General features: G+C 39.4%; 5 protein-coding genes and 1 long non-coding RNA gene across 11 annotated transcripts; 3 read left to right on the forward strand and 3 right to left on the reverse strand.

The window, feature by feature from the left end:
• Positions 1-13605: 13605 nt before the first annotated feature.
• Positions 13606-21938, reverse strand: ARPC5 (actin related protein 2/3 complex subunit 5). The gene is made up of 4 exons (XM_058274851.2): positions 21658-21938; positions 19306-19377; positions 17292-17468; positions 13606-14958 (listed from the first exon to the last, which is right to left on the reverse strand). The coding sequence occupies exons 1-4, from the start codon at positions 21799-21801 to the stop codon at positions 14896-14898; spliced, it is 456 nt and encodes a 151-aa protein (XP_058130834.1). The 5' UTR covers positions 21802-21938; the 3' UTR covers positions 13606-14895.
• A 162-nt stretch (positions 21939-22100) lies between these two features.
• RGL1 (ral guanine nucleotide dissociation stimulator like 1) lies at positions 22101-279927 on the forward strand. Of its 3 annotated transcripts, XM_004469095.4 has the most exons (19): positions 22101-22645; positions 120494-120657; positions 160646-160756; positions 194893-195101; positions 215286-215363; positions 230990-231174; positions 234638-234762; positions 236113-236328; positions 239689-239792; positions 243134-243218; positions 248180-248269; positions 250714-250800; positions 252133-252165; positions 254096-254217; positions 257114-257203; positions 265989-266175; positions 271462-271716; positions 276196-276310; positions 278197-279927. In XM_004469095.4, the coding sequence occupies exons 2-19, from the start codon at positions 120526-120528 to the stop codon at positions 278382-278384; spliced, it is 2412 nt and encodes an 803-aa protein (XP_004469152.1). In that variant the 5' UTR covers positions 22101-22645; positions 120494-120525; the 3' UTR covers positions 278385-279927. The 3 variants fall into 3 exon arrangements, with proteins under 3 accessions (XP_004469152.1, XP_058130832.1, XP_004469153.1); XM_058274849.1 differs by lacking the exon at positions 160646-160756 and having other exon boundaries at positions 22140-22645; XM_004469096.4 differs by lacking the exons at positions 22101-22645; positions 120494-120657 and adding an exon at positions 159478-159675.
• APOBEC4 (apolipoprotein B mRNA editing enzyme catalytic polypeptide like 4) lies at positions 32454-36960 on the reverse strand. The gene is made up of 2 exons (XM_004469094.3): positions 36722-36960; positions 32454-35107 (listed from the first exon to the last, which is right to left on the reverse strand). Exons 1-2 carry the CDS (start codon positions 36725-36727, stop codon positions 33971-33973), a joined length of 1143 nt encoding a protein of 380 aa, XP_004469151.1. The 5' UTR covers positions 36728-36960; the 3' UTR covers positions 32454-33970.
• Positions 279928-286078: 6151 nt separating the features above from the next.
• Positions 286079-416162, reverse strand: COLGALT2 (collagen beta(1-O)galactosyltransferase 2). Of its 2 annotated transcripts, none has more exons than XM_004469091.5 (12): positions 415495-416162; positions 333702-333812; positions 331047-331164; positions 328764-328898; positions 324879-325083; positions 319595-319714; positions 307885-307961; positions 302842-302948; positions 296002-296134; positions 294869-294996; positions 291716-291922; positions 286079-290169 (listed from the first exon to the last, which is right to left on the reverse strand). In XM_004469091.5, exons 1-12 carry the CDS (start codon positions 415755-415757, stop codon positions 289893-289895), a joined length of 1881 nt encoding a protein of 626 aa, XP_004469148.1. In that variant the 5' UTR covers positions 415758-416162; the 3' UTR covers positions 286079-289892. The 2 variants fall into 2 exon arrangements, with proteins under 2 accessions (XP_004469148.1, XP_071063711.1); XM_071207610.1 differs by lacking the exon at positions 415495-416162 and adding an exon at positions 414631-415255.
• LOC111766710 (uncharacterized) lies at positions 371468-394644 on the forward strand. 2 transcript variants are annotated; one of them, XR_002798676.2, is made up of 4 exons: positions 371468-371551; positions 384568-384735; positions 390054-390169; positions 391865-394644. It is a non-coding gene; the product is annotated as an uncharacterized lncRNA (long non-coding RNA). The 2 variants fall into 2 exon arrangements; XR_002798675.2 differs by lacking the exon at positions 391865-394644 and having other exon boundaries at positions 390054-391853.
• Positions 416163-435893: 19731 nt separating the features above from the next.
• TSEN15 (tRNA splicing endonuclease subunit 15) lies at positions 435894-470767 on the forward strand. 2 transcript variants are annotated; one of them, XM_004469093.3, is made up of 5 exons: positions 435894-436193; positions 438528-438609; positions 438917-439052; positions 468599-468740; positions 469264-470767. In XM_004469093.3, the coding sequence occupies exons 1-5, from the start codon at positions 435909-435911 to the stop codon at positions 469282-469284; spliced, it is 666 nt and encodes a 221-aa protein (XP_004469150.2). In that variant the 5' UTR covers positions 435894-435908; the 3' UTR covers positions 469285-470767. The 2 variants fall into 2 exon arrangements, with proteins under 2 accessions (XP_004469150.2, XP_023447670.1); XM_023591902.2 differs by having other exon boundaries at positions 436016-436193; positions 468599-468752.
• Positions 470768-576716: the final 105949 nt, after the last annotated feature.

Genomic DNA, 576716 nt, shown 5'->3' on the forward strand with positions numbered 1-576716 from the left:
AATGGAAAGCTGAGGATTACCTTGTGCAGAATTGGTAAAAAAGAGTGTTCATCTTTGGAAATGAACAGAAACAGTGAAAGCCCAATATAATGTCTATTACTAGCAGTACTATTATGTGGTTATGAAAGGGGCTTAAAGGGAAAGTCTAAGGTCATGTATATTACTAAAAGAAAAGCTAAAAAATGTAACATGGAACTGTATAGCATAACAAAACTGCATGTGAAATATGAATATGGGTAAAATCGCATATATAAGATTGTTTTTCTTTGAAATTGAACAAATGCGTGGTAATACTACAAGATGTTAATATCAGACAAAAAAAGAACCAATATGCTCAGTGAAAAAACCTGACACAGGGGAAACAGACTTGGCCCAGTGGTCAGGGCGTCCGTCTACCACATGGGAGGTCCGCGGTTCAAACCCCGGGCCTCCTTGACCCGTGTGGAGCTGGCCATGCGCAGTGCTGATGCGCGCAAGGAGTGCCGCCCCACGCAGGGATGTCCCCCGCGTAGGGGAGCCCCACGCGCAAGGAGTGCGCCCATAAGGAGAGCTGCCCAGTGCAAAAGAAAGTGCAGCCTGCCCAGGAATGGCGCCGCCCACACTTCCTATGCCGCTGACGACAACAGAAGTGGGCAAAGAAACAAGACGCCGCAAATAGACACAGAGAACAGACAACCAGGGGAGGGGGGGAATTAAATAAATAAATAAATCTTTAAAAAAAAAACCTGACACAAAGCACTACATATTGTATGATTCCATTTATATAAAATATAAATATAAATCAAATTATAAAGATGAAATTAGATTAGTGGTTATGTAGGCCTGGGGAAGGACTGCTAAGGGGTGTGGAGTTTTTCTTTTTGGTGTAATGCAATTGTTCTAAAAATTTTTGTGGTGGTAAATGCACAACATTGTGATTATACTAAAAGTCATTGATTATACACTTTGGTTAGATTGTGTAGTATATGAATATATCTCAGTAAAACAAAAAAAATTAGTAATTGTGCAAGAATAGCCAGAAACAGGAGCTATGTACAGCTGGGGAAGCATAGAGAGATTGAGAGCTGATGAATGTTCTTGTTTGTTTTTTTGTTTATTATTATTATTTTAAGATTTATTTATTTATTTATTTCTCTCCCCTTCTCCCCCTTGCCCCAGTCGTCTGTTCTCTGTGTCTTTTTGCTGTGTGTTCTTTGTCCGCTTCTGTTGTTGTTAGCGGCATGGGAATCTGTGTTTCTTTTTGTTGGGTCATCTTGCTGTGTCACCTCTCTGTGTGTGCGGTGCCATTCCTGGGCAGGCAGAACTTTCTTTCGTGCTGGGCAGCTCTCCCTATGGGGTGCACTCCTTGCATGTGGGGCTCCCCTATGTGGGGGACACCCCCGTGTGGCACGGCGCTCCTTGCATGCATCAGCACTGCATATGGACCAGCTCCACACGGGTCAAGGAGGCCTGGGGTTTGAACTGTGGACCTCCCATGTGGTAGACGGACGCCCTAACCACTGGGCCAGGTCCGCTTCCCTATTATTATTATTATTAATGAAATAATGAAAATGCTGTAGTGATGAATGAGGTGATGAATGGATAACTGTGATTATACCAAATACCATTGATTATATACTTCGGATGAATTGTATACTTTATTAACATATATCGATAAAATTGATTTGTTTAAAAAACAAAATGAAAAAATTTCTACATCTGTCAACTTTTGCCTATGTGAAGAGTTTCTGCATTGATTTGACTTTTCATCAAAACATCCTTGAAGCACCAAAGTTGGGGTTTCTTGAGAAAACACAAATTTTCATCTGTCCTGGAAACATCTCTGTGCCCCACATAATAGGCTTGATTTGAATAGGAATCCTGGTTCTGGCAGATTACATATATTCTCTAAAACTCAGTTGTTCTGGAGAGAAAACAATATATCTAAAGGGAGTGAAACATAGTAAGTACTTAACAAAGGGTGGCTTTTGTGTTTTAATCTAACTACTGTCACTCAGAATGTTGCTTTGAAAAATTAAAAGCCATATTCCCGCCACATGCTGCGGATACTACGGGTTCTAGTACCTTAGCTGCTAAAACAATTACTATACAATATGTGTGTTTAAACAGTGGGCATTTATTGACTCGCAGTTTTGAGGTAGAAGTCCAAAATCAAGGTGTCAGCAAAGCGATGCTTTATCCCCAAAGACTGTAGCATTCTGGATCTGGTGATCCTTGGTCTTTGGCTTTTTTGTCACATGGCAATGTACATGGCATCTTCTCCTTTATCTTCGGAGTTCTGTTGACTTCTAGCTTCTGGCTACTCAGTGTGGCTTCTCTCTCTATGGCCTTCTCTATGAGAAAACCCATTCCAAATCAGTTGGTTCACACCTTAATTAAAGTAACCTCATCACAAGTCCTATATACAGTGGGTTTATATCCACGGGAATGGATTAGGATTAAGCACATGGTTTGGGGGATATATAACTCCAAGTCACCACACTATGACTTCATGTTATATTTTACATAAACTCATTTAACTCTGGTCCACAAGGATCCTGGCTATTGATGTTACTTCAATATTAACAAAGGGCTTTTAAGTGAACACTAGAGAACATAACTCATAATTTTAATAAAGTGAGCAGAAATAACAAAAGGATACAATTATTCATATCTACTTTTTTATTAGAGAAGTTGTTGTTTTAACAAAATAATCATGCATAACATACAGGACTCTCATATATCTCCCCACCACCAAGACCTTGTGTTGTGGAACATTAGTTACAAATTATGAAAGAACATCATCAAAACTTTACTGCCAGCTATACTCCATAGCTTACATTTGGTGTATTTTTCCCATAAGCGACCCTATTGTTAACACGATGTTTTTATATTCTATATTTGTTATAGTTCATGAGAGAATGTTATATCCACCATTGTCCATTATCCACCAAAGGGTTCACTGTGTTATGCAGGGTTACACATTCACTGTATGATACAAACTCATCCAAAGTATACATTCAGTGGCTCTCAGTTTCATCACAGCATTTTGCTGTCATCACCTCAGTCAATTTTAGAATTTTTTCATTACTCAAAAGGAAAAATCCCATACCCCCTTATACCCACCTATTGTTTACCCTTAGCATTTATATACAAATGCCTTACTTTGTCATTGATGTAAAAATATTATAATACTGCTGTTAACTATAGTTCATAAATTACATTTAGTTGTAATTTTCTCCATATAGCACCATATTCTTAACATCTTGTAATAGTGATGTACATTTTTCTAGTTTATAGAAGAAAATTCTTGTATTTGTACTATGAACAACAATCTTCATCCACTGCCAATTATTGTTATATAGACACTAGATTATTCTCTAGCTTTCTTTCATTTGACATTTACATTTCTAGACTACCTGTAGCAGTTTGATATTATTGATGAATTCCAAAAAGAAATATTGGATTATATTTGTAAACTGTTTTTTCCCTCTGGACATATTAGATTATATATTGTGCCAGTAGGGCATTGAGTACCCACCCCTTGGTGGGTGGGGACTCACGGATAAAAGACATGGCAAAGGACAGAGTTGGAGGGTTCTTAATGTTGGAGTTTTGATGTTGAAGTTTGATGCTAGCCTTAAGCTGGAGCCCCGGGGAGAGAGACAGAGCCATTTGCCTGATAATCTACAGCAGACCTTGTAGAGAAAACAGAGGAGCTGAGCCCAGAGGAACCTAGGAAGCCTGAACCCTCGCAGATGTCAGCAGCCACTTGCTCCAACATGTGAAAGTAGACTTTGGTGAGGAAGTAACTTACGCTTTATGACCTGGTATCGGTAAGCTCCTACTCCAAGTAAATACCCTTTATAAAAACCCATCAATTTCTGGTATTTTGCATCAGCACCCCTTTGGCTGACTAATACACTACCCTTTCAGCCATAATCACATTTATAAATTGGCAGTGTTAGTTATACTCACTATAATGTGTTACCATCAACTCTACCTATTTCCACACATTTGTAGTCAACCTTAATAAAAATTCATACATTAAGCATCGCCTCCCTCTTCTCAACCCTTATTTTATCTCCTAGCAACTTATTCTTTAGAGTTTAACTCCATGTTACTCATTGTATTTAGTTCATATTAGTGAGACATAATATTTGTCGTTTTGTGTCTGGCTTATTTCACTCAACATAACGTCCTCAAGGTTCATCCATGTTGTAATATGCATCCTAACTTCATTTCTGTTTGTGGCTGAACTGTATTTCCTTGTATATATATTTGCCACATTTTATTGAGCCATTCCATCAGTTGCTGGACACTTGGGTTGTTTCCATCTTTTAGCAGTTGTGAATAATGCTGCTATGAACTTTAGTGTGCAAGTTCCTAGTAGTAAGATTGCCGGATCATATGGAAGATCTATGTTTGGCTTGCTGAGGAACCGCCAAACTGTCTTCTACAGAGGCTGCACCATTCTACATTTCCACCGTCACTGAAGGAATGTTTCTATTTCTCTGCATCCTCTCCGGCACTTGTAGTTTTCTGATTTTTAAAATAATGGCCATCTGTGAGGCATGAAATGATATCTCATTGTAGTTTTGATCTGCATATCCCTAAAAGCTAGTGATGTTGAGCATCTTTTCATGTGCTTTTTGGTCATTTGTAGTTCCTCTTTGGGAAAATGTCTGCTCAGGTCTTTTGCCCCATTTTTTTATTGGGTTGCTTGTCTTTTTATTGTTGAATTGTGTGAAATCTTTATATAACTTGGCAATCAAATCCGTACCAGATATGTAGTTTCCAAATATTTACTCCCATTGAGAAGGCTACCTATTCACCTTTTTTGACAGTCATTTCAAGCACAAATTTTAATTTTTGAGGATGTCCCATTGATTTACTTTTTGTTTCATTGCTCCTGCTCTGTGTGTAAGATTTAAGAAACTACCACCTACTACAAAATATTGAAGATGTTTCCCTACATTTTATTCTAATTTTATGATGTTAGCTTTTATATTGAGGTCTTTGATCCATGCTGAGTTAATTTTTGTGGAAGAGTGAGACAGGGATCCTCTTTCATTCTTTTGCTATGGATATCCAGTTTTCCCAGCACCATTTGTTGAATAGCCTCTTCCCTGGCCCAGCTGGGTGGATTTGAAAGCCTTGTCAAAAATCACTTGACCATAGATGTGAGGGTCTATTTCTGAGTTCTCAATTCAGTTCCATTAGTCAATGCTGTTTTTACATGGCACATGGTACATGTTTTTACATTGTAGCTAAGTAATATGCTTTAAAGTCAGGAAGTGAGAGTACTCCAACTTTGTTCTTCCTTTTAAAGACATTTTTGGTTATTCAGGATCCCTTACCCTCCAAATAAATTTGATAATTGGCTTTTCCATTTCTGTAAAAAAAAAAAAAAAAGGGTGTTGGAAGTTTTGTTTGGATTGCATTGAATTTATAAGTCAGTTTTGGTAGAATTGACATCTTAATGAAATTTAGTCTTCCAACCCATGAACATGGAATGTCCTTCCTTTTATTTAGGTCTTCTTTGGTTTCTTTTGGCAATGTTTTCTGAATACAGGTCCTTTATGTCCTTGGTTAAGTTTATTCCTAAATATTTGATTCTTTTATTAGCAATATAAATGCAATTTTTTTTCCAAATTTTCTCCTCAGATTGCTCTTTAATAATGTATAGAAATGCTACTGATTTTTGTATCCCACCACTTTGCTGAACTCATTTATTAGTTCTAGTAAGTTTGTTGTGGATATTCTGGGATTTTCTAGATATAGGATCATATTATCAGTGAACAGCAAAAGTTTTACTTCTTCCTTTCCTATTTCTGTAGCTTTTATGTTTTTTTATTGCTTAATTGCTCTAGCTAGAACTTCTATAACAATATTGAATAACAGTGGTGACAGTGGGCATCCTTGTCTTATTCCCGATCTCAGCAGGAAAGCTTTCAGTCTGTCAACTTAAGTGCAAAGTTAGCTGTGAGGTTTTCCTATATGCATTTTATTATGTTGAGAAAGCTTTTTTCTATTCCTATCTTTTGGAGTGTTTTTTTTTTTAATCAGGAAAGGATGCTGTATTTTGTCAAATGCCTTTTCTGCATTAATCAAGATGATCATGTGATTTTTCTTCAATTAATTAATTTGGTTTATTACACTAATTGCTTTTTTTGTGTTGAACCATCCTGGCATACCTGGGATAAAATCCACTTGACTGTGATGTGCAATTCTTTTAATGTGCTTTTGGATTTGGTTTGCAAGTATTTTGTGGAGGATTTTTGCATCTATATGTGTTAGAGATATCATATAATTTTCCTTCTTTTTTTGTAGTATGTGGTATGAGGGTGTTGTTGGCTTCATAGAATGAATTTGGTAGCATTCCCTCCTCTTCAGTATTTTTGGAAGAATTTGAGCAAGATTCATTTTAAATCTTCTTTGAATGTTTGGTAGAATTCACCTTTGAATTCTTTGGGAAGATTTTGATGACTGTTTCAAACTCTTTACTAGTGATCGATTTGTTGAAGTCTGTACCATGGCCATCTGTCTCTTTCTGTTTTCTCCTGTGGCTTGTGCCTCTATTGCTTTTTGTTCTCATTGTTCTCAATTTCATTGATTTCTGCTCTAATCTTTGTTATTTCTTTCCTTCTGCTTACTTTGGAATTAGTTTGCTGTATTTTTTTCTAGTTCCTCTAAGTTGTGCATTTAGGTCTTTGATTTTACCTCTTTCTTCTTTTTAATGTAAGCATTGAGAGCTATATGTTTCCCTCTCAGCACTGCCTTCACTGCATCCCATAGCTTTTTTTAAAAGGAAGTTCCAGAGATTGAAAACAGGACCTGGTACATGGGAAACAGGCGCTCAACCATTGAGCTACATCTGCACCCCAATGAGGGTGTTTTTTTCATTTGTTTGTTGGTTTGGTTTTTAGGAGGTACCAGGGATCAAACCCAAGACCTTTTACAGGAAAGTAGGCCCTCAGACACTTGAGGTACATCTGCTCCCCCATAGCTTTTGATATGTTGGGTTCTCATTTTCATTTATTTTGAGATATTTTCCAACTTCCCTGCAATTTCTTCTTTGACCCACTGATTATTTAATAGTGTGTTACCTCTATATATTTTCCTTTTTCTGCCTGTTATTGATTTCTATCTTCATTCCATTATGATCAGAGAAGGTGCTTTGTAGACTTTCAATCTTAAAAATTTATTGAGACCTGTTTTGCTACGCAACATATGGTCTATCCTGGAGAAAGATCCATGAGCACTCGAGAAGAAAGTATATTCTGCTGTTTGGGGCAAAACAATGTTCTATATGTATTTGTTAGGTCTAATTCATTTATCATATTATTCAAGCTTCCTGTTTCCTTATTGATCCTCTGTCTAGATGTTCTATCAAATGATGAGCATGGTGTACTGAAGTCTCCAACTATTATTGTTGAGATGTCTGCTTCTCCCTTCAGCTTTGTGTGTGCCTCATGTATTTTGGGGCACCCAGGTTAGGTGCAGAACTTTATTATAATTATTTCTTCTTGGTGAATTGCCCCCTTCTATTAATATATAATGACCTTCTTCATCTCTTACAAGTTTTACATTTAAAATCTATTTTGTCTGATATTAGTATAGTTACCCAAGCTGTAGCTTTGGTAACTATTTATGTGGAATATCTTTTTCCAAACTTTCACCTTCAGGCTATTTTTGTCCTTGCATCTAAGGTGAATCTCTTGTAGATAGCAAATAGATAGCTCATATATATATATATATATATATATATATATATATATTATCCATTCTGCTAGTCTGTGTCTTTTGATCAGGGAGTTCAATCCATTAACATTCAATGTTGGGAAGCTGATTTGGCTCAGTGGATAGAGCATCCACCTACCACATGGGAGGTCCAGGGTTCAAACCTAGGGCCTCCTGACCCGCGTGATGAGCTGGCCCATATGCAGTGCTGATGCGTGCAAGGAGTGCCATGCCACACAGGGTGTCCCCCGCATAGGGGAGCCCCATGCACAAGGAGTGCTCCCTGTAAGGAGAGCCGCCCAGCATGAAAAAAATGCAACCCCCCCAGGGTGGCGCCACACACACTGAGAGCTGATGCAGCGAGATGATGCAACAAAAAGAGACACAGATTCCTGGTACCGTTGACAAGAGTAGAAGTGGACACAAGAACACACAGAGAATGGACATAGAGAGCAGACAACTGGGGATGGGGGTGGGGAAGGGGAGAGAAATAAATATATCTTTAAAAAAAAACAAAAAAATTCGATGTTATTACTGTAAAGGCATTACCTACTTTGTCCATTTTATCCTTTGGATTTCTGTTGTCATATCTCACTATTGTCAGTTTTTTTACCCTTTTAGTTACCCTTACTAATAATCTTCATTTCTACACCCTTCTGCAAGCTTCCATCTCCTGTCTTTTCTTATCAGGCTATAGCACTCCCTTTAGAATTTCTCTCTCCCTTTTTTTTTTTTTTTTTTAACATTTATTTATTTAATCCCTGCCTTCCCCCGCCCCCTCCCCCTCCCCCCCCCCATCGTCTACTCTCTGTGTCCATTTCCTATGTGTTCTTCTCTGTCTGCTTATCTTCTCTTTTTTTTTTTTTTAAAGATTTATTTTTATTTAATTCCCCTCCCCTCCCCTGGTTGTCTGTTTTCTGTGTCTTTTTGCTGCGTCTTGTTTCTTTGTCCGCTACTGTTGTAGTCAGCGGCACGGGAAGTGTGGGCGGCGCCATTCCTCGGCAGGCTGCTCCCTCCTTCGCGCTGGGCAGCTCTCCTTATGGGTGCACTCCTTGCGCATGGGGCTCCCCTACGCGGGGGACACCCCTGTGTAGCACGGCACTCCTTGCGCACATCAGCACTGCGCATGGGCCAGCTCCACACGGGTCCCCGGGGCTTGAACGGCGGACCTCCCATGTGGTAGATGGACGCCCTAACCACTGGGCCAAAGTCCGTTTCCCTGCTTATCTTCTCTTTAGGTGGCACCAGGACCTGATCCTGTGACCTTCCAGGATGGGAGAAAGGTGCTCGATCTCTCATGCCACCTCTGCAACCTGGTTGCTGTGTCTCTTATTGTCTCTCCTCTGTGTCTCTTTTTGTTGCATCATCTTGCTGTGCCAGCTCTCTGCTCAGGCCAGATTGCCATGCAGGCCAGCACTCCTGCATGGGTCAGCACTCCACTTGGGCCAGGTTGCTGTGAAGGCCAGCACTCTGTGTGGCCAGCTCTCAGCTCAGGCCAGTTGTTTTCACCAGTAGACCTGGGAATCAAACCCTGAACCTCCCATATGGTAGATGGGAGCCCAATTGCTTGAGCCACATCCACTTCCCTAAGTCTGGTCTCTTGGTGACAAATTCTGTTTCTATTCATCCATGAAGACTTATAAACTCACCCTCATTTTTTTTTATCACCCTTATTTTTGAAGGACAGTTTTTCTGGATAAAGAATTCTTTACTGGCAGTTTTATTCTTTCAGTATCTTAAATATATCATACCTCTGCCTTCTTGCTTCCATGATTCTGATGAGAAATCGGCACTTGGTCTTATTGAGCAACTCTTATATAATGAATTGCTTTTCTCTCACCACTTTCAGGATTCTCTCTTTATCTCTGGCATTTGACATTCTGAATAATAGTATCTCAGAGTAGGTCTATTTGGACTTACTCTGTTTGGAATCCATTGTCCTTCTTGGATATTAATTCTTATGCTTTTCATAAGGGTTGGGAAATTTGGGTCTTTATTACCTCATATATTCTTTCTGCCCCATTTCCACTCTCTTCTCCTTCTGGGGCACCCATAATGTATATTTTTGTGCATTTCATGCTGTCATTCAGTTCCTTGAGACTCTATTAATTTTTTTCCATTCTTTTCTTTGTCTTCCTGTCTTCAATTTCTGATGTTCTATCCTCCATTTCATTTATTTGATTCTTGGTCATTTTAAGTCTGCTCTTACATGCCTCTACTATTTGTTTTGTTGTTGTTGTTTGGTTTTATTTGGAGGTACCAGGGAATGAACCCAGGACATTGTAACAAGGGAAGCATGCTCTCAACCACTGAGCTACATTTGCTCCCCAATGATAGTTGTTTTGTTTTGTTTTTAGGAGGTACCAGGGATTGAGTCTAGGAACTTGTACATGGGAAGCAGCTGCTCAACCACTTGAGCTACATTTGCTCCCCTCTACTGTATTTTTACTCTCATCTGTTGTGTCTTAAATCCCCTAAGATCTGTTACTTTTCTTTGAAATTCTTATTTATGCTCATTTAATGTCTTCTTAAAATCCTTTATCTTTTTAGCCATATTTTCCTTAAATTCCTTGAGTTGATTTAGGAGATTTGTATGAGCATCATTGTTTTGTTGTCTTAAATCTTGTGTCTTGTCAAGATTTTTAATTTGTTCCTTTGGCTGGGCCATATCTTCCTATTTCTTAGTATGGCTTGTAATTTTTTGCTTATGTCTATGCATCTGACCACGTTGGTGAATTTATTCTGTTGGCCAATTTCTCTCTCTTGCCCTGTGGCTTTGTTTCAAGGGTCTTCTTTGATTTTTGGTTCAATTTTTTCTAAATCTTTAAAATTGCTCTGTTTAAGTTATCAAAACAGGGCCAGGGACCTACTAATGAGGCACGGACCAGATCCAAGGATGCCTGGGTAAAGGGAAATGAGAGTTCCAAAAAAGTCTTTTTTTTTCTTTCACTTTCTTGGCCTGCCAGCAGATGGTACTCTTTGGTGAATCTTTTCATGGAGGTGACTCAGCCTCTACTGGCTCATTTCTGGGCTGGCTAGAGTTAAGAGAAACCACACTCAGCCTTCTGCCACCCCCTCCCTCTTCCCAGGGAGGAAAACATTCCTTCCCCTCTCAGCTGGCCATATCAACCACAAGTTTTACCAAGGCTGTTCACCTCAAAGGTAAGGTATGGACACAGTTTCCAGCTGCAGGGGTGACTAACTCATATTTTTTGTTTTAACCTCTTTATCTCTCTGTCCCTCTCCCTCTTTGATGATAAGTGTGGTACTCTCCTGGTCTACAGATCCCCAAACCAGTTTCCAGCTCCCTCAGTTTTTGCCCTTCCTCTGTTGTTTTTAAAAGAGAGTTGAACCCTGCTGACCTACTATGATGCCATCTTCCCTGAAGTACCCCTCATGTCCACTTTTTTTTTTAAGATACTGGGGCTGCGGATTGAACCTGGGACCACGTATGTGGGAAGCTGCTGCTCAACCACTGCTGAGCCACATCGGCTCCCATGAGTGGATTTTTTCATTTGTTTGCTTGTTGTTTGCCTTTGCTTTTAGGAGGCGCTGGGGACCTCCCATCTGGGAAGCAGGCGCTCAACTGCTTGAGACACATCCGCTCCTCATATATCCACTTTTAATAAGTAATGTTCTTTACTAACATGCTTTCTTTCTTATAAAATTTAATGTTCCTACTCTTTACTATTATAAAAGAGGTAAGATTAAAGGACCATTATATCTATTTCACTTGAAAAAATCATGATTCTTTATAATCTTGTGATTTTCTTGAATCTCCCATGGAGATACACTTATCAAAGCCTGATCATTTTAGTAAATCATTATCCAGAATTTTATCTATTAAAAACATTAAAACCCCAAGAACAGTGGCATTTAAATGTACTTACTCTGTTCATGTCGCTTGGATTTTCTGTCCTTTCTGCCTATGCAAGGCCTAGTTCAAGGTTGGTCTGTCTCCTTTTACTTCAGTTTACCCTGATTTTGCTGATCCTATAACACTGACTTAATGGCATTTGCAGTCAAATACTACATTGCATTGCAATTTTCAAGTGCTTAAATCTTACTTACCAATAGGTTGAAAGCAACTTGCGAGCAAGGCCCAGACTTTAGTCTCCCATTAAGTCCTTAAGTCCCTCATGAACCTGGGGGATATGTAAATGCTTAAAAAATAAATATTTGGCTTATACTACCTACACATTAATTTCGCTTGTGTTAATGGATTGCCTTAATTCATCATCATACTTATCAAATATGACTCTTACCTAAATGGTGATGCTTCCTAATGACCATGAGGGTACTGTTTACCTTTTTTTTTCCTTTAAAAAATGCAGAGCAAAACAATCAATAAAACTGCTGAGATTAAAGTAGAACAGAATGGGAAGTAAAGAACTACTTTGGGGCCCAAAGTGCTCCTCAGCATTTATCTTTTTTCTTATTTGATCCTGACTACCCCTTCTCTTTCCGTAAAGACTGTATTGTGTCATGGTCATTGTGACCTGCATTGATATTTAGTCAGGATGCATCAGTTGAGCCAGTTGTTTCCAGCTTGCACCCATTCTGTCAGTACCCATAAAGTACTTTCTCTTGAGAAAAGCTGATAGGGTGAGCAGATTTCAAACACATTCATTCTGGTGTCTACAGAATATGGAACTCTAGAATTTTCTCCAACACTTCAGCCACGAAAGTGATATTAAGAAGGATTTTATGAAAAGTACGACAATATCACTTTTGTTTTTAAGGTTTGTACGTTTTTATGCTATACACTCTGTAGCAGTCTGATATTTATGAATTCCAAAAAAGATACAGTTTGTAAAGTGGTCTGTTCCTCTGGGCATGATACCCTTTGATTATATTAAATTAAAAGGTTTTGTTTACTTGATTAAATCAAGATTAGGGCTTTGATTTGTAACTCAGGGTTGAGTCCCCACCCCCTTTGGTGGGTAGATAGAAACACTCACTTAAGAAGACACACAGAAGATAGGGAAGAAAAACTTAGTCATTTCAGTCCTGCCATGTGACAGAAAGGAGAAGGCTCAACCATCTAAAGCCTCTGGGGAGAGCTGATTAATTTGCCTGATTATTTGCAGCTGAAGTGACCAGAGCCCTGAGCAGTTGAGAAGGGGGAAAGAAACAAGCCCTCCAACCTACAGCTGAGATCAGCAGCAGCTGGGCCCACAGAGCCTTTAGAGGAAGTGGAAGGCTGAACCCTCACAGAGCTGGATTCAACAGACTTGGGACAACAGACTTGGGTGAGAAAGTACCTCTAATGGTACCGTGAGTTGGACTCTTTCGGGCCTTGTAACTGCAGGCTTTTTGTGTTTGTTTGCTTTTCTTTTTTTGTTAACGGTAAGCTTTTACTCCAAATAAATACCTTTTATAAAAGCCAACAGATTTCTGGTACTTTGCATCAGCACCTCTTTGGCAAATACACCCACTTTGAAGAAGTCTAATATTGCTTAGTTTCTCTTATCTCATAGGTCTCTGAATTGCCTTAAGTTTTTTAAAGATAAAAAGCAGGAATCTTGTCAGATGCAGTTGGAAAACTGTAGGTAAGGATAAGAAACAGATTTGGGGTATAAGAATGGGTTTTGAAGCTGGGCATCAATGGTTGCAGTTACTAGGTCAGTTTTGCATATTCTAGTCTGGGTCTTTTGGTAGTGATCTTACAGGTGTTCAGTGGGCCTCTAGAGGACTACGGAATCACTACAGAGCTCCAGTAGTGCTCTGACACCGTTAATGACTCTCTCCTTTATTTTACCTGATATTTGTATAAAGGAGTCTTATAAATCCTGTCTGAAATTAGTTCTTATTTAGAGGACAGTAACTTGGTGGTGGCAGCAGGGAATCTTTCTTCTTAATAAAGTAAGAGAGCTATAAAAATAAAATATTCAACACTGGAATTTTATTTTATGAATTTTATCATTTTTACAAAACAAAATGAAACAAAAGCAGGTATCAAAAACAGTAGAGTTTACAGAATTTCTGTACCAGTCAAGTCAATGATTATGAAACTGGTGTCCAATGTAAATACTAAACACAGGCCGATTTCCTTCTGGGTCATATGCATTCAGGTGGTTTTGGAACTACTGAATAGCTTTTGTAAGCACCAATCATTTTCTTGAGAACTGATTTGGTTTGTCCAAGAAAGTTAACACTTTTTGCTATGTGGCATTTTCTTTTTTAAAAAACACTGAGATAAAATACGGAATGTATATTAGTTTGGATCTGAACCAAATCTTTTGAGATCCCAATTACCCTGAAGAAGACTGAAAACATTTATAGGGCATACTGAATACTAAATGTACGCCTCATGATGTGTAAGGCAGCTTCTATATTTTAAAGAAAACAGCATCATTCGGAGGCTGCCCAAGGTTTGAACTACATCAGTTTCTGAATCTCTTCTGATTTGGATTATAGTTTCCCCAAATAGGGCCATATTATTGGGACAAAAGTTTTATACTCATGCCGAACAGGCTCGGATATTTCATAGATACACTTGTATATAGCAATGCTCCTTGCCCTGGACCCTGCGTAACCACAGAGAAATTGAGAAGCTGTGATTATTAGATGCCGAGAGGAAGAAAGCATACTCAAAAACAGCACATATTCATCTGGAGGCCAGCAGAAACAAAGCTGGAACTTGGTAGTGGTGTTTATGCAACACGTGCTCCAGAAAACACATCTGCTTAAATAGGAGAAGTATGGTCCAGTTTTGCAATGTTAATAGCTGCCAGTCTCTCAAACATATTTTTTATAAAGATCACTGCTTAGCTAGCAATGAGTTAGGAAACTGGTCTCAAATTATGACCACATCTCTCAGTATTAGTCAAAAATGAAACAAAACAAAATAAAAAACCAGCCAACAGGGGTTAAAAATTGCACAATTAAACCTGAATGTAAATTATAGTATATACAGACTGGTATACATGTCACTGAAATAATTTCTGAGTGCATGAAACACTCCTGTTGAAACAAAATTTCCTCTATATTATCCCAATTTTCATTAAAGTTAAACATATGTAATTTTCTTCTTTAAAGATATGAAAAAGAAAGCAAGAAGGCAAAGCTGAGAGAAACAGATGCTACCCAAAGGGCAGCGGTGGCATTTGGTTGTTTTGGTCTTTGTACCAGCAACTCCCACACCAATGGCAAATATCCAGTTCCTGCTGACTACACGGTTTTCCTTGCAGTCAAGACTCGAACAATGGACCCTACTCCTCCAGCTGCAAGTGCCTAAAAACAACCCAAAAGGTAAATGTTGACAGAATCACAAAGAATCAATTCTTATATTAAATATTTTCTTTTAAGAAGAAATGTGTGCAGCTATACATTTCAAATTCATTAACTGAATAAATATTTCTTTAGCACCGAGTATGTACCAGATACTGTTCTTGTCACTGGAGATACAGTAATATATAAAACCCTGGAAGTCTCTGCCCTCATGCCCTTATATTCTTGTGAGATCCTAATTTACCTCCTAAGTACACTGTTTCCAAGGAACACTTAAAAAAAACAACAATGCAGCATAATTTTCTTGCCTAAAACAGATTCTCAGGTATAAATTTAGGATACTATACATATGCATCTTTAAAGAAATAATAGTGGTAAGAGAAGTAGTAGGGTTTATTTGTAAGAACATAAATTTGTCTCTTGCTCTAACTACATAATCGGGAAGAAATTAAAACTGGGACCAACCATCCCAACTTCCATTTAGATCAGAGTCCAGAGTTTATCAGACTTTTTTTACCCCAAGCTAAGATGATATTATTTAATAGCTAAGAATTAGGAACTCTAACTCTGATTGTATCTTGAAAAACTGGAAGTCACAATTAAGCATTAGGACTTTGATTCTCTGATTTACTTCTGTTAAAAAATACAGTACCATTGTATATTGGGTACTGTGCTAGATGCTGGAATTCAAATGAACAAATACCGCATCTTCTGATTTAGTGGTAGGAGAAAGATAATTTTTAAAAATGTATGAAATGACAGTTATGCTTAGGGTGCTATAAAAGCACAGGGGAGGAATAAGTACCCAGCCTGAAGGAATAGAAGAATATGCCAGATAAGGCTTCCAGGTGAAAACAAGACATTAAATGGATGACATAAAAGGGAAAGGAATAGCGGTATGAAGCTGTATGGTGGATTCAGGGAAAAGGTTGGCACTCCTGGGATATAAGGGGAAGATGAGGCTGGATATGGGAATTTGGACTTTACTGCAGATTAGTGACAAGGGCAAATTTGGAATTTAGAGAGCTCATTCTGGTGGTGGGGTGAAGAACAGATTTGAAAAATGCAAAACTGGTAGCTGGGAGACCAGTTAGGAAGCTATGGCAACAGACTAGGAGAGATGTTTTCAACAGTTGCATTAGAGATGTACATGAGTAGATGGATTTGAGAAGTATTTAGGAGATAAGACTGGCAAAAAACTGGTGATCGATGTCAGAAGACGTAAACACAATATGTGCTTCAGTTTCCCCATCCAGCAAAGGGGAGTAGTAGCAGGACTTTCTTCCTCCCATTTTCTTGAAAGCTACATGAGTTAATATTTTTAAAGTGCTTTGAGGAGTGCTTGGAATAAAAGTACTCAATCAAAGTTAGCTATGACCCTGAGGCTATACTGGGAATAGACTGCTTTTGTTTTAAAATTGGCTTTTCATCTGTAAATTGAGAATGATAACCATGTCTGTGTATCTTATAGGGTCTTTGTGGCGATTCAATGAAATATAAACTCACAGAACAGTATCAGGCAAAAAAAGAAAGTGCTCCAGAAATAGGATGCTCAATAAATAGGATGACCATAAAAATTATTCAGTCTGGAACCCTTTAGAGTGAAAGGGGGAACTATTTATAATGATTCTGGGACAACAAGCATAAAATGTTGTTGGGAAAACTGGAAGGTATGGTTAACCTATCCATAAATGTTAGCTCTTTATATTTGATATAGTATTTGAGGCTTGCCCAATGCTAAACATCAAGTTTTACTACCTCCTTAACACAAACGTATGTGTGTTTTTACCAGGATACACTCAAGACAAACACTCAATAACTTCTGAAAAACTGAGTTGCCAGATGTTGGAGAATATACCCCACACCTATGGTTGATCCTATTTAAATGTTACATTGTTTATATCAATATAAAAGTTGGGTATTAAAGATTACCTTACTCACTTTATACCTAAAGCAAAAATTTCCTTCTACTCTATTTTTTTTGATGGCTGGTGTGCCCGCATCTGCTTACATTGTAAAATATATTTCATGAAGACAGAAACAAATATTTAAGAATTCTTGATTTTTATGGCTTATTTTTTTAGTGAAGTTTTGGTTTAGTTCAAAATTCAAGATTTTTAATGAATAATAATCATTACTGAATAAATATAATTGCTGCATATCAGAACCTCTTAAGAACATGACCAGTAAGCATAAATCTGAACTTGCATTTTCATTTATTGTAATAACAAAGAAGTAACATAAGGAAGTCAAAATGGTTATTTAGGTAAGAGAGATTGTCATTGTTATTCTGCTATAAAGAAACTAGTCTTGAAGATTTGTAAATCATAACTTACCTTTTCGTGCCATTGCAATAACACAGCACTACTATTGTCAGAGGGGCTCTCAAAGCCTTTATAAATATACTTCATTAAGAGATCCACACCATTCTTGTCCAGAGATTGAACTGCCTTTTCAATATCATTAGCTTTAAAAGAGATGAGCACCTTCAACACAATGCTGCCTGCCCGATCCTAAGGATAAATAAATAAGACAATATTTAGATATATTTGTGTTGGAGGGTTGTAATTTTAGAAAGGCCATGATAAGAAGGTGATATTGAATAGACTTGAAGGATGTGAAAGAGGAAGGCTTGGGGATATTTGAGGAGTGTTTAACACAGAGGAAAGAAGAAGTGCTGTTGGCGTGTGCTCAGTGTGTTCAAGGAATGGCAAAAAGACTCAAAGCGAATGGTGGAGCATGGAGCGGTAGGAGACCAGCTCCAAAGGAAGTCAGAAGGTAATGGGAAACCAGATAACAAAAGGCCTGTAGGTCACCGTAAGGTCTCTGGCTTTTACTCTAAGAGAAACAAGAAGATGTTAGAAGGTTTTTAGAACAATAACAAAGATCTGACAAATTTTAAAGGATCACTGACTGCTGTGTTGAGAATAAGTTGGAGAGCGGGGTGGGGGGGGGTGAGGGGGGCACAGGAGGCAAGGCAGAAGCAGAAGGAGGAAGCACAATTAGGAAGTTATCGCAATAATACAGGAAAAAATGAAAGTAGTTTGGCTAGTACGGCAGTAGTGGAGGTGGTGAGTAGTAGACAGATTCTTGACATATTTGAAGGTAGAGCTGATAGGATTTGTTAACAGATTAGATGCCTAATTTAACCATTTGTTAAATTAGCATTTAAATTTTACTTCTTGATCCTAAAAAAAAAAAACCCAACAAAAGTAAACCAATTTGCAGTTCCACCTTGAACGTCTCTTCAGAAATGTTCATTTTTCACTATCATTTGACTATAGACATGCAATATAGTGATATTTACAATGATCTCCTTTTTTTTCCTTTGGCAAAAGGCTACTCAGAAAGCAAAGCATGAGGCCAAGCAAAGGGAATGCCTAATTTACTCGTTCAACAATTTGTTTCTCCTTCTATTTAAGACAAAGTAGACCTTGAATATTCCTACTGATCAGAATTTTACAAAATGTTTCTACCACCCATTCTTATTTTCAGTGTAGACTATGCAATTACCCAATTCAGAAAAATACAGACATCCAAAGCTATAACTTCCACCCACAAGCTGCGTTACAAATCGTCCATATAAAAGCAGAAGGTGGTAAAACTGAAATTTCAGTGAAGTTCCCTACAACTTTTTAAAACCAAAGAAAAATTTTCCCCTTAAAAAAATTATATTGCCTAGATAATTATTATGCTTTTAGCATGAGTCTCTTGCTATGTGTGAATAGCCACTGGCAGTGGGGAATCAATGCTTTGGGCTTCATTTAATTGCACAGCCTTTCTGAGGGGCATTTATTGCTGAGGAAAGAAGTCCATATACATTGTAATACAGTTGAAAGAACAGGTTATAAAATTCCATTCTTACTAAAAAAACAAAAACCAAAACAAAACACTAACAGAAAAAAATTCTTGAAGTATATAGCCATACTTCAGACATTACTGCTGGGTAGTGGAATTATGGTGGTTATCTTTTTATCCCCACAGATCTCTGGCTTTCTAAAAGACATATTTAAGACTTGCATAATTTTTAAAAATCTTTAAAAAACAAGCAAATAGAATCTGTTTATTTTTGTAGAAGTTTTATTCTTCAAGCCCTTGTTCAAATTCAACCTGAGTGGCCTCCTCTAAAAACACAGAAATGCTGTCATTTTAACTCTCTGGACTTACTGTCTTCTATGCATTATCATAACTTTATATTAGAGAGGTATATTTTCATAAGTAAATTCTGGCTTATCAAACTAAATTGTAAGCTCTTCTATGTCAAAGATAGTTTTGATTTTGTGCAACTAAAAGGATTTTGGGACAAATGATAAGATGTCAGCAGAGATCACTGTGCTGTCTGTGACTCACCTTTACTGCTTGACTCTTGGTGTTGATAGGGGGATTTTTCAGAGCTGCTTGTAGAGCAGCTGTCATGTTTCCTGTGACAGAGGTTAAGGGAATAAGAGCAAAGGGCAACCCGAAGCACTGTAAATATCAAGAACCATTAGGTCTTATGACTTGACTTTATGCATTAAAAAAAAAATTACTGTGGTCACTAGGTTCAATATTGGCATATTCAATGTGCTGGTTTCAAGGATGGTAATCAAGGGTAAAACACTGAAAACAAAAGAGAACATTAAATGTTTATTTTTATGGTAAAGACAAGACCGTTTCACTCTGGTTCAACTATCTAATGAATACTGTGATAACTTGAAATTTCACAGATGAGAAACATATGCAAGTCTTATCTAGAGTGGTATTAAGGAAACCCTAAAATATCTCTCAGAATTATTAGGTCCCCAAATGAAAGAGCTTATCAACCAAAACATGTCTTTTTAGGTGATTATGACTGGTGGGGGGGTGGGGGAGGCCAAATTTTTACTAGCCCTATATTCTATATTGATTGAAATACTGGTAGAAAATGATGGTAGATTGCCCTGGCAATCTGAATGATATTCATAAGCAATTTCTTAATATTGATGGAAAGAGGCATTTCAGAAAGTGTAATAATTCTTATTACCCTTAGGTGGCAGCTTAATTTTTCTGTTTCAGAAATTTTCTTTCATATTTCAAAGATTATTCAAACTGTCTTAGCCCATACCTAATAAATTTAGCCTTAGCAAGTATGAGAAACAGAAGACCAATCAGACTATCAGAATGTACAGTCATTCCCCTAAAAGGAAAACCACAGAGTTCACTTATTTCCTCCACCGCTGGTGCTGGACTCCCTCTGTGACGGTAGAGTTGTCTCTGGTTTTTAACAAAGGTAGAAGGGATAATTTATTTTTTAAGATGAACTGATTAAAAATCAGATCCACTGATATGGATACAGTAGTATTTAAGTCATCACATATCACCTAAAATACATTAAATTAGTCACAAATCATATTCTTAGAAAAAAATATTTGCTACTTATCTTCTGAAGAAAAAAGTCTGACAAAAATCTATGGTTGGTGGTCAACTTATTTTCAAAGCTGTGTGAACTTCTAGAGAAGCATGCCTTTTGTACACTGGCTTACTTTTAAGCTGTAAAACATCTCACAAATAAATAATGCAAAATAGTAACTGCTGATTGTGAAAGTTGAGGAAATCAAGGAAACATCTGTATGTTGATTAATGTTTAATGCAGTATTTTAGGTGCCTTTAAGACCAGATATAGTTGCTATCAAATATTTTCACTCATATAGTTCCCTCATTATAATTTAATAGGACATTGATGAGGAAAGAATATAAAAAGTATTCCTTCACTTATGAATACACCCAAGAATAATTAGAAAAGCATGAGGTTCAGTCACTGAAATTCTCAAAAACAATAGCTTTGGTTATTGCAACATGCACATTTTTCTAAAAGGATCGGCTGCAAATATGAATGCCAAGTTATGAATATTCAAATATGCAAAAACAAAACCCATGAACTGACAGCCACATTTTAACTAAAATGGAAACAATTTTAGATCCCAAAAATGATTCTGCTTTATACAAATGACTCATCTTCTATTTTATCCGTTGGGATTTATTTTGAATATTTCCAGGAATTCTCGTAGTGCATTCCCCATCTTCTACCGTCCTTTTCTTAAGCAGGTAAATCACTCCAGGCTTCCTTCTCGGGAGTTTTGCGTTTTTTGTGCCCATTCCCCTCCCCCAGTTAGCAAATGTGCAAGCTATATTTTGCCAAATCCTTTTTTTTTTTTTCAAAAGCAGCGGCAGCTCAGGGCTGAAAGGACAGAGGGCCTCAATTCTGCGAACCGTCTCTCCCTTCCGGCAAAGAAGAAACCACCCTAACGCAAACAAAATACATAAACAAAAGCCACATGCCCTTTCCCCCAATCCGAAATTTCTGGCGCTCAACTGATCCCGGTAAATACCGTTCTGGGAGAAAAACTTAACCGCCCTCACAGGCGGACTGACAGGCACGGGATCCCTTCCCCAGCGCCACGAGGGCGAGGCCGACCAAGCCAGCTCCCGAGAGGCTGGAACTCGGGGCGCAACCTGAGGAATCCGGGGCCGTGGGAGCGCGCTGGGGAGGGCAAGCTCCCCGGAGAGGGACCCTGGGGTCTCGAAGCGGGCCGGTTAGAAACGGGGGACCCCATCCCCTCTCAGATTGGGGGACCCAAGACGGTCCACTCGCATGACACGGAGTCGGACCCCGGGTAGGCGCCCGCGGCCCTCAGACCCCGCAGGGCGGCGGGGCGCGGGGAGCAGCGCGGGAACGGAAGGATATTGCCGCAGGCAGGAGTCCACCTCGCCCTCGTCGGGCCCCGCCTGGCCATCGCCTCCGTCTTCCTCGTCCACGAACTTGTTCTCGTCGTACTCATCCACGTCCACCTTCCGGAACCGGGCTGACGACACCGTGTTCTTCGACATCCCCGATCCGATCCGAAGGGTGGCAAAGGCCTCCTCTTGGTGCGACCGCTACCTCAGTAACCCCAACCCAGCAGGAGCTCGCCGCCTGGTGCCTTCACTTCCCTCTTCCGCTCTGGGGCGTCGCCGGCAGCCGCGGATCAGGCGGCTCTGAGCCTGCGCGCTGGCCTGCTCCTTCCTCCTCAGGTTCACGCTCTCCTCCAGCCTCCGACGCTGTCCCCCGCTGTCCCCAGAGGAGTGCTGCAGGGAGGGAGCGCGCATTCTGCAGTGCGCAGGCGCAGACTCTCCGCAGGAAAGGGGCGGGGCTGGCTGAAGGAGGCGGGGGCGGGAGGGGGCGGAGCAGGAGGGAGGGCAGAAAGCCCTACCGCAACTGGTTACCGGAGAGCGTCAGGTGATTCCTGGGGGGTTCCCATAGAAACGCTTCTCTGCGGTCCTGTCTAGGTAGGGGGTCTTAGGTTGACTGCTATGGGCACCCGGGGCTGGCGGCCTTGGTTTTTGCTGCCCCTGCCTCTGAGCTGTCATCGGAGTCCTGCGTAAGGTCCGGCTGGCCCGGACTTGCCTGTGGGGTAGGATGGACTGGTTGCCGGACCGAGTTCCCTGCAGTTGGTAGGAGAATGGGGCGGAGCCGTGCACACCCGGGTGCTCAGCATCATTCTACTGGTCGGAGACATCGCTTCGGAAAGCTCGCTGCCCGGGACTGCCTTCCCAAGCTGGGAGAACCTTCCCCGGGTTTAGAACTACCCTGCACGGCCAACGAGAGGTCCCCAAGGACGGTGTCGAAAGGTCATTTCTTACTTCTCAGTGCTGTGTGACAACATCACGACAGGACCTTCAGAAGCTGAACTCGGTATCATGCCTTGGGAAGGAGGGGAAGGTGGCTGGGGCTGGGTCACAAAACTGGGGAACCTGTAGAATTTATCAGTCATTTTTGGCATCTTAAAATAGGTGGTGGTTTGCAGCAAGAATGCTAGAGAAGGGTGGGGGCGAGTTAGTGCTGAGGAAAACAGAATGTGTAAGGATTAGTAGAAACCAGACTCTTACTATTTATATTTATGATTTAAAATTCATGTGATGCCACTAGGCTAGCTTTTTATTATATTCGACATTCTTATTTCTGAGACCAGAGCTCTTATTGAGGTAAAGGCACTAAAAAGTAGTTGTGCCTTATATATTACGATGAAGTACAGAATTAATTAAAAGTCCAAATATATGCAGAATAAAATTAAATTGGACTTTTGATTGGACACAGCTCAGGTGGCTTCATATTTCCTGCCATCCCATCAGGTCTAGTTTAGTTCCACGTTGGCAGAAGGCTGGCTATTGCCCCTGTTGAATACCCCAGTCCCTGACTTTCTGTGTATTGAAAAGAGCATTGGGCTTAGAAACATAAAAACCCAGACGTGAGTCTTGGCTTTAACTCAGACTGCTTGAGGCTTGCAATTAAAAATTTTTTATCTCAGGTTCCTCTTGGCTAAAATAAAATTCTTATGAGGAATAAATACATGAAAGTTTTGAAGCTCTAAAATTCTAATTAATGTAAATTGCATGTTGTCTCTATCATTCAATTGGGCACTAGTCTTAAATATTATTAAATTATATATTGTGTTTTAGCTTGAGTCTGTAGAAGAGATTGCAAGTTTCTGGAGGGCAGAGACTTTATATGTATAATGTATTATCTTCCTTTATATCTGCCATAAATTTAAGCTTGCAGAAGGTACTCAATAAATGCTGATGAATAAAATGAAGTGTGAAAGGCAGTTCAGGTTGAGAGCATACTGAGAATAATGATTCAATAAGAAAAGGAAGAGAGAAATCAAATCTGAGATATAGATAGAGATAGAAATAGAGAGAAAGAAACACCTCGGGAATGGAATGCATCTTTTTTACTGGGAGGAGAAATCAATATGGTATTTTTCATTTCCCAATTAAGTCAGCCTTTTAGAAGACATATCATTTAGGTGATAAGAAGTGACATTTCTTTAAATTAACTTTCAAGTTATAAGCAAACCCAGTGATAACAAACTCCCCTAGGATTGTCTTAGAACAGCAAAGGCAAATTTTCTACCAATATTTATCTGAAAATATTATATACCAAAATAACAGATTATTACTATGGTGAAAGGCAATATGTAACTTAGAATAAATATTTGTTTTAATATTTTTTCACAGTTTCAGTCTTCTGCTAATTTTAGTTAGAGCTAAACAGTATACTTCTTTAAATGCTAAAAATGATTGTACTTTTTGTTCTTTTATAAATAAGGATTTTCTTTGATGAAAATTGAACATTAAGAGCACTGTTGAGAGTAAGTAGAAAGAAAAATTCAAGAGCTAATAAACCCTTCTCTTACATTTCCACTCTTTTGTATTATGTCTTATTTGGGAAATCTTTTTATTTTCTTATTTTAGAACTGAGACTTCTTGGGTAAAAATCAACTTAAAGAAATAGTGAGAATTTTAAAAAATCGAGGTTGCTCCAGGGTATAATTGCTTTGGTTGCTCGGAATTTTGCACTATATGTTGAAAGTGCTAAACATAATTAATTCTCAGCCTCAAAATGCGTATTACATTTCAGATGTCAAAAAGGTCCTTCTATAATGCAGTATTTTTTACTGTTTCACAATGATCTAAGTGCTTAGGAGCATAGTAGGTACACAGAAATTTTCTATTCAGTGAATTAATGACCTGACCAGCTAATTTTGGAATCATATTTAAAGATTGAGTATTTTTGAATAGACATTAATATTCCTCTCTACCCATGTTAATAGTTAAATCTTTTTTTAATTCAAACTTTATTTCAAATTTTAAAAATAAAGTAACAGAAAAAGGTAACTTAACAAGTTATGGAATCATTATCCTAAAAAGGTCTGTCCAGGCACTTTTATCTCATCTAATTCCAACTACCAACTCAATTGTTCTTCTAGTGTTCAGAAAGATACACAGATGAACACAGATTAGTTAAATGACATAGTCAAGGTCTCCTTATTAATGAAACAAATGAAGAAGAGAAAAACAATGCTTAATCATATTCATATCTCACACATCGAAACCTCATATTCTTTTTCTTTTGACTGTTAGCATTAATATAGTACCTTCTTTGCTTTTGCTGCAAAAACATTGCAATGTTGTTGTTAACTATAGTCTATAAATTATATTAACTGTACTTTCCCATGTATCACCATATTCTGAACACTTATATTTATATTAATAACCACAGTCCTCATCTACAGCCATGATCATTGTTTTACATTCTCTATATTATCCTCCAGTTCTCCAACTAATATTAATATCCCTTCACTACTCATTTCAGGCACAATCATATGCACAAATCAACAGTGTTTGTTATATTCATTATAATGTGTTACCAGGTCCATCCATTGCCACATATTTACATTGGATCTTATTAAACATTCTACATACATCCAGCATTATCTCCTTCTCATTCCACATTCCATCTCCCACCAACCTACACTTCATAGTCCAACTCCATAAGTCTACTCATTGTATTTGATTCATATCAGTGAGACCATGCAATGTTTGTCCTTTTGTGTCTGGCTTATTTCACTCAGCATAATATCCTCAAGGTTCCTCCATATTGTCATGTGATAAATATATATTTTAGGTACTAGGGCCTGGGGTTTGAACCTGGGACCTCATATGTGGGAAGCCAGTACTCAACCCCTGAACTACATCGACTTCCTTGAGTTGTTTTTTTCATTTGTTTTCCTTGTTGTTTGTTTTTGTTTTTTTTTAGGAGGCACTGGGAACCAAACCCAGGATCTCCCATGTGGGAGCTGGGAGCTCAACTGCTTGAGCCACATCTACTCCTGATATAGTTAAATCTTTATAAAGCTTTAGGGAGATGTTTTGGTGAAAAAACTCATCCTTCATTATCTTTTAATTAGGAAATACACATTATCCCACTTCCTTGCAAATTTCTAAAGATGTAATGGTAACCATGATACTTAATTCATTATAGGTAATACTGTTTTTCCTATTTTAAATTTTAGAATGAGAGCTTAGCCCTGAAGTAAAGGATCTATAAGGTTTTTTGTTGTTTTTATTCATCCCCCCCTCCTTGCGGCTTGTTTTTTAGCTGTCTGTTCTCTGTGTCCATTTGCTGTGCATTTTTTCTGTTTGCTTGTCTCCCTTCGTTGCCTCACTTTGCTGCGTCAGTTCTTCATGGTGCACAGACCGTCAGCTCTCTGTGACACGCAGGCCAGCCTGCTTACACGAGGAGGCCCTGGGACGCGAACCCAGGGCCTCCCATATGGTAGACAGGAGCCCAACTGATTGAGCCACAGCCACTTCCCTTTTTAAGGTTTTAAGACATTTTATTTTTTTATGTAAATACCTGGTTTGGTCCAATACCAAAGCAAGACTAAATTTGAAGGTTAATGCTACATGATCGTATGTAGTTTGTAGCTCCTCCTTATTTTCTTTGATGGTGCAAACAGCCAAGGATCTTTATAGTTAAAAGGAACTTTGATAAAACTTTCCTATAATGGGTCTTTCTTCTTAGATATTTAAAACCAAATACTTTACCTCCTCTGCATGTCTTTTTCTCAAACTTGCTTCTAAATACTTAAATTAAGACAATGACTCCTGCTAGGATGGCATTATTTTTATTATTTGAAATGGAAGTGAACTTGATGTTATGTCAGATATGTGTTATAAATATGAAAAGAGTACATTTCAATTATGGTAATGGTGATTTAATATAATTATTATTTAGCAACATAATTAGTAAAATATGACAGATTTTTAGCATGTTACTCTATTGTGTCCCTACTTAAGGCCCAAATCAACTGATTCTGTGTTGAAACTGCCAACTTTCAAAACTTCAAGTTTTTTCTTTGTAATTAGTTTTAGCTTTATATAACTTTACGATTACACACTGAATTAGAGTAGATAGGCTGAACTATCTTACAATGGGACCTTTATTTAGACATTAATACTTCAAAGAGTAAAAACATTTATAGGTCTGTATTCTTCTCTCAGGAAATAAGATTAATGCTGAATGAAAGAATGAACATTGTTTTTTACATGTTGTTATGAATAAAACTTTCCCCCCATTTAATTTTCTAACTGCTTATGATGATAAAGAAGGAAGATATGGATTTAAAAAAATATTTATTATTTATTCTTTCCTATTACTAGTATATCATATTAATGCTAATAGTTGTTTTCAGGTTGCATCTCTTGTTTTAGTATGTAATTATGTTTGAAATAATGTTAATTTACATCTTCTTTCCTAATTATATCAATTATTTGTTTTTCTTATCTTACTGCATTAGCTAGATCTCAAAAGTGGGTGATGGCATACTTCCCTTTTTGTTCCTATTTTAGTGGAGATGTCTTTGGTATTTTTCCAGTTGATATTATATTTACTATTGCTTTGTGATTCTCAGGAATGACTGTTGAAATTATCACATTCTTTTTTGGGTATCTAAATATAAAGGTCATGTTGTTTTTTTGTTTTTTGTTTTTTTAATTTATTTCTCCCCCACCTTTGTTGTTTTGTGCTCATTGTCTGCTCTCTCTGTTCATTGTGTGCTCGTCTTCTTTTAAGGAGGCATTGGGAACCATACCCAGGACCTTCCATGTGGGAGGGAGGTGCCAAATCACTTGAGCCGCCTCTTCTCTCTGCTTATCATGTCTTTAATTATGTTTCCTTGTTGTGTCTCTTCGTTGCATCACCTCATGGGGTCATCTTGTTGCACCAGCTCATTGTGCTAGCCCGTCATATCAGGTTGCTGTCTTGCTCATCTTCTTTAGGAGGTACTGGGAACCAAATCTGGGGCCTCCCATGTGGTAGGTGGGCACCCAAGTGCTGGAGCCACATTCACTTCCTCGTCATGTAGTTTTAATTTAATTTATGAATGTACTGAATTATACTTAACATATTTTCTACATTGAACCTTTCTCCCATCCCTAGAATAAACTCCATTTGGTTATGATATGTTATTCTTTTAAGTCCTTGCTGGATTTTATTCACTTATGTTTATATGGTTTCAAAATTTATATCTTTTTTCTTTTTTTCTTTTTTTAAGGAGGTACCAGAAATTGAACCCAGGACCCTGTACACAGGAAGCAGGCACTCAACCACTGAGCTACACTTGCTCCCCCAAAATATGTATTTTTAAGTAAGATTGTCCATAGTTTTATTTCTTTGTGCTATCTTTATCTGGTTTTGATATTAGGGCTAGTCTGGCTTTGTAAAATGAATTGGGAAGATTTCTGTGTTTTTCCATGCTCTGGAATAGGTTGAAAAAGAAAATTGCCATGTTCTTTTTTAAGTTACAGAATGCCCAAATTATCTGGGATTGCTGATCTTTTCAGAGGTAGGCCTTTTTTTTTAATAAATTTTTTTTCTTTGTTTTTAAAAGAGCTTTAGATTACCTTGAAAATATAGGGGATTCCCATATACCCCACCCTGCCCCCTCCCACACTTTCTCACATTAACAATATCTTTCATTAGTATGGTACATAGTTAAAATTGATGAACACATATTGAAGCATTGCTACTAACCATGGTCTATAGTTTACATTATGTTTTCATACTTTGCACCACACAATTTTATAGGTTTTGACAAAATGTATAATCGCTGGTATCCATCATTGTAATATCATGAAGAACAATTCCAGTGTTTCAGAAATGCCCCATGTCACACCTATTGTTCCCTCTCCCTCTCCTCAGAACCTCTGGTGACCACTGTCTTTATATCAGTATTAGAGGAAGGTCTTTGATCACAGTTTTCCATCTTCCATGGTTATTAATTTGTTCAGTTTTCTTTCTCTTCTTGAGTCCAGGTTAGGATTTATATTTTCCTCGAAAATCATGCATTTATCTACATTGCCAACTTATTGGCAAGAAGTTGCACAAAATATTTTCTTGTAATTATTTTAATATCTTCCAAAACCACAGATATACTATGCTGCTTTTCTCATTGCTATTTCTTACAATTTAATCAAAACACTAAAGTCAACATTTTGCCCTCGTTTTCTCTTCCTAAGCTGATTGTCACAGATGCTAGTAAGATATCTTTTGTTCTTACAGAAAATAGCCATATGAGACTCATAGCTTTGATAAGATTTGAAAAATTCTGCAATCCCTCACATTTCTTGCTTTCTATCCTTATTCTGTTGATATTTTTAATATAATAGCAACCACTTAATGTTTATCGTGTACCACAGACTTGGTAAATAAACCCTTTACTTATATTATTTAATCTTCAGAGTAGCTCTAGGGCCTATGAATTAAAGTTCCTGTTTTATGGATGAGGAAAATAAGGTTTTGAGAAGTTATGTAACTCAACCGAAGAAACTCAATTAGCAAGTGGCTGACTGGTATGGGAACTAGGTCTGTTAGATTCCGAAGTTTGTGCACTAAATCACCACTCTCTACTTTCCTTAAGTCTTTCTTATTATTACCAACTGTAATACTATCCTTTGTGCTAAAAATAAGGATACAAAACAAGTATTCAAGGTCTAAATAAACCCACATGAAAGCTTAGAAGTAACCACAAATTGTGAATCTAGAAAAACTTGCTACCATAAAGATTTTTAAAAGGGTATTTGTTTTTCAGATATTCCCGTGAGGTTTCCCCACTGTATCTCAGTATTTTGAGGCTGAGATGTAGAGCCTGGTACTTAATATTTAGTCTACCAGCAAATATGTCACTTTGCTTTTGGTATATGGAGAGATATCTAGGTGTCAGTAATTTCACTTAATTTTAACTGAAGAAGACAATAAAGCAAGGGTTCTTAACCTTTTTTGTTCCACAGACTCCTTTGCCAGTAAGGTAAAAACCACACACCCCTTCTCAGAATGTAGCAGGAGATAGTTTTAGGACACTCAACATTAGCATGTCTTTATATTAAATTTTAGGATTATTCAAATTTACATTTTACAACTTTCCTATAATTTTAATACCTGATAACATAACATGGTTCAACATGTCTTAAAATGGTCATTTTTGGCAAACATTCAGAAATTTGAGTTTTCAAATTTCATAAAATCATCTCTTCCATCCTTACCAACCTTTTTGCAGGCAGTTATCCACTGCACTCAGAACATGCTACCTCAAAATGAAAATTATACTAAGTCCACACTATACTGAGAATTATTTAATAAATATATTACACCAACACATCTCTGTAAGAATAATGTTTTCAAATGTAAATGCATAAAATAAAATTCAAAGGGAATCAGTTACATATATTGAAGTAGTTATTAAAATAAAAAATATATAATACTATATGTATGTGCTTCTCTCTTAACATATTAATACACCAAAATTACAGAAAAGTAAAGTTAAATTTAATTTTTTAAAGACATGTCAATGTGCAAATTGTTTATCATGAATAAGAACATTAAACTCTGTTGTAGTGTTTGACAAGGCAACATGCATATCTTGTTGGGCATCTGATTGAGTTGATTTTTTTTCAGTTTAAGCTCACGGACCCCCTGAAATCTTTCCACGGATCCCTGTTTAAGAACCCCTGCAATTAAGTGAGGTTACATTTCCTTGGGTTCTTGATTTGCTACTTGCCTGAGAGCCAGGACATTGAACATGTGAGATAATACCAGGGCATGTGTTTGATATGGGGTTGTGGGTGGCAGGGAGTAGGCGTGCAGAAAGGGCCAATCCAGAACCAAGTTAAGGTCTCCACACAAGCACACCTATGTACCCATGGCTCCTGGGGTCCAGAGAATGTCTGTTGTGCTGAGGTTTGGGCAGATTTACAGAAAAACCAAAGGACAAATACTAAATGGATATTGATTTTTTTCTAGGCTTTCTAGTGAGTCTTCAATGTTATTAGAGAGGCATTAAAGCGTAGTGATTAAGAACATGGGCTCTGGAGCTAGACCTTCTAGGTTTGACTCTTAGCTTAGTCATTTACTACTGGAGCAGTTTCTTAAGCTCCCTCTGCCACAGTTTCTTTATAAAATGGGCATTATAATAATACCCACCTCTCACAGAATTGTTGGAAGGATGACATGAATTAATACCCATCATGTGCTTAGAAAAAAGCCTGATATATATAGTGAGCGTTCACTAAATGTTAGGTAATAATATCACTCTTTTATTAAAACATGACACATAGGGTGCCATGTGGCTTTCCTGAAAACCACTAGAAATAAGATAAATAAGATTCCATTTTGTGAGTTATAATTTTTACATTGAATGCACCATGAATTAGAAAAGATATTTAATTGCATTTAAAAAAAAGATAGGAATTGCTTCCAGGTAAGCAGGATTAAAGTGTAGCTTCATGAAATATGTTTATCCATAGAAATCTATAATCGATTCATTATAGAAGCTTCTATTCATTTTAGAAGCTTGTGCTGTTTCCTACATTTTGGGCCCACCCAAACACTGTCCAGCGGAGAGGTACTCCTCTGCATATCCCACCACTTCATTCCAAGTGGCAGACGACTATCTCCGCTGCAGTAAGCAGAGTCTGATAGCACTATGAATTTGAATCACATGATGAACTCCTTTAGTTGAGAAAGCAACCTTCTAATTATAATTTGGCTTCTTACATAGCTTTTCTACATGGAGAGTCTCTACTGACTGGACTACTTGAGTATCTGATTATAAGTCTCATTGGTAATCAATACATGAGCTTTCTGTTTTCACGTGTCAATCTTGGGAGCTTTGTTAATACAAGTCTGCCCAGATGAATAAATTCACTCTCCCTGTACCAAGCAGGTAGTTAAGCCCTGCAAAACTGAGACCCAAGCCCCAGACAAAGGTAGATTCGCTAAGGTAATGTCCTTGGCTAATCTTCTGGGAGATCCCTGCTGGCCTTTTCACAGGCTGGAAATGATTTCTATTTTATTTGGAATTTTCACGTGTGGTGGCAGTGATATTCTTCAATATCATTACTGCCAGTTTGCTGAAGAGGGCTGTAGCTTCCCAGTTGCTCCTCCTCTCCCAGACTCCTGGGCCAGCCTGACTTGATCAAGAATCCGTCTTGTGGTTAGCAGGAGACTGAGCACTCAGGGAAGAAAGACCTGATTGCTGCACTTTGGAACTATTGTTCTGCATTATGCCACATTATAGCAGAGCCGAAAGCTCCCTTAAAGATAAACTAGCTCATATTCTCATTTTACAGATAGGAAAGAGGTTATTTGCCATGTATCTTTATGTTCTCTTAACGGTCTCCTGTCTAAAGTTTGATTATATTGGCCTGGACTCAAGTGACCATTCCATAACATTCTTCTTTCTATACAGAAATTCTGTAGCCTTTATAGAAACTTACCTGCCAAAGACATTTTTCTTTCCTATAGGTAGTTTTGTCAACATTTCTCCCTTTGTTATATATGACTGATAGTCATATTTATGTTTTAAATGTTCGTTCATCACTGATTTGAGATTGTTTCTGACTGAATCCTTTGAGCATGACTCTTTTGGTCTTTATGACCACTTTTGGAGATAGATTTAATGGTGACTGATCATTCCTGTTTCTTTAATGCTTAGAGATGCTGAATTTGTCATATTGGGGTCTTTTTGTTTTTAATTCTATATCCCAAATTGTATGATCTAATAATGAACTTCAACAGTACCTCTTTCAATAATAGCCAGTATGTACCCACAACATGATTATACTCTAATAATTCTATAAAAATTGGCAGTGACAATAGAAAATTAAAATTTTATCCATGTTTATTTTAAATACAATAGAAACTTCTATTCCTAAAATATTTTTCTTTGCCTTTCCTTTCTTTTTTTTCTCTTCTTTCTGTTGTTCCTTCATTCTTTCATTCCTTTGTTCGTTCCTTCCTTCCTCTCTTCTTTCTGATTGCATGGAGTATTATGTGCTTCAGGTTTATTCTTCCAGGTTGTTTCTTCTAGTGATTTTCTTATTAGCCTAGCATTAATTTTTACATATATTAAGAAAATAATTTTAATAGCAAGTTACAAAATAATGTATGTGTTTCTTATAATGCATCCATACATGTTTCCAAGAGGGAAGTGGGGCAGCTAACGTGAATTAATGTAGCTTAAGTAAACTGCATTCTTGTAAATGCTCAGAGGGTTACTCAGGGAGCACTTAAAATAAGTGTGTTTTGAACAAAATTTTAGGAGAAGATATAGCTATGTACCGGTGAAGAAAAGGGGGTCAGAAAAAGGGAAAGTAAAATATACAAATTATGCATTGGGGAGCTGTAGCATAAGAAGGGGTAAAGGGTATTAGCAAAAGCAAAAGATGTTGTTGCAAGGTAGTTAAGCAGGCACTTGAGTGGAGAAGGGATTTGGGGGAGTAGTAATTGCTGAAGTTATTGAGATACAGATTCACAGCCTTACTGTCCACAATTTGCTTGGATACTGTGCTAGATGCTTAGAGAAAAACTTAAGAGGAGAGGGAGAGAGAGACAGTGTTTGCCTTGTAAGAGCTAACAGACTTGCTGATGGGACAAAACATCAGGAAGGTAAAGGAGGAGCCAGGAAGAGTGACTTAGATTTTATAGGCATGGGAGGGAGCCCTTGGCGATACTTGTGTATCATCTTGCCATTATAATCTGCTCAGCAGGGGAGAAGTCTAGCTGGGAAATATCAAACTGAAAGGGTAGCTAGGTTTCAAAAATAAATTTTGTAGTTATATCTAATCAGATACAAAAGCAGAAGAGCTTTTCCCCACACAAAACTATTTTGAATCACTTTGGGAAAAGTGGGCTGTCTGAAGTCTTCTGTCCATGATTAACAATTAATGGAAAATCACTGGTTTGCTCCTGCAAGCACTACTTACTGTCAGTAACTTCAGACTGTTCTTCCATTTTACAGTAAAGTTTTCTCCTGAAACAATTTAGGAAGATATTTAGTCTTCAGGCTTTTTCTTTTTCAGTGGAACAATGATGTGGGTAGGCTAGGATAAGGGCATTACATTTAGCATATAAAATGTTAGCAAGGTACAAATGGCTCCATTTTGATAGTAACTTTCAAAAGAAAGGAAAGAGATCAAGTTGCTTATGAGAACATTTTCAATTGTGTTTAAAAATAGTGTAGCTTTATCATAGTTGATATAATAATTTAGGTTTTGCTTTTTGTGCATCAATTTATCTCCATCTGGGATCAGATCTAAGAAAGAAAGTTTCCAGATTTTTGTTGGCTGTTTGATAAGTCCTCTGATAATTATTCAATCTCATGCTATAGAGATAAATATTTTATTTTCTCCCTTTCTTCTTCTTCTTCTTTTCCTTTTCCTCTTTACTACTTGCAAACTGTTCAGTGATTTCCACTAGCTCCACTGGCCTTCCAATGGGAGGCCTTCCATGGGCCTTGGTTTCCTGGAATGACATTTGAGGCATATTTAAGTGCCTTACTACATGCCTGGGTTTATATGGGTTTTGACCCACATGAATTGGTGGTAGGTCTCTGAAAGGTACCAGCACAAAAATGACAGGAATCCTGAAGTCCGGGGTCAGGTTTGGTGGTAGTTGTCCACTTGTCACTGGAAAAGACTGTCCAAGAAAGACATTGTTTGAAGGGTAGCTCTCTAAAGCTGGCTGAGCTTTTGTGCTCTGATTCTCTTTTATCTGGGGAAGAACATCAGTGAAATAAGGTTTTACTCCTGTTATGGCATTGATTTCATATGCATTGTGCCTGTCAGCCAGTGCTCTTCTGGTTAAAATGGGCTGGAAAACAGTTGCTCCTGAGACTCCACTCACAAAGTTGTTGAGGAGAGAATGCCAAATCCCACCACTTATTGGGCTCAAAGTGACCTGTGGCCATAAGCTGGCCAGGCTCCGGAGAGCTTCCCTGTTCCATGCCGAGGCAGGAAAGTCAGTCTCTGTATGATAGAGCTGAGAAAAATAAATACTAAGCGTGATGTCTGGATACATTATCAGGAAATTGTACATTTTGCTGATGCAGCAGTGGTTAGCTTCATTACAAGGGGAGTTGCTAGCATACAGAATGATATGCCTGATGATGTTGTTATTGCTTATGGCTGAGTTGAGATAACCATTCACCTCAAATAGCATTGATTCTGGATGGATATGATTCCCAGTGCAACTGCTAGCGTGGCCCTTTTGCACCAGGCTGCCAGAAGAGGTTTTTAGTTCATAAAATATGAGGTGTTTTGTTTGAGAATAGGTTGGTCCAAAAGGGAATCCAAAAATCTGATAAAATTCTGTAGAGGACACTCTTGCTTCCTCCCCTGTCCGTATATGGTAAGGACAATTAGAGCAATCTAGAGAGAAATTTAGCCAGTAATAAGGCTTTACTATTGTTCCACGATTTGCTAGGTATTCCTCATATAAGGGCTCCATTTCTAGTTTTATTATCTTCGAGCTGCAACCCTAAACAAGGAAGAAAAATTATGTATTTCAGGAAAAACTGAAGACAGTGTATTAGTTTATTAAGTTATACCTTCCTTTAAAAGAGGTAGCACAAGAACTATTGAAGCATTTTTAATTCTAAAAGATGGTGGGATAGATCCATAGATTATCACCTGGAACCATGTCACTATTTCCTGCTCGATCCCTGGAACTTCTCTTCTTTCAGTCTTACCAGATAGGGTCTCTTTGTCTATCAAAACTTGCTGAAACCAAACCCAAGTTCTCACTTTCTTTTGCACATTGTGTCCTGGATGTAGTCTACCACTGGGTGGCGCACCAGACATCCAAATTACTAATCAAATTACAATTTCAACTCACCCATAGAAAATGTACAGATTTATTTGGCTAAAATGTTGTGGAAGCACTTCTACAAGGCCCTTTTCGCCTTCTTTTTTTCTTTTTGAGTGGGATGGTTAGTTAACCATATAAGTAATGATCCCAACGTTAACTCTTTGGGAAGCAAAAGTCTCTGTCTTTGAAATTAAAGGCAGTAATATGGAAACTCTCATTTGCTTCTTCTAAGCACTCCTCTTTTGCACCATCCGCCACCCCCCCACCCCCCAGGTCCACCATGGCTATTTTAGCCATGAATGGCTCAGCACTGCTGTCTTAAGGATATCTTGGGGGGCCAGTTCTAGTTGTCTTGATTCATATAGTGGTAGCTTGGGAGTCCTAGTCATACTGATGGCTTTTCAATGTCAACCAACAGTGACAATGGTTCCCTGTTGGTGAGGTGTTCACTTTTTCAGAGGATCTTTCTGGGATTGTTCTTTGTTCATCTTCATCTGAAGGGGAAGCAAAAAGAACTCTTGCCCCCCTCTGAACCCTTATAGATTTCATAGTTTATATTATCAATTTGCCACTTATTATAGACTGCCTTGCATAATTAACTTTTAGGTATCTGTCCTTTTATTCTCCCCTAACCAGGCAGCACTTTTTAGCACAGGGCTTTCTCAGGAACCCTAGCAGCCTGTGTTCCCCCAACCTAGACCTTTTCCTTCCATTTTGTCTGTACTTGGGAAATGCATGTTGCCCTCTTTGGAGGAGAGATCTACTGACAGTAAGAACATAGAAACCTGGAACCCAACCTGCTGGAGGGTTCCTTCCATCTGCTTGTGAGTAGCCCCTGGGCTGGATCTGTGGGAGGACAGCCTTCCTTAGTTTAAAAGAAATGAATGGGAGCGGGTGTGGCCCAAGCAGTTGAGCGTCCACCTCCCACATGGGAGGTCCTGAGTTCGATTCCCAGTGCCTCCTGGAAACAAACAAAAACTAACAACAAGCAAAACAAATGATAAAACCAACTCAGGGAAGCTGACTCAGTGATTGAGTGCCAGCTTCCCACATATGACGTCCTAGGATCAATCCCTGGCCCTCGGTACTGCCAAAAAAAAAAGAGAGAGAGAGAAGAACAAGATAATGAGGGCAATCTACTCTATTTTTTTCACCTGACTAAGGATTTACTGAGTACTGTTAAAGCATGGTTTGCATTGGAGCAATTGGAGAATGGAGTTTGCCCTTCACAATCTGTGCACAATCTGTTAGTAGCTAAAAACAAATGTTAGTGGTTATAATTACCATCATTTTCTTTCCAGGCTTGGATCACATTCCAGGTGTTGTAGGGAGATGGTCCTTTCCCATTTTTTCCCTTGTAAATCTCATGCCCTGTTTCTTATAATTAGCTTCAGAGCGCAATGGTTTTGTAAAAATTGACTTCTTTTATCAGTTCAGGATTCTTTCGCAGCTTGTGTCTGTTAGTTTGTTTGGACTTTGCTGTCCCAAGTTAGAAAGACCTCGCTGAGGTGTGGCTGCCTCTAAGAACACTGTTGAATTGGTGCCATGGTAACGATTGCAAATTAGCTATTGCTAGGCTACGGCTCTGACGCTTATTATTTTATTTGCATTTCAAACCACCTGTTCCAAAGATGAAAATATACATGAATGCGTCTTCCAATTTGGATAAAGGCATAATATCTGGCTGTTTTCATGAAACTGTTCGTTTTTCTCCCTCTGGCTGTGAGAATCAAGTTCTGAGGTTCTGTATGGTCCTGTATGGAGCGCGTCATGTCCTTTGTCCTGGTTCAGAATAGGGGCCAGGCTGTGTGTGAAGATTGGCTGGATCTGTTTCCTGTGGAGGCACCAGGGCCTCTTCTCCCTCTTGTGAGGGACAATCACCCTCGCTCTGAGAAGGAGGCATCTGTGAGAGGAAGTGGGGACTCACCCCCCAAAGGGAGCACACTTTGTACTAGTAGCCCCAAAGTACCTGAAAGCAGAACTTTTTATTTGGCCCAAACCTGGGTTATTATGTGTTAGCAGTTTTCCTCCTCTTAGAAATCCCTGGAGCCTCTTGCTATTGGTATATATGTTGTTTCCTCTAGCCTAAGACAAGTTTGGCCCTGGGGGATCCATTGTGGCTCTTTCTCTGTGGCTGATGAATGAGCCACTCATCCTTCTCCATTCTTCTCCCCCACCTGCCCCTTCAACACTCAACATGTTGATAATCAGGATTTATTGATTATGTTCACTCTTGGTCTTTCCCTCATTCCTCTTCCTCAGGCCACTTAAAGGAATGAGGGGGAACTAAGCATGATCTGCAGTTTTTTCATATATCTGTCTCTATCTCGAGCTATAAAGAGCTACCACATACCTATTAGAATGGCTAAAATCCAAATTATTGACAACACCAAAAGCTCGCGAGGACGTGGAGCCATAGGCACCCTCATTCATTGTTGGTGGGAATGTAAAATTGTATAGACACTTTGGAAAACTGGCAGTTTCTTACAAAGGTAAATATAGGCTTACCATAAAATCCAGAAATTGTGCTCCTAGGTATTTACCCAAATGAGTTGAAAACAGATGTCCACACAAAAACCTGCACATGAATGTTTATAGCAGCTTTATTCATACTTGCTCCCAAACTGGAAGCCACCAAAATATCCTTCAATAGGTGAATGAATTAATAAACAAAGGGTGGTACATCCAAATATTGAGTTAAAAGAAATGAGCTTTTAAGCTACAGAAGTCATGGAGGAAACTTACTTGCATATTTCTAAGTGAAAGAGGCCCATATGAAAAAGCTATATACTGTATGAGTCCAACTATATGACATTCTAGAAAAGGCAAAACGATGGAGACACTAAAAAGATCAGTGGTTACCAGAGATCAGGGAGAGGGTAGGGAGGGATGGGCAGATGGAGTACAGGGCATTTTCAGGGCAATGAAACTAATCTGTATGGATCTGTAATAGAGGATACATGACATTTTGCATTTATCAAAATTCACAGAACTGTACAACACAAAGAGTGAACCTTAATGCAAACTATGGATTTTAATAATAATGTAGCAATATTGGCTCATCAGTTGTAACAAATGTACCTCATTATTGCAAGATATTGATAATAAGAGAAACTATGGGAATGCTATATTCTCTGCACCATTTTTCTGTAAACCTAAAACTGCTCTAAAAATAGTCAATTAAAGATACCAACTTAATCATTATATAATTCTGATTAAATACAAACTCAAACCAGAAGTAATCAGTAGTTACATGTTTGTGATCCTGTATTAGTCAGCCAAAGGGGTGCTGACACAAAATACCAGAAGCCTGCTAGCTTTTATAAAGGATATTTATTTGGGGTAGGAGCTTATAGTTACCAGGCCATTTAGCATAAGTTACTTCCCTTACTAAAGTGGCTACCAACATCTGCGAGGGTTCAGGCTTCCTGGGTTCCTCTGGGCTCAGCTCCTCTGGTTTCTCCATAAGGTCAGCTGTGGAGACTACAGGAGATTATGAGCCTCTCTAGAGTTTGCCTCTCTCCACAGGTCAGCTGTAGACTATCAGGTGAATGGCTCTGTCTCTCTCCCTGGGGTTTCTGCCGTGTCTGAGGAGCTGTCTCTATTCCTCTGTGTTCTTCTCCTGGCTCAGGTCCTCTCTTCCGGGGGCTTGCTTCTCTTTCCTCTGCATGCTGACTTCCTGGGGCTCTTGCTTAAGACTACAGCATCAAACTCCAATATCAGAAAACCCTCAACTCTGTCTTTTGCCATGCCAACTGTGAGTCCCCACCCCTTGACTTTTATCTGTGAGTCCCCACCCCTTGCCTAATGACATGGCCCAATCAAAGCCCTGATCATAACTCAATCATGCCCAGGTACAGAACAGATTACAAACATAATCCAATATCTATTTTTGGAATTTGTAACCATATCAAACTGCTACAGAGCCCTACTGTGTATTTCCATTAGTTGCCACCCAAAGTTCTTAAGTATATATAGTACTCTAACAGTAAATCATCAGGGATAATAGAAGGAACCCCAGAAATCACCTTCTGCCTTCCCATACATCACATTCTTAGCTTGTTTTCTCATAGTCAAACTGCCAGTCTCTGCAATAGGAACAGTCTTCTAGGGGCTCCTTCCAGATTAGATACCTTGTGTTGATCTCTGCCTTCTAAGGGTTTGAGGAGTATTCATGAACTCCTCAGCTAGTTATTTTTCCAGTTACATTTTCCTTCATGGTTTCTCAGGTGCACTCTCACTCTATTGCATCCCATTCCTTCCCTGCCTCTTGTCACTGACCTTGCCCTTGCTCTACACAATTCTTGCCTCCAAGTTCATAGCCTATCCCAACTCAATGAACTTGTAAGTATAAAACCAAAAGTTGGTTCCTTGTAATTTAACTTTTATGTAACCTAGTAAATGATGCTCCACTGAAAGATTATTACTTTAAAAAGTATTACATATGAAAAGCTCTATTCTAGAAAAAAGTATTAGCTATCTGACAGGTTCCAATGAGAGAAGGAAAAGACAGAAAATAGCCCCATACTCTTCCGCATCATCGTCCCTTGTGTATTGTGCACCCTCAGTGGTAGGTTAGGTGCTTAGTAGATGGTACATTCAAGAAGGTTACACTTAAGGAAACAGGAATGACAAGCCTTTATCCCCTAATATATTTACCAATTGCATTTTAAGGTGATTTGGGGGATGGGAAACCCCAAGTAACCACCATTGTTTAAGGATTGGTATCTTTATCAGGTGTAGGAAGATTCCAAAAGGAAGTCGATTTTGCAAAGCTCCATGTAGGTTGCAAAATTGACTTTTGAGATTGAATTTAGTTGGAAAGAAACTGATGACCTTGAGCATAGTTCCTCCCCACAATTCTAATTGCTAAGGTGTTACGTTGACACCTACAGGAAGCTTTGAAGAAATGTTAGTCTCCCAAACAGACTCCTTTCTTCTGTATTCCTTTTTTAACCTGCCATGTTTCATCTTTATTCATATGAATTATGACATATTCATCCCTATAAAGTATTGTGGGATTATAATGAAGTAGTTTGGCAAAGGCCAGACTCTCTTACAATGATCTAAATGTTTTAAAGACCTTTATTCAGTTTAAAACTCCAGATATCTGTTGCAGATTTGTGTTCTGGCACCCAGTTTTGGGTATATCTAACATGGCTTGTGTGTTGAATGTTGCTATACCTAAGACAACTTTCTCTGTGGATGGCAGGAGATAAAATAATTTGTATTTTATAGCTAAAACTTTTAAATTTTAAATGAACTTACTATGCTCAATTAATTATATAATTAGGCGCTTTCATAGCAGTTTGGTTGACACTCTGAATAATAATACCCAAATTCATGTAGCATTTAACAAACTATTGAAAGAAGGAAATGAAGTAAAAAAAGTAAACATGGGGAGTGGATGTGGCTCAAGCAGTCGAGTGCCCATCTCCCACATGGGAGGTCCTGGGTTTGGTTCCTGGTGCCTCCTAAAGAAGACAAACAACAACAAGCAGACAATGAGCAGACATTGAGCAAAAACAATGAGCAGACAATGAACAAAATCAACAAGCAGACCAGCAAAAACAATGAGCAAGATAATAAGCAAAAACAAATGAGTCAGGAGGGGATGTATCTCAAGCAGTTGAGTGCCTGCCTCCCACACAGGAGGTCACAGGTTCCGTTCCTGGTACCTCCTAAAGAAAAAACAGACAACAAGCAGACAGAGTGTAAATAACCAGCAAAGGGAAAAAACCAAGGAGTCAAATGGGGTGGAAAAACTAAATGAGTTCTTTAAAAAAAAAAAAATGTAAACAAGAAGAGCAGATAGAGGACTCAATATATTTCATGGAGCTCAATAAGAAATTAGGTGGGGACAAAGGGATATGAAAAGCTTTGGGCTTGAGGGCAAAGGGAAACTAAAGAAACAAAAAAACAAACGAAAAACCAGAGGATGGTTCTCCTTGCGTAGGGTCTTGAACAAAATGGCCACAGGGTGGCAGCACAGTCTTAACGGCAGGGAACTTCTGGTTGTCCCACTCTTGGTTTGCATGTACCACACACAGGTTTTCTCTCAGAATTCCTCCGTGTTGCTTTCCCGTATTATCCTAGGGAAACAACAGCAAATATGTAGACTCAAAAGTGACTCCTAAAACTCAGATTTAGGAGAGGTGTGGAGTGAAGGCACAACTTTACATCCAGTCTGTATAGATTCTCTACAGAAAGCTTCCAACTATCTGTGGTGAAGGATTCATTTAAGTTTCCAAACCATCACACGGTGATATTTTTGTAAAATTTAATAAAAATGATTTTCTAGAAAAATGAATAAAAAAGACAAAAAAAAACCCAATTATTTTTATTACTGGATTCAACAGATAAACAAATTTAAAATTACTTTTCAATCAATATAAATGAACAAACTTAACAGAAAAAAAAGAATTACCAACAATACACAGGTTGTTTATTGAAAATGCGTATATAGGTGATTAATACAGAAATTCACTATTACTCTCATTATATTCTACAATTGCAATTTAAAAAGTTGGGCGGCGGACTTGGCCCAGTGGTTAGGGCTTCCGTCTACCACATGGGAGGTCCGTGGTTCAAACCCCGGGATCTCCTTGACCCATGTGGAGCTGGCCCATGCGCAGTGCTGATGCGCGCAAGGAGTGCCCTGCCACGCAGGGGTGTCCCCCGCGTAGGGGAGCCCCACGCGCAAGGAGTGTGCCCCTAAGGAGAGCCGCCCAGCGCGAAAGAAAGTGCAGCCTGCCCAGGAATGGTGCTGCCCACACAGAGAGCTGACACAACAAGATGACACAACAAAAAGAAACACAGATTCCTGTGCGGCTGACAATAACAGAAGCGGACAAAGAAGACACAGCAAATACACACAGAGAACAGACAACTGGGGTGGGGAGGGAAGGGGAGATAAATAAATAAATCTTTAAAAAAAAACAAAAACAAAAAAGTTGTGAAGAAAATAGCAAATCTCATATTCTGGGTCCTATATATACACATTTTAGGAGCATCTTGTATACTCATTTTATTATGACAAATGAATTTGCTTCTTGCTTCTTACTTCAATCTTGGTTGAACTGATGACAATACCACTTGCAGGATATAATGCATACCTGAACTGTTTTTATGTTTTGTTTTAGAGCACTCATAGTAGAGAAACCACTTTCAAGAGGTCTGTTGATGGGAATGGAGGAAGAGATTTTAAAGCAGTTTTGACAAGCACAAGATAGTCATTTTAAACTTTTGTTTAAAATGAACTGAAACTGTATTTTCAAAATTTATGGTTGATGCCTCATCAGTAGACAGTTTTAACAATTAAATTAAATTTAGGGTTCCTGTCAATGAAAGGAACGGATTCTTATTTCATGAATTTCCTATGCATGGATCTTCTTTTGATAGAGAATAAACATTTTAAACAGTTTATCAATTTTGTTAAGTATATGGTAATAATTTTTCACAAATGCGCTGTACCAAGAACATTACCTACTTCCATTACCTACTTTATTATAATAGTTATTAAATTATGAAATATGACATAACAGTCATAGGAACTCTGTCCTTCCAAGCTGTTTTGCTTTTGTCTTTCAGTCACCTGCCATTGAAAAACATGTTACTTTCTTCCTTGCTTGAAAATAATAAGATTATTAAAAATACCAAAGATTTCAGACAAATATGGCAGTCTGGCCATCCAAGACATATCTTTTAAAAGTTGTATCCAAACTGGTTTCTAATTCAGCAAAAACTGTGAGAATTGAGTCAATATATCTCAAACATTCCTTACAGAACTTTTTCCTAAGTAACGATTGTACCTCAGCATATAGTAACAACTGTTTATAATCAGCTTCTGTATTGTCACATAGTAAGAGAAAATTTAAAATGTAATGCATTTGCCTTTATATAGTTAATAATTTTTACCATGTCACTAAGCACACTGTTTTATTTGGCTATTTTTTCATAGTAAGGCAGTCTTGAGGAAGGAAGAAGTGAGTTGATTTACATTCTGGCTGAAGTTCCATAATGTTTTTTTGTCATTGCAGAGGTGCCATCAGAGTCTTCTGTACAAAATTAAAACTCTGAACAGCCTTTTATGATATTTATCACACACTTGGATATCAGGGCAATGTCAAAATTCTATAAAGTTTTCTAAATACTTGCTCTCAATTTCTGTACTTAATTTGTATATACTTCACAGTTTGTAGACTGGCACTGCTTTGCAGAATATACTTCGAGTGACATTGCTACCCAAACTATGGTACTGTATTCATCCCTCCCTCCTGGTCTAGGTAATTTTTGTCACAAATTACTTGTTTTAACATGGAGCCCAAAACCACTTATTTATCATTACATTTTATTCATTTGCCTTTTAGATCCTGTAGGATGTGAAAAAAAAAGTAGAGTTACAAAACAAAAATACAATAGTACTAACATTTATATTTACCCATTTCATTTCCCTCACTGGAGATCTTTATTACTTCATGCGACTTTGATCTATTGTCTATTGTCCTTCCATTCAACCTGCAGAACTCTCTTTAGTTTAGTTTGTTTGTTTGTTTTTTGTTTTTTAAGAGGTTATGAGTTTATAAAACAATCATGCATACCATACAGGGTTCCTATTCATTTCCCTACCAACAACATCTTTTAGTATTTCTTGTAGGGTCAGTCTAATGGGGATGCATTTCCGCAGCTTTGGTTTCTCTGGAAATGTCTTAACCTCTCTCTCATTTTTGAAAGACAGTTTTGTTTTCAGCACCTTAAATATGTTCTCTCACTGCCTTCTTGCCTCCACAGTTTCCAATGAGAAATCAGCCCTTAATCTTATTGAAGCTACCTTGTTTGTAACACATTGTTTCTCTCTGTGGCTTTCAGAATTCACTCTTTATCTTTGGCATTCAGCAGTTTAATATGTGTGGTGTGGGTCTATTTGAGTTTATCCTGTTTGGAGTTCTTTGGGTGTCTTGGATGTGTATAGTCATATCTTTTGTTAAATTTAGGAAATTTTCAGTCTTATTTCTTTGAATATTCTCTCTGCCCCTTTCTTATTTTCTCCTTTTGGGACTTCCATGCCCATGTATTTTTCCCCTGATTTTCTTTAGGTCTTTGTCCATGTTCTTTTAACTTTTTGAGCCTCTTTAGGTCCATTTTTAAAGAAAGGTCCTTGCCTTGTATATCCCAGGTCTGGTCATCCTCATTGATAGTTTCTCTCTCTCTTTTTTTTTTCTAGGAAAGTTGTAGGTTTACAGAAAAGTCATGCATATACCCCCATATTGTTAACACCTTATATCAGTGCAGTACATTTGTTACAATTGATGAACAAATGTTACAATTGTACTATTAGCCATAGTTCATTGTTTATATTAGGGTTCCCTGTTTGTATTCTAGAGTCCTATGTTTAAAAAAAAAAATTTCATTCAAATATATAAGTCAGTGCTGTTAATTACATTCACATTTTGCTACCATCACCATACTCCATTACCAAAAATTTCCCATCACCCCAAATAGAAACTTATAGCACAATTTAAGCATTAACTCCCCATTCCCAACCCCTACCCCAGGCTCTGGTAACCTATATTCTAGTCTCTGTCTCTGTGAACTGTTTATTCTAATTGTTTAATAACAGCGAGATCATACAATATTTGTGCTTTTGTTTGTGGCTTATTTTACTCAACATGATGTCTTCAAGGCTCATCGATGTTGTCACATGTATCAGAACTTCATTTCTTTTTACAGCTAAATAATATTCCACTGTATGTATGTACCACATTTTGTTTATTCATTTGCTGGTTCAATGACATTTGGGTTGTTCTCATTTTTTGGCAATTGTTCAGTGATGGCATCTAATGATTTAATTTACTCCAGGTCTATCATTTCCTGTTCCTTTAAATGTCTTGTAAGCTTTTGTTGAAATTGGTACATTTTGGTATTTTAATGTATTATTGCTGAAATTTGGATTCTGAGACATCTGTTTCTTAAGCTTGTGTACAACAAGTATTATGACAGAGCTTTCCTTGAATCCCAGAGTTAAAAAGGAGAGAGAGAGAAAGAGAAAAAAAGAAAACACCTCTCCCAGTCTTTGTAGATTGATCTGTTCAAGTGTTCTCTTTCACCTATGTATATGTATGTATAGAACAGCTGATGTTTATAGCAAAGAGGAAAAAAACATTTTTAATCAACTTTATTAAAGTATGGGTATAACTTACGTACAGTAAAATGCACCTATTTTAAATGTACAGTTCGGTGAGTTTTTATAATTTATACATTTAAGTTACCACCACTACAATAAAAATATAGAATATTTCCATCAACCAAAGAGCTCTCTGTGGCCCTTTTCTATCAATTATCCTCCCCCATATCTTCAGGAAAGTACTGTTTACTGTTACTATATACTAGATTTATTTTTTCCAGAGTTTCATAAAAGTGGAATCATAAATTACAAGTTCCAGTTTCTTTCATTCATCACTCAGCATATTTTTGAGGTTCATCTAGGTGATTGTGAATATATTAGCTTGTTCCTATTTAATGCTGAGTAATATTCCATTGTATGGACATGTTATAATTTGTTTATTCATCTGTTGATGGACATTTGGATTGTTTTTAGTTTTGAGCTTGTGGTGGATTGAGTTATGTACCCCAATTTAAACATGTTCTTGGTCTTGATCTGCATTCCTGTGTGTGTGAACCCATCATAAATATGATTTCTTGAAAATGTTATGTTATTTTAGTTCAGATGTGGCCTAAAGATTGCTGACCAGCCACAGTGCTACTGACCATGGTAGGAAGCAAGCCTTCTAGCCTTTGAAGCCATAAGCCAATTAAGTCCCATTGTTTGAGCCAACCCATTGTGTGGATTTTGTCGTAGCAGCCTGGAAAAGCAAAGACAGGCCTGTTATGAAAAAAGTTGCCCTGAATAAATCTTTGTGCAGATATATGTTTTCATTTCTCTTGGATAAATACCTGTGAGTAGAATTGCTGGGTTGTATGGTAAATTCATATTCAGCTTTCTAAGAACTGCCAAACTATTTTCCAAAGTGGTTGTGTCATTTTAGATTCCCACCAACAATGTATGAGCATTCCAGTTGCTCTGCATCTTTGCCAATACTTGGAATTATCAGTGAAAGGAAGTATTTTAGTCGATCAATTTAGAGAGACTAGGTTCTGGAGTGGATGTGGCTTAAGCGATCGAGCTCCCACCTCGTACATGGAAGGTCCAGTTTCAGTTCCTGGTGTCTCCTGAAAAAAACAAAAACGAACAACAAGCTAAGTAAACAAAATAACAAACTCAGGGAAGCCAATGGGGCTCAGTGGTTGAGCACCAGCTTCCCACATATGAGATCCCAGGTTCAATCCCTGGCCCCAATACCTAAAAAAAAAAAGATTAGGTTCTATTAGGTTTGCCATTTGACCTGAAAGGAATGACAGGGGATAGGATTCTGTAGTATTCTGCTTCTTTGATTGGATTTTTAAGGCCAAGTCAATCTCTAAGATCATCTTACTTTATATATTTATATTTAGCTCATCACTGCTTTCAATTCTGTTTGTTTCAGCCACTTCCAAATGGGAGTTACTGATGGTGCTTAGTTCAACCTGTTCCCCAATTAGGGCAGAATATATAGAAGCTGAGACTCAGACTCAGAATATATGGCCTTTAAATTCAGTGGGGGGGTCTGGTAAACTTTGAAAATCTTCAGATTGGTTGCTGTTGAGAAGTCTGTTTTAATTGTTGTCCCTTAAGAGATAATCTTTCTTTTCTCTTTGGCAACTTATAAGAAATTCTCTTTGCCTTTAGTATTTTATAGTTTGAGTATGATTTGTTTAGCTATGGATTTAGTTTTATTTATCCTACTTAGCCATTATTTCTTGAAAGACTCCTTTCTTCCATTGTCTTTTTTTTTCTTTTGAAACATTAGATATATGTTGAGCCTTCTCATTAATCCTACATTTCTCTTAATTTCTCTATTATAATACCCATCACTCATCAATCAGTGCTGATCTCTGGGTAATGTCTCCAGATTTTTCATCTAGTTCTCAATTTTTCTCTACAGGTCTGATAATCTTAACCCACTTACTGAGTTTTGAATTTCAACAATTACATTTATCATTTCTAGAAGTTTTATTTTATACCTTTATTTTCCTATATTTTTAAGTTTTTGGTTCTGTTTTTTATTTTGAATTGTTTTGAATGTCCTTATTATATAATCTATAACTTATAATTCTATTATCTAAATTTCTTGGGGATCTAACCGTGCTTTTTTTTTTAAAGATTTATTTATTTATTTCTCTTTCCTCCCCTCACCCCCTCCTCTGGTTGTCTGTTCTCTGTCTTTTTGCTGTGTCATCTTCTTTGTCCACTTCTGTTGTTGTCAGCGGCACAGGAATCTGTGTCTCTTTTTGTTGCGTCAGCTCTCCGTGTGTGTGGCGCCATTCCTAGGCAGGCTGCACTTTCTTTTGCGCTGGGTGGCTCTCTTTATGGGGCACAATCCTTACATGTGGGGCTCCCCTACATGGGGGACACCCCTGTGTGGCACAGCACTCCTTGTGCTCATCATCACTGTGCATGGGCCAGCTCCACACGGGTCAAGGAGGCCTGGGGTTTGAAGCGCGGACCTCCCATGTGACAGACAGATGCCCTAACCACTGGGCCAAGTCCGTTTCCCTAACCTGCTTTCTGTTATTTCTGCCTATTCTTGCCTGTGTGGATTCTTCAGTCGGGTGTTAATTTTGTTTTGTAAGTTACAATTGGTGGCGATCTTGTGTGGCCTGCACTAGGACAGTGGGTTTTGTGTGTGTGTGTGTGTTGTGTGTGTATTAGGATCACCTAGTGAGCCTTTAAAAATCAGGATGGGGAAGCAGATTTGGCTCAACTGATAGAACATCCACCTACCACATTGGAGGTCCAGGGTTCAAACCCCGGGCCTCCTGACCCTTGTGGTGAGTTGGCCCATGCGCAGCGCTGATGTGCACAAGGACTGCCATGCCCGCATAGGGGAGCCCCACAGGCAAGGAGTGTGCCCCATAAGGAGAGCCGCCCCTCATGAAAGGAAAAAAGCACAGCCTGCCCAGGAGTGGCGCCACACATGGGAAGATGATGCAACAAAAAGAGGCACAGATTCCCAGTGCCGCTGACAAGAATGCAAGCAGACACAGAACACACAGTGAATGGACACAGAGAGCAGACAATGGCGGGGGGCAGGGGGGGGAAGAGGAGAGAAATAAATTTAAAAATAAATCTTAAAAAAAATAAAAAATATAAAAATCAGGATGGCAGGTTGAGCCCCAGACTAATTAACTCAGATACTCTGGGTGTAAGACCAAGGCATCAGTATTTCTTAGAGCCTCCTGTCAGGACTGAAAACCACTACTTTAGAGAGAATTTGCTTTTGATTTTTACAGGCACCACAAGTGTGTTTGCATTCCTGTGCCAATTTAATTACTGTGATTTTGTAGTAAGTTTTGAAATTGGGATATGTGAGCCCTACAATTTTGGTGTTTTATTTAATATGGTTTGACTATCCAGGGCCCTTTGCCATTCTATATGAATTCGATTAATTGGCTTTTCTATCCCTGCATAAAAGGCTGCTGGGATTTTTTTATCAAGATTGTGTTAAATCTGTAAATTACTTTGGGTAGTAAATAATAACAATATTTAGGCTACCAATCCATGAACAGAGAATGTTTTTCCATTTATTTAAATCTTAAATTTATGTCAGCAATATTTTGAAGTTTTCAGTGTACAAGTCTTTAACATATGTGGTTAAATTTATTCCTAGATATTTTATTCTTTTAGATGCTATCTTATTTTTATTTTCTATACTTTTTAATTTTTTAAAAGATACTTAGATAACATAAATATTACATAAAAAATATAGGGGATTCCCATATGCCCACTTCCTAGCCCTCCCATATTTCCCCACATTCACAACACACTTCATTAGTGTGGTACATTTGTTACAATTGATAAACATATTTTGGAGCATTGCCACTAAGCATGGATTGTAGTTTATATTGTAGTTTACACTCTTTCATGCACAATTTTGTAAGTTATGATAAGATATATAATGGCTTGTAGCTGTCATTTCAATGTCATTCAGGGCAATTCCAATGTCCCCAAAATGCCCCCATATTATACGTGTTTTTCCCTCTCCCTGCCCTCAGAATCTCTGGTGGCCACTGCTTCCACATCAGTGATAAAAAGTTCTTCCATTGCTGGAATCACAATAAGTCTATAGTAGAATAGCAGTAAGTCTACTCTTGTCCATTGTTCATTCCCCAGTCCTAAGAATTCTGCGATGGTGATGCCCACTCCACCTCTACTTGAGAGGTGACATAGATCCCATGGGGCAGATAGATGGGACAATCTTGCTTGCAGTTTCAGACTCTCTCTGTACCTTGGGATGGTTGTTGTCCATCATTACCTCCTTATTAGTTGTCCTGAATGAGTCCAATGAACTGGAGAGTAGGTGTTGCAACTCTGTTGAGATTCAGGGTCCAACTGGCACATGGACAGCCCAAAGATTTAAGTCTTTTGGACCTAACACCTATCTACTCTGGTACTAACTATAGGTTCAAATTGAAGGGGCAGAAGAGCCATGTATAGGGAAGCCACAACTGAGTTCAACTCTGGCACACTGGGGAGCATAAATTCCAAAGTAGGGCCCACTGGTAGGATGCCAAACTCCTGAGCTTTCTGCCCTGCCTATGGTGTCTGAATATCTCCAGAGCCCTTAGAACCCCCATTATTTGAGGCAATTTTTACTTTGGCAGTCAATGAGATCCCACTGAGATGTGCATAAGTGAAACCTCTGGAATGACCTCCCAACTCATTCTGAAGTCCCCTAGTCATATAAATTCTTTTGTCTTTGCCTTTTCCTTCTTTTGGTCAAGGTCTTTTTCCAGTTGCATTGCTAGTTGGTGCTTGGTAGTAATTTCTCAGTGCCAGGGAGGCTTATACCTGGGAGTCATGTCCCACACTGGGGGGAAGGCAATGCATTTATATGCTGAGTTTAGCTTAGAGACAGGACACATTTGAGCATCAAGGAGGCTCTCAGGAGGTAGCACTTAGGTACCCTATAATACAAGGCTAAGTTTCAATTTCAAAAGTAAAGGTTCATTAGTACAGTCTCCAAATTAAGAGTCCATCAGTAGTCCATCTTCCTTCACTAGTCACTGCCCATACTCAATTAGAGAATGTGGCAGAGCTCCCCAGGATGGGAATTCGATATTCTTTTGGTTGTTGTGTGAATCTCCACCCACCATGACAATGTGCCATGAACCTTTGAACACATTTATATGCCTTTTTTTTTTTTTTAAGAGTTATTTATTTATTTAATCACCCTTCCCCTCCCCTCCCCTGGTTGGCTGTTCTCTGTGTCTGTGTGCTGCGTCTTGTTTCTTTGTCCGCATCTGTTGTCGTCAGCAGCACGGGAAGTGTGGGCGGCGCCATTCCTGGGCAGGCTGCACTTTCTTTCACTCTGGGCGGCTCTCCTTATGGGGCGCACTCCTTGCACGTGGGGCTCCCCTACGTGGGGGACACCCCTGCGTGGCAGGGCACTCCTTGCGCGCATCAGCACTGCACATGGGCCAGCTCCACACGGGTCAAGGAGGCCCGGGGTTTGAACCGCGGACCTCCCATGTGGTAGACGGATGCCCTAACCACTGGGCCAAGTCCGTTTCCCCTTATATGCCTTATAGGTATGCCCCAGGTGAACCTCCTCCCATGCATCTCCCATCACTGACACCCCACACCAATGATCCTCCCTTGCCACAGTTGTAACCCTTCTATAACCCAAAACTTCTTAAAAAATGAAGCCAACAAAATAACCAAATACAATTAATAAGAAAATGAAACAATAAGGATAGTTTTAAAAATATCAAAATACAAAGGTTTTTAAAAAATTGGAATAATTAAAAAAATTTTTTGACATTATGCCTTTCATCACTGTAAGATCTGTTGTCTTGTGTGTACAGTGACATTTTCTTCATTGTCTTATTTTTTTCATTTTGTCTTCAAAGAAGCTTTTGGTTACAGAAAAGTGATGTAAAGAATATAAGGGATTCCTATATACCCAATGTCCTCCCGCATTTCCCCTTTCCCCTGTTAATAACATTTTACATGTGGATGATACATTTTGTTACAATTGATGAACAAATATTGAAATATTGCTACTAACCATGGTCAATGATTTACATTATCGTTTACATTTTGGACCATACACTTTTATAAATTTTAATGAAATTTAGCATGGCCTGTTTCCATCACTGCAAGATCATGTAGAACAATTTCATTGCCCCAAACGTGTCCCATGTTCCATCTATTCTATTCCTTCCTCTACCTCCCCTTAGGACCCATGGCAACCATGAAGCTTTACTCCTTCAAGAACAAGATTCGTAGTTACTCACAACATTGAGAACTTGACATACCGGCCTATCCTCCCCTATTAAGCACTGCCTATCCTCTTTAGAGACTCCCACCAAGGGCCTAGGTTCAAATAGACAGGTTCTTGCCATCTCTTTTCACTGAGAGAGTAGTCCTCTGAGGGCTTATGGGGATGTGGAGGGTCTCAGTTCCACATCTTCACATTGAACAATCCTGAAACTTCACCATCCATTTCTTTTTTTTTTTTTTTTTTTTTTTTTTTTAAAGATTTATTTATTTATTTAATTCCCCCCCTCCCCCGGTTGTCTGTTCTTGGTGTCTATTTGCTGCGTCTTGTTTCTTTGTCCGCTTCTGTTGTCGTCAGCGGCACGGGAAGTGTGGGCGGCGCCATTCCTGGGCAGGCTGCTCTTTCTTTTCACGCTGGGCAGCTCTCCTCACGGGCGCACTCCTTGCGCATGGGGCTCCCCCACGCGGGGGACACCCTTGTGTGGCACCGCACTCCTTGCGCGCATCAGCGCTGCGCATGGCCAGCTCCACACTGGTCAAGGAGGCCCGGGGTTTGAACCGCGGACCTCCCATATGGTAGACGGACGCCCTAACCACTGGGCCAAAGTCCGTTTCCCACCATCCATTTCTATATGGTTGCTTCTTAGTTACCTGCGTCAATAAATACCCTCTGGGCAGCCTTAATGTCAGTGCCAGTGTAACATTTCTTTGTTTGTATTTTTACCTGGGCTTTGGTTCTTAGATTTTCCTTACTTCGGTGAACTTAGCTATGTATTTAGAATCTTTGTTACATTTTATCCAGTAATTCTAGGTTTTTCTGTGTGTTTAGATTACAATATTGCTGGAAATAGAAGTCTTGTTATGGCTGTGAGATCTTGCTCTTTGGATTCATCCCTTTGGTCCCAGGGTCCACTTGAAGCAAGTATTAACATGCTGTGTCTTTTTACATGGTGCATTGGGTTTGCAGGTCTCCATCTGCGGATCAGTCCTCTGGAGCTTATCTGTTCCTGGCCTCAACTTGACTTCACCTCATTCCAACTGGTCTCCGTTGCCAACATCCCAGCATGCTTTGAATTCCAACCTACCTGAATTATGTCAACCTCTATTCTTTTTTTTCTGTTTCTTAGTCCCTGTCTTCACTGACTTGCCAAACTCAAGTCTGGTTTCAGTTTATTTCCTGGACTCATCTTTCCAACAAAGGACTTTCTATCCCTGATTTCAGGGTTTATGGCAGGCTTTATAGCAATGGGGGAATGAGTCCAACTCAGGATTCAAATTTCAAGACTAGCCAGATGGTCTTAGCAAACAGCTTCTAACTTTCTACCTCATTAAAAAATTTTAATCTATTAAGTATATAAATTCCAAACTTTCTATTACATCTTGATAATATTTGTACCTCTAGTACGAATTGATGATAAACACTTGAATTACTCATTTTGTTCAAAGGAGGGAGTTTACAGTTGAGAATACCATTTTGATTTATTTTCATTTGTTTAATGCATGGGTAGTCATCTCCCTATAACAAATAAATCCAGCTGTGGTTGGACTATGGCTGTTCTAGTCAGTATAACCTTTTACTCTGGGATCCCATAAAGAAGCTGGGATTGGTGAAAAGCATCCAGAGAACTCTCGGCAGTCTGGGTTGGATCATTTGCCCCAGTTTGGACTTTCCTATATTTTAGGAAGCCCTGCTGAGGTCACCACTGAGGCATTAGTCTTTCTCAGAGAACAACCCCTGGCCCTGTGCCAATGGTGTTAGCGTTTCATTATGGATGTGGCTTTGAGGATTAAATAAAGTATCTGGTGGCAAGAGAGCACATTACTACTGGTAATGAGCCCACAAAAAGATGAACTGCTAGAATGAATGGTTGTTGGTGGTCAGTAGTTTAGTAGAATCTTTAATCAATAAATTGAATCCTTTGGGGTTTACGTTTGTGCCCTCCTGTCAATCATTTTTTCCCTTATTTGGATTTCCCTTCTTACTTGCTGTCTTTTCTTTCTTGGCAATATTCTTAAAAGGATTTAGGAGGCTCTCCCAGCAGTTGTCTTTGAAGATTGTTGCAATGTGTGTAACTGTCAAAAAGGATTGACCAAAGCCTCTTGAAAGCTATTTTATGCAAGTGTTGCCCATCTCAGCTTTTCTGTTCTCATCTGATCATCCAGACTGATCTAAAGGGAAACCACCAGAGCTAATTACAGAGCCCAGAGTGATTTTGAAATGTCTTTTTTCCCTTCTTTTTCTCATGCAGGGCACTCAGGAGTCTTGCACTCTGGATGAACTCAATTTACATTTTGGTTTACATGGGGAAAGTAGAGTTTTAAACTTTATTTTGAAGGCAAAACCCTTTAATTTACTTAGGAGACATTTCAATTCTATGACTTTCTTTCCCCGTTCTATTTCTTTGTTCTCTCTCTCTTTTCTCTTCCCTTTTCTTCCTCCCTCCCTCCTTCCTTCCATCCTTCTGTCCATTTTATTGGTATTTTGGAATATACGTAAATCTTCTGGAAGATGGACAGCATTGAAGGGAGTATTATTCCTATTATAAGTAATGAAACTTCAGGTTTGGTAGGAACCTTAATATTTCTGTATTTCAGCCATTTAACTAATACTTGAATTTCTTTCATTCCATTGATAGCCTGTGATGGGACACCTACACCACCTCCAGTAATAGAGAACTCTGTCCTGAAGTAACCTATAACAACTCTGAACAGCTCTGACTTTTGTTTACGTTGGGTAAAATACACCTCCCTGTAACATCTATCCACTGCTTTTAGTTTCTCCCCTTGTGACTTTATAGAGCATGATTTTTCGAAATTCAGGCTGAAATCCATTAGTGGTTTGTGAAATAATTTTAGTTGAATATAACCAATATTAAAGGAGGAAAAGAAGGAGAAGGAGAAGAAACAGAATAGAATAGAAAATATCAGAGTGTATCCCAAGCAGTAAGGGTTTCACAGAACCTTGTCTTGATTGTATGATTAAGTTTTTTTTTTTTTAATTTGGTGGTGGCTTTATCATTGATCAAGATATAATTCTTTTCAGATTCTTGCTTTCTCTTCAGAAATCTTCTGCAAAGTTAGCTCTAGAGTATTTTTTTAAAAGATTTATTTATTTCTCTCCTCTTCCCCCCATCCCCCCTTGCCCCCCCCCCCCTCCAGTTTTCTGCTCTCTGTCTATTCGCTGTGTGTTCTTCTGTGACCACTTCTATCCTTATCAGCGGCACTGAGAATCTGTGTTTCTTTTTGCTGCGTCATCTTGTTGTGTCAGCTCTCCGTGTGTGTGGCGCCATAATCGAGCAGGCTGCACTTTCTTTCTCGCTGGGCGGCTCACCTTATGGGGCACACTCCTTGCACATGGGGCTCTCCTATGTGGGGGACACCCCTGTGTGGCATGGCACTCCTTGTGTGCATCAGCACTGCTCATGGGCCAGCTCCACACAGGTCAAGGAGGCCCAGGGTTTGAACTGCAGACCTCCCATGTGGTAGGCAGATGCCCTATCTATTGTACCAAGTCCACTTCCCGCTCTAAAGTATTTTGACCTCTTAACATGGGATTATTCCCTTCCTTTTTTTTTTTAAATTAATTTATTGAAACATTTCACCCACACATAAACATACATAAATAATAACTGTATAGTAATAGTTGTGAACTTAAAAAACAAACATATATAACATCATACAGAACTCTCATAACTTACCCTACTACAAACACCTTACATTGTTGTTAAACCTTTTTAACGAATGATTAAAGAGCATTGTCAAAATATTACTGCTAACCAAAGTATTTTCCCCCAACCCTCCCTATTATTATTTTTATGTCATTTATATATGAACATACATAAACAATTATGTATATAGTAAAAGTTGTGAACTTACAGAGCAAGCAGGCATAACATCATGCAGGGGTCCCATAAACCAGCCCTCTATCAACACCTTGCATTGTCTTGAGATGTTTTTTACAAATTACAAAAGAATATTGTCAAAATCTTACTATTAATTATAGTCCTTATCTAACATTTGGTGTGTTTTTCCCCCAACACACCTTATTATTATTTTCAAAATATATTTTTTATGACAGAAGTTGTAAACTTATAAAACAATCATGCACATGTGCAGAATTCCCAAACAACACCCCTCTATCAGTACACCACACTGTGGTGGAACATTTGTTACACGTAAGATAATATAATTTGATTGTTACCATGTCCATAGTATACATTTGGCTCACATTTTCCATACTGCTCCGTTATCAACACAGTACATCTTTGGCATAGATGCAAGAATATTATATCATTATTGCTAACCACAGTTTATAGGTCATTCCAGTTGTATTTTACCCATGTGTTCTCAACACCCTGCAGTAGTGATATACATTTGCTCTAGCTCACAAAGGAGGGCACTCTTGCATCTGTACCATCAATCACAATTCTCATCCACCTCTTGGTTTACTGTGCTATTCAGTTTGTAGATTATTCTTTAGCTTTCTGTCAATTGGCATTTACATCCCTAGACTACCATTTTCAGCCACATCCTTATTTATAAACTAGCTATTACCATTTTTACCATCAATTCTATACATTCCCACGCTTTTACAGTAAAGCTAATTTAAAGTTCTACATACATTAAACATCAGTAGTCCATCTCGGTCCTTCTCTTACCTCCATTAAGAATCCACCACCTACCACCAGGTCTTCAAGATATTTTCCTACAATTTTTTCTAGAAGTTTTTTGGTTCTTGCTTTTATTTTTAGGTTTTTGATCCATTTTGAGTTAATTTTTGGAAAAGATGTGAGATTGAGGTCCTCTTTCCTTCTTTTGGCTATAGATATCCAGTTCTTTCAGCACCATTTTGCCGAATGGACTGTTCTGCCCAAGCTGTGTGGGTTTGATAAGCTAGACAAAAATTACTTGACCACTCTGCGTAGGGGAGCCCCACGTGCAAGGAGTGCACCCGTAAGGAGAGCCGCCCAGCGCGAAAGAAAGTGCAGCCTGCCCAGGAATGGCACCGCCCACACTTCCCATGCCGCTGACGACAACAGAAGCGGACAAAGAAACAAGACGCAGCAAATAGACACAGAGAACAGACAACCGGGGGAGGGGGGGGAAATAAATAAATAAATAAATCTTTAAAAAAAAAATATTACTTGACCATACATGTGAGGATCTGTTTCTGAGCCATCAATTTGGTTCCATTGGTCTAAGTATCTTTTTCTTTATGCCAGTACCATGCTGTTTTTACCACTATAGCTTGGTAGTATGATTTAAAGTCTGGAGATGAGAGTTTGCTTTTCCTTTTATGAAGTTTCTGGCTATTTAGGACCACTTACCCTTCCAAATAAATTTGATAATTGTGTTTTCAATTTTTTTTTAATGCTGGTGGAATTTTTATCAGGGTTGCATTGAATCTCCATATCAATTTAAGTAGAACTGACAACTTAATGATATTTAGTCTTCCAGTCCAAGAGCATGGAATGTTCTTCCAGTTATTCAGGACTTTTTTGATTTCTTTTAACATTGGGTTGCAGTTTTCTGAATTCAAGTGCTTTATATCATTGGTTATGTTTATTCTTTTTTTTTTTTTTTAAAGATTTATTTATTTATTTAATTTCCCCCCCTCCCCTGGTTGTCTGTTCTTGGTGTCTATTTGTTGCGTCTTGTTTCTTTGTCTGCTTTTGTTTCTTTGTCCGCTTCTGTTGTCGTCAGCGGCACAGGAAGTGTGGGTGGCGCCATTCCTGGGCAGGCTGCACTTTCTTTTCACGCTGGGCGGCTTTCCTCACGGGCGCACTCCTTGTGCGTGGGGGCTCCCCCACGCGGGGGACACCCTTGCGTGGCACGGCACTCCTTGCGCGCATCAGCACTGCGCATGGCCAGCTCCACACGGGTCGAGGAGGCCCAGGGTTTGAACCGCGGACCTCCCATATGGTAGACGGACGCCCTAACCACTGGGCCAAAGTCCGTTTCCCTGTTTATTCTTGACTACTTGAGTTTTATCTGTCGTATTTTAGTTTCACTACTCTTTTGAGACTTTTCTTTTTTTTCTTTTTTTAAATTTTTTAATTCATTTTGTAAAAATATTACATTCAAAAAATATGAGGTCCCATTCAACCCCCACCCCCAGCAACACTCTCTCCCATCATCATGACATATCCATTGCATCTGGTAAGTATATCTCTGGGCATCGCTGCACCTCATGGTCAATGGTCCACATCATAGCCCATACTCTCCCACGTTCCATCCAGTGGGCCCTGGGAGGATCTACAATGTCCGGTAATTGTCCCTGAAGCACCACCCAAGACAACTCCAAGTCCCGAAAACACCTCCCCATCTCATCTCTTCCTCCCATTCCCCGCACCCATCAGCCACCATGGCCACTTTTCCCACACCAATGCCACATTTTCTCTGTGGACCTTGGATTGGTTGTGTCCATTGTACCTCTATGTCAAGAGGAGGCTTAGATTCCACATGGATACTGGATGCAATCCTCCTGCTTTCAGTTGTAGGCACTCTAAGCTCCATGGTGTGATGGTTGATATTCTTCAACTCCATGTTAGCTGAGTGGGGTAAGTCCAATAAATCAGAGTGTAGGAGTTGAAGTCTGTTGAGGCTCAGGGCCTGGCTATCATATTGTCAGTCCAGAGATTCAAATTCCCCAGATATATCTTAAACCTCAGCACCAACTACAATTCCAGTAAAGTAGCATGAAAGCCTTGTGAAAAGAGAGCCCATCTGTGACCAGCTCCATCACGCAGAAACACCAGCTCCAAAGAAGGGCCAACTGACATGGCAGTGAACCCCATCTGCCATGACCATAGAACCTGTGGGTCTCTTTAGCCCTCAAAAGAACCAGTACCTGGGGTTGTATCTACTTTATCTGTCTCTGAGACTCTGCTCAGGTGTGCATAAGGGCAATCCTTCTGACATCCTCCAGACTCTTTTTTAGAGACTCATAGCCGTATAAACTCATTTGTCCTTTCCATTTCCCCCTTAATTTAGGTCAAATAGCATTTTTAACTCCTGTTATTATATGTAGACAGGGATGTTCTGCTGGTCTGCGTTGAACCTTTAATTCAAGGTCATTTTCTAGTTGCATCATCAGTTGGTACTTGGTAGTGATTCCTCGGTGCCAGGGAGGCTCATCCCCAGGTGTCATGTCCCACGCTGGGGGGAAGGCAGTGCATTTACATGCTGAGTTTGGCTTCGAGACTGGCCACATTTGAGTAACATGAAGGCTGTCAGGAGGAAACTCCTAGGCACAGTGCTGCTTTAGGCCTTGTTCTTATTTCAGGCATATAGGCTCACAAGCATAGTCATTAGTATCAGGGGCTCACTGTTGGACCCTCATTCCTTCCTGGTCCTTACCGTTGCACCTGGGGGACTGCCGCTGCTCCCCTAGGGACCACGATAGAGCACCCCCGGCCAGGAACCCAGTACCCCCCCAGCTGTAGTTTTTAATTGTTGTCACTATGAGTATATCCAAACATTACCATGCACCCTGGACATATGCCCTGTATAACTCCCTGTCAACCATATATCGCCTGTCAATAACATCCTGTACCAGTATTCCTCTGCTGCCATTGTTGAACCACTCTGTGATACAAACCTTCTTTTGAGACTTTTAGTTACTTTTATTGGTATAATCTTCATTTCTAGACTTTCTTCCAGGCCTCTCTCTCCTGTCTTTTCTTTTCAGGCTCTAGCACACCCTTTAGTATTTCCTGTAAATCTGGTCTCTTGCTTAGAAATTCTCTCAGTTTCTGTTAATCTGTAAATATTCTAATCTTGCCCTCATTTTTGAAAGACAGTCTTGCTGGGTATAAAATTCTTGCCTGGAAGTTTTTCTCTTGCAGTATCTTAAATATATCAGACCACTGTCTTCTTGCCTCCATGGTTTCTGGTGAGAAATCAGCACTTAATCTTATTGGGTATCCCTTATGTATTATGCATTGCTTTTTTCTTGCTGCTCTCAGAATTCTCTCTTTGTCTTTGGCATTTGACATTTTGATTAGCATGTGTCTTTGGATTTTTTTGGGTGGGAATATGTTGTGTTTCTTGGATATAGATACCTATGTCCTTCAATAAGGTTGGGAAGTTTTCTAACAATTTATTTCAATATTCCTTCTGCCCCTTTTCCCTTCTCTTCTCCTTCTGGGACACCCATGACATGTATATTTGCACATTTCTGGCTGTCGTTTAGTTCCCTGAGACCTTGTTCATTTTTTCCATTCTTTTCTTGATGTTCATATGTTCACTTTCAGAGGCCATTTTTTCAAGCTCGCCAGTCCTTTCTTCTGCCTCCTCAAATCTGCTATTATATGATTCCAATGTTTTTAAAATTTCATTTATTGTGCCTTTCATTGCCATAAGATCTGCTACTTTTCAGTGCATGCTTTCAAATTCTTCTTTGTGCTCATCCAATGTCTTCTTAATATCCTTAATCTCTTCAGCGATCTCATTGAATTTATTAAGGAGATTTGTTTGAATATCTATAATTAGTTTCTCAACTCCTTTTTGTCATCTGGAGGCTTATCTTGTTCCTTTAACGGGGCCATAGCTTCCTGTTTCTTGGTGTGGATTGTAAATTTTGGTTGGTGTTCTGGAATTGGGATTACTAGGGTATTTATTCTGGGTGCAATTTTTCTCTTTAGGTTAGGACTTCCTGGCCTTTCTCCCTTGCTGGTTGTGCAGTCGGAGCCAAGGATGTAATTGGTGCTATAAACTGTGGAGGCTCAGGCTGTCCTCATTGCCTCAGGGACGGATGAAACTTCTCCCAACTTTCTCCTTTCCTAGAGGTAGGGACAGAGCCACAGTTGCATGGAATAATCCAAGTTGTGCAAGCCTAGACTGTAGTTGCTCAGAGAGACTGATGAAGCTTCATACCCCTTTCTCCCCTGCCTGGGCCATGGATGTAGCTGCAGGTGTGGGCAGCAATCTATGCAGTGCAGGTCCAAGATGACCACAGTTGCCCCGGTAGACTTTTAATTATTCAGTCTGTGCCAGCCAAAGGTACCCTCAGTTACCTGGATAGACTAGTGCTGAGTTAGCCTCCTCCCTGCCAGAGGTGGGACTGAAGCCTAGGTTAGGGCTTCCAGGTGAAAGAAACCGGTTCCTATGGTCACTGTGATATTTGGTCAGCCCCGCTTCCCCTCAGACAGGGGGAGGGGTCAAAATGGCGGCCAATGGCCTTTTTCTGACTTGGACAAATTCATACCCCAGCTGTTTCCAGGGTTATTCCATAGCCATCCAAGTCTACCAATTAGTAGCTGAATTTGGCAGCCAATTGTCTCTTCCTCCCTTGTTTTTGGGAAATGGACTTCCACTTCTGGTCACAGAACAGCTCCTGGGGCAGCTTGCACCACCAGAGTAGGACAATCACCGGCCTCCGCGGCTTTGCTGGCAATTTCCCAGAGAGGCTGGTGTAGGTCCCTGCAGCTTCCTCCCTGTCAGTGGGGGCACTAGGGCCTAGGCTGGAGCTGCAATCTGACCTGGATGGAAGAAGCCGGACCCTACCAGCACTGGGATTTTTAGTCTGCCCCACTTCCCCTCATGCCAGATGCAGAGTTAACATGGTGGCTTCTGGCCTCTTTGTGATTTGGACAGGCTCAAACTTTAGCTGTTCTCAGGATTATACTTTAGCCTGCTGAAGTTACTCATCATTAGCTGAAGATGGTGCCCAATTGTCTCTTCCTCCCCTGTTTTAGGGAAGGGGAGCTTTTAATTTCCAGCCATGGAACAGCTCCCAAGGTGGCTTGTGCCCCTGGTGGAGGATGGGCACCAGCCTCTGGGACATGGAGCGCTTTACTTACCTTTCTTCTCTGAAGATGGGCAGCCTCCTTCTTCCATTCCTTCAAGGATGTTGCAGGATGCCCTTCTGGTCTCCTGGAGCCCCTAAACAGGTGCTTCAGCTAGCTCCAGAGAGCTCTGGGTGTTTACTAACTGCCCTGTAGCAGGAGCCAACTCTAGGAGCTCCTTACTCCACTACCATCTTGCTGTCTCCCCCTCTGATTGTGTTTAATTATATAGTTAGCTACATATGTGTACCAGATCTCAATGCTCAAAATACTTGAGAACTACTGAATAAACTGCATGTTTAAGTTTTCTTTCCTATTTCTATCCAAATAGTTGAGCTGTTCTCATGCGCTACCAAGTCTTTTCTTCTCCAGGCTTATCCATGTATATTATTCCACTTATCCATGTATATCATGGTCTTATATCTCCTTGCTATCCTGAATATACCCCTGAGTTCCTAGTTTGTATGAAAAAATATGGACCTGGAATTGGAACCAAGTTCTCAGCTGTGTTCTGACTGAAACAGAGACAAGCAAGACCATCTTCTTCCTGGTGCACAGAATGCACTTCAATGCACTTCAGTACAGCCTGAGGTTATCTCAGATCTGGGAAGGCTGTAAATCATAGCAGTCAAATGTGCACACCCAGGGGCCACTGACTCTAGAGTCTGTCTGTCTAGTTTTAGTTATAAGTTTCATGGTAAACTGAATAGTAACATCAGACAAGTTATTTAATCTCTCTGTGCCTCTGTTTCCTCATCTGTAATAAAATTATAATAATACCTCATAATATTTTTGTGTTACGTAAGTAAATATATATAAAGGACTTAGAACAGGGCCAGCCATGTAGTAAGCACTTAGTGAACTAATGTATTTTAAAGCACTGAGAGCAATTTGTTGACCCACTCAACTTTTACCAACTAAAATGTCTAGTTGTTCACATGTACTACACACAGTGTGATCATGTGTCCCAGTTTACCCAGGGTGGCCCCAGTTTACACCTGTTGCCCTGCTATAATTATTAATAGTGCCTCCTTTTACTCTCAAGCATAGGCCAGGTAGAACCTCAGATTTCATTATTCTAAACCAGATTTTTGTAGTAGGAATAATAATTGTCCCAGTTATGTGCCACCCTAGCTAAAAACCACCTCTCACTCTGTACTTGGCCAGTTATGGACTTCTGCAGAAAACCTTACCTTTCATCTTATTGGGACTTCACTCAGTTCTCTGCTCACCCTCCTGTCTTTCCCATCCTTGCTAAGTTGCAGAACCAAGATTCAAACCAAAGCCATCTGACTCCAAATGCTAGGCATTTCTGTCTGGTCCCAACTACCTGGGTTTGATCTGGCCCATCATTCTATTCTGCAAAGACCTTTAGGACTCTGATTCAATCATTCCAGATAGTTACCAATCCTCTCAACTTCATATTATTCACAAAGCTTTCATTTATTCACTCAACAAATATTTATTGAATTTCCACAGGATGCCAGACCTGGTTCTCGTTGCTAGGGTTGTGGCAGAGGATGAGTTAAGGCCCTTAGGGATCTTAGTTAAAGAGTGCTTTGTGTCTTAATTCAAGTGCAGAACAGGGCTTAGATAGAGCCTTGTTGCTGGCCACCTGTATACTGCCTTCCAGATTAGTATGTATCCCTTAAGAAGTCAACTTGGTATCATTTAACAAGTGTTAAGTCTTAACTATTTGTATTATCACTGAATCGGTTTCTTGTTCAAAGGATAGGGTAAACTCATTGTCAAAGGCCTTTTTCTTGATATTCAGTGTCTGTATATTTCTGAGACTTATTAATCTGCTTTAAAAAAGAAAACCAATTGGCTTAATTCATCCTTAATGAATCAAGTGATTAGTGGTTATTGGTGGCCCTATAGCCTGGTTTATGTGCATATATATATATAAATACTTTTTAACATTTCACATTGTTTCCCAGAAGATGTATAACAAAAATACATAGAATTTAGTATATGTTTCAGTACACTGGGCAATTATAGGATCTAAACAGGACAAGTTGAAAAGTACTATCGTTCTTTTTCCATATGTGGGGGCAAACATTCCATTCTGTTAATAAGAAAGAGAATCACAACATGATTAGGCACAGCCTTCTCACACTGCTCCTTGTTCTAATTTCAGGGATTGGCAGCCTTGGAGGAAAAACAAACTAAAAAAATAAATAATCCTCAACATAGCAACTGCCTCAATTCCCTTCCACTTTTATTCTTTACCCATTTTCTCTTCACATAACTGATAAGGAGGATGTGAGGCAGAACCATGTGGGACAAGGTCAGGTGTTTTGCTGACTAAATGCCAGGCAGACACATGAATTCCTGAAGTGGCCCAGAAATGTCCATTTTATTTTTTTAAATTTATTTATTTTAGGATGTACCAGGTAATGAACCTAAGACCTCATACATAGGAAGCAGGCACTCAGCCACTTGAGCTACATCTGCTCTCCCAGAAATGTACTTTGAAGCAACTACTCAGTGCCATGAAGTGCCCACATATTTCAATAGTCTGTTCTAGAACCTTGCAGTTTGCAGAAGTTGCTTTATCTTTTTAAAAAAATTTTTTAATTAAAAAGAATATATTTAGATCACATAAATGTTACATAAAAAATATAGGGGATTCCCATATACCCTACTCCCCATACTACCCACACTTACCCGCATTAACAATATCCTTCATTAGTGAGGTACACTCATTGCAATTGATGAACACATTTGGAGCATTACCACTAAGCACGATTTACATTGTAATTTACACTCTCTTTCACATAATTCTGTAGGTTATGGCAAGATATATATATGATGGCTTGTATCTGTCATTGCAATGTCATACAGAACAATTCTCAAATCCCAAAAAAATGCCCCCATATTGCACCTGTTTTCCCTCTCCCTGACCTCAGAACCTCCAGTGGCCAGTGCCTCTATATCAATGATAAAAGTTCTTCCATTGCTAGAATCACAATAGAAGAACTTATATCTATTGTTTTGAAAGGTGTAACTTTCTTTGTCTTCACTGGGTTCTTCTCATTTGGTAAGATTCCTTAACGACTACTGGACCCTACCTCAGTGATCTCATTTGCTAAATTCTCTCCATATTCTAGAATGTGTTTTAGCCAGGCCAGGTGACTTAAGCTTCTTTAGGAAAGCTAGGTGCTCTCTTAAAATCTTACCCATCTTGGCTTTAATTCCTTTTTGTGAATTTATTAATGGAAGTCTTCACTCTAAATTGGAAAATTTAATAGTTACTATTTATTGAGCTCTTATTCTGTGCTAAGTACTCTTGCAAGAACTTTACACATATAGCTCTCTTAATAACATAATATCACCAAGAGATGGGTATTATCTCCATTTTAGGCATGAGGAAACTAGACCTGGGATTTGAACCCAGTTTGTGATGCTAGGGTGATTGGAGAATGGGTACCCTCCGAATTAAAAACAAATTGGATGGAGGTCTTTGGTAAAATAGCCTTCCAAAATGGAAGACTTTCTTCTGATGTGATAAAACTAAGTTTTTATAATTTAATAATTCATTGATGTCTCATAGTCATTATTTAAAATATTATTTTATTTCCATAAAATGAATGTATTAAAACAGATGTAGATTAGGCAGAACCTTGGGGAGGAGTAATGATTTGAGGAAAACCATTCAATTTCCTTTCTTGGAAAGCACCCACATGTCTGCTTTTCCTCATAAAAAGGAAGTAAAGAATATGTGCAGATATATGACCTTCTACTAAATGAAACACAGTTTGCTTTCAGTAGAATAAATTAGTGCCCCAAAGACCAAAGTACTTTCTTTTTAATTATTTTCTTACTTCCCATAAAATCCTATTTTTTTTTTTTAAGATTTATTATTTATTTATTTAATTCCCCTTCCCCGGTTGTCTGTTTTCTGTGTCTTTTTGCTGTGTCTTGTTTCTTTGTCCGCTTCTGTTGTCGTCAGCGGCACGGGAAGTGTGGGCGGCGCCATTCCTCGGCAGGCTGCTCCCTCCTTCGTGCTAGGTGACTCTCCTTATGGGCGCACTCCTTGCGCGTGGGGCTCCCCTACACGGGGACACCCCTGCATGGCAGGGCACTCCTTGCGCGCATCAGCACTGCGCATGGGCCAGCTCCACACGGGTCAAGGAGGCCCGAGGCTTGAACCGCGGTACTCCCATGTGGTAGACGGACGCCCTAACCACTGGGCCAAAGTCCGTTTCCCCCTATTCTTTTTTTAAAAACAAAGTCCTGGTGATTGAATGCAGGACCTTGTACATGGGAAGCGGGTGCTCAACCACTGAGCTACATCCGCTCCCAAATGAGAATTGTTTTTTTGTTTGTTTTTAGGTGGTACTGGGGCTTGAACCCCTAAAATCGTATTCTTTCCTGCCATGATATGTTTAATTTTCATTGTTTTCTATCAGGCTTACTTCCAAAAAAGATTTGAGGTGATAGCAGTTTCTGTTGACTTATCAGCAACATTAAACTCATTGTTTTTATATTATTAACTTTATCTGTTACTAAACAGTAGACCCCGTAAAGACAGAGACCTACATGTCTTCTGTTCATTGCTGCATTATTAGCTCTGAGCATCATACCTGATACTTTGTCATGTTAATTGAATAAATAAATGGAATTGCTGAATGGCAACCATGTTAACTTTAAGAGGGTTTTTATTTATATCACTTGTAATTTCTTTTGTCTTGCCTAGTTGAAAAAGCTATCTTGTATCTCTTTTAAAAGTTCAAGATTCTCTGGGAAACATTTTTGTGGTGTTTGAAAGGGCAAGGTTGTTTCCTAAGATTTTTGCTTTTGGTGAAGGCTCTCTTTGCTTAGTAGAGAGTCAGTCTGCTGGCACTGCATGTTATCTGAATGTTCGGAGGTGTAGAGGAGAGCATTGGCAGGGTTGAGGCAAGAGACCTCTCTGTCAGTCCTCCCTTAATGAGCCCAAAAATAGGTATGGGAATTGCTAGGGTTGGGCACTGGCCATATTGAAGCTTCTTACTTTTAGGTAGAAAGACCAGGAGACCTCAGATTCCAAAGTGGACCAAAGAGCCTTTTTATATGTGATGTCCTGAGCACATCACAGAGATAAAAGGCTGAACACATTAATTTGCTCCTCATTCCTCCTGCATGAGTGGCAGGTTGCTTCAGCAGAACTGAAGATGAACTCTTTCCTTTGGAGAATTTTGTCTTTCTATTTAAGTTATAATTCTCATCTGGGAGTACCCCCATGTATGGTTCAAATATATTTATATTTACATTTGTTTTTATATTTATATGTAGTTATATTTAAAACCTTGAATCCTTGATTTAGAACAATAGCAATTGGAGAAAGGTATATAATAAGGTAGAAAGCATCCAAAATTGTTTTGAAAGTTTTACAATATATTTAAATGCTTAAAAGTTCTTTTAATAACATACTCCTAAATTTAGCATAAAAACCTGGTGAAGGAAACCCAACTGCCTGGTTATGAAGTGGCAGTGCTATCTACTGCCAACTTCTTTTATTACAATTAGAAGGCTCAGCATGAAACTTGGGAGGCTGAGAAATTCTCCTCTATGTTCAGTGAGTTGCATAGACTGTAAAAAGGATTTCTCACAATTTTTAGACTTTAGGATTGTATAGTAAGAGGAGGCCTTCCCTTCACATACATGGCAAAGAGTTCAAGTCTCCCTTAGTGTTGAACTTTTAACAACACAATTCCTGATACGAGTAACATTAAAAGATGCAGTTATACTTTTATAAAGATTAAATGAAATATTTTCTGAAGCAGCAGCTCTCATTTATAACAAAAGTTGGGATTATAGGTTAAGTTAGATAAATTCTTAACATAAATATGGTAAGCAGATATAGATAAGTAAAAATGGTCAGAGAACAAACTATTTCCTTCCTACCTATTGTACTGTAACTTAGTAATTTTGTGATTTTTAGGTTTTCTGCTATTCTTAAAAGTTCTTTCCAGCAGATAGTAAATATTGATGGGTCTAATCAGAAAAAGAGTCTACCTATTCATTAGTTTAAGTCTATAATAGGCAAGTATGTGGTATCTTTGAAATGTCTAAATAATTTTTTTTTTTAAACTTCAGCACTTTCAAGAGTATCCAATTGATTCCCAGCATGCATTAATTTAGAAATTAGCAAGAATTGTCATGTAGACCAGTGTCATCAATTCTTTGGTAACTCCAAGTCCTACATTAGAGCTTCTTAAAAATGTTAATGAAGTGTTATTTTTTTGCTCTTTATATATATATATATATATCATGCCAAATCATATATATATATCATAAGATATATATATCATACCAAATCAATATTATTTATATATATCATGCCAAATCAATATTATTTTTAGAAATCACAATTCTTTATTGAATTACCCTTTTGTGTATCTTAATTTTTCTGATTATGAAAGTAATATAGTTTCTTGATAAAGATTCAGGTATTAAAATAATAATTCCCCATATATTCAACTCCTGGAAATAATCACTAAGAGCTTGGTGTATTATTTCCAGCTGCTTCATTTGTTAATGAAAATCTTTTCTCTTTCCAATGGGCCAGAGGTAGGGGCATCCCATTCTCATTTCCCTGAGTGGTACTTTCTTCTAGTGAGTTTGCTGGCAATTAATTTTGCTTCTCTGCTAAGGCAATCTCATTAACATGGTCAAGAAACTTGGGTTTTCATTCCTGGGTTTACTGTTCATATCTTTCTATGTTTTTCAGTTTCTTAGGAGTTTGATAACATATTTTGTAGTACAAAGCAGATTTCAAAGCTCATTCAAACACTCGTTGATCCTCTCTAGAAGGGTTGTAAGAAGCTTAAAGACTTTGCCCATGCTAGCTGGTAAGTGGCAAAGCCATGATTTGACTCCACCGACCCCTCCTAATTGCACATAACCTGAAGTGAACTCACCTGGTCCCATGACTTTAAATACTGCTTGTATTCTGATGACTCTCAAATTTGTGTCTCCAGCCCTGACTTCTTTCCTGAGCTTCAGACTTGTATATGCCGCTGTTTTCTTAACATCTCCACTTGGATGGCATCTCAAATGTTCCTCCCAAGGTCTTCCCCATCTTAGATAATGGTATCATAAACCACCTACTTGCTCAGGCAAAAACCTTGGAATAAACCTTGATTTCTCACTTCTTCAACTATGACGTTGAATTCATTAGCAGTGCTAAATCTAGCTGCTTTTCACCAATTTATTTCTATTTCTCACCTGGACTACCATAATCAGTTCCCAACTGGTTTCCCTGCTTTCACTCTGTCTCTCTCCCCCATTACACATTATATCATTACCTTATTTTTCATTATAATTAGCAATATCTGATATTATTCTTAAGAATTTTTAAAAAATCAGAGATGTCATAAGTATACAGAAAAACCATGCAGAAAAAACAGAGTTTTCATATAATCTGATCTTATCTGTTGACAGGTCTGTTCCTGTCTCATCCCTTTAGGTATAAGCTCTGCAAGACAGAAACTTTGTCTTGTCATGACTGGATCTAGAATAGGGCTGGCAATAGTGGACTCTTGTATTGAATGACTGCATACATGCATGAATGAAAGAATGAAAGAAAGAAATCTGATGCTCTTTCAGTAGTTGGGGACTCAGGAAAAAACTCTCCTGTGCTAGTTTTCTCCAGGATCTTTTGTATAGTTTTGAAAAACTTTTAATAATGTGTTCTTGAGATTGATATTCGAGTCATGATTTTAACTGTATGGTATCATTTGGGCCTTGCTGCATACATCTTGTGTTCTCTGAGATCTTTCTGAGAAGTTTACTGTGGGGATGTGAAAAGGTAACCAATTAGAGGATTTTCTGGGAAAAGCCAGCCCAATAAATAAATGGGAAGGAAATTCTGCTGGTTAGGACAGGCATTCAGTATGGTCTTCAGCAGCAACAGAAAAGAGAGCAATGAAAATTGAATGCAAAACATCTTTATTTGCTTTTGATTACCCTTCTTCCAGTAAGGTTAACTGTGAATAAAGAGGAAATTGATATTGGTCTGATTAATACATTTTTTGAAGCTAGAAGCTTAAAACAATGATCCAAGGATCTTTACATAGTGTTTCAAAGAAATCAATGACCCTTAAGAAGTGGAAAAGAAAATGTAGACAGGGTGGGTAGAGAGATTGATCAATTGGTCATTCCATATCTGGTATAGTGGAAAAAATTTTTTTGTACCAGCAAGATCTGAATTTTGGTTCTAATCTTGCCACTAGCTTGGCACTTGTCCTGAACATGTCGCTGCTGAAATCTTGGGAAGGGATTCTTATAAGTATAAAGCATGATACAAATATTATGTATTATTCTGCTGAGCAGTATCTCATCATTCTCATATAAGGACCCAGTTCTTCATTTGTCTTGATGCTTTCACTTTTGAGGTCTCGGGACTTCAATGGCTAAGAAGAGACTGAGAATTGAACTCAAAATAGTTCTAAATGACTTTCTCTGGGGATTTTTTGCTTGCTTGTTTAAATGGCTGTTTACGTATTCTGAGATTAATAACAACAATAAAAAAAACATTTTATGTAGCTCTGTCAGTAAGGCCTTATGTCTTTATTATAAATTTGTGAGCATCCTCTAGGCTCTCAAATATGAAATCTCCTTTAGCTTTATCTGGAGGAGAGAGAATGAGGGCTTTAATATTTTAAAAAATAATTAAAGGCTCAAGTTTCTGAAAAAGTAATAAGTGCCAAGAATGGCAGTTCTGAAACCAGTTGTTATTGACATTTTTTCCCAACTATTTTTTTAGCCAGACGATTGATGCATTTTAATACCATTAGTATTTCTTAAAATAAAATTAATTTAGTAGTGTTATTAATTTTTCTTCTGAAATTATAAGGCAGGAAAATGAGCCTGAAGCTATATTATTGCATGCATTCAAATGTACCCCATTTCCAGATATTAGAAAGGATATTTTTTAATATTCTGGAGAAAAGTGAAGTTTTTAAAAGTTCAAGCAGATTGTTTTGTTTTAGAAACACTGAAAATGCAATATGTGAATCATATTTGGATTTTAAAGCAGGATATTAAACTTTACAGTAAAGTGATTCCATGATAGCTAAGCCCAAAGAGAGTGTTATAAAGCCAGCAGACACAGAAACTGATACTTATTTGGAGAATAAATGATACAGGAATGGAAACATTGAAAAAAATAAACTTAAAACCATTTTTCTTGATGGTATTTTATCCCTTAAGGCAGACAGATCATTAAAATTAAAATTATATTAAAATCTCTATAAAATTTGTAAGCGAGTAAAATGACTGTTGAGTCAGTCACAAGTATTTCTTTCCAAATCCATCATTGATTTAGTAAATTGAATTTTATATTTGCTAGGCAATGCACCTTAAAGAATCCCCATTACTTAGTTCAAGTAAATAATTCTGAAGGAGAGATGAGCTGACCTTGTTGAAATTGGGATTCATCCAGGGGCTGATTAGTGAAGGTGAGGAGGGAAAAAAGAACATATTATTTCCATGCATTTACACCTTTGCACTTGCTGTTACTTTCTGATGATAGCTTTCCCATCTGGAAAATTCATTCTTACCCTCAGAAAACCATTTCCAACATCCTGTTCTTAGTGATGACTTTACTAAAATCTCTAGATAGTTGCCCAATCCTCTGCTATTACTCCCATATATGTACCTCTATTTTTGCATGTAGCACACCCATAAATCATTTGCTTACATTTCTGTCATCTTTTTATCTGCAGTGCCTAGCATAGTGCCTGATATATAGTAGGAAGTTAATAAATGTTTGTTGAAGGAATGAACAAAGTGGTACATGACAGCCTTTGAGCTTTGCATTACCCAGATCCTGGTCAAAAAGATATAGTTCTTGGTCTCATCCTTTTCCTCCTTGGGCCAAGTTGAGGTGATAGGACAGAGGTTACCTAGAGCAAGGTTGAGAAGATGGATAGGTCAATCATTCAATAAATATTCAATGAACTTCTAGCACTGTGCTAAATGTTCTGAATTAAACTGTAGAATTGTAAGATACACTGCATCTGCTTTAGGGGATCATCAGTTAAGTTTAAGACATAACTTACCTATATCATCATCCAAAGGGAAAATAATACCAAATTGTAAGACTTGACTCTATGTGTATAAGGAAGCCAGAATAGGGAGAAAGGCATGTGTGTTGAAGCAGTTGGGGAAGAATTCATAGGAGAACCACAAGTTAATTTAGGTTTTTCAGTATCAATTGAAGGAAGGGTTGATGATGTTGCAAATCTTACGTCAGATGGACCTAGGGGAGCAAATCCCCCTCATTCAATGAGGTTTAGACAGACTTTGAGTCCCTATTATTATTTGAAAAATGTTTTATGTATGTGTATATGTTCTAGGGAGAGGTTTGAGTTTTCAAAGATGTAGATTTTTAAAAAATGTTAAATTTTGTATTTTTAATTAAAAATGGGTGGCATTATAACCATTTGTCTTTTCATAAGGTCTTAAAGAGAGGAAAAAGAAAGAATTCTGAGACCAAGGAGAGAAGGGAAAATGAGAGAGGGGGATCTCCAGAATAATGCTTGAAAAGCAAAATAATAATTTAAGAACCAATATTATTAAATGATCTGTCCCTGAGAGTGTATTGTAACCATGAGGTATCTTTAGCTCATTACTAGAAGAGATTATCTAAGCAATAGAGGCCAAAGTTCAGGGGCCAACACTGCCTATTAGAGAGAAACTAAATACTGGACTAAAAGTGAATGAAAATTTATCCCATTGTTGCTCAAATAGAAAAATACTGGATTCAAAGGCAGAAAATTCTGTGGACCTGCCTGGAATTCTTTTTTTTACTTGCCAGTGTCTTTAATTTAATCAACCAAACTTGGTTTTTATGGATTATTCTATTTAGCCTTTTGAATTTAAGGATTTATCTCTTAATAAAATATCTTTATTTCATCATAAAAATTAAACATAATGAACTTCACTTGGTTGTTTTCCATAGATATAGATTATTTTAATATTTAGTGCTCAATATATGTAGAAAACAGATCGGAACCCTTTCCTGCCCTTTGCAAACGGGAAGTTAACATACTAACATATCAGGGACAGGAATGCTGGTTAATGCTCCTGATTTAGCGAAGGTCTCACTTATATCATGTTTGAAGTGATAACTCTAACTATTGTGTCACATTTGTGAGTTGATTAGAAAGGAAAGAGACACATAAAAAAGTCTTCATTTGTTCTTCGGCTTGTTCCAGAAGGATTGCAAAGTTTAAGTTTATGCAAAGAAATAGTGGAAAAGGGGATTTTCCTATAATGATATCTTTAGGAAAGTACTGGATATTAGGTAAAGAATATAGTGTTGTTGAGAGGAAATAGATGTTTATGAGTATCAATTATACCTCAAACATCTGGCTATATTTTTATATCAAATTCAATTTAATTAGAAGATCATGGCAATGTGATGAAGCTGGAAACTCGATTTAGTTATAAACCTAAAATATGCATAATGGTTTTTTTTTAAGATTTATTTTGTTTATTTATTTCTCCCCAACCCTCATTGTTTGTACTTTCTGTGTCTGTTCGTCTTCCTTGTTTCTTTAGGAGGCACTGGGAACCAAACCCAGGTCCTCTGATGTGGGAGGGAGGTGCCTAATTGCTCTAGCCACCTTGCTTGTCATGTCTCTCATTATGTTTTCTTTTTTTAAGATTTATTTTATTTATTTCTCTCCCCTCCCTCCCCATTGTCTGCTCTCTGTGTCCATTTGCTGTGTGTTCTTCTGTGTCCGTTTGCATTCTTGTCATGTGGCACCAAGAAATTGTGTTGCTCTTTTGTTGCCTCATCTTGCTGCATCAGCTCTCCATATGTGTGGTGCCACTCTTGGGTGGGCTGCACTTTTTTTGCACAGGGTGGCTCTCCTTGCATGGTGCAATCGTTGCACATGGGGCACCCCTACACGGGGAACACCCCTGTGTGGCATGGCATTCCTTGCACACTTCAGCACTGTGCATGGGCCAGCTTACCACATAGGTCAGGAGGCCCTGGGTATAGAACCCTGGTATGGTGTGGTGGTGAAAGCACTATCAGTTGAACCACAACCGCTTCCCTCTCATTATGTTTTTTTTCCCTTGTGTCTCTTGTTGCATCATCTTTTTATTTTTATTTTTTAAGATTTATTTTATTTATTTCTCTCCCCTTTCCCCCACCCCGGTTGTCTGTTCTCTGTGTCTATTTGCTGCGTCTTCTTTGTCCACTTCTGTTGTCAGCGGCATGGGAATCTGTGTTTCTTTTTGCTGTGTCATCTTGTTGTGTCAGCTCTCTGTGTGTGCGGTGCCATTCCTGGGCAGGCTGCACTTTCTTTCGCGCTGGGTGGCTCTCCTTATGGGGCATACTCCTTGTGTGGGGGCTCCCCTATGCAGGGGATACCCCTGCGTGGCAGGGCACTCCTTGAGCACATCAGCACTGCGCATGGGCCAGCTCCACACGGGTCAAGGAGGCCCGGGGTTTGAACTGCTGACCTCCCATGTGGTAAATGGATGCCCTAACCACTGGGCCAAGTCCGCCGCCGTTGTTGCATCATCTTGTTGTGTCTGCTTGCCTACACGTTGTGCCAGCTTGCTGTCTTCTTTAAGAGGCAGTGGGAACTGAGTCAGGGACTCCATGTGGTAGGCAGGAGCCCAATCACTTGTGCCACATCTGCCTCCCTGCATAACATATTAATCCAATACTCTTGGATACTAATGGATTTAACATCAAGTATTAAGAAAAATGTGTAATATGTAAATTCTTATATCATATAGTGTTATGAGAAATAGAGTTGGAATATCCAACCCATATAGATTCACATAAAGTGCCACTTCAGTGGATTTAAGGCTGAAAGTTCAAATCAAAGTATCATGATTTCTATGGTGGTTTCATCTCATATATTGAACCTGGTTAAAGTTCTATAACATGAGAATCATATAATAAATATTTTAATGAGATGTATAATATTATATAATACATTATATACATAATCTATAATGTAGTATTGAGTTCTTAATATCTTATTGTTTTTAAAAAGTCATATAGAAGGCAGATACAGATATGTGGGCATTTCTGGTGATTATACAACAAGCTGGGAAATGAAATATCATCAGTACTTGCCCTTTGCTAGGAGACCATGTTAGGCCTGGAAAATGTGTTGGCCTAACAGGCCATTCCTGGTACTTGGAGGTTGAAGGCTGGAGGTTGATCTAGGTGAAATAATAACCTAGAGAATCCACAAGTAGATAGTGCACAATCCATTTTCAAAGGGGAGCAGTGAGTCAGAATTAAATAAACCACATATGTCATCGGTTCTGAGATGACTGAGGGGCAGCACAAAGGGTTGGAGCAGGGTGGATGCAGGTTCATGCGGGAATGAGGAGAGAAGGTCCAGGCCTTCACGAACAGGGTTGGGTTTTCTGGGTTGCCTTGTCCCAGGCTGGCATTGGCTGGAATTAAAGGTACAAGTTCAGATGGTTCACCTTTTATAGTTTTATGCTTATTAACATAAAACCACATTTTATTTTGTATAAGTTATAATATATAATAAGTTTAAATAACTGCCATGACAAATTGCTTAACTCCCAACCTACAAAAAATAGCATTTTTAGTTTTTTGGGGGGGATTGTGGAACAAAGAAACTATTAAGCTATTTATGAAGAACAGATCAGTTGTTGCCACAGTTAGGTGTGGGGTGAAGGTGTAACTCCAAAGAGAAAACATTAGGGAGAGTTTTGGGGTCATAGAACTGTTCTGCATTCTCTTAGTGGTGATGGTTATATGAATGTGTTAAACTTTATAGATGTGTACACCAAAAAAAGTCAGTTTTACTGTATGATAATTTAAAAAATGCTAGCAGGGAAACAAAAAGATCTTTTTATATATAAAATGCAAACGACAGAGTAAAGTACACCAAAGCAGTCCTAGAGGGCCATGGGAAAGCAGGAATCCTAAAGGGGCATGCTTGGCATGTTTCTGAGCTCTTCAGGGTGGTGAAAGGCATACTTGGAAGAAGCTGCATGTCAGCCGAAAATTATTTGGTCCACTAAGTTTTCTTTTAACCCACTTTAAAAAAATGTATATATATGTATTTATTTTTATTTTATACTTCATTTTAAAAAAATTTATTTCCCCACCCCTTGTTGTTTGTGCTTGCTGTCTACTCTCACCTCTCTCTGGCAGCACAGGCCAGCTTGCCTTCCCATATGGTAGATGGGAGCCCAATCACCTGAGCTACCTCCGCTTCCCCCCCCCCTTTTTTTTTTAGATAGAATTTTCTTTTTTCTTTGCTCCCTCCATTTTCCCATTCCTCTCATACTCCTTCTTCCCCCCACCTTTCTTTCTTGGGTTAAATTCATGCTAAGTAACATGACGAATTGATATCCCAGATTATAAAATATATGCCTCTAGTGGCTAATGGTGGAAGGGACATGAAGCAAGGAGGGAATGGGAAGCTGGTCCAGCTCTGCATCAATACTGAGGGTAGATAGTTGAGCCAGAATAAAATCCAAAGTAGGAGCCCTGCTCCTCACCAGGACACACTTATGATATCCAGCCCAACCTATAAGCTTCCCTAGTTCAGACAATAATAAGAGTGGTTCTGGAGCTGAGCATGTGGTTTGTGTTAGACTTGAGATAGGCTCCAGGAGCTGGATCCAGTCCAGAATTAACCAGAGGGCTCTTGAAGAAGCCCTGAAATTGACCTGGATTGTTTCATATTCTTTGGGCCGGGTATGATCTGAGGTTGGATTGGACCTCCCAGGATTACTCTTGTTTAAAGTTAGTTTTCTAAGTCCTTGAAATAATGAATTTGTGTCTCTGGGTCTGGATTGTATTTTAAACCAGTCTCCTAGAGATTCTTAAGGCCTAGTAGGGCAAGGCAAGTAGGACCACATGACCTTTTCCTTTAATATTGTTTCTTTAGCTTCACATTTCCTTGGCTACCTGATATCTGATTTTCCGAATGGGTCATTTGCCCAGATAACAGTTCTGGATGAGGGATCATAGGAGAGAGTTTTATTTCTCCTGGGAAGGGAAATGTTAACTTTTATTTCCTAGAGCATTGGCCACTTGCATTTTTGGATGCAGTGGTCCCCAAGAGAGTGTGGTATGATGAGCTGTGGCTAGCACATATAGTCCACACAGGCAGAAATAAGGTGTGCAGAGCTGACTGTTTACAACAGCTTCCTGAGTCTGCTTCTACCAGATTGAGTGAATAAAGATGCGTTTGAAGTTCTTGACTTGCATTCTTTATATTACACATCAGTAACCACTTTTTCAGTCCTCCCTCTAGGTTAATCTGGATTTTAAATCCTCAGCTATGAGATAACTTTAACTGAAATTCTTGACATGTGCCAATCCTAGCCACAATCCTTTCTTAAGATTATTTCAACACAAAGCATTTATCTTTTAGCTAGTCTGAAAAAAAATACCGTAGCATATTGTGATATGAGTTCACCATCTGATTCATATATCCTATGGTCATCAGAACTCAGATTTACAAACCTGGGTACAACTGGGAGTGTGGGGCTCTTGGTCCTGACTTAATTGCATATTTAAATGTGAGGCCAGAGCTAAAGCTAAAAAGCAGATGGATTTTGGAAGAGAATTTTGTCCTGTATTGAGGTCATATGAAAGCCAAGAAATTGCCGGAGCAGCTCTGACAGGGCTGAGGATTTTAGGAAGACAGGCTTCTAATATTTCCACTTCTTTCAGCTTGCAGTCTGGCTGAATGTGTAGCAAGATCAGCTTTTTTCCAGAGGTCTTGGTATTTCTGCAGCTGTTTTCAGAATGCCTTGAAAATGAAAAGCAAAGGAGTAGCAGACTCTCAAGTGTCCATGCTCCTCCAATCAGTAAAGCCTTTGGACGATCTAAGTAGTAAAGAATTGAAGTCACATAAGCCAAGGTGTACATGTCATAGTCCACATGTGGAGGCTGCTGCTCTTTCTGATATGACATCATGCTAATTGCACCTGAAAGCTGTGGAGGGAGCATCAGCCTCTCCAGCAATAACACCACAAAATCATTGATAGGAGCTTTGCACATTATATTTCTAATTTCTATTATTTTAGATCCTTTTTGAGCCGTTTACCTTAGTCAGCTGGGCCAAATGTCTTGATCCGTGAATATCTCAAATGTTCCAATTGGTCTAGGTAGTCTAGTGTTAACATATCATTTATTATTATTATTGAGAAATTGTATTTACTAGGACTCCTTAAGGATTTTGTTGTTTTTGTTGTTTTGAGGTACTGGGGGCTGGAGATTGAACCTGGGACCTTGTATATAGGAAGCCAGCACTCAGCCACTAAGCCACATTGGCTCCCCTGAGTTGTTTTTTTTTTTTTTTTTTTTTTAATTGCTTTGCTTGCTTGCTTGTTTCTGTTTTCTCTAGAAGGCAAACTTGAGACACCCATGTGGAAAGCAGGCACTCAACTGCTTGAACCACGTCCTTTCCCCTTTAAACATTTTTAATAAATCCTTCCAGTTTGATCATTCCTCGTCTATAGATGAAGAAACTAAGATTTAGAGAATTTATGTGAGTTGTACAAATTATATGAACAGACCACTGAATCGTCAGGACTATAGAACAGTATTTTTTGTATTGTCAGATGCAAACTTTCAAGTGGTTGAAGCTCTTCATATATGCCATATGTATGAGGAAGTTTCAGACAACTGGAATGGTTGGATTATATCTGATTTTAAAATATTTTTGGCAAAGGAAACCTTGGGTGAAAACCTAATATATTAAGCTGTAAATTCTATTTTATTAGTATAACTTTATTTTACAAGTTCACATATCTAATAACTACTTATTTTCAAGTTATCCACTATTGCTAACTAGGCTATTTATGATGAACACAAACATTTTAAATTTGAATTTATGGATGTCATTTAGGGTCTTGTAACAGCATCAATTTATTTTATTTTAAATCAATCCAAATAGAAATTCTTTACAAATTAAGCATTCACTCCTCCTTCCCTACCCCCAAACCACATTTTAGTTATTCTTTCATCAGTGATGGACACTTGGGTTTCTTCCATCTTTTGGCAACTGTGAATAATGCCGCTATGTACATCAGTGTGCAGATATCTGTTCAATTCCCTATGTTCAATTCTTTTGTGTATATATCTAATAGGAAGGATTTCTATAACACATGGTAATTATGTATTTAGCTTTCTGAGGAAATGCCAAACTGTCTTCCATGGTGTTAACACCATTTTATATTGATACTAGCAATGAATGAGTGTTTCTATTTATTCAGGTCCTCTCCAATACTTGTAATTTTCTGTTGTTTTTTTTTAACTAGCCATTATAGTGGCTGTGAAATGGTATTTCACTGTGGCTTCGATTTGCATTTCCCTAATAGCTAATGGTGTTGTACATCTTTTCATGTGCTTTTTAGCCGTTTGTATGTGCTCTTTGGAGAAATGTCTACTTAAATCTTTTGCACATTTTAAAAAATTGGTTTGTCTTTTTATTGCTGGGTTGTAGGATTTCTTTATAAATTCTGGATATGAAATCCTTATTGGATATGTGGTTTCCAAATTATCCGATACATTTTTTAGTTTGTTTATTTGTCTCCCATTGGAAAAAAAATCCACATTTACAGAGAAATTCTTGCAGAAGTTTATGATATTCTTAACAGCTAAATCTACTCTATACTTCAATCACACTGTTTCAGAAACTTGAAAAATGATTAATAGGAAGTTTGTGATCCAGTTTGAATCACTATATCTAACAATGGCTCATTCTTACCATTCTCTTTTAAACCCAGTCCAGTCATCATTCACTGAAACTGCATTTGTCAGGGTCACTAGATTTCCTTATAGCCAAATTTATTGGTCAATTCTCATTCCTCACCTCTTGTGACCCATCAGCAATACTTGACACCAGTGGTCACTCTCTCCTTCATTTACTTTCCAGGACCCACCCTCTCCTGGTTTTTCTCCCACCTAACTGGTCACTTGTCTTAGTTCCTTTTCTGTTTCCTCCTCATTGTCATGACTTCTTTGGGGGACCCCTGAGCAGCTTTCCTCAATAATAGTTTCTCATCTGACTCACAGAACACAGAAAATGATCTGAGTGGCAATTTTCTTTAACTTTCCCAAGAAAAACAACTAGTACTGTTATAGATGCTTAGGAGAGAAGTTAATTCATTACATACAGTGGATGCTCTTTTAAGCTGCTTAAAGCAAATACTATGCAAGGGGTCGATTTAAACAAAGGGAGTTTATTCGCTTACAGTTTGAGGCTGAGAAAAATACCCAAATCAAGGAATCATCAAGGCACTATTTTCTTCCTTAAGACTGGTTCCCTGTGATCCTTGACTCCTCTGCCACATGGCAAAGCACATGGTTGCATCTGCTGGTCTCTCCCTCCTCTTCAAGGTTTTGCCGATTTTAGTTTCTTGCTCCTGTGGCTTTCACTCTCCTGGTCTGAATTTCATTCTTTTATAAAGGATTCCATAAGAGGATTAAGAATCATCCTGAGTCACACCTTAATTGAAGTAGCCTCATCATTCTACTTACAATGCATCCACACTCACAGGAATGGATTAACTTTAAGAACATGCTGGTGGCGGACTTGGCCCAGTGGTTAGGGCGTCCATGAACCACATGGGAGGTCCGCGGTTCAAACCCTGGGCCTCCTTGACCCGTGAGGAGCTGGCCCATGTGCAGTGCTGATGCGCGCAAGGAGTTCCCTGCCATGCAGGGGTGTCCCCCAAGTAGGGGAGCCCCACGCGCAAGGAGTGCACCCCATAAGAAGAGCCGCCTAGCACGAAAGAAAGTGTAGCCTGCCCAGGAATGGTGCTGCACACGGTGAGAGCTGACACAACAAGATGACGCAACAAAAAGAAACACAGATTCCCATGCCACTGACAACAATAGAAGCGGACAAAGAAGAAGATGCAGCAAATAGACACAAAGAACAGATAACCATGGTGGGGGGTGGGGGGGAGGGGAGAGAAATAAATAAATAAATCTTTTGAAAAAAAAAAAGAACATGCTGTTCTGGGGTATATAGAGTTTCAAATCACCACAGATGCCTAAGGGCATTACGGCTTACTTTTCTCCCAGAACCTCAGCTGAGAATGGTTAGCAGTCTCACTTTATGGTTGTTAGGCATCTGATCCAGTTTCATAACCTTAAATGCCATCTTTATGTTGGCAACTCCCAAATTTATATCTCCAGCCTGGATCTCTATCTGAAAACAAGGTAGCATGTTCTATCCAACATCTATTTAACATTTTGTCTTAAAATATCTGATATCCCAAACTTAGCATGTTCAAAAACAAAACCTGATATTTCTCCCAAAGCTATTCTGCTCCTTGATGCCTCAAATGTTAGAGTCATCCCTGAAATTATCTCTTTTGGTTATACCTTTTTACAATCTGTCTGTAAATCCTATTGTGTCTACCTTCCCAAATACATCCAGAATCTGACCAGTTCTTGCTGCCTCCACGTATTCACTTCTGCTACCCTGATCTAAGCCACCATCATCTCTAGAAAGCTTAAAATATTTCAGCAACCTCCTAACTGATCTCCTGCTCTCATTGTTGGACTCCTACAGTTTATTCTTAACACAGCAGCTCACCATCATTTCACTCATGGCAAAAGCTAAAGACTTTACAATGACCTATAAGGCCCTATATGATTTGCTTTGCCTTGTCTTTCTACTCTGCTCCAATCTTTTTGTTATTTCTACAACATATTAGGCAAGCCTCCACACAGGGTATTTGCACTTAATGTCCCCTCTGTCTGGAATGATCTTTTCCCCAACCTAACCCCATCCCCGTAGCTTACTCCCTCGCTTCCTTCAAGTCTTTGCTCAGATGTGGCTCTCTCAGTGAGGCTTTCCCTGGCCAACCTTCTTAAATTTGTGAACCCCTTTTTTATTCCCTACCTCTGTTCTGCTTATTCTTCCTATAGCACTTATCATTTAATATTCTATATGATTTGCTTATTTTTTTAAAAATTTTCTGTCTTCCCTGCTAATGTGTAGGCTTTTTGAGGGGAGGGATTTTGTCTCTTTTATCCATAGCTAAGTATCAAATCTCTGGATCACAGACAGCATACAGCTGGTGTTTAATAAATAGTTGCTGAACGAATGATGGTGAGATTTGAAGATATGTGACTGATGGAATTTTAGCCACTTTAAATTCTCCTTATATTGAACAAAATACAACTTAAATATATATTGTAATATTATAAGATGTTCAGTGGTGTCATTAAAAATATCTCAGATACCTCAATTTCTATTCTATTAAATATTTACTCAGAGATTCAAAATTATTTATTAGGATTACATGTTGAGTCCAAATTTGAACTTTCAACTGTATGCTGACTCTTCATCTGCAGTTCTAAGCACCATGTGTTTTAATCTTGCATTTTCAAATTAATCTAACTGAGCATATTAAAAAATCAGCATGATTGCACTTGTCTCAGACCCATTCTTCTCCCTTCCCTACTCTGCTCTGTGTTATAGGGCAGGTGAGCCCTGCCAGTTGCATTTCTCTTGTGTGCCTTTCACCTATCCTTTTGTCTGTGTTGGACAATAGAAGACACTAGTGGGCAATGGGGGAAGGGGTAGGGAAAAGCCAGGATATTTCCCCCTTCTCTCTCTGATTCTCTTAGCTCCACTGGCAGTAGATGAGTTCACTGCCGTGGCTACAGCTTCCATCATGTGACTCCGGCAGGGTAGTTTGCTGAAGTCAGCTCATAACAAGTGAGGGACAATTTTATTCATATTTTTCCCAACTCAAGGTTCAATGTTATCAAATTGGTGGATTGAAGTAGGCTGTGGTGGGAGTATCTTTACCGTGGAAATTGCAAACATTGCAAATCAGGGTTTTCCCCCTCCCAGAGGGCTGTTAAATATTTACCATTACAGCCCTTTGGGCCCAGTCTCTGCATTCTGGGAGCATCCCCTTCTTTTATCTCTCCAGCCTTGAAGTGGTGGTGTCTTCCTGCTGTTGCCACACTCTCCTTGTTTGGGACTCAGTTTGTTGTTCATTTATGTAATGAATTCTCTGCACTAAATTCTTTCTCTTGTAGAAACAGGAAGTGATTTCTGTTTTCCTGTATCCTGGTTGATACAGTACATAAGCTGGAGCAGTCATGTTATGTTTGTGTAAACTCAGGGAGGATCTTTAGAAACAAAACAAAAATCTTTTGTGTGATTTATGTATCTTGAAAAAAAAAAGATAATTGATAATTGTAGAAAATGAAAAAAAAATCATTGTCTCATTTGAAATATTTGTACAAGTACCTTGCGTTGAAACAAATAAAATACTTTGATACAAAAAGTAAATAATGGATCTCACTGCTGACATCATTACAAATCATTTTGAAAAGCTACAGCTTAAAGGCAGACCTTAATATAGTCAGCACTTTGTATGATATTATTCAACATTATTTTGAAAGATTCTGGCATCTTCCTACCAGCTCCTACTTGTTACTGAAATTTACAGGGACTGCTTAAGCATTTTTTTTTTCATGCTTTCTAAACCTCTAGTACTGTCATTGTCTGGGTCATTGCTTGCTTACCATTTAGAGATAGGATCACATTTTGGATGAGTTACTTAATGGTATGTGAAAAGTCATTTAAATACTTTCTTTTCTGAGATGCATATAAGGTGTTTTTCAAGGGCATAAACTTCCTTACATTTGAATAGAGGAAGAAAACATGGGAAAATAGAAAATAGGAAGAATTATAACATACAAGTATTTTTGGATACTGTAGGCTATGATATCTGACATGGTACTAATATTTCTGAGGCAGCCTGGTCAGCTAATGTGCTTGATGCTGAGTCAGTAGCCTAGGATTCCATAAGGCTCGTCCAGTTCATCCAGTGTTTCTCTCACATGTGCTGATGTCACTTACTGTGAATGACATTTTAAATTTGATTTCACCATTTGAATATTACTGGTTCAGACTAATTATATATCCCTCAAACTATAAAGTACCCCCATCTATTGTATGGTATCAGGGCCTGTTCCAAAATTATTCAAGGTCATATACTTCAACTGTGACTCTTATCTTTCATCCTCATGTCCACCATACAGAGTCCTTCAGAGTATCCTAGAAAGCCCATCTTTCTGCATAGATAACCAACCTAGATAAAGTGATATAAAGTAGAAGATCCCTTGATTTTTAATAGTATCACATCACCTGTAAATTCTACTCCAGTCTGACAAAAATTGTGTTAGGCCTAGCCTGGTTTCCCTCTTTGGAGCTCCTCTTCTCCACAGCTTGAGCCATTGGCTTATCTGTGCAGTCTTCATCCTGCATTGCAGCTGAATTTCAACTTTGTACTGCATAGTAGAGGTGGGTAACTAGAAGGAAAGGGGCAAAATCATTTTGCTTATCTGTGTGCTGTTTACCCAGCTTTCTCTTGACCCTTGATGCTTTCCATGTGTGAAATGTGTACCTATGTCGTCTCTCATGGTACATTTATGGGTTCTTTGGAGGCCTCCACTGGGGATCTCTCTGTTTCATTTCTGACTCTCTCAGAACTCCTGTTCATAGAAATTGACCCCAGAGTATGTTACTGAGACAACTCCTTTAGGTGGAATCCCCTCAAGATGTCTCAAACTTGGTTACCCTCTGCAGTGTCCACTTGGATCCTGACAAACCAAAGCATCCTCATGCTAAGAATGAAGACAGCTGCCCTTACCCTGCACTCTTCTTTTGCACTTTGGCTTCAGCCAACCTCTTCAGTAGGGAACAGGTCCCAGGCTCTGTGTTCAAGAACACCCAGATTCTAGGGGATACCATCAGTTTTACTTGTGAATAGTCCCAGATTGCAGTTTAGTGAACAATTGGCAGTGGAGCCTGCAGGCAATCTGGCACTGCCAGCCACAGTGAGCAGTTTTCTGGGAGCCCTTCTAAAGTCCTTCCCTCCCCCCATGCAATTAAGGTAAGTAAGGGGTGTGGGGAATGATAGAGAAACACCTCAAGAGACCAGTGAGGAGTGAAATGTCATAGTCCACTCTTACTGGGTCTCTCTAACCCCTGCTTATGACTACTAAAGCTGAAAGGAGTATGAATGTGAGAGTCTAGGGATCCTTACACTTCCTCTTGGCAAGCCTTGGAGGGGAATCCATTCCATATCCTGTAGTTATTGCCTGGGGAATCCTGCTGTATATTATTTTGAACTGGTGGTGTTCAATGAATTCAATAGCCGTCTTGAGCTTTGCCCAAGGGTGCTTTGTCAGGTAACTCATTAAGTATCTCTCAGGTATTCACAATGTGCACGGAACTCTGGGAATGTGTGGTAGAGGGCAGAGGAGAAGCAGAAGACATGCACAATTGACACTTCTGAAGCAAATAGATACTATCACAAGTTACTTTATAGACCTAAGACCTAAATGGCTAGTCACTGATGTGAAGTGCTGTGTGGTCTTGAGTAAGTCTCTCAGTTTTCTCATCAATAAAACCAGAGTAACAGTGCAGATCTGCCTGGCAGGATTGTTCTGAGGATTAAAGTACCCTAAATCATTTAATGAAAGTGATCATAAACCATTTTCCAAATTTGACGAGCCATGGAAATAGGAAAAATACTTAGCAAAAGACCTAGTGAGAGGCTATGCTTGCACTGTTGGTCATTCCTTGGGTAGTTGTAATCTCCTGGCAGGAACTGGCCTGGGAGGGACCTTGATAGACACTGTGCAGAGCTAGTTTAAGAAGGGCTGATTGACACACAATTATTATTTTATCTTTACAAAGCTGCAGTGTGAGGCCTGCAAGAGTGGGAGGAGACTGTGAAGTATTCACTTGACAGCCTGCCATTGTCAACTCTAATGGGAGGGAAACATCAGTGCCCAGAAAGGCAGCCTTGGGTTGTAAGTGGTTCGTTTTTAGTTCAGCTGCAATCACTCCTGCTAGTGATTTAATACTCTGACTTTGGGAGTCTTTCTATGTGCTTGGGTGAGTGATTGTCTGAATGTGTGTGCATTCATGTGGACAATTCTTATTTACTCACTTTGTGATTACCAGTGGCCACATTCATAGGTTTCTGAGACTTAGTATTAACCAACTTTTTCTAGGATGACTTGGTTTTTCAGACAAGAAAGCTAATACAGTATGCCATATAATAATTTAGTTCACGTCTCCATTGTTGGTAGCAACTACGATAGAGGATGGTATTCTGATATGGATCTTAATCCCAATTCATAAAATAAAAAAGTGCTGTGGAAGCCAAGTTCTCTGGTGCTAAAATACATGTTTTATGGCATTCTTATAAAACAAACAGATCAGGAAATTCCTACTAAACCCTAATTTTGCCACTGCAGATCATTAAAGATCCAGGTTCCAAGCCTTAGACATGTTTGTCCTTGCCTGAAAAAATCAACGTGAAGAAGTAATTTTTATCAGAGTTGGCACTGAATGGTCCACAGTACAGCCATGGCCTTCCTTTGCCTTTGATGATTGGATGCCAGTGGGATAGAGGTTTTTAAAAAGAAGTTCTATTATTATTATTATTAATTATTATTATTTTAATCTGGAAGTATAATGTTCCATTTTCAAATGAACTTTAAAATAATATAGGGTCAGAATCACTCTTTTTATTTATTTATTTATTTAATATTACATTGAAAAAATACGAGGTCCCCAAATACCCCCCACCCCCCTCGCCCCACTTCTCCCCCCATAACAACAATCTCCTCCATCATCATGAGACATTCGTTGCATTCAATCACTCTTATGGGTAAGACTTTATCTTACAAATTCCAGAACAAAAAGTAAATAAGCTACTGGAATGTGCTCTCCACAAATGCAGGAATTTTGTGCATTTTATTCACTGCTGTATCCCCAGGCCCAAGGTTTGGGCTTGGCATATAGAAGGTGCTCAATAAATATTTGCCATTCAAATCCATTAATTTTTAAAAAAGGGTATATGGCCTACATTTGGGAGTGACTTCTGGGTCTTGGCTGGTCCTTACACTTTGGGGTCACCTGTATGGGTATCATAAGTGCTAAAATCTTTTTTTTTTTTTTTTGAGTTTTACAAAGTGCTTTTTAAATTTATTTTTAGTAAGTTTTTAAATTTTTTTTAAAGACACTTATACATAAAATGATACAGAAAAAAATATAAGGGATTCCCATATGCCCCACTCCCCACACCTCTCACTTTCCCCCACATTAACAACTTCTTTCATTAGTGTGGTATATTCATTGCAATTGATGATTACATTTTGGAGCATTGCCACTAATCATGGATTATAGTTTACACTCTATCTCGCTCATTTCTGTAAATAGGATATATAACGACCTGTATCTGTTGTTGCAATGTCATTTAGTACAATTCCAAGTCCTGAAAATGCCCCCCTATTACACCTCTTTTTCCCTCTCCCTACCCTTCTTCAGCACTTTCAGTGGCCCCTGTCTCCACATCAATGATGTAATTTTTTCCATTGCTAGACTCAAAATAAGTCTGTAGTAGAATACCAGTAAGTCTGCTCTAGTCCATATTTTATTCTCCAGTCTTGAGGATTCTGGGATGGTGATGCCCACTCTACCTCTAATTGAGAGGGGGCTTAGCTCCCACATGACTGATGGATGGGACTCTCTTGCTTGCACTTATAGACTCTCGGTTCCTTGATATGGTGGTTGTCCCTCCTAACCTACTTGTTAATTGTCCTGGGTGAGTCCAATGAACTGGAGAGTAGGTGTTGCAACTCTGCTGAGGCTCAAGGTCCAGCTGGCCCTCACAGCCCAAAGATTCAAGTCTCTTGGATATATACCTACCCACTCCAGCACCAACTATAGGTTCAAATAGAAGAGACAGAAGAGGAATGTGTAGAGAAGTCACTACCGAGTTTAACTCTGTCACACTCAGGAGCACAAACTACAAAGTAGGACCCACTGGCAAGGCACCAAACTACAGAGCTATCTACCATGACTGTAGGACCTCAGTGTCTCCAGGGCCCTCAGAAGCCCCACTATTTGGGGCAGTATCTACTTTGGCAATCTATGAGATCCTGCTGAGATGTGTATAAGTGTTACCTCTGGGATGACCTCCTGACTCACTTTGAAGTCTTAGCCATATAAACTCATTTATCTTCACCTTTTCCCACTTTTATTCAAGGTCTTTTTCCAGTTGCTTGCTATTTGGTGCTTGGTAGTAGTCCCTCAGTGCAAGGGAGGCTCATCCCCAGGAGTCATATCCCAGGATGGGGGGAAGGTAATGCATTTATATGCTGAGTTTGGCTTTCAGAGAGGCCACATTTGAGTAACATGGAGGCTCTCAGGAGGTAACTCTTAGGCACCCTACAACACTAGGTTAAGTTGCAATTTCAAGAACAAAGACTCGTAAGCATAGTCATCAATATCAGGGGCCCATCAATGGACCATTCTTCTTCTCTAGTTATTGCCCCTGTACTCAGGGTATTCTTGCTGTCCCAGTAGGAATGTGGCAGAGCTCCCCAGGATGAGAATTCGATATTCTTTCAGTTATTGTGTGAATCTCTACCCACTGTGACAATGCCCCATGAATATTTGAACACATGTATATACCTTATATGTATGCACAGGTGAACTTCCTCACATGTATCCCCCATCACTGACACCACACACCAATGATCCTCTCCTGCCACAGTTGTAACCCTTTGTGATCCAAAACTTGTTAAAACATGAAGCCAAGAATATTGCCAAATATAATTAATAGGAAAATGAAATAATACTGATAGGTTTAAACATAAAAAATACATAATAATTAAAAGAACTAAAACTAAAATAAAATTTAAAAATTTGGATATTAAAAAGTAATGAAAAATATTAAAAAATTTTTTTTGATCTTTTGCCTTTCATCATTGTAATATCTGTTGTCCTGTATGTACAGTGACTTTTTTTTCCATTTCTTCCCCAGTGTCTTACTTTTTTTCATTTTGTCTTCAAAGAAGTTTTAGGTCATAGTAAAGTCACATACAGGATGCAGGGGATTCCCATATACCCAACATCCTTCCCCTCCCCCTTCCCTATTAATAACCTTTTTACATATGGATGGTACATTTGTTACAACTTATGTACAAATATTGAAACATAGCTACTAACTATTGTCAATGGTTTACATTTTAGACTATACTCTTTTATAAATTTTTGATGAAATTTAACATGACCTGTATCCATCATTGCAAGATCATGCAGAACACTTCCATTGCCCCCTAAATACCCGCTCTTCCATCTATTCTATTCCTCCTTCTCCCTCCCTTTGGGGCCACAGCAACCACCAGGCTTTACTCCTTGAGGGACAAGATTCATAATTACTTGCAACAACACTGAGGTCTTGACACTTTTGATTTGTTCTCCCCTATTAGGAACCGCCCATGCTCTCCAGAGACACCTACCTCTCTGAGAACATATCGGGTCTCTCCAGCATGGAAGTCCAACTCCTTCCCTCTCATTATGTGGGTCTCCACCCACTGATACAACAAACAATGACAAAATGGTCACTCGCACATTCTCTAGAAGACTGCCCTAGGTATGCCCTGTCCCAAATGCCGCCCCCATCCAACACCCTAAACCAGTGACCCTTCCTTGTCATATTACCGAAAAGAGCTTTCCCAACATTGTAGTTTCAACCACATACAGACCAATCCCCAGGGTTCACCTGCTGCCTCCCCCAACCCCTCCCCCCAGTTCCATGGACCATCCGACCCATTCTTCCTACCCTAACCCCCATCAAACTTGCACCACCCAACACAATAGTACCACTACACTCCTGTCATATCCCATCACTGCACAACTACTCACTTCCACCATATCATAGATTTTGCCTGTATGTACATTGGTTCACAACCTTCTTCTCCCTTTCTATTTCCTGTAAACCTATTTACCAGACTCTAGCTCTTTGAGTCTGCTCAATTTGCTTAATTCATACCAGCGAGGTCATGTAATATTTGTCCTTCAATGCCTGACTTCCTTCACTCAACATAAGGTCCTCAAGATTCATCCATGTTATCCTGTGTGTTTGTACTGTATGCCTTCTTACAGCTGAGTAATATTCCATTGTCTATATACACCACATTTTGTTTATCCATTCATCTGTTGATGGGCATTTGGGTTGATTTCCAACTTTTGGCCAATAGTGAATAATGCTGCTATGAACATTGGTGTGCATATATCTTCATGTCCTTGCTTTCAATTCTTGGTATATACCCAGCAGTGGGATTGCTGGATCATATGGCAGATCAAGAGTTAGTTTTTTTGAGGAACTGCCAAACTGTGCTCCACAATGGCTGGACCATTCTACATTCCCACCAGTAACTGATGAGGGTTCCCATTCCTCCGTAAGCTCTCCAACACTTGTAGTCCTCTGTGTTTTTTTGATGGCCACAGTCTATTGGGTATAAGATGATATCTCATTGTATTTTTGATTTGCATTTCCCTAATAGCTAGTGATATTGAGCATCTTTTCATGTGTTTTTTAGCCATTTGTATTTCTACTTTGGGTAAGTGTCTGTTCAAATCACTTGCCCATTTTTTAAATGGGGTGTTTGTTTTTTATTTTCAAGATATAGGATTTCTTTTTATATGCTGGATATTAGGCTCCTATCAGATATATGGTTACCAAATATTTTCTCTCTTTGGGTAGGCTGTCTTCATTTTCTTGACAAACTCCTTTGAGATGCAAAAGTTTTTCATTTTGAGGAGGTCCCATTTATCTATTTTTTCTTTCATTGCTTGTGCTTTGGATGTGAAGTTCATGAAATGACTTTCTATTACAAGATCCTGTAGATGCTTCCCTACATTATCTTCCAAGGTCTTTATGGTCTTGGCTCTTCTATTTAGATCTTTGATCCATCTTGAGTTGGTTTTTGTATAAGGTGTAAGATGGTATTCATTTCTCATTCTTTTGGATATGTATATCCCGTTCTTCAAGCACCATTTGTTGAAGAAGCTATTCTCTACCAATTGAGTGGGCTTGGTGGCCTTGTTGAATATCAGATGGCTGTATATACAAGGATCTATATCAGAAGTCTCAATCCATTGGTTGGTTTGTCTATGCTTGTGCCAATACCATGCAGTTTTTTTTTTCTTTTTTTTTTTTTATTGACTTTGTAATAATATTACATTAAAAATATATATGTGAGGTCCCATTCAACCCCACCCCCCCACCCCCCCTCTCCCCCCCCCCAACAACACTCGTTTCCATCATCATGACACATCCATTGGATTTGGTAAGTACATCTTTGGGCACCTCTGCACCTCATAGACAATGGTTCACATCATGGCCCATACTCTCCTCCATTCCATCCAGTGGGCCCTGTGAGGATTTACAATGTCCGGTGATTACCTCTGAAGCACCATCCAGGGCAGCTCCATGTCCCAAAGACGCCTCCACCTCTCATCTCTTCCTGCCTTTCCCCATACCCATCGTCCACCATGTCCACTTTTCCCAATCCAATGCCACCTCTTCTATGTGGACATTGGATTGGTTGTGTCCATTGCACCTCTATGTCAAGAGGAGGCTCAGATTCCACCTGGATGCTGGATGCAATCCTCCCACTTTCAGTTGTAATCACTCTAGGCTCCATGGTGTGGTGGTTGTCCTTCTTCAACTCCATCTTAGCTGAGTGTGGTAAGTCCAATAGATCAGATTGTAGGTGCTGGAGTCTGTTGAGGCTCAGGACCTGGCTATCACATTGTCAGTCCAGAGATTCAAATCCCCTAAATATATCTTAAACCCCAACATTAACTGCACCTCCAGCACATTAGCATGAAAGTCTTATGAAGGGAGATCCCATCTGAGTCCAGATTCATCAAACATAAACACCATTTCCAAAGAGGGGCCATCTGCCCTGGTAGTTAACCCCATCGGCCATGACCATAACTCCCATGGGTCTCTTTAGCCCTCAAAGGAACCAATATCTGGGGGTTGTATCTGCTTTATCTGTCTCTCTGACTCTGCTCAGTTGTGCATGAGGGCAATCCTTCTGCCAGCCTCCAGACTCTTTTTTAGAAACTCGTAGCCATATAAACTCATTTCTCCTTTCCATTTCCCCCTTACTTTAGGTCAAACAGCATTTTAAAGTCATGGTATTTTATGTAGACGTGGATATTCTGCTGATCCGCATTGAACCTTCCGTATAAGGTCATTTTCCAGTTGCATCATCAGTTGGTAGTTGATAGTGGTCCCTCGTTGCCAGGGAGGCTCATCCCCGGGTGTCATGTCCCACGCTGGGGGGAAGGCATTGCATTTACATGCTGAGTTTGGCTTCGAGACTGGCCACATTTGAGTAACATGAAGGCTGACAGGAGGAAATTCCCAGGCACAATGTTGCTCTAGGCCTTGTTCTTATTTTAGGTTTATCAGCTCACAAGCATAGTCATTAGCATCAGGGGCTCACTGTTGAACCCCCACTCCCTCCCGGTCCCCGCCACTGTATCTGGGAGACTGTTGCTGCTCCCCTAGGGACCACGACAGAGCACCACTGGCCAGGAACCCAGTACCCCCCCTGCTGTAGTTTTTAATTGTACCATGCAGTTTTGACCACTGTAGCTTTGTAGTATGTTTTAAAGTCAGGTAGTGTGATTCCTCCAAGTACATTTTTCTTTTTCAATATGTCTTTGGCTATTCAGGGCCCCTTTCCCTTACAAATGAATTTCATAGTTAGTTTTTCCAGGTTGGTGAAAAAATGCAGTGTTGATTTTTGTTGGAATTGCATTCAATCTGTAGATCAGTTCAGGTAGGATAGACATCTTAATGATGTTTAGTCTTCCCATCCATGAACAGGGAGTATTCTTTCATTTATTTAAGTCTTCTTTGATTTACTTTAACAGTATTGTGTAGCTTTCTGTGTAAAAGTCATTTACATCTTTAGTTAAATTTTTTCTTAGGTATTTGATTCTTTTAGTTGCTATTATAAATGGGTTTATTTTCTTGATTTCCTCCTCAGATTGCTCATTATTGGTATACAGAAATGGTACTGATTTTTGTGTGTTGATCTTATAACTTGTGACTTTACTGAACTCATTTATAAGCTCTAGTAGCTTTGCTGTATATTTCTCAGGACTTTCTATGTACAGCATCATGTCATCTGTAAGTAGTGAAATTTTGACTTCTTCCTTTCCAATTTGAATGCCTTTTATGTCTTTTTCTTGCCTAAGTGCTTGAGCAAGTACTTCTAACACAATGTTAAATAGGAGTGGTGATAGTGGGCATCCTTGTCTTGTTCCCATCTTAGAGGGAAAACTTTTTGAACTCGGGACCTCATGTGGAAAGTCAGCAGTGCTTAACCACCATGCTACTTCGGCTTCCCTATGGGAAACTTTTTGGATTTCACCATTGTATATGATGCTAGCAATGGGTTTTTCATTTTTACCCTTTATCATGTTGAGGAAGTTTCCTTCTATTCCTACCTTTGCAATGTTTTTATCAGGAAAGGGTGCTGTATTTTGTCAAATGCTTTTTCTGCATCTATAGAGATGATCATGTGATTTTTTTCTTTCTATCTGTTTATGCGGCATATTACATTGATTGATTTTCTTGTGTTGAACCATCCTTGCATACCAGGAATGAAACCCACTTGGTCATGGTGTACAATTTATTTGATGTGTTGTTGACTATGATTAGCAAGTATTTTGTTGGGGATTTTAGCATCAAGTTTCACTATAGAGGTTGGTCTATAATTTGGCTTTCTTGTGGCATCTTTGTTTGGCTTTGGTATTTGGGTAATGATGGCATCATAAAATGAGTTAGGCACTGTTCCTCCTACTTCTGTATTTTGGAAGAGTTTAAGCAGGATTGGTGTTAGTTCTTTCCAGAATGGTTAATGGAATTTGCCTGTGAAGCCATCTGGTCCTGTGCTCTTCTTAGGTGGGAGGTTTTTGATGACTGATTCAATTTTATTACTTGTGATTGGTTTGTTGAGTCCATCAATTTCTTCTTTCATCAATGTAGGCTGCTTGTATGTTTCTGGGAATTTGTCTATTCCTTTTAAATTATCCTTTCTGTTGGCATGTAATTTTTCAAAGTATCCTCTTATGATATACTTTATTTCTGTGGGATCAGCAGTGATATCCCTTTTGTCATTTCTTATTTTGTATATCTGCATATTCTCTCTTTTTTTCTTTGTTAGTCTAGCTAAGAGTTTGTCAATTTTATTGATCTTCTTGAATAACTATCTTTTGGTTTTGTTTATTTTTTTCTAGTGCTTTTTTATTTTCTATTGCATTTAGTTCTGCTCTAAAGGAATTAGAAAAAGAAAAACAAACTAACCCCAAAGGAAGCAGAAAGAAGGATATAACAAAAACTAAACAAAGACAGGTGTAATGTAAGAACAAAGACAGAAAGCAGAAGGTAGGAAGACGAAGGAAGGAAAGGAAATAGCATAGATAGACAAAATTGGTATACAAAAAAGGGGGGGAACAAAGGAAGGGGGAAACACAGCAAACAAGAAACAAGACAGCAGCACCTAATTTTTAAAAAATGGAGTGGGGAGAAAAGGGGGAAAAAGAACAAAAAACAAACACTCAAGCAAGCAAGCAAATGAAAACTTAGGAAAAATTGCCTTTCCTCTTAGGCCCCTGAGGAGCTTCTTAGGCTGCTAGTGTTCATCAATCAATTACCTTGCAGCCTACCCTCTGCAGGTTTTGAATCAGGTTTCAGTGAGTAAACGAAGTTAAATTTTTTAAAAAGTAAACTTTTTAAGGAAACATAAGAGACCCAAGAGTAGCTAATACAACAGCTGATGATGTAACTAGAAATAGACCTTGAATAAAAGGGTCAACTCAGACCAGCAGAATATCTCAGCCTACATGTAATATCCGGTGTTAAAAACTGCTTTATGACTTTGGATAAAAGGGAGAAATGGAAAGGACAAATGAGTTTATATGGCTATGAGTCTCCAAGAAAGAGTCAGGAAATCATCAGAGGGGTTGCGCTTATGCACGCCTCAGCAGGGTCCAAGAGAAAGCCAAAGTAGATACAACCCCAGGTACTGGTTCTCCTGAGAGCTACAGAGACCCACAGGTTCTATGGTCATGGCAGATAGCACTGGAGTTCAATGCCATGTCAGTTGGCCCTCTCTGGAGTTTGTGCTCCTGAGTGTGATGGAGTTGGACTCAGATGTGACCTTTCTACACATGCCTCTTCTGTTACTTTTACTTGATGTGTGGTTGGCTCTGGAGTTGGTGTATACTCAGGAGACCTGAATCTCTGGACTGTCCATGTGACAGGCAGGCCCTGACCTTCAGCAGACTTTCAACTCTTACTGTCTGGTTTTTTGGACTTACCCTGGTCAGCAAACAGGGAGGTGAAGCAAACAGGGAGGTCAACCACCACACCAGGGAGCCAAGAGTGCCTACAACTGCAAGTAGGAGAATTGCATCCATCATCGATGTGGAATCTAAGCCCCTCCCCTCCCCATATAGAGGTGGAGTGGACATAACCATCCCAGAGTCCACAGGATAGAGGAATAGAGTATGGATCAGAGTGGACTTACTGATATTCTACTATGGAACTATTGTGATTAGTAATGGAAGAAATTATAGCATTGATGTGGAGAAGGTGGCTACAGTAGCTGCTGAGGGTAGGGAGAGGGAAGAAGAGATATGATGTGGGGGCATTTTCAGGACTTGGAGTTGTCCTGATTGGTACTGCAGGGACAAATGCTGGACATTGTATGTCCTGCCATGGCCGACTGGGTGGGCTGGTGGAGAGTGTAAACTACAATGTAAACCATTATCCATGTGGTGCAGCAGTGCTCCAAAATGTATTCACCAAATCCAATGAATGTCCCCTGATGATGATGGGAGGAGTGGGGTGAGGGGGGTGGGGGGGCATATGGGGACCTCTTATATGTTTCCGATGTAACATTTTAAAAAAAACAGAGAGAGAGAGAGAAAAAAAAGAGTAGCTAATACAAAATAATGCCTATGTGTTCCCTGTCCTAAAGTATCAACTGGGTGTTTGATAACCCAGTGGTTCACTACTCTAAGGAGAGCTGGGAATCAAACCAGGGACTTTATATATTCAAAGCAGAGACTCCTCCACTGAGCTAAACTTTCTCTTTGGGTCAGTTAGCTAAGCTATCCAGTCACTTTCCCTAGGGCAGGTTTGACTCTGTAGTTGGGTAGATTCCTGCTGATTGGGAGCCTGTCTGTCCCTGCCCCCTTTCTATTCTAATTACTTCTCTCCCAGGGAAGCAGGGCTTGATAGCCTGTGTGATCGGATCCCTCCTCACATCTCTTGGTCAGGTTGAATTCCCTTCTGAAATTAATTTGGGACCCTGGTATCTGAACTTAACACAGAGAAATGACTCTCAGCCCTCTTTCAGACTTCCCCTTCTCCCAGGGGACCCTAAATAGGCCCTTGGAAGGTTAGTAAGTGCTTCCTACTGCCCACATCCCTTTGGGGAGTTGGAATTTTGATAGTTTTCAGCACCGTGGACTAGTCAATTGCCTGTCTCCACCCTCTCCCAGCCCAAGTTCCTCTCTCCCACGTCAGTTAGGTAAATCAAGCTGCCTGAGCAGATTCACCTCTCCCCTCTTCCTGGGGGCCACCTCTTGCCAGGTGGTATGCTCCCAAAAGTTCAAAGGCGATCCAGGTAACCAAACCCACAGAAAGGAAACCCCTCTCCACCCTTCACCAGAACCTTCTTACTCCCAGAGAACACTCCCTCCTGCTCTCTGGCTGGTGAGAGTCAAGGGGTTCACAGTGGCTTTTTGCCTTGAAGGTGGGGCTTAGCTGCCCTCCGTTTTCAGCCACCAGGATGAGAAACTCATGGTCTTTTTATCTCTTTGTCCAATTCCCTCCAGATTGATACCCTGAAGCCTCCTGTTCTCTGGGTTCCCAAAACTCAGGCAGGATCTTGCCCTTTCTCAGCCATTTTTTGCAAGAGAGCTGGTGAGTGCCCACTTAAACTGACACCATCTTGCAAAGTCGTAAAATCTTAAAGCACAAGAAATATGCAGTTTGTTTCCACAACTGTTGCTCTTCTATGAAAAATTATCGTACTTTTTGTTTTCTTTTCCCTCTTTCAGTAAATATTTCTTGAATGAATGCGTATTATGGGTGGGGGGATTTTTCCTCTTTTTGGGCAGACATTCATTTATTTTTCTTGCTTCATTTGTTATTTAATATAAATATTATTAAATAATAATCCCCTTTGATGTTTAACTTAATCCAACTACTGGGTTTTTCATTTTTTGCCTCTGAGTCACACTTCAGCCCCATGCCAGAGAATAATGCAATTCAGTTTTCTGATGCCATGTGCAGTTTTGTAAGGTGATTTATCTTATTCTTTTTTTTAAAAATTGAGAACAACTTTATTATAAAAGATCAGCTAGACAATCCATTCTATGTACTCCTGCTTTGTCCAGCATACATGGGAGCACTCAATGCCATAAAATCACAAAAACAAAAATTATACCCCAGAATTAAGGAAAGGTGATGTTTTTGATGAGATAGCAGAGAACAAATTAAAATTTAAAAATCAGTAGTTTTTGTGTGATTTATGTATCTTTGAAAAAAGATTTAAAAAATAAAAATTTTTAAAAACCAATAGTAATTTTAGTTTATCTAATTCAAACCTCTTTAATTTATGTAAGAGGAAACCAAGGGCCAAATAGGCACAGAACAAAGAAATACAGGAACTAGAGTTAAGACCTAACTCCTCTGCCTTGGGGTAAAAAATTTGTTACCATACTGCCACAGCAGAGCCATAGGGAGTTAATGACTGGTGGGTTTTTGTTTTGTTTGTTTTCTTTAAAAATAACTATATATCAAATTCCAAAAACAAGATGTTCTACATTTTTAACATTGCTATTATACCATTCCCCTGGTCATCTGAAAGAGCTTCAGGGCCATCATCAGTGAGCCCTGGGAAGTATCTAAAGAATCACCATGGAAAGGCTGGGACCTGGGAGCTGAAGGGTAGTGCAGAGGAAAAAGCACAGAACTGGGGTTGGAGTGAGGAATCTCCTGTCTGCTTTGAATTTTGTTGCAGGAAAGAAACCACCATTTATTGTGCCCTTGGCATGCCAAAACTCATTTAATCCTAATTACTATCTCTTCTAGGTGGATATTAGTACTCTTATTATAAGAATGAGGAATTGTGTTTTAGGTTAAACAACTTGCTTAAATTAAGGTCGCACAGCTAATGAGTGGCAGAGTTGCATTTGAACCCAGGTCTATTATACCAGTTATTGCCCAGTTTCTCTTTCTGAAAAGAGAGCACTTGGATGCTCTCTGAGACTTCTTCTAAGGTCGCAAATTCTGGATATATTCTATATTTGATGCTAATTTTTTTAGAGCTGTTTAGCTTTGAAGACATAATCTACCTATTTTTCTTTCACCTCTTCTTGGATTGTGAACTGATTTATAGACTTTCATGTATCTGTCTTCTAGGATAGGTGTGGTAAGAGGACCATAGGAGACTGAAAAATGGTTTCTTTTTGGTGTAAGCATTGTTTTTCAGAGTACCAACACCTATTATTTATTTTAAATAATTAGATGATGGATACTATTAACACTTTGTTTTCCCATTATGACTAACAGAGCTAAGAATTTTTACTGTTTTGTCAGTTAGTCCAGTGGAATGCAACCTCAAGCTCAGAGGCCAAGCTATATACTGGAATTATTATCTTTTCACACTTTAAGAGGGATGAACTGACTCCACAGACCAAAGGACAGGAAGGGTGGTATACTCCAAGGAGTCCTTTGTATCATAAGGTATGCTAACTGCTGTAACATGTGGACTCTAAAATTTATAATAGTTCAAGCATAATACAAGTTATTTCTTGCTCATAAAATAGTACTGGGCAAGTTAACAGGTCAACAGGGAGGAACATTGGCTGAAAAAGGCTCTGCCATTTTCAATTTGCAGCTTCTGAGCTCACCCTAGAGGTTGTCTTCATATCAGCCAGCCAAGAGGAAAAGAGATCATTGAGAAGTGCCAAATGAGAGGATTTTATGAGCTAGGCTGGGAATGGCCCATATCATTTCCATTACATTCCTTTGCATGTACTTACTCACATGACTACTAGTTCCTTGCCTAGAGGCAGTGAAAAAGTCCTGGGTTGAATCAATAAGCCTTCTCTTGTCCTGACTTTCATACTGGTTAAGCAGGGAGCCAAGCCTAGGATCAATATGCTTTAGTTGTCCATTTCCTATGTCTTCCTAACTTGTGCATATTATAAGGATTTAATCAGCAGACTTCCTTCATGGTCACCTTTCATTGCACAAGGAACTTAATTACCAGTCAGAACAATGTACAACATTTATAAAGGAACTAAACAAAATCTAGCACTTAACAATGCAAAATTCGCCAAGTTTGTCATCCAGCAAAAACTTAGAAGACATGCAAAAAACAGAAAAATGTGATCCATATTCAGGAGAAAATTCAGTCAATAGCTATAGGCTCCAAAATGTCAGAGATGATAGAATTAGTAGATAAGAATGTTAAAACAAGTATAATAAATACACTCAATATGATCTGTGATTAAAAGTAAAATATGAAATGAGAAAAGGAAAATGTAAAAGAAACTAAATGTCAGACTTCTAACTAAAATGGAAGTTTTACCTGTTAAAGGGATTCATAGCAGAATAAACATGGCATAAAGAAGGACCAATAAACCTGAAAATATACCATTAAAACCTATCCAAATGAAGCTTACATACAGAAAGAACAGACAAAGAGAATGAATAGGTCTTTGAGTCAATATCAAAATGACTAACATGTAAATTGGAGTCTCAGGAGACAAGAGAGAAAAGAAAGAAAAGAAATAATATTTGAAGGAAAAATGACCCAAATTTTATGAAAAGTTTAAATTCACAGATACATACAAGAAAATTACACCAAGGTACCGCATAATCAAATTGCTGCAAGTTAGTGGTTCTGAGAATAATCTTAAAAGTTTATAGAGTAAAGGGCATATTACATACACAGAAACAAAAGACAAGTATTACAGGGGAGCAGCTATAGCTCAAGTGGTTGAGCGCCTGCTTCCTATGAGGTCCTGGGTTCAATCGTCAGTACCTCCTCAAAACAAACAAATCCTAAAAACCAACTTTTATTGGGGAGTGGATGCAGCTCAGTGATTGAGCACCTGCTTCCCATGTATGAGGACCTCGGCTCAATTCCTGGTACCTCCTTAAAAAAAAGACAAAAAAAGACAAGTATTACAGCAAACTTTTCTTCAGAAACTACGCATATTAGAAGACATGGAATGTCGCATGTCCCCTACAGCCATGGCTGTTGCCACCCCTGCCGCTGTCTCTGGACAAATTATTCCTGAAGGGTGATGCCAAGAAGACTGAATAGGTGCTGGAAGAGGATGACGAGGAGGTGCTAGATGAGACCCTGTCAGAGAGACTGTGGAGTCTGATGGAGATGTTCCCAGAGAGGGTATGTGGTTGAAACTACAATGTTGTGGCTGGACCCACTTTTGATCTCTACCTCTCTGTGGCTCAGAAAATGTACAGATTTACCAGGACAGCCTTGTGGATTGGGACCACTTCCTTTATGATCATGGTTCTTCCTGGTTTTTTTTGAGACTGGTAAGTTGCAAATGCAACAGCAATTGTAGCAGCAGGAACTTCTATGGCCCAAACAGAGCTGTCAGGAGGAATGCCAGGGGCTCCACCTTCACTTCCTGGAAAGATCTAGATTGTTACTGCTGTATTTGAGCTGCCTTGGTGGGAGAAATTTGAAATTCAATAGTGTTTGAACTGCCGATTTGGATTGTGGTTTTTTTTTAAACTTTGGCATATTGATCTATCTGAACCTAATGGGGAGAATTCTTCCTTCTTTTTCAGACTCCTGACTTTCATCAGTGCTCTCTGCACTGTCCTGTCTTATTTCTGTCCTCACTCTGATTCTAGAGTGCAGCAATGCAGATGGTTACTCCAACTCTGACCACCCCACCCCTTTCACTAAATTTCTCCTAAGCCAATCTCTCCCTATCACAGTGTGAGGAATGAACAGATACCAGGAGGAGCGAGGTACCCCTGACCATGAAAGCCTTTTTTCTTTTTAAAGACTGGAGGTTTTGAGGAGGGACATGCACACAGTTTATGAAACAGACAAAATGCATTATAGCTGTAGGTTGCAGCAATCACTCTGAATCCCAAGGAGTGTTGGGGAGGAGGAGGGAGGACCAGAAGAAACCTTGGTGGAGACTGTGGAGGACAGATCAGAGCTCATTTCCTCTGTGTGCTTTGTTTGGTTGTTAGACCTTTGAGGGTTTTTTTGTTTGTTTGTTTTACTTTTTTTTTTTTTTTAAGAAGTCAGCACTCACTTTTTTTGTATTTAAATATTAAAAATGATTCCAACTTAAAAAAAAAAGACAATGGAATAACATCTTTAAAGTTCTGTGAAAAATTGTCAATCTAGCATTCCATACCCAGTGAAAATACTTTTAAATATAAATATAAATTAAAAACATTTCCAGGCAAAGCAAAGCTGTGAAAATTGGTGGTCAGCATACTTGCACTGCAAGATATGTTAAAGGATGTTCTTCAAGGAGAAGAAAGATGATAACAGATAAAAATGTAGATCTATGCAAAGGAATTAAGAAAACTGGAAGTGGTCAATATGTGGGTAAATATAAGAACTTTTTTTTCTTATTTTAAAATTTCAATCAATATTGTCATTGATTCAATACTGTTAAAATGCCATTTCCTCCCACATTGATTTATAGATAAAGTAAAATTCCAATTAAAATCTTCCCAGACTTTCTTATAGAAATTGCCAAGCTGATTTTAAAATTTATAAGGATATCTTATGGCCTGGTAGGAATTCTGGCTCTGCTACTTACTTCCCATGTAAAATGGGAATCAAAATATGGTACCATGAGGGAAACGGACTTTGGCCCAGTGGTTAGGGCGTCCGTCTGCCACATGGGAGGTCCGCGGTTCAAACCCCGGGCCTCCTTGACCCGTGTGGAGCTGGCCATGCGCAGTGCTGATGCGCGCAAGGAGTGCCGTGCCACGCAGGGGTGTCCCCGCGAGGGGGAGCCCCACGCTCAAGGAGTGCGCCCGTGAGGAGAGCCGCCCAGCGTGAAAAGAGAGAGCAGCCTGCCCAGGAATGGCGCCGCCCACACTTCCCGTGCCGCTGACGACAACAGAAGCGGACAAAGAAACAAGACGCAGCAAATAGACACCAAGAACAGACAACCAGGGGAGGGGGGGAAATTAAATAAATTAAAAAAAAAAAAAAAAATATGGTACCATGAGATAATCACAGTTTCAGGTGTGTATGTGCTCAGTAAGTGATAACTTTTGAATTAGGATGGGCATTGGCTAAACCACTCTAACAAAGATACCCAAAAGTACAGATAGATGTTTGTTCCTTTCTCATGGTGTGGTTCATGGCTGGTGGGACAGCTCTAATGTCTTCAACATATGACTCCAAGACTATTACCATTTCTCTGACAGTGGGAAGGAGGAAAGAGTTTGGGGAAAGCAATCTTACCTTTATTATGGCATCTGGATGTTGCTCCCATCATTTTGCTCACATTCCATTGGGCTGACCTCAGTTACATGGATACCTCAACAGCAGAGGAAGGTGGGAAATGCCCAGGTAAAATCTAGGAGGTTCTGTTACAGAATAATGTATACTGAGGGTCAGTTAGTGATCTCTATATCAGTTGTTATCAAAGCAGTGGTAATGGCTCCTAGGGAAGAGAAAGGTATAAGTAACAGAATAGACAAACAGCATAAACTGGAGAACAATGAGAAATTCAGTAATGTGAGAGAGTAAATTGGAGCAGGGTAGAGGGGAAGATATGACTCGAGAGTCAATATACAGCCAGGCCAATGAAGGACTGTACTAAAAACCTTGAACTCTGGTAGTGGTAGTGCAGTCCTATAGCAGGTTACTAAGCAGGGCCGTGATGTAGTTAAAGGTTTTTAGGCTGACTGCACTGGTCATCTTAAAACTCAAGGGGCAGAGTGTCTGGTAACTTGGCTGTTGTAATAGGTTGACCTAGAGAAAATGGAACTTTATACTGAAATGGTGGCCACAGAAATAGAGAGAAGGCTCTGACTTGAGAGGCCATTCAGATAAGGAATCAATAGAATTTGGTGGCCACTTGGACAAGTAGCTTAGTGATAGGGAGTAGTTAAGGAAAACTATGAGATTTCTTGTTTGGGTAACCAGGTGGATAGTATTACCATTAGTGGAGGCAGAAAATACATGAGGGAAGGAAGGTTTCTGATGTGCAGTAAAAGTTATGGACAGTGAATTATTTATTGGTGGAAGGCAGTGGTTTTTAAAGTATTTTAGTTGACTCCTCATCTCAGTACAACTTTTGTTGAGCATCCTCTAATATATGTTTACTTATTTATACATTATATGCATTATAAATCATACACAAACTGAGAAAAATGGGCGAGATGAGATATATATATAAATTAAAGTTGTATTTTTTCCCTGCGCACTAGTCCATAGTCTTGGTTACCAAATGGGGTATGTGCATTCTTCTTTGGACTCACTGGGCTACAAGAGCAATTGTCACACCTGAATGTAGCATTGTGGGGTAGGGAAGTGGTGCATTGTCTTCATCTAGGGGATATGTTACCAACTCTCCTTTTCTTCTCTCCCAATCTGTTCTTTTCCAGATCTGCTTTTTTTTGTGTGGAATAGAAACAAAATAACATACCTCATCATGAGCAATGTTTAGGAATTTTTTTAAACATCTGTGGTGATTTGCCCTAGAAGGTCATTATAATTCAAATGAAGCAAGATTTAACTATTTCGGCACCAATTTTGGATTGGTACAAAGTAAATTCCTCCTCAAAAAGGCCATCTGATGGGAGTTCCATGCTGGAATTCCCAAACTGGCCCTAGAGAAAGGTGTTCACATGGCCTGGCCCAGCCAGGGAGGACTACGTAGGTTTCTAGCCCAACACCTCTTCTCCCTAAGATCATGGTGAGAAAAAGAAGAGTGAGTGTGTTAGGTTGATCCAGTAGCTCAGACTAAAGAGTTAAGGGTGCTTACATTTTATATTGGTGCCACTGCTAATATGCTGCTTGAGTATATCCATGATCCTGCCTTTCTATTTTGATTTCCTCTTTGGTTCTGTATAAGACCAGCGATGACAGACTGTTGTACAGGGAAAGCTGGCTTTGTCATATTTTATTTTGGAAAATACAGAATTGGTCTAGTAGGAACTGGAGTAGAAGCTAAGCAACTCTGGAGGTCTGTGGCAAGGGAAGAGGGGAGGAAGGGAGAGATTTAGGCAACTTGCACCCAGGCAGCCTGTTGACAGATTTCTAGGCTGACTTAGTGTACTTCTGTCTCAGGCCACATCTCAAAATTATCTTTGATCTAATTTCACCTTGTTTCTCCCTGTTCATAATTTTATACTGACAAAGTAACTGGACTGCAATCCTTTCTGGGACCAAAAAGAATAAAAACTAAAACCCACACTTGCTTTTCGCCCAGACTGAAGTGGTGAAGTGGAATGAGTACATAGGAGTTGTGATCTGACCCTGCTTAGGTGTCACTATTGTGTAAATCATTGTTCAGGCCACAGTGAAGTTAACAATTAAAATCTCTCTGGTGCCAGAATCAGTGCCACCCACAATCAAATTGAAGCAATGAGCCCGAGAACTGAATTCACTTGAGCTACAAATCGTAAATCCGTCACCCTCCAAAGTTGAAGTAAAAGCGAAGTCAGTGAGTATTGTAACAGGTTCCATATGCTGTTTTAAAGAAAGTCTTTAAAAATGATTACCCTAGCAGATTACCGTACTTGTGTAGCCGAAATAAGTGAATAAGAAGTGAAAGAACTGACAATGTCAAAATTCTTGCTTCTGTTTTCCACCACATCTTTTAAAATTGTGGAATAATTGTTCAGGGAGGTCCGGAAGGGCAGGGCAGAGGAAGCGTGATGGGCACCAGAGACACAGAGCAGCTGGCAATGAGGAGCTCGAAGGGAGGCCGGAGGAAGCTGCTGCTCAGCTTCGGCAGTGAGGCCGCAGATAAGGAAGCACACATTTCCGATGGCCCTCTCAGCCTTTCTTCTGCTACCCTGCTGGAAATAGTTAAGTGTTTCTCTCTAAGCGTTAAAAATACAAAGCCAATGATTGTTAGCCAAAATTCTGTGAAATTTTTGAAAGGCCATGGTAGAATGGAAAGGGAATTTTTGTTCTGAGATCCGTTTTCAAATCTGGACCCTGCCACCCAGGAGCTATGCGACCCTGGGCAATTCACTTAGTTTCTCTGAGCTTTGGTTTCATCAGAATGGGAAGTTAATGCCCATGGCACAGAGTTCTTAATGTAATGCCTTCATGCATGTGTCTCTTCTAACACTTACTCAGTCATTTTGAAATTTATCTGTGACTCTTTGTCCTCATAGACTGCAGACGTAAACCTCATCCAGGACTTGGATGAAAAACTCCTAACATGTAGGCAGAGCAGGAGAGGACACATGCTTATTTATCTTGGTCTCCCTCCCCATATATACCTGGCATAATGATTAAGCTATAGTTCAGTAAAATGTTAAGGACTTCTTCCCTTTTGTGCTCAGCATGGTCCTAAGTGAGGTTTAAGCAACTCAAACATCAAATACCTAGAAGTTTGTCATCTTGTTGCAGTAAGTCAGATTGGTCCAATGACCCCAGACAGGAAGTCAGGGCTGCTAAAGTTTATATTTGCACAATAGCCGTTGTGCTAAGGGGTCTTAATCCAGCACACAATCTCATTCATTTTCCATTTTGGTTTATTAGAAACAGCAAGGTCAATAGGGGGAAATGAAAAAATGGACAAAAATGGGATGCCCTGTAAAAGGCTAAGAAGGAAAAATAAAAGAGAAAAGAAACTGCAACCCAGTTGGAATAAAATGGTGACACAGAGGTCTTTCCCCTCAGATAGATGCTGAAGGGGATTTCATACAGACTGTGAAACTAAAACCTAAACCCAACCAAGTAGTCGGGCCCCACATTCCATCCACCCTTCATTTGCTGATATCAAAATTGAGGCATTTCACAAACTTGGCTATCAAATGTGTCCAGAATAAGAGCAGATAAAATGGGCCAATTTGACCACAGCCACATCTGTCAAAACCCTAACCCTTAACCTTAATGAAAGTAGAATCTAGGATCAAACACAGAAGCTCTGCAGATGTACACTAGTCTTTTAATGCAGCCTTTGAAAATACTGTGACGGATGGCTGGTATTCTGAAGTCCTGATGAGAAATCCAGGCTTGGCCCTGCTAGGAATATTTGCAATCTTAAAGAAAAAGTATGTTCTAATTTAGTAACTATTTAATATATACCAACAAGTTCCTCTCCATAAGCCAAGTTGAAAATACTCCTGACTTTGTTGCTATGCGAAGCAGTTTTCAAACATGTTTAGAAAATCTGTTTGAGATTTGTAAATAGAATTTGGTTTTGAATTGCCTCCATTTAGACTTTAGAACTTTGGGTTGACTCAAAAATAATGTGAGGGTATCATCCTTAATGGGCTATGGAGGTTAAATTCAACAGCTGTCTCTCATGCAATATGCACACGAATGCAAGACACATTCCCAATGGTTTACCCTTACAGTGCTTGATGTGAAAGGGGAAAAAAAAACACAGAAGAAAAAAAAGAGCTTGGAGTGTCCTGTATAGGGTTCACTAAAAGACATATAGGGCTTTCATTGAAAACAGTGATTGCATCTTCTCCAACATACATGAAAAATCACCGACAGAACAGTCTTTACTAGATTTAATTTAAAAATGTCCCTAAGCTATGGTAAGCTTAAGCCTTTGGTAGCTTTTCTTGGAACTCTGTAAGGTATGTTTTTGACTTCTTTGTTGTGTTAGCTCTGGGCACACAGGTCACCGGGGGATGGGCCCACAGTATCTGAGCAGTCGGGAAGCAGCATCTCTTGTGGTTTCCTTCTTGGTTTTGTTGTCTCTTAACGTTCCTGTGTTCTCTGGGTCACTGAGTTTTTGATCCCATATGGGACAGATTTTTCCATGTTATATCCCAGGTGCAGATCAAAAGAACTGAAAAGATAATTAAAACCATGAGTCAGTAGTAGAACTCACCCTAAGATAAGGCACACTGACTCCCCCATTGTGGATGAATATTGGGTTCTTTTCTTTAGCCTTAGCACCACTTATAGAGCTTTACTCCTACCCCAAGAGGAGGTGCCACATATTAAGATTAGGGAAGGAAGAAGATAGTTACATGGAAATAAAGATGCTCCTTTGCATATAAACTTCCTGTACCTACTTAAGCTAGCAAATTGGGGCCTGGCTATAGAACAGCACCAACTAGATTTAATCATTACTATATCAAACTAAACAATGAGTCCACTGTGTGGGGAAAGGTGTTGTCTGATCTAATCAAAGAAGAAGGATATTTATCAGTAAATGGTATATGTGAAAATCATGATGTCCTTGTTGCTTAGCTGGGATTAAGACTGGCCTAGAGCCAGCTTACTGCAGATGTCTGTCTCAGGTATGTTTTCTTGAAAGAGATTCCCACCCACCCCCAATTGGGACCTGTCATATTCCTATGGCTTAGTAAAATAATATAATTAGACTTCTATTTATAGTAAAGTTAAAAAATTGAGAACAGACTGTTCTTTAACCTGAAATAAGGAAGGGCCAATATATTTGGTAGTTAAGCTAAAATGATTTTGTGTGTTAATTGGTCAACTCAAAAGATTCCATCCCTGGATCTAAAATATTAGATTTTTGCATTCCTCCCATGAGAAGCCCAGCTCTGAATCCTTGTGAGAACTCAGATTCCTCGGAATTCAGATTTTCAACATTTTTGTGATGCTCTTTTGCAAGTGGTAACCTGACTATCAGAAGTGTAGCTGTGTAGTATAGTGGTGAGGACACAGGCTCTGGGGTCAGGATGGCTTGAGAGAAACCCCGGGGCTGATACTTAACTCTCTTGGTCTGAGCTTCCCACAAGGCACTTTTGAGAGTGAGCTGATACTTGTAAAGGTGCTGGCCTAGGGCCTGGCCCAGGGAATGCTGGATGCCTGTGTGCTGGTGGTGCTAGTTGTTGCAGTTGCTGTTGTTATTGTTGGGACCTAAAGGATCAGTTCACCTTCCTTCAATAAACTTGGAGGTAAAAATTAGCCTGTGACTATTGAACAGGATGATTCTCTCCTAATGGCTTTTGCATTTTGCCCTCAGTTAGCCAGTTAAAGCCAGAGTTCACAGAATGGTGAAACATTTGAGCCTGGGACAGTCATGTGATTTACAGTTCAGTCTCATTTTAAGCTTTCAAGTGACATTAATTGCTGAGCTTTTCACTGTCATAAAAGTGCAGGCAATAAAAAAAAATTGAGTCTCCTAGAATTCCTTATATCTCTCTTAGAACTCTGAAGAAGGCTTTGTGGTGTTAGCCTCTATTCTGTTTAGTATTCTCTCCCTCCCCCATGCCTGTCTTTGAAGACTTGCTACCAGACTGCCCCCACTGAATGGAGACCAGGAAAGGAGTACAGCTGTTTTCCTTGTGTTGGCACTCTATACTGAGCAGGAATTGCTGAGTAAAGAGCAGCATTTCTCCAGGGAGGTTCGCAAGGGTAGGACAAACTCAGTCTGGGGTTTTCTTGTTTCGAAATGTTATTATTTAAAACTTCTACCAAGCACTATCATTGAGGGGGGAAAAGTACACAAAGTCTGAAGTCCAACTGGACCAGCTTTTTTGAAAGTTATCAACTTGAACAAAGCAGAGATGCCTTGTACTCTTAATTTTCTAGTTTAATGTGAGACAGTTGCTCTTAGAGAAGGTTACTTCTGGCTCCACTATTGTGCAACCTTGCTTGGCATTCAGTGAAACAGTATATAATTAAAATTCCTTTGTAAATGGTTGCCCAATTATTGACATTTGTTCCCAAAATACATTATAATGGTAAGCTAGTGATTTTTTTAGTGGGAAGAAAATAAAACAATGATTTTTCAAAAGGGTGATTGAGTTTTTTTAAACATTAAAACAATGTAGTGAGTGTTCAGTCCTGCTCTCAAAGAGCTTGCAAGCTAGCAGGGGAGACCAGAGTAAGTTGGGGAAAGCAAAACAAAGCAATACACAGAACATAAGTGAGTTGCCTTATATAGACTAGAAATGCTGTTGAAATTCTGTAGAGGAAGAGGTTAATGAGGATCTGTTGTAGCCTTACTCCTAGTACGTCAACATACTGTTACTTCACATATCACCTATGTTTAGTATTGCCATGAAACGATCTGAAGTGCCTCCTTGCCTAGACCAAATGCTTCCGAGCACCAGGAATCTCACTTTATGCCAGGGCTTCCTGCAGTCCTTCCTGTCTGAAATCCTTTAAGTCTGTCCATGCCCCTGTCTCTATCTCCGCACAGGAATCTTGATTCCTGATAGACGATTCTTTCTCTGCTTTCAGAAAGAATGGACAAGTGAGACAACTGATGCACTCCTCAGAATCTTGAGACCTCCTTGGCTGCCCAGAATTGTAAATAACACAATAGAAATGATGATTAGAGAAGTCTACCCTTGATGGTGGATTTGGGTGCTAAGGATTGTTGAGCACTTCCAAACACCAGTTTTGCAAAGCTCAGCGAATTTATAATTGACTATAAGCCAGAGAGTTTTGGGTTGTTCCTCAATAGTCAAAACTCAGATATTACATCCACGAATACTAAGGGTTATTATAAAATCATACTATTTGTTTGACTTTTGAATAGTGAATGAATAATATGGAAATAAATACAATATGTGAGGGACTCACAGAAATCACAACCTTTCATTGTTTTCTTTAGTAGCAAAATCCCCCAGCTCTACTGGAAAAATAATCCAATGCATTTTAGTTTTGCTTTCTATGCTGGGTGATTTGAGTACTTTAGATCTTAGCAGTCCTGTAGTCCATCTACTCATACTAAAGATGGGGCAACTGTGGCTGAGAAAGATGAAATGGTATGCCCAAGGCTTAGCAATGGACACAACCAAACCAGTGTCCACATAGAAGAGGTGGCATTGGATTGGGAAAAGTGGACATAATGGACAAAGGGTATGGGGAAAGGCAGGAAGAGATGAGAGGTGGAGGCGTCTTCGGGACATGGAGCTGCCCTGGATGGTGCTTCAGAGGTAATCACCGGACATTGTAAATCCTCACAGGGCCTACATGATGGAATAGAGGAGAGTATGGGCCATGATGTGAACCAATGTATATGAGGTGCAGAGGTGCCCAAAGATGTACTTACCAAATCCAATGGATGTGTCAGGATGATGGGAACGAGTGTTGTTGGGGGGGGGGAGAGGGGGGGTGGGGGGGTGGGGTTGAATGGGACCTCACATATATATTTTTAATGTAATATTATTACAAAGTCAATAAAAAAAAAAAAAAAAAAATAAAAAAAAAAAAAAAAAAAAAAAAAAGAATTAACTGTAGCCTTATGATTGAACCCAGATCTTCTGACTAGAATTTCAGTGACCTTTTACTGAACTGTTCTGAAACTTTGAGTAAAACTAAAATGTAAAGACTTTTCTTGATAGCCTTTTAGGTGGAAGATTTGAAGATAGTAGAAGAAAAAAGATAAACTTGTCTTATCTGGACAGGACCTCAGTTCCTTAGGAAGAAGGAGGATGGTAGGCAGTAATGGCTAAAAGACAAAAAATCATGGGAAGGGACTAGAACAGGGCAAATGCCAGACAGTTTCAAGATTAGAAGAAAGATGAATTGAGTTGAAAAACCAAAAGATTTCCTGGGGTAGAAGCAAGAGTTTATGTGCAAAAAGGGAAAATGTAGAAACACTTTATTATTAATAAATATGTTGGAATCTGCAGGGCCAGAAGAAAAGCATGGCCTAATAGATAAAGACAAGGAGCACCAAACCATTCTGGTAAGTTTCTGAATAGTAAACATTTATTTTTCCTTTAAAAATATTTAAACAGAAGAAGAGGGAGACGAAGAGCTAATGATTCTGAGGGATGTCTCATATGCTATTATCACAGAAAGGAAAATCAAACAGATTGACAGACATTAGTGAAATTCAGTTCCAAGCTCTTATTTTTCAAAGCTGCTTTTCAAAAAGATAATCAATAGGAGTTACGGATGGTTTTTATCAATGGCAAGAACAGACATTTGTAACGGCAAATTTTTGTTGTTCTTAGATTGTCACATAACGCTTCAGTTTTCAAGATCAGCCTCTGAGAAGCTGTTAATTCACTTAATAAAATTTCCATAAATTTACTGCAGTTTATTTACTGCTGTATTAGTCAGCCAAAGGGGTGCTGATGCAAAATACCAGAAATTGGTTGGTTTTTATAAAGGGTATTTATTTGGGGTAGGAGATTACAGATACCAGGCCATAAAGCATATGTTACTTCCCTCACCAAAGTCTATTTTTACGTGTTGGAGCAAGATGTCTGGCGATGTCTGCAAGATCTCTGCTGAGGGTTCAGGCTTCCTGGGTTCCTCTGGGCTCAGCTCCTGTTTTCTCCACAAGGACAGCGGTGGACTATGAGCCTCTCTAGGCTTTGCCTCTCTCCACAAGGTCAGCTATACACTATCAGGCAAATGGCTCTGTCTCTTTCCCCCGGGCTCCAGCTTAAGACTTCAGCATCAAACTCCAACATCAAAACTCCAACATTAAGAACCCTCAACTCCGTTCTTTGCCATGCCTTTTATCTGTGAGTCCCCACCCACCAAGGGGTGGAGACTCATTGCCCCAATCATAACTCAGTCATGCCCAGGTTATAGATCAGATTACAAACATAATCCAATATCTATTTTTAGAATTCATAACCATAACCATATCAAACTGCTACAACTGCATTTGTGTGTGTGTGTGTATACACAAATGCATGTATATATATATATAATTTCCATTTATCATTTTTGTTTGTCCTCTTTTAATATATTTACTTTTTAAAATCCATTTTCGGGATGATATCTATATCTCCTGTCTTAATTTGCCAGGTTGCTATGAAAATACCACAAAGCTTGACTTAAACAATATGTATCTATTGACTCACGCTTTTGAGGCTAGGAGAACTCCAAAATCAAGTTGCCAGCAAGGCAATGCTTTCTCCCCAAAGTCTGTAATATTCTGGTGCTGGCTACCAGTGATCAGTGGGGTTCTTTTACTTCTAATGGTTGCTTTGTATCACATGATGATGTCCTCTCCTTTCTCTTCTGCCTCCATGTGGCTTCTGCCTCTTCCATGTCTTTCTCTCACACCGGCTTCCTATTTCTTTTCTTTTTTAAAGATTTATTTATTTGTTTATTTATTTATTTCTCTCCCCTACCCTCCCCCCCCCCCCCCACTCCCACCCTGGTTGTCTGTTCTCTGTGTCTATTTGCTGCGTCTTCTTTGTCCACTTCTGTTGTTGTCAGCGGCATGGGAATCTGTGTTTCTTTTTTTTGTTGTTGCGTCATCTTGTTGTGTAAGTTCTCCGTGTGTGCGGCACCACTCCTGGGCAGGCTGCACTTTGTTTCGTGCTGGGTAGCTCTCCTTACGGGACACACTTCTTGCACGTGGGGCTTCCCTACACGGGGGACACCCCTGTGTGGCAGGGCACTCCTTGCGTGCATCAGCACTGCGCTTGGGCCAGCTCCACATGGGTCAAGGAGGTCTGGGGTTTGAACTGCGGACCTCCTATGTGGTAGACGGACGCCCTAACCACTGGGCCAAGTCCGCCACCCCTATTTCTTTTCCTTATATGGCCTCCAGGAATCTGGATTAAGATGTATCCTCATTCAATTTGGCCCCACACCTTAACTAACAATAATATCTTCAAGAGGTACTATTTAAAATGATTCCTTTTTTCTTGGGTACATAAGTCAATCAACCACATGTCTCTAATAAGAAAATTGCATTCCTATAATTATTTTGAAGTCCACTGGGTTTTATTTAATTTTAATTTATTTTTTTACGAGGCACTAAGAATTGAAACTGGGAACTCAGATATAGGAAGCAGGCACTTTACCACTGAGCTACCCATTGCCATCTACTATGCTTTAGCTATTGAATAAATTATATATATCTTACTAAATTTAACAATGCCATGTGTGATCATTTATATGCTATATAAAAATAATACACTTCTAGTTTAATGCAAAAAATTGAAATTAGAATATTACTATGGAATCTGAAATGTTTGTACTCATATTAATACTCATTTTTTCTTTTTTAGTTTATTTTTTAATACAGAAGTGTAAGTTTACAGAAAAATCATGCAGAAAATACAGTTCCCAATATACCCTCTATTATTAACACTTTACATTAGTGTGGTACCTTTGTTACAATTTATGAGTGAATTTTATTATAATTATATAACTATAGTTCATAGTTTACTGTAGAGTTCACTCTTCATGTTGTACAGTCCTTTTTTCTTTTTTAAAACCTGACTCATTACAAATATCTTATCTTTGAGCTCACTGTTTCTTTCTTCTGTCAGCTCCAATCTGCTATTAAAATCATCTAGGGCATTTTCCATTTCATTTATTGTGTCTTCATTTACAGGGTTTTAATTTTGTTCCTTTTAAAAATTTCTCTTTATTGAGATTCTCATATAGTTCACGATCATTTTCCGATATCCTTTAGTTCTTTCTTCATGTTTTCATTCATGAAATCTCCTTGAGTATATTGTATATTTATTTTTTAAAAAATTTTTGGTATATTCAAAGTCTGGTCTTCATTGATGGTTTCTGAGTTTTTGTTTTGTTCGATATGTCATCATTTGCTGTTTCTTTGTCTTGTAATCTTTTGTTGTACACTGTATATTTTAATATTTTAATGTGTTAACTCTGGAATTTAGTCCCTGAGCTTCTGTTCCTAAGTTTGTATTCAGCTAGTGGATTTCCTTGAGTGCCAGGAGCTAACAAAAACAAAAACACCTCTCACTGCCTGCATATTGTCTCTGTGTTGGCAGATGCACTCTTTCAGAGTTTAACTCTCCAGTGAATAAGATAGCCTGAGGTGAAATTGAAGTGCAGGGTCCTCTCTGTCTTTTCCAAGGGTTTGTACTTGCTAGCTTATGGCCTTAGGAAGCCTGTACCCTACCTCTGCCTCCACTGTACCCCCATGCCTTTCATAGAAATCCAAGTAATGTTCCCTCTATTCCTTATGAAGTAGACGTTCACACCATAGAGGGAGCTCTATTGTGTGTCTTAAAGTTGGTAATCTTTTGCCCCATGTTGCTTTGATTTAATTGTTTCTTATATTTTAGCTGCCAGCAAGCTGCTTCTGCCTTCAGGGCATGTTCTGGGAGGGTGGACCAGAGAAGAGTTTCTTGATTCAGTCTTTCAGGCTGCCATCAGATATAAGGGCACCAACATACAGGGACCCCATTATTCTAGTTTGCACATAGGGGATACTATGTGGGTACCCACAATGGGAGCACAGGCTGGCTCCACACATGCTAGCGAGGGAGTAGGAGAGGGATCAGCTTTACCTACCAATTTCAAAGCTGCGTTTTCTTCATTCTGCCCTTTTTTAGTTACTGAAACCCTTATAACTATTTTCTAGAGTGTTGAAGAAGTTGGCTCTTCCAGTTCAAAGATTCTAAGGGGCATTGTCACCCTGGAGTATCATACACTGCTATTTTATTCAAACTGTTTTCATTCACTTTTGGTACTTCATGATCATTTAAGATATGATGCCATCAATGGGTCCTTTGTTATGACCATGGAAAAGATTGTGACCTTCTCCAGTCAATGAGTGTTTTTGAAGAAACACTTTATTATCACACACACACATATATATATCATATGCATAGCATTAATAAATATTTTTAAAAAGAGGATACAGACTTAAAAACACAAATTTTAAAGAAATACATTTATTTAAGGAAATACATTTCTCACCAACTTTAACTGCTACCGATTTCTAAGACAACTAAGATCTATAAATTTTGATTTGAATGATCTTTGGATTTAGCTTACTTTAGAAATTTTAATTAAAAACACTTCAGCTTTGCTGGGAGTCTTAGGGATCTCGGACTTGAGGGCGAAGTGACCTCAAAAACCCTTACAATAGCTTTTCTCGTCCACAAATGGTTTCTCAGTATCAAGTGAGAACATCCTTCTTCCATTCCATCAGACTTGTTTCTTCCCTTTTCTTATTTTACTTTTCTGCTTCATGCAGCAGAGACAGCTACAATCATGCCCCTTTCACAATGAGAAAAAACAGTTCTCAAGCAACTTTCTGTTTTTAATTTTTATGAAGATGTTTGCTTCCATTTTCTCTGATCAGATCTTGCTTTTATGTTCAAATAGCTTCCTTTCCCCACCTCATTCTAACTTAAAGTTGACCTTGCATTCCAGGGGTTTAAAAACATCCTCTTTGGGTATTAGATGTTTCATGATGACAGTTCTTCAAAATTGATTCCAAAAGAGCTTATAAAGTTTATGATATTTTAGAACAGTTTTTAAATAGAATTGAAAATTTTGTCTTTTAGTTTTCTGTCATTTCATCCTATCAGATATCACTGTTGAATGGGCTCATGTTATTGGTATTTGCATGGAGGTTGGCTTGGAAGCCTAGACTGTATGTTATGAGAAAAGAAGGTAGTAGTTCAACACTAAAGTAAGAAGCACATTAGAGGTAGAAGAAAGTTCGCCTCCTGTTATGGTATAGCTTCTATTTAAATTCGGACAAAAAAAATGGCTCCACCAGATAGACTTCTAGTTCTTTTTATTAAATAGGTAGCTAATCTATAATCCATGATTTTTTAAAAGAAAGGGCAGAGAGGAACTTTAGATTTGAAGAGGAAAAAGATGAATCAGCAGCAGGACCAGCTCTATAACTTGTGGGGCCCAGTGCAAAATGAAAATGTGGAGTCTCCTTTTCAAAATTATGAAGAATTTCAAGACACTGACAGTGGACCTTTTTTTTTTTAAGATTTATTTTATTTATTTCTCTCCCCTTCCCCCCCACCGATGTCTGCTCTCTGTGTCCGTTCGCTGTGTGTTTTTCTGTGTCAGCTTGCATTATCCAGCAGCACTGGGAAACTGCCTCTTTTTTGTTGTGTCATCTTGCTGCATTGGTTCTCCATGTGTGTGGTGCCACTCCTGGGGGGGCTGTGCTTTTTTCATGCAGGGCAACTCTCCTTGCGGGGTGCACTCCTTGTGCATGGGGAGCCCTTGCGTGGCACGGCACTCCTTGTGCAGCAGCACTGAGTGTGGGCCAGCTCACCACACGGGTCAGGAGGCCCTAGGAATCGAACCCTGGGCCTTCCATATGGTAGATGGATGTTCTATCAGTTGAGCCACGTCTGCTTCCCAACAGTGGAACATTAAGCCAAGCTTGGGGCCCTTCTGAGCACAGGCCCTGTGTAACTGCCCTGGTCAGAAGTTGGCATTGGAGTAAAAAGCAAAAGGAATGATCTGTTTTCTCATTGTTTCTCTTTCCTCTCTCTATTCTTCCCTTACTTACATACTCATCAGAAATGACCATCTCTCAAGAGGGCACTCTTGTGCCAATTAGCTAAGACCCAGATACTTAAGCCTCATAGTGTGTCCATGGGGGAAGGGGAGCAAAAGGGAGGCCCCATTCCATTGTGATGGGAGAGGGGTTGCAGAAAGTCTGCTCAAATTACTTAGTAGAGAGAGTACAACCTCTGCAGCTCTGCAACTTTCTAGCAGTGTAGTAATGCTACTTAACCTCTCTGAATCTCACTTCTCATTACTGTAAAATGGTGCTATCTACCTCGTAGGGTTATTGCAGGGATTAAAGAGAATGTAGAAAATACCTAGCACAGTGATTGGTATGCAATGGGAACTTACTTTACATTGTATAAGTGGTCAGTTTCTGTGAGTGAGGTGATGTACAAAGGATAGGTGAAAAAAGTGCTCAAGTTTTAGATAGGGTGGAGAACCTCAAAATGCTTAAAGAGCCTAATAAGTGCTGGCTGCTCTCTGAATCCTTCCTTAGTTCTCAAGAACTTTGGAATGGTTTACAACTTGGAATTGCATCTTGCTGCATAACAGGGTAAGAAGCTAGCTGAGGGAAGTCAGTACACAGTAGAGTTCAGTATCCAACACTGAAAATTTGCCAACTTTTGCTCAGACTGAGGAGAAAGCAACAAATGGGCAGACAGTAGGGTAAGAGCAGTGGGATTGCTGGGATAGATTACATTTATAGATGTTACACTGTTAGTCTCGAGATTTTGTAGTCTATTTCATCCATTTATTTTTCCATTATATATAAAAAGGATACAGCTAAAACCATTTCATTTAATTTCTCTACTTTGATTTACTATTTGTTGTTTACAGTACTATCTTCAATAACAACGATGGTATTTCCTTCCCTACTAATCTGGCCTGTTTGCATTTTGTCTGTTTATTTTAATTTACTTTTTTTGGACTGAAATCTCTACATGATTCATCTTTGTTTATTTCTTTGCATGTATGTGTCAGTATCATTTAATAGCTTGTCCACCCAGAAGAATTTTGATTATTAATTGTAAAGATTTGGCTTCCTGGTTCCTAATGTGAGTATATTAACTGCTTCATGTTTCCTAGTACTTCACAGTGGTTTTGGTTAATAGTTTTCTTATCACTGCTTTCTGCAAGTAGGTGGGCTTGCTCTTCCTGGCTTTCAGGTAGAACATGTGAGACCCCAAAGCAGAATAGTAGCTACTTTGCAGAAGATTGATTTACTCTAATCCTCTGATCCACTCCTCTTATCAGTCCCTATTTCCATTTACTTTTATTTGGGCAGTAGGTTATGAGAGCATAAGACCTGCTTTTTACAGACATGCTCAATTCCCTGCAGACTTTTCCATAAAAACTTAGTCAATTGTTAACTAACGAGCAACTACTGCATGCAGTATTAGCGGTTTGGGGGTGCATAATGAATGTTAGACTTGACCCTTTCTTAGGAAGAGCTTATAGCCTGTTAAGTTAATAAAAAAGTTAAAGATAAATGGCAACTTGAATTTTGCATCTGTAATTTGAATAGATTAGATCTACTTTCTCATTTTCACTGGATTCTCATTTATTTCCTGACTATATTAACTAATTCATCAAACATTTATTTAGTGTTTACTATCATATGGCACCATTTCTAGTCTCAAGGAGCTTTTATGACTAAAAGGTGGAACTAGAGTTGAAAACAAATAAATATAATAAAGCTTTATAGGTAACATGACAGAAATCTGTCTAGAGCACACACATAGAGTAACAAAGGATGGAGGGCTCTATTCTCTTGGGGTAGGGAATGGGGGGAGATGGCACAAACAAAGGGTAAAGGTCAAGAAGCTAAATGTGTTTGGGAACCATAAGCTCTTTCAAATGCCTGAAACAGAGTGTGATAGAAGAGGCAACAGAGGATGAGATGGGAAAGGAAAAGGTGGAGGAAGCCAGGCACAAAGGACCTTAAATACCATATTAAGGAGTTTGTATTTTATTCTCTAGGAAAGGTTTTAAGTAGGTGGAGCATTTTTATCAGATTTGCCTTTTAAGAAAATTATCCTAAGAAGGATAGACTAAGGAGAGTAGAATGGAGGCAAGGAGGCAAACTTGCTGACTCAGGCAAGATCTGATGAGGTGTTTTTGTTTTTTTATTATTTTTTTTCATATTATAATAAATGTTATTTTTAGAGAAATTTTAGATTACAGAAAAGTTACTTCTAGAGTACAAGGGAATCTTGTATAACCCACACCCTCTCTGTCCCACATTTCCCCGTTATAACATCTTATAATAGTGTGATACATTTGTTACAATTGAATAGATATTGAAGTATTACTAAGGTTTATAGTTTACATTATAGTTTACACTTTTCACTGTTCAGTTTTATAAGTTTTGCTAAAATGTATAATGGCCTGTATCCATCATTGCAATATCATGCAGAACAATTCCAATGCCCTAAAAATGCCCTATGTTCCACCTATTATTTCCTTTCCCTCCCCTCAGAACCCTGGTAACCACTATCTTTATATTAATGCTGTAATTTCTTCTGTCACTACAATAGTAATAAGTCTATTTTGATCAATGGGTACATTCTTCCTTATGTTTCCTCATTCCTCAATCATGAGGATTTTGGGGTGATGATGCCCACTCTGCTTCAGATTGAGAGGGGCTTAGATCTTATGAGGCAGATGGAAGGAACTGTTGCTGTGCATGTAGTTGTAGATACTCTTTGTTTTTTGGGATGGGGATTGTCCATCATCATTTTGTTAGATGTCCTGGGCAAGTCCAGTGAACTGGAGAGTAGGCATTAGCTGCAACTCTGCTGAGATTCAGGGTTCAACCAGCATATGAACAGACAGATGATTTAAATCTCTGGGACATATATTTAATGTATATAGTGCTAATTATAGGTTCAAATAAAAGGGGTAGAAGAATCATGTGTAGGGAAATTATAAATGAGTCTAACTCTGTTATACTGGGGAGATAGATGATGATATATTCCATGTTAAGGCCTACCGACAGGCAGTGATTTCATGGGGTTGTGTCCCTTGCCTATAATGATGTCTCTAGAGCCCTCAGGGGCACCCCTGTTTGAAACTTTGTTTATTGTGGCAGTTAGTGAGATCTGCCTGAGACATGAAAAAGGGTATCTGAAATGACCTCCCAACTCCCTTTGAAATCTCTTAGCCATACAAACTCTTTTGTATTTAATGTTTCCCCCTTTTGATCAAGGTCTTCCAAATGCCTCACTGGTTGATGCTTGGTATTAATCCCTCAGTGCCAGGGAGGCTTATCCCTGGGAACCATGTCCCATGCCTGGGAGTAGTGACTTTATTTGCTGAGTTTGGCTTAGGGAGAGGCCACATTGGAGTAACAAGGCAGTTTTTGGAAGTAACTTACAAACATTAGTTATTATTAGGCTAAGTTTCAGTTTTAAAAGAATAAGGCTCTTAAGTACAAGCATTAATATTGAGGGCTTGACATATTGATCTATTTTCTTTTATTAGGAACTTTGGAGATTCTTGCCACTCTATTTGAGAATGTAGCAGGCCTCCCCAGGATGGGAGTTTAATATTTTGTTGGTTTTTGTGTGGGTCTCCAGCACTGAGAAAATACTCTATGATAACATGGACACATTCATATTCCATAGAGAAATGCTCCAGGTGCATCATTCCATATCCATTCCCCCAACATCAATACCCTACACCAGTGACCCTCCCCTGACAGACATACCAAAAGAACACTCCCATATTTGTATTCTCAACTACAGCCCTTGGTCTCCCCAGTTTTCACCTGTTCCTTCCTCCAGCCCTCCAGCCCTACCTCCATGGATAGTGCAACTTGCCCCACCCCTAAACTGACATTCCAGCACCCTCACCCCACTCACATCACTGTATCCCTATCACCCCTGTCCACTGCCAAACTGCCACCATCCATCTTATCACAGATTCTGTCCAGATTGAGCATTGACCCACCACTTTCTACTCACTTTATCTTTCCTGGTAACCTATCTTCCAGACTCCACCTCTGTAAGTCTGCTCAATATCCTTAGTTTATATCAGTGAGATCATGCATTATCTGTCCTTTAGTGAATGATGCAGTTTAGAACAAGTCAATGGTAAATAGTTTGAGAAAGATGTCAAAGGAATAGAAATCTCTGAATTGATAACAATTTTTAAACATTACCTTCCCAGCAGCTACCGATGAAACTGAGGCCCAAGAAAGTAACTCAGCCAATAAATATGAAAGAAAATCTTACTCTCACTAGTGTTATTACTGAACACTACTTTGGGTTTTTGCCTTACATCCACCCATTTCCATCTCTCCCCCTGAGTATGCCAGAGCAAAGTTGAAAAGACGATATAACAGGCAGATGACGCTTTTTGTTTTACTTTAAAAGTTATGTCACTGCTGCCATAATCAAATTGGCAAATTCTGGTTTACCTCCAGAAACTTGCATTAAAATACCAATAATGAGTATTTATAATATAAAAGTTGATGCCTACTGTGATACTGTCTTCAGTGGTCTGTAGTCACAAATCAAATGTGATAATTTGCTTTCATATCTCTTTTTATGTCATTTAACCTTTTAACCTGGGCTACACTTTATTCTCCCACACAGGTCCGTAATGCCTCCTGCCTGGCTGTTTCAAGATGGAGGGGAAAACTATGGGAGAACTTACTCAAGTGGTATCTAAATTCAAACACTCTACCAAGGTAGAAAGCACGGGACACTGGCTGGTAGAAGATAATGTTCGGATATGGGAAGTTTTAAAGACAGAGGAGGTAAGAAAACTCTAAAAGACATGGCATATTGGTAGATTTGGTCATACCTGATACTGTGATTCTTAGTGTAGCCAGGACCACAGGCTTTACAGAAAGATACCAGCCCCTATTTTTAACATTTTACATTATGTGGTACCTTTGTGACAATTAATGAGAGATATTATAATTTTGTACTATTAATTATAGTCCATAATTTATATCAGGGTTCACTGTATTGTACAGTCTTGTGATTTTTTTAAAAAAATTTTATTCTAGCAACATGTATACCACCTAAAATTTTCCCTTTAACCGCATTCAGAATATAATTTAGGGATGTTAATTATACTCACAATGTTGCATTATCATTCCACTATACGTTACCAAAACTTTTCTAAGCAGAAACTCTGTACCAATTAAGAATTAACTCCCCTTTCCCTACCCCCACCCCAGCTCTTGGTAAACTTTGTCTAGTTTCTGACTCTGTGAATTAGATTATTCATGTTATTCCACATGAGTTCAAGATCATAAAATATTTGTCCTTATGTGGCTGGCTTATTTCTTTCAACATGATGCTGTCAGGGTTCATTCATGTTGTTGCATATTTCCAGACATCATTCCTTTTTATAGCTGAATTCTACTCCATTGTATGTATATACAACATTTTGTTTATACACTCATCCCTTGATGGAAACTTGGGTTGCTTTCATCTTTTGGCAACTGTGAATAATGCCATCAGTGTACAAATATCTGTTTTGAGTTCCTTCTTTCACTTCTCTGAGGTATATATCTGGAAGTGGGATTGCCAGGTCATATGGTTGTTCTAATACTTAACTTTCTAAGGTACTGCCAAACTCTTCCATAGTGACTGCACCATTTTACATTCCCACCAACAATGAATGAGTATTCCTATTTTGCCACATCCTCCCCAACATTTATTTTTTGTTTTTATTAATGGTTGCTATTCTAGTGGGTATGAAATGCTTCCTCATTGTGGTTTTGATTTTCATTTCCCTAATGGGTGATGATATTGAGATCTTTTCGTGTACTTTTTGGTCATTTGTATAACTTCTTTGTAGAAATTCTATTCAAGTCTTTTGCCCATTTTTTAACTGGTTGTTTGTCTCTTTGTTGTTGGCATTGAAAGATTTTAAAAATAAATTCTGTTTATTAAATCATCAGATATGTGGTTTCCAATATATTTTCCTTTCTGTAGGTTGTCTTTTTACTTTCATGATGAAGTCCTTTAATGTACGAAAGTTTTAAATTTTTATGGCGTCCTATTGACCTATTTTTTATTTTGTTGCTAATGCTTTTGTTGTAAAATCTAAGAAACCATTGCCTAACACAAGGTCCTAAAGATGCTTCCCTACAGTTTCTTCTAGGAGTTTTATAGTCCTGGTTCTTATATTGGAGTCTTTGATCCATTTTCAGTTGATTTTTGTTTATGGTGTGAGGTAGAGTCCACCTTCATTCCTTTGCATATGGATATCTGGTTTTCCCAGAACTATTTGTTGAAGGGACTAGTATTTCTCAAATAAGTAGACTTGGTGCCCTTGTCAAAAATCAATTGGCTATAAATATGAGGACTTATTTCTGAACTCTCAGTTTGATTAAATTGGTCTATACGTCTGTCCTTGTGCCAGTACTATGCTGTTTTGACTGCTGCAGCTTTGTAGTAAGTTTTAAAATCAGTAAATGTGAATCCATCAACTTCATTCTTCTGTTTTAAGATGTCTTTGGTTACTCAGGGCCCCTTACTCTTCCAAATAAATTTGATGATTGGCTTTTCCATTTCTAAAACAAAGCTGTTGGAATTTTATTTGGGTTTGTGTTGAACCTGCAAATTACTTTGGGTAAACTGACATCTTGATAAGATTATTTAGTCTTCCAATCCAATAGCATGGTATGTCCTCCCACTTATTTAGGTCTTCTTTGATTTCTTTTAGCAATGTTTTTTGGTTTTCTATGTAAAAATCCTTTACATCTTTGGTTAATTAAATTTATTTCTAGATATTTGTCTACTTTAGTTGCTATTGTAAATGGAATTGTTTTCTTGGTTTCTTCTTCAGATTGCTCATTCTAGTGTTTGGAAACACTACTGATTTTTGAGTGATGATCTTGTACCCTACTACATTGCTGAGTTCATTTATTGTTTTGGGTTTTTCAGGATTTTTTATAAAAAGGATCATGTCATCTTCAACTAGGGATAGTTTTACTTCTTCCTTTCCAATTTAAATGCCTTTTATTTCTTTCTTTTGTCTAATTGCTCTGGCAAGAATTCCTAGTATAATGTTGACTAGCAGTGGTGACAGTGGACATCCTTGCTTGTTCCTGATCTTAGAGGGAAAACTTCCAGTCTTTCATCATTGAGTATGATGTTTGCTGTGGGTTTTTCACATTTACCCATTATCATGTTGAGGAAGCTTCCATCTATTCCTAGTTTTCAGAGTTGTTTTTTTTTTTTTATCAAGAAGCAATGCTGAATTTTGTCAAATGCCTTTTCTTCATTAATTGAGATGATCATGTAGTTTTTTCTCCTTCATTGTGTTAATGTGGTATATTACATTAATTGCTTTTCTTATCTTGAACCAACCTTGCATGGCTGGGATAAAATCCCACTTGATTTAGGTGTATAATTCTTCTGATGTGCCATTGCTAGCATTCTGTTGAGGATTTTTGCATCTATCTCAATAAGGGATATTGATCAGTAATTTTCCTTTCTTGCAGTATCTTTACTACAATAGGGTGATGTTGACCTCAGAGAATGAGATAGGGAGTATCCCTCAACTTCCAAATTTGAGAAAGGTTGAACAATATTGGTATTAATTCTTCTTGGAATATTTGTTAAAACTCACCTGTGAAGCCACCTTGCATGGACTTTTCTTTGTTGGCAGGTTTCTAATTACTGATTCAATCCTTTTACTTGGTATTGGTCTCTAGAGATCTTCTGTTTTTTCTTGAGTCAGTATAGGTAATTTGCTTGTTCCTAGGATTTGTCCATTTCATCTAGGTTATCTAATTTGCTTGCATAGAGTTGTTTATAGTATCCTCTTGTAATCCTTTTTATTTCTGTGGGGTCATTAGTAGTGTCATCCTATCACTTATGATTTTAGTTACTTGCATCCTTTGTTTTTTTCTTTGTCAGTCTAGGTAAGAGTGTGATAATTTTACTGATCTTTTCCAAGAACCAATTTTTCATTTATTTGATTCTCTATATTGTTTTTTATTCTTTATTTCTTTTATGTTCACTCTAGTCTTTGCTATTTCCTTCCTTCTGCTCACTTTGGGTTTAGTTTGCTCTTCTTTTTCTAGATCCTCCAGTTGTGAGATTAGGTCTCTTATTTGAGAGCTTTCTTCTTTTTCAATGTAAGCATTTAGAGCTATAAATTTCCCTCTCAGCACTGCCTTTACTGCATCCTATAAATCTTCGTATGTTGTGCTTTCATTTTCATTCACCTCAAGATTCTCTAATTTCTCTATAATTTTTTATTTGACACATTAGTTATTTAAAAGTGCATTGTTTAGTTTCCACAAATTTGTGAATTTTCCAGTTCTCCCTCTGTTATTGATTACCAGCTTCATTCTCTTGTGACCAGAGAAGAAACATTGTATGATATTGATATCTTTAAATTTATTGAAACTTGTTTTGTGACCTAATATATAGTCTATCCTGGAGAATGATCCATGTGCAGTAGAGAAGAATGTATATTCTGCCACTGTTGGGTGAAGTGTTCTATATATGTTTGTTAGGTCTGGTTGGTTTAGAGTATCATAAAAGTTTTTTATTTCCTTATTGATCTTCTGACTAGATGTTCTATCCATTATTGAAAGTGGTGTATTAAAGTCTCCTGTTATTACTGTAGAACTGTCTTTTTTTCCCTTAAAATTTGTGAATATTTTCTTCATGTATTTTGGGCCTGTGCCATTAGGTACATATATATTTATAATTGTCATGCCTTCTTTTTGAATTGACCTATTTAGCAGTATAGTGACCTTCTTGCTACTCATAACTGTTTTTGACTCAAAGTCTATTTTATCTGATATTAGGGTAGCTACCCCAGCCCTCTTTTGGTTGCTATTTTCATGGTATATATTTTTTTCCATCCTTTCATTTTCAGACTACCTACATCTTGAGTTTAAGGTGAGTCTCTTAAGCAGCATATACTTGTGTTATGCTTTTTTTTAAAAAAAAGATATATATACTTTATTAATATAATTTTAAAAATTTTATTCCCCTCCTCCCCCAGATGGTTCTCTCATCTGACTGCTCATTGTTTGCTCATCTTCTCCAGGAGGCACTGGGAATCGAACCCAGGACCTCCCACATGGGAAAGCAAGTGCCCAACAGCCTGAGCCACATCTACTCTCCCCAGACTCCTGTGTTGCTACTTGTGGCATCTGCTCATTTAGGTATCTACCCATTGCAGCAGTGTGGCACCTGCTTGTCTTCTTTAGGAGGCCCTGGGACCTGAACCCCTGACCTCCCATGTGGTAGGCAGGTATCCAACTGGTTGAGCCACATCTGCTTCCCTGAGTTATGCTTTTTTATCCATGCTGCCAAACACTGCCTTTTGACTGGAGAGATTAATCCATTTACATTTAAAGTGACTGTGGATAATGCAGGACTTTCTTCTGCCATTGTGCTATATTGTCTTTGTAAGTCAAATTCCTTTTTTGCCCCTCAATTCTTCCCATAATCTTATTTCATATTTATCTGATTATTTTTATCATACCATTTTGAGTACCTTCTTATTTTTTTTCTGTATATATATTTCATATATTTTCTTTGTGATTACAACGGGGCTAAAATTCAACATCCTATGTCTATAACCATCGGATTTGATTTGATACCAACTTAACTTCAATAGCATAAATCTACCCTGGTCCTATACCCCTCTGTGCACTCAACTTTTTGTTGTACTTGTTACAAATTATATCTTTATATACCATATTGATTTATTATTACTATTTATTCATTAGCATTATTCAATATGTAAGAAGTAAAAAATGGAGTTACATACCAAAAAGTACAATACATTACTACTGATATCTGTAGTTCTCCATATGGTTACCTTTAGTGGAGGGCCTTATTTCTTTATGTTGCTTCAATCTACTGTCGAGTGTCCTTTCCTTTCAGTCTGAAGAACTCTCTTTAGCATTGCCGGTAGCACAGGTCTATTGGTTCAAACTTCTTCAGTTTTTGTTTATCTGAGAATATGTTAATCTCCCCCTCATTTTTTAAAAGACAATCTGGATATAAAATTCTTGGTTGGAAATTGTTTTCTCTCAGCACTAAGTATTTCATCCCACTGCCTTCTTGCTTCCTTGGTTTCTGATGAGAAATTGGCACACAAATCTTATTGGTAGCCCCTTATACATAACACATTACTTTTCTCTTACAGCTTCCAGAATTCTCTCCTTGCCCTTTGACAGTTTGACAGTTTGACTGCTCTGGAGCTGGGCATATTTCTCTTCAGGTGTATCCTGTTTGGTGTTGGTTGGACATCTTGGATGTACATGTTCACATCTTTTGCTAAGTTCAGGCAGTTTTCTGCTATTATTTCTCTAAATATTCTTTCTGCCACTTTTTCTCTCTTTTATCCTTCTGGGACTCCTGTAATGTATATATTGGTACATTTGATGGTATCCTGCAGGTCTCTTAGGTTATTTTTGCTTTTTTGAATTATTTTTTCTTTCTGCTCCTCAACCTGACTCATTTCAATTATTTTGTCTTTGAGATCACAGATTCTTTCTTCTGCCAGCTCCAGTCTTCTCTTGAAACCCTCCAAGGAATTTTTCATTTCACTTATTGTGGTCTTCAATTCCAGTAGTTATGCTTGGTCTCTTTTAAAAATTTCTCTCTCTTTATTGAGATTATTATATTGTTTGTTCATTGTTTTCCTGATACACTTTAGTTCCTTCTATTTTCCTTCATCTCCTTGTGCATATTAAGGATTTTTTTCCCCTAAAGTCTTTGTCCAGTATATCCAGTGTATTCTTCTTTGTTGATATTTTCTGGATTTTTAATCCTCTTCCTTTGAATGGGCCATCCTTTCCTGTTTCTTTATCTTGTAATTTTTTTTTTTTGTACATTTTAGTATTTTAAAGGGTTAACTCTGGGATTTAGTCCCTGAATTGTCTGTTTATTGGGTTTATATCCAGCTGGTATTAAGGCAGAGATTTCCTTGAATGCCATGAGCCAACAAACGCAAAAAACCAATGCAAAAAACACCTTTCAGTCTTTGAAAATTGGCTTTGTGTTGGCTGGTGCTCTTCTTCAGAGTTCAGCCCTCCTATCAGGAAGGTTGGCCTGAAGTGAATACAAAGTGCAGGGTCCTCCCTGTCTTTTCCGAACCTCTGTAATGTCTTGGGCTTGTGCTTGCTAGTGGCATTAGGAGTTCCCCTGCTTATAGGGATTTGAATATCCCTCTACTCCCTATAAAATAGGCTTTCTGCCTGTCAGATGTGCTTGACTATACGACTTAAAATAGGTAAGGCTTTTCCAAGGCTATTTGACTTCATTGTTTCTTTTATTGCTTTAGCTGTCCCAAGCTGTTTTTGCCTGGAATGCAAATTTGGGGTGTCGATGGGTGAACCTAAGAGTCAGTCTTCCCCAAACCAGAACAAGTCCAGGGGACCCTCAGTGGGAGCCCAGGTCAGCTCCACACTGTGCTGGGGAGCGGGTGAGGGATGGGACAGGAAGGGTGCCAGAAGCTTCTCCTATGGCTTTTTGAAGCTTTGTTTTCTGATTTGGCACTTGCCCTGGTAATGCGGCCATTTAACTGTTTTCTGTAGGTTTAAGGATGGGGACTGTATTTAAGACTCCTCTGACACTTTTGCCTGAGGTGGTCTGGAGCAATGGCCTCCCTCAGAGCCAAGCTTCCAATGAAGTAGCTCATCAAATGTAGTGAGCAAGGATCAGATTGCACACACCCAGATCTTGGGAAACAAAGTCTTTATATTCCACCCTGGCAGCAGCAAGCTGGCTCAGGGCCTGGGTTTGATGATTCTTCTGCAGCCAGCTGTGAGGCTGGGGATGGGGAATGGTAGCCATTGCATGGAGAGTGTAACTCACCAGTATTTACCATGACAATTTACCAGCCTCTTCCTCTAGCTCTTCTCTGAGGCTGCACAGAGTCCTACTAGACCAGGGGTTCTTAACCTTTTTATTCCACAGACCTCTTTGTCAGTCAGGTGAAAACCACAGACTCTGTCTCAGAATGTAGCAGCAGAGGGTTTCATGACACACAACACTGGCATGTCTTTAAATTTTAGGATTATTCAAAATTATATTTTACAACTTTTCCATAATTTCAATACCTGATAACCTAACACTGTTTAGTATCTGTTAAAACGGTCATTTTAGGCAAACATCTAGAAATTTGAGTTTCCCTATGGCATCATAAAACCATCTCTGCCATCCTTACCAACCTTTTTCCAGGCGGTTATCCACTGCACTCAGAACACGCTGTAAATAGGTAATTTTTAACTCTTGGATTGACACGCAGATTACAGCAGTAGATCAGGATTCGTGTCCTTTCTGAAATTTGGTGTCTTTCCTGGAATTGTACATAGAGTCACGTGGACTTCAGATCCTAGAAACCTAGCGGCAAAGGGAAAACATATAATGTATGCAGACATTTGCAGACATCGCTAGGATCACAGACGGGTATATGCCACAAAATCAGCACCTGAAAACCATAAACGTTGATTGCATGGGTCAACAAACTCATGTGCCTAATTTACATTTGTACTCAGTGTGTCTACTTATGCTAAATATAGCCTAGTTACAAAAAGTTATGAATTCTCAAACTAACCAGTTTTGTAAAATTTTAACAATCAATGAAAACAACTTACCTACTTTCACTTATTTACTAACAAACACTTGTAGACAGGGAAATACTTGAATGTAATGTAATCACTGGGCAACCAAAGTGAGAATGCTCAACTTCACCGTTTGGTAGCTGAACAACTACTACACATTGAGTTGCCAGCACAGATTAGGTAATAAACAGATTTCTTGAGCTGGCAGGAAAAGTACATTCATTTCCTCTGTGCAACAAAAGTGGCCATGTTGTCTGGATAAAATGTGCAAGTATCTTTGTATTTATCACAAAAGACAATTTTGACCTGTCATTTTTCATGTGTTGGTTATTAATTTTAATGTCATAACTGTGCTTTTTTTATATGACTGGTTACCTAAAAACGTGGCTGACATCATGGTTAACAAATTTTCAACACAAGTGGCTTGGTGGAAATTGCTAATAATCATGCAGCATGTGTTGAATGTGTTGTGTATTTCAGGCGTGTTTTGTTTCGTAAGGTTATGTTTTTCACTTTGTATTTTAAAAATTTTCATTATAGTTAACATTAATTATAACTGTGCTTAGTGAAATTTTCAGTGTCTATAACTTGTGCCAAACCTGTGATTTATCCTCGCAAATGGTGCCCCTATATGTCAAAAGATCAAAGACACTGTGAGCTCTCCTGTTTGTTACCTATTCTGTGTTGCCAAGTACGTCGCACAATAGCTTGTACACAGCAGGACTGTGACCACGTGTGATCTGGCATCGGGTCTAACAACTACCGTAATTTTGAAGTATCAATGAGCATAAGCAATTTTTTGAGATAGGCAATAACTGTAATGCAATATGAAATGAATACTACTGTAAATTATTGCTACATTCGTAAGTGAAGGAAGTGCTAGATTTCAGTAAGAGGTCTGAGAAATTATAAGTTGTTTTTTTTCAATTCAAGTTCATGGACCCCTCTTTAAGAACCCCTGTACTAGACTCTCAAGTTTCAAAATAGTTTACCAAGACAGTTTTTCCCAGTTAAATAGTTGTTTGGGTAGAAGAACTGATGCTTGGACCATCCCACTCCATCATCATCCCATAATTCTTTCCTTGAACTCTTTCTTAAAGGAAAAGTAAAGAAAATGATTTTTGTAAGGGGAAACAATACATTGCTTGAACAGGGAAAACTGTGTAAAGAAGAGTGTTAGAGAGGATGTACTGCAGTTTAGAATACCTGTTGCAGGAGAATAATGGCGAGAGATGAAGCTGAGAGGAATCAAATAATGAAAAGCCTTATGTAACCTTACTCAGAAATTTAGAAATTATCCTTTCGGTATTGGGAGTAATGAAGGGTTTTAGGTAGGGGTGCTGACATGTTCCAGATTTGTTATTTTAGAAATGCTACTGTCAGACGTGAAGGATGGCCTAGTATTTTCCAAAACCATTCTCGCCCACATTGGTCTGTCTCTTCTCTGTCTACGCTATGCTAATTTGTCAATGTGCAACCCAGGGATTATTGTGGTGGAGGTGTTCTCTTTTTTATGATGGGAATTATTTCTCTCCATTTAAACTGTCTTCATTCTACTACTCTTATAACACCCAAAGCACTGGCATATTGCTGGACATGGGTTGAAATATATACATGATGATTGCTTGAGCAATCATATTCATGATTTTAAGATAATATGTTGTTTCTCTAAATTGTAACATCAACCAAAATGTTTCCATTTCTGGGTACAGAGGTGATTCATTTGATTCACCATTGGATAGCACTAAGTGGTAGTGATTTTTTTTTGTTTAAATTACTGACTTACATTGCATTTGAGTCACTCATCACGAACCAGAACTATCTGTGTTCAAGTCCTTACACTGAACACAGATAAGCAATGTTTTCTATGGCTATAGAACAGAGATGTTCTCTGTGTGAAATTTAACTAGTGAATGCCTGTTTCAAGCCTGGATGTATAACCTTTTCCTTCTCTATCCAGCTCAGAAATGGGGCCTCACATTGTAACATCACATTCTTGGAAAAGGAAATAGTAATGTGTCATGCATGCTTTGGTGATTAAATCATACTCAGCTGAGGGACAGGAAGAGGGAGAACTTTTTAAAAAAGAAATTGGATGACAATTTGGACAAGCAGTGGGGGTGCATTGTGTTAAATTGAAGAGCCAGCTCTTTACTGAACTTAACTTTAAGGTGTGGTTTGATAACAGTGCTAGGGTTCTTTATGATTCTGAATGACTTTCTTTCAATTTCTGCCACAATTTTTAATATGAGGTAAAGTGATAAAAATTTACTGACTAGGAAGTTATTAATACATAAGAATATATTGAAACATAAGCCTGAGATGAGTAAAGAAGACATATTATCAGTAGTAATAAAGTAGAGTTTTGGGACTGAGAAATATTCATTTGGGGTCTGTAAGGAAGGGTTATTGAGTACTTACTCTGGGTCAATTTATTTAGCACTTCCATATTCATCAATCTATTTCTCACAGCCATAGGTATATTTTAATTTTACTCATAAAGATATTGAATATTAGAGGTTAAAGGATATGCCCAAAGATACATAGCTGGTAAGTGGCAGAGGAAGATTCAAACTCATTTGTCTCTCTTCAAAATTTTATACTCATATTTCCTCTTGAAGCTGTCTACCAACATTGTTTAAATCAATCTGATTCTACATTTGGCTTTGCTGCTTAGACCGCAACCAATCCTGACCAGATCAGTAACTTCAGCTCAATCACAGGTACTAATCTTGCTTTCCTAGAGCTTGGATCTGGAATGTCTAGAGTGAATAAACTCCTAGGTGGCCATGGGTCATAACCTTTTTCAGTTTCTCAAAATGTTGGCCCAGTTTGTGTGACTTGGCTTGCATCTCATTTCCTCCATATAGTACCCCACTGTCACATGGAGACTGCACCCCTGCCCTTAACTCCATTCCAGTTAATTGGAGCCCTAAAACTCCACTGAGCTCTGTGCAGTGGAGTTCTATTTTGCATGACTGAGCTCTGCTCTACAGAATGAAAGCCATTGGAGTCTTAATTTGAACAGTCTGATTGAGTTTTCCTATGCCTTTGAGGTACTGTTCACCTAACAGTCTCCTATCATCGTGGGGGCACAAACCTGTAATCAGGGCAGTCTCTTTAGATCCAATCTATCCACTTATGTCTTCTTATTCTTTTCCCCTGGCCCGTGTTGCCAGAACCCCAAGTTGCCTGTGTTTAAAACAATTTGAGTTATGGCATGATGTTTCCAATAAGTGTCATAATCCAAAGTGGGCTACTCAGGATATCAAAACTTTTGTTTTGGTTAAATTTTCAGTGCTGGTTTTAGAAGGTGCTTGAGTATCACCTCCTAGGGAAAGAGGTTCCTGGTAGTAGCCCTCCTGTGTGGTCACATAACACCGTTCTTATGTCTCTCATAGGACCCATCACCAGAATAATATTTGTGTGTTTACATATTGCTGTCTCAAAACTAGAATGTAAGCTCCCCATGGGTAAGGCCTCTGTCTTATTCATCTGTATTTATCAAGTATTACTCAAAGTATCTGGCATATAGAAGGTACTTAATATTTTTTAATAGAGAGATTGTATACTGTATGGAGTAAGGGTAGATGCTGGGGCCTGACCGGCTGTGTGATCTTGGCTAATATATTTTTTTGTCTTTATTTATTTTTTTAATGTTACATTAAAAAAATATGAGGTCCCCATATACCCTCACCTCCCTCACCCCACTCCTCCCCCCATAACAACAACCTCCTCAATCATCATGAGACATTCATTGCATTTGGTGAATACATATCTGAGCACTGCTGCACCTCATGGTCAGTGGTCCTCATCATAGCCCACAGTCCACCCAGTGGGCCATGGGAGGACATACAGTGACTGGTAACTGTCCCTGCAGCACCACTCAGGACAACTCCAAGTCCCAAAAATGCCCCCACATCACATCTCTTCTTCCCATTCCCTACCCTCAGCAGCCACTATGGCCACTTTCTCCACACCAATGCCACATTATTTTAATCTCTCTGCACTTCAGTTTTCTCATCTGTGAAATGGGTATATGTACTAAAGGGTTGTTGTGAGAATTAATTGAGTTACAATATTTAACGTGCTTAGAACAGTGCCTTGTACGTGATAAATAGTAGATGTAGACTTTTCTTGTTGAATGAGTCGTTGGGTGGAAGAGCAGAAATGTTACACCACCTTGCCCCACCATTTGTACACAAGTTACTTTTGATGCTTGCTGCCTGAATTCAGGATTTCCCCCATATACTGGAAGGCCATACACTCTAGAATGCTTTCTATTTTTTTAAAGCCTGTAGAATTTGAACTGGCAAACACAACTGCCTGAGTCCAGGGAGATTACCCTCACTAAGATCCATACAGGGCGATCTTTCAGGATGGAAGATAACTGACCACATCTAAATAACATTGTGTTGTGATATACCAGTTATTTTGGGGGACCAGATGTGGTGTCAGAACCACTAAGCTCTACTCCTTCCTTTATCCGTGTGTGGCAGTAGGGGATAAGTTAGCACACAATTAGCAGTGTGTTCCTTAGGAGAAGTGTTCATGAACAGGGTTAACAGGCTGGTTTATTTTGCTCAGATGACTGCTACTGGAATGGGAAAGGCCAATACCTTGAAGAAGATAAAATAAGACAGGACTGACACGTAGAGAGCTTTCTCCTGTAAAAAGCTCTTCGGCATTTGCAGCCAGTTTTGCCTGTTCTGCTTGGCTCCCAGTCCTGGAATGAACTTTGTCTTTACCTTACTGGATAGGAACATTTCTTTGCTTTTTGTTATAGAGAGCAAAGGAAACCTCAGCTAAATTTTGTTTAAAAAAATGAGAAGAAGGAAAAAAAGAACAATTTCTTGAGAGTCGGGAAATCATTCATTCATGGGGGATTGCATTAAATCATAGTCTAAGGTCTCCAAGAAGAAATAGTTCTGAGTCAGCCCACTGCTCTCCAAAACGTGTTCCCCATGAACCTCAGGGTCTCTTTTCATATCTTTGAAAACTCCATTGCATCAGGAGAGGCTTGGTATCAGTAATAAAGAGGCAAAGGGGGAAGCGGACATGGCTCAACTGATAGGGCATCTGTCTACCATACGGAGGGTCCAGGGTTCGCTCCCCAGGGCCTCCTGACCCGTGTGGTAAGCTGGTCCATGCACCGTGCTGCTGTGTGCAAGGAGTGCCGTGCCTGCAGGCACCCCACATAGGGGTGCCTCATGCGCAAGGAGTGCGCCCTGCAAGGAGAGCCACCCCACGTGAAAAAGCACAGCCCACCCAGAGTGGCGCCGCACACACAGAGAGCTGATGCGGCAAGATGACGCAACAAAAAAGAGATGCAGTTGCCCAGTGCTGCTGGGTAATGCAAGCAGACACAGAAGAACACACAGCACGTGGACACAGAGCAGACAATGGGAGGGAAGAGGAGAGAAATAAATTAAAAAAGAAAAAAAAAAAAAAAAAAAAGGAGGCAAAGGATGCACGGAAAAAAGCTTACAAACTAAAATTGTTCTCCCAAAGGGAAGGGAAGTATTTTCTGTCCTTTAGACTAATCTCTCTTTACGGGGGCAAATATGAGGAGAAAATGACTTTATTTAAAATTTTTTTTGGCTTACAAATACGGGGTGTTTGGGAGAGGTTGAACCCCTTTCCATGTCAGTAAATAACTCATTCAAAAGCTCATTCTTTCTCAGGGGCGCCAAAGAGGCAGTAATTAAAAACCTTTACTAGAACTTTTCCCCCATGACCTGGAATCTGAGAAATATCTGGTATATTTAATGAAAAACCCTGGTCTAGGAATCTAGGGAACTTTGTAGAAGTTTCCTAAGAAAGGAAATTTCAGAAAGGTAGAAGGGGGAGATGTGGCTGATAAGAAAGGGTTAGAATCTTTTAAAAAATTACACTCTGATATTGCACAGCCTATGCACAAGCTGCGGTCTCTGTTTAGAACGACACTGTTCCCTCCCCTTTCCTACCTCATTCCTACTTATCCTTCAGATTCTGGAAAATTTCCTTAATCTCCACAGTGCAAGTTTGTGCCCTTGTCATTTTTTTTTCTTCCTTTTTTTAGTGCTCTGTGCTTCCTTTATGTACATTTATCACAATGTATGGCAATAACTTGTTCTATTTTCTTCTCTAGTAGACTATAAACTCCTAACATGAGAAAGTGTGTCTGTCTTACTGAAAAACATGTGTCACAACAATGTTGGTATGTTTGTTGAATGAATGAGTAGTGAAAGAGCAAAGGAACAGATAGATAAATAACTACCTTGGCTTGCTGATGCTTCGTCCAAGAGAAGCACCCAAGTGACAGGATTTCTGGGGATTAGTGGAGTTTTCTCTGATGTATGAAAGGGCAGGCTCAAGGCTCAGAACCATATGTTTTTTTCTGTGGCTTGTACTTACCAATAATAGGAACCATTACAATTTTACGGGATTTCTGAGAAATTTACAACATATGTGTATAGTAAAAAACACAGTGACAACAAAAGCAAATAGCCTGATGGGAAGAGTCCTCAGTAAGCAGATCTGCCTCTCCTCTCATTCTTACTTACCCTTATGGCCAGTACATGCTTACCAACTAACTCATTGTTGTTTAAAAACATTCATTTAAAATAGGATGGATGTAATGCAAAAACAAATCTGAATCATTTCAGAGTCTAACAGAAGCTAAAAATGGCAAAGAGACGTGAACCATTGTAATGGAAGAATCATACTCTATCAAGATGGGAAGAGAAGTTATTTCTGAGGACAAGATGAGAGTGGCAGAGGCATGGGAAAGCCAAACAAGTCAAGATTTCAAATGGAGACAAGAAGTGTTCTCATTTATTGAGAGAAGCCTCAACTGCTGACAGTACTGTCACAGTGAGAATAATTCCCAAACACCCCGACTTCCTGGAAGAAGTGCAGCAAGCCCCTTGATGCAAAATACATGTACAAGAGAGACAAGTATTTCCTATATGGGCTGGGAACAAAGTGTTCTCCATTTTCTGAAGGGAGTTAGAGACCACAAGGAAGAAGGTGCAGAGATTTAACTGTATGAGATCTGAGCTATTGAGTCAGGAGGGTGCCAACCATTAGGCAACCATAAAAATTTAAACTGGGAAGATTAACAGAGAAAAGAGCCAAAGTATTCAGCCCTAACTTTCATACATTTTGTTAATTGTAAAAACAAAAATATGTAACACTGAGGAAATCCTAAGGAACAGACAGTGTTTAAATGTGACTCGTAAATATCTGGTTTCCTTGTGAAGCCCACAACCACAACATTGCAGTCATTGTAGGACCCGGAGAAACATTCTGAATGTGCCTTGTCCTCTGTCCTCCTTAATCTATGAGAGTCTATTCAGCCTTTTAGTACTTTTTTCTTAATTTGCCTTGATGGTTGCATGTTTCTCTTGTAGTGGAGAACTTTCCATAGAATTATATCATCACTTAAATTACTATTCTCCAGCTAAATTAACCAGAAGGTGTACAAATGCAGTGTCCTGGTTAACTTAATTTTCTGAACATTTATAAATTAGAAGCACACAACCCATAGTAGGTACTTATTTGATGTTTGTTAAATAAATGGATAACTTATGTGAAAGCACATTCTCTGGCTCAAAAATGGAGAGTTCCCTCCAGACATGGATAGAATTTGAGGATCTAGGCAATAAGAAGAAAATTCCCATGGATTTTGGATTTAGACAAAATTTGGTTGGAACATGGTTCTGACACTTTCTGGCTGTATTACCTTAGGCAGGAGTTAACCCCCTAAGCCTCAGTTTCTTTATCTATAAAATCTTCCCCTTATGGGGAAGTTGAATATGCAATGTAAATAAAACATCTAGTGCAATGCTTGGCACATAGCAAGTGCTTTATATTATTGTTTGCATTTTTCTCCACTCTAGTTAACTCAGGATGGAAGTTCCATTTCCTACATATTTTCAAACTAAGAACTTTCATCAAGGGATTGAAGCTGTCCTGAGCCAAGTGCACCAGCTCTGCATGTCACCAAACAGAAGATATTAGCAGTAGCTTTTAAAATATTCTCTTGGACTTGGAGAGAAACAGACATGATGTTTGGGAACCTAACTTTTAAGTAGATAAGCTTTGCAATAGAAAGTTGACTTTGTTATTTTCCTTAGACCGCTGAAGTCCTCTTGCATTAGATGGATCATGTTTGTGTTTCCGATCTTGAGATTAGTCAGAGTTTTTGAAACTAATGAATAATTTCACAGTCTGGAAGATTTTTCTTAACAACAACAATAACAAAAGAAAAAAACCAGCGGCATTTGTCCATTATTCCATGTAGCTAGGATGACTTTATATATGGGTTTGGGGAATCTGGAACATAGTATCACTGTAGCAGAGATGAAGAAGGATGATTACATTCTAATGACAGTCATTCATGTATCTGATCACACTGAAACACGGGACAATTATATATGGTTTCATAATGGAAAATAAATGGCCAGACAATTCCCTTTACACAAACCATCTGGTGACCTTGCGTGTGACTCCTTAGGGAGGGAGCTGATAGGAAAACCGATGATCTGAGATGCTTTGTCCAAAGTTGCAGAATAACGTCATTCTACTCTAATTCCCCACTGTTGTCCCTGGGCTTGGTTTGTAACAATTGTATAAGATTCTCTAGGCTTTACAAACACTAGTAACATGATAAAGTTCCTTGCTACTCTCTTTTAATTTGGAAGTATACTTTTTATTATCTGAGCTCTTCATGATAACAGTCTTCCTTTCCTCTACTTGCTGCCTTGACCTGCCTTTCCCTCCAATTAATACAGGGAAAATTAACATTTCATTTGGAAGTAGGCCATTTGAAGTTGGCAGATCATCTTTATAGTTTGTTGTATGTGTCCAAGAAAAATCTTTGAGATACAACTCTGAGTAATGTCCTTCTTTTCTCCAGTTGTATTTTTTCCCATATAATAAACTTTATTTATAGAGAACTTTTTGATTGCATAAAAGTTACATCAAAAGTTTGGGGGATTCCCTTATATATCACCCACATTTCCCCCTATTAATAACATCTTACATTACTGTGGTATATTTGTTACAACTAATGAACAGATATTGAAGCATTGCTACTAACCAAGGTCTATAGTTTATATTATTGTTTACACTTTGTATTGTGCAGTTTTATAGAATTTGACAAAATGCATAATGGACTGTATCCATCATTGCAATATCATGCAGAACAATTCCAATGCCCTAAGAATGTCCTATGTTTCACCTACTCTTCCCTCTCCCTCCCCTCAGAACCTCTGGTAACCACTATCTTTATATCAATATTACAACTTCTTCCATTTCCCCCCCTTATGTAATGTGATCAGTAGTTCAAAGCAGGGTCTATTTATTCTTGGCTCAATTTCCACTCCCACTGGTTGTGACTTTTAGATGTATATGTGGATTCTTGTTCTCAGAGGAAGATCTAAGGAGACCAGTTATAAGTATGGGTTAACCAGCATAAGGCACAGCTGGTGCAAATCAGCATGCTGCAGCAATAGCTCAGGGTTATTGACAGAGCCTGTGTTTAGAATTACACAGTAAGGAAGAAAAGGGGCTCTGTCCTATAGGATAGAGAAGCAGGGAAAGACTAGGGAGGATATTAAAGATAAACAGGAGAGAAAAGACATTAAAAGAGTTGGCGTTTTCCAAGTGACCTTATAAACAACTAGTAAAAGGAAAATTATATACTATGTATACTTTTATTAAGTCGAATGATGTCTAAATAATAAACCTTCACAGTTTGGAGGGATTTGAGAGGAACTTATGTTATATAATATGTTCCTGTCCCTCATGGGTGTAAACAGAGAAGCCATGGGGTGGCTTGGTAGCCCATGGAGAACTAGGATGAGATTTGTGAAAGACAGGAAGAATGGAAAATCTAGGCTGAAAATTGGGTATGGATTCCATTCACCCCAGCTAGATTCTGTATCTTCTACCTGATTTGATATATGTCACCCATCCATGGTGTAACCACATGGCTCAAGTTTTGGATCCAGATATATATGGTTAGCATGGGTCTCTCTGAGTATGGATGCTGAACTTTCCCAGACCACTATCAAAATAGGCCCAAGCTCTTAAGAATACAGGTGTCTTTCCCTGAGGCCTGGCTTCTCCACTGAAGGTGAATGAGCATTGATAGGTGAAACGGTTTCTGAAAGAAATGGTGATATACCAGCCTGTTGGCAGAATTGCATACTTGGTCCTGTTGGATCTGGGATCTTCCCTTAGACTCTTAGTCTGTAAGGGGACATCTATAGGAGACTGGAGGGAGGAGAGGTGAAACTCCCTCCTGTCCCAGAGGACAGGTTGGTACCAGTAGGGAGGGTATCAGGAGAGCTGCCCATTTCCTTGGATGAGGGATTAAAAACAGTGGCTATCTGTAGTATTGCAAAATTTCTTATCTTCAGATAAGAGAGGATTCAGGTATAGATGTGCTCAGATTTCAAGGTGAGGGTGTGAGATGGCCTCCAAAGTCAATTCTAGGTCAAAGAGAGTGAGTGGGATAGCCCAGAGGTTAGTTCTAGGTCTTTATATGTGGGATATTGGTGAATATGGTATTTAAGACTGATTTTTTTGTGGATTGTGTTAGAAACTTTGAAAATGAGATGGTGGAAGTATGACTGTAAATTTGTATATTTTTAGAAATGGTGGGAAAGCATCAGTGTTGGTTTTAAACCAATTGAAAAAAGAAGGTATTTTATGCATAATATGTGGGTGAAGAGCATATTTGTGAAGGAAGAACTGGGGCAATTCAAAGAACTATCAATTTATAAAAGAAAATTAGTATCAAATTAGCATGAAAAATGCTCAGGTCAAATAGTGACTAAAATGTTGATTCAGTTTAGTTTTTATATAAAATATGTAGTGAAATATAAAGGATATAGAATTTGATAGAATTCACCTTGATTTTGGTGTCTTTTCTGAGGGCATACCTGTAGACAAGTAGAACATTCTTTATATTCTAAATGAAACAATTTTCTTCAAAGAATTGTTTCAGTGGAAAAATAAATTCATAGTATGTTAGCCTTTTTCTTAAGAAGAAGTGGGCTCCCTCTGAATATATAACTGCTTATTTTCTGTCTGATAACCAGTCTGGCAGTTGAGCAGATCTTTGAGATCTGCTTGGTGTTATTCCTGATCCCTCTGGAACAAATACCAGGTGATATAATTTTAATGATTCTAATATGCTTTGTGTCATTTTTTCCAGGAGTATGATAAATTTGAACTAATCCATCTATTCTACTTTGGAGCAGTCCTCCTTGTCATCAAGGGCATCCATTTTTGAAACAGCTGTTGGATTTGAGGGGTACAGGATGTGGCCATAGAACAGATGAAAGCTAACTGGCCCTCAGGGTAAACAAGCTCATGGCCAAGGCCTCATTAGCCCCATGCTATAGCTAGCCAAAGTAACCTGCCCTGGGAGAAGATCCACTTCACTGAAGTAGTTCCAACATTCAGAAATGATCTAAAAAAGTTCATGATTTTGCTGGTCCACCTCTTCTGCCCCAGCGATGAATGATTCAATGGTGAATGAGAACAGGAGAAGAGTCTGTGCCAATAACCCTGGGATTGGTAATCATGGGATCACTATCAGGTGGAAAAAATGTTAAAGCCATACTTATTTTATAGGATTCATATCCAGGCCAGTGTCAGAGGATATTTTACTTACAACCTTGCTCCCTAATGAAGGTCACTGAGGTAGGTTTTGACCAATAGAAAACCTTCAGGGAAGTGGACTTGGTCCAGTGGATAGGGTGTCCGTCTACCAGAAGGTTGGTCCGTGGTTCAAACCCCAGGCCTCCTTGACCTGTGTGGAGCTGGCCCACGCGCAGTGCTGATGCACGCAAGGAGTGCCCTGCCATGCAGGGGTGTCCCTGCATAGGGGAGCCCCATGCACAAGGAGTGCACCCCCTAAGGAGAGTCACCCAGTGCAAAAGAAAGTTCAGCCTGCCCAGGAAGGGTGCTGCACACATGGAGAGCTGACGCAGCAAGATGACGCAGCAAAAAGAAACACAGATTCCCATGCCAGTGACAACAACAGAAGTGAACAAAAGAACACGCAGCAAATGGACACAGAGAACAGACAACTGGGGTGGGGGGGAAGGGAGAGAAAACAAAAACAAAAACAAAACCTTCATGTGTCATCACAACCAAAAGTTGTGAAAGGTAAGATATTCAGTGCAGTGAACTCTTTTGAGTCTCAGTCTTTCCTTACACCTTCACGCTGTCTAGATAAACAATCACTTATGCCTTTCTACCAGCCACAGTAACCCTGACTGTGAAATGGATTAATGAAACTGTAGTTCAGAACTGTACCCAAAAGCAAAAGGGATTTTTTCTTCTTCTTTCCCAGACCCAAGAAAACAAAGGAGTCATGCTGTTCAGTGGAAACGGAGCCACCAGCAGCGCTTGAAGGCCTGTTCTCTGCTGCTGGTTTATATTCCTCACACTTCAAGACCTATTGCTAAGTAGGTTTGTCAACATGCCCTCTGAGGACCTCTTTTCTAGTCTTCCAATTGGCCAGCGGGGTGATGAGGGGAATAGAAGAGTACTGGTGTACCTGGTGATATTGCAGGTTCAATTCCGGACCACTGCAGTAAAGCAAATAGTAAAGCAAGTCACACAAATTTTTAAAATTTCCTAGGGCATATAAAACTTATGTTTACATTATACCATAGTCTTAAGTGTAAAATAGCATAATATCTAAAAATCATACATGCCTTAATTAAAAAAATACTTGATTACTAAATATGCTGTCATCTGAAACTTCAGCAAGTCATAATCTTTTCTTTGGGTAGAGGGTCTTGCCTTGATATTCATGGCTGCTGACTGCTCAGGTGGTGGTTGCTGAAGGTTGGAGTGGCTGTGGTGACTTTCCAAAATAAGATGATGGCGAAGCTTCCTGCATTGATTGACTCTTCCTTTCACAAAATATTTCTTTGTAGCATGTGATGCTTTGATAGCATTTTACCCACAGTAGAACTTCTTTCCAAATTAGAATCAATCTTCTCATACCCTGCTGTTACTTTATCAACTAAGTTGATATAATATTCTAAATCCTTTGTTGTCATTTCAACAATGTTCACAGCATCGTCACCAGGACTAGATTCCATTTCAAGAAACCCCTTTCTTTGCTCATCCATAAGACATAACTCCTGGGAAGTGGACTTGGCCCAATGGACAGAGCATCCCCCTACCACATGGGAGGTCCATGGTTCAAACCCCGGGCCTCCTTGACCCGTGTGGAGCTGGCCCATGCACAGTGCTGATGCGCACAAGGAGTGCTGTGCCATGCAGGGGTGTCCCCCGCGTAGGGGAGCCCCACGCACAAAGAGTGCACCCCATAAGGAGAACCGCCCAGCATGAAAGAAAGTGCAGCCTGCCTAAGAATGGCACTGCACACAGGGAGAGCTGACACAAGAAGATGACATAACAAAAAGAAACATAGATTCCCGATGCCGCTGATAAGGATAGAAGTGGTCACAGAAGAACACACAGTGAATGGACACAGAGAGCAGACAACTGGAGGTGGGGGGTGGGGGAAAGGGAAAGAAAGAAATAAAAAATAAATCTTAAAAAAAAAAAAAGACACAACTCTTCATTAAAGTTTTATCATGAAATTGTAGTAATTCAGTTGCATCTTTAGGCTCTACTTCCAATTCTGGCTCTCTTGCTATTTTCATCATATCTGCAGTTACTTCTTTCACTGAAGTCCTGAACCCCTCAAAGTCGTCCATGAGGGCTGGGATCAACTTCTTCCAAACTCTGTTAATGTTGATATTTTGACCTCTTCACATGAATCATGAATGTTCTTTAATGGTTTCTAGAATGGTGAATCCTTTCCAGAAGGTTTTCAATTGACTTTGCCCAGACCCATCAGAGTAATAACTAACTATTGAGTGTTATGAAATGTATTTTTTAAATAATAAGACTTGAAAGTTGAAATGACTCCTTGATCCATGGGCTGCAGAATGGATGCTGTGTTAGCAGGCATGAAAATGACATTAATCCCACTGTACAATCCCCATTAGAGCACTTGGGTAACCAGGTATATTGCCAATGAACAGTAATCTTTTGAAAGAATCTTTTTTTTTTTCTGAGCAGTAGGTCTCACTAGTGGGCTTAAAATGGTCCATAAACCATGTTGTAAACAGCTATGATATCATACGAACTTTGTTGTTCCATTTATAGAGCACGGGCAGTGTAGATTTAGCATAATTCTTAAGGGCCCTAGGATTTTCCAAACAGTAAGTAAGCACTGGCTTCTACTTAGTCACCAGTTGCATTAGCCCTTAACATGAGAGTCTGTCTTTTGAAGTTCTAAAGCCAGGGATTGACTTCTTCTCTCTAGCTATGGCATCTTCTTCCAATAGAAGGCTGTTTCATCTACACTGAAACTTTTTTACTTAATGTAGTCACATTCATCAATGATCTTAGCTAGATCTTCTGAATAATTTGCTGCAGCTTCTACATCAGCACTTGCTGTTTCTCCTTGCAATTTTATGTTATGGACATGGCTTCTTTCTTTAAACCTCATGAACCAACCCTCTGCTAGTTAAAAACTTTTCTTTTGCAGCTTCCTTATCCCTCTCAGCCTTCTTAGAACTGAAGAGTGTTAGGACCTTACTCTAGATCAGGTCTTGTCTTAAGGAAATATGTGCTCTTCTAATCAGACCACTAAAACTTTCTCCATATCAGCAATAAGGCTGTTTCCCTTTTTTATCATTTGTGTGTTCACTGGAGTAGTGCTTTTAATTTCCTTCATGAGCTTTTCCTTTGCATTCACAACTTGGCTAACTTTGGCAAAAGAGGCCTAGCTTTTGGCCTATCTTGGCTTTCAACATGCCCTCTTCACTAAGCTTAATCTTTCTAGCTTTTGATTTAACATGAGAGACGTGAGACTCTTCCTTTTGCTTGAACACTAAGAGGCCATTGCTGGTTTCTGGCAATAGGGAAGCCTGAGGAAAGGAAGGGAAATGGGGGAATGGCCAGTTCATAGAGCAGTCAGAACACACATATGCATTTATCAAGTTTGCCGTCTTATGTGGGCACAGTTCATGGTATCCCAAAACAATTACAGTAGTAACATCAGTGATCACAGATCACTGTAACAGATATAATAATAATGAAAAAGTTTGAAATATTGCAAAAATTACCAAAATGTGACACAGAGACATAAAGTAAGCACATACTGTTGGAAAAAATGGTGCTGATTGACTTGCTCGATGCAGGGCTGCCATGAAACTTCAATTTGTATTAAAATTTATAATAAAATTTGTAATTTGTAATAAAAAATTCAGTATCTATGAACCACAATAAAATGAAGTACAATAAAACTAGGTATGCCTTCTGACTCTTTCTGGATAGCTAGGACAACATTTGGGTCTCTTGTTTCCTCAGGCAATGGTTAGTTCTTCTTACTAAAATACCTTTTCCAAAGTAAAATAAGAAAATTTACATTCGACTAAAAACCGAGATGGGGTAATTATCGTTCTTCTTCTTTCCACTTCCCCCTCCATCCTAACATACTAAACTTTTTTGCAGAGGCCAACTTCTTCCTCTCTGTCAATTGAAATACTTCCTTTTTAGTGCAACTGGCTGGGGGTATCATAGATCTCTTTGCTAAGAATCTCTTTTTTCTTTCTTCTTTGACCTCACACTTAATTCCTATTGAAGACACTAACTTAGAAACTCACTAGAATAACAGTAGAATATTTGTTAGTTTTTTTTTTTTTTTTAATACTGGAGAATATAAATAAGAAACCTAAACTGTACTACACCACATTAAGCTGTTCCTCCTCCCTCATTTCAAGTTCTTTTACTTTTAAAGTTAACTGCTGCTAACTATTTAAGATTCTTTCCAGAAGATATGATGATGTATATGCCTGAATGTATGTAAGTACCCATCTCCACTTTAAGTATTTTAACACATACAGGATCTTACTATATACATTCTTCTGTATCTGGCCTTTTTTTAACTTTATGGTAGGTCTTAGAAATCTGTCCATTTTGGGACACACAGATCCATCTCATTTTGACCATTGCATAGTAATCCATTATAGGATGTGCTATTTTTATTTAAACAATTTCCTTACTGATGTATAATTTGGATTTTTTTTTTCTTTGAGGTACTGGGGATTGAACCCAGGACCTTGTACATAAGAAGCAGGCACTCAACCACTGAACTACAGCCACCTCCCCTGGATGTATTTTTAAAATCATGACAAAAAAGGTTACAGTGAACATCTTTTTACACATGTCTTGTTGAAATGTTCTGTATGTATCCATAGGGTAAACTCCTCTTTGTGACATTCCTCAATTAAAGATAATATGTGTTTTTAATATTGATAGATATTGCCAAATTGTGCATAAAATTGGCATAAAAAATTTATGCCATTTATACTCTCAAGAACATTGAAATCCATTTTGAATGGAAATAAAAAGCATTTCCCTAGAGTTACATAGCTGGTTTCTGTTTTTGTTCCTTAAGTACTCTTTTTGTTTTAGCATCTGGAAACCTGATATATAAATAAGTGATGTTCAGATCATCTCCCCAGAGAGGATTCATTCAGCCCTGAAGCCAATCAATAGAGTAGCTCTTGTTCCATACCTTAAATGTTAATATTTGACCTATGCTGAGCCAGAAAAGGATGTGGGTTTTAATGATGAGGACTGTCCAGTGAAGGCATTCTATCCCACTACCCACTGCAAGCAAGGACACCAGGGCTCCAGTTCAAGGAAAAGCATCCCAAAAGAGAGGGTTTGACCACATCATCTCAACCTAGAAACCAAGGATTTTGAGAGGTTATCTCCAATTCTGATGCCTTAACATAGCATACATCAAGTCTGGCAGGAAAGAGAGAATCTTCTTTGATGCTTCTAAAGGAAACAGTGGCTGTAGCTTCATCAGGAAAATGGAGCTCACTGCCCAGGCAGGGAAGCTGGGAGAAATGACTAATCACTTGAAAGTACTTTGAAGTGTATTCAACTGTAGTTAAATGCTTCTTCATAAAACTTGATTTTTGATGGCTGTCTGGCATCATAAGACTCCTGACTATTGGGCTTTAAGCCCTCATGTCCTAGGACTTGGCACCATGTATTTTTGCTGTCAAATAGAAAAATTAGACCAGAAAGCCATTCAGATGTCTAATATTATAGGATAATGCAAGGGAGAACAAACCTTTTGATAGGTGGATTATAATGATTTTATTTTTGTGGTAATGTGCTCCATCCACCTTATGGGGACTTTGTGAGGACTATTGCCACATTTCTAAACTATCTGGAGCTTCTAAGAGGAAAGCTGGAAAATGAGTGGGAAATAATGATGCACAACCTGCTTAACTCACTCCTGTCAAACTGTGGCATAGACATTGGCAAAATAAAAGAGCAGTGGGATCTCCATTCCTAGATCTCACTACTGGACAGGGAAGAAGAGACTAAGCATTGTACCAGACTCAAAAATTAACTGTGCCCCCCTTATCCATAAGCAGAAATATCCACCTGTCAGTTTGGTTCTCCTAACCATGCCTTTTCTACTACCCCTGAATTCCTGATAGCTAGGCTGGGGAAGGCCATGCTGTGTTCCTTAGGTCCCTGCATTTCCTTCTTTCAGTGGTGAAAGCTAGCGTTCCCCTTTCACACATATGTGGGCACAGTAGGTGCTGAAAGGAAGAACTGAAGGGATTTGACCTGGGTGACTCAATTTATTCTTGCTCTGTTTTAGGGAACCATCATACCTTGATATGGATGGCCAGGGTTTTAGAGAGAGGAAGGAAGGGGACATGTAAAAAGAAAACTCAAAATGAAGAGGAAAAGGGAAGAAAATAAGGAACATACATAGAACATATGTTCTATATCTATTGCAAGGGACTCTCATTGGATTTCCTTAGAGTCCATAAGGACAGAGCCCTTATCCCCCATGCTTCAGGAATGAGTTTGAGTAAGGATGCTAAGCAGGCACTTGACATTTGTGAGCTTGTTCAGGTACAAGCCTTGAAGAACCATTATTCATTTTGTGAAACTGAGCCAGATTTCTCTTTCCCTCTTTCTCTCCCTCCTTCTCTCCCTCTTTCCCTCTTTCGCTCTCTGCTAGGTATTTTACTTTGCTGAATAAATAATCAGACATGGATGTTATTCCCAAGACGTTTATATTCTAAGGAAGATCAGACATTTAAAATAAGGAAGGAAGCAATAAAATCCATAATGGAAGAGGAAATAATGAGCCACAGGAGTTCCAGGAAGAGAGGTGTAATTTTCAACTGGGAGTGGGGTTTATGGATTGTCCATTTTTGAGCTTAATATTTATTAAGGATGTCTAAGTAAGTGCGGATGGAATGGGAGAAAGCCCTTACAAGGCTGAGGGGTTGGCGGGAATAAATCAGGAATGTCGGTAAGCATGGGGCATGAACACAGAAAAGTGATGTGGTTATTTTGATTGGGGTGAAAGGTATACAAGTATAGTGAAAAAGATAGGTGAGACTGTAATCTTCAGAGCCTTGAAAAGCCAGTTGTCATAGCTTAAGATATTGTTCGAAATGGCCTGGTTTGTGGAGGAGCTAGATCTATCCATTGGGATGGAAGTGTAGTATGAGAAGTCCGCTCTGGCAGCCAAAGCATTGGAAGTTAGGTGCAGACGAATGGCAACAAATGACAGGTGGTCAGCCAGGCAAGTAGTTGGAATTGGGAGGTGGGTAACAACTCCCAAAGAGGGAAGGTGCTGGTATTGGGAAATATAGGAAGAGGTAGCATTTAGAAATGAATCAGGAATAAAGCAATAAGAAAGTGTCAGCAATTAGCAGGTTCTAGCAGCCAAGCTCAGGTTTACTGGCAAACTTCCAAGCTCTGGAAGGAGGAAAGTGAGAAGTGGGGCCCCAGACCCAGGAGAACAGGCTGATTTCCAAGTCAGGAGTCAGACCCGGAGCAAGGGCCTGCCTACCTGGTGCTCCATTCCAGAGTGTTGAGACCGAGGTCTTTTCATTCCTTCTGCTGAAGGTCATAACTGACTCTAAGAAGTTGGGTCCACAGGTAGGCATGAAGAAGCCTGGCTGTGTAGAGGAGAGGATGTAGATGTTGGGGACACAGCAGGGTCCACTGTTGGGTAATGAGTTCAGGTTTTATTTGGTAGGCAAAGGGGGAAAATGGAAAATTTAAAGCAAATGAGTGTCTTAATCAGAGCTGTAGTTCAGGAATATTCGTTTGATCCTACTGTGCAAAATGAACTAGAGCTAAGTGCCTCCTCACCTGTAATTAATTGTTGCCATTCTCCTCCCCAAATACTTCTCTAATGTGTTCACACTTCTCCAATACTCTTTCCAGTACTAGGGGTTAAATAAACTATATTATTAAACTTAGTTCCCCCTGCTTCTTGTTATTTTTTAAATGTGGCTTCTAGAAAAGTTCAAATAACATAAATGACTTGCATTATATTTCTATGGAAAATATAGAGTGCTGCTCTAATCTTTTCTCCACACTATATTTGAAAAAATGTGAAATCTTTCAGTGGTTTCTATGGCCTCAGTATACAGTCCAAATTCTTTAACCTGGCTCCCAAGCTCTTTGTAATCTGGCCCTTACCTCATCTCTCAACAACTCTTCCCATTGTGTCCTTCCTCTAGCCATATCAATCTATTTTCAGTTCTGTCCATGAATTTGCTGTGTTTGCTTTGGCATCCGTGCTTTAACTCATGCAGTTTCTTCTCCTGAACTGAGCAATTCTTCCCTTCTTTACCTGCTAACATTGGCTCATCATTAGGGGCTCATCTTTAGAGTGACTCCTTGACTCCTTGACTCTCAATTAGGGGCCCCTTCTTGATAGCAGGGGCCTTAACCTGTGCCTGCTCCATTATAGCATCACTCACATTCTTTGCAACTTCGTATTTCCTTGTCTCCTTCTTCCTCTAGACCATAATTTCTTTAAAAGCAGGGACTCTGTACAGGTCCCCACAGGAGGCCTACCACACAGCACAGTACCTGAAGCATAATGAGTGCCCTTCAATGGTTTTGTTCCCTCACGACTGTATCAACAAACGGGGCAGTTGTGAACCTGAACCAGAATAGCAGAGCACGAGTGAAGAGGAGAGCAGTCCAGCAGAAGAGAAGTGTGAGCACAAGCTTAGAGGTTAAATGTGAGGTCATCAGAGACCAGGTGGAGGGAGGAGGGGGCCCCGCCAGTCACACCTCCTGGACACATGTGCCCACTGCATCTCCAGGGTTTGCCATGAGTTGTATTGATGGAAATCCCTAACTTCACCCAGTGTAGCGTGGTTTGTATGAGATTTAAATCCCTTGGGATAGGTTGGAATGACATACAATTTAGTTACCACAGCTTGATTATCACCTACTTGCAGGTAGACAATAAATATTTTTGGTAATGGTAAACTAACATTTTCTGTCATTTTGCAGCATATAAAATGCTTTTACACATATTAATTTACTCAATCTTCACAACTCCCCCCCCATAATAGAATTATTACTATTTCCATTTTATCATTTTATGGTTTAAGAAACTAAAACTTCAAGGCTAGACAGACAATAATAAATGCTGAAGTTAGGTCTTTTGACTGCAAATATTCTATTTTCTACTTTCAAAAGAATACTTTTTTCTTAGAGAGCGTTTGCACCTTTTCTATTGTTCATATTATTTGAAATTTATGGCACTTCATTTATCCCCTTGTTTGCCTCTCTTACTTTAGATCTGGGACCAATATGCCTTACACATAATAAATGCTCTGCTAAAGTCATTAAAATATTTATTTATCTGACCCTTGACAGGATTATATGAGGATTATGGGATTACACAAAAGAAAACAAAAGCATACCTCATGTTTCACGGGATATACCATCCAGTTAGTATATTCTGTACTATTAAGATGAATTAGTAATATGTAAAGAAATATAGCTCATGCTGGCATGCAGTGTCCAAGAAATAAAGATACAACACTCTTTCTTTTCTCAGGAAGAATGTACAGTATGGGCCTCTTTGGTATATTTTCTGAACTTGGGGGCCATTCCCAGGATTCCATTTGATTGGGGATTCTTCTAACTCCCAGGCCTTTCCTTCTGCCTGGATTGCTCTTTCTCTCCCCCACCCCATCCTGTTCTGCTGCTGCTGATTAATTACATCTCATGTTTCAGATCTCATCTTAGAGATCATTTCCTTTGGGAAGCCTTCCCTGAATCCTACAGGTTTAGCCTATGTAATCCAATAGCAACATTCTCTCAGCATTTATCATACTGTAATGCAAGTGCTTTGTCTTCTTCTCCTTCTAATCCACTCTATGAGGCAGGGACCACATCTCTCTTGTCAAAGGTTATTTCTGCATGCTTAGCACAGTGCCTAGCGTGTAGAGGACAATCAGTAGATATTCATTGCATGAATGAATCAGTAGGTAAAGGAATCTCTTTCAGAGGCCAGAACAATTTCCAAATCCTTGATGGGTACATCAGAATAAATCTTGGGCCATTATGATCTAGCCCTTGGCTAAGTGGCTCTCAGACCTCTAATGATTTCTGATCTATTTAACAGGTATATTAATGGGATATTGGTCTAGCTGCTTGCAACAGAGACCCAAATTTACAACCAGTTTAACAAGAAGGAAATTCATTCCTCTCCAACAAAACAGTCCAGGACTGATAGGGCAGTTCTACTATATGAGATAATAGAACCAAGCTTTTTCTATCTTGCTTCTCAGCCATCTTAGCTAGGAGGATGCTTTTATCCACATGACTAGAAGGAGTCTCTGCTACAGCAAAAATCCTAGGATCGACTAGGAGGTCCATTAAAATCCTGGAATCCTTGGAACCTGTACCTGTGATGAATATAATTTCTTCTAAGTGCCCCAGAATTGACTCTTGGCGCTTGTAGGATAGTTTGAAGTCTAGATTGTATTTATAGAACCAATCATCCTTCACTGCTTGCCCAATTCCCACTTTGTTCCCAAGACTGTAAGGTGGAGACAAACCAAATAGTTATCCCAGGTTGGTGGTGGATGCCAGGAACTCCAGCTAGTCCTCATGCTAAGGACATGCAGCCTTCAACCAAGGATGGTGTGGTTTTCTGAGGCACAGAACACACTAAATTCATAGCAGGGCATCCCGGCAAGTTACAGGACAAAAATTCCTTTGAACAACGTTAAATATATTACCAATTTTAATGCCTATAATTTAGTGTTGCATCATCATTTTTTAATAATGCCTTTATGTTGGGCTTATGCCATATTCTAGAGAAAAAAATCATTGGATTTTATAACTGACACTCAAGATGAGAGTCTAGGAAACTATTTTTTTCCAAACTACCCTGTCAATTTCCCCTTTCCATCCCCTCATTAATTTCCAATTCACAACCCCCCTTCCCATACTCTCTTACCATACATACACACACAGAGAGACATTATCCCTGGAGGAAAGGAAAGAGGAGAGAGCAAAGAGGAGAGGAAAGGGAGAAAAACCAGCGTGTAGGGAGAGCTACTATTCACCCATCTAGAAGAAACTGAATAAACCAACATAACTACCCCCCTCAAACCACCCCAAACTAAACAGTTTCATTCAAAACAGGATCAGTATAGGTCAATATGAGTTGATTCTGCCAGTTTAACAAGAACTTAACAAGAACCAAAGATCTGTCTAAATTTGTTCCTGGCAAAGGCAATCTATGAGCTATTTTCTCATTTTTAAAAGGACATTATCTTATTGATATACAATCCACAATCAACTCTCTGAAGTGGTGAATTTCACTTTTCTCTGTGTTTTTGTGCACCTCTATGTGAGTGGTTATCATAGTTGCATCATTTTGTTTAATTATTATGGAAGTCAATTTCCACTATATATGTTTTTCTTTTCTTTTTACTTTCTTAAAAGTTTTCCTTAGGGCAAAAACTTTCCATTCTTGGTTTCATCCAAAAGACAAATATTTCTGGGAAAACACTGAGTTTAAGCTATTCAGCAATTCCGGTGTTATGTAACTGACCACACTAAGACTTTCAATTAACTTTGGTTACATTTTGTTGGAGTGTGCCATGGAATAGAAACACTGGTGATAATTTTTTAGAACTTTTATGTTTTTAAATAGTGAAAATTCTTTAAAAATATATGCAGTGTCTTATGGTGATAGAAGAAGGAAAATTCTTGTCATTTGAAGTTTCTAAAGTCCACCGATTATATTCCAATACTAATTCTACTGTGTTTGACTTTTGAGAAGTTTTAATTGCAATGAATTTTTCTTTCAGCATTAGTTTCTATAATTTGGTTTTCCATGTTCTTTTTCTCTTGGGTTCCTCCCTAGTTATTTTGTTTCACCTTCTTCAATTGTGGAGCCATCTTGAGATTCTGTTTAGACTCTGCTTTTCTTCCAGTAAGGAGGAGTCATGTGATCTCATGATTTCAAACAACTTCCTATATACAACGTAATTTCAAATTCACCTTCTTCATTTCTAGACTTTTTCTCGCCTTTCTATCACTGTTCAATGCCTCTATTTTCCTTTTAAAAAAAAAACCCACAAACTGAGCTGATCATATATTTCCCAAAGTAGAAAGCCCTTCCCATTTTCTCTTTATTTTCCATCCCTGCCTACAGTCCTAGTGCCCCAGTCTTAAACCTTACAGTTTTTACTTTTTGCATTCTCTTCTCCTTTACTTGGAATATGATGCCTATAAAAAAGTCAGAATATTTTTTCCAAATAACATTCAGATTCATTTCTGTCTTTTAGATTTCTTGTCCTATCTCAGTGTAGGTGTTAGTTATTTGGCATTTTTATTAATGTAATAGCCTCCTAGCTGATGGCTCTGCTTACACCCTTTATCCTCTCCAAGGTAAGCTATGGATGAATCTTAGAATCATCTTGTTTACATTGTTTTGTCATTTCATTTCTCTTTTAAGAATAAATTCAAGAATCTCCACCAATCAGTTACTTTATCCAAACTTAATTTCCCTAGATTATGGGTCACTTCTCTAGCCAAATATCATCTCTGAAGGTCCCGTATGAGTGTACACCATCTGATCGATTTTCTCCATCCTCTCAGCTCCATACACTCAGTCAGCCCTGTTCTCACAATCTGTACTTGATGATCTGTTGCTTTGCAAAATCATTTTTCAGGTGTTTCCTTTATGTCCTTCCTTTGTTTCTAGAGAATAAGCAATTTTAAAGTAGAGACATTATCTATTTATTTATATCATTCAACTATAATTACTAAGCACTTACTGAATTTATAGCATGGCATTTATCTGTCTACTGATCAATGTAACAGGTATTTATTGAGTGTCTACTATGTGTTAGGCATTATGTGAGGTACAAAAATACCATGGTGAGAAAAGAAAACCTTACCTTTGTAGAGTTTACAGTCTATTGGGAGAAACAGACATTTGTCAAATAATCATACTACTCAATGTAAAATTGCAACCGTGATAGAGTTACAAAGAGAGGAACATGGTGCCGTGAGAGCATATACTCCTATCCAGATGGGAGAGGAGGAGAGAGAGGAATGTCCCCAAAAGGGAGAACCACCCCTGCAAAGGCTCTGTGACACTAAAGAAGACTCGGGAGGCTGGAGCCCAGAGAGCACAGGCAGAGTGGACTGGAAGGAGGCTGGAGAGGTAGGCAGGAGCTAACCTGGGCAAGGCTTAAGGGATAAGAAAAAGATTGAGGTTTTTATCCTTAGCGCAATGGAGAGCCACCGGAGAGATTTAAGCATAGGTGAGGGATTATCCCTGGATTTATGACTGAAAGAACATTCTGGTCACTGTATGGAGGGTGGATTGGGTGGGCAAGAATACAGAGCACATTATTTTTCTGCACTCAGTAAATGTTGTTCATTGACACATTTTGTGGAACTTACGGTCCTTGCTGTGGAGTTTTGACTTCAAGCTGCAAAATCTTGAGCTACTCAGGATATGGGTCTGAATTTTAATATAGTCTCCTGTAGCTTTTGCAACTCATAGACCTGACATATAATAATAATATTAATAACAATAATAGACATCAATTGGGTATTAACCAGGGTGACAGTGTGCTAAAGGCTTGATATGGATTATCTCATTTAATTTTAACTGTGAGCCAATGAGGAAGGTGTTTATCTCACTATTTTTTATAGGCTTAGAGATGTTAAAGATGTGCCCAGATAGAAATGGTGGATCTTGGACTCCAGTCTAGATGTCAATGACTGCAGAGACCTCACTCTTAGCCACTATGATATAGCAGCTCTAATTTAGTTGGGTTTTCAATACCATTTCAAAAGCATTAGTATGGGAAAAAGGAGGCTCCTTTATCCCTGAAAAAAGATATGGTTTGGCTAATTGCCCAGTAGCTCCTTCCTTCCAGAATCTTGGTCAAAGCTCTTCATGGCATTGGGTTACCCATCTACCACTTTGCAGACTGTTTTATTATATATCACACAGACCTAGCATTATGTCTGAGCTGATGTGTGTTTTGATCTTTTCAACCAAGCAAACACATTTCTGGCTGTCTGTCTTTTTTCCTTTTATAGGAATCTATAATTAGTTTGATGTATTTATGCTCATTAGCCTAAATTACAAATAGTACTCCAGCACCCAACTTCCTGCTTAGGAGAGTATCATCAACAATTACTAGTAATTTCCAACAATAGTAAACTATTAGTTGAAAAGGTTTGCTGCTGTGGCCAGAAGAGCCCTGTGCCACTGACCTGCCATCTCTTGAGTGATGTTTATGTTTCTTCTGCCTTCATTTTCTACCCTCTAGGGCAGCCTCTTCTACAGTTGCAATAAGTTTGTTTAAAATTTACTTGTAATTTACTTGTCTAAATAGAAGAACATAATAAACACAGCATTTAAAATTTTTAATTTATACCTTATAGCATCTCTGTGCTAATAAAAAATATCAGTTTTGGGCCCCCAGATAATGGAAGCAACAGTCTACTGCTTAAGGCGAGTTCAGAATACTGTTTGTCTTTATCTAAGATTGACTGGCCCTTTAGCCTTTGCAAAGCAAGTTTGAAAGTTCAAGTAAAGTGACGGTGAATGGTGAACTGGCAACACTAGTTATCATAGCTAGAAACAACCATAGTGTGATGCCTAGCTGGTAGTGAGAAGTTGAATATAGAAGATTAACTGGTAAGCAACACAGCCTGCAAGTTTGAAGAATAGGGAAAAACATTTCATAGGGGTGCTGAAAGGATTAAATAGCTTGTATTTTGATAATACTTTGATATTGTTGGGTTGAATCAAGAAGTAACACATGGGAAGTGGACATGGCTCAACTGACACAGTGTCTGTCTACCATATGGAGAGTCCAGGGTTTGCTCCCCAGGGCCTCCTGACCCGTGTGGTAAGCTGGCCCACACGCAGTGCTGCCATGCACAAGGAGTACCGTGCCATGCAGGGGCACCCCCGCGTAGGGGTGCCCCATGTGCAAGGTGTGCACCCCTCAAGGAGAGCTGCCCCACGTGAAAAAAGTGCAGCCCGCCCAGGAGTGGTGCTGCACACCCAGAGAGCTGATGCAGCAAGATGATGCAACAAAAAAGAGACACAGTTTCCCAGTGCTGCCTGACAATGCAAGTGGACGCAGAAACACAGTGAATGGACACAGAGAGCAGACAATGGGGTGGTGGGGGGAAGGGAGAGAAATTAAAAAAAAAAAAGTAACAGATGTATTTGCTTGTGTCTTCTTCTAAAACTCTTTTAGGGATCTATGGCTAACTGAAGATTTAGCTTGTGAATAAACTATTGCAAAATGGCTAATAATTTCATTCAAATGTCCACCACAGTGGGAAAGGCTATCAAATTACCCTACCTGAATGAGGGCTGTAACCCACATAGGGGCAATTTCCATTCAGAGGTCCTAATTTTTAGAAAGGTAATCTTAACTATCACTTATTTAGCTTTTTCCACATAGTTTTTGTTATTATTGTTACTATTACTGTGACTACTACTACTACTATTATTATTATTATTTTTAATACTCTCTTAGAATGGTTTTCCTCTAAACTTGTGACTGGGCATAGGAATTCATGGTCCAACACTGAGTTTGAGGACAATAAAACCCAAAGCCTACCCACTTCTTGCCATCTTATGCTGGTATTGCCGTGTTCGAGATGAGTTTTTATCAAATACTTATTTCTACAGTGTCCATTTTATATGTACTGCCAGGCAATTGTGGAATGAACATGCAGATTGTAAACCAAAAGCAGTCAATGAATACTGAATTACATGAAAGTGAAAGGTATTGGGAGTAGGATGAGGAAGGAGGTACATTTTTATTCAGTGTCTTCTGTGTACCAAAAACTGTATTAGGGCATGGTGTGCTGCCTGGGCCGGGAACTGAAGCCGAGCCTCCTGTGTGGCAGGCATAAACTATAATCCATGCTGTGTAGCAGTGCTCCAAAATATATTCATCAAATGCAATGAATGTACCACACTAGTGAAAGAAGTTGATGTGGGAGGAGTGGGATATATGGGAACCTCTTATACTTTTTAAAGTAAGATTTTGTGTGATCTATGTATCTTTAAAAATAATAATAAAAAATTTCTTTAAAAAAACAAAAACAAAACTATATTAGGTATTTTATATAGTTCATTTCATTTAACCCTCATGATAAACCTGAAAGGAAACAGGTAAGGAAACTGAGGCTGTGAGAAGTGTGGATCAGACTCTTGGTTGACAAGTTGTCTAGAGCTGATATTTAAACCTGGCTCTCAGATGCCAAATGTCTTGTCCCAACATTTACTCAGGCACATAGGTATTATTCTGTACCACCTTAAATTAAAGGTACATGCTGACATAATTTATATTTCATTTCTTACATCTAGAGAGGTAGATAAAAATCTAGGAAAGTGTGGTGTCATAGGGGTCAGTGAATAAGTGAATGAATGAATGAATGAACAGTTGTAAACTATATATTTCCACTTCCAGACAGATTTCTTTTTTGTGTTTTTTTTTTCATTTTTATTATCTTTTTTTTTAAAGATACATAGATGACACAAAATATTACATTAAAAAAATAAGAGGCTCCCAAATACCCCATTCCCCATGCCTCCCACTCCTCCCACATTGAAAACTTCTCTCATTAGTGTGGTACATTCATTGCATTTGATGAATACATTTTGGAGCATTACTACACAGATGGATTATAGTTTACATTGTAGTTTACACTGTCTCCAGTCCATTCATTGGGTTATGGCAGGATATATAATGTCCTGCATTTGTCCCTGCAATATCACTGAGGACAACTCCAAGTCCCGAAAATGCCCAAATATCACACCTCTTTTTTCCTCTCCCTGCCCTCAGCAACTCCTGTGGCCACTGTCTCCACATCAATGATATAATTTCTTCCATTGCTAGAGTAACAATAATTCTATAGGAGAATACCAGTAAGCCCACTCTAATCCATATTTTATTCTTTCATCCTAAGGATGCTGGGATGGTGAGTCCACTGCACCTCTAAATCGAGAGGGGGCTTGGATCCCACATGGCTGATGGATGCTTGCAGTTGTTGACTCTCTTGGTTCCCTGGTGTGGTGGTTGACCATCCTCACCTCTCTGTTAGCTGCACACCACCTGCTTGTGTTAGCTCTTTCCAGCTCTCTATTTGTTGACCCTAGTGAAACTGTAGAGCAAAAAAGTTTTTTTTTTCATCCAGCGTGGGGTTCTTCCATACCTCTTTCCTCTTTTCTGTTATAAGCTAGGACCCTTCTAATGCTACTGTCAGTGACCACCAAACGTGACAACAGAAATCTATCCCCAGCCACATCCTAATGCTATTCTGATACCTCTTTAATAAAATTTGCCTGGACTTTCTCTCAGCACCATGCTAGGTGATAGGTAGGCTAATCTGGTAAATTCAAACTTAGTTATAAATGACTTAATGGTTTATCCCATCCACATATTGAACAGCATGACTTAACCTAAAGGTATGGGTAATGAGGTAATACTGGTTGAAATGCCTGCAGGTGAAATATTTTAAATAAATATAAAAAACATTGTAGACTGCAATACTTGTTTTCTCTATCAAGCATAAAGTCAGCCTTTCTTTGTGGATCATTTGGACAAAATTACCTACATTATTAGGTACAACTATCAATAATTATTCTTGGGAAATATCTCTGAAACTTTTTTTGTAATACAGTGAGAAAACATTATTTCAGATTTGTTGACATTGCATATATACACAACTTTTCAGTGCAACTGGGTAAATACATCTACCATGGGCTAGATGATTTGCATACATGATTTCACTTAATCCTCATTCAAACTCTATGAGGTAGATGTTCATCTCATTTTACAGATGTGGAAAGTAAGTCTGAGGGAAGCAATGGCCAAGTTCACTCTTAACTTGTAGGCATGGATTTGAGGCTGAATCGTCTTACCTTTCAAGCCTGTGCTTTTTCCATTATACACCAGGCAGCTAACCAGGGGATTGGTGAAGTAGAGAGGAAGGGGGTAAAATCTAAAACCTGCATCGGGCATGGAGAATTATAAGATGCCCTGCCCAGGCATGCTCCCTAGGAAGTGTGAGGCCGAAGAAACTGCTTGTTATCTCTCAAGTGGTAAGTTTTCAGTAATCCTAAACTTTAGAGCCAAGAATCAGGCTCATGTAGTGGTGAAGCTAATTTTATGGGTTGCTTACCTGTCCACAGGTGCTGGTGGTGATCTTCAAGGTCATTAGGTCTTCCGGGGGTGGGTGTTGGGGACCATGAAAATGGCTTAAGAAGCTGGGAGGTAGGGTGTCCACATATTTTTCCTCTGGCTCCTGGAAACACTTTGCTCCATCATTTCAGAAGAATGTTGTCTATGGGCCTTGTTGTTGTTGTTTAAATTATAGAAACAGCCACTTCAGTTTGATTTAAAATCAACAAAACCAAACAAAAACTCTCCCACAGTCACTGAGTTCTGGTTATATAAAGGGAACTTGGCCAAATGACTTGAAGATATTCTCAAATGTGTCCAAAAGATCATTTTTCCCCCTTTTGATGCATTCTCATTGTCATTCTTTATTCTGCTCAGTCCATCAACATATGTGATTCTCTATTCAGCCCATGATAAATTTATTATTAATCAAAGCCCTGCCTTATGCCTTAGCATGGTAGTAAGTGGGAGGCTTTAAAAAAAATGGCCATTAAATTCATTTATGGGTGAAAAGACACAAGCACTGAAATCTTGCATAATTGGCATGGAATTGTGGCATGTGCCAGGTCTGATTACATTATCATTTGGTACCTCTTGCAATTGATTTATTGAAACAGGCTAAAAAAAAAAGTACAAATCTTTTGTTCTGACAGCAGATTAGTCTGTTCCAATAAGGCTCCCTCTGCCAGTCTCCTCATAAACGGCTTTTCCATGCAGTTTTTATGCCAGTCCCGCTCTGTCCCTACAATACAGAACCGAAGGTGGCTAATCGCAGGACAGGCAGCACCTCGAGGGCCACTGACGGCCCCCTTTCCAGCTGTCAGTCCCAGCAAACTGCTTTCCTGTTTTGTCCCCTTCCCACCCACAACGAGCCTATAATGGGTGATAGAAAGAAGCCCAGAGCTATTTCCTGTTGGTAGTATGCTGATGCAGGACAGGGTACAGCCCCTGGGCATGGTTTTTGGAATATCCGGGTATTCTCTGACCAATCTTTTTTTTTTTTTTGTCCCATTGAAAAACTTCCTGGGCTCCAGTATTGCTGCTTTATTGTTAGATTCTCATTAGGGTCGCTCTGATTTAATTGTTCTAGATTCAATCGCTAATAGGCAGATAATAGAAGTTTTTATGGTCTTCTCCTCCCATCCTTTTTGTACATCCCTCCATTGCTTCTTTCAGCGAAGGAAGGAGACACAACCTCCCCATACCACACAGGGTTCCATTTTGGTACCTGGTGACCATCAGGAAAACATGATAATTGAAAGGGTTGTTATCAGAGCTGGAGAAATTATTCCATGGTAACTTTATATACGGAATTTAAGAATGGGAGAGTGCTCACAAGCACAAACAGGAAAGCCTTACATCACAGAGCAGCGTGGGGAGGAGTCTGCTGCGCCCTCGCCCGCTCACTCGCAGCGTTCCCTTTGTGGCCCGAGTCGCGCGCACCAGCGGCGGCGGAGGCAGCGCGGCGCGTGTCTGTGCGCGGCGGCCGCTGGGCACCGTGGACGGGAGGCGCCCGCGGGGTGAGCCGAGGAGAGACTGCGCCTCGGAGCAGGACGCATAATGCGGCGTTCACGTACCGAAGAGAAAACTGAGAATGAAATTGCTTTGGAAAGCTAAAATGGTAACGAGAGCTCTCTGACTTCTCCCGAGGCTTATATGGTGGGGAATCTTCTCCCGCTTTCCCTGGGAGTGTTTTGGACTCACTCGGAGTGAACAGAGCACTCCGATCCCGTACTTGTGAGCTAAAGCTTCCTCACTTTGCTTTTTGTGCCTCACTCTGCGTGGCTTCTCTCCTTAAACAATACTAACTTGCACAGCAGTTGCCTTTGGTGAGTCTGGGGCAGATGTCTGTCAGGAAAGGAAAACTTTTAAGGAAAAAAGAACAGTTAGATCGGGTGGATCGCGGAGCGCTTCTGCGTCCCAGCGGCTAACACAAACCTCAGGTTTACTTGGGGACATGGAAAACTAGGGGGTCGCTGAACAGATTTTAATTAAAGCTGCTTGATGATGTGTTGCTTTTTCTGCACTTGCCAGATTATTTTACGGAAATAAAACTTTCTACCCCCGCTAACTTTTTGGGTTCCAAGACAATAAGAGCAGAAGACATCCAAAGCATTTCACTTCCAGAGGAATGAGGACTCTTGGCCTTTTAAACACTTGTTTGTGTCTGAGTTTAAAATGTAGTTTGTTCAAATAACTGAGCCATTTTTAAAAAGTACAAACTTTTTCAACAACTGAAAAAAGTTAATCAAGGGGAGAAAGTTAATCAAGACGAAGCCACTGTTTCTTTACAAAGAAAGAAAAATACCTAAAAAAAAGAACAACTAAGATTATGTGAGCAAGAGTCTATGAAAAACAACTAAATGGGAAAGTGCAGGGATCCTGATACCGCAGGAAGGGGCTGGGGGCCAAGAAAATCTCAGCATTCCTTCTACTGCAATGTGTCTTATATTGCTCTCATTGTAATATTTATTTTGAACAGCCCATCTTGTGCCCAGAGTGCTGTTATAAGCAAGCAGCTGGGATAGATTGTGGTTAGCAGAGAGGAAAAAAAAGACACTTTTTCTTTCTCTTTATCCCATCCCTGGCAGAGCTCGATTCAGGACTGGGGTGAAGAGGTAGAGGAAGGAGCTGTTTACCATGTCACCCTCAAAAGAGTCCAGATCCAACAGGCTGCCAATAAAGGAGCAAGATGGCTAGGGGTGAGTAAAACTGGAGGGACTGTTTGTGAACTTTGGAGTTCCAGTGTCTGTTTTTCTGTGAATATCATTATTATTTAGCAGAGGCAAGCTGTTTCTTTTTCTTTCCTCTTTTGGCTTTAAAAAGGAAACTGCCTTGATGTTTTCCGAAGCATCTCCGCCAGGTTTGTCAATAATTCAGAACCTCTTAGAAACATTTTGAGGTATCTGGCAAGTAGATTGGGGTGGCATAGCAGAAAATGACACACCAAGTAACAGGACCAGAGAGCGGCTTTAGGCTAGACAACAGCCAGTGCAACTGTGCCCAGATGGCACTTTTTTCCCTCTCTCTGCTCTCCCTGTGGCTGCCCCTCTCCTACTCCTGTACCTCTAAGAAGTACCTAGAATGCTCAGGGAACAGACCACACCAAATCTGCTTCCTCTGGAGGGTGGCAGATTTCCCATTACCTCCTTTCTACAGCCTACGAGGAGGCACATGCTTGTTAAGTGCCCTCAACTAAACTTCATGTGTAGAGTGCTGGACTTTTGGAGAAATGCTGTTCCCATAAATAAGACTCTTATGCTGAAGTTCTAAAATATGGGGTGGAGTCATGTGAGTTCTTGGTTAACACCATGTGAATCCTTCAGCACATCCCAAATAAAGGGAATGTGAGAAATGGAAAGCTCCTGACAAGGATCACTACTTGGGCAAACACAAACATGTGGAAGAAGGAAGGAATTCTTGATCTGGAGATAGAAGTAGTCCTAAAAACCCTTAAGAAAGAAAATAATGGTAGCCCTACATAGTACACATGGTGAAATAGGGAGGCTATAGTGAAGTTTCACCTGGTCTTATTCTAACCATACCCAGACTTGGTGTGGGCTGGAGAGCTAGAAAGATCAGGCACTTGCATCCGATCTTTTATTAATTTATTTATTTTGAGGTGTCTTTATTGACTTTGGGTTCCAGAAAATTGAGAAGGTTTTGAAGAGCATTCAGAGGTAAAGTGTGAAGGAGAAAAGGAAATAAACTGCCCGGGACCCCATGTTAAGGGGTTGTAACTCCTGGTGCTTAAGGCATGGTAGCCAGGGATTGCTACTTCTGCCTGGGAACTGCTGAGACAGGTATTTGCTGCTTTGGGCCTCGCCAGCTCCTTCAGCTCTGGGCTTTTCTGTTAACTGTACTTTGGGCCTAGATACCACACATGAGGGGCAGTAAACTGTTAATGATATTTGCAGCTGTGGTCCAGAAAGGTAGGAACCTTCCAGTAAAAACTAGAAGTCTTCATTATCTAGTCGGTTCCCTAAGTCGATTATGATTTTAAAATTAATTATGTGCAGCCCTGACAGGAAAAGCACACCTAGAGTTCGGACATGTCATACCTTTGTTTATGTGGCTTTTATATATGTATTTTATTAAATGTGGTAGTGATGTGGTTTGGCCAGTCTGGTTATTTCAGAATGATTCACAAGTTCTGAACCATGTAGCTACCTTCAAAAGGGTCATTACATTTTCTGGTGCTGGATTGTTCCTCTCTTTCTAATCAGACTGATGCTGCTTAGGTGATGGTTTTAGTTTTTATCTGCATACAATAGCAACAAATGAGTAAATCATGGGAAATGGAATGGCTTACTCTGTAGGCCCCAAACACATAAAATACCATTTATTTACACATTCTCAGTTACTTAGTAATTTTCACTGACTGTTCTATTTATTGGACTCCATTTCTTCTCAAATTATAACCCCCCCCATATATAAATAGATTGGTCAATTGATCGGTTTATGGATATAGGGTTCAGAATTAGCTCAGCCCTGGATTTAGCTGTAGGCCTGAAATACTGAGATGGAAGATAACGTAAAAAGATTGGTTCTATTGATAGAGGAATTTGTACCCTCCCATCCAACAAATGTGATTGGCTGCTACTATCCCATTTCTCAAGAGCAAGTTGTATCTTGCTCTCTGATCCCACTTGTTTCCTTGTCTTAGGTATCTTGTTGGGGAGCTCTGTTTTAGGTCTTGGAATTCCAGACTTAATTAAATAAATGTGCCTCATCCAGTTGAGCCATAGCAATTATGAAACTTTTCTCTTTAGGACTGAATGACTTCTCCATGTTTGTTTTCCTACATTCCAGTAATAGAATTCTTTCAAGTAGCCAGTTTTGGAGTTAGCTAGAGATGGAACTGAGGAAGTATGACAACAAGTATATGAGGAAGGTGATAATATTATGACCCCTTTTCTTCCTGATGAGGAAACTAACACCCAGGCAGGTAAAATCACTTCCCAGGGTCCACACAGCTAGTAAGTGGCAGAGGCTGGATTCAGATTTACATGGTTTGCTACTTGTTATCAGGAACTTTATGGAACTTTAAGGCTATTTCCACAGAAGCAGAGGAGAACATTGGCTCAAAACATGAGGATGCTTATGAACGTGCTTTTTCCCTTTGTGTTGCACCTGGTCCAGGGCTTAAAAGATGTGCATTTATTTTCTTCTTTATGTTTTGAATTGAGATACATGTTTTTGAATGTGTCTAATTATCTAACCGATAAGCTCTCCATTTTTGATATGTGAAGTATGGTGTACCACAGATATATTATGTAAACAAGAGGGTGGGTATAGCTCATGTCACAAATCCATAATGCTTATTCCAAGAGCCTAAATGACTGATTGCAATTTTTGTGTTTTCTAGTACTCAGATCTTAAAATGTAGTTAAGATTCAATTTTGGGAAGGATAGTAAAATAATTACACATCCTCAAATGTCAAGTATTATATAATCCAAAAACATGTAGGTCATTCTTTTTTATTGTGTTTGTTAAATTGTGTGCTTAGTTGATCTTTTAAAGTCAGACCTATCTTTGGTTGTAAAATAAACAACCATGTATGGCCCAAGCCTCGTTTACTTATATATGCAGCTGCAGGTTGCGCATTGATAGTGAGGTTATGCTGGGCAACTTTCAAAACCCAAATGTTATTGAAATGCTGATATATTTTTTCCTTTTCAATTACTCTTGGGCAGGGATAATTTTGCCCTGCTATTGCCTTCAAAGAAAAATGGCTCTGATTAGATCATTGAACGATGAAATCTCAGGATTGGTAGAGATACTAAAAAATAGTTTCACCCAACCATTTCTTGACCTTGAGGAATGTCCCATGATTTTTGGAAGAGTAAACGGTTAAAATTGGCTGTTTATATTTGGTTCCAGCATTGCGGTGGTATGTCCACAGTGATATGTAGAAATGTGTTAAGATCAGTATTCCCTGGAAGCAGGAAATGTACTATTTTAGGTAGAACACTCATAGGGATAGTGGAAAAGAATCCAGTTCTTAGGAAAGAGACTTTGATATCAGGATCCCAGGCTGCTGGCTTCAGAAATGACAGACTTAGGTTCCAGAAGAATGTGTTAACTTGAGATAGGTCAAAGTGGGAATATTGATTTCACAAGTAGGGTTGGTAGTGGTAGGTAATCTCTGTGAGGTTTCTGAGTGGATTAGTCAGTGGGTAGTCACATTGCTTTTCTCAGTTCTCATATGGTCCTTGTGGTAGGTCCCCAATGTCTCCTTTCCCTACATCCAGTATTTATTGTACACTATCTCCTACATAGCAGGTTCTTGATAAAGGTTTGTTGGGCTGAGTTGAGATGCTTGCTAGTGGGAGATTGGTAAAGATAGTGAAGTAGGACAGGAGAAAGCAGAGTGTATTTAGAAATAAAAGAAACTGTAAATCTGTTATAAAACGTAGTATTTAGAGTAAATTGTGGGCAAACTGTGGGTTATGTGGGTGCAGTGGTAAGAAAACCACTTGTCACTTCTGAATTGAGAAGCTGACTCTTACTTGGAAGCTTTGGTATCCATATTGCCTACAGACTGCATGCAGTTGCTTGAGTTCCAGCCAACTTGCCTTGGGGGAAACCTCTCTGATCTCGCAGGTCCTGTATCTCCCTGTCATGCAGTTACCTCACTGTTGTAATTGGCAGTTTATTTGTTTGTATTCCCAGCTGGACTCTAAGGTTGGTGACGTGGGACTCATAGCCATCTAGTTAAAAGAAACTCAATAAATACTTGTTGAGTGAATGGATCAAACTTCATCTCTCTTTGGGGGGCTGATCTTGCCTTGATAAATGTGAATGTATGGTTGTTCCTCATTTAAAACAAAATTAGCCTGTAATGTTAGCTTATAAAGAGGAAGGGGTGTGGGAGCATGAAAAATCAATTAGGTAATGATTATAGTTATCTTACATTGTTTCTGGAACAAAGCAGGGTGCGAACAAAGGTAGTGATTATGCATTTTAACACCAAAAAATGTTCATTACAGTGAATTAACTAGACAATTCCCCCAGTGCCTTTTAAAACTAAGAGAACCAGTTTTCCTCGTCTTATTGCTCAATGTTGAATAAAGAAAGGCAATGCATGAGTTAAAAAGTGTTGGCAAGCATTTCAGTTATGTTTGCTTGGGTGCTGGATTTTAGAATTGTAAGGAGATAAGCCCTAGAGGAGCCTTTAGTTTACAGTCGGTCATCCTTGTTTTTTCCTAGGAAAACAGGCCGTTGGGCTTATTATTCCAGCATTGGAATGTTTGATTTAGTCTTTAGAAAGTAAGTTTCAAAATTTACCAATCATCTGTAGATGACCCAAACTTATATTTTTCTTTTCAACCTTGGGAACATGTTTCTAAAATAATTAGTCTGGTAATATGGTAGTAGCCTCTACCAACCGAGAAAATATAGTAAATTTAAATTCCTTGAGATATTCTTATTACCTTGGCGCCTTTCACTACTTTCAAAATCTGTTGGGATCTGTGTAAGGAATATTTAGCTTATAATTAAGAACATCCATTTCAGTTCACGGGGCCAGGAAATACCCAGTTGAGTTAAAAATACATGTCTACCCCCTGCAAATACATAACAGTATAAAAATGAGGCATATTAGCTTCTTATTCTTAAAATATATGTACTAGTCAATCAATATTATGAACACATTTCATTCTTATTTCCCTGAAATAATAAAGAATCCAGCCTCTTTTAGTTTTAAATTTATAGGAAAAAAAAAAAAAGATAGTGAGAGAGAGATCAAGTAAATACAATGCCTTTCCTGCTTTAGCACTTGGCTGAAATTTGTCACTGCCTTACCTGGCTTATTTTGGTTTCCTCTGTCCATTGTACATACATCCGTTTAAGTTTCCCTCTCCAGAGTCTTGTAGTGGCCATCACATATGTTTTATGTTAAAATATGCAGAATGACAATAAGTAAACCATTGTTTTGACTTCTATCATAATATATTTCAACAGAAAAAAAATTGATTTCTATAAACAGAGCATCGGGGAAAGATAATAAATGTTTCCTCGTTCCATTAGAGAAATAGTGAAGCTCAGCTAGCTCTATGTCTGGGTAGCTGGCAGGTGTGGCTCTCTCCAGAGTAGATTTGGAGTTCTCTGGAGTTTTTGGCAGTTGCTGGGTTATTTGTTAGTAAGCACATCCAGTATGAACTCCATAACTATTGTTGTGCCTCTCTGTACAGTTCTGCCATACATGTTTGAGTCGGCTACCTAGCCTTCCATAGCATCTATTTATTCATCAAAAGCTATTTTGTGGGGCATTTTTGGGACAATGGAATTGTCCTGCATGACATTGCAATGATGAATACAGGCCATTATATGTTTTGTCATAACCCGCAAAATTGTGCAGGTTAGAGTGTAAACTGTTTTGTAAACTGTAGTCCACGGTTAGTAGCAATGCTTTAATACGTGTTCATTACTTAAAACAAATGTACCACACTAATGAAAGATGTTGTTATTGTGGGAAAGTGTGGGAAGGGGTGGGAGTGGGGCTTGTGGGAATCCCCTGTATTTTTTATGTAACATTTATATAATCTAAAGTTTCTTTAAAAAAAAAAATAGCCTATTTTGTGCCAGATAGCATGTTTAAATTTTGGGAATACAAAGTAAAATAAAACACTCTTTGTACTTATGGACCTTAACAGTTAAATGGAGGAGACAGGGAATTAAACTACAGCTATAATATGTTGTGGAAAGTGTGAACAGTGCTGTGCCAGAGATCTGCCCTGTGTGTTAGGAGAGCCCAGGAGGAAGGCTTCACAGGAGAGAGGGTCCTTTCGTGGGGAATTGCAGGGTGAGTAGGAGTTCACTGAGAGTGCATGGGGCACTGGGGGCAGGCCATTGCAGTCAGGGAGCACGGCATGAGGAAAAGCATGGTGGCCTGAGCCCCTGTGTGAGGCCCTGCATGGGGAGAGGGAAGGGGGCCTGGTGGAAAGTGGCAGGAAGGAGGTTAGAGAGAAGCATGAGCCTGTTGCAGAGAACCTGATGTGCTAAGCTAGGGAATTTGCTTTGTCCGGAATGCTGGAGTAGTCATCGAAGGGTTTCAAGCAGAGCAGCTTAATTAGACTGAAGTTTCAGAAAGATGACTGGCGGCAGAGGGGGCTGTCTTGGAACGGAGCCAGATTGGGACGCCAGAAACCAGGGGGGAGGCTCAGCTGGTAATGAGGTGAAGAAAGGGATAGAGGACATGAACCGAAGCTGTGGCAGCAGAATAAAGAAGAGGGTGGGTTGGAGAGAGAACGTAGGTGGGAGGTGGGTGGTGGAAGTGAGGGAGGGGGCAGTGAGAAGAAGAGCCCTGGCAGGCATCCATCTTAGGCACCTGGTGTCAAAGAGCAGATCAGCAAAAGCCTACTGGTGAAATGGTGTCCTTTTCTGGTTGGGCGGAATGTGCTCAGAGCTTCAAGTCAGGCTTTGTCTGTGTATACACTCGCAGTTGCCTCTTTCCCGACTCAGACCCAGGCCTGCCCGATGTGTCATGTCCACAGACAAAGTCTCAGTTTAGGCTCAACATGAACAAGGCAGAAAGCACTGCTTGGCCTCTCAGTTTCCAGAGAACTTTGCAGAACTGCTAGTTCCTTTTTATTAAAAATGTCTTCTGTTTCCCTACAAATGAAACACATTGACTCTGTAGGGGACAGAGAGAGAACAAATAGGGAACCCACAGGACTTTGATTACAGAGTTATATTTTAGACAACAGCAGTTTAACTTATAACTGTGTTGTTGAGAACATAGAAATTTTATGGTTAGGTGTCCTGGTCTTTTTTCCCCCTCCTTACTTATGGTCTTTAAATCTTCTTTGACACTATTTATACTGGCTGCTTGGATTTCTGTTCTTAGTGCCTCCTTCTGATTGGTAAATCTACTCCTTGCATAAAAGATACCACAACATGAGTGTTTTTTTCTTACACACACATTCACACACATACACACATATTCAGACTTAGTATTAAAATGTCTTTTTCACATTTTAATTTTTAGGATATGGTACACCTTTATAATATCACTCAATTATTCTCTTCTAGTTGGTCAAAGTCTGACTTTGTCACATTGTACTTACTTGTGTCATTATTATGATTGAGTAACTTTTACCCTGTTTAAGAACTGTCTTCAGTTTAAAAAAGAATCAAAATAGAGGAAGGAAGGAATAAAGGTAAAACAAGCTTGCAATGTTAGGTAGAAGACCCCACCTTGTGGGACACTCCTTTAGTCTTATGTAGAACTACGAGAGAATGATGTTGTTTACTGCTGATCAGTTTGGCTTAACACTATAGAAGCATATTTGCCTTCTCACTGATGTGGCTTTGTGTTATGTTCTGATGGTTTGGGTCTCTGCCTGGCTTGGCTCCTCAGAGCTGTCTTCTTTATATGTGTAGCCTGTGACCTCTGAGGGTAATGATGGTGGTGGCTGGGGGTGGGGTGGGGTGTTGGTGGTTTTAGGTGTATTTTTTAATCTTCATAGACTCATTACTCTGTATTTTCTAACATATAATTTCTTGTGCCATCTGTGGTCCATTCATTTGAATTCATTTCAACACATTTAATCTTATTCTGTGTAAACTTTCCCAGAAGTTTTCTTTGTTTGCTCTTTTCTGCAAAGAAGTGAGCAATTCAACATTTTTCTTTGGTTTCCTCCTGATTTAAATGTCCATTTTCATTTTTAATAAAAATGAAGCCAAGGCTGAGTCTTTCCAGTTTCATAATTCTAAGGATAGTTTGGAGGCCAAACCAAATATTTTCTGCCAAAAGTGGGTTGTCTTTGGTGAATTGTATCAACTGGCCTATACTGATAACTTTCTTTGGAACCCTCTTGTTAGTATTGTCCCTAATTATAAGCTATTCTTATACTCATAACTTCTGTTACCAGTGGTGATGGAGCTAGAATCTGTGGACAATTTTTGTCTAAAAAAGAATACTTAACAGATATAGATAAAAATAATTGAAGCTCAGTCAGACATGAGTTAAAAATAAAATTCTTTATAGTCATGACTTTTCCAATTAAAATGACAACATTTGATATAGTATTAATATATTGAGGTAAGTGCTCATCCTAAATAGAAAACTCAAGAAATCAGAAGCATTTGGTTACTTTGTGAAGCACAGGGAAAAGATTTCCCATTTTTTGGCAAATCCCGAGGTTGACTCCTCCTAATGATAAAACACAATAAATAGATCCATTTTTAAAATGACCTAACTAATTATTAACAGGGCTGAGAGCCATCAAGTCCTGGCTAGGGGATTAGCTCAGGGTTCTTTCTCCTCAATTGGGGCCTTCTCAAACAGCTGCCCCCTCCGGTTGCTCTTCCTTTTAGGGGGACTTCCAGCAGGAATGCCACTTTAGGGAAGTAGCCCCACACCCTGGTTAAGGGCCAGCACTTTGGAGCCAGACAGACCTGAATTCAAAACCTGCCTCTGCCACACATGAGCCATGTGGGCTTGAGCTATGATGTTATTTAACCTCTCTGGCTTGAGTTTCCTCACTTGTAAAGCGGGCATAATCGCAGTATCTTCCTGACAGATTACAGTGAGAAGTAAAAGAGATTATGGATGAGAAGTGCTTGGTACAGGGCCTGGGATGTGGAATGCAGTCACGCACGGAGTGGCGGTGCTCTCACCAGCACCCTGTGGTAGTGCCCTCTGTTCAACCCTGCCATGCAACAGGCTTTTTTTATGTGTGCCCCTGGAAGCTTGGGTGAAAACCAGATTGCTTGATTAGTAAACAGTTTTAGCAAAGGTTTTTAAGGCATGTTCCTGACATCAGTTTTACTTTGAACATCTGGGAAGGACCATGACAATTCAGTGATCCTAGTTTGTTAGAAGTAAGGTCTGTTGTCGTGTTTTCTCTGGCGGGCTGCTTGTACAGTGAAAGTCTGAACTGTTGCTTGGCCTCCAAGCAGGTCACCTTTCTTCATTTTCCTAAAGAGTTAATTTGTTGGTGTTCTTATTTGTGAACTCTATTTTCCACCAATATTTTACTACTTAACAACAGACCCTATTCTGTTTTCTATATTTGCAATTTTTGACTGAGAAACGGGAAGGTAGGAAACCATTTCTCTAAAAATTGCTTGGTAATCATTCTTGGTTGGGCATAGTTTAGAAAGTTAGTGACCTGTGGTTACACCATGAATCCTAAGTCCTGAATTAAACTGAATAGGAAAGATAAAATGTATTACTATGTCCCATGTTGATTAGGTAATACAGTACTTGAGCACCAATACTTGAGAATGATCTGAATTGTTCCTGAGAATATGATTTTCAAAATGAATGTCATAATATTCTGAGAGTCAGTTTCCTCACCTGTGAAATGGAAATAACAACTGCTTTTCTTTTGTCTCCAGTTTCTATGAGGAGTGTGAGTCAACATATATGAAAGTATTTTTAGTATGTGAATTGTTATACAAATACAGGGATAGCCTTATTCTTCCTGTTTTTATTTAACCTATATCAGTCTTTCCCTCCCTCCCTCCCTTCCTCTAAGTGTTTGATGGGTATATTAGTCTCTCCTCTCTTCCCTCATCCCAGAAGGCTTCTTTTACATATTCTTTTCCTCCTACTTATATAATGATGTCTTCATGTTCATCAAGGAGTAGTGTTTCCTCTGCCCCCTCCACTGTACTATTTGTATTCTAAGTGCATTGAGAAATCAGACACCAAGGCCCCTCTCTGGAGAGTGGATGTGGGAAAAATACCCAGTACTTAGAGAATTCTAAAGATAAATTCAGCAAATGTCTTACATTTGAAAACTTCCTATTTTCTTTTTCTATCCTAATTCCTTCCAGTATGATGATTTTTCTTTTTCGTTATTTAAAAAAACAATTTTTTTTACTGAGAGAAAATAGCTGATTCTTTTTAGATTTTCCCTTAGTTTCTGGTGCTTTTCATTTGTACCAGAATCCCCCACATTGCAGAGAAAAGTAGTAAAGTCAGTGCACCAGGGATTGGAAATTGCTTCCAGCCCTTCAGGGCTGCTAGAAAATCAACGCTTAGTTTGAAGCTAAATCCTGATGTTGGACTTGAACTCAAGACCTAATGCCAGAGGCAAGAATGTTACCAACTGACCCGCACTGACCCTCCTAAGATGGAGGCATTTAAAATACTTCCTTTGAGTAGTCCTATTGTTGCTTTCTGTGTTTTCTTCTCTCTTTTAGTCTTTTCCTGCTAGGAACACAGTTTTAGTTTTTAAGATAGTTTTTGCTCATTGTATTTCCACTTGCTTATTACAGCTGCTTCCTTTTTGCTTTCCATTTCTCCTGAGTGAGTTCCTTTTTTTTGTTCTTGTTCCTTCCTGTCCTTCTTCTGGATTAAAATAGTCTCCAGGAGCTCTGCTTGCTTGGCCATGCATCTTGCCTTCCTTCTATTCATACGTGGTCCATCTGAGCATCTTAAGATCCTTTCCTGCCCTCCCAAGAGACTTGAACTGCAGCATCCATTCCATGTCTGCTTTGGTTCTTAGCTGATTTACAGGGCTAGCTGACTCTTGTACTCAGACCTGTCACTGAAAATGAAATTCTTCATACAGAGATGCTTAATAAGTGATTTGCTCTTGTTAAGTGTTACTAACAAACATAGCATTCTTTCTGCATCTGCTGCCTCTATGTGTGGTGCTAAAGGATTAGGCACTCTTGCACACTGATTTAGGCACATTCATATGTGCAAAGTTATAATACTGTGATTAGATAAACCCTAATCTAACTGGCTTTCAGACAACATGCTGCTGAGGATATCACAGAGGGATCTGTTGCCATTTTGCCCCCAGGGAATAAGTATGTAGCAGGAAGGTAAAATTGATTAAAATTAAAATGTTTCTTCATGAATATTCTTTGGTCAGAGTTGGAGGGTTAAGATATTTTTTGCCAAAATGACTTTCCATCCAGTGTTGACCTACATAACCCACAAATGAGTGTTTGCTTGGGGTACAAAGCTTGTAAAATTTTAGATGCCTGGGCCAAAAATTACTGATGCTAGCAGCTCTGATTTTAGCCTCTAGCCCTAACCTCAACTGTTTTTTTTTTTGCTAAAAGTTCCAGCAGTGGGGTTGTTGGTCCTCTTCTGTGTGGCAGAAAAAGTTTTGACAGTTTTCCTTCCACCTTTCTCTCCAGCCCCTAATGTTGTTATGTCTCCACGAAAAGAACTGGGCCTTTTCATATTCGAGACTCCAGAGTTGTAGATTTCGTTATCCATGGTGGAGTTCCTGTTTATCTGCAGCTATGTCACTGCTTATGCCATTGTATTTGCATGCAGTGCTTTTCTGTTCACTGATTGCTTACTGAACTCCTTTATCTTTCAAGTCCCAGATCAAATGTCATCTCTATTCGTCTGCTTTTTCTGATTTCTTTTCTGGATTAATCAGAAACCCTTTATCTGGATTTCCTTAGCACTTTACCAAAAACTCTATTACAACACTTATCACACTGTGCCCTAACTATCTAACTACTGGGTATGTGATGTGTGTGTTTCTTTTTGCCTTATTCATTTGAGTTGAAAGAGGGGTTGGTGTCCATATTAATCTTTGTATTCCCATCACCTGGGACAGTGTCTGAGTCATAGTTAGCATCTTATAAATGGACATTTTCTCTGTTATAAAATGTGTATCTTACTGACTTTTTCCCAGTATTTGTTGATGTTCTAAATTATCATTTTTTGAAGCAAAAGAGAATATATTGAATAAATAAGGTAGATTAAACTTACATTTTATTTCAACTGACACAATGAAAAAGGAAAATGCTGCTTTTTATCTCATCTTGGTCATCATTACTTGATCTGCCTATTTAATGATCTTATGAAAACTGACCTAACTATGATGGTGACCTTTATAGATGGGATGATATATAGTAAATTTAGAGATAATCCATAAGCTTCTTTGTGACAAATACCTTTGAGTCACAGGTTGTTTTCTTGGGAGGAAGGATCCCTGAGGACCCAATTTTTGCTTCAAATTGCAAAGTTATTCTATTAGCATTTTCATATATCTTATTATAGCTTATATGTGAGAGCTAGGTACATATACAGAATGGATGGCCACAATATCATGCCAGTCTGGCTTTGCTGTGTATAACAGATTTCTGTAGAGATGACACCCTCCATGAGAAGCTTATGCATATAATGAAGTTTCTTGCTCTGAGAATTATGGTGCAGGCTTGTTGTGTAGGTTTGCTAGTGGCACATTCCTCCTAACAGTGCTCATCAGCAAAAAGAGCCTTAAAATACAAGTGACATAAATTACGTAATATTATCTGTATGCTTTTAGTTTCATCAGTAAAAACTTAACTCCCTTTGCTCTCTTACCCTCACAAAGCTTTCTTCTGCGCATTAATTTGTTACTTTAGGCATAATGTAAAGCCTGCACTGGGGTTTTTCAGAACTCTAGCTATTGTTAGGTGTTTTCATTCAGACTGTACCAAAGTAATAGACTATCAAAATCAGGTTTTCTGACTGCCTTTTGTCAGAGCATATTTTTCTTACTTTATTTCTTTGTATAGGGGATTTAATAGCATATGTGTTTATGTTGGAAAAGAAGGAACTTTAAGTAATATTCTTCTGAAGAGGGTGATGCAACAACATTTAAATATTTTTTTTTGAAAAAGAGAAAAACATTCCTTATCTTATTGCTGTAACAGCTCTTTTCACTTTTGCTTTTTACCTTCTAGTCCTTTTTCACAGGCACACTTTTTTAACATAGTGGTAGTCATGCTATTTATTCATTTTTGTAATTAGCAAGAAACATTTTTCAGAAAAATTCTCTGAAAGTTACTTTCAAGTTTTAATCTTTTGTTACATTTATGATGCTTCTGGTGCCACAGACAAAGGACTGTATTTTGAAATTTTTGTTTGAATTGGTTCAAGGTGATGATGGGTTTTATTGGTTACGAAGTCACATTTCTGTTCTCTTTCCCTGTGAAATCTCCCATCCTTTATCAGGGCTGAGGAGCCTGCAGGAGGAGCCTGATTGCACAATATGAGATGAGGTCATGTGAGTGAATATGCAGCATAATTTAGGAGTGGATGGTGCATCTTCCTTCCACTTCTGGAAATCAAATTGGGTCCAGGTGCTCTGGGGGGACGGGGGGTGGGTATGGGACTCTCCGGGATTGTGCTGTTCAGTATGGCAGCCACTAGCCACTGTGCTTACTGAGCTCTTGAAATGTGGCCAGTCTGAGTTGAGGTGTGATATAAATGTAAAGTCCACATCTGATTTCGAAGACTTAATAAGAAAAAAATGATGTAAGTGATCTTAGTCATTTCTTCTATCGCTCATATGTTGAAATGATAATACTGGGAAGCAGATGTGGCTTAAGCAGTTGGGCACCTGCCTACCACATGGAAGGTCCAGGATTCAGTTCCCAGTGCCTCCTAAAGAGGCTGAGCAAGACAGCAAGCTGACATGATGGGCTGGCATGGCAAGCTTATGCAACTAGCTGATGAGCAAAGATACACAATGAGGAAACACAGTGAGAGACACAACAAGCAGGAACAGAGGTGGCCTAAGCCATTGGTCACCTTTCTCCCACATAGGAGGTCCCAGGTTTGGTTCCTAGTGCCTCCTAAAAAGATGAGCACACAACAAACAGACACAGAGCAGACAAGAAGTGCAAACAAGGGCCAGCAGAGTAGGGAGGAGAAATAAAAAAAACAAATCTTAAAAAAAAAGGAATGATAATGCTTTGGATATAATGCGTTAAATAAAATGGATTGTTGAAAATAACTTAAACTGTTTCTTTTTACTTTTTTTTTAACATGGCTACTAGCAAATTTTAGATTACATATGTGGCTTATATTATATATCTATCAGACAACATTATTTTAGGGCCTAGCTTTTCAAACTGCAGGTTGTGGTCTCTTAGTGTGTTTTGAAATCAGTTTGGTGGGTAAAAACTCAGTATTTTAAAATTGGAACAGAATGGAATAGAAAATGTCAGAATGCATGGCATGTAGTAAAGGCTTTATTGTGAGATTTTTTTGCTTTAAAAATATGTGTGTGTACTGAGTCATGTAATATTTTTTCCCCTATGAATCATGGTTAAGGAGCTTGAAAATCACTGTTCTAGGGTAGTCCATAATAAAGCAAATCATCATCTGGAAGCCTAATCTGCTCTGTAAGAGGGCAGTTTGGTACTGGGGACACCATACAGATTTTAGGTCTGGGTGAGCGAAGCTGTTCTGTCAGTCTTCTGCTAAACTAGACCCTGCATGAAAGTAAACCTGAGCCTTGGTGCTCATCCTAAAAACAGTCACCATTTGGGAGACTTTCAGAGTGCAGAATGTACTAGGGGTAGCTGTAGTTCTGTCTGCTGAGATCCAGATTAGCATTGGAATGTCCCATGAGCCTAAGAATATTTTTTATCTGATTAGTTGTTTCTTGAAGACTTTTGAAAAAGTGTATCATGGGCGGTGAGACTTTCTAAGAAGCAGGGTAGTTTCTTAATGACCTTGGAGCCAAGCTGGATTGGCCAAGGGTTACCTGTGACTCTAAGGTCTGTCTTCCACCATGTTATGTTGAAATCAGAAGAAGCTTTATTCTAATCTAGGATCGTTGAAGTCCTTTCCCTTGTCAGAAAGTATATCTTTGCAGTACCCAAAATGTAGGGGCGTTCGTTAGGGATATGCCTTTGGCTGGGTTCTAAATAAAGGACACATAAAGCCACAGAGAGAGGGAAAAAGCCTCCAAAATGAAGTTTATGGGGTGGTATGGGCCTTGTATTCACTCTGACAGTTGTAAAAATTCTTTGGGGCTGACCCATTTTTCCTTTCTTAATTAAAAAAAAACCTGGCAGGCTAGAGTAAGAAATGTAAAACATGTGACTAATGCTTCAGCTTTTTCTCCTGGAGCCAGATTCTTTAAAATTATACCTTAGATATGCTTGATGTTTTAAAAACAATTGCCCACAAAAGCCACCAAACATTTGTTTCTGGAGTTTGTAGACTTAGAGGGCATTCCTTTTCAGGAAAGAATCCAAAAACACAATATTCAGGAGTTACTGAACCCAAATCTTCTTTGGAGATTTTGCCCTGGTGAATCAGCTTTCCCTAGGAACTGGCAGAAGGCCAGGCAGCCTTTTGCCTCTATTTTGCTTGAGTATTTCCAGTACTGTTGGTAGTCACCCAGAATTTCTGAGCCAGATTAAATGCTCTTCAAGGACCCTTGTAGATGGGAAGTGCTATGTGATTGCAAGGATGGACTGAATTGGCAATCAAGAGCTCTGTTAAGTTGGCCTCCCATTGTTCTATACTTATCACATATCATTCATTCACTCACTTATTCATTCAAATTTGAGTCCCTGCTATATGCCAAATATTGTTCTTGGACTTTTTAGGAAAATCCTAGAATTTTATTGCTCATATCAGAATGGATTTGAGGGCCTCTGGAGTCTAGTTCCAAATCTCCTTTCCTGATTTCTTGTCTCACCATAACACACTCCACACTTCAACTTAACTAGGCTATTTGCCCCTCCCAGTGTCTTTCACCCCACTGTTGCCTTTTTCTGGAATGCCCTCCTTTCCCTGCAGCTCCTTCTGTTTAAATCCCACCCATCACTCAAATTCCAGCTCAATTCATTTCTTTCTTGAATCCTTTCCTGTTTCCCAAATGGTAGTAAATTATCCTCCTCTAAACTCCGTATCACTTTGTACCACTCTTGTGACTCTATGTGTAATCTTATATTTAAGTAGAACTGTATGAAATTGACATTTTTGGAAGTGAAAATGGTTGAATGTTGATGATTTCATACAGTTTGATATTAGGAGTATTCATGTGCAGAATTTACATTAGGATTTTTGGCAAATGTATTATACTGATGACTTATATTCAGCTAAGATCCTTGGCCTGTATTTTTTTAAAATACAAATTATTAATTTTTACTAAGTCTCATTAAATCTGCACTTGGAGAGTTGATTTAAAATAATCTAAATATAGAAAATATTTAGGTTAATTTAATTTTGTTAGTCTTAACTAATTTTTACCCATTTTTTTTTCAAAATCTTTAAAAAATCTGATTCAGTAAGCCAACGTTTTAGGTATCAGTTTCAGTTCAGTTTAATAAAGTTCTAAATAATTATCCACTCCGTTTATTAAAATGATTTACAAGACATGGCCAAAGATGAAGCTTTGTATTATATTGCTAAAGACATTTCCCCAACTCCAGTCAAAACTCACTAGGTAGCATTGCTTCATGATTTAGAATTCTTGGACTATTTGATTTGGAAACAAATCTAGCCAACTTTATTATTAGCCACATCACTGAACTGTACTGTACCTATAGAGGTCTAAGGAGGGAGTTAGTGGAATGGTTTTCTGAAGTCTATACACATTATATTTATTGCATTCCGTGCTACCTGCCCAGAATAGAAACAGGATAGAAAGTTAGTTTGATACAATTTTTTTTTTCCTCAGTGATTTCATGTTAGTTCTTAATGATAATTGCTTTCTTTAACCATCTTGGATTTGGGCAGCATTTTTGGCAGGCATATTAGTCCATTGTTTTTATCCTACCTTTTTTCCTGTCTGAAAATTGGTATATTTTTCTGTCTCCAGCCTTCAGACACTTCTGTGATTCTGTGCTTCTGTGAAGACTCCATTCAGCAATATTATGATCACATCTGCTGGGTCTTTCAGTGCCCTTTCAGAGCCTTTATCTGGCCCTGGAGACATGAAATCACTTAAAGGGCTAAGTGCTTTCTCACTATCACCTTCTCTATCTTGGGCTCTAACTTTCTTCTTCATCATGTCTGTCCTGCCCTTTCCAGTTTAAAGATCATTTTCCTTGATAGAGAAGATAGAAGTCTCAGAGAAGTGGAGTAGTTCTGCTTTCTCTCTATCAGTTAACATTGCCCCATCTATCAGCAATGAGCCCCTCCCTTCCTTATTCTTGCTCCTAGTTTAGCTGGAAAAAAGCCCTTTTATTTGACCTTAACAGTTTTTTTTTCACAAGACTCAATTTCTTTTGAGGCCTGGCTTTCATGTTACCATGTTTCTAGATACTTATATCCTAAGTATACAGCCTTAGTTATGGGACCCTCTTTCCATTTCTTATAATTTGGAAAGCCTGTACAACCACCTGATTTCTTTAGATGCTTTCTTTTAGTTCATGTTAGATCTATTTGTTCCATCTTTCTTGGATCATCTTCTCTGTTAGAGAAGGTTTATACTAACTTAACAAAATAAAAACAAAAAACCAACATTGCTTTCCTAACGTTTGGGATACATGTCTGATACCTTTAAGAGAACACAAGCACTTTCTACCAAGGTTCCTAAAAACCTTGCACCAGTCACTTTTTAATTAATGATCACAGTTATGTCTGGAATAACAGTTGCTTTTATTTCTTCCTCACAGCAGAGTAATGGAAAGGAAAATACTGAAAAAGAAGAAACCTAGAAGAAAGCATCATTAGATTTCGGTGACTGCTTATATAGTGAGGAAGAAAAGTCAGTGATAATGCTAAGTTTTTGGTGTAGTTGAATTAAGAGAAAAGTGGTGTCCTTAGCAGAAACAGGGGTTCTAAGAAGAAAAGCTTCACTGTGGTGCTGGTGGGAGAGGGGTAAGTTGGTGATTTCAATTTTAGATTGTCCTGGTGAGTTTTTCTGATTAGAAGAGGTTTGGGGTGAAAGGAACATATTTGGGTGCTACTTTAATCAACGAGAGTGAATGATAAGGAAAAAATGGAAAACAGGAAGGTTGAGGGTTGATCTTGGGTAATGCTCACATTCAAGAGGCAAGAAGGCAGAGAACAGTTTTGCATAGAAGTTAGAAAAAGCATACTTGGGGAGCTAGGAAGAGAAACAGGGTAGTTCGTGATCATAGAACACGGGCAAATCCATGTTTAAACATTTTTATTTTTTATTTATTTTTTAAGATTTATTTATTTCTCTCCTCCCCCACCCCGGTTATCTGTTCTCTGTGTCTATTTGCTGTGTCTTCTTTGTCTGCTTCTGTTGTTGTCAGCAGCATGGGAATCTGTGTTTCTTTTTGTTGCGTCATCTTGTTGTGTCAGCTCTCCATGTGTGCGGCACCATTCCTGGACAGGCTGCACTTTCTTTCACGCTGGGCGGCTCTCCTTACAGGGCACACTCCTTGTGCGTGGGGCTCCCCTACACGGGGACACCCCTGTGTGGCACGGCACTCCTTGCGCGCATCAGCACTGTGCATGGGCCAGCTCCACACGGGTCAAGGAGGCCCGGGGTTTGAACCGCGGACCTCCCATATGGTAGACGGACGCCCTAACCACTGGGCCAAGTCTGCTTCCCTTAAACGTTTTTAAAGGTCAGTGTGTTCTGAAGCAAGTGGAGCAACACCCCTCAATGCTGATCAATTCATGTGTCCAGAGCATAGTTAAAAACAGAAAGTTAATGAGAAAGTTCTCTGAGCAGCCCAGAAAGCTTTCATTTGGTAGAAAAGGCCAGGGAACTGTTATTTAGATGTCAGTCCTTAATAAATAACAAAGTGTTTATATGTAGTCATAAGGAAGTCCTTTGTTTACAGTGGAATACAGGTAGCAAATTAGAAGATAGTAGGGGTTTTTAGAGGCAGACACACTCAGTAACAAAACTGACAGTCCACAGTGAAGGCTGTGTTCAAATGCTGCCTTCTTGTGGGGCCTCCTCTGACTGCTCTTTTAAATTGCCACCCCACCCCACCCTGGCACTCCCTGTCTCCTGTTTTGGCTTTATTTTCCCCATAACCCTTCTGGTCTAACCATCCTTTAATTGGTTGAATGTCTCTCTCATCCATTGGAATATAATTTCCTTGAGAACATGGGTTTTGGTGTTTTCTCCTCTCCGTATCCCCAGGGTCTAGAGTGGCACCCAGCAGACAGAAGGCAGTAGAAATATTTGTTGAATGAATGAATGTAAGAAAGAGACAATTAAATATCAGGCATAAGACCCTGAGAAGTAGTTTTGTAATAAGCATGTCTACCTATCTCAGTGCCTCTGAGGGGAGATAGTAGCCTGCCTTGTAACACAGGTGGCCTACTGGGTGATGAATGAAAAGGTTAAATCATGCTCAGAATCTTCTACTTTTGAAGGTATAAAAGTGACATTTCAGAAATAGTCCCATCAAATAAATGAAACTTTAAAAGTGTTAGTGTTCAAAGGGTCCCTTGTTGGGAAAATAACTCCTATGTTGAACACTAAATTCCCCATGAAGGACCACTGTTATGTGATTTAAATGTATTGGTTTCCTGAAGTTTGCTTTTTCCCTTGGCCATATTCATACCCTGGACAATTTCCTTCCAAATTTACTGGAAGGAAATGTTAAAGGTATTGCCTCCTTCCTTTCAGTCTCAAAGACTTTGGCCAGAAGGTATGGAATTAATTGGATGTTGGGACTACAGAGAAGTATATGGTGGCTAGATTTAAAAATTACTAGACTAGAAACTCTTGCTCCCTGGTTTTGCTTCCACTGACTGCTGCTTTATTGTGTGGTGTCAATGGTCTGTTTGTGCCTCTTACACCCTTTTGGCAAATTGAACCAATAAGTGCCTCTAAATGTCTGCAAGGTGCTCATCTATCCATTAGTGTGTAAGTAGATTTGAAAAATGCTGTTTTTTCTCCCCAATCAATGCATAGCTTTCGAGCATAGCTTTTCAGTTTGGTAGACCTAGCCTGACCTTCTACACATTTCAGTCCCTTCTGTAGCCCCTGCCTTTTAGTCCTTGAAAAACACTTTTCTCATTCCCCTGTTTCATTATTTACATTGGAAATAGTAACTGTGTGCACTATGTACCTGGTTCAATATAAATTTTTTAATCCTACAAGCTATATAAGTGACTGGGTAAAGCTTTTTAATTGTGAAGGGAAAGTCCGCCACTTTAATTAGAATGACAAAGCAGTATGGAGTTACGTAAGATGTATTCATGCCCCTACATTTGTTATGTAATATAATGGCCTCTCACAACCAGCTACCTAAATCCATCTCACATTCAGAACCATTGTGTCCACTGCAGAGACAGTGCTTTCTTTGTTTGTACCAAATAAGCAGCTAGCGATTATTAGTTTAGTCATTAAGTTAAATTACATTCCTGGAAAGGAAAATGTTGCAACTTTTTGGAGGAGAATGCATTTTGAAACTCCAAACACACAATTACTCCTGGCCACATGACCATTACACCTCCCTGACAAGAGAAGCTTATGTTTTGTTTGATTTAGAGAGTTATAATTTTCCATAGTCTCATGACCTCTCTCCTGTTAATAATGACATTGAAAATTTGCCTTCAAATAGTTTCATTAACATGGAACAGCTATGTCCTCATTTGCCTATGGTGGTATCTTTTCCTCCCAATATGTCATAGAGGGAATTTTGACCTGCTTTTAAGTATAGGACCTGAGAATTCATGGTTTATTTACAACACCTGACACCAGTAGGTTCTCACTATTTACCAAGTGTGGCGTGAAGCACGGAGTGCAGCATATGGGGGTCCTTAGCTGAGCAAATGGAGTCTCACCTACTGAGCCATCTGGCACTGCTCCTTCAGGGTGGTCCCGGAGCCTGAGTGAGCTGCGCTTGATTCCTGCCTCTGTCAACTCTCAGTATTGGGACCAGGTAAATCGCTTCGCTCCTTTGAGCCTCAGTGTTCTTGTCTGTAAATTGGGATTATTGTGAGAATCAGTGAGATTGTATAGAAGGGCTTTGAATAGCAAAAAGACCCACCCAAACAAAAGGTAATGTTATTCCCAATCTGACTGTTTCTAGTCAGAATTGAACTCGTGTAGCAATGTCATTTCCTCTCCTCTGCTCCACTCTTTAACAAGTCAAAGCAAATGTATGGTTCTACTCTGAATAAAAGTAATATAAATCAGCGACTATGGAAAAGGAGCAGAATTGGTGCCTTGCTACGGATAAGGAAAAAGGAGTTGGGAAGGGGAGTGGTGATGCTATAATTCTAGAAGAGAGGCCTCATTTTCAGGTAAAAGTATATGTACTTCATTGTGATTTATTTCATTCAATCACTGATGGAATTTCCCTAGTATTGTTACTATTGTTCTTAATCATTAATGTTTGTTAGAATAACCTGGGGCTAAATACAGATTTCCAGGGATTTGGATTCAGTAGGTCCAGGTGGGGCCCTTGGATCACCTTTTAAACAAGTACCCCAGGTGATTTCTGATGCAGGTGGATCATGATGCACATTTTGAGAAACTTTCCAATAGTCTTCTAACTGCATCCTTCTTCATTCTTCTTGTAGACCCATGTTACATTTGATCATGGTATACACATTTGTTTAAAATTCTTTAATGTCTTCCCATTGATACTAGGTTAAAGACCAGAATTCTTTAGCTAAGCTTGTCTCCTGCCACTCTTCCCCAGCTCACTCTCCTTTGTTCATGTCAACTTCTCTCTATCCTGCTGATAACCAACATTTCTTCCCACTTAAGGGCATTGGCACATGCAGTTACCTCAACCGCATTGTTCTTTTGCTAACCTGGCGGGCACCTACTCATTGATCTGATCTCTTTCTTCAGTGAAACTTTCCCAGATCTCCGAGACAAAATCTGATCTCCTGGTCTTATGTTCTCTTAGCACCTCTTTTGAGGGAGCAGTTATATAGATGTCATGAAACAGTTGTTAAATTATCAGTTTATATTTGTCTTTTCTGCTTTAATGGCAGCTTCATTAGGGTCGGACCATGTCTCTATTGTTCACTTCTGTATCCACAGTATCTTGTACCTTGAAAACAATAGAACCTCAGTAAATATTTCTAAATTAAGGGATGAAAGTGGGATATGTGGCAAAGAAGTACTCCTGAGGATCCACCTCCACTTAAGAGGATTTAAGGACCTCAGTAGTAAGTGGTCCTTGTTACTAGTGGAAATGACCCTGACTTAACATTCTAGAATGAGATACCAGGGCAGAAAACATTGGAAGCTGCTTGGTGTCCTGCATCTCACAAGTAAACTTTTTACAGTATAGTTACACTTATATCACGTAGTTGGTTAATTAGCTTGTGTATTCATTTCCTCTGATACTCCCACATGGAGTTGTAAGAAGTCAAAACAAGTGTATAGTCACACTGTTTTCAGAGCAAGCAGTTGGCTCAATGGAATTTAAAACTGATAGAACAATGAGAGCAATGTCAGTCTTAGAGAATGAGAGATTCTTATTATGTGCAGTTTGATTCAACATCTTAATCTTCATGGCAAAGGAATTTTGGACCAAAAAAACCCCATGACTTCAATAATTTACAAAATCATGATAATCAAGTATAAAATTAATTGAGACTCAAAAAAATTTCAGAATAGTCATTTTGACAAATTAACTTTAGTTCTCAACTGCCAAAAAGTTATCAGTACCTTGAAAATAATAGAACCTCAGTAAATATTTTTGTTTAGCTACAATTTTTAGCTCAGAAGGTCCAATTTTTGTATTTTAAGATGATCCATGGAGTTTAGTATGCCTGTAGTTCAGATTATAAATAATATTCAATTTAATCATAAAATTCTTTTCATTCACTCCATACATATTTATTGAGTACCTGTTATGTGTTAGACATTATTCTAGGCACCAGGGACGCAGTGTTAACAAGACAGATAAGGGCTCTGCTTTTGTGGGGTTTACTAACAATAAACAGGTGGACAAATAAGTCAGTGTTATAAAGAAATTAACTTGAGTAATGTGTCCTGGTGTGGCAGGGGTTGATGATCCAGGGGATCTCCCCTAGGAGATACTATCTGAACAAAAGGCATGAATGAGAGGAAGGACCAACCAGGAGAAGGTGAGGTTGAGTAGCATTTTAGGCAGAAGGAACAAGTGCAGGTGTCCTGAGGTGCAGACCAGCTTGCTTTGTTTTAGAAGCTGAAAGAAGGCCAGTGTGGCTGGCTCCTAGAGAGAGAAGGAGACATTTTGGTGGTGAGGTCAAGTAGGTAGGCAGGGAGGGCCTTGCCAGCTGTGGTAGAAGCCTGGATGTTATTCCAAGTGTTGTAAGAAGGCAGTGGAAGGTTTTCAGCAGGAGAGTGAGATTTGATTTATGTTTTTCAAAGATCACTTTGGATGCTATAAAAACCTTTAAAAGGCTGTTTATCTTAGTCCAGCTAAGAGGTGATGATCAAGCATTATGTGCTTTTATTGTATATGCACAGACTTTCCTTGCTTATTACAGATTTTTTAGGTGACTGAATTTGGAAGAATCAAGTAGAGGTTATTTAGGGAACATAATGCCATTAGATAAATTCATGGTTTAATGTTTATCTTAAGGACATATACAATTAACATTCATGAAGCGCTTATTATTACTGTGGTTATAGGCCAAGCTCTAGAGAAAAAATGTAAAAACCAGTTTTTACTTTTAAAGGTTTACAGCCTAGTTGAGAATTCCTGTAAGTAAGCAAAAACAACATAATGTGGAAAATACATGGCAATTGTGAATAAAACAGCCTTAAACATTTCTGTTTATGTTTTGGTGGACAAAGGGCCAGGGCACTTATTTTTCTTGGGAATGTACCTAGGAATAGAATTGTTGGATCATAGAATAGGCATATGTTTGACTTGAATAGTAGACACTTGACCTTTATTCCTGGAGCAGGATTTATGCTTTAGAAAATCATTACAGCCACATGTTACTGCTTGAAGTGACAAGACTAGAGGTGAGCAAGGCCAGTCTGGTTCTTGTTACAATTATCTAGTAAAGAAATGAGATCTAAATACAGGCAAAGACAGGGAGGGTGGGGAAGAAGACTGAATAGAGAGATTTAGGAGTTGAGACAGGTTGGACTTTTAAGGTGAGGGGGTGAAAAGGAGGTGATACGGATGATTTGCAGGTTTATGGCTTGGATTCTGAACTAAAGTAAGAAGCTAGGGAAGGGGTGATATTTTAGAGTACTAAAATGAGTTTCCTTTTGTACATGTTAAATTAGTCTTGCTTGTGGGTTGTCCAGGTGGTTTCTGGAATTTAGAAGAAAAGTAAACACTGGAAGATTTGAGAGTTAATATAATATTTGTTAAGTGCAACTGTGGGGAGCATATGTATGGACTGGCTAGAAAGAGAGTATAGAAAAGGAGGAAAAGAAGGTTGCAGTTAAAAATGTTTCCATACTGATAGCAAGTGAAGGACAAGGAACCAGTGATCAGCCTGTAGAACTGCAGGGGAGCCCTAAGGGAGATGAGATAGTGTGGCTCTAGGCCCAGACCATTTAGATTTGAATCCTGGTTTTGCCACTTCTTAGCCATGTGACCAGTGATAAGTCACTTCGCCTCTCTGGGTCTCAGTTTTCTCATCTGTAAATGAGGATAATAAATTTACATACTGCACAAAGTTATTATGGAATACATACAGAGTGCTTAGAATGATTATTATTTATTGGTATTCTAGAGAAAGTGATGTTCATAAGCAAAAGGTGTAGAGTTCCAGAAGGGAATTTAGTAGTACCAGTTCAACAGAGAGATGGCAGGGGGTAAATGCTAGAGTTTCTATTGGGTTTGGCAACCAGATGGAAGAATAATGTGGGCAGAAGCTATAGGCTATTATTAATATCTTTCATTCTTTAGGAAAACCTATTGAATTTCATAGGAAAAACAAATAAGAAAAATCACATGGGTTTGCTTGAGAGCATCTCAGGTAATTGACATATGAGTGCTAATAATACCTTACTTTATTATACAGGTCTTTTATCTCAAGTAGTTCAAAGCATATCCCACATTTAAAAAAAAGTCATCTTCACAACACAAAGGTAAGTTAAGGGTGTAAAGGTAAATATTATTCTCAGTTTACAGATAAATAAACTAAGACTAAGATAAGTTGGATGGTTTTGTCTAGGCTTATATTAATTAGCTTTTTCTTTGCCATCAATAAGCTTTACTCATCTTTGTTTTCACATTGTCAATCACAGTGTTTCTCAAAGGTAATGGATGGATCTTCTGCATTTAGAATCACCTGGGATGCTGGTTAAAATGCAGCTTTCTGGACTCCATTCTGTGTCTATTGATGAGACTCTCTGAAGGATGGGCTCAAGAATCAATATTTTTACTCAGCATCCCGGGTGATTCTCCTGAAAACTGTTTAGCCATGTACAAGGGAACAGACAAAAAATCCAAGTGTACATCTTTTATTAGTGACTTCTTTCACAAAAACAATCTTAAAATGTTTTATACTCAGAAACTCAAACTGCTAAGATGAAATCTTTAAAATCTTTTCAGAACATATTGTGTCATTCATTATTGTTGTGAAGTTGACGGGTGCCTTTGGTTAAAAGCAAAACTGATTTGACCTATGCAAATGATAATATCCACTGGTAAGTTTACATAGCACTGTGGGAAATGAGAGACTGTCTTTTATACCAATTTGGTCAACAGTCCCATCTGCAATTACTATTAGAAAGAGTGGCTGTCTCTAAACTCATACCTTCTGTCTATATGCATGTGATTATTAAATCAGCTGTAACTCTCTGGCATTTCTAGCAGAGCAGCATAGATCTCTAATCAGCAAATTTAAGACCATTTGGGTAATGGGGCCCCATAGGAGCAAGGCCAGGTCCAGTCAGTGATGACCTCAGGAATCTATTTCTTCTCCTTTGGTCATAGAGGAGGTACATTTATCGGTGAGTCTGCCTCATGCCTGCCTTGTTCTCTGTCGTGTCCCTCGCTTCCACATTCTAGGGACTCTTCAAATATTCACTGAAAAATGAACGAGTATATTCCACTCAAGTATGTGTTTAGGAACAAACACAGTACAAGCAACCAATCAAATTAAAACGAGTTATCTTAGCCTACTGCTGAGATACATAGAAGGCCCTAACAAGTACTTGCTGGTGAATTGAATCCAGTGCTTCTTCCTGGGCCAGTTTTTCTTTTCTGCCTGTCATCCTTACCATTGAATCTCAGGGTTGTAAGAAGCCTTTTGCCCTTTAATTCTGAAATTCCCTCTGTAAAGCTCCCAATTTACTTGGCATTTATTTAAGGTCTTTGGCATATACACTACTTTTAAGCTGTATACAACCCTTTCTTCCATGTCATTAAATGAAAAAAAAAAATTGCATTCGTACTATAATCTCTACTGTTAGGTTTTTAAAGATCCTTCATTTCCTTTAAAGATTCCCTTAGTACTACATTTGGGTTCTCTGCTCAATGGATGTTCTTTTGACATTTTTACTGATTAACATCAAGAGTGGGTCTTGAGTCATTCTTTTTAAATATTTAGGAGTATAAATATTTTCTTTACAACTGATACACGTCTCTTTTTACGTATGTTTTGACACATTATCTAGAGAATGGCATAGTTGTTTTTTTCCTTTTCTGTTCGTTTAGAGAAATTAGGTCTTTGTTATTTCTACTATCAGTCCTTTCTATAACCTGCATTTTCCTTTTCCTTTTCCTTTTTTCTTTTTTAAGTGTCAGCATTTACAAACCTGGCTCTTTGGGTCTGGCCATCTCCCATAATCAATCTTGTTTTCATCCTGCTTTTATTTCTCTTTTGTCCTAAAAATAGAGGGAAATGGTCTTTTGACTAGAAAATAGATTTATAAACCTACAGGTAGTAAAACGAATTAATAATTTTGAAATCAGAGCAGAATACCTGGTTGTCATGGGTTCCTGGATTGTATTGCTTAGTGGCGTCTCGCACAGATACTAACATTGTTCTCTTGGCTTCCTTTGAGTCCTTGGATGAAGTCATTTGTCTTTTTTAGACTTAATTTATTCACTTAAGAAACTATAATAATGGGAGGGATATTTGTTTTCCTCTGAAGAAGATAATTAACACTAAAATAATTTTTTTTTACCCTCAGCTGTTATAGATTGCAGTCAGTGTCCAGAGAAGATCTTACTACATTGATGTAATAAGATCTAACTTGGGTCCTGGGTTCAACCCCTGGTGCCTCCTAAAAAAAAAAAAAAAAAAAAAAATCAAAACTAACTTGGTAAAAGCTGTCGGAGGAGGGGAAAGAAAGTAAAAAGGGAAGAATTTATCCTTCCCTATCAACACTCTACAGAAAAAATATTTTATTACATTTAATACTAAAATCCTTCCCTATAAATCCCTTCATGTTTTGAGGTAGCACACTGTGGTAGAAACATAGAGCTGCTTTTATGTCCCTGATCTGTTGCTTATGCTGGATGAATCACCTTGTTTCTCTGAACCAGAGTTACAGTTTCCTCCAGTTAAATGGGAATCATTCCTACTCTATAGAAGGTTGTTGTAAGGATTAAGCAACATTTTATCTGGCTTATAGTAGGTGGTCAATAAATATGTTAGCCCTCTGTTCTATTGCCCTTTACTTAAGGTATAAGGATGGTTTATTTAGAATTCATTTACAGTTTATGAGGGGAAAGCGTATTCTTTTTTTTTTTTTAAAGATTTATTTATCCCCCCCGTTGTCTGTTCTCGGTGTCTATTTGCTGCGTCTTGTTTCTTTGTCCTCTTCTGTTGTCGTCAGCAGCACGGGAAATGTGGGTGGCGCCATTCCTGGGCAGGCTGCACTTTCTTTCGCGCTGGGCGGCTCTCCTTACGAGTTCACTCCTTGCGCGTGGGGCTCCCCTACATGGGGGACACCCCTGCGTGGCAGGGCACTCCTTGCGCGCATCAGCACTGCGCATGGGCCAGCTCCACACGGGTCAAGGAGGCCCCGGGTTTGTACCGCGGACCTCCCATGTGGTAGATGGACGCCCTAACCACTGGGCCAAGTCCATTTCCCAGGAAAGCCTATTAAGAAAAAAGCAGTTCATATCTTCTGGTGAGATATACTCAAGATAAAGTAAATTGTTCTTCATGCCTTGCTGTAGGTTTGATCACCTGATACTATGCTTGGAAGAGACCTGCTTGCTCTATAGGTAGCCAATTCTAGCACGCCTTTGATCTAGGAGTATTACCTGTGTCAAACAGTGCTGAAGGATAGAGTACATGCTAGAGGCCCTATTTCCCAGAGCTTTGTGGGACAATAAAGTTACATTTGAAATTTATTTTTAGAGGGGAAAAGGTAAAAGCTAGACAGAATCTTTGCTTGAATCTTAAATCCAGAGAAGTAATGATTTTATTGACATTTTGTTCATGGGGATGTGATTTTTGTGCTTGATTGTTATGGTATTAGTTTATAATAATAGTGGGAACTAAATCTTTACTTAAAACTGAACTTATTCCATAGGAAAGTAGGGCAGATAGAGTGATTCCTTAAAGTGATATGCAGACTAAGAGTTAAACCAAAGAAGTTTATTTTTAAGTTTGGAAACATCCAAAAATTGTCCCCACAGCCTCCCATCCTTCAGAGGGTGAAGGAACAATTCACGCTCACAAGATAAAGCCCCATGGAACTGTCTGTGGAGTTTATGGTGTGGTGGGAAATGTTCTGGGTTGTGTGAAAGCTTTTCCACTCATAGTCTTCATTCACAGACAGTATTAGGTCCCTCAGTAAGTCACTACCTCCTGCTGACCTTTTCAGACAGTGGTTGGCTGGGCTGCAGAAATGGATTTCAGAAAGTCAGGATACCTGTTAACCTGTGCCCTCAGTATATGATAACCTGGGCATTTGAATGGGAGAGAAGGAAAGGAGTTGTGAATTTTTGGAAGTTTATTCTGGATGCTGTACTGTATATGACGATTTGTGATGTTACTCGGCACATGCAAGTGACTATTTCAGTTCAGAACCCTCCACTTTAATCCTTGAACTCTAAATCCTTGAACCTCTCATTAAACTGCTAACTCTTGGGAAGTAAGAAAAATAACAGATGATTGCTTCATTTTATAAAGTAGAGGACCAAGGCACTGGAATGTTGAATTGCTGCCCTGGGTTCCAGAGTGCGCCCATGCCTCAGAGATGGGAATGGAATCCAGGTTAATTTGTGACACTGGCATTCTGAGTTCCAAGTAGAAGAGTATACTATGAGAGAGAAATTACTTTCTTCGAAAATTGTGGTCAGCAAACTCCCTAAAATTCACTTAATTCTTGAATCTGCATCCTGAAAGACTTTGGAATCCTGAAGGGTGTTGCCAGAATGACAGAAATGGAGGTTTGTGTCAGAGAAAATAGGAGTCTGTCATGGATTAATGTGGGGCCAAGCAGATTCACAGCCAGGAGTTACTATTATTTTCCAGGAGATGGAAAACACAACTTCCTGTTTCCCCCAGGAGGGTTCTTGGACTCTGTGGGGTGATCTAGGAAACCCTGCTGAGACAGGATAGTGGAAGGCACTAGGAATTCTGTGTGATTAAACACTGGCCATTGTTTATTATTACAGCTCCCTTAGCAGGGTCAGCTCTCGGACTGAGCACATGTCATATGCCATGCACATCCTTCTCTACTTCTTCCTCCACTAGATCAGAGGTATACATATTTCATCTTCTCTTAAGTCAGAGATAATAAAGTGACAACCTAAATTATTTAGCTAGAATGGACACAGAAAGAGAAAAATGTCCAATCAGTTTGAAGGTTTCTCTTGAGCTTATCATTGACAAAATCTGAGTGGGACTCCTGCTGGTTTTCCCAACTTTAAAACTGTCCCCATCAAGTCTATCCTTCACACTGTGATTTCTCTGACCATGCTTAAAACCTCATCATTGTTTCCCATTTCCTGTAGGAAATGGAGCCTCAGCTCCTTAGTGCCTATCTTAGTGTCAGCTCCAATCTCAGTCCTCTGTAATCGAATTGTGTCCTGCTGACTTTTTAGCCAAGTCCTTCTTTCCCTTTGTCATATTGCTTCTGGAGCCACTGCTTTCCCCCATCACACCTCTTTTCTGCCTTTCTTTGTGCTGGTCTCTCTGCCTGCTATATCTTCTCCAATATTTAAACTCCCACTCATGATTTAAAACCTGGTGCCCACATCACTTACTCAGGAAGTCTTTTCCAATGCTTCCTTTACTCCTCTTTGTTCCCCGTGCTTCTGTGACATCCTGCCTCTCTCTGTCATTTTATTCACATTGCCTTAGAATGGTTTTTTGGTGTCTGTTCACAAGGACTGAACAACTTGAGAGTTAGAACTGCATGCTGCTTACCTTTATTTCCCTAGTACTTGCACAGTGCTCCACAGGTAGCCAATTCTGGCAAGCCCATGATGTAGTGCCATTTGATTAATGTGTGGGTGGATAAGTAGATGAATAAATGAGACATCCATTCGTGCCCCCTCTATGTACCTAGCATAGGATTGCCAGACTTGCTAAATAAAAATACAGGATACCCAGTTAATTTTGAATTTCAAATATACAACAAATAATTTTTTGGTATGAGTAGGCCCGAAATATTGTATGGGACATACTTACATCAAAAAACTCTTTGTCATTTATCTGAAATTTCCATTTAACTGCATGTCCTATATTTTATCTGGCCACCCTAACCTAACAAAAAAGTGAATTCTCACCCAAAGTAGATTTTTCACACAAAGCAGAAACTCCTGCTTGATAGAAGGCTTTGGGTTCTATCTCTGAATGTCCCATGTTTAAATAGCTCACAATACCCAGATACACAGACCTTGCTATAATACTCTGCTGTGTGCTCCTGCATACATTGGGTTTACTCAGAGAATGCATTTTTCTTTATCCAGCAAAAACATGTAGTCTATACTTTTGGGTAATGTGGAGATATAAACAGAGCTTGTGAGTCATCTCATGGGATTTCCTATATGATAGTGGTTTGTTGTTGTTGCTGTAGGGTAAGTGTAGGGCATTTGGAAGAGGAATTTAAATTTATCCTCTGTCTTTGGGGATGAATGTAGGTATGGCAATGTGTACCTTCTTATTAAAGTCTGTAAAACCCTGTGTATAGGTGTTAGATTTTTCTTAGGGAGTTAAGACTGGAATAGCATTCATTATTTACTTTGCTGCTCAAGCCAGAATGCCTGAGAACTGCTGTACTGAAGGCTGAGTATGGCTTTGAGAAAGACTCCATACTGTCTCCAGTCTAATGAAGTTGTATACTTAGAAAGATCCCTGTTAAAGTATCAGATAACTGAAGTATTATTTTGATTTGAAGGATTTTTTTTCCAAATTAGAACCACCCAAGTTTTTTTTTTTTTTTTTTTTAACAGTTTGTGTTTCAGAAAGTGAAAATATAATTTTCCATATTGGGAAGCAGAATTGAAAAAAGGCCTCTTTCATTTTTCATACTCTTTCTTCTCTCCCTTTCATCCCAAAATCAATAATTATGGAAATTCTACAGCTAGGACACCTGGGCAAAGTTTTAGATAATTTCCCGTAAGAGTCAGGCATACTCTCTTAAGAAAAGCTGAATTCAAATGGCAGAACGATTGGCCAAAAAAACCAATCGTGAAACATTTTTGTGGCCTCAGTATCATGATCATGTCAGTAAAGCGATGGTCTCTGATTGAATCCAGATTGAGCTGTTTCCTGTTAGCCTGCTAACCCACAGGGCAAGCTCAGCCCTCCATGTCTTGCTTACTAAGTCTGTATTATACAATACTTGTCTGCCAAGGATCTGCCCCTCCCCCCTTTTCTTTTAAACTTCAATTCATAATTGTTGTGATAGTACACACAAAAACAAGTCTTAAAAGTCTCTTAAAAGGATTATATAGCTATTGAATATCTTGCCGCAAAAAAGAAATTTAAAAATTTTAGCTTCTCCAGTCCTGCCAGAAGGAGCAGTATATTTTGTGTGTTTTCCCTTAAGTACAATTTCATTTCTAAATAATCCCAGCAATAAGCAGATAATTATAAGTTTTATGTTACATTAGGGTGCTTAGCAAGTCTGCAGAAAATAAAAACGTCAAGTGCTCTGATATCTTAACATGCATTGTTAATTTTTCTGAGAATGATTTTAGCCACCGGAGCAATTCTTATACTTCATCTTATGATATTGTTGTTGAGGCACATTTATTGCATTTACAGGATGACTTTCTAACTCTATGCAAAATATTAGATATTAAACATTCTGTTAGCTAAAACATGGTTCTTCCTAATATGCAGATGCAAACACTGAGGAACAGAAAAATGTTAAAGGGACTTCAGGGGTTTGGGCTTGCTAGCTGAGAGTTTTTACAGAGTCAAAGGAGGAATGAAAAGAAGCAACTGAATTAATGAATGGTTCTTTGCCAGATTTGCTTTCTGGTAGGAAGAGGGACCCACTTCATTAGGCCCTTTGACAGTCATTTTTCTCTGTTTGAATTTTTGGCCAAATCAATGCTTGGTAAAAAATAAAAAAATTAGCTCTTTTAAATAGTCGTCACTTTCAATAAGAAAATATTTAGTTTTAAAATGAAATTTGCATTTTAAGTAAAAGAATAACCATCAAATTACAAAATTATTTGGTGCAAGAACCGTGGGTAAAGAAGCTTGATTTAGAATTAGATTTGAATATCCCTAATGATTGAGAAGTCGTTGCTTTGTTGTTATTAATGTTTGGTATTGAAATATAGTTTTTAACTACTCCCTCTCCGTAATATTTTGGCCTGGTCTGTTGAAGTGACAAGGAAAAAGCACAAAACAAAAAATCCCTAAATTTGATATTAAGACAGAGATCAAAGGAATATAAATGTTTGAAGAGAAAAATTAAGATGTTTTATAATATATTGACTTCTAAAAAAGTGAAATGTGACAAATATGAATTAAAATTTAAATGCAACACAATGATTGAGTAAGCCAGCATTTTCCAAAGTGTATTCATTATAAAGTTCTTCAAAATGCTCTGAGAATAAAGGGAAATCCGTTTGGAAATGTCATATACCATTTCCCTCTTTTGGGGTTTCAGTTAACATATTAACATATTAAAGACTTTAAGAAATTCTGTGATAAAGAAATGCCTTTGACTTTGGTGATATAAAATGACCCATAAACTGCCTGGTGATAGCTCATATCACAGAACAACTATTTGCTTTAGAAAATGATTAATTACAGGACTCCTTTTAATATGACAGCACCCCTAGTGCTATGGAAGGCAAATTCAGCTTTGAAAATTGCATCCGTATATAATTTATTTGGAACAAATTAATTGCAGGATGTAAGGCACAGCCATATTTTCCTTAAACTTAATTTTCTTCTCTTATATTCAAGTTTTAAGCTTTACAAGTTTTATTGTACTTCTTCTGTAATATGGTTTATGTCTATCAAGGTACAATTATACCTACTAATACTTACTGTTTCATTCTCATGTTGTCACTACTTTTCAACAGCAAATGTCTTCCTTTTGCTCTTGCAAACTTCCAGAAGCCATACAAGTCAATGTACCCCCTCCCCACTTTCCATTACTCTCCTGAGATTAGACGGGGGCTAGTATAGCCACTTTTCAGTCAACTCAGTTGATTGCTGATGCTATTGAATCAGAATGTACATTGCTTTCCATGGGCTGAAGGATGTCAGATCACAGTTCTAAGGATACATGAAAACCAACCAGTGGGACGCTGGTAAATGCTTAACTAAAGCCTTGCCACATTTTTGCTGTTTGCCAATTTCCGTGGATAAAATAGTCTTACCATGGCCAATTTCAAGCTAATGACTGTCTCACACAATTCTTAATAACTTAACAGTCAGTTCTTCAAGCTGGTATGAGTCTACTCTAGCAAATTGCATTAGGAGCTGTCTTGAAGAATGAGTTTGAAAACTTACCATGGAACAATAGAAAGGGAGAGATTGATAATGTTTGTTAAACCTGATGTTCATAGAAAGCATCATTGATAAAATGTGCCAAGATCCTAGTTCTTGATAAGCAGAACAAAAAGTAACAGCTGTGGAGTAATACCTCTACTTCTAGAGAGGAAGAGAACATACAACACAAGTACACTGCAAGTACACACCATCTCCACCAGCACAGCACACACAGGAGAGAGGATTGCCTTACATGACTGGCAAGGAAATTAGGTAAGAGCAAGGAAAACAAAACAGACTCTTGTCCTCACTATGTCAGTATTTTCTGTTCTGTTCTACTTTAAGAATTCCTTTCTGCTGATGGTAATTGCTGATTTATTGCACAGGTTGAAGGGGACCAGCTGCCTCCAGGACATACTGTCAGTCAGTATGAGACCTGTAAGATCAGGACCATCAAAGCTGGCACCTTGGAGAAGCTTGTGGAGAACTTGCTGACTGCTTTCGGGGACAATGACTTTACCTATATTAGCATCTTCCTGTCAACATACCGAGGCTTCGCTTCCACTAAAGAAGTGTTGGAACTGCTGCTGGACAGGTAAGACTATAAAGGAATTTGAGAGCTGATAGATATGTAAGGCTCTTTGCAGAGTAAAGGTGTGACGTCAGGAGTCACCTGCCCTCAGTGTGCTGAGAGGGCCATGTATGGAAGAATTGGCTGGAAGGAACAACCTGTGGAACAGATGGCATGAAAATTATTCAGGAGCCACTTATGGCCTATATATTGGGGAGAAAATCTCATAAAGTATCTATCAAAGAGTTAAGAGTAGATACCACAATGTAGACTCTTGTTTATGGACTTCAATTACTGTTTGTCACATGAACATTTGCTCCATATTTTTATAATTTCATATGACTCTAGAAGATAATCAGTTGGCCATGAATTTTACCAGGTGGTTGTGAAGATTAAATGTAAGACTTAAAAGTGACTAAATTTGGGCAGTGCAGAGCTTAGGATTAGGCCCATAGGAAGCAACTAGTGAACGGTGGCTATATTAATGATGATAATAATATCTATTAAAGATCACCGTGTATTGGCTGTTGTATGGAAATGTGCACAAACATGATCCTTGACCATGTTGTTAAGTGACATCCAGCACACAGTAGAGCAGTATACATTGTAGTTCACACATTGATAAGTTTTAGATTTCCCTCTTATTTTTGTTTTATTTAGTATTAAACTTGGTCTTTTGAAAAATATTATTGAAATGACTTAATATTGTCCTTCCTACCAACTTGATATTGGGAGGAAGAAGACTGTCAGCCAGACAATAGTTTTGATTCATGAGAGCCCTCATCCAAATCCTTATATTTTGGGGTTTCCAGCATAAGGAAGGAAATGAGATAGGGTGTTTTTGTTGCAGTTGTTATGGTAGATGAATATTGATTTTTTTGTTAACTAGATTTTTTAATTTTAAAATTCATATGTGTTCATATTAAAAATTCTTACACTTACAAGGGTGTATTTTTAGTTTTCTCATATTACTGCTTTTTCCTCAAAATAACATTTATTAGATTTAAAAATATATATAGAAGCAGAAATAATAATATTAAACAGACCATAAACTAGGTTGATAATATGTTTATATTTAAAAAATAGAAAAATAGGGAAAAGTTCAAACAATTCAGAAAATTATAGGATTAAAAGTAAAAATTGCTTTCCTCCAAGCACCCAGTCCCATTCCTCCAAGGTAATCACTGTAAATTATTCCTATCTCTTCCAATTTTTCCTGGGCACATATAAATGCATGTATATGTGTGATATATACAACACAAAGAGAATCACAGTACCTAGTCCTATTCTGCAACTTTCTGCTTACCATTGTATCGTGGAAAGCTTTTACTTAATTGAATTAATATATGTAAAGTGCTTAGAACTGTGGCTGGCATATCAAGAGCTCAAGAAATCGAAGTTGTTGCTATCATTTCATTTTCATCACATAGATCTACAGTCTTTTTAATGACTTTTAGTGTTTAGTGAATGGATTACCCTCTGACATTTTAACTCTCTTTGGTTTTTAACTTGGTTTTTAAATTTTGTAAACAGTGTTGCATGGAATGTTGCATGGAACGTCTTTGAATATCTATCTTTTGAGTACTTTCTTGAGAAGCTATGGGATAATTTTATAGAAAAGTGATTGGTGAGGTCAAAAGACAGAGGCATTAAGAAGTTCGAAAGATTTTGTCAAATTGCCCTCCAGAAGGTCGCACCAACCACTCTCCTGTCAACAGATAACAAGAATGCCTGTCTCCTCACTTTCCCTGCACCCTGGCCAACCGTGGATATTTTCATCTCTATTGATCTGACCATTGAAAAGTGGTAGCTCATTGTTTTTGATTTTATGTTTCTTATATTTATGAGTGAGGTTTAGCACCTTTTAAAATACTTTTTGGCTATTTGTGTTTTCTTTTCTATGAATTATGTTTTTATATCCTTTGCCCATTTTTTTCGCCATCTAATTATTGATCATCCAATTATAACTCTTTGCATATTAAGGGAATTTGTTTTTGACTTATCCTATGTTGGAAACATTTTTTTCCTAATTTATCCCTTGGTTTTAAAAGTTATTATTTTTTTATGAAGACATTTTAAAAAACTTTATATGTAGTCATACCTGCCATTCTTAAGAAAGGTCTTTAATAATCACATCCATTCAAATATGAGTAAGAGTTATTGAGAATGAATTCTCAAAAGAGTTTTTGAATTTTTCTTAAGATATTTTCCAAATAGATGCATTTAGAGTGAAATAATTTGGATAATGTTTATTTATGTGTTCATATTAAGGCACATTGACAAAATATATGTTCTTTATCACATATTGGTCTGTTTATTATACCTTGGGCTGCAACATAAGTGAGATTCTGTAGTTTCTTGACTAACAGTTGGTAAGCTTGGAGTATGAACCTTATGATTAGTGAGTTATTTCCTTGAGAGTTGATTTGCTTGCATATCTCACCTTTAGAACCTAAAGAATTTTATATATATTTTCTTTTTTATATTTCATATTTATAAAAAGGATGCAGTATGCTAACTCTTGGCAAGCAGTATGCAGAAATAGGTCAAGACATGAAAAACAATAGGTTTACTTTGGAATTGGCAACCTCTTCACTCATGGGGTGACTCCATAGATTTTAGGCCACAGATATCCACTGTCAGTCAGGGAGTAATTCCAGCTGTTCATCATAAATAGTAGATGTTCACACGGGAACTAGCGTGTTTAGTTTGTGACTAGTATACATCCAGCTTTTTTTTTGGTGATTTTTATTTTGGCTTCTCTTTGTTCTTCTATCATAACGGATAGACATTTTTAGATTTTTAAAATGCTAACTGGATGACTATTATGAAATAACAGTGTCAACATGAATTCAAACTACATTTTAAGATATTACTGAATGAAGAATTAAATTTATTCTGTAGCGTCCAAACCTTGAATTTAATCTCATAATAAGAACCTTTGCTTATTTTTGAAATGAGTGGATTCAACAAATACTGAATGCCTATAAAATGTTGAGCACTCGGCGAGAGACCCTGTAGTGGAACTCTTAGAAATGTAGGACTTGGTTCCTGTCCTTTAGGTATTTCATAGGCAGATATGTTGTGAAGCTGATGGTTCTTAAGTTCTGGAGTCTCTCACTTGCATAGGCTCCTTCCAATACCCTCTACATAATGTTATGTTCATCATTTTGTATTCTTTTTCTTAGAGGATCTCTCAAATTACATACTAGCCTCACAAAACCTGCGTCTACTACTGAGTACTTAATAGTTTCCTCCAATAAGATAAGGCTTACCTCTATGTAACATCTTATCTCTAAGAGCTTAAGGCACTGTCAGATGAAAGTGTGGTATGTTCTACAGATGAAACAAGGTTTAGAAATTCAGAGAGATAAATCCTGTTGATTTTGTTTCCTTTGCATAAATTTGGATTTCCCCATATATGTACAAATCCAACATGAATATTTCTTCCGCACTCCATTTCTTATTCACCCCTTAGATCTTGTAACCAGAGTTTAATCTTTGAATGAGTTTAACTAAAAATGCAGATTCTGTGAGACATTGGGTTCTTAAGTTGGTTTTGGGGGCTTTAATGTCTATAATTATGAGGTAAGCAAGTAAATTGTGCAGACTTGCTCTTTCTGAAGATAAGCATTTGAAATACTATTTTCTTGTTAGCAAAATTATGGTAGACATGTTTGTGGGTCTCTGATGTAAATTTTTAATTTAGTTTCTTTGTTTGTTTCTCACTAGTAATTATGATAGGATGTGCTGATCTAACCAGCTAAAGACTGCTGGCAGATGCAGCAATATTTATTTCCTATTTCAGAGAAAAGCTTATTTGAAGTCAAGCCTTGATTTTCCTTAAGGTTTCCAATCATGTGGCCTTTCTCATATGGAACCTTTTGCTTTCTGTGAGTCTGTTTTTCTATCTTTGTATAGTTTCTTCATTCTACTAATATGAGCACTTATGATTGACCACTAGACAGTGGTTTGAAATCATATATGGCTAATTCCATGTGTTTGCTTTATCTGTCACTTGGGGTGATGAGCACTTTACAAGGAATCCTGTTTTGCTTCTCTCAATGGCTCAGAGTTAATTCTAGGCCTCACTGCTTTCTTTTTAACCCACGAGAACATTCTTTGAATTATGGGTTAGCTGTTTGTGTTAGGACTTTGAGATTTTATATTTCTCAAACTTCAACCATATATTCCACATAAAAATCTGTTCTTCCCACCAAACCATTTTAAAAAGTAAGGGAGTTAGACACCACTGAAAATGCCCAACCTCAAATGTAGGGAGAAGCCTGTCTCAGCTCATGATTCTCATTGAGAACCATGAAATGCTTACACCAGCATCTAGATTTTTCTCGGACACTGTCACGTTAGCTGCCATTTGGGCTATTTCTTAATCATTCTGTCTTTCTCTGATCCACCTTTCTGATATCAGAAGTAAGCAGAAAACCAAGGACAAGCAGGGTAGGGGTGAGCCAAGTCTCCAGAAACTTCTGCCGACTGATGGACAATCACAGTTGGGAGAGCGTTGGTAATAGTCTGTATTACCACCTTCCTTCAGGTGAACTCTTCTGGGGATGAGGAAGGTTCATGCTGTCCTTAAACACTAGGCTTTCTGACTGTAATCTGGCTTAATTTAACTTGCTTACATCACACAGAGGAGACTGATTCAGTGGGTCTTTGAACTTATTTCTTCTTCCCATGTTTGTTTGCTATGTGTTTGTGAATGTCATTTTTAAAGGAAGAAATAATTTGGGAAGCCTCTTCAGCCATTCCTGTTTCCATTGCCTCAATTGATTTTCCTTGGAAACTGCACTTCCTGAGGGATTTTTCCTTTGCACAGTTGTGGGGAATTCACTTGAACATTCATGCTCTTACATCTCACGTATTCAAACAATTTAATATTTATCAGGTATTTAATACTTACAATGTACTGTGCAAGGTGCTGTGTATATAATGGTAGACAAAACTGCCATGGCTCATGCCCTTTTCATATTTACAGTCTAGTAGGGGACACTAGCATTAAACAAATCAGCACATGAATAAATATATAGAATTAAAATTTATATACTTATGAGATAAGAGCTAGGTTCTCCCACAGAGACAGTAAGAGGGAATCTTATGGGCGAGTATACCAAAACAAAAATGCATGTTTACCATTGATCTTAGTGGTTAGATGATGGGCTGCCAAGGCCACTGCCTGTTCCTTTGTCTCCTGAGTATTTCTGTGTGTTTAACTGGCTCAGGCTAAATTCTTGCCCTAGATCAGCTCTTTCCCAAGGAGACCTCATCTTGGATTGTGGGGGTATGGCAAATGAGAAAGCGTGATGGTTTATGCAAATACATTATCACTATGGGAATAGAATGTAAGGTGTCACCTTACGATACCTGAACCTTCATATGAAAAAGGTGATGTACCAAGAACCAGCAAGAGAGGAACTGCCCTTGAAAGTGGAGCCATTTTCACTACAGTTTAGAGGAAAGCTGATTGAATAGAAAGCTTGAAAAGTAGTCTTTATTTCCATGGACTTTGTCATATATACCACATACACTTTCTTCTCCTTTCAGAGTTTTCGGATACTTTATTGGAGAAACCATTTTTTTTTGGTCTTTCTGTTAGCCGTGAGGTGCATGCATGAGGCATATATTGTAATGTTTAAGAGCATGATATTTGGAGTCAGAAAACTGCAGTGCAATTCCAGTTTCCACCCCTTACTTGTTCTGTAACACTGGGGAAGTTACTTTCTCTTACTACCTTCAGTTTCCTCATGTATAAAATTAAGTTAAAAATAACACTTAATCTGTAGGGCTATTATGAGATTTAAACTTGATAATGTAGGTAAAGTTCTAAGTATAGGGGCTGGCAAATATTAAATGCTTAAGAGATTTACCATTAGCTTGTGGTTTTCTTTCTTCATGACACATCACTATTTGAAATTTCTTTTCTTATTTCCATATAGCTCCCCTGATATCTGTCTTGTTCACTGCCATACCAACAGAGAAGAGTGTTGTCTGGCAGTATGTGCTTAGGAACTATTTGTTTAACAAGTAAATAATTGTTATTATTGTCCATGCCAATTTTGAGCAGGTGCATTGGAAGGTACAACAGTAAACATTACCCAGCCTTTATCTACGTCTAGTGGGAGAGACAGGTATGTCTCTAGTACCATCACTGTCCAGGCAGTAAGGGAGGAATGTGTGTTTTTAATAAAAACTACCCCCCTCCCCAACCCCGGGGCCTGTGAGATGGTAGTGGTAAACCTCCTATAAAGAGCTTGGAACATAAATCCATTCAGCTCTCAAATGTTTCCTTAGCATTTTCGAGATACTCGCAATATGTTGCAAAATGCTTTTTGGTTAAATCTAGCTTAAAAATAGTTAAAATTTTAATTCAGTGCTGGAATTCAACTAGGCACCTGCCAAATATTCCTAGATTGGTGCTGGCACACAGTGTTTGAGATTCACTTTCTTCCTTTTTTTTTTTTAAGATTTATTTATTTTTTCTCTCCCCTTCCCCCTCCCCCACCCCCCACCCTGGTTGTCTGTTCTCTGTGTCTAATTGCTGTGCCTTCTTAGTTCGCTTCTGTTGTTGTCAGCGGCACGGGAATCTGTGTTTCATTTTGTTGCATCATCTTGTTGTGTCAGCTCTCCATGTGTGCGGTACTATTCCTGGGCAGGCTGCACTTTCTTTCGCACTGGGCGGCTCTCCTTACAGGGCACACTCCTTGCGCATGGGGCTCCCCTACACGGGGATCACCCCTGCGTGGCACGGCACTCCTTGCACGCATCAGCATGGCACATGGGCCAGCTGCACGCGGGTCAAGGAGGCCTGGGGTTTGAACCATGGACCTCCCATGTGGTAGACGGATGCCCTAACCACTGGGCCAAGTCCGCCGCCTCTTCCTTTTTTTTAAAGATGGAGGCAATATCCCTCATAGCTTCCCTGCTGCACCTCTAGGCACAAGGATAGGGATTTATGGGCAGAGAGCACTCTCTGGAGCAGATACTGGAAACTGGGTCCACTTGGGGGTTCCCACAGCATCTTACACTGGGACTGTTAGTCACCTGCATGTACTGGCCTCTTAGAAAGTTAATGCCTACATTAAATGTTGTTACTTTTAGACTCTAAAGCAGTTTGATATGGTTATGAATTCCAAAAATAGATATTGGATTATGTTTGTAATCTGGTCTGTACCTGGGCATGATTAAGTTATGATTAGGGCTTTGATTGGACCATGTCATTAGGGCATTGAGTCCCCACCCCTTAGTAGTTGGGACTCACAGATAAAAGGCATGGCGAAGGACAGAGTTGAGGGTTTTTGATGTTGAAGTTTTGATGTTCGGGTTTGATGTTGAAGCCTTAAGCTGGAGTCCAAGGAAGTAAGCGTGCAGAGGAAGAGGAGCTTGCCCCAGGAAGAAGAAAGCGCTGGGAAGAAAGGAACCTTGACCCCAGAGAGAAGCCAGACCCTGGAAGGGAGGAACCCAGGAAGCCTGAACCCTCGTAACCATCAGCAGCCATCTTGATCCAAAATGTGAAAATAGACTTTTGGTGAGGGAAGTATCTGTAAGCTCCTACCTCAAATAAATACCCTTTATAAAAAAACAACCAATTTCTGCTATTTTGCATCAGCACCCCTTCGGCTGACTAATAAAGAATTTTGTACTGAGGGGTGAGGAAGTGCTTTTGCAATTACCGAAATGCTCTAATGGTTTTATAAATGAGTCAGGGGTATTTTTTTGGAGGAATTGTGAGATGCTTGATGGAAAAGGCCTAGATTGCTTTGAAGAGGCTGTTGTTAGCAATATGGATGCGTAAAGAGATTTTTTATGATGCCTTAGGAATAATGATGAGAAACTATTATTGGAAATGGGAGGAAAGGCGATCCATGTTTTAAAGTTGCAGAGAACTTAGCAAGATTAACTCCTGGTGTTTTATGGAAATTGAAAATGGCAAGCCTGGGCATTTAGCTGAAATAATTTCCAAAGTAAACCTGGAGAATGCGGCTTGGCTTCTGCTTGCAGCTTATAGCAAAATGCTAGATGAGAGAGATATACTGAGGACTGAACTGTCAGGCACAAAGGAAACTGAAACTGATTCTGGAAATTCCAAGCCTCTGGAAATCAAGCTGCCAGATGAAAGTGCCCCATTGGAGGACTTAATTAAACTTGGAACTTGTAAATCAGGTTTGAAGATGCAGTTATCTAGGAAATACTTGTGGAAAGTCTTACTGTGTGATGGCTTGGACCTTGCTTCTTGCTTCTTGCATGCTAAACCAACAAGCTTTTTGAGAGCGCTGTATGAACAAAACCCACTGTCAGCTTGGACTAAAAGGGACATGGAAAGCAGAGACTGAAGGAGAAACAGCTTTAAGAGCAAAACCATGGAAGCTGAGATCTGGAATTAAGACATCACCTTGGGCCAAGAGAGGAACCCCACCCGTGTGTACAGAGAGGGTGAGTTTGCCCCAGCAGTTGAAGAGGGTGGATGTTCCTGGGAGAGTTTTGCTGCTCCGGGATACAGAGAGGGTGGAGCACATTCCCCAAGGACTATGGAAGTTAACGTCAACAACCCCACAGGTCTGAGAGGGGTGGACCTGTCCCCCATGGATTAGGGAAGGCCAGGTGGTCAACTCATTGCTCTGAGAGGGTTGAGTCTGTATGCCAAAGGTTAGAGAAGGCCAGGTCGTCAACTCTTTTCTCTGAATGGGTTGAGCCTGTTTGCCAAAGGTTAGGGGGAATGTTGTCTTCACGTCACTGTAGTAGACTCTAACCCAAAATTGAGTAAGGTGTGGCAATCACCCCAACACTCTTGGAGGGAGAGGTCTGGAGCTTGGTCAACACCCAGATGCTTGATGAGGGTGGAACCCAGAAAATGGCTGTAGGGCAAGCATGTGGAAAGGGTGGGTTCCCATAAGGCATCAAGGCAAAGAAACTATCATCTTAAGAATGACGCTCAGACTGAAATTGAATGGAGGGTGCCCTGCCCGATTTGCTGAACTGTAGAGAACTTGTGACTCATGTTTCCCTCTCAGTTTCTCCTTATTATAATGAAAATGTTTATCCTTTGTCTGTCCATTTGTGTATTGGAAACAGAAATTGTTTTGTAAGTTTAGGAGGTCGATAGCAGGTAAGACTTTGCTCCAAGACAAACTATTTCTTTAAATTGATTGTGATATGATTTAGTACTTGCGTTGTTACTAATTTAAGGTTTTTTTGTATATTGTAATGTCTTTTTGGAATTCAGAGGGTGGAGTGTAGCAGTTTGATATGGTTATGAATTCCAAAAATAGATAATTGGATTATGTTTGTAATCTGGTCTCTACCTGGGTGTAATTAAGTTATGATTAGGGCTTTGATTGGGCCATGTCTTTAAGGTGTTGACTCCCCACCCACCAAGGGGTGGGGATAAAAGGCATGGCAAAGGAGAGAGTTGAGGGTTTTTGATGTTGGAGTTTTGATGTTGGAGTTTGATGCTGAAGCCCTAAGCTGGAGCCCTGGGAAGTAAGCTCACAGAAGAAAGAGAAGCCAGCCCCAAGAAGAGAGGACCTGAGCCCAGGAAGAAGCAAGACCCTGGAAGGGAGGAACCCAGGAAGCCTGAACCCTCACAGCCCTCGTCAGCCATCTTGCTCCAAAACGGGAAAATAAACTTTGGTGAGGAAAGTAATTTATGCTTTATGGCCTGGTATCTGTAAGCTCCTACTTCAAATAAATACCCTTTATAAAAAACCACCCAATTTCTGGTATTTTGCGTCAGCACCCCTTTTGACTGATTAATACAGACTTATAATATAATTGAGTCAATAATTTTGTTTTTTCTAAGTGTTATTTATATTTAACTTCTATCATTTATAAAAGGAGAGTTTCTTTTTTTTCCCAAAATAATGCCATATCATTCTCTTTGTTAATTTTAATACTCCACCCCCGCCTCAAAGTGTAAGTAGAAATAAGTAGAGTAGGTTACCCATTTAGCCTTTTGTTCCACCGTGCTTGAAAAAGTTGAGATTTATTGGTCAGTTGGATCCAGGATGCTCATCCCATTTAATTTAGGGCAGAAAGCTTTCAGGAAATCCGAACATTGCTTTGTTTACTTTTCAGCTTAAAATATAGACATACTGGATATCCTGACGAGGGTGAGAACGTCTTAGAAAAGGAAGGGCAGTTCTAAAGATTTTTGTTATAGTGGATGAGTTTAATTAGGTTTTTTAATAGGTCTGGGTGTTGGTGAGCTCCTAGCTGAGAAAACCCTTGGTATATAGATTGAGTTTTAAAAAAGGGAGGACTGCTGAAAGACAAACTGGTCTTAGTTTCTATTTCCTGTGCCTATTAGGAAGATGAAACTATTGACTGGTAGAAGGGAAAAGGGAATTATAATGAGGGCTGTGATACTCTTTGAGTTTTGAAATGCTTCTAACATAGAAAGGAGAATTGAAAATCCTTCATGAAAGGACACATGTTCTTGCTGGTTAATGCTTTTATCAGGTGGAGAAAAAGTTCAGCTCAGAAAACAATTGAAGATTTAACATTTCTAATGATTTACATGCACATCTATGGTGGGCAGAATAATGGCCCCCCTGAAAATGTCCATGTCCTAAGCCCCAGGACCTATGAAGATGTCATGTTACATGGCAGGGGGCAGTTAAGGTTGCAGATGGTTGCTAATTCAGGTTGCTAATCAACTAACCTTGAGATAAGGAGGTTGTGCTGTGTTATTTGGGTGGAAGCTGTGTAATCATAAGGGTCCTTAAAAGTGAAAGAAAGGTGCAGAAGAGAAAGAGAGAAAGAGATGTGAGGAAGGTCAGAAAGAAGCTATGTTACTGGTTTTGAAGGTGAGCCAAAGAATGCAGGCAAAGAATAGCAGCTGGAAAAGGCAAGGAGTCTCTCCCTAGATCCCCAAGAAAGGACCATAGCCCTGCAGACCCCTAGATTTTAGCCAAGTGAGACCCATGTTTGGATTTCTGACCTACTCAACTGGATAACTTGATGGTTGTTTTTAGCCACTAAGATGTGGTAATTTGTTATGGCAAGGAAGCGGAATTGGCTCAATGGATAGAATCTCTGCCTACCACATACAAGGTCCGCAGTTCAAACCCAGGACCTCCTTGACCTATGTGAAGCTGGCCCACACGTATAGCTGATGAGTGCAAGGACTGCTGTGCCACGCAAGGGTGTCCCCCGCATAGGGGAGCCCCACGCACAAGGAGTGCACCCCATAAGGAGAGCCACCCAGTGCGAAAGAAAGTGCAACCTGCCCAGGAGTGGTGCCGCACACACAGAGAGCTGACGCAGCAAGATGATGCAACAAAGAGAGACACAGGTTCTCATGCCCTGACAAGAATAGAAGTGGTCACAGGAGAACACACAGCAAATGGACACAGAGAGCCGACAACTGGGGGGTGAGGGGAAGGGAGAGAAATAAATACAAAATAAATAAATCTTTAAAAATTTTTTTTTGTTATGGCAGCAATAGAAAACTGACATAACATCACTAAAACTTTCGGTTAATTAGAGAAGTTATACAGAATGTGGTAAGAATAAAGGAATTCTTCTCAGGATGATAGACTCCAAGTAGCTAGTGCTCCTGGCTCAAGGATACTGAAGTCAGTTGGTCACCGTCACCTTTGTTCTGCCCTGGACGTCATGCCCTGTTCAGCTGTGGCCTGCACACTCAGCTCTGGGAAGCATGGCCTGAAAGGAAGGACAGAGTTCAGCCTCAGTACAACAAGCAGTGTTACTGTTTTCTCCCTGTAACTATGTGCTTTGGGTTAACCAGAAAAGTTTAATCTGGTACTGTTTTAGAATGACATTCAACCTTAATCACACGAGGGAAAATCAAAATAAGTTCTCTTCCCTTCTGGGTTGGTTGTCATTGGTAAATCTTTATTCGTTTTTGCACATTGAACCCGACTCTCACCCAGCAGTACTGTGGGAATTCTTGGTGGGAACATTTGGTGACTGCAGAACCCTAACTTTATGGGCTGGCAGTGATGGTTTGTTAAAGCACACAACAGAGATGTTGTTAAAAGGTTTTGCCTCAGATCATTACCAGGCTAGTTTTCTTTTCTTGAAATGGGATTTATAAGACATATGAGATAAAAATGTTCCATGAAATAGCTCTTTTTATATTTCACTTGGCAAAGAGAGGTAGGGCATGCAGCTATTCTTTGCTAGAAAAAGAATATAGGATAGCCCACCAGGTTTAAAAAAAAAGGCGTGCTTATGTCTGGAAACTACAAAACAAAACTGATAGTAAATTGAAAGACAGTGTGTATATATTCTGAGTAGGAGCTAGGAAGTTTTAAATTCAACTTTTATAATCTAAAGCAGTCGTTTTGACCGTTTTCCAGCAATTGGTGTTAAGGATTGATCACAAATCCCTTTCAGCATCTGCTAAAAACTATGGATCCTGTCCCTGGAAAAAAAGCACAATACATAATTTTGCATACAATTTCGGGGATTCCTAGATTCATAAGCTCATCTGGGGACCCTGGGTTGTGATCTCCCAAGCAAAGGGTCCTTAGTCTGGGTAACGGGCATGTAGGAGGCCATTTGCCTTTATAGGAGGGTACTGCTGTTAACTTACATGATGATTGGAATTGTATAAATTCAGTTATTTCATTAAATTAAACTAAATTTAATGATGTTAAAGAAGCTGTATATCAGAATTTTGAAAGGAAAAGGGACTCTTTTTGAGTTTGTTCTTTTATGCATTTATCACTGTTCTCTTATTTGACTTCTTTTGTGTGTGTGGTTTTTTTTTTTAACACTGGTGTGTGTGTGTGTGTGTGTGAATTTAGACCTTGAGAATGACATCAGGCTACTAGCCCTTGGAAATAAATTCTTTTGCCTTTGGTCTCTAGTAAAGTTGCCAGTAAGCACCAGTTTAGAAAAATTGATGCTGTGTTGAGTTTTCCTAAATGCATGAGAGAAAAGTAGGCCTGAAATTGATGGGCTACCATGATGCTAGAATCACATTCATTGTATTTGTTTTTTGTTTGTTTGTTTTTTGTTTTTTTTAGGTGCTAGGGGTTGGGGGTTCAACCCAGGACATCATATGTGAGAAGCTGGCACTCAACCACTGAGCCACATGGACTCCTTTGAGTTTTTTCTTTTGTTTTGCTTGTTTGTGTTTGTTTGTTTTTTCTAAGAGGCACGAGGAACCAAACCTGGGACCGCCCATGTGGGAAGCAGGTGCTCAACCACACGAGCCACATTCCCTTTCATTGTTATTTGGTTTTACATATGAGATTCGTTAAGATTATTGAAGAGCTCTGCCATAGCTACTTGTTATGGTAGGGGGAGACTGAGAGGCCTGGACTGATGTGTTAGTAGTATATTAATTAGCCTCAAACCTGAACCACACTTGAGAAAAATCATTACTTGTGAACAGATTTTTATTGTCAGATTATTGCCTGCTCTGTACCCCTGTCCCATTGTCCTTTCTGCTGTTGTCCTTCATTGTTACTGCAGCTATAGGTGAAGGCTCACAAGACACATTGCAGTTGGTGTTTAGAATTGCTAGAAATTGGAAGTGGAATGGAGGAGAGACTCGTGTCCCACCAAGCTCTGGGGTCATAAAATGGGCCAGAGAAGAGAGCTGGATGACAGGGACTTGGAATGGTAAACAAGAAAGCTTATATAGCAAGGGTGTGAGAGCCATTGCATTTAAGAAATAGTAATAACTTTAAATTTGGATGAGAAACAAGTTGCAGGAAAAGACACATTTTTTAAATTGTTTTATTTTTTTATTTCTCTCCCCCGGCCCCCCCACCCCTACCCCCAGTTGTCTGCTCTCTGTGTCCATTCACTGTGTGTTCTTCTGCATCCGCTTGCATTCCTGTCAGTGGCACCTGGAATCTGTGTCTCTTTTTGTGGCGTCATATTACTGCACCAGCTCTCCATGTGGGCGGCGCCATTCCTGGGCGGGCTGCACTTTCCTTTGCGCTGGACAGCTCTCCTTACAGGGCGCACTCCTTGTGCGTGGGGCTCCCCTACGCGGGGCACACCCCTGTGTGGCACAGCACTCCTTGGCACATCAGCACTGCGCATGGGCCAGGAGAGACATTTTTTTGTTTCTTTTCTCTTGGATGAATAGTGATTGTAAAATCTTTGAACTTTTCTTGGTCTCCTCTTTAGACATATCTGGGTTGGGATGGGGGGTGAAGGTGTCATTCTCAAGGAAAATTTCATAGCATTTTATAACTGTCAGATGGAGCAGAAATACCACTTTCTTTTTTCTGTAAATTTTGCCCTAGCCATCAGTGACTGTTACAGAGATAATGTGGAGAACTGAAAGGCAAGGAAGGTGGAGGACTGTTTGTGGCAAAGGCCTGGGGGGCCAGGAAGGAGGACAGCTCTTTTTGGGTCCAGCTTTTTCTAATCGAGAGAAAACTTTTCCAGAAAAGTAGATCTCCTGAGTGGAAAGCACAGTGCTGTTCAGCCCCTTCCTTACCTTCAAGAGGACAAGGAATTTTTGTCTTGTTGTCTTTGACCTTTGTCTTCCCCTTGAATAACTTTCCAAGGTACAGGCTTGGTGATGATGACCCTGTTCTTAGGTTAGACTCAGAAGAGAGGTGCCTGCCCTGGAGGACATTAATCCGAGTGATTAAAAACAGCCCTCTTGTTGATCTGTGGGATGCAGTCCACCGTCTTCACCAGAGGCTCTGCTTGGTGTTCCAGACATCTGCAGGCTATTTCACCCATGTCATTCTCCTGAGTCAGGGTCAGCTTCTGAACATTTTTCTCACACCTGACCTGTGTTATTGTGGGTCAGTTGTAGAAAAATGCCTGAGATGTTCATAGACTGGGGTTTATCAGAAAAGCAAAGACTCCCAGAGGTCGTTGAGTCAGCAGCATCATGTGAGGTCTCATTCCTTTGCTTGCTCTTTTCCAGTCCTTTCACCATGCCCAATCTGTGGCTACTTAGCTCCTTCCCTTCTCTTCACTCTCTAGCCTTTCTTTTATTAGAGGTAGTAGAGAGTATTAAGGAATTCACTTAGCAAATGTTATGGAGTGCCTACTAAGTGCAGGCTCTATTCCAGGCCCGGGGTCTATAGAAGTAAACAAGATAAAAGAGTAAAAGCCAAAGTCCTTCTCTTGGCTTCATGATAAGATACCAGGTCCTCATGATCTGTTCCTGTTATCTCTGTGCTTCATCTCCTCCTCTCCCTTTACTCACTCTGCTCTGCTTCTCACTCGCCTTGATTTCTCATGCACATCAAGCCTGCCACTGCTGCAAGGCTTTGTGCCTGCTGTTTCCTCAGCTTGGCAGGCCCTTCCCCTTAGATATTACATTCACATCAGACCTTTCCTGAATACGCCTAAGAAAGAGCAACCTCTGGACCCACAACTTGCTCAAGATTACCTCCGTCTTTTCTGGTATTACAAAGACTTTACTGTTGGGGAGTAAAAGTTAGAGAGGCCCCCAACAGAAGCTGTCCACCAGGATAACTTTAGCTTAGGGTTTCTTTTACTCTAATCCTCCCCTTGAAACACAAGTTAAGCATTTCATCTGCCCAGATAGGCCCCAGACAACAAAATCATCCCATCAGGAAACAACTATTTTCTCTTTAAATGTCAGCAACCAGTAAAACCTTATCTCGTTGTTTTCCCTAGTAATAATTAGGCAGCAGCAAATAATTCCTTAAAAGGCCCTACTTTAAGATGAATTTGTGAAGCTTTCTTTTGCTTTTGTGATCCAGAGAAAACTGTGTCAAAAGTCATTCTGACAATTTGTATTTTAAGGTTTGTGAGTTACCATTTAAAGAAGAGCAGTTTCTTATTGGTAAACCTTCTGACATTGAAGCTTTGATCTTAAATCCTAGGTACATTGTTGACACATATATACACATATTTACCCCCTTTCTCTCTTCCCCTGGAGTAAATGAACTGAACTGGAATTTTATTTTATTTTATTTTTTAAAAGAAATGTTAGGAGGAACTGGGGAATGAACCTGAGACCTCGTACACGCGAAGTGCACGTTCAACTCCTGAGCTACAGCTGTTCCACTGGACTTTTGTTTTTGATGGGAAGCTATGAGAGGGTCCAGGGAGACATCAAAGAAACTCTTAATCGAGTAAAACTGACTGTCAAATGACCTAACATGAGAGTTCTTCACTCCAATGCTAGTCCTTAGTTTCTTTTCTTAAGGCGTTAATTCTTTTTAATGATGAGAAAGGTACAAGGGCAAATAATTATCCTCTCCCTAGTCCATCACGTTCCAGAGGGTTACAGGCTCTTAACTTTCATCTCACTCCTAGGGGTCTCCTTTGGAACATTGTTATGCATTTTCTGCATTTTCATGCAGCTTACACCTTCAAGATCAAAAATATTAAATGTTTGCATTGATATGAAATAATTAGAATAAGCAAAATCGCAGAGTCAGAAACAAGACTATAAACTACCAGGGGCCAGGGGAAGAGTGGAGAATGGGGAATTAATGCTTAAATTGTATAAAATTTCTATTTGGGATGATAAAAAGGATTTTTGTAATAGATGGTGATGATAGTAGCACAACATTGTGAGCATAATTAACAGCACTGAATTATATATTTGAATGTGGTTAAAGGGGAAATTTTAGGTTGTATATATACATTATTAGAATAAAAATTAAAAAAAAAAACACCTCATAGAACTGTACAACCCAGTGTTAACCATGGACTATAGTTAACAGTACAATTAAATACTATCCTTTCATCAATTGTAACAAAGCTGCCACACTAATGCAAAGTGGTAGTAATGGGGGAGGGGGTAGTATAGGTGAACTCTGTATTTTCTGCAAGAGTTTTCTGTAAACCTACAGCTTCTCTAATTAAAAAAAAACTTAAATTTCTTTTCCATTTTAATTTTAGAAGTTTGAAATAATCACAGCTATCTTAAGAGTCTTGAGACAGTGAAATGAAGGAACAGACGGATTAAGACACTTGCAGAAGGCCAGATGGTGCCTTTGCAGAGGCAAATCTGCACTGAGTACTTGGGGGGTCTGTTTCACATGCTAAGCTTAAGAGCCACCCCTCGTAGACCACTTATTCACTCACAACAAATAGTCATCAATGCCTGCTGGGTACCACGCTCTGTTTTTAAGCCCTGAAGTATAGGGAGCAAAAGAAACAAATCCTGATGTCATGGAGTTGATATTCTAATGGACAATTAACACAATAACTGAATTAATTTCATAGTATATTAGAAGGTGATAAAGGCTATGGAGAAAACAAAGCACTGAGAAGGTGACATTTGCGCAAAGACCTGAAGGAGTTGGAGGAGTGCCCCATTGGCAGGTGTTCTCGGCAGAGGGGGCAGCAAGTGTAAAGATTCTGAGGTGGGAGATGCCTGGTGTGTGAGAGTTGCTACAAGGAGCCGCCGAGGCTGGAGCCCAGTGAGTGAGGGCAGATTGTAGGAGATGTGATTAGAGTGGTCATGAAGGCATAGATCATTTAGGGCCTTGTGAGACAGTTAAGACTTGTGCTTTTTCTTAAAATGAGATGGGAGTTATTAGGTTTTGAACCACACAGTGACATGACCACCTTGGCTGCTAGGACAAAGCAGGGAGACTAGTTAGGTGGCTGTTGCTTTGATCCAGGCCAAAGATGGTAATAGTCTGAGCCAGGGTGGTAGCAGTGGAAGTAAAAGAAGTGCTTAGATTCAGGATATATTGCAAAGGTGGAGGCAAAAGGATTTCTGGATGATGAGGCAGAGAGAAGGGTTAGGGATGTCTGCAAGATTTGAGCCTTAGCTGCTGGATGACATGCTCTTCCACCCATGCCTTATTATTTATGGTTCTTACTGGTCTCCAGATTATTATAAAACAATCACTCTGGTCCTGATTTTGAACCTGTACATACTCTGGTAACTGAGAGAAATACCTGTGAGGTCTTCTGATCCATTGCAGCTTGTTTGAAGTATACGAGGTTAATTAAAGAGAGGAAACTTTGCTCACCAGTGTTAGTTGCTTGCTCTTTCTTGATACCATGTGATTGTACAAGTAACATCACTCAGCCCTTAATCTGAAAAAATACAATAAAGAACAGGAAAGTAGGGAAAGCTAAAGTAAAGACAAGGAATAGGAAAACCTGGTACAGATATCTTTGGAGAGAAAAATATCAGGAGCAGTAAAATGTGAATCTTTCTTTGTGACAGTTTTTCCTTCATCCGTCTCTCATAGCTCGCTATATTCAGAAGATAAAAGATTGGATATTTCCCGAATAACTAGAGAGAGAAATAATGCACTAACAGGAAATGTAAAAGGAACAAAGATTAAGTTTCACATTAGTCTTTGGGAGCTGGCAAGAGGAGAGTTTGTGGATCACTCCAGTCTGTTAGCTGAAAGGTGCAGTTGCTCTCCAAGAGCCTCACCCTTCACTGCACCCACCCTGATATTTCCCATTTTATAAACCACAGAATTGTAAGACAGCATGAGTACATAGTTTGCTATGATGGTGGCCAAGGATAAAGCCAAAAAAAAATCTCACTCAGTTTATTTACTAGGACTTGCCTTTCTCACATGGGCTTGAGTAAACCTTAATCTGAGTTCTTATCTCAGGAAGAGCAAAGGGTAGCCTTCTAAATAGCATATGCAGGGCAGAAAGAAGAGGAACAGGAGGCCAGTGGAAAATATCTTCTGGAGGCCAAGAAATCCATAAGGCTGATAAGCTAGAGAAAGGAACAAGTGGATGAGGGGGCCTAGTGCCTAAGGGCGCAAACTGGGTCCTCCTGGGACTGGGTGGTAGGGAAGACCAGATGGACTGGCATTGGGTCAAACCAGATGGTGGGCTTTTATTTTAAAAGGATTAGTAAATCCTAGGATCAAGGGGCGATGAGGGTACTGAGGCCTTTAATCCCATTAGTAGAGGACAAAATTGTACTCTTTCAAAATATAAACTCATCAATACAGAATTTCGATTATCAAAAGTGGAACAGACTACCACTTTATGAAACTCCAAGGAATCTCTGAATTCTTCATTGATGGGAAGGAGAAGCTGTCTGTGGTGTCTTAAGTTAATAAAAAGAACCCCCTTCTTAAGAACTTAAGTGAGTTGATCAGATGTTGATATATTTGTATGAAATAGGTTTGCTCACATTGGAGTTGGAAGAATGGCAAACGGTATAATTAGGGATGGGTTAGTTACTGAGTATATTTGATTTGTAATGAGACAGATTTGAAAATTTAAGCACCCATGGCTTTCCAAAATTCATACCTTTGTGCTTTCCTTCCTAGGTTGCTGTGTCTTTAGATTGGCCTGGCTTCAGTGAACTCATAGCTGCTCTCCTGATTATATAGAGGCACACAAACTCTCTTCTTTAGTCCTTGTCTCTATCCTGGGCTTTATTTGACAGTCCAGAGCTATTTCCATTACATATCTTCAACAGGAGACTCTCAAGGAGACTAGATTTAAAAGTGTAGATACTTAAAAGTTGTCATTTTGTGTTTATATGCACTGTGGGTATGAAAGCAGTGCAAACAGTCATTTTTTACTTGATTAGTTAGGACAGAGGGGTGGGAAGGTAGGCTTTGGTGTGCTAAAGAGTTCATGAGGCATCTGCCTTCTTTGCATCATGTAATATCTGGTTATCCTGCTAAGAGGAAAAACTAATTTAATCTAAAAAATCCAAACAAATATTAAATCTTTTTTTTTTTTTTTAAAGATTTATTTATTTATTTAATTTCCCCCCCTCCCCTGGTTGTCTGTTCTTGGTGTCTATTTGCTGCGTCTTGTTTCTTTGTCCGCTTCTGTTGTCGTCAGCGGCACGGGAAGTGTGGGCGGCGCCATTCCTGGGCAGGCTGCTCTTTCTTTTCACGCTGGTCGGCTTTCCTCACGGGCGCACTCCTTGCACGTGGGGCTCCCCCACGTGGGGACACCCTTGGTGGCACGGCACTCTTTGCACACATCAGTGCTGCGCATGGCCAGCTCCACACGGGTCAAGGAGGCCCGGGGTTTGAACCACGGACCTCCCATATGGTAGACGGATGCCCTAACCACTGGGCCAAAGTCCGTTTCTCAAATATTAAATCTTCAGAGAGAGTTTTAAGGAGTAAATTTCATTGTTAACTTTATTATTGTCACTTTTCTGTTGAGAATAAACAGGAGTATTCATTAAGCAACAATCCAGTGCCAGTGTTTTATGCTATTACATAAACGTTTATTTCCTTAATTACTCTTGAAAAGTATAACTGTTCTCCATGGTTGAAATTTGACTGTTGTTTGTTTTTATCTATAAAGGTACGGAAACCTGACGAGCCCAAACTGTGAAGAAGATGGAAGCCAAAATTCATCAGAGTCTAAGACAGTGATCAGGAAGTGAGTATTGGTTTTCTCTGTGTTACAAGCACTCAGTCAAGACTTAATAACTTGGAAGGATGTAGTTCTGTTATATAAGAACTTAAATTTGTTTCTTAACTAGTAAAAATGTATTGAGCACCTACTACTTTACAGACACTGTGCTAAGGGAAATTCAGTGAAAAAAAAAAAGTCCCAGTTTTATTGAGGCTTATATTTTAGTAGAAAGGGATAAAGAATACATGAAGTATAGAAGAATGAAACCAGATAAGGGGATTAGATCATGATGTGGAATATGGTTTTGCATAGGGAAGCCAAGAATGCCCTCTCCGATCTGGTGCCATTGGAGCAGAGACCTGAATGAGGTACAGGCTGAGCCTCATGGATGTCCAGGCAGAGAAAACATAATGGAAAATGCTCAGAGGCAGGAACAGTGTTCAAGAGACAGTAGGGAGGTGAAGGTAACCAGGGCAATGTGAGTGAAGGAGCGAATGCTAGGAGATGAGGCCTATGAAGTAGTGGGGGGAGAGGGGCAGAGCATAGGGGGCCTTGAAGACCTTGGGGAGGTCATTGGATTTTCTTCTGAGGGATTTAACAGCTCCTAGAGAGTTTGGCAGAGAGCACTGCAGTGATTTCATTTACATTGTGAAAGGTGGCTCTGGCTCTGTGAGGTCCGTGGCAGTGGGGGTTGGGCAAGGGTGGGAACAGGGAGACTGCTTAGGAGGCTCTTACGAGGGTCCAGGCAAGGGATGATGTTAGGGTGGACTCAAATCCTAGCACTGGAGTTGGTCAGCTTCTGCAGATATCTTGAAGGTGTTACTCACAGGACTTGCAGATGGAGTGGATGGGCTTTTATGAGAAGAAAAGTAGAGGCAAGGATGCCTCCAAGATTTGTGGCTTGAGGGACTGATGGAATGGAACCTTGGCTCTATGAGACAAGTAAAACTGGTGGAAGGAACAGATTTGGTGTTGGTGGTGCTTAGATCACTAATTTAGTCTTTTGGATGTTAATTTTGAGGGAACTGGATAAAGAAGTATGAATTTCAGGGAGTGGTCTGGACTGGAAGGACATATTGGGGAGCCCATAGTTTGCTATTTAAAGCCGTGGGATTGGATGCAATCTCTGAGGAAGTAAGTGTACATAGAGAAGAAGAAAGGTCCAGAGACTGAGCCTTGGGCCCCTCCATTGTTTAGAGACAGGCCAAATAGAGGATCTGGCAGAGGAGACTGGGAAGAAGCAGCAAGTGAGGGAGAAAAGTGAAGAGGGTATGTCCCAGAAGATAAAAGAAGAAAGGATTTTGGGGAGAGGAGTGACCACGGATCATGGAAGAGGGGTCTTAAAGTTACCATCGATCTGCTTTTTTTTTTTTTTTTAATATATTTTTAGACCACTGACTTCTATGATGTAGAAGTCCTTGGTGATCCTTGCTAAGCACAATTTTGGTAGATGGGGGTGTGGCTTAAGAGAGAATGGAGAACAGGTGGGGACAGCAAATCCAGCAATTCTTCCAAGGAGCTTTGCTGTAAAGAAGAAAAGAGAGGGAAGCGGACTTGACCCAGTGGTTAGGGCAATCCGCCTACCACATGGGAGGTCTGTGGTTCAAACCCCGGGCCTCCTTGACCCGTGTGGAGCTGGACCATGTGCAGTGCTAATGTGCACAAGGAGTGCCATGCCACGCAGGGGTGGCCCCTGCATAGGGGAGCCCCACGCTTGAGGAGTGCGTCCCATAAGGAGAGCCGCCCAGTGTGAAAGAAAGTGCAGCCTACCCAGGAATGGTGTCGTACACACAGAGAGCTGACACACCAAGATGACGCAACAAAAAGAAACACAGATTCCCATACCACTGACAACAACAGAAGCGGACAACGATGCAGCAAATAGACACAGAGAACAGACAATGGGGGGGGGGGGAGTAAGGAGAGAGAAATAAATAAATAAATCTTAAAAAAAAAAAGAAGAAGAAGAAAAGAGAAATGGGATGCAAAATGACCTGGGGGCAAGGAAGGTTTTTGTTTTCTTATTTATGCTGATGAGAATGATCTAGGAGACATGAGGAAGCTCCATTATTCAAGGTAGGGACCATTGCAGGAGTTACCATTCTTCAGTGAACATGCTGTATGCCAGTATGTCTGGAACTACTGGTGTTAAATAGTCATCTGGGACCCCAAAGTCAGGAGAGGTAGTCCAGTGGAATTTTTCACCTTTCAGTGGATTTACTTATGGACTTCTTTGCTTCAGGAGCCAGGGATGGGGCAAAAAGGGTAAAAAACTGGGTATATTTTAAAACTCTATAGAGTTAAGTTCCATATAGCTTTATAATTTTTTTTGATGGACTGTAACATTCCAGAAAATCAGACACACTAATAAAGATATCTGAATCCCAAATGTAAGGCAGGTTGGGAGGAACAATTACTTTATTTCTGGAGGGCTTGAGGAAGGCCTCTTGGAGAAGGTGGCATTTGAGCTGGGCCATGATGGAGGGTGATGATTTTGGCAGTAAAAGTGATTGAGGCCGAGGAAACAAGTGGGACCAAAACAGGGAAAGGTAGTGTGGCATTTTGGGGAACAGCACATACTTTGTCTGGCTGATTCATGGTTATATGTTGGATGAGGAGAGTCAGTGGAGCTGAAGCTAGAGGGTTAGAGTGGGGCTGTATCATGAAGGGGTTTAATTTCTTACTAGAGAATTTGAACTTCGCCTGGTAAGCAGTGGGAAGGCTGCCATAACAAGTTTTTACAGGAAGGAAAACATATAATGAGATAGGTGATTGTAGAGAATGAATTAGACTTAGAGCCTTGTTACTCAAAGTGTGGTCCATGGGCCAGCAGCCTCAGCATCACCTGGGAGCTTCTTAGAATTACAGAATCTCAGGATGAGACTTTCCATTTTAACAAGTTGCTTAGGTGATTCCTATGCATTTCAATGTTTGAGAATCAGGATTAGTGGTGTTTTATTTTCTTTAAATGTTTTGTTTTTCTGTGAAATCTCACTGAAATAATAGTAATAAACCGGTCCTTTTTCTAATGGGTATTTTTAAGCCTATTTTGAAGAAGAGATATTGTAAGAATCCAGCAGCCAGCTTGTCAAGTGTAAACTAGACTTGTGACTGCATTCAGAAATCAGCATGTTGTTATCCACATATTTTGGAACAGAGTCAAATCCAGAGCTACTATTCAACTAGCCACCTGAACACTTTGAGGAAAGTAACATTCTGAAAACTCTCCAGAGCTTTTTTTGTTTCCCAAGGGATGTTTGAAGATTAAATATGTTTTGGATAATAGCAGTTAAGAAAATTGATTGTAGCCTGGGTGTGAAGAGGCATGTTATTTTTAAAGGCCTATTAGAAAACTTCATTCAGATTCATCATGAGCATCTCAGGAGGAGCTGTTTTAAAGGGATTTACCATTTTTTAAATCTTGTGAGATATTAACAAAGAGCTTCACATAGAACTCCCCTGAGGCTTTCATCATCTGGGGACAATGGTCCTTTCCCCAAGCCTCACAATGAATTGGTGGAAAGTTCTTGACCCTTTTCCTCAGACTGAGCTGCCTTTTTAAAAAGTTATGTCTCATGAAAATATGTCACTTTGTCTGATAATGGGTTGCTGTGTCCTGCAAATTCTGGAATGTTAAAATCCCTTCTCTCTGCTGACCTCTTTATTCCTTCTACTTCCCTTTCTTCTTTCTGTTCTGCTGGGTTATTTTTTTTTTCCCAGTTCTTTTTTTTTTTTCCCATCTCACTTCACCATTATGTTTTTGCTCTTTCTCTGACATTACCCTTCTCCTGATCATTTCTGTGACTGGATAGGATCATTACTTTGTCTTTCTGAGAGGAAATCCAGAGAAGCATTTTTGCTCCGCTATGTGAACATATTGAGAGCTCTGGCATCTGATGTGTAGCAATGTTTGGGTCTTTCTGATGGCTGTTACCTCTGTAGGAGGTCTGGCTATAAGGCAGTGGTTCTTAAGAGGGCGATATTTTTGCACGCACATCCCCCCACCCCCCAGAGGACATTTGACAATGTCTGGATATATATTGGTTGTCTCAATTTGGTGGGGGTAATGGGTGCTACTGGGATCTAGTAGGTAGAGGCCAGGGATGTGCTAAACATCCTACAATGCACAGGACATCCTCTGCAACAAAGTTATCTGCCCTAAAATGGCAATAGTGCTGAGGAAAGAAGCTCTGCTATATGGTGATAAGTGGCAGTCCTTAAATGAAATCTCTTTACTTTATGATATCTAAATATGTTTTGAGATGGGAGCATGCTTATTTTTGACATTTCTTTCATGTGCCTTCTTATAATTAGGTGAATCATATGCTCTGGTCCAGGAACCAGCTACATGGAAGGTGTGAAGCCTAGTATAAGGATCCTGGGGAACTGGTATTCTAATTCCTCTTTTGTCACTTACTGGCCTATGACCTTGAGTTTGTCACTTCACCTCTCTTGGTCTCTGTTTGTTCAACTGAAAAATGCATATGCTCTCTGAGGCCCTTTCAAGTTCAGTGATATCTAGGGTAAAAACTATTTAGCTTTCTCTTTATCTTATTAAAAATGAAAACAAATGGGAGAAACAGAAGCAGAGATATAGCCCAAATATTATATTGAATTTTTTAGAGGTACTCTTTTTTTTTTTAAAGATTTATATATTTATTTATTTCCCCTCCCCCCCCCGCCAGTTGTCTGCTCTCTGTGTCCATTCACTGTGTGTTCTTCTGTGACCGCTTCTATCCTTATCAGCGGCACTGGGAATCTGTGTTTCTTTTTGTTGAGTCATCTTGTTGTGTCAGCTCTCCCTGTGTGTGGCGCCATTTCTGGGCAGGATGCACTTTCTTTCACACTGGGTGGCTCTCCTTACGGGGTGCACTCCTTGCGCGTGGGGCTCCCTATGGGGGGACACTCCTGTGTGGCAGGGCACTCCCTGCACGCATCAGCGCTGCGCATGGGCCAGTTCCACATGGGTCAAGTAGGCCCGGGGTTTGAACCGTGGACCTCCCATGTGGTAGGCGGATACCCTATCCATTGGGCCAAGTCCGCTTCCCGAGAGGTACTCTTGACTGCTTTCCTCTGGTGGAAGGACAGTGTCACCAGTTTTGATAAAATAGGAACAGAAGGAAAAACAGCTTCTTTGATTTGCTTGTTATTAATTGTGACATCACATCTGCTCACTACGGTCAGAAACAAAGAGGCAAGCAAAAGCATTGTCTTGTGAGGGTAAGGCAAGGAGTGGCAAAATGCCCATTGTTTTCCTTTGCTGTGAATCTGTTCTCTTGTGATTTCAGGTGGGAGACAGACAACAGGAATTCATGGGACGTTCTAGGAAGTAAACATCCTGTTTTAGGGCATATGCCTTCAGTTCTGCATGGGGGTGAGGAGTCACTGTTGGGTCTAACCATGAACAGAAGAGAAAGCCCAAACATTGTTTGTTCCATTTTTGTTGTTAAGCTTAGAGCAAGCCTTCCATTTTATACAGGCTCGCAAGTACCAAGTTAACAAGTCTTTCTTGTATTTTTAAATATGGATCAAATCATTCATAGGATAAATGAATTTTAAAGAAGGAAAGCACAGAAATGCAGTGGAAGCATTCAAGACGAAAGATTGGTTTCTGGTGCCTGGGACCACAACTGACTGGTGTTCCTTGTGCATTTAAAAAAGTATCAGATTGTGCAGTGACTCCCACATACAGAGTACTTGTAATTCCAGTCCCGAGTATGCCTGGTTCAGGCTTTGTACAATATCTGGAACCTTTAAAGTATCTGGCTAAAACAAGAATCCTTCAAGTTGCAAGGGAGTCACCTTCCAAGGCTTCTGGATATTTGAGATTTTTGCCCAGCAGAGGTTTCTGATGTTAGGGCTAGACTGATCCATAAAAGGTGTGCCAGGTTTATTTTCAGGATCTAAACTTCTTACTGTTTGGAAATCAGGAAACCTACTTCCTCTGATGACAGAAAACATCTTTACCCACATTTATCCCACCTGGGCTCTTTACCGTCTTCTTGCTAACAGTTTTACACATTAAATGCTGTCTTTTTAAAATAATAAAATCTGAACCAGATAGAAAAAGGTAACTTTCTCTAAATAAATTTATTGTGATCATTGAATTCAGAAATGAAGCAAATATAAGGTAGGTGTGTCAACCATATAGTCTTTACACCATGAATCTTCTTTCTCTGAAATGTATCTGAGATTATACCTATTTATATGCATAATTTTACTTAAAGAGGTTAAAAGTTAAGGAAATGATGCTTTCTAATTTCTGTCCCTTAATGACTATCATAATGTTGAAAAATCTTCTGTTTCCTTTTTTTGGGACTGAATCTCATCACTTCCCTTCTGGAATGACAAATTCTGTTCTCTCAAACATTTTACCATAGCAGGACTTTAAACTGTTGAAATCAATCTGTCTTCATACATTCAAATGATACAAATGTCATTCTTGCAGTCTTTCCCCAAAAGTTGTAAATAGTGACACTGGCTGTCAATTACTGGAAAAGGGTCATGTAAATAGTAGTAACTAAAAACATTGCACACACTTTAAAGAAAAGGAAAATGAGTTGAAGAAAGTTGGCTGTGATATTTAATGCCTGGGAAACTTTAGAGTGAAAAATATTTAACCACCTTCCTGGAGAGTTTGTAATCTTACCTTCCAGCAAATTCAAGTACCCTAAAAAGGCAATTAAAATTGGGGAGCAGGTGTAACTCAGTGGTTTGAGTGACTGCGTCCCATGTACAAGGTCCCAGGTTCAATCCCTGGTACCTCCTTAAAAACAAAGGCAATTGAAAGTAATCTGAGTGATTGCAACAAAAATTAGGGAAAAGGAAGAGGGATGAAGAACAGATGAAAAATAAGACTTAAAACTGCAAATTTAGAAGTACTAAAGGTACTAATGTGAAAGGAGTATTTTTTTTTTAAAGTAAAAGGAAAAATGGAGATGGAACATGCCGCATGAAAAAGCCTTTTCTAATTGTCATTAGAGTATCTATACTAGGCAAAGAAAAATAGAAATTATAGTTTTAAAAGTCATCAAAATCATAAGTGCATTGAAGGGAAGAGGGTAGAGAGTTCACAAGCAGAAATTGCTTTTCTAATAATTAAAGGAGTATAAAACAAGAGCTATAAACAATGATTTACTATTATTTAGAAGTAAAGAAAAATAGATCACTTTGGTATCTCCTAAGGTTTGCTACCTGTTAAAGATAAAAAAACTCACAACCAGACTCTGTCATCCTGATTCACCCTGCAGCCTTGTAGATGACAGAAATGATGGTAATAGCACCTTTGTCATTGCCACTGGCTCAAATTCAAGGAGTGCTTACTACATACAAGGCATTCTGCTAGGCAGTTTATTTTTGAGCAGCTGGTTAAGTGACAGGTTTGTTACTTGAACTAAGGTTTGACTGACTCCAAAACCTGGACTTCTCACCATTTTGCTCTTGGGCCTCCCATTTTAAATAGAGCATTGGGATTTCAGATGCTCATGATTTTTTCCCCCACATTTACTCATATAGTAAAACCTTAGACCAAAGTGCCTCAAGACCTTAGATCGTAGTATTACTATTGCAGCTAATGTATTAAATTGCTGTATTCTGAGGTCTTTTAATTTGCTTGTATTTCCATCAACCTATGCTGTTTTGCCCCACTGTTTTCTTTATTATTGAATGAATGAATGGAGCAAGGTCCCCAAACAGCTGATAGAAACGTGGAAGGTTAGACTTGTTTTCTAGGGAAGGAGATGGGTTGAAAGATGTGAGGAAAGAAGAAGGAAGATGAAATGGTCAGGTCTGTTAATCTGAATGTCCTCTTCCTGTTCTTGGTGCCTTGTAGCATCTGTCATTATCAGTGAAAATTCTGTTCTAATGGTGAAAACTATAGAAAGCCTCAGCAATTTTTCTTTCCCTTCCTTTTCCTTCCCTTCTCCCTCCCCCCTCCTTTTCCCTTCCCTCTTCCCTTCTGTCTTTTTCTTTTCTTTTTTTTTTGCTAGAAACCTATCTATAACGTGAAAGTTTCTTTCTTGGACAGTGGGGAATTGGAAAATAATAAGTTATTGTGGTCTCTGAAAAGTAATTTTGGTGAATGACAGTAATTATAGCTGGAATTTATTGACTGCTTGGTAGGAACAGTCCCTGTGAATATTGTATATACTTTCAAGATTCTTGTGCTAACTCCGTTTTACAGATGAGGAATCTGAGATGGACAGAGGTTGAGAAACATGTCCAGGGTCATAAGTGAATAAGTAAAAGAACCCAGGTTTAACCCAGACCTTAACCTCTGCACTATGTGGCCATGTGGCCTCTCCTTCTTTCCCTCTGATAAAAATGAAAATATTTCCCTTAAATAATTCTGCTGGACCCTCCTGTCAAATCATTTTTTAATGAATAAATTTTAGTTTTTAGAACAGTGTTAGATTTATAGAAAAATTGAACAGATAGTATAGAGTAAGTTTAACCTTTTTTGTTTTGTTGACCCCTTTGCCAGTCAGCTGAAAACCATGGACCCCTTACTAAGTCCACACTATACTGTGTTTTATTTAATAAATATATCACACCCATGCCAACATGTCCCCACAGGAATAATGTTTCTTTGAGTTTCAATTCAAGCTCACGGACCTCTTCCTAAGAATCCCTAATGTAGAGGGTTCTCATCTACCTGCTGCCCAATTTCCTCTGTTATTAACATCTTACATTAGTATGGTACATTTGTTATAATTATTGAGCCAGTATTGGTACATTATTATTGACTGAAGTCCATAATTTATTCAGATTTCCTTATTTTTCACCTAATATCATTTTTTTCTGTTCCAGAACCCTATCCAGTATACACATTATATTTAGTTGTGATGTCTCCTCAGGCTACTACTGGCTATGGCAGTTTCTCAGACTTTGCTTGTTTTTGATGACTTTGACAGTTTTGAGGAATACTGGTTATGTATATTGTAAGATGCCCTTCTATTGGAATTTGTCTGTTGTTTTTCTCATAATAGACTAGATTTTGGAATTTGGGGGAGAATATCCCAGAAGTGAAATGCCTATCATGTAGAGATTACATCCTGTCAACATGGTTAATATTGACCTTGATTACTGACTCAAGTAGTATTTGTCAGGTTTCTCCACTATTAACTTACTCTTCTTTTTTTTTAACCACCTTTTCATATTTTACTCTTTGGATAAAGTCACTAAGCACCGCTCATACTTAAATAGTGGGGAGTTATGCCCCCTCCCTCCTTTCAGGTGGAATATGTACAAGATTTATTTGGAATTCTGCATGAAGGATTTGGCTCTTCTCTCCATTTATTAATTTATTTAGTCATTTCTTATGTCAGTATGGACTTACGGATATTTATTTATACTTTGGATTATAAGCCAATGTGACTTTATTTTGCTGCTTAAATTGTTCCAGGTTTGGCCATTGGGAGCTTTTTTTAGTTGGCTCCTGTGTCCCTTGAACATTTCTTTACTTTCTGGCATTACAAGATGCCCAACCCTAGAATCAGCCATTTTTACAAGGAGCCCTGATTTCTTTTATTGGAAAATGGTATTAGAAACCAAGATCTAGATAATAGATATGCTTATTGCTACTGGGGTGTCTCAGTTAACAGAGCAAAGAAGTATATGTGTGTATACTAACTTAAATCTGTAAATATTTCTTTGAGTAATCATCTATATCTATATAATGTAAGTTCTTACTGATGTCTCCAACTGTGATCCATTATCACTGGAATCATTCTCGCCTTCTCCCTTTATTTATTTATAAATTTCCACTCCAACAGCAATAAACCTAGCTCCCACCATCTACTACCTATTTACTTAACTGTTTGCTTCTAGTATACATGCATAGCGTATCAGAATTGCTAACCTAAACCCCAATGGGAAAGAACTTTATCAATTGGAATAATGCTATGTACAGTCCCTATTGCCTTTAATAATATTGATTCTAGTCCTTCCTTTTGAAAACAATAAAAATAAGCCTACAGTATTTGAGAACTACTATGTTCTAGGAATTATCCTAAATACTTCAATGTATCATTACCTTTAGGCCTCACAGCAACAATAGGAGAGATCTATTATTCTACCCATTTTACAGATGAGGAAACTGAGGCATAAAGAGGTGAAGTTACAGTTACTAAGCCATGCAACCAGGATGCCAGAGATTGTGCTTTCAGCCACATTGGCTGCACTGCTTATGAAAAGTAGGCATTTAGGAGCCCTCCTTTTCTGATGGAGTAGTCACTGACACACTGAATAAAGTTTGCTGATATGGGGTTAAGTCTATGCATGATAATGCTCTTCATTTTCTCTAAATTTGCCTTCTGATAACCAGGGCCTGTCCATGTAATTTGGGAAAACAAAGGATGAGTGTGTAAATACTCCTGACTTTGGGTAACTAGTTGCTGGCAAATCTCCTGCTGCTCTTGACCTTCTCCCTGCCATATTTACTTTGTATTTTTTTATATCCTTCCTATCACAACCTTTCTTCCCCTCGTTGCCCTGGACGTTTTCTCTTCTTCTGCACCTTCCCAGAGGCCCCTCGCTGGCACCACTGCCCTATCCTTGCCTTCTGGTGCTTAGCTCCCTTCTTTCCCTTATGTTCCCAGCTCTCACTCAAGCCCTCTTACCCTTACCCACCCAGTGTTCAACTCCCTATTCAGCAATAATACAGAAATGTATAATGGAAAGTACAAGAAGGGAATCAAAGAGTGCCTTGACAAGTCCAGCTAATAATTTTCCATCTTTTCCAGGCCTTTCGAGGAAAAAAGAAATAGGTCTGCATCTTCCTTTGTTCTTTCTCACCAGGAAAGACTCCAGGCCCAGAATTCAGAGGCATCCTGGATCTGGCAGCCATCCCTCACAGAGAGGAAAGCTGTCCTGTGGCTCAGAGAACACGGTGAAGGGTTCAGCTCAGTGTCACCATCAAGAGTGACTTTGCCTTCCTTGCCTGAAGGACAAAGGGCATAGCCCCACCCCCAGGGCATAGCAAATGTCACATGCCACAGGGCTTCAGAGGCCCACCCCCTACATAAATCTTATCTTTTCATTATCTGAATGAGTGAAAGATCTGGTCCTAGGGCAATGTCCTAAAATAGGAAAACGTTTTGCTGCTTTCAAAAAAGGTTGCACGTCTTCTATGGGAGATTAAGCACAAAAAATTATCTCTTAAATCGATTTCAGGGGAAGGAAAAGGGTTCTAAATGGACAGCATTATTCTTTTTGTCATGGTAATCCTAATTCTTGGCATAGATGTTACACATCATGGGAGAGATGACTTCGTTTGTAGGAAGTTTTTTATTTAAACATCTTACCAATTCTAGAAGTATTTTACAACCTGTGGGGTTTTTACTATGATTTATTATATTTTCATAAAATCTTTGTAGTCATCAAAAATCTGTGGCTTATATGGCTATGAATCTCCAAAAAGAGCTGGGAGGTTATCAGAGGGGTTGCCCTTATGCACACCTGAGCAGAGTCCCAGAGACAGATAAAGTAGTTACAACCTCAGGTATTGGTTCTTCTGAGGGCTACAGAGACCCACAGGTTCTATGGTCGTAACAGATGGAGTTCAGTGCCATGTCAGTTGGCTCAACTTTGGAGTTTGTGTTTCTGTGTGATGGAGCTGGTCTCAGATGTGATCTTTGTCCACAAGCCTCTCCTGTTACTTTTACCGGATCTGTACTTGGTGCTGGGGTTTAGTGTATACCCAGGGGACCTGAATCTTTGGACTGACCATGTGATAGCCAGGCCCTGAACCTCAACAGATTTGCAACTCCTACACTCTGGTTATTGGACTTACCCCACTAAGCTAACATGGAGGTGAAGATGGTCAACCACCACACCAGGGAGCCAAGAGTGCCAACTGAAAGCAGGAGAATTGCATCCAGCATCCATGTGGAATCTCAGCCACTTCTTGATATAGATATGGAGTGGACACAACCATTCTAAGGTCCACAGGATGGAGGAATAGACTATGGATTAGAGTGGACTTACTGATATGCTATTCATCAACTATTGTGATTAGTAATGGAAGAAAATGTGGAATTGGTGTGGAGAAAGTGGCCATGGTGGCTGCTGGGGGGAGGGAGTGGGAGGAAGAGATGTGATGTGGGGGCATTTTCAGGAGGTGGAGTTGTCCTGGGTGGTGCTGCAGGGACAGTTACTGGACACTGTATGTCCTTCCATGGCCTACTGGGTGGACCGTGGGAGAGTGTGGGCTATGGTGTAGACCATTGACCATGAGGTGCAGCGGTGCTCAGAGATGTATTCACCAAATGCAATTAATGTCTCATGATGATGGAGGAGGTTGTTGTTATGGGGGGAGAAGTGGGGGGAGGGAGGTGGGGGTAAATGGGGACCTCATATTTTTTGAATGTACCATTAAAAAAATAAATAAAGACAAAAAAAAAAAAATCTGTGGCTTGAGCATAAAACAGCAGCCAAAATGCTCACCTCGGCCCTCTTACTCTGCACCGTAAGCCTGGAGGCCCCTGTGGGTGAGGTTGGTATTACCTCTGTGTACCTCTCAGTGAAGATATCTGTCTAGTGTCTTCTTACCAGGTTCTATTAAGTATGATTTCTGGTTGGCTAAGAAATACAATGAGCATAGTAAATCTCATCATGTTTCATTCCTCCCCACTTTATCTATTCTTCAAACGGGTCTTCTTTAAGTCCCTCGACTGTGTTTCTCTTTGTCCCTCACCTCAGGATCTTTGCTTATGCTGGTGTCTCAGAGCCTTTACCTTATTTATTTATCCTTAAGATCTCAGTTTTAACATTTCCACAGGGCACCCTCCCTGAAGCCTCTACCAGTTAGCTCCCTCTGAGGTTAAATGTTCCTGTCAGCCCCTGGACTCCCTTGTGAAACTCCTCATATAGTTTTTGTGAATCTGGAAAAGCACTTAATAAATATTAGTTTAATTAATGGATTAATTATCTTCAGGAGTCTGTTTCCTTAAAAGGAAAAGTCTTAGTATCTGTATCAGTTAGTTCAACATATCTGAACATGTCTTCTTTCTACAGAACTTCCAAGTAGGTTGGAAAAGACTCCCCACAAAGTCTTCTTATACATTGCCAGGACTGCTGAGGTTGAAAACACAATCCTAGGTGTCTCTCGGCTATCCCTTTTGGATAGCCTGCCTTGTAGCCCAAAACCCAACCTGCTCACTCAAATACAACTCATCTTGGGACTGAGGAGTTCTGCTCTGTAACCCACCCAAGGTTACTTCGGAAAGGGTTTCATATACTACCAGCTTTTCTCCTTTCTGAGTGCAGATCATGTCCCAATCTTAGAAATCACTGCTTCAGTTTTTACAAGCCATTCAACAATCAGCTCTTGCAGTTTGTATTTCAGTTTGGTGTCCCTGAATCCACACAGGATCTTTCTAGGGAGGCTGCCGCATTGGTGTGTGTGTGTGCAGTGTTCATAGAAACTGTCTTCTTTTAGCAGCTATTCTAAGTCATCCTTTGTATGATGTATGGCAAATTCTTCGAGTTGATTTCCATGAGTGCTGACCTATTTTCCCTGAGTAACTTAACAAAAACTTTTTCAATCCCTTCTTCTTGTGACTTACAGCAAGGAGTCCCAAGACAGCTGACAGATTTTCTCTCCAGGTGTCTCAAAACATCATTATCTCATTTGAAGTCATTTCTGATCAGTGTCAGGCACGCACACACTCACACCCCCACACACCCCTGAGGCATCCTCTCCAGGACAGATCCTGTGCCAATTTTAGGTATTATTATGTCCCTTCTCCAGAGGGACCAGTGGAACTAAGTGGCCTTTCCAAGCTCCCATAGGTGGCCGGCAGCACAGCCGAGATGAAGACTCGGGGTTTCCTTCCCCAGACCTCTTTTTCTTGCTCTGTACGGAGCCAAGCTGTTTCTCTAGTTTCAGAGTCACAACCTTCCTGAAAGTCTGTGATCTTCAAACCAGGTTCTCAGCATTCTCCCACTCTGTTCTGGTTAGACTGTAAAGTTAGGACACAGGGGTGGAATCAGGAAGTTAAGGTAAGACAATAATACAGTTTTCTCTGTCTTGATTTTGTGATGTTGCTTTAAGTTTCATGTTTGTATCTGCTTCTTAGTCTGTCAAGAACAAAAATTTCTTCCCAGGACTGGCACACATAAAGCTACTGTGAGCTTTGGGCAGGTGTCCAGGCCTTTCCAGAAAGCCTGCCTCCCTGGCATGCTGATAAACAGTCTGCTGATAGGAGGGCAGAGGTCTGCATCTTGTTTTATTGTGTTCTGCGTGGACATGATTCTTTCCCCCTTCTGTTTTTTTTCTGTCTTCTTCCCCTTTCATTCCTTTTTTTTCCTGTGAGAATACTTTTTCTGGCTAATACAGTGCCTGGTTTTGTGGTGAACTTAAAAGCCTTCTCAGAGCAAGCTGTGGGAAGGTCACTGTCACAAAGGGGAAAACACGTGAATTACCAGAGCCAGTTAAATCATCAGATTGCGGAGGATAGCATGTGCACCCGAGGGCACGTCCCATCTGGACTAAGTTCCCCCTTTAGAGCACCCCTAGACCTTCCACAGAAGTGAGGTCTCCGTAGTTGGCCCTACAGAAAACTCATATTGAAGAGGGGCAGGGCTGGTCCTCGCCTGGGTTCACATGCTTGGGTTGGCAGAATATACAGACACACCGGAACAGGCAAGGAAGGAGAAGAGATTTTATTTGCTGGTGGGAGGCTGGAGATATTTTATACCATCGGGGTTCTAATGAATAATTGAGGCAGAGGTGAACACAGATTCCTTCGGTAATAAACTTTAAAAGGTTGAACATGGTGGGGTGGATACCAAACCAGGGTGACTTGCAAAGTTATAATCATTATCAGGAATTTACAGAATAGAGGTCAGTCACAGGGTTCATCATATGGATATTAAACAGGAGGATGGTGTGGGACCCTTTACCCTGGGACCTTTATGTATTTTGAATATAATAAAGTTGAGTTGAATGCACTGTGTGTGACCCTTAGAGCTGGCAGGAGAAATCACCTTCCCAGTGGTTTTACATATCAGGATTTTCTCCTTGTAACTTTGCTTTTCAAAGATCCAACTTCTCTACCCATACTATTTCTTCTACTTGAAATGGGATAATTTTGTAAAGATATTTTTGGTGCTCATGCTCAAACAGAGGTGAGCTTTGTAAAATTAAATTTATCTTTTCAAAACCCAGGAATTTCCTTTCATCCCCCAATGGATTTCTGGCCTACTAGCAGTCTGTTATATCCTAAAATATTAGTATGGTGCATTTTGTGATCTCTGATTTGAGCAAATCCAGAACTGGAGACCATGTTATCTATTTGTGCAAAGTTTGCTTTGAAGTTGCTTCAATACTTATTAAATCATTTTCTACATGTATTTCTGCCCTGTATGGTTTTCCTCCCCAAAGTTTAGGTTCCTTTTTTTTTTTCTTTTAAACCTTGTCAGTCTGTGTCCCAGGTCTCCAAAACCACCTCTTAAAATATAAAGTGGAGTCAGCTTGTTTCCAAGTACCTTAACTTCTGTGATGTTTCCAAGAACTTTTAGACAAAATATCTGTTGCCCACCTGCCCAAGTTCTCCCAGGTCATGCCTGGGATAGGCCCCTGTATCCAGCACTTGCTGGGAGCCCCCACAGCCCGTGGGGTGCAGTGATGCTCCCTTTCTCATTCGCAGTGCAATTGCCTCAATCCTGAGGGCCTGGCTTGACCAATGTGCCGAAGACTTCCGAGAGCCGCCTCACTTCCCTTGCTTGCAGAAACTGCTGGATTATCTCAAACGGATGATGCCGGGCTCTGACCCAGAGAGAAGAGCACAAAATCTCCTTGAGCAGTTTCAGAAGCAAGATGTGGAAACCGACAGTGAGTACTTGTTTTCTCCCAGGGAAAAAGCTAGATCCTGATTCTCCAACCTCCAAGGGGAGAAAAGTTCTCCCTGTACTTGTTGACTAGAAGTGCTTGCTTTCCCTCAGGAGGGAGAAACTGCTGAGGACTGGTGGTGGGCATAAAATTCTCAAGAGTATTCAAGTGCCAACCATAGAATTCTTTGAGTCATTGAGCAAAGAAAGGGATTTTCAAGACCACTTAGTCTGGTTTTCTGATTTTATAAGGATGAGGAACCTGTGGTTCAGAGATGTTAAGACATTTCCCAAGGTCTCTTCTATTACTGTGAAGAAGAATGTCTCCTTGATTTTTTAACCTTGATTTTTTTAACCTTCTCTTGTCAATGTGAATGATTGCTGGTTGAATTTGTGTTTTATTATCTGCCTAATGGCTTTTTCCTATATCGGATGAACGCCCATCACAATTGACATTGTCCCCATTCAGCAGGCAAAGAATTAAATCCATTTCTGCTCCTGCCCTCAAAAGCTCTGAAAAGGTGTTTCTCCTTTAGCAGAGAAAGCATCACTGTCTCCTGCCAGAGCAGATTACCATCATTTAATGTCTCCTGGGGCCTCATCAAAGGAAGTTTCTGTGCCTGTTTTTGCCTATTTGAGGAATCAACTGCCTGTTTTCAAGGACAAAGGAAGGCCCACCACAGCAGGTCATGGGGTGCCCAGTACGATCAGGATTTGAAGGCAGTGAGAACGAGGCCTCCAGCATGGAGGACCGCCTCCAGCATGACGTTCTTTGCCCTCACTGCCATGCTGGGTGACTTGCCTGGAGCTTCTGACAGGAATTTCCCTGAAGGGTTACCCGATTTCCCCAGGGAGGGAAAGGAAACAGTTGCTAAGGCAAATTACAAAAGCTCCAAGGAAATAATCTTAATCCCATACAGTACCTTGGAGTTTTTTGCCTGTATGGAATCTGAGGAAGAGGAGATGGCAGTTGCATCACTAGAAGCTGACTGCCCTGCCCTCTGTATCTCAGATGACTTCATCTGCCTGGAATGTTTGAATACCAGGGGCACTCCTCCAGCCAGGCCTCAACTCCCTCCAGGGCCTCCCTGCCTGTCTTTGTGTTAGAGTGGAAAATGCAGTGCTGGAGCCCAGCTCCCTGCGTTAGGGTTGTCCCTGGCTCCAGGCCTAATTGGGAAACCAGGGGGACCAGTCATTCATTGTTTCCAACCCAGGGACTGGAAAGCAGAGCTCTTTTGGCAGGCTGAGGAAGCAGAGTAAGGGAGATTGCCTGACTCTGGAAAAAACTTTTAGGCAATATCCAGGAATGAATTGCCTAAGCTTAGAAAATTTTAATCAAGAAATCACAAACTTTCTGTTTATTGAGTATTGGAGTTATTATTGAAAAGCAGGTTTACGAGCTTGGTTCCTATTTACTGATTCCACCTAAACTCACTGCAGGAAAAGCAATAAGCTCTTCTACTTGTTTTTCAAAGTAAAGTTTTGTTTCAAGTTTTTACTTAACTCTAGGAGAGGGTCAAAAGTGTAAACAGTCAAGGCATGGACTAGACCCCAGGAGGGAAAGGACCGTATGTTCTTCAGGCACAGTAACATTCTAGGCACATAGCAGGGACAGTAGCCATGAGTGTTTGCTGAGTGAATGAATGAGGAAATAAAGCGTTAGCCCATATTTTCCTTGCTTTTCCTTACTGTGGTAGGCCAGACTCTGCATTGCAGACTCAACATGCAGATAGCTCTATGTGTATGCAATACTTACACACACACACACACACACACACACACACACACACACACTAGCCAACAAGAGGAAAACAGGCCCATCTGAAACTTTGTTTGGAATTCCAAATTTCTCGTTCCTTCACCTAATGAGTACCAGAGTTGTGAGAAAGTAGTGAAATTAGACTACTTAACACCTACTGTATCATGGATTTTAGCTTTCCTTAGTCCATGTTTGGTTGTTTTCCAGACTCTGGAGGCAGGATGTGATCCCCTCCTACCTTCCCCAGTCATAACTGAACTGCATTCACATCTGTATCTTCAAGTCTTGAGTGAGGGTGCCATCCTTAAGTCACATGCCTGTCACCAGAGTAGGCAGTTACCCATATGGTGCCATGGCAGGGGAAGAGATGTAGGTCTGCTCTCAGTAACCCCTGTCCGCTAGAAAACTAAGAAAAATCTCCTCCAATTTGTTCTAAGATGCCTAAAGTCTTTTATTCTACAAAGAAAGAGAGACCAGGCTTAAAATATAAACATTCTGGGGGAGCAGTAACACGTTGATTTCAATTTATTCTACAGTATAACTGAATGCAACTAGAGTTTGTTTTCCTGAGAACAGGTTTGACAGGAAGGAGTGCTAGGTGTCTGAAGAGGTATGAGGTTGGAAACAACCCAGGAATTAGGGAACAATTCCAGAAAAGGAAGCCTGGGGAGTCAAGTCAAATCACCCAATTCCATCATCTTTCCAACTGGAGACTCAAGGTCCTGTTCTACGCGCTGTACTCTTCAGCATTTTGTTTGTCTCCTGATAGTGATTCTCTCTCACTTCACGCTGTGCCATATGTTATTTGTGAATTGATGAATTTTGTCTATAATAAAGTTAAGTTGAATTTAGTTTAAGGCTGTTTTCCTAAATGTTTGAATCCAGGTGGAAGCTGAAACCTGCTTTGAGTACTTTGAGAATTCTAGGACTTGATTGGCAATTTCTGACCCTAAAATGGCCTCCCCTCCCCTCCAAAGCCTGGTCTGCCCTCTTGCCCAGTCCTTTCAGGTTTTAGGCTTGTAAGCAGCCCAAGGGTTAGGAATTGCATGATTGGGGTTTAGGAATTAGGTGGATTAGTGCTGGAGCTAATTGGAGCGTTTGCAGGAGCAGTCCCCGAATGTAATCCCTGCTTTGCTCCTCTAGGCATTGCCAGCCTGGCTCTGTCCTAGGCCTGGAAGCAATAGTTCGTTCATGAGGCCTCTGACCTTAATAACAAACCTAAGGACAAGCAGAGATTGAGAAGACTTTCTTTTCACTTAGATTTAGAATCTGTTCTCTCCCTTTGGGCTTTTTTTTTTTTTTCAGCATTTATTTTTTATTGTATTTTTTTAAAGATACATAGATCACAAAAAATGTTACATTAAAAAATATAAGAGGCTCCCACATACCCCACACCCTACCCCCTACCCCCCCCCCACTCCTCCCACATCAACAACCTCTTTCATCATTGTGGCACATTCATTACATTTGATGAATACATTTTGGAGCACTGGTGCACCGCATGGATTATAGTTTACACTGTAGTTTACACTCTCCCCCAGTCCATTCAGTGGGTTATGGCAGGATATATAATGTCCAGCATCTGTCCCTGGTTTTATGAAGGGTTTCAGCCCTCTTTTTCCTAGTGAAAACAGTTCAATTTGACCCTATACACAAGGTCATCTACAGAGTGAAAAAAGTTAGTCATTTTTTTCCCATACATGAACAGATGGGCTTCCCAACACCATCTCCTTCAGCCTGGAAGAGGAAGAGGAACTGGAGGATGGAGGGTCAGCAGAATTCACGTTCTTCTCAGAAGATCTCGTGGCTGAGCAGCTGACCTATATGGACGCGGTATGTGTTCTCTTTGTGCCTCAGATGTGTTTCCGTTTAAAATGTGGGGCAGTGATAGCACTAGTGGTCCGGGGAGGGCAGTGGGGTATTGTGGTTTATTTTAAGTATTTTTGAATCCTTAAGAGAGACCATGTTTGTAAATGTAGAGTTAAGATGTGACTTGAGTCAATCATCTCAGTAACTCAGGCCCAAGGTCTTTTTGCAGTTCTGGGCTCAAAACTCAGAGGGAAAGTAAGAATTCTAATACAAGTGAAACAAAACCCACCCTATTCTATGGGTATTTCTCTCCCTGGAGACTCATAAATATTTCAAGATCTGAACTGTTTATTTGGAGGATTGTAAAAGGATCAAAGTGGGATAAAATCAATTCACTGACTCCACATGTGACGGTATCTGGCAGCTCATTTGCACGTGTGCTTCCTGTATTTATTTGATTACATCAGCCACATTTCATAGCTCAGTTTCATTGGTAAATGCCAGTTAAAGAAAAAAGGACTGTTAGGAATTATCACAATGATTTTTGCTCTTCTGCACTTATACTTTTGAGAATGCAGTTTAGACAGTGGCAGTTTCCACCTAATATATATGTAAATAAGATAGAAGTAAATCAGTCTTTATGGAGTAAATCCTGGTGTTCCCTCTTGCATACAAATCCCTACACATTTTGTGTTAAGTTGTATAAATCAGGGTCTGATTTGTTTGACAATTTTTCTTTCATTCTACAACGGGTAACACTGAGGAATTGTCTTTGGTTATAACTTTTAGGAAAAGACCACAAAACCTGACTTTGAGCCTCTCTTTTTTTCTCTTACTGTTCTAATAGTTTTTCCTTTGTGCCTTATTTTCTTCATTTTGAGTAATGTGTGCTAGCAACACTGGCAAATATTGCATGTGCTGTACTTTTGTGGATCACTTTTCAGGGGTTGACTAGCATCCATGTGCATTACGGACAATTCATAATTGTGAGTGACCAGGATCTCCATGAGTATGATTTTGAGGTCAAAATAATTTTAAACACATCTTTTTGATTATTAGTTTTGATTATATTACCTGGGTTTCCGTGTGGGACAGAAAACTAAAAATGTTTTAGGTCATTTCTAATTTTACTTCGGTCACGGTGTTCCATTAGCTCAGTTGAACAGATTTAAAAAGAACGTATGGGCCTTTCTGATAGGTTTAATATATTAATTATTTACTTTTGTCTTTTGAAATGGACACCGTGAGGCAAATCAAGTAGGAAAGGATTATTTGTCTGCTCACAAAATACCGATTTGCAAATGACCCAGATGATGTGCTTTGCCACGTGAAATGTCTGTGTTGTCCTTAAAGTCAATTTCTCTTTTGTTCTAGCAACTGTTCAAGAAAGTGGTGCCTCACCATTGCTTGGGCTGCATTTGGTCCCGAAGGGATAAGAAGGAAAATAAACATTTGGCTCCTACAATCCGTGCTACCATTTCTCAGTTTAATACCCTCACCAAATGCGTTGTCAGCACCATCCTGGGGGAAAGAGAACTCAAAACTCAGCAGCGAGCCAAAATCATTGAGAAGTGGATTAACATTGCTCATGTAACTACCTTTCTAAGAATATTATTTGCGTTTAGTAGATATTAAAGACTTTTCTGTCATTCTGCTTAAATGGTTTAGACTATACGTTAGAGCCCATTGGATTTGTGTTGTTGTCATTATTGTTCCAAAGTAAGGAAAAAAGTCTTTCTTAACTTGGTAGCCTATTTATTTTTCCTTTTTTTAAAAAAACAAAAACAAAAAAAGCAATGATTCCTGAGTTACTTCTTTGGCTCGTGGGCCTCCACACTGGTCCCTCTCCAGGGTGACACATTGTGTCTGCTTTTTCCTTGGTATTCACCACAGACTGAGTGTTGTACTCTGCCCTGTATTCAGTAATCATAAACTGATGGTCTGAGTGTCAGACAAACCACTCTTCAACCCAGAGCGGTTGCCGGTGCACCCTTCTAGTACCTGGAAGCAGATTTGAAGAGTGGGTTCAGATTTGAGGAACAGATTCAGAATCCTGAATCTCTTTTGTAAAGGTCTGATACCCACAGATCTCACATTACTCTGGGGCCTTAGACCTGAAGTTGGAAGGCAGATGTATATTCTCAAGCCTGAAGTGCATTTGCTGAGTATTAGACTCCAGAATATTGGACTTAACTACTGCTCATTTACCATATGGCCTTCACCTATTGGCCTCTTTTTTCACAATTCAGAAAATGTGAACAGTATACAGTTAGTTGGTCAGCAAATATGTTGTGAGCTCTGGGTATACTTAAGCAACAATATATACTTTGGGGACCTACACAAAATAGAATATAATTAATTTGGTTCTGCAGGTGGTCAAATACTGTGGTCAAATATGGGAGCTAAGACAACCTAGAACCATCTCAGTGTGAGCAGTAAAGGAGTAGGGCCCTATGGAATAAGTGCTGTGTAAGTAGAGGAGGGAGAGAGAACTTCTGACTGGGGTGATCATGGAAGGCTTCATGGATGAGGTGACATTTGATTTTCATTTTCAATAGTAAATAGGATTTTTGGTGCAACAAATTTTTGAAAAATAATTATTATATAAATGTCCTTTGTTATGGGCTATATGGGCAAGCCTTAACCGAACACATTTTGTTTTCTGTCCTATTAAAGTTTTTTTCATTAAGCTCCAATCTGTAAGGCACAATACCTAAGCCTTTCACATTCTCTTTTATTGTCTTTGATTAACAAGCAAGCACATAATCACATCCGAGAATTTGCCTTGTATTGAATCTTCAGGAGCTCTGTTGGCTGCAGAGATTTTAATATATGAAAAAATGATCAAGAAACAAGTAGCATCTTATTGTTCTTATTCTGAATTGAACTTATTTCTCAACTAGTAAAAGCTTCTAAAGTTTTGATTGAGTGTAAATACAGTGGAATTCCTCTGCATTCTTTGAGTGATAAGAAAATATTGTTTTGGCACAAATGCCATAGCATTTAGTCTTCTACATTTCTCAAAAGCAATCCATTCAGTTGCCTATAAAGTTTACAGCAATAATATAGCATTTGTGTATATGACACAGGTAGTTTAAACAATGGCTTTTGAACCAATTTAATTATAAGTTGTTCATTTATGTGATAATAAGAAATGCAGATTGAATAATTTGAAGAAGATTACAAATCCCGTAGCATGTACTAAAAATCACGAGTCCTTATTCTTGGTGATGTAGTTCCTTAATGTTGAGCTCCTTGAAGTCATGTAGGGTTACTTAATAAAATAATGAATCTCACGGGTGGTTTCCTGCCAAGATTTACTTTACTTTTCCTACATTAGTCACGGTCAGTTTCTATTGAGGGGATGTTTGACAAATGATAATAATTTTACACACAGAAAAGATTTCTGACCTAATATGCTGTGCTTCTTGGACTGAACCTTAATAGCACTTTTCTACTTCTGCATCACATCTCCTAGAAGATACTTCATTTTCTAGAAAGGGGGCCAGATGCCTTTTGTAACACTTTAAGCCCTTGGCTTCAGCCTTTTTCTGAATAATGTGTTCCATATGTTTATTACAATTTGCATGAAATATCTGTGCCTGGGTTCTTTTATTTATTGCAAGTTTCCTGATTTTTAGAACATAATTTGGATTTTGAACCTTTGTTGAACCATGCTTTCCAGACTGACTGCAATTCTGAGCATTTTTTTTCTCCTTTCTTTCTTTTAAAGTAAGGGGAAGACACTGAGGTATTTAAAAAGGGTGGGCATGACTTTTTAGTAAAGTACTTAGGCATTGATGCTAAAGAAAATGTTTGAGGTTTTGTTTGTTTGGCATTAAGTAGCCAGGTTTTGGCATGTAGCCTGCTAAGTTAGAGAACATTGTTCTTGCAAACTCAGGTTTGCATTACTTCATGAAATAATCCTCTAAGCAATACACATTTGTGTCCAACTTCTCTGACCCCTTGCCCCAGATGTTCTGCACAAAGCCAACCACTTGCTCACACGGTGCACTCGCTTCTAAGCAATGGGCGTGTTGCACTCCCATGTGTCTGTATGGGAAGCATCTTCTTTGACATAGGCATAGCCCACTCTCCCTGTGTCACCTCTTCCCCTTGCCAGCCAAGAATGGGACTCTATCTGACTGCTATGCTATCTCCATCATTCATTTGGTATGACTTTGACTCCCAAGGTTACAAATGCTGATGCTACAGAACTAGGGAGCCTTTCTCCTTACCTAGAATATGACATCAGAATGTTTCCTGTTCTCTTTTTATTTCACTTAAAAACACTGCCAACAGGAATTTTGATTTAGAAACCCAACTTATTTTGGAAGCATTGACGTACCAAGGTGTTTCTGAACGTTTATGATTGTGGGACAAGCCAATCTGCAACAAAATGAATGTGTATAAAAACATTCCCTCTTGGCTAAGAGCATAAAAGCCAAGGGTCAAAATGTGGTGAATTTTTATTGCCAAGTTATATACACCTCTCTGGACAAGTGGTTGGTCGTTCATGTGATGTTAGATACCATCTGACCTCAAAGTGGCTGCTGCCCTATTCACTTTGTGGGTCTAGGGGATACAGTGATCTTTCATGTGTATTTTTAGGGCACCAGAAGAAAGTTTGCTTTCTCTAGCATTGCTCTACAGACAGACTCATTTCCATTACTGTTTTTACTAGGAAAGCTGGAAACTATAAAACTGTAACAACAACGCAAAAAAATATATTAAAAGGAGAAAAACAAGCATACAGTGCCAAAATCTATAAAGTGTCTCGGTGACTGGGGTGGGAGTAAGGAGCCATTTTTTGATGTTCATTATTTATACAGCTGCCTATTTAGTGGTAAGAATTCATAGCAGCTGTGATACCTCTAAAACAGGAAACCACCAACTCACTGGAATATTGATATTTAAATGCCTTTTATGTTTTAATCACTCCCCATACAGGAATGTAGAATCCTGAAGAATTTTTCCTCCTTGAGGGCCATCGTTTCAGCACTGCAGTCTAATTCCATCTATCGGTTGAAAAAGACTTGGGCTGCTGTCCCAAAGTAAGTTCCCAAGTGTCTGCTCTACTTTTCTTTGGCCAGGGTGAATAGTTGCTGCATAAATGCTATGGGTCCTCCCCTTCAAAGCTCGTATTATGTAACTGAAGAAATGTACTTGAAAGCCTCTCTGTGTTCCAGGCAGGGTGCATTTTACACATACTCACTGATGAAGTTTGAGCAAGGCTGCTACAGAAATCAAACCCATTCTCAGTGTGTGCCAACAGGCAAAGCTTGTTGGCTTTTTGGACCATTTTAAGGAGGTGCTTATTATCTAGAGTTTGGGGAGTGATAAAGTTACAGCAGTTTGCCTTATTTCTCATTAATTTTCTGCCTGATCCCACAGTCCTAAGCTATTCCAGGATGTGAAGGATAATGTGTGCAAATAGTTCTTGCTGTTCACTAGATGCTTTCGTTTGCTAAGGTTGCAAAAGCAGTATACCAGAAATGGTTTGGCTTTTAACAATGGGGATGTATTAGCTTACAAGCGTACAGTTCTGGGGCCATGAAAAGGTCCAAATCAGTGATGTCTTCTTCCTGAAGACCAACTGCAGGCAATCTTGGACTCCTCTGTCACATGACAGGGCACATGGTTGCATCTGCTGGTCTCTCCCTTCTCTTCCAGGTTTCATTGTTTTCGGCCTCTTGATTCCCTGGCTTTCTCTCTTTTTTTCTTTTTATTCATCCCATTTATAAAGGACTCCAGTACAGGGATTAAGACCCATCCTGGGCCTTGCCTTAACTGAAGTTTCCTAATCAAAAGGTCCTATTTACAATAAGTTTACACCCACAGGCATGGATTAACTTTAAAAACATGATTTTCTGGGGTCCATCCTGCTTCAAGCCATCATACCAAGAAACCATTTAGACTCAGTTTCTGCTTCAGCATAATAAAAGCCATCTCAGTGATACAGAGACCTCTAAATGCACTTTTCTGGGTACCTGACAGAGGTGACAGCTGGCCACTGTTCTGTGCTGTTTTTCTTTGCTAGTGCAACCTTGGGAAAATATTGTTCTCGCTCCTATTTCCACACCTGTAGACCAGAGAACTTTTTTGCAAAGGAAGGAAGGGTGAGTGAGGAGGACAGTTCTGGAACAAGTTTTTCTGGGCTTGAACTAGTCAGAGAATCAGGATATATCAGGGAAGAATGTAGAAACTATTTATAGTCTGTACCAAATACAGTACAGTCAGTTTCCATCAGGAGGTAGGCCATCTGGTTCCCCAGGCAGGTCCGCCCTGGTGGAATTGGTAGGTTAGTCCTTGGGGTAGGTCATCGAGGTACTTATTTCACCAGTTCACTTGGAGTTGATTAAGCAGTAAGGGGCTGATAGTCCAAATTTGTAAGAGACTGAGATTGATAAACCAGAGTCTCAAATTTATGTTGAAAAATGAGTGTCAAACTTATTGATGGCTCATGTTCTCATTCAAAGGAAAATGTACTTCGGAGAAGTAAGATAATTTATTAGGGAATTCTTTGATGGGTAAAGAGTCATCAAAAATTGAATTAGATGGTCTTAATGCCTAGTGTTACAGCTGTAGAAGCCTGATGCAGCCTCAGGCACTTGGACTCCAAAAGCTTGGGTTGTTTGCAACACTGTTATCTATTAGAAAAGGTGGCAGATGGGCTTTTCAAAGTCCGGTGCAATTTTCTCACTTACCACCCTTTGCACGGGTTCTTTCTCCTCTTCGGTAGCTTGAATAATCAAGGTGACTCTGAGTATGGGAAATATCAGTTGATTGATTTTCCTCTACACATATATCTTATGAAAGATATGGTCCTATACAATCATTAGATGATAGGCCCTGGTGAAATACAACAGGGAAATTAGAAGCGGAGAGAGTCTTAGTCCTCCCCACAGCCCCACCACATCGCCTCTCCTTCCCCTCATCACTTCTTCTGAACTGTGGTATCAAAAACAAAGGGATGGTATCAAAAACAATTCTGATTGCAATGAAAAATAACCTCATCCCTCTTTTGTGATTGATAAATAGAACACTATGCTAAGTCACTTACCCAGCTAAGTTTTCATCCACAGTAAGTTTGAGGCTAAGATACAAGTAAAAAATTGGTGGTATCATGTGAGAAGGGTCTGTTCTTTCAGCTGGCTTTTTTAACTACTGAAAAAAACCCAACCAACCAAAGGCACATTGCATTTATCATGGGTGCCTGGTTTGTTTCCTAGTTGTTTGGTTGGTTTATAAACATAAACCAAATAGCAGGTATGCTCCAGAAGTATCCTAATTCCTTTGTGAAGACACTTCCATATCAGCTTTCTGTATTTTTCTATTGCTAAATTCAGGGAACAGGTTTAAGATACCTCATTTGGTTACCATTTTCCCTATAATCCTTTAAGTTTCTAGCTTTCAGAGGGCAGAGAGGACATTTGCTTCTCTTTATTCAGGACCGCATTAATTAAGTTCTGAAGTATTTTTCTAAAATGTAAATAGCTTTAATCGTTTTCTTTATTATAAGAGTAATAGTATACTCATAAAAAAGATTCTTAATGGCTTTTTCATGATAATGAAAACATTGCATATATAATAATATTGCCCCATTAGTCTTTGTCTCCTCTCCACTCAGTGAGCATAGAGAGGAGCATAGAGAAGAGTATTGAGGCTTATGGAGATATAGTGTACTAGAAAGGGACACAGGCAGATTAGGTACCTTATGTATGTCATTTTGCTTTTACAGCAATCCTTATGAGGTAGCAATAGTATTTCCCTTGTATAGATAAGAAAAGAGAAGCTCAGGAAAGTTAAACAACTTGTGTAAGATCACTCAGGAAATAAGTGTCAGAGTTGGGATTTGAACCCCTCCCCTCCCCAAACACATAGATGCACATACACACCCCTGACTTCAGAGCCTTTACTGATCCTACCATTCCACTCAGACTCCAAGAGTGAGAACACTTGGCCATGGCTTAGGAAATTTGGGTTCTGTACCTGAAACTCTCAATAGTTACTAGTGGAAACTTGGGCACATCCCTGGCTCTGGTGTCTTCATCTCTCTCCCAGATCTCATTGGGCTTTGCCTATGTTGCTAAGTTAGAAATTTTTTTTTTTTTCATTTTTTTTTGACTGAAGACAGCATGGTCTGACTGAATAATTTAATGACCCAGTTTAACAATTTTTTCCAGTGACTATAACATGGATAGTTAGCAAATACTCCTTTCTAACACAAGTGGCATGTGCACCTTGCATGATAGAAATCATTGACCTCATCTCTGGTCATGTCACCTACCAGTCTGAGATCAGTGCAAGCCCTCTGTACCTGGAGGTTCTGAGAATAGCGGGGATGAAGGTGTTGGGATTTTACTAATTCTTCTTTGTTAATACCTCTTCGTAGGGACCGAATGCTGATGTTTGAAGAGCTTTCAGATATCTTCTCAGATCATAATAACCATTTGACCAGCCGGGAGCTACTGATGAAGGTGAGGCTTGTGGTGGGGGTACTGGGTAGCATTGTTGATAGTTCTAGAATATATTCAGAGAAAAAGTAACTTGAGCATTCCTTAAACTCCTTCAATCCTCTGAGAAAGCCTAAGGTGACTAAAAGGCAGCGTTTTGCTTTTATTTATGTAGAGTCTAAGATGTTTGAGGTCAAAAAAAATTCAAAATCCAGTGAGTTCTCTCCTAACCTCCTTACTTTTACTATTAACACAACCAGACTGTGAAAGATAAATTCATGTGTATACCTCTTTAACAAACTACTCTGCAAATATTGAATGCTGGCAGGTAGGTGGGTGAGAGGCCCTGTAATATTCCTTCTCCGTAAAACATCTCAAATGTCAGAGCCTAAGCCTGCAATTCCACATCCTTTATTTGTACTAAGTTGCACAATCTGTCTGTCAGCAATATTTATTAAACACAAGATAAATGCTGACTTCTGAACTACTTGATAAAGATATGACTTGGTTCATTTTATTTCTCCAGACATATATTGAATGCCTAATATTTGTAAAGCATTGGTCCATCCTTTAGGAATATGAAGATGGCTAACATGGACCCTGTTTTCTAGGAATTCACATTCTAGGTGGAGACAGACACAAAACCACAAGAAAAAGTGTCAAATAAAGGTAAAACTAACAGGTTGTGGGCAATAATTAGGAGAACAAGCATATACCAGATAATTTTCTTACAGCCTTTCTATAAAATAGATTCTGTCATCCTCATTTTGAGGATAGCTGAGACTCAGAGAAGTACCATGCCCTAAGACAAATAACTGGAGGTGGTAGAGAAAAAATGTGACTCCATCTTGGTGAGACTCCAAAACCTGTGCTTTTTATCACTTAAGCACAAAGCTATTTCTTTTGACCTCTTGGGAGTAAGGGGGCAGAGTGGATTAGGTAAAGCTTCACAGGAAGATCAATCGGTAATTTCTTCAACAGATATTGATTGAGCACTCGCTATGTGCTGGGTGCTGGAGATACAGATGCATGGAAGACAGTCTCTGATCCCAAGGGGATTACAGTTTCATGGGGGAGGTAGAAAATTAGACAGTTACAAAATAGTATAGTACTACAAGGGAAAAGCTCTGAACTGGACAAATAGAAATGATCCTCTTCTGTAAGTTGGAGATAATCATAGTATTTGGCCTGCTGACTGCATAGAATTATTTTGAAGGTTGGCAAAGGTAAAATATTTGAAAGCATTTTACAAATTTATTGGAAAGCTATGTGCATATGAAACTGAAGTATGTATAACATGCAAAAGAAGAAAGTATAAGCTGTGTACCTGAGCTTGGAGGGGACACTTGGGTTGGTCAAGTGGGGAGGGGGGGAGCTAAGATAAGGCATCCAGTCGACACCCTTAGCTTGTTCATTCCTGCAAGGGCTTCCATTGTGGTCTTCATGGCAGCTCTCCTCTGAAGTCCTGCTCATCCTTCATGTCTCTCCTGGAAACCTTTCTTGACACTCCCGAGTCTGATCAGGTGTCTTCCTGTACTCCTCTGTCCTGGCATTTATCACATACTCTATTGGAATTGTCTGTGTACTTAATCTGCCTCCCTACCTGCCTGTAAGGGCAGGGACTGGGAATACCTTTTTCACTGTTGTATCCCTAATGTCTTAACACAGTGCCTGGCATATAGTAAGTGTTCGCAAGATATTGTTTGCCTGTTTTATAATGCACATGCCCCCTGTTAGCCCTTCTTGAGGTAGATAGTGTAAGCATGGCAGTTTATATGGATGCCTGACTTTGGATTTGGTCTACCTGATGAACTGCATACTGAGCAGTGCTTGCTGAGATCGTGTTACTCCCTGCTTCATGTCCCCCTGGATTTGCAGTCTTTAAATGGAAACCTGGCTGGAGAGAGATGGCTTAGTGGTCTCACTGTCAGTAATACGAAGCTAGACTAACTGGAGCCACACATCTAAATCCCAATAGCCCTGACTCATCCTTCCAAAGTAGATAAATTGAATGCTGTGCAGAGTGTTGCATGGTGTAGGCCTTTTGGCTAAAACCTTAGAAGCAAAGCTATAGCTACACATTAAAGACCCCATAAACTTTTCTTAAATATGAAAGTTTACTCCAGTACTCCAAGTTTAGTTTCATGCATGTGGCTCAAATTCCAAAGAAATGAAAAACCTGGCTATGAATATACGTGGTCTGTACATTATCATTGATAGTGGAATGTTTTGTGGCAGTCCACATGTATATGTATGTCCTTTTCTAGTTATCTTTGTTGATCATTCTTCATATGACTTAGTAATTCCAGGTGTTAATTCTCAGCACAGTTTTTGAAAATGAAATCAAGGTATGCAGGTTGTCAAAAGAACCACTAAGGGAAAAAAGCTGTCCTTCTGTGTGCCACTCCTGCACTTTACTGATTTATAGTTGGCTAATCTTAGTCTTAAATGACCTATCTTTTTCTTTTACTTCTGAATAGAAGTAAGGTTCCACTTCTTTAATAGTATGGTCCATGCAGCACAACAACTAGCAAAAATCTATGGCTTTCCTTTTAAACATAAAATGTTTTTATGTCTTCTCAAAGATTATCTTAAACCTGTTCCCTCCTCATAATTTCTGGAACTTCAGTAATTCTGAGCAGCTGTGTTATCGAGTTTACAAATTTCAAAACAATGGGAACGCAAAACAACATCAAATCTTCATGATTCTTGGTGCTTTTGGTGAGAATTATCTCTGGTTGAATTGATATAACCAACTGCTAGGAAGGTCCACAAATTTAGCTTTAGTAGAGATGTGTCAGTAAAACTCCCAAACACACTAAAGATAAAGTTGGACCTGAAAAGTCAGACTCCAGAGGAGTCATTTGATGCAGGAGACTGTTAGAACTGGTAAGACCTATTCAAACAACAAAAGCCATCATTTTCTGAGCTATAATTTAACAAATACTTGAGGAAGGATTCAGTGCCTATGTAGCAAGCTGGTAGAAGAGACCCTCTCTGAGGCCCAGGAAGAGGATGGATGAGAGCAGCTGAACTCTGCCTAAGATGGAGATAGAAGGTGAGACTCAGACAAGTGGTTTCCATCAGTGAGAGGAAGAGAGGAGAGACAGAAAGAGCGAGGAAGAGAGTAGTATACATAGGGAGTGGGAGAGATTTGGAGTTCGTCCAAAAATAGGTGGTGGTTGAAGTCATGGGATTGGATGGTATTTCCAAAGACATAAGCAAATACTTTGGCAGAAAGAAGTGATGCAGTCACAGAAACCTGTGGATTTGCAAGAAAGTTTACGGGACTGATGATATAAGACATCGCAGAGCAGAGGGTTTGGGACTGAGGAAGGAGAAATCTCTATAGCGATTGGACATGGCAAATAAGTAGATTCTCAGATGATACTTCATTAGGAAGAACTGGCACTAGTCTCTTTGGTGCTCCCCCAAGAGATGGAATCACATTCCTCTGAAGTCATGAAATCAGCAAGTCTTTCAGCTCCTCGTCTCAGGTCCTCATCTCTCCCACCACTGGGGAGGTTGTCCTAAGTGCTCTTTAACGATCCTTCTTGTTTCTATTCTATGAATCTCATGAACCTTTAGACTTTTTTAGAAATTCTTATTAAGAATTTTAGATCTGTCAGCAATTATTTCATACATTATAACCTCTGCCAATGATTGAGCAACTGGAAGGAGGCCAGAAGGACCTATATATTGGAAAGAGATTGGTATTCACTTTCAAATCAGACAGAATTGATTAATCACTCTAAGCCAATTCTCAAGAAGTTGAGAGGGACTCACATCTACCTAGCCCAGGAAATTGCACATATCAGGCCACTTGGCATTCACTTCCAGGAAAACTTCGGAGACCATTGATTAGAAGTAGCTTTCATTATTATAGTTCATAATGGAAGAGCTAAAGTGGATAGTGAGTCACTATAGATTCTTTCCCCAGGGATGTACCTGAGGCCCTGATTAAAGCTGGTGAATGATGGAATATGTTGAACTCTGCCACCATCAGTAAGGCCAAGTTATTGAGGAAAAATATTCCTTTTGCTGTTTCACAGTGGTAAAGTATACCACCTGTGATGGTAATATAATAAATGTAGGAATAACTGAACTAAGGAAAAACTAATATAAAGCATGCATTGGAGGCCAAACACTACTGAATTGTGACATTTGCCTCCTATTCATACAGTTCCTGGAAAATGAGAACTTAACAAGACCCTGAAACCACAAAACCAAAAACAGTTTATGTTCCAGTCAGCAAACTCAAGACTAGTCATTATGTAAAAGAATTTATTGTTACACTGGGAGGAAGGAGAGAAAGAGGAGCCATCTGTCCCTCAGGCACCAAGAGGAAGGATTGGTTTGTAAGAGTTCCAAACCTGAGGGACAACTTGGGAGAACTGATTGGGGGTGAAAAAGAGAGGAAGAAATTAATAAAGGTTCTGGCTTTCATGGATTAGTGCTGTATCATGATACTGGACTTCCTCAGAAAACTTCCGGTGTAAAGTTTCATTTTGCCAAGAAATCCCACAGAAATAGTCACTTTTCTCTCACAGAATGCTGACACATCCATTTAAGGCCAAGATCAAGAACTGACAAAATGTAGAGGAAGAACTCTTCATTTCCAGGACATGTAATTACTTTGAATGAAATTTGGAATGTGTAAAAATTGTTGCCGGTTCCTAGAATTGCCTGCCTTGTATGATGAGTGATTTTGTAACTAAGTCAGGGGCTCTTTTTACAAAGTAGGGGGTAAAACAGGATAATCCAAGGCCAGCAGGCTTCATAACAAATAGCCCACTTGCAACAAGCCGGTCAAGTTTTGCATAAGGTGGCCTAGAGAACCTCTGGGTTCTTGGAGTTGGAAGCCTCTTCATTTTGCATGATGTTCAGATAGTTGCCTAGACGTTTTGTCCCAGAAACTAGATGCGCCTTCATTTCTATCCAGTGTCATCCTCCAGCCCCGTCCTTTGTGTGCTTCTGTTTCTTAGGAAGGAACCTCAAAATTTGCAAACCTGGATAGCAGCGTGAAAGAAAACCAGAAACGGACTCAGAGGCGCCTTCAGCTCCAGAAGGACATGGTAGGGGCAACCATCTTTTCCCCTGAGAGCTCACAGGAGGGGGATAGCCTGTGTGTGTCGGGGGGTGGGAGTGGGGGGAAGGAAAAGGGGCCAGTCTCCTGTACAGCACTAGCACCTTCAATCCCGGTGGCTCTTAAGTTTTCAAAACAGTTCTCCCAATCTTTACCTCATTGGATTCTTAGCTGCCCTGGGGGATCAGTAGAAAAGAAATCATTTATCTCATTTGACCCAGTAGGAAAAAAACATTGAGTTGCAAATAATATTGTTTCCTAGGAAATCTTTTTTTCTTTTCTCTTCTTTCCTCCCTCTCTTTACCTTTCCCCCTTCCCCTTCCTCTTCCTTTTCTTTCTTTTTAAGTAAGGGAAAGTTCAAGGTGTGTAGAGTTCTGCCCCTTTTACTATCTTCATCCACCTACCTCTGCACTTAGTAGCTGCTACCATCCCATCTCTGGGGCCTCCCGGGCTTCTATTTAGCTACAGAGCAGAGAAATGCCTACCGTCATCAGCTTTGGGTCCATGGTGGCCCTGGCCCTGGTCCTGGCCCTGGCTGTCCTTCTAGGATGACTTGGTCCTTGTCCTTAGAGAATTCTTCCCTTGTACTGGCTTCTCTAGTCATTTTCCAGCTCTCCTTTCTAAACCTTATCTTTTGCATTTTTCAGAGGAGCACATGGGACCATAATCCAGCCTCTTCCTTAAGACTGAAAGATAGTTATTGGCATCTTTGGCTTTATTTTAAACTCTCATAGCTTTTAGCATAAAGAGTTCTAGAGAGTTCTAGAGTCTGTCAGACTGGAGCCTAAGCATTCTCACTCCTGCCTGCTGATTTGAGGAGGACCTTTTCCTTCTTTGGAAAGTTGGACATGAATCAGAAACATTATTTTCAAATGGAAGGATTCTTCTGTAACACAAAGCCTGTAAAACATTCACCTTGTTTCACATTTTTTTGGTTGTTCAAAGACAAGTTAAAAATAGCTGTTACCAAAAAAAAGAGAAAAGATTATTTTAGTTCAGGATGAGACTTTGTATGCACAACGGGAAAGGACACACTGCAGCTGACGGTGGGGTTCTGAAGGACAACCCCCTCCTTGGTGTGAACCTCAGGAAGCATATCTGGCTGAGGAAGGAAGCCACCTCAGGTCAAGCAGCTGCCTTAGTCCTGGGTGAGACTTAGCTTTCCCATCAAAGTGCCTTAGTGGAAGTTAGGATAAGGTGTTCATGGAACCCCTTTTTATTTTCCCTTCAAAATGGCTTGTGACTTGGTGGCCTTGAAATCACAGAGATGATTTCAGAGGAAATTTGGTGAAATGAATATAATATCAGTTGTCAGTTGAAATACACCCACCTTCATTTCCATTTTTTGTTGTTAAATAAACTTTTTACTTTGGAATACTTTTTGATTTACAGAAAATTTGCAAAGATAGTACATAGGTTCTATAAACCCCACACCCAGTTTCTCCCATTGTTAGTATCTTACATAAGCATCACACATCTGTCAATACTAAGAAACTGACCTTGGTATAATACCTGTTTTCCATTAGTATCCGCTTCCTGTTTCAGGATCCAGTTCAGCGTCCTACACTCCGTTTAGTTGCTAAGTCTTCCCAGTCTTCACTGGTGTGTGATGGTTTCTAAGCCTTTCCTTGTTCATTACCCTGACCGTTTGAGTTCTGGCTGGGTCTCCTGTAGATTATCCCCAATCCAGGTTTGTCTGTTGTTATTCGAGTGATTTGGGGGAATATCACAGAGGTGAGGTGCCGTCCCCGTCACATCATGTGCGGTGCGCATGGCATCCCCATGGCATCTGGTGCCACATTGTTGGTGTCCTGCGTGGCATCCCCTTCATCACTTGGGTGAGATAGGGTTGGCCAGGCTTCCCACTCCAATGTTAATATTTTTTCCTGTCCATCCTCTACTCTTTGAAAGCACAACACTAAGTCTAGCCCAAGGGAGCATTTCATGGTGACCTCTACACCTTTGGGAAGCATCTTCTCCACTAAGCAGGTGCCCACGTTTTACAGACGGTGAGATCAGGGCTGGTCCAAACTGCTGGGAATGTCCTCACATCCTGAAAGGTCCTTTTTGATCTGAACCTAAGCAAATAAATACCTAACTGTGAGCACATTTGCACATAACTTAGATGATGACTTGGCTTTCATGACTTTGAAAATTAGACATTAGATGATGGTGTATTTTCTTATTTGTGGAGGCATTTTCAAGATTTCATTCATGGAAGTGAGAATGAATGGTCCTAAATTCAGCCTTGACTGGCTCTTAGTTATTCTCAAAACTTTGTCAAGGGTTAGCTGGCCATTCAAGGACTGCTGTTTCCATCTGCATATAGGTTGGTTTCTAAATTTAGTAGCAATAGGCCTTTGCTCCCATGTGGAGGTTACTGAAATCCTTAAACTTTTCAATAAAAGACAATTTGCTCTGATTGCTCTTCAGGGCGTGATGCAGGGAACTGTGCCCTATTTGGGCACCTTCTTAACTGACCTGACCATGCTCGACACAGCTCTTCAGGACTACATTGAGGTGAGTTCTGTGCAGGTGGTGAAATGGTGCCTGCATCCTTCTCGTCTGGTACCCAGGAGAGTACTTCCCTTTTGTCAGTATCTATCGAGTGCCCATTTAAGTGCATGATATATGCTGGATTCTATGGGAAATACAAAGTTGCATGACATTGGAAGTGGCTCAGATTACAGCAGATTACATCTGGGGATATGGATCAAAGCAGGCAGTGATAGATAGCAGTAGTGGAAATTCATGCAGAAAGGCAATGAGTGAATAGAGGAGGGCATAGTAAGCCCATAGGAGGGGACATGGTAAAAAGGCCTCATGAAGGAGTGGGTCTGAGCAAGACCTTGACGTTGAGTAGGACTTTGGCAGATGGAGTTAAGAGGATTACATGCCCTTAGCATTATATCTGGTGGGATAGGGACTCAGTCAAATTTGTTGATTATTTTTGTTTCAGGTATCCCTTTTCTTGTGTATTGCTACGTGCTCTTGAGCTAGTTCTTTCTTTCTTTCTTTCTCTCTCTCTGTTTTCCAGGGAATAGAAAAAGAGGTGAAAACCAGTCAAACAAACTACTTTTTAGTAGAAGTATTAAAATTTTAAGTGGAGGAGAAATTTGAAATGAACTTTAAGGATTGCTTGTTCATCCTGCCACCCTGGTTATCACATGCAGTCAGCCTATTTTTACTGTCATAATTAGAAGGAGTAGCAGTTATTTAGCATATATTTCACTTCAAGTTTATCATGAGTGTTGTGAACATGCTCATTCATTTTGCATTTCCTGAGCTCTATGTGTCTTCACATCCTCTGCCTCAGCTTATCTCAGGAAACACCCATCAGTGTTGGGGAATTTTGGAGGAGTGACCAGTGTTTTAGAAGTTAAATTCAGCCTACTGAGAATCGGAGCTGGGGGAATGAAGAATTGAAAGTTAACTTTTCATGATGAAGTGACTTCCCTTTTGATAAAACATTGACGATTTGGTTTCCAGTATGAGTCAATGACCATCTGTTTTTGTTGCTTTGGGTCAAGAAGAAAAAAATATAAAGAAATAATTTGCTCAAGATTTTCCTTTTTCTGGCTTTTGAATTCTAATTGGTAATTTTCTTATCATTAATTATGATTTTATTTGGTTTCAGAAATTTCCAGAGAAGGCTATCCTGTGTTACTATAATTAAAAGAATGTCTGTTTTTCCTGAAGCAAAAGATGCTTCTCTTCCTCCATAACAGCCATATTTATAGTTTGATTAGTAATTATGACTTTTATTCCTTTAATCTCTTTTGTGACCAAGAACAACATAGGGTTGTATTTAAAAGTAACTTGGTTAGTCATTCTTCTTTTTATTTCTTTCAGGGTGGGTTAATAAACTTTGAGAAAAGGAGAAGGGTAAGTAGAGGTTTTGGCTATCGTTTAAAAATATTTTACTTCATTTGGGCATGAAAAAAATGAAAAAGTGGGGAATTTTTTTAGAAGAAAAAAAAATGGGTTAGCATTTATTGAACATTTATCATATACCATTGCATTTGACATGCTTTTACACATTATTCCCCAAGAAGCCTGTGAGGTAGACTTTTATCACCCCAATCTGAAGGTAAAGAAACCAGATCTCAGGGAGATTAACTGGCTCAGGGTTGAGGTAGCAGGACCTGGGTTCTCAACCTGTTCTGCCTCATTTCAAAGCCCCCAGTTTCTTCCCTGAACCCCTCCTCACCTCATTTACCATCATTTTTAGTGATAACAAGTTTGTCCTGTTAAAGAGAAGAGGCTTTTATTAGTGGCAAATGATACTGAAGAGTGGATAAAGATGGTTAATTCTTGGAGGCCTGTTTGAGAGAGGAAGTTGTTTTCACTGCTGCATGTGGGTAATTACTCTTTTCCTTTCCTGTCAGCAAGGAAGGGGTTTTTGTCATCCATTTGAATTTTTCTGTACACAGTAAAACAGTTCTGAACTGCGTTAAAAAAAGATAAATTAGAGCTTTGAAAATTTGCTGTAGTTTTAGTGTTAAAATAATACATTAAGGGGAGCTGGTGTAGCTCAGTGGTTAAGTGCTGGCATCCCACATACGAGGTCCTGGGTTCAATCCCCAGCACTGGTACCTCAAAAAATAAATGGTATATTAAAATAGGTATTGAAAAGATGCAGAAGAAAATAAGGCACAAGATAATAACTTCACTCTATAGTACTCTCATTGTTCTTTAGTCATTCATTCATTCTTTCATTCAACAAATATTGATTGCATGAGTAATATGGCTCTGGCAGAATGATTGGTTTGGGGATTGTAATAGGGAGCCAGCTCTCTGCCCTCATAAAGTTCACAATCCAGACAGGAGGTAGATAAGAAAACAGGTAATTATAACACCCAGAAGAAGAAATATCTAAGTCTTCTGGCCCTGGGAGAGTATTCTTTCTTCTTTAGCATGATGGTAAATGTTCCTGGAGGTCATTAGATGGGAAATTGAGACCCAAGGATTCCTCAGGATCTTGAGTTATTTCTGTCGTGTCCTGTAATATTAAAAGAATTCGGTTATCACCTCCATGGTTACCCATCTTTGTCCTTTACTTCAGAAAAACCCTGGATGGTAATCTCTTTCCTTTTAAGACTAAGATGCTAAACTTTTGGAGAGTTTGAGTATAAAACCTAACATCTTAAGCTTAAACCCATTACTGGTTATTGAAGCATCTAAAAGATGTATAAATAATTTTGGACATGATTATATACTTGCTTCTCTTGTGAGCTTTAAAAGACTTAGTTAAATGATTTACTGGAGTAGTAAAAACTCAAGGATTCAGGAAATCTAAACATTCAAGTTTATGAGGCCCTGGACTGTTTAGATCTGTTGCCCTACCAAAACTAATTTATTGAGAGGTAAGAGTTGAAGAATATGGGGGTGGATAATTTGCAAACTCCATTACTTCAAGTATTGATTTCTCTTTTAGGAAGTAGAAATACAAATTTTCCATATCTTTAAGAAATACTCAAACTTAAAAAAATAACTTTTCAGTCACAGAAATAAAAATGGGAAAAAGAAAAAGGAAGCCACTATGACTTTTGGGTTGCTTTGGTAGCTTGTTTTGTTATGTAAATTAAGTTTTCAAGGAGAAAGGAGAATTGATAATTGCTTGACCACTTGAGAGATTCAGAGTTAGAATTTTTAAGTTATTCAGCCATTTGATTTCTAAGAAGCAGTGCTTCAGCATCATCATAGATGGATTTCTCCATCTCATATCCTAATGTGGCATGTTTTCATGTTGAAGACATGATATTTTTTTGGACTTACCATTCACTCTTTCTTTTTGGTGTTCGGTCTGCATCAGGAATTTGAGGTGATTGCCCAAATAAAGCTCTTACAGTCTGCCTGCAACAGCTATTGTATGACTCCAGACCAAAAGTTCATCCAGTGGTTTCAGAGGCAGCATCTCTTAACGGAGGAGGAAAGGTGAGCATATCATCCATCAGAGTGGAGCTGAGGTGTTGGCATGCAGAATACTGCATCTAATTCCTCATTCAGTCATTTATTCAACAACCACTTAGTGAGCAGCCACTGGGTTTCTAGGGTCTCAGTTTTCAAAGCAGCCTGGTATAGCAGGAAAAGCTGAAGTGACATCAGAAGATCTGCCTTCACATTTGTGTTCTGCTACTTTTATCTTTGTAACCTTGAACAAGCCACATATTCTTCCCATTCTTCAGGATGCTCATCCGTATAATGCTTGTTTGTGAGGACTAAATGAAACAATACTTTGGGAAAGCACAGTTAAAATGTGTATCATCATCATCATCATCATCATCATCATTAGTGACCCCGTCACCTCCAAATTTGTCATTTTCGTTAATGATACTGGTTTTCAGGGAACTTTCAGTCTTGGGGAGAGGCAGAAATGAAATATGATAGGTAGCTAAAGTGTTACAGGAGCCTATGGGCAGGAACAATTCATTTGACCAAGGGTGGGATGGGGGGTAGAGAAGATGCTATAAAGGAGTTAACATTTGGGCTCAACTGTGAAGGAGATGAGATTTTGCAAGGAGGGGAACTGGAGAAGAACATTCCAGACAGAGGGAGAACACAAGCAGAGGCCTGGCAGCCTGACAATGCTTGGCGTTCCGACGAACAGTAAGAACTCTGGTGTGTCTGGGACACAAGAGACAAGTTTCAAAATAGTAGTTGATGAGCATGGAAAGACACATTAATTACAAATGCCTTGAATACTGGCCCACAGGGCCTGGTCTTTATTCAGTAGACCAGTAGTTGGCAAATTAGGGCCCGAAAGCCATGTACACCCCACTGCCTCTTTTTACATTTTTAAGGGGTTGGGAAAAAATCAAAAGAAGAATATATTTTGACATGGGACAGTTATTTGAAATGTAAATTTCAGTGCCCATAAATAAAGTTTTATTGGAGTACAGCCCATTCATTTTGCATCTTGTCTATGGTTGCTTTCACACTTGAAAGGCAGAGCTGTGTAGATAAGACAGATTAACACATGACTTGCAAATCCTAAAGTATTTACTCTCTGGTCTCTCACAGAAGAAGTTTGTTAATTCCTGTTGTAGAACAGGAGATTTCCTTGAAAGTTTATCATCAGGGAGAGTAAAATTGACAGCAAAATAAAAATTATTTTCCAATGAAGAAATTGAGATTTAGATAAATATTAGGTTTAGTGATTGACTGTTTGGATTCAAACTCAGATGTGCTGGACTCCAATCAAAATTCTTAGGTTGGTTGTAGAAGATGGACAAATCATGTAATCTCTATAAGCCTCAGCTTCCTCGTGTACAAAACAGACTATTTGTGAGGTCCTTCATCTAGAGTAGTATGCTCCTATTGTGTTAAAACAAAATCTTTGAGTCTAAGTTTTCTTCAATTAGTGTAGTTTGGGAAGCAGACTTGGCCCAATGGATGGGGTGTCTGCCTACCACGTGGGAGGTCCACTGTTCAAACCTCGGGCCTCCTTGACCCGTGTGGAGCTGGCCCGTGCACAGTGCTGATGTGCGCAAGGAGTGCCGTGCCACACAGGGGTGTTCCCTGCGTAGGGGAGCCCCATGTGCAAGGACTGTGCCCCATAAGGAGAGCCGCCCAGTGTGAAAGACAGTGCAGCCTGCCCAGGAATGGCACCGCCCACACAGAGAGCTGACACAGCAAGATGACGGCAACGGAAAGAAACACAGATTCCCAGTACTGCTGATAAGGATGGGAGCGGTCACAGAACACACAGCAAATGGACACAGAGAGCAGACAACTCGGGGGAGAGAGGAGGGGAGAGAAATAAATTTTAAAATCTTTAAAAAAAAATTAGTGTAGTTTTTTCTTTGCTATATAGAAAACAAAATAATTATTACCTCTCTTCACAATTTTGATGTGATGACCAGTTTGTATGAATTACTATTCTCCGTGTGTATCTTTCTTATGTACGAAACATGCATACCATGGCTTGTGGTTTGGACTAAAAGGTCCATACTCAGAATTATCAGCTTTGTTATTGACTTTTTAATGATTAAAGGAATCTTGTTAATCACACCCCATTTTTATCTTGTTTCTTATAAAAAACTCTACAGCTTAGCTTATTGGTTACTAATTCCCTGGTCAGTAAATACTTCTACTTGAGCATATACCTGGATATATTTTTAGGTTTAAAAAAGTTGGCATAATTAGCAACTTTCCAAGCTAATATTTACCAGACTCAACCCCACCCATCTATCTGGTAACTAAATAAATGTACTAGCTAGAGCCATAGGCTTTCATAAATGGCATTTCAAATCAGATACAAATTACTCTTATGGCATTTGTATCTGCCTGTCATATAGCTGTCTAAACCTGGAGCATTTTTAATTTAGGATGTTTTGGGATTAAAAATACGTGTTTTTTTAAATATATAACTGCTTATTTCTATTCATTGAAGATTAGTTTACACAAATCTCTTCTTTATTTCCCATGGATGAAGGTAAGGTTTGTGGTTACACACACACAAAGTAATAGGAGTGACATAGTAGAGAAGAAGTCACTCTTCCTCTGGCCTCACAGTGGGATGGGAATGACAGGAAGCAGAATGGGGTCAGATTTTGATGCTGTTAATGCATTTGAATCCTTGTTTTGAGGCTTAAGTGACTTCAGTCTATGTACCAGTGGTGGCTGAGGGGAGGAGGCATATAACATAAATTTGTAAAATCTGGGTATCAGGTCCGTACCCACTGACATTTGTGAAAGACCACGGGAGGATCTGCCTTTACTTTGAATAACAAGAGACCTACTCTAAAACATAATCTAAATAAATCATGTGAGTTTGAATCTGTTCCTCAATTCTTAAACTTTGGTCTTATGAACCCCTTTCCCCCCACAGCTACAACCTCTCGTGTGAGACTGAAGCGGCTGCTGACACCAGTGCCACCTCCCCCAGGCCTCGGAAGAGCATGGTGAAGAGGCTCAGCCTGTGAGTGCGGCCAGCGCTTCTGGGGCCCCAACAGGGTCCAGCCCGATGGAGAAAGGGGGGGCGGGCAAAGGAGTTCCGCAGGCTCTCCCTGAGCCAGGGCAAGAACGAGGGGCTTTTAGCTCACTTGTTAAATGGCTTCTCTTTCTGTCATGGACTCAGAGCATTTTCTAAATGGGTTCATTCTTCTTCACTGCTTTCTGGTAAAATCACCAGCGTCTCTGGCCTGTACCACTCCAGCAACGTCTCACTGTCTTCTGGCCTCCACAATACCCCCAACGATCCGTTCTCCGCTGAATAGCTTGGGTGGTCTTTTAAAATATCCACTAGATTATTTTTGCTTCCTTGCTTAAAAAAATCCTCCAGTTGTTTTATTTTAAGACGGAATCCAACTCCTTATCCTAGTTTACTAGACCTTAGTTTACTGGACCCTTTGACCTGTCCCCTGCCTTCCTGGCCAATTTCCTCTTATACCATGCTCCCCCATGTTCACCGAGATCCAGCCACGCTTTCCTTCTCACCATCCTTCAGACACTCCAGGCTTGCTCCTGCTTCAGGGCCTCTGCACATGCTGTTCCCACAGACCAGAATGTCCTTTATTCATGGTGAGCTCCTTCAGAAACAGGCAAAATTATTACTTCCTGAGAGAGCACCCTTTCTCGTGCAGCTGTCTGCCTCATCGCTCTCAATCATGCTCACTGTTTCCGTCAGTGGAATGCAGGCATCCTGGGAGCAGAAACCCTGTCCACCTTGCTCATGACTGTATCTTCAGCCCAGTGCCCTCTATGGCTAATACCATATTACCCATCTCCCTTTGAGTAAAATCCAAAGTCCTTATGTCTGCCCACAAAGCCGTCTAGGATCTGCAGCATCACCTGGCGCCCCACCCGTACCTATCTGTCCTCATCTTTCACTCACTCTGCTTATTCCCCTCCAGCCCTCTGCACCTCCCTGGACACACTCAGTGTGATCATTTTTATTTGCCACTTCCCTGCCTTAGAAGCTTAGAATCCTTTCCCCCCGATAGCTGTGTGGCTCACTCCCTCTCTTTCTTCAGAGCTCTGCTGAAATGTCACCTTCTCAGGGAGCCTTCCCTGGCCACCCAGTTTTTTATACTATTACTTGCCTACTTCACCTGCCTTTGGCCCCCTTTGTCTTCCCCTCCTTTGAATTTCTCTGCACTGCCATCTGATATACTGTATAGTGTATGTATCTGCTTATTATCTAGAATGCAAATACTATGAGGGTAGAGATTTATGTCTGTTTCTTGTTTATTGCTATATTCCCAGAACCTAGAACAGGGTCTGGCACATAGTAGGTAATTACAAAATATTTAGTGAATGAATAAATTGACCCTGGTCAAAGAGCAATACATGTATTTCTCGCCCAGTTCTCAAAATAACCTAAGAGGTAGGTGCTACTGCTGTCCTCATGTTCTGGCTAGGGAAGTGAGGCATGGACAGCTCAAATAGTGTGCTAGTAATTGGAGGATCTGGTCATACCTAAGATTAGGCTTTGGAGCCAAGTCCATAACCTCTTTACCAACTGCTTCTTGCATGAAATACTTTCTGAAGAAAGAAGGAAATAAGGTGGAATGGGAGGTAAAAGAGGAGAGGAGAAGCAGAGGTGGGGAGGAAGGGGGAAAACTAGATAGACCTTTGCTGTAGCTATTCATACACAGGACAATCTCAGGAGATCCTAATCTGTCACAAAGTTGATCTATTGGGCATGAAACTCACAGTCAACTAATGAATCTAATGAAGGCTGGGAAGATGAGTTCAAGAAAACAAGGGTTATGATCTGAGTAGTAAATTTGATCTTTTTTGAAGACATATACCTGTCTGATCTTTTGAGTGACGTAATCTGCAATTATGGCACAAACAAGAGCACCGATGAGGGAATTTCAGACAGTTTTTTCATGGCTGAGTGGGCCATGAAAAATTCTGTAATTTGTGAGATAAGGATAATGTTATCTATCTCAGTGGGTTGTTTTGAGTTCTAACTGGGACTGTAAAGCTGCAACAGCACCTAGTTCATAATGGGCGCCTGAAAAGTTACCATTATTTCTTATGGAAAAAACATCTTGTTTGTTTTGGTGCTGTAAACACACCTGAGGCCTCTCTGTGCACAGTGTTTCACTTCTAGGTGGGTGTTAATGTGAAATCCAGGTGAAGCAGAATACTACTGTCAGGTTGTAGTGCCCTGCACAATGTGTGCTAGGCATGCAATCCATCACTTTGTTGAGATCTTGCTGAGATGCTTTGTTTATCCCTTGCTATCTCGAACTGATTTTGAAGATATATTATGAAAATGGCTCACATGTCCTCCATCTTATTTCTTATATGGGCCAAGGTGTTTGTATATCATTCTTTTTCAAAATATTTCATGATCTTCTTATCATCTTTACAAATCTAGAAAATGTATTTTTGCTTTCCCCACATTTGAAGATGCATCATCCAAAGAGTTGGATAAATTTTAGGAGTGATGGAGGAAGAGGTGCCTAGTTTGAAGGTCAGAGTATCTAGTGTTGAGCCAGGGTTGAGCAGAATGACCTCCTTGAATTCTAAAGATGGAAGAACATTTAGTCTTTGAACAATTTAGTTCAAAGTTAGACTCTTAGAAAATGGGCCGAGGACCACTAGTTAGCAGCCTTCAGTGGTCCTGTAATTTATGAAGGAATAGGACAGTGACATTGTTTTTTCTTCTGTGAATTGTGATCAGAGTGTAGATTTTACCACTTTAGCCCCAGTAGTGCTTGGAGATCCATGAAAAGAATGTACATGAAAAATGTGGCTGGAGGTAGTGGGATGGAGAGGAAGCGGAACAAAGATACGTTTGAGGTGAGGGGATGTAGCTCAGAGGGTTGAGTGCCTGCTTCCCTTGTAAGAGGACCCAGCTTCCATCCCCAGTACCTCCTAAAAACAAAACAAAAACAAACAAACAAAAAAACAACTCTCATTGGGGAGCAGATGTAGCTCAGTGGTTGAGTGCCTGCTCCCATGTACGAGATCCTGGCTTCAATCCCCGATAACTTCCTTAAAAAAGAAAAAATAAAAAGCTATGTTTGTGGTTCAGGAATATAAGCTTTTAAGTCCTAAAATATTTACTCAAAAATAAGCACATCCACATTGTTTCTACTATTATTGTTATTTTATACAGTCAGTGCTTGTTGGGGATTATCTCCATCTCTAGTTTCTTCACATGCTGATCTCACTTGCTTCTTACTCCTTTCCTCCTTTTACCACTTCTTTCAGTGTACATCTGTTAATGGTAAATCTTTTCAGTCTTTGTTTGAGAAAGTCTTTACTTTGCCCTCACTCTTGGAATTATATTTGATGGGTATAGAAGTCTAGGGGACCGCTATTTTCACTTGGTACTTAGAAGATACTATTTTGACTTCTCTTATTGCTTTTGAGATGTCTGATATCTGTTTAAGTAATGTTCCCTTTGTTTGTGTTAGGACCACTGTCCTCATTACTTTCAAGAACTTCTTTTGTCTTTTATATGGCGTTCTGCAATAAAATGAGGGTTCAATCTTAATTATCCCACTCAGGATGTGGGTCCTAGATCTGAGGATTCATGTGGTTCATAGTTCTGGAATCTTCTCTGCCACCATCTCTTCAGATATATATGATCCCTCTTCCATTTGCTCAGTGATCTTCTGGAATCCCTCTTATATACCTGCAGGACTTTTTTATTCCATTCTCCATGTCTTTTACCTTTCTTCATTTTTTGATGCTGATTTGTGGAGATTTTCTTCAGATCTTCTAGTGCATGATTTTTCTTTTCTACTATTTTTAAACCTCCTGAGTTTGTAATTTCAATCACTACATTTTTCACTTCTAGAAGATTTTTTTTTCAAATAATCATGCACATGTGAAGAATTCCCAAACAACACCCCTCTATCAACATACCACACCGTTGTGGAACATTTGTTATAGATTATGAGATAATATCATCCAGTTATTACCATGTCCATAGCAATCATATGTCACTCATTTTCCATACTGCCCCATTATCAACACAGTACATCTTTGGCATAGATGCAAGAATATTGCATTATTACTGTTAACCACAGTCCATAGGTCACTCCACTTGTATTTTTCCCATGCTTCTCCACATTCCCACTGCCCTGCAGTAGTGATGTACATTTGCTCTAGCTCACAAAGGACACTCTTGCCTCTGTACCATCAACCACAATTCTCATCCACCTCTGGGTTTACGGTGCTTTTTTCCTGGATTATTCTCCAGCATTCTGTCAATTGGCATTTACATCCCTAGACTACATTTTCAGCTACATCTGCATTTATAAATCACTGTTACTCACTATAATGTTTTACTGTCAACTCTGAATATTTCCACACTTTTACAGTAAAGCTAATTAAAACTTCTACATACTTTAAACATTAGTAGTCCATCTTAGTCCTCCTCTTATCACTTTTAAGAATCCACCACCTCTCACTAGGGCTTGAAGATATTTTCTTATATTTTCTTCTAGGAGCTTTATGGTTCTTGCTTTTATATTTAGGTTTTTGATTCATTTTGAGTTAACTTTTGTATAAGGTATGAGATAGGGGTCCTCTTTCCTTCTTTTGGCTATGGATATCCAGTTCTCTCAACACCATCTGTTGAATGGACTTTTCTGCCTGGGCTGGGTTTAACAGGCTAGTCAAAAACACTTTACCATACATGTGAAGGTCTGTTTCTAAACTATCAATTCAGTTCCATTGGTCTGTATGTCTGTCTTTATGCCAGTACCATGCTGTTTTTAATCACTGTAGCTAGGTAATGTGACTTAAAGCCTGGAAATGAGAGTTCTCCAACTTTGCTTTTCCTTTTTAAACTGTTTCTGGCTATTAAGGATCCCTTTCCCTTCCAAGTAAACTTGATAATCAAGTTTTGCATTTATTTAAAAATTGCTGGTGGAATTTTTATCAGGATTGCTTTGAATCTGTATATCGATTTGAGTAGAGTTGACATCTTAATGATTTTTACTCTTCCAATATGTGAGCATGGAATGTTCTTCCAATTTTTTAGGACTTTTTAAATTTCTTTTAACAATGAGTTGTAGTTTTCTGAATACAAGTGCTTTACACCATTGGTTAAGTTTATTCATGAATATTTGGGCTTTATCTGTCATATTTTATTTTCACCACTCCTTTGACACTTCTAGTTACTTTTATTGATATAATCTTCATTTCCAGACTCTCTTCCAGGTTTCTCTCTCCTATCTTTTCTTTTCAGGCTGTAGTACACCATTTAGAATTTCCTGCAAAGCTGGTCTCTTGGTTGCAAACTCTCTCAGTTTCTGTTTATCTGTGAATATTCTAAACTCACTCTCATTTTTGAAAGACAGTCTTGCCGTATATAAGATTCTTGGCTGGAAGTTTTTCTCTTGCAGTATCTTAAATATATCATACCTCTGTCTTTTCACCTTCATGGTGTGTGGTGAGAAATCAGCACTTAATCTTACTGGGTATCCCTTATATGTTATGCATTGCTTTTTTCTTGCTGCTTTCAAAATTCTCTCTTTGTCTTTGGCATTTGACATTCTGATTAATTTGTGTCTCAGAGTTGGTCTATTTGGATTTTTTTTTTGTATGGGAGTATGTTGTGCTTGTTGGACATGGATATCTATGTCCTCCAATAGGGAAGAGTTGGGAAATTTTCTACCATTAGTTCTTCAAATATTCCTTCTAATCCTTTTCCCTTCTCTTCTCCTCCTGGGACACCCATGACATGTATGTTTGCACATCTCTTGCTGTCATTTAGTTCCCTGAAACCTTGTTCAATTTTTTTCCATTCTTCATCTTTCTTTTTTAGGTTTGCTTATAGAGGCCATTTCTTCAAGTTCACCAATCTTTTCTTCTGCCTTCTCAAATCTGCTATTATATGATTCCAGTATAGTTTATATTTCATTTATTGTGCCTTTCATTCCCATAAGACCTGCTATTTTTCTATGTATGCTTTCAAATTCTTCTTTGTGCTCATCCATTATCTGCTTAATATCTTTAATTTCTTTAGCTTTCTCATTGGATTTATTAGGGAGATTTGTTTGAACATCTATGATTACTTGTCTCAACTCCTTTATGTCATTTGGAGGCTTATCTAGTTCCTTTAACTGGGCCATATCTTCCTGTTTCTTGGTGTGGATTGTAATTTTTTGTTGGTGTCTTGGTATCTGGTTTACAAGAGTATTTATTCTGGGTGCGTGTTTTCTCTTTAGTTTAGGGCTTCCTGCCCTTTCTCCTTTGCTGGTTATGTAGTAGGAGCCAAGGATGTAGTTGGTGCTATTTTCTGTGGAGGCTCAAGCTGCCCGCATTGTCCCAGGGACTGATGAATCTTCTCCCAACTTTCTCCTTTGCCAGCGGTAGAGGCAGAGCCACAGCTGTGTGGAATAACCCAAGTCGTGCAGGCCTAGACTGTAGTTACCCAGAGGGACTGATGAAGCTTCATGCACCTTTCTCCCCTGCCTGTGGTGGGGATGAATCTGCAGGTATGGGCAGCAGTCTGTGCAGTGCACCTCCAAGATGACTGCAATACACCCAGTAGACTTCTGATTATTCAATCTGTGCCAGCTAAATGTACTTGCAGTTACCTGGATAGGCTGGTGCCAGCTTCCTCCCTGCTGGAGGTGGGGCTGAAGCCTAGGCTAGAGTTGCAGGCAGATCTGGGTGAAAGAAACTGGTCTCTACCATCACCGTGCTTTTCAGTCAGCCTGGCTTCCCCTCATGCTGGGGGTGGAGGCAGAATGGCGGCCACTGGCCTCTTTCTCATTTGGACAGATTCAGACTTTTACTAATCAATTGCTAAAGTCAGTGGCCAACCATCTCTTCCTCCCCTGTTTTTGGGAAATGGAGTTTCCAACTCCAGCTTCAGAATAGCTCCTGAGAAGGCTTGTGGTGCCAGAGTAAGATGATCACCAGCCTCTGTGGCGTGGCCTGTAATTTCCCGGAGAGGCTGGTGCAGGTCCCCACAGCTTCCTCCCAGCTGGAGGTGGGGCTGAGGCCTAAGCTAGAGCTGCCATCTGGCCTGGATGAAAGAAGCCGGTCCCTACCAGCACTGTGATTGTCAGTCCACCCTGCTTCCCCTCGTGCCTGGCACAGAGCTAAGGTGGGTGGCTACCAGCCTCTTTCTGACTTGGACAGGTTCAAACCTAGCTGTTCTTGGGATTTTACTTTAGCCTGCTGAATTTTCTAATCAGTAGCCGAAGTTGGTGCCCAACCATCTCTTCCTTCCCCAATTTTGGGAAGTGGAACTTCCAATTCCAGCTGTAGCATAGCTCCCGAGGAGGCTTATGCCTCCAGGGGAGGATGGGCACCATCCCCAGGGCATGGAGGGCTCTACTTACGAATCTTCCCTGCAGATAGGCAGTCTCCTTCCATCCTTTCAAGGGTATCAGGATGCTCTTCTGGTCTCCTGGAGCCCCCAAACTGGTGCTTTAGATAGTTCTGGGTGATTACTAACTGGCCTGTAGCAGGAGCTGACTCTAGTAGATGCAATCCTGCTGGCTATTGATGGTCTTTATTATTTTTAAATACATTTATTTTATAGCCTGACCCATGGTAGGCTTTCAGATACCTGTTGAATGAATGATTAATTTTTTATAGTTAATTTTTTATAGTTCTCATATGGAATGTAAACCAGTTTTTTTTTAACCTATTGACTCTCTTTTTGGGTGGAATGTTTCCTTGTGGTATTTTGTCTTTTTTTTTTGTGAGCTCATCTTTATTAAACAATCCTTTGCAGCCTGACTTGAGGGACTATCTCTCTAGAGAGCCAGAAAGATTTACTTTAAAAAAAAAAAAGAATTCTAGGTGTCGCAGGGGAATCACTGGCCTAAGAGTACCTAGATCACTGAAGTAACATAAATTCAAATTTCAGATCTGTGTTAAGTACAAGCCACAGTCACACACTATTTCCAAGACACACTTTTCTTCCATCTAAACCCAGACTAAGACAATTTTTCCCTGTGGTCTTCCTGTGTCAGTGTGTAGATACTTTTCTAGCCCGTCTTTTTACCAAGGGTGCCGTCCTTTGAGGGTTCTGACTATATATATGGATTTCAGTTCCAGTTCCCCACCTTAAATGAACAGAAGCCTTCCTCTTTGATCCCCTGTATACTGTTAAAACACATGTCCCTAGTTTGCCAACATCTGCACTTCCCACTCTCCAACCAGAGCAGCTGCAGAATTAGCTCATGTGCTTCTGGTTTTCAGTTCCCTTTTCATTTTTGTCCTGTAGGAATTTCCCTTACTATGTTGCAAACTCAACATTAAAAGGCATTTCTTATGTATTTCTTACCTAGTTATTTCATAGTAGAGGGGTTTAGGTTATTGTAGTTCATTTGATTATTGGAAACAAAAGTCTTACCTCTTGGTTGCTTTCTCAAAGCAGTGCCAGACTTCTCCTTCACCCTCATGAAATTCATTTTCTGGTAGGAAGCAACAGGGGTGGGATGATGGTATTTTGATCCTGTCAAGGTGGTCCATAGACTGTTTAAAAAAAACAAAATGGAGAACCATTGATCTAGAAGGAGCTCAGATTAATATAGATCTCTTCAGCTAAGAAATCCGTGCATTCTTTGAAGTTGGAAATAATCTCTTAGGACAAGAAGTTTACTAAAAATTTTTATAGAAACTTTTTAGCAAATATTTCCCCAAACTAGTAATGACAGGGCATGCAAGATTGAGACAACATCAAGGACTTAATCCACATAAAAGTGTGTGCTTCATCATGGATTCCAAGTTTATAACAGTCCAAATACCTGGCACTCTGTCTTCTGCAGACTGTTCCTGGGGTCAGACATTATCACCAGTAGCACACCCACCAAAGAGCAGCCCAAGTCCACTGCCAGTGGGAGCTCTGGCGAAAGCATGGACTCCGTCAGTGTGTCATCCTGCGAGTCAAACCACTCCGAGGCTGAGGAGGGCTCTATCACTCCTATGGACACACCTGATGAGCCCCCCAAAAAGGTATATAATTAATCGCTTTCCATAATTCCTTGTGCATGCACCGAATACACTTCTTGCCACATGAGGAATGTCTATTTTCAGGTTTATCACTCCATAGTATTTTTATTTTTTGTAGTTTAATGTATTTTAATAGCAAACTTATAGGAGCAGCGCAGAAGACAGACAACATTAAAAACATGTACTTGCATGTTGGACAACTCAGTTAGAAAAGTGTAGTGAATGGATGGAATCTGCTGTATGGTAAAAGTGCTACAAACAGGATTTAGTTTCCATCAATAAGAAATTCACTTTAAAAAAAATCCAAATGCCGGCATTATCCAGAAAAGTTTAACAAGTTTCTTTATAATTGTTATAGAGTTGAATTGTTGAAACTTGTTCACTGAAACATTTTGACTTGCATTAATGCTTTGTGTCCCCACATTTGTATTAAAAAGTCACACAGAAATGAAAATGGAAAAACTGCCAATATCTGATTTCTGTTCCCTATTTTTCCATTCATAGTCATATACTTAGCTATCTTTTGACCCCGTGGGAAAAAAATATCTAATGTTCAGAACTACCAATAATAGGAAGAAGAGAAAGAAGATTTTTTTTTGAGAATGAAATGTTTCCTATCATAGTGAATTCTTAAGCACAGTCTCCACATAAGCAGTGTGCTAGCTGGATGTCTTTTGGTGTAATTGTTACACGTTTGCCATGGATAGCACAGGTTAGTGTCAACCAGATAGGCCTCACTTGCCTCCTGCAAAGCACCAACAGCTGTGCTCTGGAAGCATAGATCTCTTTTGAAGTCTTGAGCAATTTCTCACACCGGACACTGGAAGGGAAATTTACGAATTAAAAGTTCAGTGGACTTGTGATAACGTCTTATTTCACAGAGAACCACAGTACCAGGCCTGTAGCGATGTGGTTTCTTCACCCCTCCACTAGAGGGCGCACTCTTGCAAACAGCTTTTGTGACCAGCTGCTTCCTGGGTGCCGGTTGACTTGCAGACAGTCTGCTCTGTACTATTATGGCACAGAGACCTCCTCACTTACCCCTTCCCCTCTGGCTGAGTGTCGAGTGAGAGGCGGCGCTGGCATGGGCGAGCATCATCAAACACCCATAGTATTTTGAAAGTTGTAATTTTAAGAGGTGTTGAAAACAGACTTTGTCTGGGGATCCATTCCTCATAGAGACATGTCTGAAGGCACTGAACAGGTTGGTTTATTCACATAGACTTTGAAATATTGTTCCATACCCCTCTCCAAAGGCAGCTGAAGGACTGTGACCTGTAACATGAGGTATACTATATTTAGGAGATGTAGGGTTTTCTTAGGAGCAAAAAGTCAGAGGCAGAAAGGTGTCAGCTTCTTGGTATTGTCTTTTACCACACTAATGTTGCATAACAAACCACTCCAAAATTTATTGGCTTAAAACAACTACCAATTATTCTCTCTCATTCAAATGCTGGGTGGCTGCTTTGGGTTGGACTTGCCTCCAGGGCAAAGGTTTGATCCAGGTCTGCTCCACCTGTCTCCCATTCTTTTTGGAGTGGCAGTCTATACCCAGGACATGCTTTTCAAGCTGAGACAAATGAGGAAGAAGGCAAGCCTCTCCCCACCACCCCCAGCCACACAGCACCTTTCAAGCCTTTGTTTGTATCACATCCACCAAGAGTACCTACAACTGCAAGCAGGAGAATTGCATCCATCATCCTTGTGGAATCTAAGCCCCCTCTTGATATATAGGTGGAGTGGACATCGCCATCCCAGGGTCCACAGGATGGAGGAATAGAGTATGGATTAGAGTGGACTTACTGATATTCTGTTATGGAACTATTGTGATTGGTAATGGAAGAAAGTGTAGCATTGATGTGGAGAAAGTGGCCACGGTAGCTGCTGAGGGTAGGGAGAGGGAAGAAGAGCTATTATGTGGGGGCATTTCCAGGACTTGGAGTTGTCCTGGGTGGTACTGCAGGGACAGATGCTGGACATTGTATGTCCTGCCATGGCCCACTGGGTGGACTGGGGGAGAGTGTAAACTACAATGTAAACCATTATCCATGTGGTGCAGCAGTGCTCCAAAATGTATTCACCAAATGCAATGACTGTCCCATGATGATGGAAGAGGTTGTTGATGTGGGAGAAGTGGGGTGAGGGGGGTGGGGAGTATATGAGGACCTCATTTTTCTTTAATGTAACATTAAAAAAAAAAATAGTGCATTGGCTACAGCAAACTGTGTGACCAAATCCCACATAAATAAATGAGGCAGGGAAATATGCTCCACTTCTAGTGGGAGGAACTGCGAAGTCACAGGGCAAAGGGCATAGATGTAGGGAAGGATGAGGAATTGGTAACTGATACAATCTACCATGTCTGAAAATAAGGAGAGTGGTGAGAGGTGATAAAATAACTCCCACAGAGGATTTCCATGCTCCATGGTTATATAAAATAAAAAAAAACAAAAGCTTGCTCTTACTTGTCTGTACACATCTGCTTCAGTCAGTTGGTCAAGGGGCTGGGATCAGGGAGGTTTACTTTGACACGACCAGAATTTGCACCCTTGGGGGCAGTGCTTTGGCCAGCCAGACTTGCTCTGTAGTGACTTTTGGCCCCCTAGCTTATGCGTAGGCCAAGGAAGTGTGGACTGTTGGTAATTATTCCTTCATTTTGTTGGCTTGAAGGGGCCTCTTAGCAGGGATCTGTGTGTTGTGTAGCGTGGTGTTGCAACAGCACCAATCTGAGACCACTCAAGTGACTCAGACTCAGGACTCGTCAGACTGAGATGACTCGGGTAGTGCCCCCATGGGTTCACTTACCTTTCTTCTTTGAAATCCAGAGATTTCAAAGTAACCTCTCTATTCTCTCAAAGGCATGATCCCTAAATCAGAGCTGAAACCATTCTCCATGCCTTGACATGCAGCACGGAATTGGTCAAAATCTGGAGTGAAGCCTCACCGGGTTCATTTTGACAGGTTCTTCTTCTTTGTAGGCCCCATTTCTGATGATGGACATTGTAGGAAAGCGTCAAATGGGGGATTGCCCACTAGTGCGTGGGATTTCTCCCTGCTTGTGAAAGGGGTGGAATCACATCCACACTTCCTGGTGGTACAGAGCAAATGTGCATAGAACCAGATCATCCCTTTTAAAACTATGTCGAAGCCCCGCGTAGTGTGGCCTCCACACCCCTTGCTTTATCCTTTTTGTCTCATCCTTCATCACACTGGTACCTTACTTTCTTGGCACAAGTCATAGTTTGTGTTTCTTTGAATGAAGCTTTCTCAGAATCAGGAATTTCTCTAGGCTTAAAAATGAATACCTGACTTGGTTGCAAGCAGTTCCTGGACTGCAGAATATTAACTGGAAAGGCCCTTGGTTCTAGTGCCCCCTCCTGTTCATGGCGTAGCCTGACCTGGATGACCTCCACGGTCCTTTCCTGCTCTGAGATCTGTGATGGAAGGCCCTCTCCAGCAGCCGGCCAGTCTGCCTCCCTTCTTTTCCCACAGGCTACACTGGGAGATCCTCTTTTTAGTGAACTGTAATGTGCATTCTTTTTTCTTCATGTCCCTGACCTTGAATTCTAAACATTTATTTTCACACTGCCCCTCACTAGTTAAGTTCTCATTGAAAATTTGGGAGCTTGTCAGTAAAGTTGCTATAATCCAGGTGTCATCAAGCTTTGTCTTGATTACCAAGGAAAAACTAACAGGAAAAAAAAAGGTTTCATACAGGGGAGTGAAGGTGAAAATGTTGCCAGTCACTGGAAATGGATGCTTTTGGCTGCCGTGTGGTATACCTGCAAGCAAAATATTGTTATTAAAATAATCTACCATCAGTTAGCCCTCAGATATGAACCACAAAGTTGATTTACTTAGGAATATAAAAACAAACTTAAAAAATGTTTCAGAAAGTAACCAAAACTATGTTATGATAGAACCACAGTTGGAATCTTACATACAAAATTAAAGAGCTGGCTGACTTTTTAATTAACAAATTATTCAGTGAAATTTACTGACAGTTATGCCATGAGAAGAAGTCCATAGGAAACAAATAGTTTGTTGGTAGCTAGATAATCTGGAAACTAAACTTCTATATTCTGTTTCCATTATGAAAGGAAGTATCTGTTTTTAAAATTACTGTCAGGATACTTTATAAAATTAATACGGTATGATTTCTATACCTCCTACCTGCTTTCAAGAAATTACTCATAATTTTCTACAAGAACTGAAATTTTTAACTTAATGATTTTTGGGACACACCTACTAGTGAGTTCTAGGCATCCTTTTTCTTTGGTAATTGGCGATGTGTGTAGGAGAAATGTGAAAAACACATTAATTGTTGCACCCCATGCCATAACTGTCCTTGATATCCAATATGAAAATAGGAATAGTTGATTCTACCAGCAAATCTGGAAATAGGGAAAGTGGCAGAACCCATCAGAGGTTGTGTTCCCTCGAGAAAGTCACTTTATTTTTTCTGAACCTTATTCTCTTTGTAATGTTCTGCTTTTTTGTTCACAAGATAGTTATGAGACCAAAACGAGGTACATTCAGGAAAGCATATCACAAACCTCACCGGGTTTAATATCCCCGAGGTAGTGGTACATTAGGTAATTTACCATGTCCCCATGAAGAGAAGGCTGAGCCCTGGCTGCATGCTGGCTCTAGCCAGGGAAATTGAGTGCTGGTCCTGGTAGTTCTGTCAGCTAGCTGCTAGCTGTGTGAACCTCAAGTCCCATTTACTCTGAGCCTCGGGTTCCTCAGCAGTGGAAAGGGAACAGGGCCAGGGGATTTTCAAGGGCCTTTCTGGTACTAATGTTACGTGCATAATCCGAGATCCTTATCTTAGCCCCCTGCTACAAAATCTGGTATTGATGTGGGGTCAGGATCTCTGTGGGCATGGTAAGCAGTGTTCCTGCTCAAGGCAGTAGGACTGATGAAAGGACTTGGCTCTAGCAGGTGGATTAAGGATTTCCTTCGGGAGCCCATATTGCCTCTGGTTTCTGGTATCTGCTGCCATCTGCTGGTTCACCTCCCTAAGAGCTGCTGAAAACTAGGAAAACGAGAGACCCACCTTGCCTCACAGGGAGGCAGACTGAGCCGTTGAACTGCATCTGACTTTACGGGTGGGAGGTGGGGGTGCTGACACCAGAGAGAAGATACCTGTGTGCTGTGGGCTGTCGGGGAGGACATAACTGAAATCATCTGTCTCGACTTCTGCCTCCGCTTTGAAACATGTAAAATATGCCATTGGCCAAAGTGCTAATAGTTGTGATTTCTTCTGGGTTGTGTTTACTTTTCCAGCTCTCGGAATCCTCCTCCTCGTGTTCCTCTATCCATTCCATGGACACAAATTCCTCAGGGATGTCATCCTTAATCAACCCTCTCTCCTCCCCCCCATCCTGCAACAACAACCCTAAAATCCACAAGCGCTCTGTCTCCGTGACATCCATTACCTCGACAGTGCTGCCTCCTGTTTACAACCAGCAGAACGAAGACACCTGCATCATCCGCATCAGCATAGAGGACAACAACGGCAACATGTACAAGAGCATCATGGTGAGGCGCAGACCGATAGCCTTGGCGTGTGTAACGGTAGCATGTGTGTGCACTCACACAAAACGAATATGCGTGAATGCCGGGATGTCCCTGGGCCGAGGTGGTGATGTATTACATGGATCTGTACATTCTTACAATGCATATAGGTTATGGTTTTAGAACTGATCAAACCCTGAAATTTATTCATCCAAATCCATATCACCCTTTTCAAAACTGTCAACTCGGATGACTGTAACAATAGTCCAAGGATGATGTCATTGCTTTACACCTTCTTGGAAGTTTACATATAGATTAACATCTGGTTTTATAATGGAATTTCCATGCATTCTTGGGAATGTCCTCCATGGCAACAAATAGATATGGATGTTTGAAAGCTTTTTGGGAGGTGGAACAGTAGAATTCATTCATTTAGGTCATCAACTTTCTGGTTTTTGGTCTGGGGAGGACGGTGAGGGAAGATGAGATGCTGTCCAGACAAGTTCTGGTAAGTGAATAGGAACTACTGGGGGAAGAGATTAGGGAGATGGGGGGAGGGGGGGAAGGGGGCATTTAAATTGGAGGCACCAGTGGAATTTTCAGAGCCCATTGTGTATGAGATGAACAGAAACACGTGCTGGCGCTGGGCTTGAGAACTGGGAGTCCACCGGCCTCCACAGAGTGGACTCGGTCATGCAGGGCGTGAGTGTATGAGACAGAACTCAAGGGGCAGTGGGGGAGGGGTGCCAGGGAGGTGGGAGACCCACAGGGAAGCCAAGGTCAGCACTGCTTATTTTTGGAGTGTCTACAGAGATTCTCTTACATGTCCCAACCAGAGAAGTATGTTCCACCTACATAGCTCTAAAGTGTCTCTAAATTATAGCATGGATTCATAACACCAAACAGTTATGCTTTGGAACCTGTGATAGGTACAGTCAGAGTCTGCTGTGCTCTATCTGGGATGTTATTCCAAACCCTACTGTCCAGGATGAGTCTTAGATTTTGTGTGCAGTGTAAGTGTTCTTTTTGGGGAAGAGTTGAACAGATGATACCCCTCTGTCCCCCAGATTCCTTCCTCAGTACACTGACTGCCTTTGTGGTACCTGCAACTTCTGCCAACCCCTTCTGTAGTCCTTTATATTACACAGAGGTGGTGTCACTCATCTTCTGTTAAAAAATCATCCCAACCTGGCTCATAGACTGATCATGAAAGATGACACACTGTTCTGGTGTCTCAATCTCACTGTCAGGCATTCCAAAGAGAAACCTTGCTCCATGGGAATTCTCTTCATAAAATTTATTTTACTGTGTGCCCTGGACCAAAGGATGGAAGTAATTCAACTGAATTTGGCCTCAAATAGCAGTTTTCAAACTTTCAGTTTCAGGATCCCTTTACATTTTGAAAAATTGTTGGGGCTTCAGGTTATATGGGTTATAGCTATTGATATTTACCGTATTAGATATTAAAACTGGCATTTTAAACTATTAATTCATTTAAAATAACAATAAGTGTACTGCATATTAATGTAAGTTATACTTTTTAATGAAAAATATTTAATTTTTCCAAAAAGTATTGAATGAGAATAGTAGCATTGTTTTGCATTTTTGCAAATCCCTTAAAGTCTGGCTTAACAGAAGAAACTGGCTTTCTTCAGTGAAACTGGCTTTCTTTTTTCTGGTTTTTGTTTTTTGCTCGATTGCAGGACATTGAAGAGTATAATGACTAGTAGTATAGTTGATTATCACTGCACTGATTTATGCTAAAGGACCAGCAGTTTTATCCACCATTGCTTTTGCAGCAGCAATGCAAATATCAACACAAATAAAAAGACAGATAACATCTTAGTACTATTATGAAAATAGTCTTGTCCTCAGGATCCCCTTAGAGAGTTTCAGGGACCAGGAGCCATAGGTTGCATGTTGAGAACCACTGGCCTAGAGGACTTGCTTTGCAGGAGCTATCCTAATCCCCTGAGTCTAGGTCTTTCCATAGAAATTAGGAAAAAATAACACTTTAAGACTATTTCTAAAGGTACCTCTTTCTATTATGTCAATCTCCAAGTCTTCCCTGCTCTCAGGATTTCCTATGACCATTAACTTTTCATTCTGGTTAAGGTGCATGAGAGAGACACCTAAGCATTATTCAGTACTGGGCCATCCAGTACAGTAGCCAGTAGCCAGCTGTGGCTAGTGAGCACCTGAAATGGAGCTGGTCCAAATTGACATGTGGCATGTGTGCAAAATACATACCAGATTTTGAAGGCTTAGTATAAAGAAATGTAAAATATCTCATTAATAGTTTTATATTGATTAACTGCTGAAATAATATTTTGGATTATTGAGTTAAATAAAATATATTATTAAAATCTCACTTTCAAAAACCTTTTTAATATTGCTACTAGGAATTTAAATTTACATATATGGCTCGCATTGTATTTCCCTTGGACATTTGCTGGTTCAGTGTCACAGCATGAGCCTGCCTACATGACTGAGCTGCCAATTCTAATTGCGATCATCAGTTCCCCTCAGTAGCTTTTCTGGTACAAAGTAATAAACAACTAAGGAAAGCCTTTGGCCATCCCATCCTCATTTGGACACATCTGGGCAACAATATAGATGAATCTCAAAAACATCATATTAAGCAAAAGAAACCACATACAAAGGTTATACATATTGCGGGACTGAACAAATAAGAGGAACTGAAAATTGATACATGCAACAATATAGATGAATCTCAAAAACATCATATTAAGCAAAAGAAACCAGATACAAAGGTTATACATATTGCAGGACTCTATCCTTACAAGTCAAAACTGATCTATGGCATTAGAGAACTAATCTTAGGGTTAAGTGGTGGGGGGAGGGGTTGATTAGAAAAGGGCTCAAGGGAACTTTCTAGAAGGATGGAAATATTCTTTATCTAGATTTGGGTGGTGGTGCATATACAGGTGTATATAGTTACTAAAAGCTGAAGAACTAAACATAGGATCTGTGCATTTAACTGTATGTAAAATATACTTCAATAAAACTCAGCTTCTAAGTGTTTGAAAAGAATATATCTAACATTTTTTAAAAGCACAAGTAAAGGCTCCCCTCATTCCAAATTCTGACTTTCTCCCCTCTCCTCTGCCCACCAGCCAGCTATTCTCAGTGTGCTTATTGCAATATAAAGAGGGCTGAATTATGTACCATTCCTTGGTGATTTCTTTAAATATGAAAGAAACAATGAAAACACAGATTATTCTCACTTAAAAATCACCAGGAGGTAAGGGGGACTGAAGAGAGGAGGCCAGAAAAAGAATCAAAGTTTCCTTCAGGAAACTCTGTCATTGTGAGCTTGAGCTTGTGAGTGCTCAAATCCGTCCCTCCGGCCTGAGGGCGCAGCTGGTACTTGTGATTCAATAAACAACATGCTTTACAATGAATTCCTTGTAAGCAACAAAAATCATGCTCATGTGTTTATTACCAAAACAGCTGGCATATCCGTTTGCAAGGGAAAAAATAGGTGCACAACAGTTCTCAAGGAAGAAAATGTGTTTCTTGATCCTTTAAAGGAAACACTCTCACAACTAGGTCAAATTGGCCTAGTAGCATAAAATTAAAGGAGAAAGAACATTACTTGGAGAATGAGTGTCAGGCTAAGTTGAGTTTAAATTGGGAAATTTCAACTTCCTTTTAAGAAGAAAAGTCAGGCTAACCTTATTTCCTTTATTTAGGTTGCCCAGATGTGTCCAAATGAGGACGAGATGGCCAAAGGCTTTCCTTAGTTGTTTATTACTTTGTACCAGAAAAGCTACTGAGGGGAACTGATGATCGCAATTAGAATTAGCGGCTCTATATTGTTGCATGTATCAGTTTTTAGTTCCTCTTATTTGTTGAATAATACTCTATTGTGAATATACTAAAACTCTTTATCCATTCTCCCATTCGCCTATTGATTCCAAGTTTGGGCTATTATGAATACATATGCTCAGAACATTTGTGTGCAAGTCTTTTTGTGGATGTATGCTTTTATCTCTCTTGATAAATATCCAGAAGAGTGGGAAGCTGGGTGATAGGGTCACTTGTGCTTTTTGAAATGGGCAGCATGGTGGCCATTTCCATCCAGTGACCAGTGTCAGTAGCAGCAAATTAGAATATGTGAGGATAATTTCAGTTCAGAACTAATGCTTTACAGTTTTCATAATACCCTCATACATATTCTTTAATCAGACTGTAATTGATATGGGCAAGATGGGCAAGGCAAGGTGTTCTGTCCATTTTAGTAAGGAGGACACTGATACCCTGAGAGATTAAGTGACCTGCTCATCATCCTTTGGCTACTAAGGGTAGAGTCAGGACTGTTGGCTCTTAGTCCAGTGCTCATCCCACTAGGCCATGTCTTCCTAGAAAGGCTTGTGTAGCACAAGACAGCATGTTCTTAGCAAGTATAAGAGAGGCAGGAAAACTCTTTCAGAAGACATGAAGTTAAATGCTTTACACATTCATTCATTGTCTTTCCAGTTGACAAGCCAGGATAAAACCCCTGCTGTGATCCAGAGAGCAATGCTGAAGCACAACCTGGACTCTGACCCGGCTGAAGAGTTTGAGCTGGTGCAGGTCATCTCAGAGGACAAAGGTGGGGCACATGTTCCTCTTCATGGAAGGTTCCTGGAGCAGGTCCATGCTGCTTCTCAGATTTGGAAGGCAGAAAATGGATACACTACCTTTTTTTAAAATGGAATTGAGAATGGGATTTTAACTGCATTTTCAGTTTTTGCTGCTGTGGCACTTCTTTACCCAATAATGTGCTTCTAAGTTGTATATAAACTGGAAGTTTAGCAATTCCAATACTTTCTCCTGCTTTCAGTTAATCATTTATGAGAGGCTTTACCTTTATTTATGATTGATATTCAAGAAGTAAAAGCTTCTAACATCAGAATTTGAAGTTTTTTATATTTTTACCACACGCTTATTTAGGCATGGAACTGGTAGGCTATGAAATGCTTCAATATCACTGGGAACCATTTAAGAAAATCCTTTTCTTGAAGCCTCTTATGGCCAACAGTCACCCCTGAATGTATCTATTTTCTATTTTAGATAAAGGTTGAGAGGAGGAGATAATTCCTCTATACCCTGTCACATCATAGGAACTGACTCAATAAGTCTCTTCTCTCACTCAAAAGGAGCAGCAAATATTGTTGCCAGAGGCCAACCCTGTATGCTGACAGACCCAACGTGAACGTTGTAAACATCTTAATGTAGAACTCTTTTTACCAACAAGCAGACCTCCTCCCCCAAGCCCCCACAAAGGAAGAAAATTACACAAGTTGGGGAGGCAGCAGCAATTTATATTCCGTTTGGCCTAGAAATCACCCAGGGCTCTGTCTGGAGCCTAGAGAAGAGTGCTGAATTAGAGTAGTATCTGTCCCTAGAGATTAAAAATGTACTGCCTCTGAGAGAATCCTTTTTCAGCTGCCTCTGGGAAGTTTTCTCATTCATTCAACTGAGCTCCACATTTTTGGGCAAACCTTTCTCAGTTGTAAGTGACCTTTTAATGTAATTACAGCTAAATTTCGAAGGTGAAAAGTGGTCTCCTGAGTTTTCACCATGTTGCCCAGAAAATGCAAACTCATAACACTGTGCTTAGCAAGTAAGGCTAGTGGGCTGTAGGTCCAGGAGTCCTGAGGTGCAGCCTCTGGGCCCGGTGTTCCAGCTCACCAGCTGTGTGGTCTCCCGCCAGCTGCTTCACCTCCCTGGTTCCTCATTAGTTAAGTGGAAATATTATCCCGCTTGTTTCTCATATCTTACAGGGCCTTTGTGGAGATAACAGGAAATAGTGTACATGAAAGTCCTTTGGGGACGTGCTAAGTGTTATACTGACGTGTTACTCTTTGTGGATTGGGGTAATTTTCAGGGTGTTACTCTTTGTGGACCATTTGTATGAATAATGTACAAGAACCAGTTTGAGCTCCTCCAGTCTTGCTGTGGGATCTGAATGTCTGAGGTTAAAAGAAGGCTCATTTAATCCAGTTCCCCAACCAGTTCCTCTCCAGGTTGCCTTCTCACCCTGATGTCACCAAGCTAGACTATGTTTTACCTTTTTTATTCCCTCTGTTTTTTGTTTGTTTTTTTACCCATTACCCGAGTGCCAATCTCTATATACTTTCTTTTAAAAATACAGGCAAACTGAAAATTTTGATTTGATCATTTCATGTACTAGTAGGAACAAACCTTATTCAGAAATTGCAAATATCTGGTTGTGTACCATTGAAAATAGTCTAAATGTTAGCAGATATACACTGTCTTATATGGATGCTGTTGAATATTAAGACGCAAGCTCTTGACAAAGCAAGAACTCAAATGGAATAAAATACTGATTAGACTGGCAGTTACTTAAAAGAATAACTCAATATTCTAATTAAAGAGTTCTGGGAACCTCTGTAGATTAGGTCTCCTGCTCCCCTCACCCCCATAGGCTGACCTGCGAAAGCTGACTACGTTCTCTTTCTGTATCTTTTTCAGAACTAGTGATCCCAGACTCAGCAAATGTCTTTTATGCCATGAACAGCCAAGTGAACTTTGACTTCATTTTACGCAAAAAGAACTCCCTGGAAGAGCAAGTGAAACTACGTAGCCGGACCAGCTTGACATTGCCCAGGACAGCTAAACGGGGCTGCTGGAGCAACAGACATAGCAAAATCACCCTGTAAAGGGAGGGACCAAGTGGCCCCTTGCTTTCCAAAGGCAGAGTGGGGCTGAGAACAGGCAGTGGTGACTGCAACTACCATCCAGTGTTAGAGGATCATTGGTGAAGTCAACAGATATTTATTGAGTACCTACTGTGTACAAGGCACTATGATAGGCATTGTGGGGAAATCAGAAATGATTTTGACATGAAAACGATGAATGATTCACTGATTCTCTTTGGCCTATTTGAGACTGGAATGCAAAATTATCCACATTTATAAGTATATATATATATATACACACATATTTGGTGCGTTGTATGTGTGTGTGTGTATATATATACATACATATATATATATATATATATATGAGGGACTTTATGGGATATTCTGGACTATGGGAAAACAAATTTGCACAATGGCCTGGGAAGTTAAGGTCACTTTTTACAGGGTGATAAAAGGAACTGAGAACCTAATCTCATACCTTCCAAGTAAGCGGAGTCATTCCTAGCATACAGAGTGTCCTTTGTGCCAGTATTACAAGAACTCCAAACTTTATTTTTCTAAAGGGAGAGAATTACTTTCTCAATCAAGTGCCACCAGAAAAGAACAGCTGCAGAGGTTGGACCTGCCACAGGCTGAATGAAAGGCCTCTTTGGAAAGGGTTTGGATGAGCCAGTGGCCTCAACCTCTGCTTCTATCTGTCACTTTCTGCTACCCTGGGGTAGGGTAGGAGGAGTTTCTGAGGCCCACTCCGACCCCCTGACCTCACCATCGCTCGTCTCTAGTCAACATGAGCCCGTTTGATTTCTGGCAACCATGTCAAGTTTCTATTCTCGCCCCTACCCCGGAACATATCACAATTATTGCACACACAGCCATGTTCTTTGGTAACATTATCAGCTTACTGGCCAGAAAAGAAAGTGCAAAAGAATCGTGACTCATTTGGACTCTTTTATTTCTCAGAATCTCACTATATCATTGCCTTTTCCGAATGCCTTTTGCATGTAAAATCATATGTCTGGAGCCTTTTGCCACCTGAACTGTAGTACCTCTTTATTATGTGCAATTTGTTTCTCAGGTGTAGAAATTTCTACTACAATTGACTATATTTGATCATTTTGAGCCTGTGAAAGGTTTCTGAACAGTGATTGCCCTCTTAGCTCCTCTGAAGATGTTCCCTGCCAGTAGCAGCGTCCTATTTTACTTATTAACTTTTACAGCATTACTGTGCCTAGTCATGGGGAAAGAAATGGGGCTGCATCTTTTATTGAAGTAATCTCTCAAAGAGGTACATTCTTCCAGATGGAATCAATAACATTTTTTTCTTTTTACAGCTTCCCACACCTGCTATCACAGTGTCACTGTTTCAGTGACTTTTTATTTCTAGCAACACCATCATGCTCTCCCTTTCAAATCTGAGCTGTGCTGGGGTTTGAACTAAAAGCCATATGTGGGATGGTTGACGTGTAAGAAGCACTTTCAGAATGTTGTCCTTTTTAAGAAAAAATTCTCAAAATACCAGTTTTTATTCCAAAAATAAAGAAAATGAACTCAGATTATGAAATACAGATTGTAACATGGGACTTTTTTTCTCCTAATCCTGTAATTCAGCTCTCAAAAGACATGTGGGATTTATATAAGTAGCCATATGAAATCTGTAAGAAACACCAGGAAAAGTTTTAGAGATGTGTGGAAATGGACCAAAAAATGAGCAAAGAAGACCTCAGATTTCCATTAGGTCTTTCTAGGGAGACCAGTTTGTGTATTATAAAGACTGACTGGGTTTCAACTAGTCAGAAAACACTTCCTTAAGTTTGTAAGGCTTGTCCGGTTTGTGCTTTTGTACTTGGAGGAGAGATGGCCAAGGTGGCAGAAGTCACAGAGATTGAAGTCAAATGCAGTCTCAGCCTAATTTTTCTCAGTTCAAAGGTCAGAAAGAAGATACAGAATTGTTGGCCCAGTTTGGGGTGTGACTACCAAGACATATATTGTGCCCATGTGCTTGCCTTTGTACTTATATTGTATATGTAGAATCTAGATTTATATACTGCAATGTAAAAAATATATATACTTTTTTAAAGATGATGGAAATTCTAAGTAGATAAAACATAGCTTCATTTATTTAATGCCACTTTAAATGTCTTAAATTTGTTTCCTGGTAGACAGTCACATAATGTTTTTAGCTGCTCACATGTTATCTTTCTGCATCTCCATCATCTGTTTATCTTTTGATTAAACTAATAAACTGACTTGGGATTTGGTTGGCTTGTGCTGCCAGACCCCAAGGGGTTGTATCTGGAGCATTAATCAGGCAGGTTCTGGGTTCTGATATGTCAAGCTTTTTGGAAGCCCACACTGGATTGGTTGGAGAAAGCAGAAGGAGAGCCAGTGGCCGGGTTAGGAGGGATCCTCCCCGACTGGCAAGTGTTATGAGCATTCAGGGGAAAGAGTGATGTTCCGAGCAAGCTGCAGGCGAGTATGTTTGCTAGATTGCTGTTCCTAGGACTCACACGATGGGGACACGTTTTTGAAAATCCAACTGAGATTAAGGATCCAAGGTAACATTCTGCCTTCTTTTTGACAGCCTTTCCTCCCACTCTGATTGCTCCCATCTCCCTAATTCTTGAAACCTTCCATGGGGCACTAGAAGCCAGGGGACCACCATGGAGAAAGGAGAGACTGTCTTCCCAAAGGGCATTCAGATTGAGGCCAGCTTCACTATTCAGACACCCAAAGCTTTGCAGAGAGAAAATTGGGGCAAAATGGGATATGCAGTGGAGTAAAATAGAGTACTACATTTTACAAAATAAACTGGTCAGTTATTTTGCAGCTTTTTGAATATGACTCTTATTGTCATCATAGTGTCCATAACAAGTTTCCACAGTTATTTTCCAATGGCTTCTTAAATGAACCCATATCATCAAGTTTTCTGGGGTCTTAATGGAATTTTGGAGAGAGCCAAATAGCTGTTTTAATAATAACTAATGGATAATATGGGGTGGGCCAGGAAAAAAGGGACTTCCATCTCTGGAACTGGGTGACTTTTTTCAAGATGATTCTAGAAGACTGGTTTCCTTGTTTTGCCTCTGTCAAGAGACTGGGCTTAATGACTTTTACCTGAAGGAATAATGTCTTAACATATCCTTTCTTGGAGCACTTTCCAGTTACTCATGCAGCACAGGACTGCTTTGAGGCATTCATGATTGCGTATATATCCTGATTTCAATGTTACCAAGGTTCCCTGATCTCAAATCCCTTTCTCTGCAGATGCCTACCTACTGTGTCTCTTTAAATGAAATACCTATGGAAGGATATTTTGGGCTAGGCTGAAGTAATTGAAATTTCAATATCTCAAGATGAGTAAGTTTTATTATTTTTTTCATTCCTATCCCAGTGTATTGCAAATCAGACAGCTCTCCTGAGTGGCTTTCCTCTAACAGTGGCTTAAGGATCCAGGCAGCTTCTATCTTGCAACTGTGCCATGTCAGTTTTTTGCTTTAATTTACAGTGATGGTAAACGAATATGGAGAACTCATAACTGTTTCTAACTGCCTTAGAACAAAGTGACACACATCACTTCCATTCACAGTCCACTGCCAGTCCATGGCCTCCATCTAACTGCAGGGGAGGTTGGGAAATACAGGAGAGCACCTGGAATCACACCTAGATGGTAGCTGAGCCCTACCATCTCTGCCACAAAGGGTTAATGTTTTTCCCTTAGGTGCATGAGTTTGTTAATTTTTCTATGAGTTTGATAAAAAAGTTTTGAGACAGCAGTGAAGACTTGAGATAAGGACTGCACAGAGCGAAGGAAGAGTTGAAGAAAGGTGCTCAAAGAAGAAAATACTGGAAAGAGTAACTTAATTTTTTTCTAGAATTTTGCCTTGACTGAATTTATTTTTAATGTTCAGTATGCAATCACCACCAATTTACCTGATTTGAAGACAGTCCCTCTTTTGGTGAAGCCAGGAGCTACTTTACAGATGCAGTTGTAGTTCAAGTTAAAAACAAAAAGAGATATAGAAAAACTAAAGTGTTTACACATTAATCACACCAAATAGGGGCAAGGGAAATTTAATTATTTTAGACTCAGAACTTGGCAACCATTACTGGAGGTGGCTTTTCAACATCTCTACCAAAGTGCTAACATAAAGAAGAGCCCTGCATGGGAGCAGTTTGCTTATTTAACAGAGGAATCCGGTATTTTCAGCATTTTCTTTAGCGTTGGAAGGCATCTTAGAATCATGCGGTCAACTCTTCATATTACAGATACAGAGATAGGCCCAGAGCAGTTAAGGATGTTGCCTAAGGTTAGTAGCAGAGCTTTGACTTAGCAGACCCCGCCATGTGTGTATCACACTGGCTGGACTCTGAATAAAGGAGGCTTTCCTGACAGCTGCTCCTTCACAGCCTCATGGAAGTGGGGAGAAACCCAAGTCTGTTGGTTCCAACCCCAAACTTTCAACCATGTGAATTCATACAAGCTATCTTAGTCAGATAAGCATCTGGTCGGTTCTTTAAAATCTCCAAGAAATGTTCTGCTGTAAGTCAGAACACTACAACCTATCATCCTGAGCATTATTTCCACCTCACAGATGAGGTAACGGGTCCATACAGGCCCTCAGGATGGCATTGTGAGTTAGCTCTCCAGCTAGGATTTGAAGTCACTTCTGATCTATGGACTCTACCAACCCAAAAGGGGCGGCGGAGACAGCACCAGGGGATAGCATTCTATGCAAAGCACTATCCAAACTAGCAGCTGAGGAAGGAGGACCGGATGTGATGGGCCTGGGCACCATCGGAGAGCCAGTCCCAGGACCTCCTTGCCCAGCCTTTCTGGAAGCCAATTATTTTTATTCCCATCATTGTTTGATCCCAAAGCAACATTTGGGCTACGGTTCCAATTGCTTTCACAAAAAATTGAAAGTGATACCTATAAATCAAGTAAAAAAAAAAAAAAAAAGTACAATGAAGGATTTAAGCTGTGTCTGAATTGCTCCAGCCATAAAAATCAAGGCATCAGTTTTGAAAAGGGGGAAACATTGTAAATGAAACTATTCACTTGCCCCAAATAGCTTTTTCTGATGCTCATTTATACAAAATCCAACACCTAAGCCTCTAGCAAAATGTCATCTGAGAATCTGTTGTCTGATCAGTTGAATAATCAACATATTAGATTTCATAGGTAAGAAGTAGACAAAGGGGTTGGAGTTGTGAGTGCCTGCGTGTGTGTGTGTGCATGCATGTGTGTGTGTGAGAGAGAGTGATTTTGACTGAGAGACTGAGGCATAAGACATTCAAAAACAAGAAGCTAGACAGATTATCCACAAGAAGTTTTGCAGTAGATACAGTTTGGTGTGGTGGAATCTGACTGCCACTTACCACCTTAGGCAAGTCACTTAAGTTAGCTTTTGCCTCATCTAGCGGTTGATAGTTCTACCTTTTAGGGTTCATGTGGTATTAAATTATATGGCACAGATAAAGTACTTTTGGGGAATAGTAACCATTTGCTGCTCTTGTTTCTGAGAGGCTGCTTGCCTATGGGGAGTTGTGTCTTAAAAGAATCTCTCCAATCTCTTTCCCTGGGTGAGCAGCCAAACAGTCCAGATGTGAGCTGCTTAGAGGTGGGGTTTCAGATGCATGGAACAGCATCCTGGGAAAATCTAAGCCTGCTGCTGCTTTGGGGAAAGACTGACTCATGGAGTTGGAGGGCAGTCAGGACTCCTGTCGCTTATTCTTCCAAAAAGGCTCCCAGAGACAGGCGCAGCTTGGATGCCAGCACTCCCCTTGTTAGGCTGCAGGCTTTGCAGTGTGAGCTCACCCTGGATGGGGCTTTGATGTGAAACAATCCTGATGGCGAAGGCCCTCCCACAGCCAGAGAGCTGGCGTCTCCAGACAGAGCGGGCAGGGATCCTGCACATTCTTGGAACCCGTCTGCCATCAGCAGAGGGGTTGGTATCTCTCACTGGAGGCCATGCTCCCCTCTCCTGTGTCCTCCCTCCTCTGTGTACTGTCTGGAAGGGTCTCTACTTTGAGGGCTCTGTTCCAGGATGATTCAAATGCACAGCTATGAACTGTCACTGTTCCAGAGGCATGGAGGGCACAGGATCGCCCACCTGTTCCATTTGCAGGATGCTCAACTCAACAACATTGTCCCTTGAAGGGTCAGCTGTCGCCTCTTCCATTTTAAGCCTCCCACTATTCTCCCCTTCACTGCTCCTTCGTTTTCAGCTGCTAGGTCTGCTTTCCCTCTCAGCCTCCTATGTTTGCACCGTCTCTCTCCCGGGCGCAGCTCTGCGCGGCCCCCTTTGCTCTGCGTGCTGTGCTCCAGAAGCCACTCCTTTCCTCTTTCCTCTACTCCCAAACCCCCACAGGGCCTGCACCACTCTCTCGGCCCCTCACCCTCAGCCCCATGCAGGGTTTCCTCCCTGTGCCCAGCCTGAACGTCACCATCCCCTTCAAGTCGGCACAAATCCTGTGGCATTTTTAAAAGCATTTAGAAACCCTTCGGACCACAGCACCAACCCACAGGCACCTCAACTCTTGTCTGGGGGTCTTCTCCAAACCTCGAATTCCTTTTGGGAAAGGACACTATTGCTGGCTAGTCTGCAAGTTTTTCTTAGGAGAGCAACATGAGAATAGAGAGAGGCTGTCCAGCCGCCCAGAAAATCAGATTCCCCATGTGCAAGGGCCCCGACCTGTGTGTCAGGCGGCTCATTAGACTGGATCTGCGGGTGCTGCACAGCAGGCTCTCTGCAGGCCCCAAGGGGCTTGGGCGGTTTTATTAAAACGCCCATACACAGGAAGCCAAGCTGAAGAAACTGCAGGGAGGGGCATAAAAATAAACTCAGTAAATTAAAAATAAAGAGACACCAGTCCTCAGAGGCGACTTTCATTCTTTCCACCCCACCCTGCTTTTGAGGGCAGGTGGGAGGATGGCTTTGGGCTGGGAGCAGCACAGCTGGTGTCACAGGAACTACTGAACAAGGATTATCTTAAGTATCTGGTATTAACACATCCATGGGTGGGAGCAAACAAGCGAGCCCATTTTAGGAAAATTCACGGAGCAGAAAAAGAGGCCATTTTCCTGCCCAACACCAAATTTTAAGGGAGCCACCCCTTTCTATGAAATCCCATTCAATGTTTAACAGTTCTGTCAATAAATTCTTCCCAAAAGGTCACCTAAACTACTGTAATTCAAGCCTTTTTCGCTTGTTCTGTCCCAGTGATGAGAGGGCCCCATTTTTTATGAATTCTTTTTTTTTTTCCTTCAATATAATGTTTTACAACCCACCATCATTACTTCTCTCATCTCCAGTTGGCCACCACTGCCAGACTTTTTGGCATGTCAGCTGCCCTGTGTTGTCTAAGCACTGCCATATGCCCACTCACGTGCCTCTCCTCCCTCCACATTTAATCAGATCATCTCTGGGGGTGCAGGTTCTCCCTGAAATAATAAGCATCACTCTAATGCATAAAAACATGGGCCTAATGATGATTTCCATGGTTGCCTGCACTTGGTTCTCAGAATATTTCACCCATCAATGCTATTTTCTTATCAAATGAACAGCCTCATTCTAATGTTTACTTCATCATTAATGAATTTCTTGGTGAATTAACTCCTTGTCAGTCATGGAGGTCACCTGTGGATTAATTTTTTCCCCCTCTACTTACTGGAGAGAATGGCTCAAAAGCATGAGACATTATAGAAAGCCTCCAGGAAGACCCACCTTTATTTTACAGTTACTCATTGTAGGGATTTACTCCAACTACAAGTGAGGAGATCCCCAAGTTTGTAGGAAACAGTTCTTGTTTTAGACACCAACATTTTCCTGGAAACCTCTGCATTATGCATCAAGACAGTAACCAAACCCACAATGCCGCAGAAGCAATGACCTGCGTAGTCCTTAGGTTGTCCAGCAAGGGAAGGCTGTGGACTTACCTTTTCATCATTATTGGGTCTCAGTCTTGTTTCCGTCATCACCTCCAACACACAGCTAACTCTTCAGCCCTCCTGCTTTCCTGTCACTCTGACATGACGGGCCCTTTCTTGTACACATGACTTAGCTGTGCTTGGCATGTATTCCCACCTGCCATAGCCAACTCTTCTCCCTCTTCTAAATTCCCATCCATCCTTCAAAACCCAACACAAATATCACCTCCCCAGCACGGCTGTTCCACCTATCCTCAGCAGAATCAGGTTCTCTGGGGTCCTATGGCTCTATTTTTTCCAATTTCTGAAATGAAGGCATCCTGTTTTGCAACTATGTGCTTATAAGACTCTCTACTGGCCCCTCGACCTGTAGCAGGAGGGACCTTGACTAGTCCTCTGTGGGTCCCAGGGCCCAGCACAGGGCCTGAAACAAGGCAGCACTCATGGCATAACTTTTTAAATTTGGGGAAACTTTGTCTGAAATCCAAGAGGTCATGTTGAGGCCAACATGGATTCTCTTTGTTTTGGCCTGAAGAGAAAGCCCTTATGCCTTGGACAAGCATCTCAGTATTTTCAATGAATGGATAGACTGACCTACAATATAAAAACTCAAGATGGGCACCTCCCTCAACACCCTTCCTCTGGGGACCCCGTCTGTGTTTCTGTACTCTAGAATCCTTTTCAGCATACCCAACTTTACCCATCAGTCTAAAGCAACCCCCACTGGACAGGAAGTTCAATGACCATCCTCTCATTTGCTGCAGGTATCGCATAGCAGCCATGGTTGTCTCTGGCCTGCTACATCCTTGGAAATCCCAGCAGCCATGGTCCTGGAAGTGTTTGAGGAACCAACGAACAATCATAGCTTCAAGCTAATTGATTTTGCTTTTCTTTTTTCCCCACAAAGAGTTCCAGAAGACAACGAGTTTCTCAGTTCCCCACCCTGAAATGGCACAGCTTGACAGACAATGTCGGGTGCTGGGAGGCCAGCTCATCCTTGTTTCCAGAGTTCCAGCAGCAGGCTAGCCTGAACCCACAGCAAGGCCCATGAAACGTGTCCTCAGCAAGTTGTAAGAGCTCAGTTCAAACCCAGCAGCATCAGCACTGCCGAAGCCAGGGCCGTCTGTCCAGAAGACCCCACCGCTGGACCCCAAGAGGAATCCAGATGGGCTTTGACCTCCAGAGGAAGAGGGCAGGTGTGAGGGTGGGAGGTGAAGGCCTCTGGGATGCAGGCTCCATACGACACCAGCAAAAGTCAAACGTCTGTGCTTGAGACTTGAGGGGAGGCAGGAAGAACAATGAGGTCAAGTAACCTTGATGGCTGAAGAAATGACTTAGAAAAAAATACTGAGACTGCACTTTACAATGTTCTCAAGAAAAAAACATCGCTTAGGATTCCAGACATGAGCAGGGAGAAGCAAAAGCCAGGGTAACAGAGCCAGAACTTTATTCACAGTAGAATAGTCCTAATCTAAAATTCTAGAATTTAAGACCAATGTTTTTAAAACCATCAGACCAGCTGACAGGGAAAAAGAAAAAAACTTCTCTTATTAAACAAAACAACACAAAAATCAACTCAATCTTTCTCTGTTATCCAACACCCCAGCCACCTCCTACCCCATCCAAAAAAAAAAAATCACTAAAGCCACGCACACTTGCACACACTCAAATATGCAAACAAAGTACTAAATACCCAAGTAAACCTTAGGAATCACCTAAGGATTTTCCACAAGTTCCCCAGATGCTCTTTCTGTTCTTACAGAAAGAGTCAAGCTCTGACAGTATAAACTGGAGTTGGACAAGGTCACTTTCCCCAGCCTCATGGCTTATTTTGTGGAATACTGACAATAAGCCAGAAGGAAGGCCTAGTCTGGTGTGCTGTGAAAGGCAAGCTGCCTCGCTGTCCTCCAGCCTGGGGGACCCTCCCTTGGGGTACTAAGCTTGGTCCGGGCAGCAACACCCACCCCAAGGGCTCTGCTCCAAAGGCCCTTCCTGTCATTTTGGTGTGAAACTCAGGTTGCTGAGCCTGCAAAGAATCTACTGCATGGCTGCCGTGGTATGTGAGCATTGAGGGAGGAGGGTGTGAGGACAGGCTCCTTGGAGAATGCATTTCTGGAGGCAGTTTCACTGCTTATGGAGCCTCAGAATTTAGACCAGAGGCAAGCCATCATGAGATAGCTTAGGATCATAGATTGTAGAGCTGGAAGAGTCCACATAGTCCAACTCTGCATTTTACATTTCCTTTGAAGAAAGAAGAAAGGAGTTTTAGGTTACATCTTGATTAATTAGACAGGAGACTCTTTGGAGAGAGGGTGTGAGCCCTAGATTCTGGCTCCCAGGGCTTCTTTGATTGTTGGCCTATATCAGTTGACCAGTCCATCATTTCTGATCAAGATTTCCTTAAGTCAGTGGACAATCATTGGTGTCAGATGGTTAGAATTCCCTGCTTAACAGACCCTCCGCAAGAGTCAGGTGGGGAAATGCAGGGGAACTGTACTGTTGAACCAACGTGTCTACACTGACCACTACTCTCCAGGGTGCAAGGAACACTGGAAACATCTGTTTCTCTGCCTTATCCTACAGACAATGTTTTCCCCACATTTCATAAAATAAATAATTCAGAATATAATGAAAATTCCAGGCAAGGACAGTTGCTGGCCTGAAAATGTGTTCTGTCTCTTAACCATGACTCATAAAACTCACAGCTATAGTTCATTCCCAGACCAAGAGGTGGAGGGGAGCAGGTGATGTACTGAAGCAGCACATGGACCTCTGGGACAGGAATTACACACCAGTCCTGACCCCCTATATATTAAGTTTATCTTTATAAATAGAGCATCCTAACTCAGGTCACCACAATAAAAAAAGTCAAAGGCTGAGTTTTTTTTTCCCCTCAAATAATTACACAAACACTCAAATTGCTACCAAACTATAGCCACATGGCAAGTTGGACACCTCTTTATGGACACTCCAATTGCCATGATGGTCAAGGGCTGACTCTTGCCAAACCCAAACAACCCATCCTCCTTAGATTACGAAGACTAAGATGTAAAATCCACTTTGCAATAGGGCTCATAACACAATTCCTTTAAATAAATATCCCAATTAAGATGATATTAAATGGTTTGATGTTTTCCCCCAAACTTGTCATATATATAAGTTTTCATGATCCATCACATTCAATGGGCCAATTAGACCAATAAATGTGGTCCAGTTGGCTTGGCTGCCTAGACTACCCATTTATTGATGAGATAACTTGGTGATCATCCTTCTCCTGGATGAGTCTCAAAGCCATGTTGTTCAATCTTAGTGTGGGAAATAGTATCACATGGGTAACGAACTGGAAAGCTAGGTGTCTGGATTGAAATTTATCCTAACGGTTTCCATGAAATCTATCTCCTAGCGATCCTAAGAAATTAGGGTTTAATTTCCCTATACCCTTCCCCTGTCAAAAATATAGTAATTTTGATTTATCACCTCAAACCACTTTGGTTAGATGACTGTGAGAATGAAAAGAAATTGGAGAAAATAAATGAATAGCCCTTAAGAAAAACCAAAGATGATGCACCAACATGGGTCAAAATCCTGTGGTGCCTTCAGAGCTCATCCCTGGAAGGCACGGTGTCCAGAGAGGTGGGTGGTGGCAGTGCCTCTGTATTCTTGGCATTACTGTGGATGCGACCTTGCTTCCGGGACTTCCAGGAATGTGTTCTGTCCCAGTCAGTGGCCACCGTCTCATTGTCCCAGATGGTCGATGTCTCCGTATCACTCAGATAGCCCGGCTGGCCTGTGTAGTGTGTGGGATAGATAAGCAACGGTTCTGCGGAGAAGGCTTTCAAGTCCCTGGATTCGTAATACTCCTTGTACTCAGCTCTGAAAACAAGAGGTACATGGGCATATGAAGGGACAGAAGGCAGACAGAATAGGGGAAGAGTGGAGGGCTGCTGCTCATTTTCTCTTGCACTGTCATACATTCATTTGATTATTTTAAAAGTTGTGTCCCTTGTGAAAACTGAGTCTATAAATACTAAAGGTTTATTTAGAAGCTTTCAGATAATCTAAAAAAAAGTCAAGATATTTCAGTTCTATTTGGAAAGACTGACAGAAAAGACAGAAAAGAAAAACTCTAGGTCTTATTCTAACAGTTAAAAATGGAACTCTGTTGGATCATGATGATAAACAGATACAATCACTTTACAGAAAATCCCCTGCTCCTGGATGAATAAATTAGAAATCTGAAACCTTGGTGGCAGCCTGGGATAAGTGAAAGGGTGCAGGCTTGGAAACATGCCAACTTGACTGCCTTCTAGCTTCCAGCTCACCTTTCTAGCTCCCTGACAGGGTAAAGTAGAGGGATAACCTGGCCTCCCTCCCAGGGCTCTTGTGCAGATTATAGGAGGTGACATCTGTAAGGCTTCTGGGTCAGTGAGTCAGCATACGTATTCATGTAAGGGATATCAGTTGACCTCATATTTCTACCAGGATGTAGATACAAAGTCAGTCTCTAACATGTATGAAACAGGGTGAGAAATTCCATTTACTGAGGACAGGAGACAAAAATGGACCAGAAGCACCATGGAATCTAAATAGCTAAAATGACAAATGTCTAGTGAGGAGACCATCCAACAACTGTGAGAAGGACCAGAGGTTAGAACCTGGTCTCCTGCTCCATCAATGAACTTATGAATTGTTGATTGAGCAGGAATTATGTGTTGTATTTGGTCTAGACACAGAGATTCAAGATTCTTCCTGCCCTAAGGGGCTCATAGTGTCTTGGGAGACCAACAGGTAAGCCATCATTGCCATACTCTTTTATAAGTGCTGGGTGAGTGTAAGCTCCTGGGCTATGAGAATTCTGAGCATCAAACTGCATTTCTCTATGGATACCCTGCTCAGGAGCCACCTGCAATACTACACATCTCTGTTATCACAGATACCACAATATAGAATGATGATTTGTTCATGAGCCTGGGTTCCCCATCAGATTATGAGCTCTGCAAAGATTGGGACCACTGCCTGGCCAACATTACTGCACACGCTCAACAAACAATGAACCGAATCATATGAACTGAAAATTGTGGGGTGCTTGGGAAGATAAACTTCACCTTGAAGCATATGAGCTTATGGAAGAAAGAAGCTCAAAGACAAGGAGAGGACTGAGCAGATCATGCCCAGGTAAACTGCACACTGGGTTTTAAAGGGAACCCCTGGGCAAGACACCTGCCATCTCTGCCTCATCTTCCCCATCTGTAAAAGGGGATAATCACTTGAATCTGCTTCCCTGGTTCATGATTATGGGAAGATCATTTAGGAAAGTAGTGAAACTTTATAAAATATCAAGTTCTACCCAGAAACTGAGTAGTATAATTCACGGAGGGCCCATGCATATGGTGCTGGCCAGCCATTCAGGGCAACTCACACAGGATGCTTGTTATACATGATTGGCAGAAACTCATCCACTGGCAGCATCTTCCCAAAAGGATCAGCTCCAACCAGCTTCTGTGCTCCTTCCAGAGAGATGACATAGCCCAGGGTCCAGTAGGAATAGTCAGCTTCAACCAGATTTACCACATTGGGCACTGCTTTCTCAGGCTCTTTTACTTGCATCCTCTTTCTACCAATGTAACTAAAAGGAAAAGGGTAGAGGAGAAAAATTCCAACTTGAATATTAGACATTGATAAGAATGGAGCACAGCTTTGGTTTATACACACATCTTTGAAATCCTGGACTAAATGCATCTAATATTAAATGTATCACACCATGAAATGTACAAGGCCTCCAACCACAACTATCATCAATAGGGCCATTTCCTTGGCGCCATTTATCAAAATCCTAAATTCCCTCCTAGCAGACTGCATGTGATCAAGGCAGATAGTTAAGATGCAGAGAGAATAAAAAAAACTTTCAGATCATTTTCCAAAGATGGTTTGGGATTTCCAGCTGTGTTTACAGAACTTGGAAAGGGACAAAAATGGCCAGATGTGAGAATCTTGAATTTATTGTTTTTAAGTCCCCAGTTTTTCAGCCTTTCTGCACAGTTCTCCAAATGCTGGTGGTAAACACAGGACAGAAGGAGCTGTGGGAAAGAAACAGTCTGTGGTAAAGGACCTAGGAACCCAAGAGTGGTCCCAAGGGCCTTTTCTTGGGTGGTATGAATGACATTGCATGACTTTCATGCCATCACGCTCACCTAGCTCTGACCCCTTTTCCTCCTGGGCACTCAGCTATGAGAAAATATGTTTTGTCCTCCTTGAATATCTTACAGTGCAAGATGTATCCTCAAGCCTTTCTGCCTTCCCCTAGTCTACTCATGGATCTGTGATCTATTAATTTTGTCTGGATTCTGTTTGGTTTCCGCTCCACTGGAGTGAGTTAAGAAGTTGGCTGCTTTCTGTCTGCTGGGCAAAGCAGGACTTTCTTTATTTCTTTTGTCCTAAAACTATGTCTTTCCACATTTAAAGGATTTCCCCCTGTTCAATCATTCCATGATTTGTTGAGCAAGTCCAGGTTCAGCCTTCCAGTTCCTGTGGGAACATCAAATATGAATACTATCAGCCACTGTCTTTCCAAACAGAAGAGAAACCCTTATTGAACACTTTTAAAATGTGGTTAGAGTGACTGTGGGACTGAGTTTGTACTTGCTTTAATTTTAATTTAAAAATGGAAACTTTGTAAAATATATTTTTTCATTAAATGAAAGTTTATAGTTTTGGTAGGTCTACAGTTCTCTTTAAACAGCTGAAAATTTAGAAGCTAGAATACTGTGCTATGAAGTGTAAAATACACACAGGAGTTTTGAAGACTGGATATTAAAAAAAAGACTGTAAACTATCTCTAATAGTTTTTAAATATTGACTACATATTAAAATAATAATATGTAGACAGAAATGTTGGGTTAAATAAAATGTATTATTAAAACTAATTTTACCTAATTAATTTTTATCTTCTTAAATGTGATTACTAGAAAAATTTTAAATTACTTGAGTGGCTCACATTGTATTTCCATTGAATGGTGTTGCCCTAAGTGGTTAATGACTTGTTCTACTCTTCCCATTCATTAGTTCCTTTTGGTAGAGAAATTTAATGTAGCAATAATGGACATCTTGTAATCTTTTATGTTTTGGGTTTAATTAAGATTCATTTTTTTCTTCATTTTAGAAAGTGAGAGGTGAAATTTGAAACTATTATAGTTCATTAACTCTATATAATAGATTGTGTAGAATAGTTTGAGTCAGTCTGTGAAATTAAGAAAACATCTTTTATTTCTGTATCCTTGGGTCTGTCCTGGGAAATGCACCAGCCTAACTGCATGTGGTTGGGGACGTGTGTGGGACCTAAACCACAGGCCCTCTGAGTGGAGCCTTCTGGGATTCTGAGGCGTAAGTGAAAGTTGCCTTTGCACAGGTCACCTGTGCATAAAATAGCTTCCAGGCTTTGTGCCTATGAGGCCTTAAACACAGATAACAAAGCTCTAGATTCAGAAAGATGGAGATGCTGGCGACTTGTAGAGGAAAAGAGAAGAAACAATGATCTGCAGGGACGATGCGGAAAACCAAATCTAATCACATAACCAATATCTGAGGGGGAGTTGTCTCTTTTTATTACACAGTACTGATTGCTGGGTCTATTTCCCATGGATTTGTTGAGCCATTACTATGTTTCTCTCTCTCTCTCTTTCTTCCTCTTTGTCTCTCTCTCTCTTTCTTGCCCAGAATGGTACATTTTCTGAGAAAACCACAATTCCACCTAGGGCCATACTTAAGTTTCCTTCCAAGGACGGGAGAAGCGGGGAAGACTCTGTCTGCTGCAGCTGCTGGAAAGGAAAGGCTCTGATTTGATGAGATCAATTTTGACAGAGCTGGGGAGCCAATATAATGCTTGGGAACTTTTTTGTGTCATTGGAGGGAAGGAAAAAGTGTCATTTGCTTTAAAAAGAAGAAGAAAAAAAAAGATCGAGAGAATGAGGGAGAGAGAAACCACCCAATTCCCAGAGGTAGCTCTTAACTAAATGTCAGCTCAGAGCAAGTGCTCCCTTGGTGAGCCTGGTTTTCCTGTGTTAGCCTCACACCCTCCACCAAACTCAATTCTTAGTGTTCTCCTGTTCCTGTTTGCAGGAACCTCATTTCCCAACAGAGAACTCTCCGGCTGATCTTCTACCCTTTTAATTGTCAGAGCTTGCAGAGACTGAGACAGGACTTTTGCCCTTGATCGAATGGCATTCCCCCAGCACACCTCCTCCATATACCATGTTGCTTCCTGGATGGTACTTCTGCTGTGCTCCCAAGTGAGTGCCCAATGCCACACCTTTGCACTGTCTGAAGGCCCTTTATCTGCATGCAGACTCCAGGGCTCATGGAACCACCATAGGTTCTCATCTTACAGAATATGGATGCAACGAAGAGTAGCAAACCTGTACCTCCTTACTGTTTCTGGGAGCATTTACAGAACGAAAACCAAGTAAGTGGCAGCCTGAGCAGTATCTCCTAGCAGCTGGAGAGGCGGGGCTCTCTGCTCCTTGGAAAGCACTGAGTTTCTCTCAGCACTCTCTGAAAAACTTGTCACGTCACTCACATCAGTTCCCAGTCGAGCTGAGCCTGATCAATATCATCCATCAGCTTTATCAGCTTCTTCTTAAATTGATGCTCAAAACGTACATCATCCTCAATAACAAGAGTCTTCTCAAGTTCTCGGTCAATTACCTGTAACAGTTTGATCAGTGGGAAGATACCCTATGAAACGTTTGATATCCATTTTTATTAGATAAGTCAGTATTAAAAAGTCAAGCGTATAGTAGCACAATTTGTAATAGTTAATAACTGGAAACTGTGCAAATGCATTCCAATGATAGGATGGATAAACTGCTGTGTATTCACAGCAATGAGATTGCAGGATCTAAAACAAAATGCAGCAATGTAGTTGAATGTTACAAACATAATATAGATTGTACATATATAAGGGGTTCCATTCACATAAAAATGAACAAAAATAAGCAAAACTATTCTATGTTTTTAGAAGTCAGGATGGGGATCACCATTGGGGCTAGCATTTCTGGGCTAGATTTCTCCATCTGGGTGCTGTGCTCAGTTTGTGAAATTTCATCGAACTCTATGTTATGATGGACATAATTTTATACATATTTACTACATTATATTACATTAAAGAGTTTAAAGAAAAAGACATTGCAAGAGAGAAAATCTTCAAGTGATATTTCTTGAGGGATTTGCTCTTTCCTTGTGGGAACTGACTCAATCAGGCACCCTACTGTCCAATACCACTTCCATCAGGATCTCGACCTGTGTTCAAGTTCTGGCTCTGCCACTTCCTACCTGGGCAAGATACATAATAGGTTCCTCTGGAATAAAATGGGCACATCTCTCTCAGCTCACCTTCGTGACCTATGTGTGACTTCTGGCATTACCCTTATTGATGAGAATGCATTAATAAGTGTGTGCACCTCAGGACATGGAACTCTTCCCCCATCATCATCCACCATGGCACCAAGGCCACTCTTCCTCGTTCCTCTGCTGTTGGCCCTCAGCAGAAGGAGAAGGAGGCCGCAGCAACTCCCAAGCATGGTCTCTAACATGGTAATACCTCCAGGGCAGTTACAGTCTCACCTGATTTCTGGCCCTTATTTCCCTACAAAATTCCACCCTCCTTTCTCCTCATTATAAAATAGTGCATCTAAATAAAGCATTATTTACCTCTTTCCAGACAGAGTAGTGGCTAAGAAAGCAGCCAATTTCACCCCTGGTCAGAGGCCTGGAGGAGTAGGGGTCTCGATAACCAGGCAGCATTTCAATATTCAGGGCCTTCAGCTGGCTTGTATTGAGGGCCCTGTGTAACATAGAACATGTCTGAAAATTAACAAGTTGAGGTGTCCCACCACAGAGGCCAGAGGATCTTCCAGAGCCTCTAAGCACACAGAGAAAGACTTCTTAGGTTCCCCATCAGGACTTAGGAGCACCTCAGGGCTAGCTGTATCATGGCAGTAATAGGAGCTCTATGTAGGCAAAAGGGTGTCATACTTCTGTGTATTTCTCACAGTGCCCAACATAGTTCTGAGCATCTTTTTTTTAAAATATAAACTTAAAAAAATATTCTCCAAAGGAAGGAAAAATGGATCATAGGAGCATTAAATCCAGGAAGAGATGAGGACAGAAAGGAATGAGGAGAGGGATTATATGTGTGCACGCACATGAGTACCTTTCCTTTGGAGGTAAAAGAAAAAGTAAATAGCAGAGAAGCAGTTCTGAAATAGCAGAAAAAGAACATACAGAAACCTATTCCTCCATAAAAGCAATGTGAACTCTGGCAAAAATGGTCAAAGTCAATTTTTTTTCAAAATTCCAGAAATTAACTAAAGGCTGCGTAATCTGAGGAATAGTTACTAAAATAAAACAAAACAAAAAAACCAGAACAGTTAGTTCTCAATAAACACAGTGAGCTTTGTGGTATTTTAACTTTCCCTAATCTCATCCCTCTCAGTGCCGCAGAAACTTTGAAAACCAACAGCCTTCTAACTACAGTAATTGTGAAAATTAGTGACCTAGCAGCCAGTGGGTGGGAGTGTGGGGATAGAATGGATTTGGACTCCTCCAGAGCCTCGTCCCCATAAAATAGTCACTATTCTACCTTTCTGTCAGCTGTCTGAAAAGTTCCATTCTCAGGTTTAGCCTTTATTTAAACTGGCTCAGAACCCTATGTGAACCACCCTATCAGCAAGACATTTGTTAACATCACAGCTGCCTGAAGTGGCAATACCTGTTGGGGCTAATAAGAGGCTGATCAAAAAATCAAAAGGAAAACCTGGGGAATGAGATGGACAAAAGGAGTTCTGTAAAGCTCCAAAATATTCCTGAGAATCTAGAAGAGGATGTCCATGTGCAGGGCTATGCATATGCCCAGGAAAGACCTGGGAAGGCCCTAATCTCTCACCTCTAACTAATCTTAAGGTCCTGCACAGAAGGAAGTGAAAGCTAAGGCAGAGTTGTACACTGCCTCCTGGAGCATTGAAAACACACCCCCAACACATTCAAAGAGCCCCTTGGTAAAGGCTAGGAGACATATTAGTGATGGGCACCTAAGGACATCTCTATCCAATCATTAGCTGACCACTAAGCTAACAAATCAGAGACTTCAAAAAGCATCAGATAAGATACAGATTTCAAAGGATTATTTCAGGAAAGTCACTGAACGGAGCAACAACAACAATAAACCCTAGCAAGGGAGGGGAATCTGATATTTAGAGTTCCTACATTAAATTATTTAAAATATTCAGTTTTCAACACAAATTATGAGACATGCAAAGAAACAAGAAAGTATGATTCATATATGGGGGAAAAAACACAGTCAATAAAAACTGTCCATATAGAAACCCAAACATTAGATTTACTAAACAAAGATTTTAAAGCAGAAACTTAAAATATGTTCAGAGAACTAAAGGAAGTCATATCAAAAGAATTAAAGGAAAGGATGAGAATGATGTCTTCCAAATTAAAAAAAATCAATAATAAAAAAGAATCAAATAGAAATTCAAGAGTTGAAAAGGGTAATAAAATGAAAAATCAACCAGAGGGGTGTGGCAGTTTGAAATTATTTTATGAATCCCTAAAAGAGAAATATTATGTTTGTAAACTAAGTTATTACTCTGGGTGTGATATCCTTTTATTGCATTAAATTCAGTTGAGGGGACTTTGATTAGATTACTTGATAAGATTGCTTTAGGGCTTTTAATTGAACTATGTCAGTGAGGTGTGACTCAGTTTGAGTCTCTGACTCTTTGCTGGGACCAATAGAAATAGAAACACACAGTGAGAGACTCATTCAGACAGACACAGGAAAAAAAAGCCACCCTGTTTAATCCTACCATGTAAGAAAGAGGATTGCTTAAGTATGAATCCCCAAGGAGCTGGGCCAAGGAGCAGCTCAAGAGAGAAGGGTGACATTGGAAGGGAAAGCCGAAACCCCAAAAGAGATGGGCAGCCTTCTTGCTTCATCATGTGGCAACATGCCAGGATCAACAGTAGATGGCTATGGTGAGAAAGCATCTCTGCCTTGGTTAGGACTTTTTAGAACTTTGGAACTGTAAGTTTTAACCCCAAATAAATACCCTTTATAAAAGCCAACACATTTCTGGTACTTTGCATGCGCAGTCCTCTGGCAAACTGAAATAAGGGATTGAACAGGAAATTGGCCAATTGAGATTACTCAGCCTGAGGAACAGAAAGGAAAAATAATAAGGAAAAATGAGCAAATCCTTGAAACACTGTGTATCCAACATTTACATAATGGGAGCTCCAGAAGAGAGGGAGAGAGTGAAAGGGAAAGACAGTGTATTTGTAGAAAGAATGGCCAAATACTCCCCAAATTTGATGAAAAACCTTAATCTACACATCCAAGAAGTTCAATGAACTCCAAGTAGGATAAGCTCAAAGAGATTCACACCTAGACACATCATAATCAAACTGTCAAAAACAGAGACAAGGAGAGAGTCTTGAAAGCAGCAAGTTAGAAGCAACTCATCACAAACCAACAATCCTCACTAAGATTAACAGCTGTTTTCTCATCAGAAATCATGGAGGCCATAAGGGAGATGGATGACACATTCAAAGATCTGGGGTAAAAGCCAACCAAGGTTCTAATATCTGGCAAAACTATTCTTCAAAATGAAGGACAAGTTAAGATAGTCCCAGATAAACAAAAACAGAGAATTTGTCTTCTATTGACAAATAGAATACTAAAGGGAGTCATTCAGTATGACATGAATGGAAACTAGAGGTAATTCTAATTCACATGAAGAAATAAAGAAAATTGGTAAAAGTAGTTACATAGGTAAACATAAATACAGTATAAATACTTTTTTCATGATTTTCTTTTCTCTTACCTGATTTAAAAACAGCTACACAAAACAATAATTGTACATCTGTGTTGATGGGCATATAATGTATAAAGAGGTAATTTTTATATGACTAAATAGTAGGGAAGGGGGAAGTAACAAAGCTATATAGGAGCAAAGTTTTAATATACTACTGAAATTAAGCTAGTATTAATCTGAAGTAGGTTGTTATAAATGAAGATGTTCACTATAATCCCAAGGGTAATCCTTAAGAAAATAACTAAAAATATTGTAAAAGAAACAACAAGGATGTTACAATGGTAGAGTAGTAAATATCTATTTAACACAAATGAAGGTAGTAATGGAGGAATAGAGGAAAAAAGACTAAGAAATCAAGAAACAAGTAGCAGAATGACAGGCATAAATTCTAAGCTATTAGTAATTGCATTAAATGTTAATGGGTTAAACACTCAAATCAAAAGGCAGGCTTGGAAAAATGGATAAAGAAAACAACAACAACATGATCAAACTATGTGCTGTCTACAAGGGACAGACTTTATCTTCAAAGACACAAATAGTTTGCAAGTAAAAGGATAGAAAACAATATATCATGTAAACTGCCACCAAAAGAGAGTTGGAGTGGCTACATTAATACCAGACAAAATAGACTTTTAGACTATAGATGAAAAAGAATATTTTATAATGATAAAGTATCTATCTTTCTGGAAGAAATAATAATTATAAACATATATGCACCAACTCCAAAGTCCCAAAATACATGAAGCAAAAACAGACAAAATTGAAGGGAGAAACAGAAAATTCAACAATAATAGTGGAGACTTAAACAGCCCACTTTCAATAATGGATATAACTAAGCAGGAGATCAAAAAGAAAAGAGAAGACTTTTCTTCTCTTAACCATAACCAACTAATTCTAACAGTTACATGGAGCACTCCACCCAACAATGGTAAAATACACATTCTTCTCAAGTGCACATGGAACACTCTATAAGACAGAACATATGTTAGACTATAAATAACACATAGACCATAAAACAAACATCAATAAATTTAAAAGGATTAAAATCACAGAAAGAATGTTCTCCAACTATAATGGAACAAAATTAAAAATTGCTAGCAGAAGGAAATCAATAACAGAAAGTCACAAATATGTGGGAATTAAACAACATGCTTCTAAATAATAAATGGATCAGAAAAGAAATCACAAGGGAATCTAGAAAATACTTTGAGATGAATGAAAACAAAAACACAACATTCCAGAGCTTACAGAATGCAGCTAAAGAATACTTTGAGGGATATTTCCAGTTGTAAACACCTATGTTAAAAAAAGAAGATCCCAAATCAATAATCTAACTTCTCCTTAATAAATAATAAAAAGAAAAGCTAGGAAAGCAGCTATGGTTCAATCAGTTGGGCTCCTATCTACCATATGAGAGGCCCTGGGTTCGTGTCATGGGGCCTCCTTGTGAAGGCAGGCTTGCCTGCATGCTGCAGAGAGCCACTCAGCCCACAAGTCCCATAGAGAGCTGACTCAGCAAGGTGACACAACAAAAAAGGGAGACAAGCAAAAAAAAAACCAAACAAACAAAATAAACACAGAAGAGCCCACAGCAAATGTACACAGAGAAGCAGACAGCAAGCAAGCCACAAACGGGAAGGGGAAATAAAATAAATAAAATACAGACATGGAAGAATGCACAGCGAGTGGACACAGAGAGCAGACAGCACACAAAAAGCCACATGGGGGGGATAATTAAAAAAAAAAGCTACCTAAACCAAAGCAAGTAGAAGGAAGGAAATAATAAAGACTAGAGCAGAAATAAGTGAAACAGAGAATAAACAAACAATAGAGAAAATCAACAAAACCAAGGCTTGGTTCTTTGAAAAGAACAAGAAAATTGACCATCTTTTAGCTAGAACTGACCAAGAAAAGAGATTATTAAAATCAGAAATGAAAGTGGGGACATCATTACTGATTTTACAGAGTATAAGGAGTATAAGAAAATACTATGAACAATTGTATGCCAATAAATAAGGTAACCTAGATGAATCAAGGCAGTGTAACAGGGGCATAAGGATAGATAGAAAAAAAGAATAGAATTTAGAGTCTAGGAATAAACTTATATTTATGGTCAATTGAGTTTCTGTAAGAGTGGCAAGACAATTCAATGGGGGAAGAGTAGTCTTTATAACAAATGGTGGGGGGACAACTGGGTATCCACATAAAAAAGAAAAAAATCAGACCCCTTCCCCACACTATATACAAAAATTAACTCAAGATGGACCAATGACCTAAATGTAAGAGTGAAGTCTATAAAACTCTTAGACAAAAACATAGGAGTAAATATTTGTGATCTTGGTTTAGGCAATGCTTTCTTATATATGATTCCAAAAAATTAAGGGAGAAAAGAAAAAATGGTTATAACATCAAAATGAAAAACTTCAAGAAAGTGAAAAGACATTCTACAGAATGGGTGAAGATATCTGCAAATCATTTATCTGATAAGGGGCTTGTATCCAGAATATATAAAGAATTGCTACAACAGAACTGGTTTCCTTGGTCCCTGAAGCCTATGAATGGGATCGGGGTTCCTGGAAGGTGTTTGAAGCATTAGTTCCCAAACTTTACAGTGTCTAAGAATAGGGTTGTCAGATTAACAAGTAAAAATACAGGATGCTCAGTCAAATTTAAATATCAGACAAATAATAAATATGTTTTCAGTATAAAGTAAGCTGCATGCAGTATTTGGAACAAATCTAACTGGTGTCCTGTATTTATCTGGTAACTCTATCCAAAATCTTGAGTCTTAAACACAGAATCTGAACCCCAGCCCCAAAGAAGATGATTTGGTTGGTCTGGGATGGAACTCAGGAATTCACCCTTTTAACCAGCCCCTGGGGACTGTGATGTGGGTGTCAAGGACACACTTCAGGAAATCCTAATGAGATTCTGTAAGGAGTGATACTAACTTCCACAATGGATTCAGTCACACTCCTTACTGGGGAGTATCTAAGCAGAAAGCAGAGCGATATTCCAAACTAACACATAGACACAGAAAGGCAGGTTTTTTAGAAATTTATGCTTTGAAATAGTTTAGTGTGCAAAATTAAAGGGCAAAGTAAAGCAAAACAAAACAAAATAAAAACAAATAAACAAGAAACTCTGGAAGGACTCCAACTAGGTGCTCTCCCACCACACTCTGATCAGCGTAGGTGGACTGTCAGGCATCTCATGAACAGGCCGCACAAACCATTACACATTTTCCATTTATTTTCCTCAAGTGGCCCTAGTTTCAGCACTTTGCAGTAAATCAGGCTCTGAATGTAACTCTAAACACATTCCTTCTAACACACTATAGAAGCCAAAAACAACAATTGGAAGAATCCCCAAGGACAGGGGAATATCACTGATAGTGGTCAGGCTTCAGCTTCTTGAGGTCCAAAGATCACTGCCAGATAGTGAATTTCAGGTCTGTTCTAGAGAGTGAAATTAGCTTAAATGTCACTTTAGGACATAAAAAATGTTACCTTAGGACATCCCAAAGTCACACTGCATACAGCTGTTTTTAAAATGTATCTATCCTCTAATGACAGTTGTTTCTTTCCTCCCAGGATTAACACTCTATCAGAGAAGGCACATTCCCCACTCCAAACACTTCTACAAATGGAGAAAAAAACCAACTCACTTTCCATCCACAGCCTCGACAATCTTGACTTCGATCTCCTGTTCATATAGTGTGCGCAGCATCCGATCTCGCCTGTCCTTTCTGCGTTTGAGGTTTATCATGAAAATCTAACCCATGGGAAAAAAGGGGAAAAGAAACACAGATTATGCAAGTCTCAATTAGGGTGCTTGGAAAGTTAAGTAAATATAAGGTCCAAAGATTTAGGTAGAATAAGTGGAGGAAAGGATAGGAAAATTATGGTGAAGCTTTTTGGGGATGGAGTCAGGGTGACAAATGGAACATTTATATTTCATATTAGGTGTAGGAAGGACAAATGATATTAATCCAAACAGAATCACTTTCAAAACCTAGTCATCATTACACCAGTTCCTTGACATTGATGATTGTACTTAGGAACCTGTTCTTATGAAATTGAAACTTAACCTAGTATTATTGGGCACCTAAGAGTCACCTCCTGAAAACCTTGTTACTCAAATATGGTCTCTCTCTAAGCACTACCATTTCCTCCCCCCGCCGCCCCCAGCTGGCTTGGGATTTGATTCCTGGGAATAAGCCTCCCTGGCACCAAGGGATTATTACCAAGCACCAACTGGCAATGGATCTCAAAAAGACTTTGACTGAAGGGGGAAAAGGTAAAGACAAATGAGTTTATATGGCTAAGAGATTTCAAAGTGAGTTGGGAGGTCATTCCACAGGTTACGCTTATGCATATCTTAGCAGGATCTCATTGACTGCCATAGTAAACAGTGCCTCAAACAGCAGGGCTCAGGAGGGCTCTAGAGACATCTAGGCACTATAAGCAGGGTACACAGACTCAGGAATTCAGTATGCTGTCAGAGAGCCTTACTTTGGAATTTATGCTCCTCAGTGTACCAGAGTTAGACTCATTTATAGTTTCCCTACATGTGGCCCCTTTAATTTGAACTCATAATTATACTCATTAAATATATTTCCCAGAGACTTAAATCTTCAGTCTGTATATATGCCGGTTGAACACTGAATCTCAGCAAAAGTTGCAACACCTACTCTCCAATTCATTGGATTTGCCCAGGACGGTTAACAAAAGGATGATGATAGACAATGCCCATCCCCAAAAAACATATCCAAAACTGCAAGCAAGACAGTTCCATCTGCCCCATTGGATCTAAGCTCCCTATCAACCAGAAACAGATTGGTCATCACCATCCCCAAATCCTTAAGATTGAGGAACGAACAAACATAAGGGTGGAATGCAACTATGGACTTAAAGTAGACTTATTTATTCTAGCAATGGAAGAACTTGTATCATTGATATAAAGGCAGTGGCTACCAGAGTTTCTAAGGGGAGAGAGAAGGAAGAATAGGTGTAACATGGGGTACTTTGGGACATTGGAATTTTCCTGTACGACAATGTAGTGATTGATACAGGCCATTATACCTTTTGTCAAAACCTATAAAATTGTGTGGGGTAGAGTGTAAAGTATAATGTAAACTATATTCCATGGTTAGTTGTAATGCTTAAATATATGTTCATCAACTGTAACACCCTAATGAAAGATGTTAATGTGGGTAAGTGTGAGAGGAGGAGAGAGTCAAGCATATGGAAATTCCCTATAATTTTTATGTAACATTTATGTAATCTAAAGCTTCTTTAAAAAAAATTTTTTTTTAAAGTCCAGTCACTTGTAGTGATTTAACCATCTCCGTTGATCAGATGCTTGTTGACGTACATATTCTCCCAACTCCTAAAATAGACAGGGATATTTAAAAAGTTACTCTTCAGGCATCCAAAGGTGAGTTAGAGTCAAAATACACAGCACTAAGGCCAGGGAGGCAATTTGGCAACTGAATAAATTTATTGGCAGAACTGAGTCTGAGTCCTGTCTATTATTTACTAAGCTTTGCCTTGGGCCAATTCCTATGCCTCAGTTTCCTCATCTGTAAAACTGGGCTAAGGATGGTCTTACCCATGGATACTAAATGTTAGCTGTTATAATTTACAACTACTGTTGACAAATCTAAAGAAAAAGTATAAGAAAAATTTTAGTTCTTGACATAGAGCTTTTATTGCCAAAGGATCCAAACTGAATTCTCCAGTTCCCTCAAAAAGAAGGGAGTTTCCTAAAAGTAGTAAAGAGAAGGAGCCCTCCCATTAGCCTTTTGGGGTGGGGAGCAATAAGGGAGAAATGGAAACTATGTGGATCCATAGGAAACACCATGTAGGGGATAGTTCATGGCCCATGAAGTCACAAAGAACATGCATTGGAACTTCCCCCATGAGGGCTGAATCCCTTTGGAGCCCCCGCCTTAGCCCTCAGATTCCTGATATCTGCACTGAACACATTATACCATGTGGTCACTCCAAGGAGTTAGAGATAATGAGGCTGTCCTGATTGTTACCAGCTTTAAGGAACCATGGAAGGACCAGAAGGGAAGCCTCATCAATGCTATTACAAGCAAAGTAGGGTTTTAGTAAGGACCTTTTGTTACATGCAGTCATAACTAAACTAGCCCTCCAAGAAAGGCAGACATCAGCTGCCAGAGAGAAATGATGACATGCGGCATGATTCAGGAGAAACCTGCAAAAGTCAGACAAAGTTGACTTCATCCTGACTGACCATCTGCACAACTCTGAGGAAGACATTTAATGTTTCTGGGCCCAGTTCCCTCACCTGTAAGAGAGGGAGTGGAACAAACTCATTTTTAAAGTCCTGTTCAGATGAGAACATCTATGATAATGGGGTTTATGATAAATTTTGCATTATGCTATGGCCAGAATGAAGAAGAAACGTTGTCTTAGAACCAGCCTGGAGTTCAGACTATAACTGGCTACTCTGAATGTAAATGTAAATATGTTTTAAATGTTTTATCAGGATCAAAAGCCACACTAACATTTCAACCCTTCTTTGCAAAATATTCTCACATCCATTTATAAATCCTTACACAAAGAAACTGATAGAGCCCAAGATATCCTCTTTGAAGAAATTTTCCATCTGACTTGGGGCAACGTGGATTAATTGCATCTTGGTTTCATTACCTCCTTTGTTTACCTAACTGGGTGATTTTTTTAGAACATAATTTCTTTGGTGAGACTATTTGCCATGGTTACTTGGGACTTTATAACTTAATGGGTTGGGTTCCTTTATATTTCATTTTCTTCCTGTTTAGAATCATACTCTGATGACGGTGCTCTAACCCCCAGCCTCCAATTTTACAGATATGGAAAGGAAAGGGCATTTCCTCATGTGTAAAAATGGAACCACTTGGGGGTCACTCCAGGAGAGCAAAAGCAAAACCATACAAAAAATAAACAAATATATGCAAAAAGTGGCCCAAAACCAGAGACCTCTAATCTGGGAAGACTTTGGTAAATAACAATCCATTCCCAGTCTCTGCCTGGACAAGTATAATAAAAACTGCAGCCACGAAGGAAAAACACAGACAGCTCGCTCATACTTAGTGAACAGTAAACAGAGAAAAGGGCCACTCAGCCAATTGCAGCCCAGACACCACCAACTAGGTCACGGAGTACCAGCAGGGTGAAAACACCCTCAGAAATCCCTTTTTCCACTCTCCCATCTCTGTTTTTAGACAGAGAGATGACTAGGCTCAGGAAAGTAGATTCTCCTCTTAGGGTTGGAATTATCCAGAAGTTCTCTAGGGTGATCCAGTCCTTATGCCCGGGTCCTGCCAAATGAAAGACCACACTAGAAGATCCTGGTCTGTCCCATTGTGCTGGTTTTGGTTTGGTTCTCATAGGAATGTGTTTTTAAGATTAATGTACAGACACTTAGGTCTTTTCACCTAGAGAACTGAAAGAGGAGGAGATAATGAGAGCTGCAAGGAAGGAAAGCTACCACAATTCAGGGAAGCCAGGCCCATGCAAGGTGTGGACCAGCCTTCCCTGTGGCCCTGATTGTTTTGAAAACTACTTACAATTTAGTCCAATTTCACTCTATTGCACTTAAATCCTTTGCTTCTCATTCTGCCTCTGAGGCAATACATAACAACTGATAACTCTTTTGCATTTACTATACATGAAATATTCCTATGCATCCCTGAAGTCCAGCTCCAACTCAGTTTGATAGAGGAAAGCCTGATCCACAATTCCAGCAGCTCTTTGAGGTGGTGGTACTGTGTGGGCACAGGATATGTGGCACAGAGTGATGAAGGCATTTTCTTCCAATTAGGCAATGGCAAAGAGATAAGCAAAACACAAAGCCTGGCCTCAGAATCCTAGGAATAATTCTGTCTTAGCTGTGGATTCCTGAGGCGCTGTTCTACCTGTTACACTAACTGGTAGGTTAGTCTTACCTGTTATGTAACTGGGAAACTATTTTTTTATATAACTTAATTTCCTGAACTTCCTACTTGAAGGACTCATGAAGGGTTCAGTGACTTAGAATCACAATTCTGACCCTGCCAAGCATCTGTTGTGTGTACTCCCGAGAGAGATATCTCTTTATACTTCTGCTTCATTCCAATTATACAAGTGGAACCTAATAATAAATCTGGCCCTCAAAAAGCTATAATGAAGATCTTGTCGGCTGAAAGACAGGATTTTAGAACAAGTTTCTTTTTTCTCTCTGTCCTCCCAGCTCTGTCCTCTACCCTTTTTCCATGGAAGAAGAGTAGAAAGAAAACAAAATACAGAATGTTCCAGAACAGTTTCCACCCACACATATGTGGTGGAATAAAGCAAAAGTCCTCCAACATCTAAAATGTATGTTCTCTTTATCTTACTCTTGAATCTTGACAAAAGGGTTGGTAAAATATGGCAATATCTGCTGTTCCTAGGAAACAAGTTCACTTTATTGCTAAACAGTAACTTACAGGTGGCTCAATGACTAATTCCCTTTTACTATGATCCTCCTTTTTGAAGATAAGGAAATTGAGGCATAACAAACACCAAATCGTTTTCCCAAGATCTCAGTGCCTTTTCAGCAGCCAGGCAGGTCATGCTGGCTCTAAAATGTCTGCTCAGGATTGAGTTCCAATGTAGACATAGAAGCATAGCACACGCATGCACACACACACTCGTACACAAATGGACACCTTTCCTACCTCGTCAAATCCCATCTTGTCTGGATATTTAGGGATAATCGAGACAAACTGGGAGGGTTCCATTGGAGGGCGGTCAACTGGAAGACACAAGAAACATGCAGAGTGCTTTGTTAGTGAAAGGGCCAGGAGAACAGAATTCCACCAGGATGCCTGCTCTATAGGGTTGGACACAAACAGATAACTCCACAGGCCTAATGATTCCCACTGCTCAGTAGTTCTCCAAGACCATGTGGCCTGGGGCACATTTTCTCACTATACAAGTACCCTGATAGACAGACTACTAGGTTCTGAGGCCACTTGTTTATATGCAAATTGTGATATTGGCTCCATGTCCCTTACGACATATTTTCAAAGTATTTGGGAGGCAGTGTAGGGTAATGGTTAGAGAGACAAGGTTCTCAGTCCAAAGCTTAGTCTATGAGGATCTGGGAGAGGTCGGTGACCTCTCTAAGCCTGTTTCTCCATGTATAAACTGGTATAAAAAAAGTTATCTGTTAGAGTGTTAAAAATTTTAAATAAGACACTACATGTAAAGCATGCATCACAGGAAATTAACATAGGAAATACTCAATAAGTCTAAGCTATTTTTTACTGTGGTCCACGATGAAAGAACTCAGAAATTAACTACATTTTTTTCTGAATAATATATTTCCTATAAAAGTAAAATGGCCAAAAACTGGGATGATTTTTATCCCACCCCAAGCAAGTTTAGTCATGGGTATGTAAAAGGACCTTTCTTTTAACATTGTCTCACCTCTGAGAGCTGGCTCACATTCTGGAATTTGATACAGGATTAAAGGGAAGTTTCCAGGTAGGAAGGACATTGCATCTTGAATAGCAGAAATTTTATTTACTTGTCACTCCAGAAAAGCTTTCTTTACAGACTATGTATTTTAAAGGTTGGAAGCAATATCAGTTAAAGAACCTAAGAAGGTCTTGAAGGTTTTTTGGCTTTATACAAATCCAAAGCAGTCTGTTGGCTTTACTTATAGGGACAGTACAAAGAAAATCTAAAATGAGAGCTGGTAATTGTGTTGCTATCTCTGACGGCTATGGCAGCTGTTCACCAATATCCATTCTCCTCTATTCTGGCTATTTGAGAAGATTACACTTTCTCACCCTTAAAGTTAGTCATGGCCATGTGGCTTTTTGCGGAAACTTTTACTTGCTACTGCTCAGCCCTTCAACCTCCCAGTCCCTACCCCACCATGGTAATGAGAATAGCATGTGTGAGCAGGCATGCATTTGAAGCAGCCTGGAACGTTGTGCCAACCCATGAAGGGCAGCTGTCCAGGAAAGAGGCCAGAGCTGCTACAGACTTTGCATTGGAAGAAATTAGCTATTGTTGTATTACACCAATGAGATTTTGGCCATCCTGACTGAGGTGCTGTCCAAAGGGTATTACCTATTAATTTACCTTTCATTGGGATTTTAAAGAAAAACCACCACATCCAGTTTCATATGATCAAAATACGAAATTCTAGAAAGTAGTGAGACAGGTTCCCTAAGGCACACACAAGAGTTGGCCTTGTTATTTCAGATCTAACTCTTCAAGTCACACTTCTGCAAGCGTGCTGCCATGTGGCTATATTTCCAATGGCAGCCCAGAATATTTTGGTCATTTCTGCTCTACTCCTCATTAATTATTTTTAAAATTAACTAATATTGATTGAGGTTCCTCCATGTACAGGGTTAGGTTTTTTAAGAGGAAGAAACTGAATATACAAGCTCCCTGTTCATTACATTGTTTGAGGAGCTGTCTAGTTTCTTCCCTGGACCTCAAGCCTGAGAAGGAGTCATATTCTGAGTTGCTCTTTCCAGGCTTCTGGTCTCCATATGGCACTCAGACAGCCTGCATGGCTTTAACGTTTCAGCCAAAAAGACTGTTTTAAGCCACCTTACTTCCATCAAAGATGAGCAGTCATTCACAGAACAAGTGTCCCCTAAAAGACACAAGTGGCTGGCTCCTGAAAGCCACCATTAAGCAAAAATATTAGAGAAGTGCACCTGGTTTGCCACTGAAGGCAGAGCTACACCATAGAGGAAAACAGGAAATTATATATTGAGTCAGACCAAGAAACTTTCTGGTATGTGTTGGGAGAAAAGCAGAGGCAGAATGTGTCTTTGCAGACATCCGATTAAAAATCTGACTCAACAGGTAGATATAACCCAGCTTCAGTTTGTAGTCATTTCTGATTCCATCATTCATAATTTATCCAGTCCCTTATTGTATCTACAGATAGTCCCTCCCTGTACCATCACTTGGGACAATGGACTTCACTGGCTCCTGGATAGTTTTAAGAGCCAGGAATGGCTTTTCTTATAGAGCTCTTATTATCCTGAACTCTGGGCTCTACTGTTTTTTTTTTAGAGGTACCTAGACTGAATCGAGGACCTTGTACATGGGAAGCAGACACACAATCATTGAGCTACATCTGCTTCCTTGAGCTTTACTCTTGACATGCATAATCACATTTAGTCTTCACAACAAGCACCACAGGAGAGATATATGCCCCTATTTTTATAGGCAAGGAAACAAAGACTTAAGTACCTTGCCTAACTTCACAAAGCTGATAGAGCTGGAATTTTTTTTTTTTTTTAGAATAAATCAATTTTATTGATACATTTTAGTGAAGCATACAGTCTATCCAAAGTGTACAGTCAATGGTATTTGGCATAATCACATAATTGTGTATTCATCACTTCAATCATTAAAAGAACATTTTCATTATTTCAATGACAATACTAAAAAAGACAAAAAATAGAAATTTATCACCTCTCAATCTCCCTATGCTTCCCTTGCTGTATATAACTGCTCTTTTTGGGTATTCTTGCATTTTTGTTCATTTTAAAGCATTTTTTGAAATATATTTACATACCATACAATCTATCCTAAGTGTATAAGAGCTGGAATTTAAACTGAGATCTGACTGCTTCACCTGAGCTGTTAACCCCTACTCTATACTACCCAAAAAGCTTGTCTTGGTAGCTATTGGCTTTGAATTGGCTTTGGGCAACTGGGCTGGGTTCACAGTAGTTCAGTTAGCTAAGTCCTTGCTCCTGGCAATCAGCACTTATCACACCTTCTGTGGTCTATAATAAAGTGTATACTATCTTACGTTTGGGGCACAAGCCCAGTGGTGTCAAAAAAGGATGGGAGAGACTATATTTAGATCAAATCCAAACACTTTCCCATAGTTTCTCCTGAATTTGTTTTCTTCTTCCATTGCTGTAGTCACCATGCTGGCTCAGGTCCTCACCAGCCATGCCTGGGCTGATTCAATATTTTTCAAACACTCTCATGCTTTCAGTTTTGCCTCTTTCTAACTCATTCTGCACACTATTGTCAAAATAGTCTTCCTCAAGCACAGCTCTGACCTCCATCTTAACAGTCATGCCCAACATTTAAAGGCTTTACAATTTGTTAAGTGCTTTCACATATACCTCATTTTATCTTCACTTTAAAAAAAAAAATTTTTTTTTACATACAAGAAACTGAGACCAATCCAGATATGGACTTCTGCAGAGACAAATGGTGACTGAGTGGCAGAACTGCAACTCAGTCTCAGACCTTCTAGCTAGAGTTCCAATAATATTAATCATTTTTACATGATGTTCTTTTGCCTTAAAATGTCATTACTGAGAACAGCCACCTGAGATTTTCCACTGTTCCATTCTCTGCCTTGCAAGAACAGTCTCCTCACATCTCACATCTATCTTTACATCTATCACCTGTGCAAGTTCTAGCCTCCTGTCATTCATTCTCCAGGGGAGCACATTCCCAAATTCTCTATCCATCTCCTAATGTAGTAAATGAGTGAGTACATGTAAAATGATGGGAACACTACTTTCAATAACTGTAAGATGTTATTATTATATCCCATCTCCAACCCCTACCCAAACATTCCCACTTTGCCCTCTGGAATTCCTATCTGCCATTCACAAACTCTCTGACATCTTCAACCTTTTTTTCCTGAACGTCTCTTCACTTTTCAGTTCTAACTGAACCTTAGTTTTCCTTTAATGACACTGCCTCCCTTTCAGCCTCCAAAACAGAGTCTGACTTTTCTCATATTCCCCAACTTACTCTAAACTGTCTCTCCATCCTTCAAAAGCCTCACTTCTTTACAGCAGAGGTCATCACTCTCTACTTCCTATCATGCACCCTCATTCACTGACAACTCCAGCCCTTACTAACATCAGAGTCTCACTGTCCCTATCATCAATTTTAGAAGCTTCAGCATTCACACTGGTGATGGATCCAACAACCTGGTTGCCAGCTCCTTGATTTTAGTGCCAACACTCACTCTTTCACCCTTCTTCAGTGACCATGTCATATGCATCAAACACTTCCTGGCATCATGAGTGGAAATCCTTAACCAACCTAGATTTCAATCCTTAATACTCTAACCATTCCCTTATAAAGACTCTTTATTTCTTTCTATTGACCTTGCCTGGCAAATCCCAATGCTGATTAAACCTGACTGTCTACTTAGCACCAAGAATACTACACGAGAAGTTCACACAATTGTGTTGACCGAGTCATTTCAAAATTATGATTACAGAAGTCAAACTGGCAGTCAACACTGCAAAATAGTGCAACAACTAAACATCTATGATAAATTTACTTTCCAACTGTCTGCCTTCTTCTTTTTCCTGAAACCTCTCTCTAGGTAATGACTGGATTATATATTTCATAGAGAGAACATTTAAAATTAGACCTACCTTTTACTCCACCTCAAGCCCACAAATCTATCTGAATTTATGCCTACATACTCTGCCTTCCTTCCTGCTAAAGTGGATAAAGCGTCCCTGTTCCTATCTGGGACAACCTCTCCAATATTCCTTGGGTTATAATCCCTCCTGGTTTCTCATAGACTTGTAATTATCCTCTTGTCTTCTCATAGACTTGTAAATATCCTCTTGTCTTATACAGCATCAAGATATTCTTGTATATTAGCTCCTTTCTATCCTAAAACAAGCAAATAAGCAAATCAACATCCTCTTTCTTGTTCCCTTACAGCTCCCACCACATTTACATATTCCTCCTCACAAGATTCCACTTTTTCATCTCCCCATTCTCCTCTATTTAGCCCATGCCAATGTGCTTTTGCCCTTATTGCTCTGAAGTGGCTTTTATCAAGGTTTTCGCAGACCTATATTTTAACAGAATCAGTAATTCTCGATCCTTCTCCTGAATTCTCAGCATCTGGCTCCTTTTTGAACACTTCTCTAGTTTCTGTGTCAATTCACTTGCTTGTTTCTCCTCCTAGTTTTCTGGATGTTCTTGTCCCCCAGGGATCTGTCCTTCTTCCTCTCTGTTTTGCTTTCTACATTCTTTTACTATATGAGTTCACCCTGTTCCATGGTTTCAAATATTCTTTTTAGGCTGATGATTCTCAAATGTCTCCCTCCTGCTCAAATTTCTCCCTCTAAACTTCAGACTCATGACCTCTCAATTCGGATGGCTAATAAATATCTTATACTTAACATGACAAACTCTTTCCTAATCAGTTCTCCCATGAAGCCTTTCCCATCTCAGTAAATGCCATACAAGACTCCAGATCAAAATTATGGAGTCATGCTTGATTCCTTTCTTTCCTTCATGGGCTGCATCCAGGTCTTCTGTAAGTTCTGTTGGCTCTATCATCAAAAACATATCTTGAATCCATCTGTTTCTCACCACTCCCTACCACAACTCATGTCCAATCCACCATCGTCTCTCACTGGAAGAGATATACTGGTTCTCCTACATCCACCTTTGTTCCCTTACATTCTAGTATCTATACTGCAGCCTGAGTGATCTTCCTCAATGCATACATTGCATCATGCCACTCCCAGTGGGTTGCCATTACTCTTTGAATAAAGTTCAAACTCCTTACATGGCTAAAAGGCTCTGCTTGATCTGTCTTGTCTTCCTCCATGACCTCATCTCCCTCCACTCAACTCATTTTCTAAACCCAGCCATGTTGGACTTTTGCCCTCAACATGACAAGTTCTTTCCTGTCTTTGGCCTTTGCATGCACTGTTATTTCTGCTTGGAACACTCTTCTCCCATGTGGCTGTTTCCTTGTCATATTGTCTATCTCTCTGTGAGAAAATAAATTCCTTGATGTCAGAGATTCTGCCTCTTTTGTTCATTGCTATATCCCCAGCATTTTGAAAAATATATGGAACACAGTGTGTGTATAATAAATATGATAGTCTGACTCTCTATTCTAAAACCTTCATTGGTTCATTACTGCTTTTAGGATGATGTCTTAAACTTTTACTGGCATTCAAGGACCACAATAATTAAACCATCCCTATCTCTCAAACTTTATTTCCTTCTACGATTTTAAGACAACTCTTTCCCAGGATGAGAATGCTTTTTCAACAATGTCTTTGCTCAGTTAGTTTCCCCTGCTCATAGTACCCTTACCATATCACATCTCTTCTATTAAAACCCAGCTTAAGAAATAGCAGGCCTAGAAGCCCTTATGGACCATACTAGCCTCCAACAATCTCTCCCTACTCTAATTTCCATTGCCCTTATATTTGCTCCTTTCTCAAAGCACCTGCCCATATTATCCTGTATTATCAGTGTTTTTTTAAAAAGATTTATTTATTTCTCCCCCCTCCCTCCATTGTCTGCTCTCTGTGTCCAATTAGCTGTGTGTTCTTCTGTGTCCTCTTGTATTTTCATTAGGCAGCTCTGGGAACTGATCCTGGGACCTTCCAGAGTGGGAGAGAGGTGATCATTCTTTTGCTCCATCTCAGCAACCTGGTCTGCTACATCTCTTATTATTTCTCCTCTGTGTTTCTTTTTGTTGCATCATCTTGCTGTGCCAGCTTCTCCACATGGGCTAGCACTCCACGTAGGGCAGCACTCCTGCGTGGGGCAGCACTCCACATAGGCCAGCACTCTGCACAGGCCAGCACTCTGCATGGGCCAGCACTCCACATGGGCCAGCTTGCCTTCACCAGGAGGTCTGGGTATCAAACCCTGGACCTCCTATATGATAGACAGGAGCCCAATTGGTTGAGCCACATCCACTTCCCTATCAGTGTTTTTTCATGTCTGCACTAGTTCGCCAATTAAATCATGAGCACCTGAAAACAGGGATTAATTATAACATGTTTCAAATCCTTAGTATCTTCATAGAATGATTCACACATTATAGGTAGGCATCCTATGTACTTTTTGCTCAGGAAAAAATACATGTTCTAATGCTTCAATTAGTATAGTTTAATAACACTATTAGTAACCATTTCTTATGGCCTATTGGTTTCCAGACACTGTGCAATGTGCTTTTAACATGTATTTCATCTTTCCCTAGAACACTTGACAGATGTGACTGTGTCATCACCAACCTCTTTTTTTTTTTAAGATTTATTTCTCTCCCCTGCCCCACCAACCTCTTTTTTTTTTAAGATTTTTATTTTTATTTATTTATCTTCCCTTCCCTCCGCCCCCCCCCCAGTTGTCTGTTTTCTTTGTCCATTTGCTGCATATTCTTTTTTGTCCACTTCTGTTGTTGTCAGAGGCGCGGGAATCTGTCTTTCTTTTTGTTGCGTCATCTTGTTGTGTCAGCTCTCTGTGTGTGTGGCACCATTCCTGGGCAGGCTCAACTTCCTTTCATGCTGGGCGGCTCTCCTTACGGGGTACACTCCTTGCGCGTGGGGCTCCCCTACGCGGGGGACACCCCCGCATGGCATGGCACTCCTTGCGCACATCAGCACTGCACGTGGGCCAGCTCCACACGGGTCAAGGAGGCCCGGGGTTTGAACTGCGGACCTCCCATGTGGTAGATGGACACCCTATCCACTGGGCCAAGTCCGCTTCCCGCACGGACCTCTTTTTAATCTTACATGGACCTCCATTCTATATTTTTGCATTATCACTCTCAAAATTTTATTTTTCAATAATTTTATTATTTCAAGAATTTTCTATTCTTTCAAATTCAGACTCTGAAATTGTAACAAAATATAATTAGACAAGACAAATAAAATGCCACATATCAAGTGCCCAGTACTGGAGCTGGCATGTAGTAGGAAGTCAATAATGAAACCTACAATTTATACGAATTCCACTTACCTAGCATGGTGGTGTGTATATTTGCAATTTCTAATCATTAAAATATTTACTGACAAGGTGCCTGCATCTGTGTACTAGGAAATTTCTATGCTCTCAGTCCTGTGGAAGAAAATAAGAGAACTCTGGTCCTCTCAGAGCTGACATCTACTTGGGAGGCAAGGCTGATAGTCATGAAACAGGGATGATAAGGGGCAGCACATTCCCAAGTGCTAAGTGGGCTCATAACAACAGCAATACTTCATTATTTTATAGAGCTGATGTATATGATTTTATTTTATTTATTTATTTTTTTAAAGATTTATTTATTTATTTTTAACCCTCCCTCCTCTGTGTCTATTTGCTGCGTCTTGTTTCTTTGTCCGCTTCTGTTGTCGTCAGCGGAACGGGAAGTGTGGGCGGTGCCATTCCTGGGCAGGCTGCGCTTTCTTTCGCGCTGGGCGGCTCTCCTTACAGGCGCACTCCTTGCGCCTTGGGCTCCCCTACGCGGGGGACACCCCTGCGTGGCAGGGCACTCCTTGCGCACATCAGCACTGCACATGGGCCAGCTCCACACAGGTCAAGGAGGCCCGGGGTTTGAACCGCGGACCTCCCATGTGGTAGACGGACGCTCTAACCACTGGGCCAAGTCCGTTTCCCTATATGATTTTATATACTCCTCTCCAACCCCACGAAGTCAGTGTTATTATCCTTACTCTACAGATAAGTTTACTTATTCATTCATTCACATTCATTTGTGCATTTGTTCATTCATGCATTTGGCAAATATTTCTTTGCTACTGACTATGTGCCATGTGCTGGGTTGGTTCTTGAGATAGAAGGCATGAGACACCACTCCTGTCCTCTACAGACTACAGCATAGAAAAGGAGGAAGAAACACTAATGTAAAGAAGTTAACAAAAGGGATTCCTAAAGATGCATTGGAGAAAGTCTGACATAGCGGATGAGCCCTTTACCCATTTCTCATTTCCCCCCATGAATACTGTTTTTATTTTCACTATCTCCATAATTCTTCCAATATTCACAGGAAAAAATCGTGATCAGGTGTTTCGTTTTTCAAACCCAGGGACAATACGACGAGGAAAGGCCAAATGACCTCAAACTACACTGCACAGCAGCATCAATGCTTGTCATAGCAGGTTGTAATAGCTCTCCAGCCTCCTGACCATAGTCTATGGAAATACCTTGCTCACCATCACCATTTCCCTGGTAAATTGAGCTGAGTGTTGTTTTGCAAACAGAATCCTGTGTAAATACAGTAGGAGAGTTTGCTATTTAAAGGAATCCTCTGATAAATCTATTAAATTATTCTTTCTCATATTCTGATCCCAACCTTATTTCTTGAAAGAAAAATCTCTGCTTTCTTTCCATTTCCTTACTTCTTACTTCACAATCCTCTACATTCTGACTCAGGATGTAGAACTTCTCTGTAACCATTCTTGCTATGGACATTAACTGCAAAAATCTACTGGACCCTCTTTCAGTACTTACCTTACTTGAACTTCCTTCTACATCTCATGCACCTGATGTCTTGAAATTCTGTAATATTACATTACCTTGTTGATGAATTGTAACTCATCTTTTGGTCTATTAGCTCTTAGTTACAGATCTGTCTATCCAGCTACCCTTTGGACATCTTCATTCATTCATTCATTCATTCATTCATTCACTCATTCACTCAGTCATTGAACAAATATTTACAGGGTGCCTATTAGGTGATGGGCAATGTGCTACATCCTAGGAATAACATAATGAAAAGGGAATTTACAGTCTAATGGGGAAAACAGATACGCACAGGCAAGTCAATAGGTCTAAAAGTGAAGTCCTCATCTTTCTTACAAACTAATCCTTTATTCTCCATGCCCTATTTGTTCCTACAATCAACTCAGACACCCAAGTCAGAACTTGGTACTTTCTCTCTCTGTTTCACATTTGTTCATCCCTAAAAGCCAATTGTTGGCTAAGTCCTTTCAGGCCTTTCTCCTACATTTCTCTTAATCCAACTCTTCCCCATTCCCACTGCTCCTGCCCTAACTCAGGTATTCACCATCTTTTGCCTAGTTTTCCATGTAATGTCCAAAGTGGTGTCCTTGGCTCTGGCCTGAGACCAACACCCACAACCCATCCTGCTCAATCCATCCCTCTCATCACTAGAGTGACTTTCTAAATCCAAATTTTGACCTGACATTTCTCTGTTAAAATCACTACAGGGAAATGTATGTGGCTCAACCAATTGGGCTCCGTCTACCATATAGGAGGTCCAGAATTCGATGCCCAGGGGCTCCTGGTGAGGGCAAGCTGGCCCACACAGTGAGCTGGCCCATAGGGAGTGCTGGCCTACTCTGGAATGCCACCCAATGCAGGAGTGCCCCCTGCATGGGAATGCCACCCTGCGTGGGAAAGCTGTCCTATGCAGGAGTGCCAGCCAATGCTGAGAGCTGGCGCAGCAAGATGATGCAACAAGAGACACAGAGGAGAGAAAACAGCAGAACAGGGAGCTGAGGTAGCGCAAGAGAGTAATCGCCCTCTCCACTCCGGAAGGTCCCAGGATTGGTTCCCAGAGTCGCCTAATGAGAATACAAGCAGACACAGAACACACAGCAAATGGACACAGAGCGCATACGTTGGGGGAACAGGGACCGGGGCGGGGGGGGGGGGGGTAAATAAAATAAACCTTTAAAAGAAAAAAAATCACTATAGAAGTTCCACTCCCTTCAGGAAAAGTCCAAATGCCTTTTTATACACTACAGCTTCTCTGGCTGGACCCCTGCCCACTTTTCAGCCTCATTGCCCCTAGAACCTCCTCCCCACACCTGACTGCTCACACACACATATTCTATGCTCTGGAGACAATAAAAGAATTTCTCAGATACTACATGGCAATTTAGTACCAATAATCCCTCCTTTAGGAAGCCATTTCCAGCATCCTATTCTTGGCAGTGTGGATCAGTTACTTCAACACAAGGTTTAAGGGCATGAGCTTTGGAGAAAGCAGGATTAGTTCAAATCCCAGGCTGACATTTGCTTAGCAGAGTGATGTAGGGAAGGATACTTAACCTCTCTATACCTCAGCTTCTTCATTTTTATATGGGGGTAATAAAACCTCCCCGAGGAGTTGCTGGAAGTATTAATAAGATAAAGTACAGAAAGTGCTTAACATGGTACATTTTATACCAAAAACTATTGTTAAGTTGAACTCATAATTATTGTTGTTGTTATTAGACTTTTTACATATACTGTGGCAAATTTACACAAAAACCCTGGAAGGTATCCTTATCTCTATTCACAACTAAGGTAGTTAAATTATTTGCCAAGGTCATATAATTAGAAGTAGCGGAGTTGGTTTTCAAATCCACATCTCCAAATATTATTACAGCACTTAATATATTGTGGGACAAGTGTTTACTTGTGTACCCATCTCTCCACCTGGACAGGAAGTCTCTGAGGGCAAAGACTTTGTTGTAGTCACATTTTACGTGGGAAATTTTTAAGGAATGAATGATTGAAAGAATGGCTATGATCCAGCAAGGTAGACTTGTGGCTCATGTGGTTCCAGTCCTAGAAGAGGAGAGAAGAAGCCATAGGATCACTGTCACAATGGAACAAGAGCCATCACCTGGCTCCTCAGTTACTCACTCATTGCTTCTATCTGCACGTGGATGAGGTTCTCGATGTCTTCCTGCAGGGTCTGGTGGGGCTTCAGGGGCATGGGAAGGTAGCCATAGTGCTCTCTGTTGCAGAGGTACATCTGGATGCCTGAGGACCCAAGAGAGGAACAAAGCAGATCAATCAGAAAACACTTTTTTTAAACAAAATGTATTCTATAGTGACAACTGAGGGAAAGGAGACTGGGGAGTGGCTGCTGCTGAGTTTGACAGTGATATTGAACAAGTAGTTGTTCCAGAAACTGCCTGTAGACCTCAAAAATGCTCCTTTATTAAGAAAGTGAAACACAGCATTTAGGGACTAATAAAAACACTGGACCATTCTCCAGGCCAGAGGAAATTGATTTTTTTTTCTCTCTGAAGAAAAAGTGTACTCTTGGCCTGAAATCAACGCTAAAGTCATGAAAGGATCAAAAGGGAGGCAAGGAATTCTCATACCAGGGAGCAGAATGGAATGCTGTAATCTACCTTTAGGAAATAATGAGAAAATTAGGAATTAAATCCATACTTGACATGAAAGCAAACAGGAAAATCCTGTAAGGCTGACAAATTATTAAAGCAAAACCTAGACATATATAGAATAAAAAAAGGAAATTTAAAATTCTCTATGATTCTCCTTGGTTCTAGCTCTTTTCTTAACAATCATAAATTTGGAGCCAACCAATAGACATGAAACTTCCATAACAGGTTCATAAAGAGTCAAAAGCAAGTCTTCATTTCAGGACCTATTAAGAACATGTAATATGACAACATGAGAAATATATCAGAACCCTTTTATATTTAACACTTGTCTTCACAGCCCCAGCTGTCTAATCAGAGAGCTATAAAGCATCTATATTCAACCAAACAGCTAGGAATATGGAAATCAAGATGGTCTCATACAGATCCAGGAACTGACAGTCCTTGTAATGAAAAGATTGCTTAGTTAAAAAGGATGTTTCTGCCAAGCTCTGATCCACATGCCCAGGCCTCTGATTTACTAATTGCTGTAATCATCAGTGCTTTTCAGAAACAGAATTATCTGCATAGTGACTTCTCTATTTGGGGGAAATGAAATTTCCTCAAGTCAGCTGTATCACCTGCCAAATCATTTGACGCTGTCTCATGGCATTAACAGGAAAGAGCAGAAAAAGAAAAGAATCTTTATCCTCCTTCTTTACTGAATCTGTTTCCAATTAGGTGGTCCACTAAAGATTGTCAATTCTCTTGCCTTCACCGAGTGAACTTCCATCTCACTTCTGTTTGCCCACAGGAATGCTTCCGGGGAACTTCAAACCAAAATGCTCTCTCTTGCAAAGTCATGATGAATTCAGGAAGTGGAAGGAAAAATATTTCATTTTTAGGCTGCAACTGTACCCTAATTAGGTAAGCCAATTTACCATTCAACTTTCCAAAGCTTTAGTATAAAAAGAATATGATACCTAGCCAAACTATCCATCAAGTATAAGGGCACAAGAAAGGCACTTTCAGTCATACAAGGTCATACAATATTTACCTCCCCTCACCCTTTTTCAGAAAGTTACTGGACATGTGGAAGAAGGAGAAGGAAAAAGAGGAGGAAGAGGACTACAAAGACCAAGGAAGATTTGGGGCACAGGAAACAGAAAAGTCAATGCATAAAGAGAGAAAGTTGACAACTTGACAGTTGCGGTATCAGTCAGATTAGAATATATCAGAAGGCTCCAGGAGAGTCAACAATATCAACAGGTATAAAGAATACCTGATGAATCAGAACATTCTGCTAGGAATTTTAGATAATTAGTGACCAGTTTGGAATTTTATTAGTTATAATAAAGATAAACAAAAAAACAGACAATTATTAAGTTAGATATGGGAAGAATCCTACTATAGTCTACTAAACGGTTCACCTTGGAATTAGGTTTACATGTTATAACAACAAAAACAACAAATACTTTCTATTGATCTATCTTAAATTACCATGCAAACCATATTGAAAGGACGGGGTAATGGAAAAGTAGTTTTCATAGAGGGGGCAAAGGTAGGAGAAAGAGCCAATCCCTGATCATCTGCTTTCAGGGATAGTGACTAGATAATGCCTAAAATAAAAACTGAAAACCAAGAAGTGGCAATGCAAGCATGCTATTTAAAACAGGCATATAATATTCTAATATAGTAATCTAGAAGAGGTAAAGCGGTTGTTTTTTGGAAGAAAGAAAAGGTGCAGGGGATGATTGCAGGGGACTCCTAATTTTATAATAAACATTGGGGAAGAATTATTATTTTAAACTAGTTTCATAAATAATTTGTTAAAAACTAAAGGTTTACAAAGGAAATTGTGGATAATTAGATAGTGGATGAAGCAATCTGGTACTCACAGTGAAAGCTGCTTCTAAGGAAACAACTTTCCATTTGAAAAATAAATGTGAATGAATGATATCATACATTAAAGGACTTTGCTTCTCTTATGAAGATAGCAAACATTTTCTTATACCCATATAGTACCTTAACATCGCAGATTGATGTAATTATCTCTATCCTAGAGGAAAAATCAGGTTCAGAGACTGTGACTTGTCCAAGATCGCATAGTAAATCATAAGCGCCAAACCTCTGTACCTACTTGGCTGATGTCAAGTGGTTTCTACACACTTAAGATTTGGAAGTTCAGTCTCAGGACACTGATCAGTATGGATTCCTGTCCTTATACATGGAGGCACTTTTGAACATACCAGCAATGCCCAGGAGGCAGATCTGTCTACCATCATCCTCTTGCCTCTTTTGACTCAGCACATTTGGAAGATGATGGGCCAGTATGGGGGATGTTTCCTGTGGCCATGGTGCAGAGCCCAGCCCATTGGCCAGAGTGGGAGTGAACTCTTGACCATAGCCTCATTATAGCCATAGGGCTTGCCTGTGACTGATGTGCTATCTTCTTTAGCTAGATGGGCAGCCAAGCCTCTAGCACACCAGCACACTGAAACATCCCCCTTTATTCATCACCCACACATGGCAATGACCAGAGACTGATGTGAAAGATGACAGACCATGGTTTGTGGTGGCCCTCACTGTAACATGCAGACCCCTTATTTCCTTTTGGAATAATGTTCCATTGATGATACATAGTTAGGGAGCTTCACAAGAGAGAGAAAAGAGAACAAACTTCTCTTTCATCAAGACTCTTTTAAGGGAGAAGACAAGTGCTTTGTTTGGTATCAAAGAAGGGAAGAGCCTAGAGACATGCAATGGAAGAACTGCATGTGACTCCCAGACTCATTCGTGTCTCTTCTTAAAAAACTTCAAGGTAAGTAAAATCACTACCTTAGAGCTAGACAATTATCAAAGAAGTGCTTTCATCCCCTCCAAATGACTCCTCTCAACTCCTGCTCTGTTGACAGTCTGAACCATGGAGCTGGTCCTCGGCTTTTCCTGCTTCTATTAGTTATGTTTTCCCATGTAAAGGTCTCATGTCCACAACTAACACAGAGTCTAATACAATGCTGTGCACAAAAAGTTCTCAGCAAAGACTACGGACTGATATTCTTTCCTTCCTTTTCTTGCCTTCCTCATCTCACCTCAACTGAATGACCAATCAGGAATGCACTTAATTTCAAAGTCCCAGAAAAGCCTTTGGGAAGTCTGACTGACAAAGCATGAAGTCCTGGGGAACAGGCCAAGAGAAGGACAAAGCTGAAAGATCCTACCTAGCCTGTGGCACTCAGCCCGCCCAAACACACAGATACTGGGTTTTTAAAAAAATTATATCATAAGAATTTAGTGTGCAGGCCACAATAAAGCCTTGTGCTTTGGTGATAAAGGCAGACTCTGTTAGGCAATGGTCAATATTCTAATTGTTAACAGCTCACTTTCCTGGAATAGCCTCACTTTGAACTCTGGAGCAAAGGCACTGGCACAACTTGAAGGAATGAGAAGGCCCTGACTTTGCTTCTAGACCTCGAGAAGTCAGAGCAAATCACTGACTAAGCTGAAAAAGGCAGTTTCCATTAACACTGACATGAGAACCTTCATGAAAATTTCCAATCCACCTGACAGTAAGTACCTTGTTTTTGCCCAGACACAAGGCCTAAAAATGTCTACACCTGACCAAAGGGTTGAAGTCATTCTAGCAGCCAAGGATAAAAAATCAGTCTTCCACATTTCCACCAAATATTCTCATTCCTACCAAATCTACAATTGATGAGTGGGGAAGTCTATGACTTTAAGGGTATACATAGCTGTGTGAGTTATAGCTTGAATTTGTATTAAGTCTCATCTGCCAGAAACTTATTTCAATTGAATAGGGTCTTTGCTAGTAATTAAGTGGCACATTTCTGGCATACTGATAATGAGACCTGACTTTCATCAGGAAGGTCCGAATTATGCAGAATATAAAGCTTTCCTTTAGGAATGTATATGTTCCTGTTGAACCACTTTAGCAAATTATGTCCTCCAAAATAGCATGTGCAAGGTGAACAAGAGAACTTACCTTCCTACTGACTTGTCTTTCTCAGAAAACCCACAGATCCCATTGGAAATGCCTGTGGCAGAGACTGCTGGTTGTTTCCCAATATCTGTTCTCTCCTTCTTCTGCAGTGATAGAATTGGGGAGCATGGCTGCCTAGAATAGACTACATTCCATGCCTCTCAAGCTAGGCATTGTCCTGTGACTAAGTCCTAGCCAATAGGATGTGCAAAGAGGTGATGTATTCAGCTTATGGGTTGTGCCCTTAAAGAGGAGAGTGCCTCACTCATTGTTTTTGCTTTGATGGCTGGAATGCATCCAGGATGGTGAGAAATGGAAGGTAGAGAAGCAACATAGAACTAGTCTGGGTCTCTGACTTTAGGAACAGAGTTGCTGTACCAGTTCAGAACTTTTTTTTAAAGAGAAAAATAAACCCACTTTTTCAAAGCGTTGGATTTTTTCAGTGTTGTTTTGGGCCTTTGGCACAGTTTCCTCATTAATAAAGGGACTCTGATGATCAACAATAATGCACTAACACCACAGAAAACCAATCACCACTCAGGACTTACTCCTCTCTATATGCCCCAGTCTTCTTAAAAAGATAGTGAATTCCTGGGTTAGGGCCAGTCCTGGCTCTCGGTCATTGGTGCTGAGTGGCAGCACCACAGAAGGTGCTGGTATGATGACTGCAGAGAATTAATTGTCTCTAACACTACCTGGCCAAAAAAACCAACTCTGTTTCCTTAAATAGCAGTTTTTGAAAATAAGATGCACAAAACAAAGGAGCTGGCCATTTGCCATGTTTCCAAGGAACCAGTAAAACCAACACAAACAGTACCTGCTTGTCTGCTGGAGAAGGCAAAGACAATGATGTCATCAAAGGTCCAGGTGTAGTCCTGGTGCGGAGGGTAGAACATGAGGTTGTCAGAGGCTTCCTTCCTGAGGTCAATTAGGAATGTGGAGTGGACCATGGGGACGGGAAAGCAGCCTGTCCTCTTCCACTCTCTAATCTGAAGGTAGTCTGGGGTCCGTTTATAGAAGCCCTGTAAAAGAGCAAATAGGCAAGGGCTGTGATCTCTGACTGCAGGCTTCATCTTTCCAATGATGTGCTAGGCTGATGCCTTCTAAGACCTCTGGGCAAATGGAAGGACCAATAGAGCCAACTTCACTCCCATTCTCTTGCATTAGAAATTGTCAATTGAGCTAAAACAAATGCTATCTAAATAGAAAACACCACTTAAAAGGGCTTGATATTAGAAATAATCTTGATTTCAGCATAGCTCTTGATTTAATAATTTCATAAAAGTATATTTTATGCTGACTTACCATTGAATATGAGGTATGACTACATTAGGAGGTGGTATAGTGTAGCAGTTAAGAACACAAGTTTTGGTGTCTTCTTGGTCAAGTTATTCAACTTTGCTGTGCCTTTTCCCTCATCTGTAAAACTGGGATGATACTATCTACTCTACAAGGTTGTATCTGTAAGAATTAAATAAGGGCAAATTTCCTGAAAAGTGTTGAGAATAGTGCCTGCAACCAAGAAAGCACCAAAAACTAGTGGCTAGTGTTATAATGACCACATTAATATGGCTAATGTCTTCTTTACTAAACATGCCAGTACTTAGAAAACCAAATGCAGGGCTTCTTCCAATGCAGTTACTAATTCTCTATTCTTGTGAAGCTGCCCTGGCTTGGGACTTTTTGGGGATTCCCCTTTGGAATCTGACTTCTGGGCAAGCACACTGGACAACCTGTTCCCTTTCTTCATAGTTTTGAATAATTTTGTTATTACTCAGCTTGTTCTCCCTCCCAACTCTACTGTTCATGTTTACTCAGCACATACTATAATCCAGGCACTGTGTTAGACACTGGAGACATATCAGTGAGTAAGCCAGTCACAGTCTTAGCCCTTGCAGAGCATATAGAGACTGGTAGAGGAGCTTACACTCCAGTGGCACCAATTATTATAACTTGGCTATTTCCAAAAATCAAACCCATTCCAAAAGGATGAAGATTTATTTCTATACAACATACTTAAAAGTAGGCAGAAACTTTGAAAGGTCTTTCCAAAAATATTCTGAGCAATGGCAGGCTCACTGGAATGAGTGTAAAGTTTCACAAGGCACTGGAATGAATGTAAAGTTTCACAAGGCCAGCACCCTGAAGGGCATGCTCTTTGGATGCATAAGTTCTAGCATGTTCATTAATCAGACACAGTATGTTCACATTTCCTATTGCTATGTTAGTGCCCACACATTGGCATCGCAGCCTCTTCCACTTCTCTGACATTCCATTTGGTGTCTAGAAGAATGTGTACCTAAGTTAAACCTAACACCAACCATGTGATGAGGTAGAAGAATCACAATTTAAGACTCAGAGGATGTGAGTTTTAGAGCCATCTTAAAAATGTCCTAGCTGTTAGAATTTAGGCCATATGTAACTTCTTTGAGCCTCATTTTCTTCCCCTGAAAATGGGATCATAGTTGCTCTGTTCATCTCAGAGGGCTGTAGAATGAATGGATCACATATGACAAGGTCTATGGAGATACTTTGAAAACTGAAATTCACCATATGAAATCTTATTAATATTACTGTAATTTTTCATTAGCATTTAACTTAAGGGTCACTTAGCAACACTATGGGTTGTAGCACATCAGCTTACGATCATTTCTGCCAAGAGATAAAGGGGACACAGTTCTCCGAATGCCTAAGGAATCATGTCAAATATAAATTTCTAGACTACTTCAAAACAATATTCTCAGAATCAGAAGCTTGGAAAATTCATGGCAATGATGAACCACTAACTATCCTGGGGGTAAAAATGAAGAGCAGTGAGAGATGCCCCTGCAGACAGGCAGAAGAGGTGAGTGTGTCTCAGATCCCACTCATTGTCCACATAATTTGAATGCTGCTGGTAATAATTCCTGTTCATCGGCCAGACAACATCAGGGTCATTTTGTTTGGGATGCTTTTAAAGACTCTGGAAAACAAGGCCTGCCTTGGGTTTATGAAGTCATCGGTCCTTTCTATTCCTGCCCTAGCTGAAACCTGACTGGGAGTGGTAGAAAGCCAAGAACAGACAGAGCAAAATTTGACCTGCCTCCCAGGTTGCTCGGATTTTAGCATTACTGTGCAAAACAAGGGAGCACATTTCTCCCTGTTTGCTTTCAATGATTAAAGCAAACAAGGAGATAATAGAAACCTGAAAGCTGCAGTCATTAGGTTAAACTCAACTTTGCTGCTGGCATCAAAGTATAACTCACTAAAAAAACCCTCAGTTATTCTGCCACATGAAACACTGCAGATTATCAACTGAGATTGTATGAACTTAAACTAGCCCAGTATGTTTTCTCCCCAAGGAACCCCATGGCTTTATAAATATTAATTTATTGCACCCTAAAAGAGATATGATAATAACCTGGATTAAAAATCTCCTGGAATGCGGGGATGTAACTGCAACAAAAGAGGAATGCCTCATCCAGTGGTGTACAGGAGCCACCAACTGTTAAACTTTCAGAAATTGTGCCAATCAGTTGATCACATTGGTGGCCTCAAATCAGCCATGGTGGGAGTATTTGTAACATGAAAACTGGCAAACACTACCAATCAGGGGTTTCCCATGAAATTCTTAACACACTGTGGCTTCATTCTTTCAACCAAATCCAAACCAGATATAAAAAGTGGTACTCAAAATTTATCTCTTTGATCATGAGAACACATTTAACATACTTGTTTCCCTTAGCACATTTTATCCTACATTGATATATGCTACACTGATCAGTTTAATTTATTGCTTTTAGTCACTAACTAAAGCACAAAATTTAACCGGAAGTAAGTACTCACCCAACTAGAACTCTAGAATTGAATATTTTACTATGGGAGAGAGTGTGGACATTAACGTTTTTGTGTCTTACTTTTGTAAAAGCAAGCTTTTGATGGTTTTAATTATTAAAACTCTTTGAAATAAATTTGGCAAAATATATCAAAATCATAAATATATTTATACTCTTTGACTCAGTAATTCCACTTCTGAGAAACTGTATGAAGAAAATAACATTAAATACAGAAGAGTTTATACTAATGATGATCATCATTATAATAATTAAAATTGAAAACTTAAATATTGTTGAAGCTAAGGGAAAGGTTAAGTAAATTGTAACAGCTGCTTGAACAAAATAGAGCCATTATAAATATGCCAATTTGCTATCTGTGGTTTTAGAGTGGTGGGTATTAATGTGATTTTTTATTTGTATTTATCGATTTCTAAACTTTTCTGTAATGTTCTTATGCTAGTTTTGTAATGACAACAACAACAAAACACTAGTTTTTTAAAACCCTGACTCAGAGGAAAAAAAGCACAAAATCCAGCATATTTTGATTTGTTAATTTAAAACTCCTAAGGCTAAGCTCATGAAGATATATATATATATATATATTTAGGAGTTACTGGGGATTGAATCCAGGACCAAGTGCATGGGGAGCAGGCACTCAACCACTGAGCTATATGTACTTCATGAAGATATTTTCATTGTAATTCATTAATACAGAAAAGCCCATTGGGTTGTGGCATTGGATGTGGATTTACATCCTTTCCTGACGATACTTGTTCTAGTAACACACACTAGACATGCACATTCCAAGGGGGGAAAAAGACAAAGGTGAATGAGGCTACTGTTGATACAGTATTGCCTTGTTAAAACTCATTGTTCCAAAGACTTGCCTGAGGTGTGATTCCACACCAGAAATTAGAGTACAGGTTCCGAGACTCCAGCATGGGGGCCACAATGGTTTTGTTTTCTGCCATCATTAGACTGAGGGTCTGTGGATTAGTCAGGAAATTGTCGACATCTATGAACTAGGAAAAGAAAAGATAATGTCAGGTGAAAAGCACTTCGTAGTAATGCGTTTAAGAAGGCATGCCCAGTACTTACGAAAGATCATAGAGATTTGCTCACGAGATATGGAACCAGTTATCTACATCCTCCCCATTGAAACTCATGACAGCTGGGTGGTTTTGAGAAAGTCACCATTCATTCAGTCTGTGGTGTTTTGGAGTTGTATGTATCCCAGAAAAACATGTTCTTAAACTTAACGCATTCTTGAGGATGCGAACCCATTTTAAGCAGGGCTTTTTAATGGGTTTACTTCATTTAAAATGTGGCCCACTTAAATCAGTTTGGGTCTTAATCCTATTACTGGAGTCCTTTATAAGCAGAGTGAAATTCAGAGAGAAAGTCAGAAAGGGAGCAGCCAGAATTTGAATGTCAGTGGAATCCAGAGGAGAAGAGTGAGTGTCTGGAGAGGCCGCCATGTGCATTGTCATGTGACGGAGAAGCCCAGGACCAAGGACCTCCTGAAACCAGCCCTAGAACGACACAGTCTTCAGGGAGAAAGCATCACCTTGATAATGCCCTGATTTGGACTTTTTTCTAACCTCAAAGCCATAATCTATTAAATTCCCATTGTTTACACCAGCCCATTGCACGTTATTTTCTTGAGCAGCCAAGGAAACTAAACAGATTTGTCAAAGTACGTTTCCACAGGTTGTGCTCTGCATGAGGTACTAAGTAATGAATTGGTGCAACCATACCAAGAACAGACTTAATTAGGACCCAACCTATACTTGGTTAGTGGTTTAAGTACAAGATATTAATGACCTCCAAATCCTTAAAGATTAATTCACCAAACAATCTGAATACAGATGAACAGACCTACTTAGGTTTTGGACAGTAATGCCAAGATGTCTCCAAGCAGAACCATCACTGCTATTTTAATGTTACAAATAGATACTTGGTTTGAAGTACGTAATATCAACATATGCTGACTAACGAAGCTATTCTCCATTCTCAGCAGCAGTTAACACTGATTGATTTACACGGAAAGTATAACAACAGATTCTATCATATAAAAGAAATAATCAGAAGCTTTCCTTCTTATAGCAATCTGTTTAACAAAAGGTTTTGTGGTTTAGCGTTTGTACACACAATGACATTTAAGCAGCTATATAATGTTAAAAATTTTCAGTAAAAATTTGAAAACCTTTATGAAATTATTTGTTTTGAAAATATATATGAAAAATTATTGGACTGACATTTGCTGTGATTGAAGGGCTGGGGATAGCCATAGGTCAAAAATTCTTTTAGAAATCAGAGAGTCTAATGACAGAAAGTAGATGCTCATAAAGTTAATGAAATAATAATGGCTTTGCTTTATCAGAGTTATTTCTAGCCTCATCCTGGGAAACATTTGACAAAATAGTTAAGTAGATTTTGGGGGCCACAGATGAAAAATCCAGTTCCCCTAATTCTGTGGGGGGAAAATAACCCTCAGTTTTCAAAAGAAAAAAAGGAGCATTAGAGCTCCTTGTTGCTTAGGAAGCTGTCCTCCTTCCCAATTGAGACAGGATCATCAAGGCCAAGGACAGAGTACAATACTGATTCCATCAAGTCCAGCACTTTTCTGCACCACTCTCAAATTCTAAGGAAAGTGATAGGACTTCTTCATGGGGAGTTCTCCATTTCAGTCCACCAGAGCCCATCATAACTGGGAGCAACAGGGATGACAAACAAAAGAGATGTCATTCCCCAAGTCATTCAGGAGCAAAAGGGAATGACATTTCAGAGCTGCTAATCTGAGTTACTGTTTATATAATTATTTTCTCATATCCCTAAGATTCTTCCAAAAAATTATTAAAGTACTTTATATTCCTTTACCTACAGCATCTTCCATGATTTTCTTACACCTGTTATATGAAAGCAACTAAATAATTTAGGAGATTCTTTGCTCATTCACTGAAAATGTGTATCAGGAGTGGGTCTGAGATGAAATTCAAATATCCCAATATTAAGTTCTAAAAATTTTCCCTTGAGCCTTTGCTAAACAGGAGTGATGGTGGTGCCTAAACCAAAAGTGATTTGATTGCCCCTATGGTCCTAGTAGTTGGACAACTGGTTTGGACACATTCTAGATAACAGCTGTCAAGAACACAAATATCTGCTTTTACCAGAATGTAGTCTGACCATTTTTCCCTCGCAGTTCGAAGGGCTGCCTGTCGTAGTTTCATCACATGGGCAAACCGGGAGCTTGGCCAGTGCTTTGGTCCAATTTCATCAGGATAAGACCTAAAAGTTTATAACAACAATAATAGCTGATATTTATTGGGTGCCTACATGTGTCAGATTCTGTCCTAAATGTTTATAAGTACTAACTTTTTTGATCCTTTAGCAACTCTAGGAAGCAGATCCTAGTATTATTACTGTCATCCCCATACTGTCGGTAAGGTAACTGGAACAAAGAGAGATGAAACAACTTGCTGCTTACTGTACACAAGAATCTTTATGTGAAATATTTCACCGGGTTCTAACTAGAGCCCAAGAGATCAGTACTCCCATGCTTCCCATTTCACAGGTGAGAAAATAGGGGTAGAGAGGTCGTCATTTGCCTAATGTTACACAGTAATAAGGAACACAGAATTTGAATCCAGGCAGTTTAACCCCAAAGCCTATGTTCCTAGACACTTTGGTATACATCTTGCCATCTGATAAATTTGGAAATATTGCAGTGTAAAAATGAGTTTCCCAGGAAAAACAAACATTAAATTTACTTGGTGTAGCCTCAGTAAGGGACTCCACAGAGCCTAACCTCATTGATCTATCCCAGGTGAAGTCAGGTCATGGGGCAAATCTATAAAGTCTTGGGGATCGCTATCTATCAACATTCACACAGCAGCCAGGACTCTCACATGCCCACACAGGAAGTGCGCTGGTGCACTCTCCAGACCCCTTCCGGAAACTCCTAACTGGTATGGACACTGATGCTGTCATGGCGACCCTTTCTGTCCAAAACTGGCCACCTTTCAAGCTCTTTTATCTGTGCTGGCTGTACTTTTGTTTTAGTGAATGAAAAGCCACAAAAACAATGCGACTGGAACTGTATGAATAAGGTTTATCAAGTTATGTACTACACAGGAATTCTCTGGGATTTCTTCTACAATTATTGCTTCAGAGGAAATTATGAAATTCCTGTTTTTATGAATATATTGCCAAAAAATAACTGCCTTCTCTAATATTTTTCATGCTATCTTGGCATATAACATTTTCAGTAAAAATCTGCCTACTGAGAAAATTATCAGTATGCAAGGCAGATACATAAAATCTTTCTGTGCCCTTTATTACTTAGACCAAGTTCCATTATAAAGAAGTCAAAAGGAGTGTTCAAAATCTTTTATAGTGTTCAAACTATATATTTTAGTGTTACATTTTGCTCAATATGTAAAATAAATGCTGGGATTTGAAAAATATATATATTTATAGTTTAAATAAATGTATTTTGTCATATATAGAGAGAGTAAAAAAGCAAAAGGTTTGTTCTGGAAGGGCATTTTAAATTAAAATACCAATTTGACTTTCAATATATGACTTACCTGGGCAGAAATTCAGGTAACTCAATTCATCTACTCTTAACATCGGTTTACCTTAAGCTGGAATTGTGCTGGCCTTGGAAACATTTACAATAGTAAGTTTTAAATACATTTATTAATGCTCTTATTGATTCATTTATTCATCCAATGACATAGTATTGGGGGGAAATATAAAGTGTTTGTATATTAGCCCATGCCCAAAGAACCTATAAATTATTTAGGAAAAAAAATATATAAATTACAGAGTTGAATAATAATACTAGTTATAGTTAAGTGTATTGTTGTGTCAAAGAGGGTGCTATGCAAAATAAACAATCCACAGAAAGGGAGATCTTTACAACTGAGATGACTAAGAAAGGATTTCTGTAGTAGGTGGGACTTGGGGTAAGAGTTATTTACATAGAAGGGAAAGACCTTCCAGGAGAGCAAACTTGTGTGAGTAAAGATTGCAGATGAAAATAAAAGGAACATTTTGGATAAAACAGATTTTATGAAAAGAAACAGGAAATATGGACACATAGATTAGGTTTATAGAATCTTTTCAACGTAAGTTTTAAGTATTTGAATTTTGTACTATGGTTACTGGAGAACTGTTGGAATCCTTTTAACAGAAAAATAAAACCACTTCATTGGTATTTTGGGTAGATTGGTTTGATAGTATGGAATATAGGATGCCCTGGAGATTGAAGCAACTAAGTATTGCTATGATTAAATTTGGGAATAACCTAAATGTCCTTAAGTAGAGGATTGATTAAATAATTACAGTAACATCCATACAATGGAATACTGTGAGGTCATAAAAGGAAGGAAAAAGTTCCTAAACTACTGCTACAGAATGATTGCCAAGATATGAGGAGTGAAAAGAGCACAATAGAAAAGTATACAAACTCTTTTATGTATAAAATATACAAACTCTTACTATGATGCATTGAGTATTAACTATTTATAATCAAAATATGAATAAATTATTTTAATACTTTAAAAATATATACTGCTTTTGTAATTTACTTATGAAGTAATGAGAACCTGAATTTGGCTGGTAGCTAAGCGTTGAGGAAGAGAGAAATATGAAGACCTGTAAAAGGAAGAAATTATAGGTCTTCATAACTCACTAGTTACAGAAATGAGAGACAAGAAAAAATCACACGTATCTCCAAGGTTATTAGCCTGAATGACTGGAGGAATGGTTAGGGGAGGAGGAGTAAACAATGAGTTTCTAGAATTTCCTTTGCTACTCACTGTGGTTCATCCATGGGCCTCCACTCCACATAGTGATAGAGCTTCTGTACATTTTTCAACCACTCCCTGAGGATTTCTGTTGTGTTATCCACATTGTGGTCAGTGGCTGCCCTGCATGAGAGAAATCACAATGTAGTTCAGTTATGTGATGCAAAGAAAGGAGGAAATCTGAGAGCCCAGATTAACTGAAAAGAGAATGGCCGGGTCTGGAAAAAGTTGTATATATGAAAATGACTCCCTTATGGTCCAAACTAGACAATAAATTTCTGAAATAAGAGACACATTAAAATCATCTTATGTCATTAGCTCCTCAGAGAAGGCTGGATAATAGTAGAATCAATGAATGGTTGTGTTAGTAAATAAATACATGAAAATACTAAAAACAATAAGCATAAAATGAATTGAACAAGAGACATTAACTAATTTTGGAAATATAAAAATTTGGATTTTTAGTTATCCAATATGTAAAATCTACCTTTTAACTTCATTTACAGCTACCCTCAATTCAAGCATCATTCAGCTTTATTTTCATTTCAAGCCAATTTTCAGGATACAAGATTTCTGGCCAGTGTTTCTTTTTTCAAATATACTATAGGGGAAAGTCACAATGAGAGTTCCCAATTTAAACCTGTAAATCTAAGGCAATTTCACATTTCTATTTTGGATTAACCTTACCACCAATGATATGAAATACAGTATCTTCAAAAGCCTTCAGATAATGTATACAATGTTCGTGTTTCTGATATGCCTTGAAATTTTAACAAACAGATCCACTTAATCTACCTTGAAAGTCTAATAAAATATAATAAAAAGTGTGGAGGTTCCATATCTGGCAGAAGAATGGAAATTTGCACTAAGAAACCCAGTAAGCAACCCAAACGCTTTTACCCTGTATATATGCACACTGTTCCTGCTGGTTTAAGGGGAAAAAAGACATTTCAAAATGAACAGTAAATAGTGGACCACATCTACAAATCTACTATAAGAAAAATAAACAGTAAAAGAAAGCAAAACTGTTCAACTGATGAACAGTCTTCCCATGAAACTAATCACAAAGGAAAAAAACACACAAAAGTGTAACAAAATACTCAACCTTAATTAAATACCCCTTAAAGCATCTGCAGCTAAGGAAAAAAAACCTCAAATGAGAAATTCAAGCACTCAGACAGAAATGGACCAAAAACCCCAGAGAAATGTGAAACACGAGTTGACCAAAGGGAGACTATATTTGAATAAAAATATAACAAGAGGCACCAAAAAGGCTCCCAAACAGATAAGGGAAGGAAAATATAGGAAAGAAATAGGTAAAAGGATCAGAAAGAAAGTTATTGATGTAGAAGATATGACAATTAAGATTCAATATATGTGTAATTGGAGTCTCTGAAGAAGAAAAAAACCTAATTTATAACTAAATTAAGATTTATAACTATAGTAGAAGAAATTTTTCTGTAAATAAAAGACCTGGACCTCCAAATACAGGCGCACTGTATATCTGGGAAAATTGAACCAGAATAACCAATTCTGAAACATATTCTACTATAAGTATTATATTTTTAATGATTAAAATAAAAGAATTCTTCTACGCCTTCAGGTAAAAAGACCAAATCATAAAAAAAGGAAAAGAAATCAAGTTGGCATCTGATTGTTTTACCATAATGTTTGAAAAAAAGACAACACTAAAGTAGCAATTTCAAGTAATCCAAGGAGAGAAAATGTGAACCTTTAAGGATCTATAACCAGCTGACCTGTTTTCCAAGTATTAGGTCATAGAAAAACAGATTTAAGCATAAAGGAACAGAGAATACAATATTCCTGGGAAATTTATTAGAGCTTCATCCAACCAAGATAGGATCATGGAAACTTGAGCTAAAGAGCTGCTCATAAGCATTTAGAGTATTTCACTGCAGAACTAAACCTAAAATAAAAGTGGGGACAAGATCAGAAGAATAAAATGTAAATGTCATGTAAATGTAACTGTCATAGCAAAAACACAAAACTTTCTAAAAAATGGGAATGAAGGCAGAAAGTTCACCATTGAATAAATGTATTGATTATCATATTGGTAGATAAGTTTCAAAGATATCATTAAAACTAACAAAATTAATAATAATATGAGCCTAAGCAAGAAAAGAAGGGACTAAAGGCATTATAACAGGCATCAATATAAAGATAACCACCAGAAAAAAATTCAAACCTCTCTAAATAGCAAAAGAAACATGAAAAATAAAGAGTAAAGAAAACAGAACTTTGCAACACCTACTCTGCAGCTCATTGGACTCACCCAGGACAACTAACAAGGAGATGATGATGGACAATGCCCATCCCAAGGAACAGAGACAGTATGAAACAGCAAGCAAGATAGATCCATCCATCTGCCCATGGGATCTAAACCTCCTCTCAATTAGAGGCAGAGTGGACATCCCCAAATCCTTAAGACTGAGGAATGAAAATGGACTAAAGTAGACTTACTATTATTCTACTATATTTTACTATAAACTTATTGTTATTCTAGCAATGGGAGAACTTTAATCATTGATGTGGAGGTAGTGGCCATCAGAAATTCTGAGGGGAGGGAGAGAGAAAAATAGGTGTAATATGGGGGCATTTTCAGGACATTGGAATTGTCCTGCATGACGTTCGAGTGATGGATACAGGCCATTATATATTTTGTCATAACTTACAAAATTGCTTGGGACAGAGTGCAAACTATAATCCATGGTTAGTGGCAATGCGTCAATATGTGCTCATCAATTATAACAAATGTACCATACTTTAAAAAAAGAGAGAGAGAAAGAGAATGGAACTCATGGGGGAAAGAAACATAATAAGTAAAATATATAGCTGATACAATGTATGATAGTTGAAACCAAACACATTAGTCATATCAGTGAATATAAATAGACTTAATTCACTTATTAAAACAAAATATTTTCAAATTGGATCCCAAAAGAAAATCCAACTCTATATTGTACATTAGCTACACATCTAAAACAAGTTATTTAGAATAGCTAAACATAAAGAGATACGAAAACATACTGCTCAAATGGAGAAAGAAAGAAGAAAGAAAGGACAGAGAGAAAGAAAGGAGGGAGGGAGGGAAGGAGAGAAGGAAGGAAGGAAGGAAGGAAGGAAGGAAGGAAGGAAGGAAGGAAGGAAGGAAGGAAGGAAGGAAGGAAGGAAGGAAGGAAAGAAGAAGGGAAGGAAGGAAAGGAGGAAGGAAGGAAGGGAAGGCAAGCAAGCAAGAGTTGCAGTTTTGGCATCAAACAAGGTAGAATTCAAAGGGCACAATTCACTTCAAAGATAAAATAAGTGTGAATAATCTATGTGCCAGTATATAGTAGAAGGGGTTGGCAAACTTTTTCTTTAAGATCCAGATAGTAAATATTTTAGGCTTGTGAGACACATCTGTGTTGCATCTACTCAACTCTATTATTGCAGTGTGAAAGCCATCATAAACAATATGTAAATGAATGAGAGTTGCTGTGCTCCAATAAAGCCCTATTTCCAACACAGGCAGCAGTCTGTAGGTTGTAGTTTTTTGCTGTCTTTCCTAACCCCAGTATAGTAAAAAGTACAGAAACTGCAAGGAAAAAACAGAAACACCAAAAAATGACACACAAACACCAGTTTCAGTTGAAGACAGCTCAAATGGGGGAACAGTGAAGATTCAGAGGACCTACATGATACAGCATAGAGAATATACCTTATTCTTAAATGCACAAGGAACAGTCACAGAAATGGATCAATAATCATATTAAAAAGAAAGCATCCATAAAATAAAAATAACACAAACATCAATCTCTGATAACAATGAAATAAAACTAGAATTAGTAAGACAATAAAAACAAAGAATCTCTTTGAAAGCTATCTATTAAACAAGTATTTAGTGAAAGAAGAAATACAAACTAATTTCAGAAAAATTAGAAATGAAAGCACTACATATCAGAATTTGGGGACATACTTAAAGGAGTGATCAGAGAAAAATTCATAGTCTTATATACTTGAACCAATAAAAATAAAAGTATGAAAATAAATTATTTTCAAAACTAAAAAATACTAGGAAATAGAATACCGAAAAACCTAGAAAAAGAGCTACAACACAAAAAGCCACAAAGAAAGAAATAATAAAGATAAAGGTAGAAAGTAATGAGGTGAAAAAACAAGATAGGAGAACTAATAAACAAATTAAAAAGCTGTGTCCTGAGCCTCCATTGCGTTTGTGCTGCCTCGGCCTCCATTTTTGCTAGGGCCTCTTGGTCTTTGCTCTAGCCCTTAATCCATTTCCACACGCGGGCCTCAGCATATATCAGACACCTCTAACCAACCATTACCTCCCATGTGCCCCACACCATCCACACACCTCACCCAAGACCCACGGCTAGCTCCAAATGATAAGCTGCCCATCCCCAGCGCCCTCGCACCCCCAGTCTCTTTCCCTTTCCACTAAACCAATCCTTGACTCCCCCAGGAAGCCTTCTAACAGCCACCCCTGGACCTCAAGAAAGGCACAAGCCCATGGGTTCCCCTTTGCCTATTGTGAGCACCCCACCTGCTGATTGAGGCCCCGGAGTGGCTTGCCCATCCCATCGTCCCCTCGAGATGCCTCCTCTCCCACTTCAGGAACTGTAAGTAATAATTACTATCTTGTTTTAAGCCTTATTGCTTCCTGCTCCCTATTTGTGTGATATCTGACCTCCACCTGAACCCAAGTTTAAAATACCATTTAATCAAGTTGCAATATGCTCTTTGGGGAAAAAAAATCAGCAGAATAGACAACTAGTTAACCAGATTAAGGAAAAAAGGGGAGACAATGCAAATATAAAAAATAACAAATGACAAGGGGAAGAGGAATAATGATTGACATGGAAGAGTTTAAAAATCATAAGGCAACTACTTTGTGCAACTCAATGAAAACCTTGAAAACTAGATATAAAAGATATCTAAGGGAGATTTAAGTCAGCAAAATTGACTCCAGTAGTAATATAAAATTCAGAACATGGACAAAATGGAGTTACCAAAGAATTATCCACAAACAAAGGAAAAAAAGAGAAGAAAACACCAGGTCCAGATCATCTCGCAGGGAAGTTCTACCAAATCTCAATAAACCAGATAATTCCTTAGAGTGTTAAAAAAAGAATGAATATTCCAAATTTTTGCAAGTACAAATAATGAAAGTACTCCCAAGTAATGCAAGTACAGTATTTCTATCTAAACTTTGTAAAAATAACACACACTCAACTACAAACCAATCTCTCTCTTTTTTTAAAGATTTATTTATTTATTTATTTCTCTTCCCTTCCCCCGCCCCAGTTGTCTGCTTTCTGTGTCTATTTTGCTGCGTGTTTTTCTTTGTCCGCTTCTGTCCTTGTCAGCAGCAAGGGAATCTGCGTTTCTTTCTGTTGCGTCATCTTGCTGTGTCAGCTCTCCGTGTGTGCGGCACCATTCCTGGGCAGGCTGCACTTTCTTTCGCGCTGGGCAGCTCTCCTTAAGGGGCGCACTCCTTGCGCGTGGGCTCCCCTACACGGGGACACCCCTGCATGGCAGGGCAATCCTTGCGTGCATCAGCACTGCGCGTGGGCCAGCTCCACACGGGTCAAGGTGTCCCCAGGTTTGAACTGCGGACCTCCCATGTGGTAGATGGACGCCCTAACCACTGGGCCAAGTCCGTTTCCCCAGACCAATCTCTTTTAATGAGTAGGTTGCAAAAATCTAAGTGTAAGCAAACATAATCCAACATCCTAATAAGAAAATAATAAGCATGCCCTAAGATAATTCAATATTAGCAAATCCATTAATATAAACCACCATATTAATAGACCTGAAAAAAAATCATGATTATCTCCAAAAATGCTTTAAAGGTCTTTAACAAAATCAATACCTATTTCGGATTTTAAAAAAAGAACATGCTCAAAGTAGAAAATTATGCAAACTTTCAACACATGATTAAAATAAACACACACACATGCACACACACCTCTCAGTTCTAAAGACTTACTTGGTGGAGAAGGCATTGTCACTAAGGTCAAGAACAATTAAAAGATGCCCGTAATATCCATTACTGCTTAATATTACTTCGAGTATATTAGTGAATGCAATTAAACAAACAAACAAACAAAAGCACTAGAGGCAGAAGAACTGAAATAAAAGAAGGAAAATTTTCTCTATTGGCAGATGATACCACTCAAGTATATCAATAATAAAACTAATTAAATTATAAAAGAATTCAGCAAAATAGCAGAATAAAAATTAACAAGCAGAAATCAATATCCTTCACATGTGTCCACACAATACCCAGTTAGAAATGTAATGAAATAAGGAACCCCATTTAAAATAAAATAAAATATAAAGAATAAAACCTATATGAGGAAGACTTTAAGACACTACCAAAAAACAAAAGAAATAACATTAAAAAATGAAAAGATATTCCTTGTTCTTAGATTGGATAACTCAGCAAGATAAAGAGGACAATTTTCCTTAATTTAAATATTTTAATATAATTCCAATAAAAATACCAAGAACTTGGTTTTCTCTTCTCCTGTTGTTAGAAAAGTTGATCCTAAAGTACCTATGGAAAAATGAGTATGCAAGAATTGCTAGGAAAATCTTGCTTAAAAAAAAAAAAAGAGTACTACTCTAATCAGATATTAAAGCCTACTATAAAAATCACTACAATTAAAACTATGTGGTAATGACAGAGGAACAAACAGATGGGGAGACAAGTGGAATAAAAGAGAAAGTACTAAAATTTAGTTTATGATAAAGTTGGTACCTCAAGTCACAAGAAGAAAGAGGGACTTTTAAATAAAAGGTGTTGAGACAACTGCCTAGCTAATTGGTGAAAAAAAATGTATCCATAACTCACACTGTACACCAAAATAAACTCCAAATAGATAGTGATTTAAATAGAAAAAAGAAAAGTGAAAACATACAAGCACCAACAGAAAAGACGAGTAAATTCTTTTATAACCTGGGTATGGGGACAGGATTTCCAACTATAACTTACAATCCAGATGTAATAAAAGAAAAGTTTCAAAAATCTGACTATATAAAATTTTAAAAATCAATTTTATGGCAGAAAACACTGTAAGCAAAGTAAAAAAAAACTGAGAGAAAATACTTGCAATCAACATCATAGATGCGGGACTCATCTCCCTAATTAATACTGTACTCAAAAATGGAGGGGGAAAAAAACTAAAAATATAATAGAAAAATGGGCAAAAGATAAATGAAAATGTTCTGTAAATCTACTTCTCTTTAAAAAAAAAGTTAAGGGCAAACAATTCACAAGAAATTGATAATTGATACCATAACCAGAAGGAAAAAAAATTGCTTCAAATAACTTTTAAAGACAGTGCTCTGACTTTATTATCTCAATAAGATACTTTTTAAGGACAGAAATAATACACAAATCTTGAATTTTACTTAGTAGATCTTTTGTTGTAGTTCTTAGTGTAGAAATTCCAAAACAGTTTTGTGTATTGTGGAGTAGAGCACAGGCTTCTCACAGGGAATAAGAGAGGTTCAAGTAGGGAATTAGGGAGGGAGAAGGACTCTGTGATGTTGAATTGGAAGTGGAGGTGTCAATATAAACTGAAGATTTAAATATATATATTTTTTCTAGATATCTCTAGAACCCTCAGGAGCCCTGCTGTTTGAGGCACTGTTCACCATGGCAGTCAATGAGATCCTGCTGAGACATGCATAAGCATAACCTCTGGAATGACCTCCTACTCATTTTGAAATCTCTTAGCCATAAAAACTCATTTGTATTTAATATTTCCCCCTTTTGGCCAAGGTCTTTTCCCAACTGCATTGCTAGTTGGCACTTGGTAATAATTTCTCAGTGCCAGGGAGGTTCATCCCTGGGAGCCAGGTCCCATACCAGGGGAAGGTAGTGTGTTTATATGCTGAGTTTGGCTTAGAAAGAGGCCACATTTGAGCAACAAGGAGACTTTCAGGAGGTAACTCTTAGGCAGTATATAATACTAGGGTAAGTTTCAATTTCTCAAGTAAAGGTTCATAAGTACAACTATCAATACCAAGGGCATAGTGTAATGGTCTGTCCTCCTTCACTAGGCACTGTGCATGTACTCAGAGGATTCTTGCTGCTCTATTAGAGAATGAAGCAGGACTTCCCTGGATGGGAATTCAATATTCTTCAGTAATTGTGTGAGTCCTCACCCACAGAGACCATGCCTCATGACCATTTGAACATATTCATATGCTATAGAGGTATGCCCCAGGTGCAACCCTTCCCACACATCCCCCTAGACACCTAGACACTATAGGTAGGGGAAAATATCTCAGGAATTTGGCACCCTGTCAGTGGGCCTTATTTGGGAATATATGCTCCCCAATGTAACAGAGTTAGACTCATTTACAATTTCTCTACACATGACTCTTCTGCATATATTTCCCAGAGACTTAAATCTTCAGTCTGTTGATTTGTCAGTTGAACCCTGAATCTCAGCAAAAGTTGCAACACCTACTCTCCAATTCATTGCACTTGCCCAGGACAACTAACGAAAGGATGATGATGGACAATGCCCATTCCAAAAAAAACAGTATTCAAAACTGCAAGCAAGACAGTTCCATCCATCTGCCCCATGGGATCTAAGCTCCCTCTTAATCAGAAACAGAGTGGGCATCACCATCCCAAAATCCTCAAGACTGAGGAATGAACAAACATAAGGGGGGAATGCAACTATGGACTTAATTAGATTTATGATTATTCTAGCAATGGAAGAACTCGTATCGTTGATAAAAAGGCAGTGACTACCAGAGGTTCTGAGGGGAAGGAGAAGGAAGGATAGTGCAACATGGGGTACTTTGGGACATTGGAATTTTCCTGTATGACATTGCAATGATGGATATAGATCATTATACATTTTGTCAAAACCAATAAAATTGTGCAGTGTGAAGTGTAAACTATAGTCCATGGTTCATAGCAATGCTTCAACATATGTTGAATTATAACAAACGAACCACACTAATGAAATATACTGTGAATGGGGGAAAGTGTGGGAGGGGAAGGGGGTAAGTTATATGGGAATCTCATATATATATATATATATATATATATGTTTATCCCCCCAACCTTGCCACTTGCGCTCGCTGTCTGCTCTCTGTGTCCATTTGCTGTATGTTCTTCTGTGTCTGCTTGGCTTCTCATCTTCTCTTTAGGAGGCACCAGGAACCAATCCTGGGACCTTCTGACATGGGAGAGAGGCACTCAATTGCTTGAGCCACCCCAGCTCCCTGGTTTGTTGTGTCTCTCATTGTCTTTTCCTCTGGGTCTCTTTTTTTGTTGTTGTTACATCATCTTGTTGCATCAGCTTGCCACATGGGCCAGCTCTCCATGCAGGCCAACTTGCTGTGTGGGCCAGCTCATCTTCACCAGGAGGACCCAGGAACTGAAACCCATATGGTAGATGGGAGCCCAACTGCTTAGGCCACATCCACTTCCCTATCCTATATTTTTGATGTAACATTTATGTAATCTAAAGCTTCTTTAGAAATAAAAAATTAACTAAAAAAACACATATATATTTTATGTTTCCTAATGCTATCCACTGACATGGACTACAAGCAAAGACATTCCAAGGGCAATAAACACACCTAACCCCAAATCTTTGTTTCTAAATGTCATTCCCCGCTAAAAAGAATCAGAGCTTCTTGGAGAAAGATTAATCCCAGGTTTGGTGTAGGAAAGGTATAAATGCACAAGTCTGGAGCATATTTTACAGAAGAGTTAAGGAACTGTTCAGACTGATGGCAACTCGTCAAAAGGACACAAGAAACAGCTTGAGGGGTTTCCCACTGGCCAAATTTGAGGCAATCTAGGCAAGAAAAAAAAAAATAGACTGTAACACATTGAATAAAAAGAATTCACGAATTCAGTGTGACAGTTAAAAAATGGCAGGGGGAAGGCACTTCTTCCCTGCAGAATAACAGCAAATAAGTGTAAAATGAATAAAAGAGTTAGAAAGATTACCATTTTGCAACTACCAGTACAATAATTGATTCAGGTAGTTATTAAAGGATACTAATGCCATGTTATAAAAGATTCTTGGCAAAAAAGTATATTCACAGTCTCATATCACCCCACCATTACTTGTTAATTGCAAAGGGAGAAAGATACCTTTACAATGTAGAAATTTGGTGGACACCACCTTAACCAAGTGATCAAACATCACCAATAGTATCAACCAATATTTGATATTCTATTCAGTGCTTTCTGCTGTGATACCCTGAGAATCCACAATGAACTAAGTAGTATTCTTGCCAAAAGTGTTTAACCTGAATATAATCAAGAGAAAACAATCCACCAGATCCAAATTGTGGGACAAATCATAACAGCTGGCAGACTCTTAAAACAATGTTAATAACAAGAAAGGCAAAATGTTGAGCACCCATCCTGGATAAGATGAGACCAAAGAGACATGGCACTAAATTCCATGTTTTACCTTTCATTTGTTCCCAGTTTAAAGAGAAACAAGGAAAAGAGCTTATAGAGATAATTACTGGACTATTGGAGAAATTTGAATATCATCTCTGGGTTAGATAATATCATTACATTAAAGTTAAACTTCTTTGAAGGGATAACAGCATTGTGGTTATGTAGGAGAATGCCTTGTGCTTAGGAGATAAGTGCTGAAGTATTTAGGGAGGAATGAAATGTCATGATGTTTCAAACTTATTTGCACAAGGGAGGATAGATGTGTCTGATACTTTTTATTTTTATTTATTATTTTTAATTTTTAATTTTTTAACTTTTTAATTTATTTACTTATTTTTAATTTTTAATTTTTTAACTTTTATTTATTTTTCATTTTCATTTAAATTTTACATAAAAAAAATATGAGGCCCCATATACCCCCCACCGCACCCATACCACCCCTCCCACATCAACAAACTCTGCGATCATTGTGGCACATCCACTGCACCCGGCAAATACATTCTGGAGAACTGCTACAGCACGTGGACAGTGGTTCACATTGCAGTCCACACTCTCCCCCAGTCCACCCAGTGGGCCATGATAGGACATACAACGTCCGGCATCTGTCCCTGCAGCACCACCTAGGACAACTCCAAATCCTGAAAATGCCCCCACACCATATCTCTTCTTCCCTCTCCCAACCATCAGCAGCCACCACGGCCACCCTCTCCACATCACTACTACAATTTCTTCCCTTACTAATCACAATAGTTCCCTAGCAGAACACCAGTAAGTCCACTCTAATCCATACTCTATTCCTCCATCTTGTGGACCTGGGATGGCTATGTCCAGTCCCCCTCTACATCAAGAGGGTTTTAGATTCCACATGGATGATGAATGCAATTCTCCTGCTTGCAGCTGTAGGCACTCTTGGCTCCCTGGTGTGGTGGTTGACCCTCTTCACCTCCCTGTCAGCTGGCCAGCGTAAATCCAAGAAACCAGAGTGTAGGAGCTGCAAGTCTGCTGAGACCCAGGGCCTGGCTGTCACATGGACAGTTCAGAGATTCAGGTCTCCTGAGTATATACCAACCCAAACGCCAACCACAGGTCCAGTAAAAGTGACAGAAGAGGCATGTGTAGAAAGGTTATATCTGAGTCCAACTCCACTACACTCAGGAACACAAACTCCAAAGAAGGGCCAACTGACATGGCCCTGAACTACAGAGTCATCTGCCTTGACCATAGAACCTGTGGGTCGCTGCAGCCCTCAGGAGAACCAGCACCTGGGTTTCCATCTACCTAGGCTGTTTCTGGTACCCTGCTGAGGCATGCATAAACATCATCCCCTGATGACTTCCTGACTCTTTTTTGAAGACTCATAGCCATATAAACTCATTTGTCCTTTCCATTTCCCCCTTTTATCGAAGGTCAAAATGCAGTTTTTAACACCTGATATCACATGTAGGCTAAGATATTCTCCTGGTCTGAGTTGACCTCTTTGCTCATGGTCTTTTTGTAGTTACATCATCAGCTGGTGCTTGGTAGTAATCCCTCAGTGCCAGGGAAGCTCATCCCTGGGAGTCAAGTCCCATGCTGGGGGGGAAGGCAATGCATCTACATGCTGAGTATGGCTTAGAGAGTGGCCACATTTGAGCAACATGGGGGCTCTCAGGAGGTAACTCTTCAGCATCCCACAGTTATAGGCCTAGGTCATATTTCCGGCACATAGGCTCATAATCAGTGCCATCAGTATCAAGGGCTCATCATTGGACCATCCATCTTTATTGGTCCTTGCCATTGCACTTGGGGGATTGTTGTTGTTCCATTGGGGAATGTGATAGAGCTCCCCTGGTCAGGAATTCAGCACTCTCTTATCTGTCGTTTCCAACTGAAACCACTATGAAAATATCCAAACCTTTCTATGTACCCTGTATACATGCCCTGGAGAACTCCCTCCCAACCGTGTGCCCCCCACTAATGACACCCCACACAAGTGCTCCTCCCCCGCCACAGTTGAACCTCTCTGTAGTCCAAACCTTCTTCAAAAAGGAAGCCCAATATATTGCCAGGTTCCATAATAGAAAAATGAAATATAGTGATGGGTTTAAAGGTTAGATACAGAATACAGAAAAATTTAGAAAAATTAAATAAAGGAAAAATAAATTGGGGTATCAAAGAAATGAAAAAATGAAAAAGCTTTGTTTTTGACATTTTGCCTTTCATCACTGCTACAGGTGTTGCCCTGTATGTACAGTGACAAGGCAATTTCTTTCATTTCTTCCTCAGTGTCTACCTCCTTTCTTTCTCTTTTTTTTTTTTTTTTTCCTGATTATTAAGTTTCTCTTGACATAAGTTTTAGGTCACAGTACTTCACATATACAATATCCAACATCAAACCCTTTGTCCCTTCCCCAACAGTGATCTTTTTACATGTTCATATTATATTTGCTGCAGCTGATGTACAGATATTGAAATGATAGCTTTCAAACATGGTTCCATTTGGGTTTACATTATGGTTTATATTTTAGACTATACAATTTTCTAAATTTTTAGTTATCTTATGTTTTACATTATCATTTACATTTTAACCTATAGACTTTTATACATTTTTGGTGTAATTTAACATGACCTATATCCATCATGGCATGATCTTGTGGAACACTTCCATTTCCCCTCCCCTCAGGGCCCACCATGGCAATCAATCTTCACTACTTGAGGGACCATATTCAGAGATACTTGCAAAAATGTTGAGGGCTTGACATACTTGACAGCCCTAACCCACTGGGAGCCACCGATTCTCTCAAGAGATACAATTCCCTCTGTCTGAGAACATCAGTCTTCCCCAGGATGTGGGTATACCTTCATTCTCATTGTATGGGTCTCCACCCAATGATATAATCCACTATGACAAAATGAGCATTCACACACTTCCTAGAAGCTTGCCCTGTGTCAGATGCCCCCCCTTAACCATCCCAAACTGGCAACCTTCCATATTACATTCTCTAAAGAGTTTTCTCTGCACCACAATTTCAACCACATACCTGACAATCTCCCATGATCAAATGTCCCCCTCAGCCTCTCCCCAATTTCTTGGGCAATCTGACCTATCCTCCCATCCCTAGTGCCCCAGCCCATGCAGTTCCATGCAAAGTTATCCCAATGCCCCCATTTTATCCCTTCCCTGTACAAACACTTACCTCCAGTTTATCATAGATTTCACCCAAGTAGCTGTCAGCTCATAACCTTTCTCTACCCTCCAACTACCTTAAAGTTTATCATCCAGTTTCTAACTCTCTGGGACAGCTTGGTTTACTTATTTCATATCAAAGAGGTCACATAGTATTTGTCCTTCAATGCCTGGGTTGCTTCACTCAACATAAGGTTCTCAAGATTCATCCATGTTATCACCTGTGTTTGTACTGTATTTGTTCTTATAGCTGAATTGTATTCCATTGTATGTATATACCACATTTTATTTATCCATTCATCTGTTGATGGGCATTTGGGTTGATTCCAACTTTTGGCAATAGTGAATAGTGCTGCTATGAACATTAGTGTGCATATATCAGTTTGTGTTCTTGTTTTCAGATCTTCTGGGTATATACCCAGCAGTGGAATTGCTGGGTCATATGGCAAATCTATAGCTAGTTTTTTGAGAAACCGCCAAACTGTCCCCCAGAATGGCTGGACCCTTCTGCATTCCCACCAGCAGTGGATGAGTGTTCCCATTCCTCCACATCCTCTCCAACAATTGTAGTCTTCTGATTTTTTGATAACTGCCAGTCTTATGGGAGTAAGATGGTATCTCATTGTTGTTTTGATTTGCATTTTCCTAATAGCTAGGGATTTTGAGCATTTTTTCATGTGTTTTTTAGCCATTTGTATATCATCTTTGGAGAAGTGTCTGTTCAAATCTTTTTCCCATTTTTTAAATGGGCTATTTGTCTTTTTATTTTCAAGATATTGGAGTTCTTTATATATGCAAGATATAAGTCTCCTATCAGATATATGGTTACAAAATATTTTGTGCCATTGTGCAGGTTCTCTTTTCACTTTCCTGACAAACTCCTTTGAGGTGCAGAAGGCTTTAATTTTGAGTAAGTCCCATTTATCTACTTGTTATTTTGCTTCTCGTGCTTTTGTTGTGAAGTTCATGAAGATCACAAGGTCCTGTAGATGCTTCCCTACTTTGCTTTCCAAGATCTTTATGGTCTTGGGTCTTATATTTAGGTCTTTGATCCATCTTGAGTTGATTTTTGTATAAGGTGTAAGTTGGTTATCCTCTTTCATTCTTTTACATATGGATATCCAGTTCGCCTGGCACCATTTGTTGAAAAGGCCATTCTCTCCCAGTTGAGATGGTTTGGTGGCCTTGACAAATAACATATGGCTGTATATATGAGGATCTATATCAGAACTCTCAATTCGGTTCCATTGGTCAGTGTGTCTATCCTTGTGCCAATACCATGCTGTTTTCACTACTGTAGCTTTGTAGTATGTTTTTTTTTTTTAAAAGATTTATTTATTTATTTAATTTCCCCCCCTCCCCTGGTTGTCTGTTCTTGGTGTCTATTTGCTGCATCTTGTTTCTTTTTTTTTTTTTTTTTTTTTTTTTTTTTTTTTTAAAGATTTATTTTTATTTATTTAATTCCCCTCCCCCGGTTGTCTGTTTTCTGTGTCTTTTTGCTGCGTCTTGTTTCTTTGTCCGCTTCTGTTGTCGTCAGCGGCACGGGAAGTGTGGGCGGCACCATTCCTCGGCAGGCTGCTCCCTCCTTCGCGCTGGGCGGCTCTCCTTATGGGTGCACTCCTTGCGCGTGGGGCTCCCCTACGCGGGGGACACCCCTGTGTGGCACTGCACTCCTTGTGCGCATCAGCACTGCGCATGGGCCAGCTCCACACGGGTCAAGGAGGCCCGGGGCTTGAACCGCGGACCTCCCATGTGGTAGACGGACGCCCTAACCACTGGGCCAAAGTCCGTTTCCCCATCTTGTTTCTTTGTCTGCTTTTGTTTCTTTGTCCGCTTCTGTTGTCGTCAGCGGCACAGGAAGTGTGGGTGGCGCCATTCCTGGGCAGGCTGCACTTTCTTTTCACGCTGGGCGGCTTTCCTCACGGGCGCACTCCTTGCGCGTGGGGGCTCCCCCACGCGGGGGACACCCTTGCGTGGCACGGCACTCCTTGCGCGCATCAGCACTGCGCATGGCCAGCTCCACACGGGTCAAGGAGGCCCGGGGTTTGAACCGCGGACCTCCCATATGGTAGACGGACACCCTAACCACTGGGCCAAAGTCCGTTTCCCTGTAGTATGTTTTGAAGTCAGGTAGTGTGATTCCTCCAATTTCATTTTTCTTTTTCAATGTCTTTGGCTATTTGGAGCCTCTTTCCTTTCCAAATAAATTTCATAGATAGTTTCTCTAATGTTGAATGATGTGTTGATTTTTATTGGGATTGCATTGAATGTGTAGATCAGTTTTGGTAGGATAGACATCTTAATAATATTTTGTCTTCCTATCCATGAACAGGGAATATTCTTCCATTTGTTGAGGTCTTCTTTGATTTCCTTGAACAGTGTTGTGTAGTTTCCTGTGTATAAGTCTTTTACCTCTTTAGTTAAATATATTCCTAGGTATTTGATTTTTTAAGTTACATTGTGAATGGTATTTGATTCTTGATTTCCTCCTCAGATTGCTCATTATTGGTGTACAGAGATGCTACTGATTTTTGTACATTTCTCTTGTAACCTGTGACATTACCAAACTCATTTATAAGTTCTAGAAGCTTTGTTGTAGACTACTCAGGGTTTACTATGTATAGGATCATATCATCTGCAAATAGTGAAATTTTGACTTCTTCCTTTCCAATTTGTGTGCCTTTTATGTCTGGTTCTTTCCTCAGTGCTCAAGCATGTACATCTAAGACTATGTTGAGTAGGAGGGGTGATAGTGGGCATCCTTGTCTTGTTTCTGATCTTAAGAGAAAGATTTTAATATTTCACCATTGTAAGTAATGTTAGCTGTGGGTTTTTCATATATACCTTTTATTATGTTTAGAAAATTTCCTTCTATTCTGATCTTTGGCAGTGTTTTTATCAAGAAAGGGTGCTGTATTTTGTCAAATGCTTTTTCTACATCTATAGGTATGCTCATGTGATTTTTTTCCTTCAATCTGTTTATGTGGTGTATTACATTAATTGATTTTCTTATGTTGAACCATCCTTGCATACCAGGAAGGAACCCTACTTGGTCATGGTGCATAATTTTTTTAATGTGTTGTTGAATACGATTAGCAAGTATTTTGTTGAGGATTTTCGAGTAAAGGTTCATTAGAGAGATTGGTCTGTAATTTTCCTTTCTCGTGGTGTCTTTGTTTGGCTTTGGTACTAGAGTAATGTTGGCATCATAGAATGAGTTAGGCAATGTTCCTTCTACTTAAATTTTTTGGAAGAGTTTAAGCAAGATTGGTGTTGGTTCTTCCCAGAAGGTTTTGTAGAATTCACCTGTGAAGCCATCTGGCCCAGGGCTCTTTTTAGTTGGGAGGTTTTTTTTTTTTTTTTTTTTTAGTTTTATTTTTTTTTATTGACTTTGTAATAATATTACATTAAAAATATATATGTGAGGTCCCATTCAACCCCACCCCCCCCACCCCCCCTCTCCCCCCCCAACAACACTCGTTCCCATCATCATGACACATCCATTGGATTTGGTAAGTACATCTTTGGGCACCTCTGCACCTCATAGACAATGGTCCACATCATGGCCCATACTCTCCTCCATTCCATCCAGTGGGCCCTGTGAGGATCCACGATGTCCGGTGATCACCCCCGAGGCGCCATCCAGGGCAGCTCCACGTCCCAAATACGCCCCCACCTCTCATCTCTTCCTGCCCTTCCCCATACCCATCGTCCACCATGTCCACTTTTCCCAATCCAATGCCACCTCTTCTATGTGGACATTGGATTGGTTGTGTCCATTGCACCTCTATGTCGAGAGGAGGCTCAGATTCCACATGGATGCTGGCTGCCATCCTCCCATTTTCAGTTGTAATCACTCTAGGCTCCATGGTGTGGTGATTGTCCTTCTTCAACTCCATCTTAGCTGAGTGTGGTAAGTCCAATAAATCAGATTGTAGGTGCTGGAGTCTGTTGAGGCTCAGGACCTGGCTATCACATTATCAGTCCAGAGATTCAAATCCCCTAACTATATCTTAAACCCCAACGTTAACTGCACCTCCAGCAGATTAGTATGAAAGTCTTATGAAGGGAGATCCCATCTGAGTCCAGATTCATCACACATAAACACCATTTCCAGAGAGGGGCCATCTGCCCTGGTAGTAAACCCCATCGGCCATGACCATAACTCTCATGGGTCTCTTTAGCCTTCATAGGAACCAATATCTGGGGGTTGTATCTGCTTTATCTGTCTCTCTGACTCTGCTCAGTTGTGCATGAGGGCAATCCTTCTGCCAGCCTCCAGACTCTTTCTTAGAAACTCGTAGCCATATAAACTCATTTCTCCTTTCCATTTCCCCCTTACTTTAGGTCAAACAGCATTTTAAAGTCATGTTGTTTTATGTAGACATGGATATTCTGTTGATCCGCATTGAACCTTCCATATAAGGTCCTTTTCCAGTTGCATCATCAGTTGGTATTTGATAGTGGTCCCTCGTTGCCAGGGAGGCTCATCCCCGGGTGTCATGTCCCACGCTGGAGGGAAGAGTTGGGAGGTTTTTAATGATTGATTCTATCTCTTTACTTGTGATTGGTTTGTTGAGATCATCAACTTCTTCTTTTGTCAATGTAGGCTGCTAATGTATTTCTAGGAATTTGTCCATTTCCTCTAAATTGCTGTTTTTGTTGGAATACAGTTTTTCAAAGTATCATCTTATGATAGTCTTTATTTCTGTGGGATCAGTGGTAATTATCTCCCTTCTCATTTTGTGTATTTGCATCTTCTCTCTTTTTTTCTTTGTTAATCTAGCTAAAGGTTTGTCAATTTTATTGATTTTCTCAAAGAAGCAGCTCTGGGTTTTATTTTTTCAAGTGCTTTCTTATTTTCTATTTCATTTAGTTCAGCTCTGATCTTTGTTATTTCTTTCTTTCTTCTTCCTTTGGGGTTAGTTTGTTGTTTTTTAACTAATTCCTCCAAGTGTGCATTTAGTTCTTCAACTTTACCTTTTTCTTCTTTTTTGAGGTATGAATTTATGGCTATAAGTTTCCCTCTCAGTACTGCTTTTGCTGCATCCCATAAGTTTGGATATGCTGTGTTATCATTTTCATTAGTTTCAAGGTAGTTATTAATTTCTTTTGAGATTTCCTCCTTGACCCACTGTTTTTCTAAGAGTGTGTTGTTTAACTTCCAAATCTGGTGCCAAATCTGGGTCTCTGGCCCTTGCAGATTTCCAGCTTCATTCCACTTGGTCAGAGAAATTATTTTGTATGATTTCTATCTTTCTGAATTCATTGAGACTTTTTCTGTGGCCTAGCATGTGGTCTATCTTGGAGAATGATCCATGTGCACTTGAGAAGAATGTATATCCTGCTGTATTTGGGTGTAATGTTCTGTATATGTCTATTAGGCCCAGCTCCTCTAATATATTGTTCAGAGTCTTTGTTTCTTTATTGATTCTCTTTTGAGATATTATGTCCAAAGTTGATAGAGGTGTATTAAAATCCCCCACTATAATTGTAGAGGCATCTATTCCTTCACTTAGTTTTTCCAGTGTTTGCCTCACATATTTAGAGGCACCCTTGATAGAAGCATAAATGTTTATGATTGTTCTTTCTTCTTGAAAGATTATCCCTTTCACTAATATGTAGTGTCCATCTTTGTCTCTCACAATTTTTTTTGCATTTAAAGTCTATTTTGTCTGATATTAATATAGCTACTCCTGCCCTTTTTTGGTTATTGTTTGCTTGTAAGATTGTTTTCCAGCCATTCACTTTCAACCTCCTTGAATCCCCGGGTCTAAGATGTGTTTCTTGCAGACAGCATATAGATGGGTCATATTTCCTTATCCAATCTTCCAGTCTGAGTCTCTTGACAGGTGAGTTTAACCCATTAACATTCATTATTACTTTCAAAGAATTATTTATATTAGCCATATTTTCTTTGGATTTCTGTTTGTCATATTCTGTTTTTCTTTTTCTGTTTTTGTCAGTTTAGTTGCTCTTACACTCTCCTCCAACTCTGTCTCTCTTGTTTTTTTTCTTTCTTCCTAGTATTTCTTGGAAGGCAGGATTCTTGTTAGCATACTCTCTTAGTTTCTGTTTATCTGTGAATATTTTGAACTCTCCATCATTTTTGAATGCTAACTTTGTTGGATAGAATATTCTCGGTTGGAAATTTTTTTCTTTTAGTACCTTGACGATGTCATACCACTGTCTTCTTGTCTCCACTATTTCAGATGAGAAATCAGCACTTAATCTTATGGAGCCTCCTTTGTATGTGATGGTTCTCTTTTCTCTTGCTGCTTTTAGTATTTTCTCTTTGTCTTAAGCGTTGGATAACTTGACAAATATATTTCTTGGGGTAGGCCTGTTGGGATTTATGCTCTTTGGGGTATGTTGTGCTTCCTGGACATGTACATCCATCTCCCTCAATAGGTTTGGGAAGTTTTCAGCGATTATTTCCTCCAACACCCCTTCTGTCCCCTTTCCCTTCTCTTCTCCTTCTGGGATGCCTATAATATGTATATTTGCGCATTTCACATTGTCATTCAGGTCCCTAAGCCCCTGCTGGATTTTTTTATCTTTTTATCAACCAGTTCTACTATCTGTTTGATTTCAGATGTACTGTCTTCCACATCACTTAATCTCTTCTCTGCTTCTTCGAATCTGCTGTTACTTGCTGAGAGTGTATTTTTGATTTCTTGAATTGTGCTGTTCATCACCATCATATCTGTTATATTTTTGTGTATGATTGCAATTTCTTCTGTATTCTCTCCAATTGTTTTCTTCATATTCTTAATCTCTTACTTCACCTCATCAAATTGGTCTCTAATATATGTTTTGAGATCTTTAATTACTTGTTCGATGTTCTGCTCCTCTTCCTGGTTTTTAGTTTGTTCATTGGACTGGGGCATGTTTTCCTGATTATTGGTTTGGTTTGTAGTTTTTTGTTGCTGTCTGGTCATCATTTTATCTTGATGGGTTTAGTCAGCTGCTTAGTTCTTTGTCTAGTTTGGAGTTTAATTAATTGTGTTTTTTTGCGTGCACGTTAAGTCTCCTCTTTGTCACTTCCTTCTTCTTATTCTATTTTCTTGTTGTTGGCTAAGTTCACTTGAAGGAAAATATTAGGGCCAGAGAAAGCAAAGGGAATAAGAAAAGAAAATGAATAATAGTAGTATTGATATTAAATATTAACAGAGGGACCATGTAATATATAGGAAAATGGATATTAGATTCATGTAATATATGTAGAGTTATAACAGTAAGAAAAATAGGGTATGTAAAAATCTGAATATGGGGAGGGATATAGTGTGAATTAAAAGGCTTGTATGTTCAGGAGAGAGGGAAAGAGAAAAGAGAGGACAATAACATAAAGAGTGAATATAAGGCAGAAAACAGAACAAAGGTATTAGTAGTAAAAAGTAAAAAAAAAAAAAAAAAAAAAAAGAGGGGGGGAAACAAAGAGAGGTGTAATGTAAGAGAAACAATCAGTGATGGAGGATAGGATGATGTAGAGGAAAGGGAATAGTGTTGGTGGCCAAAATCAATACACACAGAAAAGAGTAACTGGAGGATGAGGAAATACAGCAAATGTGAAGTTCTCCCTGCAGCACCTAATGTAAGAAGAAGAAGAAAGCAGAGAAAGAAAGGGGGAAAAAAGGGACAAAAGGGAGTGGGGAAGTAAGAAGGAAAAAGAAAAAGAGAAAGAAAGAAAAAAGGGCCTTGGGGGGATAAAGAGGAAGGAAAAACAAGGAAAAACCAACCAAATACTAGGGAAAGTTTCAAGCAAGGAATCCTGCTTGTACTTAAATAAAACGCTTAGGGATCTGACGTTCCCCCCTTTTCTCTCTTCCTCATTTCCCTCTCTCCCAGGCAGCAGAAAAGCTGCCTGAGAGGTCCAGTAGGAGATTCAAGTGGGTCCTTGTTGAATCAGCGCCACACAGAAAACAATGACTCTTAATTTCCTGAGAGAGAGAGCACCCACACCTCACCAGGAACCCCAAGTATGCTATTGGAGGCTTGGAAAGCATCTCCTACAGTCCCTCTCCTTTAGGTGTGCTATGAGAGGGTTTGTTGATTTTCTGACTCCACCTTCACCCAGACCAAGTTCCCTATCCCACGGTATTTAGGTGAATCTCAGCAGATTCGCCACTCCTCTCTTCCCAGACTCTCCCCAAGCCAGCCGGTATGCTCCTCCAAGCGCAAGAAAAAAAGAAAAGATAAAAGTGGAGGGGGGGGGGACACCAGAAAAATTGAACCCACACTAGCCAGGCCCCCCTACTCCACCCCCCCACTGAATCTCTCCCACCCACAGAGTCAGTCCAAAACCGGAGGGCTAAGGCAATCCCGGACCTCCAGGAGCGCTGGACTTGGGAAAGGGAAGTCCGGGACTCTGCAGACCCAGGGCACGCAGGTCCGTGGAACACAGGTTATGGGGGCTCAGGGGACACTGACCTGGGGGCCATGCATCTGGGGTCCAGGGGGCCCAGGAACGCCACCATACAACCAACAGTTCTTGGGAAACACCATGGCTGCCAGCCCCAGGGAGAAGGGTCGCGCCAGTCCACAGCTTCCGACCTCTGTCCTTGTAAGCTGCAATTCTATCTTTAGCAACCACCACCTCTGCCACTCTCTCTCCAAATCGATGTCCACACACCCTCCACCCTGCAAGCCTCCAAGACAGCCTGTTCTGGCAAGACTCCAACCCCACTTGGCCGCCTCTTCGCATGAGAGACTGTAAGGTGCACTCACTAAGACGCCATCTTGCCCTGCCTCGCTCTGATACTCTTTAAAGGGAGTAAAAGTGCTTCAATTTTATTGGCAATTTAGCAGTTCTGTCTGGGAGGGAGAGCCAATGGGATTATCATCAGCAGTAGTCCTGCTGGGAGCAAATGAAGAGCTGTGAACAGCAGTTACTTATTCCAGATCTGGCAATATCAAGCAAATAGGATTTTTAAAAACTCAACCAATAATGGCTTTTGTTATTTTTACTTGAGATTTTGGAGGTCATTGCTGCTTCAAAAGTAACAACTAAAACATTTAAGAGAGGGAATGTTCAGGAATGTTCACAGGGGAAAAAAAATAGTAAAACAAAGAAGAGCAGAACCCCATTTTACATGTAGAATAAATTTCTATAAAACATCATTCAGTTTGAAACTATATAACTGAATTCACAGTATATAGAAGAATGCAGCACAGAAATGTATGACTAATATTTGAAATTCTTATTTCATAAAACAGATACTTAAACTAAAATTAGATTTATTAAAAATATTTAAAAAATATCCAAAAAATAGAGAGATGATCAGGAGGTGATCAGTTTGATCTGCTTTCAAATCTTTTCCTAAATTGGATTTGCACCAGCTCCTCCATCCATGAAATGGCCTAGGAGGGAGGGACACTCCACAGCCCACCTGAACATCCCATCAACTGGAGGAGAAGAGAGGAGATATGTGCCACTGATGTGTTGAGGGACAAAGGAGTAACAGGCAACTCGAGGAGCTGGGAAGGTGGTCCAGAAATCACTGTGGCAGAGGAACCCAGGCTTCATCTAGCTTGTAATTCTGGCAAGAAGTGCAGCATAGGAGCAAAAACCACGTCAGCTGTGACACATGGCACAAGCTCCCAATGTCCAGCAGAATAGATTGCCATGAGGGGCACTATGTGAAGCAAACCACTTGTCTCACATGAAGCATGTACAGAGCAATTCCTGAAACTGGGAATTAGCTGTAACGCACAAAATTCTTCACCCAATAAATTATGAGTAAGTAAATTAACAACAACAACAAGAACAACAACAAACCTTTCACTGAAGGGTTAGCCAAAAGCTATAGGAAGTGTTTATGGTTCCCACATTGTTTATGAAAAGTGTAGGAGAATTTATACAGCATGCACTTCTTTCCTTGGTTGTTGTTACTTCCTTATTCAGGACTTAAATTCTCCAATACAAATCTTCTGAGTTCTGCAAATGCCCAGGTCTAAGAAGTTTCCAGAAATCTGCCCCTGAACATCCTAACACATGGTCAGTTCTGAGGGCCTTTGATGCCTGTGATTTATGAGGATCCGTGTCTGGTTTTCTGTGTTCTGAACTTTAAACATGTCCGTGTAGTCTGTTGTGATGGCTGAACAATTCAGAGACACAAAAGTTGACCCTCTTTGCCCTCCCTACACAGTGATGTGTTTCCTAAGAAAGCTGTTCTTATTTATTGGATGACATTTGCTTTCCTTGTGTGCAGATTAATCAACTCCAAAAAGCCTGCTTAAGGATACTCTGCTGACAAACATCTTTGGAAAATAGCTGCTTTGCATATGAAGATATGCATGTGTCTAATTTAAAATAGATGCATAGTCTAAAATAAAATACTCTCCATACTGAGTTTTTAAAAATTCCTATACAACTACTTCCCCTGATTGTTAAGATTGCCTTTGTTTTCAGGCTTCCAAGGAAATGACAGTGTCTTCCATCTGTGGTCCAGAGGGCCATCCAGACTGCTCTTTGATGTGCACAGCCAATGTCTCCTAAATCGGTCCCTGAGGAGCAAAGCTGGCTACCTACTGTACAGAGGATGCCTTGCATGCCCCCCCCCCCCCCAAACAACAACAACAACAGTGAACTGCCTCATCCCTCCACTTCCCTGGGAAGAGGAAAATAAACAGATAGAAATGCAGGCAGACACTTCTGACTGCTGCCTTTTAATCTCTGGGACAAAAATGTGTTTCCGTTTGAATGCATAATAATGAAAGCATGTGGGCTCCAGTCTGTTCAGAGAGTTGGGAAAAGAGGTACGGAAGGTCCAGATGCTAGCTCCCCAGAGGAAACCTGAGGCTTGTGTTAACGGTTCTATTTTCGGAGTCCCAAAGAACAATGCAGCAGCGCTGTGCAACCCTGCTGTGAGGCTCCACAAGTAAATGAATACAAAACCTCTGTGGCTGAGGTCCATTTCCTCATCTGTCTAGGAAGCTGAGGACACGGGCTATGTGGACTTAGGAGGCTTACAGTGAAGAGCTAGCACCACCCTCAGGGGACACCAGCAGCTCTGTCCAACGCAAAAAACAGAGGCCCCCAGACTTCCTCCGGAGAAGCCGAGGTACCCTTGGTCCCTCTTCCAATCCGAAAGCAGCCGAGACTCCATGGAAAATAGGACCTGCCTCTGGTCTGCACCTACTCCAGTGAGACCAGGAAAGACACTCAGAAAGTTAACACTCATCACTAAAGGATTCCTTGAACAAAACAAACGATGTGGACAGACAGCTGGAGACCTGGAGAAGGGATCTGCAGGTAATTACAGTTACTAATCAAACTGGGAAAGCCCAGTTTGTAAAAACACACACATGGGCTGGTGGGGAGACAGCGCTTCTGAGAGGCTGAGCCACAATTCTCCATCCAGAGAGGTTTTGCACTTCAATCCACAAGCCCTCACCCCCCGCCCCCCTTCCCTGGGTTTCTCTGGCCCAGGATAAGATGGTAAGGAGAGCACAGCTCTAGAGCTGTGCCAGTCCTCACTTAATTAATTTTTTTTGAAGGTCGTGTTGGGGTAATGACTTCCCTTTACCTCTAAGAAGCCCCAGTACCTGCCGGCCACTGCAAATCTCTGCCCTCCACCTTTCTGAGACCCATGGGCCTGATACTGCTGTGGTGCTTGTGGTCAGTCCCTCCTCTGTCCATCAGTCCATGCTCACTTCTCTGGGGCCTGAACTGGAAGACCTGGTAGAACCACCTGGGCTTCGGAGGGAAGTGAGGGCATTCCTCCCCAAAATGCTGCCCATCTGCTTTCTCTCAGATTCTGCTCCGGGTTCCCATTTCCTCTTTCCCTTCTCCAGCTTGGCAAGTAAGCAAAGGCCCATGAGTCTGAGATCCAAAATCAAATTAGGATGAAGATAAACAGATACTAAAATGTGGCCAATGGATGTCCTTGGCTAATGAAGTTCCTGGGTCAAGAGGCGCGCTGTCGCTAGAGCACAGAAAAGTGAGACCACATAGAGCGCACCAGTAAATAAACTTATCTGCAGGATGATTCAGCTTTACTACTTGGCTGTCGGGAGGGGCGGGGGGGGGGGGGGGGGGGGAGAGAGAGAGAGAGAGAGAGAGAGAGAGAGAGAGAGAGAGAGAGAGAGAGAGAGAGAGAGAGAGAGAGAGAGAGGGAAAAATTTCTCTGGCAATGTCTTCCAAAAATATTGACATTTCTCCTTGTTACAGAAGGTCAGTTTTCATTTCTCAGCCTTGGCTCTTAAATTAACAACTAACTTGAAATAGTTAGAACTGTCTCACTTATTTTTACCACAAGTCCTACTGAGGGTGCTAGGGCTAAACTCACACAGGTAAGCGCAGGGCCACTGCAGCCATATTAAGGATACAGGTTGCATCTCCACGCAGGTGGAACAAAGACCTCAAAGGCCAGGGCTCCTGATCACTTTCATGGCCTCTGGCCCTCAGCTTCCTATCACCCGGGAAGTTTATACCTCTGACCTCACAGAGCAACAGAGTAGAAAGAAGGTAACTCTGTAGAGATTGATCATTGCTGCCTCAGAACCTACAAAAACCCAGAGGTCCACGGGAATGATGGTGGAATAAACAACAAAGTTAGTCACTGCTTGGAAGATCAGCACCATGACTAGTGAATTGGCAAAAATGAATTTTCCGACTTGAGACTTCAAAAACTGAGCTCCCCTCAACTGCCTCTTCTTTCATCCACCAAGGAAGTCTCATTGGTGTGGACAAAAATAAAAAATTTCCATCTAAAGTTAAAATTCCACTTCTGGAAACAACTAAAAAAATTCTTCTTCAAGAAAGGTGATGTCAGCAAGCTCCACCACCTCAGTCACTGATCTCAGGGAAAGCCTTGCTAGCAGCAGTTCTGCCATGGCCACTGGAGAACATGTGACTGGTTCTTGCTTCCTGGTAACCTGGTAGAGTTTATAGGGTTCTGGAATCCATCTACTGGGTGGGAACTAGATATGGATATGGATACAGATACAGATACAGATATGGATACGAACTTGGGGTTGAGGACTTCTTCCAATGAGTGCATTTTTCCGGAGTCGGACTTGGCCCAGTGGTTAGGGCGTCCGTCTACAACATGGGAAGTCCACGGTTCAAACCCCGGGCCTCTTTGACCTGGGTGGAGCTGGCCCATGTGCAGTGCTGATGCGCATAAGGAATGCCCTGCCACGCAGGGGTGTCCCCCACGTAGGGGAGCCCCACGCGCAAGGAGTGCGCCCCGTAAGGAGAGCTGCCCAGCGTGAAAGAGAAGATGCAGCAAATAGACACAGAGAACAGACAACCGGGGTGGGGAGTCGGGGGGGGGGGGGGGAGGGAAGGGGAGAGAAATAAATAAATAAATCTTAAAAAAAAAAATGAGTGCATTTCCGTAGGTCCTATCAAGATAGTCAATTATTTTTCCTTCTTCCTAATGAACTAAAAAAATCAAGAAAACTCATTTCTTATGAAACCCTCCTCACTAACAAAATGTTTATCCCCTCTCTTCATCCCTCCTCAGTACACCCCAGTTAATCCCAGAAAAAATCATGAACACTTCTGTGGATAAGTATGATACTGAAAGAAATGTTTGAGGTCAAAAACACAGACAACCAACCAATCAAAGGGTGGGATAGGGGAATGGTAAAATCTGCTGATTGATCAGTTAACAATCAATTTAAAAATCTGATACCATCTTAATAAAATCAAGATAAGCTCATACTACAAATGAGCAATTTCTTATTACTTTTGATTCTGAGCTATATTTTTCTTCTTTTTGTGTTAAGAACTCCTTGCACATTTGTAGAGCACTTTCTCATCATAAATCCTATCCCATTTTGAGTCCTATGATTAGCTAAATTAGGCATTGTTATCATTATCTCCCCGTTTTAGGGAAGAGAAGGCTGACAGGTTATGACTTCCCAAGTTGTACAAACAGTAGCTGTTAGATGTTGGACTTTTCCCTCAGTTTATCTCACCCCCACACATGCACAGGGTCCCCCACCCCACTTGCCCTCAGAGAGTGGGTGACGAGGAAACACCTGCCAAACTGGAAGGAATCCTCTGCCTTGACAAAGACATTAACTACCATGACCAATACGATTATCTTGGAATGAAAGGATGGAAATGTCCTTGCAGGAAATAAAACAAGAAAAATGGGGAGATTCATCAATTCTTTACAAACTTTGTTTAGGTTTACTTCAGCATACTTTCTCTTGAAGTAAAAATGTTCGGAATTCTATGAAATTAGCAGCAGTATCTAAGACAACATACATGTTTCTCTTTTGTCTAAATACTCTTTTTCCTGTTTTTCTTTTTCTTTGTCCCTTGTTTATTCTTCTTCCCACTCTTCCTCACCCACTCTTCATTTCCCCTTTTTTCTTCTTTGTTGGTTTATCCAATTCTGTTAAGTTCTTTATTTTGGGATGTGCCCCCAAAGAAATGGAGTTACTAGTTAAATGTTCCTGCCTGGTCAAGAACTGAAGCTTTGATCCTAAGTAGAGAACACAAAAGAATTCAGGAACTCTTCCTCCAGGAGCCCTGATCCTCTCCACCCTCCAAACACGTCGGGCTAGATCAGATGCTCCATATCTGTAATTAGACATCAATATCTGCCTATACTACAATCCCTGCACTTGCTTGTGTATTATAATTAACTGGCTCTACATCTTTCTCTACCACCAGACTGTCTTCCCTGAAGACACGAATCACCCCTGCACTTAACAGAGTCTATGTTATAAAATAGGCTCTTATCATGGGTTTGGTGAGTGAATGAATAAATGTATGAGCAATTTCTGGGGGACTTTTCACAGTTCAACCCAAAAACCCACAGTGGTGGAGTGGGTAACATCAAAGAGTTGAAATAGGTCAGGTGTGAGCCATCAGCATGCAAGAGGACTGTTAAGAATAGGCACATGCAAGCCCCATTTGATTGCTGCCATGCTAAATATGTGCCCCAAAATGCTATATTTTCCAATATTTCAAGAAAAGCCAGATATAAAGGTTTTAAAAATAAAAGTCTGTTTAGAACCTGCAAGAACTTTTAGAATGAAATGCAAGATAATTGCCTAGGATGGCAGGGGCTTTCTGTAAACCATGGACCCGTCACAATGCCCACATTATTTCAGCTCTTACTAGCCAAAGTCGATCCATCTATACATGCTAAGAGCATATAGTTCAGTCATTAAATACTTCAGCTATGGTTGGAAGGATAGCAATAATGTGACATCACTGTTTTCACAAACACAGTAAGCATTTTCAATGAAAAAGGAAAGACAAACACAAGCTGAGCAAGATTGAAACAGTTCTTTAAACGTAACCAGTCTAATAGCAACAGTACTAGAAAAAAGAGAAAAAGTTATGCAAGTACAATACAGTGAACATGAGTATACCTCCCACAAATGCCATATATAACTTTCCTCATTGCATAGCAACTAAAACATACTTACTGCTGCCACAATTGCTTTATAACAGCTTTATTGAAATATAATTCACATACCTAACAGTCACGACTTTAAAGCGTACAATTCATCAGCTTTTCGTGTGTTCGTAGGGTGGTGCAACCATCACCACAGTCTAATTTCAGAATATTTTCATCACCCCAAAAAGAAACCATGTACCCAAAGGAAGTCACCCCCCATTTCTCTCTTCCCCAGCCCCTGGCAACAGTTCTTCTGTTTTCTGTCTCAATGGACTTGCCTATTCTGAACATTTCATGTAAATGGCATCAAACAATTGTGGCCTTTTGTGTCTGACTTCTTTCATTTAGCATAGCATAATGTTGTATCATGCATTACTCATAATAGCTAAAAAGTTGAGGGAAGCGGATGTGGCTCAACTGATTGAGCATCTTGTCTACCGCCTAGGAGGTCCAGGGTTCAAACCCAGGGCCTCCTGACCCATGTGGTGAGCTGGCCCACACACAGTGCTGATGCATGCAAGGAGTGCCGTGCCACACAGGGGTGTCCCCCACATAGGAGAGCCCCAAGCGCAAGGAGTGTGCCCTGTAAGGAAAGCTGCCCTGTGCGAAGAAAGCACAGCCCACCCAGGAGTGGCGCCACACACATGGAGAGCTGCCGCAGCAAGATGACGCAAGAGACAGAGACACAGATTCCTGGTGCCGCTGACAACAATGCAAACAGACAAAGGAGAATACACAGTGAATGGACAGAGAGCAGACACGTAGGAAGTAGGAGGGGAGAGAAATCAATAAAAAATAAATGTTAAAAAAAAAAGTTGGATTCTCCATGGTAATCAGGAAGAATCATTCATCATTCATTTTCGAGTGGCCATCCATGTTGTAGCATGCATTTGCACTTCATTTCTTATTATGGCCAAATAATATTCCATTGTATTTTTATACCATATTTTGGTTATCCATTCATTAGTTGATGGATATTTTGGTTGTTTTCACTTTTTATCTATTAAGAATAATGCTGCTATGAACATTTGTGTATGAGTTTTGTATGGACATGTTTCCAGTTCTCTTGAATACTGCTATCCGTATTTCAAATATGGGAAAAAAAGAAAATATGTTTTATTTTATTCTTTACCATTTATAGAGAACCTGCTATATTCTAGGTACAAAGCTAGCATTTTACATAAATAACTCTAATCCTTATAACAACCCTGCAACATAGATATTATTATTATTCGCATTTTACAGATGAGGAATTTGAAACAGAGATGCTTCCCAAAGCTTGTTTTCTTTTCACTTATAACTCACCTCTGATGCATATTTTCATACTTTAACCCTGAAAAGTATTTTTTTAATTTAAAATGCCTTTATTAATTTATACAGTAAATACTGTTCCCTACTAAAAAAGAATGACATTTGTCTTTCCATATACCAAGCTTAGCTTAAAAATTCATGAGTCTCTTTTCTAAATCATGTTATTAACAGGAACATAGTATTTTTCTTAATTTATGAAATTCCAAGGTGTCTGTTTTAATGCAGCAGAGATCCTTTACTCTGCCTTATGAATATCTTGATTATATATGATATGAACAGCTGCAATACATGAACATGGGGATAGCTGAAAGTATTCAAGAAGAGTCAGTTCTTAACAGAGTTGCCCAGGAGAGAAGCTGGCAGAGGACATGGGTGGTTCAACCTGGACAGGAAGCCTCACACTGCCTAATGGTTTGCCTGGGCAAATGTCACCAATGTAAACAGTCAGTCCTCAGGCCTGGCAGGGCAATGCCATGGCATAGCACAGAACCCATGAAACATGAGGTCATGGGGAACTGGGGCCAGCGTGACCAAGAGAAAGTCACAGCCCAAGTATTGGACCTGCTAAATGAAGCATTCACCGATGGGTGGACCTCACCACCATGAGCCACTTCCTTTGTGAACTGGAGTGAAAATGTAAAGGCAAAGTTACTTGGATCAAGGATCAGAAGAAAGATGTAAGAAATGTCCATATTCTGAGCAGAAAGGCTTACTTTGATTCATTTCTTTCTGGTGGTACCATAATCAAAAATGACAGTAAATATTTTACTGATTCTGAATTATTGACCCTACTATTTAATCACTTCCTTAATCAGATAAAAAGCATAAAGTCAGGAGACATGGCACTTTCACCAACTAGCTCTATTATCTTAATGAATTTACTTGAACCCTCTGTGCTTGTTTGTCTATTTGTAAAATGGGGTAATAACACCTGCTGGCACCCGCCTACCTCAGTGGGTTATAATGTAGTGCCAAGAGCATATTAGGAACTTTCAAGAGCACTTTCTTTTAAACTTGCTCTCTCCTTGGGTGTCCTCAATACACATACACAGGCACACACATACATACACAATGAGAGAGGGAGAGGGATCCTCAAATAAGACAGGCTGTTAAATAGGATCTTAACGATCTTAATACAATAAAGTTCAACACATGCATCTAAGGCAAAAAAAACCATAATTATTACATTCTGCCATTTTTTGAGAATAAAAGTACACATGCCCATTTAAACAGAAAGATAATGATATATCGAGGATGGAAAAGACTGCTAATTGTCTCACTATCACTTTTCTTCTTCCCTAGTAGAATTGTTATTTGAGCCTATGACCATCCAGTTTAAAGAGGAGAATGTAAGTTTCATGACAGCAGGAATTTTTATCTGTTCTGTTCACTGCTATATCCCTTGTTCTTAGAAGAGTGCCTGGCACATCGTATGTGCTCAATAAATATTTTTTAAATGATTTTGTTCTCATCGAACTTCCAATCTAACAAGAACTGTAAAAACACCTGTATAGTCCTCTCAGTTCAACAGATACTTGGTATGCATCTCCTCTGTGCCAGGACTCAGGGTACCTGCTAGAAAACAGCATGTTGTCACAGATAGTAAGGCATGCACAATTTCTCACAGTTTAATGGGAAATACAGATGTATAAATAAATAACTGCATTTCAGTGTGACATCTGCCATGGTGGTGATATGACAAGGTATCCAAGTGCCAGAGAGGAGGGGGTGACTGGGAAGGTGTGTGTGGGGCCAAAGGAGGCTTCTGGAAGATCAAGAGCCTGAACTGGGACTTGAAGAATGAATGGGAATTTAGGGAGAAGGAGGGTAGAGAGTTGCTTTTTCCAGAAGAAGGAACACCATGCACGGGGGCAGAGAGGTATGAAACAATAGGATATGTTTGCAGAACAACATGGAACTTTGTTGGGCTAAGACTCACAGGTGAAGCAGGGGAGGCGGCTGCGGAAGCGAGGGATGGCACAGCTGTCAGGGATGGGCTGACTGTAGAAAGCAGTCAAGATGTGTGTCTCACTTCCCTGGAGAAGGAAAAAAGTACCCCCTGCATCTTGCCCCACTTGAAAAAGTAAACTCATGAAGAATTCTCTGAAATAATATATTTTTCCAATTGTGATAGGAGTTATCCTTAGTATGCATGTATTCTTTAAATTCTTAAAAGGAAATGCTCAAAATGCTTATGAAGTACTGGTCCACTTTATTGTTTTCAAATGGAACCACATGTACTTGGTTTTATGACAAAGGTGTGATTTCTAATATTCTGACCGATTTTCTTCATAACTACTTCTGTATTTCTCATACCATGTGTCCAAATTTCTCATTCAAAAATTGTGCTTGAAACATGTAAACATTTAACATATGCTTACTGAATGACAAAATGAATAAATAAATGCTTGAATAACTTAAAGGCAAAACAAAATTATGTTTGCCATATTTCTTAAAGGACTACCACTTGATCAAAAATGTTGCAATTCTAGAACAGAATAATATTGAAACTGTAGAAAGTATTTTGATTTTTTAAAAAGCTATACAACGTTTTCATGCCACAGTACTTGTTCCCGCATTGAAAAAGCTGGTCTAGAAACATGAACAAAGATGGAAAGTGTCCAATTTGCAAAGTGAAGTTAAGGCTGTTCTCCCTTAGAGTCACCCACAATAAGAATCTGGCTCTGGCTGACTAAGAATTTCTGTCCAGTCCATCACTGTTACCCAACACCTTTTGTCTTGATTCCAGTCACAACACGCCTGGCCAGCTGAGGAGGCAAAGAAAACATGTTTGTCTTGAATTTACCTGCTTTGAAAAATTTTAAGTCCCATATCACTACGTTTATGGTTTCTTTACATGGGGAGTGAATGTTTGGTGGCTGTTAGATACACATTTGGATTCTACACTCATACCCACACAAACTGAAGAGCCCCAAGAAATGTTTGGGGGGAGTTTGGAGTTATTTCACTCTTGGTCATAGCATCTGAGGCCAACAGAAGGCCATTCTCAGGGTATTTTTTTCCCCATGTCTATTATGGAAAAGTACTGTCAGAGGGAAGGAACACTGTGTGCTCCTAACCTTAGGCTTTCAAAAATGCAACTGGATGTGCGTGTGTGTGTGGGGGGGGGGGGGCGGTGGAATACAGCACAAATACACAGTGCATAGATGTTTCCTTGCTACCTTTCTTACCCATGGAGAGGGAAGCAGCAAGAGCAAACCTCAGCTGAGTGCTTACTACAGGCTGAGAACTGAACTACAACTCCTGATACATACCATCTCCTCACAGCAGCGGCAGCACTGTTGCTATTCCAGTCTTTGAGGTATTAGGACTTAGAGTCAGAACTGAAGTCAGACTTCTGGACTCTGGCGATTGTCATGTTAGAGGTTTATTTTGAAATTATACTTTGGAGTGATGTTTAAAACAGAAGGAAATAATTTTAAAGAGAGTAAAGGATAAACTGTAATTTTGTTTTGAAAGTGTTAGATCTATCAGCAGACCTTATGTTATTAGTAAAATTACTGCAGCCACCAGGGTGGCCTCCATGGGTCCCTGGACATCTCTGCATCTCAAGAACAAATATGTCCAACCATGAGCTCACAATTTGGAATGATGTCTTGAAGAAAAAATGGCATTTAATAATAACTGGTTAATTGCTCTATTTAAATTTTCTCAAAACTTCCTCTTAACTTGCTCATCTCCTCTCTAACAGATAGGTTTAAGGATCTTTTCCCTTGCTGCAAAAGGAGAGAGGGGGTTTAGAGAAAGGATGACTAAATGAGAAAAGAACTTTTTAAAAACCTGCCCTAAATTTCATCTGATGACTTTGGAAGGTAGAACAAGGATCCTGGATCCTAAACTTCCAAAGTACTGAAGTCTTCCCTGACCTCTCCAAGTGCATCAATCCCCTGGTTACACATTTTTTTGGGTACCATGTACCTCTTCTTTCTAGTACTTGTCTGAGTTGTGGTTTTATATTGATTCCTATGGCATTGATTAACTTATTTCTCCCCTTCTGGTCCATAAACTCTTCGAAGACAGGGATATGGTTGGTTTTCCTCATCATTGTATTCACAGGCCTGGCATCAGCATCAATGGTTGCTAAATGAATAAATGAAAGAAAGAATGCTCTCCTTACTCTTCTTTTTATCATTAAATATTTAAAATGTAAGTATTTTTCCAGTAAAAATGAAACACATGATCAAACAGGGCTCATCAAATATCTTTTTGGAGACTTACTATCTGTTTCATAATCCATATCTGGAAAATTTGACTTTCAAGCTGGTCCTGGACACAGGCAAGGGTCAGACGCTGTTTAGTATAGTGCTGTTAGAAGGCTTTGGAGCAGTCTAATAACCTGTCCAGGAGGAAGTGGGGAATGTGATCAGTTGTTTTGAAGGCAGCAGTCAGGAGCTGTTGAGCCAGGGCAGAGTTCAAACAAATTCAATTGTGGTCAATGGCAAATATGGCAACAGGTGAGTCATTCTTCCTCCCAGCTTTCATTAGGGTGTTTTCCTTGGGCTACACTTGAAATCCAGCAAAAGAACCTGACACTCATCTTTATAAACAGGGTCCAGCTCCAGCCAATTCAGGGCGAATGCTGTAACTTCTTTTCAGATCTCAAAGAGGACCCAGTACTTCCCCAGGACCAGCAACCCAAAAGGAATTCTTAGTGCTCTTTCTTCCCCAGCCCCAGGTCAGGTCCTGTATAAGGCATGCTTTAGTCTTTAGTTGTCACTGTGATCTTCTGAAGGTACCAAGGGAAGAAAGCCAAGGTTGTCCAGCATTCAAAATTAGCATCCTAAGAATCTCAATTTTTCAGTACCTCTGTAAGTTTTCTCATAATATAATCATAAAGATGTCACATAACATGTCACTGGTGAAATTATTATTTTCATTCCCACAAAGACAATGTTTAGAGAGGGAATTAGGCATTACCAGTGCAGACTGAAACTCAGTGACCCAAGTTTCTGCAGCAGAGGTCAGAATATAGGTTGAGAGGTACCAAAATTTTCATCAGGATTGTCATTTGTATGAAGACAAAACAGATGTCCTTTTAGTCACAGATTCTCTTTTGGTGCAATGTAGCCTCCAAGATGAAGACTTGGCGAAACAAGACACTGGTCACTTGGTGTCCCATCTCCTTACTCTCTGAGCTCTTTCTCTTCATCTTCTACCTTGAGAAAGATCTGGGTGTATTCAGCAAGGTCCAGTGCCCCAGAGGTTCCTGGATTTCACTTGCATGAACCTGAACCTTCGGGACTCATATGAAGCAGACCTGGCCCTGTTCAGTCTAGACCAAGCTGGAGGGCTAGCCAGACTCCTGGAGCGTTCCTCGATGTCCTCTTAAACCTCCCATGACCAGCCCATGTCTAAACTGTCCCCTGGGCAAGAAGTCATGCTGCATGTTAATAGTGATTTATCTCTCTGCATTTCTTGCCTTGCTAGATCCCCTCCTTCAAATCAATCTCTTTCCAGGGGTCATCATTCATATAAAAAAGTTTTTTCCAAAAATATTTCCCAAGGTCATTGATATTTAAGTACAAAAGAGCTCTCCTTTTATAATCACCAATTAACTTTTCCTAAGGTTAGACCATTTCAGACAATTTAATGACTCCCGGGCTTCAAAGGGACACACAGAGGCCAGTAGAGTCAATTCAGGTAAGAGACGACAGCTTGTTCTCCAGTCACAGGACCATATGGAAAGGAACTGGCACCATTTGACCCATGCTGTTCTCATCTTCTAGCAATATCTGAGTCACTTACTATATATTAGGGGCCAGTGGTAAATCCTGTACCCCTGAACATTATGGCCCACAAAGATACAAAATGGAAAACAATTAAAGAAATAAAGCTAATGGCAGTGAGTGGATATGGTTATCTCTGAAATTTTACTTTTGTAGTGTCCTTCTATCAAAAGTAGGTAAATAATCCATGTTCAAATCAGAAAGATGAAGAGACTTAAGCATCAAAGCATATCACAACATGCAAATGTTGGACTGTTATATAGTTCTGTTTAAAACAAACAAAGTGGAGGGTCAACATAATTGATTAGGCAGCCAAATATCAGTTTTGAAAATCTAGATCAGATTCAGTAAACATTTTCTGTAAGGGGCCAGACAGTAAATGTTTTAGGCCTTGCAGCCACATCCTCTCTGTGGCAACTACTCAACTTTGCATGGTAGCTTGGAAACAGTCATAGACAATGCGTGATGAAATGGGAGTGGCTGGGTTCCAATAAAACTTTATTGACAAAACAAGGCAGCAGGCTGGATTTGGCTCACAGCCTCTAGCTGTTTTAGGTGGTTCCTATTTTACTCAGAATTAAAGTTAACATCCTTACAATGGCCACAAGACCCTACAAAACTGGCTGTTACCTTTGTGACCACATCTCCTGCTGGCTTCCCCATTCCCTACTCTGATCCAGCCTCAGTTGCTGGGAGGGAGGGGTACAGGCTCTCCCACTCTTCTTTGAACGGCTGATAAATCCTCAGGGAACTATTTGCTTTATACTCTGTAACTGTAACTCTTTTGAGTTAACAAAATAGACCTATATGAGGAAGGAAATGCAGAAAAGTGAAATTGGTGATGTTTATAAGCCATTAGAAGCCAGGATCAAGTCCATCTAATTATAAAGTGACATAGGGAAGCATATGTGGCTCGACTGAAAGAGCATCCATCTACCATATGGAGGGTCCAGGGTTTGATCCCCAGGGCCGCCTGACCTGTGTGGTGAGCTGGCCCACGTACAGTGCTGCCGCATGCAAGGAGTGCCGTGCCACGCTGGGGTGCCCCCGTGTGGGGGTGCCCCACGTGCAAGGAGAGCTGCCCCACATGAAAAAAGCACAGCCCGCCCAGGAGTGGCGCCGCACACACAGAGAGCTTATGCAGCAAGATTTCACAACAAAAAAAAGAGAGACTCAGTTTCCCAGTGCCACCAGATAATATAAGTGGATACAGAAGAACACACAGTGAATGGACACACAGAGCAGACAACGGTGGGGGGAAGGGGAGAGAAATAAATTTTTTAAAAAATCTTTAAAATAAATAAATAAATAAAGTGACTTAAAGATATGGATAGTGATTTGGTTTCAGTGTTCAAGAAAAAAAACCCTAAAATCAGGAAAGATGAGATAAGATTGAGCGAAAACTCTATGAAGATGCTACAAGGAGACCTTTGCAGTGACTCTGGGGCTTTGAAAAGCTAAGGATATTTGTTGCCAAGTTATTTTTCCTTAGGCAAAAATAAATGTTTTGACATTCCTGCAGGCTCAGTGAATTCTCCCCCTGCAACCAAAGGCCTGCCTGCCTGGACTTGAGACCCTGTCAGCCACATGCTGCTCACTGCTTTCAAACCTCAGGGCACTGGCCTTCTCTAAACAGAAGGCAATGGTGTTAACTGGAGAAGTCAGCAGTTCTTTCTCAAGAGAGGGCTACCTGCTGAGAAAAACTGAAGGATGGGTTTGGACACACAGCAGGTACCCGTGACCATGAAGAGAGCAATTGCTATGCAAGCCGAAGGAAATTATCTATTAGAAATAGGGTGAGTACGCACTCAGCGGCCACTACCATTCAGGTAATCAAAATATTTACTACGCAGACTTTTTTTACATTCTTCCACTTCACCCCTGAAATAATTTCAGTAGTATAGTGCTTACATAAAGAAGGTGCACAATATATATTGGGTGAATGGAAGGAAAAAATAAACCAATGAAGTCATGGCATGGGACAACTGGCAGCAGCAGAGATATCTCTGTAGAAGCTAAGGGTCTGGCCGTAGCTCCGCCTTCAACCTAGTGCGGAACTTCAAGTAAGCAAGTTTACTATCAAATTTATTTTCTGTAGAATAAAGTTACCTTTGCTTAATAGAGGTGTTGTGAAGATAGTGTACAAAATTTTAAAATTCCTTGAACAGTGTTGTATAAAGTTTAAAAATTAGAAATGATTATATATCTTTCTATAAACTATACCATACTAGAAGGATATGTTAAAGGAACATTAAATGAACCCATGTACCTATCACCTTGCTTAAGAAATAAAGCATTATCAATATTTTTTAAGTCCCCTGTGTCCTTTCCCAATTTTTCTCCCTTTCCCTCATCAGTGAGGTTGTTAATTCTCTTGCTTTTCTTTATAATCTCACTACATATGTATGTATCACTAAAAAAGGTATAATTTAGTTTGGACTGTTTTTTCATTTTATATAGACGCATACTACACATGTTTTCTGTGGCTTTAAACATTGACTTGGAATTCATACATGTTGATACTTTAGCAGTAGTTAATTCATTGTCAATTCTTTAATAATCCATTCTGTTACTCTACCATAATTTACTAATCTATTCATCAACTTATAGTTTTTTCCTAGAATTTTGCTATGACAAACAATGCTACTGTGAACTTTGTTGTATGTATCGCCTGTTGCACATGAACAAGAGTGGATTTAGAACTGGAATCCCAGGTCATAGGTCTGAGCACATTCAACTTTGCTATGGAATGCAAAATAGTTTTCAAAGTAGTTGCACCAATCCATACTCCCATCTGCAGTGTATTAGAGTCCCTGTTGTACATCTCACCAACATTTTTTTGGTCAGACTTTAATATTTTTGCCAATCTGGAGGGTAATAAATAGTATCTGACCATGGTATTCATTTGCATTTCCTTTACTACTAATAAAATAGTGAACATTTAATATAGCCATGGCCATTGTGTTGCTGCTTTTGTGAAACTAACTATTGATGTTTTTTGCTTTTTTTAATTTTGGGGTCTTTACATTTTTTTAATTTTTTATTGACTCTGTATATTTACAATGCAATCTTTGTCAGATGCAAAAATAATTTCCCAGACTGTGGATTGTTTTGCATCTTTTTTATGATGTCTTTTGATGACAAGTGCCTCCCTCCCACTCCCATCTAGTTCTTTCGCTTTAGGAATATCTTGATCTTTTGCTCTTCTAAATAAAACTTATAATCAGCTTGTCAAGTTTCTCAAAAAAATCCCCTTGGGATTTTCATTAGAATTGCATTAAATTTCTAGATCAGTTTGGAGGGAATTAGCATCTTTATTGAACACTTCTTTCCACATATATATATATATGTCTTTATATTTACTTAGGTCTTTAATGCTTTCAACAAAGTCTAACAATTTCCTTCATAAAAATGCTATCTATTTTTATTAGATTTACTCCTACATTTCTTACTTTCTTATTGCTACTATAAATCACATCTTTTTCTTAAATGGATTTTCTAACTGTTCTTAGTTTGTGGTAAATAAAAAGGAAGTTGACTTTTATATTTGAATCTTGCTAGATTTTTAAATAAATTTTTATAACTTGTCTGCAAATTATTTTGGGTTTTCCATGCAGACAGTCATGTCCTCTGGGAACAAGGATCCTTTTATTTCTTCTTTTCTAATTCTTAACAATTCATTTCATCTTTTATTCATATTGCTGAGGCTAAAATCACTAGAATAACAAATGTTAAATAGAAATGATGAATGCAGCATCGTCATCTTGTTCCTAGTTTTAAAGGCAATGCTTTAGAATTTTACCATCAAATACTATGTTTGTTATAGTCTGCTTCTTTATTTGTTTTATGGCTAGCATTTATTGGATTAAGAAAATTTTTTATCTTTCTCAACTGCTGAAAGTTTTATTTTGAATTGTTACTGAATTACAACAAAGGATTTTTTTCTGAATCTATTGGTTTGATACGAACATGGTTTTTCTCCACTTATCTGTTAAGGTGATGAAATACATTTATAGATTTTCTAATGTTGACTAATATTGTATTCTTGGTGTAAATCCAACTTAGACATGATAAAGTATCTTTTTGACATGTTGCTGGATTCAGTTTGCTAATACTTTGCTTAGGATTTTCATACGTTCATGAGTGAGATTAGTCAGTACTTTTCCTTTCTTATATCTTGTAAGGTTATCTTTCTTGTAAGGTTTTGCAATTAAGGTTATGATAATCTCATAAAATAAACTGAAAAGTATCCCTTATTTTTCTAATCACCGAAAGAGAGTGCATTAATAATGTTGGAATAATTAGTCATTAAATTGTCGGTAAAAATAATTTATAAAATCTTCTGTGCCTGATGGTTTCATGGGGGAATATTTTTAACTACTGACTATTTCCTCAGTGGCAATAGACAGACAGGATGTTTTAGGTTGCTGAAGGCAGCCAAGGCAGTGTACCAGAGATGGGTTGGCTTCCACAATGGGAATTTATTAACCTATACGCTTACAGTTCTGAAGCCATGAAAGTCCAAAATCAAAGCATCATCAGGAGATGCTTTCTCCCCAAGTTTCAGCTGTGGGCAGTTGTATTAGTCAGCCAAAGGAGTGCTGATGCAAAATACCAGAAATCAGTTGGTATTATAAAGGGTATTTATTTGGGATAGAAGCTTACAGTTACCAGGCCATAACACATATGTTACTTCCCTCACCAAAGTCTGCTGCCACATATTGGAGAAAGATGGCTGCTGATGTCTGCCAGGTTTCAGGATTCCTGGGTTCCTCTCTTCTCAGGGTTCATTTCTATCTCAGATCAGCTGCTCTGTTTTCTCCACAAGGTCACCTGTAAACTATGAGGCTCTCTAGGCTTTGCCTCTCTCCACAAAGTCAGCTGTAGACTATCAGGTGACTGGCTCCGTCTCTCTCTGTTGGGCTTCTGCTGTGTCTAAGGAGCCATCTTTATTCCTCTGTGTTCTTTTCCTGTGTGTTCACTTCCTGGGCTCTAGCTCACAACTCCAGCATCAAAAACTCCAACATCAGACTCAACTCTCTTCTTTTGCCATGTCTTTTACCGCAACACCCTTCTGACGTGGCCCAATCAAAGCTCTAATCATAATTTAATTAAGTAAATATGAAACTTCAGACAGACCAATTTACAACTATAATCCAATATCTATTTTTGACTATATCAAACTGCTACAGTGATCAAATACATGGCGGCATCTGTATCTCTGCATTCTCCTCCAGGCTCCATTGCTTTCAACTTCTGGCTTCCTCTCTCCTAGATTCCATTGATTTCAGCTTCCTGCTTTTGTAGCATTCTCTGTACATTCTCTCTATCTCTGTGGCCTTCTCTTTTCATATTATTCCAGGTTATAAGGGACTCCAGTAAGAGGATTAAGACCTACACTGGGTCATGCCCTACTGAAGTGATCTAATCAAAAGGAAAATCCCTTACCTGAATCTAATTAAAGGTCCTATCTACAATAGATTCATGCCCATAGGAATGGATTAGCTTAAGAATATAATTTTCTGGTGTCCACAAAAGACTCAAACTATAGCTTTTCTCTTTCTCCACAAATATATATATATATTATATATTTTCTAAGACTTATTATATTTCATCTCATTTTATCAAATGTATTAGTATAAATGTGTTTAAAGTATTCTTATATTCATAACATTAGTTCAGCTTTATTTTTATTTTCCCCTTTTCATTCTCATACTGTTTATATATACCTTATCACCTTTTCTTCATCATCATCCAGGGATTTGCTCACTTTAATGGTCTTTTCAGTGAATCATATATTGGGTTTATTGGGTGTCTCATTATATCTTTATTTTTCCATTTCATTAATTTCAGTATTTATATGTATATGTTTTCCTCCTCTTCTCTTATTGAATTCATTCTCTTGTTGTTGTTTTTGTTGTTGTCTTCCTATGGTTTAAGTTCACAAAATAGCTCATTTATCAGTATTCAATGTCTTCTAAATTACCATTAAGCTGTTTTCTTGGATGCTCAAGTTATTTGTAATTGTGATTTTTATTTTCCAAATAAACGATGATTTTTGTGGTACATTTTTGTTTTTTTATTTCTGACTTAGTTGTGCTGCAGTCAGAGAATTTGTTCTGTATGATACTAATTCTTTCAAATTTCTGAATCTTGCTCTTTGATGTATATGTGCTTAAATTTTGTAAATATTCCACGTGTTTCTGAGATGAATACATGTTCTAGTGTTGTGGTGTTCTTTTCTATTTTTCCTTTTATGATTTATTTCATATTGACTGAGATGTTATATCCTCTACATTTTTTACTCTCTAGTAGTTAGTGCTTATCATAGAAAATTAGAATGTGTCTAACTTAACAAAATTTAAATTTAAAGAACAATTTACTCTCTCCAAAACAATATAAAAACTTTAGAATGTTTTAACTCCAGACAACCCCTCTTTCAAGCAAGTGGCTCTATTTTGACTTTTTAACCTCAATAAATTAGACACTGTTACTATTTTATAAAGCCAATAATTTGTTAAGACGTACTCACATTTTTAATATTTTTCTTACCATTGCTTTCTGCCACTTAGATCTTCTTTCTGGCATCATTTTCCTTTCTGATGTATATGTATTTTAGAAGCTTCTTTAGCTTCTGCTGGTAGTAAATCTTCTCAATTATTGTTTGTCAGAAAAATGTCTGTTTATTTGACTCTCCTTGTTCAAAAGAAGTTTGCTAGGTATAGAATTATTTGGGCACTTTGAAAATGTCATTCTGACTTTGATTTCTGCTACTGAGAAGTGAGTGGTCAGTATCTGTTCTTTTAAAATCCTGTATCCTTTCTCTTTTCTGGATATAATGCCACTTTTAAGGTCTCGTATAAGAAAGGAGGAAGGGAGGGGGGAGGGAGGAAGGAAGGAAGATTAATAGATGGATGGATGACAGCAGTTTAACTGTGATTACAGTTCAACTACGATGTGTCAAGCTGTGGATTTCTTTTTATTTATCCTGCTTGGCATCCTTTGGAATCTGAATATGAAGACTGATGTCTTTTACTGATTCTGGAAAACTTCTGAACCATATTCTGTCCAAATATTGTCTGCTTTCTAATCTCTTAAAACCTTATCTCTAGAATTCCAAATAAACATACAATAAACCTTCTCATTCTTTCTTCCATATTTCTAAACTGCTCTTTCATATTTCCATCTCTTTGACTTTTGCATTCAGGTAATACTTCAGTGCTCTTTTACAGTTTATTAACTTTCTCTTCTACTGTTTAGTCTGCATTTCTAATTTAAAATGTCAAATGTTTCCATTTCTAGAAAGTACTTTTGTTTTTTTTCAAATTTTCCTATTCAACTGTGATAGTTTCTTGGTCATTTTTATTCTTTCAAGTCCTCTCATTTTAAAAAATATATTAAACATACTTATTGGTAACACAGAATTCATAAAATCCAATATTCTAGGCTTTTAAATATGATTGGTTGCTGTTGTGTAGACTTTTGTTGTGGAAATTGTTTTTGTTTGTTTTAGCTGCTCCTCATTCAGACTGACTTATTTTCTTGTGTTTCATGATTGTGATTTCATATTCCTTAGAACCTCATCAGTAAGAATTCTTTGTCTCATTTAAAATGTCCCATGAATACCCTGCTCTGGTGCATTCTTACCCTTGAATCTCAAAGTCATTGCAATCTGAAGGTCAGGTCAGTCAGCCATACCCTTTGTCATAGTCAGGAATACCCCGCAGCTCTACAGGTGTCTCTGTAGAGGTACAGGTGCCTCTACAGATACCTTGCGTGCCTCTGGCAGGAAACTTCATTCCTTGATAAGGTTTTCCCAATGACAGCCTTTGAATTGAAAAGTTTAAACCTTCGATCTATGCTACCCCATGCTCCTTTTTTCTCCTCCCCACCCTATTTGGCAGACTTTATTTTTCCGTTTCACTGATGTAGAAAGCAAACCCTAGACCACCGGGAGTCCCGAGATGGGAGCCCCGCACTACCTGTGTGCTCGCCCGGGCTCTTGTCCAGGCTGTGCCCTAGACCACGCCTCTCAGCAGCACAGGTGGAGGGCCTGTGCCAGCCAGCAGTCAGGGTCCCTGACCAGAGGGAACTGCTGTCAGGCGACTGCCACCCCAGGCTGCAAGAAGAAACCTGGGTTGGACTCCAGGGCTGCAAATAAACTCGTGGCCATCTGCATTCCCTTTTGTGACTCAGCCATTCTTTATGAAAGGATTCACTGTGTGAGGAGCAGGAGGCTAGAAGATCTGAAAGAAGAAACATGCAGAGGAAAGCCGAAGAGATTATTAAATCATCAGAATCAAGGTGCAAAAGCAGCTTTTCCTAGGCTGTTGCTGCTCTGTAGCAGGAAGAGAAATAGCCAATGAAAGAATAAATATTGTAAAAAAAGTCAGTCTTTGTGCACACAACGCAAAAATAAAATAGGACCAAACCACCTTGTTGGGATCTCAGAACAAATTGATAATATTTTTCAAAGGGGCTGAATAAATGCTAAGTTTGAAATTGAAGTTCCATTCCAGTTTGGTACAGTGGGAAAAGTACTTAGGTCCAAATTCTTGCTCCATACTGTCTATCTCTAGGACCCTGGGCAAGTTTTTTACCAAATCAGCTTCAGTTCCCTCATATGAAAAACGGTAATAATAATAATAACTACCTCTTTTTGAGAATTAGAGATGGCACATATAAAGACTGACACAAAAACTGCTAGCTGCCTACCACTATCCCATCTATCTTCTTCCTTAGTAATAAGAGCCATGATTTTACCTGGGCATATGGCCACATCAATAGAAGGACACTCCCCAAAGTCCCACAGCTTTGTATCTCTAGGTTCCAGATATAAGAAGTGTTGTGCATGCTAGGAAGTGCTCCTCCAGGAAGGAAAGCAGGTGGCCTTTCTTTCTCTTTGCTCCATCTTGCTGCTGGGAACTTGAATGAGATGGCAAGTAGCCATTTAGGACTGAGATGGAAAAGGGCACACCTTTGACATGGCAGAGCCAAGAGATGGAAGAAGGCTTGGCTCCTAATGACATCACAGACATCACTAATTTGGGTTCTTTACTTCCAAATTCCCTTATGGGGAAAAGAATTTTCTTCTATATTTAAGCCATTGTTATTTGGGGTTTTAATCACACACAGTCAAAATTAATCTGGATGTTAAGAACCTAGATTAGTATCTACCAAAATGATAATTTCATGTTCCTTTTGATCTAGGAATTCTGCTTCTAAGAATATATCTACAAATATTCTGGGATATATGCATAGAGAGATACAATAAAAATATTTATTGCATCATTATTTGTGATATCAAAAGACTGGAAACAGTTCAACAGTAGGTGACTGGTTATGTAAATAATGTTTGCCCAAACAGTTCATTACTATGCAGCTGATAAATGGAGAGATCTATATTTTACCTTTTATAAACTTAGACCTGAGAAAATATTAGTGTCCTCTCTTATGTAAAGAATGTAGGTTCTGTCACAAAATAACTTTTTAACAGGGCTCATATATAAATGATGTAAAGATAATAATAATCAGATTGGTTAGGGGAAAAATACTTTGTTTAGTAGTAATATTTTGACAGTGCTCTTTAATCATTAGTTAAAAGGTTTAAAAACAATGCAAGTTATTGGTGGTAGGGTGAGATGTTATGTATGTTTGTTTGATGTTATATATGTTTGTTTTATAAGTTCACAACTATTATATATTTATTGTTTATGTATGTTTATGTATGAATGATATATTTCAATAAATTTTTTTTAAAAACTTAAAAAAAAAAAAGAATAGAATCAAATCACTAGTAGCAACAGACAAAGAAACTCAAAATACTTAAAGTTGATGTATTGCTTATGGTAGATTTTACTTTCCCCAAGTAGAATATACTCCCATAAGAGGTAAAGAAAGATTACAAACTGATAGTATCTTCAAAAGACAGCTGCAACAATTCTTCCATTCCATGGTGTGACCCTGATACTCCTATCATCAAGAGATAGGGTCTATGTTCTCTCCTCTTAAATCTGTACAGCAGAAGAGAGACTGTGTGGCTTCCAAGGCCAGACCCACACCTGGAGCCTGGAGCCACCATGTAAGAAGTGCAATTATCTTGAGACCAGGCCAGCATTATATGAGGAAGCCAAGCAACATGGGGAGGACACATATGGAGGATGGGGTCAGCAGTCCTAGTCTTCAAATTCTCCCAGCCCAGGCACCAGACATGGGAGGAAATGAGCCTTTAGTTGATTCCAGATCCCCAGCCTCAAGTCTTCTGAGCTGAGGCTCCAGACATCACGAAGAGAGAAAAATCAGTGCACTGTGCCCTTTATGAATTCCTGAATTACAGAATTTGTGAGCATGGTAAAATGGATGTCTTTTTATGCTACTAAGTTTGGGGTAGTTGGTTGTACAGTAATAGTATGCTTTTAAGTGCATAAATAAAGCCATTAACCTAAGTTGTTTTGGGAGAGTGAAACTGGGGATTTAGAAAAGGGAAAAGACTTACTTTTCATTATATGCTTTTTCATATCATTTACACTTTCCTTTTGCCATATAAATCTATTATTACATTTTTCAAATAAGTTTTTTTTAAGGGGACATTTTTTGGGTGATGTATGTTACTAGAGACAAGCTGATCTAGCAGCTTCCACTAGGTACATGACTCTAAAAGCACAAATCCCCACTGAGCACATGTGCTAAAAAGTTCAAAGAAGATGAAGACAATTCTCCAGCTTTCCCAGTTTTTAAAATTAGATAACATATTACTAACTTGAATGACACTAGTACTTCAGCACGGCACAACCTTTTTCTGTATTTTCTTTTTCACAATAAATTGTTAATTAAAAAAGAAAACTATCACCATCGAGGACTCACACAGAGAAGCAGATGGGGAGGTAGGAGTCACAGTTCTTTCAAGGGATTAGTGGTTCATCATGGAGTTGATTATGAAAGTCACTGAAAAAACTTTCTCATATCATGAGGCCTGTGAAAATCATTGGGAATACTTAATATTTTACACCCAAAGGAAGATGTCTTTTTTATGAACAAGAAAGTAATTTCTGCATTGGGCTCCTGTGGGCACCTGAAAACAGAGGGCACAATGGAATGCTGGTGCAAAGTTCCAGCAGGTACTCAGCAGGCCCCTTTGCCTTAGACTGTCTATAACCAGTGCAGGGATCAGTAGCACATTGTAGTGTAGAGTGGGGGCTCAATCAATATTTGCAGAACTAATAAATAGCAGGGAAGCCGCAAACTTCTCCATGTCTTCTCAGCCTATGGACACAAGCCTGTCAATAAGTGTGAATTACCCAGATTGGTGGACTTTCTCCTTCACAGTCACACAGGACCTCTATCCCCTATGAAGCTCCCTCTGAACCTTGTCACCCCATGTGAGCTGGCTGCCTTCCTCTCTCCCAGCTGCTTGGTGACAACCCCAGCCACAGCTGTTCTTTGCTGGTAGATGACAACGCTCTGTTCTGAGAGGAATGGGGATATACCTGGCTAGCAGGGCTCCACAGAGGTTCTGCTCCGTGTGTTACAGAGTATGGGCTATAAGGCCCAGGCAACCATTTGCCATCTGGGCTGGCTGCAGATTTGAAAAGGGCCACCTAGTTATAAGCAGAATTCCCGCACCACTGCCCTTCTTGCCTGGAACTTGTTTGATGGAATGACTTTTCTCAGCATTTCGCATTGCCCCCCTACCCTCTGCCTCGTCATCCCCACCCCAGCCAGCCCCTGTCCAGGTCAGCAGGCATGCCCAAGCATCTCTAGTTCCTAGTTGCTGATACAACTTGAGCTTTTTCCTAGGAGGACCCTCAGCCCCCCGTGCAAATCAACAGATTCTTCTCCATCTGGCCTGTCTCACAAGTTTACCAATGAGGTCTGCCAGGCCCAAATCCTCAGTAAGGAACACTAGAAGGTCATCGCTCTGGTGCAGGTCCCTGCAATGAAACATTTGATGAAGAAACTGCAAGTTATTGGAGGGATGGGAAAGTCAGCCTATAAGAAAAAGTCAAAAGGATCCAGTGGCAATTTTAATCTGTTGCTTCTGTTAAAGAAACTTGGGAAGGGTTTTAGACCTGTAAGAAAGGAAAAGGCTTTCCTTGCTGTTTGAGGAGAGTTCTTGGAAAGAAACCATTTCAGGACCAGTTTTTCCCCTTATCCTGCTATATTACTCCCTCCTTCTAATATACTGTTAAATAAATTGCAAGTAAACTGTATGTATAACTTTTTGTATCCAGAAGTAGGAGGTGCATTTTTTCATATTACTATATATTCTTTTAAAACACTATTTTATTCCCTTCTCATGCATTGGAACACTTAAGTTGTTTCTCATTTTTCATTTTTATGAATAATTTTGTGATGAATATTTGTTTCATAAATCTTTAACTGCTTCTATGGTTCTTTTCTTAGAATTGAGTTTGAGGGAAAAAAAAGATTTGACATCAAAGGGTACTTACACAACTAAGGCTATTTATACCTTTTGTTGAACTTTAGTCCAGAAGGTAACAATTTACCATACAAGGAACAGAGTGCCCATGCCTGATTGCTCATCCTCACCACAATATTGTTTTAGTTTTATTAATTATTTTTCAACATACAATTTACAGGCTGTACTTCATTGATTCTAAGGACCTACTTTTTGTTTTCACATTTTGACAACTCGGAATTCACTGGCACCTTATAATCGCTGGCATCTTCCAGGCATTTTAGATGACAGCAGTTGTGATTTAGTTGTCTGTGCACTAGGGAACTTGGTTGTTCAGTCTGATTTTACTATCGATGACTGCTGTTCCTCAACATTTCTGTAAAAACGCACTTAGGGTCCACTTGAGGAAAGAATGAGACTCATGGTTGTTAAAACATGCTGGTAAGATCAAGACAGGGCAGCACTAAAATCTGCAGAATGGGTGTCAGTGGCTAGGAAGAAAATCCCAGAACCAAAAGGAGAACACCCTTTCTAGCAATCCTGCAACCCCAAGCACAGAGAATAATACTATACAAAAAACATAAACCTCAACTCAAATAAAATAACGTGATTTCAAAGAGTTGGGTTCTGCCTATGAAGTTTTAGGCATATCTCAACCCATTTACTTCTCTTTTTATGTATGCATGAGAGAGAACGCTACATAAATAACTCTAAAAGAGCTATTTGGAGAAGGATAACATAAAACATTCTAAGAGATAAGAAATAATATGTTATACTCGAAGATGCATCTCTTCTTTATGGTACACAAATAATGCTAGGTATTAGATTTGATGAAATATGGTATTTTAAAATATGAGGGTAATCTAAAATAATGGAAACTGAAGTATTTTTTAAAATGATATTTAATACTTGTAGCAAATCACATGGCTACAGTTTTTACTTTAACATGCTTGTAAGTATTTCGTCTCTAACATGTTGTCACTCTTGAAGAGTCAAATAGGGGCACGATTCTGGAGGACTGCTGGTACTCTGAGAAGTAAGACCACAGTTACTGCTTGATTTGGTGTGGAGTTCTGAGAAACGGTTTCACAGTGGTCGCAGCCTCCCAGGCTCCTCAGCACTTTTGGAAAGAGCTGTCTAGAGTGCCAGCCTTCTGTCCTTCTTTAATCTTTCCTTTACCAAACTTATCTCATACTTATCACAAAATCTCTGAGAACCACAGATATATGCCTACATACATTTTATTCAATAGATATTCAATAGTCACTATTGCCAGGTCCCAGACTCAGCTCCAGAGATACATGGTATGCTACCTGCTAAGTAGGAACTTCACACCTAATGAGCCAAATCGTTTACTAATTGCAAAAGGGAAAAATTACTATATAGTGGAGAAACCAGAAACACTTCAAACACTTAATCAAAATTAACATTTTTCCAGGCCCAAATGAAAAAACTGAAACTAATCATGAGAAAGCATCAGAGAAACCAAATTGAAGGACATTTCATAAATAACTAGACTCTGTACTTTTTAAAATGTCAATGGTATGAGAGATAGAAAAGCCTGAGATTAAATATTAATTTTTTTAGGAGGTAGTGTGGATAGAACCTGAGACCTCATACATGGGAAGCAGATGCTCAACCACTGAGCTACACTCACTTCCTGAATATTAATTTAAATTAAAGGAAACTGAAGAGAATGAATGACTTAATGAAATAAATGATCCTATACTGAATACTGTTCTGGGAAAAAATGCTATAAAGGACAAAATTGGAATAATTCATGAAATTGAAATGTATATTGTACATTAAACATAATTATTGAATTGTTAAATTCTATGAATTTGTTAACTGAACTTCAAATATTGAAGAAAATATTCTTGTTCCTAGGAAAAATACACTGAAGTATTTTGAGGCAAAGGAGTATGAGTTATGCACACTACCTCAAATCATTCAAATATTAATGTGTATACCCACATTTGTAAAGAGAATGATAAAGCAAGCATAACAAAATGTTGTTATATGGGAGTCCTTTGTATGATTCTTACAGCTTTTCTGTAATATATGGAATTGTTCCAAAATAAAACTTAAAAATTCATAATTCATGTGAAAGTCTTTTGTACATACTTGTACGACTTTAAGACAGTTAAAGAGAACTCTGTTAGTAAATAGAAAAAAATCTAATGAGAAATGTGAACAAGTAACCAAGCAAACTTTGGTGGTGGAATTCTGACACACTAATCTCCAGATCTCAAGACGTGAACAACAATGAAGTTCAGATTAGAGAGGGAGTTTTCAGCAGTAAACACAATTCATTAGATGTGAACCTAGAGCAACAAAAATCTCTTGTTTCAGCACTCCTGAAATTGTTTTGTTTTGTTTTTTCTTTTCTTGGAGGTACGAGGAGTTGAAACTGGGACCCTCACATGTAAAGCAGGCACTCAATCACTGAGCTACACATGCTCCACTGAAATTGCATTTTAATAAGAGTTGACATCTTCATAATCAACATAATTGCCTCAAATCCTCTTTGGAAATATGTGAAGTATAAGTAAATTAGAAAAGGTATGATTCTTTTCTTATCTTGGTCTCTTTCTCAGCCGTATGCAATACATTTGGCCAATTTTTCCAGAAAGCTCATGACCCTAGATTGTAAATGGTTACTCTTCAATTATTTCTTGTTTTACATGCTCCCATCCATATGAGTCCCCCTCCCCTCTGCCAACCACCAAAACAAGAAATCTTTGTGCTTCTTTCAGATTCTAAGTGGACAGTTTTGAGTAGATCATCTTGGAGATTATGTCCATAATGTCTACAGAATATACTAGTTTGTTTGTTTTTTCCAAATCACTGAACACGCCAAAACATTGGTAGTGACAGTTCAAGAAATCAAAAGAAATGAAGTTTTTTTAAAAAGACTTGCTTAAATTACAAAATGTTTAATTATTATGGTGACGTTCTCTCCCTGCTTCTGAGTCATAATTGATATTCATTCCACTCTTGCTTGTGTTCTGTAATCACCACAGAACTCATGCAAAAATTTCCCCAGCGGAGGGCCCTAAGTAACAATAAAACACTGAGCATGCTGGAGACACGTCTCGTTTTTATAAACTCATCCATTACTGTAATGCCCATTTCCAGTCTCCTGAAGTTGTCAGTGGAGTTGCCAGTTCTTCAAGGGAAAGATCTTGCAGAGCCTTCCATTGGACACAGGAGGGTTTCCATGGTGCGTGGCTCTATGGCATAGTTTTGTGACCAAACTTCTATAGGGATCAGACAGTCATGTTAATGAGTGGCATCGATGAGAGAGCACATGCTCTGAGTCCAGGGGTAACCACTATTTTGCCAGTTGGGAATTTGGTGCTGCCAAAGCTTCCAGTTTTGCAAGAGAAGCCACATAGCACATTTCTACAGGAAATCCTTAAATACCAACAATTTAAAAAGACTGGGTGGGGCAAACAAAATACCTTTGCAGGCTGAATCCTGCTCACAGGCACCTACTTTAGGACCTTGCTGAGGGTGTTCATCAACTGTGCCTCCTCACTAAAGAGGTGTTCAGCCACGGATGGACAGCTCTGCACCTAGTCACCAAATGTCTCCATATGCTGCAAAGACCCTAAACAGCACATTGGCTGGAGGGGACTGTTGCCTGAACTACAAAAGGCCTCAGTCACGGAGCAAAGACCATGTTATCCAGGAACCTGGGCACTTTTCCCATCACCCCTCTTCCCAGGCTGGCCTTCTCTCCTCCAGAAGGACGAGGCACACAGGGCTGAGTGGAGGAGACTCTTCTAGAACCCAGGCTGTAGGAACAGCAGTAATTGTCAGGACAGAAAGGAAAATGACAGAGCAACTAAAAATTTGCCAAATGCCTTGTTTCTGGCCAACTGCTAGGGAAAGAACGTCAAGGTTCCCATGGACCCAGGCCAGCCTTCGTTCCCAAAGCATTGGCCACCTCCCACGGTGGCACCATCTGAATCTCCTGTCCAGATTTTGGGCAAACGAGACAAATGATAGCCAACTCCTGGGAAATGAATTCTAGACATAGAGCATGGGGACAGAAGAGCCCACAGATGGGGGAACTAGATAGAAGAGCCCAGTGGGAAGGAAGGTCTGTTTTTAATTGTCATGCTATGGTCAGTAAGAGGCTGCAAGTTGGGAGCAGGCCATTACTGGACATGTAATTGCCAGTGGCAGCCGCCATCTACTGAAGAAGCTAGAGGAGATCCAAGGGCTGGTTCAGCTTTTTCAAAAATGATTCAAAGCCTTGTCAGAACAATAAAAACCATATTTCATCTCCTTGTTTAGTGTACCTCACAATCTAAGGTTGAACACACAAGAAACTGTTAACAGTTTTCAGTGAGTGCCAACTATGCAAGTATAGTCACATGGTTTGTTTTGGGAGTCTCTTTAACGAAAGCTGGAAACCGGACCATGAAAGCTTTGATTTCGGCATCCACTCTCCAACAAGGCTCTCTGAACACATAACTTGCAAAAGAAATCATTCAGAAAGGGACAGCTACTGGAGACCACTCTGCTATTCATAATCTCTTGTGTCTTTCCAGCTCTCGCCAGAGCAATTCCAGCCTCCAGTAACCTTCAAAGCTGTCCGCTGAAAACCTTTTCCCTACTTGTCTAATGCCATCTGCTACACAGAATCCCAGGCAGCCTCCATCCCCTACCACCTACTCTTAATTCAGGTTCCAGTCTGTGCCAAACCAACTTCCTTGTTCCAATCAGCTGTCATGCCTTTTCATCATCTTAAATACATGGCCAGGGAGCATTCTCTCAATAATCCAAAGCATCCAAATCTTAAACTCCCCCTTTGTTCTCAAGGCAATTATGTAGTTATGGTCATATTACAGTTCTGTCGCTTATCTGCCTGTACTTTATAGAGTATGTAAGCCCTATAACAGGAGGTGCAAGTAGGCAGCTGCCAGGTCTATTGGTTAATATGTTCTCAGACTGCTATATAAAAAACAATAACAAATATGGTTTGAACAGCATGGTTTGGCAGGATGTGCAAGTCTTACAAATTCTCTGCATTTATACTGGTTTTTGCTATGGGATACACAATTAGAATGCATAATACTGTCATCTCCAAGGAGAATATAAGAGGAAAAGGGCAGAAAAAGATCGGTGTTCTGTTGTCCTTGCTCATGCCTGCTGAGAGAGTATGTCTCAGGCCTCACTTCCACAAAAAGAAGAAAGAAAAACAGAATAACAAAGAAAAGAGAGCAGAGATTTCCACCAAGAACTCTTTTGAATTAACCTTTTCCATTTCCAGTGTCAGAGCATATCTGCTGCCTCCTTTAGTATAGTGACTACAATGGATTTTTATTCACACTATCCTTACCAACATTTCTGTACAAATGTCTTTATAAATGTTTATAAACACTGTATATGTCATACCATTAATACAAACACAGAAAAGATACTAATTAATCAGAGGTTTTGATAGTCTCTAAATCTACACCAAACAATGTGTGTGGTATTCTGCAGTACCGAGGATTATTGGAGGAAAAAATGTTTTCTTCTAACGAATGAAAATGTAATGATGGATCATATTTCCAAATCCTTTCTCTTCAGAGAAAAAAAGTGAATCTAATTTTCATAATGAGTGTGGATCACTGTTTGAAACAATGAACCACAGTTTGCTTTTATTGAACTTCCTTAGCATCAAGATAAAATGTGCATATTTTTGATGCAGATGTGGGATTCTAATAAACAGTAAATTCATCCTCATCATGCACTTTAAAATGCATTCTACTCCCATCATTAAATAAGCAAAAGAAAAGAAAGAATTCCAATTTTCCTGCTTCTGGGAAAAGCAAGGGATCTCAGTTTTGGTTCTAACTTTGTAACCAGAAAAGACCCTGAAGAGCTGGGAGGAAACCATTAGTTGTCTTTAGCAGCTTCCATTTTATCATAAAATGGAAATGAATAAAGTGGATATTGATATGAGCATCTATTAAAATCATTTATTTGCCCTTTTCCAAATATTTATTCAGCACCTCCCTACTAGGTGCAACAGTGCTAGAATCTGGGGATACAATAAGAAGACAGACCCTGTTCACAAGAAGCTAATCTAGAAGGCAGATACAAACAAACAGATAATTAAAAACCGTTACAAGAACGTGATGGGGGACTTATGAGAGCACATAAAAGAGGACTCAGCCCAGATATCTGTCCCAGGGAGGACCTACTGGAAGAAGTTTAGTTTGTTCCAAGACTTGAAAAACATGCAAATAAGAGTGGGCAGAGGTGATCCAGAACTAGCAAAGAGCACTTGCAAAGGCCCACAGGCCACAGAGCCTTGTGGCCCCTCCAGAAACTGAGGGCATCCAAACTGATTACAAAATAGGGAACAAGGGAGGCATGGGTTGAATGGGGCTGGAGAAACTAGCAGAAAGCCTACATCTTGAAGAGCCTTGCATGCCATTCCAAGGTGTACGATTTACCTCAAGGGCCATTGAAGGTTTGGTAGTGTCATGAGCAGATTTTAACTGATGAAAGATCATGTCGATTGCAATGTGGATAATGGATTGCTGGGGGAGGGTAAACTGAAAACACAGCAATCCATTAGGAAACAGGTAATGATGATGACTTGAATTAAGGAAGTGACAGAGGGGATAGAGAAAAATAAAAAAATTCTAAAGAATTAAAAAGACAAATTGACAGAATGTGACTAATAACTTGGATACAGATGGCGTGAGAAAGGTCTGTCTTCTGTTGCAGGCAAATACATCGGTGGTGGTGCCATTCATAAGAATGGGAACATGGGAGAGGGAGCTGGTGAAGGCAAAGGATGAGAAGGTGCTAATTCAGTTTGAGATCAGTTAGATGAATCTATGGACCATGGACCATCCACATGAAGATGTCCTGGAGGCAGCAAGGTCTAATGCTCAGGAGAAACAATCAGAAGTAGAATAAAGAGATGGGAGTCTTTAGCGCAAATATGGTAATTGAAGTTGTACGAGCAGACAGAGCACTCAGGATGAGGTTGACCAGTAAGGAGGCCGAGGGTAGATCCCTGGGAAACACCCCTTTTAAGGAACATGCCATGAGAAAGGGAAGCCAAAGAGAAAACAAAGAGGCAAGAGGAAAATTAGGAGAGTGGATTTGAATCCAAGTGATGACACTGCTTTAAAAAGGAAAGTGTGGTCCACATGATTGAACATGGCAAAACGAACACTTTAGAGAAGTTATAAAACTGCCACTGGATTTACTGACTGGTATTACTAATGATCCTGGTATGGAAACTTTTAAAGGACTGAAGGGTGTGGAAACCAGGTGAGGAATGACGGCAAATAAAAATGGAGAAATGGCCAGTGCAGACAAGTTCTCCCAAACTTAGAGCTCAACTCTAAGTCCCTAAGGGTTTGCACGGCATCTCATTCCCTGTTCTAACACATAACAAGTAACAAATAAAAATCCACTAAATTAATGCTAAGCCGAGGTGGTGAAAAAGATGAACCAAAGGCTACTGAGAATATGGAGTCAGGGAAGAAGATGGGATCCAGAGTAGAAACTGAGAAATGTTGCTTTGGATAAGACGAAATGTCTCTTCCATCAGAACAAGATTAAAGGAGGTCAGGAAACTGAAATAATTTTCATCGGACAGCTTCCAATTTCTTGATGAATTAAGAAGCAAGGTGATCTGCTAAAAATATCATTGGAGGTAATAAGGTAAGTAGTTTTAGAAGAGAAGAGAAAGGAGCAAAACACACTAGGGAAACAGAAGGGACACTGAGCCGCTGAGGGCCCTCTTGAAGGAGGAGAGCCTGATTTGTGTATGTGTGTGTGTGTGTGAGTGTGTGTGTGAGCATGTAAACAGTACTCGAAGGCAGAGACTGCAGGAGGACTGACTGGGCTTTTTCTAGGTGGATGAAACAGACAGACAAAGGAGCAAGGAGATCTAAAGTGTTGGCAATTGATCCAGGCTAGAAGAAACTGAAGACAGAAGGGAACTTTGGAGTAGAAGGATCGAGGAGTCTTGGTAAGGACAATGACCAGATTGGAGGGGTAGGGTGGCTGGCAGAGTGAGAGCTGAAGACTTAGTGTTGAGGAAGTGGTATATAAATGTAAGGTAAATACACATCTAATCCCGTTACTTTCCTTTATGGCCCTTTATAGTTAGGCCCTATCCTACCCTCTCAATCTCATGACAATGCCCCTCCAGGGTCCTAGAACAGGGCCTGTTCCTGAACCCACTATGCTTTTTTTGTGACTCTGTGCTCTCCAGGGCAGGGTGGTGGGGGCAGGATTTTATTCACTGCTGAGTCCAGTTCCTACTGTGAAAAACATTCTTAATAACTTTGTTGAACAAATAAATAAAAGAATACCTCCATGCAATTGGCACACCTGCTGATTTGGTGAAATCCATACTATTTTGCTCATTTTCCCTGCACAGAACATTCAAAGTTCTGACATTCTATGCAGCAGGGCCCTCACCCTCTGCCATGAAATTATTATATTGAAAGTTAGGAAAGAAAGTGAAGGAGGAACTCTGGGTCTGATGTGAAGGAGAAGTGAAGGTTTAGTGACAGATGGCAAACCACAGAGTTCATAGAACCTGCTCACTTCAATGAGGGAACCGCCCGTTAGCATAGAGGATCTGGTCAATTAAATAAGAATTATGCATGTGAAACTACTAAGAGATCCCAACATCCAGCTGGGAATGCAGTATAAGATGCATAAAATTGAAACAGATTAGAAACTCTATAATTCATTACAATTTACTGATAGTCACTATTACATTAGGGTTTATGCTGAAGATCTTCAAATGTCAAAGTGATGCTATAAAAGTGAATTCTTACCCCAAGCAAACAATTGCCATGGGTGGCTTTATTTATAGGCATAAGGTGGTTTCTGAGGTCATTTGCAGTTAATAAAATGTGACAAAGTGAGTTTTTTATGGACTAAATGACCCTTAATTATTAACTTTATTTCAGAATGAAAATGATTTAAAACTTTTCACTGTGATAATAAATTATCAGTCACTAAAACTTTTATCATTCACTGAATTACACCAAAGATCCAGGAGGGAATTATATAGCAAACCTGGAGTGGAACATGATACAGCAAATATTACCCTCCACTGTGGCAATCAGACAGATGGAATGTTTTTAAAGTATATTATTATAAGAAACAAACATGACTGTTAAAATATTATTTTTAAGTCTACAAATTTAGATACTTTTTTTTCAGTAGCGAGATTTCAGGATTAAATAAGGCTAAATTTCATTAACTCAGAAAGCACTAACATGGAACTTATTTTACTTGAAAGAACAAACAGTTTGTGAGGCAACTCAAAATACATACAATATTTTAAAGGGAACATTTGTACCACTCAAGGGGCAGTGAGGTATATTATGGCAGGTTTTAAATCTAAGAAGCTGAGCAGGATTGAATCTATGTTTTGGGGAGCCTGAAGCTTATATAACTCAGTAGACCCACTTTTGGAAAAGGAATACAATATCACTAATGCAAAATTAATTAGGGAAGTAAATATGTACTTAGAATGAGAAAAGAAATAATAACTTCTAAAAGCTGAGAAATGCCACAAATACACAAAGTATAGAAAAGAACAGTATTTTTATTAATAATTGACGTATTTTTATAAAGTTGCTTTCTCACATTTTTAGCTACATACTCTCTGATGATAATGATTACATAAAATCTTTTTCCATAGAAAAGAAAGAAAATTTAGTCTTTCCTGTATCAAGATTGGATGAAATTTGAATTTTATGATGAATATTTTAAAAGGGCTTCAAGCTATTTCACTGTTTTGGTGACAATTTTGCATGTTGTTTCATATGGAACTTCCAGACTTGGTTAGGCTAAGAAGCATTAGATCTGCTGGAACACAGACTGATGTATTGCAATACAAAAAATATGTATTCAGATGTACTTGCTATTCATAGTACTGCTACAGGTACCCTTTAAATACAGAAATTCTGGTATATTCTATCTCATGTGATTCTTATTTTAAAAAGGTAAAATGCACAAAGCATTATTATATTCAATAACACTCACTATATTACCAAGTATATTCCTAGTAGAAGAGAAATTCTATCTTGACCAGATATTAATGAGAACCAAATCAATCACTTAAAATTTTCATGTCTGATGATTGGAAATATTTTCCAGAGCAAGGTTCAAACATCGTGTCTCCTCTATACTTCACTCACTTCTAAAACTGACCACAAACAGAACCTTTGGTGTCTCACCTTCTTGTCAAGTGGGCCATAAGAGTTTTTTCTCACTGGGTCAGGTAATGAACTATATATTGAAGTGGTAGTGAACCACATTATTCTGCTATCCCCAAACTAAATACCTCCCAAGTCAACTTCTCCTTAGCCAGATATATGCCCACTGCCACTCCAACACTACCCAAAGTATGGGAGTGTGATGGAGGGGAGGTTGGGAATGGAAAGAGAGTGATCTTGGCCAATTGCCTAATAAAATAGATTCCTTTTGCAGAGTTTATCAAACAGATGATCTGTGAATACATTGGGAGGGCCCTCCTGCCCCACTTCCCCCAGGGGCTTCATCAGCTTCACAGTCAACCTACCTATGGCCTGGCTCAGGCACTGCCCTGACACTAAGCTTGTGGCTCCAGAAATACTGCTACTTGCCTGAGCTTTGGTTTATTCTTTTCGTTAGATGAGATAAATATTAGTAGTATGTGTTTCAGGGGGTTATCGTAGATTCTGAATAAGCTAATTCATGGAAAGTGTTATCATAATATTTAGCACATGGTAAGTGTTTAATTAATGAAAATGAATAAATGTTATTAAGTGAAAAGTATTTATAAACTGTAGAGTACTATCTAATATAACAAATGGTTTCAAAGAATAATTTGTATTCCAACAATTTAGATGTTAAGCAGACACAATTGTCATATATATTAGTTAAAATTGATTTTCTAAGGATAGCAATATCACTATCCTCAATTACTGTATTTGAAAACAAAACTATGTTTAAAAACTATATTTAACAGATTTAGTGAGTACAGATGAAGTAATCCTCTTCCCATCTCAGTTTGTTTCAACTGGGAGATGGGTACTTTGTTCCATTATTGTATAGGGGGAAGAGGAACATTTCCTTTCTAGTATTAATTATTCCAAATGGCGTGTTATATTTCTCTTCCTAGGAAGTATATAAGAATTCCATTCCCAGAAATCAAGGTTAGAAAAACATCCTCAGAAGCAAAGTACACAAAACAGAAAACAAATCATAACAATGACTTCATTCATAGGAAACTTTTTCACTGCTAATAAAGAAACCTTATAAACCTTTCAGACTACATATATTCTTTTTTTACTTTAAAAATCTAGATATTTAGTGAAATATATGCAGAAATATATACCCAACATATTTAAGTGGAAAGGCATAAGATATTTCAGACCCAAAATTCACACAGAGACCTCTACAAAAATGACTACGTAATCTTTCAAAGCTATAAATTAATATGCTGGAAGATGCTCCAGACTGCAGGGATCAGAATAAATTGAGAAGGCAGGATTATTTTCTGCCAGTAATAAGCAGCGAGAATGCTAAATATAGGGGAGGAGGGGAAAGTTTATAACAAACAGTACATATTGGAATTATATGGCTGCTTAAAGCAAACCAGATTATAATCATCATTTTATTAGTGATTAGACTTTGAAACATCTTGAATTTGAACGAAATGAGATCTGAGGTCTTTTCTCACAGTCACTATAAATATATAATTTCTCTCACTTTTAAAACAAATTTATCATTGTTAGCCACTCTGAATTTTTGCTTCTCAATATCAAATCACTTCTTGATTGCACTAAGTGGGAAGCAGAAGAAATGCTACTGACCTAAAGAATCTAAATCTTTTACTTACTGGTAAAAAGCAGCACTTGTGAGGACTTAGGCATGAGACAGAAAAATCCTGGCAGTTATCTTATTTTTCATGAAGAAACCAGAGCTGAGCTTTGCCAAGCAGACAGCTATGAGCTCACTTGTCTGAAATAATTACTCATTGAGGATTTTCCCCAGGACAGAACTAATGGGTTTATGCAGGAAACATAACTTGAATATTGGTTTACAGAGTTTTTCTCTTTAAATCAGTCATCAGTACCCTTTTCCTGTACTTGGGGCTGACAAAGTTCTCTGATACACTGATGAACCCAAAAATTAAATGAAAAGTAAATGCCTATAACGAAACCTCATGTAAAATACAAATATGGGTGATATTGACTATATAAGACTGGTTTTACAAAATATAAATACAAATATACTAGAGAGAAGGAAACAGAATAGCAGCTATGTATGGAAGGGGAAGGATAGAGAGATTGAGAGGTGGCATGTTTTGTTTGTTTGTTTGTTTATCATTATCATTATTATTCGAAGAGTGAAAATGTTCTAAAAATGATTAAAGTGATGAATGCACAACTTTGTGATTATACCAAGTACCATTTATTGTATACTTTGAATGAATTTTGGCTTTATTAATATGCATCAATAAAATTGATTTGTTAAAAAAAAAGTAAACGTTCAGCCAAAACAGATTGTTCTTAATTCACCTTCTTTGTATTTACTGATCTCTTTCTTGTTTTTAAGAGATGAAGTAATCAAATCTTCAAACAACTAACAATGATTAAAAAAAAAAAAGAAGCCTTCTTAAGAGGCATTAAATTCCTTAGTTGAGACACAGAATTTAAGCACAACCTGAAGCAAACCCAAAACAAATTGCTCTCTTTAACTCAATGATAATCTGAGAAATGTTCTTTTCAATCAAGATAAAATGTGCTGTGATGCCAACTGAGGGAACAAGCACATCAAAACAGGACTGTGTTCAAATGATTACTGTGAGCAGGATCCAAAATACTCATCGATATTTTTTTACATTTTTGTTCCATGCCTAAAGAAAATAAATCTAAGTGCAGGGGATAAGCAAATAATTCACTAAAACTCAGTAATGAATCCCTAACCTGTACTTTAAGTAAGACATATATACAGATCTGATAATATCTAGTACTTACCAGTTTTTGAGACTCATTGGATGGCCATGTAGAACTGTCTACATTTATTGTTGGGGTGATAGGCTTAGTTTAATTTTATTATTTTCAAAAAAGGCGCTTCATTTTGTATCAGCATCACTCGCTTAAATCCCATTAGTATTAGCATTGCCATTGATGACAAGTAGAGAACAACAACACAAAATGCTTTCAGTAACAATCTACAGTGAAATCAGAAAGCACAGGAAGGCAAAATAGAGAACTGGCTGATATAATCATCAAAGGTTCACAGCACAATTATTATGTAATTCCATTAATTATGGATGCTCAATTGTATAACCATATAGATTGATAAGAATTAAAATAAAAGCATATGTTATTCTGTGGTTGATGAAAATCCCCCAAATAGAAAGTCAAAAGAAGAATGGAGTGCCATCCAGGAGGCAAATCTGACAAAAGTCCAAAATAGCCACATCAACATTCTTTGCTTTATTCCTCTGCCCTGGTTCTCTCTCGCCCCCTCAGTCCCCTCACTCCTCCTCCTCTACCTTAATAAGGTGGCTCCTTTTCATCATTTAGGCCTTGGTCCAAATGTCATCTTCTCTTCTCTGACCTTACATATGATGTATTCTCCTATCAAAGATTTCCCCCGCTATTCTATTTTCCTTTCTCCTTGGCACATATTTTTAAAGTCACCTTGTTTGTTTATTTACTTGCTTCTTATCTCTCCCCCTCCCCCAGTACAACATAAGTTTCATGAGAGCAAGGTCTACAGTTGTACCCCCAGCACTTCAACAGTGCCTAGCACACAGTAGCTGCTTAATAAATATTTGTTGAGTGAATGACTATGATGGTAAATGAAGCTGAAACTGATATGAAAACCCATTCTTTAAAGGAATTTTCTTTGGAAAAACCTGTATCTATCTATTCACCAATACTCAAGCACAAATCAGTATACTTTCTTCACTTCACTTCACCTAGAAGAGTCTGATTTGCAGAAATTCAAAACAGCTGGTGCTAGATTGTAGGGAAAGGCAGCAGCTGCCTTACAGCTGGGAAGTATCAGCTGAGTAGCCAAGATCAGAGGGGGCTGAGAAGAGGCAGCCAAAGAATAAAGATTTCTCAAGGTAATTCTGGTATTGAAGAAGGATTTATTTATTTTTTTTAATTTGCTAGTTACAGCTCAGAAAGGGAAGAGTTTTATTTTAGAGTCTGTACCCTAGGATTTAAGTCAAAGAGTCACCAAAGGAACACTCTTAAAAAAAGAAATATTCCCTTCTTGATTTTTCCTTGCTGAAGCATATAAAATTCAAAATCAGGAGTCAAGTGATCCTTGGTCCTTCAAGCTTCACTCCCCTGCCACTTTTTATTTTGCTCCTATATTAAAGCATCAGCGTGACAGAAGATGGCCCACCTCATCTTTGTTTTGCAAGAATCTTTCACAGGCACTGATGTTCCTGGCTTCTGAAGGTGTCATCTGAGGATAAATTTTCAGCATCTTTCTGATTTGCACCACTGTGAAGTAAAGCCTTTCCCTGAAAACAGTTGTCATTTCAATGCAATAACCTACTTGCCTGGTGAGACTTTAATTTCCCCTGCCAGGTTTTCATATTCCCCAAAGTGTGCACGCATGCTACTTTCCTCACACAGTAAACAGTGCAAAATGTAAGGGCCTGCAGCTTGGCCAGCAGCTTTCTCAGAGAACAAAGATATATATCATTTCCCATTGAAATGGCCAATGTTAAACTATTTTTGCCTTTTCAAAAATAGGAAAGCATTCTAGAGAGACTTGCACTTATTAATTTTGCATGTATGAGAAAAGTCAAATCTAAAGAAACACCTGCAATATGTACACTTGTGCCTCAAATATTCCACTGAAGTGTGGACAGCAGTGATTTCCCTCATTTTCCAGATCTGGAAACATTTCTTCTGACATAATTCTCCGGATTCTTTTCTCATCATAGCCCTTCTTTATGCTGCTGTTGCTCATGAAAAAAGAAGGCATTTTGTTAAGGTGAGAAAGCCAATTTTTAAAAACTTGTATATATATGTGAATCTTCTGTCTATTTTACAAGGATTTGGATAAGTCAAAACTACTGAAGAAGTCAAAGAAATGAAGTCCAAAATGCAATCTTAAATAACACTGCAACAGAGTGAGTTATTTCATCTTTCTTGATATCATTGGTGGAACTGCAAATATATAGAATGTTGTTGCTGGAAAAGTCTTTAAAGATCAGCCTATCCACACTCATTGTATAGATGAGGAGGCAAGGTAAGACAAAGAATTGAAGAAAATCTGAAAATACAAAATAATGCAAAAGAACAAACAGTTCAGAAATGACATGTAACTGGCACTTGAATGCCCTTTGTGGTATGTTTGCTGAGTATTTTCCTGCTTATTTTTCTGAGCTAAAATAAAAATCAGGCTCCATTGCGCAGCATAGAGAGAGGCACAGCTCAAGGGTATGCTGGATGATTGGACAAAACTGGCCTCTGTATATCCAAAATACAGATAATCCATGCATGAATAACTGAAAGTTCAATTACTGCCTTTATTTTGATAGGACACAAGTGAAAATGAGGCTTTAGCCCCCACAGAGCCAACATCAGTAGCAAGGTCAGATCAGTGGGCCAGGGTCTTCCTAGAGGGCCTTGAAGAATCTGCCTCTCATGAGGCAAGGGGAGTCAGCAAATATTAGTAAGTGAATGTCCATTCTTCTTCACACTAATACCAGCAGTTCCCCTTTAGAATTTGCACAGGCCTTTTGAAAAGCTTTTAGGATTCAGAACCATTATCAAAGAGGACTTGGTAGAACTTAATCTTCTTTGACTGGGAGCCAGAAAGCTGGCCCCAAAGTAGGGTTGTATCCTTCAGTCACCTGCTGGTATCACTGCAATCTGTTGCCTAAGAAATGAGTATCCAGTGAGTCTTTGATGCCCAGTCAAAGCTTGAAGCTTTGAAGCCAAGACCACAGGATAAAGGCAGCACTGTTCATGCAAATCTAGAAACAAAAGAAGCTCAACTCCAAAGCCATTAAAAGTAACCTCAGAAATTCAATACCCAGAGATGATTAGAGGCCCTGCACCATAAGAAAGAGAAAGCCTGGAAGCAAGGCTGGGCAACACAACAAAACACACACTGCGAGAAGGAATCCTGAGCTGGCCAGAGCCCAGCTGGATGCACTTGGAAGCCTTGATCTATGTGGCTTCCTTAGCCAAGAAGCAGCCATCTGTGTGCCAAAGGAAGGAAGTCTTGGGCTGATGCTGCTTCCACACCTGTTACAAACAGCCCCTTGGTAAGAAGTTTCAGGATTTGCCAATGCAACACTAGCCCTTATGTTGCCATATTCCTTGGCAGTTCGGTGATTATGTAGCACATGTCTTTAGGAGGAAAAACGCTTTTTTAAAATTTTTATTGTGGTTACAAATAAACAATATAAAATTTCCCATCTCTACAACCCCCAAGCATACATTACAGTAGTATTAATTACATTCACAACAATGTTGTGCTATCATCACCACTAGCCATTACCAAATTTCTTCCTTTACCACAAACAGAAATTCTATAACCCATTAAGTAATAACTCCTTATTCCCCTTCCACCCCATTCATCCATGTTGCTGCATGTATAAGAAATTCATTTCCTTTTTTTGACTGAATAATATACCATTGTGTGTATATACCACGTTTGGTTTGTCCATTCATCAGTTGATGGACCCTTTGAGTTGCTTCCACTTTTGGCTATTACAAGCAATGCTGCTGTGAAAATTGGTGTGCAAATAAATGTTTGGAAAGACAGGAGTCTTAGCAAACACCTTTCGCCACAGTATATAACAGGATGTAATACAATGCACCTCCAAGAAAATTAGAATTTTTAGGCCACCTTAAAAAGATCTGAAGTTTGGCTGTGGGTCCATGAAACTTGAATTATACAGAATTATGATTCATGGGAATTCTTCAGAAATGGTTGAACCGAGAAGGGACCCCAGAGAACATCATGCCCAGAGGTTCTCAAGTTTAGCTATACATTAGCATCACCTGGAAAGTTTTCAAAATATGCCCATTGTCCTGGCCCTACCCCAAAGATGCAGACTTAATTGGTCTGGGGTGAGGCATAGGCAGTGGTATTTTTAAAAATCTCATCAAATGATTCTAATAAACTGCCACTCTTGAGAACCACTAATCTAGCACATTTCCCCTCTTTTACAGAGGCTGGGGATGGGAAGAAGCTGAGGCACAGAAAGAATGTGACTTGCTCAAGATGGCATAGCATGAGTAATTCTTCCCAGTGCTTTCACAGCACAGGACAGATAGAAAGATAAAATTTGCACACTGAGGGAAAAAAATGGACAGGGCTGCTTTTGGCTCTAGGCAATGACCTGGAAGCTCCCGCTAGACCAGGTCTCCTGCATCCCCTGGTGACTGCTATCTTCTCGGTGGGAAGCGCTAAGTTGCTGAATGCAGCTCACATTGTTGGAATGAAAAAAGTATTAAAAAGGAAAATGGACACATCTCCTGAAATCCTATACTGTGAAGTTTTTGATAGACTCTCAAGAATAGAATACAAGAAAACTAGGGTATGAATATGAGAGTCAGCAACTGTGTTGTTGTCTTGCTCACAGAACGCTGCTTGTATGTGCATCTATACCTTAGACCTCACTTTGTGCAGCGGAAACACTCAGCATAATCCTTTATATATAAGAGTATTATGGTGTGGATTTACAAAAAGTTATACTTTGAGTTCATAACTAGGGAAGACAACAGGTTTAGGGACTTTGTAACATCATGTAATTAAGGCTGAGCTACCAGCTACTGAAAACAGGCTAATTTAATAGACTGTTTACATTTGTCACAAATGAGGGAAGGAGGTTTTGATGGCACACCAAAGAGAAAGATGACTTTCCATGGCCGGTACTTTGGCTGCATGCAAAGGCCCTGATCATTCTAAGAGGGACCCTATTCCTCACTATGCCTTCTGGGACCTCATCCCCCGCAGTTTCCAAATCCAGTGGTACCTCCAAATCACCGCGTGCTTGTTTAAAATAAAGATTCCCAGGCCCTTCCCATGGACCTTCCTTTTGAGTGATGTGGCTGAAAAAGAGCCCAGACTGTATGTTTTAAGAAATGTCCAGGTGTTCAGATGCAGCTGTCCCCTGAAACAGTACTTGTGAACCGCCAGTCCACATCCAGAAGCTTTATACCCAAAGGAGAGCAGGATAGTAATGAGGACCACATCCACTCATGGCCAATGAACTGGGGGGTAAGTCACTTTCAGGCCACCTCGGCTGTAATTTCAACATGATCACCAGGATTTAGTCATACAGACACTCTGTGATGGTTGAATAAATAAAAGGAAGCAGAGAATATTTTTAATCCATTGCTTTAGAAATCCATAGTTTGCCCATCTCTCCATAGAAGCAATTCTAGAATGGAAAGCAAATGTGCCCAGTAAATCATAAAGTCTGACAAAATTGAGCAAAGGAAGACAAGAGAATTGTAGTTTTCTAACAATTTTAGTATACTAGCTGTTTCAAGCCTTCCATACCAACTCCACAAAATTCCTCTGAAACGCTGGACACGGTCTGACTGGCTGAATGTTCTCTCACCCCCCTGCTTCTAGCAGAGAGAAAGTAGCAGCCTGGGAGCTGCATATAAGGTTACTGTTCCGTGGTGTGATGCTGACATGAAAAATCCTCATTCCACTTGGCAGCAACTTTCCACTATCCGGGTGTGTCTAAGCCATAATCACTGTGGTGTGTGGAGTTTGAACAGATTATGGGGCTGGCTGACAACCAAGAAACTAAAAAGCAGCCCAGCTGTCCAGCAGTCCAGCAGTCCAGCAAGGGACTCCGTGCTGGGAATACCACAGCTCCAAATGGCCACAGCCACGTTTCCCAGAGATATCCCAGGAATTTAAGTTCTGCTTTTAGTCTCCAGAAAATTCTGCCTTTCCCAAGACCCTGAAAAAGAGCAATTTTTCACTTAACATGGCTTTCAGGGATAATGCAATCACTGAACACATACTGACTCCCCTCCCTCAGAGTCGTCTCTTGTTCCATGAGGACAGGAAGCTTGCTATTGCCCACTGCTCTCCCCACCTCCAAAACATAGGCAGAGTACTTTCCTACTGTCTAAAACTTAAGCACATTGAACTACCTTCACAGTTTTCTTGGGCTTGGCAATCAAAGTGGGGAAAACTCCATTTAAGGGACCTCCTCTCTCCAGCCTGATAAATCCCTCAATAGAGTTTGGAGTGAGTCATCCTGGAAGGTAATGAACTCTTCTAATATAGCCAATTTGGTAATGAACCCAGGCACTCAGGTAATGCTTTAGCAGCATTCCGGCCCCTTCTGGGCTGAGGGACATATAGCCCAGATTCATTACCTATGTTATTATTTATGTTTCTAAAATGCACAGCTTCTAAGGGGGTCTTCAAACATTAATCATAAAACACTCAGTGGTTATTTGGCATTGTGTTTGCAGAGGAACAAAATCTCATCAGCTAAACTAACAAGTCAGGGGTTAGACCTCAGCATGCTGAATTTGACAAACAGCTAAAATAATAACAGTTGCTGCCTCTATTAAATGAATTGTGCTACGAAGTCCTAAGCTCAGCCCTGGCAGGAGTCTTGAAGCTATTATTCGAAATCTCAGTCTGAAAGGATTTCTCTATGGTGCTCTTAGAGAGGAAAAGAAATGCCCTCCAGCCCCATCCAAGCTTTAATTCATGCAAGAGACTTGGCTAATGTCATCAACCACAAATGCTGTGTTTTCATGAGTCTGAATGGCAGCAAGTCCAGTGAATTAATTACAGCCCCTCTATTTATATGCTGCATGGCTTTTCAATTATTACCTATAATGAGATCCTTTTTCACTTTTATGAATGTTAACACACAGCTTTCCTACCAGAGGAATGGAAAGCTGAGTGAAAAGTAATCCTATCCTGGACCTTTTACCACTAGGTCACCCACCCGCTGGCAGCTTTTCAAGCCTGCTGGTTCTAGAAAGCCTTTCCTCCTTGAGCCCCAGGGCTCCTGAGCAGCCTGAGGAAAGAGTAAGGGTCACCTCCCAAACACCAGCAGGGGCAGGTGAGTCAAGTCAGAGGGCCCGACAGCAGAGGTCCATGTGCACACACTGTGGGCCTGATGGGAACTTGGCTGCCGGGATCAAGTCCAGGAGACATTGGATTGGTTGTGTCCATTGCACACCTATGTCAAGTGAGCTGCTCAACCCAACAATCCTTACAGAGTGGGAACACAGGTCTGAGACCATCTCTTGGTGTTGCTATTTTTAAAGATGGTATTATGGACAGAATTATACCCCCCCTCCAAAAGACAAATCCAATACCTAACTCCCAGTCCTGTGAATGTGATCCTATTTGGAAAAAAGATCCTTGAAGTTGCTCATAATTAAGATGAGGCCAAACCAAATTAGCATGGGTCATAATCCAATAGGGCCAATGTCCTTAGGAGAAGGAAAAATTTAGACACAGAATAGTCGACAGAAAGAAAAGCCAGCCATGTGATGGGAGCAAAGTTGAGCTATGCCACAAGCCAAGGAACACCATGGATTGCCAGCAAGCTACTCCCAGACCCTTACACAGTCCAGAGGGAGCTGCCAACACATTGATTTTGGACTTCTGGCCTCCAGAACTGTGAGACAATAAATTTCTCTTGTCTTCAGCCACCCAGGTTGTAGTAGTTTATTATAGAATCCCTAGGAAACTAAGACAGAAGAGATAAGAGTGTTTTTGTTTTTTTTGTTTTTTTTTTTTTTTAATTTTTTTATTTTTTATTGACTTTGTAATAATATTACATTAAAAATATATATGTGAGGTCCCATTCAACCCCACCCCCCCACCCCCCCTCTCCCCCCCCCCAACAACACTCGTTCCCATCATCATGACACATCCATTGGATTTGGTAAGTACATCTTTGGGCACCTCTGCACCTCATATACATTGGTTCACATCATAGCCCATACTCTCCTCCATTCCATCCAGTGGGCCCTGTGAGGATTTACAATGTCCGGTGATTGCCTCTGAAGCACCATCCAGGGCAGCTCCATGTCCCGAAGACGCCTCCACCTCTCATCTCTTCCTGCCTTTCCCCATACCCTTTGTCCATTATGTCCACTTTTCCCAATCCAATGCCACCTCTTCTATGTGGACACTGGATTGGTTGTGTCCATTGCACCTTTATGTCAAGAGGAGGCTCAGATTCCACCTGGATGCTGGATGCAATCCTCCCATTTTCAGTTGTAATCACTCTAGGCTCCATGGTGTGGTGGTTGTCCTTCTTCACCTCCATCTTAGCTGAGTGTGGTAAGTCCAATAAATCAGATTGTAGGTGCTGGAGTCTGTTGAGGCTCAGGATCTGGCTATCACATTGTCAGTCCAGAGATTCAAATCCCCTAAATATATCTTAAACCCCAACATTAACTGCACCTCCAGCACATTAGCATGAAAGTCTTATGAAGGGAGATCCCATCTGAGTCCAGATTCATCACACATAAACACCATTTCCAAAGAGGGGCCATCTGCCCTGGTAGTTAACCCCATCGGCCATGACCATAACTCCCATGGGTCTCTTTAGCCCTCAAAGGAACCAATATCTGGGGGTTGTATCTGCTTTATCTGTCTCTCTGACTCTGCTCAGTTGTGCATGAGGGCAAACCTTCTGCCAGCCTCCAGACTCTTTTTTAGAAACTCGTAGCCATATAAACTCATTTCTCCTTTCCATTTCCCCCTTACTTTAGGTCAAACAGCATTTTAAAGTCATGGTATAAGAGTGTTTTAATGTGAAATTTCTTGGTTCCTAAACACTGGCTCAATTTTAAAAAACATACCATATAAGCCAAATGAAATGTATCCCAGGATCATATTCCACCTGAGCATCACCAGTCTGTATATTTTCTATAAAGGTATAATCTCCAACTGGAATGTGCATAAGAATCACCTGGAGAATTTTCAGAAATGCAGATTCCTAAGCTAGACCCCCAACTGGTAATTCTGACGCAAGGCCAGGGAATCTGCATTCAAACAACACATCGGTAATTCTGATGCAGTGTTTCTTTGGGAAACACTGAAAGGGTATCACTCATGAACTCATGGTCTCTCTAATTCTTGGGGAAAAGGTAAAATAAAGAGGCAACAGCGTGACGAAAAGTTGGCCTTTATAAATGTTTATCTTATAAAAGAAGCATTGATATGTTTATGGCTAATGCTCAACTTAGAGCTACTGTTCACCACTGTGAGGCAAGTTTGCTATCAGACCCACGTAGACGCTTCAGAGCCAGCACCTCAAAATAATTTGGGCAAAGTTATAAGATGATCAGAATCCCCTTTCTCAGGTAAGGGGTCAAGGGGTAGACATTTTGGTGGGATTCTTTGGGTTCAGGGATATAAGAAGGAAGTTCCTACTTCAGGCTACAGAGTACCAAGAAGGCTCTGAACAGATACTCAAAACTGAAGAGCTCATAAGTAAGTATTAAAATTTGAGTATATTTCACCACTTCTCACAACATAATACTGGAGGCCCTACATAATACAATACTGCATGAAAAAGAAATAAAAGGAATAAGAATTGGGAAGGAGAAGAAGAAGAAATTAAAGTAGATCATTCTAATGATGACATGACTTTGTGTATAGAAAATTCTAAAGAATATATAAGGATTAATAAGTGAACTTTGCAAGAATGCTGGATACAAAGTCGATTTACAAAAAGCACAGCATCTGTTTGTATAAGCAACAAATATAAAATAAACTTTTAAAAAACATACTATTTAAATCAGTATTAAAAAACCAACTACCACCACCAACACCCAGGAATTAATCTAACAAAGGATGTTTAAGACATTTACATTTAAAACTATAAAACATTATTTTGAAAAAAGAACAAAACATCATTATTGAGACATTAATAGAGACCTCAATAAATGGAGGAATAATCTGTGTTCATGAATTGGAAGACTCAGTATTGTGACGATGTCATACTGCCCAAATTAATTTATAGATTCAATGCAACCTCAATGAAAATCTCCAGTAGGATTTATATGGAAATTGGCAATCTAATTCTTAAATTCATTTGGAAATGCAAAAACTTATAGAATAGCCAAGGCTTTATTGAAAAAGAAAAAGCTTTTTACATCAAAATTTATTATAAACCATCAGTAGTTAAGACTAGGTAAATACTGGTGCAAGGATAAAATACTGACCAATGGAACCAAATAGTGAGTCGAGAAACAGAACCAAACCTATATGGTTACCTAACTTATGACAAAGGTAGCAGTGCAGTTCAGTAAAGGAAGGATAGTCTTTTCTGTACATGAGGTTAAGTCTGTAAGATATTAATGTGGAAAAAGTTGCCTCCCTACCTCATATTACACACAAAATTCAACTGCAGATCTAAATATAAAAGGTAAAACAATATAGCTTTTTAGCAGAGAACATGAGAGAACATTTTTGAGACCGTGAAGTATGCAAAGTTTTCTAAACAGGTCACAAAAAGTGCTAGCCACAAAAAAAAAGGATACATTTGACTATATTAAAATAAAAAATTGTTAACCAAAAGATGTCTTTTAGACAGTGAAAAGGCAAAACACAGGCTGAGAAAATATTTAAAATACACATCCAACAAAAGAATACACATACATGTATATGCATGTATATCTGACAATATATGTACATATAGCACATGTATATATATAAAATACATGTACATTTACATACACAAAATATTCAACAATGGACTACATATAGAGAGAAAGAATATGTGTATGTGAGTGTGTATAAAAAGATCTCCTACAAACAAATATGAAAAAGACAATCCAATAGAAAAATAAGAAAAAGACCTGAATAGATACTTCACAAAATGAATAGCTAAATGGCCAATAAACATAAAAATGATGCTCAGCTTCATCACTCTTTCAGAAAATGCAAATTAAAACCACAATGTGATACCATTACATGGTATGAAAAAGACTGAAAATAAAATGTTGCTGAAGATAGAGAACCATATAACTGCTAGTGGGAGTGCAACTTGGTACAATTTGGAAAACTATGTAGCCGTTTCTAGTAAAGCTCAATGTACTCATCAATTTCAACCTAGGTGTAAACAATGGAAATACATAAATGGGTTCACAAAAAAAACCTTTAACATATTCATCAAGGCACTATTCCTAATGAACCAAAACATGGAAACTACCCAAGATAGGATACATACATTGTGATATAGTTACACAATGAAATAATGCTATACAGCAACAAGAATGAAAGATCAACAACTACACACAATGTGGACAAATCCCATAAACATAATGTTGAACAAAAGAAAACAGATCCAAAAGTGTAAGTATATTTACATGAAGCACAAAAACAGGAAAACTCATCCATGCCCTTGCAAGTCAAGAGAGTTATTCTACTTTGGCGGGGTGAGGTGGGGTGGTTGGAGTTGGCAGCTGGTAAAGATCTCTTTCTTTATCTGGGTATGGTTCCACGGGTATGCTTAGTTTGTAAAATGTTACCAAGTTATGCACTTAAGATATAGGCCCTTTTTGTATGCATGTTACACTTCTTTGAAATGTTTTTTAAGAAATGGGTTTAGGGCCAGATTTTCTAGGGACCAGAGAGACAAGAACAAATGAGCAGGATGGGTGGAATCGGGGCGGGTTAAGGGATGGGGGCTGGAGCTCAGAGTACGACCCAGAGACCAGGTGTTGCTGATGCTGGCTTTTACTCTGCCACCTGGGGCATGGGTAGGTGGGTTAGCAGCATTTGAAAAACCTGGGGTAAAGAAATAGATTTTAACACATCACACTAACGTGCATTCATATTTAGGTTAAAATTCAAAGAATATACGTATCTGCATAGAAAATTTCTAGAAGAATATGCAAGAAACTGTTAACATTGGTTGCCTCTGTCAGTTATCATGTAGTAAAGGGAAGATTTCCTTTTCATCATATTCTTACTCTGTTTGAATTTTTTACTAAAAGTATATATTACTCTTTCAATTTAAAAAAGAAAGACAGAATGTTTAAGAACATTCTTAAAATAATTAAATTACTATTAAATAAGTCTACCAGGACCCTTATGGATTTCAAAGTTTTAAAAATCAGCAATTTTTTGACCTTCTAACAATGTAAGTGCAATTAAATGAACAAGCCTACTCCTTTGAGAATAAAAATGTCAAGAGATAAACAATACACAATTTTTGTAATGAATGATAGCTATGATTTAAACACGCACAGCAAAACTGCTTCATAATATGGTAACTGGGGAATAGGTCTAACGACCAAGCTATAGGCTAATCATCTTCTCTCATACTATAGCTCTACTGTATATTGTTATGTTACGTGAAGAAATGTGCAGAAACAAGCCTTATAATAGTCCTACCACAGTCTCTATATAAGTTTTATATATAATATCCTACTATACCATGCCTTTGACTTGAAGACAGTGCCACACAGTGATATGACCGATGTGTACATTTAGGTATTGGAAAAAGTACCAAGGCATAACCAGCAGCCTTTCTGGTTACAAAGCTTTCATTGTTCATTCCTCCAACCACCAGAGACACTTAGGCCATAGGACCACAAGGAGCACATGCTTACAAGACTGGCAGTCACAAAGAAACCTGGTGGTAGAATCACCCAAGAAAAAGAAGTGAAAGACCAATCTGTAAATCAATCCCTGATTAGAATAATTGATACGCTCCTTTAAACCTTGAGGGATGTTGTTACAAACGAATCAACATTAAAACAGCCACACAGGGTTTAGTATCTAGAAATCTGTTATCTAATCCCAACATCCCAACACTGTAACACTGAGATTTACAGGGGGTGTGTGGGGGGTGGTGGGGAGAGAAGGGGAGGAGAGAGAAGGGGTTGGAATTCTTTAACTGCTCTGGGCTCTATTTCTTCATCCATGGAACTTTATAAAACAGAACCAAGACAATTTAGGCCTCCTTTCTAACTCTGTGGGCAATTTCTTGCAACTGGAACAACAGGGTAGGTGGCACTTATTAGTCACTTCCATTTTTATACAAAGATAATATATAATTCCAAGGTCCAAACATGTTTTAAAATTAGGCTGTGGAGGGAAGATTGGAAGCTTTGTCCAATCTTGCGTTTAGGGGTCAACCAAATTTTTAAGAACAATAATTAAAAATAATGACAAACTAACCCTTTTTTTTTAATGGACCCAAACTGCTATAACCACTGTGCCCATAAATAGTGCTGCCTTAGCCATTTACAATGAATAAAAGTTGATAAATGTCTTTCCCTTGCTATGTAACCATGATTATGGCAAGTGACCTGCATATTTAGTCTCATTTTTTTCCAATAAAAGCTACCAACATAGAGCAAAGTTCAGTAATCAAAAAATAACCAAGCAAAGCAATGAAATTATCAAGACAAAGAAGAGAAACACTGAGTTCATTCAGAAGCAACAATGCTCATTTGATAGAAATACTGGCTCTCTTATCTTCCTAAACTGGGTCAACCGAAAGAAGCAAAAACTACAACTAATTTGCCCTTTCTTAATGTTAAATAGACCATGTGTACCGAGTCTGTGGCATTAGCGTCCTAGGCTTACAGGGTAACTCTGCCCTGCACTTGCCTTGTGACCTCTAGCAAGTCATTTAAATTCTCTGTGCCTCAGTTTCCTCCCTTGTAAAGGAAGGAGATTAAAGCCCCAATCACCTAAGGTTGTTGTCAGGAGTAAATCAACTATCATATCAAAGTGTCTTGAATAGCATCTCAATAAATGTTAGTTTTAATTATGCTGATAATTTTAATCAGAAGAAAGAAAATAAATGGAGTTCCTTTTGAACACTTAAAATTTATTTGGAGAAATATAAAGGAGATGGGAGAAAAAGCAAAAGATGGATAGGCAATAGTGACTACCATTCATTAAGTAGTTTTTGTGTAAAAGGTGCTGTACATAACATTATCTAATTTACTTGTTTCAGTAACTCTTTGAGGTAGGTGTAATCATTAGTCATTTTTCAGATAAGAAAGCTGTCTTAGAAAGGGTCACTGATGAGCCCATGATCGCACAGATTTTTTATTTAAACTCATGTTTTGGATTTAATGCCAGTTTTATGACTCACTCCATAAACTTTGTTTTCTTTTTCACACAGAAGAATTGAGCCCTGTTCTATCTGACCCTAAGCTTCTTCCACCATACTAAATCCTGAGGCTGTGAAAAATAAGGAAAAGGCAAGGAAAACAGATTAATGGAGAGGAGTTAAGAAATCATCTATTTTTTCAGCCATGTATCCAATGGGATAACTTACGACATTTAAAGCCAAGATTGTATGGTAAAATGTGACATCATTCTCACTGTGGGTAATGGAAACTATCATTAGCAGCGTTTGGGACATGTTATAAACACATTTATATTAGTTTGCCTAGTGAAACAGTCACCAGAATGCTACTGGTTTGGCATTAAAACGTGGAGATAAGCCCAAGATGATCAGCAAACACTGTAGAGGTAAAGTGGTGCACAAAGTATTGGAATCCGTACCCCAGAACAAGCAGAAGCTCTTCACTGTCAGGTCTGCAAGTAAACAGAAGCTCATCTCTTGGTTTAAAGAGCCGGAAATCACAACATGGATGAATTTGGAGGGCATTATGTTGAGTGAAATAAGTGTGACAGAAAAGGATAATATTTTATAGTCTCACTAATAAGAACTAAATATTATGAGTAAAAATAAATAAATAAGAGCCCTAAAATGATTCCCAATTTAGTACAGTACTTTTCAAAACTCAACCAAATGAAGTGCCCTCACCGTTCGTTAATTATATACCCGCCGCTGCCTGGACGGCCGCACACTCTGTGAATCCCACCTTGTCTTCCCACAAGCAACAAGAGACTCTCTAAAGAACAAACCTAACATATCTTTTGGTCCAAATGTTTTCCCTTGTGCCCTGCTCCTTTTTGGCCCTGCTCCCCGTAATCAGAGTTTTGGGCAGCGAGATAAGGTCAGCCTTCCCTCCACTGCTAAAGCCACGTGCTCGTGGTTCTGCTGGATTAGTGAGAGCGCAGTGGTGTGCACTGCTGCCTGCCACAGTGCTTCATCCTACCCTTCCTCTCAGCACAGCAGGGATTCTCGTTAACTCAGTAGGTTATGCAGGCTTTAATTAGAGCACAAGGTATAGCTTCCTTAGTTTTAATCTACAGAATTGTGGCATTTGAAGGAAAATAATTAGTTTGGAGGGGTTTTGAAACCAGATGGGTAAATGTGAAGGAATTTTCCCTTTTGCTGGTATAATTAGTATCTCAAAATACAAAATTTCCTTAATGCAATCTAATCCAAATAATCTTGATGCTAACTGAGATAAATACACTCATTCTCTGACAGCAAAATCTTTCAGGTCAATTTGATGGTACATTTCACCTGTATGTGGAGTATAGATTTGGTCTAGAACTTTAGGTGAGAAAAAAAAAATCATGCCATAGGGAAGTATGAACATGATGAATGAGCCAGACTTCTCAGCTACCTCTACAGGAAAGAAGTCATTGGACTTCTTGGAACGGTAACATGAGCAAGTCTGGGCAGAATGAATTACTGAGAGAAGATTCAACGGAAGCTGGCTCACCAGATGTGTATGCAACACAATTCTGTTTTGTAAAGTTTTGGGGGTTGAAGTATGATGCTCCTCAGCTTGGCATTTCAGAATGGTGAGCAGAACTTGGAACTGAGACACTAAGCAATTGACAGACGTCCTTCTAAACTGAGGTACCATCCCCTCCTAGAGAATTATATCCCACAACCTTCTCATCCAGGTGCCAGCGTAGAAGTCAGCAGCTCCAGTGAGGCCCGTGGTATTCTGGAAGAATCTGGACATATGCAGTTGTTAGACCTGCCCTGAGAGGAAATTCTAGTCAATGACCCAGTGCCTTTTCTTGCCTTGCAGTTCCCTTTTGGAACCCTCCTCCTATCCCAGGTTTTAGCTGATTCCTGCTCATCCTTCAAAACTCAGTTCAAACTGTCAATTCCTCAAGAAGCCATCCATGCCCACAACAGCCCCAATCTGATTTAGAGTCCTTTGCTGCTCTCCCCAGATCTTTAAAATACCATCCAGAACAACCACATCTGTCTATCAGTAGCCACATCTTATTCAACCGTTTTCAGTTCTAATCTGGCACAGTACCTGACTCTTACTAAAGGTCATTAAGGGCATGTGCTAGTACAACCTCTCTGTGCCTCAGTTTTCTTATCTGGAAAAGAGTATAACAGTACATGCGGTCACCCCTCGGGCTGAAGTGTGGTTTGCTGGCCTGGCGGGGGAGCAGCCGCGGCAGGCCAAGCCGCTGCCCCCATAATAGGGTGGCTGGTCGGACTCACCGCCACCCCTGAAGGGAGCTCGGCATGGGCGCAGAGTGCCCTCGGGTCTCCCCTTCTCGGCAGCCATGCTTCCGCGGCCGCCCCTCCTCCCGGATGGCGCCACACGATGCCTATGGGGCGGCACCCTTCTTCTTCTTTCTCCCTGCGCAGGCGCAGGGCGGAAAATTCCAGTCTGCCCTTTTCCCCTCCCCCGACAGCAGCAACAGCCAGGTGTGGGCGGAAAAATCCAGCCCACCCTTTTCCCTTCCCCCGACAGCAGCAACAGCCAGGCGTGGGCGGGAAACTCAAGTCTGTCCTCCACCCCAGCAACAGCAGCCACCAATCCCTAAACCCTGCCCCTTCCCCCAGCAACAGCGACAGCCAATCCCTAACCACCACCCCTCCCCCGTCCAGTACCGCCCACTGACCTTTCGCCGGCAACCAATCAGAACAGGGCGTGGCTTCGACCAATCAGCCTTCCCCAGCCCCTATAAAACTGTTGCCTCTCCCTCAGTAAAGTGGACTTGCCTGTTTACCTTGTCTCTGCGGTAGTTCTTCTGCCGTGCGCCCTCCAGTCCTGAGAGCCCCCGACAAGGGCCTGGCCTCCCTTGCCCCCAGTTCGTCGCCTGCTTCTCCGGGCGACCCCTTCGTCGCCGGCTTTGCCGGGCGACCCCGTCAGCCGAACCGCGCAACCCCTTGTGAGACCGATCCCTCGTCTGCTGCCGGACCGACCCCTCGTCCCAAGTGGGACCGACCCCTCGTCCCAAGCGGGACCGACCCCTCGTCCCAAGCGGGACCGACCCCTTGTCCAAAGCTGGACCGACCCCTCGTCCGCAGCCAGACCCCACCTCTACCGACCGAGCAAGCCGTCGCAAGTACATGCCTGATAAGGTTATTATGAAGATTAAACTAGAAAATGAATGTAAAGTGCTTAGGGTGTGAGTTCTTATTATTAAACATTTGTGGAAATAAATTTAATCTTAATTAAGTCACTTACTTCAGACATAATTTATTCTTCTATGAAAAAGAGGTAATTTTGCTTCTTTACAGAATGGTAGGAAAGATCAAATGAGCTAACACAGATGATGAAAGTACTTGGAAAACTGCAAAAGGTTAGAAACTGTCTTGACAGTTCTTCAAAGAGTTAAACGTAGAATTACCACCTGACTCACCAATTCTACACCTGGATATATATACAACAACAAAAACATATGTCCTCACAGAAACTTGTACACCAATGCTCATAGCAGCATTATTCATAGTAGACAAAAGATGGTAACAACCCAAACGGATGACTGGACAAACAAATTGTTTGTGTGTGTGTGTGTGTGTGTATATATATATATATATATATATATATATGTATATAATGGAAGATTATGCAGCTATATAAAATACATATAAAAGAAGGAAGTACTGATACATAACTACAACTTGGATGAACCTCAAAAACATTATGCCAAGGAAAAGAAGCCAGATACAAAGATCATCTATTGTATGATTCCTTTTATATGATATGTTTGGAATAGAGAAATCCATAGTGACAGAAAGCAGATTAGAGGCTATCAGGAGATAGGATGAGGGGGGAATGGGAAGAGATTACTTAATGGGTATGGGGTTTTTATGGGATCTTTTATGAAAATTTTTGAAGCTAGAGAGTTGGTGGTTGCATAAAATTGTGAATGCACTTAAATCACATTGAAAATGGTTAATTGTATGTTGTGTGATTTTCACAACTTAAATAGCTATTTAAAAATTTGCAGTTTTAATATTACCTAAGAAAAGATATAGTTTCTAAGCCAGAACCAAGATTTTTCATAGAAGACTCTTCAGTGTCAATGTAGGGGTTGCCCAAGGTCTTACCTGAGCCTTTAGCTTCTTACTTAATGTTCCAACTCTGGCCACAAAGGACAAGGTATATTTATATGGACCATAAATGAAGGTAAAGGAAAATAGACCTAAAGGTCTATGCAGACTTGGAATACTACTCATATAAATAAAACACCATCTTCCATACAATCTGGAACATCTGGTAGATATAAATACAAATTCACTGCTGCCTGGTTCTGATCACATCCACATAATCTGTGGAATTTAAGAGCCAGAAAGGACCTTTGGAGTCATTTATTCCAATCACCTCATTTTACTGATGAGGAAACTTATGCCTATGGACCCCAAGCACCTATCCCCAAATCACATATCTAGTTAGTGATGAAAAACCCTAGTCTATTTTGTAGCTTACAGGTTTATGTAAGTTTTGCTTACACAAATTTCCACCACCACTGTTTTTTTCAGGATAGTCTTTAGGGACAAACTTGAACTCAAATCCCAATTTTACTATCTATTAACTCTATGACCTTCTGTGAGTTGTTGAACTGATCCAAGTTTCACTTTATTCATTTATAAAATAAGGATCATAGTATCTCTTTTAATGGTTTACTGTATAATAAAAGAGGTATTACCTGTAAACCAAGTAACAAAACCTGCTTTACACTCTCCACTACACCAATTTCCTATATTAACTATTTTAATATTCTTTAAAACTGGACAGTGTATAAAGACCAACTTGTAAAACATTTCATTTGAATAAAAGTAACAGAGGATTGACATTTGTTTTCTTTTGGTATCCATGTGGTTAAAAAAAGAAAAAAACAAAAAACAAAAAACAAACGCTCTTGCTTCTGGCTTAAAGCCCTGCTGCACCGACGTCCCCACTCTCCCATAATCTGCCCTTCTCCGTGGTGGCCGTCACGTATAGTAGAGTATATAGTAAAGCAGTGTACAGCACAGTACACTACTATATCATATGTTTGCTTTCGCACCTCTGTGCCTTTCCCACCAGGTACCATCAGGCTTGCCAATTTCAGCTGCTGCTTTCCCCCTCCTTCCTTCCTTCTGCCCTACCCGGGTTTTAGGATGTGTCTTTTCTAAGAGCCATCATCTCTTAACACAAGACAGAAACTGGTGGCCTGGGCTCTCTTTCTCAGGGACCATAGTCCTCTTGTCCACATACCTGACAGCCCGTCTCCCCTGGCTAGCGTCCACCTTCTCCTCCACACATCCCTTTCAGCTCACCTGACCACCAACTTCTCCTCCCCTGATACCTGCATTTATCAAATCTGTGGTACTGGACCGACCTCTACAGATGGGGCTGGCGGCCTCTCCCATTGATCTCCTGGACCTCTCTACAGCAAACACAGGAGTCGAGGGCTCTGTCCTCACCGGTAACAAAACTTGGCTGTTGGCCCTGGGGCGGTTCCATCGCGCCCCAGGATTTAGTACCCTTGGGCGCCTCGCACAGGCTGGGTCAGCTTGGAACACCCCGAGGAGAGGAGCCCACCGCGGCCTGGTTGGGAAGACACCGCGGGCCTTGCCTAGCCTCCGCCCAGGTCTAGCCCAGCATCCCCCAGTCCCGGGGAATAACGGGACTACTTCTGCAGTCTCTGAGGCGCGAGCTGGAGCCGAGCTGCGGAGAGGCAGGGCGGTGCACACTTCGCCATCCCAGTGCAGGCGGAGGCCGCCTCTCCACCGCGGTCGCGTTCCCTGTCGCGTCTGGAAGGGAATGAATGCCGCGACGGGCGGCCTCTCTCCTCACTTCAGGGCTAGGGGTATGAGGTAGGGGGAAAGGAAACCTCACGAGTTGAAAGGAGGACACGCTAACCCTCTTGTGGGGTCTCCGTACGTTCCTTGGGGTGGGGCGGGGGGATCTCCCGCACAGCTAAGGCAGGCTGGCTTCCCCCATTGGCACGCCGGGAGCACTCTGACCCGCGCATCCTTTCCCACCCGCGCCGGCAGCGAGGGGGTGTGCGCACCAGGTTTCCCTCCTTGCTCCGGGAGGGCCCCGCGCCCCGCCGCCGCGGCTTGGAGGACTCCGGGAGCGGGGCCCAGTGCCTTCCCGCGGAGGGCGGCCCCGGCCCCGGCGCGAGCAGGCTGTGGGGTGCGAGCCGCACGCGTTGCCGACGGCCCCCACCTCCCGCCGCGCCGCCCGCGCCCCGCCTCACCAGATGGCCATCCTGCTCTTGGGGTAGTCCAGCCGCTCCAGACAGCCGAGAAAGTGAGGCAGCGTGTGCGCAGCGTTGCGGGCAAGGACGGCCACGAGCACCGTGGGTCTCTGCAGGGGCGACTCGGGCAAAACTACCGTCTCCTCTTCGTCGTCCTCCGAGTCCGACTCGGCTGCAAAGCGCGCCCCGCAGCCGCGGCGGAGCAGAGTCGAGGAGAGGAGCAGCAGCGACCAGGCGAGGGTGGTGGCGGGGCGCACAGCCATGTTCCGGGCTGGGGTTGGCGGCCGGTAGGTCCCGCGGCGAGGCCGAGGCGGCGGGGCGGGGCGGGCGTGGCGGGCGGCGGTGGGCTGCGCGGGGGCGAGGCCGACTGCCAGGCAGCGGGGACCCGGCGCGCCCAGGCCGGCCGGCGCGCACGCACTGGCACCCAGTCCTGCAGCTCCTGGGACCCTCCCGCCGCTGCTGCACCGCCCAGGCCGTGACGCTGGTGCGCACCTCGTACCTGCCGCCGCCAGGCCCTCGGCTGTGGCTCCGGCTCGCAGACAGTCGTGTCTGTGGGGCTGTTTGTCCTGGGTCCTGCGGAAAGTTCCTCTAGTCCAGGCTCAGCTTGTACAGCTGAGGTCTGTGGCTTCCCTCAGCGCTGTGAGGTGTGGCCATGCCTGCCAACTGGCGTGTGAATTGGTGTGTGCGCGTGTGTGTGTGCATGTGCGTGTGTACACAGAACGGTACAACCCCAGGAAAATTTATTCTGCTTTTGCAAACCGCAGTCTAAAGCCCTTCACAGTGATGCAATGTATCCACTTTTTCATAATGCACCTATTGACTACAGGAGTAAAGTTCTGAAATGGAAAGTCACCCGAACTATTCACGACTCTGATAAACCACTTCTTAACTCCGACAGGGGCAGAATCCTTGCGTTTTCTTGTATACTCGGCTTCTCCTGAAATTCATTCTTGACTGAGTTGACCCCAGATAGCAGCCAGATTGAAGACTGGAGAATGTTAGAGACAGGCCAAACCCCTGAAATTAAAAGAAAGCCCCCTTTGGGGCCCTGTTCTGAAGTCCCACTCTCCCTGCCAACACCAGGTCCTGGGCTTCACAGCAGGATGGCGGATTAAAGAAGAGATTCCAGAAGATAGGTTTCTTTTTCCAGAATGACCCAAAGAAATTTCCGAACTCACATCAAACAAGTAACGAAGAGAGGGAAAAGCATATGTGTTGGAGAAGAAGAGCGATAAGGAAGAAGAGAAGAAGGAGTATAAGAAGGACACAAGTAGCATATACAATAAATTTGCTAGGAGACACTGCTTAATTATACTTACGGTTGAAAGTAACAGGAAAGTGAGTAAAAAATCTCTGAGTTCATTCTTTGACTGATTGGGTGCAGGTGCAGCGTGGATCCGTGCCACTGCACATTCATGACCTCTGACCCCAATTGCCTTTAACCTTGTCCCACACTATTTTTACTAGTTAAATCCATCCTTTCTCAGCAACTGTGAGGTGCCTGCAACACTCTCCCTCAACCCTCTCACTCTCTCAGAAGAATATTACCTCCTTCACTGAACTTCCTTAACACCCCTGTCCCTAACATCTCCATCAACACATTCCTTCCTTACTGGTCAAGACAGAGTCTTTGGTCCCATCCTCTTGCTCCTAGTCCATGACCTTTCTCCATCATTTATTGTCACTCTCTACCAAATCTTCAAGTGGCCCCAATAACCTACTTTCTCTCAAGCTAAGAACTTGGTCAGGCCTTTGTTTCCCTAAAAATTCTGTGTCTCCTCCTAGCAATCCCTCTCTTAGCTGAGTTCCTTGAAAGAGTGGTGTATTTGTCAGGGTTCTCTAGAGAAACAGAATCAACAAGAAATATCTGTCAATAGTATGCCATTCTATAAGAGTCTGTCATGCAGCTGTGGGGATACACAAGTCCAGGTTCCGCTAGCAGGCCTCAACCAGGGGCTGTAATGAAAGTTCATTGAAGGTGCTTGACGAGTTCTGGGAGATATTGGCTGTTCAAAGACAAGCTGGGAAATTCTCTCTCAATGCTGGAGTCACTTCCCCTTTTAAGGCATTCACGTGATTGGGTTAAGCATCACTCATTGCTGATGGCAATCTCCCTGACTGATGTAATTATAACCAGCTATCTATGATTTACCCCTGCAGTAAAGTCAATGGTGACTAAAGTTCATAAATGCCCTTTTATTACAGTTAGCCCAGTGCTTGCTTGACCAAACAACTGGGCACAATTACCTGGCCGAGTTGACACAATAGCCTAACCATCACAAGTGGTTTACACATGCTGTCTCCACTTCTTCATCTCCCATCTTTCCCACCATTGTGTAATGTGGTTTATCCCTCTCCACTGAAACTGTTCTGGCAAAGCCACACATGCCCTCAGTATTAGCAGAGGTAGTGAACTCTCCCCAGTTCTGACTTTCCTGGACCTCTGTTACATAATCTTTCTTCTTGATCTCCTCTGATTCTACTTGTCTTCACTATGTGTTCCCCCAAGATCCCACTTGTAGCCTGCTGTTCCTCTCACTCTGTGTTGTCTCACAGGATATTGTATCCTCCAAATCTATGTCTCCTTTCATAACCTCCTCTAATATTCACACTTTTTATACCCCTCCATCCTATCTTCATAAACTATGCTCTTCTCAAGGGGCTCACTGTCTTGTAGAAAGGGCTGAGAGTTAAACATCTTAGAGGAATCATGACATAGGTGTGGACCAGTTACAATGGAGGCACAAAGGAAGGCATGGTCACTTCTTTGGGTAATGGTGGAGTGATTAGAACAGTTTCATTGAGATGATCTCTGTGCTGTTTTGTCTTCCTTTTTTCCCTTTGTTTGTCTATTTCTCATTCATCTTTCCAGACCAAGATCTGTATTCCTCAGTAAGGCTTGGCTTATTATTTATCATTTGTTCACCTTTGGGCAAACAGAGAGTGTTAAAAGCAAGTGAACCATGTTTCTGTCTTATTTTCTTTCCATCTGTTATCTTAAGTCAACAGCTTATCTGCGTCCATGTTTTTACAAAGACTGATTAGGCACCTAAAACTATTCTGGCACTTGGCTTGGTATGGCACTAGTCTACTTTAAGAGGCTGCTTAGAGTTCTGCTAAAATAATTACAGTCTGGTCTGTAGCTGAAATTACAGTTTCCCAGCCATATAAGTTGAAAAACACCTATTAGAAACGTTTAGTGAATTTACAGCCCCATTTAGTCACTGAGGATATTGAGGTGATGATATGATATGTGATAGGAGAAGATCATCTAAATGCCAGGGGGAAGAAAACTTGGGGAAAATTGAGTCCCCATCTTACTAACAGATTTGTTACATAAATTCTTTACAAGTCAGTGATGTGAATCTTTGATGTTATGTTTCCTTAAAATCAATATTATAAAAAGAATTAATTCATAAAAACGAATTTAAAAATAAAAGTCAACAAACTAAAGATTACATATATCACTTATAATGCTCTTTTGGTGGAAAATGGCTTGAATTAAGAGTCAGGGTTTTGTATGCATGTGCATCTTCTTGTCTCCACTGCCAGTAGACTTTCCCCAATTATCTCCTGCTGGATGGCAGAAGTTGGCACTTTCCCTCACATTCCCTCCCCACACTGTTACAGTATAAGGGCTTCCCTCTGGAACAGCAAAGCCCCTTTGACTCACCTCATGGCTGCTGTGGTGAATGCAGGGCTTCTGGAAGTGTACAGAGGACTTCTTGCAGAAAAGCTTTTCAAGGTATCTGTAGCTCCAGAGCATGGAACACTTTGATAACAACCAAGTCCTATGGATCTCTAATGTGGGGTTGAGGATTCTGGGTCCAAAAGAGAGAGAGAGAGAGAGAAAGAGAGAATGTAGGAAAAAGATAACTGTGACTGAGGTAACCAAGTCTAAAGTTAAAGTTAAGCTAAACTAAAGTTTTGGAAAACAAACAAAGATAAAGTTTTGTCTGTGGTCTGGCCTGCATCTCAGACCTATATAGTAATTACTATAGAAAAATGCTTTCCAATTCCAAATGAATTTATGCACATTCTTCCTCTGTCTTATTTAAGAAGAATAGATGTGTCCCTTAAGTTGTATTCACTCATTCAGTCAAACAACCTTTACTCAAGGTGTAGGTACTTCAGCACATGAATGGTCAATTAAGATATAGCATATATTGGGGGAACGGACTTTGGCCCAGTGGTTAGGGCGTCCGTCTACCACATGGGAGGTCCGCGGTTCAAGCCCCGGGCCTCCTTGACCCGTGTGGAGCTGGCCCATGCGCAGTGCTGATGCGCGCAAGGAGTGCCGTGCCACGCAAGGGTGTCCCCCGCGTAGGGGAGCCCCACGTGCAAGGAGTGCACCCATAAGGAGAGCCACCCAGCGCGAAGCAGGGAGCAGTCTGCCGAGGAATGGCGCCACCCACACTTCCCGTGCTGCTGACGACAACAGAAGCGGACAAAGAAACAAGACGCAGCAAAAAGACACAGAAAACAGACAACTGGGGGAGGGGAGGGGAATTAAATAAATAAAAATAAGTCTTAAAAAAAAAAAAAGATATATAAATGAATAACTACAATAAATTGTTTTATGTGTTATCTTGGAAAAAAACCTAATGAAGGAAGTGGAAATGATTAGCAAATGTTTCATCGAAGAGATGTCTTTGAATTGAATATTGAAAAATGAATAACCCTGAATTAGATAAAAGATAGTGAACAGAGAGTAAAAAGAGGTTGAAATGCCAAGTAGATAGAACCAAAGAAGGAAAGGAATGAAACAGCATACCAAAGAAGGAAAGGAATGAAACAACATGCCATCCTTGAAAAATTGCAATTGACTAAATATGACTTGAGGGTAGAATGGGTATTGGAAAGAAACAAAGCTGGAAAATTATGTGATTTTATATAATTATATATATAAGAATTTCTAGAAAAGTCAACAATCTTGTTAAAAAAAACAAAATAGTTTGCAAAATGCTTTTAAATTTTCATCTGGGTTTTTAGGTATTGAAAGGTCACTGTTATATGACAAATTTAAAGTTCCAGGTGAACCTCAAACCCAAAATTTTGGTTTAAATATACAACCTTTATAAAACTCAGTTATTTTGAATTTGTGTGTGGTTAAATATTTTCTTTTAAACATGTAGTTCTTCATTTCATCATCTTAAACAGTAGTTTCTAATACTTTTGAGGATTAGGGCTCTTTTTTAATGTCCAAATTTTTTGAAGACCATGCATGATAGTAGTTGTATTTTTGGTAACCTCTGAAAGTACATAATGACACAATATCTTCTACACTCAGTACTGTGTGAAAGGAGACCCTTGGACAATCCTTCACATAGACCAGCAGGACTTTTAGACATTGCCCTTTTCCTAGGATGAGAAAGGATTTATGGACTGTTGATGGTATTCCTGGAGCCTAGTACTACAGATGTTTCTGGTGTTCTGAATGTTCAACTTACTGCTTTACAGAAAGAACATGTTAATTTATTAAGGTCTGGGGAAAAAGGGAATTTCTCCAGATGCTGGAAGATTCCCAAAATCCACCTTAAAGGAATGCGTATTTTATTAATTACAACTGCATGTGTAAATCTGAAACACAGTAACTCGTGTATGTGTGAGATATAGTGCAAATTTAATTTGCGTGTAGGTGCGCTTGGTGCAGAAGTCAATTGCACAATCTTTGCCAAACTCTGTTACCCACTGGAAAAACCAAGGTCCATTGGTTGGGAATTACTCAACTATATTATAGAAAACAGAGGCTTGGAAGTACAAGTTCATTTTATTTATAAGCAGTCCCTTAAATGAGATAGAAAGTCATTAATATTAGGCAAAAATTTTTCTTCAATCTTATATTTTTACTTAAATGTATTAAAATGGAATTTACTAAATATCTTGAGTTTTAAGTTTAGATTTCTGGACTGTTTTCTTTCTTTTAGACTCTCTTTATACTTGAATTTTAGTATTTAAAAGTATGTGTTAAAGATTTATTTTTTAATTTCTTTAAAAGATAATTGTTTAAACAAAAATAATAAATTATTATTAATGTATTAAGTGTAGTGTGCAATGTATATGTAAAATGTAAAATAAATGACAACAGCAGCACAAAGTTTGGGAAAGAAGAAATGTATGTAAGTTTCTATATTATACAAGATCACTTGAGGGTAGACTGGGGTACTGTATAAATGCATACTATAAACTCTACAGCAACCAGTAAAATAACAAAACAGGGAATTGTAACTAGCAAGTCAACAAAGGAGATAAAATGGAATCATAAATAATATTCAATTAATAAAAAGAGAGCAAAAAAGGAGAAAGAAGAAACAAAAAAAGAGGGGAAAGGAGAAAATATATTGCAAGATGATATATTTAAATCTAATTATATAAAATTTCATTAAGTGTTAATGGTCTAAACACACCAACTAAAAGGCAGAGATTATCAGATTGGATGAATAAACCAGACCTAACTAAATGCTGTCTTCAAGATATATAAGAACACAAATAGGTTAAAAGCAAAATACAGAATGTTATACTGGCTATGCTAGTATCATATTAAATAGATTTCAGAGCAAATAATATTACTAGGTGTATTAGTCAGCCAAAGGGGTGCTGATGCAAAATATCAGAAATTGGTTGGCTTTTATAAAGGGTATTTATTTGGGGTAGGAGCTTACAGTTACCAGGCCATAAAACATAAGTTACTTCCCTCACTGAAGTCTTTTGCCATGTTGATGCAAGATGTCTGCCAGGGTTCAGACTTCCTGGGTTCCTCCCTTCCTGGGGCTTGCTTGTCTTTCCTCACAACCAAGCTCCTCTGTGTGCTTACTTCCTGGGGTTCTAGCTAAAGACTCCAGCATCAAAACTCCAATCTCCCTTCTCTGCAGTGCAATTTCTTTGTGAGTGGGGACTCACAGAGAAATTTCTCAAGGGGTGGGGACTCAACATTCTACTGGCATCACCCAATGAAAGCCTTAATCATTACTTAATCAAGTAAAAGTAAAACCTTGACTCCAATACACTCTAATATGTTCAGAGGAAAAGGACAGTTTACAAACATAATCCAATATTTCTTTTTGGAATTCTTTAATAATGTCAAAATGCTACATTAGGGATAAAGAAAGTCACTTCAAAATGATACTGGGGCCAAGTTATTAAGATGACATAAAATTCTTAAACATGTATGCTTCTAAAAAAACAGAGCTTTAAAATACATAAAGCAAAAACTGATAGAGTTTAAAGAATAAATAGACAAATCTGCAATTATAGGCAACATTTCTCTCTCAATAATTGATAGAAAACATGTGCAGAATATCTGTAAGGATTTGAACAACACCATCGACCAATTTAACCTAATTGAAATTATAGAATATTCCACCCAACAACAAAAGAATACACATTCTTTTCAAGGTCACATGGAACATTTACCAAAATATATTATTGGCCACAAACCAAGTTTTGATAAATTTAAAAGCATTTAATTATGTTCTTTCACCAAAATGGAATAGTATTAGAAATCAATAATGGAAATCTTTCTGGATAAATCCCCCAATATTTGGAAACCTAAATAACACACATCTAAACAACCTATGGGTCAAAGAAAAAATAAAAGTATTTTGAACTGAATGAAAATGAAAACACAACATATCTAAGCAGTAATCAGATGGGGAATTTATAGTATTAAATTCCTATATTAAAATCAGGAAAGGTATCAAATCAGTGGCCTCAGCTCCCACCTGAAAAAACTAGGAAAAGAAAATGAAATAAACTCACAGTAAGGAGAACAAAAGACATAAGTTAATGAAATAGAAAACAAAAAAGCAAGCAAGAAAATCAATGGAAACCAAGGTTAGTTCTTTGAAAAGATAAACAAAATTTATTATCCTGCAGCCAGACTAATCAGGGAAAGAAGACAAAAAATGTCAGTACCAGGAAGGAGAAAGGTGATATTAGTACAGATTCTACAGATATTAAAAGAATAGTAAAGGACTATTATGAACAAATTTATGACTAAAAATTAAACAGGCTAAATGAAATGGATAAATTCCTTGAAAGACACAAACTACCAAAGTTCATTCAAAAAGAAATAGATAATTTGAATAGTCCTATATCTATTAAATAAACTGAACTGCAGTTAAAAACCTTTCCACAAAAATGTCTCCAGGCCCAGAGGGCTTCACTGGTGAATTCCACCTAATATTTAAGAAAGAAATAATACCAATTCTATACAAAAACATGTGGAAAATTGGAAAGAAGAGAATGCTTTTCAACTCATTATATGATGGGCCAGCATCATCTTGATGAGAGAGAGAGAGAGAAAACTACATGCCTATATCCCTCACAAACATAGAGCAAAATTTCTTAAAATTTTAGCAAATTGAATCCAAGAATATATATATATATATATTAAAATGTTAATACATCATGGCCAAGTAGGGTTAATCTCAGCAACTTAAAGTGAGAAACATTAAGGTATTAATCAATGCAATTCACCATATGATTAGCTTAAGAAACATAGAAATAGAAAAAGCATTTGACAGAATCCATCATACATTCCTAATACAAATTTCATCAATGTAGGAATAGAAGGGAACTTCCTCAACCTGATAATATGTATCTATGAAATCCCTACAGCTTAACATCATACTTAATGGTGAAAACTGAATGCTTTCCTCCCTAAGATCAGGCACAGGACAAGAATGTCAGATCTTACCACTCTGTCCAACATTATATTGGAGGTCCTTTCCAGGGAGAGAAGAAAGGAAGGAAGAAGGAAGGAAGGAGGAAGGAAAGAATGGAGGAAGGAAGGAAGGAAGCAATACTTTAACATGAATGTGGAGAGTTGGATTAGAGTCCTCCCAGACCAAGGTTCTAAAATTCAATGGTGCATTTTTTAAAAAGATTAGAATGACATCTTTTTGTTTAGAATTTTACCTAAAAAATATGCATTAGTTTGCCTGTATTTCAATTTTTTTTACATCCCAAACAATTCAGCTATTTAAATGATGTACAATTCAATGTGCACAATTAAATGGTTTTTAGTATATTAACTACCACCAAGTTTTGGACATAACATTTTCATCACCCTAAAAAGAAACCCCATATTCATTAGTAGTCAATCCCTATTCCCTCCCATCTCTCCAAGCCCTAGTAAACCACTAACTACTTTCTGTTTCTACAGATTTTCCTATTCTAGACATTTCATATAAATGAATTTATACAATATGCAGTTCTTTGTGACTGGCTTCTGTCACTTAGAATAATGTCTTCAAGGTTCATTCATGTAGTATGTATCAGTACAGTGTTCCTTTGTATTGCTGAGTAGTATTCCATTGTATGGATATACCACATTTTACATTTACATTAAGCAGTTGATGGACATTTGGGTTGCTTTCATTTTGAGACTATTTTGAATAATGCTGCTATGAACATTCATGTACAAGCTGTGTTTAAGTTTTATACAAATGAATATTAGACTATATATTCTTCTGTGACTGACATTTTGATTGTACAGTAAATTTTTAAAGATTTACCCAACTTGTTGGTTGAAACTATAGTTCATTATTTCACATAGCATTACAGTAATGGATTTATCTAGTTTACTGTTAGCAGATATTTGGATTGTCCTTGCTTTTTACTATCGCAACCAATATTTCTATGAATATTCTTCTATATGTCTTCTGGTCCACAGGAGACAACTTTTTTTTTTATTTTTACCCTTACCCTGAGTTAGAAATACAATTGGTATTGTGATATAATTAAAAATTATAGTTGAAACAAAATTTTTATGAAGCAATACTTACTCTAACATTTAGTCTAACCATATGCAGTCAACCCTGATGTTTTCTTTTTTATTTAAGTTAGTTGATTAAATTTTAAAAAATTGGTCCCAACTGAATCTGTTTTATATAGTTATGAATTCCAAAAATAGAACTGGATTCTGTTTGTAAATTGGTCTGTACCTGGGTGTGGTTAAATTATGATTAGGGCTTTGACTAGGCCGTGTCAGTAGGGTGTTGAGTCCCCACTCCTTGGAGCATGGGGACTCACAGATAAAAGGCATGGCAAAGGACAGAGTTGGAGTTTTGATACTGGGTTTTCCAGCTGGAGCCCAGGAAGTGAACACACAGGAGATGAACACAGAGGAATAGAGATGGCTCCTTATACATGGCAGAAGCTCCAGGGGAGAGAGACAGAGCTGTTTCCCTGATAGTCTACAGCAGGCCTTGTGGGGTGACCATAGCAGCTGAGCCTGGAGAGAAAAGAGCCCCAGGAAGAGAGGAACCCAGGCAGCCCAAACCCTGGCAGACGTCAGCAGCCATTTTGCTCCAACAGGTGGTGAAAGACTAGTGAGGGAAGTAACTTATGCTTTATGGCCTGGTAACTGTAAGCTTCTACCCCAAATAAATACCCTTTATAAAAACCAACCAGTTTCTGGTATTTTGCATCAGCCTTTGGTTGACTAATACACCAACCAAGTCAATTTTTATCTCACAACCACTAGAAGATCCTGGTCCTCAGCTGTGAAAAATACTGCTGTAGATTATATACCTTAGAGTAGAATTGCTAGATCATAAAATTAGTGCAACTCCCCTTTATTCCACTCTTTGGCCCAACACTTGGCTTTTGTGGCCAATCAGATGGGAGTGTTATGGTATCTTCCTGTACTTATTTGTGTTTTCTCACCCTACCAATGTGGTTGAGCACCATTTCGTGTTTGCTGGTCATTTGTTCCTTTTCTCCTATTTATTCCCCCCTCTCCTGCTTTTTTCCTAGTGCAAGATTGGATTTCATTTCCTAATTAATTCAGAGGAGTTCTGTATATGATTTTTTTTCTTTCACTTACCTGTTTACAGATGCCTTCTCCAAGTCTGTGGGTTTCCTTTTCTTTTCACTTTCATTATGTCAGAAATTATTAATTGAAATACAGTCAAATTTATCAAACTTTTCCCAATATGGTTTATACTTTTTCTCTCTTATTTAACAAGTCTTTCTTTGTCTTGGGGTCTGTGATGGTTAAGTTCACACATCAATTTGACCAGGTTATGGTGTCCAGTTGTTTGGTCAAGCAACCACTGGTCTGATGGTTACTGTGGAGATATTTCATGGATTTATTAATAAATCATCAGTAAATTGATTGCATCTATGGCTGATTGCATCTACAATAAACTGAGGAGGGTGCCTTCAAGAATGAAGACCTAAAAAGGAGAACTGATGATTTCAGCCTTCAGAAGACAGAATTTCCATCTCTACTTCAGCCAGCCAGCTTCTGCTGGGGGATTCATTGAAAACTTTCATCAGAGTTCCCAGCTTGTGGCCTGCCCTATGGAATTTGGACTTTCCCATTCCCACAGTCATGTGAGTCAATTCTATTAAAAATATCTCATAATATTTACTTTACATATATCCTGTCAGTTGTTTCCCTAGAGAACTCTAGGCCATAAAATATTCTTTTATATTTTCTTCCAAATGCTTTAAAATGTTTGCCTTTCACTTAAATCTTTAATATATTTGGAATTGATTTTGTTTATGGTGCAAGTAAGGGATCTACTTTCTTTTTTTTTTTAAAGATTTATTTATTTTTATTTCTCTCCCCTTCCCCACCCCCCAGTTGTCTGCTCTCTGTGTCCATTTGCTGTGTGTTCTTCTGTGCCCACTTGTATTCTTGTCAGTGGCACCTGGAATCTGTCTCGTTTTGTTGCATCATCTTGCTGTGTCAGCTCTCTGTGTGTGCAGCCATTCCCTGGCAGGCTGCACTTTCTTTGCGCTGGGTAGCTCTCCCTACAGGGTGCACTCCTTGCGTGTGGGGCTCCCCTACACAGGGGACACCCCTGAGGGGCAGGACACTCCTTGCATGCATCAGCACTGCGCATGGGCCAGCTCCACACGGGTCAAGGAGGCCCGGGGTTTGAACCGCAGACCTCGCATGTGGTAGGCGGATGCCCTATCTATTGGGTCAAATCAAACCTAATCAGGGAAATGGACTTGGCCCAGTGGTTAGGGCATCCGTCTACCACATGGGAGGTCCGCAGTTCAAACCCCGGGCCTCCTTGACCCGTGTGGAGCTGGCCCAGGAGCAGTGCTGATGTGCGCAAGGAGTGCCCTGCCACGCACCCCGCGTAGGGGAGCCCCACGCGCAAGGAGTGCGCCCGTAAGGAGAGCCGCCCAGTGTGAAAGAAAGTGCAGCCTGCCCAGGAATGGCGCCGCCCACACTTCCTGAGCCGCTGACGACAACAAAAGCGAACAAAGAAACAAGATGCAGCAATAGACACAGAGAACAGACAAACGGGGGTGTGGGGGGTGAGGGGGGAATTAAATAAATAAATAAATCTTTAAAAAAAAAAACCTAATCAGTGTCTCAACACTATAGAGTAATCCTTTCTTTCCTCCCTTCTCCCATGTGCCATGCCATCTCTGTCCTTATTTGCACAGGTCTATTTTTTCAACTGGCTTATTTGTCTATTCCTATACCAATATCACATACTGTTTATTACAGAGCTTTATAACAAGTACCTTCATTTTGTTCATCGGAAGGGTCTTGATTGTTTTTTACTCTCCCAGCCACATTTCAGAATCAGGTTGTCAGTACTAGGAAAATCACTGTTGGGACTTTGGAGTTGCATGAATCTATAGAATCTGGTGGAAAATCACTGTTGGGACTTTGGAGTTGCTAGAATCTATAGAATCTGGTGGAAACTGGCATCTTTACAATATTGAGTCTTCTCTCCAGAAGCACAGTATGTCTGCCCATTTATTTGGGTCTTGTTTAATAACCTTCAATAACATTTGTAATGTTCACCATAATGGTTTGCTCACTAATACCATAATGGATTTTGCTCAATTTTTTTGTTCTAAATGCAAATGGCACATTGAAAAAATTAAATGTATCAAATACTGGTTTTATAAATGGGGAATTTAGATTGTACCAAGTTTATAAGAAACTGAAGAGACCATCTGGATCATTCTGAGTTCTACACCATGGAGGTCTCTCATATGCACTCATGTATGTTAGCAGTAAAGTGTAATAGCATTCAAAATATTCTACTAAGAGTATAAACATCTGATCTATACTCCTTGAACCACAGAGAATGGGAAATTTTGTGCTTTATGAACAAAATAAGAAATAATATATATATATGAGCATTCTTAAAATGAATGAATAAAAAGCTGATGTAGAATGTTACGCTACATTTTCCAGCAGGGATTATTGTCTTATTCAACACTTCTGTATTAAAAAAAAATTTTTTTTAACACACTAAAGATTCACATCACAATTTAACATTGGGCTGGAGACTCTAACTGAATTAATATGTCTCTGTCTAGACATTACAGAGTTTTTGTGGGAATAAAATGAACTGGCTAAGGGTATTAAGTGGGGAAATCAGTAGAGCAAGTGTCAGGTTGCCCTGATTTTGATTAAATTCAGTATACTCATGGGGGAATTTAATTTACAGTTACTTACTTCTTTTCTAACCATTTTGTTTCTCTAATATAGTGAAATACTGAAGTATTTGTAAAAGGAAAATTTCTTAAGTCTTTCAGAATCTGAAACTGTAACCTGTTCTCTGGTGGATTTCACTTTAGAGTGCCACAATAGCCATATTGATTCTACACAGTAACACAAGGCTGCTTGAGTGTTCCCAAATCTTTGTCTTTATTCTTTTAACAATTCCCAATCACTGAGGCCTATTTAAAAGTTTCATTGCTTAATATGGATGCCAAAAAACATTCTTCAACATGTTTTAATAGACAGTAACATTAAAAGCCAGATGCATTTAATACTCACACATAAATATATCAGCTTTTTCTAAGTAATAGTACTTAATCTATTTATCAAAGGTTGATAAATAGCCCATTGTTTTATCAGTTTATAGTTCTTTCTTCATCCTTCTAGGATCCCCCCCTTTTCTCTTAGGCTTCAGCTGAAAATCTTTCCCTGAAGATGTCTGAGCCTTGTTCACATAGTACCTAATTTTGTTGGATTTCCTTACTGATATATATACATATATATAATTTCATTGCTATTTAGATTAGGAATGAAGTGCTCTTAATTGTTTTATAAATACCATCATCTGAATTGATTTGGATCTTTAGAGGTCAAAGGGAAAGATTTAATCACTTGCAGTTACTGGAATTTGTGGCAGTATTCAGTGCTTCAGGGCTGTTAATTACAGACCTTTGTAATAAGTACCTTCACTTTGTTCAATAAGCCTACTTATTTTAGTGCCATTTCCCTCTTGGGGGCTTAGCAGCTTCTTGTGGAGGTAAAGTTTAATAACTTAATTCAAAGGCAAAATATACTAGGGAAATTTATGAATCTTCATTTGTGGCTTTACATTACGTTCAAGAATAGATGCACTCCTCCCCCTTCTCCTTAGTTTTAAGCTGAATTACTTTTTTCTCTTCTCTCCTCTACTTGACCTTTTATGTTTTCTTGAACAGCTTAGCTCTATGTTCCACATGGATATGATTTTAGAAACTCATATCATGTTCTATAATTATTATTATTTTTTAGGAAGTACCAAGTATTAAACCCCAGACCTTGTACATGGAAAGCAGGCACTCAACCACTGAGCTACATCTGCTCCCTTGGATGAAGGTTTTGATGAATTACCCAGGAAAAGGGGATTAGTTAAAGTAGAGACAAATTCTTCTTTCTGACTGCAGAAGTCAGTAGTTCTCCCTTAAAGGTCTTCAACTGATTAGAGGATACTTCTCTCATTGTTGAAGGCAGTATCCTATGTTGATTGTAGATATAATCAGCCACAGATGCAATCAACTGACTAATGACTTAAATCCACAAAGTACCATCATAGTAACAATCAAATCTGTGCTTGTTTGACCAACTAACTGGACACCATAGCCTAGCCAAGTTGACACATAAACATAACTATTTCAAACATATATGTATGTATGTACGTGTGTGTATATATATGTATATATAAAAGAAGGGTCGCCATATTTTTATATTTAAAAATATGTATAAATGAAGGTCAGATGCCCTCCCTTCCATTGTGAAATCAAAATGGGAAGTGCTTTCCTTTCCCTACCCAATAGTACGTCCAGGAGTAGAGAAGAATGAGAGCTAAACTCATCCAGTTGGACTTGCTAGCCTGAAACTTTGTGATCAAGGAATATGATCTATCCTGGTGAAAGTACCATGTACATTTGAAAATAGTCTGTTTCCTAGTGTTGTTGGGTGTAATGTTCCACAAATAAAAATTATGTCAAGGTTGTTGATAGTACTGTTCAGAATTCTATGTCTTCCCTGACTTTTTTTTTCTCTAGTTCTCTCAATTGCTGAGAAAGGAGTAGTAAAATCTCCAACTGTAATTGTAGAATTATCTAAGTTCCCCTTTAATTTTGTCAATTTTTGCTTCATGTATTTTTAATATCTTTTTTTATGTTTATCTTTTTTTAGAAAGATACATGGATCACACAAAATATTATATTAAAAAATATAAGAAGTTCTTATATACCCCACTCCTTACACTCCCCCTCCTCCCACATCAACAACTTCTTTTCTCAGTGTGGCACATTCATTGCATTTGTTGAATACATTTTGTAGGACCGCTACATTGCATGGATTATAGTTTAATGTAGTTTACACTCTCCCCCAGTCCATTCAGTGGGTTATGGCAGGATATATAATGTCTGGCATCTGTCCCTGCAGTATCATTCAGGACAGCTCCAAGTCCCAAAAATGCCCCCATATCATACCTCTTCTTCCCTCTCCCTGCCCTCAATAACTCCTGTAGCCACTGTCTCCACATCAATGATACAATTTTTTTCCATTGCTAGAGTCACAATAATTGTATAGTAGAACCAGTAAGTCCATTCTAATCCATATTTTATTCCTCCATCCTGAGGCCCCTGGGATGGCGAGGTACACTTCACCTCTAAATTGAGAGGGGGCTTAGATCCCATATGACTGATGGATGGGATTCTCCTGCTTGCAGTTGTAGACTCTTTTGGTTCCCTGGTTTGGTGGTTGACCATCCTTACCTCCCTCTTAGTTAACCTGGGTAAGTCCAACGAACCAGAGAGTAAGTGTTGCAACTCTGCTGAGACTCAGGGCCCAGCTGGCACATGGATAGTCCAGAGATTCAAATTTCCTGAGCATACACCAACCCCAGCACCAACCACAGGTTCAGTAAAAGTGACAGAAAAGGCATGTGTAGAGAGGTCACATCTGAGTCCAACTCCATCACACTCAGGAGCACAAATTCCAAAGTAGGGGCCCACTGGCAAGGCACTGAACTCCAGAGCCATCTGCCATGACTGTAGGAACTGGGTGTCTGTATAGCCCTCAGGAGCACCAGTTCCTGGCGTTATATCTACTTTGACTGTCTCTAGAATCCTGCTGAGACATGTGTAAGTGCTACCCCTCTGATGACCTCTCGACTCATTTGTCTTTACCACTTCCCCCTTTCATTCAAGGTCTTTTTCTAGTTGCATCACCAGATGGTGCTTGGTAGTAAATCCCTCAGCACCAGGGAGGCTCACCCCTGGGAGTCATGTCCCACACTGGGGGGCAGGTAATGCATTTTTTTAAATTTGAGAAGTTGTGAGCTTACAAAACAATCATACATAATGTGCAGAATTTTCATACATCATCCCTCCACCAACACTTGACATTGTTGTGGAACCTTTGTTACAGATTATGAAAGAACATAATCAGACTATTAACATTAACTATGGGCCAGAGTGTACACTTGGCATATTTTTCCGTACATTCCTATTATTAACACTATATATTAGTTTTGTACTTTTGTTATAGTTAATGAGAGAACACTCTCATATTTGTACTGTTATGGGACAGTATAACACAGAGAACCGTGTGGTGGAAGATGGACTATGCTTCATGTGTTTTGAAGCTCTGTTTTTGGGCAGATACATATTTATGATTGTCATGTCATCCTGATGAGTTGGCCCTTTATCGTAATATAGTGTCCTTCTTCTAATGATATATATATTTAAAATATATTATTTATCTTTTTAAAAAGACACTTAGATTACACAAAATGTTACCAACAAAAAAATAAGAGATTCCTATATGCCCCACTCCCTATACCTCCCACCCTTCCCTGCATTAACAACTTCTTTCATTGGTGTGGTACTTCCATTGCCATTGATGAACACATCTGGAGCATTGCCACTAAGCATGGATTATAGTTCACATTGTAGTTTACACTCTCTCCCATTCAATTCTGTAGTTTATGGCAGGATATATAATGGCCTGTATCTATTGTTGCAATGTCATTCAGGACAATTCCAAGTTCCAAAAATGCCCGCGTATTATACCTCTTTTTCCTTCTCCCTGACTTCAGCACCTCCAGTAGCCTCTTTCTCCACATCAATGATATAATTTCTTCCATTGCTAGAATCACAATAAGTCTATAGTAGACTACCAGTCAGTCCAATCTAGTTCATATCAGCCCTCAGTGTTGTTGCAAATAATTATGAACCTTGTCCTTCAAAGAGTGAAGCCTGGTGGTTGCTGTGGGCCCTGAGGGGAGGGGAAGGGAGGAATAAGAGTAGATGGAAGAGGGGGTATATTGGGGCAATGGAAGTGTTCTGTATGATCTTGCAATGATGGATACAGGTCATGCTGAATTTCATTAAAAATTTATAAAAGTGTGTGGTTTAGAGTGTAGACCATAATGTAAACCATTGACCATGGTTAGTGGCTATAATTCAATATTTGTATATCAATTGAAACAAATGTACCATCCACATATCAAAAGGGTTATTGATACGGGAAGGGGGAAAAAGGGGAGGATGTTGGGTATATGGGAGTCCTTGTGTTCTGTAATTTTGATTGCTTGAATATATTTTAGAATTTCATGTATTTTTCATAATGACTCTTTAGTTATACTTCTTTGCTTTTTTCCAGTGGTTACCCCAGAAATTACAATATGTATCTGTAACTTTTCACTGTCTGCTTACACTTAATACTGTGCTATTTCATACATAACATTGAAATCTTGCAACTTTATAGATCCATATCCCCTGTCCTTTCTATTATAATTGTTATATATATTACATTTACATATGTTATAAATCTCTGAAGAAAATAATTTGTGCTTTAAGTAGTTATATGGTTTATAAAGAAATTAAAAGGAGAAAGGCAAAAAGAAAAAAATTGTTCTGTATTTACCCAGATGTTTATCATTTTCTATGATTTTCATTCTTTCCTAAGGATCTGAGTTTCCACCTGGGTTGATTTCCTCTGAGCTGGAAGAACTTTTGTTAGCATTTCTTATAGTGCAGGTCTGCTGCCTAAAAATTCTCTAAGTTTTCTATTATCTGAAAATGTCTTTATTTCATCTTTATTTTTGGAAGATAAGATATTTTGCTGCCAGATATTGAATTCTTGGATGAGAGTGTTTTGGGTTTTTTTCTTTCAGCATTTAAAGATGGTATTCTACCCGCTTCGGGCTTCTGGTTTTCAATGAGCCATTAATTGGACTTCCCCCAGTATATAATGTATTGTTTCTTTTGATGCATTCAAGGTATGCTCTCTATCTTCAGCTTTCAACACAGTGTGAGCTTCCTTCTGTTTATTTTGCTTGTTGTTCATTTAACATCCTATATTTGCAAATTTCTGGTTTTCATCAAAACTGGGAAAATTGTGGTCATTATTTCTTTAAATATTTTTTCCTGACCATGCTTTCTCTTTTCTCCTTCTGGTATTCATGTTACATGAATGTTGGATTGTTCGTTATCATGTAGCAGGTTTCTGAGGTTCTGTTCATTTTTCAAAAATCATTTTTCTCTTTATTCTACATCTTGGATGCTTTCTATTTCTCTACCTTCAAGTTCATTTACTCTTTCCTCTGTAATTTCCATTTGGCTCTTAAGTCGATTTTTAAATTTCTGAAATTGTAATTCTCAGTTCTGGGATTTCCATTCAGAGTTTTTAAAAATAGTTTTAATTTTGTGCCTTTTTTTTTCCTTTTATTTTTTCTCTGCTGAGATTTCCTATTTGTCTTCAGAAATTTTCGCTCACTAAAAACATGTTTGTTTTACTGTTTGTTGAAGATAGTTACAATACTCACTTTAAGATTCTTATCTGTTAGTTCTAACATTTTATTCATTTCAGGATCGGACCCTAGAGAATGTGACCCATTTTCTTGGCTTTTAATGTTGAATGGCTTTGGATTGTATCTTGGACTTTCTGAAGGTTAAGTTGAGGAGATTCTGGATTCTACTGTTTTTCTCTATTCCTTTGTAGTAGTAGGTAGTTTTCCTGACTGGTTTCTGAACTGCAAACTCTGTACCTGGTGGAGGGAAGAGAGAGCAGTTTTGATTTTAATTCAGGTATTTTCTTTTTAATTGACCTGCTCTGAGTCTATCTTGTGCAGTTTAAGATCTCTCCGAGAGTGGGTAGACAGAATTTGGGGATTCCCTCTCCTGCCTTTTCCCTTTCTGGAATTACCCAATCTCTTCAGCATTCCAGGTTTCCTGGCTTCACTTCTCTGGTTTTCCTGACCCCCAAAACAGAGGTTTTCCACATGCACCCGTGCTGTTGCAGAGCCTACCCAAGCTAAACACTGAGGAGAACTTTCTTGTATAGTTTTTCATTTGTCCCTCAAGCAAGCTTGTCCTTCCTAATCAGCCCAGAGTCTTCCTGCTTCTGTTCACATGTCAGTATTTCAGGTAGTTGCTTTTTGTGTTATGCTCAAGTATTATAGTTGTTTTCTGCTGTGATGATCATCTAATAGTGCCGTGGTCTGGTCGTCTTTGGAAGTAGAAGTTCCATCCCAGCCTGGGATTTTATACCTTTTTTTTTTTTTAGGTACCGGGAAATGAACCCAAGTCTTGGTACATGGGAAGCAGGTGTTCAACCAATTGAGCTACATCCGTTCCCGGGTTTTGTATCTTGAGAGAGTCGTTAATTCAGTAGCCTCCTATCCAGTCCCTCCTATCTCTGCCTGGATGGTCTATTCTCAACACATGGCAGAGCAATTCTGATAAAACCTAACAGGAGGCTCCAATGGTTCCCACTTCACTCACAATGTTTCAATCCAAAATGCTTAAAACGTCCCATTCTGCCTCTTCAACTCCTTATTTTTGGCGTCCAGGTCACATCATTACGCTGATTTGTAATCCTGTCTTTCTGACCACTCATTCAACAACTCATGTTTCCTCTTGTTCCTCTTCCTGAATTGCGGGTCTCAAAATATGGTTCTTGGCAGTCAGTCTTTTCTCTTTGCACTTTCTTCTATAGAGATCTCATCCACTTCCACACTTTAAACTTGTATGACAGGGTATTGAAGGAGGCTTTTCCTGTGCCTCAAAATTGGAGACCTGGACCCAGTGCTGAAGGCAGAAAGGCGTTAAGTATCTTCCCCTTTCTCAAGGGATCTGCAAACAGTTCACAGCCCGTGCTCTGGAATCTTTTCCGCCCTACTATCTGCCCAGAAATGAACAAGCACACAGCGAAACTAGAATGCGTTGGTGCAGGTTTTACTTTAGTCGGAGGGAGGGGCTGCAGGCGGGATAAGCGGAACCCAGAAGCGCTCACCCTTGCTTCTGGCCGGGCGCGGGTTGCGGTGCACCACGGGCGCGCCCCACGGCCCGGAATGGAGGAGCACGGTGATTCCGAGCCGACCCCGGGCTGCAGCGGCATGAGCCGGGGCGGCATACCAGGCGGCGTCGGTGCCTGCTCGTGGGCCCCCGAGGACGCTTGGATGGGGACTCACCCTAAGGTCAGGAGGCGCGATCGAGCCGGGCGCCCGCTCGGCCCTTACCAAGCGGAGCCAGGGCCCGCGCTCCCCCACCGGCCACGGCGCTGTGGGAGCGCGACCCTCACCTAGGGGGACTCGCGTGCAAACTGGTAGCCTCGGGCAATACCGTTTTTGTTTGTTTAAAAGAGTAGAACCATTGCCCCGATATCCTCCCCACTCCCCTACCAAAGCTATTCTTAAACTTAGGGCAACATTAACCCCTACCCTCCGAAGCCACAGACTAGCAATGACCACTAATATCTGAGCTTTGATGTCTAATACTCGTTCTGGCGAGGATTTCATTTAATCCTGACAGTAACCATCCATACAGTTTGTGGGTCATAGAGAAGATCTAGGAATCTATAATGATAAGTTAAGGTACAGTCGAGTGTACACATAGCTCTTGGGACCAGAGTGGGTGTTTCCTTTGGGCAGTGGTGCGGATTCCTGATTTTTCCTATTTCTTGGAAAGTTTGAATAGATTCTTTCCAAAAGCAGAGCTACTCATAGTGTGAGTATATTTTTCTGTATTAGCTGCAAGTGTGATAAAGATAGTTCCCTGCTTGCTTCTGCTTGGCAAATTACTGCCCAACACTAGGAATGTCCCAAGCAGTAAATAGTGAATGGAAATCAAAGTTTTGTAGGAATTTCAAGGACTGGTTTTTCCTAGACCATCATCTAAAAACAGTCAAGAAAAGGGAAATATTTGAAGGTATAAGTCTGAGAAGATTTAACCCTTTTTATCTTCTCTTGCTTGATTTTCTCCCCTTGCTCGGCCTCCTTTTTTCTCCCCCCAAAATAACATGAATATATTATTCAGTATCTTTAAAAGAAAAACTATACATGGAGAGGCAGCAGAGTGGTTAGGATCAAGAATTCAAAGTCAGATTGCCTGAGGTTGAATCCTGGTTCTGTCATGGATCAGCTTTGTGATCTTGAGCATGTTGTTTGATCTCATGTAATTTCATCTGTAAAATGGGGATAATGATAGAATTTACCCTTAGGTTAACACAAGGCAGCACTATGTAAGTATTTAATAAATGAAACCAGTAACATGTTTAACAAGCTACTCTATATTTGGTGTTGCTATTCTGTTTACCCACTTGCAGGTGTTTTTTCTTTGAAAATAATGACTATATGCTCAGACATCAAATCTTCCCTTTTGATTTTTTTCTTGAAGGATCTAATTGATAAAAGATATGATATTGGGTAATTGTTTTTCCAGTTCTGCATTTTTATTATTCCACTTGAAGATTACTTAGGTCTATTTTGTAAAATGGTATCAGAATTATTCTCAAATGCCACAATTATTATTATTCTTATGCTTACAGATCCTCAATGTTTTCTTGAGGGAAAAATTAAAACTTTTAGCTTGACTGTCAAGACCTTTGCAACCTGGCCACTGATTACCTTTTAACTGTCATTTTCAAGCACATTTGAAGTTTGTGGAGGACAACACCACCCCTATTTTTCTGCACTGTACTTTTGATGAAGAGCAACTGTGACATCAGATCTGTACCCACGCACAATTGCTAATTCTTCACCTCTTCATTATCCTTGCTTACACACCTCGTCACTGACATAGCTGGACAACCTCAGGCTTCCCTTCCAGTGGTGGGTCCCTAAAGAATGTTTCACCTATGCTGACCAACAGGTCTGAAAGAAGCAGCTGCTTGCTTGGTTCCTTCTTTAAAATCCAACAATAAATTATCTCCCTACTCTTGAGCGAGAAGAGGTGAGGAGAGAGGCATGGAGTGGTACTGTAGCCAAAGCTCTCTACATGCAAATATGAAGCTAGGGAAATAGAGGCTCCCCACTAACAAACTTCCTACTAAAATGTTCTCTACTGGCAGAATAGGTGTCTTTATAGGCCCTTGAATATGTGTGGCTGATTTCCACCTTTGTTGCAATTGCTCACAATGTCACTCTGCCTTCTTGTGCTCAAGTCATATATGTCCTTCAGGGCCCAATGTTCAGTCTTCCACTGCCATGAAGCCTGAAGCATTCACCAACCAAGTGACCCGAGTAGAGCTCTTCTGACCTCTCTGTCTTGGTTTTCATTCCACTCACGTGGAATTTTAATTAGTTACTGTCATGTATTATTACTTGCCTACCAGTTGCATGGATGTATGTATGTACCCTAACAATTTCAAGTTTCTCAGAGACCAGGATCAGATCTTATATGGCCTTGCAATGCTCATTTATACCTAAAAGAGAGTTGTATATACATTGATTTCATAAATACTTGCTGATTGAATTAAAGAAAATATTGAGATTCTTCCTTCTCTGTTTCACACTTGCATTTTTGATTTTCAGTATTTAGAGATGATGGAATTAGATATAGGAGATGCCACCCAAGTTTATATAGCATTCTTGGTTTACCTGGACCTCATGGAGAGTAAGTTATTTGTTTATATTGTTTTGTTATTGGGGCTGTGGCAGGGAACTGGGGAATTGTTTTGGGGTATAGCATTGTTTACATTTTAATAAAGCAGTCATTTATATATTTGTTAGTAATTTTATCAATTAATTTTATAATTTCTTCATTTACATTGAGAATTACTGGGTAACAGAAAATACTGAAAATTAAAGAGAGAAGATAATGTTTTGAATGATGTTTGTTTAGCTGAGTACTAGGTAGAAGTTTAAATTTGATCTTTTATTTTTTGATGAACATTATTGTTCATTCAGTGATGTTCTTTCAGGTAAAAGTTGGCATGAAGTAAACTGTGTGGGATTACCAGAACTGCAGCTCATCTGCCTTGTTGGTACCGAGATAGAAGGGGAAGGGTTACAGACTGTGGTGCCTACGCCTATCAGTGCGTCCCTCAGCCATAACAGGTGAGCAGGTGATTGGGGTCTTCAACAGGTTAACTCCTTTCCTCAGTAAAGTTATGGGAATCATTAAATTAGAGGTAGTAATATAATACCTTTAAAGGAATTTAGGGTACAGGGATCACAGCTTTACTTTTGGTTATATGAATAGGAAGTTAAATATGAGTGTTCAGTAAGTATTTATGGTCAGTATTTTTTCAGTGAAAGAATATATGCTAGAAATACTACCTTAAGGAGACAGGAAATACTTACCTTCTTGGTTAGAAGTTAGGACCATTATATTTGAAAGATCAGATGGTGTAATAAGATGAGCTAAAATAAGTGATACAAATCATACTTGCTATAGGAATTGGTGAAGGAGCGATTAACATGTTAGTTGGAATCAAAGAAAGCTTCATGCAGCTCTTCGGACTTTTTAAAAAAGTTGCAGATATACAGAATTGGATTAAACATACTTTTGTTTCATGACACAGTCTCATTATTAGTTTATTTATTTATTTAGCTAGTGATTTTTAATAATGCAGTAAGTATCTCTGAACTCACCATCCCAAATGAAAACTAGGTTCTTGACAATCATTTACATCTAACCTTAAGGTTCCCCTCATTGTCCTATTTCCACCAACCTAAGGTAACTCTCATCCTGAATCCCAGGTTCATTGAGTAATTTTTTATTTTAGATATTTTAATATTATACTAAGGTATGCTATCTTTTGAGGCTTACCTTATTGTTGAGTTTTAGGAATTCTTTATATTTTTGGATACAAATCCTTTATCAGACTTGTGTTTTACATATTTATTTTCCCAGTCTGTGGCTTGTGTTTTCATTCTCTAAACTGTAACTGGATTTTAAAATTTCAATTTATATTTTATGATTGCTAGTATATAGGAAAACAATGTTTTTAAAAATTGTATTCTAGTAAACCTTGCTAGATTGCTAGTATATAGGAAAACAATGTTTTTTAAAATTGTATTCTAGTAAACCTTGCTAAATTCACTTTTTATTTGTTGTAGCTATTTTGTAGAATCTTTGGGATTTTCTATGTTAAATGATCATGTTGTCCACAAATAAAGATGCTTTTATTTCTTCTTTTCCAATCTGTTTTTTTTTTCCTTCCCTCATTGAGCTAACTAGTGCCTTCAGGACAGTATTGAATAGAAGTGGTGAGAGCCAACATACTTATTATGTTCTCAATATTAAAGGAAAAATATTCAGTTTTTCACCATTAAATATGATGTTAGCTGTGGGTTGTTTTTTTTTGTTTTGTTTTGTTTTTTTGTGGATGCCCTTTATCAGGTTGAGGAACTTTCCTCTTATTTCTGGTTTGCTGAGAATTTGTATCATGAATTTTGTTAAATGTTTTTCTCCTCTGTTGATAATATCTTTTTTATTTTAAGATTCGTTTGTATGGTGAATTACATGTGTAGCTAGATTTTGTCTAGGTTTTTGACTAAGCTATAAGAAATGAATTTCAGGAGCACATCAGGTTAGGCCAGTAACTTATTAAGGGATGATGAGAAGAGAAATGGGAGAAAATCCCAGGTGGAGAGGAAGGGACTGAAGAGTGATAAAGAGGGCCATTTTACAGACTATAATTTCCCGTCATAGATTTAAAATCCCCAGGTTTACTTGCATATTGATCCAGGCAGGAGCGAAGAAGCCAGAATAAGGCATGAACAGGTACCAGGACAGGGCAAAGGCAAGAGAGAGCACAAGGCCTTTGCGTTTGCTTTTTAAGCCATTAATTATTCTGTCCCTTTGCTAATGACATGGGATGAGTCCCAGCTGTTTGCTGTTTTGATTGATTACCCTACCCACCAATCTCCCAAGAGGGCCCAATGATAAGGTCCTTTTTTTTTTTTTTTTTTTTTTTAAAGATTTATTTATTTATTTAATTTCCCCCCCTCCCCTGGTTGTCCGTTCTTGGTGTCTGTTTGCTGCGTCTTGTTTCTTTGTCCGCTTCTGTTGTCGTCAGCAGCACGGGAAGTGTGGGCGGCGCCATTCCTGGGCAGGCTGCACTTTCTTTTCACGCTGGGCGGCTTTCCTCACGGGCGCACTCCTTGCGTGTGGGGCTCCCGCACGCGGGGGACACCCTTGTGTGGCAAGGCACTCCTTGCGCGCATCAGCACTGCGCATGGCCAGCTCCACACGGGTCAAGGAGGCCCGGGGTTTGAACCGCGGACCTCCCATATGGTAGACGGACGCCCTAACCACTGGGCCAAAGTCCGTTTCCCGATAAGGTCCTTGGGGAATATACGGGGCTTCTTCAGGCTTCCAGAGAAAATCTCATTCTGAATGGCAGAATCTCATGAGGGTCTTCCAGCAGCCATCTTGGAGGTATTGATATGCATGTGGATTTTTTGCCAGGTTCCAGATCCATTTATTGATTCCCTATTTCACTAGCGGGCTTCACATTAATTTTAAAATGCTAATCAACCTGCATTCCTGGTATAAATCTTCCTTGGTCATAATGTATTATCTTTTCTTATGTTGCTTAATTCAATTCACTAATATTTTATTAAGGATTTTTGTATCTGTGTTAATGAGGGATATTGGTCTATAGTTTTCTTGTAATGCCTTTGTCTAATTTTTGTATTAGGGAAATGCTGGCCTCATAAAATGAGTTGGAAAGTGTTCCTCCTTTTCAATTCTCTGGAAGAATTTTTGTAGAATTAGTATTATTACTTTCTTAAATGTTTTTTAGAGTTTACCGGTGATGCCATATGGACCTGGAGTTTTCTTTTAAGGAAGATTTTTTTTAACTACTAATTCAATTTTTGTTGATAGATATATAGCTATTAGATTATATATATATATATATTTTAAGGTTTATTTTTTATTTATTTCTCTCCCCTACCCTCCCCCCCCGCCCCCAGTTGTCTGCTCTCTGTGTTGATTCGCTGTGTGTTCTTCTGTGACCACTTATATCCTTATCAGTGGCACCAGGAATCTGTGTTTCTTTTTGTTGCATCATCTTGTTGTGTCAGCTCTCCGTGTGTGTGGCACCATTCTTGGGCAGGCTGTACTTTCTTTTGTGCTGGACGGTTCTCCTTACGGGGTACACTCCTTGCGTGTGGGGCTCCCCTATGTGGGGGACACCCCTGCATGGCACCGCACTCCTTGCGCGCATCAGCACTGAGCATGGGCCAGCTTCACATGGGTCAAGGAGGCCCAGGGTTTGAACTGTGGACCTCCTATGTGGTAGGCAGACACCCTATCCATTGGGCCAAGTCCGCTTCCCATATATATGTCTTCTGAGTGAGCTTTAGTATTTATGTCTTAGAAGGAATTTATTTATCTGTATTATGAAAGTTATTGGCATAAAGTTGTTCATAATATACCTTTATTATCCTTTTAATATCTGTAGGATCTGTAATAATGTCCCCTATTTTATTTCTGATAGTGCTAACTTGTATCTTCTCTATTTTTCTTAATCAGTCTGACTAGTGATTTATCAATTTTATTAATCTTTGCAAAGAACTAGTTTTAGCTGTATTGATTTTTCTCTATTGCTTTTCTCTTTTTAATTTAATTGATTTCTGTTATGATCCTTATTATTTCTTCTGCTTGCTTTGGATTTACTTGGCTTATCTTTTTCTGATTTGTTATGCTATAAGGTTAATTTATTGATTTGAGAACTTTCCAGTTTTCTTTTTTTTTTTTTACTATTTTCTCCCATCTGTAGGCTCTTTTCACTTTTTTTTTTTAATAGTTTTTGTAAAAATATTACATTAAAAAAATATATATGAGGACCCATTCAACCCCACCACCCCCAATCCACCACTCCCCCCCCAGCAACACTCATTCCCATCATCGTGACACATCTATTGCATTTGGTAAGTACATCTCTGGGCACCTCTGCAGCTCGTGGTCAATGGTCCACATCATGGCCCATACTCTCCCCCATTCCATCCAGTGGGCCCTGTGAGGATTTACAATGTCCGGTGATTGCCCCTGAAGCACCATCCAGGGCAGCTCCAAGTCCCAAAGACGCCTCCACATCTCGTCTCTTCCTGCCATTCCCCATACCCATTAGCCACCATGTCCACTTTTCCCACTCCAGTGCCACCTTTTCTCTGTGGACATTGGATTGGTTGTGTCCATTGCACCTCTATGTCAAGAGGATGCTGAGATTCCACATGGATACTGGATGCGATCCTCCCGCTTTCAGTTATAGGCACTCTAGGCTCCATGGTGTGGTGGTTGTCCTTCTTCAACTCCATCTTAGCTGAGTGAGGTGAGTCCAGTAAATCAGATTGTAGGTGCTGGAGTCTGTTGAGTCTCAGGGCCTGGCTATCACATTGTCAGTCCAGAGATTCAGATCCCCTAGATATATCTTAAACCCCAGCACCAACTACAACTCCAGCACAGTAGCATGAAAGTCTTATGAAGAGAGATCCCATCTGAGTCCAGATTCATCACGCATAAACACCAGCTCCAAAGAAGGGCCATCTGACATGGCAGTTAACCCCATCTGCCATGACCATAGCACCCATGGGTCTCTTTAGCCCTCAAAGGAGCCAATACCTGGGGGTTGTATCTACTTTATCTGTCTCTTAGACTCTGCTCAGTTGTGCATAAGGGCAATCCTTCTGACAGCCTCCAGACTCTTTTTTAGAGACTCGTAGCCATATAAACTCATTTCTCCTTTCCATTTCCCCCTTATATTAGGTCAAACAGCATTTTAAAGTCATGTTATTTTATGTAGACAGGGATATTCTGCTGATCCGCATTGAACCTTCCATTCAAGGTCATTTTCCAGTTGCATCATCAGTTGGTAGTTGATAGTGATCCCTCGGTGCCAGGGAGGCTCATCCCCGGGTGTCATGTCCCACGCTGGGGGGAAGGCATTGCATTTACATGCTGAGTTTGGCTTCGAGACTGGCCACATTTGAGTAACATGAAGGCTGTCAGGAGGAAATTCCCAGGCACAATGCTGCTCTAGGCCTTGTTCTTATTTCAGGCATATCAGCTCACAAGCATAGTCATTCCAGTTTTCTAATGTAAGCATTTAATGCTGTACATTTCTCTCTAAACACTGCTTTGTGTCTCACAAATTTTGTCCATTTAAAAAAAATTTCTGTATCTTTAAAATCTCTGTTATTCAGCAAACTTTTTGCAAAAAGTCAAGATAGTAAATACTTTAAGTTTTGCAGACCATTTGGTTTCTGTCACAATTACTGAGCTGTCCCATGATAGTGTTAAAGGAGTCACAGACCATACATAAATGAATACATAAGTGTGGCGGTATTTTTATAAAGCTTTATTTACAAAATCAGGGGGCGGGAAGATTTGGCTTGCAGGCTCTGGTTTACCCACTCCTGATTGATGGTATTCTCCCTCTGTTCTCTCTTTTCCTTACATTTTTTCTGCTGAAGAACCTGGACTATTTAACCTTTATACTTTCCCATAGTCTGGGTTTTGCTGATTGCACACTTATGGTGCATTTCAGCATTTTTCTCTGTCTTCTGTGTTTCCTGCACATTGGCAGATGGAACCAGGAGATTGATCAGATTCAGTTTGATTTTAAGCAAGACTAAAAGCTAGTGGTATATTCTTTCATCTGGAGGCACAGAGTGTCTGGTAACCTCTCTATTTGTGATCTTATTAGCTGTCCATACTTAATGCCAAGCTCTTAATGTTCATTTTAACCTTTTCTATTATTGTTATCATTTTGACTCATGATGCTGGTTCAGTTTTCTTGGACTGCAGTGTAAATAAGATAGGCTTTGGCTCATACATTGTTCCCAATACCTCTTAACTTTAACTTCCCCCTTTGATTCAAAGCATTTTGGAATGTGAGTGAATAAGAATGGTGATGTATTATAAGGAATATACATTTCACATTTAAAAATAGCCTGCCACCTTTGGTACTTTATTATTACAAATAAATTTTGCCCGTGACACACTGTATAACTAACCTCAGCACACCAGTTTTAAATCACCATCCTAGACTATGCTACTTAGTTGCTTGAGTATAGAGTTTTTGTTTTATTTTTCTTTTGTATGCTACATATTCCTCAAAAATTTTTAATTTTTATCAAAAGGGAAGCTGGATAACATACACGACTTGAAAGAGCAAGAGGAGTTGGCAGTTAGCTGGAGGTACAATTGCTTATTACTTACAAAGGGCACATAGCAAATAAGACCTGATAACTGTTTTCCTGACTGCAGTTATCCAGTGTTGGAGTCTGTTGTTTGTAAAACTGGACCAAACCCTGTCTTTTACATAGTTAGCTAAACTTAGTTATAAAGCATTTTCCTACTGATACAAAAAAGTAATTCTACGGTATCAGTTTAAACTATTTTTAATACTTATGTAGCTGCTCGACTGATGAGTCGTAGAGTGGCATAAATATTTGTATTTATTCTTTTCATTATTTCATGGTGTATATATATTTGTTCACTCCTTAAAAATTAACAGTTGTAGGCAGTGGTTTAATTATTATATCTTTGTGCATTTCTAGCACCTAAACAGTTTTTGTATCCTGTTCTCTCTTATTTTCTCAGGCTTTGCCCTGGTGATTTTGTTACATAGTTTCTGGCAACTGTGGACAGATTCCATTACAGAATGAATGTGTATTTGAATAGCAGTGAATAAATGCATTACTCTGAGCAAAAGTATAATTTGTGACCAGTCTTTGCCATGAAATATTTATATATAATATATGTTTATAGTTAAAACATTTTGGCATACTTCTCAACTCTCAAGTCTTGTGTATACTAGTCCCTTGTGAAAATACTGATTTGATACAAATTGATGATCTCCAGTAGGAGAATAGTATTGGTCAAATGGACATTTTTAATTTTCTGGCAGGAAAATTATGCCATTGGCTTTTGAGGTAGTGTTTTTAGTATTTCTTGAAGGGAAGGTCACATCACTCTTTCTCCTCTCTCTCCCATCTAAAATTACTTCTTAAGGTTACTGTAAAATAACTTTTAGTTTACATTATAAAATACCATATTACATTCGATGATTATAGCCATATGAAAAGTACTCTAGATTGTTTCTTACTAAAGTGTAGCCTAATATTATATCACTGATGTGGAGGCAGTGGCCACTGGAGGTTCCGAGTGCAGTGAGAAGGAAAAACAGTTTTCTGGACTTGCAAATTGTCCTCAATGATATTACAACGGCAGATACAGGCCATTACGTATCTTGCCCTAACCCACAAAATTGTGCAGAAGAGAGTATAAACTACAGTGTAAACTATAATCCATGCTTAGGGGCAATGCTCCAAAACGTTTTCATAAATTATAATGAATGTACCACAATAATGAAGCATGTTTTAATGTGGAAAAATGTGGGAGGTGTAAGGAGTGGGACATATGGGAATTCCCTATATTTTTATGTAACATTTATATAATCTAAATATCTTTAATATATGTATACATATATATATATATATATATTAGAAGTATAGCTTAAGCAATCCATGTAGCAAGTCTAATACAGTTGTGAATACAGTCTCCCAGCAATACTATGAAGTCATATTCATATATTCTCAGAGGTCAAAGAGATCTGATGGATTTAAAGATGAAACAACTAGAGGAATCTTAACTAAAGCAAGGTCCTATTTTAATGATAAGATAGCAAAGGAAGTCAAATTTATGTTCAGATAGCTTTAGTAGCTTCCCCTTGGGCCACCTTGCAATTGGTATTTGTTGAGTACACTGAATGGAGGAAGTATATTACACCAAAGTTAGGTAATATTACAGATTTCTGTAGTAGTATTAGTAATATTATTACTATATAATATAGTATTAGTAATAGTATTACTGATAGTTGAAGATGGGAAAATATTCAGAACCCCATAGCAAATTCTGAGGGGAAGATGGTTTTTTTTTTTCATTGCCATTATTTCTTTTTTCTAATAGAACATATGTTGTCACCAATTTTTAAAAAAATATATTTTTATTACAGGGAGTTGTGAACTTGCAGAATAATCATGCACATGTGTGGAATTCCCATACAACACCCCTTCGCTAATACTCCACACTATTGTGGAATGTTTGTTACAGATTCTGAGCTAATATCATCAGACTATTACCACTAACTATGGTCCATAGCATACATTTGGCATATTTTTTCCATACCTCTCTATTAATAACACAATACATCTTTGGCAGTAATGCAAGAATATTACAGTATTGCTGTTAACTATAGTCCATAGGTTACATTAATTGTATTTTTCTCATGCTTCTCCACATTCCCACCACCCTGCAATAGTGATGTACATCTGTTCTAGTTCACAGAAGGACATTCTTGCATTTGTACTATTAACCACAATTCTCATCCATCTCTGTGGTCACTGTGTTATTCAGTCCCTAAATTATTCTCTAAGTTTCTTGACATTTACATCCCTAGACTACCCTTTTCAGCCACAATCCCATTTATAAACCAGCTGCATTAGTTCTCCTCACTATAATGTATTACCATCAACTCTATCCATTTCCACACTTTTACAGTCAAGTTAAATTAAAACTTCTACATACATTAAGCATCTATACTCTTTGTCAGTCCTCCTTCTATCTCTAGGTTTTAACTCCACGCATTTATTCTTCGTATTTAGTTCATATTAATGAGACCATGTAATATTGGTCCTTTTGTGTCTAACTTATTTCACTTAGCATGATGTTTTCAAGATTCATCCAGGTTATATGTGTCCCAATTTCATTTCTTACTGCAGTGTAGTATTCCATAGTATGTGTATATCACATTTTGTTTATCCATTCATTGGTTGTTTCAATATTGGCAATTGTGAATAATGTGCTATGAACATAGGTGTGCAAATGTCTGTTTGCATCACAGTTTTCAGTTCTTCTGGATATATTCTTAGTGGAGGAATTGCTATATTTAGCTTCCTGAGGAACTGCCAAATGGTCTTCTACAGAGGCTACACCATTTTACATTAACACCAATAGTGAAGGAGTGTTCCTATTTCTCCACATCCTCTCCAGTGCTTATTGTTTTCTGTTTTTAAAATAATGACCATTCTATGCAATGTGAAATAATATCTCTTTGTTATTTTCATTTGCATTTCCCTAATAGCTAGTGATATTGAATATTTTTTCATGTGCTTTTGGCTATTTGTATTTCCTCTTTGGAGAAATGTCTATTTAAATCTTTTGCCCATTTAAAAATTGGATTGCTTGCTCTTTTATTTTTGAGTTGTATGATCTCTTTCTATAGTATGAAAATCAAACCCCTAATGAATATGTGGTGTAGCAGTTTGATATTGTTCATGAATTCCAAAAATAGTTATCGTAAACTGATCTGTTCTTCTGAGTGTATTAGATAGTATTAGATTCATAGGTTTCACTTTATTAAATTAAGATTAGGGCTTTTATTTGACCATGTCATTAGGGCATGCAGGGTTGAGTCCCCACCCCCTTTATGGGGATAAAACAGACTCTCACACGGAAGTAGACATACAGAGAAGAAGAACACAAAGGGAGATAACTCAGACATGGCAGAGGCCCCAGGAAGAGAGATAAGCCTGATAATCTACAGCTGACCTTGTGAAGAGAGCTGAACAACTGAGCCTGGAAAGAAATGAGCCCCAGGGAGAGAGATGAGCCTTATGGCATTCTATAGCCGAGATTGGAAGAAGCTGGGACCATGGAGCCGTAAGAGGAAGAAGGAAGGCTGAACCCTCGCAGACGTTGCCTACCATCTTGTTTCAACAGGTCACCACTGACTTTGGATGTGAAAGTACCTCTTATGGTACCTTGAGTTGGACTCTTTCGGGCCTTGTGACTGTAAACTTCTACTCCAAATAAATACCCTTTATAAAAGCCAACAGAATTCTGGTACTTTGCATCAGCACCCCTTTGGCTGGCTAATACATGCAGTTTCCAAATATTTTCTCTCATTGCCTTTTTACTTTCTTGATGAAGTCCTTTGAATCACAAAAGTTTTTAAGTTTGAGGAGATCCCATTCATGTTTTCTTTCATTGCTCATGCTTTCAGTGTAAGTTTTAAGAATCCACCACAGACCACCAGGTCTTGGAGATGTTTTCCTTTATTTTCTTCTAGGAGCTTTATTATTCTAACTTTTATATTTAGTTCTTTGATCCATTTTGAGCTAATTTTTGTATAAGGTGTGAGGTAGGGGTCTTCTTTCTTGCTTTTGGATATGGATAACCAGTTTTTCTGCACCATTTGTTGTGCCCCAGCTGGGTAGGTTTGACAGCCTTGGCAGAAATCACTTGACCATCAATTCAATTCTATTGGTCTATGTGTCTATTCTGTGCCAGTACCATGCTGTTTTTACCACTATAGCAAGGTAATATGATTTAAACTCTAGAAGTGAGTCCTCCAACTTTGCTTTTCCTTTTTAAGATGTTTCTGGCTTTTGGGGTCCTTACCCTTCCAAATAAATTTGATAATTTTGTTTTCCATTTGTTAAAAAAAATGCTGGTGGAATTTTTATTGGAATTGCTTTGAATCTGTATATCAATTTGGGTAGAATTGACATCTTAATGATATTTAGTCTTCCAATCCAATAGCATGGAATGTTCTTCCAATTATTTAAGTCTTTTAAAATTTCTTTTAGTAATGCATTGTAGTTTTCTAAATACAAATGCTTTACATTCTTGGTTAAGATTATTGCTAAATATTTGATTCTTTTAGTCACTATTATAAATGAATTGTTTTCCTGATTTCCTCCTCAGATTCAGATTGTGCATTACTAGTGTACAGAAACACCCCTGAGTTTTATGTATTCATCTTGTATCCTGTCACTCTACTGAAGTTCTTTATTAGCTCTAGCAGCTTTGTTGTAGATTTTTCGGGACTTTCTAGGTATAGAATCATATCATCTGAGAATAGTGAAACTTTAATTCCTCCTTTCCAATTTGGATGCCTTTTATTTCTTTGTCTTGCTCAACTGCTCTAGCTAGAGACTTTAGCACTATATTAAACAACAATGGTGACAGTGGGCATCCTTGTCTTGTTCCTGATCTTAACAAGAAAGCTTTCAGTCTTTCACCATTGAGTACAATGTTAGCTTTGGGTTTTTCTTATATGGCCTTTATCATGTTCAGAAAGTTTCCTCTTGCCCAATTTTAATGTTAGTTTTGTTTCTCCGGTAAGATATGAGATACAATAAAACTGAAACCATAGTTCCCATATTTTAAGTTTAACCATGTTTATGCATGTTAAAAGCTAAAAAAAAAAAAAAAAAAAAATAGCTGCGCCAAGTGTTTTGTGCAATTATAAAAAACAGGGACAGTTATACTGTTTTTTGAAGTGGTCTGTGAGTCTCTTTTGTTACTAGGGATTGTGTTTTCTTGCTTTGTAATACATTATGGCTCCTTTATCCTTTTAAACTTGACTAAATTAAAAATGGCTCTCTCCTCCCAGTGCCAGAGAAGGATAATGGATAGTTTAATGTGAGGATGGAGCCCCTCCAATGACCAGTTTTTCCTTCCAGTCTCACAAATCAGCAGCATTTCTTTTGATTTATGATGACTGGTGACCGCTCTAAAATGAGTACACTCCACCATCTTATCTAAGAGAAAATTATTCAAATATATTCTTTCTTGGCATCTTCCAATCTAAATATTACTCTAGAAATTTAGAAAAAGGCTACAACATTCTAATATTAAATTGTACACCTGCTAATTCAGCAGACACAAGGCTGTAGTTAGTTTGCTCAGGAATCTCGACAAGATTTTTCTACAATTAAGAAATTGGAACTGTAGTTGGTGCTGGGGTTTAATATATACCCAGGGGACCTGAATCTCTGGATTGACCATGTGCTGGCCAGGCCCTGAGCCTCAGCAGACTCCAGCTCCTACACTCTGGTTTATTGGACTTACCCCACTCAGCTAGCATGGAGTTGAAGAAGGTCAACCACCACACCATGGAGCCAAGAGTGCCTACAACTGAACGCAGGAGGATTGCATCCAGCATCCATGTGGAATCTGAGCCCTCTCTTGTTACAGATGTGGAGTAGACACAACCATTCCAAGGTCCACAGGATGGAGGAATAGAGTATGGACTAGAGTGGACTTACTGATAATCTATTCATGAACTATTGTGATTAGTAATCGAAGAAAATGTGGCATTGGTGTGGAGAAAGTGGCCATGGTGGCTGCTGGGGGTAGGGAATGGGAGGAAGAGATGAGATGTGGAGGTGTTTTCGGGACTTGGAGTTGTCCTGGGTGATGCTGTAGGGACAGTTACCGGACATTGTATGTCCTCCCATGGCCCACTGGGTGGAACATGGTAGAGTGTGGGCTATGATGTGGACCGTTGACCATGAGGTGCAGCGGTGCTCAGAGATGTATTCACCAAATGCAATGAATGTCTCATGATGATGGAGGAGATTGTTGTTATGGGGGGAGGAGTGTGGTGAGGGGGGCTTGGGGTTTATGGGGACCTCGTATTTTTTTAATGTAATATTAAAAAAATAAATAAAGACAAAAAAAAAAGAGAATTGATGCCTTCAAGAGAAGTGAAAACAACTCAGTACATAGAAAAAGCTAGTGTCAGAGCCAAAGTTAGGATTCCTAGCCTGTAATTTTTTTCATCTGTTGCTTAGCTTATTAAACCATATCATATCTTATCCTACAATGTTGTTTTCAAAAGAATAAACCATGTGCTATATATTAATAGTACATTTATAAAAATGTACTTTGATTAATTGTAACAAATGTTCTGTACCAAAGCAAGGTGTTAATAATAGGGTGGTATATGGGAATCTTGTATTTTATGCATGATTGTTCTCTAAACCTACATCTTCTCTAATAAAGGGGAAAAATGAAGAGAATACCCTTCCCATTCTTCTTATATTGAATCAAATGAACTGTAGTTTTTTTTTCTTTGTTGGAATTAATTCCCCCTATATAGCTTTTAAAGGCTTTCCATAGTAATTTTTCTTTTTTAAAGGGCATGATTATTTAAAAACATACGTATTTTATTAGCTGTTTTTGTGTTATTGGAACAATAACTCAGATAATAAAAACAGAATAGTTTATTTTCAAATGTTACAGAATAATTGCATTGCTCTTTTTATGAGGAAAAGAAAAAGAATCCATGTTTTAAAACATTGAGCTGTGTAGGAAAAATTAAAATTCTATTTACTGTTCTTATAAGAAAATAATGTATCTTTCAGTAAAAATGTTATAAATGTATATAATTTTCTTAAAGTGTTTGTATATGAATATAAGTGCATAAATGCATGTAAATATAATTATAGACTACCTAGAGAAAAAATAAAAGCATGTTTTGATTGGAGGGAGGGAAAAAAGGTAACTTGCAGGTTACCCCAGTATTTTCTGTATCATTTATTCATTTATTGGGTGTCTGTTGTGTGCTGCATTCAGGGGGTACAAAACATCACAGACCTTGCCCCCAAGATGCTCAGAGTCTAGGGACTGAAACACACAAACATTCATATCCATGTGTTAAGTGTATTGAGTGAGATATTTAGGGTACTGAGGAAGACGTCAGAAGGAGGAGATGTACCCTAGACTGCTTGGTGAGAGAGTCTGAGAAAGCTTCCCAGAGGACAAGTTGTTTGAAATATGTGTATGTTTTTAATACAGAAGGGAATGGATGTTCCTGGCAGAAGTAAAAGCATGAGCAAGGTTTTGAGGGTTGAGAAAGCCTCAGATTGCAGAGGGATTGTCTTCCTACAGCTGGTAGAGCCCATAATACTGAAGAAAATTGACACAAGAATGAAGGAAATGTGCTAACAGGGAGATGTTGTAGGCTTGAATGAGAACATGTTTGACTAAGATAAAGAGTGTGGGAAACACAGTCAACAGCAACAGATTCAAAGGCACCTCTGCCTAAAGTATGCTTATAATTGGGATCACTCCTAGAAAGTGGTAAGAAAGTCCTGGATTTGTGTGTGTGTGTGTGTGCATGGGTGTTCAGTGTCTTTGTATGTTGTGAGAGAGAAAGACAGAAGGAGAGAGAGAGGTGAGAATAAGAAATGACAGAGAGATAGCAGGTTGACAGAGACAGGTAAGAGAATAGTGAGAGGGAGGGAGGGTGGGACAGACAGAGACAAAGAATATGAAAATAACTCCTTGGAAACAGTGGGCCAGGAGAAGCAGAGGAATTAAAGTATTCAAACGCAAGAGAAACCTTGATCTAGAGTTTTGCCACTATGAGATCTTTGGGAGACAGTAGTGTATCTTGAAAGAGGTGGGAACATTATTTGTGTCAGAATGTTAGGAATTGTAATGCATGTTTCTACTTTCTCTGAAGGACACCAATTAAAACATACAAATCTCTGAGGATGTAGGAGATGATTAGCTAATAGTGCAAGAATGTAGTTTGTGGATTTGGGGAGATTCAGTAGTACCATCACTTGCTATTTCTTAGCCTCCTTTATAGAACTTTTTAAAGTTTCTGGCCTCTCAATGTTGAAATGTTCTGAGTTCATTTCTCTGAGCTTTTCTTTTCTTTATACTCACTCTTCAGGCAGCCTCATCTGCTCCCAGGATTTCAAAGACCATTGATATAGTGATGACTCCCAAATGTTTATCTTCACCTTAAACTCTTCCATGAACTTCAGGTTCATATATTTGGCTGCCTGCTTGACATTGCCTCTGAGAAGTCTAGAAAGCATCTTATATTTAACATGTCCACAAATAACTCTTTCATTTGCCCCCTAAATTTGTCCTTTCTGCAATTTTTCCTATGTCTGTAAATGGTAACTCTATTCATTACAAAGCTCAGGTCAAAAACCTTGGAGGCATTTAAAAATATATATATAGACTTTACTTTTTAGAACAATTTTAGAGTTACAGAAAAATTGAGCAGATAATACCGAGAATTTCCATATACCATTCCCTCGCCCCACAGTGTTTCCCGTACTGTTAACTTCTTGCACTAGTGTGGTATATTTGTTATCATTGAACCAACTGGGTTCACTCCTTATGCTATACAATTCTATGGATTTTGACAAATGCCATATATCCACAAATACACTATCATACAGAATAGTTTCACTGCCCTAAAATCCCCTGTGCTTCACCTGTTCTTCTCTCTGCCCTTTCCTTGGAGTCCCTGGCAGCCACTGAGCTTTTCACGGTCGCTATGGCTTTGTCTTTTCCAGAATGTCATATAGTTGGAATCATACCATTAGTAGCCTTTTCATACTAGCTTCTCTCACTTAGCAGTATGCATTTAACATATACCTGATAGCTCATTTCTTTTTATTGCTGAATAATGTTCCATTGTGTAGATGTGTGATAGTTTTGAACTGTATGTACCCCAGAAAATCATGTTCTTAAAGCTAATCCATTCCTGTGGGTATGAACCTATAGTAAGTAGGACCTTTTGATGGGTTACCCACCAGTGACACAGGGTGTGTCTTAATCCTCTTACTGAGGTCCTTTATAAGAGAATTAAATTCAGATATAGTGAAAACCACAGAGGCAAGACACTGAAAGCAAGGAAACCTGGAAGAAATGTGGAAGAGACCAGCAGATACTGCCATGTGCCTTGCCATGTGACAGAGGAGTCCAAGATCTCTGGCAGCTGGTCCTCAGGAAGAAATCATTGCATTTTGGATGCCTTTTTTGGGCATTTTCACGGCCTCAAAACTATAAGCTTGTAAGTTAATAAACTCCCATTGATAAAGCCAAACCATTTCATGGTATATTGCTTTCAGCACCTAGCAAACTAAAACAGGATATACCACAATTTGTTTATCCTTTCATTGATTGAAAGAATCTTGGTTGCTTCAGTGCTTTGACAATTATGAATAAAGCTGCTATAAACATTTGTGTGCAGAGTTCTGTGTGGACATAAATTTTCTATTCATTTAAGTAAATACCAAGGAGTGCGATTGCTGGACTGTGTGGTGAGATGATTTTTAGTTTTGTAAGGAACTGTCATACTGTCTTCAAAGTGCTTGTACCATTTTGCATTCTCACCAGTAAAGAATGAGATTTCCTGTTGCTGCACATCTTTGCCCTAATTTGGTGTTTTCAGTGTTTTAGATTTTAGCCATTCTAATGGACATACAGTGGTAGCTTGTTTTAATTTGCTATTCACTATGATGTTGAGCATATTTTCATATGCTTATTTCCATTTGTACATCTTCTTTGGTGAAGTGTGTATTCAGATGTTTTGCCATTTTAAAAAGTGGGTTGTTTTCTTATTTAGTTCTAGGAATTCTTTGTATATTTTGGATACATGTACTTTACCAGGTATCTGTCTGCAGATATTTTTTCCTGGTGTGTGGCTTATCTTTTATTTTCTTAACAGTGTCTTTCATAGAAGTTTTTAACTTTAATGAAGTCCAGCTTATCAAGTAGATCATGCTTCTGATGTTGCATCTAAATAGTATAGTTATGACAGGGAGTGGGCATAGCTCAGTGTTTTGAGCTCCTGCTTCCCATGTGTGAGGTCCTGGGTTCAATCCCTTGTACCTGCTAAAAATGAAAAAAAAAAATTTCAATCCTTTGGGAAGCAGACTTGGCCCAGTGTCTGCCTACCACATGGGAGGTCTGCTGTTCAAACCCCGGGCCCCCTGGACCTGTGTGGAGCTGGCCCACACGCAGTGCTGATGCACACAAGGAGTGCCCTGCCACGCAGGGGTGTCCCGCTCAGGGGAGCCCCACGCGTAAGGAACGCTGCCAGTAAGGAGAGCTGTCCAGCGCAAAAGAAGTTCAGCCTGCCCAGGAATGGTGCCACACACACGGAGAGGTGACACAGCAAGATGACGCAACAAAAAGAAACACAGATTCCCATGCCGCTGACAACAATAGAAGAGGACAAAGAAGAACACAGCAAAATGGACACACAGAATAGACAATTGGGGCAGGGAGGGGGGAAGGGGGGAGAAATAAATAAATAAATAAATCTTTAAAAAAAAATAAAAAGTTATGACAAAACTCAATCAAGGTCACCTAGGTTATCTTCTATGTTGCCTTCTAATTTTTTAGCTTTGTGTTTTCCGTTTATGTCCATGATTCGTTTTGAGTTCATTTTTGTGAAAGGTATACGGTGTGTGTCTAGATTAAGTTTTTGTACATGGGTAAACAGTTGCTCCAATACCATTTGTTTAGAAGACTGTCCCTTTATCCATTGAATTGCCTTTGCTCTTTTGTCAGCAATCATTGCTGTGTCTGAGTGCAGGTCTGGCAAGGCCAGACTATCTGTTGTTTTCATTGTTTTTAAAGATGGTGTTAAGGATGGAATTGTGTCCCCCAACTCCAAAAAATATGTATGTGTTAAAATCCTGGTTCCGTAAATGTGATCCTATGTGGAAATAGGATCTTCGAAGATATTATTAGTTAGAATGAGGCCAGACTAGATTTGGGTGGGCCTTATTAATGTAATATGACTCGTGTCCTTATAAGCAGAGAAAATTTGGACAAAGTCAGTAGGAGACAGATGCAAAGATAACCATGTGAGGTAGACAGAGACTGAGTTATGGATTCTTGGCAAGCCACCACCAGAACGCTACAGACTTCAGAAAAAGCGTGATCCTGCTGACTCCTTAACTTTGGACTTCTAGTTCCAAAGCTATGAGAAAGTAATTCCTGTTGTTTAATAAGCAAACTAATATGAGATACTTTGTTACAGCAGCCCTGACAAACTAAGTTACTAGTCAATGGATTATGTATTTTGATTGTTTACTGTCTGCCTTCCCCCATTATTAGAAAGTAAAGTCCATGAAAGCATGGACTTGGTTTTGTTCATTGCTATATCCCCAGTGCCTAGCCTGGTACCTGGTAAGTAGCAGGTGTTAAATAAGTATTTATTTAATAACTAAATGAACTCTCTTAGGGTATTGAGCTTCCTGAAGCAGGGTCTTGCTAAATAATATTTTAAAAAACATAGTGATATGCTACACCAGCCTTCCAAGAGTTTCCATAAAGCTGGAATGCCTGCAACATCCATTAGCTTGCAGGATTTATCACCAACATTTCCTACATTTTGGACTGTAACTATAATACATATCTGAGGATAAAGAGCAGTCACAAATCTAAAAACGCACTCTGCCAATAACATGCTGAGTCTTCTGTCTTTTAGTTAAATTATTTTTCATCCATATTCTCCTCCCCTTCTGTACCTTATTTTTCCCTAGTTTCTTGGGAAAAGAACTTATATTAGTGATGGTTTAAAGGGTTACTAAAATTAATGGAATTCCTTCCTTAGAACAGTTCTCTGTTATGAGATTTAATCCTGAAATGGTACACATTTTCTTGAAGGGTATGCCTTTATTATTTTCCTATAATTGAGAAAGATTTCTGCTCTGGGGAAGCATATTCTTTGAATGAATGAATTCATTTATGATCATTATTTTATTTTAGGTAAAATAATTTCTATCACTTGGTTACCCTGCTTATCAGGATATGTCTTCACACTGCCTGTATTGGACGTCTGTTGCTCATGAAACCCCCAAATGCTGGCAGCTTCTTTTAATTGACATAGCACTTTTTCCTTTTACCCTTAAAAAGAAAAAAAAAATGCTTTCAGGATATTTTAGCAGAATGTCTTCCCCCTGGGCTGAAAAGCCATACAGGCACGTGATTATTCAGCAAACCCTCTTGAGATTTTAGCTGCCTTGATTTTTTTTACCGGGCAGGCATTGGCATGATTTCCAAGGAGGTGGTCTGTCATACCTGAAACTTTTCCTTAGGACTGAGCTTGTGGATGAATAAGGCCTCTTTGGTCCCTTAGACACCAAATTAATTTTTCACTGTGTTCCAGAGTTACATTATAGTGTGTCTTTCCAGTATATCATATAATGAGATAGATAAAGGAGTTAATGTCTTTTATTGATGGCTACATCATGTATCAATTTGTCCACATTGAAAAAGGCAGAAGAGGAAATTACTCTCTGTGGATTGAAATTAACACTAATTTTAACCTAGGATTCATCCCTTGGCCTTTTTTATTTCAACATTTGAAGTTAAAAGTAAAATTGTTTTCAACCACTTTGTCCTGTCTGTAAATCTCTAGAGTCTCTGTTGTAGGATCATTATAGAGAAATGAATGCTACTATTTACAGAAGGTACTTAAATAGCTTAAACAAAGAGCATTAGCTAAATAGTGTTAACTATGTATTTGCTCAGAGTTGTGTCCAAGTTAGCTGTATCCCACTCTGGAATCACCCTATTTACTGTGTGCAGATCTTCTCTATGAAAAGTCATGAGAAAGAAAGACCTGTTATAAATATATATATTTTTTTAAAGATTTATTTTATTTATTTAATTCCCCTCCCCTCCCCCGTTGTCTGTTTTCTGTCTTTTTGCTGCGTCTTGTTTCTTTGTCCGCTTCTGTTGTCGTCAGCGGCACGGCGGCACGGGAAGTGTGGGCGGCGCCATTCCTCGGCAGGCTGCTCCCTCCTTCGCGCTGGGCGGCTCTCCTTATGGGTGCACTCCTTGCACGTGGGGCTCCCCTACGCGGGGGACACCCCTGTGTGGCAGGGCACTCCTTGCGCGCATCAGCACTGCGCATGGCCAGCTCCACACGGGTCAAGGAGGCCCGGGGCTTGAACCACGGACCTCCCATGTGGTAGACGGACGCCCTAACCACTGGGCCAAAGTCCGTTTCCCCTGTTATAAATATTAAATTCTGTTATGATTGATCCACAACTGTGATTATTACTAATTTATGTTTTTCTTTAGGTGGGATTTTCCCCTTGTGATGTTACTACCTCAAATCCTAAAATTCTTTGTTATTAATGCATAAGTTATGTTTTTCATATGTGGATTTCTGTAAGACCTATCAAATATGAGCTATAAGGAGTTTTATCATCTTTGTTATTTTAGATTTGTGGAATGAAACAGCTCCATTATGTTTTTTAACTACTCTTAAAAATTATAGGGAAAATATGTTCTGTGGTTTGTAAATTAAAGTTTTACACTATAAACATGTTAGAAGTTAAATGAAATTATGGTATTTTGGTGATGCCTCTCTATTTTCAGCATCTTTACAGTCATGTATAATTTATAAAGTAGAACTTCAGAACCTATTATTATTTTTATTGCTATTAATATTATTACTAGATTGAGGAAATACAATCTGTTAAAGGCAAAATAAATACTTTTAGGAGTTTACACAGTAACCTATGGAGGAAATAAACAAGAAGGGTCTTGAGTAGGTAAAGATGATGGAATTACTTTAAATAGATGTTAAAATTAGAGTAGAGGAGTTCCTGAACAAGGCAGATAAATTGTCTTTCCAGTTACTACTCAGAGGATTCACTGGTAGTTTTCCCCCCATGTACCCATCAAGTAGAGTAAATAAGAGCTTAGAGGTGGGAACTTCCAGTTCATTTTTGACAGTGATTTCCCTTCACACTGAAGACAAAACTCCTTTTACAACTCTGAGCTAATTTTCAAATGTGCTTTCCCACATGGGTGTTTTGGGTAAGTCTCAAAATATTTTGCTGTTTATATCAGTCAAAAAAAACTCCTCTGGAAACATATCAGTTGAGAATGAAAAAAGAGCAGTGAATAGATAGAAATTTCTATCCTAAATTTCAACATATGGGCTAGAATTCCTTTAGGAAATATATATATATGTGTGTGTGTGTATATATATTAATATATATCTGTAAATGTGTATGTATATGTTCATTAAGCAATATTTTGAAAAATAGAAAAAATGTCTAAAAGTTGTCTTAATAGTCTTTTTGTTCTGGTCAGTGTCGCATACCCTGCCAGTTAGGGATGTTTAGAGAAACTTGTTGTAACTTGTGTGCATTGCAGTGGCATTGTGTGCATTGCAATATATACAAAACTGGGAATAACTATGATACCTACTGACAACAGAAGATTTAGATAATTTAAAATTTCAGTTTCTCTAAGATCTGTTTCTTCTTTTCCATCTTTTTAGAAAAAAAATTTTAGATGGACAGCTGATAAAAATCAATCTTTTTCTATGACTATTAATTTAGATACTGGTTTGACATTTTGAAAGAAGGAAAATATTAGTTATGGAATTTGTACTGATGAAGTAGTTGGAATATGTTGTCTTTTATCAGGGTATAACTTCCCATCAAGACTGAGTAACAGGGATTCTGGTCAATATTTGTGAATGCTTTATCTGACTGTCCCTCTCTGAACTAAATTTCTCATATATGCAATAGTATAGCTAGTTTTTATGCAACTCGTTGTATGTAGAAAATTTTTCAAACACTAAGTTTCGGTTTCTGGCATTCAGACTATCTATTTCAGAAAATGAGCATGTCCTGTGTTCCACTAAGAGCACACTGTACCTTGGTGTATTTGGACGTCTGTTTTTAGCAGTAACAGTGGGATCAAGGGAGGGAGGTAAGACAGGTATAATATGACTCAGTCTGCCAAGTGGCAAAGCTAGTATAGGTCCTATATAATAATTTTTATATTAAATGACTACTTGACAGTTTGCAAAACCCTTTTATATGTGTAAACATTGAGGTATACTGTCTTCATTTTATAGCACCATTTGTTGAAAAGACTTTCTCCATTGAATTGCTTTTGAACTTTTGTCATAAATAAACTGACCAGGGAATATTAAGATGGCAATAATAGTACAAAAGATTGGTGGCGGAGGATGGAGCTGTATTGGAGCAAGGAGAGTAAATTGAATTCACAGGGAGGAATGAAGAGTACCAGAAATGGTAAATACGTCGGTTAATATAAAAGACTCTAAAATATTTGTCTTCTTCCCTTAACTTCTTTAAGAGAAATAAGACGATATAAAACGATAACTATAGCACTGTATTATTGGGCTTATAGTATACATAGACATTTATAACAATAATAGCACAAAGAAGGGAGAAGGCAATGGAGCTATAATGAAGCAGTTTCTATATTTTACTAGATTTATATTAATCTTAGGTAGACTGTGATAAATTAAGATGTAGAAAGTAATTTCTATAGCTCAGTGATTATTAGAGACAAGTGATAACACAATTGAACAAAAACCAAGCAAATATCTGGTACTTTAAAAATATTAAGTTCTAGGATCAGTAGGTCTTCTTTGGTCCCAAGTCCAATACCATCTACCAATATATCTACAAAAATAAGCGCCAAAAGTGATAATACTGAGTTGTCAAGACAAGTTGAACTTTTGTGTAGTGTAAGAGAGTTGCATAATCAATTTTAGAAAAAATGTTTTTCAGAAATATAAAATAAAAGTTTAGATACCTAAAGAAATAGTCATAGCCTATGGAAAACTCATTCATTCAAAAAGTCTCATTCATTCCAACAAGGTACTGTACTAGTCATTGGGGATTAGTAAATAAAAAGCATTTTGAGGATGAAAACTTTATTTTTTAAAAATTTTTAATAAAAAGCTTTCACCCTCAAAATGCTTACGATCTAATAGAAAACAAACCCATAGATATATAAGTATAATGAAGTTATTACCATTATCTAGGTTCACACAAGGTACCACTGGAGAATTAGAGACATCTAACTGCCTAGAGTTTGGGGAGGTGATTGGGAAGACTTCAGAGAAGATGATGCTTTTCTGACTCTTGAAAAGGAATTAAGATATTGCCAGGTAGACAGATATCATTTATTTAGTAAATGCTGTCTGACAGTTTTGCTTGTTAACTGAAGTATGACCACATTGTTGGTTTAACTCTTTCAAAGTTGTTTTAAAATTGGTTTGAATATATGGAAACAAACCTAGATACACGTTCTCTTTTCAAATCATTATGTATTAATCATTATATAAACTTAAATAATGGGTAGTAGATAAGTAGTCTTTTGTGACTATATATATGTATAAATTTTTTAGGTTGTTTTGTTTTGTTCAATTGTTAGAAAACTTCAATTATGTGAGACAAAATATAATAATGAAAGAAAAAGATGATGCTTGACCAATTATAACTCTTCTAAATGAACAAAAATGTAAAATTTTAATAACTAGCTAAATTTTAAAGTAGAATTTCCTAAAGAACACAAAACAACTTTGAAACCAATGCAACTGTATATGAGAAAGCTCATTTGTTATTGGTTCCCTGGTTTTACTTAACAAAAAAATAGTTAATGCATTTTATTTCCATTTTAACACATTAAAATTAGAGAGGATTCATTGTGACATTATTGCTCAAGCTGTTAAGGAAGACAAATGACAAATTTTAATGGACCAACAAAAGTTACTCAAGTTGATTTGCTCTGTTTTCTTCAGAAGTCATTCCACAACTTTATTCCATGTCCTGCTCAGCTTTTTATAGCCATTCTCCTGACTGGGTCAAAATGAGGAAGAATAAACTCCAAATGCATATGTGTGTGCTTGTTTCCTCAGGATCTTAAGTGCTAATTTATATACCCTGGCAGGACTAAGGAAGAGAACTGTATTAGTCAGCCAAAGGGGTACTGATGCAAAATACCAGAATTGCTTAGTTTTTATAAAGGGTATTTATTTGGGGTAGGAGCTTACAGATATCAAGCCGTAAAGCATAAGTTACTTCCTTCACCAAAGTCTATTTTCATGTGTTGGAGCAAGATGGCTGCCAACAGCTGCGAGGGTTCAGGCTTCCTGGGTTCCTCCCTTCCAGAGTCTTGCTTCTCTTTCCTCTGTGTTCTTATTTCTTGGGGCTCCAGCTTAAGTCATCAGCATCAAATTACAACATCAAAACTCCAACATCAAAAACCTTCAACTCTGTCCTTTGTCATGCCTTTTATCTGTGAGTGCCTACTCCTTGGTGCCCTAATAACATGGCCCAGTCAAAGCCCCAATCATAACTCAATCATGCCCACGTACAGACCAGATGACAAACATAATCCAGTATCTATTTTTGGAATTCATAACCATATCAAACTGTTACAAGAACCATATTGTCCACCCTTAAGGGCTCACTACTTTTTGGGTCTTTCTCTTCCAGTCATTTTCAAAGACAATAGAATGAAGAAAATATGACTTTTGCCAGACCCAAACCAACTGGTAGTCACTGGGTTTTAATGGCTTATATTTCTTAAATCAACTTCTAGGCATATCTTCTTATACTTTCTCATATGAATAGTATTGGAAGGCTATGTATGATTTCTTGAATCTAAAGCAGTCTCAAAGTCTTGTTTCTAACCTACTGTTAAAAAAAACCACAGCAATTGTGCTGAAAGATCTATTTTCCTGAGATTCCTTCCAGTTTCCAGGAAGCAAAAGCTAGAAGCCCTTCTAGGTAAAGTATATACTTCCGTTTTTATTTATGTATATGATATATATTATGCTATATTTAAACAAATATAGTAGTAGTCCAGCAATCCAATTATTAGAACCTACCAAGTGCCTGGAATTATGCTGGGCTGGGGTTAAAGGGGTAGACATGGCCTATCCTGAGATTCAAGATTTTCTGAAATGATTAATTTGATATCCACTGGAACAATGTATAAATATTTACTTATTTTGAAATAATTTAAATTGAATTCAAATACAAGGCACAATTCCTTACTTTCCCTTTTTCTTTAGTTTGTGGGAAAATCTGGGTCTTACTGAATCCTTTCTTTGCCCTCCTCAGAGTCTTGTGCCTTGCACTTTGTTAGGTGCTTTATGGTCAGATAATTTCATCTGAAAGTAGGAAATTTCAGTCCAGGCTATACTGGGTACCTGGACAGTTAAGTTACATGACTGTGCTTTTCAGTGATAAAAGTATCAAAGGGAACATTCCTTATAATCTTCATCACTGATCTGCCCTAGCCTTTGTTTTGTATCTCATACCTAATAAGGTAGAAGCTGCTTTTATTGCATCGACCAACCCTTCCACAGTATTTGCAATCCAGTTACCTCAATCATCTATGTGGTATTGGGTGGATTTTTATGATTTTGGTTTTTTATAACTTTCCTATAGCCTCTCTGATGCCCGGTAACTCAGGTGATACCCCTTTTTTTTTTTTTTAAGATCCTGATATTCCTTTTTTTAAAATAAACTTTATTTTTAAAGAGGTTTTAGATTACAGAACACTTACATCAAAAGTAGTATGAGGAATTCCCATCTACCCTCCTCCCTCTCCCACATCATCCCCTATTTTTTTAAAAATGTAGCAGTATAGTTCATTATGGTGTATCTGTAAAAGCCACTCATTAAATTTTTTTTTTTTAAATGCACATTTAAAAAACGACTCACTTATGGTAGGGACTAACCTACCTACAGTAATAATCTGAAAAATAAAACTATCATTGTCACAATTATCAGTACTTCACACATCTAATAAATACTGAAAGAGGCAGTGACTATTGTTATAACTTCTTTAAAGCCAAAAACGTAAGCACAAATCAGAATTAAGAGAAACTTCAGAATGTTCACATTTGCATGTATTTTTTTTTAAAGATTAATTTTATTTATTTCTCTTCCCTTCTCCCCCTTTGTCTGCTCTCTGTGTCCATTTGCTGTGTGTTCTTTTGCCTCCACTTGCATTATCCGGTGGCACTGCATCTCTTTTTTGTTGTGTCATCTTGCTGCATCAGTGTGTGTGGCACCACTCCTGGGCGGGCTGCACCTTTTTCATGCCGGGCAGCTCTCCTTGCGGGGCGCACTCCTTGTACATGGGGCACCCTACACGGGGGTGCCCCTGCATGGCACAGCACTCCTTGTGCATGGCAGTGCTGCATGTGGGCCAGCTTACCACATGGCTCAGGAGACCCTGGGGATTGAATCCTGGACCCTCCATATGGTAGACGGATGCTCTCTCAGTTGAGCCATGTGCACTTCCCTTTGCATGCATTTTTGACTGAACTTTCAAAGATTTCACATGTAATAAAACCACAACTTTGAATCAAAGTGAATATTAAATACATTTAAGTCTTGTGATAAACTTACTCTAAAGAAGCAAGGAAAACAGTGAATACTAACAGTAGTTTCTAGGAGCGAAAGCAATCACTTATTTCCTTTATCATAAAACAAAAGTCAATGAGTCACATTTTAATAACCCTGACCAAGTTATTTATTATTCAAGAATTTGCTTTTCAACTTGTTCTTTAAAACGTACCCATCCATATATTTGGATTAAATTAAATTTATACATTAAAACATTTTGTTCAGAATTCTAATTTTAAGTATAAACCATAACTTATCAAAGCATAGTCCAAACACTGTACAATAATGCTACCATTTAGGTTTATATGCTTCATCTGAAAAACTTACAAACAGGAGTTTTGCCCTGTTTCTCCAGAATAAATGTCCCTATGTATAAAACTTTGAAGATTCAAATAATTCATGTTATATATTTTCCTTCATTGGGCTTTGATAAAAAACAGAGCCGTCTGGTGTTGGAGCACCATCTTCCTTCTCAGTTACAGTCTCTACAGTCCCAGAAGCAGGCTCAATAACCGTTGTTCTATTTGTTGAAGCTGTTGTCTGTTTCTCAACATTAGCTGCGCAACAGCAACAATCTCACTTTCAAAGTCACAGTCAGAAATTGACTTTGGTGAGAAATCTGTTACTTCTGCTGACAATTCACTCTTTTTAATCCTCTGTGCCATTTTTTGCTGCTCCTGGAGTGTTCTTGCCCAAGAAAGGTCTTCTTTCCATATTTCAGGGTTCATTGGTTAGATTTTGATATGAAGGCTATTTGAAAACTTTGAATTGCTTCATCCATTTTGTCCTTTGACTCTGTTGTCATATTCTTCTATTGTCTGCTTATCCTTTAGTTTACCCTTCCTAATAATCTTCATTTCTAAACTCTTCTCCAAATCTCTTGCCCTTTTTTTTTTTTTCCTTTCAGGCTGCAGCACCCCTTTTCAGTAGCTCTTGCAAATCTGGTCTTTTGGTAACATATTCTATCAGTTTTTGTCTGTGAAGACTTTAAACTCACCCTCATTTTTGAAGGACAGCTTTGCCAGATACAGAATTCTTGGCTGGCAGTTTTTTTCTTTCAGAACCGTTTCTTCTCTCCTCCGTGGTTTCTGATGAGAGATCGGCACTTAATCTTACTGAATTTCCCTTGTATGTGATGGTTTGCGCTTCTCTCGCTGCTCTCAGAATCCTCTCTTTATCTCTGATATTTGTCATTCTGAATAGTAGATCTTAGAGTAGATCTATTCAGATTTATTCTGTTTGGGGTGTGTTGTCCTTGGATATTGAATTTATGTCCTTCATAGGGTTGGGATGTTCTCGGTCATTATTTTCTCAAAAATTCTTTCGGCCCTTTTCCATTCTCTACTCCTTCTGTGACACCAATGACATGAATGTTTGTGCGTTTCGTGTTGTCATTTAATTCCCCAAGACTCCATTATATGTTTTCCATTCTCTTTTCTTTCTGTTCTCCTGTCTTTTCTAGTTCAGATGTTCTGTCTTTGAAATCACTAATTTTGTCTTCAAGCAATTCAAATCTGCTCTTATGTGCCTCTAATGTATTTTTAATCATATCTATCATGTCTTTCATTTCCATAAACTCTGTTACTTTTCTTTGCAGGCTTTCAAATTGTTCTTTATGCTCTCCCGGTGTCTTTTTAATATCCTTTATTTCTTTAGTCATATTTTCTTTAAGCTTTTTGAAGTGATATAGGAGAGTTGTGAGATTTTCACTGATTAATTTATTAAATCCTATATCTCTTCAGGATATTTGGTTTGTTATTTTGGCTGGGACATCTCTTCCTGTTTCCTAGTACGACTTGTAATTCTTTGCTGACGTCTAGGCATCTGAATATGTTGGTGAATTTACTCTAGTGGCTAATTTCTCTCTTTTGCCTGTTTCCCCCACAGCTCTTCTTTGATATTTGGTTCAACTTATTCTCAGTCTTTAAAATTTCCCAGTTTTCAAAATCAGTCCAGGGACTCACTAGTGGGACACAGATTTTCTCTCAGGGTTGTATACAGAGAGCGCAATTTCCAGACCAGCCAGCAGATGGCACTAGTCAGTGCACCTTTCCATGGAGGTGTTTTAGTCTCTGCTTTCCTGTGTTGAATTTCCAGATTGGAGATTCAAAATGGGCTCTGCTGGCTGACTTTACTGAACAAAAACACCCTGACTCCCCTTCCCCTTTCCCTTGAAACAGTTGACAGGGAGGAAGATGTCTGCTCCCCTCAGTCAGCTACAGTGAGCCAGTGGCTTTACCCCAGCGTAATATCTGGGGGTGGTAGAAGGGAGCCCTTCCTGGCTACCACTGAGGCTTGGTAACTCAGGTTTGTTGTTTCAGATTCTTTGTCTCTCTGTCCCTGACCTCTTGGAAGTTGTGTAGCACTGTTCTGGTCTGCTAATCCCCAAAGCAGGTCCCTCGGACCACTTTTGGCTCTTTCTCCATTGTTTTTGTGAGAGCATTCAGCTCTGCCTGTTAGTCCATCGCCTTCTTCCCTAGATCCCTCTGTGACTATAATATTTTAACAAACCAATGGTCATTCTGTAATATATTATGTGATGATTAAGTGATATCTTAGGAAGAACAATTTTGTTTCAGCTTTTCTGGAAGTTTATTGCTGTTTTAAATTATTCTTAAAATCTCTAGTCTGTGCAATGGAGAGAACATCATTCTAATAATTGTGGTATAAGTATTTCAAAGCAGAGACTTTTCTTTTTAGAGTCTTTGTAGATTTGATAGCTAATAGGATGGATGAAAAGTGATCATAAGAATTTTTACTTAGAGTCTAGAAATAGAGATGTAAGGGGACAAATAACATTTTTGCTAAAGAGAATATCGTCTTAAATTGTGCATTCAGTTGTAGAATGTTAATATGCTAGTAAGTCTTTTTCCAATTTCTGGAGAATTGGTTGGCTTAATGAAAAGAACAACTGATAATTTTTATTTGCCTTTTAAAGAAAATTCCTCAGGTGATTACATTTCACTGAATTATTGAACACAAGCTTTATTAAGTAGGTAATAAGGGTTTTTAGTTTATGGCAAACAAAAGCCAAAAATAATTTGAAGAACTAGATATTAGATTTAGCAAGGAAACCAAAATCCTTTTAACACTAATTGTGTGATATATAGTTTTACCCCCAAAAAAGAAAAATTTCATTTTATTTCTCTATTTTTCTATTAGCTTTTATTAAAAACTCAAGTGTCACAATACATATTGAGGTCCATAGCAACATATTTATTCTGATTTAATAATTCTGATGCTTGGAAAAATTCAACAGAAATATTTAAAAAGAATCAAGATTCCCTCCCAGTTGAAAGAACTGTACATATAGCAATAGGAAATGAGTAAATTATGAGTCAACTTGATGGAATATTATATAGCCATTAAAAGTAATTTTGAAAAACCACATTAGAAACATGGAGAAAATATTTATTATAGTTTATTTTAAAATAAGACCAGGATACCAACTTATGTTCTATTATAAGATACCAAGTTAGAAAGTTGGACATTGAACACCCAGGGTCCATAGCCAATTTAGATTCCCTAAACACTATTAGTGTCCTTTGAACCTCATTCTTTAGGTTCCTAAATATAGTTTGATACTCTCAGGTACTTTGATCAGAAGAGATGGGTGAGTGCAAAAGAGAAGGACAGAAAGTCAATAGATAACCCTTATTTATAGGATTTCTATGGAAAAATATAGCTTTAAGTGTTTATATTTGAAGATGAGAGATTTCTTTAGACATTATGGATACCCTTTCCCAAAGATTTTACAGTGTTTTATCTTATCATTAACTGAGTGACTATGAATTATAAATGTATTGTGACTTTATTTTCAGGATAAGAGAGATCTTGAAGGCATCCCGAAAATTGCAAGGTGACCCAGATTTGCCGATGTCTTTTACTTTGGCCATAGTAGAGTCTGATTCCACAATAGTTTATTATAAACTTACTGATGGATTTATGCTGCCAGACCCTCAGGTCAGTTTTGAGGTAACTGACAAAAAACAGTGAAAAAAGGGGAAAATTGTGAGATTATGTTGTGTGAATCAAGCCATTCATAGAAATACAGCTTCCTTCACAATATGAAGGACTTCAAGAAAGAAAATGTTTCCATACCTCTGAGAAATGGCTATATTTTGTTCAAAGAAACATGTTCTTAGTTATTTTTATAAAAATAATTAGATTTCCTACTCTCTGGAAAAGTTCATAGTTACCCAAAATACTTCATGAAATGATTATATATTTAATTATTTAATGACTAACTGAAGTAGAATGTAAAGGCTAATAATAGTTTTAACTTAAAGAACATGTCTTTAGGAAATGTTAAATTGGTTGACATTTTGACAGGAACATTCTAATAAAATCAGTGTGTTATATGTTATTTCACACTTTGTTGGAATAATTGGGATAATTATATTAAATGTCTTTCTAACTTTGCTTTTAAATTACATTATTTACTGGGAAAAGATTCACCCTGATCTTTTTTGTGTTTATTTTGCAGAATATTTCACTTAGAAGATGACAGCTATACTTTCCAATGCTTATTTTATTCATACAAGATTGGATTTGAGACCGATCAGCCTGCTTCCTCTTTCATCGCAGAGATAGTCGGGGTTGACTTCACTGGTCCATTCCATACGTTTTCTTTCTGAAGAATAAGACTTTCCTAGATAGAAAAATGTTTTTTTTGTTAAAAATATAGGGTAGTTACTCTAGAACTTTCTTATATGGATACATTGTAATTACAGTTGTATGCAGGTTTATGCCAAGGATATGTTCAGAAGGTTGGAATGAGTCTTTCTCCTGTCATCCCACTCTCATAGCTCTTTGTTCACTGCTACCACAGCTGGCTCTTCGATGAGACTGCCACCTCTTTTCCCTACTCAACTCTCCATGTGCCTTTTGGCCCATGTAACTAGCTTGGAATGGTATTTCATATATACCTTAACACCTTGAGAGTTTACTTCTGTCTGCTTTTTCATCCCTCACTTTAAATAAGAACTAAAGGTTAACTTAGATATCTAGGTTAACAGGGACCAGAGAAATGCTACCTTCAAGAGTACTGGACCTTCCTTTCCATTCTTATGGCTACCAAGAACTCTTGTTATATCATACCTAGAATATTACAAGAGAGATAGTATGGGACAATATCAGCCTTAACAATGTCTTTAACAACTAAACCCACTAATTCCACTTTTGTTACTTGCTCCCATTTAAGTTGTCCAAACTGTGAAAAATTATATCCACAACGATATTTCAAGTAGTGTTACTTGTAATAGCCCAATTATAAACTACTTAAAAATTTAGGTCAGGGGTCAGCAAAATTTTTCTGTAAAGGGCCAGATAGTATGTTTTAGGCTTTGTAGGCCATACAGTCTTGTCACAACTATTCAGCTCTGCTGTTTTTAGCACAAAAGCAGCCATAGACAATGTGTACAAATGGGCATGGCTGTGCTCCAATAAACTTTATTTGCAAATGTGTTAATCATAGTTTGTCACTCCTGCTCAGGGCAAGGGTTGGCCAATCTGTTCTTTATAGATAAGAGAGTAAATATTTTAGGCTTTGTGAGCCATATATGATCTCTGTTACATATTTTGATTTTTTTCTTTATAACCCTTTAAAAAAATGTAAAAATTACTTTTAGCTTGTGGACTGTACAAAACTAGACCCTGGGCCCAATTTAATTCATCGGTCGTAATTTGCAAACCCTTCCTCTAGGGGAATAGTCAATAAACAAATATACCCCAAATTAGTAATGAATATTATGAAAAATATGAAAAAATGTTGTATTAAATTAAAAAAGCAAGACATAAAGAAGTGTATGAATGGGTATGATTATGGCTGCAAATAACACACAAGCATATTAAAAAAATGATAAAGTAAAATTAACTGTGGTTTTAGTGGAATAGCAGGACAGAAAATGGATAACTTTGTCTTTTTGCAATATTTTGGTTTTTATTTGGTCTGTTTAGTTTTATAATAAAAATGTTTTAAAATTTAAAAAGTTATATTGAAATCATATTATCATTCACAACAATGTAATCACAAACTTCACAGCTTAAGACAGTACAAATATTTTATCACAGTTTTTGTGCATTAGGAATATAGGTACGGGTTAGTTGGGTCCTCTGTAAAGCTATAGTCAAGGTGTGGCCAGGGATGTGGTCTCATGTGAGCTTTGACTGGGGGAAGGACCCACTCACTGATGTGGTTGTTAGCTGGTTCCTGTTGATGGGAGGCCACTCTCAGCTCTGTACTGTATGGGAATTCCCAACATGGTGGGTTGCTTCCTCTAAGCCAGTAAAGGAGAGAGTCTCTCAACAAGATGGACTTTATAATTTTATGTAACATAATCATGTACATCTTTTCATCTTTGCCATGTTCTATTGGTTAGAAGCAAGTCACAAGTCCCACACTCATTTCACAGCTATTTACTCTAGAAAACATCAATAACAAGAATGGTAAAATGACAAAAATTAGGAACCTTGCAAAATGACAGAAAGCATAGTTCTTGGTCTGTAGTAGTTCCTCATACCTTTATTTTATAGTGTATTTGGATTTTGTCTTTTTTCTACATGGAGGTAGGGTATTTGGATTTTGTCTTTTTTCTACATGGAGGGTCTTGGCAACTCCTTCAGACTCCCTTTGCTTCCGCAGAAAACCTTAAGATTCCTTTTTAGAACAGTATATGTTTCTGTGCCTGTAGTGTGCAATTTGCAGACCTAAGGACCCTAAAACAGTTTATGATCAGTTCTTAGGGTCTTGGCTATTTGATCCTCTTGAGACTTTTCCTCATACCTCTAAAAAGATAGCATGAATTTTCAGAATGAAGTGTCAGTCTTAATGAGTCAGTGTGTCAGATTTGACTGGTGTTAGCCAGTGGGCCCCTAGACCAAAAGTGTCTTTAGGAGCTGACTGTGAACGGAGCTTTCTTAAAGAAATCTTTAAAACTAGGTCTCAGTCCCACTGTATGCTCTGGGATGTTTATTCTATTTCATAATGTTCTCTTTATACTTGATAAAAAATGTTCTTGTCCAAAGTCAGTCAGATGTCAACTAAGTGAATAATGGTCCAGAACAGTGGACTCAACCCAGCTGTGTCTCTCATTTAAGTGAAAAACTAGGTAAAGTAACTTGCTTGATGAAGTGGTTTTTGTAATTGCATTTATATTTGTCTTCCTTATTAGACTATGAGCCCCTTAAAAATGGGAAAGGAATATACACACTTTAATAAGTGTAATATTAATTAAATACATATGTATATATGTATCTCCCATGTATATGCCAATAACTGGTATCTAGTATCAAAAAGTATTTGGTGAATGAATGAATGCATAAATGCTGATTGTAGATGTGCTGATATATATAGTACCTTTTTGCCTTGAGGCAAACTAAAATTACTTATTGGGGCACCAGAGGGCGCTGCTAGATAAGCACAGAATTTCCAGACTTGAAGTGGATTAGTTTAAGAAATGGTGCTCTTGAAATTTTATTTTCAATCTGTGGGGAATAGCACAAATGAAAATATAAATACATTTTATGTGCTCACACCCCCTTTTTCTTTTTGGCATTCCTCTAAAATTACACTCTGCTGACATTAAAATATGTGACTTGATTCATCCTTTGTTGAAAATGGGGATCTATATTTAAAAGTAAAAGCTGTTTAGGTGGGTGTTTTTTTCTAGACTAAGGTTTTGTTCCTTTCTGTATGAAATTAGGCATTTAATTTTTTCCTCCCAAAGCCAAATTTATTAAATGGATTTCAGGACCAGGTCACATAGCCAGCAACCCCAATTCTGAAATACTGTGCTAGCTAAATAGTAAAGATGAAATATAAATTGCTGCTGTAATACATATGAACTTTTCTATAGAAGCAGCAATACATGTGAACTTTTCAATAAAAGAGGAGGCAGGAAAGAGGGAAAGGGCGGGTAATGATTTTGTTCTGGTGCTTCTAAGCCTTTCTTTTCTGGAGTTGCTGTTTAGTGCACCCTCTTGATGAGGATAGCTCAGTGGAACATGTGGTGATCTAGGTCCAGTGAGCCCAGACCAACTTATTTTGCTTCCCCTACCTGGGCCTCTCTAGAAGAATGTGTACCTAAACACCATAGATCTCTTGTAAAGAACTTAAGAGCAGAGTTTGCAATTATAAGCTACAACTAGATAGTCTCCTACAAAGTTCATGTAATATTTTTATTTATTTATTTTTTTGGTTGAAACAGCTTTACACTTTAGTAAGTCTGGAACCAAATGACTTACGTAAAACGTCATAATGTCTCATCATCTCTTTCTGAGCAGTTTTGTTCTGAATTCCTCTCTGAGATCACTTTTTCCATTGCCGTCCCCTGTGGGGGTGGGGGAGCATGGTCTTTTCAGTACAACACAGTGGTTACTGCCAAAGTTTATAGCTCTTCTGTACAGAAGCTCTTCATTCATCTGCCGTATTCGACCTTGACCATTTACATATGCAGAATATTGTGGTATCCTCTAAACAAATAACAGTACGTTTTCTTTTCCTTCTGGCAATATCTGTTCTAGCTGTACCTTACCACCCCCGCTTCCCCAGCCTAATTCTCTTAATGATCTTTGAGTAAGAACTGTTTGTGCTCACTAAGGAAAGAAGATAGAGAAATCACATGACTATTGGGTGGGTGTGCTATTTTAATGTTGTAGATTATCCTGGAAAATTTCCCCCAACCCTGTTTAACCATAATCAAAGGTCAGCATTTTAAGTCTCAGGGTCCTGAAAGGAGGTATTATTATGAAGTATTTAATTAAGGTTTGTTCATTTATTAATTGATCTTCCAACACTAGCCAAACTACTTTTAAGTGCCTAGATACCTGGTAAGTGAGGATACAATGATAAATAGACATGACCTCTGCCTCAAGGAACTCAGACAGGCAAGTATAACTCTCCTTAGCCAGAACTCTTATTAAAGTGTATTGTCAGTGTGAATAGAATGAACATTTGTCATGTAGTATATGAAGTTTGTGTAGTTTATGCAGTTTACTTAAGAGGTTTAATGAGTTTTGATAAACAGTTTTCAAATAATCAATTTATGTGTATTATTTGCCCCAAAGGACTGAACTTTGGAGAGGGTACGTTGCACAATGCATCTCTCAAGAAGCTTAATGTCTAGCTATAGAAGAGAAAATCTATGTATACAAAATATTTGAGAGCATTGCAAGACAGTATTATATATATATGCTAAATTTTAATATGTAGCATTTTATTCGCTGCCAAGTATTTCAGTACACTTTATACTGATTTGCACAACAGGACTGATGTTATTAGCTTGTTATTGATTTGTATTATTATCTCATTTAATAGATGGAGAAATTAGGGCACCAAATGGGTAAGTAATGGCTTCATGTAGTAGCATGTGAGTGGGTAATTGGGGATTAGAAGTAGGTCTCCTGATACCTAGTTCATTGTTCTTTTCAGAATACCATTCTGCCTATTTCTTGTGTGATGCAGAGAAATATATTAATGTGTGTTAAAGAAACTTTGGGAGGAAAACGGTAACTCTGTTTAGTCTTGGAGATAGTTAGGAAATGATTTAGGGATCAGAGACAGTATACATATAAACCCTTGAACAAATGTATCAAAATGTTAAGCTGTTTGTGAATAATTTGGAAAACCACATTAATAGGCAATGTATTGATGATTTTATTCCAAAGAATAATGTTGTATCCTTGACATTCATGTCTATAGTCTTTTGTAGCCAAACCTAAAACAATATTTAATAAGAAATTGAGAAGAACTCAGAAAGTTTCCCTGCTTTTTGGAGCTAAATTTTTTGCTCCCATTAAGAATACGGTAGTCTCAGAAAACTTTTAAATGATGATTTCCTTTCAACATAAAGGGTTCTGGATCCCAGATATCCCTCAGATCTGCTTGCTATGACTTGAAATCTTACATAATCCTACTTATCATAAAGCTTTGATCCAATTTAATTTGCAAGTGTGTATAGTACCCCCAGGGGCAAGGCACAATGCTAGATTTGTGTGGAAGAAGCCTGGATATTTTATTTTAGACCCAACACACAAAATTAGTCAAATTGTTATAAGAATTTCTAATTGTTTGTTCTCAATTTCTATCATCGCATTGCAGCAAGCAATATTTTGTGGACTGGCATCTGTGTATGGACCGTACCTATAGTAGCCTTTGTTAGAACTCAGATAAGAAGTAATGAGTGCGTGAACCCCAAAAGTAGCCTGGGTATACTAGTCAGGATAGGCTAGATTATGATGCAGTAACAAGTGACATTGTTTAATAATTTTTCTTTCTTGCTCACATCTCGTGCCTATACATTGACAGTCAGTTCCTTACTGTGCAAAGCAGGTTGACAGAGTCTCTACCATCTGGAACATTGTTGGTTCCCATGGCAGGAAGAAGACAGTCCTATAGTGTCTCATACTGCAAATAATATGCTTCTACCAAAAGCAACATATATCATTACTGCCCATATTTCACTGGCCAAAGCATGGCTGGCCTTGATCAGCTTTAAGAAGGAGGGCAAGTAAAATTCTACCAGGTGAGGAGAAGTAGAATTACCATTTCCTGGTAATAGAAAGGAGAGGAAAGATAGTAAGGAGGTGGATGTAACAACTGATAAGCTGTAGGGAACAAAGAAGGCGAAGGAGTTGATCCTCAGACTATTATGAGCCTTTAAGGGGAATTTTAATGTTTAATATTGCAATGGAAAATGAGTGAGAGGACATTGCAGGAAGAGCAGAGCCTTAAGCACCACTAAGGTGGGAAAAGGCCAACCTAGGGAACTGGGGAGGAGAGTGAAGTTTGAAAGACAAACATCTTCCTACTTTCCTGCTCGGGTTCTGGATTTAGTATCTGACATAAGGAAGGAAGGAAGGTCTCTTATGTATCAGGGACCTAGGCTCACCAAAAACTTTTCTTGTCTTTCCTCTTTGATGCATCATGGGCTATTGTACTTACTGTGTTGTCCTGGTCTTTTCTTCCTTTCTAAGAATGAACAAGAAAGTATATATGCCTACAGCATGGGGATTTAGTTGAGTCCCGAGTGAATATTTTGGAAGGAGGCTAGTTAAACATGGGTGAATGGATGGATAAATGAATGGATAGATGAATGGGACTGGATTTTTGAGGATCATTGTAGCTTCCTTTTATTTATATGTGTGGGATCCTGAACTGTATTGGAATAGATCTAAGGGACTTTCAGTGTGTATTGGCAAGGGACAGGGAAAGAGAATCTTAGGAGAGGGAACATCAGTTCTCAGGGGTCCTCATCAGACCATGTTGTCCTGTGTAGAATTCAGCATCATCCTACCCTTGGTGGTTGGTCCACATGGGTCACTGCTGTGTTCTTCTAATACCTGGTCACAAGATCTTTCAGATCTGGGTCTCTTTTAGCTATTCCTTTTGGGCACTTGGGAATATTTAGTTCTGTCTCTGAACTTCATGGGCATGTGGGAAACTTTCAGCCTGTCTTGAGTCCTCTCTGTTAATATATGTTGTTAATCAGGATTCTTCTGGAAAACAGAACAAACAGGAAATACATATAGTTTTTAAATATTATGAGATTTATTATAGGGATTGTCTCACATGACTGTGGGGTTTGGCAAATTCAAATTCCATAGGGCAGGTGGCAGGCTGGGAACTCCAATGAAGGTTTTTGATGAGTTCCCCAGGAGAAGCTGGCTGGCTGAAGTAGAGATGGAAATTCTCCCTTCTGACTTCTAAAGTCATGTGTTCTCCCTTTAAGGACTTTAACTGATTGGATGAGACTTCCCTCATTGCTGAAGGCAAGCTCCTCAGTTGATTGTTGATGTAATCAACCATAGATGCAATCAACTTACTAATGATTTAAAGCCATGAAATATCCTCACAGTAACAAAAAGCCAGCGCTTGTTTGACCAACCAAACAACGGAACACCATAACCTGGCTAAACTGACATATGACAATATGTTTTCCTAGCCAGCCGTATTCTCTACTGTATCTATAACATGCGAGGTGAGTGATGCTCAGGGCTTCGGGTCTATGGAAGCTTTACCTGAACCTGGAGGCAGCAGCAGGGGGTGGGAGGAGAATCGCTTGGCACAGATTCTCTTCTCATTCCCCCCAAAGTAACAGGAGTACCTATTTGTCCTCCCCAGCAGGAACTCAGCCAGCCAGGGCCAGGGCAGAGGGGAAGAACACAGGCCTCTACTCAGTGGCCCACTCAAGGGGCTGACTGTCTTTGCTTTTGCTTTCTTTCCCCCACATCCCCCAGCTTTCTAGTTTTACCTTATCTTAGGGGGGACAAAATTAACTCTGACCAGATATACTTTCCTTCCAAACATACTGTTTTTGCCAAGATTTCAGGTTTTGAAATTCAAAGTCAAGAATCTGCATCTTTTGTTCTGCAGTATAATCCCATCCCTGAGGCAGTGTGCCAAGAAAGCCTGTATGGGAAAATGTTCACAGGTAACAAGAATTTCTGAAGAATGGAAAACACATCAATTAATATATCAAAATATTATCCTGCTACATTCGCAAATAGAAGTTGTTAATTATCGTTAACGTGCATATTTATACTCCTAAGACCTACTTAATTTCCTTAGTGTACATTTTATCATGCCTATCAGACTGTATCTTCCCTACGTAATACAATACTTGGCACATAGTAGGAACTCAATATCTTACTGCTTTCAAACGTCCATAAATGGCCTACTCCTCACGCAGTCCTATCCCTGCCATCATGGACAGGACAAGGATTGGCTGCCTGTTCACCCTTTCAACTTGGTATAGAAAGAGGAATCTTGTGTCCCTGGGCCCCAGGAGTGAATTCCTTCCATGCTACATGTTCCTGTCAACATGTTTATACTATGAGCTCCATTATATTTTAATCCCTAGTTTTAGTTGTATTGAGAAATCACAACAGGGATTTCTAAACAAAATATATCTGCCTGATAAGCATAATGTTTGATTACACATTCTTTCCTGTGCTAAACCTGTGTATTTACTTATCCAACTTGACTAAAGGCAGGACTGTGTGTATGACTGAATGTAGGCTGGTATTTTTAATGGTATGAAAATACAGAAGTTCTTTTGATTATTTCTGTTTTTTCCATGAATTAAGTAGCAAGATTATCAATTGAGAGTGATGAGGATTTGGAGTATTTGAGAAAAGAGAAGATATGAAATTACTGGCTAAAAAAACACACCTAATCATGTGGACTGCTCTCAGTTTAAATTCTTGATCCTCCTAGGGGTCAGCAAACTTTTTCTTAAATGGCCAGGTAACAATTATTTTAGGCTTGTGGCTCATGTAGTCTCTGCCAGAATGATTCAACAATCCTATTGTAGGTCAGAAGCAGGTACAAACAACAGCCTTAGGATATACAGGATGACAACCAGGCAGTGGGGCAGGTCTACATGAGTTTAGATAAACAGATTTATTGGAATAGTGCCATACCCATTCACTTATGTACTGTCTATTTCTGCTTTTGAGCTATGACAGCAACACTGAATAATAACAGTTTCTGTGATTCAGGGATTTGGGAACAGCTTAGCTGGGTAGTTATGGCTCAGGGTCTTTCATGAGGTTGCAGTCAAAACATCAGCCAGGGCTGCTGTCATCTGAAGGCTTGATTGGGGCTGGAGGATCCACTTGCAAGTCAGCTCACTGACATACCTATTGGCAGGAGAACTCAGGTCATTGTTATGTGGGTCTCTCCATAGGGCTGCTTGAGTCTCCTCACAGTATGGCATCTGGCTTCAAAGTGAATGATCCCAGAATGATAGCAAGGAGAAAGCTCTAATGCCTCACAATTCACACACTGACATAGCAAAGGGAAAGCTCTAATGCATCAGAATTCACACACTGACACTTCTGCTTTATTCTCTTTATCAGAAGCAGGTCATTAAGTCCAGTCTGCACTCAAGGGGAGAAGATTTAGACTCCACATTTTGAATGGAGGAATATCAAAGAGTTTGTGGAGATAGATAGGTAGGTAGATAGATAGATAGATAGATAGATAGATAGATAGATAGATAGATAGATAGATAGATAGATAGATAGTCTATCTGGTGCATTGCTTAGCTGTGTGGGGGCCTGTGCCTCACCACACAGGTCTGGGACACCTTTTTTCTTTTTTTGCCAGGAGGTCCCAGGGATCAAACCCATGTCCTCCATATGGTAAATGGGAGCCCAGTTGCTTGACCTATAGCTGCTTCCCAGTGAATATATTTTAAAACCATCACAGGTGGGATAAGATGTGATAGGTAAGGGGCATTCTACTTCAATTAAAGGAGACTGTATAAGCAAAGTTATGAAATAGCATGGCTAGCTTTTGGAAACTGTTAGCCATTTAGTATGCTGATATTTATGCCAGGGTACAAGGTGGAGATGTGGTGAGGAAAATTCCTAGAACATAATGTGAGCCACCTATGTGATTCTAAATTTTCCAATATCCACATTAAATTATGTAAAAAGAAATAGGTAAAATCAATTGTAATTATATATTTTATTTAACCCAATTGTAGAGGTTAATTTTCTGTGTCAACTGGGCTAGCTTATGATATCCCATTTGGTCAAATACTAATTAAGTTACTGTGTAAATATTTCATAGATGGAAGTAGCATCTACAGTTAATTGCCCTTAATTAAAGGAGATTACCCTCCACAGTATGAGTGGGCATCATCCAATTAGTTGTAAGTCTTACCAGCAAGAACTGAGGGTTCCAGAAGAATTTCTGCCTCAAGACTTCAACATCAACTATGACTAGAATTTCCAGCCTGCCTTCTTCCCCTTGCAAATTCAGACTCAGGACTTTAGTAGCACCTTTACTAGAATTTCCAATCTGCAGCCTGCTCTATAGAATTCAGACTTGCCTGGTTCCATGGTCATGTGACTCCATTTCTTATAATAACTCTCTTTATACACATATAAACAAGCACATACTGTTAGTTCTGTTTTTCTGGAGAACCTTTACTATCAGTATATACAAAATATTATCATTTCATCAGGTAATCAATATAAAATTATTAATGAGATATTTTACGTTAATTTTTTGTCTGTATTCTTTGAAATCTGGTATATATTTCATGCTTATAGCACACCTCAATTTTAACTAGAACCGTTACAACTGCCCAAGAGCTACATGTGGCTAGTGGCCACCATATTTGAAATTATAGGTCTAGAGGTCTAGGCCAGGAACAGATCACTGAGAACCTCGAGCTGTATCCATTATGTAAATATTAGGCCCAATATAAGTTTTAGGTCAGAGAGTAACATGATCAAACTTCTGTTTTAGAAATCACTCCAACTGCATTTTGTTTAGGACCTGGAGGGGTGTAGGGATATGGGTGCCAAGAGCCGAGCTGAGCTGAGCTGAGCTGAGCTGCTAGGTGTTGAAGGAAACCAGTTGTGTTAGTCAGCCAAAGGGGTGCTGCTGCAAAATACCAGAAATTGGTTGGTTTTTATAAAGGGTATTTATTTGGGGTAGGAGCTTACAGATACCAGGCCAGAAAGCATAAATTACTTCCCTCACCAAAGTCTATTTTCATGTGTTGGAGCAAGATGGCTGCCGACGTCTGTGAGGATTCAGGCTTCCTGGGTTCCTCTGGGCTCAGTTCCTCTGTTTTCTCCATAGCTGTAGACTATGAGGCTCTCTAGGCTTTGTCTCTCTCCACAGGGTCAGTTGTAGACTATCAGACGAATGTCTTTGTCTCTCTCCCCAGGGCTCCAGCTTAAGACTTCAGCATCAAACTCCAACATGGAAACTCCAACATTAAAAGCCTTTTACTCTGTCCTTTGCCATGCCTTTTATCTGTGAGTACCTACCCACCAAATGGTGGGGACTCAACCAACACCCTACTGACACAAGAGGTTTACTTGATTAAGTAATAAAGTAATCAATCCAATATAATCTCATATGCCCAGAAGAAAAGATCAGTTTACAAACATAATCCAATATTTCTTTTTAGAATTCATCAGTAATATCAAACTGCTACACCAATGGAAGGCAATCAAAAGTAAAGAAACAGTGGCGTCTTCAATCACTTACTCTGATAGTATAAGCAAGAGCCTAACCTGAAGAAAAAGTGCTTTCTCCTCTGTTCCACTCTTTCCCATGGAATAGTGCCACCAGTAGAGGGTAAGATGGATCAGCATAGATGTGAGGTGATCTCACTGCTGAGGGAGCCTGGAACAAAGCCTTCTGCAGTTCTGTGGACTCAGATGCTTGGGGGTAGGTTTGCTAGGAGTTGAAAAGTACTGAGTACTGATTCAGAAAAGTACCTTCATTTCAAGAACTCCCATTTTTCCCCCTGATAAAGAGGTTTCAGCATAGGTGTCTGAGGAAAGCCTTGGTTTTGAGCCCCCTGATAGGGAGGTGTCTGGGGCTAGAAATGTGAACATGTTAGGAGCATGGCTGACCAAGACCTGAGTCCTTGACTGCAATTCCCTTCAGAGATTGCAATGCCCTGCCTGTGCCCCAAGTCTGGTGTGGGAAGGACAACTTTCCCCTGTGAGGCTTATCATGTAAAGCTTTTGAAATTGCATATAGTTGAGCCTGGAAAATCATATATAGGATTTTGACTTGGAGCTGGAGTCTTCAATGTGGAAGGAGATGATCAAGGGGGAAGAGAAGCCTAGAATAAGTCCAGGTTTCTGGCTTGGGCAACAGCAAGGATACAAAAGAGAATAACAGAGATAGAACATATTTTGTTTTGGGAGGATGGCAAAGGAAGATAACAAACATAGATTTGGAAAGTTTTGATTGAGGTACCCATGGGGTGTCGAGATGAAGATACCTGGTAGACAGTTGGAAGGATAGATCTGGAGTTCAGCAGAAAGAAATGAGCAAAGGTAGAACTGTCATAAAGCTCTCTCTTCCCATATAACATCACTATGAAATTACAGGGCACTGTGCAAAGTTTCTGTCTTCTCAACAGCTTGTCATTAGAGGCAGAATTAGATGAGGAGAAAGGAAAGGAGTTACCTCAGATGTAGATCTCTGATCAGTGGGTATCAGACTGGGAGGTCCTCTTTCCTGGCCTGGAATGATCTGGTCACTCGGGAGCAGGAGAGATGCCATGGAAACCCAGAGCAAGGGGTCATCCGAGAGAGAGGCAGGAGCTCACATGTGCTGCTTCAATGAGGGGAACAGGAGAAGAAGGAAGATGTATCTAAAGAAGGCATCAGGGAAACGGACTTTGGCCCAGTGGTTAGGGCGTCCGTCTACCACATGGGAGGGCCGCGGTTCAAGCCCCGGGCCTCCTTGACCCGTGTGGAGCTGGCCCATGCGCAGTGCTGATGCGCGCAAGGAGTGCCGTGCCACACAGGGGTGTCCCCCGCGTGGGGCTCCCCTACGCTCAAGGAGTGCACCCATAAGGAGAGCCGCCCAGCGCGAAGGAGGGAGCAGCCTGCCAAGGAATGGCGCCGCCCACACTTCCCGTGCCGCTGTCGACAACAGAAGCGGACAAAGAAACAAGATGCAGCAAAAAGACACAGAAAACAGACAACCGGGGGAGGGGAGGGGAATTAAATAAATAGAAATAAATCTTTAAAAAAAAATAAAAATAAAAATAAAGAAGGCATCAGAGGCTAAGAATTCCTGTCCTGGAAAATGACTCTCTGATAATACATATCCTGTAAGTGATGTGTATCTGACCACGTCCTCTTTGCTAGTAGAGGTGATGCCTTAAAGCAGGGGTTGCCTAGCATAGTGCCTAGACGTATAGAACACACAAGGCCAGAGGGAGACCAGAGGGAGCATATACACCTGGCTAACGGTGGCAGCAACTGCTACTCAGCTCCAGTAGATGTTTGTGAAGTGCCAACAAGGGTCCAGTAGTCAAATATTCTGAATTTTTGTGAATTTTTTGAGTGTAATTTCCTGACTTTAAATGTTGAGTCAATTTTATTTAAGTCCTGCAAGCCAAGCAAAACATGTCAGTGAGCTATAATCAGCCCAAAATCCACCAGTGACATCAGCTTAATGCTTTATTTATATATCATTATATATGCCATGTTTAATTATGTTTTTCTATGTATAATTTATACTGTCACCACCTATGTTTTTGGGGGGTTGTTTTTGCTTGTTTGCTTGCTTGTTTGTTTTTATTCTTCTAAGAGAAACTGTGGTGGGTCAAACCCTATTTGTTGATTAATCTTGTTTCTGGAATGTGGGCGGAGCTATTGGGGTATTGAGAACCTTCACTCTTTTAGGAGCCTCAAACAGCATACCACGTAAAAAGCAGTAGATTTAGACTCCACAATTAGGGTGGGAGAGCAGTGGTCATGAAGCATTTGGCCATTTTTTGGTGGTGATGCCACGAAGCTTCTGGATTATTTAAAATAGAGACTGTATTTAATGGTAGCATGGAGCATACAGTTATTCATAAGGCTATTAGGCCTCATGATGAAAAAATAGTTACTCCTTCTAGTGCTCAAGGCTAAATGATTTTTTAAAACAATATTGAACGAGGAATGAGGTAAGAGAAAAAATATAGGAAGAAAACTGGGAGCAGAAAATAGGAGAGAAATACATGAGATAAAATGGACATAAAATGTATTACCCATGGATATTATGGAGCTATATGCCTTAGATTTATAGAAGAGAATTGATCTTTTCTCCACCATTCTTTATTGCTTCTCCCTCTTTCCTATCCTGTGAGGCAGAGTTGCTATATATTAGCAAGATTCTAGGACACTGGACCATGTTTGTCAGGAGGTGGGTCACTGCCCATAAAAAGGTAATGCACAATGTCCACACAAAGATGTGTACATGATTGTTCATGTAGCTTTATATATAATAGCTCCAAACTGGAAACAACTTGAATGTGCAAAAATAGGTAAGTGAATTAAAAACAGTAATATACCATAGAATGGAATGATGCTTAGCAATAAAAAGGAACCAACCATGGATAGACACAATGAGATAGGTAACTCTCAAAACTTTCTGCTGTACAAAAGGGTTCATACCGTAAGATTCAAATTATATGAATCTCTGGAAAAGGCATATCTAAACCACAGTAACAGAAAAAGCAGATCTGTGGTTTCTTGGGGATTGAGGTGGGAGGCATGGAATACAAAGGGGCATGAAAAAATTTGGGGGAAATATTCCATATCTAGATTGTAGTGGTAGTTAATACATGTGTGGCTATGTTGTCAAAATTCATCAAAATTAAATTTAAAAGGCTGTATGTTATTTTATGGAAACTATATCTCAATAAAGTTGATTTAAACAAATTTTTTAAAAACCCCATAAAACAAAAACCATGTGCTGGCTATTCCAGAAGATGAATTTGGAGTAGGCAGGCAGGGCTCACTCTTCCACAAAAACATTGGAGAAAGGGTAAAAAGCTGTCTGAGGGATCTGCTTTGGAAGTCAGCATATCACAACTGTGCTGCACAACCCCCAGGAGGGCAAGGGACAGAAAGAAAGAACCTGAAAAAACAAATGTGAGTTACTAAATTCATGGGGTGGCCAAGAGGGCACCCACCCTACCCTGAAGACTTTAAGCCTGGGTGAAACCCCGGCTCACTGTAGCCAACTGAGAAGGGAACAGACATCTTCCTCCCTGTCAACTGTTACAAGGGAAGGGAGTGGGTGCATAGGAGGATGGAGAGTGGTTTTCTTCAGTGAATTCAACCACCAGAGTCTACTTTGAATTTCTGCTCTGGCCAGAACAGAAACATGGGAAATCAGAGGTTGAAAGAAACACCTCTATGGAAAGGTTCACTGATGAGTGCCATCTGCTAGCTGCTCAGAAAATTGCAAGGAGAAAACCTGCTTTTAGGTCACTCTTAGTTCCAACTCCTTGAAGAAAATCAGTGCCCTATTAATGAGTCCCTGGCATGATTTTGATAACTTAATCTGGGCAATTAAAAACACTTAGAATAAGTTGAACCAGAAATCAAAGAAGTGGGGGAGTGGATGTGGTTCAAGCAGTTTAGTTCCCACCTCCCACATGGGAGGCCCTGGTCTAGGTTGCCAGTGCCTCCTAAAGAAGATGAGCAAGAGAATGAGCTGATGTGATAGGCTGACATGATGGGCTGGCATGGTGAGCTAATGCAATGAGATAAGGCAACAAGATCAACAAGATGACACAATGAGGAGACAAAACAAGGGACACAACAAGCAGGGAGTGGATGTGGCTAAAGCAATTGGGTGCCTCCCTCCCACATGGGAGGTCCTGGGTTCAGTTCCCAGTGCCTCCTAAAATAAAGAAGATGAGCAGACACAAAGTACACAATGAACAGACACAGAAAGCAGACAATGAGCACAAACAATGAAGGGGGAGAAATAAATAAACAGATCTTTTTAAAAAATCAAAGAAGAGTTGTGAAAAACAAACACGAGGCAAGAGAGAGAAATTGATCATCAGAGTAAATTCACCAACATATTCAGATTCCTAGACATCAGCAAAAAATTACAAACCATACCAGGAAATAGGAAGAAATGACCCAGCCAAAGGAATAACCAAATATCTTGATGAGATACTGGATTTAAAAAAGCTGATCAATGATAATCACATAAATCTCCTAAATCAATTCAGAGAAATGAAGGAAAATATGACTAAAGAGATAAAGGATATTAAGAAGACACTGGGTAAGTATAAAGAACAACTTGAAAACTTGCAAAGAAAAGTAACAGAGCTTATAGGAATGAAAGATACAATGGATGAGATATAAAATACATTAGAGAAACATAACAGCAGATCTGAATTGATGGAAGACAGAATTAGTGATTTTGAGGACAGAACTTTGAACTAAAGACAGGAGACCAGAAAGAGAAAAGAAAGGAAAAAAATGGAACATGGTCTCAGAGAACTGAATGACAAGGTGAAGCACACTTACATTATAGGTATCCCAGAAGAAGAGACTGGAAAAGGGGCAGAAAGAATATTTGAGGAAAAAATAATAGAAATCTTCCTTACCCTTATCAAAGACATAAATATCAATATCCAAGAAGGACAGTGCACCCCAAACAGCATAAATCTGAATATACCTACTCTGAGACACCTACTATTCAGAAAGACAAATATCAGAGATAAAGAGAGGATTCTGAAAGCAGCAAAAGAAAAGAAAAGCATCACACACAAGGGAACCTCAATAAGATTAAGTGCTGATCTCATATCAGAAATCATAGAGGTGAGAAGAAAGAGGTATTATGTATTTAATGTACTAAAAGAGAAAAACTGCTAGGCAGGAATTCTGTATCCTGCAAAGCTGTCCTTCAGAATGAAGTGAGTTTAAAGTATTCACAGACATTAAAAACTGAGAGTGTATGTCACCAAAAGACAAGATCTCAAGAGATACCAAAGGGAATGCTACAGCCTTAAAGGAAAAAAAAAAAACAAAAACGAGGGTGAGAAACTTTGAGAAGAGTGTAGAAAGGAAGGATAAATTAAAAGGTAAAAAGATGAATAGTAAGATATGGCAAGAATGCCAAAGGATAAAATGGATGACGTAAATAATGCCTTAATATTAATAACTTTGAATGTTAATGGCTTGAACTCCCCAATCAAAATATATAGATTGATGAATGGATAAAAACAAACAAACAACAACAACAACAACAAATGAGCCATTTATATGCTGTCTACAAGAGACTCACCTCAAACATAAGGACACAACCAGGCTGAAAGTGAAAGTTTGGAAAAAGATATCCCATGAGAATAGTACCCAAAAAATATCTGGAGTAGCAAAACTAATACCAGACAAAATAGATTTTAAATGCAAAGCTCTTAAAAGAGGTGAAGAAGGTCATTATATTTTAATTAAGGGGAAATTCACCAAAAAATAATAATAACTATAGCAAATATTTACGCACCTAAGGGTGCCTCAGATACATGAGGCAAACACTGGCAAAACTGAAAGGAGAAATGTATCTACAATAATAGTTGGAGACTTTAATATAACACTCTTAGTATTGGCTAGAACATCTGGAGAGGGGATAAATAAAAAAGAGAGCTTGAATAATATGATAAATAAACTAGACCTAACAGACATCTATAGAGTATTACACCCTAAAACAGCAGTTTATACATTCTTTTCAAGTGCTCATAGATCCATATGTTGAGTCAATAGACAGGTCTCCATAAATTTAAAAGGATTGTTATGACCCAGAACACTTTCTCTGATCATAATAGAATAAAACTAGAAATCAATAATGGATGAATAAAAGGAAAATTCACAAGGTATATGGAGATTAAACAACACACTTAAATAATCAGTGGGTCAAAGAAGAAATTGCAAAAGAAATCCGTAAATATCTTGAGGTGAATGAAATCAAGAACACAGCATATGAAACCTATGGGACACCAAAAAGGCAGTGTTGTGAAGGAAATTTATAACTCTCAATAGTTACATTTAAAAAGACAAAAGAGCTAAAATTGAAGACCTAACTACACACCCAGGGGAACTTGAAAAAGAACAGCAAACGAATCCCAAATCAAGCTGAAGGAAAGAAATAGTAAAGATCAGAGCAGAAATAAATGAAATTGAGAATAAAACAACAATGGAGAGAATCAACAAAACCAAGAGTTGGTTCTTTGAGAAGATTAACAAAATCTACAAACATTTAGCTAGAGTGGCAAAGAAAAAAGAGAAATGATGCAAATAAATAAAATCAGAAATGAGAGGGGGGATATTACCACTGACCCCTCAGAAATAAGAGATCATAAGAGGATACTATGAACGACTGTATGCCCAAAAAACTAGACAATGTAGATGGGATGGACAAATTCCTAGAAACACATAAACTACCTACACTGACCCTAGAAGAGATCAAACCAATCACAAGTGAAGAGATTGAAACAGTCATCAGAAACCTATCAAAGATTTCATCCAGGATCAGTTGGCTTCACAGGTAAATTTTACTAATCATTCAAAGATAACAAATATCAAACTTAAGCCTTCCAAAAAATTGGGAAAGAAAGCTACCTATCTCATTCTATGAAGCCAACAATACCCTAATACAAAAAAACAGATAAAGATACTAAAAAAAAAAAAAAAAAAAAAAAAAAAAATACAGACCAATATCTCTAATGAATATAGATACAAACATCTCAACAAAATACTTGCATCCAGAATCCAAAGCACATAAAAAACTACATGCCACAATCAAGTGGGTTTTATCCCAGGTATGCAAGGGTGGTTCAACCCAAAAAGAAATCAGTTAGTGTAATAAACCACATTAGTACACTGAAGAAGAAAAATCACACGAACCTCTCGACTGATGCAGGAAATGTGTTTGACAAAATACAGCATCATTTCTTGAAAAAAACACTCCAAAATATGGAACAGAAGGAAGTTTTCTCATTAGGTAAAGCACATACATGATAAACTTATAGCTAGCATTGTACTCAAAAGTGAAAAACTAAAATCTTTCCCGTGGAGATCAGGAACAAGACATGGATGCCCATTGTCACCATTATTATTTGATAATGTGCTAAAAGCTCTAGCTAGAGCAATTAGACTAGATTAAGAAATAAAAGGCAGAAGTATCACATGGTCAGTCCAGAGATTCAGGTCCCCTGGGTATATATTAAACCCCAGCACCAACTACAGTTCTGGTAAAAGTAACAGGAGAGGCTTGTGAACAAAGATCACATCTGAGTCCAGCTCCATCACACAGAAACACAAACTGCAAAGTAGGGCCAACTGACATGGCACTGAACTCCATCTGCCACGGCCATAGAACCTGTGGGTCTCTGTAGCCCTCAGAAGAACCAATACCCAGGGTTGTATCTACTTTATCTGTCTCTGGGACTCTGCTGAGGTGTGCATAAGGGCAACCCCTCTGATAACCTCCTGGCTCTTTTTGGAGACTCATAGCCATATAAACTCATTTGTCCTTTCCATTTCCCCCTTTTATTCAGGTCCAAAAGCATTTTTAACTCCTGGTATTATATGTAGATTGAGATATTCTGCTGGTCCGAGTTGACCCATCTAAGACACCTCTTGATATAGATGTGGAGTGGACACAACTATTCCAAGGTCCACAGGATGGAGGAATAGAGTATGGATTAGAGTGGATTTACTGATATTCTATTCATGAAATATTGTGATTAGTAATCGAAGAAAATGTGGCATTGGTGTGAAGAAAGTGGCCATGGTGGCTGCTGGGGGTAGGGAATGAGAGGAAGAGATGGGATGTGGGGGCGTTTTCAGGACTTGGAGTTGTCCTGGGTGGTGCTGCAGGGACAGTTACTGGACATTGTATGTCCTCCCATGGCCCACTGGGTAGAATGTGGGAGAGTGTGGGCTATGATGTGAACCATTGACCGTGAGGTGCAGCAGTGCTCAGAGATGTATTCACCAAATGCAATGAATGTCTCATGATGATGGAGGAGATTGTTGTTACTGGGGGAGGAGTGGGATGAGGGGAGTGGGGGGTATATGGGGACCTCATATTTTTTTAATGTAATATTAAAGAATAAAGGGAAAAAAAGGCAGAAGTAAAGGAAGAAGTAAAACTTTCACTATTCACTGATGATATGACCCTATAACTAGAAAATCCTGACAAATCCACAACAAAGCTATTAGAACTAATAGATGGGTTTGACAAAATGGTGGGATACAAGATTAACACACAAATATTAATAATGTTTCTATACATTACTGATGACAAATCTGAAGAGGAAATTAATAGCAGTTAAAAGAGTTAAACATTTAGGAATAAACTTAAGCAAGGACGTAAAGGACATGTATTCAGAAAACTACAAAGCATTGCTAAAAGAAACCAAAGAAGACTTAAATAACTGAAAGGACATTTTGTGTTCAAGGACTGAAAGACTAAATAGCATTAAGATGTCAATTCTACCCAAACTGATTTAGAGATTCGACACAATCCCAATAAAAATGTCAACAGCCTTTTTTGCAGAAATGGAAAAGCCAGTTATCACATTTTTTGGATGGCTAAGCATCCCCAAATTGCCAACAATTCCTAAAAGAATAAAGAAGTTGGAGGACTCTCACTTCCTGACTTTAAAGCATATTACTTAGCTACTGTGTTTAAAAAACAGCATGGTATTAGCATAAACACAGATTGAGCAAGGAACCAAATCAAGATCTCAGAACTAGACCCTTATCTCTATGGTCAAGTGATTTTGACAAGGCTGCAAGCCCCCGCCCCCAGCTGGGCCAAAACAGTCTATCAACAAATGGTGCTGGGAGAACTAGATATACATATCCAAAGGAAAGAAAGAGGATCCCTATCTCACGCCTTATACAACAATTTAAGGGATGCTACAACTCAACAATAAAAAGACAAACTACCCAATTTAAAAATGGACAAAACATCCTGGATAGTCCTGCTACATTCTCTAGTAGAATGGCAAGATTCCCCCAAGTACAAGGGCAGTGCCTAGTGAAGGAAGACATACCATTACCCCAGGCCTTGATATTGATAGTTGTACTTATGACTCTTTTCTTGTGAAATTGAAAGTTAGTCTGGTATTACATATTACCTAAGAGTTACCTCCTGAAAGCCACCTTGTTGCTCAAATGTGGCCTTTCTCTAAGCCAAACTCTGCATATAAATGCACTATCTTCACCCCCATCCCTGCCCCTGGTGTGGGCCATGACTCCTGGGGATAAGCCTCCCTGAACTGAGGGGCAGAGTGTAAATGATAAGCTCAACTATAGTCCACAGTTAGTAGCAATGCTTCAATATCTGCTCATCAATTGTAACAAATGTACCATATTAATGCAAAAACTTCTTCATCTTGCATTAATGTGCAAGATGTGTGGGTGGGGGATGGGGTGGGGCATATGGGAATCCCCTATATTTTTTATGTAACATTTATGTAATCTAAATCTTTAAAAATAAAAAATTAATTAAAAATAATATTTTATAATGGGCAAAATACTTGAATAAACAATTGTCCAAAGAAGAAACAAATGGTGAAAAAACACGTGAAAAAATGTTCAACATCACTAGTGATTGGGGAAATGCAAATTGAAACAATGAGATAACATTTCACATCTATTAGAATGGCCACTATTAAAAAGTCGAATAACTACAATTGTTGGAGAGGATGTGGGGAGATAGGAATGCTTATTCACTGTCAGTGGGAATGTAGAATGGTACAGCCACTGTGGAGGATTGTTTGGCAGTTCCTAAAAAAGTTGAATATAGACTTTCCTTGTGACCTGGCAATACTATTGCTAGGTACATACCCAGAAGAACTGAAAGCAGTGACACAAAGAGATACCTGCATACCGATGTTCGTAGCAGCATTATTCATGATTGCTAAAAGTTGGAAACAACCCAGGTGTGTCCATCATCTGATGAAGGGATAAATAAATTGTTGTGTATACACACAATAGAATATTATGCAGGGAAGTGGACTTGGCCCAATGGATAGCATGTCTGCCTACCACATGGGAGGTCCACGGTTCAAACCCCAGGCCTCCTTGACCCGTATGGAGCTGGCCCATGAGCGGTGCTGATGGGTGCAGGGAGTACCGTGCCATGCAGGGGTGTCACCTGCGTGGGGGAACCACACGGGCAAGGAGTGTGCCCCATAAGGAGAGTCCCCCAGCATGAAAGAAAATGCAGCCTGCCCAAGAATGGCACTGCACACACAGAGAGCTGACACAACAAGATGACACAACAAAAAAGAAACACAGATTCCCGGTGCTGCTGCTAAGGATAGAAGTGGTCACAGAAGAACACACAGCAAATGGACACAGAGAGCAGACAACTGAGGGTGGGGGGGTGAGAGGGGGTGGAGAGAAATAAAAAAAAAAAGAATGCAGTGTTAAGAAGAAGTTGTGAAGCATATGACAACCTGGATGAGCCTGGAGGACATTATGTTGAGTGAAGCAAACCAAAAACAAAAGGAAAAATACTGTATGATTGTGCTGTTATGAACTAAATATATTTTGTAGCTCATGGAATTAAAAATTAGGATATAGGCCACCAGAAAATAGAATAAGGGTAGAGAATGGAAAACTGATGGTTAATATGTGCAGAATTCATTAAAAGGTTGTTTGTAAATTTTTGGAAATGAATGGAAGTGTTGAGAGCACATCATGGTGCTTGTGACTAGCCGAGCTATTATATGGGTTTGATAGTGGTTGAAAGGGAAAGTCTAAGGACTTTTATATTACTAGAAGGAAAGTCAAAAAAATGTAACATGGCACTGTATAATATAAGGAAACCTTATGTTAAATACAAATATGGGTGATATTGCATATATAACACTGTTTTTACAAAATATAAATACAAATAACTAGAGAGAAAGAAACAGAATAGCAGCTATGTATGGCAGGGAAAACATAGAGAGATTGAGAGGTGAAAAGCTTTGTTTGTTTGGTTTTGTTTATTATTATTATTATTACTGGAATAATGAAAATGCTCTAAAAATGATTGAAGTGATAAATGCACAACTCTGACTATACCAAATACCACTGGATGGATTTATGCTTTATTAATATGTATCAATACAATTGATTTGTTAAAAAAGTCATGTGCAAAGGTGTGGTTCTCTTTGGTGTTCCCCTGTATACCTCTTTAACTTTTGCTGTAGAAGTAGGCAATAGACTTAGCTCATTTCTCATCTTTCTGCTTCCATGTGGCTTTAAAGGGAAGGAAACCAGGGCCTTCCTGCTTAGGACATGCTCACCAACCTTTGATCTTATTTTGTATCATCTAACATTTTAATCTGTTTGATTTTCTACCTTCATTTATGGCAGATGAGGTGTGGTGGAATCTTTTTTTTGTGTGTCTTTATTTATTTATTTTTAATGTTACATTAAAAAAATATGAGGTCCCCATATACTCCCTACCCCCCTCACCCCACTCCTCCCATAACAACAACCTCCTCCATCATCATGGGACATTCATTACACTTGGTGAATACATCTCTGAGCACTGCTGCACCACATGGCCCATGGTCCCCATCACAGTTTACACCCTCCCCCAGTCCACACAGTGGGCCATGGCAGGACATACAGTGTCCAGTAACTGTCCCTGCAGTACCACCCAGGACAACTTCAAGTCCTGAAAATGCCCCCACATCACATCTCTTCCTCCCACTCCCTACCCTCAGCAGCCACCATGGCCACTTTCTCCATGCTAATGCTACATTTTCTTTGATTACTAATCACAATAGTTCACGAATAGAATATCAGTAAGTCCACTCTAATTGTGGTGGAATCTTGAAATCAGGTTTGGCATGCGGAGAAGAAAAGTGTTCCTTCACTGTGCTCCAGCCAGTTTTATAAGGACTCTGCAGATGTGAACAGAGACTTAATTTGCTTTTCTTTACCATTGTTCTGTGCAGTATACAACTCCCTAAAGGATATTTTGGAAAGGGGAAGCTGAAGTTTAAGGTGTTATTTGGGTCTTCTTAGGACCCTGGGCTTAATACAATTATTTCTAAGATAAGTCATTCCATAGACATACCATATTCATGAAGGCCTCAGTGCCTTTGCACATATTATTCCTTTAACCAATAAGGTCATTCCCCAGTCTGGTGAGATACTTAGTTTTCAAAATCTAGTTTGGGTCATTGTCTCTAATTCTTCCTACCCATATACCTAATAACATATTTAGCTCTTGCTACATGATGCAAAGGAAGGAAAAAGGACTTGAGTATCATACAAGTCTAGGTTCTCATCTTGACCTGCCACTTACTGAGTGTGTGACTTTGAGCTAGTTATTTATCTTCTTTGAGTCCCTATATATATATACATTTATATGTATTGACTGAGGCTCAAAGATTGATATACATATTTATGTATTTTTTCATTTCTGAAAGTGTTGATGATTACTACTTCTCAGGGTTGTTGTATATATTATATGAGATAATTAATTTAAACATTTTGCAAAACGAAGATGCATAATATATTGTAGCTATGATTATTTTTAGCCTCTTGTGGCAGCAACAGCCACTGGTCCACCTTTGCATCCAGGTGTGGATATATGACACAGAGACAGTGGAGTCTGAGTGCTGTGTGTCATTCCTGGACTAGGGATTTTAGAACAGTGTGTGCCTTCTCCAGTCTCTTTTCCTTTCCAGTGGCTAGAAGCAGAAGACGAAGAAACCCGAGGAGATGGTGGAACCCCCAGATGGCTAGAGTCTGCTGTCCTTAAATCACCACATAGTGGAAAACTGTCCATCACCCAAGAACATTTGCACTGGACTAATTTTTAAGCAAGACACAGACTTATTTTGTTTTAGGGTTCTGAAATTCTGGGGTTTATATATTATAGCAGCTAGTGTTAATTACCCTAGTAAATTTAGAAATTGGCATTTTTATGTGTATGTTAATGTAAGAAAACCCTAAAATATGTTGCATTGGCTCAGCAGTTGGATGGTGGGTGGCACAGACACCAATATCCAAGACTGGGAAGTTGGAAACCCAGGGAAGCGATGGCAAAGCATTTGGTAAATCTGTCACTGGTGATAATTTAAGAGGCAGACCAAGTGCTAAACAAATCTTTCTCTCCAGGAAAAAAGTTGTTGCATTTAACAAGGCATAACAAGACAGAGATGTGCTCAGGCAAAAATTGGCTTGTATGAGAGCAGAAAGGAAAAGGAAATAAAGAGAGTCCAGAAATTTAATGCGTCACAGGGTTGGAGTAGTGAACTACTTCTTGACCTCCCCCAATAGAAGATAAGGCTTTGAGCAAGAAAGGACTGTTAAGAAATCTCAGCTTAGTAGATGTATGCTAGGTTCAAAAGAGATTATAAATATAATTAGGGAATGGTCTTTGCCCTCAAGAAGTTTACAATTTAGTAGAAAAGATGTGAACAGGTAACTGTAGTGGAAGGCAGTTAATGATCAAAACATATGTGCTATAAATAATAGAGGAATTCCAAAGTTCTGAAAGAACACAGAGCAAGGGTTTGTAGGGAAACTGGGGAGGTTGGACATTGGTTGCTCATCAAATCCTCAAGCTCATGAATGAATGAGTGTCAATCTTCTTTCAAACTCATTTTCATCTTTTGAACCATCATCCTTCAAATTTGGTCGGTGGGATAGTGGCTGAAACGTGGAGCACCGTGTGGATTTCCCTCTCAGCTTCACAGGTAGTAAAGGCTGAGACCTCAGACAGGTGGCACCACCCTCGGGACCTCATTTCTGTAAAGGCAGAACAGGATGCTGCTATCCTCTTCTTTCTCCAACTGCCTCAGATTATGGAATGCCCCAGAATTCAAAGCACTGTTGCATTTGCTGAGATTGCTTATATTTCTTGTCTCTTGTTTTTAATAGTCATCTTTTAGGCAAAGAAGGAGAACTTGCAGCTTCTTATTGCCTCCTGGCATGAGCCTAGTACCTGTTTAGCTGGCTTTTATTGCCTCTTTGGCTGTGTGGAGCATTTCTCTAAATATAGAATGGTACAGCACTATGTACAGGACCGAAATAAGATTTAAAAAAATTTTCCAATCAATTCCATTGCCTCTTTAGTGAACGCTTGGTACTGTTCTTTTCCCTGAATGGCAAGCGTGGGCAGCAAAAATAAGTGATATTGAGTTGTGAAGTTTTCCAGAGCATAAGTCAATCACCACAAACTAACAAGGACCCAGGTACTCAGTGCTCTGGACACTGGCTCCCCCTGTAACCTTGGGCAAACCACACAATGATGGCCAGCAGCATGTATCTGCCCTTTGGAGGCAGGGTGGTGCAGTGGAAGGAGCACAGGCTTCTCCAGACTCGAATTGAATCTCCTGCCCTGCCACTTAAGGATAACCTTGAATAAATTACTTAACCTCATGAAAAAAATGTATCTCTTAGGGCTTTTGTGAACAGTAAATATGAATATATATGTAAATTATTTAGCACATTTCAATGAAATGGTAGCTATTATTATTTTTTATGGCATTAACATTTCGAATGTGACCTTAACTTGTATTTCTTGCCAAATCTAAATAATTTATATACATTTATTTACAACATTAACAAAAAAGTAGCTGTTATCTACATTATCAATTAGATACAAGGCCTTTATGAGAAAAGTTCATTTCTGGAGGCTATGTAGTATAGGGATTAGAACAGGGACTCTTGCACTCGACTTCAGGGTGTAAGTCCTGCTATGTGCTAAGTTCATACTCAAATGCTACAGGTTTTTCCTCTAAGATCTGGAACAAGACAAGGATGTCCACTATCACCACTCTTATATAATGTTGTATTATAATTACTTGCTTGAGCATTTAAGCAAGAAAAAGAAATAAAAGGCATCCAAATTAGAAAAGAAAAAGTAAAACTTTCACTATAGGCAGATGACATGATCTTATACGTAGAAAGCTCCAAAAAATTTATAACAAAGCTTTGAGAGCTGATAAACTAGGTCGTTAAAGTGGCAGGCTATAAGATCAACATGCAAAAATCAGTAACATTCCTGTACACAAATAATGAGCAATCTAAGAAGGAAATCAAGGAAAAAAATCCATTTACAATAGCAACTAAAAGAATCAAATATCTAGGAATTAGCTTAACTAAAGATGTAAGGGACTTGTACACAGAAAACTATACAACATTGTTAAAGGAAATCAAAGAAGACCTAAATAAATGAAGAATATTGCATGTTCATGGATTGGAAGACTAAACATCATTAAGATATCTGTCCTACCCAAATTAATTTACAGATTTTAGTGCAATCCCAATAAAAATTATAACAACTTTTTTTATTGAACTGGAAAAGCCAGTTATGGAATTTATTTGCAAGGGCAAGGGGCCCTGAATAGCCAAAAACATATTGAAAAAGAAAAATGAAATTGGAGGAATCATGCTACTTGACTTTAAAGCATACTGCAAAGCTACAGTGGTCAAAACAGCTTGGTATTGGCACAAGGATAGACATACTGACCAATAGAAATGAATTGAGAGTTCTGATACAGATACATGCATGTATGGTCAACTGACATTCAACAAGGCCACCAAGCCCACTCCACTAGATTTGAATAGTATCTACAACAAATGGTGCTAGCCAAAAGAGTGAGAGAAGATCACCCATCTCATGCCCTACACAATAATTAACTCAAGATTGATCGAAGACATAGACATAAGAGCTAAGACCATAAAGCTTCTAGAAAACAATGTAGGGAAACATCTATAAGATCTGGTAGTAGGAAATGGTTTCCTAAACTTTATACCTAAAGCATGATCAATAAAAGAAAAAGTAAATAAATGAGGCCTTCTCAAAATTTAAAACTTTTATGCTTCAAAGAAGTGTGTCAAAAAAGTGAAAAGGCAGCCTATTCAATGGGGGAAAATACTTGGGAACCACTTACCTGATAAGGGCCTTATATCCAGCATATATAAAGAAATCTCAAAAATAAAAAGACAAACAACTCATTTAAAAAATGGGCAAGGGATTTGAATAGACACTTTTCCAAAGAAGAAATACAAATGCAAAAAAGCAAATGAAAAGATGTTTGACATCACTAGTGATTAGGGAAATGCAAATCAAAACTACAATGAGATCATCTTACACCTATTAGACTGGTGACTATTGAAAAAAAACAACAGAAAACTACAAGGGTTGGAGAGGATGTAGAGGAAAGGGAACCCTCATCCACTACTGGTGGGAATGTAGAACAGTGCAGCCATTGTGGAGGACAGCGGTTCCTCAGAAAGCTAACTAGAGAATTACCATAGGATCCAGCAATCCCACTGTGGGGTATATACCCAGAAGAACTGAAATATGCACACCGATTCACAGTGACGTTATTCACTATTGCTATAAGTTAGAAGCAACCCAAGAGTCCATTAACAGATGAATGGATAAGCAAACCCTACAAAATTGTGTGGTGCAAAGTGTAAACCATAATATAAACTATAGACCATGGTTAGTAACAAGGCTTCAAAATTTGTTCAGCAATTGTAAAAAATATACTACATTAATTAAAGGTGTTATTACCAGGGGGAAATGTGAGGGGGGAGGGGGTGGGGTATATGGGAATCCCCTACATATATATATGTATTTAAAATATTTTTATTGTCTTTTTTTATAAAAGGTACGTAGATAACACAAAATGTTACATTAAAAAATATAAGAGGGAAGCAGACTTGGCCCAATGGATAGGGCGTCTGCCTACCACATGGGAGGTCAGCAGTTCAAACTGCAGGCCTCCTTGACTCATGTAGAGCTGGCCCAGGCGCAGTGCTGATGCGCGCAAGGAGTACCGTGCCATGCAGGGTGTCTCCCGCGTAGGGGAACCCCATGTGCAAGGCGTGTGCCCCATAAGGAGAGCCACCCAGCGTGAAAGAAAGTGTAGCCTGCCCAAGAATGGCATCACACACATGGAGAGCTGACACAGCAAGATGACGCAACAAAAACAAACACAGATTCCCGGTGCTGCTGATAAGGATAGAAGCGCTCACAGAAGAACACAGTGAATGGACACAGACAGCAGACAACTGGGGGAGGGAGGGAGAGAAATAAATAAAAAATAAATCTTAAAAAATATATGTATAAGAAGTTCCCATATACCCCACTCCCCACCCCTCCACACACTCCTCCCACATCAACAAACTCTTTTTATCAGTGTGACACATTTGATGCTTTTGACAAATACATTTTGGAACACTGCTACACTGCATGGATTATAGTTTACATTGTAGTTTACACTCTCCCCCAGTCCACTCAGTGGGTTATGGCAAGATATATAATGTCCTGCATCTGTCCCTGCAATATCATTCAGGACAACCCCAAGTCCCAAACTTTTCTGTAATCTAAAACTTCTTTAAAAATAAAGTTAAAAAAAAATCCTGCTACTGATCTCGAGCAAGTTGCTTAATTTTTCTAGGTCACAATCCTTTATCTGCAATTCCAAAACCTGAAAGCCAAAATTTAAGACATTTTATAGATTATATCCCAATTGGTATAATATTTCTATTTCTGGTGCAGAAATTTTAGTACATTTGAGTATACTGGACTGCCTCAGACCCTTATGGTAATTCTGTAATATATATTATATGTACCCTATTATGTTTATTAAATGTGAATTCTAAATTCCAAATTCACCTGGCTCCAAGGGATTTGGATAAGAGATTTTGGACCTGGACCTAATTCATCTAAGCCTTTTAGATCTTGCTAGCTATTATTATCACATTTCATACTTAGAACAATACTTTGAGAAAGAAATTATTATTCCATTTTATAGATGAGAAAAAGTAAGCACCCAGAAGTCAAATAGACTCATAGCTCATATGATAGAGCTAGAATTCAAACAAGGCATTTCTCATTCCATTTGAAATAGATTAATTCCCAGGCCCTGTCCATGCCCTAGCAGAGCTAACCTCCAATAAGAATCCACTCAGAGATAGACTTTCCAGGAAGGTGGTGTTGGAGAAGGCAGGCAGGGCTCAACTCTCTCACAAAAACAACAGAGAAAGGGCAAAAAACTGTATGAGGGACCTGCTTTGCCCTGTGGCAGCTGGGAAAGGCAGCCATCCCCCACCCTTAAGGTGTGGAGTCTAGATAAAACTCATGGCTCATTGCAGTCAACTAAGAGGGGAACTGACGTCTTCCTCCTTGGGAAGAGGTAATTTGCAGCCAACATTGGAGAGTGTTTTCCCTTTAGGCCAGCAAAGCCCACTTTGAATCTTGGCTCTGGCCAGATCAAAATTATGGGCAAGTGGAGGTTGAAAGAAAACATCCCAGAAAAGGTTCATCAATGAGTTCCATCTGATGGCCAGGTGGGAAAATGCAAGGAGAAAATCTGCTTTTAAGTCTCTCTTGTCCTGAATCTCTGGGAAAACATCCATGCCTATTAGTGAGTCTGAGCCCAATTTTGATAACTGAAGCTTGGAAATTTTAAAGGCTTAGAATAAGTTGAACCCAAAATCAAAGAATAGCTGCAAAGAAAAACACTAGGCAAGAGAGAGAAATTGACCATCAGAGTAAACTTAACAACATAGTTAGATATCTAGACATCAGCAAAATTTAAAAGTCATATGAAGAAACAGGAAGAGATGGCCCAGAAAAAGGAACAAACCAGATAACCTGACAGGATACAGGATTTAAGAAAACTATTTAATAAACTCAAGGAGTTGAAGGAAAACATGCTAAAGAGATAAAGTATATTAAAAAGACATGGGATGAGCATAAAGAACAATTCAAAATACTGCAAATAAAAGTAACAGAGCTTATGGGAATGAAAGACACAATGGATGAGATTAAAAATACATTAGAGGGAAGCAGCTGTGGCTCAAGCAATTGATCTCCTGTTTACCATATGGAGGACCTGGGTTCGATCCCTGGGACCTCCTAGTGAAAAAAAAAAAAAAAGGCATCCCAGACCTGAACAGAGAGGAGCAGGCCCCTGCACAGCATAGAAAGACTCAGCCCTCCATGCAAAAAACCAATGCACCATAAAAAAAAGATGATGACACAACCTAAGAGAAAAAAAAAATACATTAGAGGCATACAGCAGCAGGTTTGAATTGATGGAAGACAGAATTACTGATTTTGAGGACAGAACATCTGAACTGGAAAAGACAAGAGAAAAAATGGAGAAAATGGTACAGGATCTCAGGAAATTGAATAATAACATGAAACACATAAACATACACATTATTGGTGTCCTAGAAGGAGAAGCGAATGGAAAGGGGGCAGAAAGAATATTTGAGGAAATAATGATAGAAAACTTCCCAACCCTTATGAAAGACACCAACCTCAATACCCAAGAAGGATAATGCACACCAAACAGAATAAATCTGAATATACCTACTCCAAGATACCTATTATTCAGAATGACAAATATCAGAGATAGAGAAGATTCTGCAAGTAGCAAAAGAAAAGAAAAGCATCACATACAAGGGAATCTCAATAAGATTAAGTGCCAATCTCTCATTAGAAACCAAGGAGGTGAGAAGAAATGTATTTAAGGTGCTGCCAGAGAAAAATTGACAGCCAAGAATTTTGTATCCAGAAGAATGATCCTTCAAAAATGAGGGTGAGTTTAAAGTCTTTAGAGCCAAAACAACAAACAAAACAAAACAAAACAAAACAAAACAAACAAAACAAAACAGAGAATGTATGTTAGCAAAAGACCAGATCTACAAGGGATAATGAAGGGAGTGCCTGAAAGGAAAAAACAAGGGTGGGAGACTTGGAGAAGAGTATAGAAATGAAGATTATTAGGAAGGGTAACTTAAAGGGTAAAAAGAGAAATAATAGTAAGGTAGGACAACAGAAAGCCAAAGGATAAAATGGATGAAGTAAGTAATGCCTTAACATTAATAACATTGAACGTTAATGCCTTGAATTCCCCAATCAAAAGATATAGACTGGTAGAATGGATTAAGAAATATGAACCATCTATATGCTGTCTTCAAGAAACTCACCTCAGATGTAAGGACAAAGCCAGGTTAATGTGAACGGTTAGAAAAAGATATTCCATGCAAATAATAATAAAAAATATTTGGAGTAGTGATACTAATAACAAACAAAATAGATTTTCAATGCAAAACTGTTATAATGGATGAAGAAAGTCTTTATGTATTGTTAAAAGGGGCAATTCAGCCAGAAGAAATACCTATAACAAGTATTTACGTACCTAACTATTGTGCCACAAGATATATATGAGGCACACACTGGCAAAACTGAAGGAAGAAGTAGATGTCTCTTACAATAATAGTTGGAGACTTCACTACACTTCTTAGCATTGGATAGAACATTTAGACAGAGGATAAATAAAGATACAGAAATCTTGAATATTATAACTGAACTAGACCTAACAGACATCTGTAGAGCATTGCACCCCAAAACAGCAGTATATACATTCTTTTCAAGTGTTCGTGGATCTTTCTCTAAGATTAACCATATGTTGGATCACAAAGTCTCCATAAATTTAAAAAGATTGAAATTATACAAAACACTTTCTCTGATCATAATGGAAGGAAGCTGGAAATCAATAATGGACCAAAAAAAAAGGGAACATTCATGAATATATGGAGATACACAACACATTCTTAAATAATCAGTGGGTCAAAAAGAATTTGCAAGAGAATTCAGCAAATGTTTGGGACAAATGAAAATGAGAACACAACAAATGAAAACTTATGGGAGGGAGTAGATATGGCTCAAGCAGTTGAGCAGTTTTCTCCCACATGGCAGGTCCCATATTTGGTTCTAGGTGCCTCCTGAAAAAGCAAAACGAGCAACAAGCAAAACAAACAGAAAAACCAACTCAGGGAAGCAGGCGTGGCTCAGTGATCGAGCACCTGCTTCCCACATATAAGGTGTCAGTTGCAATCCCTGGCCTCCCATACCTCAAGACAAACAAACAAACAAACAAAAGCCAAAAAAACTGATGGGAAACTGCAAAGGCAGTGTTGCAAGGGAAATTTATGCTTGCATTAAAAAAAAAAGAGCTAAAATTGAAGACCTAACTGCACACCTGGAAGAACTAGAAAACAAACAGTAAACTAATCCCAAACCAAGCCAAAGGAAAGAAATAGTAAAGATCAGAGCAGAAATAAATGAAATTGAGAATAAAAAAACAATAGAGAGTATCGACAAAACCAACAATGTTGCTTCTTTGAGAAGATGAACAAAATTGAAAAACCCTTAGCTAGACTGCAAAGGAAAAAAGAGAGAAGATGCAAATAAATAAAATTGAAATGAGAAGGGGGGTATTACCACTGACCCTGTAGAAATAAGAGAGATCATAACAGGCTATGAACAACTGTATGCCAAAAAACTGGACAATGTAAACAAGATGGACAAATTCCTAGAAACACACAAACCATTGACACTGACCCTAAAAAAATTGAAGACCACAATAAAACAATCATAAGTGAAGATATTGAATCAGTTATCAGAAACCTCCCCAGGACCAGATGGCTTCACAGGTGAATTCTACCATTCATTCAAAGGTGATCTAACAACAATCTTGTTCAAGCTCTTTGAGAAAATTGAACAGTAAAGAACATTATCAAACTCATACAATGAAGACAACATCACCCTAATACTACAAAAAAAGAAAATTACAGACCAATATCCCTAATGAATATAGATGCAAAAATCCTCAACAAAATACTTGCAAACAGAATCCAAAAGCACATTAAAAGAATTATACACAGGGAAGTGGCTATGGTTCGAACGATTGAGCTCCCATTTACCATCTGGAAGACCAGGGTTCAATCTGGGGGATCCTCTGGTAAAAAAAAAAAAAAGATGTCTCACACCTGCACAGATAGGTGGAGGCCCCTGTGCAGTGAAGCAATGCACCAAAAAAGATGAAGAGGCAAACAGCTAGGAAAAAAAAAGAATTATATGCCACTTACATAAACTGGGTTTCATCCCAGGCATGCAAGGGTGGTTCAACACAAAAAATCAATAAGTGTAATAAACCACATTAATTCATTGAAGAAGAAAAATCACATGATCCTTTCGATTGATGCAGAAAAGGCATTTGACAAAATACAGCATCCTTTCTTGATAAAAACACTCCAAAATATAGGAATAGATTGAAACTTTCTTAATATGGTAAAACACATATATGAAAAGCCTACTACTAGCTTTGTACTCAATGGTGAAAGACTAAAAGCTTTCACGCTGAGATCAGGAACAAGGCAAGACAAGGATGTCCACTGTCAAAACTATTATTCAATATTGTGTTAGAAGTTCTAGGGGAGTGGGGCATATGGGAATCCCTTATTTTTTTTATATACCATTTTATGTAATCTAAGTATCTTTCAAAAAAAAAAATATAAAGAAGTTCTAACTAGAGCAGTTAGGCTAGATAAAGATATAAAAGGCACCCATTAGGAAAGGAAGAAGTAAAACTTTCACTATTCACTAATGAGATGATCCTATTTATAGAAAATCATGAAAAATCTACCACAAAGCTACTAGAATTAATAAACAGGTTCAGCAAACTGGCAGGATACAAGATTAGTATGCAAAAATCAACAGCACTTCTATACACTACTGATGTGCCACCTGAGGAGGAAATTGGAGAAAATTTCATTCATAATAGTGACTAAAAAAATCAAATATTTAGGGATAAACTTAACCAAGGGCATAAAGGACCTATATTCTGAAAACTGCAAAACATTGCTAAAAGAAACCAAAGAGGACTTAAATAAATGGAAGGACATTCCATATTTGTGCATTAAAAGACTAAATATCTTTAATATGTCAATTCTACCCAAACTGATTTATAGATTCAATGCAATCCCCATAAAAATGCCAACAGCTTTTTTGCAAAAATGGAAAAGCCAATTATTACACTTACTTGGAAGGGTAAGGGGCAATGAACAGCCAAAAATATTTTTAAGAAGAATGAAATTGGAGGATTCTCAGTTCCTGACTTTAAAGCATATTTCTTGGGAAGCAGATTTGGCTCAACTGATAGAGCATCTGCCTACCACATGGAAGGTCCAGGGTTCAAATCCAGGGCCTCCTGACCTGTGTGGTAAGCTGGCCCACATGCAGTGCTGATGTGCGCAAGGAGTGCTGTGCCAGGCAGGGGTGTCCCCCACATAGGGGAGCTCCATGCGCAAGGAGTACACCCCATAAGGAGAGCAGCCCCACGTGAAAAAAGCACAGCCTACCCAGTGCCGCTGTACACATGGAGAGCTGATGCAGCAAGATAACACAACAAAAAGAGACACAAATTCCAAGTGCCGCTGACAAGAATCCAAGCAGACAGAGAATGGACACAGAGAGCAGACAACGGCGGGGGGGGGGGGGGGTGATAAATAAAAAATAAATCTTTAAAAAAGCAAAACAAAGAAGACCCTGCATTAGCATTAGCAGTTTGGAGCAAGAAAATCTTAAAAAAAATAAAAGCATATTACTTAGCTACAGTGGTAAAAACAGCATGATACTGTCATAGTGAATAGAAATTATGAAAGCCCATTATAGTGTTTATAAGTAGCAGATCTATTATATGGGTTTGACAGTGGTTGAAGGGTAAGTCTAACATCATGTACCTTACTAGAAGGAAATCTAAAAAATATATCATGGGACTGTATAACATGGCGAAACCTCATGTAAAATATAAATATGAGTGATATGGCATATATAAAACTGTTTTTACAAAATATAAATACAAATAAACTTGAGAGAACAAAACAGAATAGCAGCTGGGTATGGCAGTGGAGGCACTGAGAGACTGAGAGGTGATGAGTTTTTTTTGTTTGTCTGTTTTATTATTATTATTATTATTGGCTTAATGAAGGTGCACTAAAAATGATTGAAGTGATGAATGCACAACAGTGTGATTATACCAAGTACCGTTGATTATATACTTTGGATGGATTTATGTTTTATTAATACGTACCAATTAAATTGATTTGTTAAAAAAACAAAAACTCCAATGAGGTACCATTTCACACCATATGGAATAGCCATTATTAAGAAAACAGAAAACTACAAGTGCTGGAAAGGAGAGAAACAGGAACACTCCTTCGCTCTTGGTGGGAATGGGAAGCCTCTGTGGAAGAGAGTTTGGCAGCATCTCAAGAAGGTGAATATAGAACTGCCATATGATTCAGCAATGCCATTACTAAGAACATATTCAGAAGAACTGAAAGCAAGGGCACAAACTGATATTTGTACACCAATGTCCATAGCAGCATTATTTACAGTTGCTAAAATATAAAACTAGCCCAATATCCATCAACAAATTAATGAATGAGCAAAATGTGTTATATACATACAATGGAATACTATTCAGCCTTTAAAAAAAATGAAATTGGGATGCATATGACAACATGGATGAACCTAAAGTATATTAGGTTGAGTGGAATAAGTCAGACACAAAAGGACAAATTTTGTATGGTCTCACTAATATGAACCAAATATGATGCGTAGACTCAAACTCCTGGAGGTAAACTCTAGAGTATAGGTTACTAGGAAACAATGTGGGTTGAGAAAGGGAGCTGATGCTTAATTTATGTAGAATTTTTAATAATGTTCATTGTAAAAGAGTGGAAATGTATAGAGTGGATAGTGACATATTATTATTATTATTATTATTATTTTTTAAAGATTTATTTATTTATTTAATTTCCCCCCCTCCCCTGGTTGTCTGTTCTTGGTGTCTATTTGTTGCGTCTTGTTTCTTTGTCTGCTTTTGTTTCTTTGTCCGCTTCTGTTGTCGTCAGCGGCACGGGAAGTGTGGGCGGCGCCATTCCTGGGCAGGCTGCTCTTTCTTTTCACGCTGGGCGGCTCTCCTCACGGGCGCACTCCTTGCGCGTGGGGGCTCCCCCACGCGGGGGACACCCCTGCGTGGCACGGCACTCCTTGCGCGCATCAGCACTGCGCATGGCCAGCTCCACACGGGTCGAGGAGGCCCGGGGTTTGAACCGCGGACCTCCCATATGGTAGACGGACGCCCTAACCACTGGGCCAAAGTCCGTTTCCCGATAGTGACATATTATAGTGAGTATAATAACATTGCTGATTTGTAAATGTAATTGTGGCTGAAAGGGGTAGTCTGTGGATGTCAATGTCAATTGAAAGGGAATTAGAGAACTATCTAGAGAATGTATAACAGTGATTTCAGTGGTGGAGGAAGATTGTGGTTAATCGTATAAATGTAAGAAAGCTCTTCTTTTACACAGTGCTAAGAATATGGTGCTATATAGGAAATTACAACTAATGTAACTAATGAGGGACAGTTAACCATAATATTTTAATATTTTGCAGCAATGGCAAGAAGATATTTCAATTCTAAGTGACAACAATAGAGAGGTATAAGGGGGTGGGGTGGGTTTTTTTCCTTTTGGAGTAATTAAAACATTCTAAAATTGCCTGAAGTGATGACAGCACAACTCTGTGATGAAAATGAGAGCCACGTAGTGTACACTTTGAGTGAATTGTACAAAACATGGGATTTTATAACACAAGGACTCCAGTGGCAGAAGATGAACCGTGGTTAACAGGACAAATATGGGAATGTTTTCTTATGAACAATAACAAATATATAATACTAATACAGGGTGTTAATTAGGTGGGTTGGGGAAAAAATACACCAAATGTAAGATATGGGGTATGGTTGGTTGTGATATTTTGGTGATGGTTTTTCATGGTTTGTGGCAAATATTTCTTAGTGATACAGAGTGTTGTGGTGGGATAATGTGTGAGGACCTTGTATGGTGATATGCATGTTTGTTTTCTGGGTTCACAACTTTTACTGTATCCTTGTTGTTTATAAATGCTCATGTATGAATGATAAACATCAATAAAATTTGATTTTTTAAAAATCCATGCAGAATAGGTAGAGTCAACACTGAAGGAAATACTGCCATCTGGGACTGCCTTCTCTAGACATCTCTAGAACCAGCTCTATTGTGAACTCCCTGTTCTCTTTCAGTGGCCATGAAGAGGACAGAAGTGTGGGGTGTTGGTAAACTTTCATAGCTCCCCGCTGGGGGCTGCCAACCATGTGGCAAGTGGGGGAGCCAGGCCTGTGCTCAATCCAGCTGCACTTTATGCCTATTTCTCTGACAGCCACACTGTCTCAGTTTGCATCCCTATAAAAACGGACCCTAAAGAAAGGATGGAGTCCAAGAAGTTGATTTATGAGGTACAGGAAACACCATTAGGCAGTGGAGAAATGATACAGGGAAGATGAAGCAACTTATAATGGGTATGCTATTACGACAGCTTCAACAGTGAGTGACTACCACAGAGAAACTTGAGGTCGTGGTGTAAAATACAGACCCAGAATTATACCACCCAAGGGATGAGGAAGCTGAATTTAGAGTCCATCTCTGGAGAGTCATTGGTTGAGACCTACATTCTAGGGATGTCCTTGGCAGGCAAACAGAAGCAGCATGGCCTTCCACATTCTATAAAAAACCCAGAGACCCAGAGATACACATGATGGCACTTGGGAGCTTAACAAAATTTAGGTTTCAAGGGATTTGAGAAAAGCATTGACAGTGAGTTCTGCATACCCTTTAGCACAGTTCTTTGTAGTAGCAGGAACAGCATTACTTATGAAAGGTCAGGATGGAGGCTGTCTTCACTTTCTATGGGTTTAGTGTCCACTGATGGACTCACCTACTTTCAGAAAACTCCCACACACAGCCTGCCATGTGCCTGAAATTTGTGCCTTAAGTTAGCAGTCTCCAGAGGCCCCTAGTAAAATGTCAATACATTACCAGGGTGGAAATAATAAATGAACTATGACCTTTCTCTTTCTAGCTGAGAAACTTGCCTCAAGGAAATGGAACTTGGAACAAAGATGTTTTTGCTTTTTTTCTATTATTTTTTACTTTTATTTTTAAAGAAGCTTTAGATTACATGTTACATAAAAAAATAAAGGGGATTCCCATATGCCCCATGCCCTCCCCCTCCCACACTTTCCCATATGAACAAAATCCTTTCTTAGTGTAGTACATTAGTTACAACTGTTGAACACATATTGCAGCATTGCTACTAACCATGGAATGTAGTTTACATTATAGTTTACACTCTGCCCCACACAATTTTATAGGTTATGACAAAATGTATAATTTCCTATATCCATCATTACAATGTCATGCAGGACAATTCCAATGTCCCCCAAATGCCCCCATGTTACACCTTATCTCCCCCTTCCTCCCTTTAGAATGTCTGTTGGCCACCACCTTTATATCAATGATAAAAGTTCTTCCATTGCTAGAATAATAAGTCTATAATAAAATAATAAGTCTTCTGTGACTATCCTGAGTCTGAGCCCTTGACCTCCTGATCCTAATGGAATTGACTGACAGTGAGTAGCTATTCAACATAATCTTTTCAATACTATTACTACAAAACACAAGACCAGTCAAAGGCTGATGTTGAGTAAAGCCTGATAAGCAACTGGACTTTAGGAATTTTTCTGAGCTGTTCTGAATTTTTCTGAAGATCATTCACCCTCATCATTTACTAATCCAAGAACTCCAACTGACCAGAGAATTTTTAGAAATCACATCTTTTTGTATTTATATCAGAGGGGTCTCATGGCCTGTAGACAAGGGAGCAGTTTGATTCTGCATAGTTTTGGTCTGAGGTTCTCTACCTGGAGGATGTGAACGGCCAGCTGGGACCAGTGACATACGGAGGAGGATCAGGGCTGCCAGGAGCCACCCACACCTCTCCCTTCACCACCTAAGGCTGTGGAGGCCAGGGGCCCAATTCTCATCCTCAGTAATACACAGTATGTTCAGGTTCTCAAAGCCAGTCTCATTATGTCTAATCCCTAAACACCTCCTCAGGTGTTTGCCTAAAGGCCCTTGGGGCTCCAGTGTCCAGGAGGTTTACCTGGGGGAGAGGGAGGACAGGGTTGAGACAGGCCTCTGTGATTTCCATTTGAAGACCACCGGTGGCTTAAGGGGTTTGAAGGCTGCATTGTTTCTGGGTATCTTGGGTCTGGCAACAGAAGGCCTAAAGACCAAAGATGCCACAGAGCTGTCTTATATCTAAGCACGGTGAAGTTTAAGATTAGAAATTGTGCATTCTCTAACTGTGCCTGTGATCCAGAATCAGTGGTGACCTCAGTTTGTGTGCTATCAGCTGTTGAGCTGAGAGATCTCTCTTTGGCCAGAGGATCTTGTTTCTTTCCCCAGTCTTGAGGCATGTTAGTATAGGAAAAGAGGGAGGATTTGAGTCACTGCTGATACCTGGCAGAGAACATGACCTTGAGACCGTGCCCAGAAGCCCCCTGAGGAAAGGCTGGTTCAGAAGGACCCCGCTGACACCTTCCATGAGGTCCCACTTGGAACTCTTTCCGGGGGGTCAAGGGGAGGCCCCAGATAGCTCCAAACAGGCCTCTTTCTTGGTCCCAGACAACCCCAAACAAAAGGCATGGTTATTGACGTCCTGAGAACTAACAGATGGGGTAGCCAATCAGAATAGCAAACAGCTGGGGCTCCTCCCCCAACATTAGGAAAGGAGAGGAGTGGATAATGGTTCAATAAAGGTAGCCCCCACCCCCAAATATTCTCTCTTTACCTGGAGGAGCCCGCATCCATATCTCAAGTGTGTACTTCTGTTTTTTTCTCACATTTCTTAATAAACTTTTTTTACTGGTCTAACTAAACCAGCATGTTCTTAAATTCTTTTATGTAACTAGTCAAGAGCCTAGAGGAATTCAGTATTCCCCAACTTCAGTAATCACTTTGCTTCCCTTTCTTCAATAAGGAAAAGCTGGTTTTCCTGAGAAGTGTCTGTTAATTATGTTGGGAAGCTGTGGAAAGATAAAATGGATCTGAGTTTTAGTTTGCATATATGTCACAGTAATGCTTATGTTTCAAATGGACACAATGGGATATTTTTCCAGATTTACTTCTTTCTTTTTTTAAGATTTCTTTTTATTTATTTCTCTCCCCTTCCCGCCCCACCCCTCCACCCCAGTTGTCTGTTCTCTGTGTCCACTTGTTGGGTATTCTTCTTCTTTTTTTTTTTTTCTCATCTACTTCTGTTGTCAGCAGCATGGGAATCTATGTTTCTTTTTGTTGCATTATCTTGCTGCATCAACACTCCGTATGTGCCGCACAATTCCTGGGCAGGCTGCACTTTCTTTCACACTGGGTGGCTCTCCTAATGGGGCGCACTCCTTGTGCCCACGTGGGGGGCACCCCAGCATGGCACAGCACTCCCTGCATGCATCAGCACTGTGTGTGGGCCAGCTCCACACGGGTCAAGGAGGCCCGGGGTTTGAACCATGGACCTCCATGTGGTAGACTGATGCCCTAATCACTGAGCCAAGTCCGCTTCCCCAGATTTACTTCTAAAGACTGAAAATAATAAATACAAAGTGTGTATATAGCCATTCAAACCCAAATTATCCCAAAGAACTTATGAGACAAATTTGTAAGTGAGATATTTAAATTGGACAGGGGAGGAAATAGAATCTGGAATAAGGCCTGAAGAAGACCTCAGGAACTCTCCCCTTGGATTTTTTAATGTGAAAAAAAAATTCTTTCCTGGCAAAGTTATGAATGTTTGCTTGAAATCAGAGTTTAGACCTTCCAAGGGTCAACCAACAAGATTAAACAACATATAGAGGAACTTGTATGAAAAAAAAAAGAGTGGGAAGAGAAGGGGAATAAGGACTGAGCTGTCCCTTTAGTGGACAGTTGAGTGGCATTGAGAAAGTCACTCAAGAACTCTGTGCCTAGTGCTCAGCCTGCCTATAAGGCCCATGGAGCTGTTCTCTGCTTGTATATAAGTGTGACTAGAGCACTCCAAATAACTCACCATTGCTCCATTCTAAAGAGAATGAAATGATCCAACATGAACTAGACACAAAATAATTACTCTCTTCCTAAGTGACCATGCCTTCTAGTCTTTGTATCCCCAGAGGTCAACATGGTGACCAGTGACTCATTTATCTGAACAGGACTGCTGTGACTTCAGTGTTCTGCTTTAGTTTCTCCTGTTAGTTTCTGACCTATTAGCAGTCCTAAACTTTTTTTTTAGCATTTATTTTTTTATTGTATTTTTTTGAAGATACATAGATAACAAAAACATTACATTAAAAAATATAAGACGTTCCATATACCCCACACTCCATCCCCCCACTCCTCCCACACCAACAACCTCCTTCATCATTGTGGAATATCCATTGCATTTGGTGAGTATGTCTTGGAGCAATGCTGCACCCCATGGATTATAGTTCGTACTCTTTCCCAGTACACTCAGTGGGTTATGGCAGGATATGTAATGTCCAGAATCTGTTTCTGCAATATCATTTAGGACAAATCCAAGTCCTGAAAATGCCCTCACATCACATCTCTTCTTCCCTCTCCCTGCCCTCAGCAACTGCTGTGGCCACTTTCTCCACATCAATGCTACATTTTCTTCCATTACTCCTCACAAGAGTTCTATAGTAGAATGCCCACAAGTCCATTCTAATCCATATTTTATTCCTCTATCCTGTGGACCCTGGGATGGTGATGTCCACTCCACCTCTAAATCGAGAGGGGGCTTAGATCTCATATGACTGATGTATGGGATTCTCCTGCTTGCAGTTGTAGGCACTCTCAGTTCCCTGTTGTGGTGGTTGACCATCTTCACCTCCCTATTAGCTGACCTGGGTAAGTCCAATGTACCAGAGAGTAGGAGTTACAATTCTGTTCAGGGCCCAGCTGGCACATGGCCAGTCCAGAGATTCAAGTCTCCAAGGTATACACCAACCCCAGAGCCAACCACAGGTTCAGTAAAAGTAACAGAAGAGGTATGTGCAGAAAGGCCACATCCGAGTCCAACTCCATCACACTCAGGAACAAATATTCCCAAGTGGGGCCCACTGACAAGGCACTGAATTCTAGAGCCAACTGCCATGACTGTAGAACCTGTGTGTCTCTGTAGTCCTCAGGAACACCAGTACCTGGGGTTGTATCTACTTTGGCTGTCTCTAGGATCCTGCTGAGGCATGAGTAAGCATGTCCCCTCTGATGACCTCCTGACTCTTTTTTGAAGACTCTTAGCCATATAAACTCATTTGTCTTTACCATTTGCTCCTTTCTAGTTCCATCACCAGTTAGTGACTGGTAGTAATCCCTCGGCACCAAGGAGGCTCATACCCAGGAGTCATGTTCTATGCTAGGGGGAAGGTAATGCATTTACATGCTGAGTTTGGCTTAGAGAGTGCCCACATTTGAGCAACATGGAGGCTCTCAGGAGGTAACTCTTAGGCACTCTGCATTTCTAGGCCTAGTTCAAATTTCAGGTACACAGGCTCATAAACATAGTCATCAGTATCAAGGGCTCATCATTGAACCATCCTTCTTCATTGGTCTTTGCCCTTACACTTGGGGGATTGTTGCTCTTCCATTGGGGGAATGTGACAGAACTCCCCTGGCTAGGAACTCAGCTTGTTGTTTGTAACTGTAACTACTATGAAAACACCCAACCAATATCTGAGCATTTTTATATACCCTATGTACATGCCCTGGGGAACTCCCTCCCAACCATGTGTCCCCCATCAATAACACCCCACACCAGTGTTCCTCCCCTGACATAGTTGAACCTCTCTGTGGACGAAAACTTCTTAAAAAATGAAGCCTATTAAATTGCCAAATTCAATGAATAGGAAAATGAAATAGTAACAATCGGTTTAAAGATTAGAAATAGAATACATACTAATTTAGAAAAACTAAAATAATGTAAAAATAAATCAGGGTATTAAAAAATGAAAAACTCATAAAATTTTGTTTTTGATGTTTTGCCTTTCAGCACTGTAATAGGTGTTGCCCTATATGTACAGGGGCAAGGCAATTTCTTTCATTTCTTCCTCAGTGTCTACATCCTTTTCTTTTTTTTCTATTTTTAATTTTGTCTTCAAAAAAGTTTAGATCACAATAAAGCCACATATACAATATAGGGGACTCCCATATATCCAACATGAAACCCTTTTCCCCCTTTCCCAGCAATGATCTTTTTACATGTTCATGTTATATTTGCTGCAGCTGATGTATAGATATTGAAACATAGCTGGGAAGTGGACTTGGCCAGTGGATAGGGCATCCGTCTACCACATGGGAGGTCCATGGTTCAAACCCTGGGCCTCCTTGACCTGTGTGGAGCTGGCCCATGCGCACTACTGATGCGTGCAGAGTGCCGTGCCACGCAAGGGTATCCCCCAAGGAGTGCACCCTGTAAGGAGAGCCACCCAATGTGAAAGAAAGTGCAGCCTGCCCAAGAATGGCACTGCACACACGGAGAGCTGACACAGCAAGATGATGCAACAAAAAGAGACACAGATTCCCATGCTACCAACAACAACAGAAGCAGACAAAAAGAACATGCAGCCAATGGACACAGAGAACAGACAACTGGGGCGGGGCAGGGGGGAGAAGAGGGGGTGGGGAGAAAAATTAATAAAAATAAATCTTTAAAAAAAAACAAAAAACTTTCATTTAAAAAAAAGAAACATAGTTATCAAACATGGTTCCATTTTGGTTTACATTGTGGTTTATATTTTAGACTGTACAATTTTCTAAATTTTAAGTTACATTATGGTTTCCATTTTAGCCTATAAACTTTTATATATTTTTGGTGAAATTTAACATGCCCTATATCTATCATTGCATGATCTTATGGAATACTTCCGTTGCCCCCAGTTACCCTGTTTCCATCTATTCTATTCCTCTCTCCCCCCTCCCCTCAGCGCCCACAGTGACAACCATGCTTCACAGCTTGAAGGACCAGATTCACAGATACTTGCAGCAATGCTGAGCACTTGACATACTAGACTGTCCTCCCCCATTGAGAGTCACCAATTCTCTTGAGAGACACAATTTCCTCTGTTTGAGAACATCAGGCCTCCCCAGGATGTGAGTACACCTTCCCACTCATTGTATGGGTCTCGAGCCAATGATATAACACACTATGACAAGATGAGCACACACACTCTCTAGAAGCCTATCCCTGGGTCAAATGCCCCCCCCCCCCAAGCACCTAAAACAGGTAATCTTTCCTTATTATATTTTCTAAAGAGTTTTCTCATCATTATAGTTTCAACCACATACCCAACAATCTCCCATGTTTCACTGTTCCCCCCAACTCTCCCCCCAATTCTTTGGGCCATCTGACCCATCTTCCCAACCCTATCCCCTCTCCAGCCTGCAAAGCCCCACCCAATAGTATCCCTATGCTCCTGTCTTATCCCTTCCCTTGTACAAATACTTACCTCCACTTTATCATAGATTTCACCCATGTAGGCATCAGCTCACAAACTTCCTCTCCCCAATTTCCTGTAAGCCTATCATCCAGTCTCTAGTTCTCTGAGACAGCTTTCATATCAGAGAGCTCATGTAGTATTTGTCCTTCAATGCCTGGCTTGCTTCACTCAACATAAGGTCCTCAAGATTCATCCATGTTAACCTATGTGTTTATACTATATTCCTTCTTATAGCTGAGTAGTATTCCATTGTATGTATATACCACATTTTGTTTATTCATTCATTTGTTGATGGGCATCTGGGTTGATTCCAACTTTTGGCAATAGTGAATAATGCTGTTATGATCAGTGGTGTGCATATATCAGTTTGTATCCTTGTTTTCAGTTCTTCTGGGTATATATCCTACAGTGGATTGTTAGGTCATATGGCAAGTCTATTGCTTGTTTTTTGAGAAACTGCCAAACTGTCCTCCAGAATAGCTGGATCCTTATGCATTCCCACCAGCAGTGGATGAGGGTTCCCATTCCTCCACATCCTCTCCAACACTTGTAATCTTCTGTATATTTTGATAGCCACCAGTCTTATGGGAGTAAGATGATATCTCATTGTAGTTTTGATTTGCATTTCCCTAATAGCTAGTGGTGTTGAGCATCTTTTCATGTGCTTTTTAGCCATTTGTATTTTTTGGAGAATCATCTATTCAAATCTTGCCCATTTTTTAAATGGGTTGTTTGTCTTTTTATTTTTGAGATATAGAGTTCTTTATATATACAGGATATTAGTCTCCTATCAGATATATGGTTACCAAATATTTTCTCCCATTGGTAGGCTCTCTTTTCACTTTCTTGACACACTCCTTGGAGGTGCAAAAGGCTTTAATTTCAAGGAGGTATCTACAAATATGTATCTATTTGTTCTTTTGCTGCTCGTACTTTGGGTGTGAAGTTCATGAAGCCATTTCCTATTACAAGGCCCTGTAGATGCTTCCCTACATTGTTTTCCAAGGTCTTTATGGTCTTGGCTCTTATATTTAGGTCTTTGATCCACCTTGAGTTGATTTTTGTATAAGGTGTGAGACGGTAATCCTCTTTCCTTCTTTTGCATATGGATATCCATTTCTCCAAGCACCATTTGTTGAAGAGACCATTCTCTACCAGTTGAGTGGGCTTGGTGGCCTTGTCAAATATCAGATGACTGTATATATGAAGATTTATATCCAGAACTCTCAATTCACATACATTGGTCAGTGTGCCTATCCTTGTCCCAATACCATGCTGTTTTCACAACTGTAGATTTGTAGTATGTTTTTAAGTCAGGTAGTGTGATTCCTCCAATTTCATTTTTCTTTTTCAATGTCTTTGGCTATTCAGGGCCTCTTTCCTTTCCAAATAAATTTCATAGTTATTTTTTTCTAATTCATTAAAAAATGCTGTGTTGATTTTTATTGGGATTGCATTGAATCTGTAGATCAGTTTTGGTAGGATAGACATCTTAATAATATTCAGTCTTCCTATCCATGAACAGGGAATATTCTTCCATTTATTTAAGTCTTCTTTGATTTCCTTGAACTGTGTTGTTGTGTAGTTTTCTGTGTATAATTCCTGTACATCTTTAGTTAAATTTATTCCTAGGTATTTGATGTTTTTATTTACTATTGTAAATGGTATTTGTTTCTTGATTTCCTCCTCAGATTGCTCATTTTTGGTGTACAGAAATACTACTGAGTTTTGCGCATTGATCTTATAACCTGCGATTTTACTGGACTCATTTATAAGTTCTAGAAACTTTGTGGTAGACTTCTCAGGGCTTTGTATGTATATAATCATGTTGTCTATAAACAGTGAAATTTTGACTTTTTCCTTTCCAATTTGGTTGTCTTTTATATCTGGTTCTTGCCTCAGTGCTCGAGCAAGTACTTCTAACACAATGTTAAATAGGATAGTGGGCATCCTTGTCTTGTTCCTGATCTCAGAGGGAAAGATTTTAGGATTTCACCATTGTAAATTATGTTAGCTGGGGGTTTTTCATATATACCTTTTATTATGTTCAGAAAGTTTCCTTCTCTTCCTATCTTTTGCAGTGTTTTTATCAAGAAAAGGTGCTGTATTTTGTTAAATGCTTTTTCTGCATCTATAGATATGATAACATGATTTTTTCCCCTTCGATCTGCTTATGTGATTATGTAATTAACTTCCTTATGTTGAACTATCCTTGCATACCAGGAATGAAACCCACTTGGTCATGGTGTATAATTCATTTAATGTGTTGCTGAATATGATTAGGAAGTATTTTGTTGAGGATTTTTGCATCTAGGTTCATTAGAGAAATTGGTCTGTAATTTTCCTACTTGTGGTGTCTTCGTTTGGCTTTGGTATTAGGGTAATGTTGGCATCATAGAATGAGTTAGGTAATATTCCTTCTATTTTGATTTTTTGGAAGAGTTTAAGCAAGATTGGTGTTAGTTCTTTCTGGAATGTTTGGTAGAACTCACATGCAAAGCTGTCTGGCCCAGGGCGCTTCTTACTTGGGAGGTTTTTGATGACTGATTCTATCTCCTTACTTGTGATTGGTTTGTTGAGAATGTCAGTTTCTTCTATTGTCAATGTAGGCTGCTTATGTGTTTCTAGGAATTTGTCCATTTTCTCTAAATTGTCCTTCTTGTTGGCATATAGTTTTTCAAAGTATCCTCTTATGATAGTATTTATTTCTGTGTGGTCAGTGGTGATATTCCCGTTCTCATTTCCTATTTTCTGTATTTGCATCTTCTCTCTCTCTTTTTCTTTGTTAGTCTAGCTAAGGGTTTGTCAATTTTATTGATTTTCTTAATGAACCAGCTCTTTGTTCTTTTAATTTTTTCTAGCACTGTCTTATTTTCTATTTCATTTAGATCTGCTCTCATCTTTGTTATTTCTTTCTGTCTGTTTCCTTTGGGGTTAGTTTGTTGTTGTTGTTGTTGTTTTTACTAATTCCTCCAAGTGTGCAGCTGGGTCTTCAATTTTAACTCTTTCTTCTTTTTTAATGTATGAATTTATGGCTATAAATTCCCTCTCAGTACGGCTTTTGCTGCATCCCATAAGTTTTGATATGTTTTGTTGTCATTGTCATTACTTTCAAGGTAGTTACTGATTTCTTTTGAGATTTCCTCCTTGACCCACTGATTGTCTCAGAGTGTGCTGTTTAAGTTCCATATCTTGGTGCCAAATCTAGGTCTCAGGCCCTTGCAGATTTCCAGCCTCATTCCACTTGGTCAGATAAATTATTTTGTATGATTTCAATCTTTCTGAATTCACTGAGACTTTCTCTGTGGCTTAGCATGTGATCTGTCTTGGAAAATGATCCATGTGAACTTGAGAAGAATGTATATTCTGCTGTGTTTGGGTGTAATGTTCTGTATATGTCTATTAGGTCCAGCTTCTCTAATATATTGTTCAAAGTCTTTGTTTCTTTATTGAGTCTCCATTGAGAAGTTCTGTCCAATGGTGATAGTGGTGTATTAAAGCCCCTCACTATAATTGTAGAGGCACCTATTCCTTCACTTAGTTTTTCCAGTGTTTGCCTCATGTATTTGGAGGTTCCCTGGTTAGGAGCATAAATGTTTATGATTGTTCTTTCTTCTTGAAAGATTATCCCTTTCACTAATATGTAGTGTCCATCTTTGTCTCTCACAAAAGTTTTGCATTTAAAGTCTATTTTGTCCAATATTAATATAGCTACTCCTGCCCATTTTCGGTATGATTGCCTGTAAGATTGTTTTTCAGCCATTCACTTTCAATCTCTTTGAATCCCTGGGTCTAAGATGTGTTTCTATATGCATCTATATGCAGACAGCATATAGATGGGTCATATTTCCTTATCCATTCTTCCAGTCTGTGTCTCTTGACAGGTGAGTTTAATCCATTGGCATTCATTGTTATTACTTTCAAGGAATTACTTATATTAGCCATATTTTCTTTGGATTTGTGTTTGTCATTTTTTTTTTTATCTTTCTCTTTTTGTCTTTTTAGTTGTTCTTACACTCTCCTCCAATCTGTCTCTTTTGTTTTTTTTCTTTCCTCTTGCAGAACTCCCTTTAGTATTTCTTGAAGGGCAGGTTTCTTGTTGGCATATTCTCTTAGTTTCTGTTTATCTGTGACTATTTTGAATGCTCCAACATATTTGAATGCCAGCTTTGCTGGATAGAGTATTCTTGTTGGAATTTTTTTTCTTTTAGTACCGTGGCTATGTCATACCACTGCCTTCTTGTCTCCATGGTTTCAGATGAGAAATCAGCATTTAATATTATGGAGTCTCCCTTCTATGTGATGTTTCTCTTTTCTCTTGCTGCTTTCAGTATTATCCCTTTGTCATGAGCATTGGATAATTTGACAAGTATATGTCTTGGGGTAGGTCTGTTGGGATTTATGCTGTTTGGGGTACATTGTGCTTCCTGGACATGTGCATCCATTTCCCTCTACAGGTTTGGGAGATTTTCAGCCAGCACACTCCTGTCCCCTTTCCCATCTCTTCTCCTTCTGGGATGCCTATAATGCATATGTTTGTGTGTTTTGTGATGTTATTCAGGTCCCTAAGTCCCTGCTGGATTTTTTTCTATCTTTTTATTGATCAGTTCTACTCTCTGTTTGATTTCAGATGTATTGTCTTCCACATTACTAATTCTTTCCTTTGCTTCTTCAAATCTGTTATTTGCTGAGAGTGAATTTTTGATTTCTTGGATTGTGCTGTTTATCACCATCATGTCCATTATCTTTATGTATATGTATCTGCATGCTCTCCAAGTATTTTCTTAATATCCTTAATCTCTTCCTTCACTTCAGTAAATTGGTCCATTATATATGTTTTGAGAAGTTTGATTAGTTGTTTGATGTTCTGTTTCTCTTTCTGGTTTTTAGTTTGTTCATTGGATTGGGCCATGTTTTCCTGATTGTTGGTATGGTTTGTAATTTTTTGTTCCTGTCTGGTCCTCATTTTATCTTGATGGGTTTATTCAGCTGATTGGTTTCTCTGTCTAGTCTTGGGGTTTATTTAGGTGTTTTTTTGTGTGCATGTTAACTCTTCTCTTTGACACTTTGTTCTTCTTATTCTATTTCCCTGTTGTTGTCTAAGATCCCTTGAAGGAAAATATTAGGGCCAGGGAAAGCAAAAGAGGTAAGAAAAGAAAAAGTATAATAGTAGTATTATAGTAAATGTTAGTAGAAGAACCATGTGAGATCTAGGAGAATGGATATTAAACTCATGTAAGCTGTGTAGAGTTATAACAGTAAAAAAGTGGAGTACCTACAATGAGATGGTAAACTTAATATGGGGAAGAATACAGTATGAATTAAAAAGCCAGTGTCATCAAGGGAGAGGGAAAGAGAAAAGAAAGGACAATAACATAAAAAGTGAATAAAAGATAGAAAACAGAATAGAGGTGTTAGAAATAAAAAGTCAGAAAAATTGGGGGCTAAACAAAGAGAGGTGGAATGTAAGAGAAACAATAGATGATGGAAGATAGAAAGATGTAAAGGAAAGGGGATAGCATTTGTAGTGAAAATCAGTACACACAGAAAAGAGGAAATTGAGGGTGAGGAAGCACAGCAAATAAGAAACACTGCCTGCAGCACCTAATAGAAAAAAAGGAAAAAAAAAAAAGAGGGGGGGGGGGGAGAAAAGAAAAAATAGGAAAAAGAGAAGGGGGAAAAAAAAGCAAGCAAGAAAAAAAAATGGGGCCATGGGCGGATAGAAAGGAAGGAAAGACAAGATAACAAACCAACAAAAAAGACCAGACAAGGCCTCAAGCAAGGAATCCTCTTTGCAATTGATTAAACTGCCTAGGAGTCTATCCTTCCCCCTTTCTTCCTTCCTCACTTCCCTCTCTCCCATGGCAGCAGGAAGGCTGTGTGAGGGCTCCCCTTGGAGATTCAAATGGGACCCTGGTGAACCAACTCACCACAGAAAATAATGACTCTTAGTTTCTTTGAGAGAGAGCACCCACACCTTGCCAGGAACCCTAAATATGCTACTGGGAGCCTACAAAGCACATCCTACTGTTCCCCTCCCTTAGGTGTGCTGTGGAGGACTAGTTAATTTTCTGATCCATCTTCTCCCAGATCAAGTTTCCCTTTCCCTGGGCTTTTAGGTAAAGTGGGCTCTCTCATCAGAGTCACCTGTCCTCTCTTCCTAGCCTCTCCCTAAGCCAGCTGGTATGCTCCTCCAAGCTTGAAAAAAGGGGGGACCAGGAAATTGAATCTTCACTCCTCAGGTGCCTCTGCACCCTCACCAAAATCCTCTCACTCTTGCAGTTTGTCCAAGACCAGAGGGCTAGGAAATGGTGGGGTTCAGGGAGTGCTGGGTTCAGGGATCATGGACTTGGGATAATGCGGGCTCAGGGAACGTGGGTTTGGGGAATGTGGGTTACAGGGAATGCGGTTCGGGGAACGTGAGGTTCAGGGAACATGGGTTTGAGGATCGTGTGTTTGGGGAATGTGGGGCTCTGGAATGCTGCGATGTGACCAGAGATGTTCAGGGAGTGCTCGCTATGAGCCCTAAAGGAAGGGTTTTGCCTTCCCACAGCTTCAGGCTCCAGTGTCAGAAGCCTGTGGTTTTACCTTGAGTGAGCACTCCCTTTGTTGCAGTCTCTTTAGAGCCATGTCCAGATACCTCCTGCTTTGTAGGTTCCTAAAACTGCTCACTTGGGCAGGATTCTGTCCCCGCTCAGCCATTTTTTTTTTTTTTTTTTTTTGCAGGAGAGATGATGAGTGTGCACTCACTTGGATGCCATCTTGTCCCAGCAGCCCTACACTTAAACAAATGAGCTTGCCACATCACCACCTCTTCTAAAAATAAAATGCAACACCACCATGACCAACTCACTTATTGACTATGAGACCTTGGGCAAATTGCTTAACCCTCTATTTCTTCATGACAAAATGTATAGGATGCCACTACCTTCACAAGCTTTTGCAGTGAGGATTCAGTGAGGTAAGTCTTGTAAAGGGCTTAGTACAGCAACTGGTACAAGGTGGAGTTACACTAAGTATAGCTATTGCCATTATTATTGCTTCTAATAAAACAAAGAAGGAGAAAATTCTGGAAATACCAATACCAAGCAAGCTGCAAGTCCACTTTAAGCTTCTGATGAGAAATTGAGGACATCAGAAAGAAAGAGAAACACATGTACTGAAATTTTCCAATTCTATTTCTGTATATAAGCCATAAAGATTTGTTTCAAATAATATGTTTGCATCTTTCCTCTGAGGAGCTTAATGTGTTTATGCATCTACTAATCCATCAGGCCAATGTTTGCACCCCTGAGGATGAACAAAGGGAATGTTTTAGATGGCCATGTGCCTGAAGCCAGGACTGTATGCAGAGGGGCACTAAGAAAATACAATAATGGTATTTGTTCTGAACTCTATTTGGTTTAGGCTGTGTGTGGTTTGGAAGCAGGCCAGACTAGTCTAGTTGCAATTTTAGGAATTGCAACATTGAACTTATAGTGCAAGATATTTTTTAAGCTGCAGATAAAAGTCTACCTTGACTAATGTTTGTTCCTTCCATCACTTTTGGAAGTCCAGCTAAATCTGATTCATGAGCACAACAGGGGGAGGGGCCTCCCAAGATTCCACTCATTCACCAAAAATCTGAGGTTCTGGTGTCATAATGCTGTTGATATTCTCTAGGTCATTCCCATCAGTTCTTCCCAAGTGGACTTCTAGGCTGCAGACCTCAGGAGAAGTGGGGCGGGGGGCAGCAGGTGGAGATTTCTCAGTAATTGAAAATATTTTTGCCTTTTTTTCCTATTCAAATGATTGGAGTAGGGATGTTACTTAAATCTAATCGGAAACAGAACATGTGGGATCACTGGCCAAAGGAAAATGGCATGCTGACATCTGATAAATAGGAACAGGGTTATAGTGGTTTAATAGAACCACTTGAATAGGTTTTTTTTGTCTGTTTTTCCCCCAAGGTTTTCTTTAAATCAATGTTGTCCAACATTCCCCCACAGACTACACAAGGCACAATGAAATGTCTCTTGTCCTTTCCTGCTACCACCTCCCCACTGACCCTAGTTTCACAGGATAGGTATTGTAGCCTGTAAGATCCCTTGCTGTTTTTCTTTGGCCATAAGGATGAAGTGCTTGAGTATGAATTATTAAACATACTTCTTTTTTTCTTTCTCAGATGCTAAGTGTTTGCTCACTGATGTATCATTAAGCTCAAACAGTTACTCAACACCAACCTGATTCCAGGCCCTCTTTAAGGGACTGGGGGTGCTAGGGCAAATAAGACTGAGCTCCTGACATCAGAGTTCCAGTTTAGTGGGAAAGCAGAGAAAACGGTACTAACTCATGGCCACAGAAGCGAACAGAGTATAGAAAAAGGCCTTGATGAGAGAACCAAGGGACACGGAGCTGACCTTCTGGCTCTCTCGTCAAGTAGTAAAACTGGTAAGATGGTCAGTTGGGGAGAAGTAGGGGCAATGGGAGCAGAAAGTCTTCCTGAGAGCACTGGTACTGCTACAGATTACGTTCCTTTCCTCTCATTAACTCACTGGGGTTAACTAATGGGATTTGGCTTGATTTTACCTGCATAACTATTTTGTACATATCTAGAGACCCAGATATTGTTGGCAAGGAAGTTGACTCAAAAATTTTTCAGACCAGATACATGACTGAAATCTTTTCTTATTCATAGTTGCATCCTGAGTACCTAGAGTAAATTAGATGCTCAATAAATTTGTCATGTAAATTTATGAGCCTCCTTGCTTCACTTAGTTTTACCAGTAGAAAACTTATTTCTTCAGCAAATATTTATTAATTACCTATTATTTTCCAGGTTTTCTGCCTGGCATTAGGGATATAAGAGTGTGCAAGAGAAACACAACCCTGTCTTCCTGGACCTTTCTTCCCCTCAGGAAATACAACAATTAAGACAGAAATGACAAGAAATTCACAACTTGGTAAGTGGGCCAATCCCAGGGAGATCACATCTGTTGGCGAAGTGGAGCAAAGCACTCTTTCTGGTTGGAGAGACTCAGATTAAGTCATTCAGTTAGAGTTCTCATCTCTAATGGAATTGATAATGTATTTGGAGAAAGAAGACAACCCATTCAAAAACAGGAAATAGATCAACAGAAGACACTCTAGGTTCGGTGCTAGATCATGAATTACGAATTGTAGAAAAGGGTGAAATCAGAGAGGGTAGAAGTGGCATGAAATTATTCCTGGAGGAAGGGGTGTTTGGGTTGGCCTTGAAAAGGGGCTAGAACAGTAGAATAGAACAAGGAGAGAGAAGGCAGAGATGAGAATGGCACACAACTGGGAAAGTGAGAACAGGTAGAGTGGAGGCAGGAGACAGAAGGGTCTAATTATGCAAGAAAGCCAGACAGAAACAAAAGTATAAGCATAGTCATATTTTGTTGACAATGTGGTAAAAGCGACTGCATGCCAACTCATAATCTGTTAGGTGCTGGACACAAAATGTTTAGCAACAGGCTTGCAATTCAGTCTCTCCTTCTACTAGGGGGAAGCTCGTGGCAAAGAAAGATAAGTAACCTGAGAAAATATTCATGTAAACATGATAATAACTGACTTCCAGGTAAACCCAGTAATGAGGTTTTCTAGTACAGGGTTCTTATTTATGAAATGCTTTTAGAAAGATATCCCTGGTCTGTCTAGGGTTGCTTATTTATAACAAATCTGTAATCTATGTATTTATTGAGACTGGAGCCTTAGAAAATGTTAAATAAATTATGGAACTGAGTGTAATCTTGAAATATTTAGTGATGGCTTTTTTCTGCTTGGGTGATGTGACTACGTGCATGATTTAAAGATCTTCTCTGTTAATCTGGATCAGGCAGTATCCTGATGGGCATAAAAGGACTTAGAGAGCTGCATTGGTTCCAGAACCACTTCCTGCTGCCACCTGAGCCTTGTAACTACTTGTATCTTAAAAATTAGCAGTGAAGTTTGATACTGGGTAAGATCTCTATTCTTGGGAGGCTGCTTTGACAATCCAATCCTTTGGATCATCTTGAATGCATTACATGTATTGTCTCACATCAACCTTATATGGCAGGTGCTTAGAAATTAGTTAACTTGTCCAGTATTATAGACTCTAAATTTAAACCCAGATCTGACTCCACAGCTTATGCTCTTCCCACTGCTTGACATTGCTCCTTTTATTATCTTGAATAAAGCAGACCAGGTCATAGAGCCTAGGAACTAGGAAAGCCCTAGAGGACTATCGGGAATCCCCCCAAACCCTTTGAAAGTCACTGACCCAAAATATAGTTTTATTGAGAAAAGTCTTTCTGGTATAAACCTTGATTCAATGAAACCCAAGGCAGTGTTTGCATCAAATTTTCCACAGAAATTCATTTTCACCAGAATCAAAACACATCACAACTGGGACTTACAACTTGTGGAGAGTTTGTGTGCTTTTGGGGGGAATAATACCACATTCTTTGAATTTTGAGAGACTAGCTGAAAGACTGCCCTTGATAAGAATCAGATGACAAGACTTGGATTATCTAACTCCATTTTTATCCCTAAAGCATACAAGCCCTGTGGGAAAGGCTCACTAACAGTTGCTTGGTTATATCAGCCATATTTCACATAGGCTTGTGTTTTTTGATGACATTTATATGCACTCATTCACAGATATGAAAATTTTCTACGTGACCCTTTGCAAGGCATTAGGATCCATTTCCTGTCAGGGAACCTGAGGTTGCCTTTTTAAAAAGTAGGTAGATTCCATACCAAGGAACCTCTTATTTTCTTTTCAGGAGAAGTGTGGTTTGATTTTGGTTACCTCAGGTCAAGTTATCCTACTCCTAGGGGACAGCCACCACCACCTTGATTTCTATTAAAAAGTGCCACAGGATAGTCATAGCAGGGATGTGACAGATAGCCCTATGCATGTACCTCTTTCTCAAGGCTTCTGGCATCAATGAAGCCATCTTCCATTTCTTGGTTGTGCTTGTTTAATCAACTTTGGAGGTAGCTATCATAGCAAAAGTTAACAAAAATACTTAATATATATCTAAATTATAATAAACCAAGAAAGATATTCACCTTGGTAGAAAAATATTCTGATAAAAGAGCACTAGAATCTTTATTTCAACAGCCAAAGCAGTTAATAATATAATTATAATAATATTCTTTCATTAATTGTAAGAAACGTAGCACACTAATATGAAGTCCTAATAGTGGGGAGGGAGGGGAAGTATATGGCAACTCTGTAGTTTTGCACACTTGTTCTATAAACCTACAACTTCTTTAATAAAAAATTAATTAATTTAAAAAAAGCAGATCCACACAGACCCAATATTTATCTATGAAAATATGTTGAGAGACACTTTTACTTTGGTCTTTATAAGAAAAGTAAATAGCTTAGTTGAGAAGTACTGAAAATGATAGGACTGAGTTGAGAAAAGATAGTGGTCTCCTGAGGTAGACTCTAGGTTTCTCTTTACTTAGTCTAGACTCTTAGGAACCCACTCCAGTCTCCATTAGGTTGCTGCTTTCTTGTTTCTGGACCTTTATTATCGTCTTCAGAAAGTTCTTAGTCTTTGTTTATGCTCTTACCCATTGTACCCTTTAGATACAACCTTTATTAATTATGAAGGAGAATTTGATTCTTTCTGATACATGGCAAAATACTGGCTATAGGGAAGCGGCTGTGGTTCAGTCAGATGAGCTCCCATCTACCATACCGGAGGCCCTTGGTTCACATCCTGGGGTCTCCTTGAGAAGGCAGGCTCACACGCACACCGAGGAGTGCTGCCGGCCCGCAGATGCTGTGGAGAGCTGAGTCAGCAAAGGTGACGCAACAAACGAAGGGAGACAAGCAAGAACACAGAAGAGCTGGCAGTGAATGGACACAGAGAACAGACAGCAAGCAAGCCACAAGGGAGGGAGGGGAAATAAATAAACACAAACACAGAAGAACGTACAGTGAAACGGACACAGAGAGCAGACAGCATGTAAAAAATTGCAAGGGGGAGGGGATAAAAAAAAATCTGTGTGCCCTTGAAAATACTGGCTGTATATTTTATTTACTAGCAGCTTATTACCTCGTGGCCCTGTGGCTTTCCAAAGCCAGCACTAGGTGTTCTTATCTTGGTGCTCTAGTCTTTGTGCTCTTTCTTCTGCCTGCCATGCAATGATGAAAAGGGTAAAAAACACCTCTTTTTGGAGGACAGACTGACTCTAGCTGAGTATGGATTCGTAGTTATATTCCACTGGGTTGTCTTTCCATAATCCATTGGAAAGATTCTGGCTGCAGTAAACAGAATATAAACAAAAAGTGGCTTTATTTTCTGAGGGTGATTAATGCAGCAACAATGATGTCAAGACTCAAGGTTGACTTCTCTGACTTCTCTCCCCTATGGATGCAATACGGCTATCTCAGCCCCAAGCATTCTGTTGTCACACAACAACCTCCAAAGGAAGGCTGGGAGAGAGTTCATCCCCTTAGGGTCCCCTCTCTTTCTTTTTTTTTAAAAAAGGGGGGTGGGGTGGGTGGAAACTTTTCCAAAAATACATCCCAAGCAGTTTTCCCCTCAGCTACAGGCCACAGTAGGGCCACATTCCTATGCTCTCTTTACAAGGAACCTGGGAAAGTGAGTCACTGGCCTCTATAATGGATTTGGACTTTGTGTACAAGGAATAAAGAGTAGAAAAGTTGTTGGGGAGCTGCCAACAATAACCACTAAATACCCACGTGTGGTGGCTAGGAGGTATGTACTCCCAGACAAATGTGTTCTGAATCCATTCCTGTGACTGTGAACCCTTGCCAATAGGACATTTTGATGAGGTTACTTCAGTTAAAGTATGGCCCAGTTGAATCAGGATCTTAAACCTATTGAAGGTTTATAGGGAAGGTCAAGAGAGACAGAAGAACCAAGAGCCAAAGATCAACTGGCAGCCAGCCCCAGAATTCAGTCTTCTGGAAGAAACAATTGCCTTGATGATACCTTGATTTGGACTTCTTCTAGACTCAAAGCTGTTAGCCAATACCTTCCCATTGTTTAAGCCAACCCATTGCTTGGCAAATGCTTCAGCAGCCAGGGAAATGAAATACCACCTAAAGTGCAACAGTTTGGGTATGGATTATGTCTAATCATTTCACAATTGTTATCACCTGGGTGATACAGTTCATATGAATTCATAGAGGAAGGGACATCAAGAGTTCAGTATGAAGATACCCTCCCTCCTCTAGTAACATATAATTGCCTACTGCAATTATATTTTAAAAATATTTGGTAACCCCTTTTAGAATCCCTTTCCTCTTTTTCCTCCTCCTCTCCTCTTCTCAAAACCCTTTCCATCTTCCAAGGCTCAATTCTAAAAAGATTTTCCAGTTACTCCAATCCACAGGAATGTTTCCCTATTATGGATTCTGAAGACTCACTTGGTACTTGTGTATCTTGTCTTATGCCATATCTTGAGCTATTATCTTATATTAACCATCATTTTATAAATGAATGTCTTATCTTCCCAACTAGACTGTGACTTCCTAGAGAGAGGAGACTATATCTTACTTGTCTTTCCAGCCTCCACAAACCAAGCCTCCTATACAACAGTCACTCAGTAAATACTTGTCAAATTCCTTGCTCTCTTTAAGAAAGCTGTTTAGATCAGGCTTATAATTAAGAAACTCTCTCTTAAGCCTTATTATGCTCTCTATGGTTGAAACTTAAGCTCATTAAAAATCTTTGGTTTTCCCTGAGATAGAGAACAAATTTCTGGTGTCCTCTTAAAACCTGTGTGTCCTGGAGGCTGGTTCAGTTCATGACACCCTAGCTTTAGCTTCTCTGAGCTAAGTCAAGATAATGAGGTAGAATCACTATATTTACACAACACCTTTTCCTGAGAAATCCCTAATAACTTTTCTCACATTAAGATAAGTCCTTATTAGCAGTTGAAAGTCAGCAAAAGTTTCAGAATCTAGGGAGAATTACCTCTTTTGTAGACAAGTCATAGCGGGGTAACCCCAAGCCTGCAACAAGCCTTCATTTGTTACAAAAACTCCCTCATACAATATGGTTTAACACCTTCTGAAACCCTGAACATCTAACACACAAACACACTCTCTCTCTATACCCTCTGTACTGATGGGTTCACAGATATGTGCTTTATTGGGTCATTTCTAAAATCAGAATAGGAGTTTACCAAAACTTAATCTGAAAATCAAGGTTTGTAATTTCACATGTCCAAGAATCTTAGATTTAAAGTCTTAGCCTCTGAGTATTGCTTATGCTGATTAAGTGATTAGAAAAAAACCTTAGCAACTAGGATTTTTTGATGGTAAAATATTGTTCCATGTAATTGATACTAACAAATTTAACAGAAGTAATCCTAATGAGCCGGTGATTACAGATGTATTCCAAACCAATTTTCCTTTCCCAGCTTGCAGTGAAAGGCTCAAACCACTAGGGAGAACAAGAAGAAGCTGGGGCTGTATATTTTTGGCAAAGACATCCAGATCTTTTTCTCTGATGATGTATCTGCAGAGTCATTTGGAGAATAAGATGTGAGAGAGCAGATCTGCTCACTTAAAATATCCTGAAATAGCAAGAGAATCTATTTGAATCCTCGAAAAGTTATGAGCTGGTTGAATGGATTAATATCTTGCTTGTTGAACTGGTTTATTTAGGGGTGTTAGCCCTCTTCCTTTCCTCTGCAAAATGACAGAAATAAAAATGTGGTTGGATGAATAGAGGAGTACAGTCAGAGCACCCGGGAGAGAATCTCTGTGTAACTATTCCACAAGCTTTCTTTTTGGTTTGATTGTGTTTTTAAAGGTCTAGGAAAAATTCAGAAATGTTAGGTTTGCTTCAGTTTGGTTTATAAAACACTCACTGAGTAGTGTAATAATATTTGATGAAGAATTTTGTTTTAGGAAAAACAGTTTTGACAGAAGTCTGAAGCATCAAAGTTGAGGGGCTGGTAAGCATTTTGGTAGCAGATAGACCTTTCTCCAATTGGGAAAAAAGACAGCTCTGGGACGTGTGGTATTTGGAAGTGAGGTATTTGTTCCAAGAGGTTTGGTTTGCCACAAAGGAAACTTGTGGGGGCATAAAAGGAAAGAAGTTTTCTTCATGCAAACATAGTGCAGAAAGAATATTTAGTGTAGAAAAAATGAGAATGTTAAGGAGAAAAATATTTTCTCTTTGATAAGAGTAAGTAGACAGTTATGGTCTTTTTATTCCATTTTGAAGTTCTAGAACCAGAGAAATCTCTTGGGAAACTGCAGACAGGTCAGGTGCTCTCATAATATTCATACATTCATTCACTGATTTATTCCTCCATTCAGTATTCATTAATATCTCTAAAATAATTTATTAGAGGTCTATTGTATTTCAAGTGTTAGGGCCATGATGATGAATAAAGAGTTCTTCATCTGAAGGAATGCAGTCTCCTGGAGGGGAGGCATTTATAAATAGGGAATAAGTAAAAATAAGTGTTACATTAGACCTTATAATGGATAGCAGTGGGCATATGAAGAAACAAACCTTTGACTTGCCAGCAGTTGCTGAAGATTTCACAGAAAGTGATATGTGAGGTAGGTTTTGAAGGATGAGTGATAGTTCATCAGATTAAGCAATGGAGAAAGAAATCTGTGAGAAGATGGGCCTGTCCAAAGTCACTGAGGTGTGACTGGGTATGTAGAGAGCCAGGAATAGTGGTAAATGGTGGTAGAGTATGGTATGCAGAACATTTGAACGAGGTGATGGGGGAGAGCCTGCAGTGTAAAACAGGAGCCAGTTTGTGCAATAGTGTCTGCCCAGGCAAGGTGCTTCGACTTTGTGAAGTTCTTTGGTGAAGAGAGTCAACATTGGTTTTCAATCATGGAAATGGCATATGTATGCATTAAGTCTAGCCTGAAAGTGTTTCCTTCCTTTTCTTCCTTTCCTCCCTCTCTCCCTCTCTCTCTCCCTTCTTTCTGCCAGCTCCATCCCACCCTCACTTCCTTCCTCTTTCTTTCTTTCCTTCAGATATGTGAGCATACATCCTTTCTCAGGTGTGTTTCTCCAGTACAGCAGTGGCATCTACCTGTGTTGTTACACTGGGCATTGTGGGAGCGCAGGTTCAGGGCACAACAGGGACTTCCAGCAAATGACCTCTTTATTACTTGCACAGAATAAAGAGTCCAGAAGGGTAAATAACCTCTTTATTTACACACCACAAAGAATCCAAAGGAGCAGTAGTCCTATCCTGGCCCATCCAGGTGGGGTAGAGGGACGGCAGCTCTGCATGCCCCACTCCATGCAGAAGAAGAGAAAAGACCAATCTACCCACCGCAGGGGAAGGGGGCCCTGCCACTGAGAATTCCTGCCTTGAATGGCATCTGGGACTGCTTGCTCCCAGCTTCCAGGTTTAAAGGTCTGGTTCGGCCTTTTCATAGACTTAGCGTCCTCCCCAGGTTGTAGAATGGAAACAGACTGAAAGCCTGTGTGTGATACAATTAGAAGAGGAGGGGGATGTGTGGGCGGGCAAGGTTTGGAGATGGTGTGTAGCTGTGTCCACGACTTCTCCAGTATCCTGGGTCCTCAGAGCACTTGGGGGATGTGGGGGGCAGGTAGGGAGGCTGGAGGGGATAATTCCCATGGCCTTGCCACTCCTTAACCAGAGCGGCTGAGCCTAAGCTTGGTCTTGTTTTTAGCACTGAGGGTTAGCCCTAGATCTCATGTAGACAAATGCTCTAGGACCGAAACTGTTGAAAAGGTAAGGAATGTGTGTGCATGAGGCCATCCGCTTCCATTACCCTGTCCTGAGAGCAGAGCTGAGGGACTCTGATCAGTGCTGTGTACCGCAGAGCCTGGCACAAGATTCTGGGAATGCTGTAAGGTGCTTTGGCAAAGGAGATCCAATAGTGGTTTTTAAGCATGGGAATGACATATGCATATTAGCTCTAGCCTGTAAGGTAATTGAGTTAGAGCTAGGGGTGACTTGTGCCCTGCCTTTTCTCTTGTGCCTAGCACAGTGCCTGATGTGTAGATGGTCCTCCTAAAATATTTGCTTCATTTAATGAATAAATGAAGAAAATGAATGAAGTAATGTAAAGGATGGACTAGAGTGGAGGGAAATGACTGTCAGAGGGACCAGTTTAGAGGACTGTTATAAGAATCCAGGTGAGCCATCATGGTGGAGCTGAAAGAGGGGCCAGAATTTAGACTAGCATTCTCCAAGAGAACACTTGCAATGATGGAAATATTCTATTTTGCACTGTTCATTCTGGTAGCCACTAGCCACAAATAGCTCTTGAGGACTTGAAATGTGGCTAGTGAGATTGAGGAATTAAACTTTTAGTTTTATTTAAATTTAATAAATATGGCCATGGCTAATGGCTTCTGTACAGAATCGCAAAGTTCTAGAGTTTTCTCTGGCAGAATCAAGAGAACTCGTGACAAATTGGATTTATTCATTAACACAGTCAACAAATATTTATTGATTGTTTACTATGCTTTGCAGAGTTAAAAAAGTCAGTTTGTGGCAATACTGTGTGCCCTGCCCAGGTGTCTGGTCATTGTAAAGTACTTTTGTAAAGGAGAGACAACACTGGTTTTTAAGCATGAGCGGTGCAGGCAACATCTGTTTCCTCATAGAGCTTACGTTCTCTAGGGAGGATAGTTTTAAGAAAAAAAGACTGGCTGTGAAGAAAATAAAAGAGTGCTATGATAACGAGTGGAGAAGGTTGGACAAACTATTGATCAGAACCGGTCAGGGAAATCCTCTCTGAGAGGTGACAAACTATAAATTGGATTATGAAAAAGTTATAGGGATTAAGAAAAACAAAAACAAACCTGCAAAAATCCACAATCAGAGCTAGAATAATCACTGTTGAGGGAAAGCAACAGAATTCAGCACGAGGACACGTAGAGTGAGGAAGGCCCTCTGCAGTCCTCAAATCCAGCTCACTCACTTCATCGCTGCCAAAAGGAAACTGAAGCCAGGAGTAAAGAGATTTACCGCAGGCCCCACGGCTAGTTAGAGCCTAGCTGGGGACAGAATCTTAATCTCCTAACTTCCAACTCCATTTCTTACTAGTTAAATCTCTTGGCAACCTGAATCTTGTTTTCCTTATTAGTAAAACAGGCTATTGTGAGAAATGAAAAATATAACAGAGGCAAGGCATTAAAAATGGTAGCTATTTTTCTTGGGTTTGTTTCAATCTTCTTTTAGTGTGTCCCTTTGTTTATGCTCATCAAGTAATTATGCTATTATTTTAGTAACACAGAAAGCATAGGGGGCAGCAAGCTGTCAGTTCCTGCTTTTTCTTCATTATTTTTGCCTGGGATGAATCTCAACATTGGGCCAATGCAATCCACCTCAGGTGCTACGTGCTATTTGCCTGGAGGCAGCTGCTGGAACTACAGTCACTGTCAGGGAAGCAATTACTGGCCCCTGCTCTGCTGGCCTTCCAAACACCTCCTTATTAAGTGATGGCAAGTATCACAACCCTGTGATGCTTCTGAAGAGAGAAACATGAGGCCCTGGTTTTCCCAATAGATACAGCTGTCATCAAGCTCTTTGTAGAAAGCTGCTGTAGACAGGGGCTGAAGAGAAGATGAGGGAAGAGGATTTTCTGCTTCCAAATTGAGAATTAGGTCTTCATTTGGTTACCGATCATTTTATATCTTCTTTCTTCCTCCATCACATCTCTATCCTTTGAGCTTATATTTTTGTAAATATTCAAATTGGATAAAACAATATGATAAACAAGTTCATGGCTTTTCCAGAGTCCGTTGGAATCTACATGTTGGCTCTCCTTAGCTTCTCTGTCATTTGACTTTTCTGACCACACCTTTGGAGCTCAACCCAGGGACTTAGATTCCCGGCCCATGTTCTTTCCATTCCACTGTGTTGCACCTGAATTTGGTGACTCTGGAGCCACCTGTGAAATTATCATTAATCAATAATTTTATGACTGTTGTATGCTCTCCAGAGTAACACTGACAACAAGGTAGTTGAACAACTGTGGGTTGTATGTGACAGGGTGACCTGAAGGCCATGGACTCCCTACCTGCTCCAAACCTACCTGCCTAGGACCACGACTCTTCCCCAGACTGTAGAGCAATCACCTCCCATCATTCCTGAGCATCAAAAAAATCCTTCAGGATAAAGCCTCTGCATCACATAAGCCTCCCGTGCTCACCAATGCACCTTATGATGGATACATGGCACGCAGGCCGCGACAAAGGCAGAGGGGCTAAGTCCTTGGCCAAATGTAGCAGGTCTAGATTTTGGACCTTGCTCTATCACTCAATTTATTGTGTGAACTTGGACAAATAACTTAATTTTTCTGAGCCTCCATATACTCAAATGTGAAGTCAGAATAATATCTACCTGATAGAGCTATTTTAAGAATCAAATGCTTTGAAAAATAGAAAGCACTATCCAGATGAACTCAAAGTGTTATTCAATGGTCTACACTATATTGTATTTTTGTGCAAAAAATAGATCCTAATGAATGTTAAATTGTATTTGTATTACTTCATTCACTCATCCATCCATTCATTCCCATTCAATAAAGTTTTATGGACAACTAGTCTGGGCCAAGCATTGTGCTTGGTGCTGGGTATACAATGGTGAAAAACCGAGCTATTATTCTTGTCTGTTAGCTTACAGTCTATTTGCAGGAGGGGGACACAAGTGAACCAACAACCATGCAGATGCATTTATAATTATGAATTATGCTAAGTGCTATGAAGGAAAAAATACAGGCTACTGTGAGTAAGGATAGCAGCAGAGGCATATACATAGGAGAGGACCTGGTTAAGGAGGCTGACTTGGCAGGAGCCTTCAAGCAGCAGGAAGAGCAGAGAAGACCTCAATACAAGAGAGCACTTGGCGAATCCAGAATCCAAGAGGTCAGTGTGGCTTGAACACAGGAAGAAAGAGGAATCCTGCTGCCAAAAGTGGGCAGGCAGAATGAGAGTTGCAGATGACTCTTAGGTTTTTGTTATGAGAGCAGGTAGTTTGAGACTAGTGGAAGTATGAAATAGAAGTTGCATGACTGAAAGAATGGTCCTATTAGAGAAATGTAGTAAGATGCTTGTGTAATCCATTCAAGTTGAGATAGGAAAGATTCATAAAACTTCTTCTTCTTCTTCTTTTTTTTTTAAATACCAGGGCCAGGGATTAAACACGGGACCTTATATGTAGGAAGCTGGTGCTCAACCACTGAGCCACATTGACTTCCCTGAGTTGGTTTTTTCATTTGTTTGTTTTGCTTTTAGGAGGCACCTAGGATCTCACACATGGGAGGCAGGCATTTAATCTCCATAAAATTTCTGATCGCTCATATTATGTGATTTTTTTGCAACAGGGCTCTGCGTTTCGATGCAGAAATCTATTTTAGTGTTGCTAATTGTGATGTTCCAATTCATACTGTTTTATATAAATATTTCTATATACTTGTTGCCCTTCTGTTTTTATTTTTAAAAATTTTAAAATTTTTTTGTCATTCCAGGGCAGGGGATTGAACTTGGGACCTAATATGTGGGAAGCAGGCACTCAATCACTGAGCCACACCGACTCTCCCGAGTTGTTTTTCTCATTTGTTTGTTTTGTTTTTTGGAGGTACCAGGGATCAAACCTGGGACTTCATACATGGGAAGCAGGCGCTCAACCACTTGAGCTGTATCTATGCCCCTATTTGTTATTTTTAATAGCTGTGTAATATACCATCATGGTTTCTATCATGCTATTGTTGGCCCTTCCAATTCACTGGTGGGCTTTTAACTTCTTTATGTGTTTTTTTTCCTTAAAATAGTGCTGCTGAGAAGATCTTTTGGAATAGTTTTGCTTTCTTATGGAATATTTCCTTAGGTTGCACTCCTCATCCGTGGATCAGATGCTGCTCTGATGCTCACAGTTTTCTGCTTTATGATCCTTCATTTGCCTTGCCTGGATATGAGCAAATTCCCATGGTACCTAGGCTTCCTCGGGGGAGTTGGACATGGAGGGCTAGTTGCAGGTTAGAGGAAGAACAGCCTCACCAGAAGTACAGAGCATACAGGTCATTATGGCAGTACATTTTATCCTCAAGGATGTTGCCTCCATCTGGGGTTTATTCAGCATTCAGTATCTCTGTGGCCCTTAGCCTGACGGGTAGCTTGTTTTTCTCCTTGTTTTGCCATCTTCCCCAAAGGCCTATTAAATTCCTCATAAGCGTTGTCTGTGGAACAAAAAAGTGTAAGGCAGTGGCAGTGAATTGAATTGTTAGTAGGAAGTGATTGTGAGAAGAGGCATAAAATCTCTGAGACTGTAATTAACTGAAGGTTATAATTATATCATCTAAGGCAAATGGTTCCCTGGGCACCAACTTTTTAAATTTATTCCTTTATTTAATGTATTCCTTCTAAATTTCTAGCTGTTTAGAAATTAGTCAGAGACCAATTCAGCAAATCAAGCAAGTATAGGGAAATTCATCCAACAAACATCCTTTCCTTGCCTGATCATAGCTTACCCACTTACCTGATCCAGTGTATCACTTGAGCATTTGTTATTTTTTTTTTATTTTTTATTTATTTATTTATTTAATTCCGCCCCCCCCCCCCCCCCCCCCCCCCCGGTTGTCTGTTCTTGGCGTCTATATGCTGTGTCTTGTTTCTTTGTCCGCTTCTGTTGTCGTCAGTGGCACGGGAAGTGTGGGCGGCGCCATTCCTAGGCAGGCTGCTCTTTCTTTTCACGCTGGGCGGCTTTTCCTCACGGGTGCACTCCTTTGCGCGTGGGGCTCCCCCACGCGGGGGACACCCTTGCGTGGCACGGGCACTCCTTGCGCGCATCAGCGCTGCGCATGGCCAGCTCCACACGGGTCAAGGAGGCCCGGGGTTTGAACCGCGGACCTCCCATATGGTAGCCGGACGCCCTAACCACTGGGCCAAAGTCCGTTTCCCGAGCATTTGTTATTTTTAACACTGGTCAAAAGTTATGGGAACAAAACAGAATAATAGAACTTGTTTTGCTTTGGGACAAGGGTAGGATTTAAGTTCTATCCCACATGTTAAACGTACTGCAATATAATAATTTAGTATAGTGTACATGAAAACTGAGAAATTCCAGAGGGTTTCTCTAATTGATCAAAGGAACAAAAGACAAAAATGGAATAAAATAACTATTTTTCCCCTCTTACCCAAAAAGGATATGTAGAAGAGGAGACATGCTCCTTCCAGAATCTTAGTCACTCTGGTCAGAACCACCACCACTATCAGTAATGTTTATAGTTAATAATAATGATAATGATGACACATGACAACTGCAGTAGGATAACTGTGCCAGGCATAGTGCTTTACACTATAGCCTTACATCAGCCCATAAGGTGGAAATTCTCACGCTCACATACCTAGAGAGCAACAGGCTCATGATTCATAGCCTGGTTGCAAAGCCAGTGCTCTTAACCTTTTTTCTGTCTGGCAGGTATGATGGCTGGAGGCCATGTGGGGTTGAAGGACAAGCGCATGCCCTGGGGTCAGAGTATCTAGGAGCACATGTCATGTTAGCCTCTAATCTGTTAGGTGAATTTATGTAAGTCACATAAACTCCTTGAGGTTCCACTTTCTATAAGGCAGATGTGAGGCCTGTTTTTTCTAAATAATAGGTGTGAATGTTCTTTGACTATAGAGTCCGATAAAAATGTAAGGACTTATTATTTTGTACTAATTCTACTATGATGATGTGGTAAGACTCTCATTCTTTAAATCTGAGGCATGCAAAATAGCTGCTCTTGGATGAGGATGCTCGGAGAGGTCAGATTTGATGATCGCATCCAGTGGGTCTCCAGTTCAGAGTGAAACATCTGGTGTCAGGAGATCAGATACTTCACAGTCAGGAGGCAGTAGGAATCATTGATGGATGTGGTGACAGATATATTCAAAGCATCACCAGACTTTCTAAACAGTTCCTTCAAGGAAAGTGGACGTCTCTGTCAGCCTCCTTCCAACAACTTCAGACAGGGAATTGATCATAATAAATCATGAGGCAGGTGTCAAGAACAAGACTGAGTGTTAGAGCAGGAATAGGTATTCTTTCAGAGTGATCTTGATGACCTTGGCTTGGCCCAGGCTCCACCGTGCCTTGAGCAATCAGCACATCTCAGGTCTTGGCCAAGGACATTGCTTTCTAGAAGATGGAAGTTGTCATAGCTGATCCAGGCAGTAGGGCATGGAAGCCAATAGACTAGTGTTTCTCAAACTTTAGGAGGACTAAGATCTCTTAGAAAAATTGTTCAAATGCAGATTCCTGACCTCCATTCCCAGAGATTATTATTCCATTGCTCTGGGTAGATCCTAGGAATCTACCTTCTAATAAGCTCTCTAAGGGATTTCGATGCAGATAATGCACAATTTCCATTTTCAGGAAAAAATGTACATGATAGGGAAGGACACTGGGCAAGAACTGCTATTAGAAAAATTAAAAAGCTAACACTAATTGAATATTTACTATGGACCAGGCACTTTTCTAAATGCTATACATAAATTAACTTTCACCACAATTCCATAACATATACACTAATAGCTCTCTGTTTTACAGATGAGGTAATGGGGGCACAGATAGGTTAAGAAGATACTGGTACCTGTGATATCACTTCCTGATTTCAGAGTAAAATATAAAAATTTGAATATCTCAGAAGAACTCTCTAGGGAAAGGACAGATTGCTCAAATTCTATACAGAGGGATAGCTATTACTCCTTTCATCCTGGCAATATAGCCTAATTTTAATAATAATTATGGTACCTGGTACCTTAGGTTGGGGTGGAGTATGGGAGGGAGTAATCTGTTGTTAGAATTTGTTTCATAGGGTGCGAATGTTGAGACTGGGAACCAATAGTTCCAGCTGAAGTTGGCTTTCTTCCAACCAAATTTCTCTTTGGCTGGGTCCTATTGAAATGTTTCAGGCCTCATACTTGCCTATCTGTACTTTTATAATGTAACCATCAATGATGGCCAATGATCAATGAGGCAGCCCATTGAGATTAAGTGTCCCCTAACTCTGACTTTACTCTCTGTTGCAAAAGAATGTATTTGAGACTCTTCCTTTTCTTTGGCTAAGAAGGAAGCAGCAGGAAACTTGGGGGGGTCCCCTTCACTGGAAATATTTGCTAGGACAAATCATCCAGATCAAAGGGGACATAGTTCTAGAATGGATGGTTAGAAATATTCTTTATCTGATTCAATTTTCCATATGACTGAAAGAACCTTGAAGTTGGCTGAATATTGTTTAAAATTTTGGAGCTCCACAGTTTCAGACCCCCAATTCTAACTGCTTTACTGATAAAATGTTGTAGTTGATTGTTCTGCTAACACCATCTCCCCCATACACTTCAAATGAAATCCATCATGTTTCTAACCAAATCATCTATTCTCCTTTTACACAATTTCTGTTCATGTTCACATTGTTCTCCCAGCGTAGGGGCAGAACCACAGCCATTTTTGAATCCACCTTCCCTAGGTAGTCAGCTACAAGACACATTCATGAATTCTCTCAGATCTGCTTTTTTTTTTTTTTTTTTAAAGATTTTTTTATTTATTTAATTCCCTTTCCTCCCTCGGTTGTCTGTTCTCTGTGTCTATTTGCTGCGTCTTGTTTCTTTGTCCGCTTCTGTTGTCGTCAAGTGTGGGCGGCGCCATTCCTGGGCAGGCTGCACTTTCTTTCCTGCTGGGCGGCTCTCCTTACGGGGCGCACTCCTTGCGCATTGAGCTCCCATATGCGGGGGACACCCCTGCGTGGCACAGCACTCTTTGCGCGCATCAGCACTGCGCATGGGCCAGCTCCACACGGGTCAAGGAGGCCCGGGGTTTGAACCATGGACCTCCCATGTGGTAGACGGACGCCCTAACCACTGGGCCAAGTCCGTTTCCCCTCAGATCTGCTTTTACACCTCAGTACTTTACTACCGTCCTTCATCACCACAGTTCAGATCCTTTTCACCCCATGGTGTCTGGGCCATGTTCTGGAACCGTCTTCCTCTGTTGATCCTGTGGCTTCTTTTTCTCACAAAGACTCTGAGATATGGAAACCATATCATTAATTAATTCAAAAATCTCTCTAGGAATTTTATTACCTCATAAATGAAGTTCAGACTTACTAAATTTTAAGTCTGATGGATAAGACCTTCCATAACTTTACTCCATGTTATCTATTGATTCTTTAAAAACTCCTTGCTACTCACAGGCCCAACTTATCCTTTAGGCACAGGAGTCGTAGAATCTAAGGCCCACAATGCCTTTAGCAGCCCATGGGCTGTTTTAATTAATTTTTAAATCAGAAGGAAAAAAATGAATATATTTCAGCTTGGATTATATTCATATTTTTGGCAATATAGTAAAAATATAATTAAAAATTTTTTTTTATGGAGGAATGGGTCCCTGAAGGCAAAAGTGCCTGGGACCCATGAAAGTCATAATTTGGCCCTGGTTATTCATTCATTCAGCCAACAAATGTTAACAGATACGGTCTCTGCTATCATAGACTTAAAATGTTAATGCTAGAGACAGACAAGTAAACAATGATTATAAATTATCGTACATGTTAAGATTAAAAATAGGGAGGCTGAGAGACATGACATTGGCAGGTAGAATTCCTACAGAAGAACGCCTTTTTGAGGACATGTTAATACAGCTTGAGATTGAAGGATGAGAAGGAGGGGGCCTTGCCGAGAGAAGTGGTTCGAGTCCTCCAGCAGAATCTCTGGGTGAGGCTTGGGAATCTGTACTGTTACCCTGTTTTCTAATGCTTCTCAAGAAGGAGGAGCCCTGGTCTGGATTATGTCCCTACACACAGTTTAAGCCCCCTGTTTCCATGGCATTGTTCCTACCGCTCCTTCCGCCTGGAATTCCTTCCTCTGCCATTCTTTCTCTATTTTCCTGCCGTAAGACTCGGTTCAAATGCTCCCACCAAGGCACCGCCTGTGTGAGGACGCCTCTGAGGGATGGACTGAAAGAGATCTTGCTTTCCTTTGAACCCCCACCCACTGAGGCGCTTATCGTCCGCTGCTCTTTTCTTTCATGTCCTTCTTATCTCCATTATTGGGCAGTAAATTCCTTGTAGGTAGAGATTATATTTTATATTTCACCCTTCCTTGAAGCACATAATAGATCTTCAACTAGTAGAAATTTAGCCAAAAATTTCTGGATACATGAATGAATGATTCAAAGGCAGATTATATCTTAACATTGTATGTATTCCTGCTCTCTTTCCTTTATTACCTTTTGCAGAGCAGGTTAGCTATGACTGCAGCTGGGACTGGGGTACTGGTGATGATACTTTGCATATTTAAAATGATGTGAGAGATGATGAGGAATGATCAATGAGTCCAGGAAGATGTGATGGCCTCTGCCATGACAAGAACAAATGGAATACAAAATTCAGCTCCAATACTTAGGATTGAAAACTAAACACAATCAAGCAAGCAAGAAAAATGGATGTGTGTGTGCGTGGAGGAGAGTATATGCAATAAATGAAAAGATAGAAAGCTACGTGCTGCTGAGGGGGCAGACATGTACACGTTTTAATTGGGGTTGTTCTGTTATTCATCTTTTTTTGTTTAATAGGAAACCGATCTTTGGAGATTTTTAGAGAGTCTGGGGGACAAGGGTAAGACAAGCGCTTGGCGTCACAGGCAGTGGCCCTAACCAGAGCCGCTGTAGCCGTCTGCCGCGCAGGTGCAGCTGGAAGCAGGATGTGCTATGCACGCTCTGAAAACGGTTCTCCCACCAAAGCGCTTGTGCTTAAGAAAGGTTGTTGTCATGATTTTGGTTGCTGGGTTCTTAGAAGATGGCAAGTCAGAAACACTCCATTCTATGAGTCAGAAGTGCAAAGGAATTGGAGCACAATTCAAAAAAGCGAAAGATATGGCCAGCGGGATACCGGGACTGAGTGGCTGGTGTGAGCCCCAGAGGGTATTTTTGAGCAAGTTATTTTAAGATTGACCTTTAAAAGAAGTTAAGGTGGGGAAGATGGTGCAAAAATATTGCCTAATCTCCAAAGGTATTAGACTCAGTTATTAAAACAAGCTGGCATAAGTTGTGGCAAAGTATTGCCAGTGGGATTAATAAAAAAATAAATGTGGGGTGGGAGTGGTGGTGAGGAAACAGTTTCCTGGGCCTAGCAGTAGATTTGGGTTAGAAGCCTTTAGGGCTAAACTCTGAGTGCCCTGGAAAGGCTACCAGGAATCCACTCACAGATGATTTCTGTCCCCTGGTTATCAACCGGGACCATTAGAGTTTCCTTCCTTCAACGACCCTTTATTGATGGCCTACAAACGACAGGCACTGTCATGGACTCTGAGGGAACAGCCGTGAATAAACCAGGCAGATATCCCCGTTGAATTTATATTCTAAAGGGGGGAGACAGACAATAAAAAACATAAAGAAGAAAAATGCGTAATATGTCAGATGGTGACAAATGGAGAAAATAAAGACAGAAAGAATGGGATATGGAGTGTGGTGGTATCTCTAGTTTGCGTCTCCCTAATGAGTACTGACGTTGAGCATCCTTTCATGTGCTTATTGGGTGTTCCTATATAAGGAAATGTTTGGTGAAATGTCTACCCAAATCTTTTGGCTATTTTTAAATTGTGTTGTTTGTCCTCTTCTTTTTGAGTTATCAGGGTTATTTATATATTCTGAAAAGAAGTCCTTTATCAGATTTGTGATGTGCAAACATTTTCTCCCAGTTTGTGCCTTGTCTTTTTCTAATGTTACTTTTAAAGAGCAAAACTTTTAAGCTTGATAAAGTCCAATCTTTAATTTTTTTTTCCTTATGAATTTTGCTTTTGGTGGCATATCTAAGAACTCATTGCCTAATCAAAGGTCTCTACATTTTCCCCCGACCTCATGTTTTCCTCTTGTAGTTTTATAATTTCACTCCTGCATTTCACCCACGATCTATTTTGAGTTAATTTTTGTGTACCGTGTGAGGTAAATATCTAAGTTCCTTTCATCATTTTTGCCAATGTGTATTCGATTGTCTCAGTACAATCTGTTGGAAAGACTAATCTTTTCCCCATTAAAGTGCCTTGGCACCTTTGTGAAAAATCAATTGAGTATAAATGTAAATGTTTATTTCTGGATTCTCAATTCTGTACCATTGATTTATATATCTATCCTTATGCCAATACTGCACTGTCTTAATTACTGCAGATTTAGAGTAAATTTGAAATTTATTAGTATAATTCCACCAACTTTTTCCTCTTTTCCAAGATCATTTTAACTATTCCAGCTTTGCATTTTCCTATTCACTTTAAAATAACTTTGTCAATTTCTACAAAAAAAGCCTACTGGGATTTTTTTTTTTTTCATTTTAAAAACTGTCGATTGAAGGATATCATTCATACATGAACATACAGAAATAAGTGTATAGTAAAACTTGTGAACTTATAAAACAAACATATATCACCCCACCACAAATACATTGCATTACTGTGAAATATTTATAACAAATTATGAAAGAGTATCAACAAAGTATTACTAATAACCATAGCCATATCTTACATTTATTTTATTTTTCCCCAATCCACCCTATTATTTTTTTGTTCATAAATCATACAATTTATCTAAAGCATACAATCAATGGCATTTGGTATAATCAACAAGTTGTGCATTCATCACTTCAATCAATATTACAGCATTTTCATTACTCCGAAAAACAACAAAAAATAAACCACTATGTTCATATGCTTGTGCTACCAATTACAAATGTTATGATGTGCTTTCACCATTTCTATTCATTTCCAAACAACTTTTTATCAGTTCTGCACTGATTAAACTTCGACTTTCCATTCTTTAACGAGTCTTTTCCCTGGAGACTAATATTCTAGCTATTAACTCCATGAGTTTGCTTATTATGTTTAGTCCATAATAGTGAACATGCAATGTTTGTCCTTTTGTCCCTGGTTGCTTCATACAACATAATGTCCTCCAGATTCATCCATATTGTCATATGCTTCAAGACTTCATTTCTGCATACAGCTGAATTATATTCCATTGTGTGTATATACCATAGTTTGCTTATCCATTCGTGAGTTGATGAATGCCTGGATTGTTTCTGTCTTTTGGCAATTGTGAATAATGTCACTATGAACATCAGTGTGCTGATGTCTGTTCATGTCACTGCTCTCTGTTCTTCTAGGTATATACCTCGTAGTGGTATTGCTGGGTCACATGATATATCTATACCTAAGTTCTTTAGGAACAGCCAAACAGACTTCCACAGTTGCTGTATCATTTTACATTCCCACCAGCAAAGAATTAAGCATTCCTATCTCTCCACATCCTCTCCAACACTTGTAGTTTTCTGTTTTGTTAATAGTGGCCATTCTAGTAGGTGAGCAATGATACTTCATTGTAGTTTTGATTCACATTTCTCTATCTCTAGTACCAAACATTTTTTCATGTTTGATTTTTTTTGCCATATGTATTTAATCTTTAGAAAAATGTCTATTCAGGTCTTTTGCCCTTTTTAAAATCAGGTCATTTGTCTTTTTATTTTTAAGTTATAGCATCTCTTTATGTATCATGGATAATAGACACTTTTGGATATGTGATTTCTAAATATTTTCTCTCATTGAGTAGACTGCCCTTTTACCCTCTCCACAAAGTCCTTTGAGGTGCAAGTGTTTAATTTTGAGGAGGTCCCATTTATCTATTTTTTCTTTTGTTGCTCATGCTTTGGGTGTAAGGTTTAAGAAACTACTGCCTACCACAACATCTTGAAGATATTTTCCTATATTTTCTTCTAGGAGTTTTATGACTGTCACTTTTATATTTAGGTCCTTGATCTATTTTGAGTTGATTATTGATAGGGAGTAGGATACGGGTCCTCTTTCATTCTTTTGGTTATGGATATCCAGTTCTTCCAGCACTATTTGTTGAAGAGACTGCTCTGTCCTGGAAAAACGGACTTCATAGGCTTATTGAAAATCACTTGGCCATAGACTTAAAGGTCTATTTCTGAACTCTCAATTCAATCCCATTGATCAATGTGCCTGTCTTTATGCCAATACCATGATGTTTTGACCATTGTAGCTTTATAATACTCTTCGAGCATGAGTCCTCCAACTTTGCTCTTCTTTTTAAGGATGTTTTTGTCTATTTGGGACCCCTTTCCCTCCCAAATAAATTTGGTATTTGACTTTTCTATTTCTGTAAAGTAGACTTTTGGAAATTCTATTGGTATTGCATTGAATCTATAAATCAATTTGGGTAGAGTTGACATTTTCATGATATTTAGTCTTCTAATACATGAATATGGAATGTCATTCCATTTGTTTAGTACTTCTTTGATTTCCCTTAACAGTGATTTGTAGTTTTCTGAATACATATCCTTTACATTCCTGCTTAAATAATTTCTAGATATTTGAGTCTTTTTGTTGCTATTGTAAATGGGATTTTTTTTCTTGATTTCCTCCTCAGCTTGCTCATTATTAGTATATAGAAACATTACAGATTTTTGTGTGTTGATCTTATATCCTGCCACTTTGCTGATCTCATTTATTAGCTCAAGTAGCTTTGTTGTAGATATTTCAGGATTTTCTAAATATAGCATCATATCGTTTGTGAATAGTGAGACTTTTACTTCCTCTTTTCCAATATTGATGTCTTTATTTTTCTTGCCTAATTACTCTAGCTAGAACTTCTAGCACAATGTTGAATAACAGTATGACAGTGGGCATCTTTGTCTCATTCCTGATCTTAGAGGGAAAGCTTTCAACCTCTTCCCATTGTGTATGATATTGGCTGAGGGATTTCATATATGCACCTTATTATGTTGAGGAAGTTTCCTGTATATTTATCTTTTGAAGTGTTTTTATCAAGAAAAAATGCTGGGTTTTGTCAAATGCCTTTTCTACATCAATCTAGATGATCCATGTGGGTTTTTCTCTTCGATGTGTTAATGTGTATTATGTTAATTGATTTTCTTACATTGAACCACCCTTGCATACCAGAATAAAGCCCACTTGATCACGGTGTATAATTCTTTTAATATGCTGTTATATTAGATTTGCAAGTATTTTGTTAAGAATTTTGCATCTATGTTCCTTAGAGGAATTGGTCTGTAATTTTCTTATAGTATTTGTATTTGACTTTGGTATTGGAGTGGTGTTGACTTCATAAAATGTGTTGGGTAATTTTCCTTCCTTTTCAATTTTTTGGAAGAGTTTAAAAAGGATTGTTATCAATTCTTCTCAAAATGTTTAGTAGTATTTACCTGTGAAGCCATCTGGTCCTGGCCTTCTCTTTGTTGGAAGATATTTGATGACTAATTCAATCTCTTTGCTTGTAATTTGTTTACTGAGTTCCTGTATTTTTGTAGAGTCAATTTAGGTTGTTTGTGCATTTTTAGGAATTTGTCCATTTTATCCAGAGTATTTAATTTGTTGGCCTACAGTTTCTCATAGTATCCTCTTATCATACTTTTTATTTCTGTGGGGTCAGTCACAACATACACCTTTTCCTTCCTCATTTTATTTATTTACATTTTTTTCTTTGTTGTTGTTGCTAAGAGTTTGTGGATTTTATTGATTTTCTCAAAGAACCAGCTTTTGGTTTTGTTGATTTTCTCTATGTTTTTTTGTTCTCCATTTCATTTATTTCTGCTCTAATCTTTGTTATTTCTTTATTTCTGCTTGCTTTGGGATTGGCTTCCTGTTCTTTTTTTTAGTTTTTCCAGTTGTTCAGTTAGTCCTTTGATTTGCACTTTTTCTTCATTTTTAATATAGGCATTTACACTACAAATTTCCCTCTCAACACTGCCTTCTCTGTAACGCATAAATCTTGATATGTTGTGTTATTATATTCTTCTCAAGATTGCTACTTGGGAAACAGATTTGGTTCAATGGATAGAGCATCTGTCTACCACATGGGAGGACCAGGGTTCATACCCAGGGTCTCCTGACCCATGTGGTGAGCTGGCCCACACACAGTGCTGATGTGCACAAGGAGTGCTGTGCCACTCAAGGGTGTCCCCCATGTAGGGAAGCCCCATGCACAAGGACTGCGCCCCAGAAGGAGAGCCACCCTGTGCAAAAAAAGTGCAGCCTGCCCAGGAGTGGCGCTGTACACATGGAGAGCTGACGTAGCAAGATGATACAACAAAAAGAGACATAGATTCCCGGTGCCATTGACAAGAATACAAGCAGACACAGAAGAACATGCAGCAAATGGACACAGAGAGAACAAAACTGGGGGGGCTGGGGGAGAAGGGGAGAGTAATAAATTAAAAAAAATAAATCTTAAAAAAAAAGATATCTACTAATTTCTCTTGCAATTTCTTTTTTGATGCACTAATTGCTTGAGTGTGTTTTTTTAGCCTCCATCTATTTACAAATGTACCCCCTTTTCTTCCTATTTGTGATTTCCCAGCTTCTTGAATTTATTGAGGACTGTGCTGTGGCCAAGATGTGGTCAATCCTGGAAAAAGATCTATGAGCACTTAGGAAAAATGTATAGCCTGCTGATTTGGGGTGCAGTGTTCTCTATATATCTGTCATGTCCAGCTTGTTTATTCTACTGTTCAGTTCTCTGTTTCCTTGTTGATCTTCTGTCTAGTTTTTATATTGATGTGACTGTCATGTTGAAGTCTTCAACTATTACTGTAGAGACATCTATTTCTCCTTTCAGTTTTGGCAGAGTTTGCCTCATCTATTTTGGGGCATCCTGACTGGGTGAATATTTATTACTGTTACTCCTTCATGGTGGCTTGTTCTTTTTATTAATATACAATGTCCTTCTGCATCTCTTATCACTTTTTTGCACTTGAAGTCTGTCTTGTCTGACATGAATTTAGCTACTCCTGTTCTCTTTTGTTTACTATTTGCATGAAATATCTTTTTCCAACTTTTCTGTTTATTTGCATTCTTCTTCTAAGGTGATTCTCCAGCAAACAGCATATGGATGGTTCATATTTTCTTATCCATTCTGTCAGCCTGTGTCTTCTGATTGGGGAGATTAATCCATTAACACTCAATGTTATTACTGTGAAGATATCACTTCAGTCATTATATCCTTTGACTTTCACATGTCATATCTTATTTTTGTCTATCTTTTTACCTTTTTGGTTACCCTTTCTGAGTGTCTACACTTCTATATTCCCTTTTGAGCCTTTCTCTTTTTTCTTTTCTGGCTATAGAACTCCTTCTAGTGTTTCCTGCAGAGCTGGATTCTTGTTTATGAACTCTCTGAGTTTTTGTTTATCTGTGAATAATTCAAGCTCACCATCATATTTGAAGAACAGTTTTGTCAGATAAAGGATTGTTGACTGGCAGATTTTCTCTTTCAGTTCTGTAATTATATCATACCACTGCTTTTTTCCCTCCATGGTTTCTGAAGAGAAGTCTGCACTAAGTCTTATTGGACATCCCTTGTATGTGATATTTCCTTTTCCCCTGCTGCTTTTAGAATTTTCTCTATCTTTGGTATTGACATTCTGCATATTATGTGTCTTCAGGTAGGACTATTTGGATTTATTCTAATTGCAGTACACTGTACTTCCTAGACACATGTATTCATGTCTTTCATGAGAGTTAGGAAATTGACAGTATTATTTCCCAAATACTCTTTCTTCCCTTTTTCCCCTTATCATTTCCTTCTGGAACTCCCATAACACACATTGGTGCATTTCATGCTATCATTTAGTTCCCTGAGGAACTGCTAAATTTTTTCCATTCTTTTATTTCTCTATTCTTCTTTCTCTTCAATTTCAGTTGTTCTTTCCTCTATGCCACTTATTCTTGCTTCCATGATTTCAAATCTGCTGTTGTGTGCCTATATTGTAATTTTAATCTCATTTATTACATCTTTCCTTCACATAAGCTCTGTTATTTTTCAAGATTTCAATTTTTTTGTTGTGCTCACTCATTGTCTTTTAATGTCTTTTATTTCTTCTGCCGTTTTGTCCTTCAACTCCATGATGTGTTAGCTATAGGTTGTTTGTAGATTCCCTCTATCAGGTTAAAGTTTTATCCTATTTCTAGTTTGCTGAGAGTTTTTAATCATGAATGAGTGTTGGATTTTGTTAAATGTATTTTTAAAAAATGTTTGCATCTATCAAAATGTTCATATGAATTTTGTCTTTTATTCTATTAATATTGTTTAATACATTAATTAATTTTTGAATGTTAACCCAACCTTATATTCATTGGATAAATTCCACTTGGTGATAGCTTATAATCATTTTTATATGTTGCTGGACTTGGTTTGTTAACATTTTGTAAGGATTTTGCATCTGTAGATTCATCCATGCCTGCTGCTATCTTTTCTTGAGATGAATTTGTCTGACTTTTGTATCAAGGTAATACTGACCTCATAGAATGAGTTTGCTAGTGTTTCCTTCTCCTATGTTTTCTGAAAGGATTTGTGAAGGAATGCAATTATTTCCTCTTTAAATATTTCATAGAATTCACCATTGAAGCTATTTGAGTCTGAAATAGCTTCTTTATGGGAAGATTTTAAATTATTAATTCAATTTCTTTACTTGTTATAGATCTATTCATATTTTATATTTCTTCTTGAGTCAGTTTTGGTAAGTTGTGCCTTTTTTGGAATTTTTCCAGTTCATATAAGTTGCCTAATTATTTTACATAAAACTGTTTGAAATATTTCCTTATAATCTTTTATCTTGCAAGGTTGGTAGTGATTGTCCCTCTTCCATTCCTGATTTTGGTAATTTGTGGCTTTTCTCTTTTTTTCTTAGACTAGTTAAAAAATTCTAAATTTTGTTAATTTTTTCAAAAAACCAAGTTTTGGTGCCATTGATTTTTCTTCTTCTTCTTTTTTTTTTCCTATTTTCTATTTCATTGTTTTCCACTCTAATATTTATTTATTCCTGCCTTCTGCTTGCTTTTGATTTAGTTTGCTATTCTACTATTTCTCATTTCTTAAGGTGGAAGCTTAGATTATTGATTTAAGATCTTTCTTCTTTTTCTAATACAGGCATTCACAGCTATATATTTCCCTCTAAGCATTGCTTTAGCTGCATTCCACAAATGTTGATATGTTCACTTTTCATTTCCATTCATCTCAAAATATTTTCAAATTTCCCTTCTGATTTTTTCTTTGACACATGGGTTATTTAGAAGTGTGTTGTTTAATTTCCAACCATTTGGAGATTTCCAAAAGTTCCTTCTGTTGTTGATTTCTAATTTAGTTGCATTGCAGTCAAAGAACATACTTTGAATGAATTGAAACCTTTTAAACTTATGTTTTATGACCTACCATATTGTCTATTCTGGAGAATGTTCCATGTGTGCTTGAAAAGAATATCTATTCTGCAGTCTTTGGGTGGAATGTTTGATAAGAATCAATAACATCAAGTGGTTGATAAAATTCTCCATGTCTTCTATATCCATGCTGATTATTTATTACTCTATTAAGTATTGAGAGTAGGCTATTAAAATCTCCAAATGTCATTTTTGAGTACCATCCTCTCTTCTCAGGTTATTATTGCAATAACTGGACACTCTCTATTCACCAATGCTGATTAATTTTTCTCTATAGGACTTATTGTCACCTGACATTGCTTATATTTTTGCTTATATTCTGGAAATATAAATCCCAGGAAGGTAGGGATTTGGGGATTTTGTCTTTTTTATTTCATCACTCTGGTATCCCTGGCATTTAGAACAGTGCCTGACACATATTAGTAACTCAAAAATATTTGTCAGATGAATAAATAAATCAGCAAATAAATGGCACTTTCTCATCTTTAGGGCGAGTGCAAGACTCCACATCCCCACCATTTGGAGGAGCTCTGAAATGGGTCAGGCTAAAAGGGGATGGAGGGAGAGGTACGGGGTAACTATTGCTTTTGATCATAAGGAGAAACTCTCCCTTTCCTTTCATGTTTTTTCCTTTTGGTTCATCTTTCCTTGCATTTTCTAGTCACCTGTGTGGTAGGAACTTAAGAGCCAGGATTGGATGTAAGTCAAAGTGCTAGACTTTGATCCAGGTCATTTGGCTGCCTTCTCCAGGCAAAGGAATCACCCTGCCATCAGGCAGTCCAGTGCAACTTGATGGGGTTTAGTTCCTAAGTGGGAAAGGCAAGAAGGGGCTGAAAATTCGGAGTAGAAAACAGAAATGTGTTCCTCTGTTTGTCGTATGTCCCTTTCCCTCCTCAACTTGAGGGAGGTGGCCATAGGTGGCTGGTCCAAGATTGGGTATCCGGGATCCTAGCCAAATATCATTCTATCTCAGCATGATTGACACTATCTACTCTGATTTACATCATGAGGTAGCTTTGAAATTTAATGTTCTTCCTGATTTGTATGACGATATTAAAGAACAACTTCAGACACGAAAAGAACAAGTACTATGTCAGACACTTTACCTAAAATAAAAGATTGACTGATATTGTCCTTTTACTAATGAAAAAAAAAGTTTTGTAAACTCTTCTTGTAACAACTATATAACAAACTGGAGCTCACTGAAGAGGCCTGAGCTGGAGACAATAATTTGGGCATCACATGTAAATATATAATCAAAGATGTGGAAATGGATGAGATTCCCTAAGGACTGACAAGAAGAGACGGTCGAGGTCAAAATTTTGAGGAATGGCAGGGTTTAGTGGCTGAGTAGAGCATGATGAGTTTGAAAAGTAGAAAAGAAGAAACTAGAGATGTAAGAGAAAACTGGGAGAATATTGTGGTAATCCAGAAGCCATGCTTCAGCTTTTAGAAAACTTGTAATTCTCACAAGGCACCTTCCTTTGATGTAGTTTAACTCCTAGTAAAGATCCAGGCATTTAAATATCAGTTCTTATTTATTGACTTATCCTGAAATTGTTCTTGACAGTAAATAAATAATTCTCAGCTGAAAGTACATCAGCCACCACTGGTAGAATGGAGGCTTTTGTGTTAATATCACACTGTTTTTTTATCTGAATTATTTATCCCAATCCTTGTGTGCCCCTGCAAGTGTGACATGACCCCTCTTCACAACCCTATTATCTATCTATGACTTTTTGGCATTCCAGTAGTAAGTTGAATATCTGATGTCAGTGAAACATAATGACAAGCATTATACAAATAAGTTGAATTATCATTACAGCAGCTTCCTGGTGATGAAATTATTTCTTAGTTTTGAGTTTAATAATTGTGGCTATATATTACCAATGAATTTTTATTTTAGTGTTTCAGTCTCAATGATAAATTTATTTGTAACAAAACTATTTTATTTGGCTCACTCATTCACTCATTCATCCATCCATCAAACAAATATTAAGCGCCTATTAGATGCCAGATACTGGGAATGTTCAAAAGGTTAAGACGGTTCTCAAAGCTTTGAGCTGCAGCCAAATTACCTGACCAACTTGTCAAAAATACGTATGCCTCAATACCACCCCTCATATTCCAGTTCAATAGATCCAGGTCAGGGTCCAGAAATCTATACTTCAACAAGTTCTCCATGTGATTCTGATGTACAAAATTTTTTTAGAAATATTGAAGTTTTAGTAGTTTTACTAAAAACATTTAGTAAAAAAAACTACATGCAATAAAGTGTTACATTTTTATGCAAACTGTTGGATATATACACAGGGTGGAGTGTATATTAAATTTCATTATATTTGTGTTTCACCATAACAGTAAAGTATACATTCACCAATGTAGTACAATTTTCAAAACTCCTAGTGGGAATTTTTTTTGTTTGAGTTTTAAAAAATTAGCAGTATAATTTACTCTCATTAATATTGTAGCAATTTTTAAAGTCCTTAAAAATGATCATAAAGATAAAAGAATGCTGTAAACATACAAATATCATTATATCAGTGCATATAATTTCAGTAGAAATGAGGAAAGAATCCGGTGGTTCCTACTCAAAATGTTAGGAGATGGTTATTATGAGACTAGACCTCTCTTAAGTGAAAGTGTTTTTTCTCATTTTTGTTTGTATGTGTGTGTGTGTGTGTGTTGTTTTTTGTCTGTTAGGCTCTTTTAGAGATGTTGATAAAACAGGTTCAAACAGCATTGGAGAAGTATTTATAGCAGTCTTCTACTAAAACCCCACAATGATGCAAAATGTAAAATTTTGAGTCTTGCATTGAGGGAAACAAATGTTCTTTTAAAGAGGAATTAGTGTTTTGTTTTTCAGAAGGAGGCACTTATTCACGGTGACCTTCACAGGGAAACTTGGGCTATAAGGAACAGATTAGCCCCACTCCCTATTGTAGGGCAGCTGTGATGTTCTTTGATTCTAGTACTTAACAGGAAAAGATGTTGATTGGAAGCAACAGTTTAGTAGGTTCTATTCAAAATTAAGTGAAAATAGCACAGAAAATTAGAAAGATTTTCTGGAATTTCTTCAAAATAACTCTTGAATTAATGCTTCAAGACTTGTGGCAAAGAATGCTATTGCTAACAAAGATTCCTCTTTTTCCTTTCCTTCCTGGGCACTCAAATAAACCACATTTAGCAGTCTTCCATGCATTATATAAAGTCACATAACTAAGTTCTAGTCAATGGAATGTGAGTGGAAGTGATGTGTGCCACTTCTAGGTGTGACCCATAAAAATGTCCCACTATGGTCCTCCATGGACCCTTTTCCATCTGCTGCCGAATGATAACATCCAGGCAACATCGACAACCCACATATTGAAAATGGTGGGCCATCTGTCAGCCTGGGCCCTTGAATGACTTTATGGAGTGAGGACACCCCCATTCCTCCCATGCCAGTGCCAATGGGCTTTGCTTGAGAGAGAAATAAATGACTACTTTGTGAAGCCTCTGAAATCTGGGGGTCTGTAATGGTAGTTAGCCTACTTTAACCGTACAGGATGTAAGGATATAGGCAACCTGTATCATGAGACCATGCAGTGGCCTATTATTTCTGGAGACTGAGTCCTAAACATAGTCCCATATGTCTCTTGCCAATATTGCCTTGTCACAACCCCCCACTGAGAAAATGTCTAGAAAAGACTCCTCTGGTGCCAGGGGGCAACACTTAAGCTGTCAGGAGTAGTTCTGCAAGAACACTTGAAAAGTTAATGTTTCTCTTAGCCTTTTGGATATGGCCCTTGCACAACACAGAACAGAAAATAAAACTCAGAAATTCTGACTCCAAAATCTGGAGTAACATAATTGATAGAAGGAAAGCAAGGAACAGTCCCAAAGGAACACGATGGGCCACTGAGACAGAACCAGAACACAGGAGCTCATTCCAGGACCCTCACTGCACTTGCCACAAGACTGCCAGGCTTTGTCACTAAAACGTAAAGAGAAAAATCCTGTCTTTTAAATATTTTATTATTTGGAAATCGAAAAGCAAATTTCACAATGTTCAAAGTCATTTGATAGGATTGCCTTCCCTTTTAAGGTGACATCTAAACTCCCCACATCTCCCCATCCCCTGGAAGGCAACCTCTCACTTGTGACAGCCTACCCACTGTCTGACCAGCTTCCCCTTGGGTAGCTAAGTAGCGATGTATGATATTGCACATTCCAAATACAATCTCAGTGTATACAGAAATTATTAAAGAATTTGCAGTTGAACTTAAAAAAAAAATCAGCTTTGTTTCTTTCCAAAATACTCCTCCCTCCTTAAAGCCTTAAAACCCTTCAACCCTCCAGTCATTTCAGATGACTCTCCTTCCCAGCTCGATTAAATAAAATAGCTACCACAGTTATTCTGGAACCGGTACAGTGCATGGTCTTTACACACATTATGTTATCTACTCTTGCATAAAGTAAGGTTTTTTATTATCCACTTAAGCAGATGAGTAAACTGAGGCACCAAAAGACGAAATAACTTGCCCAAATTTACACAGCTAGTAAGGGACAAAACCAGAGTTCAAATCTAAACACCCTGACCCACAAACTTCCACCATGAACCATTGCTGCCTCTACTTCCATTCAGCACATTTTGCTCATTTAAGGGTCCTCACAGGAGAGTAGCCAATAAATAGAATCCAGTTCATTAGACTTTCCTATCTGCCCCCATGTTTTCATTCTCGCACTTGTGGAAATTGGGAGCCTCACACCCGGGGTTGGCGTTGGTGCTGAAGCTCAGAGTCAGCTCCCTCCTCTAAATTTCTGCAGCTCTCTGGCATGGTAAGCTCCTGGGACTGTTGCCACAATCTTCCGGAAAAGAGAAGCTAGAAGAGGAGCCTCCTGGCTCCAGCGTGTTGTTAATGCTCAGGAGAAGAGCTGTGCTCTGGGGCCAATCTGTTACTGCTTCTATATTTAGCACCATCTGCCAGGAATATTTCAAACTGCCTATTTTAGTATATGTCGTTTTGTGCAAATGTGACTGCTCCACCACTAGTTCGTGGGAAACCAAAGGCATTAAGAGGATTTTCTAGTTGTTTTTTGTTGTTGTTGTTAAGTGTTGTGAGATGGCTCTTCAGCCAACCTTAAAATGAAATATGGGAAAGGACAGAAGCAGAATTTTCCCAGGCCGCCAGTCCCAGAGGCCCACACTTTTAGTGACTCAAAAGTAATCCAGGGTTGGCAGCTACAGCTGGGGCGGAGGAGGTTCTGCTGGGAAAATAAAACGAATATGAAAGGTCTAAGGCTCTTATATAGCATCCCTGAGGCAAAATAATGACCTTGCCCATTGCAAAGACACCCACCCCAGCTCTATAAATCACTGTCCAGGTTTTTGCAGTCTTAACAGACTCCTTGGACAGCCTTCTTTCCCCAGCTCAGGGATCGACCAAGGCTACCCTATTCTGACTGCTTGCCTCGAGGCACAGGTCTAGGTATTTGTACACGTGTCAGTTAATTTAGTCCTTATAACATCCCTATGAGAGAGATTTCTATTGTTAGTTCCACTTCACAAATAAGGATACTGAGGCTCAGGGAGGTCAGGGACTTGCCCAAGTAAAATGCTTATAAATGGCAGAGACAGAATTTGAACCCAGGCCCACTTAAATCAGTCCTTATTATCTTGGCCATCAATTTTTGTACTGGCCAATTCTATACATCTTACCCATGCAGTGTCCCTGATTTCTTCCCCCAGCTGTAGACATTGTAATTTTTTCATCTGTTTCTGTCTCCAGCTTATTTTTCAGATTCGTTAACTGAATTTGAGGAGATCTGCTCATAAAGTTTGTTTCCAGTCTCCATCGCTGACTTCCCCGTAAATATGTTTCCCAGATTTGTTTCAGCAACAGCCCATGAAGTAGATATGCCCCTGAGTTTGCCCTTGAGTAAGAACTGTTTGTTGGGAACAGTTGAGCAGCTTTACGAGAGGTTCCTTTAGCAGCTGAGGTGAGTGTGATTAAAGGTTTACAGTATCTGAGTCTGTAGGTGACAAGGACTGACTGGAAATGGAATTGCCTCCAAAGGTTGGATGTGGCTGGACTGAGGAGACTGGCAATGGAGTAACCCAACTACCCTGGATGATTTGTTAATCTTAGCGGCTGAATCTAGGCAAATTTTTAATTGTGACAATGGAAAAATGTTGAGATATTTAGATTCTTACACACAACGCTCAATTCCTGAGGATAACCAATTTTCATTAAATCTCCCTAGGATGAGTATTAGAAGAGATGACTATATCCATACTTGCTGTGTTATGGGAGATTGGGAACTCAGTTCCTGAGAATTAGAGGGATTGAAAATTGCAAATAACAGATAACAGAGATTAGAAATCAGATCTCTAATAGCCAGCACCATGGGAAGTGGACTTGGCCCAGTGGTTAGGGCATCTGTCTACCACATGGGAGGTCCGCGGTTCAAACCCTGGGCCTCCTTGACCCGTGTGGAGCTGGCCCATGCGCAGTGCTGATGCGCGCAAGGAGTGCCGTGCCACGCAGGGGTGTCCCCGCATAGGGGAGCCCCATGCGCAAGGAGCGCACCCCATAAGGAGAGCCGCCCAGCGCCAAAGAAAGTGCAGCCTGCCTAAGAATGGTGCCACCCACACGGAGAGCTGACACAACAAGATGACGCAACAAAAAGAAACACAGATTCCCGTGCCGTTGACAACAACAGAAGTGGACAAAGAAGAAGATGCAGCAAATAGACACAGAGAACAGACAACCGGGGCGGGGGGAGGGGGGGCGTGGAAGGGGAGAGAAATGAATAAATAAATCTTAAAAAAAAAAAAAATAGCCAGTACCATATCATCATATTCCATCTGGTCCAGTTATTTAATCCCATAAAACAAGTCACCCTAAAATGTAGTGGTTTAAAACAAGAACAACAATTTCATTAATATCTCATGGCTTTGTGGGGTTGATTCTCCTTGGCTAGGAGGTTCTCACTTGGGGCCTCTCAAACTGTTGCAGTCAGACTATGGCAGAGGCTAGAGTCATCTCAAAGCTTCCTCACCACATGACTAGAAGTTGGTGTTGGCTGTCAGCTGGGACTTCAGCTTGGCTATTGGTCAAGACAACTACACATGGTCTCTCCATGTGGCCTGTGCTTCCCCACAGCATGGGGGCTGGGTTCCCAGGGGAAGAGACTCAAGTGAATGAGGCAGAAGTTGGATCACCTTTTGTAACTTAGCTCTGGAATTCACGCAGTGTCACTTCTTGCTGAACTCACAGGCCAGCCCAGATTCGAAAGAGAAGATATAGACCCACTTCTCAATTGGAAAAGTATCAATGTCATAATGTAAGGATCTCATGTGGAATGGGCTATATACTGTGGTAACCTTTTTTTGAAAGCTACACTCTATCAAACTGATTATATTAGTCTAAGGGAAGAACTTGGATTCAGAAGAAATTAGTGTGGGAGGGTAGCTGGTTTTTGAGAACTAGAGGGCGGTAAGACAGTGAAAAACCAAGAATCCAATGAATTCATTGATACACTCAGTGCAGGTTTATTGGGTACCTACAATGTACCAGAAACTGGAGATCTAGTGGTGGTCAAGAGACAAGGACCCTGCCCTCATGTAAGTTACAGTATGGTGGGGATACAACAAAGAACGGATCAAATAAATTTAGAAGTGCCACAGGAAATATAAAGTCCAGTAAGGATACTGACAATATTGGGAATGGGCTTCTACTTTAGATAAAATGCTTAGGGGGGACCTCTCTGAAGCAGGAACATTTGAAATGAGGGAAAGAATGAATTATGCAAACATCTGGAGGAAGAAATTCCAGGCTGAGGGAAGAGCAGGCACAAAGTCCCTGCAGAGGGACAAGCTTGGCATGTTCAAAGTGTAACAAAAAGCCCAGTGTGGCTTAAGTGGAGGGAAAGAGTTAGAGAAGGGTTAGAAATGAGGTAGGAGAAGCTGATTGGGGCAAAGTCCAATCAAAACATTGGTTTTGTTAAGATTTGTTTCCCTAGGATGGAAGAATAACTCATTAAAAAGTATCCATCATTAATATTGCCTTCCTGTTTTCTAAATGCAAATGACCATGTGTCTATTTGGGGCCGAGCTGACTGAATACAAATTTCGGAAAGCATCGCTGACATGAATGTAGAAGCATCTGGTCACCCTCAGGGTACCTTACCACAGCCAATCTGGTCTTTGTCGGGGCATCTTTCTCCTCAGAGAGTAACTATGACAACGGAGTGTGATGTGTGTGTCTGCAGCAGCCCTCTATTTGCACACAACATATGACGCTATCAGAACACAGCATTATGAATCAGCGCAGAGTCAGCCTCTCCCTTTGATAGTGAACAAGTTATCTGCTCTTTGATTCAATTAATATTTTGTTATTGTGGTAGATTGAATCATGTACCCCAAGCAAGGTATGTTCTTGATATTAACCCACATTCTTGAGGGCGTGAAGCCATTTGCAAAGAGGACCCATTAAGGTGTGGACTCATTTGTGAATAGGATGTTCTTAGAACTTCTTTAGGAATGGTCCAACTGAATGAGGTGGGCCTTAATCCACATCATTGGCAGTATAGAGAGGCTTCAGAGAAAGCCTCAGGAGGAGGTCAAGGACATTGCCATCTGATGAGAGAAAGCGTTGCAAGCCAAACCAAGGAACCCAAGGATTGAGGCACCAGAGTGCTACAGACTTAAAGGAGAAAGCATGGCCTTGCTGATGCCTTAATTTTGGATTTCTAGCCTCCAAAACCACAAACCAATAAATAACTATTGTTATATCAACCAGTGTGTGGTATTTGTCATGGCAGCCTGGTGAGCTAAGACAGTTATGATTGTTGTATTTACCATGATTTTTCCATAACAAGATGGTTAATATATTCTATAATCTATAGCATCATTTCCCAAACATTTTTTATCAGAACCCATATCAGGTTTCTATTGCTGCTGTAACAAATTTCCACAAATTAGCAGCTTAAACAACACATTTATTATATTACAGTTCTCTGGGTCAGAAATCTGACGTGAGTCTCACCAGGTTAAAATTAAGTTGTCAGAAAGCCTGCATTCCTTTCTTGAGGCTCTAGAACTAGATCTATTTCCTTGCTTATTCAGGTTGTTGCAATTGTCGGACCAAATAGGAGGTCCACAAATCCTTGCTAGCTGTCAGCTGAGACCCAATTCCCTGTTTTAGAGGCTTCCCACATTCCCTGGCTCATACCCACTTCCTTCACCTTCAAACCAGCAATGGTAGTTCAAGTGCCTCTCATACTTGGATCCTCTCTCCCTTCTTCTGTGCCATCTTCTCTGACCATAGCCAGGAAAGGCTCTCTGCTTCTAGGGATTCATGTGCCGATAGTGGGCCCACCTGGATAATCCAGGGTACTCCCCCCATCCCAAGATCCATATCCTTAATCATATCCGTGAAGTCCCCTTTACCATGTAAGGAAACACATTCATAAGTTTTGAGGAATAGGATGTGGATGTCTTTGGGAGGCTGCTATTCTGCCTACCACAACCCTCACTTCCCACTCCCCATTCAACTAGATTTAATGGAAATTTAATGGAATACAGTTTGGGTGGCTTTGCCCTACAGGTATCAAGAGGGCTGAGTTCTAGACAGGCAATAAATTCATTAGAGACAACGACACCTGCCAAAGGCCTGGGCGAGCACTAGGCCAGGTGCAGTCTGGATCCCTCCATGTGGTTGGGGTTGACAGTTTGGAGGAATAAGGTTAAAACATGACTGGGTTTCCGTGAATGAATTTCATTTTCTTGCCTAGCCTGACTTACGAACCAGGTAGATTTTGATTGTGTTGGTTTGTCAAGAACTGCCTCTAATGCCTGGAGGGTCTGTGGCCAGACCATCCAATGTGCCTGATCTCATCTAATGCCTGAAGGGGGTGGGGTGGGCAGTTACTGCACTAGGTGCTTTTCATAATCATCTCATACACCGACCATGCTAACCTGTGCGGGTGAACGCTGTGTTTGAACCCGTGTGTAATGGATTCATTTGGTGTCCCACTCTGAGCTTATTACTGGGCTGGCATACTGGACTGTGAATGTGGGTGACACCTTTCTCTGGAATTAACCTTTATAGCTGATGTGAGCTGCCCCTGCTGGGAAGTTATGTCTCTAACCCTTCCCGGAGTCCTGAGAAAGTTGGCTCATGGTGGGAACATTTTTGTTATGATTTATGCCTCAGAGACTCCTTGGGATCAAATCTGGACCTTTTCTGAGACCCCTTGCTTACTACACTCGCTCCCCTTCACTTTCCTGCCTTCCCTTACTCCCTTACAGGTTTTTCCTGAAGAGTACGCCCTCAATAATCTATATGCCCCAACACCTTGTCTCAGGTTCTGCTTTTAAAGAACCTGGTCTAAGATGTCATGCCTCCCTAATTCCAAAGTCCTTGCTTTTTCATTGTGCCTGGCCTAGAATCAAGCAAGTACTAAGAAAAAAACCTGGAGAAAATGTCCCTGATGCATTGGGTCCTGGTCCCATTCGAGGAATATGCTTGACTAAACCAAAAGAGCTTGATTGTTTATTTAAAAAAATAAGGCTGGGAATTTGTGTGCCACTGTATAGACTAGGGTCTGTGGAAAAGGAAGTGAAATGAGAGTTGAGAATTAAAGTATAAATCAGATGATCTGTTCAGTTGTAATCTATTTAGCAGCAGGGACCACGCCCAACTTGTTGACAACCATATCTCTGTGCCTAGGCGGTAGCTGGCACATGGTAGTGCAGGTTGTTGAATAACTGAGTGATAACATAGAGAGAAGCGGCAGAAGGTGAGCTTCCTTAGAGTCAGGAAGCGAAGCCCAGAGAAAGCTGGGGAGCGAGGATTTGTTCTCAGTAGCACATGCTCCTTTGCACACTCCCCAAGCTCTTTTGCCATGACTTCACTTCTTTTTGAACCTACTCCTACTTCCCAAGAATCTGTGGGCTTAGGCTTTCAGCCAGAAAAGCTGCAATTCCAGTTTGCCCTTCATCTTTCTACATCCAAAATGGAGTTCCAGCAGCCTTCTAAACTGCAAGCTTCTCTTACATTGTGATCCCTAAGGTAAACAAATGATTCTTGCTAACATGCTATTTCAAGCATGTTAGCAAGACATGCTTATACATATTCAAGTATATATAATTTACAATCAGGCATTAATTCTTTTTACTTTAGTGCTTATATAGTTATAAGACTAAAGCAAATTTATGTACTGAATACCAAAAAAATCACAAAATCAGTAAAATTAATAACATGATTAAAGATGGCATAAAACTGTTTTGCTGAAACTCTTTCACCATTCATGACACGATGTGGTACTGCCTGTCCAAGCACATGCTCTTTTGAATTCAGCCACTCCATATTGCTCTGTGCCCAGTGCAAACACAGGCTATCTTGACTGTTCTCTATTGGAGCTACTTCTAAACCTTCCTTTGTATAAAATGCACCCTGCTGGTTTTTTTTTTTTTTTTTTGCTTTCAATGGATGCAAACACATTTATATGTTAAGTCCACCTTTATTCTTTTCTCATTAGCCTGATAAATAATCTTACTTAGCATTATTAGGATCACAAACACAAACACGGGGCTGAAAACACAAAATAGAAATTGAACATTCCTATAACCTAGCATGTGTGTTTGCAAGACTATATCATATATATGTATATGAGATAATCATCAAATTTTTAAATAAAAAATTAAGCATTCTCTTAGAAAACTCATGTACCCTTGAGAAACACTGCCTGGGGCACTTTTCTGGTGGGGAATGCCACCTCTTTCTGTGTCCAGCTGTCTTTCTCCTTCAGCTATGCCTGTGAATTCAGACATATCCAATAAGAAGTAAAGTTAGTTTTCTTTACCTCCCCCACTTGAGTATTCAAACCCATATTTGTTCATATAATATAGAACAACCAATCAGCAACATTTATTAAATGTGCATAGTAGGTGCTCAATAAAAATTTGCTGAATGAATACAAGAACAATGAACTATTTCTTTATGCCAGTCTAACTACTCATGGTCTGTAGGAGTTGGTCTCCCCTATACCCCAGAGAGGAGAAATCAAGCATCAATCACCTTGGAATCCCACAAAATGCCCTGTAAATAGTAACCGTCCAAATATGTATAAATTTTAATTGATTTGGACTATAAGGCGTCAGGGCCGAGCCTTGGAACTTTTCCCAAGCTAATTTAGAATTAGAAAAGAGACCTTGAGGAAAAGAGTGTGCTTTTGATGACACAAGCCCCAGCTAGTCTTAGGAAATTGAATGGGGAAATTACACTTCCTCCTGAGTCTGGACTCCAACCTGGCCACGTAATGTACGCAAAAACATTTGGTTCAGAGAGCTGCAAAACCATGGAACAGCCAACCAAGTTCAGAGTCACTGAAGCAAGTAGTATAAATGACGGAATTTAAAAGACAGACCTTTTTAGAAAAACCCAGTGTACCCAGCAGTGACAGCAATGAAAACTGGGTTTAGGTAGAAATGACAAGACTTCCCCCCTGCCCTTGCAGGAAGGCCTTGGTGAGTGGCTTATAAAATGGCCTTGTAAGTAGCCGAAGGAACCGCTGCTGGATCCCCGTCATCATTTGTCACATAACTGAAGTTCCCACATTCTTTTTGCCAAAACTGCTTCTTGGGTCAGGCAAAATGCACTGAGGGCTCTGTAGTTCGTTTGTGCTTAGAGTTTTCCTTCGTTACTGCCCTTATTCTATCGCTGTTCAAAATTACCAGGCTCTTGCTCTCCCCTCACTCACAATGAAATGTCTTTCTTCCCAGATTATCCGTTTACATCTTCCCCTCCTGGCATTGAAGATATTGGAAAATATCCAACCAGTGAAAGGCCCAGTCTGTCCCTGGCGTGCAGGGGCACCAACGAGCTCAGGTTGACTTGCCCTGTATTCTCTCCTCATCCACTCACTTGAGTGAGCAGGCGCAGGGCCCACGTCTCCTGAATCCCCAAATGTCTGCTAAGCCGCAGAGTATTTTAATGATGCTCACACAGTCATCCACTTCATGTTGGAGGATGCCAATGCGGCAGGTTTAGTTTGCATAAATTGGGAAATAAGAGCCAGGGCACTGCTTCGAGGTCCCATGACCATACCGCGGTTTCGATAAATATTTATTAAGCCTTTACAAGGGGCTGGGCTGCTTTACATACATCACCTGAGATGGGGTGGAGGAGGGAAGAAACTAATGTTTGTGTACAACTCATCTATGCTGGACCTCAGACGAGGTGCCTAGTGAACATCATCTCATTTAATTCTCACAGCAACTCGGCAAGCTCAGCAGTGTCCGTTTGCAGATCAGGAAGTAGAGATTTGCCAGACACAGGAAGTTGCAGTGGGAGGGCTCAAGCTAGGTCGTTGGCCCCAGCTTCTTCGTCCTTTCATTCAACACACTGGAGGGAGAGCTGCTTCTCTTTTCACTGGAGATAGAGACCTTGTTTGCCCTCTGCCCCCACAACGTATTTATAAAGACACTAATAAATTTGTGATTTGTAAAGACTTTTCTCCTCAGCTCCTCTCATATACGTTTCAGTTCAAAACTCGGTGTTCATGCATCCCAGATTTTCCAGGATGCTTCCAATTCCATGCAATGTTATATTTTATAAATTCATTTTGCTACATTTATGCTTAAGTATGATTTTGCTTTACACCATTTTAAGGCATTTCATTCACATAAAATCAGAAAAAGTATTTTTTGTCAAATGCCATGCCGTAATTGTTTAATCAGACTCCATTTTCCTTCTCTGCAAGGCACATCAAGACTGCTACGTGAGCAGAGCAAACCTTGAGCCATAGTTCTTCTATCAGGCTTTTCTTTATCAATTTCATTGATACATATTAATAAAGCATACAATCCATCCAAAGTATACAATCTATCCCAAGTGTACAATCAATGGTATTTGATACAATCATATAGCTGTGCACTCATCACTTTAATCATTATTAGAATGTTTTCATTATTCCAATTGTAATAATAATAACACAACAAAAAACCCTACCCCTTCATCATCACCTCTTAATCTCTCTAAGCATCCCCTGCTATACCTAGCTGCTATTCTGTTTCTGTCTTTCTGATAAACTTGTATTTATACTTTGTATAGATGGTGTCAAATAATAGGTAATACCTTTTGTCTAGTTTCTTTCACTTAGCATATTTCCTTGTTTTAAAACCTTAATGGGAAGATCATTAATATATTACTATACACTACTGTCCATATTTTGCTTTGGTTATATTTTTGCTTGACATTAACATTTTGTAACATTAATGTACATTTGTTCAGTTTCAAAGGCAAAATTCTTATAAATGCAATATTACCTATTTGTATTTCATATGAGGTTTGCCTGTGCTATACAGGCCCATGTTACATTTTTTAGCTTTCCTTCTAGTAATATACATGACCTTAGATTTTCCTTTCCTTTACTCTTTCTTTTTTAAATTACTTTCTTTCTTATTATTTTTCTAGGAGGTACCAGGGAATGAACCTTAGACCTTGCATAATACATGCAAAGCAGGCACTCAGCCACTGAGCTACACCCACTCCGTTAGACTTTCCCTTTCAACCAGTCATACCCGTATTTTAGCACTGCTAGTTACAAATGCTATGATGTGTGTTCACCATTTTATTCATTTCCAACGATTTACGAAGAACCTTTTTACCAATTCTGTACAGATTAACCCTCAGCTTTCCATTCTCTAATCTCATTCTATTTTCTGGTGACCTATATTCTAGTTATTAAACTCCGTGAGTTGACATAATATATTTAGTTCATAATAGCACAGTCATACATACAGTATTGGGCCTTTTGTGTGCAGCTTGCTTCACTCAACTTAATGTCCACCAGGCTCACAGGTGTCATATGTTTCACAACTTCATTTCTTCTTACTGCGCTATATTCCATTGCATGTATACACCATAATTTGTTTATACATTCATTGACTGATGGACACCTAGGTTGTTTTCATCTTTTGGCAATTGTGAATAATGCCACTATGAACATCAGTGTGCAGATGTCTGTTTGTTTCCCTGCTCTCAGTTCTTCTGGGTATACACCTAGCAATAATATTGCCAGGTCACATGGCAAATCCATATTCAACTTCCTTAGGAAATGCCAAACAGTGCTCCACAGTGGCTATACCATTCTACATTTCCACCAACAATGAATAAGCCTTCCTATCCCCCCATATCCTCTCCTACAATTGTAGTTATCTGACTTTTTGATAGTGGCCATTCTAATAAATGTGAAATGATATCTCATTTCAGTTTGCAGTTCCCTAATCACTAGTGACGTTGAACATATTTTCATATGTTTTTTTGGTCATTTGTACTTATTTGACAAATGTCTATTCACATATTTCATGCATTTTAAAATTGGGTAGTGTCTTTTTATTGTTGATTGTTGTATCTCTTTATATATCATGGATAAATATTAAACCCTTATTGGATATATGATTTCCAAATATTTTCTCCCATTGAGTCAGCTGCCTTTTCACCCTTTTGACAAAGACCTTTGAGGTGTAAAAGTGTTTAATTTTGAGGAGGTCCCATTTATCTATTTTTTCTTTCATTGCACATGCTTTGGGTATAAAGTTCAAGAAACCACCACCTACCACAAGATTTTTAAGATGCTTCCCTACATTTTCTTCTAGTAGTTTTATGGTCCTGGCTTTCATATTTAGGTCTTTGGCCCATTTTGAGTTGATTCTTGTGTAGGGAATGAGATAGGGGTCCTCTACATTCTTTCAGTTATATGTATCTTCCAACACATGAACACGAATGTCTTTCCATTTATTAAGTCTTCTTTGATTTCTTTTAGCAGTGTTTTATAGTTTTCTGAATATGGGTCCTGTACATCTTTGGTTAAACTGATTCTTGGGTATTTGAGTATTTTTGTTGCTTTTTTGTAAACGGAAAATTTTTCTTTATTTCTTCCTCAGACTATTCAATAATAGTGTACAGAAACATTACTGATTTTTGCATGTTGATTTTATATCCTGAATTCATTAACTATGGGTTTTTCATATATGCCCTTTGTCATATTGAGGAACTTTCCTCCTATTCCTATTTTTCAAAGTGTTTATATCAAGAAAGGATGCTGGATTTTGTCTAATGCCTTTTCTACATCAATCAAGGTTGTCAACTTGCTAATGTGATGTGACATGTTCATTGTTTTTCATGTGTTGAACCATACTTGCATATGAGGAATAAATCCCATTTGGTCATGGTGTATAATTTCTTTAATAAGTTGTTGGATTCTATTGGAAAGTATTTTATTGAGAATTTTTGGATCTATGTTCATTAGAGAGATTGGTCTGTAATTTTCTTTTCTTGTAGTATCTTTATCTGGCTTGGCTTTTATACTGATGCTGGCATCATAAAATGTGATGGGTAATTTTCCCTCTTCAATTTTTGGGAAGAATTTAAACAGGCTTGGTGTTAATTCTTTTTGAAACACTTGGTAGAATTTACCTTTAAAGCAATATCATCATGGATTTTCTTTGTTGGGAGATATTTGATGACAGAATCAATCTCCTTAATGTGATTGATTTGTCAATTTCTTGTATTTCTTGTAAAGTTAATGTTGGTTGTGTGTTTCTAAGAATTTATCTATTTCCTCTAGATTGTCTGATTTGTTGGCATGCAGTTTCTCATATCATTTTATGATTCTTTTTATCTCTTTGAGGTCAGTTCTAACACCCCCCCTTTCATTTTTTATTTTATTTATTTGCATCCTCTCTCTTTTTTCCTTTGCTAGTCTAGCTAAGGGTATCTCAATATCATTGATTTTCTCCGAGAACCAGCTTTTGGTTTTATTCATTTTCACTATTGTTTGTGTTTGTTCGTTCTCAAATTCATTTGTTTCTGCTATATTCTTTATTATTTATTTCTTTCTGCTTGCTTTGGGATTGGTTTGCTATTCTTTTTCTGTTTCCTCCAGGTGTTCAGTTAGGTCTTTGATTTTAGCTTTTCCTTTTTTTTTTCATATAGGCATTTTAGGGCTATAAATTTCCCTCTCAGTACAACCTTTGCTGTATCCCATACATTTTGATAAGCTGTTGTAGCAGTTTGATATGGTTATGAATTCCAAAAATAGACATTGGATTATGCTTGTAATCTGATCTATACCTGGACATGATTGAGTTATGATTATGGCATTGAGTCCCCACCCCTTGGTGGGTAGGGACTCACAGATAGAAGGCATGGCAAAGGACAGAGTTGAGGGTTTCTGATGTTGGGAGTTTTGATGATGAGTTTGATGCTGAAGACTTAAGCTGGAGCCCTGTGAAGTAAGCTCACAGAGGAAAGAGAAGCCAGCCCCAGGAGGAAAGGAACCTTGAACCCAGAGAAGAGCAAGCCCCAGGAATGTAGGAACCCAGGAAATCTAAACCCTCGCAGACATTGGCAGCCATCTTGCTCCAAATAGACTTTGGCGAGGGAAGTAACTTATGCTTTATGGCTTGGTATCCGTGAACTCCTACCCCAAATAAATACCCTTTATAAAAACCAACCAATTTCTAGTATTTTGCATTAGCACCCCTTTGGCTGACTCATACAGTTGTGTTCTTGCTTTCATTTGTTTCAAGATATTTACTAAATTATCTTACAATTTCTTCTTTGACACACTAATTGTTTAGGAGTGTGTTGTTTAGCCTCCACACATTTGCAAATTTTCCCTTCATCTATTGTTGATTTCCAGTTTAATTCCATTATGATCTAAGAAGGTGCTTTCTATAATTTCAATCTTTTTATTTATTGAGACCTGCTTTGTGACTCAACATGTGGTCTATCCTGTAAAGACCCATGAGCACTTGAGAAGAATGTATAACCAGCTGATTTGAGATGCAATGTTCCATATATGTCTGTTAGGTCTAGCTCGTTTGTCATATTGTTCAGGTTCTCTGTTTCCTTGTTGATCTTCTTTCTAGTTGTTCTATATAATGATATGAGTGGTTTGTTGAAGTTTCCAACTATTATTGTAGAAATTTCTGTTTCTCCTCTCAGTTTTGCCAGAGTTTGCCTCATGTGTTTTGGGTTACGCTGGTTAGGCACATAGATATTTATGAATTCTTCTTGGTGGTCAGTTCCTTTTATTAATAAATAATGGCCTTCTGCATCTCATAACTTTTTTTTTGCAGTTAAAGTCTGTTTTGTCCCATATTAGTATAGTTCCACTACTTTTTTTGGTTTCTGCTTGCATGGAATATCTTTTTCCAACCTTTCACTTTTAACTAATTTGTATTCATGGATCTAAGGTGAGTCTCTTGTAAACAGCTTATGGATGGTTCATGATTTTTTAAAAAATCCATCTGTCAGTCTATATATTTTGATTGGGGAGTTCAATCTGTTCACATTCAATGATATTACTGTAAATGCATTATTTACTTCCACATTTTATTCTTTGGCTTTCATATGTCATATCTTATTTTCTGTCTTTTTACTCTTTTGGCTATCTTTTCTCATAGTTTTCCCTTCTACACTGTCCTCCAAGCCTCTCTCTCCTGTCCTTTTCTTTCAGGCTGTAAAGCTCCCTTTAACGCTTCCTTCAAAACTGGATTCTTTTTTTTTTTTTTTTCACAAATTCTCTTAATTTCTATTTATTTGTGAATATGTTAAACTCATCTTCATACTTGAAGGCCAGTTTTGCTGGATGGAGAATTCTTGGCTGGCAATATTTCTGTTTCAGTATCCTAATTATATCATACCACTGTCTTCTAACCTCCATGGTTGCTGATGAGAAATCTGCACTAAATCTTACTGGGTTTCTCTTGTATGGGATGGTTTGCTTCTCCTTTGCTACTCTCAAAATTTTCTCTTTATCTTTGACATTTGACATTCTGAGTAGTATGTGTCTTAGAGTAGGTCTATTTGGATTTTGGTTGGGGTATGCTGTGTTTCTTGGACATATCTATTCATTTCTTTCATAAGAGTTGGGAAGTTTTCAGCCAAAGACCAAATTTGAGGAAATTTTCCTCAAATACTTTTTCTGCCCCCTTTCTCATCTCTTCTTCTTTTGGAACTTCTATGACACATATGTAGTTGCACTTTGTGTTATCATTGAACTCCCTGAGGCCCTACTCAATTTTTTTCTATTATTTTCTGTCTGTTTTTCTCTCTTCAATTTCAGCTATTCTGTCTTCTGTATCACTTATTCTCACTTCTATCATTTCAAGCCTGCTGTTGTATGCCTCTAAAGTGTTTTTTATTTCACCTATTGTGTCTTTCATTCCCATAAGCTCTGTTATTCTTCCATTCAGGTTTTCAGATTCTTCTTGTGCTTGCCCAGTGTCCCCTTAATGTCATTTATCTCTTTAGCCATATTGTCTTTCAAGTTGTTCATTATGATTTAGAAGATTTGTATGAATCTCATTGATTAGTTGTCTCAAATCCTGTGACTCATCTCAGGCTTTGATATAATCTTTTGCTTGTGCTGTATCTTCCATTTTCTTAGTATGGCTTGTAATTTTTTGCTGATGTCTAGGCATCAGATTATTATCGTGAGTTTACTCTGATACTCACTTTCTCTCTCTTGCATAGGGAGGCTGTGTGTTACTGCTGTTCTTTGAATCTTGGTTCAACCAGTTCTAGCTCTTTAGGATTATGTCTGTTCAGTTGCTCAAATCCAGACCATGGACCCAGCAATGGATTGCAAACCCGCTTACACAGGCCTTGGGAAGGGAGGCTGTAAAAGCCCCCCAAAAGCCTCTCTTATTTACTTACTTTTAACTTCCTCACATGCACTTTCTTGGTCTGCCAGCATATGGTGCTCTTTGGCCACCCTCTCAGTTCACGCCCTGGTCAGGATGGGTATCCTGCAACACCTCTGCAACAAATGACAGAGGGTCATGGCTCAAGGCTATTCATCAAGCCAATCAAGCTTTCTTAGAGGCTGTTCTCCAACCTTTGCTGGCAGCAACTTCCCTTTTCCCAGGTAGGAAATAATTTCACTTTCCTTTGCATTGTTAACAGTCCCAGTCAGTAGCAGGGTGTTCGTGAGAGTTGGATATATTTTGTCCCCTGCCAGCTCCTGGGGCAAACAATGGCATGGCCACACCCAGCCTGGAAGGGCTCATGGGACACAGCAGACCAAATTTGTTGGCCCAAACTTGAATCAGCCTTGGGCTGAGGCCCCCTCTTTCCCTTTCCTGGGGAGGTGGACCCCTGCAGCCCCTTCTGCCTCTAGTCACTGGCCAGAGGCCCTAGAATTCAAAGATGTCTGTTCTGAGAGTGGGGAAGTTCCCCCCCGCCCCAAGATTCTTTTTCTTTGCCCCTCTTTCTTCTGAGCTGTGTCCACTCTTCCCCTGGTGCCCTAAACCCTAAAACATTTTTTTCAGGTCCTTTCTGCCTGTCCTCTGTCTACTTTTCTGGAAAAGAAGTGAGTCCCATATCTCTCTAATCCTCCATCTTCTCTTTTCAGGCCTGAAGCTTTTCTTTTTATCAGGGAGTATGTTCTTTGTTCCAGGCAGAGGGAGAACTGTTGTGCAAGTGCAGCCCCAGAACATTCCATCCCCTTCTCCAAGCAGATTCTTGACCATGCAATCTCAGCCTCCCTCCCACACTGAGAGCCCAGATGTTTTCCTCAGGTCTGCAGATTGAACAGCTGTTCCCACTCTGAAGCTCCCCTCTCCAACCTCTATTCCAGGGAAATGGGGGGAAACCCCTGAGTGAAGGATGATGCTGGGCTCCTGTGTTTGGGGCACCATAAAGAAAGTCCTGCACCTTCTCAGCAGGTCCCCTCCAGACTGGCTCTACTCTATCCTTGTATGGAGCTAAACATGCTATTTCCAGTCCTGCTGGAGCCCGCTCTTTAAAAACCACTGAGTCATTTCCTCCAGGGACTCTCTCATTGGGACCTTCCCATTTGCTTTAGCTCTGGAGCTTCACTCTGAATTGTTGTTTCCTACTCCAGACCCACTGAGCTATAATTAATGACCCAGCAATGACCAGAAATTCCTCACATTGCAGTTTTTCTCCCCATTCATTTCTTGGCTGGGATCTCTATGTTTTGTACTCATTTGTATGAAGCCCCAGAGTTCCTAAAGCTGTGAGGTACTAGAGGACACTGTTCCTCTCCTGCAAGGTAGTGCTTGAGGATAAATTGGAAAGATGAGTGTCTAGATTCAAGATATAAAGAGAAAATCTCCAGTCCATAGCTTGTCCCATCCCAGCCTGGCACAATAAATACAGAAGTTGGGAATAATAACCTTGATTAATGTGCTCTGAGCTGTTTGACCTTGAGCAGCTGCTGAATTTCCCGAAGATGGCTGTGGTCTCTGTGAGGCAATTGTTTGGAGTGCTGAATGCACACCTGGGGCCTGTTGACCCTGAGGACAGTTTGCTGTGTTGTCAGCAACGAAAGTCTTCTACAAGGCAGGACTCCATGGAGCAGAAGCAGCCAGAAGACCTTGGGGCTCTGTGCTTCAGTGATGGGGGGAAAGGGAAAGAATGCACAGAAACAAAAAAAAGAGAGGAAATGGTTCCAGTGAAATTACAGAGACAGTTCTGAGGTCAGTGCCCTTTTGCCTGGTGGGTGTTTGGTAACTATATTCATTGAAGCAAGAAAAACTGAAATTGAAAAAGTGTAGGTGGCGGTAGGGCTGGACTACAGTCTTGTCTTGCCTGGCCTATTCACTTCATCAGCCTGCTTGTCACGTGGCAAGCCCTTGGGAGATATTCCAGAGGCGATGGACCCTTGTGACTTCTCAAATCCCATCATGTAGGAAGTTCCCTGCTCCACTCATGACTATGTAGGGACTGCTAAAGCAGCACACTGCCCCTTGGAAGACTCTTGCCTTCACAGTATAGTTAGAGTTGCTAATCGTCACTAGGGTTTGGTGTCTTCAGTAGGAGTGTATTGCAGAAACCCACCCTGGTGCGCCACAAGGCTCATTCTGCCCCGTGTGCTCCACGTCGTTCGTTCCCTGGTGACCTTCTGAATCCTGCACCAGAAAGGGTTCTTCCTTCTCCACTTGCATTTTTTCTCCATTCTCACTGGACTTTTTTTTCCCCTCCCTCTCCCCCCCTTCCACCCTGCTGTTTTTACTGTCTGTGTCCATTCACTGTGTAATCTTCTGTATCTATTTCTCTTTTTGTCTTCTCTTCTTGTCTTTTTCCTCTAGGATTTACTGGGATTCAATCCCATGGACCTCTGATGTGGAGAGAGGTTCCCTGTGAATTGAGCCATCTCAGTTCCTGGTCTCTGTTGCACTTCACCTTGACTCTTCCCTTTGTCTCTCTTTTGTTGCATAATCATCTTTCTGTGTGACTCACTTGTGTGGGTGCTGGCTCACCGCGTGGGCCCTCAGCTTGCTGCACAGGCTCTGGCTTGCCACGTGGGCACTGGCTCACTGTGTGGGCACTGGTTCACCATGTAGGCACTGGCTCACCACACAGGCACTCGACTTGCCACACCGGCACCAGCTCACAACATGGACACCCACGCAGGCAATCGGCTTGCCACATGGGCATTGGCTTGCCGGGCAGGCATGCTTTCTCTTCTTCCTTTTCACGAGGAGGCCCCAGGGATTGAACTCAGGTGCTCCCATATGGTAGGCAGAGGCCTTATCACTCGAGCCACATCTGCTCCCCAACTGCATTTTTTACTTCATCTACAAACTGCACGACTATGATTTCCAAAAAGATCCTTTCCTTTGCCAGCTTTCCCAGGACCTTTCCTTTCCTGTCCTCCAGGGGCGCCATGCACAGGGTATAATGTGAGAAGGTTCAGTGCACCAGGGGCTATGGTTACCTAGAACACAACCTGAAAGGCACCCCTGTGCCTGTGCAAAGCTCGGTACTGCTGCGCCCCTCGAGTTTCTGTCATGTGTCTTTCCTTCCCTCCGTTATCGACTTTCTTCAAGGACAACCTCTAGTTCCTTACCCTCCACAGATAAAAGTCTTCATTGACCTCCGACTGGAACTTCAGTGGCTTTGCAATCCCACTTGCTTGTTTCATGTGAAGCCTTTGCTGACTGTTGCCCCCTTCTGGAAATGCTCTCCTCCTCCAGCTTTCCTGCCTCTCCTTTTCTCTTCTGGCTCCTCCTGGTCCCTGACTGGCTCCTTTTTCCCAGTCTTCTCTCTGCAATCCTGATGTTTCTGAAGGCTGCTTCCTCAGCCCTTCTCTTCTTCATGTGCCCTCCCCTGTCAATTTCATTTGCCCCCATGGATTTGCTTATAACTTAAACACTGATAACTTACTTTCCTCTTTATTAAACTGAAACAAATTCATATTATTACAAAGTGGCACACACACGGATTAAAAAAAATAAGCAAATAAAAATACACCATTCCCACCATCCAGCAATTACTACTGCTGTTATTTCATTTTATATCTTTCCAGACCTCTCTAAGCATATACATAGACACACACATACATATATGTATCTCTACCAAAATGAGAACATACCCTATATACCAGTTTTTAAACTGCTTCCCCCCTCAGTGATTACCACCTTTTCTATTAACACAGTTTCATCTTATCTACTATCCAGTCCATGTTCAATTACCTGAAATATCTCTAAATGTCCTTCTTAGCTGGGTTGTCCAATTAGGATCCAATTCTGGCCCATGCATTGAACGAATATTCCTTACACCTTTTTGTGGAGATGGACACAACACTCCGTTAAAGAGATTTGACCAGTTATCTTCCAGAACATCCCATCTTTGGTGTTTGACTAGCTGCTTCCTTGTGGCATCATTTAGCTTGTTTCTCTAACCCCATTATTTCTTATAAACTGAAAGTAAAATGCAAAGTCATGATGGATTCAAGTTGAACATTTTTAGCTAAATTCCGTGGTAGGAGGTATAGACAAGATACATAATGTTCTGGTTGAGTCACAGGATCAACCAATCAATTAAGATAAACGAGGGTCTTAACCTTCCGTTGCAGCATCTTCTACCTCCTGGTGACTGGAAAGTTTAATCTCTGTTATTATATCGGTACCATGCAAATAGCCAATTCCCCACCAGGCACATACCTAATGCTTTTAACACCAGTTTATACTTGTTGCTTAAGTCATTAAGGGTTTAGAGTGATTATCAGTCAGGTGACTGGCAGGATTTGGATTAGGGCTAGTTTTCTGAAGGGATTATTTCCTGAGGTGCGGGCAGGGTTTAGGGAACCACGGATCGATCTCGGAACCCCTAGGGGCTAGTAAAGGTGGCAGCTATGACCACTCCCAGCAAGAGGAAAGAGTGATGCCACTGGAACCTAGAGGGAGTGGCAGCCCTGGGAAAGGCACTGCCCAGCAGGAGCTGTGATCGCCAATAGAGGAATGTGTCATATCGGAATCATCTCCTGGCAGGGCTTTTGAATGAAATGAGATTGTCTGGTAACCTTGTTTCCTGTTTCTTGCCTGAAGCAAAATTGCAGGACAGGAGTCGTTAGACTTGAGCTGCTGGAGACAACTATGACTTTTTAATGGCTGTCTGTGCACATGACATTCATAGGTGTTGAGAACTAACTGCAGAAACAAGATGACGCCACTTGCTGGTGAAATTGGCCTCTGGTGCCCAGAGCACAGGGTGGGATCGGGATGATGACATTTGCAACGGGTAATTGTATTTGTTAGCAAGTCTGGGTCAAAGCTGTTTTCGTCTCCTTGTAAGAAGTAATGAAAAAGCTGCAGGTCCTGGAGAAACATATCCTTACTCCTATGTAATTATTTGCTTTGACCCAGGGATGCTTTTCATTCAAAGATCTAAATGGATGCAGGAGGGGAAGTTAATGATCATTGACCTTTTCCCATTGCAGGAAGAGCAGATTCTCCTTGTGCTAAGGGTTACAAAGGTTCTGAGGGAGGGATTTCCAGGTATCCTGAGCCCAGGCAGACAATTTTCCTCAGTATGGGAAAAAATACTTCTGCTTTTCACTGATGGTGGATTAAAAGAAATAGAGCTGATAAGGTATGTCATGTAATCCAGTCAAGCCTTGGATCCAGAAGACCGGCTCACGTCACTGTCTCCAGGGAGGGGGTCATCACTGCTTTCTCATAGCTGACAAGCAGTTTAGGAGTGTCCCTCAATCCAGTAGATTGACAAGAGCATGGGGCTGGGAACAAGATTAGACTGAGGGCTGGCTCCATTACTGACTGGAGGGATGTGAGGTGTTACTGAGTCTCCCCAGAGCAGTTTTTTTAAAAATATATTTTTTATTTATTTTTAAAAGATACATAGATTACATAAAATGTTACATTAAAAAGTATAGGGGATTCCCATATGCTCCACTCCCCACACCTCCCACTTTTCCCCACATTAACAACTTCTTTCATTAGTGTGGTACATTCATTGCAATTGATGAACACATTTGGAGCATTGCCAGTAAGCATGGATTACAGTTTACATTGTAGTTTACACTCTCTCCCACTCCATTCCATAGGTTATGGCAGGATAAACAATGTCCTGTATCTGTCTTTGCAATGTCATTCAGGACAATTCCAAGTCCCGAAAATGCCCCCATATTACTCCTCTTTTTCCCTCTCCCTGCCTTCAGCAATTCCAGTGGCCACTGTCTCTACATCAATATGATTTCTTCCATTGCTAGAATACAATAAGTCTATAGTAGAATATCAGAAAGTCCATCTAGTCCATATTTTATTCCCGAATCCTGAAGATTCTGGGATGGTGATACCCACTCCATCTCTAATTAAGAGGGGTCTTCGATCCTATAAGGTTGATGGATGGGGCTCTCTTGCTTGCAGATGTAGACTCTCTCAGTTCTTTGGGAATGTCATTGTTCATCCTCACCTCCTTGTTAGTTGTCCTAGGAGAGTCCAATGAACTGGAGAGTAGGTGTTGCAACTCCATTGAGGCTCAGGGCCAAGCTGGCCTGTGGACAGTCCAGAGATTCAAGTCTCTTGGACATACACCTATCAACTCCCCAAACCAGTTTTCACATTCACAAAATAGTGCTAATTGTCCTTCCTAATTGCCCTTCCTATTCCCCTGGTTACTGGGGGAGACTCAGCCTCCATGAGGTAAAGTGGATAAACCTGGGTTCTAGAGTCAACTCTGTTTAAAATATAAGTATGCTTCTGACTGTGTACAATTAGGCAAATTCACTTGGCCTCTGAACCTCAGATTTTTGGGGGTTTTTGGCCTGAAAAAGAAGGAAAGTAATAAAATTTACCTCCTAGATTGTTATGAAGACTAAGCACAAAAACACTTAGCACAGTGTTGGCACTGAAAAAGCACTCAATAATTGAGTGCCATTTTTATTGGATATCCTACCTGCCATGTCTAATCCCTTGTATGAATGGAACCGATGAATATAATGCAATATTATTTCCATAATTATGTTATGAAATGTGGCAAAAGGGAGGTAATCCGGGGTGGGCCTGACCTAATCAGGCGACCCCTTTGTTACCGGATTTTATCTAGGTTCTTGACTACACTGCAGAAATGAATGTCAAGAGCACATTGGGTGAGTTAGGCCAGTAATTTATTCAGGCAGGGAGGGATGAGAAATGGGAGAAAATAACAGATCAGGGGTCCCAGGGAGGGAGGAAGGCGGTTGAAAAGTGATAGAGTGGGCTGATTTACACACTATAATTCCCCATTATAGATTATAAATGCCCAGGTATTGCGTGGTCACATGGCAGAGGAAAAATGGCAAGAGCTGTATACAGAGAGCAGGAACAGGTCCAGAGGCAAGAAAGCATGACAGCGAAAGCTTAGGCCTGGTGCCTGCCTTCTTGAACTGTTGATTATCCCACCCCTTTGCTAATGGCAGAGGAGGAGTTCCAGCTGTTTACCGTTTTGATTGATTATCCCACCCATCAATCCCCCACGAGGGCCCAGTGATAAAGTCCTTGGGGAATATCCAGGGCTTCTCCTGGCTTCCAGAAGAAGCCTTTGTTCTGAATGGCAGAATCTTGGGGGTGGGGGCTTCTGGCAACCATCTTGGGGGTTACTGGTGTCCACATGGACTCTGCCAGGCTCCAGATCCATCTGTTCGTTCCCTATCTCACTAGCGGGCTTCGCCTTTAACAGCCGCACGTTTTCTCTGGCTGAGTCTCAGAGGAAGAGGGAGATATGCTCCTGCTAGCCTGGAAGAAAGCCAACATCTCTGGGGTGAACTGCCTCTGGGGCCAAGCAGCAAGGGATGCGAGTGGCCTCTTGGAGCTGTGCATCATCCTTGGCAGACAGCTTGAAAGAAACCAAGGAACTCTGTTCTGTAACTGCAAGGAACTGAAT

The sequence above is a fragment of the Dasypus novemcinctus genome, chromosome 13, assembly GCF_030445035.2.
Source record: "Dasypus novemcinctus isolate mDasNov1 chromosome 13, mDasNov1.1.hap2, whole genome shotgun sequence".
In the NCBI taxonomy this organism is placed as follows: Eukaryota; Metazoa; Chordata; class Mammalia; order Cingulata; family Dasypodidae; genus Dasypus; species Dasypus novemcinctus.

Coding starts and splice junctions, on each gene's coding strand:
- COLGALT2 (XM_004469091.5), bottom strand. CDS start 415,757: ATGGCTGTGCGCCCCGCCACCACCCTCGCCTGGTCGCTGCTGCTCCTC. Junction 333,813..415,494: donor AAGAGCAGGATGGCCATCTG/GTGAGGCGGGGC, acceptor TCTCTCATGCAG/GGCAGCCACTGACCACAATG. Junction 331,165..333,701: donor AGGCCCATGGATGAACCACA/GTGAGTAGCAAA, acceptor ATAAACTTTTAG/GTCTTATCCTGATGAAATTG.
- RGL1 (XM_004469095.4), top strand. CDS start 120,526: ATGGAGGGGAAAACTATGGGAGAACTTACTCAAGTGGTATCTAAATTC. Junction 252,166..254,095: donor ACTTTGAGAAAAGGAGAAGG/GTAAGTAGAGGT, acceptor GGTCTGCATCAG/GAATTTGAGGTGATTGCCCA. Junction 254,218..257,113: donor CTCTTAACGGAGGAGGAAAG/GTGAGCATATCA, acceptor TTCCCCCCACAG/CTACAACCTCTCGTGTGAGA.
- ARPC5 (XM_058274851.2), bottom strand. CDS start 21,801: ATGTCGAAGAACACGGTGTCGTCAGCCCGGTTCCGGAAGGTGGACGTG. Junction 19,378..21,657: donor TGGACTCCTGCCTGCGGCAA/TATCCTTCCGTT, acceptor ACCTCTGTCACA/GGAAACATGACAGCTGCTCT. Junction 17,469..19,305: donor CCAAGAGTCAAGCAGTAAAG/GTGAGTCACAGA, acceptor ATTTATCCTTAG/GATCGGGCAGGCAGCATTGT.
- TSEN15 (XM_004469093.3), top strand. CDS start 435,909: ATGAACAAGCACACAGCGAAACTAGAATGCGTTGGTGCAGGTTTTACT. Junction 436,194..438,527: donor GGATGGGGACTCACCCTAAG/GTCAGGAGGCGC, acceptor TTTGATTTTCAG/TATTTAGAGATGATGGAATT. Junction 438,610..438,916: donor TTACCTGGACCTCATGGAGA/GTAAGTTATTTG, acceptor ATGTTCTTTCAG/GTAAAAGTTGGCATGAAGTA.